The 576,716-nt window shown below is 40.8% G+C and overlaps 1 protein-coding gene and 1 long non-coding RNA gene across 6 annotated transcripts; both read right to left on the bottom strand.

Moving 5' to 3' along the window:
* Positions 1-192,712: 192,712 nt before the first annotated feature.
* Positions 192,713-534,182, bottom strand: SETBP1 (SET binding protein 1). Of its 5 annotated transcripts, XR_004953710.1 has the most exons (7): positions 533,541-534,182; positions 513,636-514,282; positions 356,790-356,843; positions 284,758-288,217; positions 220,066-220,236; positions 195,505-198,132; positions 192,713-195,137 (listed from the first exon to the last, which is right to left on the bottom strand). XR_004953710.1 is itself a non-coding variant. In XM_036229997.1 (6 exons), exons 2-6 carry the CDS (start codon positions 514,110-514,112, stop codon positions 197,516-197,518), a joined length of 4,779 nt encoding a protein of 1,592 aa, XP_036085890.1. In that variant the 5' UTR covers positions 514,113-514,282; positions 533,541-534,182; the 3' UTR covers positions 192,713-197,515. The 5 variants fall into 5 exon arrangements, 4 of the variants coding, with proteins under 4 accessions (XP_036085890.1, XP_036085892.1, XP_036085891.1 ...); XM_036229997.1 differs by having other exon boundaries at positions 192,713-198,132; XM_036229999.1 differs by lacking the exon at positions 533,541-534,182 and adding an exon at positions 532,889-533,462 and having other exon boundaries at positions 192,713-198,132.
* On the bottom strand, positions 309,421-316,033 carry LOC118610036. Its single transcript, XR_004953711.1, has 2 exons — positions 311,280-316,033; positions 309,421-311,243 (listed from the first exon to the last, which is right to left on the bottom strand). It is a non-coding gene; the product is annotated as an uncharacterized LOC118610036 (long non-coding RNA).
* Positions 534,183-576,716: the final 42,534 nt, after the last annotated feature.

The raw sequence follows: 576,716 nt of genomic DNA, 5'->3' as shown, positions 1-576,716 counted from the left end.
GGAAAGGGCCTGAAGAAACAAATAAAATATATCTAAACTATTCCATATTTCTCTTTTTTCCAAAATAATTCACATGGTCTCTTTGAAAGCAGGAATTATCTCAGACTTTTTGTTGCTAGTGTAATATACAGACTGATGATAGATAACCCAACTCGATGCTTATGGCAGTGATGGTGTGGGCAAGACATTCGTGTGTCTCCATGTGCATGTGCATGTATACGAATGCACATTTGTGTGCGTGCAAGTGTGTGTACATACAAGTCTACGAGCATACAAATAAGGTGGTTGAGTTGGAGATGTAGTGAGTAAACTCCAAGAATAGCAGGGACACTGTTAACCCCCAGAAAAATGATTTGGAATTTAAATAGCAAGTGTTCGGAAGTGATAGGCAAAATAAACCTGGGAGACTGTTTGTGGTACAGATGGGATCTGATGCTCTCCGAGCAGAGAGAAGCACTGTCAGTGTTTTGACAGACACAGGCTGATGTTCAGGACAGAGCCAAGGAGGTGCTGGGTGGCGGGGTGTGGGGGGGGCTGGAGACCTCCGTGACAGATTGACAAGCCTGCTCAGGAATTCTTCTCAAAGTGGAGGGGGAGTGGAGAGAGGATATGAAGATAAAGGCACAGCAAGACTGGGATGCTGGTGGCAGGGTGAGGTGAGAAGGGCAGAAATGCATTTACCACGTCTGCCTCTTTGGGATTATTAAGGAGGAAAAGGCAGGGGCCAAAAGCCAGACCTCAGTGGAAATAGGCATCACTTCCCAGCATTTTATTTCTCTGTGCCTTCTGTGGAACGGGCAGGTCTGCTTAGTGCTCTGGGAAGGGAAACCCCAGTGACAAATGCCTCCCATGAGGGCTGAGGGGCAGAGAGCAGAGCTCAACCAGAGGCAACCATACAGAGAGTGTTTCTCTGCCAGGACCCGTAGAAATGTTACCCAGGAGGGAAACCAGAGCTTGGAGGTGTAGAAAAGCACTGTGAACTGTGGCTTGCAAGACAAGAGACCCCTGTATAGATTTAAAGGCTTGGTGTAGACATACTACTCGTAAACAGTGCAGCCTCAACTCATTTGGACCAAACCACTCCTCCGCCATTCCAGCCTGCCCATGGCCCCTCAGAACCCTTGTGCATCCGTGAACCCAGGCTGTCCTACCCACCTCTCTGATCCCGCCTGTCTGCACCGAGGCACCTTCTCCCATGTGCCCAACTGTTCGGATGTATGCCATGTCCCTGTGTATATGCCGTGTCCCCGTTCTGATTCCCCCTAGTGTGCATCCTGGCCGGCAGTGTGGTGGTGTAGCTACACCACTCAAAGTCAGGAAGGGACCACTCGAAGAGGAAGCCTCCACTCAAGTCTTGCCTCTGCCCCTCAGCCCTGCGCTCTCTTGGAGCCTCAGTTTCCTGGTTCATGGAATAAAAAATATGTAGCACAAATAGTATGTTTGTTGCATCTAATTAAGTGGTTCTTAATCAGGGGTGATTTTGTCACCTAGGGAACATTTGACAACGTGTGCAGACATTCTTGGTTGTCACAAGTGTGGGAGGAGAGGTAAATTCTGGAATCTAGTCAGTAGGGACCAGGGATGCTGTTGCATATCCTAAATGTACAGGACAGCCCTCCGCAATAAAGAATTATCCAGTCTCAAATGTCAATAGTGCGAGGTTACTTACAAAATGAAAAAATGTCCCTCGATGTCTCATGGGTTCTAAAACAACGACAGCTTCTATTATCATGAAGATATACTTAAATGTATGTATTTACTAAAGATTGTAAGCTTTTTGAGGACATGTGAAGGCTGTGTGTCTAAAACCTCTTTGTTTTTTATTCAAAGAGCTTCACAGCAAAAAGCCTCAGAATTTGTCAACTGCTTGGTTAGAAGTCATCATGGAAAAATTTCTGACTGTCCTGGCAAAAGGATCAATCTCTTTCGTATGGCTGGGTTCATCTGCTCATGGCATAAGATGGAACTAAAGACATACACTATGCTTCTCCCCTCCCCCAGACCCTTGGTGTTAAGTTCCACTAAAACTACATGCAGATCACTCTAAAACAGTTCAAAACAGAAAAATAAAGCCAAGTTACTTTCCAAAAGGTTGACAATAAAAAGAAGGCTATTTGACTAAATTCATCTATTTTTTTTACTGAAGGGGGTGGGCAGGGTCTGGCCAGTGTGAGGAAAGTCTGCCTTTGCACATAAATTCATCAGAAATGTTTCAAGTGACTTGTTTCTATTGGAAAATATTATAGGTAAATTTCAAGGTCTTCCTGCTGCTCCTTCATAATTATCCTAAAATATCTCAACCAAGCTGATATTGTTGTCACCATGTTCTTTTATCACTGGGGTGCCCAGCACAGGACCTGGCCCACTGGATGGTCAGTATAGATGTTTGCTGAGGACAAGACAAACCTTTTACACAGCCTGCAGAATGGATCAGAACCAGGTTCCTGGGCCAGAATAACTGCTGATCTCAGCTCCACTACTCACCTGCATGTGGCCTCAATCTATAGTTCTGTTTCCCATCTGTGAAATGGGTATGTACGTTGGGGCTGTTGTGAGATAATATATACCAAGTGTTTTACATCAGACTTTGCCTACATTGAATGTGCACTGATAAACATCAGACAGCAACCATGTTGTTTAGAAAAGCAAAAGAGAAATGAGTGCCCTCCATTCTGGGGGAGAAGAAAAATCATGATCTTTGTGTTGCACTTCATGAGCTCCACCCCTTGTGCCCATCACAGGGGCCCTGCGAGGTGGGTAAAACGATGTTATTATTTCCTGCCCAAGCCAGGTGTCCAGCAAGAGTCAGAATTCCTGCCTCTAATTCTCTAACACGGTAGTTCTTCGCTGGAGCAATTTTACTCCTCTCCAGGGTGTCAACATTCGACAACATTCGGAGATAACTGAGGGATGCTATTGGCATCTAGTGAGCAGAGGCCAGGGATGCTGCTAGCATCATACTGTCTGGTGTCTTTCCTACCAAACACACAGACAAAACACCGAATTAATAACAGAAAAACTCTACAGTGGAGCCATTGATTCATCTCATGGGCTGTGGTTCAGTGGTAAGCTCTTAGAGAAAGAAAGATCTTTGTAAATTATCGTATGTTCACTAAATAGTAGAGCCACAATAGTTAACTCAGAATTTAGGGGTGTTTGGGGAACGTCCTACCATCTGAGTTTGATCTCATAGATAAAGTCCTCCTGTGTGTGGATTATCATTGAGAGACAATTATGACATGGATGGGAAGGAGGTGCAAGATCAAGCTGTACTTATTGGGAGAAATTCATAATATCTGATTATTCATGTAAATGTTAATTATGTTTGGAAGGCAGGAAAAAGGAAGCCTCTTTAGAAAGGAAAATAGAAAAGGATGGGGTCTTTTTGGACCCTCTGCACACTTTTATATATGGCCCTAGTACATTAGATCCTGCATTACATATGTTATCTCATTTATCTTCCCAACAACCTTAAGTATGAACCGAAGCTTAGAAAAACTACAGATGTGGTTCATAGATTTTTAAACAAATACATTTTTTCCCATTTTAACATTCTGAAATGGATATGTATCTCAATGTTGATGCCACCTTAAAATCAGTGTTGTTTCTCGCTTTCTCTCTCTCCTCTCTCCTCTCTCTCTCTCTCTCTCTCCCCGCCCCCCCCCTTCCTCTCTCCCTCTCTCATTTCTGTCTAAATGTATCTGAAGCAAGGATGCATCTTACAATCTTTGGCTTCTTAGATTCATAAAATATGGCTACTTATCTAAGATCGTACAGCTAATACGTGAAAGAACTGGCAATGATGATAAACATTATTTATTTCTAATCTAGCAAGAAAATTCAGGTGGTGCAGAGCATTCTTCTTATAAAGTCAACTAGAGGGTTTTGTTTTGTTTTTTTTTTGTTTTTGTTTTTCCTGAGACGACTGGATGGCTGAAGCGAGAGTTTAAGGAAGATAGTACATTTGTGTTAATCTCTGATTTTAGGGAAATTTTAAACTAGTGGAAGAGAACAGAGAAGATAAAGGCCAAAGATTATTGTTAACATCAACCATGAGAGACTGAATCTAAGTCTACCATAGAAGAAGATAAAATGTATAAATATATATAAATATACATATTTATAAAATGATATCACTGATAAAAGCAGCTAGCGGCAGAGTGGGAGGTCAGGTCCAGCTATCAGCCTTTATGCTCTTGATTCTCCTGAACACTGCTAAAGTGATTCAGCTTTGCACGGAAGGCTGCAGACCAATAAAGTAAAGTTTAATTTAGGAGCGCGTGATGATAATTCAGTTATGAATAAATGAAGAATGCACACTGCGAAATATTGCCTTACCATGGCCTAGAGGCTCTGCATGATCTGCCCCAGTTGCTTCCCAGAGACCTCATTACCCAACACACTGCACCTCATGTACTTCCACCCAAACCCAACGGTTTCTTCGCTGAACCCAAACGCTAGGCCTCAGGGCCTTCACGCCTGCCTTTACAACTGTCTGGATCACTCTTCACTCACATATATGCCATAGCCAATTCTATCTCTTGATTTAGGTCTCTGCTTAATGCCACCTTCACAAAGCCTTTTCTGATTCCACTGTCAAAAACAGCATCTTTCTTCTTCATCCTTTCTGTTCTTACCTGCTTTATTATTTTTTTCTTAGCCCTTATTAAAAACCTACATATTCTGTATTTATTTTTTAAACATTTTCCCCCATTGAAATGTAAGCTCAAGGAAAATGAGAATTTTTATCTGCAAATAATAAACAATCACTCAGTAATAAGTGAGCAAGTCTATTACTATCTTAGTACTACTTCCGCCTGGTGGTAAAAAGCAGAACTGCAGGCATAGCACCTCTAGGGGAAATCGCTTTCTTGGAGCAATACAGCCATGCACCATTTTAAGTGCTTTACATCTATTATCTCATTTATCACTCACAATAACCCTTTCATATAGGTACCATCACCCACAATTTAAAAGAGGAAACAATTATGGTATTCCAATTCCATGCACTTTCTTTTATACCCTGCTATTTTTACACTATCTCATTGTTGTAAATCTATCTCCTTCAGTACTTTTATTCAGCAATTTATTTAGTACTTGAGTTTATCCTACATGTGTCCAAAATTAGGGATGCTTACAAGCTTTTATCTTATAGGAGTTGAGGAAATATGACACTTTCTGACTATTTCCAAAGTAGTGGAGATAGATTTTTTAAAAAGAATCTAAGAGATAATTTAGAAGTATTTGTTTCTTTTTTCTATTATTTACACATAATATTTCATTGTTACTCACTTTCATCCAACAATAAAGTTGCTAAAAATGTGGGACAACTACCCATATTCTGTGAAACATGAAAAATGGTGCTTTACTTGTCTCTACTCACAACTACCCCTTTCCAGGCCCTAACTTCTGTAATGTTTTGGTTTAAAGAAAGTTTTGCAGAAACACAATCTTCACATGAGAAAAAGAATGATCATAACTAAGGAAGAAGCTTCAAAGAGAATTCAGTTAATGTACCTCTATTGCTTTTCCGTGGAAGAGAGCTTCAAACTCATTCGTAAGGTAGAGAATCAAGTCTGGAAAAAGTATTCTTGTTTTAAAACACAGATAGGGATTATGGGAGGCATTCAACAAGGAATAAATGATGTTCAAGAGGACGAGAGAGTTATCAAGGAAGTTGCAGAGAATTAAGAGAGCCAGACTCCCATGGACTAGGCCTGAAATACTACTACAGAACTAATTTTGAATCTATAAATAAATATGAATGTAAATTTGAATCTTAGGACATTTACCTAACTCTTCTGGGGTGGGATGGTCCCACTTTAGACATCTGTTGATGGGCAAGATCTTGCCCTGAAAAAATATGAATTTGCTAGAGTATGCATTTCCTACACCATGAATGACTTAAAGCACAAAGGTAGCTTAACAAAATGCTGCATTCACAATTGTAGAGAGACCAAACATTTGGAAAACCTGGATCTTATGAAAGCTTCGACTATAACTATGAAGAAATATAATAAAAGATCTATAGCTGGCTCTTAGCCCTGGAAAATAATGTCTAAGACATAATTTAACTCCAAAGACTTCCAATAATATAAGAGAAAAAAAAACTTCAGTTTAGTAAATTGTTTATGTTCTACTATTTAAGCAAATAGCAGACTAAAATTTTCATTTTAAACCAGATGTTAATCTCATTTATAAGAACACCACACATCTTGCCTGACTTGACCCAGAAAAGGTCAATATGCATGGAAGTATCCAGCCAAATCACAATTGATCAATTGACTTTGTCCTCCACCCCAAGTGCTACAGAAGGTCTCAGAGTTTTGGCTGTCACTGTTGGTCAGTTAGGTTGTGCTATCACCAATAAAAGGGACTCCTGGAAAGCCCTTATCACATAAATGGAATCCAAAAATATAAGGAAGCTGTAGTAAATAATATTACATTTTCTTAAATTAGGTATTTCTTGGATTCAGTAATCCTTATTAGTCCTGTCTTGGAGTTATACTTCAAATTAAATAAAGTTCACTTAATATTAAATATTATATAGATTTGTAGCATGATAGAAACTTAGTGTTTGGTTGACCTAAATCCTCTTTACTCTTCCATGCCATTTTACAGATGATTATACTAAGCCCAGAAGAAAAAAGTATCTTACAGAAGTCATGGTTCTCATTTCCAAAAAAAAAAGGAGAGAATTTTGTTTCTCTCAAAGGACAATCTGTGCCAACACACTAAATCTGGCTTGTTCTACTTGGCCTGCACCCTGCTTCCAAATTCCTTGTTAATAATGTTTTCTTTATAGGCATTTATTTAGAGATATGGTTACTCTGTTTATCTGTTCGTGCCTCTCCTCCTTCTCTTTGCCATCCACTCCCACAAACATACACACACACACATTATTAGAGAAAAATCTGAATGTAGAGCAGAGTGGCATTTGATTATTTGATTGCAGTACACAACCCATTTGCGTTCTGTCTGGTAGGGGAAACTCTTGTTTTCTCCTGGGAAATACTCTCCCCGTCCATTTCAGTCCCCTAGTGTGCAGAGTGCAGTAGTCTCCCCTTGAATTTATCCCCTATTTCAGAAAAGGGATGTGTCTTAAACCTGACCAATCACAGCATCCCACTGCTGTGGCCACAGACATTGGTTCAAGATGAGAATGTGACCCAATCAGACCCAGTGAGGTAGTCACCAGACTTCTGTTAGGACTACTGGAATAGAGGCATTCTCTCTTTCCTGAAGAACCTACATCTACTAGGATATAAGCCTGAAATTGCTGAATGATTATTTTACCTCTGCAGTGGATGGAGCCACGGAGAATGAAATCGATGCATTGCAAGGCAGTGTATAAGAATGGAGAAAAACCCATTCTGGTGACACTGTCAAAACTCCTTGATCTATCTAAGCTTGAAACGCTTAGACATCTCACTTATATGAATCAAAGAAATCTCCTTTTTACTTAAGCTAGTTTGGTCCATTATCGACACTGTAATTGCAAGATTCCTGAGAGATCTTTAGCATAGTTTATCTAATGTCGAGGTTGACCTAGACATTAGAAGGAATAGTCCTGGCTTAGGTAGCTTTTGACATTGCATGTTTTGCAGATACTTTTGAAGTCACTTTTCAGTCAGTTGTTGCATGCTTTTTCACAATGTCATGAAATGCAATTAATCATCAACAACAGAAGGCATTTCCTTTGGGAACTGCTACTTGATCTGAAAAGAACTGTTTTTCCCTTTGCTCTTATGACTTGGCTAGGCCTTGCAAAGGCAGCTTAATTTTCAAGCAGAGGAACAGCTAGTCTTCTACCTGAAAGTGGGATCCCCCGCCCTGTACAAGGGGGATGGTGAGGCTAGGGAGATCTGGGCACTAGTACCATCAATCCACATTCTCCATCTATAAACGCCTGCCCCCTACTCTTAGCCCCATATGGACAACTTTGAAGAACACCCTCCTTGATGCACAGAAGCAGCAAAAAGCTTATTGTCCTCTTCTGCATGGCATATCTGTGTTTTAAAACAAAGTCTTCTACTAAAGAAAGGTCCCTTAGGCATCAGCCACGAATGAGAAGAGCTTTCCAGCACATCTAAAATCTTATCCATCCCTTCTGCTTTTGGGTAAAAAGGGCCCTTAATAACGGAAATGAAGGGCAGACCCTTGGGAACCAAGTTCAGGTCATTCTCGAAGTTTTATCATGATTTAGCACTGCAAAGCTCAGCTCCTTCAGGTCTATTTCTGGAATCAGGACTTACCCTCAGAGATTTTCCTCCTCTGTCAATGGTCTTCACTAGCGACCTCAGCCTCCTCCCATTCCACTTTGTACACACACATGCACGCACACACACACACATGCACACGCACACTACAAAGCAAGGCAAAGTGAGGGTGAAGAGCCTCTCCTCCCAGACCAGAACTCTTGTGGGTGCCTCACTTTGGTCCTACTACCTCTGCTGCTCTAATCTGCTGAACCTTTCGAGTTTTGCTCATGTTCCACGTTTTACCATCTGGTCTTACATATGGAGCTTGGCCTTTGGTAAGCCTAACCTATGGTCAGGTTAGTCGACCAGCTCCCTACCCATGCCCACCCAATCAGATGAAATGTCAGGGGTCTGGACCTGTTACCACCTGCTTGCTGCGCCCTAGGCTGGATCACACTGCCCACAATTTCATATATGTATGTGCTTCCAAATCTGTCGCATGCCAGTCTCCCAAAGAGACAATAGGACAAAGGAGGGAAAAACAGAAGCATTACTTTTCACTTTAGATAAGACAAAATTTTTTCATCTTGAATCCAAATGTTTTGAAACACTGAACTTACAGCAGTTGTACATATCACATTGTACCATTTATTTAGCATATATTAGAGATTGCTTTTGATCTCTTTTATTTTATATAGCATTATCATGTATGAGTGCTTAGCATTTCTATTTAACTTTTATAAGGACATTTAACTACTTGTGGATTTTTCCCCAGTTCTCTCATACTTTGAGGAAAAGACATGTTTACATTGCCCAGCTCCTAGCATAGGGCTTAGACAGATATTTGTATTAAGTAAACCCATAGTTTGTCAATACATATTTATTGAGCCATTGGTGCTTGCTTCAACCTTGTTCTAGATACTATCGGATTTATAGAAGAAAACTATGATATTCTCCCTTCTCTGGAGATTATGGAGTTTAGGGTGGAAGTGTGAGAGTAAGATTAATGAGTATCAAACAAATAAAGACAAAAACAAGATATTTTATGGTCAAGTGGTGCATTGTGATTATTGGCCTATGTTTGCTAGGTTTTTAAAAAAACAAACAAAAGATCCTGAGAAAGTGAAATTTTTACGGTCATGTACTTGAAAAAGGAGAACAGAAAACAGGCTCGCCCTTCAGTCCATGCCAAACTGCTCCCTACAATCTATCCCTTTAATGTTCTGTTTAGTCTAGTCTTGAATGCTGTTGGGGATCCAGTTTCCATCACAGCCACTGGGAAACACCTTTGCAATCTAAGTGTTCCCTGTTTCAGGAAGTTTTTCCCAGCACTTAACTTTTATTGCTCCACTTCTTACTACCTTTCACAGTCTCATTGCATTGTTTCTTAAGCTGTGTCTCCTATACTTTTGTTTTGCATCCTCTTGATGTGGTTGGCCTAGTGTTCCAGGTATCTCACCTTCCTTGATCTTCATCATTTGGTTTCTTTCCTGTATATCTCTCATAACAATGATAATCATATTTCTGCTCAGGAATGTCTTCCATATTAAATATTAAATAAAGGGTTACAGTGTGACTCACAGGATGCAGAGTACTTTAGAAACAACAGCTCTGATGTTCTTTGACATCAAAACATTTCCAGATCATAGCTGTATCTCAGTGCCTAGCACTGGCACGTAATAGGTTCAAAGATTAGCCCACCTTTCTAAAAGTACTTAGTTCTCCCAACAATGGCTGTCATGAGTCTAAAATGGATTGTAGCATAGTGGAATGGTACATATTATCTTCATGTTCTTGGGGACAGGAAGAATATAGTGAGGATAACAAGAGGTGGGTGATAGCTCATACAATATTGCAGATTTATCAAATGAGGTATGTTAGCATAGAGACTAAGAGGTCTGAGCAGGCAGAGTCAGGGTCTCAGCTCTGTCTACTGCCAGCTAGATGAGGCAGATCAAACCTTAGCAGATTTCCTATAACATACCCACCTATCTAACATTTGAAAAAGTGATCCTTTGGGGCAGGCCTGTGTCTGCACGTGTTGTCAGAAACTTTTTAGACATAACTGAATGGTTGAAAATTTTGGTAGAATAGTAAATACTCGTGTTCCTAAATAAGTTGTCAATGAGGAAAGACCATTACCAGTACCCATAAAGGTGTCCCAGTGCCTATAATTAGAGAATCACCCAGTGCCCATAAAGGTATCCACATAAATGTGCACACTACTTGCTTTTTACCCTTCGAATTGTATCATGTTTGAGAAGACTTGGTCACTGCTCAAAGTCCAATCTTATTAATTCACAAGAAAATGTTCTCACATGTTATAGAAAACACAGGATGTTCACCTGGTATTTGTTTGTCCTATACCACATTCTTTACCCCTGACCTATAGCAAGAATTAGTCAAATCACTCAGCTCAGCATTCAGCCTGACAGCCATAGCTATAAAATTATGGATCTTCAGCTGCCAAAAAGTTAGTGTACACATAGCTTGTATGTATAATTTGGCAGTGTATCTGTGAAAGGTGTTTGGTATCCAGGGAATAACCACATACTAACTGATAACCTATACTTTAGGTAAGCTTTTGATAGTATTATGGCATGAAAGAATGTACAGAAAGTATTAAAAACTTGACATTAAAACTATTCTTTTGCTTATGTATGTTTGATATGTAACATACATATTTTTAGAAGAGTTTTGGCTGAATTCTCCATGAAAATAAAGGCTTGGTTATTAGCTATGAAGAGTACCCATACTCAGTGAATTTTAGATGATTCCATCTAGATAGAAATTTAAAGAATGCAGATAAACAAAGTGAGGACATGTGGATAAAGTCAATGACTAAAACAAGACCTATAATTGCGATGGCCTACCTGAGACCTGCTCTCCTTCTTAGCCACCACTGTAATGTGAATGGGAAATAAACTTGTCAGAATTTATACTCAAATTCCTCAAATTCAATGTCATTATATGTTGCAGCTCAGATGATATGTGATCACTTCCTCTCAGCTTATTAGCCAAGACTGGTCACATGGCCTCACGAAAGCGGAAGGGGGCCAGGAATCAGCAGTAATGACTTCCACCCTTCCTGTGAGTTTGTAGCCAAAGTCACCTTCTTAAGGAGACTCACACTGATCCTTGGTGTACCTAATTCTCCTTACTTTTTTAAAAATTCAATTTCACATATTCCTTTTTAACCTACTATATACTTTAATTACCTGCTGTACTTTTGTTTGTGTCTGCCTTGTATGCTGTACACTCCACAATAGCAAAGATTTTTGTTTCTTTCAATAACTATAGTATCTCTAGCACCCAAAACAATGCCAAGCATAAATTAGGTGAACAATACTATTTGTGGACCTGAAATGAATTTCCAGAAGTGACAACAGTGCAACTTAATGATCTATGCTTATGGATTACCTTTATCTATACTACCACGAATAACGGGCTTACCCTCTCCTCAGACCAATCCCTGAAGTACCTTTTACTTAACCAGTAAAATGAAATTATTGCTAAATGATTCATTTAAAAATGTTTGCTATAAATCTGTCTCTCTCCTAATATGACAGGATCTCTGTCACTCATGGGCAGGCTTTCCATCTCTGATGGTGTTCTGTCAAATCGAGTCTCCTTGACAAAGGTCTGAATGAAATGAAAGGGGTTAGATACAGAGCAAATGGATAGCTGGGTGATAGAGGGTGAGTTATAGAACCACAGAAGATCAGATTTCTAAAGGACTTTAGGGGACCTCCTGTCCAACTTTCTAGCTCCTGACAAGTTATCAGCAATAAGGATTCATAACTATAGGGTGGCCTATTCAAATGATAGACCATTCTGAGAATTAGAAATTTCTTCCTTAAATTTAATAGAAATTTGCTTCACTGTGAATTCTACTTATTGGTCTTGGTCTAGCTAAGTGGAGGTAGTCAAAAAATGTCTACTTCTTATTCTACATGAAAGAACTTTACAAGCTGGAAGAGAATTATCATGGCTTCACTCCAATTTCTAATCTAGCCTCAATAATCCCACCATTTTGTTGCTCATAGGTCATATGTTATATGCCACGAATAAATATTTTTCAATGGATGAATGGACCAGTGATGATTAAATGAACATATGATGCATGCAAAGTGATGGTCCACTCACTGGTTAATGAAAACCTTGATTCTAATCTTACCACCTTGGCCATCCTCTGGATGCTCTCTATTTTGCTGGTGTCATTCTTAAAATCAAATTTCTGGAACATAAACCTCCAGGAGAGATGTGGCCCATGCAGAAAATAGTACAACTAAGAGCTAAATGTGAATTTCAGTTTTTTCAAAACCTCCAAACCATAGTAGGCAAAAGACAAAAGTAACTATATAGAAACACTGTGACATAGTTGGCAAATTTGTTTCTCAAAAGGGTATGAATTGGGAATTCCAAAACTATTGCATGTGTACCCTAGTTTATAACAAATAAGTAAATATATTGTAGATGATGAGTCAGGTTAGTAAAACCTAAAAATCTTGAGAAATCTGTTCCTTTTCATTGTTGGAAAATTAAATTACGAACGAGGAAAGAAGAAAGGCTAAAATGAACCCTGTGGTGTTAGATTAGAGTAAAAGGTATGAGTGTGAACTCATGGCGTTGTAATATATATGCATATAGAAGATACAGAAATAAGTACGGACACATGTATATGCATGGGTTAATATTTATTCACATATTTGCAAGCTCTTTTGAGAAGATTTAAGAGCAATGACATTGCAGGAGCAACGAACACACCTCATGCTCAGATCCTGGTTTCTAAATGTCATTCTCCAATAAAAGGGTTCAGGGCTCCTTAGAGAAGACTTCTGATTCCAAAGCTAGGTAAGAGAAAATACAGGATAAGCCTGGAGCGCATAGTGGTGTCAAAAAATAAGGAAGTGCTTTAAAAAAGATGCAAATCTATCAAAATGGTTCAAGAGCAAATCTGAAAAAGCTCTCAATAACCAAAATCTAGACCAATAGGATCAAATATCTATGTATCCATACTAATATACAAAGAAATTTATAAATAAATGTGGGAGAAAGAACAGATTTTCCTGCTAGAATAATTTTACTTAAAAATGTAGAAAAACTTAGGAAATGGAAAATTATCATGAAAACAGTACAATAGAATTGTTACTGGTAGGATTCCCCAATGCAAGCTAAAATGAGTAGGGGAAAGTTTGAGGTGAAAGAGGATATTCACATAATCTTAAGATATCTCCCTAATATATTTATCAATTTCAAAGAGAAGAAACGGAACTTTACAATGGAGCAAATCACCTTAACCAAGGGATAAAGGTTAATATCACCAGTAAACAGATAGATCAACATCACATAATACCTGGTAGATACAGATTAGAACACATTGCTTCCTTGGTAATTTTGTTACCAAAAATGTACAACCACTATTTAATTATGAGAAAACATAAAATAACCCCAAATTGAGGCACATTGTATAAAATTAATGACAGGTCCTCTTCTAAAGTTTCAAGACCATAAAAGATGAAGATTGAAGAATTTTCACAGACTAACAAAGATTCAAGAGTGATGGGAACTAAGTACAGTGTAGAATCCTGTACTAGATTATGGAACAGAGAAAGGACATTAGTGGAAAAACTGGTGAAACCCAAATAAATTCAGTTAACAGCATTGCACTAATGTTAATCTCTTAGCTCTGATATTTGTGCTATGGTGATGCAAGATATTAACACTGGGGAAGCTGGATGAAGCATATATGGGAATCCTCAGTACAAGTTTAGCAATTTTTCTGTAAGTCTAAAACCACTTCAAAATAAAAACTTTAAAACAAATAAATGTTTCAGGGGTTGATCACCCTTTCTGGCTCTTGCTAGTGTTGCCTTGGTTCTGTTCTCTCCCTGATGTTTGGCATGGAGCAACGTACTCATTTAATGCTGTGGAAGGAAAGAATGATGGTACATTGAAAAGTACTCGGAACTGGCCCAGGCGCCCTAGTCAACAATGCGGTATGTGTGGCTTCCCCCAGAACCAGAAGCTCTGACAAGCAGTAAGGAGAACTTAAGTCTAGTTCTGGCTTCATCACATTGTTGTTTTTGGTGCTAGGACCTTGAGAAAGTTGTTCAATCATTTCAGCTATAGAAATGAGCATAAATAGTGACCTTCCCTCCTTCCCTCACAGGGCTATTTTCAGTCAGGCTCAAAGGACTTAGTGAGATTCTGGACCAAAGCAATGACAGAGGCATCACCTGACTCAGAATGACCACCACATTTGTTGCCTAATGCACTTACTTTTCATCGTACATAGTAGTGTTTTATGAGGGGCAGCACGTGTAGTGGCTAAAGCCCCAGGCTCTGGGTTTATATTGCCTGGTTCCCATCCTCATGCTATTGCTTACCAGCTGTGTCATAATTTCCTCAGCTATAAAATGAGGGTAGTGACAGAACCTACCTCATAGGGCTGTTGTAAGGATTAAAGGTGCTAATACTTACAAAGCTTTTAAAAGTTGTCTTGCAACTTGGTAAGTGCTATATAGTGTTTGCTCTTAATGCTCTTCCTAATGCTTCACTACGTTATTTGGAATATTGAACTCCTCTGGGTATAGTAACTTGTCCCTTCCTAACTAAACAGTCAATTGTTTGAGAGCAAGGATATGAATGCCTTTTGCTTTAGCCTTCCCCAACATGATGCCTTGTGTAGAGGAGGTGCTCAATAAATATCTGATGATTGATTGATTAATAAGGCCTTAAAGCCAATGTTCTCTTACTTCACAATTTTGCTTCAGGCTAAACTTGTCATCTGTGTATTTAAACAAACTTGGAAAATAGAAAATTCTCTAATGCTAGAACTGGTCTTTCCTGAACTTGGTCAGAGTTTGCTATGGGAGCTGTTAGCTTTTTGACATCTCTTCCTCCCATCCTCCTTCACCCAGAAACATTCTGTCAGCACCACATCTGAGCAGACAAATTCAGAAACAGCACCCCCATCACTCGGTCTTTGACTGTGCTCTGCCCTTCTCTTTCTGCTTGTCTGGGAGGAAAAAAAGAATCCTGCCGTCCACTTTCTCAGACGATCTCTTTATGTACTTTGGTTCCCGTTTCCGAGAATACATCTTCAGAGTCAACTTGAGAGTCAATGCTTGGCAATTACTAAAGAAATAAAATATTACCCTCCTCGTTAAGCATTTTGGCCACGTTCTTCTTGGTGTTTCCATTTTTAATATCTAAAGTACAGTATCCCTTCAGTGCCCTTGAAAATGTATTTGTTTCCTTACTGAATGTATTATTCCATAGAAGAAAAAAATACCATCTTTCAATTTATGAATCTCTCTTATCTTTATTTTTCACCTTTCCTTCTCTTTGTGTTCCTTCCACTTAAATACTTCTAAATTATTTCTGGCCTAACATAAGCCAGCCAAGTTGGAATCTTGGGTCTGTTGCTATCGTCATGATCATTTCTTTGGTGCCATTTATATGAAAAAAAGTCCCACAGATTTGAGATGCGCTGCAAACTTCTTTCACTTTTGCAGACAGCAGTTGTACTCAAGAATAATCCAACTGCTGCCTCACCCTAATCCCACCCCTGGTTGTCATTTCTTTCCAACATATTATTTCCTCTTGTGTTGCCTCTATGACTTAATAGTGGAAATATTTAATGATTCCAAGAAGCTTTGTTGTTCTCTTGACCCTAAAAAGCGTCCCTAATAGGGGTTCTTCTCCATCATCTTAGAGGCAGAAAGGAGAAGATAATACACTAGCGCTTTCTTTCTTTGTTAGGCCCAAACCACTGGCTTTTAGTTTGAGAAGAGAAAGTGTAGGAGTTTAGATCTCAATGTAGTATGAGATGTACCTACCCACAGGGTGCATGTGTGAAAGGACACACTCCAAAGAGAATGGCAACTCCTAGACACCCCACTCATCTGTGGTGACATGGAGACCAAGGCATCTGAGAGAAGCCCAAGGTCTGGACTTGAAGAACATACAGTGAGTCCCAGTTCTATCACCTTCAAATTCTCCTCTATGGTCTTGATCAAATCACATACCTGGTCATTTCTGGAAAGGTGAAAGTCAACTCACATCTCCCCCACTGGGTGATCAAGGAACTCAACACTTGGCAAAGCACTTACAAACTGCAAAGTGACATGAAGATGCCATTATCCAAAACTAGATTTCATAGCAATGAATAAAAGGGTAGTCATTAATATGGCCATTCAAGTCAATTGATCAATCTGGTTTGTACTTATATATCAGCAAGAAGCATTAGACAAGGTCCTTGTCCACAGAAGCTTAAAGTCCAGTTGAGAAGATGAAACTTGTATACCCTGTCCAAACTTGCACAGCTGAACCCCTGAGAAAACCAATAAAATCAGGTGCTAAATTGTGTGCTGCAGCACATTCTGCAATGGATTTCAGAGGTTCAAATACCTAAGGAAATAATAATATTGACAATACATTTATACTTGTAAGTCTTGGTGCGCTTTAATTAGACTCTAATAAAGGGTGCAAACATGATACGCAGGACCTGCTTAGGCATTCGAGCTCCTAGCTCAGTGGAACTCAGGCTCTTGGCCACTATGTCCTTCTTTCATTATCAACTGTCTGTCACAGAAAAGAATCGTAGAAGCAGTATAAGAGGAAGAGGGTAAGCTATAGGGTCAGTCAGCCTTTTTCAAATCACGCTTTCCAAATGTAACAGTTGGTGACCTTGGATAAATTATTTACACTTTCTTCCCTGGGGCTGGTAATTTTACCCAGTGTAGGATAGTGGTGAGGATGATGGATTAACACATGTCAAGACTAAATACAATACTTGGCATATGGTATGTGCTCAGTAAATACTAGTTAGAGTTGTAGCTATTGACACTGTTATTATTATTACTATTATTATTACAGTATTGTTTCCAAAAAGTGTGTTCATAGGACACTAGTCCTGCAGGATAGTCCTCACAGTGGGAATTCTATGATTCAAATATGTGGCAATTGCTGTGTTTTGTATATAAAACTGCATATGGGTATTGAAGCATAAGAGAAATCCTTAAAGAAAGACTTGGTTATCTATACATACTTGGCCATGGGGCACCAGTTTCCCACAAAATGCCAGTGATCTTAGACCCTCCACAGAGCATATTTTAAGGAAATTACTCAAAGAGAGGAAAGAAAGTGGGGGAAATCTCCAATGTATAAATATTTTAAGCTCAGCCACAGACTGCACAGCAAAAAGAGATCAATCAGAAATATTAATGGCATTAGGAGTAATTTTTTTTAAAGTTGTCAAATAAATGGCTTACATATTTTTATGTAATCATTAGTTCTTTATTTGATAGATAAAAATCGACTGAAATATTGACTTTTCTCTAGCCAACAGTCATAACCTGCAATTTTATTAAAGAGAGGGAGAGTTTAAAATTGTGTCATTCTAGTCTCACAAATGACAAAGGGCCACAAAAAATGTGTTGAATATATATAACTTTCCCACCAGCAAACACAAAAGTTAGGAATAACTTCCTAGACAATCTAGTCTATTATACGTGAATTTATCTAAAACTCTTCGGCTTCCATAATCTCTGGAACAATTAATTTCAGAAGTCGAATTGCTACTTTATAGGGCAATTTTAGGGTTAATGTGTACAGATGCTGTAATTAGCTTAATGTTCACCTTTTATCACTTTGAAAATGTGCTATCATTGCCAGTCTCTGCACAGATCCACCTCGAGTGCATGCCACCGTTTTAGAGGGTGTGCCCTTGAGCAGAACGTTGGTGGAGGCCTCAGGAAAGAAGGGCAGGAGGGTCTCACAAAATTTAATTTTTGATATTGTCTCTAGGTGTATATAAAAAATATAATTTTTCCATTATCTAAAGATAACACCAACACTGGTTCACGTGAAAGGATATAGCTATTCCATGGCGTTGACAAGCTAACAGCCCCAGCCTTTGAGGGGTCCTACAGTGTATACATGGTGTGTGGGTCGCCTTTCATTCAAGGCCTTTCAAGTGCTGATGTCTCAAAGCCCTAATTCATGTCACATCTGTGATTTCATCCTTTTGTTTCTCTAGATAGTGAAGAAAAGTAGTTTTGAGAAGTAAAGCTCTTATTTTAGTCATCAACTGGAGATAGAAAGTTTCCTGTTGGACTTGAACTTTCCACTATCTGTCTTAACGATAGTTCCATAAGTGGTAAGTTGGTCTTTGTTAAAATGGAATTATTGCACCAGAGGAGCAACAGAGAAGCAGGATCACTTCATCAATGCCTTCAGTCAATGAAGTTTATTGGTTCCCTAGCAGAGAACAGGCTAAGATGGAATAAGATAATAGACTTGTAAGAATCACAGAAAATGAGAGGCAGGAGGCAGAAAGTCATTCTCAAAACAGTAGAACACATCTATAGGGAGCTCTCTAGGCAGCTAGAAGATCATAAAAAGGTACCAAGTTCCACTGGAATTCAAAGAGCTTGAAGGGATGGTTGAGATGGCAGTGACGCAATCTTATTATTTTATTTTTTTTCCATAATGTGTCCTTAGTAGCCGCAGTTTATCTATTTATGTTCCTTTACTTTAATTCCCAGTGAGAAATCAACAATCCGAATCCTTCTAAAAGAATTTATTCCTCTGTCCACTACTGTCCAAAATCTAATTAGGAAATTTTAGATAGTAATTACCACCAAGGAAAATCAAGGGCCCTGCAGGTAGAGTGGGCATCTGTTCAGGCTCCTCCATCACAGCGAGTCCTGAAACCCAAGATAGCACCACTTCCCAGCTCTTCAGTTGGTGAGACCAAACCAAGTATCAGGAATTAAAATTAAATGAATGCCAAAGTGCAAAAGGCTGGAGTCCATTGGAAGGGCTTAGTCTTGTAAGATCGCTGAGAAGCAGGCATCTGAGCCTTCCTGCCTTCTCTGCAAGTGCAGTCATCAGAGGAGCTGCCCATGAGGTTGCTACGGACCCCACTGAACAGGGTTTGGGGGCTGGTGGCATATGTGTTTCTCTTTATAATATATACACACACACATATATATTTTTTCATCTTGGTTAAAACCACAAGTATTTGAAATTCTTCCAAAGGAACGAAATCTCAGACCTGTGGAATGTCAGTTGTGGAAATTAAATGGCCACCACGTGACCTAGCAAATGCCACTGTGGAAAATAAACATATGATGTTGAGCAGACCCGCTGTTTACTCTAACATTTTGAGATGACAGGCAATCACTTTCTAAAACCACGGCCAGAGGTAGAGCTCTCTGAAGGCTTAAATCAAGAGTCTTTTAAAGCAAATTGACTATTCGTCTGTGATTCTCCAGCAAATTAAGGATCTGCTCTTGAATGCTGGACAATGAAAGCCCCAGACAAAGCTACTAAACACACACAAGCACCCTCTTCCTTTCTGGCCACAAAAGACCATGCTGTTAAGTACCATTTTGCTCCATCCTACTTGCAGCTGTGGAAAACCAAAATCTCTTATTTGCAAAGGGGTGCGGACTGTAGCTTAACTTTGGTGTGATGCTGGATGTAATGTGAGCAGAGGATGGAACAGAAAACATCAGATAGAGGATACCAAGGGCGTGGGAAAAGGGATGGGCAGGTAGAAAGGGAGGGTCGAAAAAGATGCAGAGAGAAAGAACGGGTGGCACTGTGTGAGGGGAAAATGAAAAGGAGAAAGGGAAGTGATAAAGATGAAAGGAGTAGAGGGAATATGGTAAAAAAAAGATAGAGAGAAGAAATGGAGAATGAGAGTACAGGGAGAAAATCAGCAAAATAGCTAAGGTGGCAAAGGGGAAATGCAGAGGGGAGAGTAGCCCTTTTCAGGCACTTCTATGGAAGCCCCCTTTCCCTTCACCAATGGAGGAGACTTGGTGAACATGGCACCACACAGCTGGAATCGATCGATGTGCATATGGGCGGCCGTCCAGGCCTGCCCGGGGGAAGCGGTGGGAAACACTTCCCTCTGGTTTGGCACCATCTGGCTCCAGCCTGCAAGAATCATCAGCTTCCTTGGGGCAGCCATTAAGAGCAAGAACTTGGCTCAACTGGCCTTCAGCAGAACTGAAACCCAGGCTCCTGTGGAAAACTCAGGCCCTACCCATATTTTCACCTGGATTGGTAGAATAAAGACTCAAATGAGGGTATTTCTTTCTTTACAGGGAGTGACAAAGAGGTGTGGCTTATTTCCAGAGAAAAAGCAAAACCCAGTCAGCTGCCTTCAGGCCTTCAAAACATTAAAATTGAGATCTAGTGTTTCACAGTATGTGAAAACAAAATCTTGGCCAAATTGCGTAGTTGGATGATTTGCATTTGCATCTCTCTCCTCCTCTCCTCAGAGCCCCTTTCCAAATTTTAAGCATTTCAGTTTTGTTGATTAGAATATGTGTGTGGCCAACGATGTGTTTGGTCACTGGCTCTGTGCAGAAAACGCTGAGTAAATGACATAGGCCCAGGGCCTGTCTTCAGGTTGCTTACAAGCTCTTTTAGGTTCCTCTCTCCCCTCAAAGCCTCAGGATGTTGAGTTGAAACCAGAAGAGCAAGGGCATGATGATGTGTCCAGGTAACAGTCCATGATGATGGTCTCAGGAAATACAGTGCCTGCCTTAGGGACCTCGTGCACAAAGGTTCCTCCCAAGACCTAGGATTTCCCACCTGCAGAATGAAGCTGTGGGGCCGTGTGACCTTTCGGGTCCCTTCTAGTGTTCCAGTTCTGTGAGTCTGCTACAAAACCCCCTTACTTTCCCCTAGTGCCCATTTCCACCAGTTTCCAACAAGCCTTGGAATCAAATGAGATACGATTTGCCCAGATTTTTTCTTTAGGCATGGAATAAGATTTTCTTACTCATTCAGGCACATGAGAACTCTGATAAAAAAACTATTCATTATGAAAATTTAATTTAGGAAATAGGAATTAAATCAAATATTTCTTAAATCACTTTAATGAGTTTACAAAATTGAAGTAAATCTATTTGTTCTCTAAAGATAAGACCTAGAGCTGGAGGTTCAGTTCTATTTTTCAAATGGCTTGGGGTGGGGGCAAGGGGAAGAGAAAATATATTCATATCTTAACATGATTAAATGAAAATTTTATCCTTAATTATCCTTCTAACAGCTGCTGATGGAAAATCATGCATGCGCACCAAATCTTAAAGTGCCTGGGTTCTGTGCTTTCGAATTAAGTTTTTTTACAGTCATTTAATTTTTAAAGTTATAATGAATGTCTGTGTTCAAAGCATCCAGCATAATTCAGACAGCAAATACTTTAAGAAATATTATATAAAAAGTAATCTGCTCATTTCTCCAAATTCATGGGTCTCTCTGAATTGCTTCGAGCTGCTTCTTGGTCTGCATCCTACCTCCCCTCCATTGTGCTTCTCATCCCCACACTTGTTCTTTCTTGCCGCTCAGTACTAGGCCACGGGGATGCTCCCCTTGTCAGACTGTTAGAGCAAAGGTCTCAAAGTGTGGCCCCCCCAGCCATCATCATCAGTATCAATGGAGAACTCTTAGCAGTGCAGATCACTGGGCCCCACTCTGGCCTGTAGCATCAGAAACTCTGGATGTGTGGCCAAACAATTTGATTTTACCAAGTCTTCCAGATGTTTCTGATGTTTATGTCTGAGAATTTGGAGTTAAAGGAAAGTATTAGGAGCTGAAGCAGAAGAAGGTTGTAGGATAAAAGGACTCAGCCTTTTTCCTTTCATCGGTCACACATTTGCTTCTTGATCACCCCATATATCATCTTTTGTGAATGGCTCTCCTTAGTTTTAGCCTATCTGTAGAAATGTTCAAATTTTGTATTTAAATAGGCAATGTGAGGAAATATGCAGCCAATCCTACTCTCTAATTCCTTTTGCCCTTTCTCCATTGACATCTCTTGTCTGTAAAAAGAATTCCATGTCAAAAATAAGTATTTTTTCACCAGAATAAATCCTCAAGTGATAATATATAACTCTGATTTTAACGGGGGTTAGGGTTTCAACATATAACACAAATGTTCTATAAGCCAACGCTTCTGTGTTTCTTCGAGCTCCAGACCAGGGGAGGCTGCTGTCACAGTTAGGCGGAGGCTTCCATCTGCATGTTGTCTTCACTAACCATCAGAGATTTAATCGTTTTCTCCCCAAATTTATATTTTGAAGCCCTAGTCCAAGTACCTCAGAACACGAGTATAATTGAAGACAGGGTCTTTAAGAGGTGATTAAGTTAAATGAGCTCATTAGAGTGGGCCCTCAGTCAATATGACTAGTGTACTTAGAAGAAGAAATGAGGAAGCAAACATAACAGAGGGAAAGCCAGGTGAAGACATAGGGAGAAAGTGGTCATATATAATCCTAAGAGAGAGACCTGAAAAGAAACCAAACCTGCTGACACCTCGATCTTGGATTTCTAGCCTCCTGAAGCATAAAAAAAGAAACATTTGTTTTTTAGGCCACCTTGTCTGTGCTTCTTCATTATGGCAGCCTAGGAAATGAACACATTACCCATCCTGTGAATTGGGATGCATTTACAAGGCAATAGTCCTCTCCTGAGAGGAAGGATAGTTTGAGTTCCCTGAGTACAGTGGACAATCTCTGAGAAAGACTTTTCTCTAATGTCTATGACTGAATTACGAGGTTTTCTCATCCCGATTGTACAGTGTATGATCATGTGCACACATTTCTCTGCACACATTTATTGAACTACTTACTATGTGCAAGATGCTGTGATATAGGCTTTATGCTAAGGACAGTGTCTCTTAATCAAGAATACACAATAGAAGCACATGGTGAGATTTTCAAACTTCAGATGCCAGGCCCCTAGCACAGACCTACTGAAACCAAATCTGCTCTGTCAAAATCACATGGTAGATGTATGGTTATCTTATCAGGAAACTATAGAAATATGAACGTACTATTTTCTATTCCCACAAGCAGTTTATGAGAGTTCTAGTTCCTCTACCGCCTCACCAACACTTGGTCGATCTTTTTAATTTCAGCTACTTATATTGTTATAGTGCAACATTTTTAATGTCTGCATTGTATCTCATGGTTATGAAAGTACCATAATTTAGTTAACTAGTTTCCTACTGATGGCTATTTATGTGATTCCAATCATTAGCTGTGATAACAATGCTGCCCATTCCTGTGCGTTCACTTTACAAACTGATCGACTACACTGCAAATCTGCAGGAACCATCATTCCTACTGTAGTTTATGTAAATGACTCCCAGATTTGTCCATTCCAGCAGCCCAATTTTTGATAAGCATGGAAAAATTCTTGGAAGTCATAATCTGTGCCAAATAGTATACACATTTAACTATGTCTGTCCCTTTTAGCAAAAGCAAAAAGAGTCAGAACAACCGGAGAGAATTTGAGAATTGGAGGGATGAAAAAAGTTGTATAAAGATAGAACTCTGTGAAACAGCAATATTTAAGGAAAAAGGAAAAGGTGAATGACATGAGAGGCAACAGGAGAGAGAGACGTGGACATTCGGATTAGTTAAGTGACTTACCCAGTACTGCTCAAACGAGACGAACAAAGCAAAGATGGTATCAGACAATGTCTTATAGTGCAGCTCACTTTCTGGCAGAGCAAGTTGCGCAACTTACTCTCCCTCTCTTTTTACCTCCCCCAATCGCAGACGGAAAGCGGAACCGCTCGAAAGGCGCGGCAGTGGTGCGAGAGGAGGGAGGGCGGGCGGGAGGGAGGGCGGGGGGGGGCGGGCTGGAGGGCTGCGGTGGGGTCGTTTTTTTTTCGGGTCGGTCTTTCTTTCTCTTTCTTCTTTCTTTCATTTCTTTTTTGTAGGGTCTAGTTTTATCGATCTATCTATCTATCTATCGACTATCTCCTATCTATCTTCTATTTATCATCCTTCCCATAACTACGCCATCCCAACCCAGACTTGTACTTTCTAGAAAGAACCGACTTCCATTCCCCCATATCAACACTCCCATAGGCACAAGTCATGAAACCTTCAAGAGTCACCACCTTTCATGTAGATCAGTGGTGATGAGATGTGCTTTGAGGATCAGGCGGGAATTTAGGTGCCTGGCTATGAGAGAAGGTATAGAGAGGGTGCCCCAACATTTGACCCCATGATGCCCCAAATTGACCAAACTTGACAACATGTAGCAGGAAGTGGTGATGATAGTGACGATGACATCCCTTTTGGAAAAAAAGCCTAATTTTTGTAAGATTTCTCACTCATAGTGATCCCCTCTCCTATGAATGCCTAGTGTTCTACAAACATATATACTTTGTAGGATTGTTAAAATAAGTTTTCTATGATGTAAGCAAAGCACTTAAAACAGTGGCTGGCACATAGCAAGTGTTTTCTATAAAGTAGCTAGTATGCTCACTGTTGAATACCAGGTTATAATCTGATTATAGTCCTGACTGGCTTCAGATTAGCACCTTAGTGAAAGAACAATGCCTACCCACAATACAAAAGAGGGTATGCCTGCAGAGGAACATGAAAGTCCAGAAGTTTGCTTTAATTATTCTGATTTTATTGTAAGGAAGACCACACAGCTTATTTCTTAATATCAGCTTACCCATGGGTCTGACCTGAAGATAGCAAAGAATCTGAAATTGGAACTCAAGGTTAGTGTCCTGCAACCTGTCTACATGCACCACCAAGACTCAGAAGCTGCCTCACAGCTGCACAAACGGGGAAAGGGTGTGCATATGTGTGTGAGAGAGAAAGAGATAGGGAGAGCGAAGAATGGGAACCTCAGCTCCAAAAGAGATGACAACTTGTTTCTCTTACTCTCCTGGGCTTCCCTATGAAACCTCTCTCTGCAGCCTTCCAGTAACTCTTTCAGAAGAACTGTGAATGTTATGTATGGTGAGGCCTACACATTTTCCCAGTTAACTGGCCTCAGGCATCTCATCTTCAAAGTTTCTAATAATGTTCACAACTGACTTTCAGTTCAGAGAAACAGACCTATAAGATAACAATTCTTTTCCCCTCAAGATGTCTCAGAGCCAAAAAAAGCAAGTAGCCAGAGGATTCAGTTGTAGGACTCTGTGATAAGTACAAGAGCATCAGCCTTTTTAACCTCCTGGACCACTTATCAATCCCAGACAAGCACCATCCAGCCACAACCTAATCCAATCCATATCCAGTTAAGCACTTTGGAGACAAGAGAAATAGGAAGGACATGTAGAAAACAGGAAGAAGGGAAAACGAGTACAGATAGAAGAATGGAGAAAAAAAATCAAGGTGAAAGATGAAACAAAAGTAATGGTAAAATTAGGGCAAAGGAAGGAGAGGAAAAAATCAAAAGCAGAGTAGAAAAGAAGGGAGAAAAAGAACAAAGAGGGAAAAGACTTAGAATACATGTGATAGTAAAACATCTTAAAGTAGTCATGGAAGAAAAGCAAGAATAAAAATCAAAAGAGGACTAAAATGTACCCTCAAATGTGTGCATGCACATGTTGGTGTCTGTGAATAATATCCTTGATCTAAAATCTAAAGATCAAACTCGGGCTAATGTTCTGAGCAGAAAACATTCACATAGATGGGCAGAAGGACCTGATTAATGCCTGTTGTTGATTTTAGTCACTTGTTTCTTTAAAGTGACCACATCTTCCCTTCAGCAGAGTTATCAAGGCTTGGAAATCATAGTATTTGAATTCTGCCACTTGGGTTTGCATTCCGACTTCTTCAAGTTTAAATCCAGGACCTGGTCTTAGTGAGGCTCTATCTTTCTGACTGGTGGTGATTAGGCTGATTTAATATTTAGTCGATGCCTCTGACTTTTGGAATAAATTCAACATCTTCTAAATTAGTTATGAAAGTCACTGTTGCAGAGTTGTGTAGCTGAAAGGAAGGAGAGAGGCCATTCTTTGAACATAAAAGGAGACAAAGATCAGAGAGCCTAGGTGGTTTTCAGGGGGCTACATACTCCAGCTCTGCCTCTCACTGAAACTCAGGCAAGTCACTGAACTTCTCTGAGTCCAGTTGTATTTTCTAACAAATTAGTGTTATATTTGCTTTGAGGATCTCTGAGAAAATTAAAAGAAGGAATGCTTGAAAGTCAAATAGCACAAATCCAAACTAAGTAGGTAGGTGTTCAGTAAACGTTAAGTATGTGTGCTCGCACATACAGTTAACAACAACCTTGTCAGGACATTCATTGCAGGGGTGTAGCCAAGTCCAAAGCAAGTTAATAGAAAAAGAGTAAATGAGTGAATAAATGAGTGAATGAATGAAAGTTACTTTCCCTCTTTCATTTAAACAATATGGAAATAGTTTTTATAAAATTTCTTAAAGAAGGAAACAATCATCTCAAAAATGTAGTTATGTAAAAATTTCCTCTATTGATACTTAGGCAAACACACTTAGAAACAGTTACCAGTTGCTCCCAAGTGAAGGTCACTCATATATACATATGGACACCTGCACATACACAGTCCAGTGCTGACGACCTTAGGGATAATCTCCCAAAGGATGCTAGATCCTGTCTTCTATTTCCTTGAAAAGACACTAAAGGGAATTTAAAAGAGAAAAATTATGGAAAGTGGACAGCAATGAAAATATCATTTCACTCGGGTTCATAAATCATTTAAAAAATTCTTTCATTTCCCGCCACCCGGCAGATTTATTGAAAATTTATCATCAGTCCTTTCAGGGAAGCTTTCCCTTATTCAGAAAATGAGAGAATTTTGACCTAAATTGCCTAAAAGCTGAGCCAGAATACCATCATAGTTCTGCGGCTCCATTTCAAAACTAGCCTGTATTTTACAGAATTTCAAACATCTAAGTCACTTCCAGTCACAGGAGCTAAAATTGGCTAGGGTGGAACTTGTGGCTGTCAGACCTGATAAACATTTCCTGAATGCCAATTGGTTGGAGAACCATGTCTCTGAATGCCATTAAAAGAGTCTGAAGTCTACCTCAACACGTAACCCCAAGTTTCAACTGCTTGTTGGGAAATTGAGACTTTGTTTGAACAAGCTCAACCAATTTTTTAGTCCCTCCTTCTGAGGTTAAGGGGATGTCATTCTGAGATCTCTGGAGGGAACAGGCCAAGTCTTTCTGTTCTGCACTGGGATGAGAATAATGAAGCTCAAATCTGGTGATCCAGGGGATCAGGGCCTTTCCGCATGGATTAATGCCTTACATGGGCCTTGTAAAATCGTAAGAAGAAATAAAAATCAAGTCAGAGCATCCAGTATTCGCTAAGGTAGGATGAAATGGGTTTAACAATAGCAAAGACCTTTTTCTATGTTGGAGGAGCTTTCTTCTCTAAGGCAAAGTCTATCTGCAGCAAAACTGGAAGATGTTTCCTTTTGGCCATTTCCCTCCCCCCATCCTCCTCCACGCAGTGACCCCAGCCAGCTAAGCATTTACTGCAAAAATTCAGACTGGCTGCCACCATCTGTTCAAGGTGGTATTTGATACAAGTCTCCACACCCACCCCGAGTCTCATTGACAGAAGGGGATCTCCAGTGCCTGTTTTTTCCAATATTACAAAGCAATTAATGCAATTCTGACACTATCTACTTTGAGATCATGTCAGATCCCACACATTAAGGGCTCAGTCCTATAAGACTGCCCACCTCGCCATCTTTAGACACCAATTATAAATGAAGCTCCCCATTATCTCCTCCTCAGATTTGATTAATTTGCTACAGTGGCTTTCAGCAGGAGTTTCAAACTCCCAGGCCGTGAACAGACACCAGTCCATGGCCTGTTAGGAACCAGGTCGCCCAGCAGGACGTGAGCAGGAAGTGAGCAAGGAAAGCTTCGTCTGTATTTGCAGCCACTCCCCAGCACTAGCATCACCACCTCAGCTCCATCTCAGATCATCAGGTATTGGATTCTCATAGGAGCACTGGTCCCTGGTGCCAAAAAGGTTGGGGACCTCTGGCTTATAGGACTCAGAGAACATTTTACTTATTAGATTACCAGTTCATTATAAAAGGATATAACTCAGGAATATCCAGATTGAAGAGATGCACAAGGCAAGGTACGTGGGAAGGGGCATGGAACATCCCAGCTCTCCGAGCTCACCATTCTTTCGGCACCTTAACGTGTTCACCAACTTGGAAGCTCTCTGAAACCCATTCTTTTGGGTTTTATGGGGATTTCACTACATAGGCATGATTGAATCACTGGCCACAGGCAATTGATTCAGGCTCGAGCACTTCTTTCCTCTCCCTTCCCTAAAGGTCAGGGGGGTGGGACTAAAATTTAAATTCTCTAATCACAAGATTGGTTCCCCTGGAAACCAGACCCGAGCCTGAGGTGCTTCCAAAATTCACCTTATTAAGAAACAGGGTGTAATTGAAAGGAGTTTATTATTAATATCAAGACATCTTTATCTCTCTCACCACTTAAGAAATTCCAAGGGTTTGAGGAGCTCTGTACAGGAAACAGGATGAAGACCAAATACATAATGCTATAAATCATAATATTACAGGGTCTATTATTCATAAATGATGAATAGTGCTAGTTTAGGCACAAAGGGAGCTTCTTAGCTCTCCTGGCTGCTGGAAGGAGATGGGCGTTCAGGGCATCAGGGACACTTGGAATCAGAGATTATAATTCTATCACTTTCCTTTTTCTCTCCCTCTCTCGCCTGTGCTTCTGTCTGAGACAATTTCATTCTCTCCCATCGCAGACTGGCTTCTTTATAATGGGGAACATGTTTGTCTACAACGCCAGTGCCTCATAACACATCTCTGGAGAGTTTCTCTTCTTCTGTAGCCCAAACTTTAAAAATGATGAGGAAGGACTGAGTGGGTTAATGGAATTCAGGCGCACATGACCAGAAGAACCAACTGAAGCCACCAGAGTGAGGTTCTGTAATAAGCCTTTGCCAATTCAAGGAGAGAATCTGTTCAGAAATGGCAGCCCCCGTTTGAACTCATTAAGGGGAGAGGAAAAAGGAGTATTTCCAAAGAAGGGAGCTGGGTAGGCAGTGTAGACAAAGCTGTATCTGTTTCTCAGAAAAATCTGCAAATATTTGTAAAGCAAATTTCTCACTCACATTTAAGCCTTAATATAAGTAAGAGCTGAAGCCAGAATCTGGGGTGTTCAGGCCATGGGTACCAGGCCTCCACAATCCATCCAAGGAGGCCGTATGCTCTTATTCTCCTTATCCATATCTCTTGAGCATTGCTTGCTTGATTTTAGCATAGTAATATCTTTTTACACAAGGTATGTATTTATAGAGGGTGCATGTAAATTAATCTATATAAAGGACGAATCAAATTTTAAGTGAACTGGGGGAGTTACTGTTTAAACAACCAACCTTTTATAAAAAGTGATAGTTCTACTTACAAAGTTGAAACAGCCTTAGAATTTATTTCATGTTTGAATATAGATTTTTATATGGGGCTTACTTCAATTGGAAGGGGGTAGGTCAGGATGGGAAACACTTTTACATTTTTCTTGCTATTCTGTTAATGTTCTGAAAAGCATTTTGGGTTGCATCACATTTCTTTTTCCTGTCACTACAGGTAAAGACCATCCTTCGTGATGCTGAGTTCAATCTCCAGTTTCTTTTCCTTCTAATCGGATGATCTTGAACAAGTCACTTATTTCTGTTAAACCTCATCTCCCTCATCTGCAAAATGGGGATTATGGCCATAGTTACTTCCACTTCATGATGTGAGAGGTTCAAATTAGATAAGCCTATGAAAAAATATTTTTAATTGTGCATTACTGTAAGACACTAATATGTATGTTATACAAAGTAAGTATTATTTAATATTATGTTTCTTATTACCTAGGATCGTGTTATATTTTCCCTTCTTACCATCTGTATCAGTTTACTTGGGCTGTCAAAACAAAATAGCACACATTGAGTGGCTTAAATAACAGAAATGTGTGTCCTCACATTTCTGGAAGCTAGAAGTCCAAGATCAATATGTCAGCAGGTTTGGCTTCTCCTGAGGCCTCTCTCCTTGGGTGGCAGACAGCCACCTTTTCCCACTGTCCTCACATGACCTTTTCTCTACGTACAAGTACATTCCCGGTGTCTCTTTTTTTTTTTTTTTTTGAAATAAGGACACCTATCCTATTGGATTAGCACCCCACACTTCTAACCTCATTTAACTGTTATTACCTTTTTAAAGCCCATGTGTCCAAATACAGTCACGTTGGGGGTTAGGACTTTAACATATGACTTTGGGGGACATGATTCAGTCCATAACACCATATCATAATAACCTATGCAGAAATGTTATTACTGACTTTGAAAATAAGTCAGTAACTTTTAGATAAGGAGAAAAAAAAAAACACATAAGCATTTTTTAAAATAGCAAAATAGGAGTACAAGCTTCTGAATAAAATACACCAAGTCAGAGTTTGACAATTCCACCAGCTTCTAGCCAGGTAGAAGTGGTATTCAACAGAACTTAGTAAAGGAATGAATGGATAATTAAGAATGAATAATGATGAATAAATGAATGAGTAGCTTATGAAGGAATAATAAATTTTGTGGAAGTGACCTCTTCTTCATGCTAAGACTGCTTTTACAGAGCAAACTGGCATTATTTACTGAAAACTCCTCCTCTTCATCTATAGTCTACCTAACCATTTGGCAGCCAGTTGTGGCCACCGAGTTATGTCCAAGTCAGAGTATGCAAACGATCCAGAGGAACGAAGACAAGACTCTCTAAAAGCTTTCTGAATTCCCAAATGTCCAAAAGCTTTAGTTTCCCTTGAGATTATCCTCGATAAAATTATCCTGCACAAAGTTCTGATAAATTAAAGAGATGAGGTAATTACGGGGATGCAGGAAGAAAAGGTAAGGCAAGAGTCCTAGAGATGGTGACAAGGACAACAAGATTGTAGCACAGAGGACACAGTGGAGACCTTAGGCTCCCGCTGCCATGAGGGCCTGCGGAATATCTCCAGCTACCTGCTTAGAGCTGGTCACACCTACAGGCAATCAGGCCTATGAAATAATTTGAGGATCCAAGAATCCTCAGATCCTGATCCTCGAACACTTTTCCCACCAAGCTGGGAACTTCACTTTGAAGTTTGTTCCTCTGCCTGTTGTAGGCCCTTTGGGTCCCTTTAGAGAGGAGACACAGGAAGGGCTAGGACATGAGGAGTCTCAGGTGTTTGAGAGAAGCACTGAGTGGAGATGTGTCGGGAACCTAAAACACCCTTCATACAATTGTGTGATTAGTATGGCTGACCATGGCACCTGGCATCAAAGATTTTGCAAGAAAAGAGTTGAATTGCCTTCTTAATAGTACCACAAACTGCTGTCTATGTCCCCAGGCTCAACAGTTTTTGGCATATGATCAATTCTTAGTAAGTATTAGTTGGCAGGAATGAATGGATGGAGGGGTGGTTGGATGAATGGATAAGTAGATGCAGAACAATTGGGTCCTCCTGTGGCAAACTTTTAGAGAGAGTGTTTGGCATTGTGTCTCCTAATTTTTTTCTGTTTTGTTTTTTTTTCCCCACACTGTAACGCTTCTGTCCCATATTCTTTCAGGACCCTGATCGCAGCAGGGTGCTGTGTGATCCCTCTCCCCCTTCACTAACAATGGGCTTGCTTATTTGAGTTTTTCTCATATAGACATATCTATATATTCATGTTTATTTCAAAGCTTGCTTTTAAAACAAAAAGCATCTGAAATAACTTACTTATAAGGCACATCTAAAGCCAAATAAATAAAATACAGTCATGTACCATGTAATGATGTTTCAGTCAACAACAAACCACATGTATGATGGTGGTCCCATATGTTTAGAACACAGCTGGAAAATTCCTTCTGTCTAGTGACATCGTAGCCATTGTTATGTCATAGCACAACACATCACTCACATGTTTGTGGTGACGCTGGAGAAGCAAACCTGCTGAGCTGCCAGTTGTATAGAAGTACAGTGCACACAATTATGTGCAGTACCTAATAATTGATAATGGTAATAAACAACTGTTACTGGCTTATGTATTTACTATACTATCCTTTTATCATTATTTTAGAGTGTATTCTTTCTACTTATAAAATTTTCTGTAAAACAGTAGGTTGTGTTATGTCAGCAGCAGCCTCTACATCTCGTGATTATCATGTCTCTTGATTGCATCATTTTCTCTTGTGCTTGACTTAATCTCAGGTTGTTTTGTACAGTAACATGCTGCGCAGGCGTGCAGCCCAGGAGCAGAAGGCTACACCACAGAACTTAGGTGTGGTGTAGGCTATACCATCTAGGTTCGTGTAAGTGCACTCTATGATGTTCGCGCAATAATGACACATTTCTCAGAAAGTATCACCTTCATTAAATGGCGTGTGACTGTAGTGACCAGAAGACTCATAGTCATTGCGAAAAAAGGAGAGAGAATAACTTGTAAAAAACTGAATAAAGGTGAAGCCAGATATTGAGGAAGGGACTCACAGGCTTGCCTTCCTAACCCTAGTGAACCTTGCAGTCCAGGATGGGCCTCTTAGGCCTGCAGACACAGAAACCTAGTTTGGTCAGCATCCAAGAATGAACAGGCTAGTCAGGAACACTTTCCAATTAACCTCAGAGGCACTGTGTAAATCAGACTGCTCATTAATTAATTTACCCTCAATACCGTAACTCCTGTGCCAATCAGATTGGGTACAGCCAGCACATTCCTGCCTGTAGACAGACATACCTGGCATGCCAAAACCAACCAGAGGGTTGCCTGGTGAACTTTCTTGGTTCTGGGATCAGAAAAAGGGAATTTTGACAGCTAATGACTTCAGATCAGGTGCCAAAAAACTGTGATGTGCGAAGCCCAAGCTATGGCACCCAGTCTTTTAGATGCTGCTGGGTGGGCACTACTCACACCAGCCTCCTTTATCCTCTTCTAGTCAGCGCTTCTACTGCTGAACAACACTCCTTTTGCCTGATGCGATTTCTCCAAAGATGGCTTGGAACTCTCAAACCACTTAGAATCAAGATCTACTTATCTGAAAACTTTCCTCTCTCTCTAAGGAGACCACTAATATCTGCTGTAATATACCACATGTTTCCAAATTAATTGTCAGGGCAATCCTAGTTCCTTTAATTTCAAAAGCTTAAGAGTATCCTACTTTTGTCTTCTTGTGTGATCAGGTAGCTAAGAGTGCTGGCTCTGAGGTCATAGAGACCTGGTTTCAAATCCAAGCTGGGAGAATATGGGCATGCCATATAACCTCTGCGAGCTCACGTTCTTATCTGTAAAATGGTCACGAAAATAGCTGAGAAGACTATTGTCAAGATTAATTACACTCATGTTTAGGAACACTTAGGATACCTGTAAACTCACTTACAGGAAGCAATGATAAACATGACTCTTAGTCATTATCTCTCATTCCTCCACTCAGCCATCCTTCACTGAGCACCCACTAAATGTGCCTGGCTCCACACAAGGCTAGAAATCCAGCACGGGGTATAATTACTACAACCAAATATTAAATTTAGCTCTTAGCTTCCTGGATGCCAAGGCCCAAAGGGCCATATAAATTACTGCTAAGGGGTGTGTGTGTGTGTGTGTGTGTGTGTGTGTGTGTGTGTGCTCATTTATTTGATCTTATGATACTTATACAAGAAGCTTAGCTTAGTACAAAAAATGTTTAAGCTCCAAATGAATGGCTATCTATTTATAGACTTTCAGATACTGAGACAATCAGATGAGTATGACATTTTGGCACTCAGCAGGTCGAACCTGGTAGTAGCACAAATCAGCCCATATTGACAATATCCTAGGCTTCCCTGAGTTTCTAGCATAGCCTAAAAAACATAAACTAAACATACATGTGATTGCTACAATCTCATACTCTTTGAAAATAAGATTGGTCCTCCTGGCTGATAAGAAGAATATGCAGATTCAGTCTAATAGAGATGTGACCCTAGCTATAAATTATTTCTTTAGAATTTTAAATACAGTCCTTAAGAAATGAACTCACATGGTTAAGATGCACATATGCATTTATTTAGCCTGATCTTGAGTAATTCACATTAATAAGAAAGACACAGAACCCCATCTTGCCATATGCCGGCAGTCACTTTACTGGACTCGAGATAGAATCAAAGTAATTGCTCCATAAAATAAAGCAGTTAGTAATAACCTAAACTCCAAAAGCCCTTTAATTTTCTGATTCATATCTTTAATCAATTTGCAACATGGAGGAATTGAGTTTTCCCTCTGGTTTCCCAATTGTTTGCTCAAAAGGGCTGCTCCACTGCCTTTGACTGACATGACATTATTGCATTTATATTGACTTTTACGGCAGTTTTTACAACATTCGAGGTGCATAAGTTACATGAAAATGTAGCACGGGAACATTTCAGGATAAAAGTAAGCCATAAAGAGAGTGCCTGACTATAATGTCTGCAATTTACAGTGTGAGGACATTACAAATGGAGTCAAGCAAACTGGGCCTGGTCTTGGAGTCATCTGCCTCCAAAACCCTCTAGTAAATTGTCCAAGCTCTGTCCCCACAGACCCGGACCAGGAAAAGCCAAAGCTCTACCAGGTGACGTGAGGTGCTCTGAAATACTTCCTTAGACATGAAGAATGCAGAATCATTTTCTAGTTTCAAAACTGGAGAATGGGAGGGTGCTGATGAGGTGGGATTGTTTTAAAAATCAAATGTCGACTGAGGCCAAAAGCAGGCCAGGGAACTGCTTGAAGATGGTGCTACTACTAATTGATTGTCACCTGTCTGTAGGCTGGCAACTCAGTCTTCACCATTCGCTTTCTATCAGGGATGTAGCAATGAGGTGGAAACAAATGGAAGATCATTTCTCATCTCCAAAAGACCCTCACTTCCACTGCGTCCTTTAATTGATGTGACTCTAATTCAGGCCCTGAGCATCTAATAGGTTTCCACATCCTCGGTCCCTCACCTCTCCAGTCCTCACAAGAGACATTTTCTAAGATATCAGTCAGAGCATGTCAGTTCTCTTCCGAAAACATGTCCAGTGGCTTCCTGTTTTATCAGAGTACACTCCAGACCCTCTCCTCAGCATCCGTGGGCAGCCATATTGCAGAACTGTCTTATCTTTTAAGGTTCCTGCCACTATTCCAGCTGCTGATGCTCTATAGCCAAATTCCCTTGGTTTGTACCACTTACTTCCTGTGGGACCCTCAGAAAACTGCTTTACTTTTCTGTACCTTAGTTCCCTCATCTGAAAAATGGTTACAATATTAGCACTTATCTCATTGGACTGTTACAAAGATCAATTCATTCAATATATGTGAAGAATATAGAACAGTAGCTGGCAGAGTAAAGGCTCTTCAAGTGTTAGCTGCTATTCAAATGTTGGATTCTTCTGCTTTTTCTTCTGGAATATCCTTTCTACTTTCTCTGCTAATCAAAATCCAATTTTTTAATAATTAGCATGTTTCCTCCCCAGCGAAGTCATCTTAGATTTTTCTGTGAGAATGAGACACCCTTCTGTGCCCTCCCTGCCTTCCACATGTGCTTTTTACACAGAACTTTTACTAAGATTACATGTGTCTGTGGCCAGAGGGGAGAATTTCCATCGGCAGCAGGAGCCACCATATGAGAGAACCACAGCAGGCCACCTGCATTGAGGTCAGCCTAGCTGGCCTTCCTCGACCTACAGGTTTGCCACCTTTGCGTCTCACTGTAGGATGCAAACACACATGGCACAGAGTTAATTTCTGTTACATTACCTGTGATTTGGTCATGGCTCATGTCAGGAAATGCTCAAAGTTCCACAGAAAATTTAAATCAGTGAAGCCACCAAAATCTTCCCTTGGATCAGCCCTCACACACCTGTATGCCTCCTTCTAGATGGACGGGCAGTGGTAATGGCATTGGAAAAGGAGCCTAGAAAAGGTGGATCTAATGCTTTCCTACCTAGGAGGGGTCTAGAGCTGGCTTTTTGTTTCCTCCTGAGGTGGGTAGAGCTGAGGGCAGCCACTCCATAGCCCAAAATGGCAATTTACTAGCAAGTAGCTACCTCTCTAGAGATGAAAGATGAAGTCCTTAGTCAATATTCCTGGTGCAAAATTTTCTTTCAGCATGTGGCCTTTTTATCTTCCACACACCTCTTCAAGAAAACACTTCTCGTGTAGTAGTAAGTAGTATCTTTATTTTATTCTTTCTGATCATGTAGTTAATGCTTTCTTGCACTTCTGGGTTGTAAGGTTCTTGAGGTTGAGGACTACGTTTTTTAGGTATTTACTTTTGAACATTTCATTTTTAAAATACTAAAACACACACACACACAAAACACTCTAATCTGACTTTTAAAACATTATGTGATATAAAAAACGGGAATGCGATCCTTTCAACCCCTTCTTCCTACTTCTTTCTAGGTGCCTGTCTCTTTTGTTCTTTCACTCTCTCATCTCCTCTCTATCATCTATCTATCTTCATCTATTTGTGTACAGGCATAATCTATGCATATAATCTCATAAACGTATACACATACAGTTACTAGACATGAAATTGTTGACGTGCAGACTTTTTTCCCATTTAATGCTATATTATGGACATTTTCCCCAAGGCATCTGTATCTAACTCATTGTCTTTAATGGCTGCACCCCTAGACGTAGAGAATGGATATTTGGGGGGAGCAATCCCTCAAATTCTGCAATGGTCTGGTGCCAGTTAACCTTTAAAACATTGCTTTCTCTTCTCTGAACTCTCTTTCCGGTTACCATGGACTTGGCTGTTTCTTGAACAGAGTATGTCCTTTCAGTTACCTCTTGCACCTTATTAGTCTTATATTCACTTTTCTCTGCACTCAGTGCCTCATACAGTTCTGTATGCATAGCAAGTGCTCAATAAAAGCCCGTTATCAAAATGAATGGACACGCAGGAAGCCCAATGCAACGCTACCCAGTCAAGACCATAACCACCTGCTAGACAAACTGCATACGCAGTTGAGGGACTTTCTGTGTTGCTTTCAGAAAGTTACTGAGCTTTTTTGTTTCCTCAGTTTCCCATTCATCCAGTAAGTCTAGAGATATTGGTTTGTCTCCCGGGAGACCTTGGGTGGAATCTGGTATTTCAGAGTGCTTAATGGTGCTCAGTAAATAAAAGATGTCATTAATATGCATGAAGCTATTTCATCAAGAGGCCAACAGAGCAAATTTAAAAGCTATCTTCAAGGGAAAAGAACTAAACTGCCATTATCGTGCACGCTAATAACAACAATGGAAGTCTGCAGGAGCCAGGACAATGCACTCCCCGGGGCCCCTCAGACTGTGCTGAAACCTTAAGGTGCCTTTGGTCGTGCTGTCAGTCTCTCAGGGAAGGAGCTGGAGAAGAAGAATCATCTTTTACTTTCAGACTCCACAAGCAGAACTGGGAGCTCTCAGCATTCCCGGGCTGTGCTTAAGGGCTCTTAGATGATACATCTGATGGTTTCCGAGAACTGTCCTTAACAATATGAAAAATTAGATGGGGAACAGCCAACCCATGAGCAAGAGAAAGACTTGTCAGGATTTATGATTTGCCACCACTCCAAGGTCACATTTCCACTCCTAGGCATGAGAAATGGGGAGTGTGGTTAAGGCAGTCATGATAAGTGAATGGAACACACTGTGCCAACTAGCAAGCCAGCAATGTGCTGGGGAGGGAGGTTAGGTGACTGGGGCACTACATGCCCTTCGCCTAGGTCCTACATCTCACCTAATCTGTACCTCATCTACAAGTAATCAGAGGCACCTTCTTGGGGATCCTGCATGTTCATATCAGCAGGAATTCTAGTGCCTACCTCCTGAAGCATCACCTTCCTTATTATCCAAGAACTTCTGCCACTGGGCCAGTCTTCATTCTAAATGTCAGGGGAGACAACTTATGTGTCCATTAATGGGTCCCCAGTTGAGCTGCCTTTGTTTCTATTGTTACCACAGGTGTTGTCATTGAAAGGGTCCCACACCACACAGGCCCCTGTGTTCTTTTTAAGGTTGAGAGGATATCTTTTCCAGATCCTATTACAGGTTCCAGTGGGTTTCCTCACTTGTGACTCCCGAGTTACAGCTGTCAACGGTTAAACAACTATGCCCAACTAGTTCTGGGTCCTCTGCGCAAGACTTCCAGTTCCTTCTGCTGAGGCTAGAAAAATAGTTTCAGAGTGTTTTAAGCTCTTTCTCACCAAAAGATATCAGTGACCCATCATAGATGATCTAAAAAGAGATAATTAGAAAGTGAGTCTCCCTTGCCTCCCAGGAAATCACTTGGCACCTATGCAAACTTACTCATCTCTTCTTCATCTAAGCATACTGTAGGTATTGAAAGGATGGAAACGCTTACTCCCTTTACATCTCACATTTCCTAATAAGGAGGGCCTGCCTGTTTGTTCAGAAAAGAGACGAATTTGAAAGATTCCAAAGTGATTTTCTGCATCCACCTATACAACGAAATAGCAGATAAATTCTCTTGTTAAAAAAAATAGTTCTACCTTTATGGGTATTTTGCTACTATGTATAATGTGCCTTTGTAAATAATACTTGCTTCATCTATCCCACTGGGATGTTGTGAAGATCAAATAAGGCATGAAAAAAAAAAAAAACATGCATTTTGAAAAGCAAAAAAAAAAAAAAAAAAAAAGCTAAATAATAAAGACAATGGAATTGCTATATAAAAGAGTCATTCCAGTAGAAATAGAATTTGGTTCTAGCCACTCTGGATTGACTTCTAGTCAAGTAATTTTGCGACAGCAAGTGGAGATTAAAACTTGATTCCCCGAGGACTATCAGGGACAGAGGCATGCTCGATTTGTGGTACAAACACAGAGAGGAAGCCAAAGGAATGGAATTACAAATGAAGATAGTTACGAGGACAGTATTACTTATTTACAACATCCCTCTCACTTAAATAATTATTATTTCCTTAGTTTTCCTTCCAAAATTCTACAGATTTTTGAAGCCACTTAACCACTAGGGGTTCAGTTTCCTAAATGTGAAATGAAGGAATTAAACTCAAATCCGTAGTTTTTGAACTTTTTGTAGTCATAGAATGCCATGAATGGGCAGAGACTTAATGAGTAAATTCACTGAAAAAGAGTACTTGACTACTCTAAGACAAACAATGATCTTCCAAAATTTGTGCATTCTTTACAGAGCAGGAGATGCTGCCCCACCTTACAACTCCAACGTGAGCCCTTTGGGGATATTCTAGGGCAATAGTCTCTAACGGCCAAGGCCCAGAACCCTGGCCCAGGACTGTATGTACAATTTCACTGAGTTTCCTGAGTAATCCAATAATGTTGGGCAGATCAAAGGAATTTTGTAATCGGCACTTAATTTTTCCTAATTTTTCAAACAAGGAGAATAATTGACTCTGGCTGGAGGTATAATGTGAAGAAATTACCTCTAATAATGCTTAGAAGGCCATAAGCCATCTAGACAATGAATAGTCCAGGTGGCTTTTGCTTATCTAATAGTAAACCTGAATTCTCTTAATGAACTTATTTCTCACTTTCCTGATAAGTAGTTCTACAGTCATCTCTTGCTTCAAAAAAGCACAGGAAAGTATGTTAAGAAACAACTCCACTTCTCTACATAAAGGCACTATGACCACAGGCAGATGTTTTTAGGTTGGGGCAGAGGGGGAAGTGGAAGGTAAACAGCCCTTGGGCATAAACCCAGAAACATAAAGACATCTTTGGAAGGCAATGAGGCTAAGAGGCACTTATGAAAATCAACCCAGCAAGTCTGAGGAAACTGTGAACTTTGTGAGGGCCCCATGGGATACATGGTCCAATCATAGCTTCACTTTATTTTCCTTCAGAGGTACTTAGATTGTCCTTTGTTCATAAACATTTTCATGACACACAGGAGGAATCCGAAGCAAGACATTGTGCAGAGTGTCAGAGGGTATATTGGTAGATACAGGTTGGAAAAGGGGGCTCACAACAAATCATGACGGTATGGTAATACTGGCACTCGAGTTCTAATTTGTAGGGAGATGGGAACTCTAGAAGGTTTCTAAGTGGAGGAATGACATGGCAGAATTTATTTGGCTTTCACCTGATCCACCAAGAAAGCAAGAAATAGAAGGCAAATGTTTTATAAAAATCCTACTCTGTGGGAAAAATTGCTGGCTTGACCGTCAGATCTGTGTCTTTTATTTGTAGCTCAAATTCTGAATTTTTCCTCAACATTTGACTTCTTACTTATTAACTCTGACTTCTAATCCTCTGGAAGGCAGGAACTAAATTCTATCCATGTGTGTCCCCCTGACCTACTGCAGGGCCTAACTCAGCATTGGGGTTTACTAGAAAAGAAATTGACAAATAAATGGACATTTGGTTCAAGTCACACATTCCTAAACTTTTATGAGATGTATGTCCCGTCTGCTGTCTGAAATGACTACAGGCCAGTAATGCACAGAGCAGAGGTATAGGAAAATGTGCATGCCAAACCAAACAATCCTGGTAAAAACTGAGAGAGTCTGAGGACACCAGATGTTAGCAGCTTCTGTGATTTCCACCCTGGGAGATGTGGTGATGGTGCCGAGGGGCTGGATGTGCTGAGAGAGGCCAGCTGGCCTACTAGGCCGGCTCTCAGCCATAGAAACCACTGTGAGATGGACTGTGCCACATGCTCAAGGGTGCATGACCAAGGATGGTCACATGACAAGTGTGCTGGATATTAGAGGGGTGGGACAATCGCTGAGTTAGGCTTTGTGCACTGCGGTGTCTCCCTGTAGCCTTTCCAAAACATCTATCAAGGGTCTAAACTCAGAATGCTGAGTGCCATTAGCTTTCTTATGGAAAATGGCAAAGGAAGTCATTTTACATCAGGGTATGATAAAAATGAAAAGCAGCTAGATGCCAAGGAAGAGCTCAACAGGGAAACCCATGAGACACCCTGGACTTCTGGTTATCTTGGAGGTTGCAGAAGAGTATCTTCCCCTCCCTCTCCACCCACCTCTGACAGAAAGACAAGGCAGGCCCAGGGACCCTCATGAAAACATCCTCTTCAAAGAGAGACACTGAGGGCCTGTGTTCTGAGTTTGTAGCAGTGATCTGGGCATCACCTCTATGTCATCAAGAGTCTAGAACAGTCCTAGATAGGCTGAAAGAACACAAAAGCCACAGAGGGCCCCAACAGGTGGCAGGAAGGGGAGAGAGGATGTCCACATAAAGGTACAGCCAAGAGGGGGCTCCCCAAGCACACCCCCAAACCTGCTGGTAAGAGTTTCTGAGATAAGTTTCTGACGATTACATTTATTAAGACTCATCCCTTTCTCCACTAGAACCACTGTTGTGGTAACTTGGCCGTATATTCTTTTTCAATGATCCTAAATATTTTACCTTTTCTTTTTACCAAAATACAATTCAATTTTAAAGAAAGTGTTGTAAAAATAATAAATCACCCCATATTCTGTCATCTAGCAACCCCTATTGTAATTAATTGTCTTATTCCTAATTCCTCTAATCAATGGCAGATTCTCTTGTCTTATAGAAAAGACATTCTGGATGAGAAAATGGAAGTAGAAAAGGAAGAATTCTCCTATTATCTATTTAAAGTGATTCAATCTACTTTCAATGGAGCACAAAGGATCTACTCATATATGAACCTAGAACCTTTTTCCCTACAGTGGAATCCAGCCCTAAGCCTTGTAGTAAGTCCTTTGAAATTTAGCAAATTAAAGTAATGAGCACATGCATATTGTTAAAACACGGAACAAGGGAATGTGGCTGATGGAAGTATGGAAACAAGAGTACATGCCTATAAAGATGAAGTTTGGCTTTCAGGACTGGTACTTAAATTCCAGTACAATCCAAGTGTCCACTGGCTTTCCAATCTATGCTCCCACCAGTTCTCCACGCAAACTGGGATCCACACCTAACCCAGCCTCACCATCATGATACTTGCACTTTTCCTCTTCAGCATCATTGCCTTCTCTCTGACCATCCAATGCCCAGGTCACATTTTAGCTGCGGAGAAGTTGTACAAAGCTACTCCTGACCATCCCATGTAGAAAGTGGAAAGACAAAATCTTGCTTTCCTCTGCCTTCCTTCCAGCTAGGGGAGGCTGTGTGACCCCTTTCTTGTCAATGAGACAGAAGAAGTCTGCTTTTGGGGAGGTTGGTTATGAAAAAAATTTCTTTCCTGCAGGACAGAGACAGGAATCTGCCTTGAATACAGATGTGATGTCTGGAGGTACACAGCTTTTTTGTGACAAGAAGGTGATGCCCACGAGGGAAAGGGCAAAGAAACAGCCTCCCTCCGACTGAGCTGCTGAATGTGTGCCTGCAGGCTCCTACCTCCAGACTCTTATCAGGAGAGAAAAACCAACTCCCAATTATTTAAGTCACTGTAAGCCAGTTTTTTCTTTATTACTTGTAATAAAAGTGTTCCTTTATTGGTAACTGATATAAACACCCTCACCAGCTTTGTTTAAGCAATCAACATGAGAGGCAATGTATACAGTGGTTATAAATATGGCTTCTAGAAACGACCTTAATTTTGAATCCCAGGTCTATCAATTCTTAGCTGATGACCTTGGGCAAGTTACCCAATTTTCACAAGTTTCACTTTACTTATCCCTAATATGGGAATCACAGAGGTATGTGCTTCATATAAATGCTAAATGAGTTCATGCACATGAAATACTTAATACACAGACTAGCAGATAGCATCAAATGGCGCTGGTTTTCATAACAGACGTGCTCATCCCCTAGCACACACTGGAAACTGAGATTTCCTGCGTCCCAAAGCTGGGCCCACAGCTCCAGCTCTCAGAGACCCACACCTGACTGCACTGGGAAGAAACCAGAGTCACCCCTCCCATCTTCCTGGCCCTGCTTCCCGTGAGCCTCCACTCTGGAGCCTGAGTTGGACTTACCGGTGATGAGCTCTCACGGTTGCTATGAGGCTCCCACAGCTGATCCGGGCCTCATCCTACCTTACCTCTCAATTTCCTTGTAGCAGAGAAAAGGAAATAAGAAAGTTGTGGGACCGTTTTCCACGCCCGTTTCCTCATGGTCCGAGAGACTCTGGTCGTTGCCATGGCAGTGGGCTCCAGGACACCACCGTGGCAGCCGTTTGGTCTCCCTGGCACTTCAAGGATGGGAAAATAAATTGTTCAAAGAGTCTCCTTCCCCCTCGGGAACTAGGGATTATGCTGAAACTTTATTATTACTTTAAATAAATAAATTACTCCCTTGAGGCCAGATGAAAACATGCTCTTATTAAGTTTTTTAGAGGAGGAAAGCAATTGGAGAATAAAATCAAAGGTGCCCAGATGGATTGAAGTGGCTCCTCAGAAACTGACATAATAGCAATTTGTATTTATATTACGCTTCTCATCAAAAGAATATTTCACAAAGGCTCATTCCCCCAGAGTTTCCGCCATGGAGCCTTGGGGATCTGCCAGCCGCCAAAGCCCAGCCTCAGGCTCTGACCACGGGACCATGGTAGGTGACCTCCCATCTCTGGACCTCAGGGCCAGCTTAGTCTCAGAGCCCTTCTGGGGGCTGTGAGGGGGGATCTGTGTCCCTACTGATCAGTGAGAAAGAAAGTGGCCGCCTCCCATGTTAAGGATCCTTAGTGGACACAGTACACAGAAGATTAATCGAGATGGCTGATCCCCACCCCCGACACACACGCTCTCCCTCTCCCTCTCCCCCTCTCCTCCCCAACCCCTTCATCAGGAGAACAGTTGGAAATAAGAGCCTGTCTGGGGTTGGGATTCCTCCCCAACTATACGTTAGCGAAGATCAGGATTTCTGATTAGGCTTCGATTTCCCTACCTGTTTCAGACCTGCCAGACAGTGATAAAGAACTTTTTCTTTCCCTGTATTCCAAATTGGAAGCAAGACATATGCATACATATATATTGAAAAGCTAAAGCATATATCAACGGATTCTCTTTTATTTGTCTTTGCCTCCACAGTGCTTGATATATGGTAGGGGTTAAGTAAGTGTTCTTCAGTGAAATAACGGTGCAGGTGAATTGATGAAGGTTGAAAGTGGATCAATGAGATGGTAAGTGGAACTTTCCAGGTAGGAGTGATCATTTTGTGCCTGGGGAGCTGGACAGGATTTCACCCCTTGATCACGAAAGCAATTAAATGTATAGCTACCATTTATTGAAATGGTAGCTTGGCATTATTTTGCTTGGCACTACTTCAGAATTTAATGTTTTTGGTAGAAAAATCCTCACCATAACCCTTCTAATAGCACTACTTTACAGAATAGGAAACTGAGGTTCAGAGATTTGGTAAGGTCAAGACTGGAACCCAGCTCTTCCTGGCTCCAAATCTGTGCTCCAACACAGTGCCTCCCGTGTCCCTCCATCCAGGGTCCTGCTTCATCTTACCACCATAATGTCCACACCCATACGTGCTCCCTGGAAATTCCACACTTGAAATATGTTCTTCCTCTTTTATTTAGCAAAAATTCCGTATTTACTTTACAGCCTACTTCCAAATCTTACAGTATTGAGACTGGCACAACCACCAACCCCTTCATCAAGGAAGGCAGAGCAGAAATCCCACATCAATTAAGAGAAGTTTGGGTATTCTGTGTAATGGCTAGTGACCCCTACCACCCACGGTAGGGTTGTTTCCGATCCTGAACTTCCACCCTTTGTGACCTCACACACACAGAAATTGTGAACCATCTGGTGTCAGAGACCAGCTCTAAGTCCTAGCTCCACCAGCTACAATCTGTGTGAACTTAGGTAGGTCACTGAATATCTCTAAGTATTATTTTCTCACTTGGAAAAATGGAGATAATAACATAGAACGCATCTCATGGCACTATTGGAAGGATAAAACGAAAATAATAACTATAAAATTCTTAGCACTACTTGGCACGCAGTCATGTTGGCCATGACTGTCAGTGATGAGGTGTGTGATGATCGAGATGGCAGCCTTCACATCCTCCTCATGCAGTATTAGTCTAGATGAGTTGGCTGAGGCTCTGTGTGGGACTAAAAGGGAAGTAAAAGGTTTTCAGTGACCTCAGCTGAGTGTTAATGGGGAACTCTAGGGCTGACAAAGAGGGAGACCATTGTGCGTTGTTCAAGTACTACTAAAAATGGCTGCTTTCCATGAGTAGGACCAACTTCTTGGGAGGTTAACACCCCCAGTGGTAACACGAGACTTATCAAACAATGGGATATACATGGTCTAGAATATTTAAAAGAGATAGTGTGCAGTGATATTCAGAAGGGCAGTAGGTGACCTCTGAAGGCCTGAGTGTCTCTCTCTGGGATAAACTGCCCTTCTCACCTCTGCTCTCTTGTTCACGCCCCACTCCAGCTGGTGCCCAACCCCCATTATCCATGACCTCACTCCCTGTCTTTGTCTATGTTAATCACAACAATCCTTAGAGCTCAGCTGAAATCTCACCAGTTCTGCGAAGCTATTCCCACCACTACAGTCCAAACACCCTTTTTCTTATGAATCCTTAAATCAGAACTGTCCCTATTTCTCACATGACAGTATCAGTATGGGGACTTTGCACTGATATTTCATTGTTCACATTTAAGCCTTGATGATTAGTATGTAGTTCTCACGGATAGGAGCCAAACACAGATTTTTGCATTCCAAAACTGAGGTCAGTAATGAGGCCAGATGGAACTGATAACCAGTTTTCAAGTTACATACTTGTTGCACAGAAAGATAAGTAGCAACCAACTGAGGAAGGTCTTAAAAGTTCATACAATTCAAATCCTTTAATTTGAAATAAATGAGTAAACTGAGAACAAAAGAGGAGATGTTCCTAGCCCAGACTCACAGTGAATGTCTGAACCGACTGCTGTTGATTCACAAGTGTTTATAAGAGAATCCACACTAAACTATGCTGTTTTCTCCCCTTCCCCTTAATACCTTTATTTTAATGAAAGTTCTGAGCTTTGTTGTTTCATTGAGAAAACAGTAAAAAAATACGTGCTCTCTTTCAATCCAGTGTGGGCCTTCCAAACTCTGCTTGCTTTGAAGACGTGAGCTCTCCAGCCTCAGCTTTTACCTTCTCCTCCACTCTGCAGGAATACCCACTGTTTCGCTAAAGCTCCCACACAAGCCTTTTGCACATCTTCACACCTCATTTCACTTGACTAGCCTTCTCCTCCTCAGATCTACTTCTAAGGTCATTGTCTATGTGAAGTCTTCACTGACACCGTTCCCCCTGATACCTCCAAAAAAAAAAAAAAAAAAAAAGCAAAACAAAAAAGCCATCTCTTGGATTTCTCACCAAGTTCTGTCCTAGTATCTTTGCATTTTCCTGCTGAGAGTTAGATGATATCGCTGTTTAGAGTCCTTATTATACTGCATTGAAATTTTCTGCTTCCACGACTATGTTGGACCCCCCCCCACCCAACAGGGCACACTGGGGTGTCTGTTTGGGTCACAGTTTCCCTCAAGGTAATGTTCTATGGGACAACTCCTCCTCGCCCCATCCTGCTCACTTCTGAAATATGTTCTAGATGAGGGCTGATGTCTTGATAAGATCTTATCTCCCTGGTTGAAGTGACTGATCTGGCAGTGGGCACTGGCTGAACCTGGACCAATCAAAGTGCCTCACCACCGGGCCACACTGATTGGTTCACAGAAGGGCACCTGATGCAAGATAGGCAATCTGTGTCTTTCTCCAGGATGTTTCAGGCTCAAGTTGGAAGAGGGCACTTCTTTTCCCCTCTAGTAATACACTAAAGATGAGAGGCCAGAGGTACTAGAAGCCATGGTTCGCTCATACTGGAGAAGCCATTCTGTCATGCTAAAGCTGACTAAGAGAAAAGAGCAAAGACAACATTTAGAAGATGAGAATCTTGACTATGTTTGATTCCAAGTCTTCCCAATTTAGCTTTCATCTTACCAGTTAGATACTTTGATCAAACGACCCTGTTGTGGCCTGAATTGTGCTTCCTCATCCTGCAAATTCATATGTTGAATTCCTAACCCACAGTATCTCAGTATGTTACTATGTTTTATGAAAAGGGCCTTTAAAGGGGTGATTCGGTTAAAATGAAGGCAGTAGGAAGGGCCCCAGTTCAACATAACTGGTATCTTTATAAGAAAAAAGAAAATGTGGACACACTAAGCGACCCCAGGGACATGCAAGCACAGAGGAAAGACCATGCAAGGACACAGAGAGAGCACGGTCATCTTCAAGTTTAGAGGAGGAGCTTCAGAAGGAACCAGACCTGCCAAACTGTGATCTTGGACTTCTAGCCTCCAGAACTGTGAGAAAATACATTTCTGTTGTTTAAGCCACCCAGTCTCTGGTACTTTGTTATGATAGCACTAGCAAGTTTATAGACCCCAATATTCTTTTTTGCTGTTGTTGCTCTTCGAATTAGTTCAAAATCAGTCTCTAAGTCTCACAGTTCAAAGGGCATGAATACGGCCTGTCGAACATCTTCAGCGGATATAATTATGATTATATCTCAAGCAATTTTAAGTCTTATACCAAGGCCCAAGGTGTGTTACAACAGGGACAGAGACAGGCTTACCCAGGCTTACTCATCACAGGCCTACATCAAGCCTAAATCAAGTAAATTTAAAACTCTGTCTTAGTTCGATGAATTACTAGCTGCCTGAAACATTTTGTTCGATAAACAACTTTCTCCTTCAACAGAATCCAGAAACCTAGGACTGAGCAATGAGAAAACTGATACTCAATTTGTGAGTAATAATTATCTGGATAACTCTGATTGCCCAAAAGTCTTGACATTTCTTTCTAAATGGGTTTTACCTCAGACAAACTCTCCTACAAGAGAAACCCAGTGAAGGTGGTCACCCAGCTAAGACCAGTGCCTTGCTTTAAATATGAGTGGATTACACTTCCTTCTCGGGGCATTTTTCCAATTTCCAAATTGGCTATTGCTTACTACCAGGAGTTAGTATTTCCTAGCTCGAATATGAGTGACTTTATCTGATAAAGATCCATATCATTCTTTTTTTGTCTAATAATATTACCTGAGTTCTAAGTCAGACCACCATTTATTTACCAAATATCTACTGCAATGCCTACTAGTTAGTGGTCAGAAAACAAAGTAGCCTGACCTCATTAACTTAGCTTCCTATAGAACATCTATCATCAAGTGAAGATTCAGTCTTAACCCTCTACAGGTGCCAGCCTAGGGGACAACTTTTTAAACTTTTAACAGCTCATGGTCTATTTTCACTTGAGCATGTGTGTTAGTTGCTTTGGCCCCCTGCAGTCCTTATATATTGCTGTCCACTCATTCCATTTCATTGTAGAGATGCTCTCCTTCCTAAAAGATAGTTTCTGAATGCATTTTCCTGCCTTCCTGTCTCTCAATAACCTTCTTGCTTGTTTAAAAGTAAACTCAAGGTGTTTACTTAGGAAAATTCAGAAAACAGAGGTGAAAAACAATGGTAAATTTACTAAGTTGTGAAAAGACTTTAGTTACTGGTATTTGAGGTTCTCAGAAGTGTGAAAACAGAAAACAGATTTTTCATTTTTTTAGCTCTCTGTGCTCTTTTTTTCAAATACATCTTTTCCCATGAGTCTCACATAGCTCCCTGAATATTTCATCTCTGGCTTTGATACTCTCCTTCAACCTTTCACCTCCTCTTAGTCGATTCTACCATTTGGGGGAAATCATGGTTAAAATGCTGCTTTTAACAATGAACTTCACTGCTTTTACTCAGTGCTTCACAGATTTAAAGACTATAAGAAAAATTTGATTTAAACCTTTTATTTCAATAATTTTTATATATTTAAAGAAATACATTTATTTAATAGCATCATTATATCTTCCACAAAAATACAGACAAAAAATATTAAAATTGTTTACTACATCTATCTTTCAATGTTCTTTATCTGGACACAACATAAATTTATGCAGTTGGCTAAAGGTTTTTAAAATAATTAACAAATGAATCCTCTGACTATGACTCTAAGTACATTTAGCCTAATTATGTGAAAATAGAGGAAAACTCTGACTAAGTGTCACTGTCCACTCAGCTCAAGGCTCTGAAAGAACCCACTTTTATACTTTTTCAGATGCTCTCACTTTTGTTATCTTCTTCAAGATTTTACTTTGTTTTAACAGAAAATATTTTGAAGTATTACCCAAATAACAGCTAAAAATGTTTGAGTTCAGATGTGTTTGGAAATTCTGAATAAAATAAATTAAGCCTTTTTTTTTTTTTTTTTTAAGCAGCAGACTTATTAGAGATTTTTAAAATCCTTACGTACCATGAGAACTTACAAGGGGTGTCACTGGAAGCAACATTCACAAATTTATTTGACCTTCCATATCCCTTTTGTAGAAAGACTGTTTTAGAATTAGCAATCTGGGAAACATTGGTTTGAAGCCTCTAGCCACTTCAATGACATACAGAAGAAACCTTAAAGGCATAAAATAAAAACATTTTTCTTTTTCTTTTAAAAATCCAAGTTACTTGACCTTAAAATTACTATTATCTGCCTTAGAGGAAGTGCTATTTCTGGAGGTACCACATCGCATAGTCTTTTTTTAAAAAGGATTTTATTTACACTTTTGAGTCAAATAGTCAAATATATTATAATTCAAAGAGAATCAAGTCACCAAAAAATACTCAGAGATGTATACAGATGCCCATCGATTAGTGATAAGCACTTTATCTTCACAATAAACTTGAGGTGATAAACAAAATATGGTCTATATATACAATTAAATATTATTCATCCTTAACAAGGAATGAAATTCTGACATACGCTATAACATGAATGAACCTTGAAGACATACACAAAATGAAATAAGCTAGACACAAAAAAACAAATATTGTATGATTCCACTCATATGAGGTATGTACGATAGTCGAATTTATAGAGACAGAAAATAGAATTATGGTTGCTGTGGGCTTGAAGGAAGGGGAGAAATAGGGTTATTATCTAATGAGTACAGAGTTTCAATTTGGGAAGAAGAACAATTTCTAGAGAAAGGCGGTAGTGATAGTTACACAACGAGGTGAATATACTTAAAGCTACCGAGCTCTACATTTAAAAATGATTAAAAGGGTAAATTTCATGTCACGTATATTTTATAATAGCTTGAGTTGACCATCATGTGTAAATCCCATAGATATTTGGTAGAAAAGCAAGAAGATAAAAGATAACTTGCGGAACTGGTATTTGAAGAATATAAAATCTCTAATCAGATTTTGATTTTGATTTTTTTTTTTTTTAATACAGAAGGTAAAGCAACATGGCAGTTTTGAAAGAGCTAAGGGAAAAAGAATTTTAAAATCCTAATTTTTTAACATGTTGTTAAATTTTAAATACATACGAAGGTTTACTGTGTACATGCACAAGGCTAAGTAATATCATAGATACAAACAGAATGTTTTTATCCCTGTCCTCAAGTAATTTAGAATCTTACAGGAAGACACACCCATGAGTCACTTGGAGACAACAAAACGGTGCCAAGGGATGTATGTGAGCTACAAATACAGAACCCTGGGCATGTGGGGGAAGAAGACGGGAAGTCTGATCGAGGATCCATTGCATCTTCTTTATACCTACCCCAGTTCTTCCATCCTTGAGCGCCAAATAAGACTCACTGCCTATGAGAATTCATCCCTGACTATTCTAACCTGCTCTGGCCCAACTTCTGAATTCTTACTAAAATTCCACTTTGGTAACTATTCTCTCTATGGTTTTAGGCAGACATTGTAACTTGGCTAACATATTTTTATGTATTTTCATGTGTTCCCTCTATTTTGTTAGAGGCAGCCATTGCTTTGGAGATGATTTAGATTGTTCAAATAAGAATGAAAGAAAAAAGGGGGAAATTTAGGTTTTGAGGCCATAGTGCAAAAAGGTTTTGAAAGCCAGGTTTAATCAAGAGAGAAAGAGTTTTCTAAATTTCAAAAGCTACTCTTTTCAGATCAGAAGCTAAGCCTGGAAAACCCAATGGCTGAATTTTACTCTAACTCATAATGCAGAGAATAGAAATAATAGAGAAGTTCCCACCATGTAAGACAAGGAGGAATCATTCCCAGGTAAGGAAAAGGATGAGGATTTTCTGTGAATACCCCTAGGGTAAGAATACAGTTAGGTTCTCTGAAAATCAAGGGCCTGGTCTTTCTTGGGCCTTGACAAAAGGTGGGGAATTAGATAATAAAAATACTAGCTCTACAGACTGATATTTTCCAGAACACCCATTCTGCTCCTCTGCCCCTCTATTCTCGAGATGGCTAGAAGAAGTCCTAGGTGAGTCTGAGACAGAGAGTTCTGATTCCACGAGACATGTATATTGTATGCGGGGGTCCCTTAAAATCCCTTGCATTCTCTGTGGACACAGAGGTGCTAGGACTCTGCAACAATGGGTTAGATGAGAAAGATAAAAAATGCAGGGACCTCTCTCACATAGATATATTTGATGACTATATATTTTGATGGTGTGAGCAACAGCACGACACAGACGCACACACAGGTGAGATCAGCCACGTGGGACAATACCGACACAGAGTATTTGGGAACAAGACCAGGCCACCCTCATTCTGGCAGACAGAACTGAGGACAGCCCACCTTATGGCCAGAGGGCATGTCAGTCTTCCCTGTGCGCATCCAACCATCTTGGGAAGACATATAGAGATGCTTCTTGTAAAAGAGGAAATATACCTGATTGAGCATTTATACTTCAGGTTCACTAAATATTGTCCACATGAGACCAAATTACACCCAAGTAACTTCTACAATGAAGAAAGACTGAATTGCTTTTAATTGGAAATTTTAAATGCACCCTACCAGTATTGGTAGGATTGAGAAAAGGTATAAAAATTTCTTCTTTTATTTTTCAACCCGTCTAATGTTCGTAACCTTTCACGTGTCTAACAAAATAAGCAGATTGTAGCCCCCTGAAGATCTGTGGAATGCTTTATGGTAGGTATGCAATAGATACCCCTAAATATATGTGGTATGAAGACACACAAGGAAAAAAAAAAGTGCACTTCATTTCTTCCTTGCCTCTCATTCCACCAAAGCCAAAATAAATTATTTTTAAAAAAAGAGATTCAAAATAAAAAAGAATAATGTAAGAGAAATCACAGCAAGCGTTCTGGGAAAAAACTGGTATTGGGAAAGTCGCAGGGCTCAGTCCTTAGAATATGAATACTGCTAGCCACAGACGGTCTTCCTGCCGACCTTTCAGTCAATAAGCCGAGGTAAACATCTATCCGAACCAGTAAAGTCCTGCAGAAGTAATAAGCAAAGTTTTCAACCTTCAAAAATGTTTGATCATCTCTCTCTTGTAGAGAAAAACTCTGGAACTTCTTATAAATGGATATTTCCCTTGGGGGACTAACAGCCTCTCCAGGGTTAAACTTGCATTCTGCAGAAGATTCGGTGAGGCAGCTTTACAAAAAAAGTCACTTTTTCTTTTTCTTTTTTTTTTCCTATTCTCTTACCTTAAAACCCACTTTGTTTTAAGAAGTCATTGAATATACAATTTTTTTGGATAGGAACTTCCACTGGGGGAAAAATTTTAGACAAAGCAATAGACAATCTGAAAAGTGGGCAACCGGGCCCAAGAAGTCTTAATGAGAAAGTTAACAGACTGGCTGGCTTTTCCTTGGTGTGTGTGACGAAGTGCGCGAGGCTGTTAACAACAGAACTCTACAAAAAGCGCCGCGGAAAGCAGGTGAATATTGATTCTCTGTCTTAAGCTTATAAATAATTAATAAGGCAATTGTGGTTTAAAGATATAGGCATTACTTTTTTTTTAAATCTGGCACAATGGTATTCAGAAACTCACTATATTTAGTATCCTATAAAAATATCCTCTCATCCTGTAAGAAGCCACTCACATTTCATAAAGCCTCCCCTGATCAATCCAGCCCTTACCAATCACTCCCTTCTCTGAACTCCAGAGCATTTATTGCCTGTAACATTCACTGGGCAGAAGCTGTTAGGTGTCTTTTTTTTTTTTTTTAAACAAACATAGTCCAATAGATTCTCCAGGGTAGGGATCACTTAAATTCCTCTTATTATCCCTAGTACCTGGCCTAGGGCCTGATCCACTGCCCATAAGTGTTCAATAAATGTTTGTTGTTAATGATGATATGTTGTAGACAGATCTGAAACATAATCTGGATAAACACAATACAGGAAAAGTGCAAATCATCATCTAACAAACATGCGAGCCAAGAAATCAATAAGAGAGAGCTGTCTGAGCAGCAAGTGAAAGACAAAGTAATGCCCTTCTCCCCGCCCCAACATCCAACATGGTGATGGATTATGCTACATAAAATTATCGATAAAGAGCAATGTAGTCACAATGATTTCTAAACAGTAGCAAGAAATATTAGATACAAAATGTAACATTACAACAAAGGCAGCAGAACTGAGAGGCCATATACAGAGTTACAGATAGCTTCAATTGATGAAGAACCTCTTTGTAAATAAGTAACTTCAAGCATAATAAAAACATGGTGTTTTCATTTCCTTCTTCTCTATTTACCCAGCCCAGAGACCGAGATGCTGATTTCTTGAAAGATAGGTCTCATGAGCGTCACTTGCCCCTTAAACAAAGGAACAGGAAGGCAAACTAGGACATTCAGCCTTTGCCAAAACAAACCCAACCCTTTCAAATGAGTTATATTTTCAGAATATGAGTCAAGGTGAGTAAATTCATACAATTTTCATTTATGCTAACAACAATCTACTAACCTCTGGTCTGAATTTCTACCTTCTTCCACAATATTTGACTTACTGACTTAGCAGTAGAAAACTCCAGCCAAATCCATTATAGCAGTGAACCTCATTTTGCCTTTCTGCCCCTCTTACTTACCCTTTCTCTATTTACACCTTTCTTTTATCTTGGAGGTGGGGAACTCTTAAGAAGAAGGTGTTACCATTTTTATTGAACATATAGGTAGCATACTCAGCACTAGCATTGGTGTAACATGAAGCAAGGAAAAAAATTATCCAGACCAATCCAAATGTCCCTGGGCCCTGGGATTAAGGGAGGAGCAAGTGGGGGCTAGAGATTGATAGTTCCCCCTAACTTATATATCCTTTGATGTTACATGAACAACCATAATAGGATGATTCATTTAACTGATCACTTCAGTAGGACATTGAAAGTGATTCAACTGATTTTTAATAGCATTTAGTAGTTCTTTGGCCTAATTAACCAACCGACAAGATTTGATATTGTGCATTTACTCTTCAGTTCATCCACAACCATGTTTATCTATCATCTCTAAAATTCTAAATGGATTTAAGAATTTGCAAAATAACTTTATTCTATAGACACAGCTCTAACAGCCTGGTTTTTCTCCACTATTGTTAGTCTTTTTGATTGCATGAATCCACCAGCTAAAGGAAATGAAGATTGAATTCCATGAGTTAATCAACATATAGCAGTAACAATTTCTATAACCAAATGGCTTTCTTCGCAGACAAAGGAAGACCAAAATAATCTCATCTCTTTAAAATAATCAGCCTGTGGCATCGTTTTGTGAGCCAAAGTTCTCATTGAACTAAAGAAAGAGTTATACATATATAAAGTATTCCTAAATTTACCAAATGCAGGAAGCTTTCATTACAGAATTTTCCTTCTAGATCCTGCAGACATGGACCTAGAAATGATTTATGTACTCACAGTCACTCACTTCCTGTTGGCACAGTGGACCGAGGTGCTCCAAGCCTTTTCCTTGTCTGTAGGTAGAGATGGGAAACACCCAGAAGGTTAATTGGAAAGAGCCTAAACAGAAATACAGAGGAGCTCGTCTAGCACTGTTGTTTCTTGGGATGATGGAAACAGCCTGTAAAATGATGAGTTGGGGCAATGGTGGAGTCAGCACAAGGAGACTTATGGGGCAGAAAGTGGGATTCCCCACTAGATGGCACTAGGAGACATCCGTGGTACCCATGGGTACTGCTACCAAGGCGGAGTAGAGAGATAGAATCAGGAGGCAAGGCCCTATATGGAGCATTATAGGGATTAAAGTGAGTATATGTGGGTACTTCATACCTCCTTAAATTTAATCCTACCTTGAAGGTATACCTGGGATGGCACATGTATGATGTTCTTATGAGTATGATTACATGTGTGGTTATAAATATGTGTGTGAACGCACACGTATACACATAATCCATATATATGCGTACACAAACATACACACCTATATGTGAGGTTAGGTATGGGTTGATATAGGTATAGGGGAATATCACAAATGGAAATCACATTGGAGGAAGGGGACTAACCTCAGCTGAGTGTGGATTGTGTGTTGGGCCTTTTCATATGCTTTCTCATTTAACTTTCCAAGTAGCTGTGAAAGTGGCTATTATTACCCCCTAAATTCCATACGTTTTGATCATGGTTACCTGTTGATATCCAGATGCAAAATTCATTTTGAATAATGCATCACAAAGCAATTTAAAAAGAGTTCTGGAACACTTATCAATAATAATAGTATAAACAATAACGATAATTGTCTTTTACTGGTATTTCTATGTCATACTATCTCACCTCAGAATACTACCATATCTTTGTAACAGGTCTCTCCAATCCGCAACTTTTCCTGTCTGATGGATGCTCTATGTTCTCACTACATTCACCCTCTCTAGATACTTTCATCATGCCCTCTGCCCACTGTCAATTACCAAGACGTTCTACTGTTCTCAGCATAAAATCCAACTCTCAGTCTGGTGTTTCAATCTTTCTCTCTCCAGGTTCTTTCTCCACTACTCTCCAAGGCAAACCCTTTGGTTTAATCAACTGGCTCACTCTCTGATCCCTAAATAGGGCACACACTCTCTCACTTCCCCCACATTTGTATTCTCCTCTTGCTCCACATGCATAGGTGTGTTTTTCAATAGGTGGCAGGTTCCCTAAGAGCAGAGGTTACCTGCTCATCATGATTTCCCTCACGGTACCTGGCCCATGTCTTAGACCAGGATGGTGTAATAACTCCAGTTGAATGCCTGCACTGCTTCCCTCCCCCATCTTACGTCTTCAAAAATGAACGTCCACAAGTAGTCACACTTGATGATCTGACACTCAGCAATTCATGTTTCATTTTAACTATGGTGACAAAGCTTTATTGTTATAAAAGTTAAAAAATACTGAAAAGAACTGCATTTGAGAGAAGGAAGCAATACATATATATATATATATATATATATATATATATATATATATATATAATTTCTGTCTTTGAAAAAAATGTTGAAATTCTAGACTTTAGAGCCCAAATGTTGCGTTTGGGTATGAAGGCAGAGAGGCTAAGATGGTGGGACAATCTCTAGTCAAAAGATCTGGCTTTTGAGTACTGGGTTTATGGCTGACTCCTGAGTGATCTTGGCAAAAGACCCTTAACCTCCTTGGGCAGTAGTTCCCCGAGCTGTAAAATAGGAAGTCTAACATTTAAACTCACAAGGTTACTGTGGGAATTAACTGTGGTAATTGCTGTAAAATGCCTTGTAAATTATAAGGGGCTTGCAAATGTTAATTATTATTATGGAAACATTATGGGCATCTCCATGTTTTCATTTGTTTGTTTTAGGTAATAAAAGAGGTGTTTCCAAAGCTCTAGAATAATTTCTATCATGAAACGTGTGATTTCTCATGTCTGTATGATTGCTCCATGTTCCAGTTCTAATTCTATTTGTATTGGTATTCATCACAGTCAACTTCTTAACAAAAAATCATTTTTACTGTTTGAAGTATTATGACTAAACTTTTAATTTTAGATGATCCCAACCTTGGACTTGCAACTATACACACACACACCCCATCAGATTTATTTTTCCTCCTTTTTCTCTTCCTTTCTTCTTTCTTCCCTCCTTCCTCCCCTCCCTTCTTATCTCCCTTCATTTATTCCTTCCTTCCTTTCCTTCCTCTGACCTTCCTCTTTCCTCCTTTATGCTTTCCATCTCTTCTTTTTTTTCCTTTCCTCCAGTAAGTCTGAAAATATTCACATCAGAAAATGCCACATGAGTCTTTGTCTAGAGTGCCTAATTGTTCTTCTCCCTTGTCCAAGTCTGCTTGATAGACACTAGTAAGTACAATGTACCTGACTATGTGTTATTTACCATTTAGGTCTCAGCGCAGGATCTCAGGTTAATGCATATTTTACTATGCAGGACACTCGGTTACTGAAGAACATTCCCTAGGCATTCAACAGCCTATAGGGGCAACACATTTTCTATGATGCGATGGGAATTATTGACTCGCTGGACCAGAACACCCTTAGAGACCACATAAAGACTCTTACTTCCACAATGGACTGAAAAGCCAACAGACTCTGATTTCCTGCATATTCACAGTTTACAGATTATTGATCTCATAATGAGTTAACTCTGCATCCTCTGGGTGTCCTTAGCCCAGTGTATGTGCAACCCCCCTATAGGAGGTCTGAGTCGCAGAACGCCCCAAACCAGCACCTGCACAGCAGCTGCTTATACTGCTTAATCGCTCAGATTATTTTTGTCTTCAAAGTACAATATTTCAGCCTTCCTGAAAACATACAAGGTCAGGGAAAGCAATACCCCTTAGGAAATAAGAAGTAAATTGCAATAGACACACACTTATAAATGAGAAAGGCCTATAAAAATATAATCATAGAACTTTCAAGCTGAAATTAAATACAATAAAATTGTTTACAACTTACTGTATATTAAGGCTAGCCTTGGTGAGTTAAAGACAGCAATCTTTTTTAAATTCAGTGTGTGTGTGTGTGTGTGTGTGTGTGTGTGTGTGTGTGTGTACGGTGATTTTCCTGAAGGGTGCTTATTTAATCAAATGCCCTTATGTCACACAGCCTCTCAAGAAAGTGTTGTTCTCCACTGACTAATGTAAGTTACATGAGAGCTACATGGGACATTTTGAGGAAATGGTCAGAACTTAATCTTACCCCCATCTAGTCTATTAGAAATTTTTTTTTCTAAATTTCTATATAAAGATCAACTCTGCTTTTGAATGACTACTTTCTCACATATGCAGATGAAACCACACACTTCACTCCTGTATTCTGATGGTCTTTCTGTCCCCACCAGCCTCTCCAAATCTTCATTCCATCTCATACACTAATGGAGATCCTCCTGCTTCAAGCAGAACTCCAAATCAGAACCCATGATCTGAACCGTCGCTCTTTCTCTCTCCCTCTTCTCCCTTTGAAGTCCCCCTCTTTTCCCAGGCTCGTCTTTCTGTCTCCTGGAGGGGTTTCACAGCAGATTCCCTTGTTGAGACCTCAAGAATTCACATACATGAAGAGCTCACTCTGTGTTTGTTGGACAAAAGAATGAATGGATTCCAGAATGGGTCCATCCAGGAATCCACTCTAGAAGGCCTTCTCCCTGATGTGCCCCATGTTCTACAGGATCTTCACATTTTTTATATGTGAGACACTGAAAACATCTCTAAACTCACAGAATTGGTTTTCTAGTGAAAAGAGTTCAGCTTCCATGGAAGCAGTGAAGTCTTCAGTTGTATATCTTTAAATTGTTCCTACTTGATCTATTTTCCATCAAGAGCTCATAAGCACCACAAATGCAATGGTCTTTTCCCCATTTCTGTGTTTAATACTCAACAGTTCTCATTATATCTCTCTGTTCAACAAAGGCTGATGTCCAGCTCTTTCTACTTCTTCCATCCCCAGATAATTCAGAGTTGACTATAATAAAATGTTTTGCAACTTACTGCATGAAGTGTTTAAAGGTCCTCTGTTAGGTAATTAATAAAAGAACATTTCAGTCTATCCTTCACATCCACTGGCTTGAAGTTCATGCAACCTGTATTCGTATGCGTCATACCTAAACCAGCTTTGGCCCACTGATTTGAGGGGTTCATCCATCAGCGGATGAATGGCTGATCTCTGGCCCTGTGTGCTGCCTGGTAGCTGGTGCTGCAGGAGAAGATCCAGGCCCCCACTGCTGCTGGGATTCTGGGAAGCTGGAAGAAAAGGATCTCCTCATGCTCAGCACCAATGGCAGTCCTCTGTTCTCACCTAGATCCGTATCATGGTGAGGGCCATAATTGTGCCTCAATACCTCTATCTCCTATCAAAGTATTCTAAGCCAAACTGAGAGAGCTGCTACCAAAGACAAGTAAACTACTCTTTATTTACCATTCCTCATCTCATGACAGTCTCTCTTCATAAAAATTTATATAGATGGAGTGCAAGGCAGAGGAGTGTTTCTGGCAAGCAGCTGGGTAGGTACCTTATCTAGAAAGGTTTCTTTAAACTTCAAGTGGAGATTTAAAAATTGGAAGCTGCTTTTATTTTATGAAAACATCAACTGGATTTGGCTCACTTGTTCTACTGACAGGAGCCTCAAGAGACTGATATTTATTTGTTTCAAATTCATCCGAACTCTTGGGATATTCCCTTTAGCTTATTTATTACTTCTCTAGAATAATATGCAAATAATTAAGTGACAGTATTCTCTTTGTTTGAATACAATTAAATATACAACAATTATCCCATATAGTATATTCTATGCACGTATAAGCCCTTTCAGGATAATATATATTTCTAACCCCAGCCAAAATATATATAAATTGTTAACATTCTCTCTTAAAGCTCTGTAAAACCAATTCTCAGATCATGGCACTAAACACTCTCTGCTCTGGCATCTACACAGGCTAGCTGGAGAATTCATGCTCTATAGTGTTTGACACACTCATTCTCTCAGGTGAAATACTGCAGTCGAAACTGCATAATTTATTAGGCTGGTACAGCAAGACTGAATAATTAGATCATCTCCTTGTACAAAGCTACATGTTATGATGATCTTTTTAACACTTTAATCTAAATTGGGGTTAGAGCTGAGGCGTGGAGGGGGGCTCAAAATAAACTAATTGAAAGATGCTCTTTATGAAATAACAGCTATATCATTTCATGGCATCAAAAGTAGGATCCTATCCTCAAAAAGCTTTCAAATCATCCATATTATTGGCAAACAAGTATAAAATGTTTAAATACTAGAAAAATGATTATATGTATATACATGTATGCACATAGATACAATGTTGCATTTTAATTTTGATGGGCGAGGAGGAAAAGAGACTCTTAGAAGTTAATACTTTCCAAATGTTAGCAAAAGAAGACAAAGTCAAAGAAAGAGCTACGTCTTACCCTGTAGTTCCTCTTGAACCTTGAAATGGCAGTTTTGAGAAGAGTAGCCAATGTCACCAAAGAGATAACTGTGAATAAGAATTTTGGATCTCTCTCAGATGATCAAGGCAAAGAAGGTAGCAAACATGGAGGACACGTGGGTATCCAAGTGTTTGCTACCCTGGCTCAATCAGTCCTTCCTCACTCTTTTTCAGCACCTGAGCACTAAAGTGGGTCCGTCATCTGAAGTCCCTCACCTTGGACTGCTCTCATTATCATCCCGCTTTCTTTCAATGACTAAGTGATACGTGAGCACTGGGTTGTCTTCCCATTGGAGAATTTGCTTCTTATTAAGTAGTCAGACAACCCACCTCAGGGGCCCCAGCAAGAAGCACTGAAAGACCAGGTCACCCTGGTTCTGCTTGACCTCTCCTCCGCCACATTGCTTCCTCTAATTTTTTTTCTTTACACATTACTGAGAGGTTAAATTTTTACAAATTTTATAAGATATTTTGTCTTTGAGCTGATGAGAGATAAGGAGAGCTTATACACCTGGCCTTCCCAGGATGGAAAACTCCATTTGAGAAATGAATTGGCTTTTGTGGAGGTTGGTACATGAAAACACTTTACCATGAAATTCAGGGCGGAAAGGCAGGTTCAAAGAAAAGAGAAACCTGCCCATAGGATCTGGTCTATTTCTCTTGGAGAGAGGACCAGACTAAAGTCCAGTTCCATCACCGTGATTATTTCTCAACTGAAGAAACTTACAACTTAGGTACCTAGAACCGCAGCTTTCATCACCTTCATGTCATTCTCCTCTTCATTATTATTATCACAAAAAGAAACAAAAATAATCTTTTATTCCCCAACATCGAGTAGAATGATTTGCACATATTTGTCTTAAGCCTAGGGTAAAAACTAAAGCTTACTCATATTCACTGTTTCCTTTGAACATCACATAATTGGACCCTAGAATTTCCTGAAATCTTAGATTTTATTCTGAAAACCTTATGTGAGCTATGACTTTATCCTAGGGATCAACTCTCTTTAAGCCTCGGTGTCTATCCCTTGCTTTTGGAAATGAAACTGTTTTTCCAAAGTCTCAGCATGCTGTCCTTCGGGTTTTTGCTATATCTATAGCAACCACTCTGTTGGGGAACCTTACAAATAAAACTAGGCTTTGGAGTCTGGGCACACATAAATAGATACACTGCAATAATAAACATTTTAGGTTCTTTGTTTAAACCAGCGACAATAGCTTATTATTAACTGCTGAGGTATTGCCCTTGGTTCTGACTGAAGAAAAGGAATTCTGTTTCTTGAAATACAGTACAATTCCAAGTTCATTTATTCTTGCAATTAACACATTTCCACTTAATAATTCAATATTAGACCCATGTTTAGAAGATGTTTGAGGTCTCACTTGGCAATTGAAGGTGAAGTTCTCTGTTATCTTTGCAGAATTTCCTAATTTTCTCCAGGAGCAGTACATCCCCATTTTGAAAATCATCCCTTTCAAAGAAATCTAATGTCTTTATGAGGTCATTCACCCTGATTTCAGCATTTCTGTGAGACTGGCAGAACAAGTACCAAATATTTTATAAGTGGTAATGAATAAAGAAAATAATGTCTAATACTATTGGATTCGATGCAACATTTCCTTTTAGTCAATAATCTCCTTACTAAAAGGAACAAGGACTCCATAGGAAAATAGCTTATTCTAGGACTGGGACAGGAAATATATAAGATAAGCCTAGAGAATCCTGCATAATCAAAAGTAAGAAAGTGTTTAAATACACACACACACACACACACACACACACACACACACACACACAGGGCAGAAATATCAAAGAAACACAAGAGGAAAGAATTCTCAATAGCCAAAGCTGAAATGATTTGGACAACAAAATAAAGTAGTAAAATAAAATAAATATCCATGAGTCTGTAGGAGAGGGAAAATTTCCTTCCGCTGTGTTAGGTTTTGTAGCTGGGACTAAAATTAAACTGATATAAGACAGATTAACAGAAGAAAAGCACACAATTTTTATTTAATATTTTCACATGGACACAGAAGTCTTCAGAAGGAAAATGAAGACCTGAAGAAGCCGTTAGGCCCCAAAGCTTATATACATTTCTGAACAAAGAAAAATAAATTGTAGGGATATGACAAAAGAAAGGAGTTTAGATTAGGGGTAGCAAATTTGGGACAGTGACTAGGAAATAGGGAGAAAACTAAAGAAAGATCAGGGTTATTTTGATAGGTTTGTTTCCACAGGTCCACGTCAAAGTTGATTTTTCAGTCTCTGGTGATAAGAATGTTACTCTCATCCTGCTACAGAGAGAGCACCTTTCTTATCAAAAATTTTAGGACCCAGTTTTAGATAGAAAAAGAGAGGTCAGAGAGCTGTTCCTCAAGTTTCTTCAGGTCAAAATAATCTATATTTTGAGGTGGCATGTTCTAAGCCCCTTTAAATATATTACTGACATAAGCAAGTAAATAAATAAAATAGGCTGGAATAGGACAGATCTCCCAAGCAGAACAACTTCAAATAACTTTTGTAGATAATCAGCCCTCAAGAAGGTGCAATATAATGACTCTTCACTCTCTAAGTATGGGCTGTTCATAGGACTTCCTTCCAAAGAGATTGCATACAGTATGGACAAGGGAAGAGTAACTTTCCAGTTGATAAACATCACCTCAAACATAGAAAATGATGTCTCTGGATAGCATGGACCCTTGATAAGAAATGATGCGAATGGCACTTTACCTCTGTGATTTTCCTTGAAAAAAGCCATGACACTATTCCAATTGTGAGAAAAAACACAGACAAATCCTATTTGAGGACATTCTATCAAATACCTGACCAGAAGCCCTCAAAACCATCAAGATTATCTAAAAATGAAGAGTCTGACTTTTAGTCACAGCAAGACGAGTCTACGGAGACATAATGACTAAATGTAATGTGGTATCCTCAATTGGGATGATAGAAGAAAAAACAGGTAAGGACTAGGGAAATCTAAATAGAAGTATAAAAATGTATCAATATTGGTTCTTATAATATTGGTGACATTATGACAAGTGTACCCTATAATGTAAGATGTTAATGATAGCAGGAAATCGGTATAGAGTAAATGGGAACTCTATCTTTGCAAGTTTTCTACAAATCTAAAGTTTTCTATAAATCTAAAATAAAAAGTTTGTTTCTTAAAAAATAAATCTAGTTACACATCTCAGGCGAAATCTAAGCGCATGGACACATTTGTATTCAACAAATGTTTGCTGAATATAGGAAAATGAATTTATTCTTTAGTTTCTGTGAGTTGACCCTAGTACTCTACCTTCTATCTAAGAGGCATTATTTTATTTAATATTAAAAATGACTTAGAAGGTATAAATGGTATGTGAAAAAAGCCAGTTCTACAATGGAAAAAAAAATCAGAAGTAATTTCTTATCAATGAGAGTAAATATTGACATCACTTATAATCTCCATCATAATAGAACTTTAAAAATGATATTGCTAATAAGAGACTAAGCTTTTTACTTTTAAAATACTTTCACATTTATTTGCAATATCAATTCCTGCAATTCTCAATAATGAATTGAAAAAGGCAAGGTAGACATTAAGTTCTCATTTTGAATGTCAAAAATCCTGAGGTAAAGAGACAATGTACAGTGCGTTTTAGGCAGAGAAGTACTTCATAATCTACATACAGGCACTCCCTGTCTTACTATGCTTCACTTTATTGCACTTTGCAGATATTGCATTTTTTACAAATTGGAAGTTTGTGGTAACCCTAAGTCGAGCAAGTCTATTGGTGCAATTTTTCCAACAGGATCAGATGATGATTAGCATTTTTTAGCAACAAATGTATATATTTTCAATGAAAACATATGCTTTTTTTTTTTTTTTAGAAATATGCTCTGTATACTTACTAGACTATAGTACAAACATAACTTTTATATGCACTGAGAAACTAAAAATATTGTATGACTTGCTTTAAGGCAATATTCGCTTTATTGTGGTGGTCTGGAACCGAACCTGCAACATCTCCCAGGTACACCTGTATTTGCAATAGTAAGGTGGAGGCGTGGGAAAGCTGTCTCACTTTTCTGGGGTTGAGTCTCCCTGTCTGAAAAATGAAGGGTACTTTCACAGCAGAGGAAAGTTTATGAATAATATACTCTTCTAACTCCAAACACACATAGTGTAATGCATTTATTTACTAATTTTAAAATAAATACAGAACTGCAACAAATATTACACACAAAAAAATCCAAAGACCAAAAAGGTATGGAAATTATAGGTAAAGGGAGAAACTGAAGCCCTATAGTCACCAAGAGGAAGAATGATCTAGCTGCGGTCCTTGAATGGGAATGTATAGGCTCCAAAGTGGGCATGGACTATGCTTCATAGAAATTAGAACATCCCCTCTTGTCTGCCCAGGTGGGTTCTAGGAAGATGGTGCTTTCACAAAGCTTAGAACCTAAGTCAGTACTCTCACATGAGCCTAGTTCTCAGGCTATATTGTAGGTATGTGCTGAGAATGGAGCTCAGCTACTAACATAAGGCCTCTTGTGGGTCCAGATACCAATAGTAAGGCCTCCACCTTACTATTGCAAGAGGTATGGGCTGAGGCAATCACAAAATGGCCTTCCAGGTAACTACTCAAGAAATGAGTGAAATCAAAGAAGTGAAAGACTTCTCATTCAAGAAATAAAAATAATAGGAAAATCTAAAATGATGTTTTAAAAATCAGTATCTTTGAAACCCTCAAAGAAATGCAAGAGGGAAACTCGATAGTGGGCTAAATATTAGGCCAACACAATCAAAGAATATACAAAAAGAAAGAATTGAGAAATTTTCCTAGGATAAAAACAGAAAAGCAAAGAAATTGACATGAGAAATACCAGCATTCCTAATGAGAATTTCAGAAGGAAAAAATATATGAAGAATAAGGAAGACGGTCTAAAAGTTAGGTAATGGTTGAAAAGTTTCCAGAATTAGAGAGAGAGAATTTTTCAGATGAGGGAAACTCACTGTAAATGCAACATGAGAAATAAAAATATACCCACACGTAGACATTTCAAGGGAGAGAAAACTGTTAAACCCAACCAGAGGAGACAAATTACCTAAGAAGAACAGCAGTCTAGTTGACAGCTCATTTTTCATTAATAAAAGAAATAGTTCAAAGTGCTGTGGGAAAATAATTGTGAATGTAGAATTTTATGCCTTCAAGACTAAATGTTAAATGAAGATATCTTCAGATAGTTAAGAAATAAGTTTATAATGATCAGATACTCACTGCGAGAACTATTAAAAGATAAAATTCATCAAAAAGGAAAATAAGTCTAGAAGTTAGGAGTGGGATTCAAGAAAGTTGGTGAGCAAAGAAACTGAATACAGTGATGATAAAAATACATGGAGTTTATTGTAAATAGTAAAGAAAGCAGGCTTCTTTTGTGTTTAAAGCATGTTGAAAGTAAAATTATAGACAGCAGTAGCATGAGCACTGGGAGTGAGGAGATCTAAGGAGCAAGAGGTATAGTAAGGTCCTTTCTTCTATACTTTGCTGGAAAATTAGTAATGAAATACGTATATTGAAAAGTTGACGGGAACTACCAAAAGAGTAGAAATAAAATGCATAACTTACGAACTAGTATAAGAAGAAAATAAAACAAAAAAAGAGAAAATGATATTAATTCACTAAAGACTGCTAATGAAGAAAAAAGAGAACTAAAGCAAAAGTAAAATGAAAAACACAAAAAATAAGGTGGTAGAAATAAATTCAAATGTACATGGGGAAGCAAGTTTATAATGATACTTTATATATAGATTCAATGCTTATTATGTAAAATTTTTAAATTCCTAACAAAATAGTTATAAAGGACATATACATACATGCAATCTACTCTATAGAACGTTTTAGACAGAATCAAACTCATGATAGTGGTTGCATATTGGGTGACAAGTATGAGAAGACCTACTTTATCCATAATATATTAGTAATCTGTATATTTTAAAAGACACAACACAAATAAGTAAAATATTCCAGCTTATTAATTAGGGTGATGAAAACTAGGTATTATTAGATTTTTCATATGCCTTATATTTTTGTTTTTTTTTTTTTTACAAAAAAAAAAAAAAGGTTCAAGCTACATTATTCCTTCTATGTCTAAAAAGGTGTATATCTCTGAATTACCCCAAAGCACCCAGGTATCTCTAGGCAGAATCATGATTAGCATCAAGGTTTCCTAATTTCAAGTTCATAGTTCTTTCTTTTATATTGATATAAAATAGGTGGTTTAGTTATAATCAATGTTAGCTGCTCCCTGGGGTCCTTAAAGATGACTTCTGAAGTTCATAGAAGCTTTGGGTTTTCATCACTTTTTCTTCTATTCTCAATGCCTAGATTGGCACCAATTTACCCTGGAGAGGTTCTTATGAGCTTTAATTGAGGACCACAAAAGATAGCAAGATCTTTGAGTAGCTCTGAATAATTTCCCCAAGCAGATCACTGCGGAATTTCATTTTCAACATGAATGGTCACACTTCAAGCAATGAATGAGACACATTGTTCAGCGGGAAATGACGTACTCTATTCTGTAGTGCTACTCAACAGTCCCAGAGCAACTTAGCAGTGTGTCAGCATTTTCATTATAAACCCATCAGAGGCATGTAAGTGCCCAGAGGCTGCCTCTGGAATCCATCTGCTGAGTCACTGCTGAGAAGGATTGACCAGATAGGACCCACAAGACTGTTACGAACATAAACATCAACCTCTTCTGGGATGCCTCCCCTGATTTATTATTGGTCCTCATCCTGACCTCTTTATGACCCTGAATTTTTTCCTTGTTTAGGGAGACTGCTAGTTTGATTGTTATTGGCTCACATCTTTAGCCTCTCACTTCTCTTAGTGGGTCACATTTTTCCCCCACAGATTAACAAAATTTGAGGGTATATGGAGGATCTTTCGTTTGTCGTGTAGTTCCTTACAGGACCAAATTACTGCTGCATGCCACAGGTTTTAGAGATAGAATAGCTGAATGAGAAAGGTAATCAATAATCTAATATGTGATCATGCATTTAGATATAATGAAAACTCTCTCTTTGTGGCACTGGAACAACTCCCAGTTTAGAGAATTCGTTGGAGCACATAATAGGCTGCTTCTTCTAGAGTATGTACATGATGAAGGACAAAGCCCATGAAGGATAGATTGACTTCAGAAACCCAGAGGAAAAGATAGGGACCTTCCAGAGTCAGAAGACAGTGGGTTTCTGAAGTCGATCTATCCTTCATGATTAGTCCAGTCTACCTCAGAGAAGGCTTCCCGTTTGTTCACCTCTTTTGGGTTGCCTCTGAACTCCTTTGGTTCTGATGTTAAATGCAGCTTAGCTTCTGGTCTATGAGTTATTTCAGACCAGAGATTTTTGTTCTGTTTGCCAAGTAAATGGAGGGCCTCCTGAGAGCAGCCCGTCTTTTCAGGGGCTGAAATACAGTTTGAAAATAGTGACAACAACTTACAAGGCACTGGAGCATTAACTACATGTTGCTTGATTGTTTTGTGGCAAGTCACACAGCCTGAACTCCTCCACTGCTGAGAGAAGATACCGGCTCCACTCCTGTGAATCAGCCTCTTTCAAAGCCACAGAGTTGGTGGAATGAGTTGGGGCACAGAGCATCCTCAGATTGTCTGTACTCAGATCGTCATGCTCCTCCATTGTTTTGTAAAGGTAGCAGTCCGTTTTAAGAAATCTTGCTCAATATTACTTAAGTCAAAACTCAAAGCAGATTTTGACTTAGAGGCAGAACCTACCAGATTATCAGCAACAGCTGTAATGTCTCCTGCCACTGCAGAGAATCACAGCTTCTCAGTATGAAAGGTTTTTAACTCAGCAGCCTCAAAATTTTCCAACTGCCATCTACAGTAAGAACTCCATTTTATATTGCAGCATAATGCCTACATGTGAATGAATGAATGAGAGGGGAAAAGAATGACCCTAAAAAAAAATGTTTCAGGAAACTATGTGCTGCACTTGATAATATAGATTCTATCCTATCATATCCTAATTCATTAAAAAAAGATGTTGAATATGAGCAGCTATATTAAGTTTATGACTTTGATATAGAAACTATTTTCTCCACATTCCAGACAAGAGTTTCTTATTCTTATATGGTTCTTTATCTACTTCAACCGTTTTAGTGACCTTGTAATCAATAAGAAGTTCTTTGGAATATTTGATAAGATCTTTTTTTCTCTGTAACTTCTGAACCCATATTTTTTGGGGAGTTTTTCCTGTTGCCCTAGATTATGACTAAGGTCAAAGTTCCTACTCACGTGAAATGTTATAGCTAGACCCATCCCTTTCAGGGCTTTCTGAGAGGCCACTGATCGCTCCACCTCAATAAGGCATGACCTTTTCCTCCCCTCTCCAATCTCATGCAGGAAAAAGTGAGCTTTTAGGGAAGCGCAGTATTAATGAAGGAAGTTTACTCCCTGCCTATTCACACCAATGTCAGGTAAGGGAGATACCCAACGGTATTACACATAGATATTTGCAATGTCTGTAAGACATAAACACAGAGAGGCTTTACAAGAAAAACAACTACATATCAAAATCCCTTATAAACATAGATGAAAAATTATAACAATTTAGCACATTAAATCTCACAATAAAGGAAAAGAACAGTACTTCATGATCAAGTGGGGTTTACTTGGGAATACAAGGTTGGTTTAACATTTGAGTCAATGTAATTTACCACATTTAAAAAAAAACTAAAATCTAAAATAAAAATAACCCACATGATCATTTCAATAAATCTTTTCAATATCATTTCAGAAAAAGCATTTAACAAAATCCAGTATCTCTTTCTGATAACAATTCACAAGCTAAAAATAAAAGGAGACAGTTTAAACCATATAAAGCACATCTACAAAAGTAGCTAACTTTATAATTATTGGTAAAGGACTGGATGCTTTCCCCTTAAGATCAGGAGCAAGGCAAGTTTGTTCTCATTACTTCTACTCAGCATTGTACTGGAGGTTCTAGTCAGTGTAATCAGCCAAGAAAAGGAAATAAAGCCATCCAGCTGGAAAAGGAAGAATGAAAATTATCTTTATTCAATGATTTTTGGATCACTTATAGAGGAAATCTAATGGAATCTACACACACAAAAAATCTATTATAACTAATAAGGGGGTTAAACAAGGTTATATGATATAAAATCAATATACAAAAATCACATGTATTTTTACATATGATCAAATAAAAATTGCAAATTGAAATTTAAAAAGCACCACTTAATAAGAAAATATGAAATATTGAGAGAAAATTGAAAAATATATATACAAAATATACACATTGAAAATGATAAAACAGTACTGAGAGAAATTAAAGAAAGCCTAAATAAACATGGTCATGGAGTAGAAGACTCAATATTGTTAAGATGTCAGGTTTTCTCAAATGAATTTCTAGATCCAATACAATTCCAATTAAAATCAGCAGGTGTTTTGGTAAAAACTGACAGATTCTAAAATTCTTATGGAAATATAGAGAACCTAGAAGAATCAAAACAACTTTGAAAAAGAAGGAAAAAGTTCAATAACTCACATTATCTGACTTCAAGCATATCATAAAGCCACAGCAATTAAAACAGTGTGCTATTGGCATAAAAATAGATGAATATAACAATGACCAGAATAGAGTCGAAAAATAGATCACCACACATATGGAAAACTTATTTTCTACAAAGGTGCAAAATTCAGTGTATAAAGACAATCTTTCTTGAAAAAGGTGCTGGAACAATTAGATATGCACACGCATAAAAGTAAACTTGGATGCATACCCATGCCATATGTAAATATTAACCCAAAATGGATTATAGACTAAACGTAATTCCTAAAGCAATAAAACTTATAGAAGAAAACTGAAGAAAAACTTTGTGTCCTCGGCTTAGGTATTCTTAGATATGACACCACAAGCATGGTCTATAAAAAGAGGAAATTGATAAATTGGACTTTCTCGAATTTAAAAATGATGCTCTTCAAAAGACACTGTTAAGAGAATGAATATACAAATTATAGACAAGGAGAAAATATTGACAAATTCTATATCTGATAAAGGACTCGTATCCAAAATATATAACAAACTCTCAAAATGTAATAATAAAAAACAAGCAATCCGATAAAAATATGAGCAAAATGTTTCAACACTTGTCCAAAAAAAGATATAAAATCAAAATAAAGACATAGAAAGATATAAATTAGGGAAAGAAAATTAAAAGCCACAGTGAGATACCACTATAACCTATTAGAATGGCTAAAATTTAATGAACTTGACCATACCAAGTATTAACAAAGATGTAAAGAAAATAGAATGTATGTACATACTCATGGAGATACAAAATGACACAAGAATTTAAGAAAAAAATTTAGTGTTTCTTAGAAAGTTAAACAATACCTACACTGTGATCTAGCCATCTCAATCCTAAGTATTTACCCAAGGAAAATAAAAACTTATGTTTACATGAAGATTTGTACATGGCTGCTTATATTAGCTCTATTTGTAATATCCAAAACTTAGAAACAACCCATATGTCTATTAACAGGAAAATAGATAAACAAATAGTGGTTTATCCATACAATGGCATACTACACAGCCATTTAAAGGAATAAGCTTTTGATACACATTACATATGGATGAATCTCAAAATGATTATGTTCAGTAAAAAGAGCTAGACAAAAAAGAGTACATACTGTAATTCCATTTACATAAAATAAGAAATACAAAGTAATGCATAGCGACAAAACAGGTCATTGATCGCTTGAGGACAGGGTGAGAAAATAAATGATCATGGAGGAGACAAATTATATGGGAGTTCAAGAAAATTTTGGAGGCGATGAATAAATTCACTGCCTTGATTATGGTAATAGTTTAATGGATATATGTCAAAATGTATCCAATTGTATTATTTAAATATTCGTAGTTCAATAAAAGTTAAAATGTTTTAAATGCATGCTTTATACCACATCTTCGAGTATACTTAAGAGGAAGGAGAAGGAGAGGGAGACAAAAGAAAAAGAAAAAAAGAAAAACTGTACTGATATAAATTTCACTAACTAAAAGTGAAAAAAATAATTCAAGCATTAGGACGTCTAATGCTTCTTGGTAAGAAGGAGGGGTTCAACGAAGCATAGATGAAAGCTGAGACTGGAAAAATACAAAGCCATATCCTACGGATACGCCCATGAATTGAGACTCCTCTGTAGGCAAGTTTTATTTATACACACAGATATAATTCCTCCTTTAGGGCTATTCCTTCTTCTTCATGACAGTTCATCAAGTGTACTAAGGCCCGAACTTTTCTCAGGTCTCCTCTTGTCCAGAATAAACATCCTCAGTTTCCCCAGAGGCAAGATATGGTTTCCACATCCATTCATGGGCTTTTTACCCTGTTTCTATCTGGTTTCTCCCAGTTGCTACCTAAATTACCCAAAGTGAATGTGTGGATTCCATGTGTATGCTTGAAGCTTCCAGGTCTCAGGCCACCACTGTGAACAGGCTCCCAAAGGTTCAGTTTTGAAAAGGAAGGTTAGATGTGTTTGAACAAAACCCTAGAATTGTACCCTAAAAGACCTGGATCATAGAGACAAAGGAGGGCACTAACTGAGGTCCCCAAGAAGCAACCAGAACTGGGCATGAAGATGAGCAAATGTTATTTAATTCAGCCCTTAAAATGTACACAATGTCTTTTAGATACAACTTATAAATTATCTCATGACAAAGGTATTCTAAAACAATTGTACTAATGGATGTGTACATTTATATAATTTCCTCCTTAGGCATTCTTATTCTTCTGGGATCCTTGGAAAGGCTGACAGGTTAGGAGATATCTTTTTCTGGTGATGTCTCTCTGGTTCAAATCTATCTGAGACTCCTTAATTCAGAAGCTTCCATTTAATTTATCCTTTCACAGAAGATACTTTTACTGCATGCAAAGTGTGAGTGATACCATGGGTCAGGCAGGAGTGGGTTTTCAGAGGGGATCTGTGAAAAGCATGACTCCAGATAGGTTACAAACTCTGCCTTCAAAGAGCTTGGTCTACTGGGTGAGAGGAGTAGGACCAGATAGGAATCTCGTAGAGAATGTGCCTTGGAGAGAAACATGCCAAAGGGAGGGAATCTCCAATGAGGCGGATCTGGCTGCCATGTGGGAGAGCAGGGGGGCCATCCTCCCGTCTCCCCACTGCGCTGGAAGTCCCTCAGGGCAGGGAGGGTGTTCTCTCTCTATGGCAGGAAAAGCCCAAATGCCCAACCTGAAACAAGGGGCACATGAAGCTTTTCTCTTATAAAAAGAAGGTGCACAGAGTAGCGGAAAGCTCACTTGGCTAGTATTCCTGGCCCAGCAGTTCTTAACTATGAGGCCTTGGGAAAATTGTTTACCCCTCTCAAGTGTTAGTTTTCTCATCTATAAAACTTGAATAATAATAATACCTTCATTTTCGGTTAATGAATTAAATGATATCCTGAAGGTTGTGTGAAAGTGCCTCTTAGTAGATGCTTTATACAAGGTAGGTTGGCAGGGCGAATGTCCTTTGCATCATGGAATTGGTAAAAGGATGTCTGGTTCTCACTGAGCTGGAGACCAGTGGGGAGACACTGGCCCAGGGAAAGGGAGCTGTGGCTCTTGGGAAACTTTATGGCACATCGCTAACTTGAATCAGGACATTGATTCAGTGGCAGAAATTCCAAAGATATCCAGGTCATTACCTGAAATGCTGATTCTCAAGCCCAACTACTTACACTAATAGCCTGGGACAGCTGTCAAAACTGCAGACGATTAGACCCACCCAAGGTTCTATTATACTCAGCCTAAGATAAGAGCAAGTAAGACATATTATTAATGCCTACTCCAGGAGCCTAAAGCAGCATTTAGAAACCTGTGTCCCCTGAGGTCTGTTAGTTTTAACACACAGTGACAACACTCACTTATTTGTCTGTCCCCTAAAAAGAGATTTGTGAACTTTTGTAGTCTGATTCACTGCTTCCTCAAGCAAGATCTAAAAAGAGTTTGTAGAAAAACTTATTATATAAACAAGAAAAATGTTTAGACTGCTAAAGAAGAAAGGTCAACAAATGGTTCCCAAGCGATTATAAAAGCCACTTTGTATACAAATAATGCTGTTAAACAGAGGATGTGCTAATGATGAATTATACTTATCTCGCCTGCAAAGCTTTTCTGGATATTTTAATTTGTATTATGAACCTGTGCCCTGCTCAGAATCCAGCCATCACTGTATCTTGGGGAAAAGCAGGGCCATCACCTCAGCCTTTGGGCAATCTTCTGGAAGTGACATTCCCCAGGGCACTTCTGAAAGACAAGGGTTGGAGGGCTCATCTAAATGTGAATTACTAAGAGATGGCACTGCCCACCTCCTTAAGGCACACCCTTGGCTCCCCCTTTATTTGTTGGGTTTGTGATTTTGCCTCCATTCTCACCACTAGCGAAAGGTTCTCAGCAGTTTATGCCTAGATTAATGCTTCTATTAATGACAATTATTACTTCTTTTTTTCTGATGCGGTTTTCTTTCTTTATGAAATTTTATTTTATTATGGCAAAACACTAAACATGAGATCTACCCTCTTAATAAAAATGTAAGTGTACAATACATTACTTTTGACTACAAGTACAGTGTTGTAGAGCAGATCTCTAGAGCTTATTCATCATGCTTAACTGAGACTTTATGCTCATTGATTAGCAATGCCCCATTGCCCCATCCCAGGCCCTGGCAACCATCATTCTACCCTGATTCTATAAATTTGACTATTTTATATATCACATATAGTTGAACCATACCAGTATTTCTTTTTGTGTCTGGCTTATTTCACTTAGCATAAATTGGAAGAGAATTTTTTACTTCTCGATGAGCACTTATTAAGTACCTGGCACTGCTTGAAACATTTCGCATACTTTGTCTCAAAATAAATACATGAAGCATACATGCCTTACAGATATAGTAAGTCAGGTTCAGAGAGGTTAAATAATATAGCCAATGTCACACAGCTGTTAAGACAACTGAGATCTAAACATAAGACCTGGGATCTTAATCATGCTAGTCTACTGCCCCAAACCTCTACCTACAGTAACTCTATTTTAGCTCTTGATGATGATTTCTCCATAGGCTAAATTCTTTGGCATTTGGCTCACAGATTTACTTTCTATCAACAACAAAGACATTTACTGGCACATAGTAATGTGCCAGGGATACTTCCAAAAGTTTTTGTGCACTATGACATTCAGTTCTCACAAGAACACTGTGAGGCAGTTTATATTATTGTTGTCATTCAATCTCAAAAGAAACTGAGCCTGAGAGTTTTGCTCAGAGTTACAGAGATCACAATTGTTAAGTCTGGATTTGAACTCAAGTTTTCTGATTATAAAACATGAGCATGTAACCTTAAGCAGGCTTCCTGCCCTCTAGATTTGTCAGTACCTTTTATCACACACCACCTCTTGTAGAATGTACTCATCAGTTTCTTATGTAACACAACTGATTCTACCTCAATTTTATGGTTTGGCTTTTGCCCTGGAAACTGAATCATAAAGTCTTACCCAAAAGAAGGCTTGTAAAGCCCTCGCATACCGCCTTGTATAGAACACAGCTCAAAAACTCTTTGCAGGATTATCTAATAGGCCTGGGGCCACAGGTATTTCCACCTCCAGCTGCTCTTTGACACACTGTTGTGTGATAGCCATTTCCAGCCTGTCTTTGTTTTGCTTTCTGACACTATGAAATGTCCTGAACTCTCAACTGTCCAAATGACTTTTGATTACTGGCTCTTACTTACTATCTACATCCTGGAACTCCCGGTCTGGCTGCCCTGACACTCTACCCCAGGCAAGGTTGCCTGGGCAAAAAAAAAAAAAAAAAAAGAAGTCTCAGGTCTAGGTGACAAGGTGACAAGGTAAACTCTTCCTGTGGGACCAGCAATCAAGGAGGCTCCAGACCACAGACTATAAGTCAAGTTTTCAGCAATTTTTAGGAGCAGAAAAATTGGGAAGAAGTTAAAGGAAAGATGTTTGGGCAGGCAGGGAATTGGTATCTGAAAGACTCTATGATGGACAATGCTAGTCAAGGCAGGTAGCATCACAGCTTGTGATGATAAGTAGCTGGAAAACAGGGACAATGGCAGGAAATTCTACAAACGCGCTAGATATAGTCCTAGGGGACCCTGACTTGAAGGGAGGTTACCAAAGCAGAGAATTAGACATAAGCAGAAAAGATGGTAATCCAGTACGAGATATAAAATATATGCTGGATCAGGATCAGTGGCCAGGATGAGTTAGTGATAACCTCCACTGAGCAAGTGATCAAAGATTTTGCAAATTCTCAGCTGTGAGCACTGGCACGGTGGGAAACAGGGGTTAAGGCAAGACTATTTTTTGATTGCCATTTGAGCTTTATCTGTCTTGTACCTCCTTCAAATTATACTCTTAGTCTACCAACACTGACTCTTCATTTTCTACCTCCAACTCAATGGTCTATGTCTGTTTTACAAGTACCTCTAGACTGCAGTCACATCCAAACATTTAATTTCTCACACCCTTTAAATTATACTCTTCCAACAGGACAACTGGTGTTCCTAGGATATGTATGCATTCTGTGAACCCCGGAGTGAAGCAGCTGTCTATGGCATAGAACTGTCGTTGATCAATTAGGAAACACCCTGTATTGGCACTGACAAAACACTTCCTACAGTAACCACAGATGCCCTCAAGTCTCATTGTAATGTAGAAAAAAATGCGGCCTACTCTGTCTCATAGATCCTGTAGGAAACTTAACTGACTTAATAGCATCCACTGGCATAAGATGATTCAAGCTTGACTCAAAAGAATAGTTCACAAAAATAAACATTTTTCACAATCTTCTCTAAGAATAAAATCCTCCTATTACTAAAAAAACTAGGGTTTTTTGTTTGTTTGTTTGTTTGTTTTGTATTTGTTTTTTTGTTTTTTACCAGAAGCAGAGATTAGGGAAGAAATGTATTATCAGAAGATACAGAAGAAGTGATTTGGAAATCCTTCTTTTGCCCTCAGCCATACATGTTTTTCTGCAGGGCCATCGTCAGGTGACCTTATCTTCTTCTTTGGGGCTCTTGGCAACCACCCATTAATACCAGAAAAGTCCTAGTGATCTAGGGATCTCCCAACACCATAGTGTCAAGACTACCTCCTCCCAGCATCCAATAAACAAGCATATTATTTCATCTAAGAAGAGTATCTTAGGAAATGTACATCTCAGCTCACAATTTTAGATCCCCAAATAAAAATCTTTATTGTTCCACAACTTAATTTAATTCTAATTGCAAGCTCCACTAAATTGGCGCAGACATCAACCTCATTGCTTCTACCCCTCTTCAAGATTATATTTAAATTTGGGTTGCATATGTACTCCCAAGCATTGGGAAGGCCTCAGTTAAACTTTGAGGCTGATAACCACAGAACCATCGCCAAATCTCTTTTGTCCTCTGTTGTTGGCCCATATAGGTCATGGCTTAGGCGTTTCTTGTTTGTCACAGTTACCAAAGTAGACAAAAACATTTTCGGACAAAAGAGTTAACTTTTAGAGCAATCCATGCCCTCTAAAAAAGGGATTATTTGGAGCAGGAGTCCAGGCAGTGCTATGGTGGGCAAGAGTGATTTTTGAAAACATTCTAAAAGCTTCTCAAAAGTAACCATAGGGAATTGTCCCAGTAGAAAAAGTAACTGAGGAACCTTTCCGGTCAAGGACCCTCAGGCTGAAGTCAGAGTCCTGGGTTATGTAAAGTTTCAGCTAGAGGGCACTGATAGGGCAGGAGGTGAACCTTTCTTAGAGTTTTACTGTGGGAACCCTGTAGACTTTCTGAATGGCAAGTTCACAGAGTGTGAGGACTCCCCCTAAGACTGCAGCCTCCAGGAGTTTCTTACTCTCACACTAGTTCATACTCAGCCTTCCACAACTTACCAAAATTACCATTTAAGTATTCCTATCAGTTATATATGAATATGTAATTGTTCCAGCACCATATATTGAAAAAAAAAAAAACCACACACACACTTTCTCCATTAGTTGCCTTTGCACTATTATATTTATAATAGTTTCACAATATATAAACATAGTATATTTCTTATGTATTAAGTTGTATTTTAGTCCCTTCGGTCAACTTTTGTTCCTTCATATAACTATAACACTTTTTATACTTGGCTACTTTAGTTCTGTTTTTCTTTTTTTGTTGTTGTTGCTTTATATATTTTCGTATCTTTTTAGTATGCTTAAAATATAATTTGCTTTTTAAAATAATATTTTCTAATCTTTCTTGGATTATAAGAAAGATCCTCATTTCTATATATCTTTTCTATATTATCAAATATTCTTGTTGACTTTGGTGCTTTTGAAATTCATTTTCTTGCTAAATACATTCCATCATTTTCTATTCTCTGGTACAAGAGAATTAATTTATCTTTTCAAAGTTTGAAATAACATTTTTCAAGTCAGCTGAAGTATTAAAGGACATTTTTTTCAATTATTTTTCTCCTTTTTTAAATCAATGTGGGAAGTATAGTTTCCCAAGAAACTACCCATTTCTTTGTGAATTTGTTTATGATATGTCTGATAAGAGGTTATTATCCAAAATATATAAAGAACTCATACAACTCAACAACAACAACAACAACAAACAAACAATCCAATTAAAAAATAGACAGAAGACCTGAACAGATAGATATTTCTCCAAAGAGATAATACGGATGGCCAATAGACATATGAAAAGATGCTCAAGGTCACTAATCATCAGAGAAATGCAAATTAAAGCCACAATGAGATATCACCTCACATCTGTCAGAATGACTATCTTCAATAAATCAAAGAACAAGTGTTGGCAAGGATGTGGAGAAAAGGGAACTCACATACACTGTAGGTAGGATAGCAAATTGGTGCAGTCACAATGGCAAAGAGTTTGGTTTCTCAAAAATTTAAAAATGGATGTAGCTTTGACCCAGCAATTGGACTTCTGGGTATTTATCCAAAGTAAATCAAAACAATAATTCATAAAGCTCTATGCATCCCTATGTTCATGGCTGCACAATTAACAAGACCCAAGATATGGAAGCAACCTAAATGCCCATCAACAGACAACTGGATAAATAAGTTATGGTTCATATATACAATGGAATATTACTAAGCCTTTAAAACATGAAATCTGACCATTTGCAATGACACGGATTGACCGGGTTATTATGCTGAGTGAAATAAGTCAGACAGAAAAAGATAAATACCATATGATTTCACTTATACGTGGAATCTAAGGAACAAAAGAACAAACTAATCAAAAGCAGACTCACAAATATAGAGGACAACTGGGGACAGCCAGAAGGGAGGATGTTGGGGGGCTTGGATAATGGGGTGAAGGGTTAAAGAAGTACAAATTAGTAGTTGATAGAAGGTCACAGGCATGGGAAGCACGGCATAGGGAATGCAGTCAGCATTAATGTAATGACTGGTGAAAAACCAGAGGAAAGAAAGAGCAATTAGGGGGATCATTTTATAAACTATATAATGTCTAACCGATGTTCTGTATATTTGAAACTAATAATAAAATAAAATTTTTAAAAAAGAGAATTTTAAATATACCTCCAGAGGAGCTTATATAGCAGTATGTTACTTTAAAAGTACTATGTATCTTTTATTTTTTTTCAAAATTTTCATGGTGGTAAAATATATAGAACACAAAATCTACTTTCCAAACCATTTTTAGTATACAGTTCAGTGGTATTCACACTGCTGTGCAATAATCACCACTATCCATTTCTATAATTCTTTTTGTCTTAAAAAGCTGTAACTCTACACTCATTAAAGAATAACTTTCCATTTCCCCCTCCCCTAGCCCCCGAAAACCACCATTCCACTTTTGGTCTCTACGATTTTGACTGCTATAAGTACCTTATATAAGTGGAATCATACAGTAATTGTCTTTTCGTGACTGACTTATTGTATATGTCAGAATTTACATCCTTTTTAAAGCTGAATAATACTTCATTGTATGTAAATACATAGCACACTTTATCCATTCTTCTGTCAGTGGACACTTGGGTTGCTTCCATGTTTTGGCTTTTGTGAATAATGCTGCTATGAACGTGGGTATACAAATATCTCTTCAGTACCCTGCTTTTAATTTTGTGTACCCAGAAATAAAATTGCTGAATCATATGGTAATTCTATTTTTAATTTTTTGAGGAACTATACTGTCTACCACAGTGGCTATAACATTTTACATTCCCAACAATGCACAAACGTTTCAATTTGTCCACATCCTGACACTTGTTTTTCTTTTTCTTTTTTTTTATAATAGCCATCCTAATAGCTGTGAGGTGGTATCTCACTGAGGTTTTTATTTGCATTTCCCTAGTGATTAGTGATGTTCAGCATCTTCTCATGTGCTTATTGGCCAATTGCATATCTTCTTTGAGAACTATCCAAGTCCTTTACCCACTTTTTAATTGTTTTTTTTGTTGTTGTTGTTGAGTTCTAGGAGTTTTCTACATATTCTTGATATTAATGACTTATAAGATATATGATTTGCAAATATCTTCTTTCTGTGGATTGCCTCTTTACTGTTGATATTATTTTGACGTACTGAAGTTTTAAATTTTCATAAAGTCCAAATTTTTCAGAAAGTCGACTTTTTCTTGATTGTATTTATTTTTATAATACCTTTTTAATTTTTTATATTATCTTTTAAAATTAGATTTTCCAGAGGTCACTTATTTTGATATTTCCCCTGAATGTACAATATTATTTTTTAAATTCTGATTAATTTTCCTATTTCATAACTCATTAATTTTTTATTTCATATATACTTTTACTCCCTTTTTTAAGTTAATATGTTAAAAGGTTATTAAGTTGGCTGATTAATTTATTATTCTCATTCCTTACTGCTTAAAAAAAACATATAATGGAGTAAATCTACCCAAAGATTCTGTTTTAGCCACAAAATATATATTTTGATAAATACTGCTCTTGTTTTAGGTACTTTCTAACAAGTTAATAATTATAGTTTTGATTTCCTCTTAAACCCAAGGGATTTTTATGGAAATTGCCTAGTTAAAAAATAAACTCTTGCTTAATATGTATTAATGTGACCTCCTTAATTATTATATTCAGTCTCTTAATTAGTCTACTTTAAACATTAAAAAGTGACATAGATGTATTAAAGTGTGCTGTTTTTCTACAAATCTTTTTTTATTTCACATGGGTTTTGAATATATTTTAATATTATTAATTGCTTTGTAAACCTCTTCTTCAGATGACATTGTTTATCAATTAAAAATGACCTGTTGTCTTATTCTATGCAATTCTTTTTACTTTATCTGCAATTAATACTGTTACAGTTGTCTCTTTTTTGAGACCTGTTTTGTGTATTAAGAATATATACTTGGAATTTTACAGAGTTTTTATAAAAGAGAGGTTATAATAATTTAGATTCTCTGTCTTGTTTAGCCCTTGTTTAGTCCTTTAGGGTAATTGTAAAGACCTTGCAATGATTCTTTGAGTGATACTACCTCTCTCTGAGAAGCCACAGTACCTCCTCCACCCACATCTCCTTCCTGAGGCTTCGTACCTTTTTTGAGCAAAGGTAGTAAGACCAGGAATAGGGATAAGAATGGTAACAGGATTGAATAAGAACAGGTAATAGGCAACTGATCTAAAGAGATCCTATGAAGTGGCTAGACTTAAGAACTGAACACGGCATCATATATAGAGTGACAACTGGACAATCCAATCACTCCTTCACATTACTGGAGTTTGAAAATAAGACAGAAAGAGTCAGCAGTTAAGAGAGGTACAAACCCCTGAGGACACACAGATCATGTACAGAAGTTGTGAGGAGGAAAGGAGGGTATGAGAGCAGTTGGTCATTGACATCTGGGGATGCTACTACAGTGGAGGGGCTGAGTGGGGCACTGGTGTGGGAAGCAGGGCACAATCACCAACAGCTGAATGACGTTCCGAGTCTCCATCAAGTCTGCTGAGCTGATGTCCTGAGCTCCCTTCTTCTCGGGTCCCCTTCTCACCCTAGGGAACTTAAGTGTGTCTGAATTTGTAACCAAAGGGTCTCAAATTAAACATTGCTTCCCATTTTCTATTTATTATACTTTTGTGCTCTTTCCTTTCTTTATGTTTTGCCATGTGAAATACATGCTCTTAGATTTTATATGCTTCAGAGACTTGAAGGGATTATAGCCTGTTTTGAGTTCTATTAGTTTTGTGAAAATGTAATTTTACTAAGTTTAGTTGCTATTTCTATAACTATTAAAATCATGGAATGGAATCTCTTGAGTTCCAACCATACAAGAAAAAGGATTTAGCATGGTCATATTGCCCTGCCTTGACACTCCTTCTTCCTTTAAAATATAAACTCGGATTTTTATACAGCTTGTTAAATCACCATTCTTTTTATAATATATAGCTTGTCTTTCAAATTCATTGACATTTACATTTCTTTTAAGCAATCTCATTTACAAGAATTATTTCCAATTTTTATTGTGGTAAAATACATATAACATAAATTCTATGTTTCAGTTCTACGTTTAAGTGACAAAGCTATGTTTAATGTTTATTTCTCAATTGTTCATACCTTAACTTCCACATTCTTTAGTACAATTAGCAAATAACTACATTGTGATTTGTAGGTACCAATAATTCTAAGCACATTAGAATAAGGATTCATATAGCCCTATGAGAGGAGTGCTAGCAACCCCATTTTATAGATGAATAAACAGAGACACAGAAATAATAATTTGTCTGAAGTCACAAGCCTGGTTGTCAACAGAGCCAGAATTTGAAATCCAGGCAGTGAGGTGCCAAGCTCATCTTATCAGTACTCTACTATTCTTCCTCCAATTTGTAAGGTCTTAATTTTAAATAATTTTTTCTATATGTTCTAGTCACTTGTTAAAAAGAAAACCAATACTTCAGTAGTATATTTTTTGAGTTCTGATATACCTGAGAATTATTCTTTATTCCTTTCGCTTATGAAATACAAATTTGTTTAAATTAACAAGGAACATATTCTTTAAACAAAAAGAAATTCATCCTCTAAACTTTCTGTGCGGTGTTTTGGTATTCAGTGATACAGAGGAGAGGCATGATGTAAGCTGGATGATTATAAGGTTTTTAAATCTTGATTCTTATTCACAAGGTGAAAGAAACATTCCAGAATAACTGTTGTTTTTATCTTTTTTCTTTCCAAAGAGAACATTGATAAGCTACTAGGGATAGGAGGTGAGATTCCAAGAGCATGTTTCTGAGGCAAAGAAAGCTGATTAGACTGATATGGATAAGGCAAGGGTGTGGAGGGCGAAGAGAGATGGGAGAACAGGGCAGGAGAAAGGGATGTGAGAGCCAGCAAGATGGCCTACAAGCTTATGTCATAGTCTGCAATAGCTCCTTAGGACCTTTCTGAAGTCTCTAAACTCACGGATTGTTATAGATGAGTTGGTGTTATGTTGTGACATGTGACTCTGTGGAAACTGATGACGGGGTTGGGTCTAGCACACAGATTGGTAAAGGTGAAACAGACGGTGCTTGTGAAGGCAAAGGAAGTAAGCAAAGGGACTAAAGAGAAGGTAAGCCCTGGGAAGTTTTAGTAAACACTTGGGAAGGCTTCAAACCATCTCAAGCAAAGAAATTGGAGATTAAACACAGTTTACTCAGATCTGTCAGGGGCAGAAAGGCCCCAGTTGACATCTGTAGCAACTGTCTATTTTATAAAGTTCTCCGGTTATAAACTTGTTGCACATTCTAGTTATATATTTTATGGAGAAAGTCATTAATCTCTTATATTTACATGACCAGACATTTTCTTCAGCTCAAAAGATTTTTTAATTAATCACAGTAATTAGAAGTACAGGTACCAGGCTCAAATAGCCAGAGTATGCATCAAATCTTTCTCATGAGAGAGCTGTTGGAACCTACAGCAAACTCTATTGGCTCTTGGTGCCAGGTTTCTTCATTTGGAAAACAGAGATAAACATTGCACCCCTCTGTATGTTTTGTAAAGTGGTAATGATGTGCTGATGATGTAAAGATGCTTTAGCACAGCTCTGGCATAAAGAAAGGGCTTGATAAAAGTTAGCTGTTGTATGGTTGCATATTTGTCTATTAATTCTGTTCCAATTATTTTAGCTCCTTCCTCAGAAATGTCTATAATTCTTTTATCATTTATTTATTCAGAGGTATTTATACTTCTCTTTTTTTCATAATTTACTCTGCTTTTGCTTCATGTTATGGTAAAACATTTCAGGTTTGTCGTCTAAATCACTGATTTAATTTCCCATTATGTCTTCCTTGTTCTTTAACGCCAATAATGTTGACTTTAATTCTGCTGTTTTTGGTTTTCTTGCAGTTGTTCCTTATTCACCAGTCTTTCATCTCATTCACTGATGTTTTCATCTCATTACTTTCCCTTCCAATATGACTTTCAACTACTCTTTTATGGAGACAAGATCCTATTGCTTCCTACTAAGAATGCAAAAATGTTTTTAAATTTTCTTCTGCTTTCTATATTAAATGATTTTCATAGTAGTTCACTTTTATTATATTTTCACATGAAATTGCACCATTATTTTAAATGTTTTGTTTTTATATGGATCTTAACAGTAGGTTAATTTCTTCTTCTTCTGGGAAGAGAAGTAGAGCCAGATCTTCTGTTGCCCACGGGCAAGCTGTGCTGTTTGCCTGGACTCCCCTCTCTGCCCTCTTGGACATGGGTGAAATCTCTGTCTTAGGTTTGCAGCTGAACATTGGGCTGCAACTCTCAGTGTCTAGAAGACTTTTTTTCTAACGTGGTGCCTCTTTACCTTCTTCATCTTGAGCTTTGATAGCATGAAGAGATGAAATACATGAAAAACCAGAGAGTATCTTGATCTTAGGATCTCACCAAGCCTTCATCTACATCTTTACTTTAGGTCTTCCCTTTTCATTCACTCATTTATTCATTCATGCAGACAAGCACTTAATAACTGCAAATTGCGTGCCTACTATAAACATTAGGGTTAAAAAACCTACTTCATATCATCCCTCAATAAGCACACACAAATAATACCAATATACCTAATTGTGAATCTGTAAATACTGTGAGGGGAAAGAGTAATGAGGTAAACATATTTTTCAGAGCAGAAACAAGTTCAATCTGGGAAGCAACGAAGGAAGACTTCTCTATGGGACTGACACCTAAGCTGATAACTGAAGGGTGAATTGGAGCTGTTCAAAGGAATTGGAAGAACTGCATTCCAAATAGGGAAAAAAATACACTCATGTAGGAGTGAAAGAAAGCCACGGATGAAGCACAAAACTCAAGAGGGGATATTAGTTGGGAAGGAGAGGACGTGAAGGGAAAAACCCAGACTGGATGATCAACAACTACTAAGTGGAAGTTTTCTGTGTGCTGCAAATCCTGTGTTTCAGAATAAGTAAAGGTGAAAGTGGGGGTAGGGGTTGCAGTGGTGGTGATGTGACGAGAGGATCACATGGGACTTAGACTGCTTAGGTTCAAATCCCAGCCCTGCTTCTCCACTAGCTAAGGAATCTTGAGCAACTTTTCTGTACCCAGTTTCCCTACTGCAAAGTGGAAATATTATTTATCATATGTTGTGGTGGTGAGATTAAATCTGCAAAGTACTCCTGACAGTGCCTAGTACTTAGGAACACTCAGTGGGTATTAGCTGTAATTTTCACTTCAAGTGGGCAAGTTTGTTCTCTTTCTAGGCAATCTGCTTCTTGCTACTATTTCGCCAGGTTGCTAGAATATATTATCTATTATTCTGTTTCTTCATATGAATTTTACGGGGAGGCAACAGAAGATTATTAGCCAGAGACTATTTTATGCTACAGTTTAAAATTTTTATTTATTTGAACCAGGTACTTGAAAAAGAAGAAATCAGCTCCTCATAATAGACAGAACTGCTTGTCACATAGACTATTATGAACTCAGCAAACTGAAAAGATCCTTATGTTTTACTTCTCTGAACAGTGTTCGAGTAGTGTGACCCCTTTCAAAAGGATACTGTCAGCATCCTTTACAGCGGCCTCATCAAGGTTGCTAACCCCATGGCCCAATCATAAGTCAACACCACAGAATATTTCACAGTGTTGTAACGCATCACAATGAACAGCTTGTGACATGACTTAACTGAACCCAAACCTTATTCCTTCCTGCCTGTCACCTTAGAAAACAGCTTATTCAAGAACTTAGGTCTATGGTCCTATTTTCCACAGAGCACGATCCATTCAAGCCACAAAAGTCAAACAAGTATAAAGTGAAGAGGCACATCTCCCATTCCCCACCTGCCCAGTTACCACACAAAGACCTTGGTACTGCCACAGGCAACCAAAGCTATCACTCTTTCATAAATCATTCAGAGTTGTTGTTTTATGTTATTGTCCTCCCACTCCCATTTATTGAATCATCAAATGAGTATATTATGACCATTTTTCACCTTCCTTTTTTTTAACTTAATATATCTTGGGGATCTTTCCATATCAGTATCTGGAGAGCTCCCTTCTTAAAAGCTGCACTTTTTTTTTCTCACTGTATGGATATACAATTATTTATTTTAAAAACCCTTATTGGTGGGACTAGTGGTTTGTTTCCAATTGTTTGCTATTACAAACAAGGCTGCAATTAATAATCTTGTAGGTAGATCATTTTGCACCTGTGTAAGTATATCTGTGGGATAAATTCCCAGAAGTGATATTACTGGGTCAAAGCATATTTGCATTTGTAATTTTGACAGATATCACCAAATGGCCCTCCATAGGGGTTGTACTAATATAAATTCCTACCAGCAATGTACAAAAAGGGCCTGTTTTCCCACGGACTTGCCAACAGGGTATTTTTTTAATCTTTTGGATTTTTGCCAATCTGATAAGGAAAAAATGGGATCACAGTGTAATTTTAATTTTCATTTCTTTTATTATGTATGAGTTGTACGTCTTTTCATATAAGAGCATATAAAATGCATTTCCGTTTCTGTTCACTGCCTGTTCATGTGCATAAACCATTCATCTATTGGATTGTTCTTTTTCTCAGATATTTTAAACATGTATAGCCCCCCTTCCATAATTTTTAACACACCACCATTCTGGGACTCAATTCTTATGTTTTTGGTCATGGCCTTTCCTTGCTTTAATTCCCTATTACTAAATATGTTAAGTGTGTGTATGTGTTGAAGGGGTACATGAAACTACTATTAGGAGTGGAAAGAAGCAAAAGAGAATGGCAATTTATGACCGACATTCAAACTCTGATTTTTTTTTTTTAAATAGTGATTCTGGCAGTCGCTCTTAACTTATAGCAGAGTTTCATTTCTTCTCAATTCTAAAAGAAGTGTACAAATTAGAGAATATGTGCAGCCTTCCTCGAATGGTCCTCCTAGAACAATTACTCTCAAGATAGTAGTTAGGAAAATGATAGAGCGCAGATTAGGACTGGGGGGAATTGTTCAGGAAGAATTATCCTTACGACCACCTGTCAGTCGCCTGGAAATCCACTGGCAAAAAAAAAAAAAAAAAAAAAAAAAAAGGCTAGGACGCTGTATTTGCTTGGGGGAAGGTAGAGTGAGTGTCATTCTTAATGGAGATCTTTACATGGTGTGGGAGATCTGCTGTGACATGCTCGCTACCAGAAAAAAACTCATCCCCAGGCATACATATAAGATCTACCCTGTGCTTTAAAAATAGAAATGGTGAGCCCAGTTCAAGAGCTGCTAGAGGTAGGAAAGAAGCATAATCAAAATGCAGGAATTGACCCAGTAATACACACTCATATGCAGTATTGGCTTCCTTCATAATACTCTTTAAAGTGAAAATCAGGAAATGGTTTAAAATATGACCACCGACCCAATCAAAGTAATACCAGGACTTTGATTTTAATCTAAGCTCTGTCACGTGTTAGCTATACATCCTGAGACAAGTTATTGAGCTACTCTTTGGCTCAGTTTCCTCTTTTGTAAAATGCGGGCACGAGTTGGGGCAACTCAGGACCCTTTGTTAGCTTCATCACACTGTGATTCTCTGAAGGACCACCAAGCCAAAGGACTATCAAATGGGTCAATAAATTTAGTTTCCAAGCATTTAAAAAATTTTACACTTAAACTGTACTCACCACTAATTGAAAATAAATGACAATTATCTGTGGTCCTCCACCCAGGCTTCAAGACAGCATGTCAGGTTTTGGATCTTCCCAGCTGCCACCCCACAAAGGCATTATTCTCTTCTCCAGCCCTCCAGCTCCCAAACAGCTGGGCTCTCAGCAGACCTATCAGTTTATATTTTCCTGAGTCATTTTCCTACTCCCATCCATGAAGTTCTGCCTTGCTCTCTTTTCCTCTTTATAAAAACAATTCTCATCTGCATACCAACAAGAGGGAAAACTTAAACTGATATTGGCCTTCCATATTTGAGCAGATACCATATAATACTTTACTATTGCTGTTATTGTCATTGCTTCTCAACTTAAAGAACCAGATATAGATTTTTTCCTAAAATTTCCTAAGCTTGATTATAGAATCTCAGAAATAAATGAAATGTCAAAGATATCATCCAGCTCTGTCTTCCACCAATTTCAAAATTTCTTATGCAGCATCCATGCCAAAGGGCCACCTAGTTCCTTAACATTTTTGCTGAAAGGGAACTATTACCTGACAGTCAGCTATTCACATTAGCATCTTAACAATGGCAGTGTATGGCTCTCATTTTGCTCTTTTAGAAGCAGTGTGACATTGATCCACTGCTCATCATGCCTTCACTCAGCCGAAATTAGGAGAGAGCATTCGGGAGTTTGATAGTACCAATTTAGAATTTATTTAATAGTAAAAGTTCCAAATACTAGCTGTGATCTTCGGTAGCTATCTTGTGTTGTTGATACAACTGTAATGATTACATTTTATGAAGCCATTTCTAATAGGGTTCAGGCGACTTTAAGGAAAGTCACTTCTCTTTCTGGTTCTCAATTTTCTAATATGTAAAATAAGAGCAAGAGGACTGACAATTTCTAAGCACCACCCCTCCCCAACTATAACTTTTAATGAAGCCACAACAGTGTTTTTTCCTTGCAAAAGGAAGATACCAAAAATGGTGCATTAATGAAGAAATGAACGCATAAATTTCTATGACCAACTGATTATACAGAGAAAGTAGATAATAATCCAGAAGATATAGCCCGGGGTTGCCAGAAGAGCTCCAACTGCCACCAATATCCATGAACATTCAAATAAAATAGGAATTCTAGATCTTTGTTGACTCCTGAGATGATATTTTCACTTAGACTCTTCATTATTTTACTGTATTAATGACACTGGTTTCTAATAAATATCATCCCACCTAAAAGGGGACACTGAATTAACTTTATGAATTATTGGGCTCTTTTCTGTAAATTATTTTGATAATGGATGAACATATTTGTTGGCTTAGGAAAAGGAGAAGGCCACAATTGGGAGGTCACTTGAGCAGAGTCTCCAGAGCCAGCTTAGCATAAGGGTCCCTGAGGGAAATGTAAGACAAAGGTTGAGGAGGAAGTGAAGTAGCTAAGGGAATAATTTTTCCAGTGAAGTCAAGACTTATTTACATACTCAACCCAAGCCAATCACTGCTTACATTGATACACATGGAAGATTCTTTTCTGGCACAAATCTGTGTGTGGAGAATTTAGTTATCTGTGGAAAATAACAACTACCAGAACTCTGGTGGAAAACTGCCTCTCTAAACTTTTTAGGACATCAGTGTCAATATTCCCCGTGAGTGCTCTCAGATGAAGTTGTGCTCTAGAGAAATCTGAACACCCTAGGAAGGTCTCCAAAGTTGTTTGAGGTTATTTATAAGATTCACAGTGTAACTTAGCAAAGAATTATATTACTTAGTTTTTACCACCGTGTCCCAGTAGATTGTTGGTTTGGGTCCATTGTTGGCTTAGAACTACTAGTTTATTTTAGAAATAAGAAAAATTAACTAGCATGGTGAAATGGAAAGAATATTGGCATGAGAATGAAGAGATCAGGTTCTGGTCTCAGATCTGTGAATTTGGGCTGTATTTTCTTTATCTGTAAATGAGGGGAGAGATGACTATAAAAAAATAAAGATTATATCAACCTAACTTTTATATCTTCAACTCAGAGGTCACTAGACCTATCAGTTTTAAATTTTCATGTAATTAGAGTGGTGAATTTCTGCTGGCCCATCTTTCTCTTCTATATAAGTTCTCCATTCTAGATGGTCTGTTTTATTTATCATCCTTTTGCAAATGATGGCCTCCTTCTAAAATTATATACTTCTTTCCTCTAAAGATCCAATTCTCTCTAAAGGTTTCACATCCATCCGGCCATAAGATAAACTTTTTAAAAGATAAAGTTTCCTGATAAAATGCACTATATCCACTTAAATTTGAATTCAGATAAACAATAGTGTTTTATTATATATTTTCTATGCAATATGTGGAATATGCTTATGATAAAAATCATTCATTGTTTATCTGAAGTTCAAATTTAATTGAACATCTTGTATTTTTATTTGCTAATCTTAGTAAACCTTCCTTTGACCAGAGTTCCCTCTTCCACTCTCAGAATCTTACAGAACTTCATTTGAACCACTCTATGTGCACTTACATGATTATCCAACATTTTGAGTGTTTGTGTCCACCTGATTTCCTGAACTAGATTATGAATTCTGTGAGAGACATAACTGGATGCTAGACATTTTGTATCTCCTCCTACACCCAAAGCTGCTTTTTGTCATTTCATAATTAGCTGATTCCTCTGAGATGCTTTCACAATCCATGTACTTGCTCCCAATTATTGAATCACAGTGTGCCTCTTCCTCAAGCTGATATAATCGTGACACATTAGCTCATACCTGCAAAAAAAAACAAAAAACAAAAAACAAAAAAACAAAAAAACAGGATGGAGCTCAATAAAAATTAACACTGAGATCCATAACAGTTGATCAGTGTTATCAATGACAATGAAAAATATCAATTAATCTAGTTATCTCTAGTGAATTAAAAAGTACTATATGTTCACTTGCAAAGCTGAAATCTTAGCTTGCCAACTATGTCCTAGCTGCTCCTAACCTACAATCTCCATTTTGTAGGGCACTGAACCTCCCGGTGTCTTTGAAAATTCTTGTAAGGTAGTGAGCTCCCTTTGTGTCCATATGATAACATACTCCTTCCTCAGAAAACCAATCAATCCAATTCTCTCCTCAAGATAAATTCCTTCATTTTAACTCTACTCCTATGCTGAATCTATTCTCTCCCTTTCAAATTTTACCTCCTCCATATATCACTCATCATTTCCCAAATACCCCCTGAACCTTTGCTTGCTCTTCTGCCTCTGTCCCTAGTGCTCACCATCTCTGCCTTTCTAAATCCTGCCCATTCATAGAATCCTTTGTTTGTGAAGCTGTAGCGTGAAGGGGCACTAGAAATCTAATGTGACATCACTTTAAATATGAAGCAATGACGGAACTCAGATCTATTCGACGATACCTTGCAGCAGAGTGACAGAGCCAGGACTCGAAAAAATGCCCAAAGTCTTTTATTTCTGCCCTTTTGAAGTTTCTTATTCAAGAACCACATTCAGCTACCACCTTCTTTTAAAGACTTTCCTCATCACCTCAGCCAGAAATTACCTCTTTCTCTCCTGTAACTCCAGGCAGCATTATATTTGTAGCTCTCTTGAGGTACTTAGTCCTTTTTAGGTCACATTTTTGCTGTTGGCAAGATTTCAACATAAAACTATTCCCTGTGCTAAGAGCAGAGACTGGGTGCGCCACTGGGGTACTATTTTCCAAATGACCTGAGGTTATACTTGGGGAAAAAAATGAATAGACGGTGTTGCCCAATTGCTAAACCCCATAACTGAGGCTCTTGTAAGCGAGGGATTATGGCCACCCTTCACTCTCTGGACAGTGTTCAGCATGGGGAAAAAACTGTGGCAAAAGGGAGCAAAGACACCCTGGATTATTCCTGGGGCACAGTTAAGGGAAGAAATGTCCTTGAGGAGAATTTCACTATGTCTCACTGTATTCATCAAACTCAGGGTATCACATCATAAATTGATTGAGAGACACATGAAAGAGGCATTACTCTGCTAGGGACACTGTAAAAACCTAAGGTAACTATGACTCTGACTATAGCCTTACTAAAGAGCACTGGAAGTGACACCAGTGGGAGCAACCTTAGAAGAGGGATGAATCGTCAAGGAGAGAGAAAGGGCTGGGTGAGAAGCAAGTATGTCATTGTTGGCTATCGCATCAGTGGTAGAGACGGACATGTAAGGGGACATATGACAATCAAAGGTCTCAATGTCAGAATAAACTAGGTCACCAAATAGTTTCAACAAAAATCCTATACGATACTAGATTAAACTTGGTCAAATTAAAAATATTTATCATACTCACATGGAAGGCTTATCTTCGACAATCTACCTTGTGGCAAATATATTTGACTTTAAATCACACGGCTTTTTACCAATGACATTTTCTTTCAAAACTTTTTTTTTTTTTTTCAGAATGTTGAAATGAGAGAAATGGATATAAAAACAACAACCATATATGGTAATTTCTTAGTGACTCAAACTGTCAAACTTTCAGTGGTTGTGTATCTAGTCAACAGATATTCATAGGGCTGCTATTATGTGGCCGGCACTGAGCTGTGGCCCACAGACAGCAATAAACAGGCATGACCTCTGTCCTCAGGAAACTCAATCCCATGATCCAATGCCATAAGCACACCTTTCAGATACCATTTGACACAGAAATTAAAATAGCTAATAAGTTTTAATAAATTTAGAGCTGCAGTTTTATGCTGAAAACTCACTTTTTTTTTAGGGTTGTTCTATCATCAGCTGTGACATCCTGTTCAAGGCACTGCTTCATGAAAAGAGAGCTCTTCCACCAAAACAATACCCTGATTGAAATGCTTCATCAAAAGAAGATTTCTCATGATCAGCCATATTCTAAGCACTTAGAGCACAATATGGTAAATTTTCAAAAGAAAGTCACTTTTACCAAGATGTAAGTGTTCATGTGTATAAGTTCCATGCTTCAAATATAAGTATATCTCCAAAAATATTATTATATGCTGTCATTTACTGAGTGCTTCTGAGATGCCTGATAATGTTCTAACCATTTTTGTTTGGTTTAAACTTAATCTACACAAACTATAAGAAGTAAGTACTACTCTTATTAATTCTATCTTACAGATGAGGAAACTGAGGCACTACAAGGTTAACAACTTGCTCATAGACACAAAGTTAGTATGTGGTTCAGCCAGAATTCAATTCCAAATCTCTGGCTTCAGAACCCACCTTCGATTAGTTATACAAATTGGTAAGTAATCCGATTTCACCATAAATACAAATTTTATACTAAAAATCATATTAGTTTTCTTCCCCTGGAGAAATGTAGGAAATTAATTAAAAACTTACAAGAGAAATAATGCATCTTTTTGCCAATTATATATTAAAAGAAAGTTGCAAGAAATAAGAAAGATAAAGCTTGACAAGAATGACACTGTCATGAACCATATGATAATGAAAGAGAACTCTTCAGCATTAATATGAAGTTGCAGATCTGGGGAAACATCAAGATGAGTGAACCCTGCACCAACCTATTCAACAGGCTGGCTGTTTGTTGAGCTAGTCAGGCCCAGTAGAGGTGGACCCACAATGATTCCCCAGCCAGGCTCGCACTTAATTATACAAATGGCAAAGCATGCACAATGGCATGTAGAGGGGACCTGAACAAAAAATAGGAGCTCAAGTGAGTTCGTGACATATAACAGCAGAACTTAACTGGGAAACAACAAATACTTATGTCTCAATTTGTATTTGAGGACTGTCTTAATTTGTTTCCCATGCAGAGAGCTCAAATAACATCCCACCTGTCACAAAACAAGGTAACAACTGGAAACCCTGAGAACAAGCAGTAGCCGAAGTCATCAGGCAGGTAGTAGAGTTACTGCCAAAGAGGAAGGCGGAAAAGTGGATTGCCTGGGGCCTTTGAGTGAAAGGTGAGACTTGGGGACAGACAGCCTACGGGTTACCAAGTTTCACTGGCGAGTTCCCGAGACAGAAACTACCGCTTGATAGTTTATTCACAGACTGGTATATTCTGGAGAATAAGGATTACAGGTTTATTAGTAAATATGCCTCATTACTTTTCTAAAAGTGGTGATGAGGGTGGAAATACACTGAAGTCAGTGTACAGCCCTGATGCTTGACACAGTCTGAGTACATTAAGTGTCTGTCAGCTCTATTTTTTCTGTGCTTTCCTATTTGGAGTTTTAGGAGGAAGGCAGTAGTTCCCAAATGCTTGGTTCACCTTCCTGTGGTTGTGGTCAGCTCACTGGTTGTAAGAGGTGTGCTCAGTGGCTAATGAGGGAAACTGACATTCAGAGCTGTACTGAACTTGATGTTGACCCAACTGCACATAAGAACAATCAAGGATGGTGATGTCATTCAGTAGTATATGGCATGTAGTAAAACTGAAATAGTCAATGCATTTGAAAGTCGTTACATCCCTCACTGTCAACATAAAATATATCAAGTGGCTGATTGAAGCAATAACCTCTTTTTGTGGAGCAGTAGGAAGTGGAAATAAGGATGTTCTCTTTGCAGTTGTCACAATGCAGGAGCAGCTGTGGCTAGCTGAGTTTTCCCTCACTGACCATAACATCCCCCTGGGAACCCTAATGGGCAACCTGGAGTTCCTGACACTAGCTTAATTTACCACATCAAGAGGGTTATGAGGCCGGAAAAGAAAGCAACGAAACTCTTACAGAGTCAGACAGGCTGGTGCTGCCCTCTTTGGGCCTCTAGCCAAATCAGCTCAGGGACAAGACCAAGGCCATGGGCCTCGGAGAACACGAATGAGTAACCACATCTCATCTAGGGGAAACGGGAGTAGCATTTATTGACCATGTGTTGAGAGCAAATCTCCATACTGGGTGCCCACATGCATTAACTCATTTATTCTTCCCAGTTGTCATGGAATGTTGGCATTACCCTCGCGGCGACTGTGGTGCAGACAGGGCTTGGGAAATTTATGTGAACTGCCCAATGCACAAGCCTGGTGAGTCATGAGATTGGAATTTGATCTCAGTCTGTGGTTATCAGAGCAGATCGGCATCTATAACAGGTCCAGCCACTTGAACTCAAGAATAGAATCTGGGCGAGAGGCAGAAAGATCTTCATGACCCCATGCTTACGTTGAGCAATGTTTGCATTATAGCTTGTCACATTTTAAAACACAGTTTACAAGACGAAAAGAAGCAGTGATAGAATACCTGATCATGTATACTGTGAGTTAGATCATAAATCGTATCACCTTTATACTTAGGAACATCTCCTCAAACGTGAGTATTATAGCAGGAGTCTGACGTTCTTTAGAATGTGTTCTAACACAAGTAAGAAGAATCAACCCAAGCCAGAGCAGACATACCAAATCTGCTTTTAGATTACTTAGCATGGTATTTTCAACTTCTTAGGCAAACCCACTAGACACCTTCCATGTACTCTCTGCTGCTTGAAGAAACAGGTGGAGTTAGTCTGACAATTCATTTACCTCATCGGAAACTTTTCAGACATATGTATCATCAGATGTATCATCAGATGCTCTGTATTCCAAAATAACTTTTCCCAGCTGACCCAGATCAAGACCTTAGACAGTAACTGTTCAACATGCTTTATGGTTTTGGTAATTTAAATGACTATGTATTCGAGGAGCAATACCATTGATTGCCTCTTTTACTTTTCATGTAACTCACTGTAGAAATTCAGTTTCCTACCCAAATTCCCAGATGGAGCTCAGTCCTGCTTTATCTCCTAAAAATATAGCAAATACAGGAGGAGAAATAGCTAAAATTGGAAAAGAATGATTAACCAGTCTCAAAGCAAGCCTGCTGACAAGCCTTCTTTAAGACCTCAATGTTTTCCTTTAGACAAACACTTCTCATTTTAATTCCCTTTCCTCCTCTTTATAAAAATGTATTCCCAACTGGTCTGGCATAAAACATGAATTCTTCCGACGTGGACCATCCCATCACACCTTCCACATGCTTTGTTTCTACTTTGCATCCGTTTGACCTTCTGGCTCTGAGAACTACTCTTGTGTGTGTTGCTGCTGAGGAGGGATAAGAAGAGAGAGAAGTGAAAAATCTGTTTGGTCATCAATGTATAACTTCCTCTATAAATGACCAGGTGAAGGTGTGGGCAAGAAGGAGGGATGAGGCCTATATGTGCAATGTGCAGACTGACCAGACCCAAATAAGCCTCTCTTCAGACACCATTTTATAAGGATGTGGGTCATTGCTGTGTCTACTGGAGCACTGGCAACTTGCCTCAGAGAGTTAGGCAGGACCATTCTGTATATAACAGGACTCAGATTATTTATCAGATTTCATTATTTAAGCAAAAAAAAGAAGTGTCAAAAATGAACTTAGTGAGAGGTATATGTGCCATTACAAATTATCTTAAACTTATGAGTAATTAGCCATAAATACTGTCCAGCAGGGTTCTAATATTACCTCCTAGTTTAGCCCCATAAAGGGCACGTTGGTCACTTTTTACTAAAACATCCTTTAACACTGCTCTCCGCTCTGATCCAACCTGCAACACCCCTTCTGCCACATTTCATTTCCGCTAATTCATCACAGCTTTCCTTCACTGGGCTGACTTTTGTTTTCCATTCTGGGGCCCTTATTATTAAGTTTTTAGTCTTTCCATCTGCAAGTGCCCAAACTTCAGTGTGAATTTGTGCTTCTAGAGCCCTGGTTTGCTTTTCTAGAGCCAAGTTTTGCAAAATGCTAGCTGCCTGCTTTGCTTGTCAGTTCTAGAAGTGACTTGATGTGTCTGCAGTGAGTGCCCTTTCCAGCTTCAGCATTCTGCCCTGCCCAGATTCTCTGATGAGCTCTTGTTCTCTCCTTTCCTGATTTGGAACAGTGCATATACCATTAAGCATCCTCCCTGACAACACTGGTTAAGCAAGTTCTCCATTGCATGTCCAATACCATGAGCTAAATGTCAATGGAACCATGGGATTTCCTCAAGTCAGTTTTTAGGATTATTGATGACTTCCTTAAATATTATATTTTGTTAAAATATTTAGCATTTTCTAATCACTTTCTCAATATTCTCTCATAACTTTAAAATACTGAATTCATCAGGACTGGTGGAATTTTTATTTTGTAAATGAGTAAACTGAGTCCCAAAGATGTAAATTATGTGTTTAAGTTCAAAACTGATAAATGTCTGATAAACAAGAACTACTGTCTTCTGAAATTTAGTTCACGATTCAAATGTGCTTATGGAAAACTATTGTGTGAAATTATTTCTGCCATATAAAATCAGTTGGCCCAGGGGAACCTAACTATTTAAAGGAGTCCCACTGTGATTCATTTTATGAAGTAAATATTCTCTAATGCATCTATTTTACAAATCTTGATTTTCAAACAACATATATCTGCTAAAATTGGGGTACACATGAGCCTGCAGGTAGTTACAGGCTGCCTGAGTCTGTAATGTGACTAAAAGGCAGCAGCAGAGGGGGAGAAGGCACCTCTGACAGACACTTGAGCAAATCTAGCCCCTGCGTTTGGCCATCGGTCAGCTGCTTTCCATTTACTGCCCAGGAAGCTGCTCCTAGCAGGACTACAGACCCAACAGCTGGGCCCTAGTTCACACCCTGCTCTTGTCCATTACCTCTTTGCCTGACCCTGTCTCATCTTCCTCTGTCTCCTGACCTCCTATGCCACATACTCAGCCCATTACGGATTTTGCTATTGATGAGGCTCCATGATCAAACCTTTGCCTCTCTTGTGTCTTACCCTTTCCCCTGACTTTTTTTCTCCTGATCTTGCTAGCTGTGGAGTCCTTAGCTCAGAGAGACCAGTGAATTCTCGGCCCTGGCTGTATATTAGAATAACTTAGGAAGCTTTAACAAATATTCCAGTGCTTCGGCCCACCATCAAAATTTTTATGTAATTGGCCTGGTGTGGGGCCTAAAGGTGTTGTTTTTGTTACTTGTACGCTTTTTAAAAAATCTAAGCCACATAGATTAACATTCAATAAAATGGAGAACTCCTGATCTACTTGATAGCCTGACCTTGACCTCGACCTCTGATTATTCGATGGTCTTTTTTGTAGGCTGAACTGTATTTCCTAAAAATCGTATGCTGAAGTTTGAAGTCCCAGTATCTCAGAATGGGACCTATTTTGGAGATAAGATCTTTACAGAGATAATAAAGTTAAAATGAGGTCATTAGGGTGAACCCTAACCCACTATGACTGGAGTCTTTATAAAAAGAGGAAATAGGAAACAGATACATATAGAGAGAGGACACCAGAAAACACCTATAAGCCAAGAGACCTGGGACGGACCTTTCCCTAGCATCTTCACCATGGTCCTGCAACACCTTGATTTCAGTCTTCTAACCTCTATAACTGTGAGACAATAGTTTCTGTTGTTAAAGCCCCCCAGTTTGTGGTACTTTACCATGGCAGCCCCAGGAAACCAAAATACCTTCTAAAACCTCATAGCAGATGCCCTATTTTGGAGCATAACTAGAGTGACCAATTTATTCCAGTTTGCCCAGGACTTTCCCAGTTTTAGCACTGAAAGACTGCATATTGGTTAAATACGTAGGCTCCAGAACCAGACAACCTGGATTTGAAGTCCATCTCTGCTCATTCTTGGCTGTGTGGTTTTGGCCCTCAACATCTGCTGCAAAAGACCTACCTCATAGTAACATCGTATGGATAACATGGGCTAATACATGTAAAACACCTAGAACACTCCTGGCACAGTGAGTGCTCAGTAAATATTAACTAAGTCAATATTATCATATACAATTAAAATCAGAAAAAGTCATATAAAGATATTTGCTTTCACAATAATAAGATAGTGAAGGGCGCTCGCTTCAAGAACTGAAATAGTCAAGTTCTTTGCCTGTTATTCATTCATTCCAATTCTGTTTTTTCATTATTAACTATAAAGTGGCCTTGACATTTCTCAAGCATTTCTGCTCTTCTTGTACAGGGGACATTTACCACAAGAGTTAGGCTACATAAAGAAAAAAAAAAAAAAGCATTCTCTTAATCATTCTGTGTTTCTTTTCCATCTCCTGTAAAACCAAGGAAGAGGCCACCCCCAAGCAATGAGTAAAAGCTATGACCTGTTTCCATGGTGAATCTCCTAACCGGTCATAACCAAATGGTTCATTCAAGAAGGAAGACAGACTTCAAATGAGGAAGCGTTGGTTCTCCAAAGACAGTTAGATGGGGAGAAAGATTTAAAGAAGGACTGATACTGAAGTTGGATCTTGAATGAAGCAAAGGCATTCCAGACAGCTATAGAGAGTAGATATTAGTTCAGAAACAGGGAGCAGCATCAGGAAAGGCAAGAGGATGTGAAATTGTCTGACATGTTAGAAAACTAGGAGTTGTTTGGCATCTTCAGAGTGCAAGACCACGTAGGTGTCCAATAAGAGTAGAATTCAACTAATACTGATTTCTCCCCCTTTAGCATAATCAATATGTGAGTGTTGCCTTCAAAGCCAGATTTTAAACTTACTGAGGACAGTGCAGTAATAGTCACTTGTTTACATGCCTCTAGTAAACTTGTATCATAAGTTATTTACTAGAATGTAGTTAATTGTGTCAAGAATACTTTCCAGAATGAATAGATGTTGTACATACTCGTGTGTGCATTCGCTAATTCTTAAATTTATTTCATTTGGAATCTACCTGTCACCCTGTAGAATTTGTTGTGACAAACTGTATCCCAACACCCCTCCCACCTTTGGGTTTCCTGGGAATCAGAATCTGTCCAAATCTGCCATTGTACACTCTAGCAACAACTCCAGACTGACTTCTGTGAGCCTCGGATCCACTACAATGTGAAATATAAACTAGGGCTAATAGGATAACAATCCTTATCTAGAATAAAGTTCAGACCCAAGTTCTCATCTGGAGCCATTCTTATTGTCCTCCTGATTCCAGCTGACCTCTTATAACTTGACTTTGGATTTTAATTTCTTTCCTTGTGACTTTGACCACTTTTACTTCAACTCTTCTGGACCAATTTGCTCTCCTCCATATTAACTTGCCCATGGCTTTTCTGGTCATGCGGTCTCTGCCAAACTATCCTTATTCAAAAGTATAAAGGGTTCTCAACCTTGGCTGTGCACGAGAATCATGTGTAAATCACATGTGATGTCAGCTACAAGCCTCTGCTCTGAAAACTGATTCAGCAGAAATAGGAGGAGCACAAGTACCTGTATGAAAAAGAAAAGAAAAGAAAAACAGCAAATAAGAAGAGGGGAAAACCCACAGATCATTCTTATGCACAGCCAAAGATGAGAGCACTTAACTGGACATTAAGGCATGGTTTTCTTAGGCCTGCCCTTTCCTATTGCTGCATAAGTCTAAAATTGCATTTTCCCCTTGCAGGGTAGCCAAAACAAAAATAGAGGAGTCCACATGTCCACAGGTGCCAGTTGACAGGGCCACTACAATGGCTCTAGTCTTTGCACATTTTTGTGCAAAGGCAATATCTGCAGGGAAAGAGGACACAGTCATCTTATATTTCCATCTAGTCTCACTGATCACACCCCTGATAATCATTAGGAAGTTTGGAATAGGGACCATATAACCCTACTAATATAACCCTAGTAATAACTGTAAACCTGTTTGCAAACCCAGCTTTAATTTTCAGTCTTGTGAGCTGTTATGAAGGTCATTACACATAAATGTTCTTGGAAATCCGGTGCTTGCAATGAAATCCTGAGATTCAAGCCTGTAGGCTTAAAAAAATAAAAAATGAAATGACATGGCAGTATTGGTTATCACGGTGCCTGCAGTGGGGAACACGGGCCAACCACAGGAGGCCATGGTGACCTCCTGCTTCAGCCGATGTCTCTAGTAAGCACAGCTAATCTCTTCTGCTGCCACTTCCCTTTGGTGTGGATCTTTAATCTCTGAAGTGTGCTGACATTGTTCATTATCCCAGACACCAACAAGATTCAATTCGTTTTTACAGGAATGTCCATTTTACAAAGCTGAATGTGAATGAAAGACCTTGGCGTAAGTGGTGTACTTATCAAACCAAGACTTTACCATGTTATTCATTAGGAAAATAAATTAATGTCAGACCTCCTTATCTACTGGGCCATCAAGGGACAGGCCAGCTCCTTGACAGGATTCTTTTACGAACAGTCATTTGTGTGAGAGAGAAAATCTTGGTGGAAGCCTTAATGAAAGTGCCAGCGACTAAAAGCAAGTTCTGCAGAACAGACGCAGTGTCACAGGGAACGGCAGCTGGAAGACCTAAAATTTCACTTCCTGCCTTGACATATCTGAGGCCTACAAGGCCACAAAGGCCTAACTATGAGTTCCTTTGCTCTCTCCAGGTATGTTCCTCGTCCAGCAGAAAGACTCCCCACCTAGCTACTTCCTCTATCAGCTGGACAAGCTACACCACTTTCAGTCCTCAGACTAATGGTTTCACTTCCCTGACAGCCTGCAGAATTGTTCAAATGAGCCAAACACATCCTCCTGTGGGAACCAGCTGTCACCCCACCTTCCTGTTACTATGAATCCTGCTTCCCACAGCCTCTGCTTGTTCACTCTATCTCAAGTGCTGCTCCCATGTGGCCCTACGTAGTGTGGTGTTCTCTGTCCTATCTTTACACACCTCCCAGATTGTGAGTATATGTCACTAATAAACTGATGTCAGTCTCATCTGTCCAGTGTCAAAGTGTCAGGTGTTCAACTATTTTGTACTATTTAGGGTAGAGGATCTCTCCCTCACGAAAGCATTGGCCAGAAAGTAATCAGAACAGGAGCTTGGCCCTCTCGGTCTGTGGCAGAGCTCTGGCCTTGGCAATCACAGAATAGGCAGCTAAGGTCCTGGCTTTCAATCCCAACATTTCTAATTGGGATGCAACATAAACCCTCTTAGCCTGTTTTCCTATCTGGCAAAGAACTTCGACAACATTGGTCTCCATCTGCTTTGAGAGTTTTGAGAGTTTCTGTGACATCAAATAATGATGCTTCAGACATTATAGACACTACAAATCTGTAGGGTTATGCTATACTTACTGAATCCTGTTTTTAAAATAGTTTTCTTTGCTTAGTCTAGGATGAACAGAGTTACCGGAGACACCGAACAGTTCCTTCTGAGTAACGTGAGGCGCTCTTCATCATCCCTCCTACACCTTCCCCTGAGATGCTACCTGGAGGAGGAGGAAGAGAGGGAAGAGGAAAAAGAAGAGAAAGGGAAAGATGACAGTGGAGCTACCTGAATGCAGAAGAAGTGATAGGGTAGCAATTTTTTCTTTGATATGTTTTAAGACAAATATACCTAATTATGCCACCATATTTCTGCATTTAGAGCCCTGTTAGAGCACATGGTGTGGGGAGAAGGAGAGAATAAGAAGGAAGAATTCGAAAGACGTGAGCCTTTCTGTTGGATGAGGGACATATCTGGAGAAAGCTAAGGCATTATAACATAACTTGGGTGACAGACAGCTTTAAGTGTCTTATAAAACAACATACGGAGAATTAAAAATTGACATATATTTTTCTTTTTCCATTTCCCAAACTCCTTTATCCTTCAAATCCCAGCTGCTACATGAAAAGTCTTCCCTGAAGCTCTATTTCTCAACAATTGCATAGAATAATAGAAGCCTGAGATCAGCATAGACTTTAATTAAAGGTCAGTTATGCCAGCCCTAATCTCCCTCTTCCAACTCCCATGGTGTGGAAATGTAAAGGTGTTTCTGGGTGAGAATAAAGCATCTCTATCTGGGGCATGAGAGTGGAGGGGAAGATTACGTGTTGGGTGACCCAGAGGAATTTGCCATATCAAGGTATGGGAAAACAGGGCTTTGAGAAGAAAGATCACTGTCAAAGTAAAGAGAGGAAGACAAAGTATAAAGCACATGCCAAACAGAAAGTCAGGAGATCTGGAGGGTAAAGTCCATATGAAAGGGAGTTTGAAGGTAAGGTGGAAGAATGGCTGATCCTGGAATATTTTATTTCCTTTTTTAAAAAATTATTTTATATTGAAGATAATGGAGAAGTATTAAAGGATTCAAATGATGAGTGTGTCATGGTGTGTGTGTATGTGTTCATGTATGTTATGATCAGATCTGTACTTGAAAAAGCTCACAGTGGCTATAAGTAGAATAAGATTGCACTAGCAAATTGAAAGCTAGAAAGAACTATTATACTTCAGGTAAGAACAGAGAAGGGATCAAGCTATAGCTGTGTCAGTGATGAAGGGAAGAAATGGATTTGGTTTATTTACTCTCTATGTAAAAGTAACATTCAGTGTATAAAATATATAGAGCCAATGGGTTCCGGCACCAACTCTTCCACTTTGTAGCTGGGTGACCTGAGGCAAGTCCTTTTCTTTCTATAAAACTCCCTTTCTTCATCTGTAAAATGAGAGTGTTGGACTAGTTATATCACAGTCTGTTCCAGCTCTAACACTCTCTAATACTATGATTTTGGTCCAATTTGAATGGCATCCAAGAAAACTTGGTTAGTGAAATTCCCAAAAGACCTCATTATAAAGTGGTCCCATAGATTACAGCCGTAGGACAGTTATGGCAAGACTTCAGAAGACTGTTATTAAAGATAATAATAGCATTTTGTTTTTATACAACACTTTCGCACCTATAATCACCTGTAATCTGCACTAATCTTCATCATATTATTGTGAGGCAAAGAGGTATAATGATCATTATCTGCATTTTAAAGATGAGGAATCAAGTCCTTGAAAGCTTAGAAGACCTGCCTAAGGTCCCAAACAAGTCATGGTGTCGTCTGGACTAGTATCCATGTCTCTGAACTTAGCATGCAGAGCTCTTCACATGACCTTGAACTTTCAAGGTATACTGAAACCTTCCAGGTGCATGCCTAATTAAAACCTCACGCAGCCTATTCCAGTGAGCCCTGAGATTAACAGTCACCTGGATCAACTTCAGTTTGGCTTGTTAGGTTGGCAGGAATGACCTTGAGTATCTGTGACCTACTCATACTAGAGAAATATTACTGGGAAGAGGTTCCAAGTAGGTCCATTCTATGATTAAGGGAGCCCTCAGTGTGGTTATATGCAAACAGAATCTGAAATTTTCTCATTTGTTATGTGAATGACAAGTCAAAAACGCAACTTCTAAGCATTTTTTCCAAGTAGCTCATGGAACTTGACTGTTTATTTTCAGCCTGGTGTCCTAGTCTGGGAAATGAGATATTATAGAGAGCAACTGTAGAAACCTTTAAGATCAAGGTTTATTTTTGCCCTTTCTTCTGCTCCTCCATTCTTTTTGTAGTGAGGACCCATCATGGGTCTGTGATGAAGGGAGAGAATAAATTCCTCACAGAAATGTCATTTCTTAACAGATGGACAAGATCAGGGTAGATTGTTTTCCTGCCCTGCTGACTCTCTGGACCCAGCCAAATCTGTTACTTACTCCACCTCTTCCATCCCCTAACACATGTTCCATATTGGCTGGTTGGAGATCGAGTGGAACAAAGGGAGGGACGGAAGTAGAAAGCAGAAGTATTTATGTATTCATAATATTCAACAAATGTCTGCTAGGTGTGAGGCACTGTGTAGTTACTTTACATGTTATCTTTTTCACTCTTACAATAATCCTATAAAGTAAATTGCATTAAGTGAAGTAACTTATTTCAGACTACATGTGTCAAAAGAGAATTTGAACCCAGGAATGTATGGCTCACAATCTTTTCTCCCTTACGATGCTACTTTCCAGTCCAACTGATCAGTTTGCTGCTGACCTTAATAGTTTATCCAAGAGGACAACTTCAATTTTGCATAGTATGGCTAAAACCCAGGAGTCAAAAAAAGTATCTAGATAAGAGGTGAGTGGGGCTAAATAAAAAATTCACTAATATTTAGTTTTCCATATTTTTCATATAACCCTATCTATTTTTCCCATTTGTTATTTTTGATGAGAAAACTGAGGCTAATAAAAGTTATGTGCAACACAACTAGTGCATTTCAGATCCAGAAGTCAAACCCAGGTTTCCCAACCCATATTTTGGGGGCTAGTTCCAATCCATGTTCTCTCATCTAAGATAACTCTTTATCAACCCATGGTAAAAAGACGATGGCAAATGCAAGCTTCTTCCATATTTTAATGATTCTAGTGATACTGGCATTCTTGTTTTGTTAAGATTTCTATAAACACTGTCCTTGAAATTGCCCATAGTAAAGGTAATGACTACACAAACTAAGCTGCAGAAGTATATTCATTGGCATTTTTACCAATTTTCTTCTTGTTCCAGAACTGTTCAAATATTATAGGATTAAGAAATGTGTTTTTAGAGTGATTTAGTCCAAAGAATTTCAAAAGGAAATGACAAGAAATGGTTTTCACACTCTAAAATTAAAAATACTCATATTACTCACTTTAAAAGGAAGTGAGGAGGTGGCAAGAGAAGCTATAACAGAGCCTTCATGAAAAAGTCTCAATCCCTTATAATTAATGGGAACCTCTAAAATCAGAAGCCAAGGCCATTAATCATTCAGCCAACTCTCCATGAGGTTGGCATCACCCACTCACCCACACACCTTAATGACTCAATTCACGACGGGCAAACTTGAACTGCAGGGATGGTCCTCAGAGTTGCATTTTAAAACTGCTGCCAGTGGAATGTGAATGCTGTCATTAAATCAGTGAGTTTGTTCTCTATTGCATAAATGTGGCTTAAAGAATGTTTTTAAGAGTGGGCTAGGAGGTGTTGCGATTGCTTCCAGGATTGGAGGAGACTTTTCCCTCAATATGTGGTAGAAATTCTTAACTATTAGACCCTACGAGGGAAAGAGGTGCCTTGTCAGATAGTGAGCTCAAGACGTTGAGGAGTACTGCAGGAGAAAGGACACCTCCTTTGGGTGGAAGGTTGGATTATGTTCCTTCCAACTTGAAAGTATTTGTATTCCTTTCTCAGTTATTTTCCTGGAGTGATGTAAGTAATCAAAAAGACACACAATGGAACAAACTCCTCCAGGGAACTCCCATGTGGATTGTAAGAGCACAGGGGCTCTCCCATGAGACAACTGGCAGGAATAGTGGTCCTTTCAAATAGATGCTTTTCCAAGCCTTTACACAGCTAGCCCAAGAATTCTGTTCAGGGATCACCACCATGTCTTTTATATTCTTCACCCTAATTCTCCTGAGTTTTCATTACACCTAAGTAAGCTGAAGTTCATCTTACTGGAATATTTAATTACATAGCTCTTACCATATGGAATGAACATTTTAATTTTATCAGAAAAGTAAGTACAACATTCTAGATAGTTTTTTTTTTTTAATATTAAAAATATAGGTTTTCTGGAAGTCAGCACAGACCCAATCTCCTCTTTTTCCAACAGGTATTTACAGAGCATGGACAATGAAACAGGATGACGCTAGGTGGTTTCACAGACATTAACACTGTAAGGCAGTTCTGATTATTTCCGCTTCTACTTTATAGTGGAAGACACTGAGAGTCCAAGAAGTTGAATGACAATTCTATTTTCTCCACCTCCTCATTAGTGGAGAAAAATAAGTAGTGATACCCTACAGGCTTCGACTACAAGGAAATAATATTGCGAAACCACTGAAACTTTCTATTTGTCCTCCAAGTGTACAAAGGATTACATTTACCAGGAGAACTCTTAGTGTCCTAGTATGCCAGGAGTTGCCTAAAACTTTTTATCAGTTCTATAGATATTCTAAGTTATGGGTTGAATTATGTACCCCTAAAATCCATATGTTGAAGCCCTAAACCCCAATACCTTGGTGATTAAGGTAAAACATGGTCCTTAGGGTGGGCCCTAATTTAATATGACTCCTGTCCTCTGAAGAGGAGAAAATTCAGACACACAAAGGGAACACCGGGGATGCACACACAGAGTAAAAAGGCCATATGAAGAGGCATCAAGAGAGTAGCCAATTGCAGGCCAAGGAGAGAGACATCAGAGGAAACCAACCCTGCCGGCACCTTGATTTTGAACTTCTAGCCTCCAGAATTGTGAGGAGATAAATTTCTGTGGTTTTAAGACACTGAAAGTGGTATTTTGTTATGGCAGCCCCAGCAAACAAAGTCATTATCTTTCTAGAAGTGGTTTTCATATTCGGACAAGAATGAATAAATAATAGAGGTAGTTATTGCTACTCCCAAAAGATGGAATATGTAAGTCTTTTACATTACTCCGATCAATCCTGATTCCTGATCTATCAGGACAAGGAAATATTAGGCATAGACAACAGTATACTAGAGACCACATCAATTGGAATTCTACTAGTGAAAAACTCCCAGCCTATTTATATGGATAGAATTTTAGCTAAAGAATCTAAATAAATATATTCAATATGTTACATAACTGTATTCTTGCTGGTTTGCTAATGATATTCAATATTGTTACTAAAGAAACTAAGCATTATATGTGAAATTATACACCCACATAAATATAAATACATATACTTCTAAGGACAAATTCTGTTTAAATTCCTGGAATCTCTAAGATCTAAATAAGTATGCTATCCAACAGAAATGTCTGTGATGATACAAATGTTCTATATTTTTGCTGTCCTATATGGGAACCACTATCTATGTGTGGCTATTGAGGACTTGAAATGTGGTTAGTGCTACTGAAAAACTGAATTTTTAGTTTTATTTTATTTTAATTAAGTTTAAATAGCCACATGTAGCTCGTCACTATTATATTGGATAGTGCAGTTCTAGGTCGTATGGAAGAATTAAACATGATTTCAGTTGTTTTTGGAAATAAACAGCAAGGCAAAATAGAAACTAACAAAAGCTCAGTGTCTTATAATATTTTAGTGCATTTTGTTTGGCCAACACTGGTTCAACCATTTTAAGAAATGAAAAACAAAGATGTAAAGCCTATCTTTTTTTTTCAATGTGTAGATATATACCTAAGTGAACTTAAAGAATTATGAAATTTTAGACCTATAGGAGGTCTTAGAAACAGGTAATTTTCTGATCTTAAGAAAGTGGGCTGAGTACTCTATAAAAATCTCTATACCCTGTACTATTCCATCTCAAATATAAGAAAGAGATCAGTTACCTCAAAGCCATATTCAAAAACAAACAAAAAAAAATCTCTAAAAGAGAAATATAGATGGCCAGGAGGAGCCACTGTTAGTGACAATGATGACAGACACCTGCTACTCTGCCGCCCCAAAAGGAGGCTCTCAAGGATAACAAAAATCTATGTGTGAAAGTCATGTGGAAAAATTTTCTCGAAGATAAGCATTTAACCAACAAACACCAATATCTGAGGAAAGTTAATACTATAACAGGAAACAGATAACAGTAATCTGAAAAGCTTTTAAAATAATGTATTTAAATATCTTCAGGGAGATAATCACATTCGGGGGGGGGGCGGGGAAGCTATGAAACAAAGATAGGAGATTATGAAATAAGAGTAGGCAACTACAACCAAAGAAAACAGAAATTTTAAATGAAAAATAAATGGTTAAAAAAAAAAAAAACCCGCAGCTGAAGGCTAACCAGAAACCTAAATATTAAGTTGAATTCGCACAAAATAAATAGAAAATATGAGACAAACAGTAAGTGATATGGCAACTTGATACAGAAATTCCAAATCCACCTGAGTTCTAGAAACAGAAATTGGGGGAGGGGGGTGGAGGCAATATTTAATGAAATGAGGAAAAGTGTCCCCAAACTAGGAATAAAAGAGGGGGTTGTAAGAATTTGGAAATCTGAGAACTACAAACTACAACATACCTGGGCACACAGCTGTAAAATTCAGAAAATAAAGGGATGAGAAATTCCTAAAATCTGCCAGAGAGAAAAGTCAGAACCCCTATGAAGGGATGAGAATAGACTGGCATCAGCTATCTCATTAGGAAATCATAAAGCACATTTGCATTCCAGGTGACAGTTCCTTTCCGGAACAACACAGATGTTAGCCTGAGAACTGAAGGGGCAACCTGGATGTTTCACTTCTCCACAATGTGAAGACAGAATGGTAACCTCTAACACCTGCAGGATCTCCTTAGCATCAGCCCCCTCCTCACGACTCTTTTTTTCATACCAAAATATCTCCTGAAGCATCAGAGTACTCCCGCCCTCCTTTCGGCTCTCCCAACATCAAGTCTCTTTCCCAAAAAAGAAAATTTGCTCACTTGCTCTTCACACGCTACACTTACACTGGCCTTGATGCAGTTCCTCTTACTGCAAAGTTAGGCCAGGTTCGGTTCCAAACTGGTCCCCATACATAGAAGACAGAGACAGAAAAGTAGAAAGACGCAGGCCACTCCAGTTTGGGTGATGGCGATTTTAATAAAAGAGGGTACTTACCTACGAGGCTTGTCTTGGCTGCCCACAAGACGGATGAATAGAGCTCCGCACCCACCCGCCAGAACTTTCAAAGTTTACACGGAGGCCTTACGGGAGCTCCGTCACCTGAACCACCCAGGTGTTCTCAATAACACACTGTCCTCAGGGTTGCATCCTTGAAATGGCGCCGGCTATGAAAACGGTGGGCGGAACGTATATTCCGAGCACAGCGGAGCTGACGAGGAACTTCCAGTTGCCGAGGTCCAGCTAGAGGGTCAACCAGTGGGCACGGTACTCTGGATGACCTCCAACACTTCACTTGTCCTGACCGACTTTTCCAATCTTACTCGCCCTCCTCATCCTCCTCAGCATTGTGCCCTTAGCGGTCAGCAAAGGGCTCCAGCAACGTAGAGGTGGCTTGTCTGGCAGATACCTGGCTATACTGGAGTAGACCCCCCAGCAGTTAATTAGGGGCACATACAAAAGAAAACACAAATCAAGATAATGATCCTGAATGTAACTCCCTCCCCACCCCCGCCCCAACAAGAGCTCCATGATCTGAACTACTGATTTATTAAGTCCCTGATCCTGGATTTAGGGTCAGATCTCTCAGGGTGTTCACTTGTGTCATCATGTGACTTAATAAAGATGATACCTTAGCAGATTTATTAGGTATGAACATGCAACATTCTGTTTGGATAATGGCATAGGTTCCTCCTTATGAGGCAGCAGTAATGTTCAAGACTGTCTTATTTTGGAGGAAAGCATTTCTTGGTAGACACATTTCAGTGTTTAGTAAACACAGGCTTTGTTGGCTCTCAGGTACTCCTTGCTAGGTAAATTTCATAAAGGCTTCTATGGTTGCTATAACCTCCTCCAGGCCAATGGAAGAAACAAAGACAGTGGTCAAATGATTGAATCAGTGAAAAACAGAGCATGCCCTTCTGGCCTTGAGGAAAGGGAGGGAGGCCCCTTTAGCAACTTGACCTTGCTATGCCTCTGGTATTTATTAGCCGGAGGAGGCAACACTAGTAGGTAGGAGGAGATGGGCTGGGGGCAGGATATGCCAGACCAGAACTCCCACCTTTCCTCCTTCTGTGGTGTATATTACATTTCGGGTATTGTGCATTTCAACAGGTCTAAATTGAAACAAGAAAATGAGATTCCAGTGGAGATTGTGTAGTTCCCCCTCCCCCAGGGGTATGAAGTAACTCACCCATCCCAGTGAAACATCCCATTGCAAATTTCACTATGTAACGCCTTTCCTGGGCCTGAGGGGGATTGACAGGGGTTGCTATTCTCAGCTGTATAGCACATTGATTCATGGTGAGAGTCTGGGCAATGGCTGCCTTCTGTGACTTTCATACCTTTACAGTGTTAGGTGACTCAGCAGGAGTCCCCAGGCTGGCATATGGGGCAACAGGCCCTACTGGTTGATCAATAAAATGTAATGGGACAGTACTTTAGTCCATCTGTCCAAAGTAATTTTACCTGTTAGTAATTTAATCTACCGCTTTATTACTGTGTTCTTCCTTTCTACCAATCCTGCTGACTGCAGGTTACAGAGAAGATAGAACTTCCATTCAGTGTTATGTTCTTTTGCCTAGCCTTGCACATTATGATCTTTGAAATGTGACCCCCTGATCATGGTCTATTCAATGAAGTTATCTGTAGATAGTACTTAATTTCTCTGATTTCCTAATGGTGGTAGTCTTGTTTTCACGGTGACAAGGAAAAGCTTGGGTTAGGGCAGAACTGAACTTCTGACTCAGTGGCCAGGGATATGCTGAAAAAAGCATTTGCTAAGTCCAGTACAGCATGCTACATTCCTAGGACTGTACAGGACTTGGCAAGGCGCCAAATGGGGTCTGACATTTACCATATTCTCTGTTCAACAAGCCAACAATGAATCCTTCCTGGAGGAAAGGATGTGTTTGATAATTCACCAAAGACACAGTTATAGACTAGTGACCGAGAGAGAATCTAGGTTCTTTTGGGTTCAGGACCCACACTTAACTATTACGCTACATCTCATTTAAAAGATAATATAATGAGGCCCAGAAAAACAGAACTACTGGAATCTGAGCTGCCGTTTTATAATTTCACTGCTCTTTCTGCCGCCCTACTGGGGTTGCAGTCCACTTAGGTTTTATTGTACACTGTCTATCATTGTTTTCTGATAATTTCTTGCGTCTCTATCACATACTCACAGTACACTGTGAACTTCTTTAGAGCAAGGACCTTTTCTAATAGTTATTCCAACAGCATATACCATATGCTCAGGCATAGAGGTGACTTCAGCAGATGCTCCTTAACTGGAATGGAATGCTTCTCAGATTGAAGTCCCATGACCCTGTAAGTACCTCTGCAATAGCACCTAATCTTGAGAAAAGCATGTGGTTGTATGGTCTTGAGAAAACACCAACCTGAACTCCTCCGTGCCACCAGATCCCTGCAAAGGGTTAAGTCTGCCCTACTTAATTTTATATCACTTCCAAATAGAAGCAGCCCTTTCTTGAAGGCATTTTGGGGCAATTTTCTTTATTCATGCTCAATTCCAGCCCAAGTCCATCTTTTTTTTTAAAAAAAAATTATTTATTTACTTATTTTTATTATGGTAACATTGGTTAACGAAATCCAGTCAGCTTCAGGTGTACAATCAAACAGTATGTCATATATATTTCGCATTGTGTGTTCATCACTTACAGTTAAATTTCTTTCTGTCACCACATATTCGAACTCTTTTACCCCATCTATCTCTCCTCTTCCCCCACCCCCTATCCTCTGGTAACCACTAGCCTATTGTCCGTGTCCATGAGTCTCTGTTCATCATGTTAGTTTGTTGCTTTTAGGTTTCTATCCAATATATAAGTGATATCATGTGGTTTTCAACTTTTTCTGTTTGGCTTGTTTCACTTGGCATGATTATCTCAAGTGTCTACCATGTTGTCGCAAGTGGCAGCATTTCATCTCTTCTCCAAGTCCATCTTTAAAGCAGTATAAAATGATATGAAGAATTATTGTGGAATCAGGCCTTAGTAATTCCAGGAAAAATAACTTACATATGCCTTGAAAGTTTTTGGTGTTAAGATGAACGATGTAAGCTCCAGGCATATATATGGAGTCAAGAAAAGCAATATTATTTTATATAAATATACATTTCTTAAAAATTGAGGTTCTTAGCAGGTTTCATGTCTGAAGTGCTTTAGGTTATGCTTCTAACAAGTAAAGGATCTGAGAATGGATTCCTGGTCTAGCTAACTCTTAGTTCGGTGATCTTTCCTCTCATCACAACCGCTGTGTCCTGGGGAGTGAGGGGAATGTGGTCCCCAAAATGCCATAAAAGGTTACTGCCTGAACGTAACTTCAGATATACATGAAGGCTAAGCCAGATAGGCTCCGGGAAGTGTACAACAGATAAATCATGTTGGGGAGTAAAAATAAATTCTCTTGATTGTCCTTTAGAAAGAGGAAGAGATCATATAGTGGCCAGGTAAAATTCAATAAAATTTTTCCCACCAGCTAAGAAAGATGATCAAAAATTTCAGCTCTGACCCAGCCCACAGGCAATTGCAGCCAGTCACAAAAGGATCCTATCTTCCCAGAATAAATGTCTGCTCTACTTGAGTTAAAATTAGACACACATCAATTCTGGCTGTTGACATAAAAGTCTCTGAGAAGCAGCGTGGAATCCAGAGTCCTCTACAGAAACGACCAGGCTCTGTAGACATCTTCCAAGGCACCTTCATTTCTAGCATCCTCTTTCCCTGTTCCAACCAGCTACATCCTAGTGAGCTCCTGGGCAAAAGCAAAAACTGCCTCTCTTTGCAGCTAATGTTCTAAACGGAATGACACAAATATAAGATGGTTTTATTGTTTATAACAATGTCAATTCCTGGGATCTGCAGACTTGCCTCAACTCCATAATATTTATAATTTGTCCATTCTTTGAACAAATATGTGTTAATCTTCTATACTGTGCATGTTAGGGCATAAGAAAGAGTCCCTGCCCTCAGTGGTGCCATGACTAAGGCATGAAAAATGTTATTATCCTTCCTTTGATTGATAAGAAAATGGAAACTCAGAAAGGTCAAGCGACTTCCCAATTGCAGCGTTGGGGTAGGAAAAACACAACTTGCTCAGTCTCCCAGAGGCGTGACTTCCTTTCTATCTTCATTCCTTCCAAAATAGACAAACATCATGGCAGCTTTCACTACTTCCTTTTACATACTGTTTTTATGGTTTTCCCTTGAAGATATTAAAGATATGTGAATACACATAGGAAGGACATTTGTTTTTGGACCTGGGGAAGTAGTTTTTTGTGTGATAAGGAAAGGAAAAACTATACTTTAATCAAAACTATCTCAAAACTTCACCTGCACAAGCTATTTGGATGTGGAAAAGTACCTCCTGAGACAACTGGTTTAGCTGCGTGTTTGTTTACTATGATATCCTGGCCCTCCTCATTCTAGGCCTGTGTTCTTGTGACTAATATTCCTGGACAAGTTTTCTATTTAACTCACTTGCTCAAGGGACTTAATTTCTTTTTCGTAAAACACAATTTTCAGACAGGATCAGGTTCAAACTCCTTTAGAACATCCAATAATCAGGTCTAATATCCTTATTAAGTCAATTCATTAAACAATTGAAAATTTAGACTTGGGATATAACAATGTAAAGTCCTGAACCCTTATACTCAAGGATCTCCCGGCCTAGCAGTGGAGAAAGAGAACGGGAAATCGACCAGTAAGCAAATAATCATTATACAAGGGGATATTCTCTAGAAGGACCCTCTACTAGGCAGAAAAATAGCTCTTTGGAAGTGATTCACTCAATGCGAAGATGCGTGGTTAAGAAAAGCCTTCTGAAAGAAAAGATGCTTGAACTTCTCTTCAATAAGAGTTCTCCTTTTCAGCCATGTCAGACTTCTCACTGTTCTTTGTGCCAACCATGTATTTCTCTGCCTCCTACTTTGGCTTAATTCAGTGACTACTCCTTATTAAGCATATACCATATCTCAGATACTATGTTAAGGATACAAAGTCTTATCACACTAGCTCTTAAGGAACTTAGAGTTATTAGAAGAACTTACTTGTTTCTCCCATGTATCTACTCAATATATTTAGAAGACTTCGAGTATGTATAAGATATTGATTTCCAACATCATCATTTTCTTTGTCCAAATATCCTTCTTCAAACATATGTCTCCCATTAATTCATTCTATCATGTCCCAAGACACAGAAATACTATTTCATGCCCAGGACTCCCATGATATACTTTTTTGTTCCACTGTGATGTTACTTATATAGATTGTGCCTTTGTGCAGTGTTATTGTTCAGTGTTGAGGGGTCCCATAAGAAAAGTTTCCAAGGAGCATGTGTTGTGCCACTACCAAAACATTTTTGTAAAGAGTGTCGTTTATGCTTTTATTCAGAGTTCTCTTTTTGATGATCCTGAGAGAACTTCCTACCTGGTGTTAGAACTAGGAGAGTTCTAGGATTCCTGAACAATACATCTGTTTTTACCTGATAAGGCACTATATCATTTGAATAATTCATCAGATTTTCCTTTTCACAGAAAACTAAATTATATTTTATAACCAAATTTGTGACAAATTCATAGGTAGAATTTGTGGAACGTTTGGCTCCATTTATTCCCTTTCCTTCCTTCCTTTCTCCCTTTTGTTCCTCTTTGTTTTTTCATTCTGCCATTTTGCTATATTTTGCATATCCTGGTAAATTACCTTAAGTCTCTTCTAGACTGAACAATCCTTCTAAATAAGTAAAAATAATCTTTGTACTGCTTTTTTATCATCCAAGTCTGCAGCACAGTCTAGCATGGGGCTAGGGTCACATTACAATGTTCAGGGATGAATTTCCTGGGAAAGATTTTTCTGCTTTGCTGTTTGATGGGTAGTGGGGGAAAGTAAGCAGAATCACGTGAAGAAACACAGGGATGAAATGAAACTTGTTGTCTTTTTTTTTTGCTTTATGATCATGACAAATTGAACAAAGCCAAGATGTGAATCTCAAAAAACCAATCCTGGATTTCTCAAGTCTAAACAACAAAAAGATAATTTCAGGCTTTGAAGTTCTCTTCTACTATAAGACAGGAAATGGGCAAAGCTAGCCCTTGCTTATATTCCTGATTTTCCAATCTGCAATGGTATTCCTTTCCTTAAATTTTATCGATTTCGATAAACTCTGAACTCTGTCTTGCTTAGAGAGAGTCACAGAGGTATAGATTTTTATGTAAAAAAAATTTGTATGATCAACATTTGTTCTTCACTAAAGACCTGTGGAAGATGTGGAGAGTAAGCTTATTGAAAAAAAAAATTCAATGGCCAGCATGCAGAAAACCCCAGGAAACCACTGACTGGCTCCAGGAAGCTAGATTCTAGACAGATTTTAGTGACCTTCTCTGTAGAATGCATTCTGGACAATTGAAATTCCCATCGTAGGCCTCAAAGTTATAATGTTGTCCCTGCCCAGGTTTCTGCCCTCTGATTCTTAGCATACATAGTGAGTTGTTGATCCAGCATCCAGTTATTTTTTTCCTATGGCCAACATTGAAGCAAACTGGTCTTCTGGTACAGCTACTACTTTTCTGTGTAAGAGAGACAAGTAACAACAAAGATTGAACAGTCCCCTGGATGAGTCTCTCCTTGTCCCTCTTTCTTCCACAGACTATCTCCTTTAATATTCTGCTGTGAGGGTATAATATGTTTTCATAAGGGTTTTTTTTTTTTTTAATTCAAGTGCTTCCATATTTTTATGTCTCTATTTGTCAGTATGAATGTGTCTTTCTAGAATGTGTCCTCATGACAACTTCCTTTCCCAAAACTGGAGGATAATTGCCTTGTTATTAATGAAAAAAAGGGAAAAGGCAAGGAAGAAAGACACAGAAAGGATATAGTGAGTCCAGTCCCAAGATGGCAAACATATGTATGGGAATACATTCCACCTTTGAATCCCCAGGATGATAAAAGAAACCTCAAACATGTGTGAATTGACTTAAAGTAATCAATTTACTTTAAAATATAAAGATCTAACAAAAGAAATACAAACTTTTCTGGAGGAAGATATCTTTATCCTAAGACTGGAAGAACCTCCACAAGTAAATTTTAAAGGGAAACGAGCAGCTTATAGTCACTATAGACAGGGACACAAATAAGTGAATATGTTCACAAATCTTCAGGATAACAGACAGCAAAAAGTATAGTCGCAAAGATTTCATGTTTTATAAATATCACAGAAATATTATGAAATAGCTGTTTTTACTATATGTCTAAAAATATTACAGTCTCTTGAAAATATCTCCTGGGAACAGGAGACCATAAAAAGTAGGTTAGCAAATTAAAATACAAGAGAAACAAATAGCTGACTTCTGTGTAGAATATAGAAAGCCAAAAAAAAAAAAAAAAAAAACTGTTTTCACCTTTAGAAAAAGAAAAAGCTGAATAATTATGAAAATATAATTTTTCTTGACGCTGTCAGAGAGCCAGAGTTGCAGGACAGCTGATGATCCTGAAACTTATGAAAAAAGAAATTTTCCAAGGAGAAATAGGACACAAGCATATCATCTGAGGCAGGTGATGAGCATTATACATACTGGTAAGAAGCACTCAGCTAAAGTTTGTAACAACTGCTAAAAGATAAGTATGGCAGAGTATAAGACCATAGAAACATTGAGATCCACAGACACAAAGGAAATTAGTACCTACCCTTACCCTCTTTTCCATGGACCACATTGGACACTCACAAGTAGGGAGAGGGAAGGTGAGAGAGTAGAGAAGCCTCCCATGTGGTGCAGGACTGGTAGAGGGGAGTAGCAGCAACTTCAGGAGAGGCAAAAGGTCCCACTTAGATTCTGTTCCTCTGTCTCCCCTACAGAACTAAAGACTAGAATAGAATCAAAACTTGTAATTCTCAAGGCATAAGGTATATAAGTGAAGACATTACAGCTGTGGGAAGAGATCAGAAAAAAAATCCTCTATCTCTGGGGAAAAGAGAGTGACAGAAAAATATCTTGTGTCCAGACAACAGAGATCCCATATCACTGAGACGGAGGCAGGATCATGGATAAAACTCCACAAGTGAGATCGTGGATGATATATCTGCTTGAGACCAAGGCAGATCCAGGACAACAGAGATCGCCCGCTTGCTCCCCCTGCCCTCAACCAGGCCAGCGAATATTGAGTAACTAACTAAAGGTGGTTTATGGGGACGAGAGGTTCAAGAACAACCAGAGTGTCTCTATGTGTCTCAGGTACAAAGAGAAGCCCCAGTGCTAATGGTGAATCAGACACTGGGAAAATAACTGACATAACCAGTCCTTCTCCTAGGCACAAGGTAATGCTAGAGGAATTTGAAGCCTGAGGTAGAACAAAGGTAAACATAGCAAGAACAAAACAAATCTAGCTCAACTCCAAACTAGATTGATTTAACACTGCCCTCCAGATGCCACCACTAAAGGTATAATAAAAGAAAGTGCATACCTATTTCTAATAAAAAAAAAATACTATTTGTCTTAGTCCCTATTGTCCTACACAAAATACCAAGCTTTCAGCAAAAATTATGAAGCAAGAACTGAGACAGCAGACTATCAGGAGAAAAAACAGTAAGAAAAAACAAAAAAACAAAAAACAGACTCAGATATGATCCAGGTGCTTCAACTACTAGTTAAAAAATATAAGGTAACTATAATTAATATGCTAAATACTTTAGAGGGAAAAGCGGAGAACGCGTATGAAGGTATAAGGAATTTTATAGAACAGACAGAAAAATTGATAAAAAAGATAAAGAATGCCTTTGCTGGACTCATAAGAAGAGTCCACACAGGAGAGGAAAAAAAATCAATGAACTTAAAGATAAGTCAACAAAATATACCCAAACTAAAATAAAAAAAAAAAAAGAATTGAAAAAAAAGAAAAATATGTATAAAAGAGCATTCAAGAGCTGTGGGACAATGTCAAATAATTAACATATATATAAATGAAATCTCAAAAGGAGAATAGAGAAAAAAGGGAAGAAAAACAATCGAAAGAAACAATGACTAAGAATTTTCAAAAATTAATTAAATCAATCAAATTCCAATTCCAAGAAATTCAAAGAACACCCAGCAGACTAAATGTCTATAATCAAAATAAAAACACATACACACATAATACACTGTCTCCCCACTGCCACCACTGCTGAAAATCAAAAATAAAGAAAAAAATTTGAAGGGAGCCAGAGAAAGTAAATGACACATCACATAGAGGGAAAAAATACATAAGAATTATAGCAAATTATGATGCATCAGCAATTATTCAAGCCAGAAGATAATGGAGAACCATTCTGAAGTGCTAAAAAAGAAGTCAACATAGAGTTCTTTACTCAATGTAAAAAGAATTTTCGAAATTAAAGAGAATATAAAGTGATTTCAGATAAATAAAAACTGAGTAAAGTCATTATCAGCAGATGTACACTATAAGGATTATGTAATAATATAATGAATGATAACTGTAACACAACAGATAGGAGGGAAAAATTGAGAATATGGTGTTGTGATATGCTCATGTTACACATGAAGTGTTATACTATTATTTGAAAGCACACCATGGCTAATTAAATATATATGTCATTAATCCTAGGGCAACTACTAAAACGAAAATTTTAAATGAGGTATAATTAATAAACTGATAGTAGAGATAAAATGGAATCATAAACAACATTCAATTAATCCAAAAAAGAATGAAAAATAAATAAGAGCTAATTAAAAGCAACTAGCAAAGGAGCAAATTAAAAACAATTAGCAAAGTGTATATTAAATCCCCTTGTATCAATAATTACATTAAATATAAATGGTCTACACACATCAATTAAATGTCAGAGATTATAAAATTAGATAAGACCCAACTATATGCAGTCTATAAGAAACAAATCCTAAATATAAATATTTACATAGAGTAAAAGTAAAAGGATGAAGATACACCATACAAACAAATTAAAAGAAAAATAGAGCAGCTATATTAATATTAGGAAAAGTAGACTTAAAACAAGGAACATTACTAGAGGTAAAGAGGGATGTTACATAATCTTCAGGTTATCAATTCACCAAAAATACTTAACCTTAAAGGTTTATTCAGCTGAAAGCAAAGCTTCAAAATACATGGAACAATGACTGGTAGGACTAAAAGGAGAAATAAATGAATCCACAATTATAGTTACAGAGTTTAACACCTCTCAGTAATCAGTAGAGCAAGCATACAGAAAAATCAATAAGGATATATAAAACTATATAGCAAGCAGTAAACAACCTAGATATTCATTGATAAATGAATGGATAAATAAAATGTGGTGCATATATAAAATGGACTACTACTCAGCCATTAAAAAGAATGACATCTTGCCATTTATGACAACATGTATGGACCTAGAGGGTATTGTGATAAGGAAAGTAAAAAAGTCAGGCAGAGAAAGACAAATGCCATATGATTTTACTTAGCTGTAGAATCTAAAAACAAAACAAATAAAGCAAAGCAGAAAGTCGCATAGATGCAGAGAACAAGCTGATGTTTTTCAAACAGGAGGGGAATGGGGGAAAGGAAAAAATAAGAATATAGAAGACCTGAACAGCACTATCAACCAATTTGATCTAATTGATATTTATAAAATTCTTGACCCAATAAGTCTATCTGTATCTGAAGAAAATGAATTTGTCGTTAACAACTTTCAAAGAAAAATCCAGGCCTAGATTCCTTCATTGCCCAAGATTTTTTTGGTGACACCAAAAAGGTGATTTGCTGTATCACAGGCAGAAAAAATATCCCTGATGGAAAGCATGAGATGTAAGAAAAGAATGATGAATATGAAGGGAAAATATGTGGTAAATCTAAACAAATTCTATAAAACAATTCACATATCTAATTGTAGGAGAAATGGGCTGAAATTAAAGTGCTGGACAAGAATGGAAAATGGAGTATAAGAAGTTTGATCACATTTAAATATTCTGAGACCCTTGTATTTTTCAGGAAGTAAGTAAAACCTTTTAGTCATCAGACTTCATTAAAAATGAATATTCAAATATTCACAAGAAGCACATGTGTGTACACACACACACACACACACACACACACACACACACCAGAAAGTTTATAAGCATAATGAAAAAATAACAAAGCGGAAAATAAGAGAAAATGATCAACCCAACAAAAAGCAAGAAGTCCATGATCTGGTGATATAAATAAGCCCAAATTTATCAGTATATACAATAATTATAGGAATATTAAACTTTCTGGTTAAAAGACAAAGATTATCAGTTTGTTTTATAAATACTAAACCTACTTATTGACTACTCACAAGATGAGCATAATAAAGGTATAGTATGATTGAAAGATATATAGAGAAAAAATGAGATATGTCAGGCAATTAATTACTAACCAAAAGACAGCTGATGTATCAATATTGATAATAAACACAATAGACTTCAAGACAAAGAATATTATTAGAAATAAAGTCGGTCACAATTTAAAGATAAAAAATTCCATTGACCAAAATGACAAAAATCTAAATTCTTATGTGTTTAATAATATAGCCTAAAAAGATATAAAGAAAAATTTTGACAATAAGGAGAAATTGGCAGGTTTATTAAAGATACATAACATTTCAACACAACTTTGTAATAAGATATCAGATGATAAAATTTTAGGTAGGATATTTGGACAGTACAATTAGCAACTTTGATCTGATGGATAGATATTGAGGATCACACTCCACAATTAGAGAATATACGTATTTTCTGTACATATCTGTGTTTCTTTTTCAGGTTTGATTGTTTTCTTTTTCCAACTTTAATGCAATAGGTTAGTTAACACATCCCTCACCTCACATAATTACCATTCGATGTTATTGTTAAAGTTCTACTATCATAGTAACTTTCAAATATACAATACATTATTGTTAACTATAGTCACCATGCTGTACATCTGGTCCCCAGGACTTTCAGCTTATAACTGAAATTTTGTACCTCTTCACCAACATCTTCTCATTTACCTCACCCCTCATCCCCTGGCAATCATTTTTCTGCTCTCTGTTTCTTCGTTTTATGTTTTTAGATTCCACGTGTAAGTGAGATCCTTCAGTACTTATCTCTCTCTGACTTATTTTACTTAGCATAATGCCCTCAAGTTCCATCATTTATGTTGTCACAAACATCAGGATTTCCTTTTTTCTGTGGCTAAAAAATATGCCATGTGTGTGTGTGTGTGTGTGTGCGCGCGCGCGTGCACACACACATTTTCATTATTGATTCATTCATTGACGGACACTTAGGTTGTTTCCATGTCTTGGATGTTGTGTCTAATGCTGCAATGTACATAGGGGTGCAGATGGCTCTTCGAGATACTGATTTCATTACTATGTTAAAAAAAAAAATAGGGCACGAGATGGACATATGGCAGCTTACTCTAGCATCCTAAAATTAACATTTTTAACCTGCCATACGTTAACATGGCTTTGGCACTTGCCCTGTTCTCTCTGAACTCCCACTTCCCTTGTGCCAGCTCTGAAGTCAAGCTTCACATCTCAAAAGCTCTAAAGCCTCCTGAACATCTGTTTCTGCCTTTGCCCAACTGACTGCCTCTGTCTCTAAATGCTGAGCCTCGTAATCTACTCGGCTGTTCTTTCCTGTCATTCCTAAGGACACCATTTCTGCTCTTGTGCTGCCTCTACCTTACCTGATATCCTCTGTCAGAGACGAGCCTTTCCACACACATATTCAACTGATTTCCTGACTAACAGCCTTCCTCTGTATATCACCAGCATTTTTGAACATGATATCATTTGTCCTTTTCGGCCACATCACCATTTCGCTACAATAACCTCATCCTGACAGTTTAAACCCAAAACCACGAGAACACCAGAAGACCGACAAAGGCTTAGGGGAAGCTCAGCATCCTAACAATTTTTAATTATGATGAGATAATAGAAAAGGGTAACATGGGATAAGTTTGCCATTCCATTTTCCCAGGCCATGTTTGTGGCAGTCAGGGAGGCGTGTTTTATACCTATGTGCTATTGTTCAAGGATGGGCATGTGCATTTCCACAATACATCACACTGCAAGTTGCCTCTGGCTTATCTGGACTTGAAGGAACCCATTTATTATTATTAATATTATTATTACTATTATCGACATTGTTTCTCTCTGTCTTTGCTTTCAACTGCATCATTGGCATCTTTCATTAAAAGATCCTTGAGCTTGCAAAGCAGGCAGACATCCCAGTCACAAGAAGGGCTTTATGCAGGCTCTAGTCTTTCTGACAGCACAAAAGGAAACATAAAAAAATCTTCGTTTTAATTCATAAGGACATAGGGATGCTTTGTGATTGGATAGACAGGAGGACCAACCAGGACTGGTGGCACAATAGGGTTCTCACCTCAGATCAGACTCCTTCATCTGCCACAGTCAAGGCCACTTGCTGTATAACTAGCATTCAAAACAAGGGCTACACGTGCAGATGAGCAAAAGCCAGGATGTGAAGAGGGCCTGTGCTTCAGAGAAACTAAAGAGTGAGAATAAGAGCCTATAAACCAGAGGAGAGAAGGAGTTTCTTAAAGGATTCATGAAGATGAAGAAATAAAACTAAACCTCAGAAAATAGGCCACAATGTATAACCAATAGGGTTTTGAATTACAGTGGAAAGCACATTTTTCTAGATTTTAGTTCATCGGGATTCTAATCCATATTTTGTGCCTACCTTATTGTGTGTTGTGGAGCAATTCACTTCTTCCCCTCTTTGGGATGCAGTTTCTTCATCTGTAAAATTAAGAAGGTGTACCACATGGTTTCTCAGCAATCTCTCTCCGCTCATATGCTGCTAGGCTAGTCTACTGACTCTTAAAACACTTTAGTTCATCTTTCTTTCCAGGGCCTTTTAAGCTGATTTACCTGCATGGCCATATGCAAACACACACATACACACATGAATACACAAGTACAAAGTGCACATGCACAGTACAGATGAGAAAATTGCTTCAGGGGTACATCTTGTTTATTTATAACCCAAATGGTATTTCCAAGTCTGACTATTCACCTTATTTCCATCTTGGCTTCAAGTGGCTTTTAATTTTCTTTAAAAATTAAATCAGATATGGAATCAAATAGCTTTTATTGCAATACTTACTATATGCCAAAATTCTGCCAGGAAGTTTCATTTGTGTCCCCTTTGATCATTCTCATATTATCAAAGACATATGAGGGCAATGATATTATCCCCTATTTAATAGAGGAGAAAAATAATGTTTAATAATGTGCCAAAATTACACAACCACAAGGGGTAAATACATTTTAAATAATATTTTCTAACTACAAATTAAAGGATAAAGACTTAATCATCGATATGTATCAAAATCTAAGAGATATTTTAATCTCCATCTGAAATTCCATCTCCATTATGACACTCTCCCTGTCTACTCCAGCCTCTCCCTCCTTAGAAGTTATTATTCCACTGACTAGGGATTTTACAGAGAGTCTTCTACTGTCTCATCATCAGATACATGATTCTTATTTGAATGCTAGCTCCTTAATGGCAGAATCCATGTCTTACAATTTGTCTTGGAGCCCGTAGCACAAATCACAAGACCAAGAAAATAGTAGACACCCAATAAAAGAAGAAATAATTGACCATAATTAGTTGAATATACAGATCATATAAACTATAATTCCATTCTTTCCCTGTGTACTTAGCATCTATCCATTAAAGATGTAAGTTAAAGTAGAAGTCCCAACATACTCGCTGGAAATACATGAGGAAAGGTATGAAAAGCAAAGATTCTGATCACCTCTTTCTCTCTGTTAATGGGGTGGTGAAGGACAGAGCACAACATACTGTACTTAATGCAGATTCTGTTCAGTGAAACAATGATTACAATCAATTTGACTACTAATGTGACTTATCTTGTAAATTGCTGGGTCATTAACTTCAACAACATCAATGTGCTGTCACTATCCAATTCCACCAAATTAGTGTCCGAGGTAATAGGAGAACGAATGTATTAGTGTATTATTGGTGGCTAATAGAGACAGCAAGTCTTTAATGTGCTGTAGAGAGCAGCTGAGGCACCAGAGACAGGACCAGGGGAATTGAATGGAAGGTTGGGATTTACTACATGGTGGTGCATTAGGGCTGCTGCAGGCACTTACCCTACCCCTTTGCCTTTGTGCCTTAGGTGGCAGTATTGCTGAGTACTAGGATGATCTTAACCTGTGTCAGGGAAAAGCATGTTCATTGTCTGTTTGTAACAAAAGTAGAAACTGCATAGCATTTGAATCATCCAAGAATGGTGGGCCGACCTAAGGTTGGTTTCTTTAAGGAGGGTATTTTCCTGTCAGCCTTGAATTTATAAAATGTAGGGAAGCACTCACTCTACACACTCATGAAGATGGTTCTCATAACCTGAATCTAAAGGTGGGTCAATCTCAAGACCTATCTTGGAAGTTACTTAGAAAATTGTACTCATATTCAATTTTGAAATTCCTTTGATAGTGTTTTCTGGGGGGAAAAATCTGAAATATTTGCATCCATATTCTTGAGATAGCCACTGTACCTTCCTTGCCCACTTTTTCTTGTTGAGAAGCTGCTATACCCACGGCCTGACAAGGGGAATACTCAAACCACATGACTTCATTCCTTGTCACAGCTCATTGAACTGAAGATGAATACCTGGCTGAAGTGGGTCAGGCAAATTTAGTCTCTCAGGAAAATGGAATTAAAACATGGAGATTGAGCCAGTCAGAGAATGTTAGACATTAAACTGTAACTCTCCAAAATTGGAGTAGGTGCCAGGACACCAAAGCCATGTTTGAGCCAACACTACAGGGAGTGGAACCTAAGAGCCTTGCAGCTGTTCTAATGCAGAAAGGAGAATGCAAGACTAAATGGAAGTGTAGAGAGAAACTGTCAGAGAGGTGGAAAAAGAATGCCTGCTTGACAACTTTCCAGGTCCTGGGCACAAAACCCACCATGTATCTCACAATTTGATTGTATGCACTTTATATCTTTTTGCTAAACTGGCTTTAGAAGATTTCTGTCTCATGCACTCAAACAACCTCTATGATAATCCACCTTCCGATTGAACAAACATTTATTGATCACTTGGTGTAGGTAGCACACTTCAATATCACTGTTTCCACTACCCCTGGCTACCAATGACTATGGGCCCCCTGTGACCTGGCTCTGGGCTCTGTACTGTTTATGGCTACCCCATATAGGTAGTTACTATGAATATACCTGTTTTAAAAGCAGGAAACATGGCACAGCTAGCAAGCAATAGAACTTGAATTTAAACCCAACTAGTCTATCTCTAGAGCCTGTCATGAGCTATATTCTCCATCTCCCTTTTTCAAGGTGACCCTTGGCCCTCTTAATCAAACCTATCAAACCTTCTTAATCATCAAAGAGACTTATATCAGTAACCTAACTCTTAAGAAAAATTTAAGTCATAATTTATTTCCCCTCTAGGGAAGCTTATAGTATGTCTTATTTCTTCATCTGAAAAGAAAAGTATTGTCTTTTGGATATGCGTGTTTGGGCATCAAATAAAGGAAGGGTATATAAAAGGTAGTATCTTCAAGACAATCCTGAGACCCTGGCCTAAAGGCCTGCGAATGAAGATTGCTCTAACAGTTTGCATGCCAAATGAAGCTCTTTAGGAATGACTAGAATATTCTTGCTCTCATATGTATTCATACAAAGTGAATTTCTTGCTTTCATTATGATCTGATCAGAGAAACATCTTTGTTGATATCATTTATGCTTAAGTTAGCTTATTTCGGAATGTGCTACAATATATTTTCCTCCCTAAAGAAAAGATGCATTAATATGTTGAGGTTGAAAATATAGTGGATATCACTCAATATAATCAATATGTATTTCCTATGAACAATTCTCTCTTGCCAAGACATATTCTACACAAGGTAGTAAGAAGTTGTGAAGCCAGCTATCACAAAGCCCATCACTTAGTCAAGATAAAAGATATACCTATCACGTGTGTTATGGCTTTGGGCTTAAACTTCATCCTTAATCGATTTTTCACATCCTAGCAAAGAATAACCAACACATAGGCTGCTGCCAGGCGACAGACATGGCTGACACTTGGCATAATGGATTGGGTATATAAAAACGATAACACCTACACACACAAAGTTTTTAAAAACTTTTATTTTGAAATCATTAGATTCACAGGAAGCTGCAAAAAAAAAAAAATGCACAGGGAAGTTGAGTGCATCATTCTCTCATTCTCCTTCAGTGTTAACATCTTACACAACTCTAGTGCATTATTAAAACCAGAAATTTGACATTATCATAATCTGAAAAGTTTATTCAAATTTTACCAGTTATATATGCACTCATTTATATTAAAATCTAACCAATTATATATGTACGCATTTATGTGGGAGTGTGCATATAGTTCTATAATATGTTGTCACATGGGTAGCCTTGCATAACCACCACCACAATAAAGATATTCAATTGTGCCATTGCCATAAATATTTCTTTTATGTCATCCTTTTATAGCCATACCTCTTCTTTCCATGCTCAACACCCCTAATCCTTGGAAACCACTGATATGTTCTTTATCCCTATAGTTATGTTATCACACAAATGTTACATAAATGAATCACGAGTTATATATCTTTTTTGAGATTTGTTTTTCATTTGGCATAATTTCTTTAAGATTCATTTAAGTTTTGAGTATACCAATAGCTTTTTCTTTGTTATTGCTTAGTCCGTGGCATGGAGTGCCACAGTTTATTTAACTAAACACCCATTGAAAGACATATGGGTAGTCTCCAGTTGGGGTTATTACGAATAAATTTTCTATGAACATTTGTGTAATGTTTCTGCATAAAAATAAGTCTTCGTTTCTCTGGAATAAACACTCAAAACTAAAATTTCTGGTTGTATATTAAATGGATTTTCAGTTCTGAAAGATACTATTTTCTAAAGTAACTATCATTTTATATTCCAACCAGCAATGTGTGAGTAATCCAGTTTCTTAGCATCCTTGCCACCATTTCTCTCACTTAAAATTTTTATTTTAGCTATTTTGATATGAGTATAGTGATATTTCATTATGATTGAAATTTGCATTTCTCTAATAGTAAATGATATTGAACATCTTTTCATGTGTTTATTTGCCATCTGTGTATCTTCTTCAGTGAAATGTCTGTGCATATTTTTGCCCATTTTCTAGTTGGATTGTTTTTCTTTACATTGAGTTTTGAGACATACAAGCCTTTTCCACATAACAAACATTTATTTCAAGTGCTGTACTTGGAAGACAACACATTTTTTGTATTTTACATTGTAGGCAAGATTTAATCCTGACCTGGTTATTCTGCCAAAACTGATGCACAGTAATCGGCATTTAGCTATTTTCCTTTTGCATTCATTTAGTAAATACCTTATGAGTATCCTGCCTATTTTTATAAATTAATAAACCATGTGTTCTAAATTACTTTTCATTTCTAATTAATTAGTATGCCTCTCCACAATCTAACCCATTTTATCTCTCAACTTTGTCATTCACTCACTACTCTGCGCATTGATTCCTATGCTGCAGTCATCCTCACATTTCAGCTCCTCCTTAAATACTTCATATCCTTCTTGTCTCTGTGCATTTGTATAAGCTGTTTCCTCAGGCTAGAACATCCCTTGTCCCCTTCTTCATGTAGGAAACTTGTACTCAAGCATCAAGAACCTGTTCCTGTTCAAATACCATTACCACGGTGAAACCTTTTCTAACTTCCCCAGACATTTAGACACTTTTTCCTGTATGCTCCTGCTCCATTTCACTCAACTTTCAATTAGGAAACCTACTACCCTAGGAATTCTCTTGACTTTTCACATAATTAATTTTTCACATTAGCTTAGGTTTTTCTTCCTCTATAAAATTGCTGACAGGGCATACTACGTGTGTGAGGTTGGTACTCCACTGCCTTGAGCATTCATATTTTGTTTCCACTATCATTTGAATGGCACACTTCCCAAGAATCAACTGTGTTTGTTCCTGAGCTGTTTGCGACAGTTGAACTTTTAATTGTAATTATGCAACTAAATCATATATTATTTAAATCGATGAAATTTAAATGTAAATGAAAAATCTTTGTTGTTTCTGTGAAAATTAAGATTATTTGTTTGGAAAGACTTGATAAAAGCGAATCAAATTAGGGATGGGTAAAAAATTATAGAAGAGTAGGGGCAAAAGACATGAAATTCCAGAGTTGTTCAGGACTTAGATTGTTTTGATGTAAGAAATTATATATAATATATTATGAATGTGGTTTATGAATGAAAGACCATGTGAAACTTCAGTCATTGAACCCATACACAAAATTTACATTAAAATTAGTTAATTTAATTATCAATATAAGCAAAATCTATAATATTTATGGCATTAGCATTTTTTATAGTTCTTTCCTTTAACTTTCTCAACAAATAAAATACTGATTTGACTTACATCAGTGGAGAGGGCTTCTATTATGTTTTCCATTGAAACTTATTCAAAAAACCTTTTAGTTTACAGGCTTTCTCACTAGATTGAGAGCTTCTTAATGTCAGGAACCTGGCATTTTGCCTGACACATCATGAGTACTCAATAAATTATTGTTGAATGAATGAAAGGAAATCTGTAAAGCAAATTTATAAAAAGCACAAGAAAATTGTATCTTATGATTTTCATGCAATTATTTAATCTAATTCATTTGAAGAAGTTATTGGCCTCAAATACCAACAGTTAGTTCAAAGGAGTTAATTCTCTCTCGTTACACACCTATACTTGCCCAGCAGAATTTGGGCCTCTTTAAAGATATTCACTAGTATTGCTAAATATATATATGTATATATATGTATATATATGTGTGTATATATGTATATATATGTACATATATATACACACACTCACATATATAGATAGATATAGATATAGATATGTGCAAATATATATTTATACATACATATGTATGTATATATTTATATATTATGTACACAGATATATATGTGTACACACGTATATAAAATATGGTCCTCTAAATTTCACTAGATCTCACTGTGCTAAAAGTCAGCCTTTCAGCATGGAGATGTTCTGTCTGTTTCTAAATTAGTATTATTGCTACACATAGTTTCTGTAATATGGTCATGACACAGACTAACATAACATAGATACCTAAAATAGATACCCAATTTAATCCTATGAATTTCATAAAGAGTACATTATATTACCCATAAACCAGTTTTTAAATCTAGCATTTTCTCTGGGCAGCATTTGAGCGAAATCCAAATTGCTAGGAGAGGTTCTTTTTGGCAAGTGACTGAGAGACCTCCAGGCTCTGAGAGGTCCTCGTAGCATCTCTGTTGGTCTAATTAACACTGAACAGAAATTCTAGAGGGCTCTTCGGAAAGCTCTACTTCTGTGATTAAATTATTTGACTGGTCAATTGTTTTTAGGGCCTCATCCAACAATTACAAAAACAAAAGAGAAGAATGAATCACGTCCTATATTGTTGGTTACGTTTGGCTTAGCTCCTGTCCCTATTTTCTCGCTTTGGAGAACAGGTGACGCAATTCACCTTGGTGAGACTGTCAACCATCTTGGTTTTTGACTGGAAAGCTACAAGTAACAGGTTGGTATATTAAGAGGCCTCTGCCTGAATAAATTAATGTCAAGTTTTATTACATAAACCAAGTTCAGAGGCACCAGACAAGCACTAAACAACTATATATTGAACAAACAAATGGTATTCAGCAATATTGCCATTTCTCAAAATAAACATAGAGAAAGGCGAGGTCTGTGTTTTCCAGAAGGCTAAAGTCCACCAAAGAACACATACAAACCGAGACACATGGTAAGTTTCTTTGGTGTTGAAAAGAACCACTCTCTTTTCCTTATGGGCTGGAGCATGGACAAGGTTCCCCTAAGAAATGCTTTTTGAAGAGTTAAAGAAACCAAGAACTGGAGTAGAGTAAACTATTCATTGAAATGGCTCATATTCTTAACTTAGTATAAAAGAGAGAAAAATGGGATAGGGAAAAAAAAATTTTAAGCAAAAAGTATTCCCTAGAACTAAAATAAAAAGATATAAATCAATACCACTAGCGTTTTTCAAGTACATATGTAAGTAACTCTGTGCTAGATTCTAGAAAAGTATTTTTTAAACTAAGAGTTGCAACCCAATAGAGAATTGTAAGATTGCCGTTTTTAACAAAATAATACAGAATAGAAGATATAGGAACAGTTTACATATAGTAAAGGTAGGTATATATTTGTTTTAGTTGTGAGTGCATTGGGTATTGAGTTACAGTGTAAAAATGTATTACTGTGCACTGTAACAAAAAAAAAATCAATGTTGCCTACTCTAAAAAGTTCTTTCCAGACTTGGCTGACAATCAAAACCACCTAGGAGATATAAAAATATACAAATTTCTAAGTCCTGTATTAAGAGAAGGGATCCAAAAACCTGTTGAGGTTGCCGCAGAAGAAGCTGTAGTCCCAAAATTATTAACTCCATTTAGAAGAGAAACATTGAGAAAAATGAACAAAAGCGAGAGACTATGGTATGACCTAAACATCAAGACTCACAAGCAGAGTTAAAGAATGATGAGTGTGGAGAGAAATTTATCTTAGAAGACTGTTAGGGAAGTTTTCTGGATATCTGCTATGAACAGGATAGAATAGTACCTCAGGGGTTACAATTTGAGGGGAAAGAAATACGACACCAAAAAAGCTCGATGCCTCAAGGCCCTGTTCATATTATAGGTACAAGTAAGTGAGAAAACATGGGTTCTCAGGGTGAAGTCCACCAGGGGAAGACTCATGAAGGAGGTTAGACTTGTGTTGGCTGAGTCCTAAAGAACGACCCAGCCCAAGGCTTCTTAGGCGAGAATGTCTTACTTGCAATAGGCAGCAATTGCTAAGAACATAATAGGTAATGAATGAATAGAAAGATTTAGTAAAGGGAGAAAAGGATGAGTCAGAAAGATAGGTCTGGATGCAAGTTCACATGTAAGATCAGCTCCTGCCCCTGGGGGTGGGGGGGAATCTGAGAAGAAAATTAGATTTGTCCATTCATTCTCTTGGCCTCTGCAGCAAAGTTATCCAGAAATGCAAATAAAAAAAAAATTCCAAGATACCCTCTAAAATACTTGAGCATGTTCTTCTGGCTACAAAGCTGGATGCTCAGGTTTAAACAACAATTTTCAATAGAATTTTGCTTTGAGACCACAAGGACAGGTACACAGCCCAGCTTTCACCTCCTCCATTGCAGCTGTGGTTCTTGATCATGGCCGCACATTAGAATAACCTGGGGGCTTTCAAAATTCTTAAGGCTTGGAGTCCTTCCTAAAGAAAGAGAAAAAAGAGTTTCCAGGGGACAACTGCTGAGAATTTGTGCCTTTGGAAAATGCTCCAGGTACACTCTAACATGAAGCCAGGCTTAAGAAACATTGAAATGTGAATCCAGAAATTCACACTGCTGAAGCAAAGCACAGTTTATACTCCCTTTATTGCCTCTCAACAGAAGAAATCAGAATGACATTTTTTTTTTCTAACCTTGCCCCAGGCTGTAGCCACAATAGAACCATGGACAGCAATGATTCTTTTCCTTAACTCTGTAGGCAAACCAAAGATGAGCTTTTAAGCAGAAGCTCCTGACAGCTGCTTCTGCTCAGTGCCAATTATACTAACCCAGACATCCTTCCCTTCCAGGCACACTTCCTCAATGGAACACCATTGTCAGACTTTCGTATTCAAAAATCTTCAATGGCCCTCAATTCTTCTCCAGCAAAGTCCAAACTCTTCATCCAAGCATTCCCAGCAATTTCTGATCAGTCTTCAACATATTCAAGCTGTGGTCCCAGGATTCTGGCTGTAGTCTTGTTGTGCTGTTCCCATAAATCCACATTCTTTCTCATTTCGACCTTTCTCTCACTCTTGCCCTCAAATGCTATGACAACAGTCCTACCCTTACTCTTATTCCATCCATGTGTTCTACTCAGTGTCAAAGTACAGTTTAAGCCCCTACTTCAATAGCCTAATACTCTACGACCTCTAAGAAACTTCTTCACACTACTCCCAGCATTGGGAAAGGTGTCAGATTTAATGGCAAAAACCGAACTGTACTTGTTCATCAAAGACAATTTATGGTATTTCGATCATTATGCAGTCTATTGATTCTGTGGTCCAGGTGCCTGAGACTGAATTCTACTATTTAATTAATTTATAATTTGACCTCTCTAAGCCTCAGTTTTTTCACAAGTAAAATTGGGGAAGTAGTTCCTATTTCAGAGGTGGAGATCTAATCAGATCATTCAGGAAAACTAGCACAGTGCGTAACCCTTAATTTAATATTCAATAAATTCTAGCTATTTTTTATCTGTCTTTTCATGTTTTCTGATGAATATACTTTGTCTCTTCAGCAAAATCATAAGATCACTTAAGAACTGACTCTATTTTGCAAACTTTACTACTTGGGTTACAATAATATACTAAAAACAATATCGAGTTTGAAATCAGAGCATTTAATGTCAAGTTTCAGCTCATCCATTTATTTCTTGTATGATTTTGGCATGTTGTTTGACCTGTTGGAACCTCAATCCTCTAATATCTAAAATGGGAATTATGACAATAATGGCATTTCTCACATTCTGAAGATTCAAAAAAAATATACCAGAACATTCTTTGTTGCCTCTCAAGTACTGTTTATAAAAGTGTAATTGCACTTATAGTAGGAAGTCTGTATGTTTTTTGAGTTATTCAATGGCATCTAAATTTGAGATTATATATCAATAAATAATTTACTTAATGAAAATATAGGTCATATATTTTTCATTTAAAAATTAAAAAAGGGCATAATACCAATGTCTAAATTTCTTTATCTGTAATGTAATAATATTAAATAAGAAGGAAATTATTAAGGCTTTTTCTAACTCTAAGTTTCAGATTTTTGGAAATTTCCTATACTTGTATATGAATTGAGAAAAAGATAAGCAGGGAACTATGTGTATATATCCCTCTAAACACTTTCTTAGTGTATATACTATACATAGAGATATCTGGATAGTAAAATTAGGAGTGATTTAAACATTTTCTGCTTTGTGTTTTGTGATCTCAAATTTTCTACAATGAGATTGTAGTTTGTAGTAACTTTAAATTATTTTTTGAAAACATTTTATTTTAAAAAATAACCCTTAAGACATAAAAGTCTTTCAAAAATGCATGTGTATGTATATGTGTACAGAACCAGAAACATCTTTGAGGACAAGTGACTGGCAGCATCTTATGATGCCTCTTACCAAATATACATTTTCGCACATTGCTCATTATGCTTAGAAAGTCGAAGGGACAGAATGAATAAAATGGAAGCATACACATGAAGCCTTGTTGGAGACTTTGTAATGAGATTATTACAATCTCATTGTTGAAAATTTGAAAGCACAAAAAATATAAAGTTTAAGAACTTTTTTCAGAGAAGCCTGGCATGTTATAGCGGCACCTACTGTCATGATGTGGTACAGTAACCAAGCTCCCTCAGACATTAAGGCAGGTTAGATTACTATAAATGTGTACCAAAGAGTTCAAAAGGAGTTCAAGGACAAAGGACTTAGGATTGTTTTTAAAAGCACTGAAAAATATGGATGTATTTAAAAAGTAATTACTGTGTTCTTGTAGATAGAAAAATATTCAACTATGTTTCTCTAAAGGGAATCATATCTCCCACTATAAAATACAAGTCATAGAAAATAGGGTTTTCTCTGTGGATAGACTTTAATAAACATTTTAGTTGAAAGCATATACCAGCTATAGTAAATAATATCTGCACGTTGTTGTTCTAGTTTAATTTAAGGACACTTGAAGATCATATTAGCCTTTTATATAAACTGTGAATTTACTGAAGGAGCAATACACTCAATGAACATGAAAGAGTGTGGGTCAGGGGTTCTTAATCAGTGAATTGGGACAGGCAATAAGGGGGAAATATATTCTGTAATTTACGGTAAAATCTTTCTGGAGAAAGAAACTATGGTTTCCATCCTTTCTCCAAGGAGTCTATGACCCAAAAAGGATATCCAGGACAGCCCTGGCTTATGCCTGTTTATCTTGTATAAGTTTTATTAGCATCTCTTTTCACTCTCAAAATTGTCCCAGACTAGAAGATAAATTATTTGGTCACTCCAGTTAAGGCCTACAGGTCAAGGCAGTGTTTTTATCTTTTTGTGGAATAAGTCATGAATTACTTGACAGGAGAGAGGTCAGCTTTGAGAGAAGTTGCATGAAATTCTCTCAACACAAATAATACACACATCAAGTCTTGATTTAAATTCCCTTGTTTTATATTTTGCTTAAATTTAGAAAACATGACAGCTGAATATCTCACCAGTGGTTCCACCACAAGCTCATAATGTCTCTTTTCACTTTTTTTTTTAAGTCACATTATATCTGCATAAGTACTAGGAATGGCAGGTTAAAAATATATATATTTTCTTAGCTTATTCATTCAAGTAGCATTTGTAAGTGTTCATTTAATAATTCTGTGGTAGTAGACAGGTCTCATTTATCCCATAGCCTACAATCTGTTTGAGGAGATAAGACACACACTTATTAAAACATAAGACAAATAAAACAACAAAGAAATACCACTAGATACCTATTAGAATGACCAAAATTTAGAACACTGACAACACTAAATATTGATGAGGATATGGAGTGACAGGAACTCTCATTTGTTGTTAGTGAGAATGCAAAATGATACAGCCACTTTGGAATACAACCTGGAGGTTTCTTACAAAGCTAAACATAATCTTAACAAATATTACAACAATTATGCCCCTCAATATTTACCCAAAGGAGTCGAAAATTCACCCACAAAAATATCTGCACATGGATGTTTATAGCAGCTTTATTGATAATTGCCCAAACTTGGAAGCAATCAAAACGTCTGTCAGTAGGTGAATAAACTGTTATACATCCAGAAATGGAATATTCTTCAGTGTTGAAAAGAAACGAGCTACAAATCCATGAAAAGGCATAGAGGGAACTTAAATGGATATTACTAAGCGAAAGAAGATAATCCGAAAAGACTGCATACTACATTATTACATAATATATACTATGACATTCTAAACTACAGAGACAGTAAAAAGATCAGTGGTTGCCAAGGACTGGGGAGAGGGATGAATAAATGCAGCATAGAGAATATTTTAGAGCAGCGAAGATACTTTGTATGATACTACAGTAATGGATGCTATCATGATGTATTTGTCCAAACCAATAGAATGTGCAACACAAGAGTGAAATATAATGTAACTACTGACTTTGGCTGATTATGTGTCAGTGTGGGTTCATCAATTATAACAAATGTACCTTCTGGTGGGGATGTTGAAAATGGAGGAGGTTATGCATAGGTGGGAATGGGAGATACATGGGAAATCTCTGTATGGGCCTCCCGATTTTGCTGTGAAGCTAAAACTGCTCTAAAAAAAAAGTAAAATCTATTTTTAAAAATGCAACTAATGAATGGAAGTTAGATAATTAGTGATCTAAGAGTTTGGAAGTTAGATAATTAGTGACCTAAGAGTTTGAAAGGAGAGCTTTCTATAAGTTAGAATAGTTAGAAGGACTAACTGGGATGAGTTTTTAAAAGACCTTGAATGCCAGTCAGGGCTAGGGGGAGAGATTATCTTTAGACAATGAAATACCTTTGGACATTCTTAAGCAAAAGGTAGAATGTAATAACATAACTTAAGAAATGACTTTGAGGCATAACTTCCTGAAAATAAATTAATTCTTTAGATTTCCCAAAGACGGCCATAATTTTCAGGCATTATAGGTCCTTCCCAGCCCCATAGAACATGTCTGTTGCTTAATCTTTCCATTTTTGCTTTCTGTAGGCAGTTATTTAAGTATATTTTGAATTCACATGGACTTGTTAGTGGATCTTCTGCCTTTCTTTCTAGGAAAACTCCTCAAAGCCAGGGACAAAGTCTAATTCTATTGTGCACCTTCTCTGCATAATACTTGTTTCTCTTTCTTTCTCTCTCTCCACCCGCCATCCCCCTTCCCTCCTTCCCACACACATTCATTCAGCCCAAATAGACAGTCCTGACCCTTAGTGCAAGTGGTAGATGAAATTTTTGGGTTTATTTTAGTATTCATTTCACATATTCAAATTAGCATGGTTATTGATGAGAATCACAATTATATATAAGGGAGAAAATATCAGCTGTGTCACAGTAGGAATTCTAAGTAAAATTTTGTCACTAACTGGATTTACCAGCAGTATTTGACAGAGGTGGCCACTCTTATCATCTTCCTGACCTTTAAATGTTGGAGAACTTTAGAGTTTAGTTTTTGGTCATCTTCTCTACATTTTCTTACCCAGTGAACTCATTCAGTCTCATGTCTTTAAATATTATCTATATATAGATGATGCCTAAATTTATATCTATAACTGTGATATCTCTCTCTGCTTTCCAGACACATGTCTATAACTTGCTACTCCACATCCCTACTTGGATATCTGATAGGCAACTCAAGTTTTACATGTTTAAAATAGAACTCTTGATTCAAAGCCTTCCACTATAGTCCTTATGCTCTCACTCCATTCCCCATCTCACAAATGGCATCTCCATTCTGCCTGTTAGTTGCTCAGACAAACAACAACAACAACAACAACAGCATCAACTAAACAGAGTCATCCTTATATGAGTCATCTTTGACACTGGTCTTTCTCTGATGCCACACATCCAACCCAACAGCCAGTTCTGTCAGCCCAACCTTGGAAATATATTTAGCTTCCAGATCACTTCTCTGTGCTTCCATTGTTATTTCCCTAATATGACAACCATCCATTTTCTCCTCAATTATTTAAATTGCTACCACACAGATCTCTCTGCTTCCATCCTAGCCTACACTCTGCACAAAGCAGCTGAATAATCCTTCTATAACGTAAGTTAGATCATGACACTCCACCTCTCAAAGGCCTGCAATGGTTCCCATCTCACTCAGAGTTAAAACCCAAACACTTACCTTTCTCGAAGACGCTATCATCTCAGGTCCTACCACTGCTCAGACATCATTTTCCACCACACTCCTCTTTGTTCTCTTGGCTCCAATCACTAGTTTCTTAGTTGTTCCTAAAACATACCAGGTACAATAAAAATAGTTTCTCCTCCATGCCTGATTTCATAGCCTTATCCTACGCTGTTTCTTTTTCAGATTCCTTCACCATATTTCACATATTATGTATTTGTTTGTTTGTTAATTCTATGTCACTATTAGAATGTTGGAATATAAATTCCACGGACACCAGGATTTTCATCCATGTCGTATGCAGCTGTATTCCCAATGTCTAAAAGATGTTTATGTTTTTGTATACATGTGCACGTACACACACACATGCATTTTTGAGATAGATATTTATGTCTCAAGGACTATTTTTTTAAATAACAGTTTTCATAAATCTGTAGTTACTATAATCTCATTGTGGAAAATCTGAAATCACAGTAAGCAGAAAAAATTTAAGCCACCCATAATGTACCATCCAGAGATAATCACTGATAACATATATTTACATATTTTTTATGTATTTTTCTATGTATAGTATATACATAAAGAAAAAGTTTATATATATAATCTCTTATATATGAGATTGTTTGTCTTTTTCTCAGCACATATAAAAGTATAGGCACTTTCCAAAAAACTAGAACTTAGAGTCAGAGAAGACCCTAATGACCTCCTTCTGTTTTGATTCTGCTATCATAAACAACCACCCATGCTTTGTTGGTTTGTTTTCGGAAAGTGTAAGAGTTGGCATGCCTCCTATGATGCCCACTTACTCTCTTAGAACTTAATAATTTTATCCGTAATCTTTTTCACTGAAAATCATTAAATGATAGAACATGAGGGGTCATTCGAGACCATGTAGTCCAAACGAGCATTTCAGAAGAGAGAACTGAGGCTCAGGTTTATGAAATAACTTGCTCATGTTTATGGAGCTCATTAAAAACAGAGCTTGAGTTAGATTTTGGATCTCTAAATTTTTATGCCTACAGCTTTTTCTATCACCACAAGAATAAGAAATCTCTCTCTCTCTCTCTCTCTCTCTCTCTTTCTCTCTCTTTCCCTGTCCTTGCTACCATTATTGCTGATGAAAATTTAATAACAACCGTTTTAAAGAGAGAGTGAGATTTGCAAGCGCATCTGAAGCTCCACGATGATTTCTCAGAGTGCAAGAGGCTGGTGATAAAGTCCCTGCACTTTCACAGAACAGAAGAGGCAGGGATTCATCTGTGGGCATCGGCAGGATGGATGCTTACTGACAAGGCCCCAGAATGGAAATATCCTGCTTGTCCTTTTAACAGGATTTCAGCCAGAGATTTGAGGGAAAAGTACTGCAGCCTAGTGGGCTGTGAATTTGAGTGGAAATGTCAGAGCTATGAATCAGTTAACACATTTTTATTTAGCATCTTCCTGTGAAAGAGGATGAGAAGACATGACTCCTGCACTCAAATCCCTTAGCATTTCAGAATGGAGTCAAGAATAGTATGAGTGCCTGTTAGATCTTGGAAGTTCTAACACTTAGGATTTGGAAACTGTGACCTGGGTGGCGTGAATTGGGGTGCTTTTCATGGAGTACAAAATTTTGTCCTGAAAGAGAACCAGGATTTAAGTAAGCAAGGGGAGATCGTGATTGTGGCACACTGCTTTCTTCTGTTCTCTCTGCATTCGAGAAGTACATTCATACCCTCCAGCTCATGGGACTCTCGAACTCTCCCTGGAAGGCAAGGGAAGAGGAAAGTATTATTTCCCATTTTGCATAGAGAAATTGAGAATCCAGCCTGCGAAGAAGCCCAGCTTCTTCCATTGGGTTCGAGCCAAATTCCTCCAGACTCCTTCTCAGGACATTTTCTAATAGAACGTTGTGCTGTAAGATTGCTCTTCTGTATGTTTTCCTACACTCTGAGGATGCAGATACTTAACCCCATCACGGAAACACTCAGGAAGATCAAACTTGGCTTCCGTCTTAAGCTTTATGACACAATTTTTTTTAAAAGTTCAAGGCATCCCAAGGTGTCGCTTTCCTCTTTGCTGTTCATAACCCAAATGTTTTAACAGCCCTGAAGTGCCCTCCACCTATGGGGCCCTGACTCTGTGAGGCCTATCTGTGGAGGGTACACAGTTGACCTGGCCCTGCTGATGAGAAAAGCACAGATGTCTACCATCTGGTCAGGGGGCTTTGCATGTGTGCCAATTTCCTGCCACTGACAGCCAGTACTTGATTGATGGAATTTGGTACTCTACCTTTTTTTTTTTTTTTTTTTTTTAATTCTTGGTGCAATATAACCTCATGAATTCAGATGGCACTTAGCCAAACTGAGAGAATTTGAACTTGGGCAGGGGTGAAGTTTACCATCAATGAAATGAGGGTCTGTTAAATAAATTACCAATGTAAACAGGATTGTAAAAAGGATGATTCAATCTTCTTACAAGAATAAATTGTTTTTACACACTTAAGTTGCATAAATTTACATATAGTGTGCTAATTACAAATGATTGATAGCTAGTCATCCAAACACATCTGGTAGGAACCCTATTCTCTAATACTTTGCTAAACACTAGACTGCATTACTTAAAGTACTTAAAAATAGTACAAATATATAGATTTTATATATAGAGAGAGATTTATAGAGATAGATAGATAGACATTCCCACACACTCATATAAGACAGTTCTTGTTTTTCATCAAGCCAATTTCCTAGAAACAACACCAGAAAGAAGATTATCAAACTCAGATAACTGAGAGCCAAATCATATTTTCAGATGGGAACAATGTTATAATTGGAACTAGTGTGCCAGACCCGATCACACCAAGTAAACCATGGATTCAATCAGCCTTATGTTATAACAACACAGACTATAACAATCATAACTAGAGAAGACAATTAATATTTATTGATGAGTTACTATATCTAAGTGCTTTACATATACTATCTCAGTTGTCAATACATGACTATTAGGGAGCTACTGCCTTTGTTTTCTGGGAAATGAAATTGAAAATCCAAGTGATTAAGTACATTGCCCTAAATCACGCAGTTGTAATCAGTAGAGTTAGAAATTAAAATGAGGTCTGATTCCAAATTCTGGTGTTCCCTTTCAAACTGTAACACCTATAATCTTTTAAAATTATTCATTTGTACATAGTTATGTAAATAAAGTCTATATAATCTATAAAATGGGAATAAATCTTATAAAATTCTAGTCCTCAATGAAGAGGGCCTGTATAAAATTCTAGTCCTCAATGAAGACTGTTAAAACAAATCGGCTTCCTTGTCTGTAACTATCTTGGCCAAACTGTAAAATTTATTTAAATGTAAGGCATTAATTGAAATACTATTACAATATCTTCAGCATATTACTTTATACATTTTTTTCAATTGTTAGTATACATGTCTTATTTTTTCCAATAGATATTAATTCATTAAGAGTAGAAATGAATATCACTAATATCTTAGCACCTGCCACTATTAAGTATTTTACTATCTAGGCAAATCTTGATCAGTAATTGCCTAAATGTGTTTGTTGTGTAAATTAGTAACTGAATGAACTTTATCTTATCATCAATTATAATATACCATAAATTTAAAATTAATATGTACTAACAATAAATATTAGAATGTAATCTTTAAGTTTATTTTAAATTTTAGAGAATTATTGGTGGTGGTAATGAAGAAAAGGGGCATTAGAAAATGACTTGGAGGTCTAGGTAGTTTGAAAAACAAATTTTTCTTGAAAAAATTTTTTATAGTTAGCAAATCAGTCCAAAATTAATCCTTTGACTTTAGTTTTCAAAGTAAAAAAATAACTTTTGTACTGTGGTGAGACATACCTAACAAAATTGACCATCTTAACCATTTTTAAGTGTACAATTCAGTGGTATTAATTATAATCACAATGTTGTACAATCATCACAACCATTTACCTTCAGAACTTTTTCATAATCTCAAACAGAAACTCTGTAATAGTCTCCACTTCCCTTCCCTCCAGCCCCTGTAATCTCTATTATGTCTACTCTAGGTACCTCATGTAAGTGAAATTATACAACAATTTTTAACTGCATTTACTTGATCTAAATATTTGAAAACCTCATTATCAACTTCAAGATTGATGAATTAAGAGGACAGAAATAGCTTGACCTTGGTCCTCTTATTCTTAACATTTTTGTTCTTATCTCCTTGTATTTAATAATATAAGAGGTAAGATTACTGGCGAAGAGTCAGCAAAGGGAACTGGAAAGAAATCTACATATACAAATAGGGACAGTTGCCTTATGCTGGTTGTTCAGGGAAACATTTATATTCATCAGTTGATAATCCGTGCATGGGAGTATGTTTAATGCCTACCCTTCTACTTCCTCTTACCCCCTTTCCCCACCAATTGTATTGCCTTATTTAGTTATCATTCTGAATTGACAAATGAACAGACAAAAGTGACAAAATGGGGTATATTCATTAGGCGATGCTGTATAAAAAACAGGAAAAGTTGATGCCAACATGCCAGGGAATCATTAACATTTCTATTTATTTTGACTATTTTTTTTGTTTTACCAGTTCACTCAAACCAACTTAAAAGGTGCTGATGAACCATTAAAATCACTCCATGTGAAAAAAAAAATCACTCCATGTGCTTTAAGTTCCATCAGCCAGTGGTACTTAAAAGTGGAATTCGTCCATCAGCTGCGGCCATAAAGTGCCATCTCGTTTTAGCTTCTAAATGAAGGGATCTCCATTTTAAGCGAAGCGTTTGCATTGCCTGCTCTCCCTATTGAGGAAATATTCTTTGTGAATGTCATCCCGTTACTCCTCGTCACCTCTCCTTGTTCTAGGTTGAATAATTCCTGTGGCTCTTTAGAAGGGAAATACTTAAAATATTTATAGACTGTAACTTGAAAAGTTTTGGGCTAATGAATCATGTTTCTACCTGAGGGACTCCTTCATTTTCCAAAATTACTGCAGGCGTGTAATCCTTAATCCTCCATTATTTCTGATTTCTCCAGGTTAAGCATCTGTGGGTGGCAGCAAATTTAACTGACACCTCCAAGCTGCCTTTTCAAGATAACGACTTTTCTTCCTTACCTTTAATATTTCAGCTTTCAAGAGAACAAATTGGCTCTGTACTTTCTGGCATAGAAAATCTGATTTGGCCAAACAAAACATGAAGAATGAAGAGTTTGAGATGCAGCTGGTTCTTGAATTGGAATACAGGTAACTCTTATTACAAAATATTGCTAAAGCTTCACATTCTGTGAATGAGCAGCTGTGAATCATCAAATGAGAGAAAATCTCTGAAAAGGTTTTGCAAAACATAAAACATTATAAAAATTATATTAGTATTAATATGAATTGTGCCAGGTTGTTTGAATATTTGAAGTTTTATTTAATGCTAAAATATAAAAAAGTAATCATATTGGATATTCATAAAATTTACTGCACAGAACATATTCTTTCACTTATTAGGCTATTACAATAAAAATTATTATTTTATTAAGAGTAACTCACATTTATCTAAGGTATATTCCATATCAGTATATAGAGCTAATTGTTTAGAAAGATTATATCAATCTCTATAATGTGTTTCAGAAGAAGACTTCATTTCCCTAATGTACAAGTGAACAATTTGAAGCTTACAAAGGTGATTAGCTGAGGTCACTCTTCTAATGTGAACTTGAACCCAGCTTCATTCAAAAGCAATGTCTGAGTTCTTATCAGTACATTCTTCTCCTGTGATATTATGGGGCAGGAGCTGCATTAAGTGGAAATCAAACTAAAGGCTTTCTGTGGGCTTCTCAATTTAGGCATTTTATGAATCTATAAAATTCTTGTAAACATACTAGAGTTAACTTTTTGTCCACTGATTCATTAATTCCTTGGTTCAGCACACTTTATTAGAAACCTGTGCTAAGGTAGTCACTGTTGTAGAAGTCAAACAGGACAAAAATGGTCACTGGCTTCAAAGAGGGCATTCCCATGGGGAAGGGAAGGCTCAGACCATGAACGCATGAATAACCAAGATCAACGCTGAAGAAAAATGCAGCCTGGGAATGTAATGTAGTGCGACGGGTCATGGGAGCCTCTCTGAGGAGATGACATTGGAGCTGAGTCTTGAATGACAAGAAGAAACAAAGACCCGAGGGAAGAGCTGTTCATGCACTAAAAACAAAAAGTGAAAAGTTCCCAAGGCAAGAGCAAACTGAGTTTCTTTATGTAACAGAAGTCAGTGTGGCTGCAGGTTGGAGAGGGGAAAGGGGACAGAGACCAGATCATAGAGGAATGAGAGGGATGTAAGATCCAGACTCCATGTAACAGGAAAATACTGGAGGGTTTTAAGCTGCAAAGAGGCATGGCCTAATTTACATTTTTAAAATGTAAGTTTGACTGTTATATGATGAATGGATTTTATTACTATACATAGCTTTATAGGACCTATAAACAGCTTTACTAAACTTAACTTTGATCAGGACACTCATTTTATCTACTCTTTTGAAAAAATCTCAAAAGATGAGTACTGCAAGGAGTTGCATTTTATTTTACTTTCACAAAGTCCCTTTGTGTAATTCCTCCTCACTCTGGGCTTGGCAATATACTCATCTTCAAGGTGTCTACACCCAGGGCAGAATGCTTGGAGTTTTTGCACTCTTGCGTTCTCAATTTCTCAGGCAGCTAACGGTGGGGAATCACTTCAAGAGTGCACAAAGACCTTTCTGCCTCAGCCAAGCCCTAGCTCGATCCTCTTCCTCTTACTCTCTAATGCTAGAAATATCACCTTTGGAGTTTTGTTTAGGTTAGGTCAAGGTTTAGACTCCTTGTTAAACTGCAAATGTGTCTCCAAGGAGAGTAACTTCTAGCTCATCATCATTGATTATTGTCATCTCAAATTGAGAATTGGGAATCAAGAATTAGAAGAGACAATGGGAAACACATCAAAGGAGCTCTAGACGCTACCAGGGCTGGGACAAAACTAGATGTAGAGGACAAGGGGACATCAAAAAGAAAAGCCTCTGAATTGACAAGTTGCCCAGGACTGCCATTCACTTTTGCTTAATTCTGGCCTTCTGCCTTAATATAAGTTATTTTTGTTCTTCACCTTGCTCAAGTGAACAGTAGCCACTTTCATTTTTGGGAAGAATGTAAAGAAAGCCTGCTAAAGCTTGCACCTTAAACTAAAGCAGAGGGACAGAGTCGGAGCCACTGGGAACATCCCAATTAGTAGCCACTACTCAGTGCAGCAAGGAATTGTGTCTCCTGGGGAGTGAGTGAGGAATACCAGAAAAAAGACTAATTTCTTTTTAAGATAGACAATTTGAAATAGTGGAAAGAGCATTGGCTGAGACATCTGGAGACCTGTTCTGGAATGCCAATTTTAATATTTGCCCTGGTGGAATTCTGCTAGAAGGAGAGCTTATTTCAAGGAATTCACAGTAAGGAGTCAATGACCAGTGAATTAACTCTCATGAGACTCTTCAGTTAACCAAATAAATCTCTAATGGTCTATCTGGCAGTGGGGAAGCAAACCTCTAACTTCTAGTTACCCAAAGGCAACTCTGAGTATACTAATTAAACCTCAATCATGTATATGTATGTGTATGGTTATGGTCATACATGTGTATATGTACAAGTAAACTTTATGCCTGATACATACATACATCACATATGTATATATCTATACACACAAACAAACCGGTATGCATGTATATATAATGTATATGAACATGTATGGTATGTGAGTATACAAGTAAGCCAGAATTTATGCATGTGCATATTTGAGCTTGCACCTCTCTTTAGTAGGAAGACTCCAGCCATGATAAAGTAACTGGTGCTAGACTCAGGCACCCACTAAATAACTATAAAATCTGTATAAATCACATCAAATAATTGTTTGCAGATATTGAAGGTCTATCAAATGAAATGCTGTTTTCCTTAAGAGAATAAAGGCATAGGAGATGATCCCCACATCCACTCATATTTTTCCCCTGAGAATATTTTCTGGGCTCTGATGTAGAGAAGAGAAGCACAGGCAATGAATAGTGATCTTAAAGGGCAAAGAAAGCAAAATCAGAGTCTGGGCTCGCTAATGCAAGTGGGATCTTGGAGCAGGGTAACAGAAGGGTAAACCAAAGAGAGAGCATTTCAAATATCTTTCTGAAAATATCCCTCAACATCCAGGCCAACTCCTGGCCTGTGCAAGTGCAACATGAAATTATAGGAAGCCTAGAAGTTAGTAGATGCTGAGATGCTGAGAGACGATCAGCACATACAGAGACCCCACAGGGGATAGCCAGAGTGGAGGTACTTTGGGAAACACCTTGGATAATTAGAGATCCTAAGAAAGCTATATTAAGTAAGAACCATGCTCTGAGAATAAGAAAAAAAAATTGAAATATATCTACCTTAACAAAGCTTTTATCAAGCCTTAAAAGTATCAAGGTGGTTCACCAGTAATTTAACTACCGCCTATTTCCTATAGAAGATCACATAATCCAAAACCTCTATCAAACATTATTTTAAATGTCAAGCATCTATCAAAATTTACTAGATCTAAAATAAAACAGAAAAAAAGTGACTGACCAATAGAGATATGAGACAGTTAACAGAAGCAAATCCACAAATAATGTAGATTTTGGAATTAACAGACAAAAACATCAAAAAGTATATTAAAGAAAATATAGGAAAATGTATGGAATGGATACAGAGATAAAATATGGAAACAGAATTAGAATCTATTTTAAAAAGTAATGAAGTGAATATTATAGAAGTACAAAAGACAGTAGCTGAAATTGGATGGGTTTAACAGCAGGCCAGACACAAAAGAGACAGGACTATTGAACTTTAACAAACACTGTTAGAAAATGTTTGCTGAAGCAAGGAAAGGAAAAAACAATGCAAATAATAGAATAGAGAAAAATGTGTGAGATGAATTAAACTAACATATATGTAATTGCAGTCCTCAGAGAGGGAAAGAAAAAGAATAGGAAAGAGAAAATATTTGGGGGGAAAAATTACCAAGATTTTTCCAATACTGTTGAAAGGCACTAACCCACAGGTTAAAAAGCTCCATGAGCCATAAGTGTGAAAAAGAGAAACATCACATCAGGCACCATGTAGTCAAACTTCTGAAAATAAAACTAATTCAATGGAGGTAAATATTGCTATAGAGAGGAAGTTTGTTTTTTTTTAAATAGTCCTCATAACAAAAGAGAGCATAAAGTTTGCAGATTTTTTTCATTCATATCATATATGCGTTATTTTTCTCACTATTTATTATGCCCCTTCTATGTATGAAGCACTTGCATCTAAAAAACTATTGCCATTGTTCCATAAATTTTCAAAATGTATATAAAACAAGCCAAATAAATACCAAATTCAGTATCCTATTAAACATTATTATCCATTTACAATATCTATTACCCTTTTAAAATGTCAATACCTAAGTCTTCTATAATCAATTGCAATAGCATGAATGCACAGTAACTTTTTTTTTTTTATTAAATCTGAGTTTAAATATTTGTTGTAGAGCCTTAATTTAAAATCTGACCCTCTTTTGGATGGAATGCCTTTATGGAATTTAATAAAACATGAAGGTCATAAAATGTATTAAACTATTGTACTTTCCATTTTTAATTCTGAACAGGCAAAATTCAAAGAGAGCCGCTTGCTTTCTTACAGTAAGACAAGGTATATTGTAAGTGAGGATGACTTCCCTTCTTCAAGGTCCTCACCCTCAGGAAAATTCCTATCAACTCATGTGGGAAAGGCTGAGTACAAAAAGCTGGGGTAGGGGGTGGGGGGTGGATATACCAGATGACCTCCCCAGGACCTTCAAGCCTGAAGATTCCATAACACATTCTCTTGTTGTGCAAATGTGTCCAGAGAAATTTTAACAAATAGTGAGATCCCAGCTGCTTGTGGTTAAAAGACCATCAACAACCGTATGAAAGGTCTGTAAGAAACAAATACTGTAACTAGAGCAAGACGACCTCCTTAGAGCAAGACTGACTTGTTTATGAGACATTGGATTTTTGGGAGGGACCTTGAGGAGAAAAACTTCATTATTCATTTTAGTCTTTAAACTATGTCTGTTCATTCCTTAATGTCCTCTCTAACTGATTGTTTTTGGTACAAAGGCACTTGATAGTAGTTAATTGAAGGAATTGAAGGAATAGATATGCAGCCCTTGTCTGCCACAATTTTCTCATGAATATGATTGAAATCTGAAATGCTTCTGACAACAATTTTGGTCACTTGAAAAACACTAGATTTTTTTTTTTTTTTCCAACATCATATTAAGAAGTTTACTGACTAGCTTGGTTCTCAAAGTTTGGTTATGACCCAAATTAAAGTTGCTGAGGCTCTACAAAATGGCTTGGAAGCATCCCCAGAAAAAGAAACACTCCACCCTCTCTGCTCGAGCCTCCAGGCCAACTGCAAAATGGCAAGGAACATGGAGTTTTTATAAGAGGGAATCCTGTTCTAGAATGTTCTCCACTTATACCACACAAATTGTGGTGAGGGATGGAGAGGGCATAACACCTCTCTTATTAGATAATCACCAACTGCCCACGGTTGCCTGGCAATACCATCTTTACTTTTGGCCTGAGTTTGAAGACAAAAGACCAGAGAGGAAAGGAAGGAAAAAGTATTAACATATTTGTTCATTAATTATTTATGCTGTGACAGCTATTGTTCAGTGGAATTTGAAGATGAGTAAGATACTGCTGTTATTGACCCGAAGGAATTACTTACTCTCTGGCAGAGAATTATACTTGTTAGCTTTTATTTGCCTCTCCTGATTAACCATCCACTCTCTTCAGCATCTCAGAAGACTCGGCCATATGGACTATATCAACAGTATCTCTTGCTCTCTACTTTCTCATTGGTTCAGTGAATGCTGAATCTTGCAAAGAGGCAGTAGACTGAGAGTAAAGTGAAATTGGGGATTATTTTTTCCCCTGGCACCCTCCCTGCTTAGTTGCCTGGGTTAGCTGCATCTTTCAACTTACAACCATGAATTCTGTCAGTGATGCTCTCAACCTTCTCTCTTCTTATGTTTCTGTAACTACCCACTACCCTTCCCTTAGGATGAGAGGTGGTAACACAACTTCTGTCACTAGATCCAGGGTCTTGCACTACCTATTATAGCTCATTACACCTTGCCCACATCTTTGAAAATAGCTTTTATTTATTAGACTATCCTCAAATCTTCAAGTTTATTGTGCCATCTGTGACTGATACAAGGATGTTTGCTTATTTGTTGTGTGATTCTCATCAACTTATCTAACCTCTCTGTGCCCCATCTTCTCAACATATAAAATGGACATAATGATGTATAAAGTATTATATGGTACATATATAATGAGAACTAAAAAAGTATACAAGATCACATCTAATTATTTAATTCAGGCATTGGAATTACTAATATTCAACTATATGTATTTAGAGGAGAGAGAGAGAGAGAGAGAGAGAGAGAGAGAGAGAGAGAGAGATTAAGCTACATAATTTGATGATTTTGTAGCCCATTTCCCTTAATGAGTGCCTGTCTCAAGATTGTCTCAGTTCTCATGTGATCCTTATTCTGTGAGAATCTTACCTTTATGATCTGTATTTTGTATTCCACATGACCCCTAAACAAACGCCAACTACTTCTTTGGTACTCAGCCAAGGAACAACTGGCTCTCTGGAAAAATTGGCTGAGTTGGATTTATTGAGAAGTGGTAAACTGGTCCTCAGTGTGGTATTTCTTTAGAGATTTCAAGATAATTTTGATTTTTTAATAACGTTTTCTGGCTTTAGAAACCACTCCTCAGATAGGATGGCTCCAGTGTAAGCATTCAACCACAGCCTACCTTTATTGTTTACATGTTGGACTCCACCACCAGATTCCTGTCTCGTCTTTGTTCTAGATCCAATCCCTACCATAGATCCTCATACAAAATATTCAATACACATGAGTAAAAATAGGAAAGAGTAGAGCCAGACCACGAAATGCTTCACAAGATCATCAATTTCTAGAGAACATTTATTTTCTTTCTTATTTTTTTTTTTCCTAATGGAAAGCTGAAATGCATGGTAGATCCAAGAAAGCCAGCAGCTTATTTGGATGCTCACTTAAAGTCAAAATATGAATCCTCAGTTCATTGGAGCTCCTAGATGTGAGTTAGAGGTTTGGGGATTCAAAGATGTGAATGATTGCTTTTTCTGTACTTCTCGGCTATATACACTAGGTAGATTTCATAAAAATAAATTAGTTGGCCTTTCCAAGTTTTTGATTTATTATTTGTATATGGGAGACATCATGTCACTATTGCTTGCTTTACTGTTAGTTTCATCTAAGCAGCCTGGGGGTGAGTATTGCAGTGTTGGTACAACTGAGGTGATACAAAAAGCTAGCAATGCAACTCCGGGTCCAACTTACTTTTCCTAATCTTCTTGACAGTGACCTATACTTTATTGAGGTGTTTGCAGCTCTACCTTTAGTTATCGAAGCATTTTTCTTGGAACGGAGCAGTCTAAATACCAATTCTGATCCTGAAGCAAAATTCACATTTTCTCAAATTCCCTTTTGATTCTTCCTGACTCCCTGTGTCATCTCCTAGGGTGACAAGCAGCTCTATGGCGCCTGCAGTTTGTAAACAATGCTAACAAGAAAATCCTGTGATAAAAGATTTTTAATTCTTGACTTCTTTATTTATTCACTTTCTCCTCTCTGCATTTGTGGCTAGCTGACTGACACGTTATATGTTAGTCAAGGAGTCTAATAAGACATCAGTGCTAAGTGACCATGATTAAAGAGAATATTCTGCTCTGAAATTGAATAATTGGATCAATAAACTTGGTCTTTCAGTGACCTCAAGACTTTGGGATATAAGTCTCTGAGTTAAGTCAATGCTTTAGCACTTATTTAATTGATGTGACCGCTATCTATCCAGAAAATCAATTCACTTTATCTAGAATATCAAATCTCACTATGTAAATCATCTTAACTCATTAAATTTCTGACTGCCATGTGTCATTCATTTTATCATTCATTCATTTATTTAACAAATGTTAATCGAATTACTTTGTAACACTGCTCTAGGTGCTGGAGAAACAGCCATGAATAAACCAAACAAAAAAGCAAGCAAAAGGCTTTACTTTCATAGAGTCACATGTATGGGGAACAGGTAAAAACTAGGTGGTATAAATGAAAAACCATGTAGTAGGAGCTTACGGTCAAGGTGGCAGAATAGGTAAACTGTGTGCTCTCCTTGTCTCACCACCACACCAAAATTACAACTAAACCACAGAACAACCATCAATGAGAAACACCTTAAGTCTAGCTGAACAGAAGTTCTGCATCAGAGGACATACAGAAGAAGCCATGTGAAGATTGGTAGAAGGGGCAAAGATGCAGATTGGGCTGGTCCTGCACCCACATATGGCAGCCAAAAATCAGGAAGACTGTCTTGACTGCTGAGGACCCCCCTGAGGAGTGAGGGGTTCCTGCCCCTGGCTGGATTCCCTAGCCCAGGATTCCAGTGCCAGAAGAGAAATCTCCATAACTTTTGGTTGTAAAAAACTAGTAGAGATTGTGGCTGAGAGACAGAAGGCAGCTGATATCCCAGGTGTTCCTCTTAAAGAGTCCACACACAGAGACTTACTCGCTGATAGACTCACTTGCTCTAAGCTCCAGCACTGGGGCAGTCATTCAAAAGATGCTAGGGTCATACAAGGAGAAACTGAAATGTCTGGCTTCTGCGTGAGGGCTGGAAGGGCAGCTTTCTCACAGAAAGAAGTGCTGGCAGAAGCCATTGTTCCTTTGCTGACCTTTCCCCTGACCCAGCGTACAGGCCTAGGCAGCCACCATATCTGACTCTCCATCAACCTGGCTAACACGCATTTGCCCTGCCCTAATGATTCCCTGAGACGCCACCCATCCTAACTTGTAGGGCTACTCAAGGCAATTCCAGTGGCTTTCGATACGAATGATGTGTCTTTCCTAAAATATCTCAAAGGTTCACAAACAACAAAAAAGCAGCATCTGGCCTCAATGTGCCCCATACTTCTTGTTAAGCAGCCCCAAGCTTAACACCAGCAGTAGCTGGCCTCAGTTCACAGCTTAGCCTCTCCCAGGCACCTTGAACCCAGCACAAGTGGCAATCACCTGCAGATCACTTTGTAGCTCATACTAAATAGCCTTAGGCAGAGTACCTTGGCCTACAGGCCCCAGAACCAACACACCCAGTGGCCAGCTTCAGACCAAACCAGAGCATCACCAATCATCCCCACTAATGACACACCCAAAGGACAGACTGGGAAGGCACCAGAGCCCTGAGAAATTGAATCTCGATCCATAGGGTCAGTCACTGCACAATAGCTCCTCCACAGTAGTCATGGCCAGTCCTCACAAATAATCAGCCTGAGGGTCAATCCTTCCCACTGATGTTCAAACAGCAACCAAGGCTCAACTACAATAGGAGGGCACACACAACCCATGCAAGGGACAGACACACTTAGAGCACCCAGCTCAGGTGAACAGAATGATTGTACCACTGGGCCCCATAGGCCACTCCATTAAGACTAGCAGATACAGCAGGTTCTACCTAATATATAGGAATAAACACAGGGAGACACCTGAACTAGGAAGACAAAGAAACATGTTCCAAATGAAAGAATAGAACAAAGCTCCAGACAAAGAACCAAACAAAATGGAAACAAGCAATCTATCAGATGTAGAGTTCAAACACTGACTATAGGGATGCTCAATGGTCTCCATGAAAACTTCAACAAAGAGATAAGAAACATAAAAATGGGGATAGAAAACATTAAACAATCCAGTCAAAAATTAAGAATACAATAACTGGAATAAAGAATGCTAGAGGGAATAAACAATAGAATAGAAAAAGTAGAGGCTCAAATCAGCAATTGGGAAGATTAGGCAGCATAAATCACTCGGTCAGAACAGCAACAACAACAACAAAAAAATCCAGAAATATGAGAGTAGTTTAAGGGGTCTCTGGGACAACATCAATCACACCAACATTTGCATCATAGGGGTACCAGAAGGAGAAGAGACAGAACAAAGAATTGAAAACCTATTTCAAGAAATAACAACAGAAAACTTCCCTAACCTGGCAAAGGAAATAGACATACAAGCCTAGGAAGCACAGAGAGTCCTAGACAAGATGAACCCAATGAGGCCCACACCAAGATACATTAGCATTAAAATGCCAAAGGTTGAAGATAAAGAGAGAATCTTAAAAGCAGCAAGAGAAAAACTGTTAATTACCTAGAAGGGAGCTCCCACAAGACGGTCAGCTGATTTTTTAACAGAAACTTTGCAGGCCAGAGGGCTTCGCAAAAAATATTCAAAGAGATGAAAAGCAAGGGCCTACAACCAAGTTTACTTTACCCAGCAAAGCTATCATTTAGAATCAGGGAGAGATTTTTAAAAATCTTCCCAGACAAGAAAAAGCTTAAGGAGTTCATTACCACACAATAGGTATTTAAAAAAATGTTAAAGGAACTTCTTTAAGAAGAAGGGAAAAAAGGATAAAAATATGAATAATAAAATGGTAATAAGTACATATCTATTAAAAATTACTTTAAATTTAAATGGATTAAATGCTACAACCAAAAGGCATAGTGTTACTGACCAGATAAGAAACTTGACCTTTACATATGCTGTCTAAAAGAGACTTACTTCTAATCAAAAGATGCATCCCTTTACTGAAAGTTAAGAGATGAAAAATGATATTTCTTAAAAATATAAATAAATAAAAAATCTAGGTTAGCAATATTTATACAAGAACAAAAGAGACTTTAAAAACAAAGGCTATAACAAGAATCAAAGAAGGACACACTAATTCCACCTCCAGGTATTTACCTAAAGAAACCCACAACACTACTTTGAAAGGACATGTGCATTCATATCTTCATTGCATCATTATTTACAATAGCCAAGATATGGAGGCAACATGGTTGTCCACTACCAGATGAATGGATAAAGGAGAGATAATACATATATATCATGGAATATTACTCAGCCATAAAAAAGAGTGAAATCTCGCTATCTGCATCGATATAAATGGATCTGAAGGATGTTGTGCTGAGTGGAGTAAATCAGACAGAGAAAGACAAATGCCACATGATTTCACTTTACATGGAATCTAAAGAACAAAATAAATGAACAAACAAAACAGAAACAAACTAATAGATACAGAGAACATTTTGATGATAGCCAGATGGGTGGGGGGTTGAGGAGATGGGTGAAAAAGGGGAAGGGATTAGGAAGAACAAAATGCCAGTTCTAAAAACAAAAATGGAGATATAAAGTATAGCTTAAGTGATTTGGGTAATCACTTCATAAGTTGTATAAATGTCTAATCACTATGTTGTACACCTGAAACTAATATTATATTGTATATGAACTGTAATTGAAAAAAGATGTATCATAGATGTGAAGTGTTATGGTGAAAATAAAGTGGGAAAGAAACAGTGATGGCTTGGTAGAAGCTTCCACTTAAAAAAAAGCAGCTCAAGTAAAATGCCCACAATGGGGTATGCCTGGCATCTTCATTGCTCTAGGAGGCCAGTGTGTTGTGTAAGGAGTGAAGAAGAAAGAGCATTGCTAAGGGGAAGGTCAGTGAGGGCACATCAGATAATGTAGGGTTTCGTGGGTCTCTCTATGGAAAACTTTGTTTATCCTCTGAGTAAAATGAGAAGGTACTAGGGAGATTTGGGCAAATGAGTGACATGATTTAATTTATGTTTTAATAGAATTATTCTATTGTAGGTAGATGAAGAGTCCAAGGTTAGAGGTCAGGGAAGATAGGAGAGACCTTCCTTGATCTGGACAAGAGATGAAGACATGGTTTAGATTAGGAGATAGTGAGAAGTGTTCATTTAAACCAAAAGGATTTGCTCACCAATAGGATGTGGGGTGAGAGAAAGTGAGGGGTCAAGGGTGACACTGATGTGCCAGGACTGAACAGTGACAGCATGATGTTATCACTACCTGGCATGGAGGCAACTGGAGAAGAGTCAGTCTGAGGACAAGGTCAAGACTTCAGTTTCCGACTTACCAGGATCTTCCCAGTGGATCCTGTGCTGGGCAGAGAAGGGAGTGTTGGGAGAGCCACACCCAAGGATTCTAAACTGTGAATGGGCGAGCAGTCATTTCATCCGTGGCAGCCAGTATTTTGAATACCTATTATGTGCCAGGCAATGTTCTAGGCTGTGGGGTTTCAGCAGTGACTAAAATAGACAAATTATCTTCCCTTAAAGGCTTATGTTTTCATAGGAGGATACGGATGTAAATAATGGATTGTGGAATGAATGGATGAATGAGTAGACAGACAGACTGATAGATATATATGAAATAAATTCAAAAAGTAACGAGTAATGAATAAAAATAAAACTGGGTAAAAAATAAAAAGGAGGTATTCTCTGCAGCATTGCAGAAGTTTATTTTAGCCAAGGTGACCAGAAAAGGCCTCTCCGAGGAGATGACATATAAACTGAGATCCGAATGATTAGGAAATGCCAGCCACAGCAAGATCTTGGAGAAAATATTCCAAGCAGAAAAGACATTAAATAAAGATGTAGAGCCGATGATGACCTTGGAGTGTTCATGGGAGAGAAGACAACCCAGTGAGGCCAGAGGTTTGTGAATAGGGGATGGAGTGGTCAGGAAGTTGGGAGGATATGAGAGGAGAAACCTAAGCAAGCGCCCAATCAGGCAGGACCCTGCAAGCTACAGAAAGAGTTTAGACTTTATTCCAAATTTAAATATAAACATAGGAGAATTTCAAACATAAATTCAAATCTGATTTGTATATTTAAAGATCTCTCCAGCACTTCTGTGAAGAATGACCTTATCTAAGGCAAGAGAGAAAGCATGCAGAACAGTTGGGTAACTGTTAGAGTAGATTTTAGCATGAAAATAGCAAAAATTATTGAGATTTTGCACTATATGCTGGAGCTACTCTATCCAGTGTGGTAGTTACTAGAGTGTCACACATGACTTTTTACATTTGCATTTAAATTCATTAAAATGAAATACAATTAAAAATTTAATTCCTTAATCACACTAGCCACATTTCAAGTGCTCAATAGTCACACATGGTTTGTAGCTTCCTTATCATCAACACAGCTATCAAATGTTTTCATCTTCAAAGAAAGTTCTATTCAACAGTGCTGCTATAAAGTCACGGAGATTTCAGGACCTCCTGGCATAGCCATAGATGAAGACAACACAATGATTTGATGCCAAATAGTTCCTCAGAGAAGCAGAAATGGACCACATGCACTAGATTCAAAAAGTCTGGAAACTAAGGCAAAAGGTGCTGTAGATGCAATATCTTTTCCTGTGTCTACTAGATTATTGGATTTTCAGACTGATATCTCCTGACCTCTGCATTTCACATTCTTTTTCTAAGTAGCTTTCATCTCGACATATTCCCAGTAAGGATCTATATCTTTATTTTCTCGATATTAGTTAGTTATCCTTTAGTTATAAAATAAGAAGTCCACCTTCACTAGCTTAAATTTAGGAAAGAGAACTATAAAGATACAAGTACAACTTAGAACCCAATGGCTACATTCCTGATGGAATGTCATAGGACCTAGAGAGTTGTAAGGTAGTTAGTGTCTCATCTCTGCTTCATTTATCTCTATTATAAATGAGCTTCTTTGTTCATATATCCACTGTAGAAACCGGAGCAGCCCCAATGTGGCCACAACCCTGAGTTTACACAGCTTTCTAGTTGAAGCACTAAATACTGATTAAATTGATCTATTTAACCTATGAGTTCTTTTTTAAAAATTCTGAAGAGAGACAGGTATTGTCACAGTTTGACCTGGTGCAGTCAGCCATGGCCAGCCTTGTGGAGCCCCTGACACTTAGGATCGAGTCTTAAGCAAGAAATTCTCTAGGATGTGAGTATGAATGAAGATGAAGTGACAGGTGGAGTAACTGTCATTTCTAGTAGAGACTCCTGTTTCTACTCTGTACTCATAGAACCTAACAAAGCTCACGCCAAAGCTATAATAAGCCTGAGAGTCATCTATTAATTATACATTTGTTTAGCAATAAACTTGGCATTATGGAAGACATGATTGCTACAGGAGTTTACCAAATGCTAAGTGTTACTTAAGCAGAATCCTTGGCTTGCAAGGCAGGAATAATCAGGAACGAATCAGATAAGCAGCCCTCTGACCAGTGTTATTATACAGAAAGGCAGAGGGTCCAGCAAACTTGTACAAAAGTCTTGAAGGAAATCGCTGTTCTTGTGTTTATCATTAGTCAGTCATCATCAGTCAGACAGTCTTTTGTCTCATTGCTAATTCCTTGCAATGAACTCAAATGGCTTCCTGTTGTTCCTGGAGCTCCTAGGTTGGTTTCTTGGTGAGGATGCTCATATCTAGAAGTCCGAAGATAAGGACAATGACCATTGTATCCTGCATTCCTTAGCACAGTTTCTGGCATAAAGCAGATGTCTCGTATATGTTAAATGATTGAGTGAATGGATGGCTGGACAGATGGATGTATGAATGGATAGATGAATGGATAGATGCATACACCATGGGTACATGGGTGGGTAGATGGATGATGATATCGGGCTCAGTTGAAAGTTTAGCCTTCCTGTGACCTCTGTTTTATCTCCCTGGCAAGGCCAGATTTTCTTTTTCATCCATGGATCCTCCTATTTTACCAGTCTCTTTCAAGAGCAAAGGACATGTGTTGGTATTAGGGACTTTGACATTTGTATTACATGGGTAGCACCAAAAGACTAACAAAGAGATCATACCCCCACGTTGGCCTGGGGAGCTGGATAGTTCTTAGTTTTCGAGATAAAACAAAATGCCTTTTTCTAGGAGTGTAAGTGCATTTTAAATTTTAAAAAATATGGCTTTCATGAGAGATAGAAGTTAGATTGTTTATAGCAAAAAATCAGGACTCCTAATCTCAATTTATATTCAGTAACAGCTATTAGGTAGGTTTTTGACCTGTGTTAGACTGTTGCTGAACAATAAGTATGTCATGCCATGGCCAGGGAACTGCTAATTAATCCTACAGGAGATTGTGGAGACACATCAGGCAAGGGCTATTTAAGTGCCTGTTGTGAGCGTCTGAGTGCACTTGGGCTAAAGAGCTCATGGGCTAGATGTAACAGGAGCGCCACAGTCGGCAAGAGCACCGTCAGCCTGCACCCTGAACAAATCTCCCAGGAAACAACTGTGACTGGCCAAGTTGCAACAGATGCTCCTTTAGCCAGGGCGATTGCCTCCCAGTCTGCCCTTTGGGAGGCATCAATTCTGAGCTTAAAACTTGTTCAGTTCATTCTGTGCAGTGTACCATGTGTACCTTCAGCAGCTAAGCTGGCATTTGTTAAGGTAATGTAAGAACGCAGCAAAGAGATGGGAGCATGCACTTCGGGTCATTGAATCCAAACCGTTTTCACACTTCAGCCTGTTTTCCGCACAGCAGGCCTTGGCTCTAATGACTCTGTTTCTCACTGAACTCCTAAAATAGCAGCAGTCTCAGTTTCTTTTGGTGTCTTGCCTGTCTGTCCTCGGGAGAAAGTCAGCTCCTTGTGCTTTTCTCATTCTAATAGAGCTCTAAGAGTGGGGAGCAAATGCATCTTGGAGACATGAAGAAGACAGAGTGCAGCCACCTACACAGGGAAGAGGTACAGAAATGTACTGTGGTGGTTAATGTTAGATTCTGTTCCATGAGCATCTATGGATTGCCTAGGTTTGGGACAAGGGAGAGTCAGGGAATAAAGTTCTTTGAGAGCTTACTGCATCCCAGGCACCAAGACAGGAGCAGTACATGGGTCAGCTCATTTCATCCTCCCCACTCGGCGAGGAGACACAACAGCCTATTTTTAAAACACAAGCACTGGAGAGGTTAAGCAACTCACACAAGTCACACGTCTAGAGGTGGTGTTGAAGCCAGGACTTTCTGTCTACACCAAAGCCTGAGCTTACTCCACTTTTCTAGTCTGTCCCCTGGTGTTTAAAAGGCACAGGAAAGATGCAAGTCAAACCAACAGGTAATGAGTGAGCACAATGTAGCTTAACAGAGATAAAGGAGCAGACCATCTCAGTGGGAGCCTAGACACAGGATGGTGGGATAGGAGGGGCCCAGTTCTGCCACTTACTTGCCCTCTTATAAAGCTGGGCAGGAGGAGCACTGAGCACTCAGTGAACTATCCCTCCTTTCAAGTATCCCCCACCCAACTAGGCCAACTCGTCCCTGTACTTAAAGGCCTTACAGGTTGTCTACTCATCTCCAGCTTTTGCATTTTTCAGTTATTTCCATACGCATTCATTAAATGCCTACTATGTGCATGCTATGCTGCCTCCTGCTTTGAAATACTCATAGCTATTAATGTCAGATATTTTATTTGCATATAGGAAATAAAATATATATCAGATTATTCATTGCAGCATTATCATACAGCGAAATAGAGAAGCGCTTAAATAAATTATAGTGCCCCCATACAAATGACTATTCTGTAGCTGTTTCAAAATATGAGGAAAATAATCGTCAAGTTATATCATTAAATGAAAAGCAAGTTACAGAACATTTAGTATGCTACCATTTTGTGTGTAACACTCATACTCACACATATACATGCATGTTTGTGAACTGTGCAAGGATACACAAAAGACCAGTCACTTTTGTTGCCTCCAAGAGGGATCTGGATGGCTAAAGAACAGAAACAGAAGGAAGACTTTTCACTATACATCAATGCTTTTCAAGCTACCTATTGGAGGAGGCACCGATATTTGTTCTCTCATCCATCACGCACCAGTACCTGGTCCTGTTGTGCATGTTTTCACACAGCTTGCTCTGTGTATCACTTACCATATGACTTTGACAAGATCTGAACTGAACTCTTCTTTTTTCCTGAACTGGAGTCCACTGGTTTCATGCTTCCTTGACAATGTCACATTGCTATAAAAGGTCCTAACTCTTTAATTTTTACTTCTATTTTCTCTTGTGTACCAAAAGAAAACAATTCATGGACTGGCACTTCCATACATCTTTCTGTACTTTTAACTCTAGATGTATTACCTATCCAAAGAAAGCATGCTTTAAAAAAACATTCCAGTGATGTACCCTAGCAGAGCAACATCGCAAGGAGTGAGGATAGACGTGCAGATCTTGGATTCCCTTGGATTCTCTCTTCCACCATCACCTCCTTGCAGAACAGTGAGGTTATCCAAGTCTGTAGGTGACTCTTTCACGACCCTGCAATAATTAAGCTTCACAGTCACTCCACCTGCCCTCCTAGGGAACTGTCTTAGAGTTCCTCTCCACTTCCCTCTCTGACAGTTACTGTGGCTGACAATGCACTTTTACACAGGAATGCAGTCCTAATGCAGACATAAAGTAGTTTCTCCCCACCGTAAACAGAGGACTTGAAAATAGTTTTCCCAAATGAAGGCAAAAAGGCATTAAGATCGGATAACAGATCACACTTGAGTATTTTTATCTGGCCGCCACCTACCACTGGTCAGCCCCCAGGTTCAGTGCATGAGGAGAATGAGGAAGGCTGGGAGTGGGAGACGGGATTCTGTAGACTGTTCATGGCAGGTGTGGCAAAGAGTTCACAGAGAGAAGATTCTAAAATGAGAGATTAAGAAAAATGAGACTGACTGTTGTAGATTCACATAATTAAACAATTTAGCAATTAGAACGAAATGCTGTAGTCATCTTAAAGAGCTAAACAGTCACCAGGTCAAAATAAATCAGGCTCAACATTTTACTCTGTCCAGAGAGAAAAATGTGTCTATGAGAAGCTTAAAAAAAGCAGAGTCCCAGGGGCAGATGTTGGCAGTGCCCATCTGAGAGATAACCAACAGAGAGGCATCTAGACTTGAGAACATAACCTCCTAGGTCCTGGTGACAGGGGTGGCTCTACTGCAGAGATGGCAGCATCAGCTTTGACCTACCACTCACCACCACAGAGCTTGCCCCCTGTTCTCACGACATATGGATCAAGCAATCTGTTAATACAGGTTGCATCGCCATGTGTCTTTGCCCTCAGGGAGGGAATGTGTTGGCTTTTCTGATTTATGTCTCATTATAAATTACTAAGTTGGCTCGGTGCTTTATAGTCCAAGCTTTTGTAAACCTAGCTAATGTGAGTCTACTCTGGAGATACAGATCCACTTTTTGTCAAGAGGAAAATGCAAGACTGTGAAACCATAAAGCTGAAGAACTGGCTACAGAATATGATTATTTCAACATGGTGTGGCCACCCTGAGACCTTGTGGCAGCCAGACAGCTAATGGCTGAGGAATCAGCATCGCAGCGACTCTCTCTCAAATTTCTCAATTCTTTTGGTCAGAGCAGAAGCTCTGGATTATGATTCTCAGGCTTCTGTACTGGTTTTGATTCGGCATGGCTCAGGAATGGAATGGAGTGTGTCTGACATGCAATTACACAGTTACAAAAACTGTATATTTAAAACCGTGTTAAAATGCCCCATGTCAAAATAGCCAAGGCAAAGAGTCATATTCTTTTCATACCTTGTTTTAAATTTTAAAAAATTTAAGAGACAATCCACATGCATATTTCAAATATTGAAATGTATTTTAGAAGTTCAGGCAGAAGTTTCCCACTCTTGCCCCATTTGTCTAGTTTTCATTTCGCCTAACAAGTAACTCCTGAGATTAATTTTCTGTTCATTCATGCAAATATTTTGGCATATGTAAGCCAATCACAGATCTACTTTTTTCTTTTCTTTTTCACAAAGGTTGCATACTCTGTGTTCCTTTCTGTATATCTTAGTTATCTTTTTATCAGTATATTTTGGTGATATTTCCATATTAAAACAAAACGTTTTTTCTTTCAGAAAAGTCACGTAATTCTTGTAGTAGAGAAGTTAAGACAGTCTTGACTTTATGACTTACTACCCATTTGCCTTGGGAGGGTTTCCTAACTTTTGTAAAGTTTTAGTTTTTAAATCTATAGCATGGGGCAAAAACACTCAGTCTATAAAGTTATGATGAGGCCTAAATATATATATGGACATCACACTTCCTTTCTTCAAATTATATTACTAAGCTATAGTTTTCAATACAATATGTTACTGACATAAAAACAAACACATAGATTAACTGAACAGAATAGAGGGCCCTGAAATAAATGCATACATATATGATCAATTAATTTACCACAAAGGAGCCAAGAATATGTAATGGGGAAAGGACAGTCTTTTTAATAAATGGTATTTGAAAAACTGGACAGCCTCAGGCAAAAGAATGAAACAGGACTCCCCTCTTACACTACATACAGAAGTCAATTCAAAGTAGATTAAATATTTGAACATAGGACTGAAAACCATAAAACTCCTAGAAGAAAACATAGGGGTAAGCTCCTTGACATTGGTCTTGGTGATGATTTTTTGGATTTGTCATCAAAATCAAAGGCAACGAAGGCAAAAATAAATAAGAGGAACTACATCAAACTAAAAAGTGTCTTCACAGCAAAGGAAACCATAAACAAAATGGAAAGACAACCTATGGAATGGGAGAAAATGTTTGCAAGAGGTTAATATCCGAAATATATAAAGAACTCATACAACTCAATAGCAAAAACAAACAAACAAAGACAAACAAAAAATTAAAAAATGTACAGAGAAATTGAATAGATTTTTTCTAAAGGATAAATATAAACAGCCAATAGGTATATGAAAAGGTGCTCAACATCACTAATTATCAGCAAAAAGTGAATCTAAACCACGAGATATTACCTCATGCCTGTTAGAATGACTATCATCAAAAAGACAAGAATTAACAAGTGTTAGGAAGGATGTGGAGAAAAGTAAACCCTTGCACACTGTTGGTAGAAACGTAAATTGGTGCAGCCCCTATGAATATAGGGGGGTCCTCAAAAAATTAAAAATTACCATTCAATCAAACAATATGATGTCTGGGTACATAAACAAAAGAAATGAGAACAGGAATCAAAGAGACATATACTTGCCCATCTTCATTGCAGCATTATTCACAATAGCCAACACACACACACACACACACACACACACACACACACACACACACACATACACACAACGGAATACTATTCAACCATGAGAAAGAAAGAAATTCTGTCATTTGCAGCAACATGGACATAGCTTAGGGCATTATGCAAAGCGAAATAAGCCAGACAGAGAAAGACAAATATTACATGGTATCACTTACATGTTGTCAGAGTGGGTACTCAAACTCACAGAAACAGAAAGTAGAAATGTGGTGGCCAAGGGCTAGAGGGTAGGGGAAATAGAGGTTAGAAGAGTGCAAACCTTCAAAGATATAAAAAAATAAACAAACAAACAAACAAACAGATAAGTAAATAAATAGTGGAGTCCTTAACACAACATCAGACACGTGACCATTCAGAGGGAGGAGAGGAAGAAAGAAAAGAAGGGGAAGGAGAGGTAGAGGAAGAGGGTAGACTTCCATATTAATCTAATTTTCTGTAATTAGCCAACTGGCCCTAGAACACTTCCCTCCAATGGACTCCAGGTTCCTCATCTCTAAGCGAGAGGAGAATTAGCCTAGATGGTTTACAAAGTTTTGTTTGTTCAATTAAGTTAGAATTTAGTGCTCTAAAATAATTCATATAACTTCCAAATTTTTAAATGCTTATTTAACGTGTTTATTGTGTGGCTGCTTTGTACAAAGAGGTCAGGAAATTAAACATGTAGAAGACATGTTTCCTCTCCTCCAAATAATCTACAGGATAGATATGGGCAAGGAAAATACAAAGAAAGAGGCCAAGAAAAAGAGAGAGCATACAGATTTTCCTTCAAATCTTCATTTGAAGGAGACATATAGAAAGTTCCACTAGGAACAATGGGATTGACCATGAAGCCTGTCCAAGTGGCATTGTCAATGCCAGTTAATCTCCATCGATATGCTGGCAATAGAGAAGGCCTGGTGAACAACTCTTCATAACTTTTATTTCAAGGATAATGTGGGTGGGAGAGACCATCCTCATGCATCTAAGGTACTACAAGTAACACTGATGAGAGTCTGTCTCAGCTCGTCTTTGAACTCACAATTCATTTCAATCTCAGTTGCTATACATATATTCAGCCCTTACACATGCTAGCTGTGTAAACTTGAGTTGAGTCATTTAACTTCTCGATGCCTCAATTTCTTCACCTGTAAAATGGGAAAAGTGATAGAGCATTCTTGCTCTCAAGGAGAAGGATCCATATGAAGGCTAAATGGTCTATCATTTACACTTAACATTTGTCATATTGGCCTCAGGATCACTTAGGTTCTAAGATAAAGTACTCCTGAATTTTCCAGGAAACAACTAATTGTAACTGCTCCCAGGTGATTGGGCTTTCTATATTTTGATGTTAGACAAAATTAAATGCTTCATATTGTATGTTGATCAGCTATTGTCCACAGGAGGTAGAGAAAGCAGATCCACACTTTCTAAATAGACTGAAGAACCACTAGATAAAATGATTAGATGTGCCTTGATTCAATGCCAAAATGCTATTATTGCTTCTTGAGAATCCAAGACGATGAAACATTCGGTGTATTCTTTCCAGGATGACACAATCTATACCACAATGGGCACTGGCCTGGTTCTGCAGTTTTGGGTCATTTGTAAATACCAACCCCACAAGACTGAATGGGGTGGTAGCCATTCTTCTCCAGCAAACATTTTTAAGACTTTATTTTTTAGAGCAATTTTAGATTCACCGCACAATTAAGAGGACAGCACAGAGATTTCCCATGTGCTCCCACACATGTATAGCCTCCCCCATTATTAGCATCCCTGCCAATATGGTACATTCATTACAACTGAGGAACTCACACTGACGCAGTATAATCACCCAAAGTCATAGTTTACGTGAGGGTTCACTCTTGGTCTTGCACATTCTATGAGTTTGGACAAATGTATAACAACATGTGTTATACATAGTATTTTCAATATCATACATAGTATTTTCACTGCCTTAAAAATCCTCTGTACTCTGTTAGGCAAATTCATAATGGAACTTTGTAGATGAAATGATAATTTTTAACCAACTATAAGACAAATTGCCAATATCTCGCTCACAAAGATTTGTTTTCTTTTGATCCTTGGGCTTTTTTTCCTAAAAGGAAACAATAAGAAAAATGGATAATTTCATGTTATTTATTCTCTGGCCTCTTCCAACTTCTGTTCTCCCCCTTAAACCATCAGAAACACAAGAATGATCAGGAGTCAGCAAAACCAGTAGAAAGTGGGTGATTTGCAGTTCAGTATATGGGACCAATTGCTAAGATAAATGTTCTTTTAAGTAGCCAGTTCTGTGAAAGATATAGACTGTTTATGTATGATTAATTAAGAAATAATTATCTTCGACTGGAAGAATATGAGACAATAAATGGACCATAAAATCTAAATAAACACTCAGACTGCTGTCTTTAGTTTCAGTTGATGCCATGAATATTTATGACTTGTATAAAAGACATGATAAACTCCTTCCAAATCCACCCACCATTTCCAAAATCCAAAGGCTTTGTGAAATCACTCTTGACACTTTTGTTTTTTTCCATGTCCTCTGCCTGTGGATGTGTCACATCTAAAGAGTGTATTATTGCACGATCATTATGATGCTTTCATTTTTCATTTGTTGAATGCCATTGTCTTAGAGGCCATCCGCAGAGACCTCTTTCACCTCATCTTCATTTCTCTCTTGGCTGTAGAATTGCCCCAGTAAAAATTTAACTGTACCTAGCTCTCTCCATCACAGTCCATCTTACATATTGCTGCCAGTTACATCTGCTTTGAGCATGGTACCCTCATGCTTAAAAACAAGCTAACAAATGCCCCCAAAAGTTCAACATCTATTTTCCTTTTCCTTTTTGTCTAAGGAATAAATCCAGACTATTTAGTCTGGCCTTCAAGTCTCTATCTTTCATGAATCCAAGCATTTAGCAATCATAGAATCCTCACATGTGAGAGGTACAGCATTAAGAATGTAAACACAAGTAATATATATTCTTTGATGCACTGACCTTATAGAAAGGGGAAAACATGTAAATAAGCAAACAAATGCAGCAAAAGTGAATTCAATGAAAGAAGTATGTATAGGGTGTGGTGGATGCACACACACACGAAAGAGCACATAGTTGCATTTTGGGGGATGTGGGGGAAGCCTAGAATGTATTGTTCTAGGGTGTTGAAAATTTCAATGAGAAAGTTGAGCTGAATTATATTGAATGGTGGTGAGAGGTTCCCCAGAATACAAGAAAAGAAAGGAGCCCCCAAGTGGAAGTCTGGTGTGATATAGGAAAGAAAGTTTGGAAGTTACTAGAAGCTTGATGTGTGGAGTAGATGAGATAAAACAAGAAAATAAGTTGGAGATAAAGGCAGATCCCAAAGGAGACTATTTAAAGAGATAAGAATTATCCTAATGTGGCAAAAGTGATCCAATGACAGCTTTTAAGCTACAAAGTGATGTGACAAATTTTCATTTGTAGATATTCTGTGATTGCAGATGTGGAGGAGGGATTAGCAGAGGACACGGAGAGAGTTAGGGAGACTTATTAGAAAAACTTTGCAAGAGTGCATGTGAAGGATGCTAAGACCCAAAATAGTACATTGCAATAGTGCATTTGTAGAGCATTGAGTTAGGAGCTAGATGGACCAGAAAGTCTACTTAGAAACAATGTGACCCATGCCAAGTCATTTAGCCTATCCTTTCCTAAGTTTCTTCAGCTGTAAAATAGAAATAATGTTGTCTGCCTCCCACGACTGTTGTGCAGATAAACTGAAATGACTTTTAAAAAGATTTTAACATCATGGCTCATATACAAAGGAACTCAATAAATAGTAGCTAGTATAAAGGCTTAGTGATGGGGAAGAAGGATGTGACAGATGCTAAAGAAGTGTAATATACTGGATAGGGCTTGGTCCCTGATTTCATGTCGAGAGTTAAAGAACGATGAATCACAGATAATATCTCTCTTTTTACAAAAAAAAAAAAAAATGGATAGATGGATAGCTAAGTGAGGAGAAAATTTTGGAGGAAAGTGATGAATTCAAGTGGAAATATCCAGCAGATGATTTGATAAAAGCATCTGGAATTCCATTTAGGAGTTTGGGTTTATAGTAAAGGTAACAGCATTCTGATGGCAATTGAGGTTTCAGAATTGGCTGAGAATGCCTAAGGAGAGAATGTGAGCCGAAGAGAAAAGATGACCATAGAAATAACTCCAGCATTTAAAAAATTGGGTGTACAAGAGAAGCCCATGAATTGCCAGAGGAATGGGAGAAACCCAAAAGTAGGGAGGAAATTAAAACCAGGAATGAGAGCATTTGAGGAAGAGGGTGTCATGGATAACATCAAAGGTAGAAAAGGAGATTACATAACATAATCATGGATTTGTATTCATTTGGGGTAGAAGCTTAGGAAGTCATTAATGACATTTGCTGAAGAAATTTCCTTGGGTTGTTGGGGACCAAAAGCCCTGTTATGGTGACCAAGAAGTGAACACATGAACAGTGGTAGAGATGAGTGTAGAATGTTATTTGGAGGAGAATGTAAAAAAAATAATACAGTGGTCAAGATTGAGAGTAGGTTTTAAAAGATGGGAGAAGCTAGGAAAGACTTATAGGCTTTGGGCAATGAACTGTAGGGACACAGTTTTAAAATATATGCATAAGAGAAATAACTGATGGATGGAGGCAAGAGAGGAAGAATCCACATTAAATACAGGTGAAGGGATTAGCTAGTGATGGAATAGCTCTTCATGTTGAAAGATTATGCCTATATACATGTCAATTGTTATAGGCAGAATGATCCCTCAAAAGATGTCTACACCTTAACCCCTAGAACACGTGACTATGCCATATTACATGGTGAAAGGAATTTTGCTGATGTGATTAACATTATAGACCTTCAGATAGGGAGACTCTTAGATTATCCAGGTGAGCACAACCTAATCATATGAGCCCTTAAGAGCAGAGAACTTTCTCTGGCTGAAGTGAGAGCCATGTGGCAGAAAAAGAAGTTGGAGAAATTTAAAGCATGAAAGGGAATCAACCCATTATTTCTGGAAGGGCCACAGGAAAGAATGAGAAGAAATGTAGACAGAGTTTAGGAGCAAACACCAGCCTCTGGATGACAGCCAGCAAGGAAACAGAGACCTCAGTGCCAAAGTTGCAAGGAACTGAATTTGGCCAGGGCCTCAGAAAGGAACACATACTTGCTGACATTTTAATTTCAGCCTAGTGAGACTAAACAGAGGACCTGAATGAGCCATGCTGTAACCAAACTCTAACATACAGAAATGACTGCTAAGATTGTGGTAATTTGTTATGGCAGCAGTAGAAAAATAATAAACCAGCTAATAGCTTAGAAAGGTGGCAAAGGTGGCATTGAATACTCAAGAACAATCAGCTCCTTGTACCTATGTTTAAGTTACTTACCCACCAAGGCTTTGACCTGCCCTGGTGGAATAGGCTCTTGCTGAAGATTCATGGCACAAAGATGCACACACAATGATTGTCCCAACATTATGCTTAGAGATGCAACAGGAATGAGATGGGGAATGAGATGAGAAGTAACCTCTCTTTCCAATTTTATCTCTCATCGCTCCCTGTAGCCAATACACTGGTCTCCCAAGGATTCCTCCCTTGCGGTTGTAACTAGTTCCTGGAATGCACATGAGCTTCTCGTTTCTACAGTTTTCCAAGAGTTGATCTGGGAGAGGGAGTCAAGGACCACTGTATTTCTTTATCTTGGCAGAATGAAATCTTTGGATCTATTCTCTGTGCCTTAAGGACCTAATGATGTCATTTAATCAATCGCTATCTCCATATGATAAATTGTAATATATAAATAATCATAATATATAAATAGCGGGTGACACAGCCAAGTTGGTCCTGGGTATTCCTGAATGTGGAATCTGTTCTCTTAATCAGGGTAGCATGCTGCCACACAAAAATTTGAATTTTCAGTTTTCTCGTTTAATGAAGAGAGAGAGATTTTGACTCGGAGTGAAGGTTGACTCTTCAAGTGTTAGAGGTCTTGGAGGGCTAAGAAGGGATGTTCACATCCTGCTAACAGCTTCCTATTCTGCCAAATCATGGGGCTGGCCAAATGTGTGAAGAGAAAACACTGACAGTTATAATGGGAAAGCCAAGGGAGACTGATTTCTAAAGAATATTTCCCTGCAACAGTAGCCCTGAATGGTTGTGGATGAAAGTTAGAGGCAACCCTCTCCTTGGGATGAAGCCGTGGGGCTGAGCCTGTTGGCCAATATCTGCAGCTGCATGATTGAGCCTAACTCACTTAAACTTCTGTGCCTTAGTTGCCTCATCAGGAACTCAGGGATAATAACGTTTTTCCAGTAACAGGTGTTTGGGGGGTGGGGAATTTTCTTAGAGTCCCTTTAGCTCTATGATATGAAATTCTAATTCTCGACTGAGCCTTACCAAGGTTCTGCTGTAGACAACAGGCTCTGGAACAATGACGCTACAGAAGATCCTCCCAATTCAAAAATAAGCTAACCTTTCTGCATTTTGCATTTGGGTAAATCTGACTTCTTAAAAAATATTTACCCTACTTCCTCTAGTTTGGCAAGCAGCAACGAACTTCCACATTACCTCCTTGTGAATAATGTCCTAGTGCACATCTGCATAGTGGTTGCATGTCAGAGAGAAACTCCATAAAGCTAACATATGACCCAGGTGTCAAAATAGCATTTCAGGAAATAACTCAGAAATGAATTTTGATCACCAGGACATAGTTCACCCATTCAGCCCAGGACCTTAGTGCTTCCTGTGGCTCACTCAGCTCTGAAAATAGCATCTGAAAGCAAATGTGGAGGAAGTAATTAATTGTGTAAAACAACACAGAGTCTTAACCTGAACTACAAAATCACCTTTATCCAAATCCTGTCAGGACTTTTATAAGAGCTATCTTTTCCCTTAGTGAGGAAGTTGAAGCCAGCCATGAAATTGACCACTGGCCAAACTGTGGCTGGCTTACAGAAGTGCAGGAGGGAGGTCCTAATGAAACACTAAATACGGTTTTTATTTCTTCTCCATTTCCCCCACCACCATGAATTTCTAAGTCTGGAAGAATGCTCTCCTTCTTCTTCTTGGCCTCTATCCTTCCTTTTCACTTTTTTTCTTCTCTAGGTTTAAAATCCTTATTCTACCACATCTACCATTGGGTTTATTGACTGAGATCACATCATTTAAGAGCAAGTTTGGATGGGGAAGATTTGGTAGAGGAAAAAAAGACATTAGTTTTCTTTTAGTGAACACCTTAGAGAAAATAGAATGGAAGAAGCATATAAAATGGTAATTATAAAAATGAAGTTAACAGGTAATACAGTATTATTTGTATTTGTTAAGAAATTGGTCCTTTCTGACACCGAATTCTATAAAGACGATTACTACTAATGCTATGACTACTGCTACCACTAATCCAAATACTACTATTACTAATAGTAATAATGAAAACGCATCTAAATTACTGTAACTTGCCATTAGTCAAAGTGCCTTTTTAATTTCATTTGACCCCCACAAATACATAAGGCAAGTAGAAAAGCTATAGTATAATCTCTCACTTTGTTATCATTGGAAGCAGTTGGACCTCATGGATGCAACTGGTGTTATTCAAATGCGCAGTGGAAGACTCAGGACTGAACCCATTTCTCTGATTCATTATTTGGGCTCATTGCATTATATATCAGTCCAAGGTTTATTTAATGATAAGACTCTTTCATGAAAACAAATTTTGAGGGCCCATAAGGAGACAAAACAGTGATTAAAGAGGTAGAAGTCTGCAATGGAACCGGCCCCACCAGAGGTTGCTTCTGCTGGTATATGCTTGTCTGTCTGGGCATGGGGAAGACCACAGGCCAAACTTTGCAACTATTTCTCCTGGCTCAGCAATTTTTCTGTGTGCTGTAAACAAAAAAGAAATGGACAGAGGTGATGTTTCCATTGAAAATCAATTTTCCCCAAGCACATGAGAACACCACAACATGGTACCTAAATGGGCTAATTTCCTGTGATTTTCTGCAGAATTACTCTCTATTCACCTTCACAGTTAACTAAGCTTATCTCTTGGAGACAACAGAGTCCAACGTAGCTAGTTTCACAACTCTAAAATTTCCTGATATCATGACAGCTTGTAAGAAAGAGACAAGCAGGTAAATGCAGCCTACACTGGGTATGCTAACAAAAGAGTCTGACATCAAAGCATCTGAAATCTGGTACTGAGTTAAAAAAAAAAAAAAAAAAAAAAAAGCATACCTGGCTTAGATCAGGCTAACTATCAGTTCCAAGGAAAAAGTTAAAGACTTTGAGGAGAAAAATAAAACAAAATAGAACACAATCAACAAAATTTAGTTCTTTCTTTCTTAGGAAAACAAAAACAAAAACATACAATTTTTGGATAGTGCTGGCTGATGCCCTAAGTAGTAATTTGAAAACCTAGATATCCTTCCATCAAATTAAAATATTAAGTCATGATGTCTGAATCGTGTTTTAAAGTTTACAAAGAACTTGTACCTGCAAGATCTCATTTGGGTTCCACAAAGAGCAAGTTGTAAGATACTTTATCTCCATCTTTTTTGTGAGTAAACTAAAACGCAGAGTTTAGATGACTTGTCCAAGGCCACACATGGATTGGTTATGGAGTGAGGCCTCTTGACAACTGTCCAGTGCTCTTGCTCTCCTGCCAACGTCTTGGCTGTCTTGTGTCATGGGAACTAGTTCTTTTCTCAGTTCTTATAATATAGTTCAGTGACTTTTCAAAGGACACTGAAAAAAGCACTGTCAGGAAGTCACGATTCTTGATTTCCGGGCATTCATTGCCAGACTACAGTACAGGGCATGCGGCACTGTTTTAAGAATGCATTCAGACAGAAGGAGGACTAGGGCCTATGATGTATAAGTACTAGCTGTATAGAGACAACTCACTCTTCTTATCAGGTTCGTGCCCACCCGTCTCCATTCCTGTTCTCAGAGCTAAATGTTCTCTTGTTTTTCAGATGTGGCCACACTTCTCATTCTCTGAATCTTGAACTTGTGCTTTCTACAGCATCGCTTTTCAATTCAGACCATACTATCCAGTTTGATGCTTTCAACCTCTCTGTCATTGCTTTTTAAATTTAATTGTCATGCCTATGAAGCTTTGATTTTTTGACTTTGTCCAAAGGCCTTCCCTGGACCAGTATTTTTAGCTCTACCGTGGACCTACCACAGTTTCTCTTCTATTCTCCCTGGCTCTTAGTAAATGCCTGACTTTTTTTTTTAACTGGCTAGACCCAGGAACTTTAACTTATTCAATAGATCTTTATAGGAAACCTACCAGGTGTAGCTTCACAAGCCAGGCTGTTTCAGAAATGTTTGGAGGGACCATTGTCTTTATTCTTGATCTAGTGAATAGAGAAGCCATTGAGGCATTATATCTTAACATCTTGTCCTACTTCAGTCGTTCCAAGGCACAATAAATGGAGCTGGATAGTATCCCTCATTTGGAAGGATGTTGGTATGACTGCTTAATAGATTTGGGAGGAGCACTCTGTCGCAATTCTTTATTTCCTTTGTCTATTGTTGCAGGTTTTCATTAACCTTTGAGGTTGTCTTCATTTTGTGGTTTGCATTTTAAGCATTTTCTGGTTATGAAATTGCCTAGCAAATAATTTTGTTTGGCCCAACTGCTTCTCTCAATTATTATTATATTTAACTCTTTTGTAAAATCCCAAACTCCACACCCCAGGGTATCTCAAACCATCATCCTATCCATCTGTGGCCCTTATGGTTTAGGGTTTCATTTAGGAACTGAGTTTGCTGTTAAAGAAATAATCCACAAATGCTACACTTCTGCTTCTCTCTTCCGCTGAGCAGTTCCCTTGCTTCTTCTAGTCCTAACCGAGAGGAAGAAGAAATGAGAAAAGGAAAAAAGAAGGAAAAGAATGAAGTAAGGAAGGAAGAGAGAGAAAGAAGATGGATAAATGGACAGAAACTTTGGACATTTGTCATGTGGATGTATAAACATAATGGCATACATCTCAGTAATATACATCCTTTCTCTCCACCAATTCTGCTTCACTGCAAATTTCTGCATTGACTATTCAGTTCAGAATGACCTTTAATTCCTTCAGTCATTCAAATACTAGCACTTTGTAAATTTTGCTCATAGATAACCCTGGCCAAAAAAATATAACTTAAGCAATTTTATATTATGGTAATGATAAAATAGTTAATGTTTAAATACTAACTACACCCTAGAATTTATATTTAAAAACATTTTTAATGCACTATTTCATTTAATTTTTACTGCAAGAGTATGCAGTAAGTCTGTTATGTCCATCTTATAGAAGAGGAAGTTGTGGTTTTGAGAGAAAATGTAAGTTGCCTTCCAAAGGTAGCACCACTAGGAAATGGCAGAACAAGAATGAATCCAGTTCTCTCAGATTCCAGGGTCTTTCTTTTCTCTTAAATATTAAACCACTTACACTCTTTACCTCCAATTCGCTTACATCTTCTCCCACCAAGACCTCCCCCACCATCCCACTCACTGCTGTCATTCCCTCTGTTCTGTAACTTCCTGTCTAAAGAGAAAGTCCTTTGACAAAAATATTTGCATTGACTATATGATTTGGTCATTAATTCAATGAGTTAACACATCTCACTTCTGTTTATGGCATACACTATACTAGGCTGTAGAACAAATACATGTTTCTGGGCTTAATAAATAGGTCCTGGGCTAGGGATAAAAGCAGATCCACATCAATAACTACAATATAACTTCATGTGTTGAAATAAAAACACGTGCAAGGCATTCTGGGAGCAAAAGAAGAGGTTTACATTCTGTTGGGGGAGTTGGGGAAGACACCAGAGAGGGAGGTATATCAGGCATGGATTTTGTAGCATGACGACCGCACTCATACCTTCATTCAACACACGATTATTGGATACCTATTTTACATAAAGCACTATGCTAGATCATGGTTATATACTAGTGGAAGAAAAGTAAACTGAGTCCCTGCCCTCATGGAGCGTCCATTCTAATGGGGAAGATACGTATTAAACACTTAAATATCTAAAATAAATGTTTAGTTATAAATCAGCAAAATGTATATGACAAATAAAATTCCTAAGTGCTATAAAAGAAGAGGGCAACCCAATTTAGGTATTATGAATAGAGGAGGAAGGGTTTATGTAAGAAAGTCCTTTCTTGAAAGCTGACATTGAATGGTGACTCAGAAATAAGCAGGAGTGGAGGCCAGCAAAACATTTTAGGCAAAGGAACTGCACAAGGACAAGTTAGATACATTCCGGTGTGGCTAGAGAGTGGTTTTTACATGAGGAGAATTGCAGCAAGTGAGGAGGTAGATGGGGCCTTAGCCAAGTAAAAAGAACAGTTTTTACTCCCCATTGTGGTGGGAAGACTTTAGAGGAGGAAAGGGAGAGGAGCAAGGCAGGCTTTGGGAGCAGCTCGTAATGTCAGGTTTTAATACCTGGGAACCCCATATTGGAGGCAGAAATAAATAAAGACACACCAAATGAGAAAAGCAAAGGCTATTTATTCCAAGCAGCTATTTGCATTTTAGTAGAGACTCAAAGGCAGGTAGAGGAGTGAGAAAGCTTTATAGTGGGAAAAAGGAAAGGCCTCTGGAGTATCCTGATTGGAGTCTCTTGGCATGGGGAAACTGTAGGTAGGCTAACTAGAAGCGTGGCATTCTTTATTATTGGATAGGGGCATGTATTGGACTTTCTCTAGTTGGCCCTAAATTGGAAGTAGAGACAAAAATTAGGGAAGCTGTAGATTAACAAGTCCTGGACATTTGGGGCATCTGTTACAGTATTTATTGTTTAGCTTCCTGGATTGTCACTATAGATAGCAATCTGACTTCCTGCAAATCTGATTTATCACAAACTGGCTTCCTGATTGTAGAAAAAGAGTTAGTCCTGGGCAGGTTGCTGTGGGTTGTAGGTCAAAGTTCATCGGAATGTGATTGAAGAACAGAGTTCATGTGGGCAGAGAAGACGGGAGGCTGGGAAGGTATAGAAGAACAGCTTTGGGAGTTTGGACTTGATCCTTCAGGCTAGTCATCGCCAAACATTTCTATTTGTGCATCTATCTGTATAATGTATCTATCTTTGTTTGTATCTAAATTTTATACAAAGTCTATTGCACTTGTACTTTTCTAAGAAAATACAAGAGATTTCTAATTGCGTTGTCACTAATTTTAGTGTAATTTTGCAAAGACTTGGATTATCACATGACTCTAAATTTTGCTAAAGAATTATAGTTTGACATCATATTCTCAAAGCTAATTTCTTCATTTAATATTTTGAAATAGTTAATAGTCACATTGTTCTAAAATCACCACGATTTTAAAAATGTATAAACTGAGAAATCTGTTCTCTACCTCAGCCCCTTTCACTCACTGCCCCTTGCCCTCACATTCAACATTTTTTATTAGCTTTTAATATATCCTTCCATTGTTATTTTATTCAAAAAAAAAGTTCATGCATATATATATTTATATTCTTATTTATCTACTTTTCTTTGACAAAATGGTGACTTATATTTTAAATGTGTTGCTAATGTCATATAATTATTACATTATGTTTCAAGGCAGTCACATTTGTACGGTGTGGTCTATTGTTAGTTGTGTTGGATGTAAGCTCATGTTTCTAGAAGACTTCTTAATGACTTAAACCATTAGCTTCCTTATCAGATCTCTTTACGTTACTCTCATTACTTAGATTACTACTATTACTTAGGTTACTGCAATTACTTTGTAATAAGGCTGATGACAGGCAAACGCAGGGGAGGTGTTAGCCCTGTCTTACCCTGTTGTTTGCTTCTGTCTGCAAGATGAGGATTATCTTTGATCAACAGATTTTTTTTCTCTTGGGTAGTAAACTGTTAAATCAGCCATCCATCTGTGAAGACTGGCTTAGAAGTTTGGACAGCATAACCTCAAACCACTTTACTGCAATTGTCTCGGTACTGACACAGATGGAGGCCCATGGGGTGCATTGCCAACTCCTGTGAGCCACCTCCCTTCTTTGTAAATATCCTAAGTGGTGAATGACAATCTGACATAATGACTAGATAAGAAACCCTTGTTGATCTATATGTTAGTTCCATCAGTAAAGATTAATTTTTTCTCACTTTTTAGAAAAATCTATCCATAGAAGTTTTAGTATTTCCCTCCCAGAGCCCTGGGGCAAGTGTACTTTTTTTAAAGACCATGCTCTCAGCAACAGAGGGTCACTGAAGGTTAATCAGGGGGTGGCACAGGCTCTTGAGAAGGGCCACTGTCATGAAGTCTTGACACATGGATAGGCATGAGGATCAATAGGAAGTCTTGGGACCAGGCAGAAGGTACTGCAACTGTTTAGAGAAGATATGGCTAGGCAGTGGTGATACAGAGAAAAGAGGAGATGGACAGGTGAGATTTTCAGAGGGTATCTTCAGGAATTGCTGACGGCTTGAATGCAAGCAGTGCTGTTACTCCTGTCAGGAATATTTGTATTTTAAGAGAGGCTGCCTGGAGAATTGCAGGCCTCCTTCAGGACAAGAGGAGATATGTTTTAGGCAGGGGAAGGTTACTTCATCCTGTTTGCCATCACTCTTGTGGAAGTGCAAGAATCTTACTGTTCATCTTGCAGAAACTTCCAAGAGCTCTTGGTGGCTTGGGACTCATCACCCTTCTGGAGACTCTTACTGAAGGACTGTCTCAGATGTCCAGACTCCAGGATAGCCACTGCTCAAAACTCACTAAGGGAGGGCAGGCCATTCTCAGCCAAGGGGAGTCCCTCCATCGGAGAAAGGACTTCCCAGGGAATTTGGAGGCTCCTTTACTATTCTCTCTATGGCCAAAGCCATTCCCTGCCAGGCTGGGAGGAGATTACATGCAGGGCAGAAACAGGTTGATTGTTCCCTTCTCCCTCACTTAATTGCATACCTGTGAAATCTTAGTATTCTAAAAAAGTCAGAATGAGAAAAGTGACAAGGAAAGGGTGCCGTGGCATAGCATCTAGCTTCTACCCAATGCTCTAATCTAACGTAAGGTGCAGGACAGTAGGAGCTGGTCTTGTTCACTGTGGCTGTTCCGTCGCCTAAAGCAATGCTTGGCATTCGGCGGACCCGTGATAGAAACAGTGGCATGAATAAACAAAGAGATGAAGGACTGGAGGTTCTGTATAGATGCCCATCTCTCTTCGTTTCTGCATGGCTGATTTAACAGTTTACTACCCAAGATGGTGTTTTACATTGTTTGATGATTATGTTAAGAGCAAGTTCTTGTCCCGTAATAAAATATTTCTCTTTATAATTCTACTCTGTGGTCTTTTCCTTGGAGGGATTCACACAAGCCTACCTCTTTTTCCATGTGGAAAACCTTCAGATCCTTGAAGACAGTTATTTTCCCACCGAGATTTCTGCTGGGCTGACTCCATCTGGTTTATTTGACCGTTCTTCTCAGGTATGATGTGGTTTCCAGATTCTTCACCATCGTCATCCAACCCTTTGATTGGAATAACTGGTGGTATTAGCAAGCCGTATAGCCATAGTAGTTAAGTATAACGGTAGCAGCTCACATAGTATGGCTAGATACACTGATAATGTTTTCTACTCATATAGCGGTTAATAAAAAAAGTGCTTTCACAGCTATTGCCTTATGCCACTCTCACAGTAACCCTGGCAGGTAGGTATCACAGTCTCTCATTTTGCAGATAAGGGAAGAGGGGGTATCTCTTGCCCGAATTCTCACATTCAGTGCCCGAATTCTCATGTTCAGTGCTCTGCCTTAGAGCCAGTATGTGATACTGTCTGTTACATGTCTTTTTAATGTGTTGCCAAACACGAAGCACTTCCGATGTGGCTAGGAACATTACAGATCTTAGTGGGAGAAGAAGCAGAAGAGAAGGCAAGATGAAGACACAAGAGCCGCCCGAGGCTGGCAATGGTGGAGACTGCGACAGAGTGCTGGGCTAAGCTGTGCTTACAGGTATCTGAACCTGGATGATGTTTCCCTTCTCTCCTTCCTCCTCCCTCCCTCCACCTCCAAGCTGGCCACCAGATTTTCTTCCATTTGGCAGCTAGGGGACATCCCCCTAAACAGGAAGACACCTACCGGTGGCCTGCTACAGATTCTTCAGGTCTGACTTTGTGCCCTCTCTGGGCACTGGTTTACCCCCACTTTCCCTCTGTGAGCTTTGTATTAGGCCCTGTGGAAACACTTCTCTGGGGCGCCTCTTGGAAAATTTAATTTGATAAATTCATAATAATACTTTGCTGAAACGTATCACTGACCAATGTTGGGCAATTGTATTTTCCCACACATTTCCAAAAGACAAGAGCTCAGGAAGCAGAAAGCGCATCTGACCTAACTGGCTGGCCCAGACTACCTGAGCTGGGGGAAATCAGCCCCATGGTGGGGCTGGATGTACAGAAACGCAGTGTTCTCTTTTGATGGGGGTTTCAAAGTGTTCATTTCCTGGAAGGGGGGCCAGAGGCCCGGGCGCCATGGCTGGAAAAGGCCCCCAGGGTTTATGAGCCTGCAGACACTCGGCGTGCTGCTCAAGGAACAAGAGGGAGACAGAACGTTCTGCCGCCGTGTCAGGTTCCCATGCACCAGGCCTTCTGGAAATGTTTTCCCAGTCTGAGAATTGAAGGCAGATGGAGGCACGTTCCTTTGGTTGCTTTGCACCATCTTCTCTCCTTCTGAAATGCTATTCAAAACCAGTGAACCCAGAGGAACTCGAAAGAGAAAGAGCACAGAGAAAACGAGCTCCACCCAAGGGTTCATATGAAGGCCTTTCTGATGCTCCTCAGGTTTCTACATACTGGTTTAGCCGCTCAGTCAGTCACTTAGTCAATCAACAAACACATGGTGATCATCTATTAAAGGACTGGCATCGAGTAGGAGGGACAGAACAAAATGTCAAACAGAGGCCCCTGAGGTGCTCACCTTAGACTGAAGCAGACAATCAAACAACTGATAAAAATGGGAGACAGTTCATTATTAATCAGGACTGAATGATTGGGCTTCAGAGCTTAAATGCTCCAGGAAGGCAGAGGGCAAACTGCTTTCATCTGGTAGAACACGAGGTGGTATTCCAGAGGTCAGGAGGCTTTAACTGGACTGGATCATGTGCATATGATCTGTGTTTTAACTTCATGGAACTAACAGTTAATGAGTCTATTCCCAGGGCCTGCTCACTTTTTCTTAGAGTCAGACAGTAACCATTGTAGGCTGTGGGGACTGTATGTTCTCTGTTGTAACTGCTCACCTCTGTGGTAGTGGGAATATAGCCACAGACAACGTGTAAGTGAGTGAGTGGGGCTGTGTTCAAAGTTTATAGACAGACACCGATATTTTAATTTCAAATAACTTTCATGAAGTTATTACATGGAATATTATTCTTTAATAATTTTTTTTTCCCCCAAACCATTTGAAATGTAAAAACTATGCTTAGCTCATGCACTATACAAAACCAGGCAGCAGATTAGGTTTGGTCTGTGGGCCATAGCATGCCAAATCCTGGTCTTGTAGAAACAGCATCCCACTTCTGGTAGGAAAGGAGAGTAGGTGAGGAAGATGGAGAAAAAGATTATTTATTAAGTACTGACATTTTCCTCTATCTGAGTTTAAATTCATTTGTTCTTTGCTTGTTTCACATATGTAAGGAGTTCTTGAAAATAACATCTCTTAAACACATTAAAAAGGGGTGTGCTTTTTAATTTTTTTTTAATTGAGTCATGCCGATGGTCATTCATAGCCACATTGGTTTGTGAATTTTTTCTGTCAACTATGTCAGCCATCATTGGATATACTTTCCTTGAGGACTAGCACCTGTTTTATGGCCACTGTATTTATACTGGCTCTCGCAGACTTTTTTTTGGAGTAGGCTTACAGTAATTTATTATTGTGTTGAATCAGCAAATTTGAGAGTATTCTATGTGCACAGTACTAAGTATTAAAGGGAGCACAAAATCAAAATATAAAACTTAGCCCATAAACCGTAAACCAATCTCTCTGGAATTTTGAGTCCTGGTTTATTGTTTTTAAAATGTATCATAAATGCTCAGCAATTTCAGCCCCGATTTTCTTTGTTTTTAACATTATGACCTTCTCCTATTTATTGACCTCTATTTCCCACGGATTTTTTTCTTTTCCTATTCTCCACCAGCCAGGTTGATCTTCACCTTGTTCCATAATCAGACTGTGCGTATAACTCTTACAGCAGAGCTGATTGTATTTTCTTCCCCTATTTATGACACATGCAAGGCAATGCTTCTTTTTCACCTTCTCACACAATGTGTATCCACCCTTTAAGGTCAAGCTCAGGTCCTATGTACACTTAAATATTTTATTTTTTCCTTTCAATTCCTCAAAAAAACCAACATTTTTTTTTAAAACACTACAGGGAAACAACAGAAGGTGGAAAGCTGCCAAATTACTAAAATAATCCTCATTCTTATCTCTTTCTAAAAGTTCAGGAGAACATGTGAAATAAAAATTAGAAATAGAAAGGTATCAACTTTTAAATCCTTCACAAGTTATTAAGAGAAAAGGAGAATTAAGAGACAGAATAAAAGTATATCAGTAAAACATACCTATAAAGAAAATCCTAGCCTACTGTTTTAAAATGAGCTAAGAGATATTAAGGAAAATGCTAAAAGACATGAAAGCAACAGTATAAATTAGAAGTAGAAATTTCAGAAATGAAGTGCCAGAACAATGTCAAAGATGAAGATATAAGCGGAAGGAACACAAAAGTGAATCAATATAACAGAAAATACCTGAAGAGAAACAGCAGTGTAAATGGAGGAAAATTTTAAAAATCAAAAAGAAGAAAAATAAAGAGATAAAAAGGATTCATCATATAAAGACTAAAATTGAAGATGATCCATGAAAGTAACAGGAATTCCTGAAGAAGACCAGCCAAGAAACAGAATAAAGACTAAATTACATGATCCAGAAAACTTTTCTTAAAAAAATAAATTACACACTTAAAGAGAATACTGACTGACACCAAAATATATTATAGTAAAATGATTGCATTTTAAAGAAAAAGAAAAAAAAGCAAGAGACTTACTTACAAGGAAAGAAAATTAGATTACATTTAGGTATTTCTAAAACAGCATTTTATGTCAGATGAGGATGGAGGAACCCATTTAAAATACTCAAGGAAAGAAGGTGCGAGCCAAGGATTTTTTATCTCATAAACTTGCAAGTGAAAGGGCACCAATTCTTATTTACATGCAAAAACTCAGAAAATTGGATTTCCATGAGCCTTTTCTTGGGAATTTACTTAATAGTGAGCTTCAAGCACCAAAATGACTAGAGAAGCATTGACATAATTCTAGTGGTAAGCACTAAACAGTTACTTTTTAGAACTAAGATTAAATGTGTGCTAAAGGGAGAAAGTGCATATGCTCTTTATGTTCTGATGATGCAGATATAAAATAACTATAAAAATGGGAGAAGCAGGAAAGCACTTGCTATTTTTTCCCATCTTTTCAGAAATCATATGATTTCACTGAGGTTCATTAAGGTTTCACTGAGAATGTTGTATATAGGATGTGGAGAAAAAGATGAATTATGATATTCTATTTATTTTGCTCTTATGTCCTTAAGATTCTTGACATGAAAGATAGGACATACAGATGTATATTTTAGTGAACACTACTCTAATTTTAAGTCAGGAATTTGAGATAAATTTGAATTAAAAGTATAAAAACACACACACATTTATACTGATATTTCCAATTCAGATTATCTGTATCATAGATAATCATTTTGGATTATCTATATCATCTATCACCTATCTATCATCTATCTATCTACCTGTCAATCAATCAATCATCTTTCTATCATCTACCATTTATCTATCCCTAGTGCCCACACTGCAGTCTTAAAATACCATTTTTCACTTTAAAAAATAAAACAGGAGCCCTTAGAAAAATTGCTCATTTGAAGTTCAAACAGAAAATTACAAGATGAGCTTAGAACATCTTGTCACACCAGATAGTCAAGAAGCTATCAAAGACTAGTAAGTTATATAAACTACTAGGGTTCTATAAAAAGGATTCAGAAGCTAACTTGAAGAGACTTCAACTAGATATAGATGGGCCAATTTGAACTTTAGTATTGATAATAATTGCAAGGAAGTGAAATCCTTCAAATATGTTTTAGTTTAAGTTCAAAATAAGACTAAAAAAAGACTAGTTGGTCACCTTTGGAGGGTGATAGGAAACTAATTCATTATCCTGAAAATAAAAGAAAGAATCAAATATTTATCCTGTTTTTCTTACATAAACTGTACCATGAGAAGTACCAATGAAGAGACAAGGGAAAGCATCTCTTTACAAAAGCATGCCAACTAACAATTGAAAAGTAATGTTAGTATTAAAACATCACCACTTTTCAAGCCCTACTAAATAAATGGATCTAGGCATTAAGCAGCAAGAGTTGTTAACACTACAGAGAGACAACCAGACATGGATGTGCCTCTTTGATGAATGGAAACAATTCCACCCACGATCTTCCCAAAGGCATCAAAGCCAAATCCAGCTATCTCTGGATCCAGTTCTGAATCTAGCTGCCAATGTGCAGGGCGTTCTAAGGACAGAGGAACACGTTGAACTGCACAAGGGGTGAGCCTTTCACAGCATCCACACTGTGGGCAACTCCGCAGGTCAAATAGTCAAGGTTCTCCAACAGACCCACGTAAAGAAAAGTAAGAGATAGAGGGGAGACAAGTAGATTCTAAAAGCCACAACAGGAGATCTAAAAGCCATGTCAAGTTTAAAAACTGGTAAGACTGTTCATGTCTAGGGATGTACGCTTGGCTGATAAAATCATAAAGAAATTCTCTGAAGTGATTACTGTACAAGTCAGAAGACTCTTCTGAGAAGGGCTGGACTGGGTTCAGATGAGGGACACAGAGGGAAGTCTAGCATAGCTGGATAAGTTCTATTTTTTGACCTGGGTGGTGCTCATAGAAAGTTTACCTTACAATAATTCATGAAACTCTATTTTGCGTGGTTTCTGTGTCAGGTTTTTTTCTTTCTTTCACTTTTTTTTTGAAATAATATAAGGTTTTAAAAACAAAACAAAATATCCCTGGAGACCCAGATTGTTTAGAGATCCTTTTGGAAACCTCATAGTTATTTCTAAACATGCACATTTCCTTGATCACCGTGAACATAGCAATGTATAGCATACACCCGCCTAAGCCAATGTCTCTTGCCATGGCAGAAGGAGAATAGAGCCTCTTTCCCTCACTATGTGCCATCACCCAATCTGCATCAAGATGTGTGTGTGCTGGATAAGGGTAGTAGGGTAAGGATGGTGATGGAGAGAGCAATGGAAAGTACATACAACGATTACTGAACTGAGAAATATTTAGTATTTAAGAGAAATATACTTAAGCATTTTGAGTAAAGGTAACAGTAAACTATTAGGCACAAAAATCTTCTATTAAGATTGTCACAGATTGCAGGGAAATAAATAACGTATCTGGTTCGGGATGCAGTGATAACATCCTCAAGCACCAGCGGCCTCCATGCATTCTCACTGGTGAAACGCGCAAGGCTCCCCTTTTTTGGTGACTGTGTGCCCACAGCGCTTCCTTTGGTGCCACTTGTTTTCTGCTGCACTTCTTCACTTTCCCTCAGCCTCCCCAAGTCGGAGAGCTCCTTTCTGGGTTCACAAGTCACTATCCTCCCCTCCCTCTTTCCAGGCTCTTAGGACATGAGCATGCTAACAATGGAAAGATTCGAGGAGTACCAAAGCAGACTATAGTAGAATAGGGAAAAGTTGAGACTGGGAGTAAAGACTGAACCTCACCATTAATTCATAAGCCATATCTGTAGGGCTAATTCATTCATTGCCCTGTGCTAAGTTTTATTAATTTGAAATTGAGGGACTTGTGCTATAAGCTTTCTAAGTTTCCTTCCAACATAAGTATAGTATTAATAGGCATCAAGAAAAGGAAACACACTTCCAAGGGTGACATCACCAAGATTATTGTCCATTATAGAAAAGTGCTTGACTAAGAGTAAAATGTACTGAGTTTTAATCCCAGGTATACCCTTAATAACCATGTATTTTAAAAAATTGTGTGTTTTTTTGGTCTTGTTGAGCCTGTTTCCTCATGCTAAAATGTGAATAACATTCACGTTTCTCATCTGTTTAAATACTTTAAATGTAAATGAAGAGAAAAATTATAGACTAGGAAAAATATATTTAAAAATCTCAAAACTCAACCTTAAAAATTTAATTAGAAAATGAGCAAAATACATGCACAGATATTTCACTGAAGGGAATATACAGATGGTAAGTAAATGCATGAAAAGATGTTCAGCATTATTAACCATTATACAAATGCAATTTTAAGCTACAATGAGTTATCACTATGAACATATCAGGAGGACTAAAATAAAAGATAGTGATAACATCAATGCAGTGAGAGTGCAGAGAAACTGGATCATTCATACACTGCTGGTAGGAATGTAATATCCATTTTGAAAAATAGTTTGTTAGTTCCATTCAAAACTAAAAATGAACTTGCTGTACAACTCAACAATTGGAGTTTTGGGCAATTTTCCCAGAGAAATTAAAATTTGTTTTCACATCGATACTTGTATATGAATGGCCATAGCAATTTTGTTTGTAATAGTTTAAAACTGAAAACTACTCAAATGTCCTTAGGTGAATAGTTGAAAAACCCTGGTACATCCATGCCACAGAATATTATTCAGCAATAAAAGGAAACCCACTACTGATACACATGACTTGGATGAATCTCAAAGAAATTATACGAAGTGAAAAAGAAAGCCATTTTGAAAATGATAGGTGTAAGTCAACTACTCTGATACTGGTATATTGGAATTAAGCAACTAGGAAAATGAATGAGCTAGGTTTCTCACAGTTGGAATGGGAAGTTATAGAGAATCAAGAGAAGGAGGCTAGAATGATGCATGTGGTAATGTATTAGAGATATCAGTTTAGATTTGTGTTTTGCTTAATACAGATATAGATGGTTACATACAGAAGCTGTTATACACAAATATATTTCCTTGCTTTGCCAGGACCAAGAAGTAATAATACACCAACAGCATATGCATGTCAAGTGACCAGATCTTGGTTTTGAGTATCATTCTTCAATAAAAGGAACTAAAAATCCTTGGAGAGATGATTGATTTTAGGACTGGCCAGGAAATATACAAGATGAGCCTGGAGCATTGTATAGTGTCAGAAACTAAGAAAGTGTTACTAAAAACAAAACAAAACAAAAACTATACACACACAATGATGGGGTATGTCAAAGGCATACAAGAGCCAATTGAAAAACTTCCTAATGGTTATCGCTGTAATAATTTAAGCAACAAAATAAATCAAGTAGTATTAAAATATAACCTAAAATGTAAAATCAATACCAGTATCAATGAAACATTGAATAAATGATGATTAAAAAAACAAATTCTGTATGATTCCACTTATGTAAAGTTTCTAGAGTAGTCAAATTCATAGAAACAGAAAATAGAATGGTAGTTCTAAAGGGCTGGGTAGAAGAATTAATGGGGAGTTGTTTAATGGGTACACAGTGTCAGTTTTGCAAGATGAAAATGTTCTGGAGATTAGTGGCACAACAATGTGAATATAGTCAAAACTACTGAAGTGTGGGCATGAAATGGTTAAAATGGTAAATTTTATTTTAATTTACCACAATTAAAACATTAAAAAAAAATTTTAAATGACATTATTGAAAAAACTTTTAAAGTCCAAAGACTTTAATTAGGGGAATAGTACTGTATCAAAGTTGATTTCTTAGTTTTGGTAAGTAAAGTATGGTTATGTAAGTTGTTAACATTAGAGAAATGTGGGTGAAAAATTAAATAAAATTCTTTTGCAACTTTTCCATAGTCTAAAATTATTTCAAATTAAAAGTATATAAAAAAGAAAATTATCCTTTGCATAAGAATTTCAAATAAAACTTCCAGTCAAGATGGCAGAGTAGGAAAACTCTGTCTCCTTCCACATCAAAATTACAACTAAACTACAGAACAGCTATAATTGAGAACTGCCTGAAATCTAGCTGAACAGGAGTCCTACAACTAAGGAAATATGGAAGAAGCCATGTAGAGACTGGTAAGAGAGGCAGAGAAACACTCACGTGTTGTGGTTAAAAATCAGGAGGGCAATCTTGGCTGCAGAGATGCCCCATGACGAGCAACAGTCCTAGCCGCACACCAGACTCCCAGCCCAGGGTTCCAGCATTGGAAGAGAAGTCTCCACCAGTAGAGACTGTGGCGGAGCGAGACGAAGGGCAGCTGGCATCCCAGGTGTTCCTCTTAAAGGGCCCACTCACAAACTTACTTGCTGATAAAATCACTTGCTCTGAGTTCCAGCGCTGGGGCAGCAGCTTGAAAGGAGCCAGGCGCATAGGAGGAGAAACTGAATTGTCTGGCTTCAGGGTGAGGGCCTGAAGGTCAGCTTTCTCCCAGACAAAAATGCTAGCAGAAGCCATTGTTTCTTCATTCAGCACTCCCCTGATGCAAAGTGAAGACCTACGTGCCTACATCTCCATCACCTGGCTAACACCATCAGCCCTGCCCACTTTGCAGGCCCACCCAAGCCATTTCCATTGGCTTTTCCATACAAATGGTCTGTCCTGTCTCATGCTATTAGCTTTCTTAAAATCTCTCAAAGTTTCATAAACACCAAACAAGCAGCATCTGGCTTCAGCATGCCCCATATCTCTTGCTAAGCAGCCCCAAGCTCTGCGTGAGCAGCAGCCAGCTTCGGTTCACAGCTTAGCCTCTCCCAGGCACCTCTAAGCCCAGCACAAGTGGCAACCACCTGTACATCACTTTGTAGTTCATACCAAGTGGCCCTAGGCAAAGGCACAGACAATGGCTGGGCTTGGCCTACAATAGAGCCAAGAGGCCCCAGAACCAACACACCCAGTGGCCAGCTTCAGACCAAACCAGACCACTATCCAACTCACTCCACTAATGACACAGCCAAAGGGCAGACTGAGCAGGCACCAGAACCCTGCTAAAGTGAATCCTGCTGCATAGGGTTGGCTCCTGCACAATAGCTCCTCCACTATAGTCATGCCAGTCCTCACAACCAATCAGCCTGAAGTTCACTGATATGTGAACAACAACTGAAGCTCAACTACAACAAGAGGGCACACACAACCCATGCAAAGGACACACCGGAGCACCTGGTTCAGGTAAACAGGAAGATTGTGCCATTGGGCCCCAAAAGACACCTACCACATAAAGCCACTCTGCTAAGACTGGGAGACAAAACAGCTGTACCCAATATATAGAAACAAATCCAAGGAGACAGCTGAAATGAGGAGACAAAGAAACATGCCCCAAATGAAAGAACAGAACAAAGCTCCAGACAAACAGCTAAATAAAATGGAGACAAACAATTTACCAGATGCAGAGTTCAGAACACTGGAATAAAGATGCTCAACGGTCTCAGTGAGAACTTCGACAAAGAGGTAGGAAACATAAACATGGAGATAGTAAACATAAAAAAGAACCAGTCAGAAATGAAGACTACAAAAACTGAAATGAAGAATACATTAGAGGGAATCAATAGTAGAGTAGATGAAGTAGAGGATCGAATCAGTGATTTGGAAGTTAAGGTAGCAGAAAACACCCAGACAGAACAACAAGAAAAAAAATCCAAAAACGTGAGGATAGTTTAAAGGACCTCTGGGATAACATCAGGCTTATCAACATTTGCATCGTAGGGGTCCCAGAAGGAGAAGAGAGCAAGCAAGGGATTGCAAAGCTTGAAGAAATAATGACAGAAAACTTCTCTAACCTGGTGAAGGAAATAGACATACACGCTCAGGAAGCATAGTCTCAAACAAGATGAACCCAAAGAGGCCCACACCAAGACACATTATAATTAAAATGCCAAAGGTTAAAGACAAAGAGAGAATCTTAAAAGCAGCAAGAGAAAAGTAGATCGATACCTACAAGGGAGCTCCCATAAGGCTGGCAGTTGATTCTCAAAAGACACTTTGCAAGCCAGAAGGGATTGGCAGGAAATATTCAAAGTAATGAAAAGCTAGGACGTACAACCAAGATTACTCTACCTATCATTTAGAATTGAAGGACAGATAAAGAGCTTCCCAGAAAAGAAAAAGCTAAAAGAGTTCAACACCACCAAATTGGTATTACTAGAAATGTTAAAGAGACATCAAAAAGAAAGTAAAAAAAGTTTAAAAAAATTTGAATAATAAAATCCCCATAAGTGCATATCTATCAACAATTACTTTAAATGTAAATGGGTTTAATGTTCTAATCAAAAGATAGGGTGGCTGAATGAATAAGAAAACAAGACCCTTAAATGTGCGTACTACAAGAGACTCACTTCTGGCAACACACACACACACAGACTAAAAGTAAAATGATGGAAAAAGATATTTTATTAGAATGGAAATAAACAAACACAAAATCTGGGATAGCAGTACTTAAACCAGACAAAATAGATTTTAAAACAAGGGCCATAACAAGAGACAAAGAAGGTCCCAGTAATCCTACTTCTGGGCATTTACTCGAAGAATTCAAAAACACCATTTCAAAGGTACATGTACATTCATATGTTCATTGCAGCATTATTTACAATAACTAAGATATGGAGGCAACCTGGGTGTTCGTCATCAAAAGGAATGAAATCTTATCATCTGAAACAATATGGATGGACCTAGAGGGTACTGTGCTGAGTGGAGGAAGTCAGACAGAAAAAGACAAATGCCATATAATTTCAGATATACATGGAATCTAAAGGACAAAATAAATGACTGAACAGAACAGTAACAATCTCAGATAAAGAAAACATTTTAATGTTGCCACATGGAAGGGAGGTTGGGGAGTAGGTGAAAAATAAGGAAAAGATTAAGTACAAATTGGTAGTTATAAAATCGTTTGGGATATAAAGTATAGCGTAAGGAATATATCAATAATGTTGTAATAAATGTCTGATGGGTACTAGATTTATCAGGGTGATCACTTTGTAAGTCACATAAATGTCTAACCACTATATTTTACACCTAAAAACTAATAAAATATTGCATGTTAACTATAATTGAAAAATAAAAAATTATTAGAAAATTTTAAAATAATTTACCTAGATACCCACTCAGCCTTCAAGGAGGTGGAGCACCACTCTCCACTTCCTAAGTGTGGGTTCTGTGTAGTGACTTCCTTCCAAGGCACGAAGTATGGAAGGGGTGACTATAGTGAAGTACTTTACAGCAGAGAAACAGGACACACCCTTTCTTAGCTGGGTGATCAACAGCACTAAGTCATGCTGATAGGGTGTACACTTTACTCTATCACCATCTTCTCAAGAACGTATAGAAAAACGTCAAGCAGAAACCCCTGAGGGAGACATTCTACAAAATACCTGATAACTACTCTTCAAAATTGTCAAGGTCATTGCAAACACCAGAAGTCTGAGAAACTGTCACAGCCAAAAAGGAGCATAAGGAGACATGATGACTAAATGTAATGTGGTATTTTGGAGAGGTTCCTGGAACAGAAAAAAAGGGCATTAGCTAAAAACTTAGGACAGCTGACTAAAGTGGAGACTTCAGTTAATAATAATATCGTTTTATTAATTATCATAAAGGTACTAATGTAAGATGTTAATAATAAGGGAAACTGGGCTTGCTACAGGGTCATGGGAACTCTACTATTTTCACAACTCTTGCAAATCTAAAAGTGTTCTGAAAATAGACTTTATTTTAAAAAGGCTACATATTACACAATCCTATTATGTAATAATCTTGAAATAAGAAATATGTAGAGTTGGAGCCCATATTAGTGGTTGCTAGGGGTTAGGGATGGTGAGGGGGACAGGGTGGTTACCGAGAGGAGAATCTCTGTGGTGATGGTACAATTCGGTACCTTTATTGTGGTGGTGGTTACGCAAGGCTCTACATGTGACAAAATTGCATAGATCTACACATATACACATACAAGTGAGCTCATGTATAAGTGGGAAAGTCTGAATAATCTCTACAGATTGTGCCAATTCAATTTCTTGGTTTTGATATTTCACCTTGGTTGTATGGGATGTCGACAAGGAGTGGGGAGAGGCAGTCAAGAGAGGGTTATACTGGATTTCCTTGTATATTCCTTAGCATCCTCCCATGAATCTATAATTATGTCAAAATAAAAGTTTTTGCAACTTTTCTGTAAGCCTAAAATGATTTCAAAATAAAAAGTATTAAAAAAGTATAAAGAGAAAACAAAACAAAAAAACCTCCTGTGCATAAGAATCTCAAATAATTTATGTAAATACTCAGCCTTCGAGTCGGTAGAACAATTATAAGAATTGGCCCTGGTGATTATGGAGGCTGTGAAGTCCCAGGATCTGCCTTCTGCTAGCTGGAAGCCCAGGAAAGCTGGATGTGTAAGTAGTTCAAATTCGAAGGTCTGAGAAGCCAATCCTGTAAATCTAGTCTGAGGAGTAGATTATGTAAATCTAGTCAGATGAGATAAGATTTTCCAGTTTGGCAGTGAAGCAGGGATAAAGAGGCATATTCTTCCTGTCTCTTGTTCTGTTTGGGCAATTAAGGCCCCAGATGATTCCCACCTATTAAGTCCATGTATTCAAATGCTAATCTCATCTAGAAGCACCTTCCCACACACACCCAGAAATATCATTTAATCTGGGCATTCTATGGCCAGATTATTTTATGTGTTGAATTGACACATAAAATCAACCATAACCCTGATTTCATTGTTTTCTTCCAATTATTTAGTTCGGGAATGGATTCGGGGTTCTGGGGTATAGAGTACTGTTGACTAAAGTGGGGGGAATCTTGGGAGTCTGTTTTTGGAAGTCTCAGGGCAAGGGTGGCATGGATTGTCTGAGTGACAAAAGAGAGGAGAGGTCATCTCTACCTCCTGGAGAAACACAGTTGTTCTTAAAACTTTAAGGCTTTGTTCTAACAGAATCAGTTTTGTGAGAAGGAGGGAAAGATTTCTATTTGGGGCACTTGCCATACCAAGGACACACAGCTTGACAAGGAAAGTGTAGACTGGATTGCAGCTCCCACTCCCTTCCTCAGTCAGGTTCTCTTGTGCAGGGAAAAACCTGAGGAACCTTACATGGCAGCCCTGAGTTATATACTCCGCGTCACATGTGGAATTACTGGGGACATTTACCAAATGAGTGGTTTGAGAGATGTTTGTGGGTTACGGTCATGAAGACTTCCTGGATGAAGTGGGATTTGAATTGAACCTTAAAAGAATTAGAATTTGGATAGGCAGAGAATGGGAGGCAGACGTTCGTGATCTGGATTTGCTTGAATAAAAGTTCAATGAGGCCTTTTTCCTGCTCATCCTTACATTTTTGGTACTTAGCAATGTGCAGATAGTGAAGGAAAGAAGGAAGCAAGGAAGAAAGGAAGGAAAAAAGAAAGAGGGAGGGAGGGACAAGGAGGGAAGGATAGAGGGAAGGAGGGAAGAAAAAAAGACTTGATTACATGTGTCCTCGTGATTCTATTGTTTTAACTTCTTCCATACCTTCATATCTATCAAACATACTAGGATAGGATAGAGTACGCTGAAGTATGCTGAAGTAATAACTCCAAAATGTTACTGGTTATACACCAAGGTGAGGGATAAAGTTGGAAACTAAAGGGAGGGCCTGTTTAGAATATACAAAAACGACAAATTGGAGACTGAGGCCCGGAAGGAAGGCACCACAGATATCATTGAGAGTTTAACCTCCCATTTTAGAGTAATCAAAGGAGACTCAAAGAAGTGTTGCTCCTGGACGTAGAATTCTTTAGTGATTAAGCAGGAATACATTTTAGGTCTCTTGACTCTTATTCTAGCGCTCCGTCCACTAAAAAGAGAATTAAGTTTTAAAATATCAGGCTTAATAATGAGAGAATATGTGTGATTTTTAAATCTTCTGAAGGTTTAGTATTTTTCATTTGTTACTTCCCAATTTTAGCATACGTAAAACTGGAATAGCACCTGGGGAACAGTTTTTCCTTTGATTAATCCTGGAAACAAAAGCCCTGGTGGCACTTTCGGTAAGTTCGTCGCCACAGCTTTATAACAATTAAAAACCTGGATATTGGCATTCCCCGTAAAAGTGAAAAGCATTACTAGTCACAAACAGTGGAAATGCACACGCTTTTTGCCATCTTCCTCATCCCTTTCGCAGCCATTCATTATCTCGTCTGACCCATACAGAGCCTTTTCTAACCTTGACCGCATCCTTTAGCTTTTCACATCCCATTGTCCTCACTCCCCATCACATTCATGACAGGTTAAATTTTTCAAAGAGGTGACTGACTTCCCACATGCCCGCCCTTCCTCTGGTTTCCTCCCCTCCATAGCAGCAGCCAGGCTGGTTTGTGCTCAGCCCCTCAGGGCATGAAAGCTGAGGGATAAACATTGAAAAGACGTTTTTTAATGGCTCTTCAGTTTCAAATGCCTAGAAACTAGGGAAATAAAAAGGACTTGGGCACAGAGAGGCAATTCAGAAGGAAGCCAGAGCAAGGCTGTCGAAATGACCCCTCCTTCCTTCCCCTCCAGGTTCGGAAAGGAGTCTCTAGATCTGAAGCTAAGATTCTGCTATGCTGGTGAAATGGGATCTTAAAAATTAATAAAAGCGAGCTGCAGAGAAATTTAAAAATATACATTCTTTCCACCTGTCTATTTGTAGACTGAGATTCATACCAGCCACATGTGTGAACACATCAGACTTCCCTGAGAATCTTTGTCAGCACATTACGACTCTGTGGACTGATTTAAAAACCATGAAAGTTGAGCCAATGCATTTCAAGGCAATAGCTTTGTCCCTGCGTGAGAAGCTGGTGGAAAGAGATTAGGGGCACTCTCAGAAAGTCATTGCCGATTTCTGAAATACCAACGGTCTAATGAACCTGAGTTAGAAAGAGGATGATATAATGCTTTAAATTTTCCTGGTTCAGTGCAAGACAATTGGTAGAGGGAAACGAGGGCAAATTCTATGTTGTCAGAGGCTGCCGACTAAATTCTCTGAGTCTCAGGAGGCTACCTAAAGCACAAGTGCTCCGACCATCCCTAGGCTGCCTTAATAATCTACCCTTGAAGACTTTCACTCTTTCCAGTCTATTTCCACTATTCCACTGTGGGTGCTGCAAATACCGAAAATTATAATAAAGGTCATGGTGAACGAGATTGATGGTTAGGGATGCGGAGGTGCTCAGAACATTTCCTACTTACCTCGTTGGCTTTTGGAAGAGGCATATCAAGATGAAGAAAGTATGCAAGAGATAACATAAATATTTGCATGTTTACAGATTCTCAATTCAAATATGCAAGTTACATTTTAAAAAGGGCTTCTGAAATCCACTTGTGAATATAAACTAAAAATCGAAACAGAAAGAGTAAAAAAGATGCCAGTCTGGGGGCTCTGTCTTCCTTCTGAGACCCAGCCCTCTTACCACTTGCTACACTCTGCTTAGAACTACTAGTTCATTTCTCACATGCCAGCCTTGTTAAGTTCCTTCAGAGCAAGGACTGTGTATTCATTCGTGCATTGTCCTTAGGGCTTGCCCAGACTGGTCAGTTTGGGGTAGGCCATCAGGCCCTTTCTGTGGTTGATTAAATAGCCTTTCCTATCACACCAGTCAAACTTGAAGTCCATCCAGGGAGCCATTCTTCAGAAACCTGACATCACGGACGCTAGTAAGAAAGCTTAATCCTCATCCACAACGTTCTTCTAAAAATTTAGGATAGGATGGGTCTCCAACATCTCACAAGTACATTTTGATTGCTTTCAGCAGAGGTCTGACTGGTTCTTTGAATCAGCCTTGGCTTTATGTCCAGGTGTGATATATTCTGAACAATAACCCAGTAAATCAGACTCAAATCTTGCTCACAATGTACTTCCCAGATTCATACAAAAAGGCAAAAGTTTGGTTACAATTTTCTCAATGATTCTATATCCAGTTGGTGTGAGCGAAGACCCTCAAATGCTATTAAACTCCTTTGTGATGTGAACCAGATGGAAAATAAAACAAAAGAATTCACGACTCATGTTAGACTGAATTGAATGTCTTTAATTTCACACAATGAATAACATATGAATAGGATTAACTTTTTTTTTTTTTTAATAGTTAAGTGCTCTATACTGTGCTAACCTGATCTGGTAGCGAAAAAGACTGAGCTTTCTTTTAGAAAAAATGTTTAAAACCCAACATCTAAGACCATGGAGGAGCATGACAGTAAAGCATGCCAGATGTATCTACGCCTCAAATAACAGCAAGTCCATGTTCATTTTAAATGTACAAAAATGCTTTATGAATAAAAACTGTTACAAAAAGAACATTTCAAACAATGTACAATTTTTCTTGCCTCTATATTCAATAAAATACAAATACATTTTTTTTGTTCTAAAATATGTTTACATACAATCAAAGTAGAACATGCAAATTACACTTTAAAAAAGGCTTTTAAAAACCACTTATGAATACAAACTAAAAATTAGCCAGCACGACTTGTAAGACAATCTTGTGCCCCATTTTTTTCTTTTGAAATATATATATACATATTTAACACATCATGTGCATTTATTAGTTAAGAAATAGACTTTTTAAAAAAGGAAGAAAAAGAAAGACACCAACCTAGGTTGGAACTGCCCTTTTGTGTTGACCAGTGGCAGCTCTTTTCAATTTCCTCCCCTTTTAGTGTTTATTATACCTGGGCAAGTGGGCAATAGACATCCAGGAAGTTTCTTCCTTGGTTGATATGTGCTTCTAAGACTGTTCCCCAAGTGACTGAGCCCAGCGAGGAAGGCAGACTCATCAGTGGGGTGAACTCTCCAAGAAACAAGAGGCAGGGGGAGCCTTGTATTGTGGAAAGAAACTTTAAAAAACACCAAGAAAATGCTACGGTATATTACAGTTCGAGTTTCTAGGCACTGTGATGACATTATCTGTAAGCTCTGGCATTTGGACCATTGTGATACTATAGGGTAGTGTTGAGAATAATGTCTATATTTATCTACTTGTATATAATGAGGACTGAAAATCCTGCAATGTAACACTTAAATGGCTTTTGAGGCATTTCGGCTTCTGCCACCCCCTCTCTCTCCATGCTACAGTTGGCATTTAAAGGCTTTGGAAATATATGTATAGACTTTAGACAGTTCCCAGGTAAATCTTCCTAGTGGTAGGGAAAAAATATTCTCCAAAAGCTCATTACCTGAATATCGTTGGGTAATAAGCTGTAAGAGCAGAATTTTCTACTTAAGTCCTAAAACCAAATCCTCTATGATCTGCATGTAGTACATCACCTTATACTATAATTCTGTCACCACTTGCTTATCATATTTATAGACCCAGCGATGTGCAGAACACAAATTCCTACTGCCATTGAAGATGGGCTCCCACTCCAGACAGCAGCCAAGTTAACATGCTAATCCTCTGTCAGCCTTTAGTCACCTACTCTGGGCTGTCAGTGGCTGTTGAGTCCCGGTCCTGCCAAGTGACAAACCAGCCCCTGACATGCTCTCCTTTCCTTCGACCTGCCATCCATGGGTTGTAGCCAGGGCCATGCCATCAGAAAAAGTTAAACTTCTGTTCCTCTCATTTGAGACAAGGGGTTGGAGAGCAAGTGGCTCCCCAGCCACTTCGGACTGTTGATCAGAGAGACCCATCATCACCTTCAAGGAGGTTTTGTATCTCGATTTCATCCTTTGCTCACCCCTAATTGGACTCCCTGTATTATAAGTGGGTTCACTCCTGCTTGCTGAAGGCAGGTATTCCAGAAAAGAAAGAAAAAACTAAGAGATTTCTATTATGACATACTTTGCGGAACTGTTTATGGAGTCTCATTTATGACATCTTCTCTAAATAAAAACACAGCCACAGAAGGTAGTGTTGGGTGGCTAGAGACCTCCACAGTCTGGGTCAGGAGATCTGGGTTCTGCAACCAACCAACCAACCAACCAACCAACCAATCAACCAACCAAGAAGCGAAACTAGATTGGCCCAGTATTGAGCCAGGACAAGAGAGGAGAGGCTAATGGAAAGAGGGTGGTTAGAACATGAGGAAATGGTTGTACCGATAAGATGAGTTATGCTAATGGAAAGCAAAGGGAAAAAATGTGTGATGCTGAGGGAGGAGCTGGGTGGTGGAGAGAGGAAGCTGTGCAGGTGACTGGACCTCAAAACAGCAGTTTAGTTTGTCTGTTTTGGTCCTCTGCAGTTTTCCAATCTCTTCTTAGGGTCATAAATGCAGAGGATTTGCATTTAACTGACATGACAACTGAAGGACTGACTATGTGTAAGATGCAACTCTGCTGTATATCTCAGGAATACCTTTCATTGCTCTGAAAAATCCAAAGTTATCTGAAATTTCTTACCTACTAGAGGTTAATGCCAATTAAGCTTCGGGTCCTTCTAAGAAGCTTAGAGTGCCAGCTCATTCTCCTCTGCAGGGAGATTTAGTCTGCTCAAAGACCTGGTTGGGGAAACAGTACAAGGAGAAGGGCAAAAGAAAGAATGAAGAAAATAATTTCCAAAATCCAACAAGGATTTTTACGGCTTAAAATTTACGGCTTAATTGGAATGAAAATGGTTGCCTTTTCATAGCGATGGTGGGGTGAGCGGGGCTAATTTAAAACTTCCTCTCTGGTGACTTTGCAACCACTCAGACATGGCTTGGGAATGACAAATTGAAAGAGGCTGGTTTGATTTTGCTGTTCAACTTGTGTGAAATGCCAAAGGTCAACCTAGGTCACAAACTGAGTATCTATGATACAAGCTTTAAAGCACAGGAGAATGCATTCCTTTAAACTTACATATTGCTAGGATTAAATGTCACTGACCTAGTGGGCAGCAAATGATGTGAAGTCCATGGTGATAGTGCGGAACGGGATGACTCGTGGGTAATTTCAACCAACTGTTGGTGCCATGACAGAGCAGTGATGTTTTCAAGCATATTAACTTGGAATTTTCAAATTTACTCCCGTAGATACCCCATTCCTTATTCTCTTATGTTCCTGACAAAAATCCATCTCTCTCTTAAAGGAAATAATGTTGTGTTCTGAAGAAATAATACAATTTCCAGCCAGTCCCAACTTCCTGTAAAAAAAACAATTTAGAGGTAAAGCAGATATTTTAATTCCTATTAGAAAATGTAATTCTGTCTCTCAGTGTCTCTCTTTTTATAATCTACCATGCCAGGTGTTTGATGTCTTGGGGAAAGTAGGGGAGGAGTGATGGAGGAAATCGAAAATACTTATTTGAAATTTCCACATCCAACTTTTAGAAAATACCTACGGCAATGGAACGACTTCATATTCATTCTGAGTCTTCTTAACATGTTTTACTTGAGTTGTGGAAATGGATAATAGAGATGGAATATCTGTTCACACTAAACCAACGGCTAGAATACAACTTGGATGAGAAATGTACAGTTGAAATTGACCATTTAAAAGACGATTTGTCACACACAGTTTGCATCCATGCAGACTGATAGATTTATAATTACATTATGTACAAAATGTTTTAGTTTATTAAGGCAACCACAATTTGGATACTTTGTCCAAGGTGGCTTGATACAATTGGAGTGGTGATACCCTTGGAGCATTTTCATTTTTTTTTTTTTTTTCAGATAAGAACACTTACTCCCATTTGCTTTTAAGAAATAATTATCAAGAGATAATGGACTTCTTCTATTGTCTTTATTGTTTCCTTTTTTCCCCCATGACCTATGATAGTTATTTGTATGAAAAAAATCACATACCAAGGCATTGCTAGACACTTATCTTTCTGATGGGTCTGGGGTTTCAGTTTTTGGTGATTTGTCAGTTATGTCATTTGCTGTGGGGTATTAAAACCATTTTATTCTGCCTATTCTCTGATGATATGTTTTAAGTATAAAAATAACCTGGTTGAAACCTGGGTCAACATATCCTCAGCTGCTCTAAATCACTCATTAAAAAAAGGCTCTATCAATACTGAGTATCTGTTTCACAATGACTGGGATTCAAAGCCAAGGTCCTTGCGACAGCATGCCAAGGGTGGACTTTAAAACACAGTTAAGGTTTACATTACTTAGGTGTGTACCAAGGAAAAGAAGGCAGCAAGCAAGCAAGTTAATGAAAGGTATATGGAAGTACATAATGGGCAAAGGAAAAGTAGGAACAGACAATGCTAAATATCAGTGTATGTGGGATAGAGGAGGCATACAGAAGAACATGAATGCAAGCCTACGGTTGTCTATCACTAGAATTCCACCTTCTGATGACATAAGTCCATCTGAGAAACTGTGTCGTTAATGAAAAGATTCAGGTCACCCGAAGATGATGTTGGTGCCCAAAGCCTAGCCAAGCTTGAAAAACCAAAAGAAATAAAAACCAATTAGATGTAAGTGGGTTACAACAAAGCCAGTTGAGAAATTTGCAGCTTTTTTCCCCTTGGAATGTTTCCTAATTGAGGGTATTTCCCTTTTAATTTCCCTGGCCAGCAAATGCAATGGCATCAAGGGTATGCCTTGGATGCAGGAGGTCAGGTGGCTGTCAGAGCACCACCAGCTTTCTCCTCCTGGATGGGTCTTCTCGCTGGCTTGCAAAGGCTCTAGCCATACTGGAGTGCCACTTGTTTAGGAACTGCTGAAAAGCACAAACAAGCTTCTTTTGAAGGCGTCCCCCCTGCTTTGCTTTCCCAAGAGCTATTGATGGCTCAACCCCGTCATCTGGCCCGATTCTGCCTGCCCAGCTTCTGGAGAGAAGGACAACGGTGTCCCTGCAGAGGGGGATTCCGCTCCCACCCCGGCTCACTGCACTTCCAATGCTTCAGTTCCCCCAGCCCCAGGTTCAGACGCCCTGACCCACCCTAGGGAAGGACATCGCTCTCACTCCCTCTGGATTTCCTCTGCCTTTTGGCCTTCACCTCCTCTTCCTGAGGAAGGGGCTGCTGGGGAGGCTGCTGCGGGGGCTGGGTGGGAGGCTGAGGTTTGTGTTTCCTCTTCCCGCCTCCTCGGGAGGTCTTGGGCAGAGGTGGGGGTGGTGGCGGGGGCGGGGGCGGGGGTGGAAGGGGAGGAGGTGGTGGCGGGGGCAGAGGCGGAGCCTCCCGGGCCATGTGGATGACCGCTTCGATGGTGGCCATGATCGTGTCTTGGCTGGCGGTGGGCTCCAGCACGAGCGGGCTCAGGCTGGGCTTCTGACCCCTTTTGCTGGGCAGGTCGATGCATTTTTCCAGCACTGGCATTTGGTCTCTGGAATCCTCATCGAACTGGGTAGGCTGCTTTCGAGGACGCCCTCTCCTCTTCTTGACGAAGTTGTTGCCTGTCTTTGATTGTCTCTGTAGCCGCTTGGCCTTCAAGATCTTGTTCACGTGGTCCAAATTCTTCTTGGTAGACAGAATCTTGGTGTAGTTGCACATCTTCCGCACCTCACACTGGATGGCTTCAATTTCCCGCCTCTTGAAGCGTTTCTTTAGGGAGGTGCTGGCTGCAGGAGAGGGAAGAGAGAAGAAACTGAGTTCAGGATGCCAGCTGCCTTAAACCTAGCCTTTTCAGTGACAACTGACATTAAAGTTGGCCATGAAGATTATGAAGAGTTAATGATATGGATATGACTTGGTACTCAACATTTATTTTTTTCTTTACTAATATTAAAAATAAAAATAGATATCGGTTAAATATCTGATGTATATAATGTATTTCTATTTATATTATTTTAATCTTTATAACAATGATATGAAATACTCTTGTTCCTATTTATAAGATTTGGAAACTGAGGTCCACGCCAAGTAAGGAAATCTACCTCAGGAGTCAATGTCAGAAACATAATATAAGTTTCCTTATTATAGCTTTTATTTTTTACAGACCTTTGACATTTGATCTGATTCAAGTTAGCACTTAGGTTATACTTTCCCCTTTTTAGAAAACGTTGAATGAATAGAATGAGAAACAGCCTTCATATCAAGCCTTCTGGATCATTCACACGTACCATTAACCTCTAAAAAGAGATGCCTTGACCTGAACTGGAATATGTAACGGAACCTATTTTCTTTCTAACTCTCCTCCTGACAGAAGGGAGGATTATTTTCTGGGATACTCTATTTGGGATGACACCATCTCTTTTCCCCTGCAATGTTCTGTACTTGTCAAGTTGCCTGATGATGTCCATTTGACAAGTTCTTAACTAGTTCATCCTCTGGGAACCTGAAGGGAAATATCAGCCAGGTATTTCTGAATCATTTATACTTGTGCTACTGGGCTATTGTTGGGAAAGAGCTCTTTTCATGTCCTGGTGGCCAGCTGCTCCTCTAGTTTATGAGCCAAACCTCTAGCCTCAGGAGGTCCTGTACTGCTGCTACTACTGCTTCGTTCTGAAGTTCAGACACCATGAAGTGTGAATGACTTCAATGTGAAGCAGACTGTCCCTCCTTTAGGTTGTTCTTGCTCCTTGTGTTATTCACGAGCAGGCACGCGTGTCTATTCATGTGTACACACACACACACACACACACACACACACACACGGGCACTCACAATCCGCTGCTGTCCCATCTTCACACTGGCTATTCCCCTGGGCATTTATAAACTTAAGAAATGTGTCCTCACCTAGTTCTTTGCTTCTCTAATTTCTCCTAAATGCTCAATCCCAAAGAAGCCCAGACATAGGGAAGAAGAGATGACCCTACTTAATGCCTCCAGCCTATAAGGAAATGTGTTTCATTTTAACATCACTGTTTATTGTGTTCTCCCCAATTTTTTCAGCTACTAGTTGAGAAGTAGAATAAACACCATAAGGGAAATGAGGAAAAATTGCTGAAAACACAGATATCAGTCTCACTTATTCTTGGGTCCTCCAACTTTGTTCTTTCCTCTGCTTTATGCCATTTCTCTCTCATGCTGTGCCCAATGCAGATCTGCAGGAGGGTTTTATCTGAAGTTATTTACACCACTAGCTTCATGGAGTGAGAAGCTTTGAGTTCCACAGGACAGGTCAAAATGTTATTGCTTTTGGCCAAAGGTCAAAGTAAGACTTTCTAAGCAATGCATAACTAGGAAACAATCTTTAAAATAAGTTATCAAAGATCAAAATAGAACAAAACCAGAGTGAGTTTCTGACTACAAAATTCTTGTAGTTAGGTTGTAAAAAGAAAAGTTTGCTCGATTATAAGCTTTCAAAAGCAGGGACCAACTTTTGCTGGTCTTTATGTCCCTCACGGGACACAGCATGGTGCCTCCTGCATGGAAAGGATTTCAAAATTGTTTCTGGACTGGTGATTCACACTAATCATTGCTGCCTTATAGTCATATTTTTCTCTAAAAGAGTCCTAGTTTGGATTTTTAAAATAGCCATTTTAAATATAGTGACAGTAAGAGTTAGCATGTCAGATCCAAGCAATTTACCTTGTCTGCACAGTTTATGAGTAAATAAAAACTAGTCAGAAATACTCCACAAAACTTCTGCATTATTCCAAATACAGATTCCATTTGTAGTTTACACTCTCTATAGTTTATACCACCCGTAGAGGAATAAAATGCAATGTGATATGTAATAGAACATGCACCTACAAAGTAAATAATCTTGCGTAATTAGTTCATGATATTTGACTAAGTAAGCTTGAATGGAAAAATTGTGAGCTGAAGGTCAAATGGGGCAATGACAACCAGTGGATTGTCTCTCTCAGTGTATTATTTTTAGTGTGAAATGCCAAAAACAAACCAAAAAAAGAAACTCAGAGATAATATTACATTCAATAATTTTTATATTGCATCTTTTTTATTAAGCTCTTGCACTGAAAAATGATTATGAAACAAAAATTAGTTCTGAGTAGCATAAAGCTACGAAACTACTAAATATATCACAACGGACTCCTTCACACCATCCACTCACATTTAATAAACGGTAACTTTGTGCCAGTAGAGAAAGAACGCGTTATAGATTCTGCTACAACAGTGCTCCCCTCTCAATTCTATCTCCTCTTTCCATGCTTGTATTCATACTTTTACTGCATATACGTGAAATGATATCATAAAAATTAAATGTCTGAAACCACCTCATGTTGGTAATGCTGAAAGGAAGTGGGAACGCTTGCACGCCGTTGGTAGGAATGTAAACCGGCATAATCATTTTGGAGAGTGACAAGGGCAATAACTACTAGAGGTGAAGACAGGCATGCTCAATAACGCCCCAGTGATTCCATGTCCAGGTGGTCTCCTTTACTCATTTGTAACAGGAAGCCCAGAATGTACATGGAGGTTCCTTGAAGCTCTGAAGACTCTGAACAATCTAAATATTAATGAAAAGGGTAATCGATCAACTGTGATACATTCAAACAATGGAATATTACACATATGTTAAGAGGAATACACTAGGAATAAATATATCAACAGGTTTAAATCTAAAAAAAAAGTTGAATAAAAAAATAACAAAAAGTATTTTTAGTAAGCCACTTATGCAAATTTAAAAACGCAGAGATGCCTTCAATTTTTATTTTATTTTCGATGTCCAAATGTAGAGGTTTAAAGTGTCTACATGTTAAAAATCAATTGTGAGCCAAAGACTGGGTGGATGAGATTTCAGTCTCTCTTCGCTCCAAATCTACCCTGTGGGACTTTATCAAGTCTCTAGAGTAACGTTGTCCAATAGAATTTTCTGCAGTGGTTGAAATGTTCTTTATCTGTGCTCTCCTACATGGCAGCTACTAGATACATGAGGCCACTGAGCACTTGAAATGTGGCTAGTGTGCCTGAAAAAAAATGAAATTTTAATAGCTAAATGTGGCTAATAGCTACCATATTTGGCAGTGTAGCTGAAGATCTAACCACCCCAAAATACAAAGAACACATTGGATTCATTCAGTAAAACACAGATTGTGGGAAACTTTGGGCAAACAACCTGGTGCCTTTACAAGTAAGATGCAAAGACAGACAGAAAATGAAAAAGGGTGGAAGTGTAAACTAAAAGTAACTTGAGATTAAATGATTATATTTCGACGCCAATTTAAACAAACTGTCCATAGAGATCACAGATCATGAATTCATGAACATTTGTGTACTATCTGGGTATTTCATGATGTTATATAATTACTGTTAATTTTTTTTAGGTGTCATAATTACATTGGGATCATGCTTTTATTTTTCTTTTTAAAGTACCTATCTTTTAGAAGTAAATGCTAAAATATTTATAGATTAAATCATATGACATTATCGGGATGGCTTCGAAATAATAAGAAAGGGCTGAGGTAAGTGGAAGTATTGATGAATCAAGACTGACCGTGAATCCTGTGTGCAAACAGCAGAGTATAGGGCAACAAGAAAGACTGTGCAGGTGCAGCTGGAAACCAGGTTGGACTATGACGAACCTCTTAGCCTCTCTGCGTCTCTTTTTCTTCATCTCTTACATTGGATGTTTAGACTGGATGCTCTCAAAGTTCCCTTCTGGATTTAAAAATTGTTATAATTCTTTTCCTATCCTCATTATCAATTGCCTTCCCAAATGTGAGGTGGTTTTCTATAATTTATTTCACCTAATAATTTTGAAATCCTAGTGTGGGAGAGGACTCTGGAGTTGGCAGGGTTCGATATTCACAAATCTTTCTCCATATTGCTTAAGATTGCACTCTCTCTCTAAATGTTTTCAGATTTTTCTCCCTTCAAACTGTTTCCTTATTAGACAGTAATTTCTGGGCTCTTGCAGCAAGATTGATTCCATATTTGCTCTCCTTCCTATAATTGTCCTATATCTTGCCTGTTCTTTGTTAGTTTAAAAAAAATAATTATGAGTGGCCAGGGCAAAATGCAAATTCATTTCTTAACTCTGCAATGCAAATCATCTTCTAGACATTTCTCTAAAATTGTCAAGAGAATGGTTGAATTGGTTTTGGTCTCAATCTAGATTTTCTATCGCTTTGCTTCCATTATCAGAGTATTGGCTCATCAGCATTTGTTGATTTTGCCACATCTTTTATGACAATCAAAGACTAGACTTAGAACTGCTTTTGGCACACTGGCTTTATAGATGTAGTATAGACTCTGTGAGCAAGATAAGGGCCAATAGGCTTAGTATTATAGAAGGTTCCCGAGCAATAGTTGCTAATAGTTTGGACCCTGTACTTTGCCCACGTTCAAGACACGTCCTAGTTTTACAAGAAATTTTTGGGTAGGCCGAAGAGGGAGGCAATTTTATCTCTAGACTCATTAAAATTTTTCTCGCTGTTTGAATATCCTCAAGGGGAGGTGGAATAATATTGGAGACTGGTGAACTGCCTGGAGTTGAGTTGCCTTCCAGGGTGGACAGAGCTGGAACACCAACCGCCTCACTCAAGGCAGAGAGGTACACTGTGAATTGTACTGTTTGCTGATCTATGTTAGAAGATCCTTCGAAGGCAAAGGCCATGTCTTTTCTCTCTGGCACGGGTCATTCACATGGCAGTGCATGATCTGGTACGTAGTTCATGATCAGCAAATATAAGCTCAAGGGAATTCAACTGTGTCATGTTCTCCCATTTAAATCGTGTGTGTGTGTGTGTGTGTGTGTGTGTGTGTCTGAACTTCGTACTTAACTCAGCAATGATCTCTTATTTTCCTAATGTTGCTTTTTATTTTTTGATAGGGTGTATAAAGCAACTTGTCTTGGCATGCAAACTTTTTCAGTTCTTCCTTAGAATTTAAATTAAGCTTCTATAGTCCCGGCCTTAAAAGCACTTTTGAAAAGAATGGCAAGTTACCTCTGCTGGTGAGCCCTCTGCAAGGCAGGGCACACCTGAGTTGCTGCGGGTTAGTCGGCGCAAGCACTACAGGACTGCTTTCCAGTTTGGGAGCCGCAATTTACAATTATGGGTTTGCAGATGTGGGGCATTTGTCATGAAATAAAGGTGCTTCCATTCTGTTCTTAAAATCATTTTAATACGGTTTGAGGTTTCTTTGAAAATGTGACAAGCTTATTAGAAGAGCAGTAACTGCTTGACTTTGAAACGAGAGCTTTTTCTCAGGGCTTTATTGTGAAAGAGCATCTTCTGTCTGCTGCAATGGCTTGTGGGATGCTGGTTTTTGTTTCCCTCCCATTCCACATGTCTTCCTGGCACAAGTGAACATAGGAAGTGAGGTGGATGGTTTGGCTTATGGAGAGGTGAAGCAGTGGGGTGTGCGTGTGCATATTCACGTGTGTGAGCTCTAAAGTGGCAAAGGCCACCAAACGGTAGTGTCCCAGGATGTTTCCCCTAGATCTTCTGTGAGGTATTACTAGTGTTAGGGATTTAGAAACTTGCCACACACTCTCCTGCCTCTGCAACCTTGCCCATACTGCTCACCTTCTCTTTGCCTCTCTAGGTCAGATCCTCTTTTAAATTAGCAGCCTCCCAAGTGGGGTGCGCATTCCACAAGGAGAAAACAAGACCCGTATTTTTTTTGTTTTTATTATTTCTATTTTATCTAAAAATAAGAACCTAAGTTAAGCATTCTAATGCTTAATATATAGAGCAATGGTGAGGCCCTTATTTGGGCTACACATCAGATGATGTGTCACCTGTCACAGTTGGGCATGAGGCTCTGGGAAAGAGGAGGCTACATGCATTCAAGGGGTCGACAGGCATTTCATCAGTTTGTTACTGTCAGGGTGCTGTGGTGTCCTTCACTCTAAATGCTACAGCGGGTCATGGTTCATTTTAGAAAATTAGAATCTTTATAAAGAAAAAAAATTCAAAATTCTTTGTCACGAGTCAGGAATATCCATAAAAGATGCGATATACCACACAATCTTACTGGCTGTCTCATAGCCAACTGCATAAAATTGTTGCCACTTTCAAAGATTAATTTGGCTTTTTTTTTTTTTTGTACAAAAAGACAGGGTTTCTCAATATTCTCACCTTCTCTGTGCTGTTAATGGCTGTTAGTAATGTCACCTAATGATTGTCAAAAGGCAAACAAAAACTTAATGTCTCTTTTTGGGGTAAAACGGACAAGAAAATAACTGCTTTTAGAAAGCAAACATACTATGGAGATGGCATCTCTGAAAACTGATTGGAAATGTTTCCATTGTTTGGCAATTTTGTTGCTGAAAATGATAAATTATAACATAAAATTCCTTAAATCCGCAAATTAAAAAATCTTATAAAAAGAGTTAAATTTCAAATAAAGAGTTTCTGAGATTTGAACTCATTAAAAAATGCAATGCCTTTTGAAATGCGAGGGTATTTGCTTGTTAATAAGGAAGTCAGATTTCAACAGAAACCTTTGGTTAACTGATGAACTGGATTGAAAGAAAAAAGTATTAAGCAGAATGACACACTTTCTCCTTTTGGATCTATGTTTATGTGAAATATCCTTTTAACCTACAACATCTGTATTGAAATAAACCAAATTCGGGATCAAATCAATAGATGTTAAAAAAAAAGCTTTTCAAAAAAAGTATTCAATTCAATCACTTTGGCTCTCTCTAAAACGTTACTAAAAAATATTAAAATTAGCATAAAATGTTGATGACAGTGAAAATGCTTTTATTTCATTAATAATAAAAGTTCAATGGAATTTAAAATTATTTCAAGACTACTACTTATTTCAGATTTATTTCAACATTTTAGTACTTTAAAAGATGAGTACATATAATCTGAATAGGTATTTGCATGGAGTAAGTGTTTAAAATTATGTTACTGATATCATCACATGATAAAAAATTTTGACTGCTTTAATGTTTTCCTTTCTCTCTCTGAAATCCTTTAGAGTTAATTTACTTAGTATTTAACACTGAAGATCTTCACTTTCCATGAACACATGACTTAAGAAGCATTAAAGCCTCTTGAAGACATTATGTGTTCTTCTTCATACCCCTCTCATAACAAAAAAACTCAGCTCCTTTTTCATAATAGATGCTTGATTAATATTTCCTACGGAATTGTTTCAGATTTTAAGCTCCTAGAGACCAAAGCCTGGATCTCATTAATCTTTATATTCCCTAGAGCACCTTTAATTAAATGGCATGTGATTCCAAGGCAATCAGAAGTGCCTTATCTATGGAGAGCTCCTGGAATGGGATTCCAGCCCGATCTCTTTTATTTGGTTAGGCAGTTCTGAGGTCCTGGTCCTTAGGTTTGCAGAATCCCTGTCTATTCTGACCATGGGGAAATAATACCGGTTATTTCATGAGCTGCGTTTTGGACAAACCACTGTGGCTTTGGACAGATAAAGGCAGTGGTAACTTGTCTATAGAGAGAAACTGAGTTGAGTTAGAAACATTGTTAGGTTGCTTGGGAAACCTCTAAGGAAGGTATCCAGGACTTTGGTAGAGCAGAGAAAGTTGGGGGAAGGTAAAGAGCTCAGAGATCAGAGAACTATCAACAGAGGTGATTATAGCTGTTTATAAGGTGCACTGTCCAGGTTCGTTAATGGGAATTGTACAAGATGGGTCTATACAAGAGTCTTTTAAGTCTGGGAGTTTTTCTGGGGGTGCTACTTAACTAGGGTCAGGGCGGCTTCCTAGACTTTTGGAGAGGAATGCATTTTGAGTGGCAGCACTCGTAATTAAGGAATACTAGGGCCATTAAGCCCTACTCTGTTTCAGTCAACTTTGGCTTTTGTGTGTTGCGTGTGGCGCAAGACCCAGCAGACTGACTAGACAGCGTGAAAGGCTGGATAGAAATGTAGTTGACGCCAAGGAGTTTGACGCTACATCTGTTGAGTCTCACAGCATGCCAGGTGGTCACATGGCGGGGGTGGCTGCACCCTCTCAAAGGGCTCTTTATATTTCTTTTTTCTTTCCTCTCAAACATGGCATAGCTGCATCCTTAACCATAAATACCATCCCTTATATAATGCTCTACCTATTGTATATGCATATTCATATTTGTGAGAGATTGTTCTTTCTTTTTTAAAATTTTGAAAACAAAAAACAGAAAAACAGGCAGGAACAAAGAATTAATGTAACAAACATGATCTTATGAAAATTTTCACATTTTTAATGGTTAGTCTGAGGTAAAGTACATCCTTGTGAAATAAATCCTTGAAGCTAGAGCTTCAGGAATTATGTCAAATGTTAGTTATCCATTTTTTTCCTTCCTAGTCTTAATAATCGCAGTTGCTTGCTTAAAATACTCAGGGCTAGTTGTTTACAATCTGATAGAATATATACTGACCGGGACATCAGAAAAATAAGGTTCTTGTCTCAACTTTTCATCCCTGTTATATGCCCCCAGGCAGATTTTTTAATTTCATGGCAGGACCCTAACTTCCAGATCAATATAATTTTATAAAAATAATTGCACACCTCCAAGTCCTCTGTGTTTTAGGTAAGACCTCCTTGATTCTTTCATCTGTGTTTCATATGAGATGAATTCTAGACTATTCTCCATCTTGATCACCCTCCTCTGGACATTTTATCACTTGCCAAATCTCATCTTAAACTTTGGTGCCCAGAATTAAACTGATTTTCTAAGTATGAAATAATTAATGCAGAAAAACTGAGTTGATTTCATTTTTGTGATCCAGCGACTAAATGTCTTTTAATAAGGCTACATTAAAAAACAAAACAACCTTGCCTTTTTTTTTTTTTTTTTTTTTTTTTTTTTTTTTTTTTTTTGCAGCACCAACACTGTTGGCTCATATTAAATGGAAGCTCAATTAACTCCTTTAAACACATTCATATAAACTGCCACCAAGCCTGGCCATTGCGATGTGGGATTGGTTTTTGAGCTTAAATACAAGCCTTCCTTTTAAATCTGCAAAGTTTAATTTTATTGGTTTTAGTCCAGTGTTCTAGTCTGTTGTGAAAGTTTTGAATCTTAATTTTGTTTTCTCAAAGAGTGTCCAGATTTGTAGGGATTTCTATAGGGTTTAAATACTCTCAAAGTTAATGACTGTCCTTTTAACCCCTTCTGGGGATGATTCGTTTGACTCGAATGCATGCTATTGTTTTTTCTCTTTATTGAAGTTTTTAAAGAAATTTTTTCTTTCAATTTATACAAAATATCCCTGCATTCTTCATAAAAACAATAAACAATTGATACCCATTGCTTTAGACTTCCACATATTTTCATGTCTGGTTAGTAGATGATGGATGTACCACAGAAGCAATAACTCTGCATAGCCTACAGGTGTGTGCCCAAGTCTATTATTTCTATCAAAGAGGATATTGCATCTGATGTTGGATTGGGGAAAAAAGTCTTGCATTTTCTTTTATCCAGAGGCAATCCTCCTGCCTTGGTAAGAAAGGGACAAAAACAAAATAAAACAATACTAGGTGTGGTTCCAGTGCTTTCCTATTTCCACCGGAATTCAGTATATAATTGAGTCTTAAAGCTTCTTATTGATATTTTCATTTTGATACATTTTGCCCATTCTTTAAAACTCCAATTCAGTCCTCTTCCTAAAAGCCATCTGAGAACTGTCATTTTAACATTAATCTTTCTGGTTCCCTCTATATTGCTTGGGACTCTCTAAGAACACTTCACAGTCTGTCCTGTATTAAGACTATGGGATTAAGCTACACTTATCTCTCCTCTTAAATTGTGTTTTCTTAAGGGACAAGGGCTGTGTCTTTACCATTCCTATTTAATCTTGGAGCAAATATTGATTGAGCCCCACTCTGTGCCAGACACTGTGCTGGGCAGTCGATTCTGTGCCCCTCTGCCTAGGGACCGGTGCAGAGCTCAGCTGACCTACTGGAACAGAAATCAATCTCTGTCGACTTGACCTAAACCAAAGCTTACTATTCTGGAAAGTCTGTGTGTAAAATATGAAAGGATTTATTGAAGGGGACCAAAATCACTGTAAATTAAATTAGATCCTCACGTAGTTCAGCTGTTTCCTACTCTCCTCAGAGCCCCATTAGCTGTTTGGAGTATCTAAGCTGTGACCAAAAGCACGGAGGTACCGTGAAATACAGACTGATATCCAAACCACTTCGTAGAAGTGGTATTTCAGCGACAAAAACAAGTTTGGAACTTATTAAGTTCCATTAAGAAAACCAGCTTGAACATTTAAGCCCACAGATTGATTAAAACCATAGGTCCTCGGAAAATGGAGACATGTATATATTACGTATTAATTATCTAACACCAAAAACGAGTTGGAGAGAGAAAGAATATGAATGGTCTTTTCATTGCTGAACATTTGGATCAGAATTATAGTAGTTTATTGTGAAGGAGTGGTCATATGCTCTCTTGGCAAATATCTGTACATTCAAGTTCTGAGAACTATATCAGTAGTTTTTTTTTTTTTTTTTAATTTACTGCTTTCTATTTTTTTCCCCCAACTATATAAGCTTGGACAGACTCAAGGCAGCAAATACTCCTTCCTCAATTTAAGATTTGACGATTTAACAGGAAAAAGCTCATTCATCATCTTTCCCTTTTAGAGACCATAAATTATTGGCTCATATACCATGTGGCTTGGATTCTAGGAAAAGTTAGTATAAACAAACCCAAGTTACAATGCATGGAGTAAGGGAGTGAGTCATAAACAAAACACAGACATATGCTCTCATATAAATAAGGGCCTGGATCATCAGCTTCCCGAAGTCTGCTTCCCATTAATTACACAACAAAATGAACTTTCCATATGTAAGCCCAAATCACTTAACTCTGGCAACTTGTATGAGACAAAGACCAGGATTGTAGCTCTTTAGGCACTAACTAAAGTGGATTCTAAATAAGGTAAATCATCTCAAAATATCTCCAGGTATCGGAGGGCATGAAAGGAGTGTTTTTGAGCATTGAAACTCCAGCAACCCAGGAACACCGCTTGAGGCTGGTCTGGATCCCCTGCTGAATTTAAAGCTAATATTGGGCTTACTGTCTTTTGTTCTGAGCTCTGTCATCTTTATGGGGCAAGCCCTGGGTCCAGGCCACACAGGATGTTCACAGACACTGCTGGGATCATTGAACAGTTGAAATTCTCTCCATCAGTACCTTTGCTCTGTCTTTTAAACCCGTCCACAGGTAGCACAAACTCATATTTCCTCACTGTGTATGAAAGCTACCTGGTCTCTCTTAGTTTAAAGAGGAACCAAAGAAACGGATGAACAATTACTGAGGAAGGGGATTCTTCAACAGGTGAAAACCTCTGAGAGGGAGAAGCACCTGAGCTCTCTCCTTGTGTAGTTTTCAAAAGCAGATCCCATAAAACAAGCTGAATTAGTTACAAACAACACTAAAATAAGATGTCACATTTTAGGAGTCCTGGGTAGAGAAGAGGGGGAGAAAATGGGCTTTTATTCTTTGCTAGGAGAGGTTATGTGTGGTTTTCAATAGTTCATTTACTTAATGATTACTTTTGTAACATTCACTCATACTGTATCAAAGACTATACAAAGTAAGTGGAATGTATTGTTCCTGTTTTCATATGAAACTATGGGGAAGAGGAAGAAACTAACATTTTTGGAGAATCTACACTGCAGTCTGCAGAATTTCACATATTTCCTCATTTAATTGTGAAAGCAAACACACAAGGACATTACTATCTGTACAGGACAGAGATGAAAACTGAGACCTCAGAGGTTAAATCATTTTTCCAAGGGCACACATCTAAGAGGTCATAGACTCAAGGATTTAAGCAAGGGCTTCCCTATTTCAAAGTCAGTTTCATGCCATCTTTCCTTAAGAAAGCAAAGAAGACAGGGAGTTAGATAAGGAAGGAGAAAAATCTGGATTTCCATTAATTTTCTGCTGTTAAATGTATCAGAGTGCCAACTTTCTCTCATAAAAATTTTTCTCAATTTCGTAATCTCTAAGGGCTCTTCCAACCCCAAATTCCGTAATTAAATAACACAAGATATTACTATAGATTGCAATGTTACTTCTGCTAGATTATGTGTTTTGCGCATTGTTTGGATCCTGTTGCTTTCTCTGGTTCAAATTCCCTTAATAATTTCCTATAGGGAGACAGACAGCCTCATACAATGAGTGAAGTTGGACTGGATTATGAAGGAAGGTAGGGGGGACCAGGGAGGACCTGGAAAACTAAAGAGAATATGGCCCGTCTAATTGACAAATGTTATTCTGTATCAATCAGTTGTTGCCATTTAAGAAAGAGCACAAAGTGATATATCAGACAGTCTGTGTCAAAAAAGCATAAATCTAGATTATTATGTAAATCTTATGATGTTTACAAGATGCCAATTAATTAAAAAAAAAAACATGAAACTCTCTGTAGTTCAATTGAAATACAACTGCAGAGAGCTATTGGGCCATGGCTGCCATTTTATCGCTGCCTTTCAGAATGTTCACCGTGTCTCACTCTAGAATTTCAGGAGCACCAGAACACCATGTTCTGACCCCAAACCTTTCTTCCAGCCTCCTCTGTTATTTCCACATTCACTATCTGTCTCAGGGATGTTGTAAATTCATCCCTCCTGATTCTGTCTGCTTATTGAATTCGATTCATCCTTAGAAGGCCATCTCAAATCTTCTCTTCCTACATCATCTATATCACTGTCTTCTGAACTCCCGTAGTAGCATTCAGTTGGAAATTAATGACTTGTCGATTGCTAAATTATAGCTCTGTTAGTATCTGAGATTTTTATTCATTCCATTTATTTATTTTTGTATATTATTTGGTCATCTCATGTTTTGAAGTCAGGTCTTCCCAAATAATATGAAAGTTCCCTTAGGGCAGTAAGTATAATAATCTTATACTTTCATGTATCGACGTTACAGGTGCTTAAAAATATTTGACAATTTCTAACAAAGACTTACAGAAGTTCTAGTTAGATGAGCTCCATATAGCAGTTAATAGCCTCATGGGTAGGGAGGTTTTGTGCCCTAAGATAAGGGTATTTGGAGGGTGGAGTGAGGATAATACTTCTAAAGATAGTTAATGGGTGTTATGATCTGAGTCATAACATGACTAAATTGTGACTTAACATGATTACATCATAACATGATGTGACTGACATTATTTTTGACATGAGAGGGGTCATAAAAGTGATATACTGTTTTAAGTATGTGAATGGTGTTTCAATCTGCTATTTCATTTTTTTCCCCACCACTGCCTAAAAGGCAGACATTATTTTTCCCATTTCACTGATGAAGAAACCAAGACTCAGAAGTCTCACTTAGACTCTGAGACTTACCTAAGGGAACAAAGAAATAAATACTGCAGGATGTACAACATCCCTGATCTCTGAATCTAGTTTCCGTTATATGTTTGTGTGGTAGCCAGAAAGGTTTCCCAATTCCTAATCAGGTAATATTTTAATTTAGTTCTCTCTAGGCTCAATCTCCTCATCTGTGACATGAAGGGGTTTGCAGAGGTTCCTTCCGGTCTATTCTAATCCAGTCTAGTCTGGTCAATTCCAGTTTAAGCAGCAGGAGAACTGGATCCCCTGGGAGGAGACTCTGGTATTACTCCAGTGGTTCCCAGAGGTAGAATGATGAGGGCTGATGAATGAGAGTTATTGCTCTCTGTCTTTCTGTCTGTTGCTTTGTCATATCTGTCTCACAATGCTTACTCTACTCTCTATTGCCTCTTTTCTCTATCTCCCTTTCTCTGCCTTTCCTCTCTCTTAGATTGACTATAGCCTGCCTGGATCACTAAAGATCATTCTTAATGACAGTCATTACACAGTTCTTCCATGTTGCCTAAGGCCATTTCTGCAGCAATGAGGAGGACAGACCTCACCCCCCTTCTCAACAGTTGGGTTCAGTATGCCAACCTCGCTGGAACCAATAAGTTTTCAAAAACTCTCCATTAATTACATGAAACCTAAAGTACTGTCCCCCCTTCTCATTAACACAGTTGCTTTCAGTTTCCGCTAAATTATCTCGCCACCATTAAACCAACAATCTAATTAGACTTCTGAAAATGGAAAGAGCCAAACCACTATCGCGAAACCGATCACAAAATATTTCTGCCCTTTCATTCTTGGCTGCATAAAATCTGCACCTGGATGAGCTTCTTTTCATTCTTTCACGTTTATAAAGAATATTTGATACAACACGAGTATCTTAATAGACATCACTTCACGTATGGGAGGTTTTCTCTCCTGCATTTCGCCTGAGCCTGGAGACCTCATTACAATAATCGCACCTGACTCCCCCTGAGCTGATACCTCACAGCCAAACCTCCCACAGGGCTTCAGTGGAGGTGTGAATGATACTATCACTGGGAAGAAGATAAAATGTATTATTATCATTACTCTATTTTTAAGAGGGTCTGACTGTGGCAAGAGGTGGTTGGGAGCATAATCTGCAGGAAGCATTCTGAGAAGATAAATTGAGTTAAACTCACAGACACAGACTTTCAAATCTGTCATTAAACCGTCTGTCTTCCCTAAAATCTAAGCTCTGGAGAGAAAAAAAATAGTTAAATCAATTCTTGACTTATTTATTGAGTGTCTACTACGCACTCAACACCATACGAGGTTGTTGACACCCAAATACGATTACAGGTTGTTTAATAGTTTTGCTTCTCTTATCATCATCCCGTATAATCCAAGTTTCCAGAAATTCATGTGATACTCAGTACTTACTGAATGAGACAAAACCTACATAGGAAATGATCGCTGCCCTCCAGAAACCAATACTCCAGCCACAATGCAAGATTATCACATATAAAATAAAGTACGCTTAGGCCAATGTAATCTCCAGCTTTCCACTGAGTGACTCATACTGAAAAATCCCACAGAACTTTCGAGTGAAGGGAGACACAAGTTTCTCCTTCTCTGAATAAACACATACGCATGTACGGTGCTGTGCATGCATGCCATATAGGCTGACTCTTTAACTGGACAATAATCTTCCCTCAGGATATTCTGGTGGATTAGCCAGAGGCTGGTCTGCCATTACTGAAAAAAGAATTCTGGAAGCCACAGAGGTCCCTCTCAGGTTGCTCTCTGTGCTGAATATTCCCAGGATGGTTAACTGTTTTCTGTTGCTGATATGGAAAATAAGGCAAAGCATTGCCTCTCAACTCTAATGAATAAAATGCTAGAGTACTTCTTTTCATGCGCTGGATGGTTTTGAATAGGAAACACTTGTTCAATGCATTTTGACCAATATTTAATGAATATCTATCGTTTGTCCACTCAGTGCTAGGTGTTGGGCTTTTAAAGTTGAATGAAGTCTGACAATAGGAAAGTGGACAGTCCAGCAGGGGATGGAGACATGAGCACAGACACTATTAAATGTAGAGATCAATGATCAATGGGCTTATGGGGAGCTGTGTGGCACAGAAAATGTGGTATGCAAATTGGACAAGGGGTGGTTCTCAAAGTGAGTGCAAGGGAAGGCTTCTTAGAGTTAAAGGCACCTATGCTGAGTCTTAAAGAATAATCATGAATTAGTCATCTAGATGATCTGAGGTATGTGTGAGGGAGAGAGGAACATTCCAGGGTGGAAAGCAGAAATAGCAATAACAATAATAACAACAACAATAGCACAGGCAAGATTAGCATTCATACTCTTCCTATGTGCTGGGCACTCTGCTAAGATTTTCACATCCTTTCATATCTTATTTATTCCGTACCACAATTCTCTACACTAGGTGGTATGCTTTTCCCCATTTTACAGATGTGAATGCTGAGGTGTGAGATCATTTAGCTGGTAAGTACAGCTCTGAGATTTCAATGCAGGAGATCTGGAGCAAGAAGACATGCATCCAACTATAGCATTGCATGGCCTGTGTGTGGTGTTAAGAAAAAAGGGCCAAAAATTAGAAACAAGACAAATAGAAGGCTGCATGTCCTTTTGGAGTCTTACAGTATCATTTTATAGGCCTGCCCAGTGGTTATTAATTATCTAAGGTAAGGTACCCTTTTTGTATTTGCTATCCACCACTGATTAAAGGCCCAGACTTTGCCTGGTAAAAGGATAACTATTAAGTTTTTGCCAAGAAAAGATGTAAATGATTTCTGCCCAGTAGAAAAGATCAGCTCAGAGGTTATGGTTTGATTGCCCATTAGGACATTAGCTGAGCAATTGCTTGATGTTCTTTCCCTAATGCCTGCATTCCCATAATGCTGTCCCTCCACTTGTTCTATGGACCAGCTTTATCACCATGTTGGGTTCCTCATCAAAGTTCCATGACTCTTTGACATGAGTTTATATAGTTTTTTGAAAATTAGCCTCTGCTTGGCGGGGTGGGGTGGTGGGGACTTTCCAAAGAAGTCTGGTGCTGGCTGACATTTCCAAGGTGAGGAGGTTGGAGGAGAAGGCAGAAACCAGAATCTGGAGAGTCTGGTGCATCTCTGGATGTTGACAGCCTTGGCCATGGGCTCAGCTCAGCTGTGCTAGGACGTCCAGATTCAATTAGGAAAGAGCTTATTTTGTCCTTTTTGGGCAAACACAAAAATAATTCTGGAGGTTTTTTAGAAAGCCTTTGATGAGGTCTTCAGGGAAGCAAAGCAACTCCTAATCCTTCAAGGTCACTTCATGAGGGTTTTTCAGGAGCCTCACATTCAGCCTGGCTCCTGGAGCCAACAGTCATTCTGTGCTGCTTCAAAATAGGTTTATAAGTAGCACTTTTCAGACAACTTGAATGATTTGTTTCTAAAATAAAGTTTTATTTTCTCTAGATCTTTTTTTAAGGTTCTCTACTGTGTATTTTTAAGTGATTAGTCTGGACTTGTACGAATTCATTTTACAATTTGGAGACTTCTTCAATTTGTATACTTATGGCCTTTGGATGTTCCAAATCCTATTAACTTGCACATTTACTCGCTCTGTTTTGGTTCTTTTGAAGGACAAGACCTTTGGCTGAAGTGATCTATTATTTTAGTTAGGAGTTTCAGATCATGATTCCATATAGTACAAAAAGCAAGTGAAATAAATAATTTTATGTCTTAAATTCCTGTTCAATGCTTTTTGCATCTGTATATTATTTCATTATTTTGGGCCCCTCTCCATAGATGGCAGTTGGTTAAGAGAAAATTCAAGCATCCAAGAATTTGGGAGTTAGAGGCAATTTTCACAATCATTTCGTTCTAGCTACTAGACTACTGGATTTCATTCTGATTCCATTAGAATTAAGAACCTGTTCTTTTATTTGTAAAGGTAAATTTTCAAGGTTAAGGTTTCACATCTTGATTATAAGCATCCATTAGTTCTCACTGGGCTGATTGTTTGGTTAATAACTAAATGGTTTACCTAATATCACTCCTTGAGTCAGAGCAAAATGTCTAAAAATTTAATAGATTTGTGAAGTTTAAATATTTCCACTTACTCATAGGCTCTGGCAGTTTTAAAGGCAGATCATATAGTGTGAAGAATAATGACTTAGCCTGGATACAAAACAGATACAAATGAAGCACTTGCTCAGCCTGCTTTCTTCTTATCTCTTACTGGGCTACACCATGAGCAGTTGAGATTTGGTGATATCAGCATTGACGTGTGTCTTTTTTTCTCCTTGGATTTAAGATGAGAGACTACTGGTATTTGTATGTTTGCGAGAGAGAGAGAGAGACAAAGAAATGGAGAGAGAGAACAAGAAGAGAACAAGAAGTATATGACTGCTTGTTTTTCCATCATTCCTATTCTAGACTTTCAGGCACAGAACTCTAGAGATTGTTTTCTTGGTGTTTTACTAAGTTCCTATAAAATCTGTAGTCTACTTAACGATATAGTCTCATCTTAAATACAAAGAGAGGGACATGTTTCAGTAGTAATATCATACATTCTTGACATGTTGCATGACCTCCTGAGAAGTTAGCTCAATAGGCAGACAATCAGAAAAATTTGCCTGACATATTCAGGTATAGATTATCTGATATGGTTATTAATTATTATTGGGGCAGCAATAGAAGTTATTTCAAATTACGTAGCACTTTGAAAAAACTTTATTGAAGCTTTCACTGCATTAGCCCTAATTACTCAGAATGATGATGCGCTGCTCCCTGAATCGGACCTCCTTCTTTGTGCCAGGGGACTGCAGTTGATCAATAGCGATTGAACACTTTGATCACGAAGGGTGACCTGCTTGAGCACCAGTGGCAGCCACTGCCATCCCTTTCTCCCAGTGGTTCAAACTGACATGTTCTCAAGTCTGGCCACCCTTTCCTGCGGCCCCTCTTCCACCGCACCCTCCAAATCAATCACTTCATAATCTGCATGCTTCCCAGACTCTGAGAAGCTAAAAACTTGCCTTAAACAAAACGTTAACAACACACACACACACACACACACACACACACGCGCGCGCGCGCGCACACACACACACACTCTCTCTCTCTCTCTCTCGAGCTAGAAAAGACATTTTTTAAAACCTCTGACCTGCCTTCATTTCTCCTACATTATAATGTTTATAAAATAAAATGGGAGATGTTTCTTTTATTTTTTAATTTTGCCAAAGATCACCTGTCTGATAAAGTACCGGTAGGACTATAGACTGATTAACTATTTGGCAAATATTTACCAGCAGCCTATCACATGTCTGTCAAACGTTTTCCGTTTGATTACTAAGCAGTTCCGAGATCAAGCATGTTTTCCTCAGATGTCTCTCATCATGTTCGTTCTGTCATCGGCACACGGCTACTGCCCCACAATCATTCATTTCACTCAGTGATTATCTACTAAGCATCTACTATGTGTCAGGAACTGTACTAGACACTTTAGCATCCATTATTTTTAAATGAAAGGAATTTCTAAAATTTTGAAAAACAAATTAATTTCTGCACGCAGCAAGGAGCAATTCTAAATTACCTTGCTTGTAGGAAAAGGTGAATAACGGGACTGACTCTAAAGAAAACAAAAAATAAGTGAGTTGTCTCATCAGAAATGTATATGACTAATGCACAAGCACCCAATTGAATAAAATCAAATCCAGAATGATTTATTAACTGCCTGAGATGGTTAAAGCTTGCTACTCCATCAACTTAGGAGTTCCACTCACTGTTCTCTAAAAGAAGTAGAGTCCATAGCTATGGAGAAAGAAGTCTGCCTTTGGTAATGTTAGGCCTATGACAGAAATGAGATTCCCCAAGCAACTAAGCTGTAAATCAAGAAATTGGGTTCCAGTCCAATTGCATGACCTCAGACAAATCTCTGAATCATGTGTGAAACAGGGCATTGGACAAGAGCCGAGCCTGGGGGACCCTAACTCTCTCCAGTTTGTGAGAAGCTGTGTCTCTGTGGGGAGCAGAATCTTAGGAAGGTCTGACCTCCTACACCTGGGGTAGAAATCTGGCCTGTTTCCCCTCAAAGGTTCTGCTCAGCAGCCTGAGGCCCGGAAATGGACCAAATCTGTGAAATTCTCACAAGTGTTTCAATGTAGCACTATCCAAAATAAACAGCCCCTTCCTGAACTCTGAATCAGGAGAACTTTGGCTCAGCTCTGATTAGCAGAGAGGCAGGTTTAAAAGTTTAACCCCACCTGCTGTTCCGATGCCCCTCTGGCATATTTGTAAATTGCTGAATGCAAATAGAGGAGGCAAGCCCATAGAAGGCTGGGATCCCAAGAATGAGTTCTCTTACACTGACAAGAAAGAGATCAGGGGGAAGAAAATGGGGGGCCACCTGTCTTTTGCCCCTGGGAAATATCTGCTCGGCAAGCAAAGGTGGAAACACGCAGGCTAATTTCTAAATCCATAAAGGGAGGTCTCTAGAGCTTAACCGATAAGGTCGAATAAGCAATTTTCTGGGTGAGTAGTGCAGACGTTGCCCCGAATCTTTCACTCTGGCCCAGTGATGACTTCCCTGAGTTGCGGGCAAGGCACAAGTTCCCACTCCCAGGACTCTGCTCATGTTGCTTCCTCTGCCTGCACCCCCGGCCCCCAGAGGGGCTGTTGATCCATCACACCTCAGGGGCAGCCTCTTCCCCACTCCTCTGTGACTCTCCCTCCTCCCATCTCTTCGTGTACTTATCACTGGCATTATTTACCTGGCATTTCCCCCAAAACTTTTCATTTCATACCTCGCGTTTGAAAGATGTGAAGATTTATGATCCTATTTGAGAGATGATCCTATTCCTTCAGAGCAAGATTTCCCAAATGGCTGGGGAGAACACCATTTCCAAAGAGATGTTAAGAGCTATTTCCGGAAAAATGGGTTTTGTGGTCAAATAAGACTGTGAAATTCTATGTCTCTCCCTCCTGGACCCTCACAATGAACACTGGTCAATTAAAGGTTCTGAACAGCCCTGCTGAAAGAAAGCAGGTGGAATGCGGTATTTGCATCACTCATTTAGCTATGAAAACATCTTTTATCACAAAATAACTACTAATATTTTGCTGAACTCGCTTTAGGAAGTGTCCTTCCAATTATTTCTTTCTGTTATTTCAATTAGGCTCGTTTTCTAATTACCAATAATTACCCTGAAGGAGGTAGGTATGTAGACAAGTCGAGTTCTCTGTTCAAAGCAACCTGCTGCATTAGAAGACGAGTTTGGAGTGAGTATCAATAATGAGTCTCTCCTTGGGCTTCTAATCATAATAGGCATTTCTAAATACTACAATACACTTAACATTTACCAGTGCATGAATTTGACAAATGTTTATGGAATGTGCCATCGTTCTGTGTGCCATGAAGATAGCGAGAACCTAAATCACAGATTCTACCTCTGAAGTATGTACAATTCTGTTATGAGGGAGAATTTAGATAGAAGACATTTCTCACTTAGCCTATGAGTGGATGATAAATGCATGTAGAGACACAGGATGCTGCAGGCATACAAAAGAGGTGGGCCTTGAAGATCAGTGGGATGTGAGCAGGAACTGAGTAAGCCCGTCCTCAAAGAAAGATGTTAAGCCAAGTCCAAGGCCTCCTTTCCTCTGAGCAGGTGTGAGTGTGGTACAGTTGGGGCTGGTTCACAGGGACTTGTGAGATTATATGGGAAGTAGAGGAAGGCAGAGCATCTAGGATGTCCGAATAAAGAATTTATATTTTATTAATTGCCAGGGAAGAGTCTTGTGATAACTGGGGGGATTCGTGACATCACAGAGGTAGAATGAATCAAGGCCTCAGGGAAACTCTGACACTGTCCCCCAACCCTGGAGAGGTGGTAAAATGCAGTGAGTGGGTGCAGGCCTTTAGATGGCAGGTTGGAATCCTGACTGTCCACAGGTCCCTGAGGCACGTTCCATTACTTTTAGCTTTGTCTTCTGAAATGAAGACACAAGTGTTTACTTCACAGAGTTCTTTTGTGAGTTACACGAGATAACACATACAAGGCCCTGGATGATGCAGAGATTCATAGTTACTTAAGCTTGATAAAGAGTAATGGATACTGTTATCATTCAGTTGCTACTCACTGGACTGGTATTAGAATAAACTGGAAAGCTTCTATAGGAAGACTTTTGCCTCCAGGCTCCGAGCTGACCTCTTTCCTTTCTTAGACCTCCTCCCACCTGAAAAATCCAGTGCTGAAACAGTCCACATGCTCGGTGTCTATGAGAGGTTGCCTAAAAGGAGCCCTCTTCTCACCTTTATCCCACAGCACGTTCCCAGCGGGCCTTCTCCGAGCCCACCTTCACTGTGGTGAACCTGATGCATCTAAAAAGAGCTCACCTGCATCCGAGGTTGCTGCAGACGCAGCAAGAAGAGATAACACGGGGGTAGGTGGAATTGAGACACTGTCGACTGCAGCTGGCTTCTTCCTGGTCATCATGGTGGACGAGGAGCCCTCATTCTTACTATGCGTTGCCGTCTGGTCCACTTTTAAGTGGGGACTTGGCATCCCTAGAAAACAAGAACCCCAAAACCTGCAGTTACTTTGAAGGAGCAGGAAGAGAGACAACATCAAAGCTGAAAGCAATCTGAGGAAATTGTCAAATGATCTGACCTCCTTCTGGTACAAGAATGAAATTTTAGAATGTTAAAAAAAAAAAAATGAGTAGCATGATTGGTTTGGGTTTTGTGGCTGAGGTTAACCGTGATGGCGTTCCAGGTTGGCTGCCCAGAAATGGATCGGGACACAGGCCTAATGAAGCAGCATAATCCTCCATCCAGCACGCTGCGCCTTCCAAGCATCAAGAAGCTCATCTCTACAAAGGTTGTGCTGTGCGTTGTGTGCTGTGTGCAGTATGATGGGAAAAGGTGGACTGCACCCTCGTGAGGCTTCTCGTCTCATCCAGATGGGGAAATAAGATGAAGTAAGAAGAAAAAAGTATGAGCGGGCTTGTGTGCTACTCCTCCTAAGTGCTTGGAGAGTTCTCAAGAGGTAAGAATTCGCGTGAGAAGAAGCGGGAAAGGCTTTTCAGAGCCCACGCTAAAACAGTAAGGATAGGGAAAAGGCATATGTTGTCATAGCTGGAGAAATGAAGATGATCCAGATGAGAGACCAGCCTGCTGGAGGCGGAAGATGCACTGTGGGGACTGGTGTGTAACAACAATCATTAGGCTAAGTGAGAGCTGATTTGGGGGCTTTTGAGTGTCTGGTCACAATAAACATCGTAAGTCACATTCTTATGATGCTGACAAGCCTGGGTAGACTCATGAGGTGCCTCTGTAGGGAAATTTACTATACAACAAATTGTAAGAGCTATTCTGAAACCATGTTTCCTCGGCTCGAATCCAGGCTTTCTTACTTTCCAGCTGTGTGTTCACAAGCAAGTTACATAACCTCTCCAAGTTTTAAGCTTCTTTAACTGTGCAAATGGGATGGAACACCCTCGCAGGGGTGCTTGGGAGCATCCATGAACCAGTCTATGCAAAGTGCTATGACAGTGTCTGACAAATAGTCCATGCTACGTGTTTCCCATTATTATTCCTATTATTGCTGCTATCACTATTAGAAACTGCCGCTTCATCAGGCCCAACTGAAACCAGCCAGGAAAGGCTCAATTCTTTTCCCTGACACGACCGAGGATTTCTGGGCCCTTTCTACATCTTCAGCTGCAAAAAAGTGACTCTCCAACTTATCCAAGCTTAAGTCCAGAGGCTGGGGGTAACTAAATCCATCCCAAATGGTCACCTATCCAGAGTTTTGTCATTTGGAGGCTACATGGCATTGGTAACAATGACACATGGGGGTTTATCACAGTAGTTCTTGACCCTTTATTTCCCCACCCCAGCCAACTTGAGTGGACAGTCCTCTGTCAGAGCAAGGTCATACTGCTGCCAACATGAGATCAGCTCACTTGGGCCTCAGGACAACCTTGTGAAACACAGTGTGCGGAGGTTACTATTTACTTAATTTTATAGATGAAGACAACACATTTCTGAGAGGTAAGGAGAACTGACTAAACTCACGCGGCTCTTAATGTCTGAGCTGAAGTTTTCAGGTAGCCAGATGCCAAACCTAAGGATCACCTCGTTCTACCTGGCCAGCTTCCAACACCTGTCCACGACCCTAGTCTACTGACAGCACACCTCTTTCTGAGCATGCAGCGGCCCCAGTATCTCACCTGGAAAAAAGCACCTAAAAAGCCACCTAAGTAAGAAAGTCCCCGCTGACATTTTCATTTCCCTTCTACTACCTTCTTCTTACTCTCCATCCCGGTCTCTGAAACTCTCAGTCCGGATGCTGTGAATAACAATATCATTTAGGCTTTTTTTTTTGGATTTGATATCTCATAGCATTTTGAGAGTGGAGGTAGACGCACATCAAATTTCGTAATAGAAAGATTGCAAACCACAACCATCCAGAGATCAGGAAGTGCAGCAAATGTGTGTAGCATGTCCCTTTTTAACACATGCTGGTGTGCCAGGGATAGATGAGTATACACATATAATATATGCAAAATGCACAGTGGAGATTGGTGAGGCAGGTGAAGTTTTAACTTTTACTCCTTAACCTACTTTATTGGTAATATTTTTTAAACCACAAACATGTATTAAACACATTTCCCACTGAGAAAATAAACGTACTTTGGGAAGAATCTAGAAGCCTACAAGAGCATGGGCACTGGGAAAGATTGATGTACTGCTAACAAATTTGAAATGGGGACAAAAGGCCTGAGTCTGATGAAAATTCCCCTTGGTACTCTGTGGCAGGGGTCCCCAACCCCTGGGCTGTGGACTAGTCTGTGGCCTGTTAGGTCGTGGGCCATACAGCAGGAGGTTAGTGATGGGCGAGTGAGCGAAACTTCATCTGTATTTGCAGCCGCTCCCCAGAGCTAGCATCACTGCGTCAAATCATCAGGCATTGGGAACCGCTGCTCTGAAGGACCCTGGATACAGGTGTACTTTCCACAGCACACCTCTGCAACACTAACCTGTCCAAGTGCTACTGGATTACAGCTCCTTGGGAAAAACTCACTGATATGTCAACTTTGTACCTGTGGACACAGGTTAGACAGGTAATTCTTTGGTCAAATTATGACACACTCAGGGAATGAGCCATAAACAGGATTAGCAGGTGGATATTTAACTCTCACTAGGGAACAAACTGATTTCAAATCATTTTAGTTGTACCCATTTTCATGCAAATGTTCACAATCCAAATTAGTCTCAGTCCACATCATTTCATTAAAGTTGATCTGATCATACCTCTATTGGGCATACTTTGCTACTCAAGTGTTTACGTTACAGAATACGTTAAAAGTAATAAAATGATACTTAAAACACTCTATCATTTAGATTGTCACGATTTAGCTGTCTTAAAAACCCTAGATAATTTAGGGTTTTCTATTATCATACTGTTTGCTAGCTGCCATCCAATGAATTTTAAAACAAATTGGAAAAATTTAAAGAGCCCTGATGTTTTCCCAGACATTATTGGGCTGTGAAAGAATTATGAAACAATCCAAGAAATAGTATACATGAGCAAGAATACAACATACGTTTCAAACAAAGGCTAAACTAACGGCATTTGTAATCCACAAAATCTGTGTGAGAGTGGAGGTCTCAGGAGACTTGGAATGGGTGACTTCCTGGGAGAGAGCCTCCCTCAGAGCAGGCTGGCCACTGGAAGTCTTTGTCTCCCTTCATCCCAGGTAGCAGCTGATGTGAACGTGAAAGGCGAATGTGAAACAGATCGGAAGCAAGTTCTCATAAATGTTGGGTGAGGGCAGGGTGGTGAGACATTTGCAAATGTCCCACCATGAGCCTGGCTTCTCCCTCTCCATGGGAGGGAGATTTCTAAGGCTGGAAATTGATTATAAAGAAACCCCAATATAGCATAGTACTGACTGGACCACGGGGCTGTTTACACTGAGCGAAGAGGAGGCATGAGTGAAAATGAGAACGCTTTAATCTAGGGAGGCATCAACTATGTTAAATGCAGACACAGAGGGTAGAATGAGCACACCTGGTAGATGTGTTCAGAGCATCTCCAAACACCAGCAAAGGACAAACTGCACTGCAGCTCGCTTATTCGGAGGCCAGCACATTTTTAAAGGCGGAAATAACAACGCTAATAACTTTGTGGATCCAACATCTGTTCATAATTAAAGACAGAGCCAAGAGGAAATAAAAAATTGTTAAACCTATATAAAAACATTCTGCTATAACCTGTTGACCTCTATTGATACATTTTTTCCCCCAAAGTCTTTGAAACTGTGCTACAGCCTATTGAGGGACAGTCACTCATTTTCAAAGGTAATTTCTCATAGACCACTTATCCCCTCAAACCTTTACCTGCGCATTGTGTTTGCATTAGGGACTTGATTTATGGATTCCTACTCCTTCGATGCAGAAGCTCACTTCCTGTTGCCTTGGTTACTTAGAGCTCAGTTCAAGGTTAAAGTACACCCAAATCAAAATCAGTGGCAGGAGCTGTATCTAGCGGCCAGGTTATTGACTGCCCCAGGATGTGAAAAGGTCAGAGACCAAAGCACTGTTTACTGCCTTAAGGGTAAGTCAATAGCTTCGATATTTTGATTCCGTTTCTCGAAGTAGTAGTTGCTGTTCAATTACCTCTTCCCCAGGTTGCTCAAGGTCATAAGGTCACATAGAGGAAAAGCAGGCTCTGATGGCTGATTTTCCCAGGATCCCTCTAATGAGTTCTATGACCTTGGATAATAAAAACCATCTTCACCTTAAAGTAATTATAAAGCTAGTTAACTACTTTATCTCATTTTCTCTATGGGGAAAACAAACAAACAAACAAAAAACCTTTGTGGGATGGCTACTATTTATTCCCCTTTTCTAGAAGAGAAAATTGAGGTTCAGAGAGGTCATATAACATAGCTCGTAAGAAGTGGTAAGAACTAGTTGGGTTCTCATCTCATAGTTTTTTAAAATAAAGGGGCTGATGGGATCTTCGCCCAGGGATCACAGATAATTAGTTTTGTAATATCTACTGCAGAAAGCAGTATATCTGAAAAATAGTATGTGATTAATACAGGCTTGTTGAACACCTGACATTTTTTAATTGTAAGATTTGCAAATGTGGATGTTTCCTGGTGACAAAACCTAGGATGGCAGAGGCTGATACCACTGGGATGGTTGGATTCTGCAGTAACCTCCTTGGCCCCCCTTACACAGCAGAATGCAGGGCCTGGCATGAACTGGGGGCATGCCATATTAAGCAGTTGGTGGCTTTTAATCTTGCAAAGAACTTGAATGTGCATTATGCTATTTGCCCCTTGCAGTATCTCTGTGGATATTAAGAGGCAGATGGTGAAAGCTTGAATTCACAAATAAGGAAACTGAGGCACAGCAGATCAGGTGATTTGCCCAATCTCACATATCATGTGGTGCAGAAGTGGTACTAAAAATCCATGTCTCTTAACTCAACTTGATGCTCTTTCCTTTCCTATAACACATTGACTTTGGGGTAAAGCAGTAAATAACATACTTTTCACAAGAGGAAACTGCTCCTGAAAACTTGATAGTAATTTCCTTTCTCATACACTAGTTGTCTTTTCAGACTCTTCTGTTGCCCTTTTCTCTTGTTTGCACATGAATGTCACTCATGGCAATAAGAGGAATATATGTGACAGAAGAAAGTGAATCAAGCAGTGGATCCTCTTACGATTTGGGAAATAATATTTTTCTGTGCCAAAGTCAATAAAAATGTTATTTTTGTTGCATCATCTTATTCCTTAATTCAACAAATATTTTTCGAACATCTACCATACCAGGGACATGGCACTGGTCAAAACAGTTGAAGTTCCTGTTTTCTAAGAATTACATTTTAATAATCTCTGTGTAGCTGTAACTTACTTTAAGGATACTGAAAGACCTTAAAGTGTTTTTTTTTCATCAGGAAAAGGCAGAGCCTCTGCTACTCATACAGTATCTTAGGGTGAATTAGAAAAAGGTATCCCAACTAGGTAGACAGAGACCAAGGACCCAGGTTTTAGCAAAGAGAAGAAACCACTGTAAAAATTAGAAAAAGGCCTGGCTTGTTGTGTACATATGCAGCCCCATTGCTAATGGTTTGGAGAGAGGAGCATGGACTAGATTTTAGGCCCACTTTCCCCCTAAGCCAGGCGCTTGTGGACAATGAACACATCACAGGACAAAGAGCAGACAGATGGAACCAAATAGAAAGCTGATGTAACTGCTCCCCTACTTATAAAAAAAAAAGAAAAAAGAAAAAAGAAAAAAGAAAAAAAAAAGTAGAGACAATAGAGTGGTTATGTGCTCTCTGAAAAATATAACAAAGGGATTTTCAAAAGGTATTAACGAGGGAAGAAACAATGCATACATGTAATTAAAACCAATTTAATAGCACAATGCACCAAGCATGCTCTTGTTACGTCCTTGGCTCTCGGGTAGTTTAAGAATTTGCTACTGTAATGTACCTGAGGCATGTTACAGGCTTCATCAATAGATGAGTACAAAGGAGCTTCAGCAAAGTAATATCAAGGCAGTTCAGAGTTAGTCCATTTCTTCCTGGGCAACTGAGCCCGAAAGGGGATGTAACTTGCTTTGCCTAGTGTCACACAGGGAGGATGGCAGAACCAGGACTCTGACCCCGGCCTTATTCTGGGACTGTGTCAGGCCAGCATGTTAGCTTTGTGCTACAAGGTTTACATTCTGAGACTTCACAGAAGCAGTCTTCTGTGCATCCTTGTTATTCTACACACAAAAGAGCTTAAAGACAGACCAAGCCAAAAATTAGAGATTTGATCCAAGCTCTAAGAACACAGACCCTGGTAAAGTCTTCCCTAGATTCTCCCTAATATTAAGGGCTTAGTAGTCAATGTTGGTTAAGATGAGCATCTTTTGTAGTGTCTTCCTTTTTACCTTTAGAGCACAGAGTCACAGAGCATATCTGCATGGTAATACAGATCGGGATGCTAACTGGGTCACCTTATTTGCATTTTGATTACTGCTTATTTAGAAGCTACGTTGAGAAGAGTTTGATATCAGGAGCTTAAGTGCATGTGTGTCTATAAATATATGTATAAATAGGTAAATGCATATTTACTGGTTTGTGAGAGATCAGTCTAACATGTACTCATCTCTCATGGACATATGTGTAGGAGTCCGGCCATGAATGGATGTTGGGATTATAAATGTGGTTATGAAAACTAATTATTCTTTCAGTGCAATATCATCCACTGTATAGGCGCATTCTGTCAGCTAGAGAAGTCAACTTACCATATATCTCCCTGTTCAGTATTGATTTCTTTATATATGGGGAAGTTGCATTGTTTTAAGAGAGGTACTGGGTGTCCTTTCTTCAAACCACCTACTTTTTCTACTATTTCAATTCAGAATGCAAGCACACATTGTAATTGCAGGCAGGCATACACATATACACCCAGAGTGTGTGCTAGAAAAGCGCTCTTCTTTGCAATAGAAGAGAAAAAAAAATCACAGAAACTCAGACCCATCATTAGATAGATCTCCTAATCTTTATCTCTAGTAGTTCAGTCAGACGAGCTAATACCATGATGATGGCTTTGAAATCTCTTAGGAATTGGAAGAGGAGAAGTGATAGTGATGAACTCCCAGCTAATAAACACAGAGTGCTTATTTCGGCAGAATGATCAATTTCTAGATGTCCTGAGGCTTGTCTGATACAGTTGATTTACTCATCCTCGCTTACCTCACTAATAAAGCCAAAGTCCACCATCAGATTACAGAAGTGCCTAGAATTTCTTAAAGGGGCAGAAGAAAGCTAAGGTAGCATTCATCACATCCCTCTGAGTATTCTTCCCCGCCCATAGTCCTTGAAACCCCAGCTGCCTTCCTCACTGATACTCTGCACTCAATAGACTTTGGGCTAGTACAGCAACACAGACAATTAATTTGTTATCTTGTTAGTGGAAATTTAATGCAATGATCTAAAAGAACTCTTACATATTGTGATAAACTTTAGTGCCTCCGGGTGGCTCCCCTAGCATTGGGCTCATTTCACATCTCATCCATTATGTAAATGAGATTTGGAAATAGTTGAATTTCACTAATGTAGCTCAACTCTGATGGATTGGGGAGAGCCAGTCCTACTGAAACTAATGAGGTTAAATGCATCTCAACATTTCTTTCTACTTGGTTGATTATGCAAGCCTATGTTCAAGAAATGGGATGCAGTGCATTTTTTTCAACTCTCCTCTAAGAAAATTTCAGACCCAAAGTAGCCCCAAATAAGTTTGGTTTGCATAATGTCTATGTTGGTTACAACCGTTACGTGGTGCATGAACAGAGCTAATGGACAGTGTGCCATTACATGTTGCAAGGTTGAAAATATGATTTAAGAGAAAAGGGGAATATTTTAATAGTTAGGTAACCTCTGTCACCCAGAGGAGAGTGAGGGATAATTTACAGAAATGGACAATGGGTGGTGGGGGAAGAGTCCCTGGTGGGACCTGAGGTCAGAGAAGAAAACGGTCATTGAGGAGGTTTTGAACTGGCAAAGGAACTACTGCATTTGATTCAAGGATTCACAGGGCATCGGTCCAGTTACTGACCATGTAGTCTTGGGACAGAGATAAAGAATAAGGATGGCTGCACTCTGGATTTTATTTGGAAGACCAAAAAACAGGAGTTCCAAAGACTAGAGGCGGGATGCTATTATAAACAAAGGAATATGCACTTAAGAAGCAGCCTCAAACAAGGCAGGGTCATGGAACCAGGAAGGTGAGGATAAGATGAAAGTTCAGAATTGAAACAAAAAATCTAAAATTTTTGGCCCTTATTTAAAAAGGAAGAGTTAAAATGGAGGAAAGTAAAACAAGGACGTGGGGACAGAAACATTCTTCATAAGAATTAGAATCCAAATGCATTAGACAGTTATTGAGAACTACCTTACTTACAAGGAAAGAGTTTTAAGCTGGTGGATAAGACTGTAACCTTGGAGCCAAAAGGCCTTTGGTTTAAATGCCAGCTCTAGCGCTTTACTAGGTATTTGACCTTGTTCAAGTTATTTAACCTCTCAAAGCTTCCGTTTCCTTGTTTAAAAGAAAACAAACAAACAAAAAAAAGGTTTAATAAGTCACCTACTTTAGAGGGCTATCACGGGGATTAAGTGAGATAATACCTGTAAAATGCTTCGCACAGTGGCTGGCACAGAGAATGTTCTCAGAACAAGCCTGTCAGGAATGATTACAGGAGCCATCAGGTATTTACAAGGCTGTTAGGACGAAGGCTACCAGATTCTTGACCAAAGGGCTGGAGCTTTAGAGGAGAGATTGTTGGCCAAGTGATCACTCCATCTTTGCCATCCCAACTAAGTTTCAACTCTCTGAAAGCTGGAACTGCATGATGAAGTCTGTCAGCATTTCAACATAGCATAAAATAGAATGGCAACTCTTCGACTTGATGCTACATTCTTAATACATTGCTGGTGGTTGGCAGTAGGACACAGTTTTGTTCTTGTGTTAATTTATTCAGTAAAAGTTTCAGGGTCGACTGTAAACACTGCAACTCCCGGTCCTTAGGGGGACCCTTAAGGTATAAGAAACAGCTCTGTCTTGGGGTAGTCGAATATTTAGTTGAAGAAACAAGATGCGGAAACAAGACATTTAAATAAAAATAACAATCTCCCCTGAGCTGAAAACACCACCCACATTCACTTCAATGCATCTGGGGCCTTGCTAGAGATTTACTGGGGAGGTTATCTCTAGCATATATTCAGGAATGATAGTTTAAAATGAAATTTATCAACTGTATAACATTCATATACAAACACACATAATTGATCTGGTTGATTAAGAATAAGAATTCAAATTAATATGGATACCAAAGTAAAAAGGTAACTAGTATGATCATTTTTAAGGAAGAGTCACATTTCAGTGTTTAAAAGGGTGAGCTCTGAGCTCACATTCCCTGTGTTCAAATTCTAGTTGTATAAGTTATTGGCTGTCTGAACCTTGGCAATTATTTAACCTCCCTGTGCTTTAGTTTTCCCACCAATAATGAAATCAATGATAGTACCTATCCCCCTTGCCTTAAGTGTGAGGATACAAAAATAAATCTCTAGCCTCAGAATGCAGGAGGCAAACATGTAAATACTAGTTTTTGTCTCTGATAAGGACAAGGGAGTCCTGCTTAAGAGCCTGAATACACAGGGGAGTGAGTGACTTCCCTGCTGGGTCAGGAGGGTCTTAACCGAGGAGGTGACACTTCACTTGGGTCTCTAACAATTTGGAAGTATTGGCTCAGAGGGGATAAAAGACATCTCGGAAAGAGAGAGCAGCAGGGGCAAGGGCACTAAGCATAAAGTAGACGGGCAAGAATTCTGTGTGGTGGGCTGGTGGGTGCTGGGTAACAGAAGACCGGGCCTGGGTCGGGCTGGGAATGGTGCTCAGAGTTGGGATTTCACGTGTAGGTAATGCAAAGTCATGAAGGATTTCCATGTAGACACACAAATGCCCAGTCATGGAGAAGAGGCACTTTGTTCTCTAATTGTACAGCTTGGATTAGAAGGGACACAAAGCTGATCCCAGTGGGTTTCTGAGAAGGCAGTCAAGAGAAGATGTTTTTAAATCAAGGTTAGAAATTGACCTATGGATCTTGAATGGTTAACCAGGGTGCCCTACTGTTTACAATTCTACTTGTTCTTTCTTTGTTTCCTTTCCTCTTCCTCAACCTTTATTGGGCAAATTCCACATCAGAAAGTTCTCTTTGAAGCACTGTGGGGAAACCGATGAATAAGTTATGGCTCTCACATTGAAGATACCTAAAGCCATGTTCAAATCATGTTTTTATAAATCAAATCTTGTTTTGCTCATTTGGATAGCTCACTGTTTAAAGGAAGCTGGAGATGAGGGCTTTTAGGAAGTTATAGTATGTTTTCAAGAAGATAAGTCCCCACCCAATGTGTGTTCTGCAAGTGTGGATTTATATATACATCTGCACTGAAGCTTTTATGTTTTATTCCTATCTTCATGCACTGGGTATTTGATATAGTTTTTGGAGGACTTCATTCCCAATACAAAATATCCTACTGATGCTCAATCTCAGATTATTAAAGAAACTTTGAACACAAGGAAGAAAATACAAGGTTGGAGGAAGAGGAAAGAAGTGAACAACAATGATTGGGAGTGAATATTTTAGTAGTGTGAGAGGATATGCAGATAGAAGCCATGCAGGTAGTTATTAGGATTGCAGAGATGGCCAGGCAAAGGCATGTGACCACATTCTTAAAGAAACAGGTTTATTACAGATTTAAATTCTGGCATCCTAATAACTTGTTAAAAAATGGTCAAGATAGTTATTGGCATACAGGCCCCAAACACAATTCTTTTACTAGATTGCAATTTCATGCCTTGTTTAATTTGTAAACTAAAGTCAGTCCAGCAAGTTAGAGATACTCTTGGATTGACATGTGCTGGGAATATTCATAAATTTAAGTCATTTGTTCACTCAACATTAGATTCGACATTTACTAATCATGTATAATGAAGATAAACTTTGGCAGGAGGCATTAGTAAAAATTCCATTGGTGCACAACACAGAGATGGGCAATAATTAGTATAATAGTTGAGAAAGGGCAGCAATGATTCTTGCCCTAACTAAAGACAAGCCATACAAACAGAATCTCTGAGCACTGAAGAAGAACAGTGAACAATGGGACGAGTTCAACACAGAAACGTCCCACATTCACGGATGGATATGCACTAGAAAAAGCCACGTTGCACTATTGTTTTCTGGAATATTTTTCACACTGGTCCAGTGATTCATTTAGGACCATGCTGGGAAGAAGCATCTCCACAGAGGGGTGACTTCGTGTGCTCACTCATGGTTTATGGTCATGAAAGAAAGCTGCATGAGAGGAAGTAGGGGCACAGAGGCTCAAGACATGGCATTTGGAGGCTCACTTATCTGCACTTATCTGTAGCTCTATGACTTTGGGCATGTCACATCTTTTTTTTTTTTTTTTTTTTTTTTAATGCCTACAGCACCTGGTATTCCTAGATGTTCTCTCATCCATGTACTAACCAGGCCCGACCCTGAAGGCATGTCACATCTTTTTGTCCTGCATCTCTTTATGGTCTCAAATTCCTTCTGATTCTGCATCTTGTGTTGATAGAAGAGTTTCCTGTGACCCTAACCAGGAGGGAAATCACCTGGTCATCTTAAGGGAAGATCTGAGAGTCACATGTAGAAACACTTCTATTTTTGAGAAGATAGCAGAGATCTCATTTCTATCAGACAAATCAAACAAAATGCAATAGTTCCTGGACATGAAAAGGCCTGGGAAATGCAGTCAGGTCCAGGCTCATCTGGGTGTTTCTATCCTGTGTCCCATCCCTAGGATTGTGGGTACCTCATCGTAACAATGACTCAGGAGGGAATGCCTTGGAGCTGCCTTTCAGGGGAAGCCACTTTTTAATGACGTCCTTTTGGTTACTTCAGGACCAATTAACTGTCCTTGGTTGAAGAACAATTACATGTTTAATCTAAACCTCCCCACAACCCCATGAGAAAGATAATATTAAGCACATTTTGTATGTGAAGAAAATGAGGCTCAGAGATGTCAGGAAACACAATCAGGGTCTCGCCACAACTAAACGTTAGCAGGAATTTGAACCCAAGTCTTTCTGGGAGACTTGAACCCAGCCTTCCTTTCCCATGGCTATTAGAAATGCAGACTGACACCTTATTGTCTGGATTCCAAAAAGTGACAGAAAGAGTGAGAGGTTTTCTTTATGCAAAGGCTTAAGAAAAGAACTCTCGTCAGGAAACGGCATGTTTCTTAATTTTGTCTAGTTGGCCTTGGATACAAACAGATAATGGCCTAATGCAGGATTAAAAAGTTGCCAAACCTGTTGAAAAAAACAATTCTGACCGAATGTGCAATTAAGCTACAACTCTGGAAAATCTCCATGAACTCAGAGCTAAGAAATAACTTCTATGTTTGACATGACCCTGAGAATTAAGCTACCCAAAGAAAGGAAAGGAGGCTGAAATCAGAGTTCAGAGAGCAAACAGACTGGCCAAGAAGTGCCAATGAGCGAATGCAGGACTTTAAAAAAGGTTTTAAGAAAAAGTTCCTGACTATATTTTTCACAATTGGAAAATATTACATTCCCCAAATAATAAAATGGACAATAAAACATTGTTTTTCCACCTTCGGTTATGTAATAAATAGAACATTTCTGTTTCTGTAAGCGCTATTCTAAAAATGATAAAAATTACCCGAAAGCAGCCCTTTGTCAAGCCAGGAATTTTCTAGAAGGCCATCCTGTATAAAGAGTTACCAGGGTCCAGCTGTGGACAAATGAAAGCTCTCTCTCCTCAATGGTCTCATCAAACGCTTGCCTTTTGTTAAAGAAGAGCGAGGATGGTGAATCGGCGGTCTTCCTAACATCTCCTATCAGGAGTCCATATTCTCATCTCTGAAACGGTGCCTCTTCTCCATCACCCAGGGTTAGTCCGTACTTCTTTCTTTCAGTATAAACGCAAGCAGCAGTAGGTAACCTCCCTTACTCAAAACTTGCACATCCCTGACTTTGCAGAGAGCTCCCCACCTACACCACAGTTCTGTAGGCCTTGCTTACACTCAGTTCAACACTTGATTATATGATATTTCAAACTTGTAGTATCAGTCAGATACATTTCAATCACTGCTCAGCTTTAGGCCGATAAACTAATTTAAGCCTTAGATTCCTTGTTGGTAAAATGGAAATAAAAAGAGATACTTTATGGAATTTGCTGAGGCTTAAATAAAGATCTCTCAAGTATCAAGCATACTGTCTGGCTCCTACAGGTATGCTATTGTTAATATTATTATTTTGCACAGTAATCTTGACTTCTCAATAAGACAATTAAAAAGTTGAGAACAACTTTCATAGTTCTCATATGTTTTCAACAGTGTCCACCTGGCAAAGGGCTAGCAGGAGATCATGGGATCAACCAACACGTGTTTAATGGATGCGCACAAATGCCTGGAAAGGGCATGCTAGAGACGCTCAGAAACATACTGCTAACACTACTACTTGAAGTGGAAACAAGATGGTGTTTCTTTCCAACCTCCATAGAAAAAATTCTACAATTCTACGACTATTATAAATAAGAGGATGTGATTTTTATAATTTGAGCAATCATGGCAGAAATAAGAACTATTTATTATTCCATTTCAAGAAAGTGAAACACAGATAAGGAAGTGTTTACCTGTAAGTGTCTTTAATTCTCAAATACTATTAGGGGAAATGATGTTAAAGGAACACTACTCAAAGTCTGTAGCCTGGATCTCATAACTGCAGAATGATGGGGCTGGAAAGATCGCTTAGTGGGTTCCAACATTCCATTGATGAGGAAATGAAGGCTCCTGGGAGTCACATGGCATGTTGTTGGTGAAGCTGTTTTAACCTGGACCTCTCGATTCTGGTCCTCTTCCCCAGACCATATGGGCATCCAGGCCTTTCATGTTATTTGCCGGCCCAGAAGCCTGACTTCCAAGTTCCTTTCCTTATTTTGTGTAATGATTCTGAAGGTCCCATCAGGGGACGAGGTGAAATGAGATGAGGATGGAGTAGGAAGGGCACACTCTTGCAGAGCAATCTATAATTTGCTTTTGACAGTAACTCCGAGAGAGGAAAAACAAACAGAGGCTCCTGACATCATTAAAAGTCACTAGTAATAATAGAAGATATCAGACTATGGTTTGTTCTTTGAAATAAGAGAAATAGGTGATAGTGTATACTAGCAACGAGGCAGCATCTGGCCACCATTGATAGACGGGATCTCTGGAACCAACTCTTTGTTGTCAGTGGGAAAACATGCTACAGGCCCTAAAATTGCCCCTCTCTGCAACGGTCCTTTCCTTCCTAGGGAGTTCTCAGATGCTAATCCATTAATGGCCCTAGGTGTTCATCACAGGCAGCTAACTTTTGAGTTTCAGGTTCTTGAAAGTGGAGGGGGTCCCGGTGACCATCTTCCTGCAGAAAGAGGAGGTGAGGTCACAGAGATGGACCAAGTTTGCAGATTCCTCAGTTTTACTCTGTGGGCTGTTTTTGCTGGAGGATGGGGTTTGAGAGATGGGTGCTATTGGCATCTCTCATTCTCCTTTTTTTCTGGGAAAAGGTGCCATGCCTGAGACTACCTTTGTGAGTGTCCCTCTTCCTGTTTTCTCTCACCTCTCCAAAGCATGGGGCACTGACTGGACTGTTTGGTTGTGGTTAAAATCAATTCACAGTCTTTTTATCTCCACATAAAACCGCCTTCTCCAGCTGTTTTTATACAGACATCCCCATAGTCCGGGTTGGGTCTAGTGACCATTTGCAAGGAAACAAAGGAAGAGAAAAAGGCTGATGATGGCAGCTTTCCGAGGTGGGTACAGCAATTCCAACAGAAGGGAAAATAATGAAAAGACGGCATTTCCATGCAGCCGTGAAAGGAGATGGAGGAATCCTTCTTCTCCTTGAATAATAAGGGCTCCTGCTAATTTTAACCAGAGTCAGCTCTGAAAAACCTGCAATTGACTGTGAGTCACTGGCCCTCCAGGGAATAGGAGGTGGGGAGGTGTGTGTGTGTGTGTGTGTGCGCGCGCGCGCGCGTGTGTGCGTGTGTGTGTGTGTGTGTGTGTGTGTGTGTAATCTCACAGTGCCCAGAGCCCTGGAGATCCTGGAACACTTCAGTAGCACAGGCCAGATTCATTAAAAACCCTGGCTACAGGCCAGCAGTTAAAATTGAAGCAGCATATTTATTGCATTTTGTTCAAATAAATCTGAAAACGTGTGAATCATATTCCTTGGAGAGATTGGGAAAAGAAGTAAACAACATCAGGCTAATACTTACAAGCCGTGGCGGAGAGAGAACAAAGATACAGGAGGTTCTGTGGCTACGGGAACTCTGAGCGATGCTCACCCTTGTGGGTGGGGGCCGGAGGGGGCCACACTCTCCTGCCACTTTCTCTACTGGCTGGATCCTGGCCTTGCTGTCACTTTAGGGCAGGTGGCTTCGCCCTGTGCCCTGGGTTTCTCAGTTGTACCCCAGCATATTCCACCCTGCTCTACAGGCTTCTGTTGTCTCCCAGATGCTGCTGCCGCCATCCTGCTTTCTAATGGCAGCTGCAGAAATTAGATTCAATTACAGGCTTTCCTATAATAGTATATATAAGGGAAAATCTCCCCTACCCCACCAGCCCAGTTCATGTGAAACGCGGCAAGAGCTCAAACTAATTATTTGCCTCTGCGAAGCAAAATAAGTAGCTGGTCAGCTTTATCATGTCTGGGCTGTATTTTCTTTTGTTGTTTGATATCTTTCAGTGATGCTGGGAGGGCCTGTCTGTTTCAGGAAGTAACCTCTAGTGGGTCGAGATTTGGGGTCATACTTTGGACCTCATTTCTTTTAAGTGTAAAATGGTAAGAATTCCCCTCATATGGTAATTATGAGGACTGAATGCATGTCGTAGAAAAACATCTAACTCAAGAACAAAATATCCCCATGACCAAATGTCAAACCTCTTTTCTTTCTCTCTGTTAAAGAGATGATTTGTGAGTATAAGTGTGAATAATCTCTGATCTGTTTTTTCTCTGTTCAACCCAAGATTGTTTTGATAGCATAATTTTGCCTCCGATCCCCTCCTCACTGCCTTTCATTATACACGTGCTTGTTGGTCTGAAACATTGAGAAAAGTAGGTTAACAGGTAAGAAGTATAGTCCACAACTCCTCTTTCACTTTATACAAGCATGACTAATTATAGATCTTCAGAAGCTTTCTGAGTCTTCTGACAATTTTAACAGGCCTAGGGCATGGGCTGGATGGTCAGAGGCCTGCTGATGGTCGCCAAAGAAAACCAGGTATGTGTCTGTTATGTTTTAAGGCCTTGGGAAAGGTGAGAATGCTTCTAAGCACTGTAAATGTATTAACTAAGGCTCGCTTCTTAGGTAAAAGTTTCATGGTGACAGTAGTGAAGGTCGATCAAAACTCAGGCAGTGGCTGCCATTACATAGAGCTGGCAGAGGGGGCAGATTTCTGAATTGGGGCCAAAATGTAAGAAGACCTGATACATCCACTTGAACATCCCATCTGGCTCAGACCCCAAGAGTGTGGAGATGACTCTTGAGAAGTCGGCCCTATTCTAGCACTTTAATACCTGCTCCATCTCAGTATTGGGGCTCACTTAGCTCCTTCTCTTCAGGTCTGGCCAGGTTCAAGGCCATTTCTTTCTATTCTCTGTGCCTTGAACCCTGGAAAACCTATGGGGAGGTGATCTTGCTTCCAGGAGCTTCCTCTCCATAGCCTAAACTACTCGGCACTCCTCAGGGAACCCGTGATGGCAAGGTGGGGAGGCCAGAGAAGGCTCTGGACTGGTTGGTTGGGGCATGCATCCTCCCACTTCCTGAAACTTCTGACCTCGCAAGTGTGGTAGTAATAGTAATAGCAAATACTTAAATTGTGCTTATACTAGATTAGGACACTCTCCAAGCTCATTTCATATTTATAACAAGCCCATTTTACTGAGCAGACACAGTGAGGACAAGCAATTTATCTTCTTTTACTACAACTAGCAGGTGGTAGAGACAGAGTGTGAATGCATGCAAGCTGGCTTCAAAGACGTAACCATTAAACAAAGCCATAGAGTCCTGGTTACCAGGCCATTTGGCCCTCTCAAGAACTAGACTGTGTTCCTTTTATGTTCTGGTTTCCTGGATATATGCCAGGAGGAAGTTCAATGAGAAGCCACTAGACTAGAGGGTAACAGGAAGCTAAACCAAATTTGCCAGTTAAACGAGAGCACATGTATCACTGTATTCCCATCTCTATGAGCCACGGCTCTGATTGCATGAGCTTACATTGAAATGCATTGTCCTGACTCAACATACCCTGAATTATTTTTCCCGTGATGGGGTAGAAGTGCCCTGACTCATCAGCACATTTTCCTCCTGCACTCTTTCAGGGTAGGATGGCAGATCAGAGAGAAAAGAAGACTGTGGCCAGTGACACAGACCAGAGCTCACTGAGTGACATGGGAATGAAACCAGTTCCTGTGAGTCCTTTAAATGTCCATCTCCTTGCACAGACTGTAGGAAGTCCAGTTGTTATTTAATGGATGGCTACATGCTATCTTGCTATCTTCTCTAACTCCCTCAGCCGATATTCTGACTACTGATGGTACTGGATTTCCCTGTGCCTCTCACTTTGGAGAATTTGAGTCCTAGAGATCAATGATTCATTTTTCTGTGCCTTCTGGGAAGTCAGAAAAAAAATTCTGCCAAATACGATTTGCGTGTTGAATGAAAGAATGAATGGATGATTGAATTAAGGCATCACCTGAGAAGAAACCAAGTTGTTTAAACACATCCGAGTATTCCCAAGTGTCTTGGACACCACATCGCTTTTCCTGAAAGCAAATTTAAAAACAGAGCAGGGAGAAAGCGGGTGGGGGAGTTTTGTCTGTCAACCACAACCATCAGAGCTCCAGACTTCACGGCATGAGTGGGGACGCCTGGTGAGGGCACAAGAGCGATGACGTTAAGTGCTGCTCAAAAACAGGCAGATACTGCCCTAACTAGTCTGTGTCCAAACGGGTCCAGTTCTAGAAACAGGTTCCTGAAAATTCCCACCGGCTAAGTCAACTAGATTTTCCTAGCAATGAGCATGAAATGAGTTATCAAAGGTAAAGCAGGTAGGTAGGATTGAAAGCCTAAGGGTCAAGCTCTTGGGTGTCCCCAGATCATCTTGACCCCTGGGAATGGTAGTGGGGGCACTGTGGCTGGCACCCACCCAGCATCCTGCTCTGTACTATGGAAATGCCCATGGGATTCCTTCACCCAAAAGCTGTGTGCCTTGGTCGTAAACTGGATTAAAGCTATCACTATGTTTTTTTTTAAATCGTCAACCCCACTCCTGCCATCCAGGATTGCAGTGCCATGTACATTAATCATGTTTTTTAGTTTTCATATTTTATTTTGCTTTGACATTTGGGTCCTTACTGATCCTGGAGAGACTATCTTTGAGAGCTAGCTAATTCCTGGAGATAGGAAATGGCACCCCTGAGAGTGTACCTCTCATGTGCAAACCAAGCAATCAAGGGCCCACACTCACTATCTCCTTTATGGAGTTTTCACAGTTTTAGCCCAGTCCTAATATTACCCTAGGGCCAAGTACCAGGCAACTAGGAGCAATCTAGAGTCTACTCAAGATGATTCAAACCAGCCAACGCCAAATCTGCCAGCCCTGCCTTGTCTGTTCCTTCCTGTGAAAACCACAATACAGCTGCTGCCCTGGCGTTTTGCGTGTGGCCCTGCACAGCAGAGGCACAGTGTGGTGTGTCTCCTATTTCTAGTGATCTGTGAGAATGAACTTCAATCATTTTCGTGTCTGCATGTCTCATACCCAATGAAAACAACTCTCAAGTGCATTTTAACATACAAAGATTCATGTCTACCCCTAAACCTTCCCAACACGCTTGAATTAAGTCTGGAGAATTAAAAAGAGGTCACTCTTCTACCTTCTCTCAATTCCTTAATATAAGCAAGGATCTTTGTTTTTTTTTTCTTTTTTAATTAAAAAAAAATAAAAAGAACTTTGCAAGTATTTCTAAAAACATTATCAGAAACCACAGCAACAAGAACTAACAGGTATAAAGCATGATTACTGTGTGTTAGGCATTTTCCACAGGTTATTTTACTTAATTCATACTATTTTCACCTGTGGTCCCCAGAAATGGACTGATTGCCCAAGATCACAGAGCTAGACAGAGGTGGCCGTGAGACCATGGCACTGCCCGAGAACAGCAATGCAGACTGGCTGTGGGTCGACACTGTGACCTGGCCCCTTAGAGAGAGAGATCGCACCTATACATAAATCAAGCCTGACACTGAGCACACTGCTTAGCTCAACATTTTTATTTTATTTTTTCTTGTAAGACTTTTGTGGGTGAAGAAAGCAGTATGGTAAATTCCACTAAGACATCATTTCCTTGTCTGGCTTTCATGGTCAGCACTTTGCCATCCCTGATATGAAATAGTCTACGCTGCTCCACACTCTCTAAGGCACTGGACTGCTGCTTGGAGAATTCCTGCACTAGAACATGAATACGATGGCCTTGCTGGTTTATTTGTTTAATCATTGACCAAATCTTTATTAGGAGCCTGACACTGTGGTGCACGCTCGTGTCACATGTGTCTCTGCCTACCTGGAATACGAGCCTCTTCTACACCAGAAGTCTGTAACTCCACTAACGACACAGTCCTGTTCCAGTCATATCTGAATCATCATCGGTGATTGACTTTCTCATGTGTGTGTATCTTACCCCTAACACACTGTGGAAGCTCTAACCCCGGGTCTGTCCTACATATTTCTGTAGCTTCCTCGCAGCATCCACATCAGTAGATTGTTTGATTTGACTTGATCATATAAATTTTGTTTTCTTACTGAATATCATACATAATTGTCAGCATCCAGTTATAAATGTAACATTCACCTTTTAAAATTAGAGTTTGCCAACAATATTGTATTGTATACTTAAACATTTCTAAGAGGGTTGCTGTTAAGTGTTCTTACAATAACAACAACAACAACAAGAACAAATTAATAAAAGGGGATGGAAGGACACTTTGGGAAGTGATGGATGAGTCTATATCCTTGGCAGTTGAGCTGGTTTCACTGGTGTATACTTATCCCCAAACACGAAGAGCTGTGCACATGAACTATGTACAGTTTTTTACATGTAAATTATACCTGAACAGAGTCGTTGAAAACCAAACAAACAAGAAGTAGCTATAAAGCTAAAAAAAAAAAAAAAAAAAAAAAAAAAATTAGAGCTTCGTTTTTCTTTAAACTGTAGATTAATCCACACCAATTATATTAGCCATGACCTTAAGAAATTACTTACCCCTCTTAAGCCTGAATTTTCTCATCTGTAAATATCAGTAGTACCCAACTGCATAGGGTTGTTGCAATTTACTCTACAAGTAATGTATGCACCCACTGTATTTAGCATGTCTGGCACGTGGTATATGTTCTTTTATTGCTTTCGTTGTTATTATCTTCAGTTAATTGTGAATTAAGTGAGGGGGCGGGAGTCCTAAAAACTGTTTTGTTGGTAACACCCATGAGAACCATCAGTGATACATGCTCTCTCAGTATTATGTTTCTATAAACTTCTGGGCTGCCTTAATGTGTACTTAGTTATTTGTTTAAGGAATGCAACACATAACATCTGCCAAAGCCAAAAAATGCCACATATCACTGTCAAGTTCCTAAAAAGTTACAGAAAGAGGTTATAGGAAAAATGTGTGTGTGTGTGTGTGCACGTGTGCGTGTGTATATTTGGGGATTATCAGCTTTTATGGATTTTTCCAGGCCCAGGTTTCCTCCTATACTAAGAAGAAATAGAAGTTAACAGTCCACTAGGGTGTAAATTTACCGATATGCTTGGGGCAAAAGCACCACATGATCTTAAGCCAAAGTGCTTTCGGGCCCTGGCTAAGACTCCCTTGATGCCTCACTTAACCCAAACCTCCAGGAGGCACAGCCATCCATGACCAAACAAGCATTTTGGGGTGGGCCAGAAGCAGATGGAGTTGGGGGCCTCAGTGTGGGGGAGTACATGGAGAAGACGGGCATGCTGAAGGTGATGCGATGCTTTTATAACAGGATTTTCCTTTCCCTCTCGCTGTGCTCAGTAACAGAGCCTCCGAGGCAGACGACTGTGGTTAACAGGCATTGATCTGTGTACCAAAGGAAAGACCACAGCCGATCAGCGGAAAAGACATGTGATTAAACAGTTCACTGGCAACTGGAAACAAAAACACAGGGGCTCGCAGGACGCATGAGCAGTGAGGCAGACTGCAAAGGATGAGGCACGAAGACGCTGAAGACCTGAACTGGGGTCCTAGCTCCGTAACACACACATACAGTGGACAACCAAGCAGCTCATCCTCTGGGCCTTATTGTGCACATCGAACATTCTTAGCAATTCCTAATCTACCTCACTCCTGATTTCACAGAGAGCTCCAAATAAGATCCCAGATGTGAACATTTCTGCAAAACCCAACTACAAACTCGAATTATCATGTGGCCGGAAGCTATGCTCTCCTGCACTCATAAACATATTAACCAAAAACCTGAGTGAACCTGTGGATAATAATGAATTGGGCTAAATAATGATAAAAAAAAAAAAAAGAAAGGAAAAAATCCCTCCAACAAGAAACAACAACAAGCGTGTTACAATCTCCCATGCCCTGTAAAAGCCACAGCTATACTGAACCACCCACTGAGGTTATATTATGCCCCATAAAAACCAGCACAATCATTATCTTCCCACCATGGGGGGACACAGCTCCCCTCCGAGCTTCGGGCCACATGCATCTGAGATGGAGGCCATTTCTCCAAGGCAGAGCCGCTAACCTGGCGCACACCTGGGTTGCCACGGGGAACCTGGCAGCCGGCACCTGCTGCTGCAGCTGCAGACTGAGCTTCCCCGTTGGCAAACACCAAAAAGCGTTTTGCGAGGTTGGCTGCAGGGCCCAGTGCTGAGAGCGAAGCTCCTTCTGGTGCCCTGTCAGTACGGCTGGTGGCTGGGAGGAAACACAGCTCTTCTTGCATCCTCCCTTCTGAGAACACGACTTCTGAGGAGCCCTCGTTAAAAGGAGTGTCGCCACCACGGCGCAGGTGGCGATCGCCTTCCCAGCCTCCTCCGTCTTCTCATCGCGGAAGCGGGATCTGGGTGAGGCGCCACGTTCTGCTCCACAGCCAAGGAGATGCGAGCTGTTCTGCCACATCGCGCTTTCTGCTCTGTTGTCAAGGCTGTCACAAACCCACGTGAGCTCTCAACCCACCCTGGACGGGACGAGGGGTGGTGGGCCTGGATCCCGCTCCCACCCCCGGGGCCGCGCAGAGCACCGAGCCCACGCCAGGAGTTGGCGTCTGCTATTTCTAGCTTACAGGGCAGTCAGAACCTTGTCTTTAGCTGGAAGAAAAAGAACCAGGGAGTTTAGGGATTTATTTTTGTTTCCCCTTTTATATCTTGAGTTGTGCATTATCATCCCTATTTCTTGAAGGTGGAAACTGAGGCTTAGAGATCTCAAAAGATTTCGCCCGAACTAGGAAATGGAATAAGAAGAGAAGCCTGTTCTGGCAAACTCCAAAGTCTCTGCTCTCAGACCGTCCTCAGGCTGCATTTTTGGGACAGAAACAGGATGTAATCTTATGCTTCATCACTTTCTTCAGAACAAATCCTGAGCTGACCTTCTAACCTCAAATGACTAGTGTCCTTATAAAAAGGGGAAAATTGGGAACTGACACGAACACAGGGTGAACGTCATGTTAATATGAAGGCAGAGATCTGAGTGATGCGTGGACAAGCCAGGAAGCTTCCCGAAGCAAGGAGAGGCATGGAAGAGATTCTCCTCCCATAGCTTTCAGAAGAAACCGTCCTGCCAACACCTTGATCTTGAACTTCTGTCCTTCAGTACTATGAGACAATAAATTCAGTTGCTTAAGCTCCCCCGCTTGTGGAACCTATGGTAGCCCTGGCAAATCAGGGCAGTTGTGGAGACTGAACAAACCTACAAAGAATAAGTAAAGGGCAAGTTAGTAGGAACAGGGATATATTAATGAGAGTGCTGAGTAAAGGGAGAAACATGTTGGTTAAGAGAGTTTTAAAACTTGAGTTTTAAATTTTGAGTCAGACCTCAAGTAATTTTTAAAGTTTATTCCCTGATTTGGTGAGTCTGCGAGTGGTTTTGCGTTCTGTCCCCTCGAACCACTATTAGGGTATTTCCACCTCTTTCCTCGAGTTGTATTTCACACCTCCTCTTTTATATGAAGTCCTGAGCCCAGATATATAAAGTGCATTCTTTTTGTGAGCTGCTCTGAGTGGCCTAGAAGTTCTTTCTCAATTTTAAGAGTCTGTTGACCCTATGAGCAGAACTCTGTTAGAAGATATATCTTAAACCATGTCCACTTCCTGGCTAGTGGGCTGAATATTCTTGTGTTCAGTTCTCCCATTGGAAATATCACTATTACACCTCCTTTCACTTCCTTTATGGTAAGACCGTTTTGAAAAGAACTATAATTTTGGGAATTTTTTTAAAGAGTTGACCATCGAGACTTGTTTTAGTAAATTCCAAGGAAAACAAAATATGACGAATTAGTATACTGAGGTGGTACATTCTTTCTATTAAATTTTTCTTTGTGTAGTGCTGATGGTTGGTCTCCTTCTTGTCACAGCATTGGTTTCTCTCCTTCACTAAAATATTGTGGCAAAACTCTTACTGTACTTTGCAGATCACTGAGCTTCTCTTCCTTATTTACTTTAAAAATAATGATTGCAAACCATGAAATTCCTTTGTCCCTCATCAGCTATATTCCTAGTGTGTTCTCTGACTATGATGATAGAGAAGCTTATCAGGATTACTCCCAGCGTCAATTAATGATGTTTTAAAATTACATAGAGTGTAAACTGAAGAAAAAAATCTCTAATCTCCGCAGAAAAAGTCATGGAATTAAGCTTTACAGTTCAGAGACTCTGCAGGGTCCAGCAACAGAGGGAAATACACTCTCACCCTTGAGTGGAGCCTGTGATTTCACTGCCTGGGCATGTAAGGAAATCTTGCAAGCCTGGTACAATCAACCTGGGGCTGCTGCTCTTCATGCTGAGAAGAAGAAAGTATGGCAAAAATAAGGTGGTAAGATAAGCACCAGGTTAGATCTCTGGGGACCCAGTTTTCTTAGCTCTGTTTCTATCTACCCAAAGTGTTTTCTGAATTCTCGAGATTTCGGTTTCCTCACAGGTAAGAAAGCTTGAAGATACTTTTCAGTTCTAATACTCTTTGATTCTCTAACAGGCAGCTGGTTACACAATAGAAAGTGAAGATCACAGAAGCACAAATTGCAGAAATGTTGTGTATCTTCCTCACCGTGCATGGGGTAGGATGTGCCGTGGCTGGCGTAAAATGAGGACAATGTGCACACTGCACATTAGTGCAGAAAAGATGAATCTGGGATGTCAAGGGCAGCACTGACTTGGAGCATTCCTACTTCTATAGTATCACCTGAAGAGAACCACAGGAAGGGGCTCCTATACCACACCTTGATCAAAGATGGCAGGAGTGTACACAGCATTTTGCCTGGGCAATGTTCACACTTATGCTATATGCTGCCTTGATTTTCATCAGGTGAGATTTGTTCTGGCGTAGGATTTCTCAAGTTCAGTACTCTTGACGTTTGGGTCAGATGAGTCTTTTTTTCCCTTCTTTTTCTTTCTTTTTTTTTTTTTTTTTTTGAGATGGAAGAGGTGGGCAGTCCTGTGTCTTATAGGATTTTTAGCAGTATCCCTGGCCTCTACTCACTAAGGGACAGAAAGATTCCCTCCACATACCTACAGTGGGACACTAAGACACATTTCTAGACATTGCCATGTCTCCTGGGACAAGACTGCCCCAAGGTGAGAAATGCTATTCTAGTGGGATACAGTCTTACTAAAAGACTACCCACACCCAAACCATAGAGCATAACTTTAAGAAAAGTCACTCCCTCCTGAATTTGAAAAGAAAGCTACCATGTTACACTCCTAATATCAATAGATATTTGGGTCCCTGTGCAACTAAATACCTTCTGAACGGTTAAGAAATGTGACTTTCCGATTACTGCTGTCTGTTTTTCAAGACATCACTATTCCTTGGGCATCTAAGGGGGAAGGAGAAGTGAGTTTTTTTTGTAGAACTCACATGAAGATGGTGTGACTGTGAGAATGTCGGTAGTCTTCTTCATGTGTTTACAGTGAGAAGCGCTTGCTCTAAAGCTATGTCCAGAGCAGACAGTGCCCATGTAGCAGACTCACGATGGTGCTGGGTTGTGAAGACTACCTGTGTAATCACGCTCCTGAATATGACAACGGCCCACAGAATAGGCCTGGGCTCAGACACATAAATGGGCCATAATGGAAGGGCATCACCATGCAATGCAAATCGTGCATCTCAGTGACACTGCCATCGTCCAAATGTTGCTCCGAAGTTGGAAACATCAGACCCAGATTGTGGGCCAACCAACAGAGTCAGTCTCAGGATCTTGTAATGACCATCGAAGAACTAAAAAATAAATACTGATTCACTAGTGCTGTGTACACAGAATGAAGTTTTTCCTGATTGAGAATATATAAAAGAAAAGGTACCAAAGTCTTTGGAGGCAATTGCAGAAATATTCCAAAAATTCCTTGAGCAGTGGCAGCTTTCTGGAATGTGAGTGTCTGTCCTTTTGAGACAAGGGCCTGTTCATTTGGCTTCGGCATATATCAGTTTATTTCTTAAATGGGTTAATCTAATTACTCAATACTAGTATCTCTTATATACCAAGGTACTGCTCCCCCGACCCCAACCACCAAAGTCCTTACCTACTAATCCCCAAAGAAGCACAGAGAGGTTAAGGTCCCCAGTGTTCCGGTCTTCAGTCACGTTTCTACTCTCCCTTGAGGATCACATTTTCGATGAATCCCTTAAACAGCTTGAGAAGGTGAAAAGAACGAACTCCTTTCCATGAAAAGGAAAGAAGCTCAATAGCATCTCCTCAGGTGAGGCTGTTGCTGAGAAGCAACAGCTGTTGCTGTTCCTTTCGGAGAAGGAACCTCAACACGCCAACAAAACCTGGAGGCTACAAGTACCAGGTTGAAACTACCCACACGAGGTAACAACATGCAGCACTTAAAATTTGGCATTGCCCTAGGAAACATTTACAGGCTTAAAAACATAATGATAAAAGATAGAGGGTATGTAGGGAGAGCTGAAGGCAAGGAGAAGATGAATGAAAGAACTGTTCCAATCCTGGCCACCCTCAATAGTGCCGAATTATAACAAATCCCAAGTGACTAGGAAGATCGGTACTGAGACAAACACTGAATTCCAGGAGAGACCAGACCTGTGTTTTAAAAACAGGGCCATATGCTTCGGAAGGAATGCTATGTGCTTGGTCTTGTTTATAACATGGCAAAGGATTCAAGAATGTAATCTGTTCCCCTTGACCAAAAAAAAAAAAAAATTCTCCTCAACCCTCACCCTTCCACTGCTTGCTCTGTTCTGATCCTAGATCTGAAAGATGGGATTCTATAGTGAATTTCTGGAATGCTCGGCCTGGGCCTGTCTTTCATCAGTGTAGCTAGATGATGGAGCGGCTTTGTTTTTTTTTAAAAAGAGATCAATGTGCGGAAGGGAAGATTTTCTGAGGGAGCTTTTCGGACTTGTCAGATATGAGGTATTTTTAGGCAGATTTTTTTTTTTTTTTTTTTTTTTTAGGCAGGAGCTTTGAATAATGCACAATGCACAAGATCTGGAGATGCAAAGAGGAGCATCTCCAACTCTGCAGAGACACCATCCTACCTGACTTCATCCTGTCTTGGACAGCGTTCCTGAGGATTCTCGGAAGGAGTTAACTGTGAGTGAATGCAGTGAAGTGTAAGAGCATGGATTTAGGGGTCTCATGTCTCTTCTACCTCTTCTTGGTTGTGGCATCTTGGGATGTTACTTGGCCCTGCTAAGCCTCTGCTTCCCTCACTGCAGAAGGAGAGGAGCAGTATCTTCATCGTAGGGGTTTTGCAAAGCTCAAATTAGAATGCATCTGTAAAACAACAGCAGCAGCGGGCAGGCACTCAGGATGCAGTCAAAATGTTGCTTCCTTTCTCAATGCAGCTCCCTTGGAGGATGACAAGATCGGGGGTGCAGGCTGGAAAAGTCTGGAAAGCACATCTGTCCCAGCCTCCTCCTTAAAGAGGAGTCCCTTCTACCACATTCCCGACAGATGGGGAATCCAAGCTCTTCTCTGAGGCAGGCAGAGATGAGATGAGAGGCTCATCACCTGCTCGAGGAGCCCATCCTCTGTGGATGGCTCTCACTGTTGAAAGCTCTCACTGTGAGCCAACATTTGCCTCCTTCTACTTCCTACTAATGCAGAATACTGACATTTAAAAGCGACAACAGAACAACTAACACGTTTGTGCATTTACTTCATACCATGTGCTGGTTTAAGAGCTTTTCAGGCTTTATTGGATTTATTCCTTATGATACTCAATGAGGTAGGAATTCATACGGTCCTCATTTTACAGATGGGGAAAATGAGGCTTTGCATGGTAATGCAACTTACTGAAAATGTCTTACATCACAAGTGGAAGAGCTGAGACTTGAACCCAAATCAGTCTGACTCCCAGTTCATGGGCAATCCCTAGGCTACACTGCTATCCTCTATAGCTGAAGCACTTGGTGGTGTGCTGGATTCAGAGGAGGTCTCAGAAAATGGAGAGTGAATGAATGAATGAACGAATGAGCAAAGATACACATTTCTAAAGCAGCACCCCATTTGCTAACTGGTAAGGAAAACCAGGACTGCTGCGCTTCCATTTTGCTGCGGTCGCTCAGCATCTCCCGGCCTCATCTTTGTTGGTCTCGCTGTCTTTGTAACTCAGCACCATATTTAAGCGGATAAAAATGTAAAGCATATGCTCTGTCTAGTGTAAAGTTGTGTGTGTGTGTGTGTGTGTGTGTGTGTGTGACATGCACATTTCCAATGGCGCACCCCAGATCTAGTGATATAGATTTTTAGCAGCATCTTAGTTACTGTTCGAAGTCTTCATTAAATTCCTATACAATTTCTTTGCTTTTTCTTTATTTCTGTCAATGAGGAAATCAAAAGAGGTAAAACTATAGAACTCTGAGAGGTTTCCTTATTAAACCTAAAATATATATGTGCATTTTTTTATTTTAAAAGTATCTTAGGTAAAATTTAGATAAATTTTAAACAGATATGGGAAGATGGGTCTCTAATGATCCGTGGGGGCTCTCTAACTGTAGTCTCTAATCCTACCCAGCTCCCCACCCTGCTCCTTCACCACCACTAACCTGCCTCCTGGACCCTGGACCCTGTTTCCTGTCAGGAGTATGAGCAGAAGACTTCAGGGCAACACAGGGCTGCCAAGCTTCCTAGCTGGTCACTGCGGCTCCTGCTCTGCCCCTGGGACTGGCCCTCATCCCAGTGCTTGTTTTTCTCTTCTCACTATGCCTCTGCCTAGTGACTTGATTCTACTAACTGAAGAGTATATTCTTATCCATCCAAGTCCAACTGTCTCTACTGGTTTTCTCATAACCAAGACCAGTGTTCTGTTTCATCCTCTACTGGGGATGGGAGTTTTGGCTTAGAAGCCCGGCTTAGGAATTCTTACTCCAAATCAGGTTCCTCTTGCTTAACCACCCTCCGAGAACCATTGTTGGCCTTCATGCAGCAAGGAAGTCAGAGTCCAGAGCTAGTAGGGGAGTCAGTCATGCAACAGATTATTGTCATATAACGTAACACTGAACTATGAATAAAAAAATATTGGGGACTATAATCTCTGGTTAAAAAAGAAATACTAACAAGTTTTTTGCATTTTGCTTTTTATCTCTCTGTTAAACATTTAATTTGGCTGTGTTTAATTTCTTTATGGTCAGTCACAAGCTCTTGATAAGAAAACCTCTAGATTAGACTTACTAGTGAAGAGCTTAGATATTATCTTATTACTTTCACTGTCAATTATTCATCATCTATGATGCAGAATTACATCCTCAAAAAATACTTGTGTGTCATGGTGGGGGCTGAGCATACACAGACAAACTGAATCAACTGGTATGAAATGGATTCACCAGGTCAGCTAAATTTTAGCAATGAAAGCAAACTAATTACTGTTAGTTTCCCCTTTATTATGGAGTATTTATTTAGTAAGAGGGGCTGTCATGAGTTAGGCTGTCCTAACTTTCTATCCCATTGTGCCTGTGTATAGACAAAGCCCCAAGTTCGAGATCCATTAATATCAAATGAAATAATGCAGGTGACATGGATGTATGGTGCACACTGCACATAGACCAGAGTTCTTTTCAGATATCATTTAGTAGATAATATCATGACTGCAAGCTTCTTGCCTCCCCACCCACTCACAGCACATGACATTTAAAATACTGAGAATACTATAAGAATAATCAAAATTATATTTTTGTACTTGCAAAGTGTAATTCGTATGTTGAATTCTGGATGCTATTTTATTTTATTTTATTTTGGATGCTCTTTTAAATGCGTACTTCATCAATGGAATAGAACTTACTGGAAACTTTTGGTTCTCAGCCTCTGTCAGCCACTGTAGGGCTCAGAACAAGAATGAGACATGAGAACTCCCACTCCTGCATAGCTGATAGTCCATTTTGGGAGGCCAGACTTGCCTATAAGGTCTCATCAAACGACTTGGAACCATGCATACGTAGATCTCAGATAGATAACCAGAACTATGGGAGTAAAAATAAAAAAAAAAAAAGGAATGCTTTTTATAAGCTAGAATAGGAGCTGCTTTATTTAGGAGTGAAGCTTTAATTGTAGCTAGAAGGACATTCAGAATTATTGTTTATTACACAAGAAACAAAAGATTCTATCCCCAAATGTATAAGGTTAACATTAAGAGCTTAAGACATCATTAGTTCTGGTGCCTGGAAATCTCTTGTCATGCCTTTTATTCTCATCAAGCCATCAAACTTGACAAGTCATAGCAGTAGAGTAACAAGTGTTTTCTGTTAGGGTTATTTTAGAACTACTTCCCATAAAACAGCAGTAAATAATATTGTTATGGAGTTCTGGTACTGTAGGTAGGTACACCATAAACCAACATCCCTGTGGATTTACCTCCCTGTATCTGACTTTTCCCAGCATTGTCGCCAGTGCTTGGCTTCAGATTTCCCCACTGCACGGAGAGGAGGACAAAAGACAGGACGGAGGGTGCACGTGTTTCTAAGCATCTTCCCGTTGAGGACTAGAGAGCTATCTACAGATCTAGCTGTAGATGGAAAAGGAACGGCAGTCGTTTAGATCAGCGCTGGAAGCTGTGAATACAGTCAATATGTCTACTGAATGGTACATATGTTTGACTAGAAACAGACACATGGGTTTATGTGTATACAATTTCAGTCTGTGCAGGGCAAGTGAATTCTCTGGGGTCCTTCATGCTCACCTTTCAACCTTGAAGAGAAAAGCTCTATAACTGGCCCAAAGGAAGGGAGAAGTAGACAGAGAGAAGACAAGTGCGGGGCAAGTTTCTGGAGTAACGGGAGACTCTGTAACGGGGCCACCACCACACACAACTGGGACTGCGGAAAAGGCCCCAGTCACGGCGTGGCTTAGCCCCCGATTCCAAGTCCCTTCTCTGCGCCTGAAACACCGCACGGACTTCCTCATCACAGTGCCCACCCACCACTGGCCTGATTCCTGAAAAGCCCCAAAGAACTGTAAAGATCCCAATCTCCCTTCCCTTTAACTACAGCAGGGGCTGCTAAACGGCCTCTCGCTGCCTTTTGCGTGTGGTGCTAATTAACATGATCCAAGTTACAATATGTGTTAAAGATTCCAGTTTTGTTACTTATTTAATGAGCTTCGTGGGATTTGAACATGAGGCTCAAAGTAGCGGGGGAAACCTCATAATTAGTTCAATTACAAGAAGTTCCTACGCATTAAGACTATTTGATGAACTGCTAAGGGAAGGAACTACCGACCAGATACAAATCACTAATTTTGTTGCATTTATTATTATACTTATTTTCTTCCTAATTAGTACTGATTGGCTTATGATCCTAATTAATGCAAAGGAATTTGGAATGGTATACAATGGTATGGCTTAGGAGATGCCAGCATGTACAACTGCTAAATTATTGCTAATTGTTATTTACATGAGGCCTGGAAGACTAAGTAATGCAATGCTTAATTAGCATTAAAGATATGGTATCCATTTCCAATTTACACTAAGGCAGCAGATCTCAAATTGTTAGTTTAAAGAACTCAATCTTTAGATTCCAAAAATTGCACCATTGTATAGTGACCTTTACCTAAAGGAGACTGTTTCTTCTTGTCTTCAATTGTATCTTGCCAGGGTTTGGCCAAAATGTTGCACAAAAGTTCTACAGGAACACTCAGCATCACACTGGTAATCATTGTAGTACTTAAGGATTAGCACTGGGAGCCAACCAGCAAAGAGGCCAAACATAAGGCCTGGGTTTGTGCAACAGTAGAAGGTATGTGTGCTTGCTGAAGAGTGGGGTCCTGAGATGGCAGCCTTCTGGGAAGACCTAAGCCCATTTTGATGTCATGGTGACTATGAGCAAGGTGACCCTAGAGCTCTAGGGATGCCTATCTGGAGAGCTGGATGATCAGCCAGTATCTCACGTGTAGCTGCTGCTTGTCTGATTGGGTTTGCAATAAAGAGAATGAAGAGAAGGTCCTGGAATTACTAGATTTAAACTTCAATTCTCATCCCTAAGCAGGCCTGCTCATCCTCGATTACACCACTTCCCTTATGGCAAATAGTGCCCCTCATTCTTATCTGTTCTCCACTAGTGAGCGATGGGGCTCAAACAAAATACTCTGGGACACACCTGTTGGCGGAGGCTTGCCTCTGCTTACACAATGCCATTGGTTTTGCACACGAGTGTCTACCATTTTGCTTTTTTCCTACGCCCCTTTCTTCAAACAGCCCCTTGTCTTTCCCACCTTTTCCTCTGTCTTCTGTGCTTCTGCCTCCATGAAATGAAGAGTATTGGAGGAGGAACCAGAAGTCCTGCCTGACCTGAATTCACGAGAGTCATTTCATGTCTTGGGACCTGAGGTTCTCCACCTTATGAAATGGAATGTTATCGTCTGCTGTTCCCTCCCTCACAGCAGTGCTTAGAAGCTCAAAAGGGATAACACGCCTTTAGAAAATCATATATAGATAGGAAAGCTTCTTAGAAGGGTTCTCAGTTCAACTGTTTTATCTTCATGGGTGGAAATATCGGTGCCCAGTAGAGTGAAGGTCAAGGCAGCGATGCTTACTTCTTCACTGTGGTGCTGACGCATGCACAGAGGCACCTCCCAGTGACAAACAGAAATACGCATCGAAAAGGCTTTTCTATATTTATTTCAGAACTCCCTGTCTTATTCTTTTATTAATTACGATAACTTGTTCACATAGTCTCTGGATTTTGGTGTAATCATATCATAAGCAAATAATGCCGGTTCTATTTCTACTTTTCCAAACTGTATGCCTTTTACTTCTTTAACATTCTTTATCTTGCTGGCTGAGCCCTTTAACGCGGCTTTGAACAGTTCAGTGGGCATCCTCAGCTTGTTCCTGATATTAAAGGGGTGGTTTTCAATGATTAACTGTTAGGTATGATGCCTACTGGATGGTTTTTTTCTTGACATCCTTTATCATAATGAGAAACTTCCTTTCTATTCCTAGTTTGCCAAGAGCTTTTATCATAAATGAATGTTGACTTTTATCAAATGACTTCCATATCAATTGAGATAATTATCTGGCTTTTCTCCTTTGTTCTGTTAATATGGGGAATTGCATTAATATATTTTCTAATGCCAAATCAAAATTGTACTCTCGAGTTAAATCAAACTTGGTCAGCATGTATTCATTTAAATATATTGCTAGGTTAGATTTGCTCTTATTGTGTTTGGAATTTTTATATTTATGTCTGTGGTTGATGCTGACCTGTTATTGACATTGATTTTCTTATTCTGTGTTTGTCTGATCTAGGCTGCAACTTGGAGAGAGTTTCCTTTCTGTGCTATGGACAAGTTTGTGTAAGAATGGGACTCTCCACAGAACTAACAGTTTTACTGAGAAGATTTTAAATTATTGCTTTAATTAGTTTAACGATTAAAGGAAAATTCAGGTTTACTATTTCTTCTTGAATACAATTTTGGTGAATTATGTTCTTTTCTAAACTGTGCTGTATCATCTAAGTTTTCAAACATATCAGCATCTGGTTGTTTGTACTATATTATTCTTTTCATCTCAACTGCATTTGCGGTTGTATGCCCTCCATAATAGTTTTTCATCTTCCTTCTTTCTCTATTATCTTTCTTCGCCTTCGAACCTTCCCTTCCCATCTTGATTATTCTTTCCATAAATTCATTAGTTTTATCAGTCTTTTCAAATGAATGACTAACTTAGTTGACTGTGTCTCTTGTATCTGCGTATTTGTTTTGCATTTTGTTGATTTCTGCTTTTATCTTTATGATTTCCTTTTAGTTTGGTGGGTTTTATTCATTAAAAAAACATAATTTCTTAAGTTTCACAATAAAACTTTGTTCTTTTAGCCTATCTTATTTTCTAATATAAATCTTTAAAATTTATAAATTTCTTGCCAAGAACCAATCTAGCCACATCCTACAAGCTTTGATATGCAGTATTTTTACTAATATTTGATTCTAAATTTTTTGACCCATGAGTCAATTAAAAGTATATTTCCTAATTTCCAATAAATTGAGGTTTTTAAAGTGATCTTTTTTGTTATTGAGTTTTAATCTAATGGGCATTTGTTAGAGAAGATGGTTTCTATGACACTGCTTTTCAAAATTTGTTAGACTTTCCTTGTGGCCTAGTATGTCATCAATTTTCATTACTGTGCTAGGTGTGCTTTGTTGTGTTTTCAAATTAGTTGGATGTGGCATTTATGTACGTTTATTAGAATGAGATTTGCAAGTTGTTTTTCCTCTAATCTCCTAAATCTTTACACAATCTGTTTTTATTTGCTTGATCTATTACTGACAAAGATTGGCTGAAATATTCCATTTTGAGATCAAGTTTGTTAGTTTCTCCTTCTGTCATCTTTGCTTTATGTAGTCTTAAACTATGTTATGTATATACAAGTTAGTTTTTAAATCTTCTTGGTTTTAACTGAACAATGTAGCATTAAGGTTATATTAAGAATCTTGGACTGCCATAACACTTTTTTTTTTAAGGGAAAAATCACCAAAGGTTATTTTGGCTGATATTAATATATCAATATAACAACTTTCTATTATTTTTTGTCTGGTATATCATTTTCTCAGACCTTTATTTTCAATTATATGTTTTCATATATCTTAGGTGTATAATCTTATAACCAGCATATTTCTGGATTATAAATCTGAAAATACAAACTGACCATTTTAAGTTTTTATGTTTGTTGTGATTACTAACTTATTTGGAATTTTTTGTGCTTTATATTGCCAAATTTTGAGTTTCTTATGTTTCAGCCTTTAAAAAATCTTTTTTCATCCCTTCTCCCACCCTCAATTGGTTTGTAAGTTATATCTTTAATTCTACTTGTTTATGCCTACCCTAGATATTCTGAAATCCACGTCTAATAAAATAATGTTGAAAGTTATCATTAGCCATTGCCAAAACTGTAAGCTTTAAGTATTTTAATCTTATTACTTCTACTCATTTATACTATTATTATTCAGTATTTTACTTCTATCTTTCTTAACACAACAAATTAGATATTATTTTTATTGCTTTGTATAGCCAATGTTGTATGCTTAAACTTTCCTATAATTTTACATTTTCTTTGTTTATTATATCTTCTTACATCAGATCTTTCTGGGATCAAACACACACACACATACTCACACACACATATATATACACATACACATATATATGTATATTTAAAGTATATCCTTTACAAATCTTTTTCGGGACAGTCTATTGATAGTAAACGTTCACATTTCTGTTAGACTTAAAATATCTTTATTTTTGTTTTTGAAAGATTGTTTTGCTGTGAATATTTTTCCAGTTTGGCAATTTATTTTTCTCTCTACACTTCGAAGATAGTTTTCAACTATCTACTGGATTTCATTGTCAACGTAGAGAAGTCAGCTAAATGTTTAATGCTTGTTTTTTTTGAAGGTTAATATTTTCTTCCAGGGTATTTGATTCTATGTGTCTATCTTGATAATTTTTTTTTTCTTTAACAGATATCATGTTAGAATTTCTTGGGCTTTATGATTTTGGGGATCAGTACCTTTCATCTATCCTGGAAATTTTTAACAATTATTCTTTTCCCTATTCTTCTATTATCTTTTTTCTGGACCTTCAATAAAATGTGTTAAAAACCTGTTTTTTATTCTGTGGCTCTTTTAACCTTCGTTTATTATTTTCCTCTATTTACTGTCTACATTGTATATGATTTTTTTGACTTACTTCCAGTTCAACAGTTTTCTCTTTAATTATGGCTAATTTAATATATCATCCACCATTAAGTTTCTAATTTAAATTGTTATATTTCATTTTATAAGTTTTATTTGTGTAGTTTTCAAATCTATCTTGTCACATTTCATAGTCAATCCTATTTATTTCTCTCTTGATGACCACCCTTATGTTTTAAAATATACTAAGTATACTTAGTTTATATCTGAGTTTCACATTTTTATAGACTCAGTGAGTCTAATTCTACTCTTTGTTCTTTCTGCTGACTCTTATAAAAGCTTGTTCTTTCATGCATTTTGTATTATGATCTTTTATTATGATTCATGTTTTTGGCATTTTATCTGTGAGAATTCTTTCAGTAATGGTTTCCAAATGCACTTTTCCAGCGATAATACATACTTATATTTGCTAAGTGCCTAGGGGTTCCACCAACCCAGTAGCATTTTAAACAAAATTTTGGCTTGATCATTTTCAGGTCCAAAAAGTATCTATTTTGGCCCTCATTCATTTACAAACTGTCTTGAGGTCAAGATTTCTCAGAGGTGACTGGTCCCTCCCACTAAAGCAGAGACAATCAATATTCCTTTCTCTCTTTATTGGGTGAAATATATTCTAGCTATTCTTTCACTGAGGGTTTTGTCTTATAGAATATAGAGCTTATGTAGGGGTTTTGGATCATACTTCCGTTATCTCCTGGACACCACATTTGACATCACATTTGTCTTCTATTTTTTACATGCAGCCCAATAAACTAAAAAGTCTTGATATGCAGGGATAGGTAGATACCCCCGGAAAAATCCATCAACTTTAAGACTACCTATCTCTTGTTATTAATATTTTCTGATCAATTTTAGCTTCTAAGAACCCCCCCGCACAGGCATGTGCACACCAGAATATGCATTTAAAAAGATGTCATTTATATTTTCTTCAGCTTTGAAAGAGTTTACATTAGAAGAGTTTTAAAGTATATGTTGTCTGTTACATCTTAAAAATAGAAATATTTTCTTTGTGATTTTAATTGCAAATGTTAATACAAAGCGACCCATTATATTATCTTCTCCTTTATTCACATCACTTACTTTTGATTAGCCTTATTCAGGCAATCTGAAATTCAGTTAATTAATTAAAGATGCTACACAATAAATAAGTTGCAGCTCTTTTTTGAAAAGGAATGTTTAACTTGTTTCTATATACATAACCTATGATGTAAAATTTTAAGACATTTTCTTTGTAAATCTTAATAGAAAACTTCTGAATGTCAGATCCATGTCTACTGTTTTCTACAAAAGGGTCTATAATTATCAGCAGATTTTAAAATAAGTATGTGACCTTAAAAAAAAAAAAAGGTTAAGACTTGCTTATCTTAGAGGAATACCAACAATGAAAAAGGTTCACATTTATAGGAGAATTCTGGAAACTATGTCTGGGAAAAGGGACTGAAAACTATCCCATGAGAAACAGTATATACAGCTATATGTATCTATACATATCTGTTTGTCTAAATAGAGATTGATCTGCCTATTTATACAGAATCCACCCCTGCCCACACACACACTCTTTTATATATGCATGCACATGCTACTCTGCTAAAAGGCAATAGTAAATGACAATAGGAATTGTGGGGATCAATAATAAATTTGTTTTGATTATGTGTATTTTTCCACTCCAAGTTTAAAGATAATCAATTGATATTCACTGAGAGATCCAAACCAGTCATCACTGAAAAAACCCAGACAGGAGTCCTGTCTAATATGGGTAATTCTGTTAGTTACACTAACGTGGGTAGTTATATTACCCACCTTAACCTCCCTGCTAGACTTGGCTCCAAGTGATTCTACTGTTTCCATAAATCACATCTTCCTTCCAACAACAAAAACATTTCTGAAATTCAAAAAAAAATGTGATAGGGCTTTGAAAAAATTTCCAAGAGAGCTCTAAAATATTTTGAGCAGAGGCAGCTGCACGAGAATCTGTGTTGTCTAGTCATTGCTGGGCAGGAAGAAATCCTCATTTGCGGGGATGAGTGCCAGTGGCTTCATGAGTCTGAATGTTTTATAGCCACCTTATTTCTGTATATCTCAAAAATCATGTATGACTAGAGAACGGTCAACATAGTAACTCTGAAGAAGGACCTTTGACTGTTAGTCGATGAATGTGTCTCTGGGATAAAGTGACAAAGAGACATCTTGAGGGGCAACATCCATTGGGAAAAGATGTTTGGTTATGCACACTAGAAGAAGCAATATCACTTTACAGTTGTTCCTTGGGTACTCTGCACTGTAATGTATATTTTTCTTTCTCTTTTTAAAACCAAAAGCCTAGAAATTGCCTGTTCTTTTCCTCTGGCAACAAGGCTCTAATGGAGTATTGCATACTCTAGTTTTCTGCTCCAAATATTGTTTTTAAAACAGAAAGTCTTATGTTAGCTTCCCCCGCAGGATCTCTCCGGCTGTCATTGTAAACCTGCAAGGAAATCATGGTTCGTATGACAATGTGGCTGGTTAAAGGCTGAACACTGAAAATGTACAATGGAGAATCCATAGTCCTAAAAGCTGATTAGAAGTAACCCTGCAGATACTAAATGGTGGATTACAGAGTGATTACTGACAAATTGACAGACTGGCACGTAGATGCTATAAAAACAGAACAATTGTACTGTAGATTTAAATTAAGACCATTTAGGAGAAGAAAAAGAAACGTCATATAAGTAACTGTGGCCTTGTGTGAGATTCATACAAAATAAATACGACTGTGCTTCTTGACGGATTCCACAGCTTAAAATAGTCAACATTAATAAGCGCATTAAGCCAGAATTATTATTATTACTGTTTCTCATTACATGTGGGTTGTCTAGGCCACTTAAAAGAGAGATAGCAGAATAACTCTAGAGAAGTCAAATATGGATAATGTGAGATTCTAAAATAATTACAAGTTATTCGAAAATGAAAACAACAGAACCTACTGCTTATCTCAGAGGCACTGAGCGTTCTCTGAAAACTGACCAAGGACTGAGCCTTACATGTAAACTTTAAATCACTGCAGGTTACATTAGCAATGTGAATAACAATAATTAGTAATGTAATAACCATCATGTGCCCACTATTGTCAGGTACTATTAGAGCAAAGTATTTTAGATATATGATTTCGCTTAATCCACATCGCAGCCTTAGTACGTATAATCCTAACCCTAACAAGACCAGCTTATCATTGTATGTCATTTTGCAGTTATATCATACATGGTTGTGTGATTCTGTACCTTTTACGACAGGCAGGGCAGAAACAATCATCTTTTTTGACAAATGACAAAACTGAAATTCGGAAAAGCTGGGTCACTTCTGCAAAACAGACAGCAAACAGGGATTTACTGTCATGGTCCTTCCTGTAGTTCCACACCATCATTGGAAAAAGGGTAAAAAGCAGGGATTCCTTAACTAGGCTGATGGCTTAGTGCTGTCATTAGCCTTGGAAGAAGCCACTCAAACTGGCATGAGCTAACGGCCATTCCCGGTGTTATTTGTCCAACAGCGTGAGGGATTAAAATTAAATGCGCAAACCTACTTTGACCAGAAGGGCTGCGGTGCAATGGTGAAGAGCACACACTCTGGAACCAGGATGGCTTGGGGCAAATCTTGGTTCTATTCCCTGTGAGCTCTATGTCCTTGGAAATCTACCACATCTCTCTGGGCCTCATTCCCCTCATCTGTAGAATGGGGATAATAGTAGTATCTATTTACTAGGGCTGGTGGGTGGAAAAATGAGATTATGCCTGTAAAACACTTCGAATAGCACCTAACACTTATGAAGCCCTTAATGCTTACTTAAAAATTACAATTTTAAAAATTATTTCGTTTTTTAAAATGTTGTTCTGATACGCATGAAAACATCCAATCCTATAATTCTACGAACTAAAATGGTTCCCTTTATGGTCTCCCTTTCCTCATTTTCAGTGTTCCTAACTGGGATTCATTTGACAGGCCTGGCTCCCACCCAGGAAGTTCCCTACAAGGCCGAGGGTCCATAGGAAATATCAGACAGGGGTTTTCAGTAATTCATCAGAGGGCTCACATATTGCAGTTATAACTACAGTTGTGGCTGAAATTAAGCCATCCTGTGACCTTGGCCCAATCTCTTATTTGCTCGAGATTTTGGTGCAGGAACCAGGTGCAGGAACACAGGTGACCTCAGGCCTTGAACTGGGTTTGCAGAGGACAATGGGTGGTGGAGCCCCTAACTCCTCCCTAAAGCTTGGGGTGCCCCCCACGATGCCACACTCATTTCCAAAGCCTTTAAAAGTAGACTTCATAAGCCAGCAGGGGATAAGATGACCTACTGGGAACAGGGACAAAATAATAAGAAGAATCAAATATTTAGCTATATGGGAAATAGATAAAACATAGCACTTTCGGTCTCTATGATTATCTATATAGGTGACTATTTTATTGCTCACCAGATTTATTTTACCAGTATAAACTCAAAAAGTTGCATTGTTGTTTTAATATGCTTTTCAACAATGTGCAGCGAACTCAGAAGAATTGATAAAAAAGCAAAAAAAAAGCAAGGCAAATCAGAGCCATGAATAAAAAAAAAAAAAATAGGCTCTAGGCAGGGAATACCCTAAATGATATAATAATCAGAAAATTATCCAAATTAGATGTGGAAGGATGGAGTTTGGGCTCCAGCCCCCTGAGGCGACTGCTCTACGAAGCCAAGGTGTGCGCCTCCTCCAGCCGGCGCCCCCTGCCTCCCCAGGCCGGCTCCGTGCCATATGCTTGCTTCCTAGGCGTTTTGCTTTTATGCATTTCAATGATGCTACCATTTTCCTCACCCAACGTGTATATTTTACACCTGTATAGGAGAATGTTATTGGAAGTGTCATTTATTCCAGAGCTGTGAAACTGCAAATGGCGATTTGCTCTACCAGGAACTTTAGTTCACACAATCAAGCAATTGAAAGGATTTTACTACTTTCAACTCCACCCCACCTTCCCCAAACTTCCGCTTTATGGGGAGCTTTTTTTATGCTTCCTACAATAAGCTCGCTCTGAATGTAAATGCACATTTCCGATGTATATGGCACTTTCGAACAGTGTGAATAGAAAATCTTGGAAAGATGCTACAGTGAGGCAACCGCAGACGTAATATCCTGTTGTGTTTATTGCTAATTAGAAAGAAAACACAAGTTCGACCTTATTGCAGGCTAATCAGCTATTAAAACTAAGTGCTTCTTTTTTTTAAAAAAAAATGAAATCGGATTGCTTCCTTTAGCTGTTGGAAAAGGGAAAAAAAGCAACCAAGAGGGAGCATGTGCTTTAAACTTCTTTGCTTATTCTCTGTGCTGATGCAAGTTCACTTAATGGTACTGATGTAAAATGTAAACATGGGCAAGGCAGCCAGTAGTCTCAAGGTAAAGGTATGGCTGCCATAGTAATCCCTGGATGCTCTTCTCTTGCAAAGTCCTGTTATTGTCAGAAAGATGAATTCTAAAACAACTCTATATTGTGCAATCTGCAGATTTTATTGACAAAGGTGTCAAGTTCTGCAGAACTGAAAGTTGTTTCCCTTGTCACGAGATAAATAAGCAGGTTTGCTCGAGCTCCCAGCTTTATTCAATTTGCTTAGATACAAGGTGACTGTAAGCATTGATTCCATGTAAGACCGGATATAGATTTTTTAAGGGAGGCACATGTCTTGGGAGTTAGTCACCTCCTGAAGCCGATGGCTTTGCAGTTTGGCTCACAGATCCAGAGAGAGAGGGAGGAAGGGACACAGGAAAGAGAAGGAGAGAGAGAGAGGGGGAGAGAGAGAGAGAGAGAGAGAGAGAGAGAGAGAGAGAGAGAGACAGAGAGACAGAGAGACAGAGAGAGACAGAGAAGCCACTGGAACTTGAGAGATTATGGTGAAACTGGGGACAAGTGGGCTGGCCAGTTTTATTGCTCTGCCTTGGGGATTCACAGCATGTTATAGCTGGATGAGAGACTTAAAGATCACCTGGAACAATGGTTCTCAAACTTGAGTGTGTGTCAGAATCTCGGGGTTTGTTAAAACACAGGCCCCTGGTCCCCAGTCCCAGAAGTGCTGATTTGGCAGGTTTGGAATGAGGCCTGAGAATTTGCATTTCAAACAAATTCTCAAGTGCGGCTCATGCTATTGGTCTGGGGACTACAGGTCTAACATAACCCTCTCATTTCACAGGTAAAGGAGATGCAGGGAGAAATACTGATTTGTAGAGGCTGAACCTACACAGGCCTAGAAAACCAGTGTTTCCCACTTTCACATCCAGGGTCCTTGCTGTTTTACTAGAACCATGCTTTGTAGCCTTTCTACTTGCTGCATATAAACATAATCATGATCTAGAGATGAGGAAGTTGTTTCTTAAACTGGCAACAGGAGGGGAGTGTTTCTCTTCTTCCTGAAAGTTCCTATGGGCTCATTCCAGGGAAGCTGCCTCCATGTTTGACAAAAGGAAAAGGCTTGGAGATTCCTTTCTACGCTCCTGCATAGACCAGAGAGGCTTGGGGCTGTTCAGAAGTGGACTTGTCTTACACAGTAAGTAGTGAGTATCTGGAGACTAAAACTTTTTCTTAGCAGAGGAACTTGGCAGAAGGTATTTGCAAATCGGAGAAGCTATTTGGGGTTGGGTGACCTCTAACGTCCCTCTTAACTTTGAGAATCTATGAAATTAGCTCTTTTAATACATATTGTAGTAACATTTCCTCGTTACAACCTTACTAAGCCATAGTTTGTAATGAGATGAAAGCTGTAATTGAATAATGCTGAACTTTGAATGATTTAATGTGCAAACTACTATTTCCTGAGTCTTATTTTAGCAATTAGTTTTTAAAATAAATGTCCTGACATAAGCATCAAAACACACCCAGTCGGTCTGCATCCTACATCCTAGAACCTACACTCTCCATCTCAGAATCTGCTTTATCCTCTTCACAGCATTTATTGACATCTTATTATATTAAAGACGTATTGCCTTGCTTATTGTCTGGGCCCACCGAGATCAGAATATAAGCCCTGTGAGAACAAAACGCTGCCTCTCTTGGCCACTGTTCTAACCATAGTGCTCTTATGGTGTCGGGCACAGAGTGGCAAGTGATCAGCATCTGCTCAGTGAATGAACTCTGAAGGTCCTTTACCTCTACATTAACATCTACAGAGCTTTACAGAAATGCGAATTTAGTAACTAGAAGGAACTGCAGCATTTATTAATCTAGTAAAGGAAGAACATGAATGGAGAAATAAGACCATCATGCATCTCCTCCCTGCCAGCCAGCAGATGTACAATAGATGGTGTTAAGAAAAATTAAGTAATATGAAATTGCGTCAAGTGAGTTTTCTTGAATCTAAACCACGTTTTGTTTCTCTCAGAGCCTCTTTATAAGAGGCATCCGAGATTTTGTATCAGTGTGCACCATTTGTTAGCACTTGGAGTCTGGAACACTTTCTCTTCAAATTCTTATAGGAAAATCAGCAGCTCTATCACTATGGTTCAAAATATCAGATCTGTTCAACACACTCAAAATATCACGCTGCTATGCATAGTGGAATCATATAGCTTTGTGATCATCTCCATGGACCAAACTTTACTAAATCGTTATTGAAAGTATGGATGATAATTCTATTCAGAAATTTTCACTTACTACCATTTTGTTTCAAGATTGTGGACTGAGCTACAAGCTGAGTAGAACTTCTAATGGACACTGCCAACAGTATGCTGAATTTGATTAAAGTAAGGCAGCTCCTTTGAAGTTACCCTAGAACAAAGGGCCAGCGAAATATGAAAGGCTTAGGGATAAAGCTAAAAACAGGCGGTTTCCAGGAGTACAGTTCCAAGCAGAAGAATATCGAACAGGCTGGAGTTGGCTTCTCAGATGGTGATGGGAAAGCAAATTCAGATTTGTGTTGGGTCTGTTAAGGGCCATAATATCCAAGCGGGTCATTTCTGGAGTTGTTAAGGTAGGGTTCAACCAGATGGCAACTCTGGCCTGCTCTGTGCTCAAATTCCAGACCAGGACACCAGAGGTGAGAGGAAAAGCCCACCTGGATGCGGGGCTATAGGCACTCTAAAAAAAAAATCATGGAACATGTGAATTGTTCAAATTAGCAACTTTGTAGAAGAAAAAGCACCAAATCTGAAGTCAGACAGATTTAGGTTCAAGTTAAGGTTTAGCCACTTACACACATGATCTTAGACAAATTATTCATTTCTGGAGGCTCAAAATCTTTACCTTTAAAATTGGAATAGTTTCAAAGTTTGTGATATACAACATGGTGACTGTTTTTAACAATACTGTATTGTACATTTGAAAGTTGCTAGAGAGTAGCTGTTAAAAGTTCTCATTGGAAAAGTTGTAACTATGCGCGATCATGAATGTTAACTAAACTTATTGTGGTAATCATTTTACGATATATACATATATCGAATCATTATGTTGTACACCTTAACCAAATACAAAGCTATGTCTCAATTATATCTCAATAAAACTGGAAAAAAATTGAGATAATAGTGCCTATTATCCAGAGATCTGGGATAAGTAAAGGTTATAAAAATTTTCAAATAATGTTGCATCCTGGAGCTTTAGACACATGTTAGCAGGCGGCTGTATCTCACTGAGTGCCACAGTGGGCAGGCACTTCCCGCCAGTGTGACAGGGACTGAGAGGGGATTGCTTAAACATTCATCTCCACACCCGCCTCCAACGATTTACCATGTTCGCTGTTGTCTACTTTGTTAAGAATGACAGCAAGACACCTTTCTATTTTGACACTGACTAATAGCCCTCCTTCGAAATTTTGTCTCATCTGTTAAATGGGGCTAATCATATTTAGCCCGCCCACCTCGGGGGGCCATTGTAAAGAGCATAGCAGATAAAGGAGGTGAAAGGTGCTACGGGGAGTGTAAGAACTGGGTGGTATTATGCTGTTAAGATTAGATTCCTAATATTCACCCTTCTGGGCTTTGGTATTTTGGGGCTTCCTGATTATTATCACTACAAGATGTAAGATAAAATGACATTATTTCCTCTGTAGAGGCAGACACCTTATTATAAAGCCTGTCTTCTGGCCTTTTTCTTGTCTGCTTTGCAGTGGGAACAGAAAAGAAGCTAGCTTGCAATAAATGTGATGCGATGCCTCTTGAAACCAGGACCTCTGAGGGTGAAGTCTGTATTGACACTCTTAAAATATGAGCCTGTCTCAGTGTTTTATGTCATCAATTGTGACTGTCAGTCTCCTTTGCGAGGAAGGGAATAATGGAACTCATTTTCCCCTTGCTTTTTCCAAACTGTTGGTCCAAGAGCTGGATGCAGTCCTGTCTCTGGTGGGAAGACGGGTCCGTTTTAGAAATATGGAAGGTTTTATGATGCTGTGTACTTAATCTCAGACTCAAGAACTGGGAGAGAGCATACAGCCCTCCACATGAAAGGTACACCACACCATTGAACCTTTTGATACTTGAAGACTGTTTTCTCTGGAAGCCAGGAAAGAGTTTACCAATTCACCAGCACTTCTTATTTGCAGTGTTAATGAATGGCTTTCTGGGACAGTCTCCTCTTAGCCTTAGCTAGGTAAGCACTGGGCTAAAGCTTCAGGGACACTAGCGCTTATAAGCCCGATTGGCCTCTGAATTGTGTTTGGCTGCCCTAAGACCTTCCCCAGGTTATAGAATCTTTTGGGGAAGCAAGGTTTAAAGTTCTACCAGGGAAACATAAAAAGCACAGTGGATCTACTAATAAATCAGAAGACAATTAAGGTTAAAAAGTCAATGTTCAGGAAACATCAAGGATCTCAATTAAATCAACATATCAGGGTAATTCAAAGGCTAGTGCCTGGAAGGCATCATTTTATTCACAATCCAATTCATCTATCAAGCAGCATTTCCCCACTCGTGGGCCCTTGTACTACAGAATGATCTGGGACATTTGCCAGCTACAGCCCGTTTTTCTGGCTGGTGCTCATTCTTGATTGAACATTGGCCAGAGTTTATAACCAAACTAGATTAAGCTTATCTGCCACCCCACCCTTCTTTGCTCCTTGCTTTTCCTTTCTCTTTCCAAAGAATATCAGTTGTGCACACACACTTCCTCTATTTCTTTTTCTATATCTATCCAAAATAGACAAGAACACGTCCAAAAGATATTTCCTTGGGCTCTTTCTACCTGAGATCAGAAAGAACAAACAGTACACCTTCTTTTCCTTTCTTGCACGTCCTTGAGGGAACAATTTTAGAAATGATTCACTTGATGACTACCAGAAGCCTTTCAATGCCCTGGGGATTGGTCTCATAGTGAAGGTTAAGGAATTGTTTCAGGGTGAAGATAAGAGAAACCTCAGAGATTACCAGAGCTTCCAATGTATTGGTGATTTATTACAGATTAGAAACTCTTCTTCATTCTTTATACACATCAGCTTTTTAAATCCTGAAGTAAGTCCCAGAATAGACATTTCCCTCCCACTCTCTCATTTTACTGATAAGAACACCCGAGGCTCAGAGAAGTTAAGTTATATGCTATCATCTCATAGCTAGAAGTTAGAGATGACGTACAACTCTGTAAGGTGAGGTTGCAGGTATGCCTGATTCCAAAGTCTATACACACACACACACACACACACACGTGTGTGTGTGTGTGTGTGTGTGTGTGTGTATTAAATTTAAGGCCCATGGGCCTCAGAATGACAACAAAAGCAAAATAAATACATAAATACTTTTCGAGCACTTCCCTAGGCTCTGTTTTTAGCATCTTATATGAAGTCGCTCCTTCAATCCTCACAGTACATCTCCGATTTCACATATTACAGGTGTAACAGACAGGAGATGACAAACAGAGAAGTAAATGGCTCACCCAGATCACCCAGCTAGTGAGTGACAGAGCTGGGGTTCAAATGTAAACAACTTGATGCCAGTGCCTCTAACAACTAATCATAACTCCGATCAATAAGTTATTTTTCTACTGTCCTGAATGTAGACCTTAGTCCTGCAGATCTGTACCTGTCTCACCATTCTAAGGCAACAACACCGGAGGGCTCAGTCATATGTTTCTGAACATGTTCTAGTGCCCAGACTAGGTACAGGAGCCAGGTCAAGGCCAGATTACTTCCAAACAGCCTGGCTTTCTGGAGTTTACACCACATCGCTAACATTTTTTTCAATACGAGCTTTTTCTTTTGTGGTTTAATTATTTACTCACTCAGGTTCATTTGCTTTGGAGCTTCTTGAATGTCAGAGCTTCGGATCTCAAATGTAAGCCAAGCTTTGGCCTTTGCAACAGCCCAAGGTTAATGCGGACTGCAAACAAGGGGCATCTGAACCCACTGCTGCTGTCGGTCTGCTTTTCCTGCACCTGCTTCCTGCTCTGGCGCATTTTCTGGGTCTTGTGTGAACAGGACCTTGACGCCCCATGGGGCTCTGGTGTATATGCATGTATGAGCACACACGCACACACACTCCTTCCCCAAAGCTTGTCTCACTGCCGACTGAATACGCACACCCAGCCTACTGAAGGGATTCTGGGAGTAATTCCTGAAGGCAGGGGAAAGTGGAAAGAGCCGGGTCTGGCATCAGGAGACCTGTGTCCTAGTCTTAGCTTGGCCCCTACCACCTGATCTCAGCTAGGACATAACCCTCAGAGCCTTGATGCTGCCACTTTTAATTTTAGAGGATTAAACTAGATTAGTATTTCCCAAACCATCTTCCATAGAATGTTAGTATTCCTGTGGACTTGGAATAATAAGTGGTTCAGTCATGTAAGTTGGGAAAAAGTGACTTTTTCTCTAGGGATGGAAATGCTTTGTTGTAGATAATCGTATTTTTTCATTTTGATGGTTAATAAACTTATTCAATAATCAAACACTGTCGTCACAGATCACCTATGGACAATGCAGGAATTACTTTTCAGATATCAAGCGTTCTCAAGGATGGCATCTCCCACATTCAAACTTAGGAACTTAATAAATATCGAATATGTCTGTTAAGTGACTGGATTGCTAGCATGAGACAAACGGTAAATGGTATCTACAAGTGAATTTATTTTTGTGTAAGGCAATCGACAGACAGGAGTGCAGAAGTGAAGTCTAGAATCTGTCTCTTTGGTAAATGGCGAATGAATGGTCCCCACAGCTGAGGTGCTGACAGGGTCCGGCGTCTGACAGAACTGAAGATGTGTTTATTATATCGTAGCCCTGGCTTCTCAATGATGACTTTCTTTTTTAGTGCAGAAGGGCTCTTAAGGTCAGAGAAGTTCAACTCTCTGAATAAAAGATAGCTTCTTTCCTTGGGCCTGAAGATTTCCAACCCCATCTCTGTACTGCTTACTGATCTTAATATACCTTGAGGCATTGATAACAGAACCACACAGAAATTAATAAACAGGTATTGGAGAAAATCAGATTTTAAAAAGTACCTTTGTGAAGTATATGTGTTCACAGAAGGGCAAAAAGGTAGTTTTTTAAAGAGAGACACTCGTGGGCTAATTTAGTATTTCTGTTTAAGGTTATGTGTTTCATTGCTTTTCTCTATGAAGATATTTTATATTTGGAAAGTAAAATTTGTTAAAGGTCTGTATTATTTAGGTAAAACTGGTCTGCTCTTAACTCGTCTTGTTCTTAATTGTGACAGTTTGGGATAGTCTCATTTTATTTTAAAAAGATTAAGTACTACCCTTCTCTTCTATGTATTTGCCATTTGGTTGGTTTTTGTTTTACCTGGCTTTAGTCGACCTAATCACCTCATCTGGACTGTGCTCACGAGGCCACATCAGTCATCTGGAGAGGGCTACCAGATCGGAATCAGCAGAGAACCTCTAGGGGCCTTAGTGTAAAACCTCAAAGCCTTTTATGTAGTGAAAGGACCATGGTACACCAGGTGAACAGTCCTGGAAAATCATCCCTCCCCACACAGTTCTGGAGTCCTATAGTTCTTGACCACAGACAGTTTGAAAAGTCTGCTCCAAGGTGCAGCCCTGAGAATACCAGCAACCCCATCGTCTACCACCTGACAACTTAAAATATTTGAATGGGATTTCAAGTACAGGGTTAACAGTCAAAACCGCTCTGCCTTATGAATTAGCCCCTTCTCTTCGTCTGCCTCTCGCCATCTCTCACATCTCAACCCATGGGCAGCCATCCCCATCATCCTTCTTTCCCTAACAGAATGGGCTATGTCATAGATCCAGTAGTTATTCTCACTGCTGCCAATGATGCCAACTGTTCTTTCTACCTAAAACCAGCCCTTCACAGCTCCATTCAAATTCTGCCTTTTCTGGCCCTCCAGGGCGCACTGACTACTCTCTTCATTTGCTCCCACTAGACCTGAGCACACACCATTTTGACACCAAAGGCATCTTAATACCCTTCTCTCTCTCCATTTACATCTCTCCCTCTCTCCTCTTTCTTGGAATGGCAATCTACGGAGAGCAGGGACTGGGTCGTAAGGGTTATTGCATATTGGAGTTCTTGACACAAAGGTGGTAGATGCTTAAGACCTTTCTGTTTAGAAACAATCATACGCATTGAAACTATATGTGATTGAAACTGGAATCCCTGGATACAAAATATATAATAAAGGTTGGATCCCATAAGTATACAATATATATTTAATAATAATAATAATAATTGTAACCATCAATATTTATTCCATGTTTCCAATGAGTCAGACGTTATGTTACAATCTTATAAGCAAACATATCCTATGAGTTAAAAACTATTATCCTTATTTTGACTTGAGAAATCAGAGAGGGATATTGCTGAAATCGCTTGCCCAAAGCCTCCCAGCCTCTAACTCTATGGTCAGCCTCTATCTTTCCTTAGTTCCCTTCAATGATAGCTCACTGCTCTAAATCAGAAGGTGTCTGCCACTTTTTGGCCAGGTTCCTAAGTAAATCCTTGGGGACTGCTCCCTGAGGAAGTGAGATGTGTTCTCAGCTTAAGGGGTGGTAATGATCAAAGGAGAGAATGCAAATAAATGTGTTTTTTAAAATACAATTCACCATCCTAAAGTGTGCTAAATAACCAGATATGGAGAATTCAAATTTTTTGACTCAAAGGCAGCAGCAAATTCAGAGTATCTGCTTGCCTATTTGATTTGAGTGAACATTATTTGGGATTTCTCCAGGTACAACTACACCTGAGGCCACACTGATCTGCCTGGTGTAAGAAAGCCCAAAGGGAGTATTGTGAAGGCAGAACCAGGAGGCCAGCTACAAACAGAAGGGGAGGAAGTGCAAAGCTGCGGTGGGGTTACCTTCAAAGTAATTTCTCTTTTTCCAAACAATCAGGAGGATGTTTTGAGGGGTTGTGTAAAACTTCCTCTGGGCATAGAGCTGTTCAATCACAGCTTCACAAAGTAGGCACTTGGTGAAGGAGGGACAAATGGGATTTCACAAATAAAGGCAAACATAAGCCCAGCCAGCTAAGTGTACGCCTGCTTTCCTGGGGGACCGCCTCTCTAGCATGCAGCCAGCAGAAACGAGGCCAAAAGACCCAACCTAAAGCCCATACTTTATTTGAATTAAAAAAGCGTCTAAATGTTGAGATTTATAACTTCACAGGAAAGGTTTGAGAGGAGGGAAAATAGCCTAAAAGAACATTCTGTGTAGCATTATGATGCTGCCAACAGTTTGTGGGTTGGACAGGGCACTGCGTTCCTAAAGATTAGACATAACTGAGGGTTTCTTCTTCTTTTTTAATAGCAAGGAATACAAATCCTCCTCTCATGTCAGAGTCTCAATTCTTCAGGCTTTTGGTACAATTTTCCCCATTCAGGAGTAACATTTAACTAAAGGGAAATCAGAAAAACTGTAGCTTTTCTTTTTCTTGAAACCAAGGAATTTAAAGATATCAAATTTAGCTTTCTAATTTAATTTCTGAACTTTCTATTTTTTTTTTTAATGAGAAAAAGAATTTTAGTGGATATAAAGAGAAAGCACATGTTTTTGTGATTACTAGAATTTTGGTGGTTGGTATTTTATGAAAATGCCACAGAGCTGTACTATGAGGAACAGCGAGCTTACAGAGTGAATCCCCCCACTCCTGACCCCCACCAAAGAAAATGTCAGCAAGAAATCTAAGCGAGCGAGTTATTTTCCTTTTTACATAGAATAAAACACAGATTCTGAACTGTGAAAAGAAATCAAGAGTGAGAAATGTTTTGATTTAATACACGTTCTGAGCCACCTCCTCCTAGCCTGCAAGCCCGGATTATAAACTGAGGTTTTGGTGGCTGGTTAGCTCACTGGGGCACTCTCAAAGAGCAAGTCATTACGATTCAATCACTCAGGCAGGGATTAGAGGAAAAGCCACCACTGCCTACTCATGAAGAAAGGGTTTGTTAAGCCATCTGGACTTAAAACAGCACTGCAAGATGCTCCGGAACTACTTAAACGATCAACATAAGTAATATCACACCATACTAATCTGCAGAAGGGCACAGTGACCATCATGCCATTTCTTTGATCCTAATAGTCCCCTCTTGCTGGGAACACCCAATGGGAACCTACCGCTTGACAGTAAAAGCTCTCTGATAGGGACACCTCTTACCTAGGTTGACCTCCTTCCTGGTCTTCCACATGGACTTGTCATTCAAGTCAAGAAGGCCATGCCCCACAATTCATCTTTTTTTCTCCCAAAACTTATCACATTTTATTATTATTTAATTATTTTATTTTTTATCCTCGTTTGCATCAACTGGTAGACTGTAAACATTCCACGAAAGCAAAAGCTCTGCCTTATTCATTCTTGTCTTCTCACTGAATAAATACTGTATTTTCTCAAAGAACACTACATATATATGTTGATATCTGTTCTCAAGCTGTTCCCATCCACACCCCATTTATGTAAATATAACCATTTCAAAGCCCAGGTATGATAACACCTCTTTCATGAAGCATTCTCTATGCCACTTCGGTCCAAAAATGAACTGCCTTGTCCCTCTTGAGTACTTTACCTTCCAGTTTAGCAATTTGTGGTTCAATAAATGACTTTTTTTTTTTTTTTTTTTTTTTTTACTGCATTTTCAAAATTCTCCATGGGGTATACATTTACCTACCAGAACACAAGGAGAAACCTACAAAGAACATAGGTAGTTGGTCACGAAGAGAATGTTAGCATCTTCCCCTCTGAAGGGTGCTCTGGGAGAAAGACCACGTGCAATGGTCAGCAGAGATGGAAACATGTGGTATCTGTGTTCGGGAAACAGTAAGGAGTCCCAGAGAGAGGAGTGTCCAGGAGTCAGAGAGATGAGGAACAAGAGAAAGTCAGGGAGAGTGGACCCCTCTGCTGGATCACATGGAAAGCATGAGAGGAAACAGGCAGCCTCTAGAAGCCAAGACCAGCCCCTGGCTAATAGCCAGCAGCACCTGAGTCCTAAAAGCCCAAGGAACTGAATGGGTCGGCAACATGAAAGAGCTTGGAAGCTAATCTTTCTCTAGAAGCTTCGGTAAGGAATGTAACCCTACCCAGACCTTGATTTCGGCCTCCTGAGACCCTAAGCAGAGGAGACCCCTGGACCTCTAACTTCCTGTGAGATAATAAATTTGTGTTGTTTCAAGCTGCTAAATTTGTGATAAATTGTTACAGCAGCAATAGAAAGTAAATATAAATTTTGTTATTTCTCTTATCACTTCATTTTTATGACTGGGGTCAGTAGATAAGCTGGTCTATAATAGGTGCTACTGAACGGCATTAGCAAACTTGCACCGTGACAAACGAAATGCCAGGGGACTGAAATTGCCGCCCTTTTCAGGAGAACGTCCAAGTCCTACAGATGATGCCTACACAGTGAACTTTCGGTTATCTTGGGGGACAGTGAGCATATCTGGTTACTTATCCATCATAACTGCACAGTCCTGACACCTCGTCTTTGTCATTGAATATAACCATGGTCCAGCTGACGCCTGCCCTTCCATGTGTATGTGTGTTTGTTCAGAGAAGGACTTCACCCTGGTAAGAGCATAACTGGGAAGGAAAGCTGGCTGCCTAAAGGAAATTTCTGGCAATCTGCTGTTTTGTATTGTCCATGCTTGATCCAAAATGGAAGGAAAGGGAATGAACGTTCTTAACAACTGGGTGGTGAGGAGTGTGCTGATACTCTTGTGTACATTTTACTTTTATTTGGCTCTTGTAAAACTCTGCTAGGTAAGTATTACTAGCTTCCTTTTTCAGATGAGGAAAAGGAAGATCAAAGAAGCTAAGTTGCCCAAAGTCACACAACTAGTAATTGGGGGAAGTAGCATTCAAATCTACATCTGAGAGACTTTAATTTCCGAGGGTTTTCTTTTTTGTTTTTGTTTTTTGTTTGTTTGTTTTCTTTCCTTTTAGGCTGCTTTAGAAGTCGCCGAATTAATTTTTAAGCCAGGGCTTCTCAAAGCATGTGCCAGGAACCCTGGTGGTCTGTGATGCTCACTCAGGCTGATCAATCAGTCCCTCAGTAAGAGCTGTGTTCAGCACCATCTTAACATTGTATAAGCTCCAAAAAGAGGATGGCATGATATTGGCTCAAATCTTATCTGAGTGAGTCAAGAATCCTCACCTGAAATAGAGATAAATACTACAAGGCCACATACAAGCAAGCGCTGAAATGAAAGTGAACCCATTAGTTATATCGGAGAAGCAGGAGATGCTAGAATGGTTAAGGAAGTAAGAAGGGAAGATTTGGGAGCCAGATGGGAAAGAAGAGGTATGTGAAGGAGGTTTTGTGGTGACTGGAGGGTCAAATGCTGGGCTAATTATGGCATTTTCTATAGGAATAAGAGAAGATTTAGCAGAACTCATAGCAAGGAAAGAAGCTGAAAATGATTAGAAAACGAGGTGAGACTGTGAGGGTAGATAATGGAGAGTCTTTTAAGCCAAATAAAGAACTTTGGACTCGATGCAATAGGAACTGGTATTTCTACATGTGGCATTAATTATTCATTTACTTGTGGCTGCCTTCCTAGGTGTTCCATGAAAAACTACTCCATTCTTCTTTTCTCATTTCAATAATTAATTGTTTAGTTAGAGCCATAAGGAGATGGAACAAAGTTTTGCTCTGAGTTGATTATTGCCAAAAGGATCAACAAAATGAAAAATGAAAGAGAAAAGTATTGCTCTGGACCAAGAAGGTCAGCCCACATGAATGAAGCGTTTCTGGGGTCTGAGTGACTTCTAAATGCAGGTGGAGTGACATGTTGTATTGGGGGACTCACTTGAGAGATCAGTACTCAAAATCCTTGCCTGTTACTGGGGGAAGATCCCCATTAAGTGAGATTCTCCCCTCTGAGACAGACCACTGGGATAGATTTTCCTGTATCATAAGTAATATCAGTTGAAACTGGAAAACTAATGGAGGAAAAGTCAATGAGAAAAATCTATTTCAGCTACTTATTTAATAACATTTTATTTGTGGTGTCCCATGAAGACTTCAGAAATTTCCCAGAAGATCCTATCTTCTCCTTTGCCTGATGCCCTGCACAAATGCCCAGCTCAGAGCATATGTAGACGTGGACTTCCTGGTTGAGGAGGAGTGGGGGAAAAAAAACCCAAAACAAATAGGAGAGCTGCTTTTTGAAAGGGAAACTATTGGCTTTATAACTTCATCTTAGAAATATCCACAGGTATACCAGGAAGGAAAATAAGCAAGTACAAGGTAGTCCTTTGTGTCATAAACCTAAAATTAATGGCTGTCTCCTTCTCTTTAAATGCTCTTGGTATGAGTGGCAGCAGTGATGACCAATTAGGGCAGACATAACTTGACTTATTCTGGGTGAGTGTGCTTGAGAAGTGGGGGTGATATTTGTAATAGAGACTGGCTGCTTGCATTTTCCATTGCATGGTGGAGTTGTGGATCTTAAGCTTTGGAAAACTTATTGCCCCTTCCCATGTCAGATTCTGATCTGAAAAGAAACACTCAATACTCAGTGACTCTTGGGAAAATTTTCTGGCAATCATCTTCAGCCATGACTAATTTGTCCCCTGCCTGGTAGCTGTCCTGGCACTTGAATTCTTGTGGCGATCTTAAATAGGACAGTCTGGAAATCTGGATGGTTTTCATCCCCAATTGCTGCTGCATTTATTTTAAAAATATATTCCTCTGTCTGGGCAATGATACAAAATGCAGAAGGAAGGATTATGGTGGTCAATTCTGAGAAGGCACTTGAGAGAAAATTGAAAAGACCAGGCAACCAAACTGGGGAGAAAGGAGAAAGAGGAGGGACAATGGGGAGGGGAGCACAGCTTGGCTTTGTCTAAGCTTCTCAGGGGAGGTGGTGGGGGGCGGGAGGCAGAAAGGAAAGGAAGGAAGGTGAGCAGTTACCACCAGCTGGGAACCTGTGCATCTTGTTATTATAATGGTTATTTAGTGGGGTTGTGAGGTGGTTTTATTTTTTCTTATACATGTTTTTCTAAATTTTCTTCACTAAAGTGTATTTGTTTAGATGTTAAAAGTAATATATATGTTTTCCCAAATAATAATTTGCTCTACGCTATGAACAGGGAATCCGTTATTTTTTGTTGTCGTTGGGGACTCAGAAAAATAACATCTGGCATGAAAGGGGTTTGTTATTTTGTAGGAGACACACTGACACAGACTTTGAGGACACTTCTAGTCCTCATATATAAGATGTCCCTTATATAACTATAGCTGAAACATTGCCCAGTATTACGTCATAAATACATTAGGCATTTGATACTTTAATTGTGTGATCAGAATACATAAATTAAGTAAAAATATATAACTAGCAGTACAGAGAAGCATATCCTGTAAAAGAAACCTCTTTGTCTTACTGGTCATACTTGGAACATAAAACATGAGAAACTGCCTCAGACCACAGTTTTTCAGCCCACAGCCCAGTTCCTGGGCTGTTCCTGGTGGACGTTTAAAAGAAGATGAAGTCTCCTCTGCAACATTTACCAAACTTTTGAGCTGGAGCCCCAAACCAACATTTTCTTTAATGACTGGTTCCACCTCATTTTTATTTTTAGCTGAAATCACTCTCAAGATGCAAGTTTATGTGCATTGACTAGTGGATGTGTAAAGTCTCTCAAATTGTGTAAAATTTTCTTTAAACAGTAATGAAGTTTTAAATGCTTTACTGTTTTAAGATTTAGTGAATTTGTTCCCCCCGCTTCATGTCTCCTTTGTGATTTTGAGGATATCCGTGCTCACTTGGGGGTCTCTGTCCTCTACGTGAGATGAAGGTTCCACACACAGAAGGGCCTCCCACCCTGGGCTTGGCTGACCCTGGCTTCAAAGAGCTCCCTTTATATAAAAAACTAAATTTAGTAAAGACCAAGTTGCCAATTAGCTAGTGCCTTATTCTGGGCTCCGCTATTCAACACACTGGCAAGGGTTCTTTAGGGATAATTCAGAAGCTGAGTCATCCTGTTGACCTTGTCAAAGACTTCGGAAATCTAGTAGGAAAAAAGGAGGTGCTGAGAAAAGTCAGGAAACCTTGGATCCAGCACTTTTCCTGTGCAAAACTGGTTCGGTGACTTTGGACAAAGACGCGAAACCCTCTGGGTTTTGATTTTCTTGCCTGTCAAGTGGGAGAGCAACACCTATCTGCAAACCTCAGTGGATTTTGAAGATCAAATAAAAGTCAGGAAATGTGCTTTGAAAAGCACAGGCCCCGCTCAGATGCAAAGGATGACTGGGATGTAGCCTCCGGGAAATCCTTTTATCTCTGTCCTCGGATGGATCGACCATCAGCCCATCAGCGAGGGGAGGCCCATCTCCTTACCAACCTCCCAGCCCCTTCCCTGGAGTGCAAAACCACGCAGAGGCGGCTCCCACTCTTAGCGCCGCCTCCTTTTAGTGCAGCTTGCTCTGAATCTTTACGTAATCGGGCAAATACCAATATTAACTTGCTTTTACGGCATGCAACTTATTACTCTGAAAGTTATTTAATGAGTTCTTTTTTCCCCCTGTAGAATGGGTTTTGTTTCCAGTCGTTAAGTGTGTAGACTCTCATGATTCTCTCTTATTACTTTGTGTCTGTGTATATATCCATTTCTTATCCTCTGATAATGGAAAAATGGCCTCCATCAGAGGACAGGTGTGTTTTCTGGTACCTCATCATTTCACCCAGCACCCAACACAGGGCTCAACACCCTTTAAGCCCAGCACCCTTGAGCAACGTCGGCATGTCCTCCTTGCCTCTGGGGTGCAGGGTCACATCCCTTGCAGGGCAGCTATGCCTCTCAAAAAGCCATCCCCACTCAACTGCTACCTCTAGTCTAGCCAGGTGCTTTCCTGTACCCCTACATATGCCCACTTGCACATCTTCACCCATCTCCTGCCACACTCACTGGCTACGCATCCAACTCTCCAAGGTTCAGTTTCAGAATTTTGTCTTTTGAACACTATTATCTTTTCTGATCCTGGATCCCTCTGGCTTCCATTGTTGGCCACTGAGTTAGCACGGATTAAACTTGGTCTGCATTTATTCTCTGGTTGTTTTATGTATGTTAACTTAGTCTCTCTTTTTTCAGTGTAGTATAAGAAACTTGAGGTCAGGAGCCTTTTTCTACTTTTTCTTTTCTTCTAGTCTCCCTGTCTTTGGCACTGTATTATATGTTACTGTCTCTAAAGAGCTCCCAATCATTCTTGAGAATGTAAATTCTATGAACCAGCATATACATTTTATTTCACAAAAATAGTAAAGACCTCTGGAAAACCAAAAATTGGGTTTTAGTTTATATACTTTGCACCTAGTAAACATTCAGTAAAAGCTCCATTTACCAGAACTTATAACCTGGACTGTTCCTCCAGACACTCACAGTAGCTCAGCCAGTGCCCATGGTACCAGAGAGAGGAGCTGTCAAAAGTTTTCATACAATCATTACCAGGATCAAAAACTAAGTGCCTCTGTGTCTGCTGGGCAGGAAAGGAGAAGCTGGCCTGGGATCTCTTACTGCTTTAAATACCCTTTTTGTACATGGCCTTCATGGGGAGGCAGAATTCTGGCATTTTTCTTGTGCTCCCAGGATTGGGGGAATCTTAGAGTTAGGACCTGCTGAGAATGAGTATGTCACTTGCTATCAAGGGCTGACTACAGAAATAAAATCTGCTTAGAAACTGGAACGCTATTAGAACCACAACAAAGTTTTGCTTTCTGCACCTGCAGCCCCCTTTCTCGTCATCCACTTACTCAATTCTTTGCCATCTGGATTTGGCACACAGCCTATCACACCCCAACGACACGAGGCACTGAATACAGAATCTTCAACTTTTCCGTTGCCTTTAGAACCACTCATACATTCATAGATATTCTCATCTTCCAGGAACTCTCTACAGCTTCTGGCCTTACTGGCCACCCCATTCTTCTTAAATTCATCCCTTTTTGACTCGTTGGTTCTTCTCTAACATTTGTCATTCCTTCTCTGCATTTTCCCTAATGCCTTCTTATTCTGCTTCTCTCTTTAAGGTGGGCCACGGGTTCCTTTGCTACATCTTTAGCTCTGAGCTCTGTACAGCATTGCCAACTGCTGCCTTAACAACCGATTTTCTCTCACACCAACCAGATTCTCTCTTTGATTTCTATAATGTTGTTCATGTATCACCACTTTTCCAGTTGCCAGGGGCGAATGTACTGGAATGATCTTTGACTTTAGGTAGAGGGGAAAAGATATGAATCAAAAAATGACTCCTTACTATATTTTTTGCTTGAGAACCTCAGTAGATAATGATGCCTTTATGATGCTTATAATCTAGGGTGCGCATGTTAGAGGCAGGGGGCGGGGCAGGATAGTGAGTACAATCCAAACAGAAATGGATAATTATAATATCATATGAAGAATGCAAAGATGGGGTAAGTTTTCCCAACTCAGACTATAGGAAAGAAGTGGTCAAGGGGAAATCGATAAAATATGATTTGGTCACCTCGTGACTTTTGCCAGTTTAAACAATGGCTTCCAACTGCCAACTTAATTAAGCACAAGCTTAAGTGAGGGAGAAAACCCTCTAAAAGTCATGAGCACGACATTCTTTTCCAACCTTAGCTGTCATGATACCGCAACTGCTGATGCTAATCTCGACAGAACTAGACTAAACACCGTGCTCCAAATGTTTCTTGGGTATTTCCACCTAGATACCTTTGTCTACATGGCTCCCTTTTATGTGTGTTTGCCCCCCTCCTCCTGGCACCAATCCCACCATCTTCACTCTCCAAAAGCTTCTTCCATCTTTCAAGACTCACCTTGAATTGTAACTGCTATAAAGAAGCAATTCCTGGTCCCACCTCTCCACTCCCACTGAAAACATGGTGGTGGTTCCCGCTTATTTGAACAGCCCCAGCACTTTCTCTATGACTTTCTGATGGGCCTTATAGTTTGCCTTACAATATCAGTTACATCTCTTTTCCTCTCATGAGTATAGACAAGCGCCTTCTGGACTGTAGCCTTTTGAGGGCAAAAGCATTCAGTTACTCATCCTTGAATTCCTCCCTCAGGACTGCACAGAACCATGCATGCACTTGTCATTACGCAAATACTTTAAAGATTTTCTCTCGTCTTTATCACTTCCCTTGAAGTTAGCCAATTTTCATTAAGTGCCATGTGGCACAAGCCTAGGCCACAATTCTAACAAGTACTCAGCCCCATCACTTGTTTATTTATGGAGTGAAGACGTGGTTTTCCAAAGCTACTATCCTTATCTCTGCCCAGGGCCAGGCCGGCCTGTGGACGCATGCTTTCCTGAATTTTCTAGCCAAGAAAAGCTCCCTGTTGTAGCCAAGCCAAGTCTGTTAAAATTGTGAGTTCTCTGCACCCACACCTGAATCTCCATAATTCGCCAAAGCCACAGAGGTATAAATAAAAACTTCCAACAGAACAGGGGAATGTTTGCCAATTGTGGGAAGATAAATGGCCTGGGGACTTCATGCTCCAAAGGCAGAATGGCTGGCTTTCTTATTTCAATGTAGCAAAAGAGATGCTGTGAGTCTAAGGTTTTTTTTTTTTTTTTTTTCATTGCCATAAAGTTATGGGTCACAACATTTAATTTGATTAATTCCTAGTTTCTAAAAGGAAACCTTAGGAGGCTCAATAAAATAAGTATGTGCAATTGTTAAGACAGAAAAGGAAAAAAAAATGACTTCCATCAGAGCCCGCAAAGACCGTTTCCAGCCCCAAACATGGGTCCCCAGAGATAGCCTGGAAACCAAATTATTGTCAAAGAGATGCTAACCTTTTACAATAGCTCACAGCAAAAGAAAACATATAGCTTAACATCTCTCCTATGACTCACCTTTCTGGTTTTTTTTTTTTTTCTTTTATTGTGTCTCTCCCTCTCCCAGATGCTAAGCTGCCCAGTCTTCCCAGTCTAAGCTCTTCTACCAATTATATATGCATCACTGAATGAGTCATTGACCTTCTTTAGCCTTAGTATGCTCATCAACAGAATAAGGTGTTTATACTACATTATTAAGATTCTTTTACTTCTGAGTCTGAACATAAATGCCAGCTCCCATACCATTTGGTCATATTAGTGCTCTAATCCATTCATTTATAAGATGATGACTGGTTTCAGTCTACACAAGGAGCAAGCTAATTTGTTGGTAGGCATCAGGTATGAGGAGTTACACTTTTTAGAAAGGTGAGGTTAAATGGTTAAGCCAAAGGTAAATGGGTGAGTCACACAGATTAATAGATGGTCCAGAGGAATATATTCTGAAACTTCATTGAATAGCTAATTAATTGGGCAACTTGGCCAATATTTGGGCATTTTTTTCATAACTGCTCAATCTGTGTGTGTGTGTGTGTGTGTGTGTGTGTGTTCAAATGCAAATTCCTTTGTATAAATTAGAGACTTTTATAATCCTAGATTATCCAGTCTAGTCGGAACGTTTACTGTCATAGTCTCACCTGAGAAAACTGAGACTCAAAAAGATGAGGTCTTTCAGGTGGTTGGTATAAGAGACAAGACTGGGGAAGGTACTCATAATCCCAATAAACTACAGAGCAGCCATTGGCTAATCAATCTTTTATTTCTTCCCACAGGATGACCCAGAATTCCATTTGGATTAAGGTTTAACAGTCTACACTACACCAGCTTTCCATTTTCCACTGTTTCTTTTTTCCTGGTCTTAACTTTCTCCTTCCACGAGTCCTCTTATTCCTTCTACTCCATTTTTAGAAAACTTTCCTCACACATTTTTTTTTTTGTATAGTTTTCATGGCATTTCATCCATGCGGTTAATTCCCTAATCTGGATGACTGCTTGGAAGAGATTTCTATATTATTTTTGGCTTGGGCATCCATTTCCTGCCAGTGAGTGAGTGACAGCAGAGACTGCCTCACGAAGTGCCCCATAGAGCTCAAAAGAGGAGCTGGCAAGAGGCTAGACAGAAGCTACATGAAGAGGTGGAGTTAGGCGCAAGGGAATCCAGCTACCTTCATGTCAGGATTCTGATATCCGAGAGGCGAGCTAAAGATTAATTCTCAGCATCCATTCATCATAAAGAAAGTACTTGACATTTGGAGACTCTGGATGGCTACCTTGACAAATAGTGGTGTTGGACTAAGAGGTAACACATGTAAATTTACTTTCCTCACTGCTTCTCCAACATCTGTTGGGAGCCTGGACAGCATTGGTCAAGATGTCTGAAGTTCCTGGCATGATGTGAGGTCAAAGTATGCAAAGATTGTTTCCAAGTGGTCTGAACAGGAAAAACATCACTCACACTAGAGACCTCATCCTCTGCCTTATGAGAACTTGGCTTTGAGAGCACATTCTGAATATATATTGTCAACCTTGGACAGGTTTGCTCTTCTGGGAATCTCCTGCATGCCAGCCTGTGCAAGATGGTGATGCCCGGTGGGAGAGAGACACAAATGAGGACTGATGAGGCTTCTTCCAACTCTGAGGGTGGATTTCACCTGCCCACTATTTCTCCGTTATTTGGCCTCAGGGAAGCATTTTTATAAATGGAGATTTAGCAGATGGTATGCATTTAGAAAATAGGTCAAAAGAGCTACTGCTTTCTAAAACCAAAAAAAAAAAAAACCCAAAAAACAAAACACCCCCCCCCAAACTAAAGAAAACAGAACAAAACAAAACAAATAGAAGGAATAGAATACAGAAAAGGAGTCTGTGTGACTTCTAAGCTCCAGGTGTGTTGTAAGAGGGCTCACAAAACAAGACATCCATCTGCTGGGGCAAGGAGATGGAGAATGAATGATTTCCCAAGTAGGAAAGAGAACATGGGGTGTGCACCTGCTGCTATTGCTAACTGGGATATCTACTTCCTCTCTCTATAAAGTTAATGACTTACATTTATACGGTACCTGTCATCAACTCTGATGTCAGGAAGTGCTCGAAGTCCTCTTTTGACTCAGCTCCTAGCTCTGGTCTTCAATAGGCCAAAGGATGCTGTCTATATTTATGCCATATCCATTTTAGAGAAGACTATCTCACATGAAATAGGACATCGAGATACTATAGAAATGAATCCAGAATGGAGAATAAAAAGGTGGAGCGAGAGAAGTGGCAGGAAGTGCAGATGCTCATTTCCAGTCATGACCCTCAGTATCATCCAGCTGAACAGATACCTTGACCTAGACAAAGTCTCTGAAAAATCCGAATGCCTCCGGTAACCTCAGCCTCATCCTACCTGCCTCACGTCTTTCAGTGGGACTTTGGCATTCTCTGCATTCTATTAGGCGAACACTCTTCAGGGAGTCTTGATAAACTCTGACATTAGGTTCCAAGTGCTACTAAAAACATTTTGTCCCTGATGTTTTGGGGACCCAGCAAGAGAGAGGGCATTTGGGATATAAGCAAGGGGAGGCCAAGGGCGGAAGGGAGAGGAATGATAGGGAATCTAGTCTGTTCCAGTAAGACATTCAACAAGGTGTGGAGGGGCAACGGGCATAACGCATATAAACACAGAAGCCACCAAAAATCACGATTCATTAAAATGTGGAGGAAAAATAAACTCATATAACACAGATATAGGCACAAAGCAGTGGCCAAAATAACTCAGTAAACCAGATTTCAGTAAGGACAGAGGTAGAAGCTCTGTCCATATAGATATTTCCAGGTTGCTATTTAGCAAAGGTCAAGGCGTAAGGAAGCCTTTCTCATTGGTTGGCTGCAAAACAAATATGAAGATGGGGAGGGGGAGGGAAGATCTTAAAGGAATTACCACCATGTGAATGCAAACACAAGGAAAGCTGTATGGCTAGAGTGCGGGCACACTCAGAGACACACACAGTGACTAGAGATGAATACTTTGATGGGACATTTCAACTAGCACCCAGCAATACAGTCAAATACAAAAAACATCCCAGTAAGACTGATGAGAAACTCAATGAGAAAACAATGGCTGGTTTTAGCTTCCAAGATCTTGCTTCTCAGGTCTGTTAAGTTAGGACTCTTGCTTGTAGGTTCTCAGCAATAACACGCCACCATCATTTTTTAACTGAACAATGTCAAGAAAATAATAATAAAAAAAGAGAATACCCTCTGTCCACATCTAGTTTTGGTCCTACGAATCAATTCCATCATACTAAAAGAGAAAGCCATAGTATTCCTCATGTGGAAGTTTAATCTAGCAACTCCTGCCCAGGTGGGCTTACTTTGGGCTTTGTACACACATACACAAGAAAAAATAAGCACCTTCAACAAAGTCTGATGATGAGAAACGAAAAGCCCAGTTGAGCACATCCGCTTTGGGCAGACACAATGTGTGGGCCATTTATCATCTTGAGCAAATGCAGGGGACGTGGCTGCTAATTGGTCTCTTCATTAACCCAAAAGAACATCTACCACTACAGCAACTCACAAGCTAGTGGCAATTTGGTGCAATCGTTAAGTGGCTTCTAACTCATAATCATATTTCTTCCTGAATTCTGCCAGCCTAGAAAATGTCTCTAATTCCTCATGAAGGTCTGCCCTCGCCTTCACTAATAATAGACTCCCTGGGAAGGGAAAGGACAAGTACAGGGTACACATCATAAACAGAGGTAAAACACTACACCCAGACTTTAAAAAGGAAAGATTAGTCCCTTAAAACCAGCCTTCGGCCAGGGGTTTTGTACAACCTGGGCAGGGGGAGCATGAGAAATCCTTTTTAGCTTTTGCAACTCCTAAAAAAGGAGTTTCTACTCTTTTCCTAGTAAGCTTCTGTTCTATTCTACGGGAGTCTTTCATCTTTGTGATGTGTGGACAGGGACAAAGGGATACTTATGAGGAAGTGTGAGTCTTCCATGGCAAAGAAAGTTCATATGGGTGGGCAAGTCAGCAAGGAAATTCTGCCAGCAACTGATACGGAATGAGCTCTTTCTAGTAGCCTCCAACACTTCAGTTTAGAGATTAGTGGGCAAATCCCATTCCCAGTGGACAAGCCAAGAAACACAGCAGTTAAGGTCCCCTTGGGGGTAAGAGGCTCGCAATGCTTTTGGCCAGGCTCCCTCTCTTTCATGCAGGGAAATGACAGTGAGGTCTTCACGGTGGGGGTCTACCCAGGGTAGCTCATCAAATGTCCATAAACAAAGAGAGGACCATCTAGCCTGGGGCCGTGGTTCCCTTATCAGGTAGACTTCAGGATTTCAATGACTAGGCTACAGGATTCTCAACCTAGAATGTGTGACTGCTAGAGAAAGGAGGTCAGATAAACTAGATATTCATTCATGTCTAGCTTTTACATTGTTGGGATCTTGCTGGTATTCCTAGTGAGTTTTATAAGCTTTACCCAACCAGCAAACTACACCTTCACATCAGATGAAGACCTAAGAATGGCATCCTTAATAAAAAGCCTAAAGGCAGTGGGAATGGTTGCAGTCTAGGTAGCTACCGGGGCTGCCTCTGGGCCCACAGTTCACAGGTAATGGCTCCGAGAGAGGAAAGACGTTAAATACCAAGTAAACAAAGTGTAAAATGAGCAGCGGACCCAATGTGCAAGGGCGTTCACGTGGCTCCTACCTCTTTGCAAACCAGTGAACACAGTGTGCCAAAGACGGCAGACCTCAAAAGTGCAAAGCCCAGCAATTAAGTAGCAAATTGGTCCAACTTCGAGGAAAAATGTGGCCTTACCCGGAGATATGGAGGAGTCGTAAGAACTTCTTTCCTTGCGGTTCATCTTGAAGGCTTGGATGTCCTTTTCCCTGTACGTCCCAAAGCCTTCGTAGCTCCTCCGTTTACTCCCACTCACATCGCTGTCCCACTTGTCGTTCGAAGGGTTCATTTCACCGAACACGTCCAGGCTCTCCGGTCTTGTGCTACCACCGTCACTGCCGCCGCCAGAGTACCGTTTTGTGCATGAGTCCACAGGCTCACCGCTCAAGTCCCCTTTGTCCTTGGCCTGCGTCCAATGCTGGGCATCGGAAAGTGACAGCGTAGACAGGGTATCCACCTCAAAGTTGTTCTTGGAAGCCTTGTGGCCGGCTTCACTGTGCTGGTGCTTCTGCCTCTCCTTATGCTTGTTCTTCTCACTCAACGGTGGCAGCTCTTTGTCCCCACTGCTCAGCCGCTCGCTCAGGATGTGGCTGGGGAAGCCTGTGGCTTTGCCTGCAAAGAGACCACTCAGGTTGTCGTGGGTCCCCAGGATCCGGTCTTCCTTGTGCTTATGCTTGTGTTTGTGTTTCCTCTTGTGGAGCCGACCGCCCGACAGACTGGCACCGCCCACCTTGGGAGGATTCAGGGATGGCTGCATGTCACCGAGGCCCATGCCGACGGGTCCCTGCAGGTGTACTCCATGCTTTGCTTTATGCTTAGCTGTACCAGACATCTTCATGTGGGAGCTTGTGTGGAACTGAGGTGGTGGCACTGTTGGCCTCATGAATGGGGAAGCTGCTCCGAGCGTGTGCGACAGGTACAAAGGAGCTGGGTACTGACTGTAATAACCAAGGTTCATCATAGGCATTGATGTGTAAGGCATTCCATAGGGTGCATAGTAACTTCCACTGGGAATAGGGTAGCTGAACCCTTGTAAAAAAGGCACCTTCGTCATGGTGTCATTGGTTTTTGCAGGCCTACCACGCTTCTTCTTTGACTTCAAGTCTGAAGTCCTACGAAGATAGAGCAACGGGTCATACTGGATATATGGCACCGGGTAATAGTGATCAAAATTAATCCGAAAAATGCTGGGATACGGATTCTCGTGGTAAAAGGTATAACTCCGGTGGGAGATCCTGAACACCTGGAACTTGGTGATGAGCTCTTCTAGGTCTGCCAGAAACTGGAGATCATCACGGTTTTGCAGGCTTTTCCGTTTCCTCTTGTGCTTTGGCTTCTTGAGGCTTTCGTGGGCCAGAAAGTTGTCCACAATGAGATGCTTCTGCCGGTGACCATGCCGGTTCTTTGTGCTGGTGTCAGACGGAATGGCCTCCGGGTTGTCCAGGGAGCAGAAATCGAAAGAGTACCTCCGCCGGGATTCTGAACTCTTTTCTGCTTGGTCAGACGTGCTGTTGTTGTCTGTCCCGATGCCACTGTCGCTTGGGATCGTCTCCTCGCTGTGTGACTCGCTCACAGGGGACAGCGTTATTTCCTTGAGTGACCCAATCTCGCAAAGGTGTGAAGGTGAGTTGGCCATCAGCCTGGGTGGAGAGAGCTTCCAGGTACCACTATGTATGCCCTTTTGGGTTTTGGTTGGAAGAGCACTGATGGGCTGGAGATTTGGCATAGTTTTCAACTCTGAAAAACTGGTTTCAGTGCTGGCGGGGCTCAGGTTGCCATTGGACCCACCTAACTGTGTAGAAAGTGGGTGCATAGCTGCTGGTGAAGACGCCACAAGTGACTGAAAGTTGGAAGGCACGGCTGGAACATCCGGCTGGCTAGAAACAGGCCTTGGGTGCTTGATGGCTGTTTTGGGTTCTTCAGATGGGGGCGGCAGTTCTGCTCTTGGCTTCCTGCCCCTCTTCTTGCCAATGTAGATGGTTCCCCTCTTGCTGACATTAATCTGCTTGCCCAGTTTGCTCTCAATTGCTGCTGCCCCAGGGCTGGTCTCTGGGGGAGCTTTAGCCTTCAGAGCAACGCTGCTGGAGCAGGACAAGATCTGGTTCAAGATATTTTTCCTCTTGAGTGTTTTCATCTTATTGATGGTTTTGATGGTCTTCTTATCCAACACCCCAAGCTTTCCAACTTTTTTGTGAAATTTCATCTCGCTCATGGGTTTGTCCTCTCCTGGCACTAGCTGGGCCAACTTAGCTAAGCTGCGTCGTCTCTTTCTCTTCTTGGTGCCAGGGAACTCCCGGCTGATGGGACTGACGGGACTGGTGGAAGTCCCCTCGTGAATCGTCTCGACTGTGAGCAAAGGCTGCTTCTTTGGTCGTCCCCGCTTCTTTTTGACTGGTGTGATTACAGTAAGACTGTCTGTGTTGGTGTACAGAGGGCTGGATGGGGTGATGGGATAAGCAGATGGTGGCTCCACCATCAGTTTATCGGTGGAGGCCATGACTGCTTCCCGAAGCATACTGGTGGGTTTGGGTTTGCTGCACGTCCACCTCCGCTTTGCAGCAAATTTTGGATGCTGGATTTCTGGCAGCTTTCTTGATGGAGAGTGATCTGTGCATGTTGGAGGTGTCATGACCATGGGTGGCTTCCGCTGCTTCGACACACCTCCTGGGACAATTTTCTCGGTATTTCCACCAGTTTCAAGGCCAATCGAGGGGGACTCATTCTCTATCATTTTACTCAACTTAGGGACACGGGGATCTTTCTTATTTCCCTCAGGGTTGGAAAGTAGCCTATTAACTACTTCACTGCTCATAGTGATTCCAGAAGCCAGGGCTTTCTCTGGAATGATCTTTTCCACCACTGCTTTGATAGACTGTCTCTTTTTCTTCTTATGGCTGCTTGGATCTAGACAGGGTGCCTTGATCGGGATAGTAATCCGGACATGACTTGGGTCATTTTCAGGATTACTGACGGAACTCACATTCTGTCTGGCTGGTGACGCCTCTTGGGCATGATCTACAGAGTAGCCTTCCCTTTTCCCATCTGTATTGTCGAATGCTTTCTGGGCATTCTTGACCCAGTCCAGGTCTGGGTTTGGTATGGTTTGACTTATCACATCTTTTTTACTAGACTTTTTCTTGCTGCTTATAGGAGGTGGTTCTGGGGTCTCCTTTGTACCTCCTCCATCTTGATCGACCAAGGGCTGAAGCCCATTGCACTCGGCAGAGCTGCTGGGTGGGGCTGGTGAGCTGTGGTTGCTTGGGGAAGGAACCACACCTCCCAAGAGCATATCTTTGCTACTGTTGGATAGTTGACTCCATGTGCTCCCTGCACTGCCTTTCTTACCCTGGGCCTTTGAAAAGGAAGCCATGGGCTCAAGAGCTGGGATCTTGCTGGTGCTTGTAGTTTCTCTGCCAGATTCTGGACTGATGAAGCAATTCTGAGTGGCGGGTCCACTGTCAGAGTTGGCGGACCAGTCCATGTGGTTCTGGCTGCTGCTTTTTTGCTGGTGCTTTGGTTTTAAGGTGTCACCGGTGAAGTCCTGTGGGAGGCCTGGGTCATAATGGAGAGCTGAGTGTTTCTGTGGCCGCTCGTAAGCCTAAGGGTGGGCGGAGTAGAGAAAGAGAGAGAGAAAAACAAAAATGAGCATATTGTAACTGCTTAAAACTTAATGTCCAAAGGCGTAATGATTTGAAGGGTGGAAACAGGCACCTTTAATTCCAGAATGCTATACAGAGGGTTTCCCAATTGTAGTAGTAAAAATAGGGTGCACCGATTCTGAACATTAATACGGGTACTTTAATCACTGTCTTCCCCCTCTTCCACATTACAGAAACTTTAACGATCTTGGTTAAATGTGATCTCAGAATAAAAACTGTTTAGGGAGAAGAGGAGCCCTACAGGGCACTTAGCTCAGTGCCGGTATTTTACAAATGAAGAAGCTGAAACTTGAACAGAGAATCTTGCCCAAGGCAGCAGAGTCCAGGAGAGAATCCGAACTTCCTGAGTCCCTATGTTCTTTTGCCCAACTCAAGTTGCCTCTTATTTCTGTCCAGGCTTCAACTCAGACACACATCTTTCCCTTGCTTCCTCTTGTTACACTTTCTGTTTACACTTTATCCTGGATTTCGACACCTCCGCTCAAACAAGTAACTCCTTGGGAACCACTGCAACAAGAAAAAGCAGCACGAGTTGAGGAATTCAGGGGCAAGTTTGAAGACTGTGTAGGGGAGGGTGGGCAGAGTGCCAGTCAAAGGCATGGAGAAGAAATGGAAGATGGAAAGAAACAGGGAAGAGCCTTCACATCTCTGCTGACTGTAGGAGTGGCGCTGTGTTTGGGAATTAGTCCTCTGAGGCATTCTTAAGCCCACATTAGGCATTGACTGCTCTCTTGAGAAAACTCTTGAATATTCTCAAAAGGAACCTTGAGTCTCTTGGACAAATGTGCCAGGAAAAAAATCATTATCATTCAAGATCACTCCTGTGAACTTGTCAGCTGTGTTTTCCCCTATGTTGATTCTAAATAAATGTCTCTGACTCTGGCACCTTCCTTAGGAAAGGCAGAACCTGTGCTAGAGGCAAAGCATTAAGTAGCGTCTATAAAATCGCAAAGGGAGTGAATAATGAACATATCATTTTGAGCTGTTAAAAACGGTTTTTAATATAGAGATGCTTATTGTTCCAGACAGATTTCAAGCCATGCTACCAGTACACAAAAGCATCTCTCAAAGCTTATTATAAGTCCTGTTTTACAAATAGAGTAGTAAACTTAAAGCACACACTGCCCTCAGGTTTGTTAAAGAAGGAAAAATATTAGTAAATTGGAGAAAGCTTTGGATAATATCTCCACTGAGAATATGATTGGTTTAGTGAATTTAGGAAGTTTTAACTTGTAATATTTATCTGTCTTTTTATCTATCTATCATCTATCTGTCATCTACTCATTTTTATTTGCCATTGATGCTATAAGATTTATATTTTATTAGAAAACACTTTTTATGGTCCCTACTAAGAGTCAAAACACAGAACGCAGGAAGAATTATGGGTAAAATTTAATGTAGTAAAAAAGAGTTTCCTTCATACTTGTTCCTGGAATCTCTAGACTTATTTTCTGCCTCCCTAATTTTATGAAATCCTGCTTATACTTCCAATACTGGACTATATATTTTTAAGTATCATGAGAGAGTTGTCCTAAGCTAAGCTTGTAAGTGCCCAGGAGAAAATTAAGAAAAATAATTTATTTAACTTTTTCTTCATCATGTAGTTAACAGTAGACATACCATCACATCATCGACATCTAGAGAACTAATTTTGCCGCTTTATTTACTAGCTATTACTGCTGTGGACATAGGATGCTATTCCATTTTTTTCAAAAAAGAGAAATCTTATTTATGGCATAAAATAATAAATGCTATTTACTCATCTATTATGAATCAGGCTTTGTTAATTTGTCATTTATGCTTTAGATTTTGGTTGGCACTATGTGTACACTCACGGAATGACAGGTCTAGAGAGGGCTTGAAGACAAAGTTTCCCCTTCCTTACAGTGACAATATAGTTGATTACTTATACTAGAGTCTGTGGTGGCACTTATTAAAAATTATAGTAGGACAAAAGGTGTAAGTTATTGTTTCGGACTTGGGTCAAACAGAACTTACAGTCACCCTCTTTCCTCTACCCCCCGCCACCACTCCCCTTTATGTTTTTCTAGACCAGGACACTGAAGTCCACAGAGGGGTTTCATAGGGAAGCTCGATTCTTGGTCACTGATTCCCACCAGTTTTTCTCTATTGCTCCATCTTCTTATTCTTGGCACCTAGCAGACTCCTTAATTAATTCTTTCTTTATGTTCTAATCTCAGCTGAATCCTAGGAGGCCCTCTACCTTATAGAAATACTCTTAAAAGATTTTATAATAAAACCACAGATCTCATTTTTGTTGTACTTATCATAATTTTATATTTGATTTGTGGACTAATCGAATTAGTGCCTGTTGCCCTTTTTATCCTATAAATATACCATCACAGAGGTACCAAGCACAGTGCCTGGAAAATAGTAGGCATTCAATAAATATTTATGGAATAAATAAACATACATTTTACTATGGGTATTTTATTTCGTCAACAGTGAGATTAACGATGTGTATATTGCAACATACTGTCTGCAAACATAATCACCCCCTCCAGTCTCATTTCTTATGCCATTCCTTCTGTATGCTCCACTGTCTCTTATAAAGACACCTATCACAATCCTTTAAACTGCTATATGCCATTTATTTCTGTACTTTTCTCTTTCTCTTAGACTGTAAGTACTTTGAGGTCAGAGATTCTCATTTACTTTTTTATCCTCAGTGCCTACTACAAAGCAAACCATACAGAAAATTCCCAGTAAATGTTTGTTGAATGAATAAACAAAATAAGGTTCGAGGTGTCTATTATCATGACAGAATATATGGCTGCACGCAAGACAATAAACTGCCAATCAATTGTTTGGGAATGGCTCATAATGAAATTGGAGCACTCAAATGCATTAGGTGTTGAACAAAAACATCTTTCTCAAATACTTAAGGACTGAAGGCACTCCCTTCAGTGCAGTTTTTATTGTAAGTCTTCCACCATCCCGTTAAATTGTTTCACTTTCCAATTAACTCTGCCTTTGAGGAAGGCCACGTGACTGTCAGGAGGGTGGGTTTTACTCAGGCAGTTGAAAGGTGGGGCCTGCTCACTTACACCCAGGGCAGATCAGCCGAAAGTAATGTAGTTAAGCATGCCTGGTTCCCAGTGCTTCCATCTGGACCCTGCCTGATCCCATTGTTCCTACCGCATCAGCTGCAATTTGCCCTGCTGGGAGAGTGAGGCAATCAAAGGGCAGAACGGACAAAAGGGAAGCACAACAAAGGATCAGGAGTAATGGGGGCAAATGGTGCTGTAAATGCTGCACTCAGATGGGCTGAGGTGAAGGGGCAGAGAGGACCTAAGAGGAATGCTTTCGAAGGGGTCTGGCAGAACAAGGCTTTCTTCCAGCAGTGGCTGATGGCTATATCTTGTTGCATTTCAAGAAATCCCATTTCTTCATCTGTCAGCCATGACATATTATATACACAATGGTGAGGCTGTCAGTTCCAATATGTCCTTCACTGAGAATTGAGCACTTACTCCACTGAGACAGAGACGGACATGGCAAAACAGGTCGCTAGCTCAATGCCAGGGTAAGCGAGAGAAGTACAGGCTCTGCTTCCATCCCTCTCCAGTGGTTTGGGGCTAAGATTCCCTATGAGGGTCTTCGGTAACCCGCAAGCACATGTTTCTATTTCCCCTTCTGATCATTATTTTTGGGGGAGGATAAGACCTGAATCTCTTAAGGCCTTTATATTACCCTCAGCCCTCAGCAGGATCATCTCCTGAAATGGTTAACGAATAAGGGAAGAGCTGATGATATTCTACATCGGGCTAGTTATTTTTGTGGAAAACTTAATACCAACTAAGCTCAGCGTGTCTGTTGGCTGCTCCCCCACCCCCATGAACTGACTGTGGAACTCATCACAGTCATTTTGAAGGTGTGGCTTGCTTTTATAAGAACAGTGCTTTCCATGCACACTGAGCCCAGGCCAAATGTTCGGCAGTAAAATACCATTTTGAAAACCTTGGACAGATTTCTCTCCTCAATGATGTGCTTATGGAATCAAGTCTTTTTGGTAATGTGAGAATTCTTTGGTAGGTTATCCCCTCCCCCGCAAACAATGTATACATCATATACATTTAAATTTTGTACAGGTTTGATTTTTTTATAAAAAGCACTTTATTTTCATCTAATTTATAAACTGAGCATTATTAGATCACTGCATACAAACTTAAAGATCCATAAAAAAAAAAATGGGAAGAAAATGAATTGACTGGCCTTATTTCAGACTTATCTACAAAGCAAGATTTGTTGCAACGAGCGGAGAAGATGGTGATTTGGGTCTGAGAAAAAAAAAATCATATAACTCATAAAAAATCAAGCATGATTTGGTGGGAGATAAACCACTTTTTGGGGTAGCTGTGTTCACGCTACTTTCTGCTGACGTCGATAATTTAAATTTACTGTTTGTGACATATTTTCCTTTACATGAGCAGGAAAATACATCTGGGTATGAAGAAAGGAAGGAGCTTTTACCTCTTAATTTGGCACGTGGTACTTTTCAAGATGTGGTCCTGAATCCTGCACCAGAACCACCAAAGGTACTGGTTATTGATACAGATTCCTGACCCCCATCAAGATCCACTATTGGCAATCTTCCGGGGGGGGACCAAGAAATGTGCATTTTAACATGCTCTCCAGATAATTCTGATGTACAATCAAGTTTTAAAACCATCGATCTAATGTTTTAACACCATAATTCCTCTGGAGTGAGACTCTTCTGTGGTTGCTATGATATCTGTAGCACTTCTTTTGTGGTAAACATGCAGAACGAACCACCATAGGCCTGTTAGGATACGCAGTTTGGCACCACTGAGCATTCCTGCTTTGCTCTCTGAACTCTTTGCAATTTACATAGAAAGAAACTGTAATCTGGTCCCCTGTTTACTCCAAGTACGCTGCCAGATGAGGTGACAGAAGAGTCAACGATACGGATGGATGAGAATATTGTCTTCCCAGACAGGACTAGGCATACAGGTGTTCATGACCTCCGCCCTGGGATTTCTATTTCCCCAAGTCATCCAAGCCAATCTCAGAGCTCTGGGAAATACTGGCACTCCATCCCTGAGGCTTGAAGCAAGTGTTCAAGCCTGAGCAAGAGCTAAATGTGGGAGACAAGAAAGGCAACCGCAAAGCGTGTGATTAAAGGTTCCCAACCCTGGTTGTATGTTAGAATCATCCAGGAAGCTTCGTACAGAACATCATACCTGGGATCTGACCCAGACCAATTAAATCAACACTCTAGAGGAGGGGACTGAACAGTAGTACTTTATTCAAATGTCTCAGTTATCCCAACGAACAGACAGAGTTGAGAACCACTGGATTATATCAAAGACAGGGGTCTGGGTTAGGGACTAAAGAGGCTCTGATATTATCAGGAGATATTCCAGCCCAGTGGTTTTCAAACGTGTTCCACAGAGTCCTAGGTTTTTGTAAAGACATTTCTGGACTGTAGCCAGTGGATTGGGCAAGAGAGAAGCTCCAGATCATTCTTTTAACCCCAAGTGAACAGAACAGCCTTGTAAATGATTTCATTTAAGAGGGAGGTGGAAAGAGATGGTTCTGTCACTTAAGAAAATAATTTGAAAATTATCATTTAAACTCATGAATAAGAAGAATGCACATGTCAGCTTCCCCTGAACTTGCCCCCAAACATCTCTCCACAGTTTATTCCTTCATTTACTAACAATAGATATTTACTAAGGGTAGGTATTTACTAATGGTAGATATAGAGGAATGTCACTAAGTAGCCTCTTTAAACCATGGCTTTATAATCCTCTGATTCCATAGAATTCCGCGAATGTTTGTGTCCCTTCAAAATCCATATGTTGAAATCCTAAACCCCAATATGATGGTATTAGGAAGTGGGGCTTTGGTAGGTCAATGTGATTAGGTCATAAGGGTAGAATCTTCATGAATGCAATTAACACTCATATAATAAAGGAGAGCCCAGAGAGCTCGCTTGTCTTTCATCATGTGAAGACACAAAGAAGATGGCCATCCATGAACCGGGAAGCAGGCCCTCACCAGACACTGAATCCGCTGACACCTTGACCTTGGACCTCTCAGTCTCTGGAACTGTGAGAAATAAATTTCTGTTTTTTATGTCACCCAGTCTATGGCATTCTGTTACACTAGCCCAAACAGACTAAGATAATGGGACCCAGAAAAGCTACTCAGCTCCTAAATGGACATGAAGTTTCTGATTACATATGTACAGTGAATATGTCATCATTTCCTGTCCCATGAATTGCCCTGGTAAGTCACCTCAATGTGGTTCCCACAGGAAATACTCCTTACTTGCTATTTAGGGGCTGTGATACTTAAAAAAAGAGAAATCCCCTTTTCCTAGGGGTGCTAACAGCTCATACAAAGACAGAGGCCACTATCATATGCTTCCTATCATATGTTTTTATTATTTCTGCATAATAAAAATAATCGGAGTTTTTTTTCAGCCATAATGGGATTAATAGGCATTAGACTTAACCTTTCAGTGGAAATAAATATAAAACTTAACAAAATATATGAAGCAACTGCTTTCAGGCATTGGGCAACACACAGTATGGGCTGTGAATTCCAGAGAGAAGGGCAATTCATGAGGCTCCACGGTACCCTTAGTTTTTTGTCTGGGAGAACTTTCTAAACCTGGGCACAGGAACCCAGAGAGCTATGATCTCATTGGATGGAAGAAACAGAGATCAGAGTTTGGGGCTCCTGAGGGGACCGAAATTTGAGAAGAGGGAGCTATATTGAAAAGGAATCCCAGAGACCTTAATAGGGATCCCCTATGTCTTCAGCCAAATTTCAATCTGCACTTGAGGGTAAAACTCCGTGAAGTACAGCAGAGATGTGCTATTAGGGAGCTATAAACTGAGTGTAGAGACCTGAGGCCACTTAATATTGGGCAATGTTGGATTTCTGGCTAGCCAGAGAGAGGCAGCTTTAATGACTATCCCAGATATTACGGTGATATCCCATTAATGGTACTCTTTAGAGTAGGAATACTCTGGCCCTAAAATAAAAACTACTCTAGTTCCTCCCTAACAAAGTCTAAAAAGAATCCACACCAGGATACAGGTAATCTGCCAGTAAATTAACTACTTAACAGAACAAAAGTCTTTAAAAACATTGGTCTTTAAAGAAAAACAACAAATCTCTATAATATAGTATCAATAACATCCAAGACACAGTAAAACATTTTAATAGGTAAGCAAAGAAGCAGGCAAATATGACCCAAATCAGGAGAGTAGATATAGATCCAAGGCCCTTAAAACAGCCATTATGAAGATGTTCAAGTATTTAAAAAAAAAAAAGATGGGCAAAACTGATAAACTATGGGGAATCTCAGCACAGAGATGGCAACTATACCAAAATAGCAAAATGAAAATTCTAATTTAGAAAAGCATAACATCTGAAATGAAAATTCGCTGGATAGGCTTAACAGCTTTAACAGCTTAGAGGATACCGTGGAAGAGAAATTCAGTGAACACAAAGAGAAGATAGTAGAAATTATGCAAACTGGGAGGGGAATGGATAGAAAGATTTAAAAAAATTAAAAACAAAACAAAAAAATAGCACTTCAGTGACCTATGCAAGAGTATCAAGCGGTCCATCATACATGTAATTAGAATCCCAGAAGTAGAGGAGAGAGAATAATGCATGTGGGTTCACATAGCTAAGAAGCTCAACAATTCCTAAGCAGAATAAATGCAACCTCCTCTCCCCCACATCTGGGCATAACGTAAACAAATTGATGAAAACCAAAGATAAAATTTTTAAAGCACCCAGAGAAATAGATACATTTAAAGGGAAGTTCGACAAAAATTGTGTCTGACTTTTCATCAATAAAAATCAAGTCAGAAGACAATGAAATAATATCTTCAAAGTACTGAAATGAAAATAAAGTTTTATATCCTGCAAAAACATCCTTCACAAATGAAGGCAAAATAAAGATATTTTCAAATAAATAAAAACAGAATTCATTGCTGGCAGATCTTTATTACTAGAAATGTAAAGGAAAATTCTTTAGGATAAGGGGAAGTAACACCAGATGGAAACTTAGATCAACATGAACAAATGAAGAACATGAAAACGGTAAATATGTGGCGATATCACTTAATTCTTGAATCTTCAAAAGGCAACTGACTGCTTAAAGCAGAAATAATAACAGTGTATCAGAGTTTATGACATTTGTAGAAATAAAATGTGCGACAACAATAAAACAAAGAACAAGAGGGTGATATATGGAAATATACAGTTGTAAGGTGCTTACAGTTGAAGGGATGTAATATTAGTTCACAGTTGAGTGTGATGCTTTCAAGATGCATATTGCAATCTCTAGAGCAACGAATAAAAATAAAACAAAGTAGTATATCTAAAATACTAAGAGAAAGAAACACTGAATATTAAAAAAAAAACTTGATTAATCCAAATGAAGGTAGAAAAGGAAGAAAAAGAATGTAGATGGAACAAATAAAAAAGTAACATGGTAGACTTAACAGTCTCAGTAATTACATTAACTTTCTATATATTAAACACTCCAAAACAAAACAAAACAGCAGCAATAACAGAAACAAGGGTAGACGGTCAGACGGAATTAAAAGGTAAGACCCAATTATATGGCATTTACAAGAGACAGACTTTAAATATGAAGACAGAGATGGCTTAAAAGTAAAACCATGGAACAAGATATCACACAAACGCTAAACATAAGAATGCTGGAGTGGCTAAATTAATATAATGCAAAATAGGCTTCAGAACAAACAGTATTACCAGAGATAATTTAGGGACATTTCAAAATGATAAGAGTCAATTCATCAAGAAGAGACAATAACACTAGATTTGTTTGTACCTCATAACAGAACATCAAATACATGAAATAAGAACTAGAGAATTAAAGAAATAGACAATTTCTCAATTAAAGGGATTTTTACACTCCTCTCTCAGTAATTACTAGAACAAACTGACTAACACATAAAAAATAGAAAAAATATACAGAAGATTTTAACAATACTCTTAACTAAGTTAACTTCACTCAACTGCAAAATACCTTCACCAAAATATGCTGGGCCACAAAACAAGTAGAAATAGCCAGTAAGCACATGTCAATGTCTTCAGACATCATTTGCCATCAGAGAAATGCCAATTAAAATCACAACGAGATACCACTACACACTCAGTAGGGTGGCTATCATTGAAAAAGATCAAAAACAGTAAGTGTTGACAAGGATGTGGAGAAACTGAAACTCTCATCTATTGCTGGAGGAAGTACAAAATGGTACAACGTTGGAAAATGTTTTGGCCATGTCTTTTAAAGCTAAATATACCCTATGACCTGGCATTTCTACTCCCGTGTATTTACCCAAGAGTGATGAAACCATGTAACCACAAATAGATTTTTATAGAAACTTCGTAGCAGCTTATTTAGAGTAGAAAGCACTGTGAAACAGCTCAGGTGTTGAGCGACATGAGAATACACAAACTCATCAATAAAAGGGACACGGGGGAGATGCATTCCACAACATGGATATATCACACACACAAAATCCTCTGAGCAAAAGAAACTAGACCCCCTCCCCCAAGGTATGATTTCATTTACAGTTTTAGAACAGGTAAAACTAATCTATTAGGACAGAAATCAGAACCAGTGGTTGATTATACGGCTTTTTGGGGTGGAAAGGAAAAAGAGGGAAGTTTCTGAAAGTAATGAACTTATTTCGTGTCATTATAGGAATACGGGTTACACAGCTGTATAATCTGTCACAATTCTTTGTATATTTAAGATCTATACATTCCAGTATATGTAAATTTTACCTTAATTATGTTAAAAAAAGAAAAATACATCAAACAGTAGTTACTGACAACTCCTTGTTTAATGTGTGCATGCGCATGCGCGCACACGCGTGCGCGCGCACACACACACACACACACACACACACACACACACACAGAGCCACTCTGCAGAATTTAGGGACATTTTCTCTCCAATCAACACCTAAGGCAGCCAGCGATGCGTTTCCCTTCCCCCAGCCCCCAATCTCTTCTCAGCATAGGGACAGCTGACTGAGTTGATCCCAAAACAAAGGAGCCTGAATCAAGGCGCCAGGTGCTTGTGGCTTCTGCAGGGCCCATTCTCTCCTTTTCTCATTCTTGTTGGCTTCCCTGACCTGGGCCAACAGGTAGAAAGGTGAAGCCCGCCTCCAAGCCAGCCACAAATCCACCTTGTTCGAGGTAAAGAAGGAAGCTTGACAAGAACCTGCTCACAAATCAAAGTTAATGCTGCCCCGCCTCCTCTGTAAATCATGTGAGATCCATCTGGGTAATGACTCCTCCAGTGTAATTCCCTATTAAGAGGCTTTATCTAGAGAGATAAGCAGCTGGTTTCCGTGTCACTAATTGCTGTCTGCTGTGATTTTAAAACATCTGCACCATTGTGCTCTTCATTTTCATATTCTAATCACCCTGAAACTTGAAAAAGGTACATCATTGATTGTTTCTATGGGTTAATTAGTACACAGTCTCCTTGTAGAGACAATTTAGAGGCAGCCAGAACCTCAATCAGGAAGTTTGTTTTAAAAATTAATAACATCGGCAGTGGCTGGAGGGACCGTCGTCATGTTCAGGGACATAGCGGGGCTCTCCTGGTGGGAAAGACGACCTTTGTTATGCTCCACAGAGTGACGCCCACAGGCTAGGGGGCGGGAGAGTGGGGAGTGGTGGCAGACTGGATGCAAGGTCATAGGACCCGGTTTGGTTCCCAGCGGACTTGACCGCTGTCTCCACTGCCATCCACTCCCCCCAGTTCCAACTGGCCAGAGCTTCTTTCGGCACAGATCAGGACTTTGATGAGGACTGACCAAAATATCTGGTGGTGAGGGGAATCTGTCAAAGTAATTAGAGCATGGGAGGTCATTTCACATTTTTGAGTCTCTTCATTTTCCTTCTCCCCACCTCAACTATGAAAGAGGGAGTTAAGGGAGGGGACTGGAGTATAAACGAAAGAACTGGACCACATAGGAGAGTGACACTGGAACCCAGACTTTCTCAGACTTAAATTGTACATGATTTACCTGGGGACCCTGTGAAAATGCAGATCCTGATGCAGCAGGTCTGGGCTGAGGCGGGCATTCTGCATTCCTAACAAGCTCGCAGGTCATGTCTAAGCCCAAACATCTGAGACACACTGCTCCAAGTCCGCTTTTCTCCAGCCCTGACTGAAGGCACGCTTCCCGAGATCCCAAGGTGGTGGGAGGCCTGAGTCCTGCACAGGTGTCTGTGTCCCGGCTCCAAAATTAAGGGAACAAGCCACGTGGCCTCTCCTAGCTCGGCTTCCTCATCAAGGAACTAACAGCGGTGTCCACCTCAAAAGGGAGCTGGGAGGATCAGAACGTGTTGTGTGTAACATGTTTACCACAGTGCCTGACCCATAGCAAGTATCATATAGCTATTATACTTGTGTATTTTTTGGTAAAATGCTTTTTTGAAAAAGCAACACCCAGCAGAAACGGGTAGGGACACTAATCAGGGAGCATCTCTTTTAAGCTCACATACTGGTGTCTTGCAGTCACCCCTTCTAGAGGGTGTGGCCACCATCGCGCCAACCTAACCCAATGTTCGGAGCTCAAGGTCTTCCTTCATAGCTTCCTTGGGAGCTACATGCAGTTCTGGGAACTCATTTCTGTGCAAGATACACTGTTCTGTCTATTAGAGTGCTTTCCTGTTTTGATCTGGAGTCTGTCTGCCCTTGGAGAGTTCTGGCAAGCAGAAGAGACAAGCATCCCTGCGCGTGCTGGCCTGCATCTGAGGACCAGGCCCCCGTGACTGAGAGCAGACGCACCCCTGGAAGGAAGTTCCCAGCCCCTACCGCTCCCAGTTGTCCTTCGTGGACTTCAGGGGGCTTTCCCCGTGGGTCTGGAAATGTGCTATTGTTAGGGGAAAAATGATAAAAACTGGGCTTTCAATCGCACGACATATGAAAAAAAAAAAAGCCTCTCGGTAGAAGAGGTTAAATTCGACTTAAGTAAGAAAATACAGAGAAAGAGAAAATAGCGTGGAGAGGCAAGGCAGCCCCTTCAGAGGCCGCCATGGAGCAGGTCTGCGGGTGTTGACTGGGGAGCAGCTATGTCACTGCGTCCTCCCAGGAGAGCCACGGAGGCCTCCTGATTGAGCTAGTCAGGTAGGTGCGAGGACCTGCCAACCTGGCCGCTGCTGCCCTGTCCCAGCAGCAGGCTTTGCTCTCTCTGCCCAAGCTTCTCTGGGCCTCCAGCTGGTCCTGGGGGTCCTGGAGGGCAGAGCAGAAATAAGAACCCAGTCCTGGCCTCGGACACGTTCTCTAGCAAAGGCGCCGAGCAACCACCGCAGACTGGTCCTAAAGTGCGAGGGCTACGGAGCAATAGTTAGGCTTTACGACTTTGTTAGCTACTCTCCCCTGCAGATTGGTTCTTCCTTTCACTCCCTCAAAGGGGAGAAAACAGAAATGTTCTTGCCTCTTCCTTGAGAATCAACGGCATATAATGAAGTGGTAAAATGAGTGGGGTGGAGTATTAAGGACTGAATGCCAAATCTATGAGAGGTATAAAATCTTAAGGGCATTCAGAAGCAGAGCCATAATGGCTGAGGATTTGGTAAGACTGAAGGAAGCTGAGCGAATAAGGGGAGTGCATAGTGAATCTGGCCAAACAGAGGCCATTTTCTAAACTTGCCTGAGGATAAGAATCACCAGTGGCTTCTGTAAATACACTGCTCACCAGGCCTCTTTCCTGCAAGTTCAAAATCATGATTTTGGACTGGGGCCCAGAGATCCTTACTTCATTCAATTTGGTAAACACTTGGTAACGTAAGGGTTTCTCCAAGGAAGGGGGCGGGGTAAGAATTGGTCAGCTCTGTCCCAGGGTGGAGGAGTAGCAGAGACCATTGTGAGGTCACTCAGGCTAGTATGTGCAGGAAAGGGCTCAAAGATTAAACCCAAATCTTCCATCTAGCTTTACTTGTGAGAGGAGACAAAAATAAGATGGGAGAGGGTGGAGGAGAAAAAGTATTTTTTTCCCCTTTACCTCATGTTTCCTTTTTTCCTTTTTATAAATGCTTTTTAACTGCAAAACTGGTGCTTTTTGCCATTAGAGCTAAAATAACCGTTGATTATAAATTGAGTCTAAAATGTCAGGAAGATGCTGAATTCGCCTGAAAATCCAGCTTTAAAAGCTTCCCGCAAACATTGCAAACTGCGGGCATTTGGGGCTTCATGCATTTAGCATGAGTTTTGTCTGGAAGATGCTGCCTTCCCAAGGCCAGGCAGGCAGAGTGAGGATGAGGGGCTGGCTTTGTGGGTGGGAGCTGAGGGTCGGATTCATACGTCAATCTATATAAAGGGCTGCAGGAACAAATCTGTGTCCTGGCTGGACATGAATGGACACCACGATGTTCCCGTTGTGGCAGTATGTGGGTCCCCACGTCAAATGCTGTTGATTGCCCTTGGAATCTCCTATTTAATTTGTGCTCCTTACTTTTCCCTAGAAGGCTTCCTGTTGAAGGTAGCATGGCATCCGTCATTTGTGAATTGTCTTCTATCTTTCCCTGAGAGGCAGTGGAGCAGAATTGTGCAGCAGCTAGGGGTATAGACTCTTGAGCTAGGATGACTGTGTCCAGACTTCAGCTGAGTCTAAATCTTATTAGCTGTGTGACCTTGGGCAAGTTGCTTAACTTCTCTGTCACCCAGTTTTCTTACTTGTAATAGGGAGATAATAACATACTTACCACCTAAGGCCAACAGACCAATCAAATATGTCAATCTATATAAAGCGCTTGGACCAGTGCCTGCTGCTGAGTCAGGGCTGTCTCAGGGTTCACGGCACAGTGGGGAATCCAGTGGCCATGTTCAGGCTCAGGAATCAGAAGGACCTAAGTTCAAATCCAAGCTTTGCCTCTTGCTACCTGTGTTACCTGGGGCTTGTTCTCCATCTTCTCTACTTCTACTATGGGAAAAAATAACACAGCCTACCCAACAGTCAATGTTGGTAAAAATGTTATCACAGAACACGTCATAAGTGTTCAACAAATTCCAGTTATTATTAACATTATAATTTTATGACTATTAATTGTTGTTATTACCACCCATCAGAAACTCAGTTCCCTACTATGAGGGGCCAAGGAACTCTGTACCCCTCCCTAATTATCCCCTCCTTCTATCTGCACTTTTTTTGACAAGAATTCTAGCTCCTGGGGTGTAATACCAGGTCAGGGAGGAAGTCTCTGATGACCACAGTGACACTAACAAGTTTGAAGGAGAATCCAACCCAAACAAACTCACTGGCCATGAGTCTACAGAGCTATTCTGAGCTAACTGGCTTGGCTTTGGTTTCTCTAGATGTAGCTGGTGCCTTCCTGGAGAACAAATACCTTAGAGTGTCAATCACTAATACAGAAGTTGTAAATTGGATACCGATTCTCCTCTTCGCCTTTGACTGTCATGATTTAGCTTATTAGAGGTTATAGGCTCTTTTTGCATTAAAGGAAAAAAGCCACACATTGTATAGAGTTCTTGTTGAGGTGCTTTGAGGTGAGGGTGCTGCCATTCTATAAAGTCATGGGGACAAGATGTACCACATATTACCTATAAAGAGTACTGGTACCCATCTCTGGTCACTGGGTGTCACTGAGCGGTGACAGGGAAGTTTGGATATGGGCTGACTCTGTTCATCTTGGAATCAATCATTCATTACGCAAATATATATTTGGTGACACTGCAGACAAGGCATGGTGCTCTCACAAAGCTTGGAGAATCTTAGAGTTGGAGGATGTTGGAGACTTCTATTGTATAGATCAAGACACTGTGTCTCAGAAGACTAATGGAGTGTTTAAACTCACACAGATAATCGGGGCCAGAGTTGGCCCATTGTCTCCTGACCCCAATATCCAGCTGCTCCTTCTACTTCCCTTGTGAGAGCCTCCTCCATAAGGAAAGAAGGTACAAGGCATTGTTAGGAAACCTACTTTGACATTACTTTCTGGGTACCTGCAAGCCCGTGCACTTTGCCAGGCCTTTCTGAACCTGCTGAATCTTCCCCCCATAGCTCTGGATTCTTAAACTGGCCTTCAGGGTGACGCCTATCTGAGGCTTCTGCCCCAGCTTGTCTGATGGGATATCCATCAGAATTTGTGCCTGCCTTTCCTATAGCTCTTTGTCAACTTTGGTTAGAGAGCTTGGCCTTGATCATTCCACTTGCTTAAGAGCAGGCCCCTCCTTAGACATTTGCCTCACCAATAACTGCTCTAATCACAGTCACCCTGAAGACATCCTTCCTTGGCCCACTGGCTTAAGGCCAGGCAATTCTGGGACGATTTTCAGCAATTACCTGCATCCAAGAAAAGACAAGGAATGAGCGAGCCAGAAGAGCCCCTTGGGGACCACCTTGTCAATCAATGGGGGCCACTGCATATAAGAAAGGGGAAGCACCTTAACCTGGTGAGATGATGATCTGAGGCTAACCATCAGGCCAACATCACGCAGCGAAAAGCTTTCTTCTGTGGCCTCGTGTATGCTTAGCGGTGTTAGGTTTTTTCCTCCTAACTTTGCTGATGATGCACCAAGGCCCATGATTTTTAAAGACAAAGGCACATCCCATTTGCAGCTACAGGTCAACAGAAACCCTTCTTCTAAAATATTTACATTTAGACTAACGTCTTAGCCTTACCTTTCCCTCATTCTAATGCCCCAACGACTCCCCACTTTCCAGGTAAGGATCTTAATTTTATTTTGTCTTCATTTAATTAATCTGGATTTCAGTTTTCACTCAACCTTTCACTACTGTTGGGACCTTGGGCAAGTAACTTAACCCTGTGGTTATCCATCTTTCTTTCCGTAATAGAGAAATGATCACCCCAGGCCTGCTCGCTTCTCCAGGTTGCCCTGAGGATTTAACGGATGTGAAAACATTTTGGAAACCATAAAGCACTGTATAAATGTAGGTTATAGCAGTTGTTTGTTATTTCTTGGTTGAGAACTCTTCTAATAATTTGGAAAAGCCAAGAATGCTGGACACACTCCCTGTAAATTCAGCATGAGATTCAGGGATGAGTTAGGATAAGTTTTAGAATAATTTTTAAAAATCGTATCATTTCTACACGCTTTTTAAGGACTCTTAAATCTCACTACCCATTTTTCTTTTGCTCAAGCGTAAGGGGAGAATGGAGGAAAGAAGTAAGGAACAGAAAACAAAAACACCAGCCCTCCCTACTCTGGCAATAAACTTCTAGCTCTAAAGCAGGTTTTATTTAGTGTGCCATAAAAACAGTCATTTCTCCCATCATAAAAGGAGCCTGACTGCCCAGCCTCGTTTTTCTGCAGTGAGTCTGTGGGTTGAGTGGGTCCTAGTTCTGGAGCAGGCTACAGCCTGCACTCTCCTCCTCAACCCTACTCTCCCTCCCTCAAGCTGTGTATGTATTGGGAAGTGAAAGCAAAAGTATTTTATTATGTGTGAATTTACAGGCGGAAAAAGTATACATTTTTGGAGATGAAACTAAAATTTTTTAATTGTCTCTCTGTTTTATGATTACTGCCTCATGGGTATGTACCAGACAACTTGGGCACTGTGGTTTAAAAAAAAAAAAATCCAGGCAGGATTGTAGCAACTTTCCCAGCCATTAAATGAGCCCTGGAAATTTTAGGTCATTCTGAAGGGGGTGGGGGGGAACCAACCCACACAGCCTGAAGAAGAAAAAGAAGCATAGTGGGCTCCCTCAGCTGCACCACTTATCTCTCATCTTCTGTTATGATCTTCTGTTCTGGGCTTTGAGAGCTGACTGTGCTCTCCTGAATCACTGGGAAAACATTTCGTGCCGCATAGGAGGTAATTTACTAAATGGCAACCTAGATGAATCAATCCTCTGCAAGAGGAGTGAGCAATGTACTTTGGAAGTCTTGTTTGTCACAAAATGAGCAGAGGAGTTGGCAATGAGACACCCCTAGAGCTGTGGTGTATTTCCAGGTTTCTTCGGAATGAATGCATGTCCACCCAAGCTGGTAAAGTTGGCTTTTGGAATTCAAGGATAGTTCGAGCCACGGAAGGCATAAAGCATCAGAGCGAGCATCAGGAACCCTGATTTCTAATGGACATGCTCCTCCTCTGAGCCTCAGTTTCCCCATCCATAAAACAAAATAGCTAATGTGCTAGAATATTGTCTAAGGCTCTTCTGAGGTTTAGCACTGTAAACTCTAAAATACAATTATTCTTAATTTAGGATTAAAGATATAGGAGGAACCACATTCTTGAAAGATCTAAATGCATCTGAGGTAATTTTCCCTCTCTAACCTTTTCTTATAGAATTTGCCTGAGCTGATTCTACAAAAACTCTAAGCTGTGGATGGCATCTGACTCTTTGATCCCATAGCCTGTTTATTAGTGGGAAGGACGGAGTGACAGGAGCCTGGGGAACCAGAAGTTCAGAGGTGCCTAACCTCCAACCTGGCACCATTTATTAACTAGATGGCAGTTGCCCTCTTAGTACAAGTTGAAAGGAGGCCATAGTCTCAAGGGTCCTACATATACAGCTGAGTCATCCTGAAATTTTCTTGTTTGTGACTTATCTACAACTAAACAGAATGTAGGCTTGCAAGGATTGTCTGAAAAGCAGAAAATTTGGCAGGAGAAAGATAAAAAAAGAGTCTTTTTTGCAGATGTAGAACTGCTATAAATGCATTGCAAAACTTAGTTTCTTACCACTGAAACAACCACCATGCTTATTTCCTTATGGGCATTAAAGATACTTGTATCTTCTAGATTACATTAGTTCTTCCAGGCAGCACTAGGACATGATGGAGAGGCATTATAGGTTTAACTTACTAGATATCTCATCTTCAGTAAAAACAAATTCTCAAAGCTCTGACTAATCATTAGGGGAGACTGAAGATTCAACCATATCCATAGATAGAAGAGAAAAAAAGTGTATCAGGATAATGATTTAGTGTTCAACGCTAAAGGCTCCATACTCAATGTTGTGTCAACCAGTTAACTTTACTCAATTTTGCCTCCAAATGTAGTAACTCTGACTTACTAGTTGGCTCAAAAATGCATACGCTGGGCCATAAGGATAATTAATTTCAAGGTCAGGTTGGCTCAGGACAAATCCATCTCAAGTAAATGGCTCAAAAATTGTGAGTCAATGCTACACAAATGCTGTGTGAGTCAACAGCATCAGGATACCTGCCTGCTGATACAGAGCGCAATGCTAAATCCCTGGTGATCTCAGGCACACATTTAAACTCTCTGAGCTCATTCTGTCCCTGCCTATCTAGTGCTCAGGCACATTTTACAAGAGGAAAGGAGTTATTGCCACAGAAATGGCACTGAGCTGAAATTTACACATTTCTGCAGAAGTCACATATCCTTCGGATACCCTTAGTCATACTCTTTGACTTTCAGTGACTCACTTCACTTCCCTATATGTTTCTGCCAACATAAAACTATGTGGTCAGCTGAGATAATATCTAAAGTTCTTTGCAGGACTGCCATCCTAGACAACTACAATATCTGGGCACCATAGTTCCCTGCTATACACTAACCAACATGGCAGCTGGCCGAAGGCAATTAGGCAAGTGGCTCTTTTTCAAGATTAAGTTAATCCATGGTTTAACGATCAACCTGTAGAATCTCTGAGCTCTGGGTCAATTACCTTAACAAGGGATCCCTGACACTCTTCTTCACGTCATTTAGAGGATAGTGTCTTCTCTGGTCAGGTGCTTATCCTAATGCTTCTGCTTCTCCAATATTTTACAACTGACATCATCTTAAGTTAGAACATGTGCCATGTAATGAGATTTCCTTGCCTTATGGATATGCGCCCCTTCAGCTTGAAAGAAGAGAGACTCTTCACCCAGGGATGAGAGCTGAGTACTGCTCTGTGTCTACTCGCTAGGTTCACTTCAGCTGGGCAGGGAAAACACTGTCAGTAAAAAGGGGCCTTTGTCCTTTTGACAGCTGCTCCAAAGAACTGGAAAAAGGAAATTTTTAACTGGGCCACACAAAGCTAAGATTCTAATCCCAGTGACTTGAGGAAGGGTGAGAGGAGATAATTAGTCTAGCTCTTTATAAAGGTAATTTGCAACATCAACACTCTGTTCCAACAATGGCTGTAGCTCAAATGGTAACATTAGATGGAACAAAAAATATCTCTTTTCTTATGATTTCAGGGAGGTTCATGGACACACCTAGTATATACTTTAACAGAAGGACCATCAGTTTTGTGATTCTGCAGGTTCAAGTCCTTATTCAGGCTCTATAATTACGATGTGGGATTTGGGGCAAGTCGTTTATAAGAGTTTCTACTTTTCTGTTTGCCTATATGTATAAAATGGGCATGAGAATGATCAGAGTAAGAGGAAGAAATGATACATGATTAGAGTGAGAGGAAGAAATGAAATACTGAGAAAGCAAGCTTTATTTCTTTTTTTCATTTTTCACATGTATGTGCTCCTTACTAGACCAATCTATGAACACCTGAAGAACAGGAAGACTACGTTTAAGCTTCTTTATTTTATTTTTACATAGCAAAGTCACTGAAATAGAATGTTTGAGCCTCTCTTATGCTTCTAAGTCTTTCCGGTTACTCTGCGACTCATGAATAGAGTTCAAATTCTTCCGTCTAGCCAACCAATCCTTCCAAACCAATGTCCTGAAAATCTGTACCCTAGTAGACTGCTCAGCATCACAAAGGACCCTCAAAGTGTGACACTGGTCACACAACCTAGCCTGAAAAGCCATTCTCCATTACCCTTGAACACCTTGTTTCCATCTGCCAAGAACAGCTCCAATGTCACATCCTTCATTAAGCCTCGTGCTGCCATTTAACCTTCCATCCATGGGGCTCCCGTGATATTCGTTCTGTATAGTCTACGGGGCTTTTGCCCAGTCAGCCTCATAGTAGCTGTGTGTTACTGTTCTCCCTCCTGGACTGCATATCTTTTGAGGGGATCCCTTACAACAGTTAGCACTTGTACTGGTTATGGTTATATAAAAAAACGTAGAGACATTTCAGAAGTTGCAAAGTACTACCGAAGGCCAACTATTTTTGTTCTTTCGATTGTGAGCCATCTCTAGCACACCAAGCTTAGTTGAGAGTGTGACACATGTCCCTCCTCTCTGCCTTTAGCCCTGCTATTCTGGCTGCTCAAAAACCTGCTGCCACTGGAACCCCCACCCACTCCCATAAGATAGTGCCTGGCCCACTGCTCAAGGTCTCAGAAAAATTTAGCCCTTATTGCCCACCAGTCAGTGACACTGAGGACCACTGGGCTAGCAGTAGGAGGAGAGCTCAACTACCTTCTTCAAATAGCACGGGCAAGTTTTGCTAATTGGTCTGGGAACTTACCCATCATTTCCTGCATGGTCAGTAAGTCCTTCACAACTGGTCTGCCAGTAGACTTGAAGAATCGCTTCCATTTATAAATCAAGGGCTGACTTTATTATGAACAGAATTTGAAGATTAATTGGAGAATTAAAGTATCTTAGAATTGATGTAGCACAATCACCTCCTTTTATGAATAAGGAAACTGAAAACCAGAGAGGTCATCCAGCTAGTTAATGATAGAGTAAGAACTGAAACCAGATCTCAGACATGTTGGTTCAGCACAATTTTCACAATATCGAGTAATATTTTAGTATACATGAGAATGAAGGGGAAAACTGAAGCACTTTGGCTGGGTAAGCACGTCGTTTGCAAAAAGTTTAGGTGACTATCTTAATGCTGGGAACCAGTTTCTAACTAATCATACCTTAAGGCGTAAATTCTGGAGAAGCCTGAGCAGAGGTGCTTTCCAGATTCCCAGTAAGCAGCTGTTGTCACTGGGCACTAACACATGTGACAGGGACCTTCACGGCTGGTTCTGGAAGAAGCTGTAAACCACAGTGGGCAACCACTGATGACTGCCAGCCACCCATGTGATAAATCAGCACAGAAATTATTATTATTAAACCACTGGGCTCTTGCTATGCTCCTTTTTACTAACCTGCTTTTGATATTGCTGCCCCAACATCTGCAGGATTCTCCCTCTCCTGTCGAGCTTAGACAAAATGTAATGAGTCTGTGAGACCCAACTCAAGTCCATCTTGTCTCACAAACCTATTTTTATTCGTTCATTCATTCAAGAGATATTTTTTCAGCAACTACTAGATGTTAAGGATCTAGTAAGGAGAAGAGAGATACAGAAGCAAATAAACAAAACTGTATATTTATAATCTCCATATGTGTTTATACATATACATAAATATCTGTATATACAAGTACATGTAGTATATACACATAATGTATATTAATAAATCAAATGGCATTAATTATTAAGAAGAAAGTAAACTAGAATGTAAGGACAGTCTTTAAAGATGGGGGGGTTTGATTGAGGCTGGCTAGCCAGGGATGCCCTTTCTGAGAAAGTGACATGCAAGCAGAGACCAAATTAAAACCAACACTTCTCTAAACAATTAGTACATGCAGAGTCAGAACCTTATCATTACTCCCTTAATTCCCTTAGTGTATCATATTTTGATTCAACAAATATTTACCTGGCACTAACTATGTGAGATCCTGTGGTTAGATGATGGGTACACAGAGAAGAATGAAGTGGGCCTAGCACTGCTCTCATGGAGCTCATGGTCAAGTGCACAGTCAGCCATCATCAAGCAAACAAACACAAAACAGGGCACTGGGAGCAGCGAAGCTGTCCATGCCACTTCTTTGTCTAAATCCAAAGTAGGGCTGGCAGGTATTAGGTCCCAGAGGGAGAGTTGGTGGATAGTTGCCATTATCCCACCTAACTGCTCCAGAAAGTGAAGTTTCCATTAAGATTGTGCTGAGGCCATTTGTGGGGTCTAGCTCAGTGACACTGTACCTCAGATATCATTGACAAGTATAAAGCTGATAACTAGAATACAAACTCTCACATTTGCATGCCATATTACAGTCGAGTATTTCTGACTCATAAAATAGTAAAATATTTTTGCACACATTATTTTGTTCATTCTAACAATTGTGTAGATTGGTAGAGTTGAGAAAAGGAGGCCAAAATTGGAAACGTTCCAATGGAAAGAACCTTCGAGGCTGTTTGATCCAACCTTTTACCCGCCGTTGGGTTCCTTTCCTTAGCATTTCTAAGCAATGGTCAACCTTCCCTGCTTTACTATTTCTAATGATCTGGCAGCCATGACTCCCAAAGCAATCGCTTCCATTTTTTGGCAGCCAAATGGCTTGTTAGTGGTCGGGTGGGATAACTTCCATTTCTCCTGACTCCCAGAAGGACACGCCTTAGACCGTGAAGGAAGCTGAGCTCCAGGCCCCTCCAGCTGAGTCTGGGTGCCTCTTCCTCCAGCTGAGGCTCTCACTCCACGCTGGGGGACCCTCCCCACAAGTGTATGTCCCAGGAAGCGCAACCAGAACATGATGACCACATCCAAACACAAATGCACATTATGCAGAGGTACAGGCTGTTCTGAGGATAATTATTTTGAAATAGATTGTGTGGGGGGTTCATTTAATCAAATTGTCTGACAACTGTTTATTGAGGGGAAAGTATGGATGGCTCAGCAGCACTGGGAAGGATTTTGGCTTTCAAACATCTAATCTACTTTGCTAAGCCCTCCAAAAATACAAACTGAGGGCAGCACGCTCCAGGCAGGCCATGGCGAACAAGTCCATGTAAGGGCACGTGAGCACCATGCGGCTTTCTAGGCGAGACACAAGCCTGCTGCAGCAAGGGCTGACATGTTCAGGGCTGCCTTTCCTCTCCTGCTTCTTTCTCTAAACCTGGCTCCTAGGAGTCATGAAAGTCATGCTGAATGCTCCAACCATCACCTGGAAGCACAGCACCCCAGAGCCCTCATGTGCACTGGCTTTGAGTGCAGGGGTACAGGGCACGGAGGTCCACAGAACCTCACAGTCTCTGTTGCAGGAGGCAGACACCAGAACCTCACAGTCTCTGCTGCAGGAGGCAGACACCAGAACCTCACAGTCTCTGCTGCAGGAGGCAGACACCGGTGGTCTTGGGGGAAAGCTGGAGAGAGCTGGGGAGGGTGCTCGGGAACTCAGAAATTTCTGAAGCTAAGAGTTAGAGCTCCAAGCCTCCTGTTGAGGGTGGAGGGGGAAGAATCAGAATATTGAACCCCTTGTACCTACACATGCACCTACTTACTCATTAACTGGATTATAGAACCAGAAAGTCAGGCATTTAAATATTACCTGGGCCTGTGCTTAAAACATTTTTTTAAAGCTTTTAATCCTCGGTTTAAATGAAATCTCAGCTTGGACGTAAATAAATAAAGATGGTAAGTGTTGAGCCATCCTGGGATCAAAGGCTGAAAACACTCTTAATTATCCTGCACCAAACCACTGCTCCCCAGGCAGTGACCCTGAAGTGGGCTCTACAGAGCCCTTGAAGAGAATCATTCAAAAAGCACAAACTCAACCACTCTTCATTTTACAAATAGGGAAACTGAGGCCTAGAGAGAAAGGGCTGGTGCACAGCCACCCTGCTGGCTCGAATGGCTTACAGTTGTTCTGGTTCAAGTTATTCCTACCCCACATGGCATCCTGAGGAGAGAGAGTGTCTGTCCTCTGATGACCATTCAAAGGGCTATTTGGGAGGTTCTCTGGGGAATAAGACTCTATTAATTTCTTCCTTTGTTGGGGTCCCTAGTGTCAGTTAACAGAGTATACTATGTAGTCAATGAATTGGCAAGTTGGCAAGTAGTCTTGTATTGATGAAGTCTGGGAAACCAGGAAAGTGTTTCATTCAGTAAGTACGTGTCCCCAAGCCCCGTGTGTTCTATACTTTCTGGAACAGTTTTCACATACATTATCTCTCATGCCTCCTAAAACCCTTATAAAGTCCATAAGGGAAGAAATTAGTCCCATTTTATACTTGAAGAGAGTATAGCAGAAAGGCTTCAAATGACTTCTCGGATGTTGAGAGATTAATTTTTCAGAGGTTGAGAGCAAAGTTGAGAGTTAAATATAGATTTCCTGACATAGTTTTGGATTCACTCAACCTCATTATACCGACTGCTTTGAATATATGCTCCATGTCTGGGCTGCTTCATGGACACCTTATCTCAAATCCCTCAAGCAAGGCAACGTCAATTCATGCTTCATCTGCAGGCGTGAGGTGGCGTCTCAGTATCAGATGCTATTGTTCCCTGGACCAGAATAATATTTATACAAATTATGTTTAGGGAATTTGAGTGCTTGAGAAGGATTTCATAAATATTTGTGGAATGAAAGAAAGAAACATTCTAGGGCAGCAGGCAGAGGATTTTTCTCTATGAGGAAAGTACGAGGAACTTTTCATCATGGGATCAGGATTCCTGGTCACACAAACTCCAGTCAGGCTGGAAATTGGAAATCAGAAAAAGGACAGGTGTATATTTGGTCTGAGAAAAACATCAATAAGCGGGATGATTGGAAAGGGAAAAAGAGTGGTTGAGAGGAAACCTCTAGGAATTGTCTAGTTGTATGTTTGGATCTTAACTCATACTTACTTGCTGGATATGAAATAGTGTTTAGTCTCTGTACCCTCGTTTTTTTGACTATAAAATGAGGATCATAATAACTATCTGATAGGGTTATCACAAGGAGAGAATGAGATAAAAGCTGCAAAGTGCTTTGCCTGGGGCACTCTGTAAGTGGGAGCAGGCGCCTGTGCGTGACTTTTCTCAAGCTCCCCTTCTCTCTGCTTTATCACATTCTGTTCAAGTAGAGCCCAGCTCTGGTGTCTCGCTGACGGCTGCTCCGGTTTCTTTATTGTTCAACCATCTCTTATCTCATGTGTCTAACACCTGATTGCTCCGAATAGTCGATATTGAACCTGTGAGCCCTGATAGTGACTTTTACATTCTAGCTAAGGGATGACCGGAGAGCTGGTAAAGCATTATTTTTGGGTCTATGAGGGCCTTTCTGTAAGAGACTGGCATTTGAATCTGTAGACTGAGTGAAGAGGCTCGCCTTCACCCAGTCTGTTGAGGGCCTGATATCAGCAGATCCCCTGATCCACGGTTTCACTTTCCACGGTTTCAGTTACCTATGGTCAACTGTGGTCTGAAAATATTAAATAGAACATTTCAGAAATAATTCATAAATTTCAAATTGAATGCGGTTCTGAGAAGTGTGATGAAACCTTATGCTGTCCTGCTCTGTCCCATCCGGGACATGAATCATCCGTTTGTCCAGCATATCCACCCTGTATACACCGCCCACCTGTTAGTCACGTAGTAGTCACCCTGGTTATCAGATCGACAGCAGTGGTACCACAGTGCTTGTTTTCAAGTCACCTTTATTTTACTCAATAAAGGCCCCAGAGCCTAAGGGTAGTGATGCTGGCAATTCAGATATGCCAAAAAACTAGCCATATAGTACTTCCTTTAAGTGAAAAAGTGGAAGTTTTCAACTTAATACAGAAAAGGAAAAACCTATAACATGAGGTTGCTAACATCTACAGTAAGGACGGATCTTCTATCTGTGAAATTCTGAAGGAAAAAAGTAAATTTGTGCTAGTTTTGCTGTCACACCTTAAACTGCACAAGTTATGGCCATGGCACGTGATAAGTGCTTAGTTAAAATGGAAAAGGCATTAAATTTGGGGTTGGAAGACATGAACAGGAAACATATTCTTATTGACGGTAATGTGTTAGCAAGAAAATATTGAGCCTATATGAGACTTCAGCAAGAGAGCTCCTAAACAAGTTACCATATTCATGGAAATTTTTATTATAGTAGATTGTTATGATCAATCTATTTTAGTATTAGCTATTGTTGTTAACCTGTTACTGTGCCTAAATTAAAAATTAAACTTTATCACAGGTATATATGTATAGGAAAACATATAGTATATAGTATATACAGTGTTCTGTACTATCTGTAGTTTCAGACATCCACTGGAGGTCTTAAAACGTATCACCCATAGACAGCTGTAGAGGCTTACCTCGGAGATATTGTGGGTTTGGTTCCAGACCACCACAATGAAGCAAGAATCACAGTGAAGTAAATTACAATCTTTTTGATGGTTGAGGGTCTTGCCTTCAATTTTTAAAAATCGCATCCTCTGTGAAGTACAATAAAATGAGGTATGCCTATATAACAAAAAGGCATAGGAAGGATGGATTTGCTCCCTGCTTGAGCTAGGACATCCATTCCTGGTTCCCGAATCTTTGGTCTTGGACTGAAACGGACACCATTGTGTTCTCAGGTTCTCAGGCCTTCGGCGTTGGACTAAAACTCCATCCAACACCAGCTTTCTTGGGCCTCTAGAATGCAGATGGCAGATCATGGGACTTCTCTGCCTCCATAACCACCAGATGAAAAAATTCCTCATGATTAACTCTCTTTCTGAATATTGATATATATCCTATTGTTTCTGCTTCTCTGGAGAGTCCCGACTAATATAAGCCCTTAATTACTTACTATTATGTTTATATGTTTGTCTTTTTTTCTTGTAAACAATGCTCTGAGCCCCTTGGGGATCTAGGGAATCATGTTTCCCTCATAGTCCCATGGTGTTTAGCATAGGCGTACTGTTAAGTGCCATGTGTATACTTATTAATTGACTCACTGGTTAGTTGAATAACTTGTAACGTCCACTTGATACTAATGTCCTTTTGAGTGAAGAAAAAAAAAAAGATTCCCCAAGTCACCAAATGAAGCCTTATATATCCTTTGGGGTTTATTTCTGAGGTTGCAATGACTGCTTGGGGAGCTCATTCTAAACATAATGGAGCGAGAGGAAATACAGTGGGCACATGATTCCCATGCTTTCCCCTGAGGACACCCCATTATATCAGGGATCTTTGGTTGCCAAGTTGGGGATGACGTAGACCGATCTCTTCATCAAGAATTTCTATAAATACATTCAAATGAATTTTAAGCACATATTTACAACAATGTAATGATATCAGTGAAAACTTGCACTGTTAAATTAGTCAATTTTAGTATTTTTTAAATGGACACCTTTGCTGTCTATGATCCATGAAAGAATTAAAATAGGCCTTGATTCAGAATGAGGGCTCACTAATAGGAGCCAGGTGCTCAGGCACCTTTTCTCAGAATGTGTGTCTGCGTCTTGGTATAAAAGCACTTAGTAAAAGCTTACTGCCAAGAGTTCCGATCTGGGATGAGTCCTGGTTTCAAGTCCTATTTTTGTTACTAAATTACTTTGTCTGTAACATAAGGGGGTTGGTTATAATGAACTTTTAGGTTCCTTCCAGATTTTAATGTTCTAAAAAAAAAAAAAAATGAACTCACTTCGATTCAAACCTGTCCTAATTAATAACCTCTGATAGCACCCACCCTTGTCTCTCCCTATCACTTGCTACTATCATTTGATTATACAGACCCTATTTGAATCTAGAGGGTGAGAGCCATTCAAAGGGCAAAGATAATGTTGAATGCATTCATTCACTGCCAGCCTTCCTCTGCCATACATAGAGTGAATGTGACCTTGATCCTGCCCAGGGGCGGGGGGGAAAAAGCTCAACTCAACTCAATTAAAAATCAAACTTCAAATCTTTGTGTTGAAATGGCAAAAAAAAAAAAAAAAAAAAAAAGGTATAATTTTCACAATCACTCAAATGTACTCTGGGTGGCATAAGAGCAGAGTATTTCCTAGAGGGCAGGGCCTTCCCTCATCAGTCAAATTCTGTTTTAGGCCGGTGTGTTACTAATCAACAGCTAATGATGATCCTCAGGGTTTGATGACAAATATACTCCTCATGGTACTGCAATCTACTTTGAGTTGACATTTGTGCAAAGCCTGGGGCGAGCAGCAAAAGGAAACCATGCACAAAGAACATGAAAGCGAGGCAAGTCTTGGGCTGGGGTAGGGGAGATGAGGGTGGCTTCTGGAGCTTAAGAATACTCTCTACTGAGGCCCCCTGTCTAAGGACAAAAGCTGCAGATACAGAAAAGCCAGGTCTGGGCACCTGTCCTGAGGCCTGTACTATTTTGTTAAGCTCACCAGAATGGAATGCAGATCCTCTATAACAGAAAGCTGAGAAAGGGGTGGAGGGAGGGTAGAAACAGAAGGTAAACCAAGGAAACCAAGTCTACTGACTACCTAAAAATAGAATGGGCCAGCCATAGTATGGTTTCACCATGACCTTTACATAGCCAGCTGGCTGTGGTCACCGTGGACCAATTGAAGATGTCTAAGAGAGCACACTGAAAAGCCAACACATATGCAATTCTGAGTTGACCATAGCAGAGATGCACACTCCATTTACTGTTCCAACAGCACTAAGAGACTCTAATTCAGACAGGTAGGGGCAGCCAGGGCGGACCCATGGTCCAGCCCTAGCCCTGGCTGGAGTAGAGGCAAATTACTCTCTTTACTGTTTGAACCCTTTCCAAGAGCATTCTCTTCTGTTTTCCAGGTCCTTCCTTGTCTACCTGTTCCAGTCATATCTATCTTTCCACCCTTACTCACTTCTATTCTTGATTTTCTGTGAAACTGACCCTGCAGACTCCATATACTTCTCTCTTTTCTCAGGATGCCCATAGCACCAATAGTTTGAGAGAAATTACACTTGAATCTAACCATGAGGCGACTTGAGTGTGGGAGCCTTGATCTAAGAATGGCAGAGCAGAAAAGCAGAAGACGATCAGTCCCTGGTAATAGGGCGAGGGTGCCTCGCCACCAGCCTTCTTACTTCCAGATTTCCTAAGTCAAGAGAAAACTCAACTTCTTCCTTGTTCGAGACTTGTTCTGTGGGTTTTCTGTTATAAGAAGCTGAACTTAATCTTCCTTGGTACAGATGCCCATCAACTTGTATTTAAGGAGGAATATGCACTCTATGACCTGGATTCAGGCAAACCATATCTTATAGCTGAGCCAAAGTGGGCTTAGAGCAGTAGGCTCCTTCAGATAATATATTCTTCCTTCTTAAAACATTTAACTACCTAACTCCAGAAACCTTCATTCTTGTGGGTTAAAAGTCAAAGCACAAGGAAGCTTCTGTTTTGTGGTTGCTGATGCTGGAGTGCCAGAGGCAGACCTCCTGAGCACTGAGAAGGCAATGGTATCACTAGTTCTCACTGGTTTCTTGGTTATAATTGAGAGGAAATTTAGACTAACCAGGAAAGAAGAGGAAGGGAGGAAGGAAGGAAGCAGAAAAGAGTGACTGACAGGTCTGTGTAAATGAGCACGCATAGAGGAAGGAGGTGAGAATCCCTGAATATGAAGCTATTCGGTGTAAAGAAAAGTTACCTTAGACATCTGTATACAGATGTGTTCAATAAGCATCAAGAGATAAAGGACATTTCAAGAAGGAGAGCAATCAGTAGAATCCATTTCACACATAAATACTCCTCTAAAAACTCAATTCAATTAAATTTCATCGTTACTTGGATAATATTACTACGAGTTCTAGGCGAAGCAGATAAAATTCAATACTTCAACAAACAATTATTAAACTATCACCATGTGTTATAAACATGGTCCCTGTCCTTGAAAAGCTTCAAATTTAACAGGGAGTTGAGACTGACATTTATCAAACAATAAGGATATCAGCGAAAAAAAGCTTTTATGAGTAAACCTAACCTATACTTCGAAGGGAAATTAATGATGCTTCCTTTAGAAATAGACTCCCTCTCTTCCCCCCTGCAGGAAGTGCTCACTTCCCCTCCAAAATGCCCAGCATTTTTTTTTATTTGTCATATATCAGTCATTAGCTATGACTTTGCAGTTTGTGCGCGTGTGCGCGCGTGCACGTACGCCTCTCCTCCACAATAAGCAGTAAGTCTTACATTGTGCCTCCTCCATAACGTCTGTCTGTTCCTGGCACCTAGTTAGGTGTTAGTGAGTATTGGTTAAACGTCCACTAGAGGAGAGATATGGGCAGCTGAGCAGTGTAGGGCAGGCCCTCTATGACGAAGAATTTCATTGTAGAGCTCAGAGAGGCTCTATGGTGAGGTCTGGCTATGCCAGTAGAAATTACACAGGTGAAGCAGAGCATTCCCACCTAATGATGGCAGTCCTGGAGGGCGGCATTATTTTCATGAGACACTGTTGAAAGTTTGCAAGTTAAACAATGCAATTGCTTTGATAGGAAGATAAAGGTCTTTGTTTCTGAACCCACTCAATACCAAAAAGAGGGTCTAAGAGGAAGCTAGCTTGGGGCAAGAGCCACCGTCAGCCTGAATGAAGGTCTCCTAATCTGTTAAGAATTAAAACAAAACTTATAGGTGCTTTGGAGGCAGATGGCTGTTAGGAAGCAGAAGTAGCTGTTGGGTTCTAACCTGGATTCTGCTGAGAGTCTTTGAAAGTCACTAATTTTCCTCATTGGAGAACATCATTTGTAGGACAAAAGGGCAGAGCGGTAGATCACTAAAGGCCCTTTAAGCTCTCAATTCACTGCCAGATCTCCACTCTAAGACAGGTTCCACTTAAGGAGCTTGGTGGTATTTCAATAACTGTAGCTTTGATGAGCTAAAGATACACTGGAGAAAATGGGGGTGATCGTATTAGACTAAAATGCCTCTTATTACAGATACAAAGTTTCTCCTACCCTCACCTCAAATTCAGGACCAGGTCCAATGGCTCTTCAATTTTATGGAAACTCTCTCTTACCGTTCCTCTCTTTCCAAAAGAAATCGCATTCTCGGATAGCCTTGTATTACAAAGCAGTAACACAGGAATGCAGGCAGGGATGTGAGGAAACCTAAGCGCTACACTGACACAATTTTCCTGGATTTCTTCTTCCCTGTAACTTTGCAGAGCGGCAAATAAGAACAGTTTAGGGTAGATGATAAGGGAGTAAGGGGGAGGAGACAAGACCTAAAACTGCCAGTTTTAGGTCTGTCAGGGCAAGAGATTTAGTTTCCTCTGGGCGAAGAGGTTGCTAGTGAGAATATGAAGGTTTTATTGTCACAGGGCCCCATGGAACTGACCTTGGCAGGACACTTGAGTGCATTACTGATATAAGAACATTGTTTTTAATAAACATAGGGCAGTTTCAATTCAGTTCAGTTCACATAGGGTGGAAATTGTCAACAGGAGTGTGTGCTTCGCATTGTTCACGAAATAGCTTTTTTCACCTTCTTAACTCCATCGAAGGCACAAAGGTTTGGGAAAAGCAGGTTTGGCCCAAATAAAGCTGTGAAGGGAGGAGAGTGCCCCATGAGCACCTCATTTTACCTGGTCTTCCCTCTTCTCATCCTGTCATCATCTCTTCATTATTGGCAGTCCCTGAAGGGTGTGCCATTATTATAAGATGATAGTGGTGTTGATGATGGGTTACATCATGAAAGCCATAGAATTAAGTCAATATGTCTTTACTGAGAGCCTACTGCTCAAGAGAGCAAACGCTCTTAGAGAAGACGAAGTACTGTCTGGGCATCATCGGTAATGCCCACAACCCAGAAGGCAGGTGGGTCTCAGCCTTCAGATGGACTCACCCAAGGTTTGTAATGAATTACAAAATCAGTGCTAACTTCTTATGAAATGCAAGAGGTATTTATAGAGAACATACAGTGGTCTGGAGGAGTCTTGAAATATGCTTCCTTAGAATGATGGGATTAAGCCATTGCCCTTGAGGGTCTTTTAATTTCTGAAGACTCTAAGTTGAGTCTGTGATTGTGAAGTATAAATATAAATAAGAAAATTCCCTTTAAGCCAAAAAGGTAAGAAAAAGTAAAAAATGGCTGACATAGTATAGCATAGTGTCTTTGGGATCAATCCTAGACATACCCCTTTAAATCTCTATATGTTTGACAAAGATATAATGTCTGTGCCTTATTTTTGTCATCTGTAAAATGGGGATAATAACAACCGTAGTGACTTTATAGGGCAATGGTTAAAACTGAATAACATAATGCATGTAAAACACATAGCATGATGTCTCACCTTTAATAAATTTAGCAAATATAACTGTGAGAGTAACATTAGTTAGAATAAGAAGTAAGAGGAGGAAAGCGGAGCAAGAAGAGCTGTTGTCAGATTCCTCTTAGCTTCAAGATGCTCTGAGCCTGGTAGGAGGAGGGCTCCAATACTCCACCCAAGTTCAGATGGACAGCCTGCATGAGAAAAGCCTTGGGTCTCGACCGAGGTCTCTGGTCTCTTCATTGCTCTACGTTACATTTGGAGTCTGCCAGCAAAATAAAAGGCAGCCAAGCAGACACCTACAGATGAGAATAGATTCTCATCTATTCAAGTAATGGGCTTCCCAGTCAGAGGTGGAGTGGAGTAGGGAGCAGGAATCTATTCTCCCCTTGGCTCTGCCCTCCAGATACTAACCTCTCAAGCGACAGACCTACATCTGGTCTAATTCTCTATGCACTGACAGCAGCCAAAGAGGTTCCCCAGTTCTTATTTTCCCTTTCCTCCAATTGCTTCTCCCATCTCCCTTTTTGGACAGTGACCCCCATCCCATCTTTAGGTAGGTGAGGCTATTTTCCTCTATAGACTCAGAATTCTGTAATTCTAACAGGGGACCTGGCAGCATCCTGGTCCTTGTGTAAACTGGAAGACACCATGATTTCACTGGGTCCAGAAGCAGGGCAACGATAATGCTAGTCATGAATTAGCAATGCGAAGTTAATAAAACAGGAAAAAGCAGATTTTTCTGAAAGTGAAATTTAAATTTAGTATTTTTAACATTTAGGCAGATTCATGTTCTTTGGAGGCCCCACAAGAACATCATAGGGCATAGATCATCAATCTTTCTAAACGTATGAAGAAACAGAGGTCTAAAGTATCTAGGAGAGCCCTTTTTGCAGAAACTGACGAGCTGATTTTAAAATTCATATGGCAATGCCAGAGACTCAGAATAGCAAAAAAAAAAAAAAAAAAAACCTAAACAACAACAAACAACCCCCCCCAAAAAATGAACAAACAAAACGAACAAACAAACAAAAATCTTGAAAAAGAATAAAGCTAGAAGACTCGCATTTCTCGATTTCAAAATTTACTACAAAGCTACAGCAATCTAGAGAGTGTGGTACTTGCACAAAGAAGTCATATAGATCAGTAGAATATAACTGTCCAGATTAAACCTACATTTATTGTTCATTGACTTTTGGTAAGGGTATTAAGGTAACACAACGAGGAAGAAATCTTTTTAATAAATAGTGCTGGGACAATTAGATATACACATGCAACAGAAGGAGAAAAGGAAGGAGATGAGATGAAGGAGGAGGAGAAGGAGGCAGGAGAAAAAGAGGAAGAGAAACTAGTAATAGTAGTAGCAGTAACAGTAAAATCTCTATTTTATATCATATACAAAAATTGATTCAAAATGGATCAGAGACCTAAATGTCAGAGCTAAAGCTATGAAACTTTTAGATGGAAATAGGAGTAAATTTTCCCGACCTTTTGTTAGGCAAAGATATCAAAGACCAGTAATGAGAGAAAAAAATAATAAACTAAAGTTTGTCAAAATTAACAACTTTTGTGTTTCAGGGTCACCATTAAGAACGTAAAAAGATAGTCTACAGAATGGGAGAAAATATTTGCAACTCAAATATATATCTGATAAGGGGCTCGTATCTAGACTATAAAGAATTTCTACAAATGATAAAAAGACAACCCCATTTAAAAATGCACAAAGGTTTGAACAGAAATTTCTCCCTCCAAAGTATGCATGTGGTCAACAAGAAATAAAAGGATAATCAACATCATTAGCCATTAGGAAAATGCAAATCAAAACTACAATGAAATGCCAGTTCATACCTACTAAGATGGTGCAAATAAAAAAGATGGACAATAGCAAATATTGGTGAGGATATGGAAAACTGAATTTTTACACATTACTAGTGAGATTGTGCAATGGTACACCAGCTTTGGAAAACAGTTTTGAAGGTCTTACACATAGAGTTATCATATGACCTAGCAATTCCCCTCCTAGGTATATAGCCAAGAGAATTGAAAACACATGTTTACATAAAACAAACAAACAAACAAAAAACCTGTGCATGAATTTCATAGAAGCATTATTTATAATAGCCGAGAAGTAAAAATACCCCAATGCCCATTAACTGATGAATGTATAAATAAAAGTGGTATATCCATAAAATGGAATATTATTCAGCCATGAAAAAAATGAAGTACTGACACATATGACTGTGTGGATAAACCTTGAAAACATTATGTTAAGTCAAAGAAGCCAGGCACAAAATGCCACATACTGCATGATTCCATTTGTATAAATTGTCCAGAACAAGCAAATCTACAGAGACAGAAGTAGATTAATGGTTGCTAGGGACTGAAGAGAGCAGAGAATAGAGAATAACTGCTTATGGATTCAGGATATATTTTGAGGAAAAATGAAAATGTTCTGGAATTAGATAGTGATATCGATTACATAAATCTGCAAATATACTAAAAATCATCAAACTGTATATTTTAAAAGGGTGACTTTTATGGTGTGTAATTATACCCCATTATGGCTGTTATTAAAAGCAAAACAAACAAACAAACAAACAAACAAAAAACCCTAAGAGAGTTACCAAGGTCACCATATCATCCACCTGACAACCCAAACAGGATTAGACTGGTCTAGTTACTTTATATGCCACTTTTCTTTTCTTTTTTTGTATCTTTTCCTTTTTCCTATCTTGTTGAGTTTTGTCTATCTTTGAAGCCATTTAAAATCAATTCTAGAACTAGGAGGACTATACATAAATCAACATATGAAATTAATCAACACATGAACTCAATGTAAGATACTTCCTATTATATTACATCTTCCTCCTCATAAGAGAGAAGGACATTTCCTTCTGTGCCCTGGCAGTTTCTCTCTTGATAAAAGTGAGATATGAAGAGTAGTTGCCTGAAATTTTATCTGTGCTGGAGTATTTTCTTCCTTTAAGTCTCACCTGGTGATCAAATACGTAAAAAATGTCACTTAGAACATGAAGAAAGCTAAGCAAAGGTAGAGTTGATGCTAGTCACTTTAGTTGTTACTAAGGCCATTGTTAGAAATGGGAGAAGGTGGTCCTTGGTCACCTCCTTGGAGCCTTCTCTTATTTGAACTTGATCACATAAGTTCCAAGAATCACCACCAGTTTCCGGACTCAGCTGGAAAGGCAAAGATTTCCAGTGCTTCCCGGACTCTTGGTGCTGTGACCTCATCTCTGCAAAGCCTCAATATCTTTTAAGTAAGCTTCTGAGGTTTCATTATGCAACAACTGACCTTTGTAGTCCAGCAGGATTGGGTATGGGACATGTGAAAAGGAAAGAAGGCCCAACAAGTGATTCTGACCATTGGCTGTGAGAGGTGTGTGGGTGGGTAAAAGTTTGTATACATAAAATCCTAAAGCACAGCCCATGGTAGTAGCATCAGGTAAATCCTGGCTAGGAGGCAAGGGCCAGGGAAGAGTTTTCTAAAAGCCTCTTTCAATTCTGAGGAAACAATTCACCTGACATAGTTCAGGTTAAATCATTTCTGTGTGATTCCTGATGATGACTCCTGAGGATGCTGAAACCTACCATGACACAGCTGCCTCTGTAAAGTTTAATGTAAGATGATGAGTCCTTGAATCAAAGGTGAAGGGACCTTAGCATACAGGATACCAAATGCTGTGAATGCTGTGGCTCATTGCAATATCCCTGTTCTATGAAGGCTGCGATATTCCCGATGGATTCAGCCAATCCCTCAGCGCCTTTGGTGTCAGAACTCTTCACTTGTAGGGAATTCTCTTAAGTGCCAGCACTAAAACCTGGGTCCTGCTAAGTAATCAATGAATCAACTTCATTCTTATATATTTACTGAATGTCTAAGATGTGTCAGGTCACATGCAAGGAGCTGGGAGCTGAGGAATACATTTTGCTTACCCTTTTAAATTCTACAGGAGTCAAAGTATGCCAACTTCCTCTTCTAATAGAACCGAAGTAATCACTGACATGGTCCCATACTTCTCCTGCCCCGGACACATATCTCTAGTTTTGTTCATCCTTTCTTCCTAGAAATGCTTCTTGTTCTGTCCCCCTCTGTTCCAGCTCTGGCTTTTCAATGTTCCTCTTAAAATGTGGTACCCAGACACTGCTAGATCAGTATACTATCCTAAAACTTAAGGCCTCTCCTCCTACGGACCCTTATATTTCTGTTCACAGGGCCTAAGTTTTCCTTTTATTTTCTTCATTTTAAAGTCACCTAAACTCTGCGTCAGTCAGAGATTGCTTGTTCTTCATGAAAAACCTATTTCTTTTTTGGACATGTTACTAGGTGTAGCATTTCAGTTAGATGTAGCTACAAGAATGGATTCTAGGCAAGGGGCATGTGAGCAGAAGAGGTATGTGCCATTTCTCAATCAAATTTTTGGAGAAATGGATGTGCATTGCCATGCATCGTTTTTCTGTTTTCCAACTTGACGCATGAAGATAAGACCCTAGCAGGTGGCAGAGCCGTGAGATGCAAAGAGCTGAGGTCCTTGAATCGCTACGTGGAGAAATGCTGCTTACTGACCAGAACACATCCTAGACATTCAGTAAACATTTGGCACTGAATTGTCACATATTTTGTCACATATTTAGTCAGTCTAGCCTACCCTGATATAAATAACCATGTCTTCTCTCAGATTAACTGTTATCAAAGCAGATCCATTACAACCTGTGCTTGTACACGTAGCTAATTTCAAATAATTATAGGATTTTGCATTGCTAAGTCCATGCAAATAGGTTTAAATTTGGGGAGGATTTTTTTTTTTTCTTGGTAATACAAACCTCATTTATAATTCAATTTGGCATTTTTGAATATGAGAAAAACACTATAAAAAGGACATTTAAACTTACACTGTCACACTCACAAGGACAGGGTATTCCAGGCAAAATGAGCACAGGCTACATATGCCTAGAAACCAAGGAGGAGCGAACGCTGAGCCCCAGGCATGGGACAAGAGGTTTCTTTGTGTTCATGTCATGTTTTGTATTTATGTGTTGTCAAAAGTCCAGAAATCTTATGCATAAACAAAAAAAAGTAATCAAAGAGGGGTCATTCATTCTTATCTTTCAAAAAGAAGTGTCAAAGATTTTGCAGCATGGATCCACACTAAACCTGGTTTCTAAAGTAATTATATTTCCTGCTTGTAAAATTCAATTCTGCTTAATTCATTCATTTATTCATTCATCCATCCATTCGTCCATTCCGCAAATGTGTATGGATAGCCTGCCATAGACTCGGCACTGTAGCAAGTTTTTATGTAGGATAATAAGAATTAAAAGATACAGCTTCTGGCCCAACAGACCCTATAATTTAATGATGAGACAAGCTGTATATAAGGAAAAATAAATTAAATGTCAAGGATTAAATAACAACTTCAGATCATCAAATGAGCAGTACAGATATTAAGTGCCAAAGAGTTTCCAGAAAGGAGATGGATGAATCAATTCGACTTAAGTAATATGGTATTTATTGACCACCTATTATGTGACATTAGGTGAATTTGTTCTGATAATTGCTTTGAGATTTTGATTTCAATAAACATTCATTCTGACCTAGTCTGTGAGAAGCACTGTGGATAAAGATGCTGCAGGAATCGGACTAAAGAAAAAAAGAGACGACGTGATATGTGTTATAATAATAACAGCAATGGCATTTGTCCAGTTCAAAAGCACTGCCTATTTCATAAAGTCTTTGAGGGCAAGAACTGCTCCTTCCATTTCTTTTTTCCTCCCTCTCATCACCTGAGTCATCCCAAAAGTCCCCCTTGGACTCCCTGTAGCTTAGTTTACAAGCTCTCTCACAGGATATCTGATAAGTAAAAGGGATCCACGTTGTCAACAGTATCGCATAGAGATCTTTTTCTACACTTTCCCCTTGACGTCTCAGGGCAGCCGAGGGAAGATAAAATCTTCTGCACTCCTAGCATGGGACAGCAGGTGTATATATACATAGAGATAGGCATTGCCCAGAGTAGAAGAGAAACAAAATCTTCATTGTGCACCTAAAATTCATGTTTCACTTGAGAAAGAATGAGTCCAACTGAAATGTTTAGTGAGAGTGAATGCTTAATTGGTGTGTGATTAGTGTTCATTTTATGTGTATGATAATGGCAGCGTGCTTATGGAAGGGAAGGTTTAAGGCGATGCATACTGAAGTAGGCAGCAGTAAATGGTCATGCTGCCTGCGGTCTACTTTTCAAATGGGTCAGCAACTTTGATAAATTCGACAAATGTTAGTGATATTTGAATCTAGGAAGAGGGTATGTAGATTTTCCTTCATTAATCCTTTCAAATTTTCTGTATTCTTCAACATTATCAGAGTGACAAATTGGTTAGAAAATGCGGATCTACCATGTGTGATTTGGGGCACCTCAAAGGCCTGGTTGAATGCTTCCCACACACATGCACACCCAGACCACTCCACTCGCTTTCTCTTTCACTAGCTCGTATCTGAAAATCCATTATAAAGAGCCTCGACCCAATTTAGCTAAAGGTTTATTCTTATTAAATTGTACATATTCTAAATGGTGTTAGCAATTAGTCAGACTATATGTGTACAAATAAATACATAAGACAGAGGCTGGCTAGAGGTGATGGAGGAAAGAACATAAACATTTACAGGGGATCCCTGAGAGAGAGAGAGAGATAGAGCTACAAAGAGGGTCAGAAAGATACAGAGTGAGAGCAGAGCTCTAAGGCTGTGCTGTTCAACGGAACTTTCTGCAATGATATAAATATTACGAGTCTGCACTATCCAATATGGAAGCCACTAGCCACATCTAACTGTTGGGTACTTGAAATGTCTAGTGTGACTAGAGAACTAAACTGATTTTATTTAATGTTAATTAGTCCAGACTCATATAGCCACGTGTGTCGTAGTGGCGACCACACAGAACACTGCAGCACTATACAGACACAAGCTAGAGATGCAGAACTAGTTTCTTTAAGTGAATTGGTAAATTGAATAAAAAACATTTCCTATGGGAATTAAAAAGATATGTTAGAATATATTATTGGTAGGGAAAACATAAAAGAGGAAAAGTGATGGTTCTTAATGGTACACGCTACTAAAAATGCTTATCCCTGGGTAATATTTCTAACAGTCAAGTCGTAATTATTGCAGAGTGGATCTGCCCAGTATTCAGTCTCTTCCTATAGCTTATCCATGCAGCATATTTATGCACTGAGTCGATAATGATGGGCTATTATGACAGGAAACATGGATTCCAGGAGGTGAGATGTATCAGATCACCGAGATCTTTCCAGACCCATTGAATGAGTTAAATGCCACAGGCAAGGAGTCATTTCACCCACTTCTTCACCTTCCATACTCCCTCCCAACCCAAAGCTTCAACTGAAAGAAAAAAGATGCCTCCCATTTAACCAGGGGCTGACATACGGACCCTCCAGTGGGCAGAAGTCACTCACTCGCAGGCAAAGGTAATGCTAAGGACACAAAGAATTAGGAAATGACTCAATCCACTAGATGGGTCTGTTTGGCCTTAAACACTAGAATCTCAAAAATCTGTCTCCTGCTGACTTTATTTAAATTTCTTTCAGCTTTTTAGTATCATTGCTCCTGCCTGAACCAAGTATAGAAAGTCTAGTCTCATCCTTGAATAGCAGAATAGCACAAAATAGTCAGTACTACATACTACTACTGGGATAGAGATTAATCCTCATGCTGGCTGGGAGGAGTAAGGTAGGAAGGAGGGAATCTATCTAAGTGAGAGGCAGCTAGTTCCCACAAAAAAAAAAGAATAAAAGTAAAATACCATTATTAGCTTAAGTGAGAAAACTGAATCTTCTCAGGGTGTCAGATTAAACAGTTTTTGCTCTGTTTTATATATTAAAGACCCATGTGCAGTTTATTGTTTTTGTGGAGTTAAGTAGATTCATATGTGAAATTAAAAAGGTGGGGGACAAAGAGGATTTTGTTTGTTTCTAGTGTTACTTGGCAGAGTATAAGGGGCCCTGAACTCAGAAGGGGAGAGGACTAGGCTCCAAACCACACCCTTCCTTGTACCAGCCAAGTGCCCTTGGGCAATAATGTTTAATACTCATCAATCTCCTTCAGTGGGTGTTTGTGGCAGTCTTTTTTAAAGCAGGATTTAGAACTGAGCAGAAATGCCCTAACTCAGTGGTTCTCCAACTTGAGTGTGCTCAGAATCACCTGGAGGGCTGGTTAAAACCCTCAGGGGCAGTCCTCAAGTGAAGCCCGAGAACTTGCATTCCTAACACAGTCCCAGATTTTGTTGCTGCTGCTGGTCTGGGGACCACTCTTTGAAGACAAATGCCCATGACATTCATTGTATGTAACGTATTTTTCTCCTATGCATCTAGAATGGCACTAGCTATGTACCATCTTTGGGACTATGGAGAAAAATCAGTCAGTCTCTTGAGTCATTTTCTGCAAGGCTTTACTCTCTCATGGACCCCAGGCTGGTTGTGAGGATTAACGGGGAGGAAAGATTGGAGGTGCATTCAGAACTATCATGTAGCATAAAGACAGAAGCCATTGTAATGATCAACAATCTGTTGATAGAGTCTTCTTAAAATATCTCTTTGCTTTGCAAGTTGCCCCTCCTGAATTTCTTTGAGGAGAAGTGGTTTTCAAACATGGGTCATGCATCAGAGTTATCTGCAGGGCTCATTAAACACAGATTGCTGGATGGGTGGACCCCATTCCCAGACACAGCCTCTGAGGTAAAACCCAAGAACCACCATTTCTAAGAGGTAACAGTTATGCTGCTTGTCCTGGGACTGCACTGTGAAACAAATGGTATCTTATCTTGTCGTGGATTTCTTTGTCTTCTATTCTACTTCTCTAGCCTCTAGTCCAGAGGTCAGCAAACTATGACTACCTGTTTTTCTAAATAATTGCACCCATTCATTGATTTTTTAAAAAAAACTCTGTGACTACTTTCAAACTACAGTGGCAGAGTTGAACATTTGCAACAGAGACTAAATAGCCTGCAAACCCTTAAGTATTTACTTTCTTGCCATTTATAGAAAAAGTTGGCCAACTCAAGCCCTATTCTTTCTTCACCTTAAACATTACATTTAATAAATATTTATTTATCTTCTATAAACACAGAACTTTATATTTTTGTATTTTACCTTCACAATCCTCTAAATGGATTCTGGGTCCCTTCTAGATCACAGGATCACATAACTTGCCCAAGGGCTCATGGAACTGGATTGGGAATGGCTACTCAGTTTGTGGGGTCCCCTGCATAATGAAATTGTGGGCTCCCTTGTTCAAAATTATGAAGAACTGCAAGATGATGAGGGCAGTGCATTCAACTGAGTGTGAGGCCCTGTGTGACTGCAGAGGTCGCACACTCATGACCTGAGAGGTGCATCCAGTCCTGACCTGGATGGCTCTGAGGCTGAGAACTCTCTTCTACGTGGCTGACCCACCAGGCACCTATGCCACGGCCAACATGCATTGTCATGGTGTACAACTGCTGTTTTCCTTTGGAGATGAAACTGTAAACTGAGATGAGCCACTCTCATTCCAGATACCTTTGCCTGTGACCTAACATGACTACAGATGTAGAGATGCTCATTTCATTTTTCCTTCCTGTTCTTTCTGGATCCCATGGCAAGAATCCATAGTGATCAAGGGCTTTAAAATAAAACCCTTTCCTTCTTGAGAAACTACCCCAAGTCTATTTCCAACATCTCTGTACTAAGACTTGCCATGAGCCCCAATTATAATCTCCTTGGGGGAGAAATGCATTTCTGTATTCCCAAAAAAGCTTGGCATCTGGAAGCCACTTAATAAATGTGATTCTTTATATTAAAAAAAAATTGCTCTCCTTGTACTAGAGGAGACTTAAGAACAGTTTTTCAATAAATTATTGCTAAATTATTAGATACCAATAAAGGCTAAAAAAAAGACATTGCAGCGAATACTAGTTATTCTACAAAAGAGAAAACTGAGCAATTAAGACATTATAGCTATTTGCCATCGCTCAGAATTTCAGAAACAACTCAAGACTAGGACCCAGTGTCTCCCCGCATGAGATCCAGAGCTGTTTTCCTAAATTTGCAGCAGACAGTATTCACGTCTGGGCATTCCCTCAGTAGTGAGGTGTAAGGGACAGCAGTTCAACAACATGTACGAAGCTGAGCCAGTGATCATTTTAAAGAATGCAGCATCTTATGTTACTTAATCACTATATTTTCTGAGCATTTAATCCTCTCAAATATTTTGCAATCACTTCCTCTAATTACAGAGAAAACACATTGGAGTGATGTGTGTGCTCAGGAGCATCCCCCCTGTTTTCTTCTCTATGTTTAATCGAGAATTTGAATCACCTTTTAGCTTCCTAATCCTATAATCCTAAAAGGAATGTACGCTGCTCCAAACTCCGCTTGGCAAGACTCTGTACAGTAGAACCTGGAGCTCTTTCACAGAGACTGAGAGAAGGGAGGAAAAAAAAAAAAAATCCGGGAGGCGGGCTTCTTGGCTTCCTTCCAGAAGCTCAGGAAACAGGGGCCCCTGAAGACAATCATCTTCTAGCTAATATTCTGAAGATATGGACTTAGGAGCCCTGCATCAGATTTACCTGGAGGGCTTGTTAAAGTTCTGACTACTGGGTCTCATTCTAGCCATACTCAATTGGAATCTGGAGACAGGAAATCTGTCTGTCTGTCTGTCTGTCTGTCTATCTATTTATATTTAAAGTTTCCCAATTGATTCTCATATGTACCAAAAATTGAGAACCAAGTGGCTAGCCAGCCACATCCTCAATGTATATTCACTGTATTTCTATGTTAATTCTAGAAAACTCACTCACTAGTGGTTAATATTATACCCCAGTTTAAAGAGTATGATTTAACAATATATAGGATCAATTAATGCCATAGCTAAAAAAGCCCTTCATCACGATGGGTTCTTGCTGTGGGATCCAGAAAGAATGTGAAGGAATAATGAAATGGGCATCTCTACACCTGTAGTCATGTTAGGTCACAGGCAAAGGTGCCTTGAATGAGAGTGGCTCATCTCAGTTTACAGTAGGTATCTGCTCTTCAGAAGTCTGGGCACTGTGACTATAACACACCCACCAGGTTTTCTGCAATAGCCTATACTTCCAATATGCTGACTTACTGCCTCCACGTAACACTGGCATATACTAGAAATCTCCATACTTTAACATCCAAATTACACTAATTCAACACACCCAGAAGTGTTAATAAAATCCTTTCTGAGGTCATGGGTCTGTATTTATCGATCAATGCATATGATCACCGTAACTCAGAGAAGCAGCCCAGAGCTCAGAACTAGACTGTCTTTCCATATTACCTCCATCTAAAAAGATGACCTTGTTTTCCCACCTGCACATCTGCTCTTGTTCACATGCTGCCAGTTACACGTCTGCTCGCTCTTTTCTGTTTACTTCATCTCTGTGAGAAGGAACAGTGCTTCCTAGTTTCCCTCCTCTCACAGACACACCTGCAGTGTTTCTCACACAACTCAATTAATGCTATAAACTGGTAAGAGATGATGGCCCCTGCTTGACTTGACGAACTCATCAGTAAAATGAGCCAATGTGTCCCAGACCACATGCCGAGAGGAATACGAATTTGTAACACACCTTCTCATCAGCCCCAGGCTGCTAAATAGGGCAGACTTTTTTTTTTCTCAGAGCCTCCATATGTTCAGCTCACATGGATCAATAGAATCACCATATTGTCTTCACAAAAGCTTTGGATTTGCACCCTTTCTCACACACAGAAAGTCCCAGATTGTTCTTTCTCAAGCACAGTGATACTTCAAGGTGTCAGCTTACAGTCTGGGGGTAGGGAAGTGGTCCATGGTGAGTTTTGTGGCCACAGAAAAGACTGGACTGTAACTCAACAATCTGGGTTTTAAATAGCCCCAAAAGGTTACTGTAGAACTCAAAAACAGAGAAATGCAGCAATTCAAGAGCTCAAATGCAATCTCAACCTCTTCAGTGCATTTTTGCAAAAAGGCAAAAAACCCAAAGTTAGGAGTGCACAGCTGCCCAGCCAGAAGCAAAGCTAAGTCCCAACAGGAGTGAGCCAACATGTTCTGGGCGACAGCTGGGTAAACATTTCTTATAAAGCCTCACAGTTTTGATAGAAACTTGTATGTGTGTGATGGTACAGTTGGGTGGATTGATAGCTGCTTAAATAACCAAAGAGTATTGAGTAAGGATATTGACAAACTGGAGCAGATGAAGAGAAACACAAATAAGGACGGTTATAAAAGGAATATGATATAGCAGGATGAAGAATGTGGATACTTAGCCTGCATCCAATCAAAACTTGGATGCAGAATGGGGAGAGTCCAGGATGACAGTTCTCTTCAAATATGTCAAGGGCCAAGGCATAAAAGAAGGATTAAGACTGTATGTATAGTTGTAGTACAGAAACCTGCTAATGGGTAAAAGTTACTAGGAGATAGATTTCAGCTAAACATAGAGTAGTTTTGTTTTGTTTTGTTTTTTTTTCCTGAAAATCATAATTGTTCAGTAATGGAGGGAGCTAATTTAGAAGAGGCAGAATGTCCTCTGGTCAGAGACAGTCCATTATTAGATGGAAAATCAGAACAGCAGACCTCCCAGGTACCCTTCAACTCCAATTCAAAAGTTCTGAGTGCTGAGAGCCTCCTCCCCTCCATCTTTCCCATACGGCCCTCCTCATCCCATTTGCCAGGAGTAGTCAGAGGAGTAACAATCACAGGTGTTATGAAGATCAACTGTTACAGGTCGGTAATACCCACGAAGCCCTGCTGTTAGTATATATGTTCCTCTCAAACCTTTTCATTGATGGAGTAAAATGCTCATATCACAGAACGTGCATAGAGTGAGGTGAGCGGGAGGAATGGGAATTGATTTTTGCCTCACCATCACATAAAGTGTTACACCAAATGTCCTTCAGAAAGGCCTTTTGGTTTGCTACTTGATATTAATAAAGAAATAGCTTATAATGTATTCAATCTGTCTCCCCCTCCTCTCATTTGGCAGAAATAAATAAAACTAAATATTTTGTTTCCCGGGAGAGAAGTCATTTAGTCCTCAAATTATATGCTCGACACTATGTTGTTAAGTTTGTAAGCCATCCTAAAATTCTTAGTTACTTGTCTAGTCGGACGAAAAGACAGTAATTTATGAAGAGATTACATCTTCACCCCACTGCTACCGTCCCACTTGCAAGCAGCATGGTAAGAGCACTCGTGTGAGTCCAACTACCTTCTCCAAGAGCTCGCTGTAGCACCTTGGACAGCCACTTCACTTCTTCTGTCAGAGGTCACTGCCATTTTGTACCCCAACAATAATCACCCAAAAGAGAAGATTGAATACGACTTGAATATCTAATTATATTTGAGGACCACACTCAGAAAGGGAGAACAGATTCTAAATTCATGGTATTTTCTGTTGGACTTCATCTTTCAAAATTCTCAATAACTTTGTTAAAGACTTGCCCATAGCGTTTGATGTGAAATCATAGTTTTTCAGTTATGTTTTCAACAGCGAGTTGGGCCTAAATGGTTGCCTGTTCTCAACAGCTGAAATCTATTTAGATTCTCTTGATGGCCCTTTTTTGATTCCTGGAGATTTTTATACTGTACTTGCCTCGTTCTTAGACATAATTTAATTGAATGAAATAGGAGAATACATTTATTATTTTTTTTCAAAAGCCTAAGATGACTCTGGAAATAACCATGGAGAGTTGGTATTTTTCAGTCTACAATCTACACATCATTGTGGACATAACTGACAGAAACTCTATATGCCTATAATTAATCAGCATAATAATTTTCTTTTCCTCTTTATATAATGATTTTTAACTAAGCACCAAGGGGGCCTTTTCAGCATGCAAATGAAACTTCAGACAATCCACCAAGCTAGCTCAGTCTTACTACCTCAATTAAGGGCATTGCTATGCTGAGGGGTAAAAAGAAAAAAAAAAATGATCCAAGCAAGATCACCAGGAAGACAAGTCTAGACATTCTCTGTTTACTCAGAAGGCAAACTGTAAGCCTCCTCTGGGAGGAATATGTAAAATAAATTTATATTTACAATTGCTTCCTGCATGGATGGCTAAATTAAAGTCATTTTGCCAAGCTTCATGAAGAAGACAGTAGCATTTCCTGAATTCTCTGGCTGGTTCTGGCAAACAGCTTGGGGAGAGAGGAAGTCACTTGCTTGAGGTGATGAGTTAAGAATCTATAAGCTGCTCAATGGAAATTCGATTGTAATGGAAACTCAATTGTAAAAGTCAGCTTTTTATTTATTGTTAGCCCTCAATCACCTCTTTTCTCTCTAAGATTCTTTGCTTAAACTTTCTGTATAGCTGCAAGTCATGTTCTCATTGTCTGCAGATCAAGAGTGGAGTTCTAAAATTTAGGTGAGCCCCAATCTCTGTTTAACATTCGAGTAAAGAAATGAACAAAGCCTTGCAAATATGACATATAAGGCATCAACTCTCAAACTGCTTTGACCATAAGAAACAGTTAAGAAATTAATTGTTCATCAGAACTATGTATACACATATCAATGTATATTTGTGTTTCATTACAATAAAATGAGTTTTATGAAACAAGATACTAAGTATAATGCACTTTGACCTCCCTCCCTCTCTTCCTTCAGTAGTAACCCACTAAATTGTGCTCACAATCTGCTAGTGGATCATGCGTCTCAATTTGGGGCAGGGGGAGAATCCGATACAAGGAACAAAAGTGAAAGATTTTTGCCACTACAGGAAGGCCACAGTGGGGCGAAGAAAGAACATGGACCTAGCAGCCAGGAGACTGAGTGTCTATTTCTGTTGAGCACGGACTGTACACATTTAGAAAGCAGGATGAAGGCGCTGGGCCAGTTTGTGTTTGAATCTCACCTCTCCCAATTAGAAGTTGTGTGAACTTGAGCAAATTACTGAACCTTTCCATGCCTGAGTTTCCACATCTATCAAATAGAAGAGTTACAGAACCTATCCTCTAGGGTTATTATGGGGATCTGGCAAGTTAATATAGGAAGTGTGTTTAGAACAGTGCCAATGCCTGACCTTTAGTAAGCAGTTAGTAAATGTTATCTAATATTTTTTTTTTAAATTGAGGTAATGACATCTGTTCTAATTATCCAAACCTATCGGTTAGGTATTTTGTTTTTAAGGGTATGGGAAGGAATGGAATGGAGAGAAATGACTAAAGGTTGTTCTGGAAAAAGGACTGGTGATTTCATTTGACCACGAGTCTTTTGAGCTAGCGATGGTTTCTAAAATCAGTCGTCAGAATCCTAGATTGCAGAAGTTGGAGTAGAAAATTTTAATGGCTACTTCTAACAATTATACCACACTACTCAGGGCACATTTAGAATCCTGTGTCAAATTCTGAGGACCTTGCTTCGGGTCATGGAGACATCGGAAATATCTATTCTATGGGAAAGTGAACAGAGCTAAGGAAGGGGTGGAGACTGTGTCATTTAAGGTTAGACTGAGAAAACAAGAGGGGCTTAGCGTGGAGATAAGAAGATTTAGAGGAGCCTTGATAACTAACTGCTTTCAAATGGTTGAAAAATTATTGTGTGGATGAGGAAGAAAAATTGTGCAGGAGTTACGATAGAACCAGTAGATAGCAGTTTCAATAAAATAAATTTGAACTTGATATAGAGACTAATTTCCAAACAATAAAAGCTGTCTAGCCACAAAATAAGTTGTCTGGCCCAATAGGAAGCTCTCTGTCACTGGAAGAATTCAAGCAGAGATGAGACGACCTAGTAGGTATGCCTAACTGAATTCCTGAATTAGTAGCAAGATGAAGTCAGATAGAGCCTCTTTTAGAGCTAAAATTCTACATGATGACATCTATAAATAGGCTTAAAAGGCCTAAAGCTATATACATATGCAAAGTGGCATTATTTTGATGCTGGCTGCTTCTGTCTGCACCTCCTAGAAAGTCTGTGTAAATCTTCCAGAAGAGATTTTCTCTCCCAAACTTAATTCTTACACATGACCAGCCCTAGAGTTCCCAATTAAAGCAAAGCTTGGGCAGACGTGTAACTCTCCACTGACAAAACGGCTAGGCTTTGTGCAACAGAACTTCTTGTGTAACGTGAAGAGCCGGTGGAGTTTTGTTTGGTTTTGTTTTCTCTTCTTTCAGCCCTTTAATAGCAAACAAACAATTTGGAGATAATTTGGGCTCTGTGTAAACTCCTCACTCCCTCTCATGCCTAAAATCTGTCAAAATGTTTAAATGTAAAAGGATTATTCAGGATTCATTTTATGAGACATTCGAGCTTGATTTCTGTTTTTTCTCATACTAAAGTACCCAGGACCCCCCCTCCCCTCAGCTTGAGTCTGGGTTTCTCATCTCGTAGGTGGGTTTGATTAATATGTCTGTCGATCATGTACAAACTCCTTTGAGAAAATAAAAAGCAATGTTCGAATGTTCAAAAATAATGTCTTTTACAGTTCCCATCTCAAGATGTCTAAGACAAGTCTCTGAGAAAAGACATGTGACCTAAAGAAGAAAAAATAGACAGAACCAAGATCCAGTAGACAGAACCAAGATCTCTTGGCATTTCTTGATCAGGAATCTGAAATGGTTAGATAAAAGGGGGTGGGGGAATGGAAGCCTAGGCTATAGTCCAGGAAATCTGATAAATATTCACAGTCAATTGGGAACCCTGAGGCCTCAAGCACATCATTTCTCTCAGGGTTAGGACATTTGTAGCATGCGTTAACTGCATGGTTATAGCAACCTTGGCTCACTTCAGTGGAATAGACCCACTCATGATGATTTTAGAAGCTGTGGCTGGAGCAGAGCCTCATAATTTGACTTCTATTAAGGCGAGGCTGGATTATAATGAGGCCCACTCTATTCCACTCTTGCCTTATGCTCACTGATAACTGGATGGGGGAGGGGGAAGACAGGCAGGAAGAAAAGGATTAAGAGAAGAAGATAATTATGTATACAGCAAGTAAAATTAAAACTTTATGTGTGCTTACTTGTTTAATACCTGTCTCTGGCCCTGGTAGTAATGTCTATCTCTGTTCCAGGAGACCAAGGTACATACTAGAATATAAAAATCCCAGCATGGTGTCTAGCCTAGAGTAGATAATATGTATTTGTTACAAAGTCTTTCCCCCTAAGCTCAGTCTCCCTTCTCCATCAAAATCCTGCTCCACTTCAATAGCTGACCCATTCTGTTCTGCCTTTGTACATCTTGTGATCTGACAGCCTCCTGGGAATTCCCCATGGTATAAAATTGGGTTCACATCTGCAAAGAAAATACAAGGGAACTGAATATTTCTACCTAAGAACAAAATCTATGGAAAGAAAACAAATGAATCAAGACTACATTCGACTGAAGTTCTGATTCTCAGTCCAGTTTTCTTGAATGCCTTACTAACAGTAGGCACCTAATACAATTTGCTGACTGAATATGTGTGATAAAAATGTAGATGAAACATAGATGATCAAATATATAAGTGTTTATAGTGCTTTGTTTTATTTCTGGTGATGTGCCTCTCCTAGACAAATGCTTAAGCGTTTCATATTTGCTAAGAATCCTAGACTTGGAATCAGAAGACTCTAGTAAATCCCAAATGTAAGATAAGGCAGATGTTATAGTCTGTAGATTACCTCTTCACCTTTCTTCTGCCAGCTGTAGGCTTAGGCTACTTTGGGAGGATCTCCTAAGTTAAAAAAAAATAGAGAAGAATGGGCATATTTCTCTCAATAATAACTTGATGAAGTATCATCTTAATGGGACGTAAACAAATATGTCAGAATGCTCCATTTTTGACTTTTAAGACGATTCCTGTGGAAGTGGCTTCCCCATCTTGCTAAAGTTTCCCCACCAGGTAGAGAAAAACAGGATAACCTTTTAGACGGAGAAAAACCCAGAATGCAAAAGAATCTAGTAACATATGGAATTAACAGCCCCTCTATGTTTTACAAAGCTGTTCCCATCCTGATTTTCACATAAAGATTTATCACTATTGGAAAAAGAACACACAAAATGACAAATGCTCCATTAAATGTTGGGAAAAAATTATACTATTAAATAAAAAGGGAGAAAATTTTCAGAGAAATAAGTTTCAGAATTTCTATGGTCAATTATTTGTCAAAGCTGTAGACAAATCTCCACATAGGATGGACCATCAATATCTAAATTCACCATGAGTTTTATCCATCCTTTCTATATGTACATAGACATATAGATATGAAGACTGTCTTGAGTAAATCGTACATCAAAAGGCTCCATCTCAATAGTTTAATGTTGCTTAACTCACAGTAGAATGTAACAAATGAGAATCTCAGTGTCGGCTCTTTTAAGAGGGCAGTCAGTTCATTCACATCTGGGAAACACTGTCACTACCCACTTAGCAATGCTCTGAGGTAGGTCTGTAGAGTAGACAATGGCTTAAGCATCTAGGGACAGTATTTATTATGACTCCAATGTACACTAACAAAGTGACTGAGGCCAGGCTGAGTGCCCAGAGAATTGAAACCATATAAATTAACTCATCAAGTCTTTCTCTCTCTCTTCTTTCTTTTCTTTTCTTCTTTTTATTTTCTTTTCTCTTCTCTTTTCCCTCTCTCCCTCTTTCTTTCTCTTTTTCTTTCTTTCTTTCTTTCTTTCTTTCTTTCTTTCTTTCTTTCTTTCTTTCTCTTTTCTTTTTTTTCTTTCTCTCTCTCTCTCTCTCTCTCTCTCTCTCTCTCTCTCTCTCTCTCATTGTTTATTGGTTTTAGGACAGGCTTAAATAAGGATGATAAGGCTTTGATGATAGCTTTTCAACTTTTAGAGGAAGAATTAACATCTCAGTATAAAGTTAACTTCGTCTTTTGATTCTTCTCCTAGTTTGGCTAGAAAGATGAAACATTCTTAAAGCCATAGAGGCCTACTGTAATCCCTGGAGATTAATAAAAGAATCAGAGAAATCCTAAAAACATCAGCAAAATTATTTATTTCTGTTTTAAAATGCTGAAGAGTGAAAAGGTGGGAGGAGTATGGCTTCAAAATAACAGGAAGGAAAAAAATTTGTTAGGGAAGATATTCAACTTTCAAATCAATTAAGGCCTACAGGCAAACAAAATCAGTTTGCTGTGTTTCTTTCAGAATAAACAAGTGTTTTTCTTCTAGAAGAAAAAAGTATAAGAGAGAAACCTCCACTTGCTGGTGAATGGTTAGGTGTGTCGACATCACACCTTATACCTCTGCGAGAAAATTACTTGGGACAAAGATTAAACCATCTCTCTCAACCTCAAGAAGAAAATCTTAGCATTAAAACAATTAGCTGACTTGACTCCCAGGAAAGATTGGTTGTCAACTATTACTAGATCCTATTTCTCTGTAATTTTTTCTCAAACCTCCAATTTTCTATTAATCAGTTTCTGTGCTCCAAACATCTGGGTAAGCTGTCAGTGGCATCAATGTTATTAATCTTCAGTGGCCATGTCGATGACATTCACTGCTCATAAAAGTCCACAGAAGGGATAAACATAATAGAGGGGCATTAGGCCTTGAGTAGACAAGGTAAGTCTGAGGAAATGAACAGGCTGATTGTCACCGTTTTAATAAAAGCACAAAGCTCCTTTATCTGCTATATAACTTTGTATTTTGCACCAATGGAAAGCCTATTTCTTTGGGTACCAATTCAATTCATGAGGCTTCAGGGAAGATAAATCCGTAGCTAAAGAATAGAGAGAACAGTATCAGCTTTGAAGCGCTACTTCTTGGGATCCTGAAAAAAAGGTTCTTCCAAGCATTGACCTGCACAAAACCCCTGAGTGTGCTCTAAAAGTGGCCCATATCTGACATCTGATGAGCTGTTAAGAATGCACCTTCACACAGGAAGAGCCACCTGGTTCACAAGGAGATGAAATCCTGGGTTTGAGTTGTATTAGCTCTACTTCTCACCAACTGCAGTGCATAGCTGCAGGCTGGACCCGTACAACTCAACTCAGTGGGAGCTTGGTGTTGAAACTGACCATTTCCTGGCAGAGTAGGACCAGAGCTCTGGACCATTCCACTGAGGTACAGACTTCAGCCGCCTTTCATCAGGGATGAAGACTAAATGCTCCGCTAATGTGTAAGTTCCTTACCTGAACCCAGAAAATGAATATTCCTTATTTGTTGGTACAGATCTTTTCTATCTCGTACCTGAGTGCCCTAATCTTCTTCCTACTGAGCCCTTGTGTTTTAGAGCCTTAGTTCTTCCCGGTATTTGTAATCATATGTCCTGTTGCCACTCCTCTATGTGAGCTTTGTTTGACCACCTCTGTTTAGGCCTTTGACATCTCCTGTTCTGCCCCTGATTGGTAAGCCCAGGGCATCCTGGACATAGTTGGCCCCTGGATCATTGTATTTTCTGCCTGAGCCTTCACCTGTCATCAGTGTGGGAATTTTACCCAACCTGGATGCTTACACTAGGATAATTGGTCCCGGCCAGTTCCTATTCCTGCCTTCTTATCCTGAGGACCTGCCACGGCCTTTAGCTCAGCCTTCGCACATTCCACCCTGCTTTTCTGTGCTTAAACATCGTCGAGAACACGGCAAAACCATCTGTTCTGTCATCTAATTATCAGAGCAGATTTTTCCGCCCTAAGGGTAAGAGTGTCTAGTCAAGTAAAGAATTTCTTGATAATCTTGTTCATGCTCAGAATAGCCAGAGAGAGCCGTACACACCTGGTTGGCTGGACTGCTGTGCCGACCAGGAGGCTGGGGACTTCCCCAGCTGAGAACAGCAGCCCATTAGATGAAGGAGGTGTAATTTCTGTGTGTGAATGACTCGTGGCCTCAGATGAATGGTGCTGGGCTCTCTTCAGTCATCAAACACTTCCTAAAGGCCCACTGGGCGCCAGGCACTGCGTGAGGTACAAGACTTAAAAAGCCTTCTTTTAATGGGCACCTACTTTGTATCAGGCACTTTACATCGATCGTTTCTAACCCTTCCAGTAACACTCAAAGGGAGTTCATGTCCTCCCTCGACAAAGGAGAAAACCGAAGTTAAGTAATTTTCTCAAGATCATACACCTACTAAAAGGAAGAACAAAAGTCACAATTCTATCTCCCCCCAAACTCCACATTCTTCCCAAATACCACATGGTAACACTACTCACTCATTCACCAATTTATTCATTCATTCGACAAATGCTTCTGAAAGCCTATTGCAAGCCAGGGTTTCGGTTAAGTTCAGTGAAGTGGATCCTTCACCAGGAATGAGAAGGTCATTTTGGAGAAGTTCAATGGGAAGCTCTTAAGGGTTTTAGAAAGCTGTCATTTACATGTGACGTCAAATATAATAGCTTCTCTATAATTAATAATAACAACAATAATAAAACATTCGGTTGAGTAATCTTTCAAAAGAAGTGGTTGCCCAGCTAACGAAACTCCCAAAGATGAGGTTTTCTCCATATTTCTGATGTGTGCTGAAGTTTATAAGGAATTGGGCATACCTGAAAGGTGACAGGGATGACCCTACAGAAGGCATCTGTGTCAACCTGAGGGCTACAGATTTTAGGCACCCTTATTGTTTGAAATTAAAACTATTTCTACATAGGCATATAAAAGTACATTACCCAACTGGAAACAATATGCAACCATCAAAAAAAAAAAAAAAAAAAAGAGTAAGGCTTTGATCCCAGTAGGTTGAGGAACGTCTTAGATGGAGTAAATAAAGATTTAAGTAGTCAATGCCCCAAGCAGTGGGCCATGGAAGAACTGTGCCTATTCTTAAAAACCATCATTTATATTCTTTACAGCCTCTAGAAGTGTGATTTCTACAGGAATGGAATGGAATGAAATGGAATGGAAAAGGATAAAATACTCGAGCTGGGAGGCTTATTAGGCATCATTCGAGCTCACTCCTCCATTTGGTACATAAAAAAACAGACACACGGCATGACTGACAGCTGTATCTGTTGCTGCTGAAGGTGCAGATGAAGAGCTGAAGGCTGATTTGATTCCATTTGTGCTAAGCTGTCATCTGAGGCAATAAAGAAACAGAGACATACACCTAGGCACTGAACTCATGACATTCTGAGAGACTCAGATTACCCAGGTCATTTATTTTTGGAAAGACCTCTTCAAGATGCCAGCAGGGCCTAGCCTAATGGACTGGAAGAAGTTTTATATGAACAAGAGTATCTTCACTGACACATTTTCCATGTATCATCTTTTGGCAACCATAAAAAGTATTTCCCTAATGGCGTACTTGTGAATTACTCAGAGATGCAGAGGAGATTCCGGTTCTATTTTTCCAATGACCTTCTTCTGGTTTCTGAATCCAAAACTAGATTTCAAAGGGTCTGGGCCAGGACCTGAGAGTGGGGACCAGGGCCCCTGGGCTCCCAATGCTGCTGGGTTGATGTTCTTGACTTGTGCAGAGAGTGTTTGCTCGGAAGAGGGTGGCAGGGGAAGAGGAGTCACATGGGAGGCAATGACTTGGAGAAAGGCCAAGCTGGAGAGGTCTTACAGTTACATTTACTGAGAAAGTATGTGATTCCAGGCAAAATGCTAGGTCCCTCACATCCATACTTAATCATTCTTAAACCAGGTAAAGTGTGTATTGTTTCCTCCATTGAGGAAATGAGAAAAGTGAGGCTCAGAGAGGTTATCTAATTTGAACAAGGTCACAGAGCTAGCAAGTGTTGAAGCCGAAGTTTTATGTCTTGTAGCTGTACCTGCGGAAACCCCTCTCCTATACGACCTTCCCTTCAGATACCACTCAAAAGTATCCAGAGATTAGATGCTAATAAGGCATGTGACAGTAAGTGCCTCTTGCTGCTGGGAAATTCTTTCCAAAAAACTGAAAATTTGCCTCTTTCAACCAACTTTCATTGATTCTAATTTTCCTTTGAGGAACAATTCGTTTAGCAAAATTCTAAATCTCTTCTTCTACAGGTAAAACAAAAATGTATGGAGATGCCACCGATACACAATACTAGCTACCCTGTCATTTACATCTGTGGACAAGAGGGCAACGAACAAAAAGGGGAAGGGGCTTTAGAGTCGGAGGTCTCGCTGAATCCCTGTAGTCACCTTATCACCAAAATGCTCTATCACTAAAGAACTTTGAGCAAATCGCTTAATCTGCCTCAGTCTATTTTTTCTTCTGTAAAATGGAGTTCATTATCCTCACTTTTTTCATATGTATAAGAAGGTATATGAAACTGGTACATAAATATAAGCTGTTTTTATTGTTTCATATCCTGTATATGGGTTTAGAGCATTTATTTATTGCACGAGTACAAGGAACAGAAAAAATTTTCATTTTCTTTTTCTCTTTAAATTAAATTTATTGGGGTGACATTAGTTAATAAAATTATATAGGTTTCAAGTGTAGTGTACAATTCAATAATACGTCACCTTAAAAAGTCTCTCTGGCCATATCATTTGGTGTATGGTCCTGTACCTGGTGGAAATGCATTAATACGTCCACAGACATCCTGATTAACTAATCCAGATTGATATATATTTAAGGAAAGTGGAATCACTAAGCTTGGCTCAAGTTCCAAACTTCTTAAAACACTAGACTGTTTATGGCATATATTTAAAAATATATATATAGAAGGAGATGGGGGAAGAATATTTGCTTCAAGAGGAGAGTTTATTTTCATGGCTGATCTACATTAGTGATTCTGAGATGGGCCAGTCTTGCAGGGGCAGACTCATAATCACAGCCCATTGAAAATGCTTTTGATGAATGCACCCTGGAACACCCTAGTCATGATGGAGGCTGTGTCACCAAGCCAGAGCTGTCCTCTGAGTTCACATGTGAGCACACGACTCTCCCCACGGACTGCCCAAGTCAAGCCAATGAGGAGGCCAGATGTGGCAGCTCCCTTTGCCACTGGTGGGGGACTAACCGATGCTGAGTACACATGGCACCATTTGATGCCCTCACTTCCATTTAGTGTGTCCTATCTTATCTCGTGATTTCTGAGGGTCGTTTCTGTCCCCGGGGGGTTTGAAGGAGACAAGCTCTTCCTCTTATCTGAGAGCCAGGAACGTTATCTAAACAGCTGCCGCCTGCTGAATGGCTGATGTCAAACCAAAAGCACTGGTTTAAGTACCTCTTTTAGGGGAAACAAACGTATATACACATACACATGTGTACACGCACACACACACCTAAAATAAATTAGATGCAAGGCTTCAGAAACCAACAGCTTGAGCCCTGCCACATTAGCCTGATACGCTGTGGACCTATCCCCTGTCCCTGCCTGATTTCATGCCTGCCTTCCTATCTAAAATAGGACCTGTCTTGTGGGCAGGAAGTCCTCAGCAGCAGCTGGGAATGGGACAGGGCTTCTGAGCCGACGAGCCACTCACTTGGAGGCACTGGCAGCTGCCTTTGAATTTGCAGAATCCTTTCTTCCCTTGGCGAAGGGGCTTTATCATGGGCTCCTCCAAGGAGGAAGAGGCAGGTTAAAAAAATACGATGACACAAAGGTTGCTTGTCACAAAGCAGAGAGAAGAGAATAGCTTCCCATTCTCCTCCAGGCTCTGGCCTCGGATGACAGCTGAGCACAAGTGGAATCAAATCAGCCTTTAACTCCTCGTCTGCATCCCCAGCAGCCACAGATACAGCTTCCACTCCAGCTGTCAGTCAGGCCACAGTGTTCAGTAAATGCCCATGATTAGCGCCTTCCTCAATTGAGAGTGTAAATGGACAATCACAGCTCACTCCTCAACGTAGCTGGAGCCACACACCCATTAATTTCTACGGAGCCAAATGTAAATAGAAAATGAATGTCCCTGTACACTCTCCAAATTTCATTTCCCCTGCTAGAATGTTGGGGGAGTAGGAATATTTTCCTCTCTTATGATCTTGTCCCATTTTTGAAATAATCTGTAGGTTTGACATCCAACCAAATGATTCTCAAAGGGAGACAATGGAAAGCTCCTGTACCCCACCCCCATTTGTCACTATTTAAGGCTTAATAGACTCTTGGCGAGTTCTCTCCTCCTAGAGCTTCATGTTTGTTAGTACTGTTTAATGGTGATCTGTCCAACGCTCCAACATTCCAAGAAGCCCTGCTTGTATTCAAAAATACTAGCTAGGTAATCTACAAAGAGGTTTTCTGGAAATCGCCACATGGCTAAGAACTACCACACCCAGCTGTGCTCTTTGTATTTAAATTCTGGGCATTCTCCAGCGAGAGCGGACGCTAGATCCAGTCTGTCCAGCCTGCTCCTGTCTCCATCTCAAAGATAATCTCCCTCAGCTGTGTGTGAATCTGGACTGAGAGGAGGAAGCTCAGAGCTCTAAACCTTTGGGTGCAAAAAAAAGACTCTCTACAAATGCACATCCAGAGTAAACAAAACCCATCAGGCCCCTGCAAGAGTCCGACGCCTGATTGCACTAAACACATCACGATGGAATCTGCAATTGGCAAAGTAATTGGCGTTATTACAGCTGATGGGGAATTTCTGATGCTGCCCAAGCTCTCCTTTGAAATAATACTCAGCCATTTAATTTGTCCAGCTCCCGTGTAGCTGATTGCTCTTTTCTGCTGGAGTTTATCAAGAATGAAATGCGCTGTCTCTCCAGATGCCTGTAAGCTGAGATTTCACAGGCGTTTCTTTTTTTCAACATTCTCCGCACTTCTCTCAGGACCTCATGCCTTAGTCACCTTTCACAAGATGTCAATAATGCAATAGGTTGGAGGAGGGTAAATCAAACTTCGATTTAACTCAAAGCTGTGTCTTCCTAGTCTCAACTCCAGAGGTACTTGAATGCTCCTATTCTAAATACCATAAAATAATGGTGAAAGACAGTAAACCTCCAAAGACAGTAAATCTGCCCTAAAAAAGGCTTATAGAACTTGTTAGCTCCAAAAATAAGACACGCAATAGAGATATAGTCATCATAACCGCAAGGGCAGAAGGCGTTAGGAAAACATCAGATCTGTTTTCACTCTTGTATACATGCATTACTCGAATGGGTTCTACAAATGTTTATTGAGCATCTACTTTTTGCTGGAAGCACGCAGATTACTTTTTTATGCAACGCTCATTCCCTCTACCCCCCATTTCCCTACTATGGCATTTCTATTCCTACCCAGATGAAGGGCGAGAAAGCCAAAGTTCACCAGCTGTGTTTTCTCAAAGGACAGACTTGGTGGTGTCTGGGCACAGATCTTTCATTCCCATCAGCAGGTTACTTGCCCTGTCAGCATGTGGGTGATGGACTGCTTACTAGAGACAAGAGTCCCGTGGCCAGGACAGCTCTCTCCTGCAGGTGCCATCTCAGTCTGATGACCCATGAAATCCAGAACCCAGAGGCTCCTGGAATCTTTGTCTCATTATCAATAAAAAAACAACTGAATTTATGGATATGAAAGTCATCATATAAAAGCCCCCAAAGTCCCCAAGCCCTAATATAATCTCCTGAATAACACCCATCCTCCTTACCAGAGGCCAGACACTGTTCTTTGAACCTATCTATTTAATCCTTCTCAAAACCGCACCGGGTATGTACCCTTCTTTCAATAATGAGGAATCTGAGCCACAACTTCAATAACTTACAAAGGTCACACAGTACAGGGCAAACCTGTGATTTGAACTTATTAGTTTGAGTTCACAACTGCAGCTTTTAACTTCTAAATGATAAAGTAACGGGACATGTTCTCTGTGCTAGTAATTAGATATAGTAGGGCGGAAGAAATTCATGTTATGCTACCAACTGAGCATCAATTTTTATTATATATAGTGATAGAGATTACAACAACATCGCAAATTTTGTTGTTTTGTTTTGTGTTATTGGCTTGGAACACCTGTGGGGAACATGGTTCTGCCAAAGGCCCTGATACACATTTTTAGGAAGTTGGGAGATGTAGAAGGGAGATCATGTGCAGAGTTGGAAAGGGGGGAAGGGGATGGTCATTAACAGAGAAACATAAGAAAACTGTGGTGGAGGCTGTTTGTAGACTTGATACAGCCCCCAGATACAAGCAAGCAGATGGCTGAAGGTGCTACTGGAGAGCTGCAAGCTGTTCCAGTAAGCGGGGCCCCTCTCTTGTGGGGTCTCCTGACACCTCTTGATCAGCGATTTCTGTTTGGTATGATTTGGGAGGCAAAGGGTTGAGTAGATGGGTGGGAGGACAAGAGGGTCGACATTGTGAAACAGGCAGTGGGGCTAGAAAGAACTTCAAAAAGCAAGCTCGCTTATTTGTTGGAGAGGTGGGCTCCCTTTCTCAGAAGGAAGGTTTGAAACTATTCCGCGAAAGAAATTGTGAAGAAGACACATTTTTTTTCAAGTCCTAAAGGTGGTTTGTGAATTTGCATGTTCTTCATGTGATTCATTTCTAGACCTAAAAAATGTATAGAACAAACTTATGCATCATAGTAAAAAGGCAGACACAGGGAAATCTGACACTAACTCCATCCGCTCATAAATACAGATATTGATATACATCATATAAAACATTGATGACCCCAGGGTTCAAGTGAGCAGAATTACAGAATGATTTTTAAGAAGCTCAAGTTGAGAAAAACAAAAATAGAAAACTAGAAACATGAACATAGTAGAAAAAGTGACAGAGTAAATATTTAGGGTCTCAAGGGATCACAGAAATCACCTAATCCTACACCCTTGTTGCTAAGTTTTTTTGTTTTGTTTTGTTTTTGTTTTTATTTTAGGTTAGAAAACTATAGCTGAAAGAGAAGAAGATGAAATTAAAAGTTAATTCCCACTGGTCGGCCTTACTTTGTTTATACTTCTATCTTGAAATGCCGAGCTTAATTAAGATTTTTAAAGGCTAAGTCATTTTTGAATTCAGTAGTAGAGATAATTAATTTGATTCTTTTGATAAAGTGGAAAAAGTTTTCTGCATATGAATAACCCTTTCTTTTCTGACACCCACCTTCCATCTATCAATTTCTCTGGCATGAACTTCTGTACATTAGTGTATTTAAAGTTGGGCCAACCTGCATGCGGCCCTCAGGTGGTCAGAACATCTTGGGAGAGAAAAAATATTCACTAAATTCTCAAGAGATTTTGTGTCCCAGGAGAACTTATTAAGACTTCAAAACATTCCACTAAATGGCCAGACTCTTTGGAAACACGTGGAGAACTTCTTTTTCCAGGACCAAATCCCAACGCTGGTTTAAAAAAAAAAAAAAAAAAGAAATCACTAAAATCATGGTCAAGGCAGGAGCTGCAAAAAAGGTATACCTGGAGTATGAAGCTGCAGATTTCATGTAAAAGAAACGTAATAGTGTCGGTTTGGGTTTTAGTGCTGGGTATGTGTATGCATGTGAGCAAATATTTTTGTTAAAAATCCTCTATTATTGTCACAGATATCCATGTTTGGTAAGAAAAATATTTAAGTGGGTTGTCTTAGGAATATGGGGAAAGATCCATGTTTTATGCAGTATCCTACAAATAGAAAGACATCTTCACGGGTAGAGCCATTTTGGGGGCGGGGGGGGAAGGAGAGCATAATACACATATATTCACGTGAGCTCACAGACGGTTAAGAAAAACGAGTCTAGATAAAACAAGGAAACTGCATAACTAGAACAGAGATTCTCAAATAATTTTCGATGATATTTTTCCCAAGCTATATTTTTGTATGGTTACTTTGGTAAAATACTATAAAGATGAATTAGTAGGAAAATAATCACGTGCTTGAGTATCATGGACATATCTAATTGCTATAAAAGTTTCTAAATACTCTGTTTCTAGATGTATCTCATTGTGGACAAGTAACACACACTTGACAGGCCAGCACTGGTCTGCAGTCCATGCTCTGAATAGTATACACGGCAGCTGACAGAAGGCAAGCCCGAAGAAAGGCCTGGAGAAGAAGGCATGAGTTTTCTGAACAAGAACCTGAGCAAGGAGGACCCATGAGATCAACCTCATTCCTGAAGTCAGGAGATGGAGTGCATTCCATATGCATTCTCTCTTGGGCTAGTGTCATAAAACTGGATCTTTTTGGATATCTGTTAGAATCCAGAATAAAAAATGTCTAGGTGTCAAGCGGAGGAGACCATAAACCCAAACACTTTCAATAGCTGATTTAAAATCTTGGGCAGATCTCAGTGGAAATAGCAGGGGATGAGCAGAGGCGCAGGCTTTACGGATTTCATGCTTAGCCGTACTTCTACTGGACCACAGTTTCCTCCTCGGTGAAAATGGAAAGAATAACATGTCCGATGGGGCTTTGTGGGGTTTAGATGCTAGGGGGTAAGTAAAGCACATGGCACATTTCTGACACAGGGGAGATGCTATTTTGAATGCGGGACCTTTTATCATCTCTTCAAGATTTCTTTATGCTATAGTCTTCTTTTTTTCTTTTTAAGAAAAAGAGGTTAATTTAGATTCTAGGGAGCTTCTACAAACACTGGCCTCTGGACTCCACTCAGACTGATTCAATGGGGTTAGTCCTGGGCTCCTGTAATTTTTATAATCCCCCCAAATAATTTCCATCTGCGATCAAGGTTGAGAACCACTACTCACTCTTTCTCTCTCTCTCTCTCTCATTTTTTTCAGTTTTGAAATGGAGGGAGAGGAGGTAAGCAAGCACCAGTAGCAGGACTTACACAGTCTTGCTTTGAGATAGTTCTTCCCCAAATGGCAATGTAGATATTACGTGCTGAATTCAAAACAAGCCAATGTGTGTCCTCATTGCTGTGTGCCTTAGACAAGAGAATGCACTGCCTACCTCTGCCTCAACTCAGTTTCCTCCTGTGTAGAAGGGACAACCACCACCACAATTCTGCCATTGGAAGTCTGAAAAGGAAGGGAATGAGGACAACAGAAACGCTTTGCCAGGATAGAAGGATTCAAAACGCTGTGCATTAATTTCGTCTATTACTCTGAGATGTAGGAACTGCTTTCTTCTGGAACCTGGCAAAGATCAAGAAAACTCAATACGATGTACACAAGTGAAGGCGAGGCTTCTTCTTCTGGTCTTATCAGTGGTCAGTCTGGGTTTAAACTTTCCTAACAGTGGGGATAAGCTCTAGCTCAAGATGACATAGTAAAAGTGGTTAAGAACAGATGTTGGAGCAGACTGCCTGGGTTCAAATCCCAATTTTGCCACTTATGGGCTTTGTGAGTGTAACTTCTCTGTGTGTATTTGTAATATGAGGACCGTATTATTGCTGACTCCACAAAGGTTTTATAAGAATTAAATAATGTATGTAAAGCTCAAAGAATATTTTCTGGCATACAGCACAATTTCCATAAGTTCTCAGCATATGTACACTCAAGCTGAGACAGCGGGAGCATGTACTAACACCAACCCCTGTTGACTTCAGCAGGGGCTGAATGCTCTGGAAAATCCAGAGCTTCCGTTTCAACCTTTACAACTGTTGATGCTGAACTTGTAGGCAGCAGGTGCCTTTCTGGAGTAGTGTCGAATAATGGCAATTCTGTTGGAAAGGCATGATCGATCCAGAAGAACAAGCAACCTGGGTACTTGGGGGTTTCACAGTAAAAAGAGAGGAGCCACCTGTCTTGCTACTTCTCAGTATAGGAGCACCCATCTGTAGCAATCAGAGATATAGAACATCATTGGTTCACAGGTAGCACTACTGTCATGATCCACTCCTGCCTCACCTTGCCTTTACTGTTGGGAGACGAGCACAGTGAGGATTCTTTCTACTCAGAAACTCCACGGCCTTTCCCTCCTAGAAAGTAGCTTCTTTTCACAAAATATTTGAGGTTCTTGCATTAAAACTTCTGGGTTGAGATTCACGGAACCCAAGACATTTTGGAGATAATTATATCCCCTGATGATCTATGAATAGAACTGATTGAGGGGCCTAAGGAAGTTGAAGAAAGGATCTGTTTAGGGAAGGCAAAGCTGTCTTCCTTTGAACATGGTGCCATTATCATTCTGAATCCAAGAATGAACCCTGCACCTTCGCAACCTGCACTTCTTTCTGGCCCCCTTACTTTGGTTAACGGTTATCCCTATTTCTCCAATCAGCCAACCAGCTGAGGTGTCTAACGATTCTGTCTCCATACTTTCTCTGGCATTTGTCCCCTCAGCTCCAGTCTGCTGACCCCGGCCCAGCACCATTCCTTGTATTTCTCGTATGAACCAGTCTCTCGGGGTTATTGCTGGAGGCAATTTCATCACTTTTACTTCCTATGATGTAATTTTATATCACAGTTCTGACTCTTCCCTACCCTCAAACCTTTAATGGTTCCATTGTCTTCAGATGGATGTCAGAATCTAAACTAGACCCTGATTCAAATTGACTGTAAAATGACATGTTAGGATAATCAGAGAAATCTGGATATGCACTAGGTATTACAAAATATTAAAGAATTACTGTTAATTTTTATAGGGGTGATCATGGCGTTGTAATTGTATTTTTTTTTTAAAGCTGTTATTTGTTAGTGAAGCTTACTGAAGTATTTATGAATGAAATGACATGGTGACTTATTTAATATCCACCTTAAATTAAAATTAAAAGCAAAAGTAGCTAGGAGTATATATGAAGTAAGATGGGCAAATGGCCATGATTACTGAGGCTGGCCCAGTGGTGTGCTCAGGGCCAATCATATCAGCTCCGGAGGGCTGACTGTCAAAGACTTAGTGAACAGGTTGTTAAACCACTGGCAGCTTAAAATTGGTCATGGCGGAGATATTCACACCACAGAAATGGGAAAATGCTGCACATCAGGACTTTTTTTTTTTTTTTTTAGCGGCATACCATTGAAGTTGGATAATAAATAGTAGAAGTTGGATAATATATAGAAATTTATTATACTATTATGCCTACTTTTGAATAAGTTTTAAAACTTCAATAAATAGTTAATGGAAAAAAAAAAAAAAGCTGAACTCTTTTTCCAGACTTTTAAAAACCTCTGCAATTTGGCCTCAACCTAACGTGCAACTAATTTCCACTACACTCTCTCTGAACCAGATTAATTAAACTTCTCAAAGTCTACTGAACAGAGTCTGGCATCTCCACCTTTGTTTTGGCTTTCATCCAGGCTTCCCCCTGCTCTGGAATAAGTTCACCACCTTACTTCTGCCTCACCTATCTTGGCCCAGGTACAATGACACCTCCACCTGGAAGACTTCCCTGCTTGCTCTATATAGATACAATTTCTCCTTAAATAATTTAACCTGTACATCTCTAAGAGAAGAAGACATGAAATTCACTGTGTGTGGCAGACATTGTGCTAAGTTGTTTGCACAGGCATTGCCTCATGTGATCCTCATAATAATCTATAAGATAAACTGAACAACTTTTTTGATAAAGAAAATTAGAATTAAAGCTAAGATTAGTGGCAGAACATTCCAGAACTGTCAAATTTCAGGGAAGAGTCTGTACACAGCAGAAAGCCCCACAGAAAGGTCTCCCTGGGGGCTTGTGAATAAAATGCAACTCACTGATTAAAGGCCCTGTTTTCTCCACACTGAAAAACATTTTGCTGTGTGTCCTGATTTACTCCCTGCCACCCTTTACTATAATGTATCCTTGGCCATAATAGCAATGAACATTTTAGAAATTCCTTATAAATGGCTACCCTTTACAGGACAGCTATTACACTGACCCCTTAAAATCCTATCAAGAGGCACACTTGAAGTGAAACTTCATTTTTCTGGACAGAAGTATCCTCTCCTGTGTGACAACAGAGAGTTTATACAGCAGGAGAAGACCAAGTCCTTTGGTCACTGGGGGATGAGTCTTTACAAAATCGCTTTCTCAGCATGATGGCTGGCCATGTGAAACCTACGTCTGAGTTTGGGGCCCACGCAATGGTTATTTCTTCACCACATCCCTACCTGGGCCCTTGTAAGCAGGGGCACAAAAGCCCAGAGGCACACTCACATGGCCGCGTTACCGCAAAGTTTAAGCAACCTTCGCATCTCTGCAGGAACTAAGAAACAAAGAAGAAATAAATGCCAAGAAGCCTTGGATGCTATTTGTGTACTAGATGCAGGCCCTGGATCTCACATTTGCCTTGCACTGCTCCTGGAGAGCTCGGCCTGCAAAAGGAATGGAATGTTTAACAAGAGGGGAGTGGTAAATAAATGATGGTGTAGCAACCAGACAAAAATAGCCAGCTGCCAGCAGATTTTCCAGTGACATGCAAAGCATGAAAACAAATAAAAAAGAAGGCAACGAAAAAGCATATAAAATATGGTAAAAAAAAATTTTTTTAATCCATCCATGTGTATGTCTATATCTAACAAAGATTGTTAAGACTATACCCCAAAATATAATTATGTTTCTGGGGTGGAATAACAGGAGATTTTTTCTTTTCAGGAGTTTTTCTGTATTTTCCAAGTTTCATTAACATCTATCACTACACACAGTCACAAACTATTTTTCTTGTGCTGAGAACTTTTAAGACCTACTCTTGTAGTAACTTTCAAATATACAATACAGTATTATTAACTACAGTCATCGTGATGTACATTACATGCCCAGGACCTACTTATCTTACAACTGGAAATGTAATTTTTGACTACCTTCATTCATTCTGAATTTTTACAGTGAACATGTATAGGTTTTATAACAAGGAGAAAAACAGAATAAAAAGAAACATGGAGAGGAAAGCATATGACTGTTGGGCTTCTATGAAAGAGAACGAGACGCCTATTTTTATTCCTTTTCGGGGGTGGAGAGGGGCAGTCTGGGAAGAGGAGAAGAGGGTACTCACTTCCAATCATCCAAACCCAGGAAGGAGGGACTCACGTGCTTCACAAGGCAGGACAAACAGGACATTGAAAAATGAAAGGTGTGTTTGGCGAGCGGGGGGGGGGTTGAGGGGGTGTGTGGGGGGGACCAAAGGGAAGGTTTAAGTGTGAACTTCAGAAGCTTTTCCATTTGTGCCTTTAAAATTTGCTGAGAATAGTAGCCACTCGTCAGCCCCAGACCAACTCTAGGAGAAGCTTCTACCCTGTGTGGTCCAAAGGCCAAGCTCACCAGCCTGGAAAGAACTCTGAAGGAGAACTACAAGCCTTAGAACCTTAGCATCAGCCATCAGGCTCTACCTGCAGAGTATGTATTTATTTCCACTTATGAGTACGGTGTCTTTGCAAACCAATAATCATGGGAAGAAAAGCAGATAGTCACTTTCTTGCCCTCCTCCTATCTAGATGCAGAAAGGAGAACAGAGACAAAGAGACAGAATAGTCCAGCCCAACAGAGTCACCCTGTCCACATTTCCAAAGCTGAGAGTCATCAGAGATTAGTGAGGAGATCATGACTGGTTTCCCTAAGAAGATGCAGCAAGATCAGGCATCAAAGGGACAAAGAAAAGAAAAGAAAAGAAAAAAGAAAAAAGAAAAGAAAAGAAAAGAGAAAAGAAAAGAAAAGAAAAGAAAAGAAAAGAAAAGAAAAGAAAAGAAAAGAAAAGAAAGAAAAGAAAAGAACAGAAAACTCTTTCACTGGCTAGTGATAAAGTGTGGACTTTGTGACAGCTGACAGGCTCGATTACAGTGACCCTAGAGAGGGGTCCTCAGTGAGCTCCCCTCCTGAAAGTCAGTGACAGTTCCTGGAAGGGAACAGGCCCATGAATGACTGTGGACATTGGGATGTGCGGGGCTCAGTTTCACCTGAAATCCAACAAGAGCAAGGGAATGTAACAGCAGATGCCAACAATTTGGTGCCGTGAGGCCGGGTGGGGGAGGGGAGGGCCCGGCAGCCCTCAGTGTGTGGGCAGCGTTCTGCTTCTGTTTGGAAAAGCACCCTAAGGGTGGTGGTGGTGACCTGAGACACACCGGGCCTTTCTCATTTAGGAATACCACTGGGGAAGTGGCTTTGGCCTGGGTACGACACACTGGCCATGAGATCCCAGGGCTTCCTGGCCTCAGGATCACGCATCCTGAGGAGTGAAAAATATGTATTTATGCTTCCAGCCTTGGGGATGACACACAAATGGAATAATGTGGAAAGGTCAGACAGAACCAGGGGAGTGAGCCATCTGCACCAGCAACTGTGGGCTTGTCAGGGATCATAGCCTCAAATGTTATGGATGCACCCCAAATATATCTTATTTTCACTTTTTTAATAGTTCATTTTAAGTCTACTACTATCTAGAAATGTGGCTCAACAAACGTGGAGAGAATACGATCACCTCAGAAAGCAACAACGAAAACACATACCCCTTCCGTAAACTCATAAACCCATTCTCCACTATGTATCCTTTGTAAGCCTCAAAATGACATCATGCAAAGCATTTTTATTTATTTTTATACATTTTCTGACACAAATAAATCTTTAGCTGGGAAGCCACTGTGAGCGAGGTAGGTGGGGAAGTGGCTGGGATATGGATAAATGCTGATTTTCTTTTGTTTTTGCTTTACATTTCCTGAGCTCCCCTGGAAGCTTGTGTGAATATGTAAATAAGCACCTTAATTAATTACCGGTTTGCCATAGTTGTCAAATAGGCTTACTGATTACCTAATCTAAAACCTCACTGCATCCCTGACAGAAAGATCAACAAGCTATGACGAAATACCCCAAACTGGCACAAAATTTTATCTTTGACTCTCACCAATAGGGATCTTTATTTTGTTCATTCTCACCCTGGAGCCTCTAACTTCTTGCTCTGTCATTGTCCCTAACTCTCTGTGTGATGTGATGCCACTTCTCACCAGGACTCTGGTCCTCAGTTTCCCCAGCAGTACAAGGGGGCTCACAGAATGTACCCCACATGGGAGAAGTATCATGAGGGCACAGTGAGCTCATGGATGTGAAACATATTTAAAGAAGAAAACATTCCCAGTTATATGCAATCCTTGATATTACTTGTTCTACTCCAGAAGGTCTCTGCCAGGAGCTAAGATGTATCTCCCCACAAAGGTACAGCAAGGTGGGATCTTAAGGCATCTTGAGGAGAGACAGAAAGGTTCATGCTGAAAGGGGACAGAAGGGCACCACGGCTCTCACTCTTGTATTGACCCCTCTTTAGATACACAGTCTGTCTCCACTGGATCTGTGAGGAACACAGGGACTTCTGTGTGTCTGGTGTAAATATATATTGGTGCCTATGTGTTTATGTGTAGACAGTAAGTGCCCTTCCAGAGACAAGGAGGGTGATTTTCCATCTTCCTCACGGCCAAGGAGGTCCCCAGAGAGCCCTTGCCTGTGCTCTCTTGTGCTTTGCTCATGGCAACCTCCAACAGCATTTTGGCCAGAGAGAAGAGTGGCCCATTTCCTAACGGAGATGATCAGCAAAGCTCAACCATCTGTCTGCGCAGGAGTCTGAGATTACCCAGGCCACCAGACCAGTGGCTGCAAGGCACGTGCACACAAAGGTTACAGAAATGTGACCACTCGGTCCTCAAAAAGAGAAATGCAGGGAGAACCCCAGCCCTACCCCACCCTTGCCTCCCTGGTTTAACCCTTTCCTAAGCTAAGTCACCCACCACCAAGTGCATCTTGGTCTATATTTTTTCCTCGCTATAAAATATTAAAAGAGAATAAAAAGGTTGCTTTGATCATCATGAGTTGAGAGAGGAGCTAGAGGGAGGGGATAAGCTACTAGGTCATCATCAAGGCTGGCACCTTGAGATAGAGAAGCTGGAAATTAAAAGTGGGAGTTTATGCCAACTTTGCTCATGACCAAACTATGGAATATTTCGCTCTCTCAAACTTCATAAGAGCATCAGTGGAACTTACTTGTGGCTGAAATCCTTTGAGGTCACTGGCTGCAAGGTCACTGGCTGTGAGGAGCTGCAAAAGAACAAAGGAGTTTTCTTTAGTGATACTTCTCAACGTTTGCATACAGTATCCCCAGGACAACTGATCAGCAATGGACTTGCCATAGCTGAAGTTGAGATCTGGAGCTAAAGAAGCCGAATTGCCAAAGGTACATACACGTGCTGTTTCTGGGCTAGGAATCTCACCCTTGGAGCTACCACATCACTCTGACTACCTTGCCCCTCTCTACTGTCGTCTCCTACCTCTCTTGTATGTGTCACCGATGCTTTGAAGGGTCTTAAATTACGGATCAAGGTCTATGGATGGATTTCAGCAGGTCTACAGGCTCTGAAATTCTAAGTACAATTACACATGAGTCTTTAGCTGGAAGGGGGTCCCCGACTTTCTTCCAACTATCAAAGTAGGCTGTCATATCACAGGCTAAAGAGAGAGTTAAAGGCCCATTTCCTCTAGCAGGGCTGCTTATTCATTTTTGTTAATAAAATCAGTTAATCAGTCCAGCTACATGCAACTCCAGTGTCCCTTTATCACGTCTTTGATCCTATTTACTCTTTATGTATTCATAGCTTATGCCTCCAACTATCATGCCCATTAGAACATGAATCGAGTTTATATATTTTCTGTATCTGTGTTTAATCAATAGTAAAGTGTAAAGTTAGGGTTTTAATATTTTTCATCCTCTCCAGAAAATACTCAATGGAATCATATGATTAATTAATAAAATAATCACATTCTTCATTGCTGCTCAAAAACGCTAGAAAAGTGTAGGGTAGAGAGAAAAAGGGCAGATGGTTATTTTGATTCAAGGAGTGTGACTGCTAGCTTTATTAGGCCTGGAAAGTGTTTGTAAAAAATAAGAAAGATTTTATGTTTGCTGTAAAAATATTTTGTTTGGTTCAAGGAAGAGAGAGAGTCATGCTGGGCCCAAGTGCTTCCAACATTCGGAAAAGCTCAAATGGGCTTTTTAGCGTCTCTAAATCACTTTTCCAAAAATTATATGGAAAGCGGTGTCAATGCTGGAGTGGAGCAGACAGGAGGCAAGCTCAGAGTGTAAGCATCAGGCTGCGGACGTAAGGCAAGGCAGGTCAGGCCGAGGCTGCCAAAGTAAGCCGGAGTTTGAGCTTGAGCGTTTACAATGGAAAGGAGGCAGACCCAGGGGCTTCAGGTGGGGCGGCTGGAAGAAGACATGGAAAAAGGATCCACCAAATCTAGCACAGTCCCCTTGGTATCTATTCGCTGCCAGCCACAGCATACATTAAAGAGGACGAGAGGATGTGGCAACGCACTGAAGATCACCTGGGTGCCCAGCGCAGTGGTTGCCGCTTTATGTAATTTTTCTTTTAATCTTCACAACTCCCTCGGGAGGTAGAAAAGTATCTCCACTTTATGACTGGAAAAATTGAGCCTCATGAAAGTTAAGTAACATTTTCTAGGTCACACGGGTAGTGCATGTATTTGAGATTTAAATCCAAAGCTATATTATCCCAAAGCTCATCCTCCTTGTTTTTCTAACATGATGCCTCTGATTTATAGTACACTGAAGATAATTTGCTGATGAGACATGGCATAGGAAAGAAAGATAAATACCAAACTATTAGTCAAATGAGCCAAGGGCAGTAACATAAAACATGTGGCCCTATGATTGACCCTTAACTGACCCTACTTTCCAGACATTATTTTATTTAATTGATGATAATGACCATCTACTCTTCAGATCTTATCAGTACCACCTAGGACTCTAACTCGAGCTGAGCAAGGGTTAGGATGAAGCTGAGGAGGAGGGAAAGGCTGCGATGAGGTATGGGCATGGGAGTGACCTCAGATAGGACACGGCCACTAACACATGTTAGCATATAGGAAATGAATCTCAAGCTGTCCAGGCCCTGGGAGCCCAGCGGGCAGGGATCCTTCCACTGCCTTTTAAACAGGGTTCACGGGGTAGACAGCAAGAGTGAGACAGAAATGTTCCTCCTAGTTCTTGGTCTGGTGCCACAAGTGAAAATCAACTGCAAGGCTGTTCAGGGGTTTTGGGATTGAGAAATGACCAGATCCATTTTTTTTTTTTGACTGAAAATAGAGATACAACATTTTTTGGTTATTATTTGTGATGTTCCCACCTCAAGAGAATGGGATCTATCCCACCTGCCCTAGAAACCTTAGATCCTCTTTCTCTTCTCTTAAGAAGGAGGCAGATGCATAAAATTTAGTTCTTAATTATATAAAACTTGTTGGACACTGTCGTATGTATTTTTATGTTTCTTTTTTTCATCTAAGGAGCTCATGTCCAACAAGACCATGGTTTCTACCTTATGTAACTTCTGCATCTCTCAAAATGGTGAAAAGAGTCTGGACATACAATTAATTGTTAAATGCCCATTGGTCAAATGACTTAAAGGGAAAGTAGGAAATACTGTCAGCCTAGAGGTGAGGACTAGAATGACTAGATGAGTACGGAGTAGAGACGTGTGAGAGAAGGGTTATGACATGTTTCAAGTCGACGAGAGGAAATGGCACTCAGCATCTAGAGCATTTCCTGAATGAAGTAGGCACTCGACTATTTGAATGGATTAATCAACAACAGGAACGAGCTCTTCTCTATCCGGCGGAGGTTTTATGAGAGAACACTGGCTTATACTTCATGTAGGAGTCAGAGGTTAAATGGAAGGAAGGACAGCATGAAAGCGAAAATCTTAACTGTGAATGAGTCCACCACCACCAGAGAGAGAGAGTGGGATAGCCCCTTCCCATGGTTGAAATAATAAAATAGTCAATGGGTGTCCATTGCCGTTCATATGTTACAGCTTCTCTGATGGTGGGTTGGGGGAGGCAGGGAGGTGGTATCAAAAATAGCTATCGAGTAACTTTTAAAACTTCTGAATTCCTTACCTTGGAGATGCTGTACTATTTAATTTACAACCTAGTGTGCATTTTAGGTGTTATCTAACCTGGGAAACAACCAAAGGCAAGCCTTGTGACCTCCCCTTTCAATGGTTCCCAAAAGAATAGTGTACAGAGTACACCTTTCCTCCCCATCCAGCCCTGAATCCCTTCCCCCTGGTTCCCAAGTTCAAACAGGCTCTAACCTAACGTGTGAGCTCTTAGGCAAAACACGGGCTTTGCCCCTTGAACACTCTCCTTCTCGAAGCTGATTATTTCTCAGATGTCTACGTATTCTTCACTCAGGTTAAAAAAAAAAAAAAAAAAAAAAAGAAGGCTGACTGTCTGCACTGGAGTATGGTGCTCGGATGTGGATTAGAAATACAGGACAGGAAGTTCTCCCGTGTTTCAAAATTGCAGACCACCTGGATCTAAACCTCAAGAGAGATTTCCAGTCTTACAGAGCGTCAGGAACTGGAGAAGACAGTTGAAGGCTGCTGGGTGGATGAGGGAGTCGCTGTGTCCCCAGAGGGCTCAGGAGCCACCTCTGCTGGGGAAATGCAGCAAGTGAAGGTGGTGTAGACAGATGACCCCCTCTATGTCCTCTCCCTCCCTTCAACCAGAGTGGCTCTGTTTTTCCTTCTTTCATGTATATAATTTCATTTGAAAACAAATTTCTGCCACGAAAATACATTTTAAAGCTCTAGCCTTAGTCCTTATTTTGCAGATAAGTGACTGCTTTAAGATCACACTGCTAGCTAACAACTAGGTCTGTCCCCTAACACCAGAGACCTCCACTAGTAACCATCTCAGTCCGGTCCAACCCCACACCCAGACACAATCAGCTGCTGGCTTCCATCCTGAAGGTCGGAGAGATGCGTTCAGAAATTCAGGGGAAACTGAGGCAAGAAGAGATGAGTGTGTCCCTCCACAAATCTTCTTCCCTAAAAAGCACCAATCCAGACCCTCTCTAAACCATCCCCCCTACTAGACCCCATCCTCATTTTATCCCATTAGAAAATAGTTCCCTGCTCAGAGCAGCCTGGCTATGTGGGGAGGGATCTACGTCTGGGAGGCAGAGAGGGAGGAAAAAGAAATCTTCCCTGGCTCTGGGGACTTCAATCAGGCTGAAGTTAATGAAAAAGATGCTGCCTTTTCCCAGGACAGCTAAATGTCTGCAACGCTCCCAGTGAGAGGGTTGAGCGGGTAGGGGGAGAAGCACAGACAGAATTACATTTAAAAGGCAAAGGAAGGAGAAAATTCTTTCATCTCCCTGGTGGAGCTGGGCAGTGTTCCTGGGGCCCTGTCTCAGGCCATTCTCATTCCTGACATGTCTTGCTGCTGTCTGGAATGGTCCACATTAAAATATTAGAATGATGACCCTGCTTTCCATTTTTGAGGAGCTGCCGTTTCTCTTTCTGCAAAAGGTTTTTTTTTTTTTTTTTTTTTTTTTTTTTTTTGATCTCTCCAAGCCTGAGGGGTGGATTGGGGAGCAGGGAGGATTGGAGGAAAATAAAGTTATGTGCCCCTAAGAGGAAAAATACTTTTAGCTTCCCAAGTAGAGGCATTCTGCACTCTCTGCTTGCTCTCCTTCACACCCTGCTCTCTGAATGGGCTTCTACCTTTGAGGCATTCACCAAAAGTCACCCCCTGGACGGCTGCAGCCAGCATCGCCTTGTGACGTCCACTGACCCAGGACTGCCCCTCTAAGAGCTTCCCTCCGACCTGCTGACTTCTACAGTTTCCAAAACTCCCCTCAAAGGAGGCGAGAGGGCTGCTCCACTTTTCTCCTGGTGTCCTCCCCTCCCCAGAAACATCATTTCCCCTCTGTTGTCCCCTTATCGAAGCGACACTCCACATCTGGATAGACCGGGGCATAACATATCCCCATCCCCGGGCTGACTCAGGACATGTGCATCTGGGAAGGGGATCACTGACACAAAAGGGGGCATGTGGGTTGTGCTGGACATCTGGCCAGAAGGACCTCGACCTCACAGACATGCACCCGGACGAACTGAAGCCCGGTTGCATTGTGAATCCTCTAGGTCATTTGCTTGTCCCAGCTATTTTGTCCCCTGTGGGCCAGTGAAATAGATGATGGCATGTGAGATGGATGGATAGATGAACGGATGCGCAGGTAGGCAGGTAGGTCGGTAGATAAAGGAACTGAGCAAATATGGCTTTGGGAAGCATAAATGACCCATTTTCAAAGTGCTCTTAAAGACATCATCCCTTCAGTAAATGACTTCTATTTAACATGCCCTTCTGCCTCCTTTTCCATCTGTTCTCATTTCCCTTTCCTATTTCATAAGAAATAGATATATTTTTTTCTCCTTCTTTATGTTCTGAAGCCTCACTTCCTTCCTTCTTTGGCTATAGGGTGACAGCTGAACTCCATCCACTCCATCTCAGCCCAACTGCTCAAACCACAAAAACATTTGGGATGCCCTACATGGAAAGCAATGTCCCAGGAAGCTGAGACAAACATCCAATCGTACGAGGCTTTTAGAAACCAATTAGCCCCACCCTCGACCTTGGCCAAAAGAAAACTGAGGCCCAGAAAGAGTAAGTACTCATCCAATGGAAAGTTAGGAACAACAAAGCCAATGATATGTACATAATCCAAAGAAAGTTTTAGATGCTTCAACCCCTGTAGACTGGGGATTCTGAGAGGGGAAGGGAGTTTCACAAGGTAAGTCAGGGGTAAGAGAGAGAAGAGGAAAGAAGGTTAAGGTGAATTTCACCATGAAACAGGCTCTGGACCCATGATCCATGAATGAGCCACAACTCTACCAGGAGCACAGCAGGGAATGTGGGAAGTTTAATTAGGGGGGAAACTGGAACCGACGTGGTACTCCTTCGGGGAGATGATGAATGCCACACTGCTGTACAAAAGGGCGCCCGTTGGCCTGGGAGGGAGAAGGCTTACGCCCTAGCTCTGGGGTTCGGCCTCCACTCACTCTGTGATCCATTCTGGGCTCACTTCAGCTACTCAGGTTTTCTTTCCTCACCTATGAAATGAATTCCCTGTTCCCTCTGGCCCTGCACCTCTAGTACCCCCAAAGTGCCCCTCTCACCTCAGGGATGAGAAAGAGATGGATCAGACTCTCTATCTCCTCTTTTCCAGCAACCGTCCCCCTAAAACGCATACATCTAAGAAGTTGTTTCTAATCCAAAGGACAGAAGGGAGGGCAATGAGGAAGTAATCTTGAATAGTCTCGAGTGGTGCTTCCATTATTGGTATGAAAACAGAACTTTGGAGAGATGGTCACTCAGACTGCTACATGGGTTCGCCACCCCATGTAGTCACAACTGTATCAGAGTTAAGAGTAAACAATCTTATAATTCAAAAGGCATTAGTTCTAACTGCTCAGGGGGGTAGTGCAGAGGCCAAGCAAGTCACCTTCCCACCGTCCTAAGAGGCAAGTTGCACAGTAGCTAGGCTGAGTGTCCTTTTGCTAAATCCCCTCACCCTCAGGGAATTCTAAAGGTTAAATCTGAAACCATTGACACCTCCAGTCTTAGCTTCAGGCTCCTTCCCAAAGAGTAACAAGGATGACTAATAATAACTGAATATAACTTTGAGCAAGCCTAATCTTGATGGCTTATATGTTTTTTATTATTTGTTAAATAATGGGATTCTAATTTTTACTGGTGAGATGTGTAACAAGTTCCCCTAGATAGGCAGCCAAAAAAATTTTGACATTAAAAAAAAAATTCTATGAGTATCCTTGCATACATAACCCCTGCTCTTATGGTGGTGTGTGTATTTGGTGGCTGTCCAAGTTCAGCTATTTCAGCTTCTGGGTGGGAATGCCTTTAATTCTTCTTGCAGATTAGAGCTGAAATGACTGAGACCTAATGAAAGAAGAGTTCTCTGAATACTCTACTCTAGAATTCACTGAGGCAATGAGTCTTGTTTTATGTTATTTGACCTTGGTGAACCTACAGAAACTCACCTTGTCCTTTTTGAACCTCGCAGTAGAATTCTTTTAAAATGCCTTGCTCCCCAGACCAAGAAAACTGGATTTTATGAAGGGTATCTTGCGCAGTGTTGGGTGAAAAGTTTACGAAAGTAAACCTGGTATAAACAGGTGACAAGGAGGTTCATATTCCCATTTATTACATATTTTGGTTAAAAAAAATAGTTCAAGAGAGTTAAGTCATTTCTGAAGCTGCACGATTTGTCGGAGGCAGAATGGAGCCTAGTTCGGATGACTCATGCTCCTTTTCACTGTATCATACCCTATGAGCTTCCTGCTATTTTTAGAATGTGCACTATTAGAGATTCTATCAGTTCCTCTATGATGCTCTGACACTTCAAAATGAACCACGATTAGGAAATTTACAGAACAGTGGTTTTCAAATTGTGCCTTAAGGAGTACTGTGGGCGATTCCGCAGAAAGGTCTTGGGGATTGTGAGGTGGGAGAGAGGAGCTAAGGTGGAGACTTTCAGCCCCGATCCCACTTTATCTGGAACAGCATGACTTTTACTGGTATTTTATACTGAGCTTCCGTGTTAAGATCTACTTGATTCAAAGCTTTGTAAAAAAGAATTTCTATGAACTACATAAATGTCTAACCAATGTACTTTATACTTGAAAGTAATCATAAAAATTAAAATAAAAAGAAAATTTGAAAACTCATATCTGAAAAGAGAAGGCCCCTACATAGGTGACCAAGTCACATGTAGTGCTAACAGCATTTACCTGGGGAAAGAGAATTAGTCATCTCATCTCTTTAAAGATGCTAAAATAGTCGTCTCTTACTAGTCAGCAGAAGAGATGCATGACCAGACCTCATTTTAAGAAAACCACTTTTAATACTTGCCACAGATGAGTTACTCATGAGAAAAACGCTTTCTCTTTCTTTCTTTACACTTTCTGCAGTGATGTCTGCTCTCTACATCTGCAGTCCGGCAAGCTACATGCTGAAGAAATCATAACTAATTTACCAAGAAAGTTAAGAGCTAAAGATACGTTGCCTCTCAGGAGCCCAGTCTGAGCTGTAGGTCCTTTCCTTCTAACAGAATGAAGGAATCACATGCCAGTATCTGTGGGCTGTTTCTAAAGTCTGTAACAGGCCAATAGAGGGGTTCCCCTCATTGAATGTATGTGAAGTAAAGCTGGATGCTGGGGGCAGAATCCACCATCTTCTCATCATTTACTGAATCTCTGTTTAGAACTGTTCAGATGATCTGCTCACTTGGCTCTAAGACTAGTACTAAAGTTTCCTAATGCATCCTCTTGGCGAATCCCAGGAAAATGATTTACACCCTTAGGCCCACTGAGCAGCAGAGAAAGGAAAAGTCGGAAGGTACTCGCTTCAGAGAGTATATCTGAGCACTGGAGTTAAAAGCTCAGCTCCTCAGCTCGGTGTAGCCAATTTGGCTGAGAATCTGGGTAACTTGGGCCAAATCTGGAGCAATTAATCACAATTACAGGTAAATACCTAAAAGGGACAAAGTCAAGCTGGACCCAGTGACAGCTACAGGTAACCACCACTTTTATAAGCCTCAGGTAGAATGGAAGGATCTCCTCCAAAAAGCCCACCCTGAATTCCTGGCGACTATAATATAAAAAAGACTTGATTTTTCAGGACCTACTTTTGTCTGTTATCACGTAGAGGCTTTTACGCCTATAGTTCTCCATCGCCACATGACCTATGCAGGATAGTATTATTTTTACCATTTTACAATTGAACAAACTGAGGTGCAAATTGGTTAACTAATTCACCCAGTGTTATAGAAGCCAAAAGTGGCAGAATTTGAATTTGCTCAGAGCTTTGAATCATGACAAGCTCGGTCCTCTGGCCAAGATACCCGTGACCCCCTCAGGAATCCCTAAATAGAACATTGCTTTCTTCCTCCCTGTTCTGCCAGGGAGTCAACCATGAACCCAGGGACACTGGCACCACTGCCAGCGGTGCTCCAGATGACCCACCATGCAGGTAGTAGCCAGGTTTCCCACTAGCCCCATGCAGCCCCACAGTGTGGGCATCTAAGGAAACACCCTACTATCTTGATCTTCTCCTCAAATTTCTCTGAACTCAAGTTGACTTCTTTCCAAAGGAGTTTCATTCCTGAATCCTGGCTGACCAAGAACTCACTAGAGGCTGCACTATACACTGCTGCAAACGTTGTTAATAATCATGAGTGTCTTCTCTCCCTAACCAAGTTTACCTGCTCTTCCTCCCTCCCTCTTTTCCTTCCTTCCTTTCTCCCTTCCTTCTTTACTTCCAGCTAATGACAGCATGGCAAGTTCCAGGCTCCATCACAGATGCTGGGAATCCCCATAAACTACTAAATGCTTTCCAGGGATCATCTCATATCATTAAATCCTCTTAAGGCAGTACTATGATTATATCCATTTTATGAATGAAAAAGCAGAAACTTAGCTTTTATAATAACGTATTCGAAGTCACAAGGCAGTTAATTGACAGATCCAAAGAACATGCTCAATTCCATGTGACTCCAAAGCCTATGTTCATTTTTAACTACCCCATATGTGTGGCACTGCGTGTAATCTAAATGTTGTCATAGGTAATCTCAACCCACCTAGAAAGGATCTCTGACCTCTAGAGACCCGAACTATGACACAATGAAACAAGTGTTTAAAAAAAAAAAAGTAACCGATAATGTGAAGGGGACTGTTGCATCCCAAGGAAGAATAATATCATTAAGATTATATATGTGAGCACTTTTAAAAATACAGAAAAGTCGGAAACTCCAATAAAGCCATCTCTGTTACCACATTCAAGAAATGTGCTGTGACGTAACCTAACACAGCATGAGAACAAGGAGCCGCAAGTCATAAGGGCAGTTTGCACCCAACAAAATGAAGGAGCTGGACAGCAGGAGGGATGATCTTCTGGGAAGAAAGACAATCATCTTCATCGAAGAGACGAGAAGTGAAACCTGGAGTTCTTCTCATTTGCAAGAAACAACCTTCGCAAAACTAAAATTTAAAAGGCAATCTTTATTTGCCAAATACCTCTGCTGATGGTTTCCATCAGAAAGACTACTAAAATATTTTTTTAGTAGTCTTGTTTTTATGCTTTGCTATTGGTTGAAATGAAAATCTCTTTGAACTGCTATTTGAAAACTACCGATGTGCATTGCTGTTATAGGGCACTGACATCGTCCTGTCCCTCCCAAGCATAGGTGCTCTTTGAGGACCAAGACATTGGCTGTCTCTAGAATGATTCTTCACCATTGAAGATGTTCTACAGCTTCAAACAATGTTTCTCAGAATGCTAAGCTAACCAAACTACCCTGGAAAACAAGACTAGATTCCTGTCGAGGCTCCTCGTCAAATACAAAGGAGGCATGGCACCTTGGAATGTATACATCCCGGTACTTGGTTAAAAATATGTCTCTCTTGTGTCTTCTGTAAGACTTCTAGAAATGACTGGTTCGCTCTTCTTTGCTGAAGTTATATATGTATCTGTTTGTGTTTCACACAATCCTGACTTGATTACAGTTTGCAAAAATGGTCACTTGTGACTTCACTACCAAGAATAAGATCACCTCTCAGAGGTACCTGGAAATGGAGGTTTCCTTGTCATTGAAATGGCTCAAATGTGGACTATATTTCCCCAGACCTCTTCTCTGAATAAGATATCCTTCATTGTTCTCCCTGAAATCACATGTGCGCCTGACTCAGTCCACCCATTTTTGGACAAACCTGCCCAGAATTTCTGGCTGGCTCAGCTGGGGGATGGCTCTCTATGCATTGCCCACTGTGACTGAGCAAAACGAATGTCACACACAGATGCTACATCAGCAGGACTGGAAGTAGCTGCTAACTCAGTCTGAGGCCTCGTTAGTAATCACATGCCTGAGCCCTTTATTTATAGCACAAATGAAGGGCCCACCATAGGGAATGGCGATGTTCACTTTTGCAGCCACATTCAGCAACTCACTGCTAGTGTGACCTTGGGCAGGTCACATCCCTGCCTGGCCCTTAGTATGCCCCACCTCTGACATCTGTATGATCGATCACCTCATGATCTGATAGCCTGTGAATCTTGCAAAGGTAATGGATAGTCCTGCTGCCCACCCAAGGCATTATCGGGCTTCACACAAACTACTACTAAAGAAGCTTGGAGTGAGAAGTGACAGAAAAAATGGTGGGGTGGTAGGATGTAAGGAGAGAGGGCCCTTGACAGAAACGAGGAGTTGGCAAAGCCTGAGTATATCTTTAGGATGATCCGTGCCCTCCACCTCTCACTGATCTTTCAGAATAAGCAGTCTTTTGTTTCTCTGCACACCCCTCCCTATTTAAACCTGGTTTTAGGAGTGTCCACTATCAATCAATTACACCATCATCACCGTACAGCTATTCCCAAGATAACTATTTGCTATGCTTCATTTCTAAACAGGCAAAAAAAAAAAAAAAAAATTTAGAGTCCCCATGTCTTTTGATAAAAAGAAATTCCAAATCTCAGGAATTGTAGCTGAGAACATAGGGGAGAGAGGCCCATAATTTGGAGGGCAGATGGCCCATTGCTACATGGGAAGCTATATGAAGCAAGCCTGATTCTGGGGTAAACAAAAGACAAGAGGGTAGGGAAGCCTTACCTAGCTGAATCTAACCAGTTACCTTTGCCATATCCAAATAAAAGGCATGTGAGCATCAAAAGCAGTGGCCCAGTCTCTTCATGTACCTTAAGGCTTTCCTCAACCTTGTGTTTATATCATGGGATATAAACAAGCATCCTAATTCTAAGACACACAAGCTTATTTCCACATATGACTTAAAAGAGCTGAATTATTATCTTTTAACTACTAACGATATTGAGTACAAAATGACAGTTGTTCCTCATAACCAAGTCACAGAAAATACTGCCCTATTTCAGGGTATAAAGTATCTTTATTATAACAAGAATGGTAAAGTATGAGATTGATAAAATACCTTTACTTCCTAGACCTAAAAACATTTCAAACAATGATCTCACTTAATCATCCGATCAACAAAAGTGCCAAGTATCCTGAATTCTGAGGACATGTCAATGAGCTAATAAGACACAGTCCTGGTCTTCATGGAATTCAAAAGTCTAACTGGGGAGACAGCATTATTTTTGAATAGCAAAAATAAATGTAATTTAGTGTTGTGATAAGTTCAAGGGGAAAAATGGTGAGAAAAAAGGTATGAGTATTACAAGAGAGTTAGTGGAGAGAGACCTGATTTAGATAGAATATGAAGCTGCTCAAATGAACAAGGAAAAAAGGAAGGGAGAGTGACTATCCTGCTTGTTTAACAGACGGAGGAAATGAGGCAAAAAATCGGTCAGTGACTTGCCCAGGGAGATGTTCTTGGCTTTAGAGGTCTTAGTGTGGACGGGATCTTGGGACATAATTTTCCAGACTGGCCTCCTTCTGCTGCAGGAATCCCCTTCTCCAACTTCTCAGACAGATGGACACCCAGCTTGAACACCACTGAGGAAGTGGCACTTGCTATTTTAGTGCCCGGCAACAGTCTTTTAAGCACGTTCTACCTTGGTTCAGTTGAAATATGCCTCACTGAAACTAGTTCTGAGGAACAGGAACTAAGTGCTCTTTTATCATTCTGCTCTTCCTGTTAAATAGGGAATGTGAACTCCATTTTACAGATGAGGAATAGATGAACTCATCAATCTACTCCAGACTCCACCTCTTAAGTTAGAGCCAGATACCAAACTCAGAGGGTTTCAGACTCATCCTCTCCCATACATTCTCCAGCCCTGTCCATGTGCACACTACACTATGTGTGATCCTCCTGCCACAGGCCACCCCTGATACATCTGATGACAGGTAGCATATCTATATATCCCCAGTAGAATATCTCAAGTGCTTCCAACTTTTCTTCCCTGGATATAATTCCCAGTGTCACTACCATCTAGCTGATAAAAGCTTCCCTCAAAATGCGGCTCTTAGGTCTGAGCACACACTATGACAGTGGGAGGAGCAACTGTTCCTAACCAGACTTGTGAAGCAAATATTTAATAACTGACTCTTTTTTGGGAGGAAGCCCCAATGTAAGGCATTGGCCAATTTCCGAAATGTAAATACTCCCACTGTTTTAAGCTACCAACCTAAAGATGCCGGTTGCAGAGTTGTGAATAGATGTGCCCAGCTGACTCTCGCCACCATGAACTGACCCCAGCACTCCAGTGGTGTGCTCTTGAGCCTCTCTGCTTAGGACCACTAATAACTGGATTGGACCTTGTCCAGGTGATTCGTATGGAATGGCATATCCCAACATTTCAACAACTCACATGTCCTCTGTGCAAATCTGGGTGTGAGGTAAGCCAGGCTTTTGAATGCAATAAGTGTGAAGGATGCCAATATCCATCCAATTAAAAGACCCAGATGAAGTAAGGGAGTGAGCCATGTGATATTTGGAAGAAGAGCAATTCAAATGGTGGGAAGACAATGTACCAAGTTCTGACATGAGCATGTGGTCAACATGTTAGTCTAGGGTAAATTCTTACAACAGCCAAACAGACTAAGACAGTGTTGAATTTGGACATATTTTTTCTCTGCCTTGGTTGAATTTGTTAGGTGTGAGTCTCTTCACATTTGTAGACGTAGTCCCCCATCTTGTCGGTTTGCTCTACTCATGTCTAAATTTCAACTTTGTATTATTAAGCCCATGTGAGTGCCAAGCACTGTGTATTCTGAGGGTATGTCAAGGAACAAATAAGGTAGAGTCCTGGCACCCATGAAACCAGAGAGTCTAAGGGGGAGGTAGCATTATTTTTGAATAACAAAAATAAGTGTAATTTGGAGTTGTGATAAGTTTGAGCAAAAAAGGATTTAAAAAAGAGTGGCTACGACAAGAAAGCTGATGGAGAGAGACGTGATCTAGAATTTGGGATTAGTCAAGGAAAGCTTTCTTAAGAAAGCAACAATTCAGCTGAGCCCCAAAGGATGAGCAGAAGTTGCTAAGCAAGAGTTGCGGAAAAGGTACTTCAGGGAGATATGACATCATGCTCAAAGGCCTCAAGCAGGGAAATTATTTGCACATTGGAAGGGATCTTACCATCTAAAATGCAAAAAGAAGTGTACAGCCATGCTACCCTGAACAAACCCGATCCCACGTGATCTTGGAAGCTAAGCAGGGTTGGGCCTGGCTAGTACCTGGATGAGAGACCAGGTACTATAGGCTGTCATCTCCTTATTTCTGAAAGAGGGTTAAAAAATAAAAAATAAGGGATTGTAAGCTCATGAGGTCCTTGCAATCTGTGAGGTCAACCAAGGCTTGCCTAGATAAATAAATAAGTAAATGAATAAATGAATGATTGAATGAATGAATAAATAAATAGATAAATAAATGAAAAGAAGGCCAGATTAAGGTTAGGGCTCCTGAATTCTCATCCAAATCCTGCTATTACATAAAATGAGGATGTCGTTCTAATCATTTGACCCCCTAGAGGATTTATTTATTCACCTGGGCAGTGGGAATACAGATGAGGCAATGTGGAACGTGCTTGATAGTTAACTAGACCCAAGTTCAGCTACTCAGGTCTTCTATAGCAGCTTAATCTCAAGTCTTTACTTCCTTATCCACAAAAGATGGGTAACATTAGTTCGTAGAGATGCCTGGATGATGAAATCCATGCCTGGAAGGAGCCTAGGAAGTCAGTGCTTCATAAACATAAATTGCCTCCCTCCTCCTTAAATCTTTCAGGGGCTCAGAAAAGCTCAATTTGAACAACTTAAACTAATAATGGGGGGGGGAGCCTTTTGTACCACATCAACAGATGAGGTGGTTGTCATTAAACTTTGCACTCCTCCCTCTCCCTTACCTGACTCCAAGCCCATGATCCTCTGAAATCCTTTCACATGGGAGAAGTGTTGGCAATCTCAAGGGCCTTTGGCCATGGCTCTGTTGTGGCTGGTTTTTAAGTGGCCACCTCAGCCTAAGGTTGACAACTTGCCTTCCTGGGCTGAGGGCAAGGGTGGGCAGGAGGTGGCTGGAAAGGCTGGCTCTTCTGTGAAAGCTTTTATTAGAAACAGGGTATTCCCCTTTGCTCTTTCACATGCTTTTGGCCACACATGAAATGCCTCAAGGTCAAATTTATTAGTGCATCTAACGGCCCCACGAACTCTTGGCTTTGGTGCTGAATCCCTCTTATCTCCATTCCCTCCCTTGAACCCTGCAATTTAGCCAAGGCAGCTGCTCATACCCCACAACCCCAAATTGGTTCAATCTATGTCCCAAAATAGATACACACAGGCGGTCACTGCTTTCATGGGGCCATCGTCAGAAACTAGATACACTCAGGATATTCTCCAATGAGGGGAAAGAAGAGCTGGTTAGATGATTACATGGCAGAATGACAGAGCCTGGGCTGCTTTCCAAAGCTCCAGAGTGGGTACACAAAGGCCCCTGGGAAAAATCTTTTTACCTGTCTAAATGTCATTTCCCTATTTCTGAAAGAGGTCTACAAATCCTGGCCAGCTTACAGAATTTTGGGGAAGACAAAATGGGAATGGGGGACATAAATGTCCTTTATACTTGTAATACAAAGAAGGCTATTACAGAGGACATTATTATTTCTACTGTCTCCGATAAGCCAGATGACCAGATATAGGGCACGGTTATGGGATGGGAGGACCCTCTGTGGATCTGGCTGCTTCTGAGTTAAACTTGGGACTCATCTCAGAAGAGCAGCTGCTGTTTAACCCAGGGCGTCATACCTTCCCTCGTAGGAATACAGAGGGAACAGGCTGCAGTTCCTATAGCAATGGTGGACAACATGGCTGAATAACTGGCAAAGGGCACGGCGTGCATATTGGCTGTGGGGGATATGTTGAATGAGGCTGAGAGTGCCACAGAGGCTAGCTGGATTCAGGGCCTGTGCAAATTGCCTTGGTTTCCCTTGAGCCTCTGAGCAGTGCTCCCTGCCTGAAGGTGCCCCTGAAGGAGATGGGATGGGGGCTGGGCACGGCTGATAGCAGCCTCCCAGCCTGTGCCTATGCATCTCATTATCGAGCGGGCCTGAATCAAAGCAGCCCAGTGCAGCTGCTGTCCTGTTTAATCCATTCATAATCAAAAGTGATTAGCATGGATGCCTTGGTGCTGAGGTTATTGTGTGTGCGATCAAAGCCACAGCCCCGCCTGCTTCCCAGAGCCGCCTGCACCTGGGAGGGCACAGAAGGCCATGAGCCTGGGGTATGGGGCAGGCAGCCACTGGAAGCCCAGTGGAGACTGGGCAGAACCTGGGAGCAGCGAGTGCAGCCTTGCCTGCCTGAGGCTCAGCGGCCTTGGGGAGGTCCCTGGGGGAGGCCCACAGCCCAGGTGTCCCCTTTGGAGACTGGCATTCCCAGCCTGGAGACTTGAGGGAGCAGATGGAGCGAGCAGGGCCTGTTCAGTGTTAGACTCATGAAAGATTCCTACACTCCCTCATTTTATAGAAGAGGACACCAAGACCCAGAGAAGGGAAGCATATTATATGTCTGGCAGGCACTTGTGTGTGTGTGTGTGGAGGGAAGGAAAGAGAGAGGGGAAGCAGGAAGAGGCACAGAGAGAGAGGACTGGATAAAAGAAGTTACGCTAAGTGACGCACCGCTGGGAAGCGGACCATGCTGGTCAGCGCTAAGAGAAGGAAGAACACCAGACTCGAGCAGAGAGGCTGGAATAGCTAAGGAATCAAGGTGTTCTGGGCCTTTAATAGTTCACGTATTCCCCCCTTCACACAAACTCTGGTAACTTTCTGAGCTGTATCTCCCTAAATTAGCAAAATCTCAGTCTAGACCTCTTCTTCCGTTTATAAGATCTGCCTGAGTAAAGCTCTATATCCCACTTCTCTCTGTCCATCCAGATTACAAACAACATTAAGACCCAAATGAAGACTCAACTCTCAAGAAGCTTTCTTGGGCCTCCTATCTCTAAACTGTTCCACCAGTTCTATCTGTACTATCTTTTGACACTGCATGTATTGTCCTTCTGATGGCTCCTGGGTTGAGAGTGTAAATAATTCCTTTGACTCTTGGAAAATGACAATGACAGCATTGACAACAACCATGATGATGACAGTGGTGATGATTATGATGATGAAGATGATGAGTGTATGAGCCAGACCAAAGGCCCCAACGGCAGTGTTGTGCAGTGTACTTCAGGACACCCCTTCTTACCTGCTCAGGGGTTGAACACATCCTGGGTCTTTGAGTGGACACTGAGAACCCCTTGAGGGCAGAGCTAGACCTTTATGACTTTACATCTGTCTCCAGGACCAAGTGTAACAAGTGTCTGCTGAAGGGTAAATGAAAGACACAGGGGGTTTTGCATGAGCACGTCCCATGACTTCATTTTGACATGGTCCATGAGGCTGCCTAGAGGTGTTCCATTACCACCAGAACTTCTGCACCATCCTCAAGGGGCCTCAGAGGGTGCAAGTGGGGGGAAACAAGCCATGAGTTGCTTCTTTAAAATAGGTTTCCTAGAAAAAAAATTGGGGGGTGCTTCACTGCCATTCCTGAAACAGGTTACCACCTGGCCTGACTAATGGTATGTACACATAACCTGGGTGCATGGCAACACCGGGTGAGGCTGGCCCCCTTGATTTAAGACAGATTCTAATCTCCCCAAAAGGAGAAGAGTCTTTTGGGAGTCGCATAACTTATTTCCATCCCGATGGGTGCCTGGGATGCAAATTCCATGCTATGTCAGGAGTTTTCACCACTGATTTAGGGGATAAGGGAAAATCCCAGATCCAATTTGTGTACAACATCGTAGGGTCCTTCACACCCAGAATGACCAAGTCTAGGAGGTGAGAGCTAAATGGAAAGATTTGGGGGCGATTTAGAAACGTTTACAGTAGAACCTAATACTCTAAGAGAACTAATCTTTCTCTTGCTGAGTTCTATGTCATGTTGGAAGATAACTTAATACTCCAAAGGCATAAATAATAAATAATAACCCGGTATGGAGTGGGTAACTGATGATAATAACTAGCCTTTATTTAATAGGCTCTTAGGTGTACTGGTTGCTTAATACAAATCTCATCTATTTCACAGTTTTTCTGAGGAGGCATCAGCAATCCCATTTTGAAGATAAAAGACTCTGTGATTCAGTAAGGTTAAGACATTTGCCCAAGACCACATGGTTAGAAAGTGACTGGGCTGAGAGCTGAACTCCTCTCTCAAGTTCTCTCTCTCTGATCCCTAAGCCTGTGCACCTTCCTCATGGCCTTCACCATCTCTGGCTCAGTCCCACTCTGGAGAGGCTGTAACTGACGCATTGTACCATGCAGTACGATCAGAGGCCAGGCACCACTGCACCCACCTCCCCTCTCTGCCTTGCCAAATGAGCAAACCAGCCCAGACTCATACTGCTGGAAGAAACATTAGAGCATATTCAAGTCGAATCCTCTCATTTTACAGATTAGTGAATTGAAGCTCTAAAAGGTTAATCACCTGCTTAAAACCACAATGCTACTTTGTGAGAGGCCCAGGCTTAAGCCCCAAGTCTCTGACTCTCAGTCTAGTGCCATTTTTATTGAGTCACAGTATCTGAGAATAGAACAGTGGCTAAGAAGTGGGGACACGGGGGCGCCTGTTTTTTTGGCACTGGCATTGCAAGGACAATGCTCTACTTAAAATGCCCAGAGGCATTTAACTAATATGTTGCCAGTGGGGGCACATGGGCCCAGTGCCAATCTCCTCCTCCCGGCAGCAGATCGGGATGGCTCTGCCATAGGCATCGATGTGGGACATAGCGTGTTGCATCCACGTAGCCTTTACAGCACTGTATGTGGTACCAGAGACTTACAATGAACGCATGAGTCTGGGGAGAGCAGGTGGAGATTTTCTTTCCTGATTTTTGAGGATTCACAATTTCAGCTTAATTTGTAATAGATAGTGAGCATAAAGGAAGTGACAACAGGGCTATCAACTATTCTGTCAGTAACACTTGAGGCCATGGCTCTTCAATATGACCAGGGCCAGCTGTCCAATGCACAGAATGACCTTTGGCCTCATCCTTGGAGAAATGTAATACTCTTCATGCTTCTTTCTGTCCACGGGGAGTTAGAAACCAAAGCTGCCAGAATAATCAGAAGGCCTCCTAATGACAACGCTCTAACAAGCGGAGATTACATATTGTCAGAAATGTAATCTGCAACTCTTCTCATCTGTTTTGCTGTGCTTGCATTTTTAAAACCACCTCTTCAGGAAGAAATGAGACAGCGGAGGCCCTCCCTGTTCTTACACCTAGAGGTGCCTTTATCTTGCTCACCGTACACACTAGGTAAAAAGATGAATGTGATGAGCTCAGAGGCCTTCCAGTTTTGAGACTTCTAGCCCACACTGTGTGCATACATGTCTATTCTAGACACACAATCAAACATGGATTAACTATGTGCACAGTCTTTGAGACAGCAAAGACAGCTACTCTGCCTGCTGCTTCCCGGCTTTCGTTGATATTTCTGTAGAGAGGGCACTGGCCATGTGTGCTGCTCTGCCATGGAGCACTTGTGATGCTCATCACACCCCTGCTCCAACACTCTGGTGGCTTTCCATCATTTCTAATATCATCTGCAATCCTTACTGGCCTTCGAGGCCCCCCCCCCCAACTGGCTAATATCTGTCTATCTCTCCACACTTAGCCATGCATGCATGCATGCGCGTGCGCACACACACACACACACTATCCTGGGAGAGGTCTGACCCTAGGGAGTGTTTGTAGAGCTTCCAGGGTGATTACTATGTTGAGCCAGGGTTGGGGATTGAGGCATTTGCACTTGCTATTTTCTCTTGCCTGGAAGGGCTGTCTGCTCTGTCCCTAGCTTCATGCAGGTCATGCTGTGGATCAGCTCTCCACTTTAGCACCCTTTGTCTCCTCCATCACTCTTGATCCTATGGACCTGTTTTATCTTTCTTTGTACATGTATCACTATATGACATTTTATTTTATGTTTGTTAATTCATTTACTGTATGTCTCCCTTCTCCCACCCCGTCTTATTCTACTTTAGTGTAAATTCCCAACGTGTAGAAATGTGTCATGTTTTATTCACTGCTCCATCCCAACAATGCCTGGCACATCTGTAGAGGCTCCAAAAGGATTTGTTGAACAAAGGCATGAATACCACTGTTCGACCATCAGGAGGGCTCTGCTTTGTGTTCCCAGCTCTGGAGATAGGTTTGCATCGAGACATTCCCACTTCATCATACAACCGCAGGCCAAGTCTGAACATTTGGCAGTGGCCCTGTGTACTTTCTGAGTGTTCTTTCTCCTCAGGTATCCCCTGACAGGTGATCTCAGACTCTTTAGCTCAGTAGTCTCATCTCAGAAGGCGCAGAATGGAGAGTGGAGATGCTTATGTGATAAATGACCATGCAGGTACCATGGCAGAATTGTGTAAGGCACTAGGACAATAGGCATGGTCAAAGTGTCCTCTGTCTGGGGCTGGCACCTTTGGAAAACAGAAGACCTTAGAAATGGGAAAGCAAGACTTGGACTATTGAACAGATATCACATATATGGGACCCTAATCTGTGTCCTTCTCATCACTGCAGTGTTATGTCTGTTTGTAACTTCCTTCCTCCCAGTACGTCCAACTCTCGCATCTGTTATAGGCTGTGTTTCATATCCTCTCTCTAATGTCAGTCTAGCTTTTGTTCCAGTGCATTCATGAGAACCCGGTATGGCCATTTCAATTAAGCTCCTCTGAGTGACCATTATAGAGTTCTCTGAAAAGGGCTGTGCTTTTAATGAGCTCCCAGAACCAGCCTCATGTGAAAAAGTTCTACACGAGTTGTGTAGAAGGTAATAGTCATTGAGACTCACTCAATTTATTGATTTGGGAAAACAGAGACTACAGTGGATTTTGACAGACATTTCCATATAGCATTCATGAAAAGGGTGATTAGAGAAGTTCAAATTAATCAATTATCTTTGGGGGCAGGCATCTCAATCATACTAGGCTGTGAGAGAGTCCTCTAGAATATGAAATAGGTCATTCAACAATCATTTCCTAAGCACTTATTGTATGCTAGAGCAAATGGGGTGCTCAAACCCTGGCTGGCCTAATCACCTGAGACATTACAAAAACATAGAAGGCTCAGCTATCTCAATTCCCAAGGTTCAGAATTGGGGGTAGGTGGACACATGTTGTACAATTCCACTTATAGGAAATGTCCAGAAAGCAAATCTTTTGAGGCAGAAACTAGATGAGTGGTGTCCTCATGCTGAAGTGAGGGTGGGGACAGAAGAAATGGAGAGTGACTGCTAATGGGTTTGGGGTTTCTTTCGGGGTGATGAAAATGTTATAGAATTAGAGGTGATAATTACACAGCTTTGTACTATATTAAAACCCACTGAACTGCACACTTTAAAAGGGTGAATTTTATAGTATATGAATAATATCTTACTTTTTAAAAAGATGCTATAGGAACATTAAATTTAAAAAAATAATAATTAGTGAAGCAACAGGACTGGGCATCTGAATTTTCAAAAAAATTCCTCAGGTGGCTGGGAAGTGAAGCCAGAGTGGAGAACCACTGTACCTTGCTCCTTGAAACATTTTAAAAGAGACTGGGCTAATGGTTAAGCCCACCCAAGGCAACAGGCAGGAATGTGCATCTGTAAATCCTGAGCAGGAGGAGGCCCACGTTTCCAGGTGGAGGCTCATGTTGTCAGGCACCTCCAGGCATCCCCTCTGCTAGGCACTGGGGACACAGGGACAGCCACATTCAGACACAGTTTGGCACAAAGCTGGATGCTCTCCTCATTTACCCTGGGAAGAAGTGCTGCTGCCAACAATAGGCTTCGCAACCTGAAGATCTTGATTTAATTTCTCCATGTATTCCTCCCTCCTCACCACTCTCCCCCAAGCAGGTTTCCCTCTTGAGTGTAGAGTGTAGATAGTAATTAATTAGAACTGGGATCCCTGGTGAATACAGAAAAATGAGAGAGGAACGGTAGGGGGCTGCCCTTGCCTGGAAAGAGCCTCAGAGAACGCAATGAGCCAGCTTCCCATGAGGAAGGTCCCCAGAGCAGTGGGGCAGAGCATGCCATGCCCCTGGAAGTATTGGGTGTGTGCGACTGGTCCATCCCTATGGGGGTCTCTGGCCCTGGACATCCCCAGCTGTAGCCTTCCTCATCTGCATTCAGTGCGTTGTGCAAACCAACAGGGAAATTAATCGCCCAGAGACAAGAGACTGCTGAAGAGCATCAAGGAGAAGATCTTGGGGCCCTGAGTGGGAATTCAGCTCACGGGTGCCCATGAAGGTTAATGAGATGAAGTGTGAAGCCTCCTGCTCCCTAGAAAGTTCCGTGTTTGTAAATGACTGCAATCAGACAGTTCTTAAGGAGCCAAGGGTAATGAGGGGATTAGAAGGAGGCTGGATGGCTGCCTGCGACTCCTGGAGATGTCCCAGGCCTCTGAAGAGCATGGTCCAAGGAGGCTATTTCACTGTGGGTGGGAAGACCAACACAATTAAAACAACACCAACTAGTGCAATAACCACACTCACTCGAACTTCTGTTCTGAGTTTAAAAGGAAATGGGATATCTGTCCCTTCTCTAATCACAACAACTGAACTCTCCAGCAATCGCCCTACAGTAAATGAGAATAGCCAGGTGAAACTCCTTTCTACCCTTCAGAAAACACTCTCCCTCACATGATCAAACCTTATTGGTCATTGATTCACTTCAAGACCCTTCTCTCCACAAAGCCAATATCTTTCCTTGTCCCAGGCATGAGTGTGAAAATTATATCGTGTTGGAAAGCAAACTTTTCCTAGGCTAGGTCTACCAGCCTCCATGACAACCTCAGCTCTCCACTTGGCCACCTCTGACTGTCTTGTTCTGAAAGCTTCTGTGGGCTTTGTATCACTTCTGCAACCGTCAAGACCCTCCAGCAGCCTTCTCTACTGAACTCTAAAATTTCCATTCCTGAGTATCATTATGGAGACACTCGGCATAAGCTGCCTTGTTGAGTTAGTCAGCTGAGTTACACTTTTATACGCCCCTTCAGCTGGATGGTAAGCGCCTACCGGACAGAGCCCATGTTTTCTCTTGCCTTATAACATGATGAATGAAGGGCCTTAGAGCAGATCTACCTCGCTTCAAATCCCAGCGCTGGCCTTATTAACTGTGCACACTGGAACAAGCTGCAAAACTTCTCTCAGCCCATCCTCTCCCACACAGACTCAGTTTCCACACGTGGCCTCTGGAAGCGCAGACCATCGAATAAAAAAGTTAGACACAGAAAGTGTCTCAAATGAATTTGGAGCAATGCAGCTGTGGTTTAATAGTTTTTAGTGTCTCTGCAAATGACATGAGAGAGAGAGAAAGAGAAGAGAAGAGAAGAGAAGAGAAGAGAAGAGAAGAGAAGAGAAGAGAAGAGAAGAGAAGAGAAGAGAAGAGAGAAGAAAGAAAATGAAGGAAGACAGATCCAAAAAAGAGAGGGAGGGCCTATATATTTTTGGGGAGTGAGGCTGATATTCCTGATAGAACTTAGACAAACCATAAATCAAACAGAATACAGCTGTTGATATCAAATATACCCTCGTTTGCCCTACATCAAAAAGCTTTAATTAACAACTAATTTATTCAGCTGAGAAGAAAATTCCTTTATTGAAAATAGGAGCATTATAAGTCAAAGAATAGACCCTCCCCGCCATAGACACATGTCAAAAAAATTTTTAAGAGTGAAAATCAAACCTCTAGAAAAAAACAAAGAACCTGGATCAAAGACGAAAAGAGTCTGTGGACTTGAGAGTTCACTAGGGCCGAAATGGAGACCTACTTTGTGGAAAACACCCTCTCTCTGTGTACGATGGGGACACTCTGATAAAGGTGCTTGTGAAGATCAATTTTTCCTGCTTTTGTGGATAATAGGGAAGATGCAGTGAGGCTGTCCGTGTGCAAATCAGTGATCATTTCCTAAAGCCTACTGTGTGCCCAGTCTCATGAGAGGCAGCATGAGTGACAAACACCGAATCCTCCTCCCTGTTCCCATGAACCTGCCCTATCTACTGCCTCCATGTGCCTGAACTTGAAGGGCTTGCCCTCTGGCTGGGAGGAAATGTAACCTGCAAAGAATCACTCTAGGAGAGGCACATGGCTGAAAAGTGTGTGGCACTGAGGACTGTGGCTGGCCTGAGAGGCGGGGTTTTCAAGCAGGACCTTGAAAACTGGGTATCAGCAGAAATCTGCCCCAGCCACTGCTCTGCCACTAACGTCACCTGTGCCTCACTGGAGGCGCCACTTCAGGCCTCTGAGACTTGTGGAAAATGAGGGACGCTGCTAATTCAACATGTAATGAGAGTGTGGTGTGTCACCTGGGAGCTGTGGTGAACTGAATGAAGGACCAAAGCCAGCCCCGCTCGACTCCAGCTGATTGCTTCCAGAAGCCAGAAATCCTGCATGGGTGTGCTGGGATGTGTTTGTACGTGCATGTGAGAGACCTCCTTATCGTCAAATGTTGGCAGATTTTTGTAAAAAAAAATGAGTAGGTCAAAAAAGAGATGTCTGTGGGATGAATTTGGCCCCAGACCCCCAGCATGAGGCCTCTGGATAAGCTGTTGTCAGAAGCCCCTCCCATTTCTCACATCATATGACTGCCTAGTGAGCTGCCCTCCCAGCTAAATTCCTGATCACATATACCATTTCTCAATTAAAGTAAACCAGCTAAAGAAGGGCCAGCTCACCAGGGTCTCCCATGGATTTTGAAACAACTCTGGGCTGAGTGACTTGGCTACTGTCAATCTCGTTGGCTGACCAGCTCGCGGAGCTTGGTTTCCCAATGCATAGAATTAAGGGGCTGCCCTACAAGGTCTCCAGGGTCCCCACCAGCTCAAGGGTCATAACTGATGACTTCAGCATCTTCAAGTGGGTTTAACTGAATAGCCAGTGGGAATCCATATGTGAGATCAGGGCCCACCCTATAATGGTTCCTTGATTCGGATGGGAAACAAGAACAATGAATAAACAGGTAGGTCAGACCAAAGCCCATTCACAGAATTGGAGAAACGTTTATTTTGTGCTCTTTCCTTTTCGCTTCTTTCCCTCTCCCCTCCTGTCTCTGCCACCCAAAAGGCACCTCTACAATAGGGGGCCTAATCCCCACAACCCATGTATTTATTAGTAAACTGAAGATTTCCTTTAGGCTGTTTAGCCCTCCCAACCCAAAAAGTTGGCTCTTAAGTGATGGAATTTCTGGTACCCTGAGGGTCCTTGTGAGATACTGTCTAGGGAGAGCCCCAGGCTGGTGCCCTTCAGATCTGACAACCAGGGTAGTCACCTGCTCCCCCTGCAGTAAAGCTGTCCCCAGAGAGCAGTGTCATGAGAAATGAAGCTAGAGGGGTTTTCCTGTTCCAATAAAAATTGACAATTTACTGTAATTTGGTTATGATTTAACAATGCTTTTTAAAGAGGAAGTAAATGGCTCATAAAGTCTGGTGACCTATCCACTCTGGTGTGCTTCATCAGGCCCTCCCTCTGAGCTGGTACCTTCCACGTGTCTCAATCCTCCCAGAAGACCAGCCATGAGTGCACGACAGGCACACGGGACCAATCTCTACAGCCCAAGTGACAACCTGTGTGGTTCTTCATCTCCCACTCTGTCCTTCTCTGTCCCATGTGCCCTGACCCTTTCCTTTCCTTTCTCACTTCCTTGCCCTTTTCTTCCTCTTCTTCTTCCCAAACAATGAAAGTTGAATGGCAATGCAAATCTCAGTCTCTCCTCAAAAATCCCAGCCGGGGAGGCAGCGTGTCACCCATATTTATGAGCTTTAAATGGCTTTTATCAAAGTGAGGTCGCACTAAATCACGCTTGAACTGTCATAAATACAAATGACTCGACATAGGCTGCAACAAGCCTTCAGGGAAAATGATATGATGTGCTGTTGCAGTTATGGTATATCACACGGGGAGCTCGTATATTTCCACTGGCAAGGTAATCCGATCCTTTCAGAGGACTCTAATGGGTGAAAAGAGGCAGTGAGTCGGGGTGAATCACACAAGGGGTGGGACAGTCATACACCTGATCTCTGGATGTTGATATTTTAAAGAGCCAGCCTGCTCCTAGAAAGGAAGTAACTGATGAAATCTTAAAGATTTTATGAAGGTTTCCTTATTTAGAACCAATCTATTAATTATGAGACTAGTTGATGGGGCACTGAACTAGCAGTAAAGAGACTTGTGGCTACGGCACTAAATGTGGTTACACGACTTTGGCCATGGGTGGTTTTAAAATACATCTACAAATTCTTTGATACTCTTCTTTTTAAAAGGTGGAGACAACTCCTGGTCTCCTTCAGTATGGGCTAGCTTTAGCGACTCATTTCCAAGGTTAAGTCATAAAGGGTATTTCGGCCTCCTCCTTGGATCACTTACTCCAAGAAAAGCCAGCTGCCATGTTGTGGGGACACTCAAGCAGCCCCACGGAGAGCTCCACATGGTGAGAAACTGAGGCCTCCTGCCAAGAGCCAGTGCTAACTTGCCAGGTGTGTAAATGAAGCACCTTGGAAGAGGATCCAACAGCCCCACCAAACCATCAGCTGACTACCGCCAGGGCTGAATCCTTCTCGACTGCAAGCTCATGTGACCATAAGCTAGGCTGCTCCTAGAATCTTAACCTACAGAGAGTCTAAGAGGTAATAGCAATAAACTCAAACTCTCTGGGTATTAGTTTCCTTATTTTTTATATAAAAGGTGGACTAAATTACAGGTTCTAAACCTTGGCTACTTAGAAGCGTTTGATGCTCAGGGCCAATAGCAGACCAACTCAAATGGAATCTGTGATGAGGCCCCAGCACTGGCAACTCATAAAGCTCTCCAGGTGATTCCAAAAGTACTGCCAGAATTGAATGTCACTGAACTAGATGCATTTTATATTCTAAAATACTCTGCAATTTTACAAAACCCTTGGCAGATGTGGGATGTGAGAGATGGGCTATTTCTTCATCCCACCTCCCTCTCATTACTCCAGAGGCCTGGAGATTGTCCAGAAAAGCTAAAGACAATTCCTTTACTCCAGCTGGTGAAACCTGGCCCAAAACAAAGAAGTATATTTTAAGATGTAAATGTCATTACAATATGGATGAGTCCTGGGGGAACAGGAAAACAGCCCAGATCTGAGGCGGGCTGGCGTTGAGCAACTCCCATAACCTACTGCATGAAGAGAATTAAAAGTGGGCCAAGCTTCGTTTAGCAGTGTTCTTTTGCGAAAAAAAAAAAAAAAAAAAGAGTGCCATCAAGCATGGGCTCTCGTAGAGGAGCACCATGTCACTGCTGGTCTGGCAAGGGTGGTCACGGTGCTGGACAGCAGTAATGCACTGGAATCGGAGCCAAAAGGTTGGCTACTCACTGGATGTGAAAGCTTGGACAGAACAAGGTCTGAGTTGGTAAAAACAGAAATTATGTATCTGCCATACTGACCCTGTCATATGGAGTAATGAGACAATAGAAGTGAAAAGCCTCACAGACAGGAGGGGAGGTTCATCAAAGAGCCAAATCTTTAAAACACACAAACCCACAAGGGGACTTCCACTATAAATATATAAATGCAACACTATGAAATAAAGAGCAATACGGATCAAGAAGGCAATTTGTTCCAAACAGTAGGAGAGGTCCTCCCATGATCTCCTGCTACTGCTGCTATCAAGTCACACACTGTGGCCCTGGTTCTCTGGAATCTGTGGTGGGACCCGCATCTTCCCATCTCCCATCTTCCTTGTGCAGGCCATTAAAGAGCAGAATAAGAAGAGTGAAAAAACAGTCACAGGTTTTTATGATTGTCCTTCACCTGTTCTTCTAAAGGAGGTCTAAACGCCATCCTCCATGTTATTTCTCGATACCTAGCAAATGTCAAACCTGTGCCCTTCCTTCGTTCATCTCTCCACTCAGTTAGTGCTTACAGAGTGCTTACTATACACAGGAACCTTTAAAAGCCACACTGGCAAGAAATGATTATCACATATACCTTTTATTTCACATCTTCCTTTATCTGGATGTACCACTCGGTCCTCTATCCCTCGTTACAGCATTAGACAGTCTCTACATCCCATAATACTGCATGTTTGCCTCAGCCCTGGTGTTATCTCCAGTGCTGGCAACTCATTTTACACAGTCTTGGGCTCCCAAGGGAATGGAAGATCCATAAGGGCATGGCCACCTCCTACGGTACTTTGTATCACCTGTAACGGCACCTGTGACTCAGGTAGATGCTCGAAAAGCCAATGTAGGTTGGGACTCCACGGCAGTAGCAAGAGGTTGTGCCTGGCATCTTGAATCAATCTCCTTCCTTCTGCATCGGCACATCAGCTTGCCGATCCCCAGGGGCGGAAGGGAAGTAGAAGGGATTAGACTTCCTGTTTAAGCTGATCCCTGCTACCTCCCTGGTGGCCTCCTCAGCCTGGATTCCCACACCAGAGACCATACTGCTATGGTTCATTCACATGCCTAAACTGTTTAAGATGCTGCCGGATGAGAGCTGCAGGCTCCCCAGGAGCGGTCCTTCCCAGGTCCCTCATCTGTCTATGCTGAAATATTTAATTCTTTGGAAAAAAGCAACGAGAAGGCTGGGTTTTTTTAAGATATTAAGAAAATCGTTCATTGCTGGGAAGTCACATCAAGGTCTCATCCTTCAAAATGACACTGGAATGTGTATCAGCCGGAGAGAGAGCCTGATTATTAGTTTTAAAGAGCTTATTTCATTCTCTTAAAAATGGGATCAGTTCATCTTCATCACATCTGTCTCTGTGTGGCTCCTGCATGCCACAACAGCTGTCAGCTCCAGGCGTCATGTTATTAAGGTGTAGCAGGTGTATGTGTAGGTCTGCCTGGGTGCATGTGTTTTCCAAAGGACCAAACAATGAGATTTAGAACATGAGTCATTGATGCAGTTGATTTGCTCATTTGCATTCAGGAAGGGGCTGGGAAGATCGTTTCCATCCAGCCCATCCCACCCCACGGCCAGGGGTGGGGGGAGGAACCACAGCTACGGCCCACTTATCTAGGCAGCAATAGTAAGGCCTTGGGGTCAATCACTTTACTAAGGGTTACCACTAAGGGAATACGACTGTCATAAGCATGTGTCTCCCTGACACCCCAAAGGTCACCTGGCTTTGGCCAGGTGACCCAGCACAACTGCAGCAGGGGTTCCAGATGTCCCCAGTACCTGTATAAAAAGTTGTTTCATGGTGTTCATGTTCCCTCTCATTCCTTTAATGAATGACAGCAAGAGCTGAGCCAAATTAAAGCATCAGATAAAAGACAGGTAGAATCTTCTACTGCTTTGCTCTGCATTGAAGCCTACCATTCACATCAACGGGAAGACACTGCATAGTGTGTGTGGCGAGCATGATACTAAACATCAGTACACAGAAAAGGTAGATAAGTGGGCAGAGGCTTGTACATTGAAATATGTGATGGATAATACGGACTGGATAATAAAATGCTAATGTGAATGCAGCTGGCTGTTAAACATGTATCACAAAATATGTATTATGGATGACAGAGTAAGCCAAAGGGCAGAGCTAGGCATGGGATGCTTCTGACAGAGGGGTCCTGGAAGAACCCTGACCGGGAAAATCCTCGTTACAGAAAGAGGATGGAGGGCCGACCAGGCATGGCCAGCAGGAGAAAACAGCAAAAATGGGAATGAGACTGGAGAATTATGGAAACGTGGCACACATGACCATAACGGGAGATGGTAGGCAATTCAGCTGAGTAGAGAGTAGGCATACCTACAGAAAGAAGTGTGTTTGCACATGTGTCTGTATATGCCAATGACTCTAGGGTGGATAATGTGAAATGACAGCTAATCAAAACATCATTTAACATGCACCTACATCTTGGAATTGATACAGATGGATGAGGAGATACAGCCTTACAACACTTTCCATGAAATAACAAAATGCCTCTAAAGACTTGAGTCAGGAAAAGCTGGGGGCAGGGCCCATGCTGGTCCTATGAATCCATCTGTCCCTTCTATTCCTGCTTGCAGTAAATGGACAGCATCACCCCTCAGGCTGGGGCAAAACACGCACATTGTCCAGGTGCTCTGCGGCCAGGCCTTCCCCACCCTCTGGAGGCAGGGAAGCCAGTTAAATAAGATGATTACATAAAAAAAAAGGCATCACTCAGTTTCTACAGGTCTAGAACAGACAATAATCCCATACTCATATCAAATCAAAGATATGCCATATTAATATATTATTTAAAATGAAAAAGACTTGCTTGGATCACAATGTTGATAATTTACCAGCAGATAATGGAGTTCCCAGGCAGGGAGAAAGGCCCCCTCCTCCAAGAAGCCTGGCTGACACTCTTACAGTCAGAACGAAGCCCTCCTCCTCTGTACTCAGATCATGCTTTCTGCATTCCTTTTCCAGTGAGCCTTAGCTGAAGGAAGGAGCGCATATCAAAAACTGCCTGGGTTGAAGAAAGGCCTGCTGCTGTCCAAGACATCAAACAGGATTCCTAGCCTGTGGAGCAGAGCCTAGCACGCCCTCTGGCAATCCTTTGTGAGGCCTTCAGAGTACAAACAACTGAAAAATTAACATGGAAAGATTCTTAAAGAAGAAATGGAAACGGATGGTGAGAAAGTCATGGCTATATACGGTCACAGAAAAATGGGGACGGAAGTGGCGGGGCCTAATAATCACACCAGCTCAAACGGGAATACGACAAGAACTCCAGGTCCTCACAGGCAGGGTATGACGAGGGGAGAGGCTACGGGCGGATCACAGCGAAAACGAAACTGGGCCGGAGTGGAAGAACCAAGGATGGCGAGGCTGTCACACGGTCTTCATTTTTCCTATCTGCCAAAGAAATGATCATGAATCTGTCCTAGGTTTGAATTTCGCAGACAAATCCTGAGAAGCACCAAAAACTGTGACAAGGAAAGAGTGGGCAGCCCACCGACGTCAAGTCTTCAGAGCACCGGTCTGAAGCAGGGAAGACAGGGGACTGAGAATCCTAAGGGAAAAGTGGGGCACGGCGGGCTGGAGCGGAGTGTGGTGGGGAGAAAACGCCCGCGGCCTGACCACACTGACTACCAACTCCAGCGCGAACTTGACCCCGCTGGGCCTGAGGGCACCCTCGCCTCTTCCCCTCTCTGGGTTTGACAATCCAGCATCTCTCTTGGATGGCAGAAATGCTGATGCAGGTGTGTGCTAGACAGGACCAAACTGAGGATAAGCCGCGGCCTTCTCAAAAAATGAAAGAAGGTAGGGGGTGGAGAGAAGAAGAAAAGAACGAAAATTTGGCTACAGAGTGTTTATAAAAAGCTTACACAGAATTCAGTATTTGTGGAAACTTTTCTGGTTTGGTGGCAGAAACCAAATTGGAAACATGTGAAGTACATAAACATCATTTACAATTTTAAAAATACTTGTAAAGATTAAGTGAAATGTCAGTGAATTGCTCGAAAAGGGCAAGGTATTGTTACGATACAAGAGATTGCTGTCCCTGGCCCCATACTTCACATGATTATTTGTTAAATCAGAAAATCAGAAGGCCACATGGGCTCCCCTGGCTCCCAGAACAGGCTGTCAGAGGCCCTTGCTGGATTTCAAGAAGCTCAGGCACCAAAATGCCTCCCCGCCCCCACCCCATCTACTGTAGGACTTGAATCTACATTCTTAGACACTCATATACTCTTGGAGTTTTTACCCTCAGGCCTCCTTTTTTAAAATGCAAATACCCTTGGGAAGGCTGACACTTTTAACTAATTCAGTCTAAGGTGTGGAGAACAGGTTGTCAAGCAGACAGGAGCTGGTGTGGAAATCAGAGCTTTGCTCCAGCTTGACTGTATGAACTTGGCAAATAAGCCACTTGACCTTTCAGGGCTTCCGCACGGTCCTATGGGAAAGAGGCCTTGGGCAGGTAGAGAAGATGGACCTATAAACTACAGAACGAGATTACGTGATGTATTAGATGTAGGGCTGCCAGATAAAAGACAGGGCACCAGTTAAATCTGAATTTTGGATACACAACAAATACTTTTTTAGTAAAAGTTATGTCCCGTGTATAATTATACTAAAAAAAATATTTGTGGGAGTCCTGTAATTTTATTTGCTAAACTTGGCAACCTTAATCAGATGGACTCTGCTCTCCAGAGGAAAAACTCTAGGCAAAACACAGGCAGTAAACGTGTAAGACAGCGAGCAAAGAGGAATGGGACTAGGGGCAGCGCCAAGCATAACGCTGTCTCCTTCACAACTGAGGGCTGACCTAGTGTGTTGACATTCATAAAATGTACTTCTCCAAACAGTTTCGGCCAAATGCAAGGGCTATCAGAGGTCCTCCTTTGCAAGGGAGGGAGCTCCAGGCAGAGCTGCCCTAAGCAATGAGTGGCCACCTCTCTACCTGTGACCTGACCCTTCACTGTCCCTCCCAACAGAGTGGCCTTCTTAAAACACAACTTTCCTTACCTCCCTCCCTCCCTCTCTCTCTCCCTCCCTCAATAATACTTTTCAATGGATCCTTCCAGCTGCTCTGTGAGATCCAAGCTTCCTTAAAGCCCATAGAAGGCTCATATGAACTGCTACCTGAGCCCCAAGCCCCAGCCTGTTGTCTCGACCCTCTCACCTCATATTTCATACGCCAGCCCTACCCTTTCCTAACTCACCTGCCTAGAAAGCTGCTTCTCGCTCCAAATGCCAAAGACTGCACCCTTCCCAGAGAAGTGACCCTGTGTCTTCTCTTTCTCATTCTGAGTCAGCTTACCTCCCTGCAGGTCCGCACATATCCCCGGTGAGGCTCTACTGAGCAGCCCATCACGCTGTATTCTGGTTTAGGCATTCCCACTGTTGGTCACTTCCCACACAACTCCTTGAGGGCAAAGTACTTCTGTCTTAATTCATCTCTAGTCCCTGCCACAGCACCTGGCATTTGAGGAATACAGTAACTGTTTCATCGATTAATGAATATATTGGCTGGTCCCTATTGACTGAGGACATTTGTTGAGAACCTGATTGACCCCTTCCTCCCCATTTCTGTGCCTCTTCAATAACTCCTGGGGGTCACGAATCATCTCTGGAACTAGCCACTTTCTACCTACCCTCACGTACCCTGCCTGCATTCCCATAAGCACTGAGCGAGCCCTCCTTTGGATTCAGCTCTGAGGTGGCATTTACCATTTTATAACCTATGCTTTCAGTCTAGTTCATATTTATTTAGCCATCAACCATATATTTCCTTGTGCTACTTCTTGAAGTATATTCTGCATTGTCTCTCCCATCCACAAGTATCTTCTTAGAGCTTTCTGAGGCAAGGCTAAGAAGGATCATTTTCTTGGTAAGAAAGAAAGGCTGGAAATGAGGCCCCAGCTCTTTGAGAGCTTATGTACATATATAAGGTAAAATGGAAGATAACCCACACTTTAACTGAACAATCTCTGGAGATCTATATAAAATGGATTTACACCCATTACCTGATGTAAATGAGAAGTCCAACACCTGTCCCCAAGTTTTTGCAAATCTCTGGAGTCCAATCCTATATTTCAGTTTTGATTTCTATTCTGATACGAATCAAGATCTTCCCCCCTTTCACAGCCCTGCTTTCAGCTTCCTACTGCGCTCGACTACATCAAAATTTTCATTCATCTTTTATTTTTTAATGCAGAACAATTAGTTTCCTTTCATGCCAAGCCCTGGAGGCCTCACCTTTCCTACCACAAACCAGGTATTTGTTAAACAAAAAAGGCACTCACTCTTCTAGAGGCAGAATTAGAGGCAAATTTTGTAATTTGAAAGATCTTCTATTTTATTCCCTAACGGAAAACAGCTATCACATAGAGAGCGAGCTATGCCGAGCGGGGGAGGGGGCTCGGAGTAAACACTGACCGTTTTTGACCCAGGAAGTGTAGCACTGGTAGACGACATTCTTCAAACTGAACGTGAGTAACCTATCTTTGGAAGGCTGCCTTGTGGACAGGAATGCACGGCCCACTTCTACCCCTCCCCTCTCAGGGGCTGCCATCTGATTTGACCATTGTTGCCTGGGCTCCAAATGCTCAGCCCTATTTTCCTGTCACTCCCCCCAACTGGTGGTTCCAAGGCCCACATGACCCAGGAAGGCAAGGGTGCAAATGGGCCTCGTATTCACGCTGGTTCTTCCCAGTTTTCCAGACTCTATAACACCGTCGTCAGCCTCTCTCCTTCTCCCAGGCCCCTGGCCGCCACAAACTGCCATGCTTCCATTTCTCAGAACACTGGAGGAAATTCAACCTCTGCTGGGCCCTCTGCAGTTTCCTCTTCTCTAAAAAAAAATGTTTGCAGCCTAAACTCAAATGCAGCTTAACTTCAGATACTGCAGGAGCAAAGAATCTTAAACTGGAGTGCGTATCGGAAACATCTGGAGAGCTGCACCCAAGTTCGGACGTGCAGCCCGAGATTTTGTATTTGTACCAAGCTTAAGGTTTTGTATTTCTAAGCTCCCAGGTTAAGGTGGTGCCTAAAGTACTGGCCTAGGCTCTTGGCTTCCATCATGCCTGGCTTGTGCATGCTTTCGACATACTGCCCAGTACTGTGGGCCCCTGATCTGAGCAGACACTTCCCATCCAGACAAAATGCCTCTAAGAACACACAGTGAGGCCTTGAATCCAGCAGTGCCGGGCTGGAAACAAGACTGCGCTCTAAGGGGTGACCCTGGCCTACTGCAGCCGTTTGTCCAATGTGATTTAAAACCAAGCATAACATGCTTTGGAGGCTGGAGAATTGGGAGAGCTGGGACCTGGCTCGCAGAACAGAATGCATTTTGTGTAACCGACCTAAACAGAGTAGGGGAGGGAAGGGGCACACAGCTGTTTCTCATTCAGGGACCAGCAGGCCCTGGGGAGTAGGAAGCCAAGCACCGTGCTGTCCTGCCAGGCCCCTGTAATCAGAACACGGAGGGCACATCGGCCTTTCCTCAGAGGGGCAGGACGAGGGGAGTGAGGGAGGGAGAACCCTGGGGCAATGAGATCAGGGACATAGGCTGTACCAAGCAAATGTCCTGATGCTTTAGGGAGAGGGTGAGTACCGACATCTAGTTCTGTCATGACTAATCTGCATCCTGGGATTCTCTGCAAACTCGGCCTTACCAGAGAAGGGGCTGATGTGCCCTCCGATGGGGATATTTCTCTGATGAGCTGTTTCCTCAGAGGATGGTCAGAACACCAGGAACATTAGGGTCCCCTGAGCAATTACAGAATGTGCAGATTTCCAGGCCCCATCAGATTTACAGAGTCGGAACCTCTGAGGTAGCCCCAGGCCCAGCCTGGGAATCTGCAGTCTCCAAATTCTCCCCAAGCAATTGTTACACTCACTGATGTTTGACCAGAGCAAGAGTGGCTGTGTTTCACATGTGCTGGAAGCCAAGTCCCTTCCCGGTGACTTTTCTGCAAATCCATAAATGCTGTCTAGCCTTGTCTGACAGGTCTGGCAATCAAGGACCCCTGGACCGCAAGGGGAGGGCTCCCTCCCATGCTCTGTACCTAAAGAACACATGTTCTTCAGAGCTGAGGGAAGCACCTGGCTTCTCATTCTTGGCATTTTCTCGATCTATTTAGTAATCGACAAATATTTATTGAATATTAATTAATTAATTTTGTGCTTATCACTCCTTCAAGGGAATACAATGAAGTATGAGACATAGTCCCTGACAGCAAGACCGGAAGCATAGTGAGATAAAGGCAACTCAATAACAACGGACAACCCTGAGGCGGAAAGCAGAGGGGGTGAGTGAATGGGACAGCCGGAGTGTTATTTTCAAATAGATTACAATCGGTGCCACGATCACCTAAATATTATTAGTATTAATCCAGAAAATCTATATGCGTCATGGAATCCAAAACTCATGACAGTAGCAGTCTCCATTTACGAAATACTTACACAATGCCAAGTGTGGTACAAACGAGTTCCTTTAAAATTCCCTCACTTAATCCTCTTTGAAACCCGATGCAGTAGGTATAATTATTTTTCAATTATAAATGAGGAGCCTGAGCCTTGTGGTTATTAACTACATGACCAAGTTTGCACAGCTAGTAAGAGCTAGGAGTAAGAAAGAAGGCTCAGCTCTGCTTGGCTCAAATAACTCATGTCGGCTTTCTGTGTGACAATCGCAAATAATCTAGGCATAATGTAATAAAATGTCAGAAATGGGCAAGATAATAAAAAGGAATAACAGCACCCCAAAGGGAGAAAAGATCAGAGAACTTTGTAAGAGTTGGAACAAAATTTCATGGAAGCGACGGACCTTTGGACAGGAGATTCTGAAACTTCTGAACTCGCAGGTACCCCTTGACCACATCTCTTTCTACACAGAGAAGAGAGGAAGAAAAGCCCTGGGAATCCCTGAGGGGAGGTTATATCTAAGAAGCTCCATGAAAACAAGTCAAATTGAGCTTGCTCACCATTCCAAGCTATTCTGCATTGGTTGAGGGCAGGATAAGAAACAGTTCATTTATTGGCAATGTTCACAAACAAGCCTCTGCTGGATTCACAAAGTATGTAACTGGGCTTGTTCTTCTTTCTTTTTTTAAAAGGGGGTTGGGAATAAAAAATAAAAAAAAAAAAAAAAAGAAGACAACTCTATACAGGGCCTTATTGAATAAGCACTCTGGAAAGTCACTGAGCAGAAAATTGAATTTAAGTTTCTCCAAATGATACATATTCCCCAACCTCCCAATGCTTTGTGGAATGATCCACTCCCCCTATAAGGAAATCATGAAACCAAGGAAACACTTCAAACTGGAGACAACACAATGTACTGTTGTATGAATCCAGACTTTTGGAATCAATTCAAATTCTCAATGTATAGGGTTTCTTTCCCTCCCTCTCCCTCCACAGTACACAGTAACCTTCAATCTTCTTGCAGCAGTATGTTTTAAAACTCGTGTGTGGTTTTCCTGTATTCACTGTTTACAGAAGATGAGAATAAAATTGTATTCTGGCCAAGGAAGCAAGTGGTATCCCCAGTAACTGCTCTCTGAGGCTGCCGCACCCAGCCTCCATCTGATCAATCCCAGAAGTTTGTAGTACACAAGATAATAAATGAAAACACCCTCTGCATAGGCAAAAAGGAGGTGGGAAACTCTTCAGTGTGATGGCAGGAGCTCCAAACATCTCTCCACATCTTCTTTCAGTCAGAAATGTTCCCCTTACAAATGCTTCTAAGGGTTTTAAAATGTGAGAGGCATCCAATTACCATCTGGGAAAAATCTTTAAGAACATCTAGGTCAGTCCTCAAATTTTATGGTTGGGGAAAATAAAACCTATGTAAGGTCACTGCTTTGAATAATAATTTAGGTTTTAAATTGCAGCAGCCTTTCCCAATATGAATGTGTTCTAACACTGACTCTTTCTGACCTTGGGTCAAATAAAGTGTCCCACGCTCAAATCAGTGTGGGAAATGCTACACGTATTATATCACTCACCGACCCTCTTCTCTCTCTTGTAGATTCACAATATAGATTAGAATACTGTATTAAGGATTTCACTTATCTGACAGATGTAACTGGAAAAAGAGTTTGTCCGAGATAGCATCAGCTGCCATAAAGAAACTATATACTGGGTGTCCTGAGCAAGAGATATTTATTTTCTTACAGTTCTGGAGGCTCAAAAGTCCAAGATCAAGGTTCCAGCCAGGGTTTGGTTTCTAGTAAAAGTTCTGTCCCTGGCTTGAAGATGGCCAACTACTCACTGTGAATTCAAATGAAGGAGAGAGAGCAAATCAGATCTCTGGTGTCTCTTCTTATAAGGACACTAATTCTAAAGGCTCAGGGCTTCACCCTTATGACCTCATGTAACTTTAATGACTTCCTTATTTCAAATATAGTGACATCAGAGGCTAGGGCTTCAATATATAAACTCTGTGGGGACACAATTTAATTCATAAAAGGAGTGAACATGCAAAGCCCAAGTCAGTGGAGGTTCCCTCTCTTTCTCTCTCTCTCTCTCTGCCCTCCACCCCCTTTCTCCAACCCTTCATATTACACAGAATAGGAAAAGCAGTCACTGCTCAAGAAATAATTTTCAAAATGACTAAACACAGGTCAGAATAGATCCAAAACACCTCATTTGCTCAGCTGCCCCAGAAATCATCATATTCAAGGAGACACCCAGTTCAGTGATATCTGATTTTTTTATCCAGAACGCTGATGATGACTTATGGTTCAAGACCATTTTCAGATTCGACAAGTCAGGACCTGCGGGAGCTCGCAGTTTTTGAGTCCCATTGTTTTCACTGTCACGTGACAAGGCCATGGGTAACCTGCTCTACCACATTTCAGCACAATGGAACTGCCTAACTATTGCTAGGGCCCTGTGGAAACAGTCAGCTACATAAGTTAGAAACCACGGCGATGGTCTCTCTTTTTTAAAAATGAGAGACTTAGAGACAACAAAGGGATGTTTCAAACATATTTTGAACAATGGCAATATTTAGTGCACAGCTTCTTTTGAAAAACACTTTGAGAGGTAACTGCTCTTATAAGTACTCATAATTAATGTCCGGTTTGTGTTCTGAAAACTTCGTTCCTTACACTTTCATGCTTTGGACAGCAGCATTTCATCTTTTGTCATTTGGGGCTATAGATAAAAAGGTCCAAGTTTGACGAAGGTTGAATTTACACAGCTTTGTTGATTTTCATTGTTCTTCCTTCTCTCCACTTTCTGCTGAACTGCAGAGAAAGTGTGTGTACTCACAGAGGAGCCAGTTGGAGGTTTAGGAGGTTAACAAATACGGCACACGCAGTATATAATGCTTAACTCAAAAAAGTATGATTTTCATGGACTATATTGTGACTATAATGCGTAGTTCCCCACCAGTTTCTAGAAATTGCACAGTCACTCTTTGTGGTATGAACTCACCTTGCAAGGGAAAGGTTTGTTAAGTCTTACTGAAAATTCTGGACATCTATGGTTTGACCGGCCAGACTCCATCTCCCCAAGTCCTAGCCCAGGGCTGGGACACAGGGGCCTTCAGTGACTACACCTTAGAGAGATGAATAAATAATCTATCATGGGCTCCCTTGCTGCTCTATGATCAACCACTATTCTATTCTGATGTCTGATCTGATCAGTCTGGGAACAGCCCGCAACATAATTCCTATTAGGGAATTTCAGAGTAAAGAGAGTGAATTAAAAAAGATACACACACCTGCATCTCTACTGACTTTTCTGTTAACATTTCTAGTACAGTAGTTAAAATGCAGCTGTCCCACCATCAATCACAAGGTCTTGTTTCATTTTTCTCATTTTAGAAACTATGTGGAGGGCTCTTTAATTAGAAAGTCCCTGATTTCCTACCATATAGTCCAGGAGAGTTTTCTACAAGTTTCTTCTCTTTAGAAATAAAAAGGTATCTGTCACCAAACAGAACATGTCATCACCATCGGTGATGCCCCATGATTATGTCACCACTCTGAACACATCACGAACTGTGGCTCATCAGTAAGTAAGTATCTCTGGGGCCAACGAGTGAGGAAGAAGTTCCCCCAAAGCATCCTCAGCCTGCACTGACCAGAAAGAAGAAAGCTCCAGAAACTACGGTTTCCCTCTGTGGCCCCTTTGTGGGCCCACAGCAGCTATGAGGGGGCACTGGTCTCCCTAGAGCATGTGCTAAACAAACCGATATTTGAACCACAGAAGGGCCGGGCTGGGGCTGGGCTGGTCTGCAGGGGCCTCCTTTGTCTGGGCGTTGGAATCATTCCTTGGTTTCTTTTCACTGCTCCTCCCCACCCCCAGCTCCTTCCCCTCTCCCAATTCATTCTTTAAGAATTTATCCTGCTGCTTCTTTAACTCAGCATGTGTCTGGGCAGATATCCAAGAAAGCTCCCTTCAACAACGACAACAACAGGAACAGGAAAAAAAAATCCTCCACTTCAATGCAGTCCTCCCTGCTCTCCCTGCTCTCCCTTCCCTCTCCTGGCTTTTCACAGCTCATGATTGATAATGTCCTCCTCTCTCTCACCCCGGGACGCCACATGCCTTTCTATTGGACAACACAGCCTCTATGAGGTGACCTGGGAGCCCAGCCACCCGGCCCTGAGACCCCTTTGGGGGTCTTTTGAGAGAGGGAAAAAAGAAAGGCCAAAAAGCAGCCTGGATGGGGGTTGGACCAACAGGTACAAAGCCACCCTAGAGCTGAATGTACTGAGCCTTTGTGTGTGGACCAGGGCTCGGCAGAGCAGGCAGAGGGTGGGGAGCCAAGGAGGGGTGGGGACAGGGTGAAAGGGTCTTTCTGTGCCTGCTTGCCACCCTTTTCTTTGCCCTAGCAGGAAAAGCTACTACACTGAGACCTCAAAGAACCAAGTATATTTTGAACCAGTGAAAATCACTCTACCAGAACTTTCCTTTTGAACTCTATTGGCTTCCTCTGAAATTCCTTGCATGAAGACATCACATTTTCAATCATATTTTGTCACAAAAAGATTACACCAACAATTATTGAGCATCTAGTAAATTCCAGGTACTATGCTACTTGTTTGCTCATTCGTGATTCCATTGAATCCTTGAAACAATGAGGTAGTAGTTCCCCTTCATTACCAGATGGGGAAACTGAGGCACAAGAGAGCTGAATCCCCTTGTCCTGGATTAACGCAGCTAACATGCAGCAGTGTTGTGAAATGAACTCAGGTCCTATGATCCCAAGGGCCCTAATTTGCTGCTCTACTCAGGTGCCTTAGTAACCTTTGAGAAACAAAAGAATGATTGAATGAAGAGCTCCTAACAAAGATAGTGATATTATTATTATTCCTGATATTCTTGTTTGCACCATCCAGAAATCTGCACTACCCAGGAAATTATTTTTCTTCTTCTTCATGGCTGTTTTTGGATACCTGGGTCAGATAAGGGGTACCCCAAAGTCGAGGAATCATATTTTCTCATTCTACCTTAGAAATGTTTTCCTGGATTTCCAGTTAAACCTTATATCCTCTACATTTCAGGAGGGTCAGTTTGAAAGCCATCTGCTTGATTAGTGTTTCTGTCTTTTCCAAAATTGGACTTGAAAATATTGTCTGCTATATAAGAGATAATTCCTGCTTAAAGATACTTTCAGAATTATTCTGCAGAGAAATCTGTGTCTTTTGTTAAATGAAAATGGTCAACTGTTTCCCTTTTCCTCAAAGCTTCCAGCAAACTTACAGCCCAAGGCAGTCCCCAGTAGACATAATCAGAGCTGGGAAGGAGCCAGGTGGCTCCCACTCCTTTTCGATGATTTCTGCTTTGCTTTTCCTCTAATTGCTAAATTTTGTATTCAGCTTGTAAACCTATGAAATCCCTTTGGAAACAGACAAAATATAAGTCCTTGATAAATAAACAATCAGTATATATGTCTATCCTAGGCTGTCACCATAATCTGAAACATCTTACCGTCATGTCCCCACCTGCGGATAGGGCAGAGTAAGACAGAGCAAGTTCGTGAATGGAAGAGAAAGAACTAACTCTAGCTGACCTGGTGAATGATGTGCTGGAGTCTGTATCCTGCTCCCCTGGGAGGAGAGCTGGGAAGTGGCTAGCCCAGGTGAGTGGAGGAGAGGGACAGTCTTCACGAAGGAGAATGCAGTCTCCATGGCAGCAACAAGGCCACGACTCCTCCTTGCTCTTTCATCTCCTTGCACTGGGGGTCCCTAGGCCTTACCTACTTTTTCTATGGTTATCCACCCCTTTCTTCATCCCTAGGTGCTCCCTTCCCTTGTCATTCCTCCCTCTTCCTTCTTCCCCCTGCTTCTTCTCCCCGCGCCCCTTTCTTTTTTCCAATAGCCTCAAAAGGCAATATACTGGGGAAAAGAAAAAAGAAGAGAGCCAAACGTTATAACTTATCACTTAGAAAAACAGTTTGCTAGTGTTAAATACTTAGTGGGTCCTTTAGAATAAAAAGTAGGGGCATACCCATTGAAATGCTGTGTTAGACCATCAGAAATGTAAAACAACAATCAAGAAATCTATCAGCAAATACCTATGAAGCATCTACCTTATGCAGATACTGGGTTAGTGGGGCAATAGTATTAAAATTAGAAATAGATGTTAATAGAGACCTTTACCTTATAAAGGATATAATATAGTGAGACACACACACATGCCACATTACATAGCCATATAACTGAATCATACAAAAGTCTACAGGTGCTGTTACACACAGCAAATGAGCAGGTGTCAGGACAGAGTGTACCAGAAACAAGATGTGCACCAGGCTCTTGGAAGCAGGATGCACTGTGAGACAGGCTCAAAGGAACGAAGCTAGAGATGGGCACTAAAGGACGGGTGAGCTTTGGAGAGGAGCCAAGAGGCAGAAGGGAGCTGTAGCCTTAAGATCCTTGCTCCTATCACCATCCCCTGCCCATTACCTTCTAAGGTAGCATAACTGGTCTTGAGATTCAGGCAGGGGTGTAGAGGTGGAACCTGGGTGGAGTTTGGAGTGACAGTGAGTAATGTCTCCTGTCAGGACACTGGGGAGTCATCTTCTGAGCCATCTGGGACTACTGCCATGGTTGCTATTAAGCCAAGGTACTTATACACTGAGTTCATCGAGTATTGTTTTCTCTTAAATTAGACTAATCCCATACTTAAATGGTCTTAACCATACTGCTCACCGCAAGAACTTACAACCAAGCAGCAGGGGAAGAGAAAGGCAAATCATTTCTTATTTATAAGTCGAGGGGGTTAATCTCAAAGGACTTTGGCTCTCATATTATGTTATCTTCCCGTCTACTTCTTTTGGCACCTTGGCTAATAAAAATGATTCTTATTTCCATTTTGCACAGAAAGTCGCTCGTCTCAAAGCAGAGAGTGTGTTTTGCAGCAAAGGCTGAACTTCCTTGAACTGAGATGGACTCCTGAGATAACACTGCACTGCTGCAGCATGTTGGAGAATGTGGTACTTAAGCTCCCAACTCATGGGTCTTAATGGATGTGAGTCCTCATCGCAGAGCAAATGTTTTCAGCACCAAATGACAGAGCTAGGCACAAAACAATAAATGACATCTGTGTCCTGCTGAATAAAAAGCTGTGTTCCTCATTTCTTCATTTTCTTAAAATATAATCGCTATTGCTAGGACACGGTGAGAGTTCTCACCGGTTTCTGTTTTGTTAGGCATCTCCTCTAGATGGTAAAAGCATGCGTCTTTCTCATTAACATCACTGGCAAGAAAACAAACCTAGGTACATCTATTTCTTTTTAGCGTATTAAATGCTAATAGCTTCCAAGTAACCAATATCTACTCTAGGATTTAGAGTCTACTTGATATTTTGTGTAGGCAGCAATCTATTCTAATGAATACCTCCTAAGGAGCTAGGCGACGGTAAATTCTCTTTCATTTCTATACCCAAACTGGAAACAGCTGCACCGTTGGTGACTTTGGGCCATATGCACACATACCCCGTAGTGGGGGAGCGCTGGGAACATCTCAATCAGAGACCTAGGCTTTCAGTAGTGGAAGAGCCACTGCCATGCACTACCTCCAGAGACTTCAGTTTCTAGATGTTACTACGATAGGGAGCAAACTGACGTTTAGCTCTTTAAGCTCATACCTATGAGATCTAAAGTGGGATCAGCTGGAGAGTAAGGCCAGTTACACTGCAGGGTTGGGGGAGTGGGTTGCGAAGAGTTGCATGCTAGCACCCCAACCTTAACCCCTACGCACCCTGTCCATGGCAGGTGGTAAAACCTAAGAGGAATTTTGGAGAAAAGGGCTACACAATTTAAAGACACTTGACTCCATCGCATTTTGATTGTAACTTACGTGTTAGGCAGTAGTTAAATATCAAACGTCAAGAATTTTAGAAGGCAACTTAAAATGACAAATATTTATGTGTAAGACACTGCTTTGTGGTATGAGGTATGTAAGAAGAGAGAGAAGGGATACAACATGATTATTACTTTCAGAAAGTTACAACTTCCCAAATACTACCTGGTCTGCCTGATGGGGAAGGAATCGTGTACAGGTAGCCTGAGTTTAAGTAACTGACTCTCTTCCCACACTCCCTAAGGAAAGGATGGGGCTGCTAGATCAACCTAAAGGGCTGCGGATGGAGAACGCAAACTTTCTCCCCAAATCAGTCATGCTCCAACATGGATTATTCCATTCTGCAGAGCAGAAATCACGGTTATACTAACAAATGCAGTTATTCAATGAAAGAAAATAGTGATTGAACACTTATGAGGGAATCAAACAAATAAAGGGAAAGACACATGGAAATTTAATCAGAAGAGTGGGCTTGGATAGTGGCTCCAGAAAAAACACAGCCCCTTCTGCCTTTATGCCCTACACGAGCACAGGAACTGAGCTGCCACAGGAATGGGGTATGGTTCCCCGAGGCAGGTGTTCCCAGCTGTGAACAGCACACAAGTCCCCAGATACACTCTGGGGATCCATGTCCTTGCTGACCAGCTCTGGTTCTGAGGGGATTCTCTGAAACACAACTGAAATCTGCTTCTTTGTCATCCCGCCCATGGTTCCTCTCTGCCCACTCCAGTAAGATACCGAAGAGCCAGTTGATCATGATACCTTCAATAGTGCTGCAAGGACTTATTTAACATGCAGCCAGGTATCAGGAACAGGGGAATGGGGGTAGGGGGCGAGCATAGATCCAAAGTATTTGAGAAACCAGAGGACAAGAAGGTACATAAACAGGAAAAATGAAACGGGACAAATGCTCTGTTAGAATAATCCCAAAGGGCACAGGAACAACCACAAGCGAGGGAGCAAAGGAGTGACATATGACCTTAGAAAGTCTCTGAACAGGCCATTCTGAAAAAGCATTCTAAGCAGAGGGAGCACTGCACACAGATGCATAAGAGCATGGAAAGACAAAAACATTTGGGAAATTCAGGATAATGCCAGGTGTAAAGGAAAGAGAAAGGGGCCAGATTATGAAGAGCTTGGATTCTGTCTTGCAGAGTTTAGATTTTATTCTATAGGTTATAGGGAACCAGCAGAGGCTTTTAAGCAACGCCTTGCTGGGAGATAGGCAGAGAAGGAGTTAATGTCCTGTTTTTATATATGAAAACAATTGTAGCACAAAGAAATTATGCCTGAGGCCACTCAGCCAGTGAGGTCTGGAAAACAGGTCTCCCCACCCCCAACCCAGATGCTTTCCACCAACACATGCTGTTTCCAGAGTCAATATATCTTTGTGGGAAGCAATATATCTCTTTGGACATCCTGTGGGAAGCAGAATCCTTACCTGCCAATAAGAAATTGTAATCCTCTTACTTCAATGAAAGGAAATGTTACTTTGATGGTTCCCAAGTTACCACGTATACATTTGTATCAAGTCACTTATCATGATGTCATTGTGATTATCCATTTTCCTGAACTAAATTGGGAGCTCCTTGAAATCAGAGACTGTGTCTTCAGTCAGGCCTTGAGACAAGTGTTAATTGAACAATTACCATGTGCCAGGTGCTGTGCTAGACACAAGATATTCCACTGCGACTAGCCTCTGCCCACTGTGGAGTCGGCAGCCTTTCCATCTCTGCACTCCTGGTACTTAAGACACGGGGCTAACACTCCAATAAGGTCTGCGAATGACAACATGAGTAGAGCTGGGAGTCCCACACTATTTTCCTCCAAACCATGGATGTTTCCTAAACTGTGTCTTGGAATCTGAGTCTTAACCCGTCCCCCATTCCATCATTTAGAAACACCAGGCTTAGACGGAGGCACACACCAAGCTAAACTTCACAATTCTAGGCCAGAGAAAAGACCAGCAGGTGAGCAGATATCAGATCTCTGGGTTTGGTGGCCAGGAAAGTACCCCCATGAGAAGTTGTTAGAGTTGGAAATTAACGGCAAGATGCCTTCACTGCCTTCTCGGGTCCTCTCTTCCTATATTTTAAATTCTCAATTCTCTTGTATAAGTGAGGAAGAAACTAAAGTTGTGAAACAATAAAACCACTGGGCTGTAGGTTTAGCACTGGGCTCTAGAACCCAAGCTCCAGCCATATCACTGCCTGCCCGCCACGTGGCGCTCACCTGGGTGACTTTAAGCCCAGCCTGGGACAGCCTAGTAAGGAATGTCCTCCTGCTGAGCAGGCTAGTAAGAGCAGCCAGGGACTGCTGCCACCACCCGTCTCCCCCTCCCCCACCACGAACCAGCCAGCCTTCTTAAGCCCTAGACTGGCAGGGCTGGTACAGCTTCCAGCTGCCTGCTCGTTCTACCACCAAAGCAAGCAACATGTAGAGCAAGGGCCCCACTTTTTGTGAAAGAGAGATCCTGTACGTCCTAACCTGTGGGTCCTTCCTTACCTTTGGCTGCTGCTTCGTAATCATTACAATCTGCCTTGACCTCAAGAGTGTACATTTAGGTTGCATACAGTCCTACTTCATTTTGGAAAAATCATTCTCAGTGGAAATTATAGTATCCACTTGCTGCCTGCTGGGGGACGAGATTATCGCCCAAGCTGAAGAAGATCAAGATAGCTGCCATGTGTGGCCTCTGTGTGGACACGCTTCATGATGGTGCTGTGGGAAAACACTGGTTTTCCAGTACAAGGTTCTGATGCGTCTCCTCTGCTGCCTGTCATGAGACTTTGAGTGGGCTATTAACCTCTGGGGGCCTCGTGCCCCGCCATATTACTGGGGTGCCCTCGGCCATGACTCAGGGGGTGGTGCAGATTGAGTGAGAGAAATAGTCCCACTTCTGTTTGCACCTCCACCTACTTTCAAAAATGTCCGTGTGACTGTCTGTAAAGAAGAAAACAAATTGTAAGACTTACCATAAAAAGAAAAGATCTAATGCTACGTAGAGGAAGAATGAAGAAGAATTATAGCCACACTCTCGGCAGGCTGAGTGGCAGGTAAGCATTCACGAGTTCTGATGGGAGAGGAAATGAGTATCGGGTGTATCACTATCACTGCTTGGGGGAAACCAGGTGACCGCCCATCCCCAACTAAAGGTGATATTTCAATTCATCTTTAGAAAACCAACATGACATGTGTATCATTAAGAGAAAAAGGAAAATCTATTCCCACTCACAAGTATCTGTCCCAATGAAACAATACGAGAACAAAAAACAACATAAAAAATTGTTCGACTGCTTTCAAAAGGCCAATAATAGCAGACTATTAAAATAAATTTATGGATATATATATGTATATATGTATTGAGCATATACATATATATATATGTAAATATATATACACTCAATGAAATATTATCTGGGCATTAAAACCACTAAGAAAACATGGGGAAGTCTTTGTGACACTGTTAAGTGAAAACAAATGCAAACGGATATAAACAATGATTAGAGCACCACAGCTTTTTTCACAGAGATAGATAGTAAAAGGCCGCCTTCTAACAAGGGAACGTAATCCTGTTAGCCTGGTGAGATGTGTGTGTATGTGTGTGTATACGAAAAAAAGAGATTTTTTTTTCATGAAAAGAAATCTCAAAATGTATTTATAAATGTTTTTGTGAAGATAGCAAATATCAAAGAAATAATCCATGCCTCTGAGCTCCCTACAGGCCATCTGTAACTTTGAAAGAGGTGGGCAGATATGATTTCAATCTTCTTAAAAGTAGTTAATTCACTAGGAGGCGAGTGGGAGTTAAAGACACTAAACGAAGCCAGCTAAGGATACCTGTGATCTTGGCAACCTTTGGTCACTACCACAATGGTCATGGTCACCAGTTTTAAACTGAAGGAGGCCTTAGGGCAGGGTGGAAAGTACACTCCACTGGGAGTCTTGGGTTCAGCGTGGTCTGACCTTGGCCAAAGTCACTTCCCAGCTCTGGGCCACACTTACTTATCTGCCAAACAGGGAGGTTAAAATCAACAAACTCTGAAGTCCATTTTTTTAAGGTTCAGTGATTTTTATGAGCCTCTTAAGTCTCCACCAAAATAAGTTCCCTTTAATTCTCCTCTAAATCTCCACCGAAATAAGTATGCAAAATACTTTGTAATGAAATATCTCTAAAATTAAAAAAAAAAATTACCTCGATAATAAAAAGAATTTTGTTCCTCAAAAGGCAGCACAGACTAACAAAAGAGTGAAACATGGAGTTAAACAGACAAGGGGTTGAATCCAGCTTGCCACGTCCTAGATGTTTAAGCTCTTTTAGGAAATCAATCAATAGTGATGCAGAGTGACCAAACGCACCTGGTTAAATAATTTAAGCCATATGGCAAATATATAACAAAATATAAGTCATATGTAATAATCTGTCTATTCTTGGAAGATTCAGAGATACTCTGAAAGGTTGTATTTTTCCAAGAATCATAGGTGTGAGACTTTTCAAGATAGTTCTCCAAGTTCTAGTTTCTCAGTTCACATGATATGATAGCTCATTGCCCCCATAAAGACACAGTGCCCCAATTTCTGTTTGGAGAGTGTGACCAACAACCGTGCACTCCTGCTTCGACTGAGACCTACGTTCACCCCAGGCCAAGAGGACTCTGATTTTAAAGACTGTTTATAGTTATTTTATCTCCCCACACAGATACCACATTCAAGTGCAATGCTCATTATTTGGTCATAATCTTGCCTGACTTCTTCTGCATTATGAATGTCTAATGGACAAAGACAGCAACTGGATGCCCTATGTCTGAGGCCCAATTATTTAACTGTGTGACCCTAGGAAAGTAACTCACCTAGTTAGGGCTGTGGTTGCCTGGTGAGGGGTCAGGTCTGGAACATAGTTAAAGTTCCGGGTTTCAAATGCCATGTTTCTCTATTAGCATTCTGTATTCTCAGTAAAGTCTTAGTAAATGCTCTTTGTTCTATATTCACCCCTGTACATATCTGGATCCACGGCCTATTGGTTCGCCCTCAATGATGCAGCTGAGCTATTGCCACTGAGTAGATCTGCTTCCTGTCATTTCAGAGGATGCACACAATGAGCCTGGAGGTCCCTGTGTGCTGTCTGGATTTAACCCACGGGGCAGTATTATCATCTGACCCCAAACAGAACAAGTCCCAGAAGATCGTCAGTTTCCCTAAATCGGTGGCTAGATTCACATTCCAGTCAACTCAGAATAAGATACATAGTATTCTAGGTCAGAGAAGGTGGCAAAAGAACCCCTGGGGGAGGAAGGGAGTGCAGAAAGTGACGGATTTGAATGGTAGTTAAAAAAAAAAAAAAAAATCCTAAATGACTCTTTGTTAAAACTGGGTCCAGAAAAATAAAAATGTAAAAGAAAGAACGAAGTGGGGCAATGAGCTGAAGTGTCCTATTCCACTGGACACGGCCTCTGACAGGTTGTAAAAGCAGGCAGCTGAGGGTTCATTCATGAGAGGCCGTACCTCTCCCCTTTCCCATGCCCTGGCACTCAGAGACGGGGCTTGTGGCCTGCCTTGATGACTGGACATCAGTGGGAAATTTCCCTTCTAGTAAAGGCAGGCATAGAGACATCAGTGAGGTACAAAACTCACCACTGGCCTTTTCTCGAATCTGACCAGACACTCCCCAGAGGGCTCCCTCCCTCTCTTCCTGCGACTTCTCCTTTTAGCCAGCTGCCGACCTCTCCTCGATGTATTTTCCCAAGATATGCTTTACAACTGCTCCTCCAGCCTGGCCCCTCGATCCTTCTATTGTAGCTTCTGCTTGCACCTGCTGCACGGCCCCTCCCTCTCTCTCCCCCGTCAGGGGTCTGTCTGCCCTAACCCCCCTCCAACCCATTAGCTGATTCCTAGGCAGATGATGCCACAGGATGAAAAGGGACAGTGGAGGCTGTGAGTCTCCTGCTGCCGGCCCTGCCTCTGCTCGCTGGAGCCCCTCTCTCACCTCCCCCTTCTCCCCCAGGCCTTCTTCTGTCGTCTGCTCTTTGGTTCCCAGGTTAGCTCTCTACTGTTTCTCTAATTTGTTTATTGATTTGAGGAATCAAATCACTTTTGTTCAGCCACAGAAATGGCCTGGTGTTAGGAAGGAAGCATTCACTGGGAATCGGGAAGCTATATTAGACACAGACTCAGAACATTCGGCTGAGAGGGTCTTCCAAAATCATCTCTGTCAAGCCCGTCACTTGAAACAGGCGTGTCCGATGTGGAAACACAAGGCCCAGAGAAGCGGTGGTCCCCCTCCCCGCACCAGGCATCTGCGTGTCCTCAAGGCTGCCATTTTGCCTGTCTCGGTCTCAGTTTCCTCATCTGCCTGGCAACAGAAAAGATCCGCTTCAACCTCCAAAAAAAATCTAGAAAGTGGTAATTATGTTCGTTGGCCAACCCAGTAAATGCGTAACCCTGGCTCTATCTTCATCTTTAACACAGGAGTTCGACTTGTCACCCTGCGGCCTGGGACAATGAAACAAGAGAGAAGCACAGACTAGAAGGCACCATACGCGCGTGTCGCACTGGGAATTAAACGGAACGCAGGCCTTAGTAATCAAAAAGCAGCGTCGACCATAACAACGATAACTAAAAAGTGGTAATTATGGGATGTGAAGGACGTATTAACGTACCTTATTGTGCCAAACACTTCACATTAGATATATGTATCAAATCTTAACATTGTACACATCAAACTTGCACAACGTTATATGACAATTATATTTTGATGACATTGGAAAAAAGGTAATGTCAAAGGCTTCAGAGCTTTGGAACCCCTGCCCACAGAAAATGACCAAAGTAAATGGCAGCAATAGAGGGAACTAATAAGATAAGTCCTATTAGATAATCCAAATATCTATTGCCTGTTTCTCCCTTCCTTGCCCTAGGAAGCAGATACAGACCTACCCTTAAAGGACTCCATCGTCAACTCCATCCTCAACTCACGGTATAAAGGTCAATTCAAAATCCCTGCAATGGCTTCCATCTCCGAGTTCTGAAGTTCTGAAGGTCTTTACCACACGCTTTGATGTTAGATTGTATATGGTCTAATTTTGTTTCCTCAGCAAGAGAGAGCTGAATCCTTAAGGGGGAGAACTGTTCCCTCTATTATCCCTTAGTGGCTGACAAGCACGGGGCATATAGTAAGAGCTTTGTAAGTATCAGTTAGGTGCTTAATTTCTGAACTGAGGAGAGAACAGGAGTCCAAGTCTACACAGAGCTCATGTCACAGCATGCGTCAAGCACAAGAGATTCACATCTTCCAACCAGTCCTCCTTGCCCAACAGTGCATGATACTAAAGGCAGGATACATAGCCCGATTTATGAGATTTCAATTGATACTAAGTACAACTAAATAGGATTCAAGGGCCCTGAATTCCATATATTTCATTTTTCATAGCCCCTTCCACACACCTGTGCTCATACTACTTTACCCACTGAGACTTCTCTCCCAAACATATTATCTGATGCAAGCTAAGTTTTAAAATAGTCTGACCTCCTGGAATGCCATGTACAGCTGCACAAGTTGTACCCTGCACGACATCAGAGGCCGAAGTTCACAGTGCCGCAAGCCTACATCTATCTCCTCCCTGAAGCCTGTAAGTACCTCTTCTCACATGGATCTGATTTTAAATGACTCGCTATGTGGCTCCTCTAATCAAGCATTCAATTAAACAGGAAGTGAATTTTATACAGTCTCTGCTTACTGCTGGAAGTGCCTACTTCCTAGGCCACCTAAAGTCTTCCATCATTTAAACTCACAATTATTCTGCTTTGCCAATTCTGGATGTGTAAGAAGCCATAAATAACTCTCACCCTACTTACTGAAATAAAGCAAGCTTTAAGGAACCAGAGGCATTTGACATGACCCCTAGGCTTGGCCTTCTGTTAAATGTGTTTCTGATTCCATTTGGCCAAAGCTCCTCACAGTCCCACACAGCAACCTCCATTTGTACCTCTACTTCCACCTTGAGCCCACAGAGAAAGGAAATCTCATCCTTTTCTTCCATCGCTCCACCTCTCTTCCTCCCTACCTCAATCCAGAAGTGAAAATGAAAGACTGATGGCTGAATTAAATGCAAGAAGTCTTCCAACTAGTGTCTGAATGTCACCTCCTCTTCCAGAACCCAGACACATAAGGGATCCGAGGTTTGCACCATAGAGGGAGAGTGAAGTGGGATGAAGGAACAAGGCAGAAGGAAGGGAAGACAAACAGGCAGGGAATGGACTTTATGACTAGGGAAAGGCCCTGGCTCCGTTCAGGCAGGCACTTCCTCCAGGTAATGTTGTTTCCTTTATCCTGGGGACAAAGGCTCACGGTCTGGAGAATCAAACCGTCATCTAATCTGGAGACAAGAGTCGTTCCTACGAGCCTCACCACCTCCACATTGCTGGAACCCAAAAGTCAAGGGTGCCCTCCCTCGCTTTACCCATCAGGAAATGGAAGCTTGCACACTTTCTGTTCTCAGCTAAAGACTTTGAAATAGAACTAAACTCAAGTGTGAGTGGGTCTAAAGCCATTTCCTTTTCACCTCATTCTGTGGTCAAATGCTTTATTTTCCTGACCATCCAGAGAACTTACTGTCAAAGTCATCACTTTTCTCCTTGATTATACGTCATTCTGTTCACTATTTTAGATGAAGAGACTGCCTCCCCAAGGAAAGGGGGTGACTCTTGAGGGCAGAAAACATCACCACTACGTCATTAGAGGTGTTCGGCCAGGCCCTTGGGTTGGGCCCCTGCCAAATTTTCTGTGTGATTTCTTTGGGCCAGAGCTGCTCCCCATACAGCATCTCTATCTCCACCACAACTATCTCACATCCGGTGCAGGTTTTGCATGAGGCAGATTCTTGTTATTTTTAGAGAATGTTGCCCAAAACAAACAAGCTAGAAGTAACTTCTAGAAGATCCTATCCTCTGCTTTCAGGTAAGGTTCTCTGACTACCTGCTTTCTCCAATCTTGCTCCTCTTAGCCTCCCTCACACTGGGTTGGTGCCTCTTCTCTGCTTCTTCGGCCCTTTCCTCAACTACAGGCCACATCCTCAGGTCACTGTTTGCCTCCATCTCACATTAGACTGGGAGATAAATCATAGAGGGCAAGAGGCCTTGTCCTTACTCATCGTTCTATTTCCGGCCTATAGGACTTGCTAACTTTAGCAATTGATCAATGGTGTTTGTAAACTCAACAAGGGAACTAAACCAAAGAGCTTATAAATCTGACTTGACAGATAAGACCATGAGCACTAGTCAAACAATCCAGCAGATTTGGGAGGCCTCAAGGTTACCTGTGAGCAGAAAATCCACCAGGGTCCCAATGTCCAGAAATAGACACGATCTATTAGGTTATCAGCTCTCAAAGAACCCTGAGTTTATGACTCAAGTCTGTATCCACAGAACCCAGCACAGTGTCTGGTACATCCTGCAGACTTACTATGTGTTTGTGGAAGAGGTAATTAACTTTAATTACTGAATCCAAACTGGATCCATCCCCATATACTCTTTCTTTCCTTAGAAGGCAAAGTTTCCCTGATAATGACTGGTAAAGTCATAGAAATTTAAAGCCTGATGGAGTTGGGCAGCTGATTCCAAGTTCTCATTTACAGATGGGAACACTGAGGTCCAAGATCTCACAGAAGGCATCCTACCCTCAGTCTAGCACATGTTCAACTCTGTCACGCTGTCACGCTTTGCGGGAAATCCAAGAGCTTGTGAGGCCTATAGCTGAGCCACGAGGCTCCTGGCTTTTTTCTTTCCATCTCCATCCAGCACTTGTCTCTCGACAGTGAAGAAGAGTTTCCTCTAGGAAAAAAGGGGATGGGAGGAGCTTTCCCCCTTCCTAGGCAGCAGCCAGAAGTTCTGATGTCCTCTGACTATCTAGGAGAGGAGCCATCGTCATACAGTATCTTCCAATGGCAACGCTTCAATTTCATAGACAATCTGGAGTACACAGACACAGAGTGGACTGTTGAACTTGAGTTTTGTTTGAATGTAGAATATCAGTGGGAAAGGGCTCTCAGAAACAATTTAGTACCTTCCTCCCCTTTTACAGCCTGTCTCCTCTCTTCCTATGGGTAACCGATACTCAAAAGGAACATGTTGTTGACCTCTTTGAGTCACCCATTATAAATGCCATTGAAGTGACAATCTTGGTACCAGCCCTGGCCTGTGAAGCTTTCATATTAAGGAAAAAAAAAAAATCTTGAAACAACAGAAAGCCTAGGTCTTCTGGGGTGCGGCATGGCACTCCCTGCACACTAAGGCTCTCCTCCAATCATAAATGCTTAGAAATGCTGCTGCACAACTTGTCATTTTCCAACTCACGTGTTGGTTTCATTCCAGCTCACATCTAGAAACTTGATTTTCAAGGTGTTGGCAGGAGGCGATTCAATGTGCAACTGGGGAACAGATATCAATGTTGCTTACAGAAGAGGCAACCGCCCTGAGTCCAAGAAGAGAAACAATGCTCAGCCAGGGCACCAACAGATCCCTTCAGACAGCACACACATGGACGGCACACCGTGCCAAGCTGACGTGCAAAACTATCCCAAACGCAATGATGGGGACCATAAGAAGTCGTATCCGTTTAATAAAACAATTCACCCACAATGGCTTGAGAGACTATTTTCTTTTGCTCGACTGTTTTCTAGAGGAATGAAAGAGCACTAAAAATCAATCAGAATTCTGGCCAAATCATAGATGTCCAAAGGGATCTTGTCTATCAATAAAAACGATTGAATTTACACACAAAAAATGAACCTATTCAAGCATTGTCTAGAATGAGATTGCCATCACTGTAGTACAAGGCATAACATCTGCAGGTATGTGTGTGTGCGCACGAGTACGTGCGTGTGCATGAGTTCCGCCATGGGGACCGGGCATTGGAAATTGAAGGCAAAGATCCATGTCCGCAGAGGCTTACACATAGGTTTCTTCCTGTGAGCCCCACAACCATGCTGCCCTCCACTTCTCTGACCTCCCGTAGTCCTAAACTCTGCAAGCTCTGGGGATGCTGGTCGGCAGTCGCACAGGCTACCTAGTCGGATATTCCCAGGCCTCCCAGACCTCATTTTAATGGGGAAAAAGATCCAGCTTTATTCTCTGTAAACTGTCCAGCTGTCCTGCTCAAAAGTCACCATGCATTCTTAAGGAACATAAAAAGCAGATGATTGTGCCAGCACTTAGACCAGCCACCCCAAGAATGCCCATGCCACTGATGGGCCACGAGCAGAGGTCTCTTTCAGACACTGAGCCACAACAGGGTTGTACCCCATTTTGGGGGCCTGAACTGCTGTGTTGCTTTAATCCTCATCGTGACAGGGAGAAGAAAGCCAAGGCTGACATTCAGTGTCAACACAAAGGTTTAACTGCAACTTTAAATAAAATTACCTACTGCCTCCATCATTTCTTAAGTCTGCTGGTATCTCCTGCACCCATAGTGAACACTGTATTCCAAAAACACGTGTTCTAGTTGGTGCCATGTTCTCTACACCCAGGAGGGTAGAGGTCAGACTCATAGTAACATGACCGCACTGCAGGAGGCAAAATAACAGTAAGCCTTACAGGAAACACAGGACCTGTTTTTTTCAGGCAGCACAAATAACTCACCATTTTCACTGGTATCTCCCCTCTTTTGGAATGAATGAGGCAGTGCTACAGGGACATACGTAAAATAGTGCATGTGTGTTCACTTAAATGTCTCAGTCAGGATGAATGTTCAGAAAATGATAGAGCTAGACAGGTGTGTGGGTCAGGGGTGCAGCCTCGAAAACTTTTTGCTAGACTGGTTTTGTCTTATTGTATGTAAAGTATATTATATTTTCCAAAAAAAGTTTTCAAACTTAAGGTCTGGTCTAAAATCTGATGGCAAGTTGTATGCAAAAGACCCAAACAGAATAAACAACAGAATTATTTTTAAGAAATTTGCGGTTGAGTCCTGGCTCTGAGAAGAACCACAAGCTCTCAGGCGCTTCCCTCATGGGGTCTCAGCTTCCTAATCTGTAGAATGAGAAAGGTGGACCTTTTCTGGGCCCTGGATCCTTGTCGGAATCTTTTAAAATTTACAGGGCTGTCCCCCATAAAATGCACATATTTACGTTTGAATACAATTCAGCATGACATTTGACACGATTTATCACCTGCTCCCTGGATTAGGTGATGTCCTTCAGGCTCTAAAAAAATCTCTTCTTAATATTTCTGAGCAAAAAAAAAAAAAATCAGTGGCTGTGGGTTTCCATTTCGACTTCTTTTCCTCATTACCTAAACTTAAGATCTACATGCAAATTTACAGCAACCTCTAAAATTCTAAAGTTCTATAAAATAGCTTCCCAAATCCCAATGGACATGACATGTTCGGAAGCAGAAAGATATTATAATTATGGTTCCCAGTCCCTAAATCAAACATTATTCACTCAGCTGTGGCAGTGATGGTCTGGAAAGCATTAGGAATTAACATCCTCTACATAACTCAGTTATTTATTTTTTTGGAGGGAGGCAGTCCTATCTGAAATGCTGGTTAAATCTGATGATTGATGGACACCAGGGAACCATGAAGAAAGAGGCACATTTCTTTCAGTCCAATATTATAAGGTGACTCTCTTTTCATCTTTATAAAGAGGTTCTAGCATACTATCCACTCCTTTCCTTAAAAATTATATAATTTTAGGCCGTAGAAGGCACCTTATATCATATCTGGCTCGATATTTCCATTTCAGATGAATGTTCAGAACAGGATGCTCTCCAGATAGAACTGGGACTCAGACTCAGTAACTGAGCCTCAAATCTTGATTTTATTTCTCGTTGTGCTTTGCTGTCTGTTTCAGAGGCCTCACATAGAAAAATAATGCAGGCTATGTGTTGGGAGGACAGCAAAGGCGGGGCTATTTGGTAAATCAAAGAAAAAGGGACCCAGGAGAAGAGCTCTCCCACTGCTTTCCTTTCCAACAAGAATGGTGATAAAATCCATTAAATATGTGGGGACTTGTAAAAATGAGAGAGAAAACAACCCTCGCATAGGCTAAAGGGCAATTTCCCTTTTGTAGGGCAGTTAACAGCCTGGAAGACCATGTCAGTTCCACCGCTGGCCAGTCCAATAGGGTGCAAGGACTCTTGCTTTCTGTATTAGATTCTTTCCCAAAAAGGGTAATTTTGAGCGATTCTATTTCGTAATTTGCTAATTACCCACTGACCCAGAGGCTCCAGAGATGCTTATGTTCACTGTAGACAGATCTTCCACAAATCATGCCTCCCGACACTTGGGTCTCGGTTTTCTCTGCTCTACCCATATCTTAGCTCTCCCCATTACTCTGGACACCTGGGTAATGAGCTCTGGCCAATGAGAGACAGTGCTCTCATATTTAAGGAAAAATATTTAAAGGAAAAATATTCGCTGTAACATGAGACTTCATTAAAGACCAGTTGCTTGACAGAATCTCTTCCCTAAATCCAGCAAAATGCTGTAGGCCATGGGTCACTCCTTGACCTAGTTTTTTATGGGCCGGTTTCCCTTATAACCATTTCCCTCACAGTTCCAAGGAGTTTTTCAGAATGGCACATTAATTCTCCTTTTAAAGCCTGAGATCAGGAATCAAATATATGCATTATTCTTCCCTGAGACATGTAAATCCAGACAGGAAGGAAGAGAGTAATGCCTATTTAGAACATTATTTTTTAATTTTTTAAATTTTTAAAATTTTTTTAACATTATTTTTAATTTTTTAGAACATTTTTTTAATTTTAAGTTTTTCCTGCAGCTGTCTTTGCATGAGAATGAAGAGAAATCTTGTCTTTTTAGGGTCATCTAATTGCAGTTTTGAAGGTCATATTACCCAGATTCATCCAAATGTTTCTTACATACTCCTTCAAAAACTGGCGTTCACCAAACTCCTGCTCCATCCTCCTTACTGCTTCTATGTGAACCTTCAGTAGACACATACAATATTTTCACTGGGGCAAGTAGAAACAGTTATGCCAAAAATTACTTTTCAGGGTTCTGCTTCCAAAAATTAAAACGCAGAAGCAAACAGTACCATTGGATGTTATATACCACTGCGGGACACCTAGCCTACTTTGTGTAGCATTTGCATCCAAAGGGTGGTTAGAATGGGGAAATAAAGGATTTGCATCAACTCTCAGTTACTCACAATCTTATCTATATCAAGTTAGTAGATGGTTATTTTTTTGTTGTTTGAAAATGATTTTTCTTTGGTCAGCTTCTGAAACCTCTCTCCTGGCCTTACTACAGCGAATGCTCAAGGGTCAGCAAAGTTGTATTAAGATTAGCTTAGGTCAAATGTAATTAGAAAGGGAAATGAGCTCTGGAAGGAAAACAGGGTTTCCCAGATGTACTTCCTACTGATTCTCCACATGTGTTCCAGGAAGGCAGATTTCTTTTGTGGCCCCCATGGGGGTTTTTCCTGCTTTCATGTTAACATGTGCTGTGCTCTTGCGTTCTTAGAATTACCTTGTTTCTCTCCAGATACCCCGACCAGCAGATCCTTATCGGCTCACTTCAAGTCTCCCCTCTGAAGACCTCTTGAGCTACCCTGGTTGACCCTGACCTTCTCCAACTCTGAAACTGTTCCTTCAAATTAAACTTAGTTGGCAAATGGTAAATTTCAGCTGAACTGTGAAGACTTGAATGACACATGAATGCCTCCAGTATTTTGGATGCTCAATGGTTAGCAGAGAGTCAAACGTAAAAACAAATAATCATAAGGAAGTGTGAAGGAGGGTGTACCAGCCAGGGTCTTAACAGGAAACAGATGGCACACCCAAATCAGGATAGTTAAGGAGAACTAATTTACAATGGTGTGGATCGTTGTAAGGAAAGCACAAGGAGTGATTAACAAAGATGCTGTTACTACTTCTTGGTTTAAATTACAGAGAGGGAGCAGTTACTGGAAACACAAGGGCCTTCAAAGGATTGGTGGATTTTCAATGTCTTCTACCTCCAATCTCTTCTCCATTCTGTCACTGAAAACACCTTTCTAAGGGGAAGATCTGAGGCTCCCGCTGTCTTATTTCTAAGCTCAGCAGGCTTCTGTTGCCCTGAGAGTGAAGTCTAAATTCCTTGGATTGCTGGTCCAGGCTCTTCAGCATCAGGACCCAGCTGCCACAGTCCAGCTTCTCACTTGCTCACTCCAAAGCCATCACCTTCTATATCATTACGACCTTGTGAATCCTCTATACCAGGGACCTCCAACCCCCAGGCCGTGGACTAGTACTGGTCCATGGCCTATTAGGAACCAGGCCACACAGCAAGAGGTGAGCAGCAGTCGAGCTAGCAAAGCTTCATCTGTATTTGTGGCCGCTCCCAGCACTAGCATCACTGCCTCAGCACAATCTCAGATCATCAGGCATTAGATTCTCATAGGAGCGCTGGTCTCTGGTGCCAAAAAGGTTGGGGACTGCTGCTCTATACCATCATGCCCTAACTAGAACTCCATCTTTAACCACCTAAGGCCTACTTGTCCATCAAGATCCAACCCACACATTTCTTTCCCTTAGGCCTTGCCTAATTCTCCTGAGTCAAGTTACTTATTTCCTTCAGCCTCCAAGTTGTATATCTCCCGTAGCTCATTTGGTGCCAAAAAGGTAAATGCTAAAGAGGCTTTGAGTTTAAGCAGAAATAGAGGGACAGGGGCCAACTAGACATGTATTCTGAGTCTTAATCTTGGACTCCTTCCATATTACCATGTGGTCATGTCCCAAAGGACCCATTTCTTCTTTTTTTAATCATAAGGTCAAGATAATTCAAGGAAGATTCAGAAATAACAATTATTGTTGCCAAAATTGGTTACATCCATACTCAGAAAATATGGAGAACAACTTAATATTGTGAAGATAACTCAATCAAAAGAAATAATAACACTGGTAATTAGAGTCCCTCTGAGCGGCTGCCCTGAGCTCATGCCCTGTATAGAAGTGGTCCCTGAGGCCACAGAAAGTACTGGGTTCCAGCAGGAGCACTCTGCAGGATGCCCTAAATTAGCAATATAAATCTTTTAGAAATAAGTGACCCCTCTAGTTTCCTAGCATCAGGTTATAATTGAAAAATTAAGCAAAGAAGCATAAAAGGCTTTCGGCAAATAAATTCACAATGATAAAACGTGGACTGACCCAGGGGATTTTATGTTACTATCATTTGGGGGCTTTTTTGGCTCTCAAAGTTATAGTGAAACTGCCAAGTACTCTTGGCTTGAAACATCTCAAAGCAAAAAAATATAAAATAAAAATAAAGTTACCAAATATGAATGAAAATGTCTCTATGATGGTGCATGGGTAATTTAGGATAGGATGAAAAGGTTCCATGATTCTCAATTGAGTAAAACAAACTTAAAATGCTTCTTAAAAGCAACTAACATCTTAACAGAAAATAAAACAAAAAAAAATTAAATTCTTAAGAAGGAAAAATAAAATCAGTGAATAAATGGACATGAACTTTGGATCTATAATGTAAAAATATACCAAGAAACTGTACATAGAAACTACAAATACAGTTTTAATATATACTGTTCTCTGCACCCAGAGCCTCGATCAGTCTCAAACTGCATTATATCGCCAAGACTGTGCTATGCAAAATGGCTGTCACAGAAAAAAATATAAGATTCCAAACCTTGCCTTACAGAGCTCATAGAGTAGCTAGAAAATGAAAACTAACACACTTGAATGAATTTTGTGCCTAGTTCTGTACTGGCTGCCAGCGCTTAACTTACTGCAAGTGATCATGGAATCCTGAGATGAAAGCTTTCAGTCTGCTCTGGGTAAATCTGCCAGTAGGAGTTAGACAAAAAAAGATGGGAAGACATAGCTAAGGTGGTAAGGAGGAGGAAAACTGAGTCCTCCAACATAAGGGCACTGAATTAAGGCACCAGTACCAGAAAGAGAAACTTACTGTCATGAGCACAAATCTGTGGTAGAAAAAGAAAACTCAGCGGGAAGACGTAGGATTCTTTTCAGCATGTTTAGAGTTTAGGTGTTACTAGTAGTCACATGGATTGGAAAATCCAAGCAAACTGGGACATAAATATCTTTATATAGATACATAGAGATCTTGGTGATCAGAGAGAAAGACACTGAGACACAGAGAGACAGAGAGAGACAGACAGACAGAGACAGAGAGACAAAGACAAAGACAGAGACAGAGACACAGGGGAAAAAACAGAGGGAACTCAGAATTAATCTTTCTGTGAAAACGAGCAGAACGAGACATGAAGACTTCAGATGTGATGTATCAGCAAGGGACAAACTTTTGTGATCATTTCTGCTAGAGTATGCTGGTGGCAGAGACAGATTCACAGGCTTCAAGGATAAAACAAAAGCAGTATTTGAAAGGTACCCATAAGGGAAAGCAATTTTAAAAATAAATGAAATTCTCTCACTTTTCTCACAGGTAGATCAGTTCTCCTTCCACATTTTAATTTTTCTTCTCAGTTCCCGTGTGTGGCATTTTCCTCATTTAACATTCTGCATGCTTGCATGTGTAGACAGACATGATACTTTAGAATCATGAAAGTATTACGAGTGTGTGACAGGGGCAAAGAGGAAAAGGTCTGAGGGATGACTTCCAGATTGCCCAGCATACTCTCAGGCTAAGCATGGGGAACCTGCCAGCTTTCCCCCCTGGTATCTAGTTCATACACTTACATTTTAATGGAAAAGAATGAAGCTGGATGAGCTAGTTCTCTTCCCGGCCCTATCACTGCTTTATCTGGCTGACCTTGGATGAACAGAGTGAGTGTTCAGTTAACTCAACTGTTGAATGAACAAGTTGGGACAGTCAATTTTGTTTTGGACTCCAAACCCCAAGGTGCTATAACTCTATAATCTCAGAGCTAAGCTCAGGGCCTTGCTTAGCCATAAAGATACCTCATACCTTCCAGGAACAGGCAATCTAGCTCTGAGGGAAAAGTAAATGCCTGGAATAAAAAAAGCACAGTTTAACATACAACATAAATATACATACTAAGTTGTAAGGCCAACAGAACATAATAAAAGTTACAGAGAGGAGATGTCCAAGACCCGGGCACCTCTGGAGAAGTCCAAAATGGCTTTGTTAAGGGGATGGGATTTGAGCAAGAAACTGGTAGGTAAGATGATGAAGGAAGCAGAGGTGTGCATGCACACACATACCCCTACACTAATATACATGCACCACGTGGACCACAGCAATCTCTGTGAGAGCCTGGCAGCTGTTAGACACACAGAGCAAGTCAACCCCTCAGGCATGGAACTGAGAGGCATTGAGCAGATTCCTCTAAGTTTTCAATGTCACCTTTTGTATGCTGAAAATACTTCCACTAATTTATTATTTCATAACTTAAAGTTTGATGGATTTTCATCTTCTAAGTCTCTGGCACATTAAAATTTCTGGAGAGAGGAAATTTCTTGTATTAGTTGTCCTCAAACTTTAGTTCTGTGGGCAGAGCGTGGGGACTGCAAAAGGCTGAGGTCTTAGGAGAAGACCCAGTTCAGGAGTTCAAGCATGCACAGTGCTTCCTGCAGGAGGGCCCAGGATTCCAGAGTAGTGTTGTGCCAAAAGCCCACAAAGAGAGTTCCAATCGTTAGTTATGTCTCGCTGTGTAGTCCCAGGAAAAGCGAGTCATGCAGACTGGTAAGTGACAAGGCCAGGAGAGGCTCAGGCTTCTACACAGGCTACATATGAACATTCCATAATAAGACTCCACTGAGAGTATAAGGATGATGTCCATTATGTCAGAGATCTCACTGCCGCATGTTTATCTCAGTGTTTTCTCTTATAAAAAAACAGGATTGAACTTAATGGTGCCCAAGGTTTTAATGGTCTCCAAGGCTTCTAATACTCAGGCTCTGCGACTGTGTGTTTGCGGCAAGATGAATCATAGTTATGGGTTTCTGCTTTCCTCACACTGGATAGAACTTCAGAATCTCTCACAGATGATGAGAGTTGCAAAAACACTTTGAGATCCATTAGTCAAAATATTATTTTTTAAGATATCTATTGAAAGGGGGGAAAAATCCAGACACAAAACCTTACAAAATAAGTTTGTGACAGGACTGATTTTAAACAGTTCTCTTACCCCATTTACGTGTAATATTCTGGAAGAATGTTCTTCCCCAGGTTCTCCACTGACTCTATAGTTCAATTTACAAAACCTCATTTTATACTTCTCTTCAGGAAAATACCTGCTTCTTGAAATGAGGTCCATCTGATTTGAGCAGAGTACATAATATCTCACGTTGCTTATTCCAGAACATTTTGATTGACACCCTCTGGCTCAAGCCAACTTATTTATTCTCTCCTTTCTTATCCACAACATGCTGCCTCAAGGACTCACACAGACATGTATTCACTGTACTCTTCACTTTGAAACATATGAGGTTCATCCATTCAATTCTATACCACCTTGGCCCATTTTCTTAGTTTCAAGTGCCTCTATTTCTTCAAAATGGTACATATCTGGGCAACTGGTTTGCCCAGAGGTACAAATTTCTAAAGATAATCTACTTATCCAAGGTTTTATCTGAGTAATTGATTAGCCAGAACAGAGCCGCTCATGGAAAAGGAGATGGAGAAAAAAACTTTTTCTGACAGCTTATTGCCATTTTCCCACATATTTCATTATCATTTTCTAACAAACCATGAGAGACCATCATTACTTAAGGAAAAGAGGTGAAAATGTCTAAACCTGTGATGAGTTTTCTCCCTGGAAATGGTCAATCATACCTAGGATATGAGGAGGCTTCTTTAATAAATACACTCTGTTTAAATGAAAGAGTTCTAGAGAAAAGTAAAAGAATGTCAAGGATAGAACAAAAGGAAGCGAGGAGGAAAGAATAAGAACTTAAAAATAAGAACTTAAAAATGTTTGTAAAATGTAGTCCAGGTCCTTGTTTTCACTTTTAGGGAAAGTGAGACCTAAAGTATGGGGAGGGGCAGAAATCAGAAAGTCAGAAGAGGAAAGAGGAAAAGAAGGAGTCCTGGAGAAGAGAAGAGGATGGAGGAGAAGGAAAGGGAGCTTGGAAGCACATCTGCAGAGACAGTCTAACAAGTCCTGGGCTCTGTCTGAGGAGCACACGCCACCCTGGATCAGATGCGATCCTGCACACATGAGCACACCCGCTATATTTAGCTCTGCTGTAACTCAAGTCACTAGTGTTTCATTGGGGCAGCTGCCACAAAGTCCTGAAGAGACATTTTACTATCTACCCTGGGACAGCCGTGCCAAGGGCCTGGGCCTTCACAGCTACAGAACTTCACTGTGTTTATATACAAAAGAGCAGCGTTTTGAACATAACTGATTTGACTGTTACCACCATTTTAACGGTCTGGCGTATAACAGGACAGCATTTTCAGAAGACTGAAGTCATCACTCCCGGTTGCTAATGATGCCCCTTATTCGCACACTTTGCAAACAAATACTGGCCCTTACCTTTTACGGTATGTTCTCTCATGGAAACTTCCTTGATCTTTTGTCTTTGACTCCTCATTGGGCTTTGCACTTTAAAGAATGCTCTCTGGGATCTAGTCAAGCACCTTCAGAACCCAGCTGACCCACAGAAATACCTACAGGTTTCCTTTGTTGCTGGGAGAACACAGCTGACTTTTACTGAAAAAGAGTTTGCCTATTAAAGGGTCAGCAAGTTACCACTTGAATACCCTAGAGCCAAGAAATGAAAACCCTGGCACCACGCAGAAGAAGCACTAAGACAGGGAATGGTTTAGAAAGTCAACATTTCTTCGCCTGAATATTAAGTATTTATGCGTCATTATACTGGGTAAGCCATTCCAGTCAGATTCTGTGAGACAAAACCACACATACCCATTTCCTTCCCTCTCAAGGAGATTTGGTTATGATTTGTGCACAGAAATGTGGCCCACGGAATAGATAAATGAGCTGGAGATAAATGCTGAGGGAAGAAGAGGCAGTTGGAATCTGGGAAGACTGGGGCGATTTTTCAGAGGAGGAGATTCTTTCCTTGAAGAATGAAAAGGGTATTGATGAGCAGAAAAGAGGGAAGAGAAAACTCCAGTGGGGGGAGAGAAAAGATGTCTCTTACTCTTTGGTTGTGTATATAGTCCGATGCTTCTGCAAAACTAAAGTTACCAGTCCTGTGCCTTACAAATACCAGTAGATTCTCCATAATTAATCCCTGGAACAAGAGCCATTTGCACAGAGATTTTAGCCAAGAAGCAACATCCTTATCTACAAACCAGAAGCTAAATGTCCCTCTGCCATGAAAAAAAAAAAAAAGACTAGGAAAGGTAAGCCAAAACTAGCATAGTCCTTGGAAGAATGATTGTTTCTGCTGCAGAAAAAAATACAGGGCCAGTGACACTGATAGGAAAAAGTGATGGACGTGCCTGCCCTCGTCTAAACCTTGAAAAGGAGAATCCCTGGAGGATAGTGTGTGCCAATCACTCCTGCCTGGCTGAGCAGAGGAAGTGAGGAGGCAAGTGCCAGGTGGGGTGGGGAGCTTGCGTTAGCCAGAGTTCACCTTCTAGCTGTCTAGTTCCTTTAACCTGGACTAGAATGAAGGGCCAAGAGAAAAATGTCCTCTTTAGGGTATGAAATGGATCATTTCTGGTCCAGATGGTTCCCTATAAATACCTTAATGATTTTATAGGCATGTCTGCCCAGAAAGGGAAGAATTTAACAATCACACTGTGGGAAATGCTCCTTTGAATTCTGTGTAAACTGAGTAAGAGACCAGAGACCTATTTAAAAGTATGTGTTAAGTGACCCCCTTTCCCACACCTCATTCTTTTTAGATGGTGAACTCAATAAACAAGACTAATATTTGATTTAAAAGAGAATATAGACTACATTCAAACCTTCGTAATCATTTAAACATGGATGGTGCGTGCGCGCGCGCGCACACATACACACACACACACACACACACCTCATTGGTAACAAAATCAAGACTTCTACTGTTGAGCACGGCTGTGAAGTTCCAGGATTTGTATCATACCTCAACTGAACAAATTCTCAAAAGCAGGCATATAACTGTCAAGAAACCCTTTTCTTCTGCCTCCAAAACCACTCCCAAACCTTCCTCACACTTTCTGTCTAATCTCCCATCCTGGACCCAAACTACAATAGTCCCAAAATGATCCCTTTACAAATAAATCTAATCTTGCCATGCCCCTACTCAACCCTCTAATAGCCCCCACTGCTTTTATGCTAGAGACCCCAGGGACCTTTCTCCTGGTCAGCAGGGACGGGGGCGGGTGCCCCAAGCATTTCCGGTCTCATCTCCCCCCACTGTCATCATTCCGTCTGCTGTGCACATCCCCACTGCACGAGCTTCTTCCAGTTCCTCAGCACCACCTAAGTCACCCCCACTCCCTCTCAGGGCCTGTCACAGAACCTCTCCGCCTTCCAGACCTTCAGGACACTTTTGCTTCACAGTCCTTATCACGTTTAATTGTTCATTTGCATTTTGATTACTCGATCAATGCCTATCATCAGTAGGGGTTATTGTGAAGAGTAAATCATAAAATGGACATGGAAATCCTTAAAAAACTGTAAGCAGTGATCCCAGTGTAAATAGTAGCTTTTCCATTTGCTACTTTTAAAGAACTCCCTGCCTTCAAAACAAACTGTAGATGAAACGGGCAGTAGCATCACTTTCCTCAAACATCAAAAAGAAATGACTTCCAAAGTAGGCTCATTTTTATGTTGGGCAGAGAAAGTAGCAGGAACAACTTGGTGAATGATTAACCTTTGGATCTTTAGGCATCAAATAAAAACTCACTTCCCTCAGGCCATGGGAGCCATGGACAACAACCAGCCTGAGTCCCAACCATCTCCCTGGTGCCAGAGCCTGTCCCCTGGACCTGCCACATCTGGTTCCTAAGGTGCCAGCGGCCACAGGAGAGTAAATATTAACTGTGGTAGGGAATGATTATCAGTTGTGGAGAGCTGGCCAGTTTCCAAGGTACTGACCTGAAAAGGAGCTGAAAGGAAAGAAGATTGGCATAGTTTGCCCACTGGGCTGGCCATGTGCCTCTCCAGGTCTAGCCTTGCTCTCCCCCAGTGACCCTGACCTCTCTGGGCTGCACCTCAGTTTCCTACACCCTCTGGCTGCAGCCAAGGAGGGGGACCAGCAGGAGACCACAGGGAGGGAGGTGAGTGAGGTCAGGAGTATCATTCTCCCAGCTTCCTCCCTGCTGGGTTGCCCCAGGTCGGCTGTGTCCCTTAACCAAAGGCCATGGCTCCTATCAAGTATTCCTTCAACACAGCTTGCTTATGCCCGCTAGCTTGCTTCCCCATTTCCAATGAACCCACACTTTCTGGGAAGCAATCCCTCCCATTTCCAGCCCAGGGTGATTACGGTTTTCCAGGACTATTACTCTCCCCGGGATACTGTACCCATCTTAGTGGTTCCCTTACACCCAGCTTACATCTGAAGGTAAAGAGACATCATTGCAATAAGCACACACATGAGCAGAGGAGTGCAAACTGAGATGTGTTTGAGCAATTAAGTAATGTGTTTCTGTGCGTGCCTGCATTTCTCTGATCCGAGGTGGCTGTGGGACCAGCATTCAACAAGGCTTCCCTGAGAAACCAGTGTTTGAGCTGACATGAGATCCAGGCAGGTTTGGGGGTGGGACATAGGTAGGAGGTTAGTGGAGGGAACAGGAGCATCCCGGGAAGAGGAGAAAACCTGTGCAAAGGCCCTGTCACACTTTTTTTGTTTCACATCTAGTGACTCTCACTCAAAGAGTCTTAGCTCTTCCTTTCAAATTTGGTTATTTGGGCTTTTATGGGGAATACACTTTGCCATTTTTAATGGCTACACAAACAGAAGATGTTAATGATAATAATCATGTTATTAAAAAATCCTCAGGTTTTACTTCTCTAATACATCCCTGCCTCTTGGCAGGCCAGACAGTAAGTACCCAGTACAACAGCAAATACACAGTCAAAGTTCAATAAATATTCGTGTCCAAAATTCATAGGTTCAAATCTCTAACCCCCAAGAGACAGTATTATGAGGTGGGGCCTTTGGGAGGTAATTGGGTCATGAGGGTGAAGCACTCATGAATAAGATTAGTGTCCATATAAGAGAGACCCCAGAGAGCTCTATCGTCCCCTTCTGCCACGAGAAAATACAATGAGAAAATGACAGTCTGCAACCCAGAACAGGGCCCTCCCAGAACCTGGCCATGCTGGCTGGCACCCTGATCTCCAGCCTCCAGAACAAGAAGAAATACATTTCTTTTGTGTACAAGCCACCCAGTCTCTGGCATTTTCTTACAGCAGCCAAACCAAGACAGATGTGCAAATCACTGACTGACTGTCTGAGGAACCAGGAGGGGGAAATCCACAGAAACCCAGTACGGCCTGTCAGGGGAGGTCTGCATGTGGAATGCAGGTGAGTTGACTCCCAGCTAAGTCTGAGGTTGACCTTGAACTAAATAAACTTATCTCCAGATATGATTTGCTCAGGTCTCAGGCCCTAAAGAGATAAGTGAGAGTTATTTTGGTCTCCTGAATGCCTCAGGGAAGAGCTGGGACACAAGTGGTGACCTCCATGTTAAATTCGGCTTCGGGTATGGGGTTTCATGCTGTCCAACAAACACACAGCTCATCAAACACAACTGAAGGTCTCCCTACAACCCACAGGTATCTTTGTTGAAAACTCAGAATGCTGAAAAAATAATGCATTTTCTCTGAAAGGGGTAGTAATATTTTAGATTCAGCCTTTCTATTTATTTAGTTAGTTTTTCTCTCTTTTTACTTGAGGGTACAAATTTGATTTGTGGCTATCTCCCTGTACCTCAGAGTGAGCAACTATCCAAGAAGGAGCCAGAAAAGTCCACCTCGCTTTCCTGGAAGGCACTTTATTGTATTAGATAGAAGAAGGGGACTTCAGTTCAGTCCCGTTTCTATAATTAACCTCAGTGTGGCCTCAGGGAGACACCATCCCTCTCTGGGGCTATTTTCACATTTATAAAATAAATGGCATATAAGCCATTTATATGAGATCCTTGGATCTTTCAACTTTGAGCACCATTTTTTTTTTTTCCCAGAAATACATCTTAAAAGTCACATGTTCTCACCATTACGTTATTTTGGGGGTGGAGGGTTAGCATAGCAATCCATGCTACCCCCAAGAGTTCTTAACTTGTCGCTAATGGGTTACCTAAGAGGGTCCATGAATCTCTTGATATTGCAAACAACATTTTGTGCCTATGTATGTTTTTCTTGGAAGAAAAAAGGGTCCATAGCTTTTAGGTCATATATGGGTCTTATGTGACTTTAGCAGAAAAGCTAAGTGTGAATGCTTAGATGACAGATGCCAGCTGCGATGCGAATGTCTCAGATGCGTTCATCAGAGACCAGCCCCAGGAGCAGACACACCATCTAACCACTACACGCTCTGGACTCGGAGGAAGAAAAACCCCTAGGACCTCGAAGTTAGGAATGTTTCAAGAACGGGATGGCTCCTGACTTCGTATGGGACTGGGTAGGTGAGTGCTCAAGACGAGGAGAGTCTAGGAACCTCGTACAAAAGTATAACTGTGGGTAAAATATACTGTGTTTAAAAAAAAAAAAAAAAGTAAAAATCTCTGGCTGACCTATTAATTTAGTTCTCTCTCCAGTGCACTTGAGGGTCACGTGCTCGTTCTTTTTGTCCCCTGTCCTGTCAGCACCAGCCCCCAGCGTTCTGGGTTCAGAGGAAGAACAGGGCTTGGTTTTGCAGCTGGGAAATGGTGCCAGACAGAGCTGCTCATTCTGCCAGGAGAAGACTGGGCCATCCTGAGTCTGTATCCATTACTCGGCCTTGGCGAGGAAGCCCCACAGGAGGCCACACCACAGGCGTGGACAGGGGAGTGATCTGGGGCTTTTCTCAGAGTAACAGGAAAGAAGTCGTGGCAGTTCTGAAATCCTGCAAAACCATACTGCTCTGAGCTTACTGCGAAATGGGTCTCACTCACTGATTTTAAGGTAAATTAGAAACATTAGTGACAGTGAAAGTTACACCATGTACAGTTATACATGCATGTGGGAAAACATAAATATGGCCATGTATAAATCGAGACTTAGAAGTTATAACTTCTATAGTAAATGCTATTATCCAAAAGTTTAAACATATGTGAGACAACTCATACCAAATACGCTGACATATGGCATTGAAACCAATATGTCAACACTTATAAGTAAGAAAACATCTATGAAAATAAAGTCAACCACATTTCTCTCTTTACATTTAGGCCACAAACGAGACCACTGCTGAGCATCTCTGGTTAAACATTAACACACACCAGGATCTGCCTGTAACCTGTTCGTTAAGGTGCAGTGCCTCGGCTAATTAATACATCACCAGCAGATCAAGTTCAGGGAACAATATTGAGCAAGTGAATTCCTGAGACCTCATTTACCCCCTATCAGGTGGGAGGGAGTACAGAAGAAAAGGACAGAGGAGAAGAAAGAGGGAAAGACGGAAGAAATTATTTTTTTGTCACTAGAGCATCCCACGGTTTTTTAAAGTGATGTGTGTGGGGGGGGGGGAGGGGGGCGGGGGAGGCAGTTTCCGGAAGTCACGTCACCTGAGTAAAAGTTGAAGGAGTGAGAGCTGTGTGGACAGGGAAAGACTACATTTAAACGAGGCTATCATAACAGCATTCTGCTGTTTGGACTGTTAGTGGACTGTCAACGGAGGCAATGCTGTATTCCCTGTTACTTCTCCTCCCTGGGCCTTCATATTCTTCATCTGTAATACGAAAGGATTATATGGGATCCTTGGTTCACAACTCTTGCTGCAATTAGAATCACATTGAAGAGCTTAAAAACAAATAAAACAAAACAAAACAACAAATCTTGGGACCCCACCACAGATAAGAATCTTTGCAGGTAGGAAACAGGCATTGGTGTTTTAATATCCCCCCACCCCCCACCTCGTCATCCCAATGCACATTCAGTCACGGTGGACAAGCACAGGTCTAGATTATCCCCAGGTCTCCTCCAGTATGGCATTTGTGAACCCCTCCAGCTCTAAAACGTCACTTAACTCCGTCACATAGAATGTTTGTGCCATCTCCTCTGTGGCCCTGGGAAGAATCACCATCCGAAGGAAGCTCAATACGTGAAAGAGTGATGTTAATTTTACAAATGCTTGATAGGTGAAGCGAGTTCACCGAGATCAGCTGAGTGGGAACAGGAGCATCTGGGGAAGAAGTCCATTACGGAGGAGCCACTCGGTCTCAGCTCCAGACCTGTCTGCCCTGACTTTCGGTTTTTGCCAGCGTGGTTGTTTCCCATCCACGGCAGATTAGAAGCACAAATTTGTTGGGATAACTGCTTAAGTTTATTAATAGCAGCAAAAAGAAATAACTAGCAGCATCCTGACAGTGAGAAAGAAAACTAAAACATATAAAAACACAGCATAGAAACCAACGGAAAACAGTCTGGGTACGTTCACTGTAGAAGCAAGCCACTCCGCTCATCTTAAAAGACCTCCACAATCTCTCTGTGTTACTAATACTTAGGGAGAAACATTTAGGTTCGAGGAACTCTACTTGACAAGGCAAGGGCATGTGTGTACATGTGTATGTTTGCGTATATATTTGGTGAGTTTTCAAAGGAATGATTTTGGTCTTTTAGAATGTAGGTTTGGCATAAAATACCGGTGTATTCTTCTCAGGCTTTTAAAAATAGACCTGCCTTTTCTACCTCAAAATCGTACTTCAGGTTTTGGTCAAATAATCTCACCCCTGGATGGAACCAAGAAACAAATTAAGAAACCCCAGCAACTGCAGGTGGGCAGACTGAGACACAGATAGGCAAAACGATCTACTCTGTCACTCTTGGCCAGTAAACCCTCTCTCAAATTACTCCACCACCCCCACTGAACTTCTAGTAAAATATATAGTGAATACAAGGAACTCAAGCCAGGCTGTGAAGAAGACATGGTTTGACGTTCACTAAGTAGCAATGCGTGAAAAATAGGCCTTTTGGGGTCACTGAGATCATGGGGACCTGAGACTGACAACTAAGAGACCACACGTGTCCTTTTAGTGATGACCTTGATTATCTCGGGCTCTTTAGAAGTCATGGTATTCCAAGGAGAGAGAAAAAATTAGGTGGGGAAATAGCAACGGGACTGTTAGAAGACTCGCTGGGTCAGTAAAACGCCACGGCAAGCGGCGAGGTTATTCACAATCACATCTCCCGTTAAGACACCACTGTTTTGTGCTATAGATCTGCAGCAGAAGTAAAAGCGGCACTCTCGTGACTCGCTTTTCCGCGGGATGGCAACCCTATTTTCCTTGAAACTGGGGAGAAGAATACCTGCCAAATCTGGGAAAGTCGCAATCCGCTACTGGATCTGAGCTCCGCGTGCAGTTATCGGCGAGAAAGTCTTGTGTCCATCAATGTCTCCTTGCTTTATAACGCAAGGAAGAGTTATGACACATTTTGTCTCAGTGGTATATCCCTAAAAAAACTGAAGCAGGATCCCAGGTTACAATGTCTACTCAAGGGCAATGCCTGAGGTGGGATGGAAAGGTTAGAGGACCAGCACATCTTCTAATTATTTATTGCAGTGACTTTAAAAAATTATGTGGTGTGCTAGACAGAGAGAGGCCTGAGCAAGAATAACATCAGAGGCTGGGGTCTATTTCAGCACTTGTGACCTCCAGCAGGTTTAATGTCCCCTTTTATAAAATAAAATGTCCTGGAAAATCTCTAGGGCTCCTTCCATTAGCCCCGTTAGCCTCTGGTTCCAAGTATCATTGCCTCCAACGATCCCCTCAATTGTGTGAGGGTTCAAATCTTCCTGGAAATCCCTCTGTTCTTCCTAACTCCAGACACCTGGGCCGGTGGGCCAGAAAGCCGAGGTTCCAGCCCCAGCTCTGCCTCTTGGCTACTGAGTACTGAGAGCAAGTCCTTCACTAATCTCCCAGAGAATCAGATGAAAGTACTTCTTAACACACCTCAAATTCATCCCTAAAACTCATTCCGGACACCGCTTAAGAACATGTTTTTAAAACTGCTGTAACCACTATGGACCATGAATTTTACAAAATGACTGCAATCCTAGATACTCTCAAGAAGAGCTAAGAGAATTCCGGTTGTGTCCCAGGAGAAAGGTGCTGTGCCTTGCCTGCTCCCCTCCTCACACTCAGCAGGCTGTGCTGTTACCTTGATATTTACCTGCCAACCAACCTCAATAAAAACTGCTCCATCGAAGTCGTCACAGAAACCTATAAAGTAGCCAGTAATTCCCAAATAATTCACCCCTTGCTATATGCCTAAGGACTAAAGAATTTCTCTTTACAATGTATCTTGTACTGCAGGTACACCATGAACTAAAAATAACACTTTTTCCACAATCCTGTGTCCCACAAGAAGCTAAACCCAGAGAGACAGAGACAGAGACAGACCCGGGTGTGCAAGGAGAGGCGAGAGAGAGAAACCTATCATAAATCCTAAACATCTTCCTAATTATATAATTAAATAAGTTCTGAACAGCAGCTCAAAGGCCTGGGTTCCGGTAAGGGCTCTACCACCTATTTGGCCAGCTGTGTGGCCTCGGGTTAATTTTGTACTCTGTGTAGACTGTTCAAATGATTATCCATTTTGAAACCTACTAGGAACGCTTAAAAGTTATCCAATCTACTCCTTTTAAAATCTTTTTCATGCATAAGAACTACCTGGAAAGCTTGACAGAACACATGGCTGGTCCCAAGCCTCAGTCTGTAACTCAGTAGGTATGGGGAGGGGTCCAAGAATCATCTTTTTTCTAAGAAGTTTCCAGCTGTTGCTGCTGCTGCTGCTGCTGCTGGTCCTGAGGTCACACTCTGAGAAGTACTGGCCAAGTGACTGTCAACGGCAGCTGGAAATTGGAATCACCTGAGGAGGAGCACGAACAAAATGCCAGAGGGCAGTGTGCTCCAGACCCTGTATCTCAGAATCTCAGGTCATTCAGCCATGACATCTATATTCGAAACTCCCCATAGGAGCTCAATGTGCAGCGTTAAGTTTAAAGTGTCAATCAAGTCCAGTTACCTCATTTTATAGATAATAAAACTGAAGTTCAGAGTATCAAGTGATAACAACAGGTTCAGAGGATCACGTGATGTTCCACAGGTTCAGCAGCAAAAGGGGGAAGTCTGGACACCGAGCGATTTTAAAGTCTTAGCCTCTAATTCTATGCTTGTAATACTCTATAGCTGCGTTTCTCCTTTATCTCCTATCTCAGCACATCCAAATATAATAGGTGAACAGCATGAGACTATGGGGGACTTTCTTCATCTGGGCACCCCAAGTAACCAGAGGACCACCCCTGGAAGGCTCTCAGCAGTCTTCAAGCTCACCCCAGTGTAGTGTCTAAATATAACAGGCAGTCAGGCACTCTGAATAACTCTTGGCTGACTTGGCTTCCCTAGGATAAAGTTTTTTTTTTTCTCTCTCTCTCTGTAGATTATGCTACACCAGGAATAGAGCCCTAAGGGGGAAAAATTCCTCTTCAGAGTCAGAGATAACACTGTGTGTGGTATTCAGGTTGTTCTCCTTTGAAGGGAGAAAAGAAAAAAAAAAAGGAGGAGGCAAACCTCTAACATCGGCCAACATCAAAAAGGATATTCATACTTTGTAGGTGTGGTGTGTGCAGAGGGAAGGCAAGGCGAGAGGGGGGATTGGTCAGGTAAAAGGCAATTAACATGCCCTGGTGCTAGGTTGGCAGGGACAAAGAATGTGGGCAACAAGTTCAGGTAGTCCAGGTGGCAGTGGGCAACATGGAGGTCTATGTGCCAGCAGGCACTGGCAACTGTCCCTGTGCTGGCTCTACTGGGAAAGACTCAGCGTGTAAGTCAGCCACGCCACGTGCTCCCCAGGAGGTGGGCTCAGGTACAGCTCTGACTTCATTTCTCAGCCAGACAGCAACCACTTATACCTTGCCCCGGGGCTCCTGCTGCTCCTTCCAGCTGAAAGGAATTTGATGTGACCTAAAAATTGCTTGAAACATATGCAGACATTGATTCTTCTCCTGTGCACAAATACAAAACCCTTCCTCCTTATTTTTTAGTACAAGCCAAGCCTCTCTACTTCCCAGCGTGACAACGTGTTTGATACTGAAGTTGCACGGGATGCTGGGGATCACCTAGTCTTGTCCTTTCCATTTATAGATAACATTGTAAAAGCTACCATCTGTCAAACATCTACTATGTATCAGGCTCTTTAATCTAATTTAAATCTAATGCTCATCCAAGCCCCAAATGATTTCTAGAAGATGGGGCACAGGCAGAGAAAAATGAAATGATTTGTCCAAAATTACATGGCTAACAGAGCCAGAGCTAGGATTCAAATATGGGTTTCTGGCTCCAAACCGTTGCCCTGTCCACAGTCAGTGGGAAGAGGAAGAAGCAACGGTGAATGGTTTCCTGTGTCCTGTGACCCACCAGGTTAGGACAACTGACAGGCCTGCCTCAGCTGACATTACTGTGTGCTTTTCAAGACTTGAGCCAAAACTTTATTTGGAAGTTCTAAATGTCCAAGGAGGAGTTTGTTTGCTCTCTCTTACCCCAGAGAGAAAAATCAACCCTTCAGTTTCAGCCTTAGACAGGAAGAAGTGCAGCTGCTATTAAAATGGAGCAGGAAATTGCATGGGCAACCCAAAGGCAATGCTCTTCATCTACATGGGAATTTCTCCAAAGTGCTGAAAGCTCAGGAATAGAGTGTGGTTTGGGGGAGGTGTGGAGACCTTGAATGCGCACCCCCCTACACACACACATTCCTGGAAAACATAAATCTCCCCTAGGGCTGGTGAAAGGACCACAAAGCGAAGCACTGATTTGCATGTTTTACTGCTGCAGGTGCACAGGTAGGTGTGTGTGTGTGTGTGTGTGTGTGTGTGTGTGTGTGTGTGTGTGTGTGTTCGTTCCCGCAGCACTTCTAACATTTGGGACTGAGTTATTCTTTGTTTTGGAGGCTGACCTGTGCATTGTAGGATGTTTAACAGCATCCATGGTCTCTATGCATTAGATGCCAGTAGTGCTTCCCAGCCAGTCATGACAACCAGAAAATATCTCCAGACATTACCAAATATCTCCTGGGGGGAGGGGCAAAACTGCCTCTGCTTGAAAACCACTGAGTGCCTCACCCTGCCAACATGCATTAATAGGAAAAATGTTTACTCAAAGGTGCATCTCTGAGATCCTCCTTGAAGGAGCTGACGATTCATAATCTGCATATTTTCATCAAAACTCACGTTTTTTCTATTGTGAAACTTATAAAAGAACAAGGCCGCATGCTAGGCACTTTGGGATCGTCCGAAGCTCTCCAGTGGTCTGGTGGCTGATGGCCGAGTTTCCTATCTTCTTTCTAGTCCTAGGCAAGGACCCCTCCCTACCTCCTTCTGCCCACCAATGCTTCCAGGCCTGCCTCCAGGGCAACGCGGTCCCCAAAGTCTCCCTCACCCACCTGCACTCAGCTGCCACAAGCTCTATGAAAGCAGATTCCTTACCAGCTCAGCTCCCTTTGTACCCTCTGGGCTTGGAACAGTGCTCGGCACAGACTAGGTAGTCAAAGCTATTTCGGAATAAATACATTATTGAATACATAAATGTTTGAAGGAAAACCAAACATCCTTACAGTTTATCTAGGTTTCAAACTTCTTCAGAATGGTGCCTTCTAAGGATATACATGTTATATCACCAAACAAAGTGAAAACTTCTCTGAGGCAAGAAGCTCTGGCCAAGTGATTCCAGAGCCCCCCAGGACACCGGTTCTCAATTTGAGCTGCGCACCTCTTAAAACCCCAATAGCCAGGCAGCACCCCACACCAACTAAACGGAATCTTGGGGGGTCAGATCTAGGAGGCATCCTAGATCTTAAAAGCTCCCCCAAGTGATTCCAATCTGCAGCCAATAGTGAGGAGCCATGCTCTACAAGCTCTGTGAATGAATTGTGCAAATCCACTTAAATAAGCATAGTGGAGTCTTGCATGCCCTGGGGATGAGTCTGCCCCTGTCAAATATAACAGCAAAGTCCTCAGCTTTGGTGTGGATTTATGGCACCTTAATGTAACTACACTGGCTATCGTGGATCAGAATTTCTGGCTGGTTTTGACTAGTCTAAATGAGAAAATTAGTGAATGATTATCTAATAAATACCTTCTGCTCAGGAAACAAAATCTTTGTAAACATGAGTCCACATGGGACTAATAAGTTGGAAGTAGTAGCTCAGACTCGGCTTTTATCTTTCAACGTCCCAACAGAGGAAAAGAACAGAATAACACTTGTTGACAAACTGATCGATTCGGCTGAGGAGTTTTCTGTTTTATTAATATTGTTGTCGGATTTTTTTTTTTTTCTTTTCAAAGCTGAGTCCAAAGTACCCACATTCCCCTTTCTGGAGCAAAAGTAATCACAAGAAAAACTGACAGTCGGATATGTGGCTGTTTCTTCCACATAAAACACAGCCTGCTCTTCCTGCAGAGATCACAGATTTGTAATCTGGGCAGCGGCTACCAGGATTCAAAGGAAAAGAGGGTAAAAATCTCATAATGGGTGGAGATGTGGTTTAAAGAATAGATTTGGGTAAATTACATCATTCCTGGGTTTGTCCACTGAATTGGATCCCACAGTTGTCACACAATGACTTCTGACTCTCCTGGGGCCAGCAAAGCAGCCCCGGGCAGGCCTTATCAGGAGGAATCAGTGTGGAAAAGTACTTTCTGAAATAAAACTAACATAAACCAGGCGTGTCAGAGTTGGTTTTGCTAAATTTCAGGAATGTGGGAGGAGTCAGTTTACTATGATGGACCAGATCGGGTTTGTTGAAAGCACTGTGTCCATCCTACTTCCTTCTTCTCGGTGAATAGATAAGAACAGACAATCATCAGAAAACAAAATCTTTGTTTTTCAAGAAGACAAGCAGAGAAAACCAGAAGAGAGCAGGAGGCAACACACTACTGCCCAAATAGGAATATCAGTGTTGATGGCGTTAAAGTGAACTAGACACAGCCTGAAGATAAACTCTGCTGAGCGGCCCCCACTTACTATTTGGACCAACACTTAGATCCTGTCCTGTTTTTCCTGCCTTCTCCAACAAGCTGAATAAAGTCAGAATCAAGAGAGTACTCCTGTACTTGCTAAAATACACAGGAAGGAAGCATTACCTAGATAAATGGATGTTATACAGCTTTAAATTTTAGAATCTTAGAAACATTGGACTGGAAAGTATACCAACAACCATTTTTGTCCTTCATTTTACAGAAGGAAAAGTGGAGAAATGGGAAAGTTAAATGATTTCTCTAAGGACACTGAGTTATTTTTGGTAAAGCAGGGACAAACCCATTGTTTCCTTCTGTCTAATTCTGTCTCCTTTTAGCCACTGTCACTACACAAAATATACCACTGACTACATTATATCCAAGGGATACAAGACTTTCTTAGTCAGTAACTTGTTTTAAAAGATGGGGGAAAATACGTTTCTTTGAGCGGGAACTGGTTCATATGTTTAAACGATCACTTTTTTGAATAGTCATGTTACTAATAAATTGCTGGGTGCTTGCCTCTTTCCATAAACAATCTCGCTCCCTTCTTACTAGTATTTCTAGAACAAATAACAACATAGGGGAGGTGAAACACTGCACAGATAAGGTCTTGAAGCTCCACAGAATGTTCTAAGAGCAAGGGCACGCTCCCAGGCATTTGTTCCTCCTCACTGCCAAAGGCTTCAGCCATCCAAGGTTATACCATGAGACCCTCCAAAGGATCCTCACTGAGAAAACAGGCAAGTGAAGGAGGGGAGGGGGTGGAGGAGGAGCCCAGAGACATGGCCTGGGGAGTTCTGCATATATTGAAAGTTCCACAGTCAACAAGTCAGCTGCCTTCTAGTGACGTCAGAACTTGCAAGTGCCTCAGAAATTATACATTTTCCCCTAGTGTCACTGGGTAAGTCCCCAAAGACACACCTTTCCCACTATTTCTACCTCCCGCTGCTGGGGAAGTGGTCCTAGAGGAGGCGGCCTTTCCTCACATCTCCTCAAGAGAAGGGACAGGTTTCCCTCTGCTATCACAACGGGCTTTCCCAGGAGCCTGCTGGAAACTAAGATTCTCCTCTCCTGGCGGGGGGGAGCTTCCTTCAGTAGCTGCAGGCTCTTTTCTCACCCAACATCATCTGGGAAATTATCCACAGGGGATGCATTTTATCTTTGATCTTTAAAGCATAGCTCTGCTATACTTTACAAATAAGTAAAACAGAGAAACCAGGTCTTATTCACATTATAAGAAGCCTTTCTTTGCTTCTTTCTTAAACAAGGATTTTCCCGTACTTCCTTCGAGTGGCGAACACCTAAGGTATCGGTATTTTTTAAACTGACTTGCAAAAACCTCAGTTTCTACATATGTTTTCATGAATTCACTTTTCTCATGAAGTAAGGGGTGCCTGTCCCTAGGCTGTCTACCACAACAGTTCACTCAGTTGTAAGTTCAGTCAGGGCTTCTGAGGCTTGTCTCACTTCCATCTTTGAGTCAGTGGCATTTTCCTGAGAGAGAAAGCAGTGCCTGTATGCGGAGACTCTGAGAGTACTTCAGGCTGACGGGTGCTATATAAATGAAATATCCTTCCAATTACTGTGACTGTACTATATTGAATTAAGCTATATCACCATAACTAAGGAAACATGCCTGCCTACACAGCAGCGCCCTTTCTCGTCCTGGCGCTATTCATGCTCATCTCCCTCATAAATAAAATCATTTCAAAAGAGAGAAATCTCAATTACCTTCAAAAGCATTATTGTCCCTTGTACGTTACTACACACCGTCGGGATTAAATTGACGGGCTTCAAAGTCTGTAAACTGATTCCCAGGTTAACAGCTCAAAATGCTTTCCCTTCTTGGTACCCAAAGCATCTTTCGTCTGCTCTCCTAGCAGACAGTGAATTTGAGAGAAGGATCAGAAACTGAAAGCCATTGACAGCATGACAGGAGCATTTCAGCATGACAGCTGATGGAGACGATCACATTTCCCCCGACAAACTCAATTGCTTGAGTAAATCAAGCGAAAGTCAATACAACCCCTCCTTCCTCGGGTCCCATGTGGTTCTTCAACCCCGCGCCACTGAACTTGTTATTGGGCGAGGAGGGCAAAGCAGCAAGCCCCAGATCCTCAGGGAATACTTGACTGATGCCAAAAAAAGTTTTCCTTCTCCCATGGATCGCCAAACAAAGTTGCTCTCTTAGAGCTTGAAACACATTCTCCTCCCTATAGGTCCTACATGGCGTCTTCATCTTCCCTGTTTCCCCTTGGTCTTTACCATGAAGGCTCATCTGTCCAAATGTAAGATCCTCAAGTTCCATAAATCATACCTGCCCGTCTGTTTTGGTCAGTGACTTCTGCTTATAACTACATAACAGTGCACAGTGGTACCACAAGTGAGTGATATAGAAAAATATGCAATTCTAAAAACAAACAAACAAAAAATCAAAGAGCCCTAAAATCATGTGTTTACATTTCTGCATGTGCTAGAACTTAGGTCTAAATCTGGAGTGATTTCAATATCAACTCAAAAAGTCTAGGATGCATGTGTTCTTTACATGAGTCAATAAGCATGTGTATAGGAAAAATCCAGGACGTCAACTCTGTAGCTTTCAAAAACTTTGGAAAAGATATCAACCAAGAATTATTAAAATATTACGTTTCCAAGGAATCTGTCACAGACAGGAAGTTGGATTAGAGACTGGATATAAGATTGAGATGAATGGGAAAATCGATACAAGGCTCATCAGTGGCTTTTCTCAAACATCAACAGTGAGGCTTACAGAAATGATCTAGAGGAGGAACTATCCCATAAAACACAGAGCTATAGAAGATCATATATAAAAATGGGATAGTAGAAATCTCTTGAGAATTTGGGTGAGGAACAAAAAGAGTTAAAAATGTGTTTAGTTTACACATATCTAGGTAATACTTTGACTTAGGGTGGGGGTTCCTGCAGTATACTTATAGAACAATGAGGCTATCCATTCAGTTATAAGTGGGTCACACTCACAAATTCCTAAGTGGCAAAACCCTGGCATGTCACTAAAGACATAAGAGAAATCAGTGCTGACCTCTCCTTTTATGAAATCATACTTAGCCCTAACCTGAAATGTCATGCACTGCTGGGGTTATTATATCGCAATAAAAGGACAGCCACACATAAAATCAACAAGGACATAGGACGATGATATTAAAATGATAAGATTGAAAATATTTGTTCTCTAAAGGAAGAGGAAGACTGAGTGAAAATACAAGAAAGTTGAGAGATGAGAAAGTCAATAAACACAGCCTTGTTCACTCACCAGCTCTCAAAAATGTTCATCCAAAGGGAATCTCCTTAATGCTCAGAAGAGCAAACATAGGGCAAATGCAAGACAATTTACTTCGCACAGCATTAAAAAAAAAAAAAAGAAAGAAAAACTATGCAATTAAGAGGTAGTCTAGGTGACACCCAACTCTGCCTGATTCCCAAAACAAGTTCTGATTAACTGATACATCCATAATGGGTGACTGAGGGAAACTAGGCCATAGAGGAAATACCTGTAATGTAACCTCGGAGGCTTCAGAGGGAACAGTCATGTCTTGGCAACTTCATGTCTCACACCTCAAGCCCTTTGAGCTTCTGTCATAGAAAAAACCATGGCAGTCTAACAGGAATCTAACATATATGTAATTATTGTTTATGTTTTCTTGTGAGTGTATGTGCATGACGGTGGATTTATATATGTTAAAATCCAACCATCATCAATAAAAAATATCAAAAGTGCTCCTAAAATAACCTTCCTTTAAAAACGAGTTAAACAAATATGGGATGATTGATGTTGAATATACAAAGTACATAGATTATAAAGTTCTGTTATCATAAGCTGAAAGGGGTAAGCCTCCGGGATTTCCTCATTTCCCTTAAAAAAATGTATTCAGTTTCACATAAAAGCCTCAGGATCATTCTACATGTTCTCCGTAGTCATCAGGAACTCCCAGGTATAAATATGCATACATTTTGACAGCATGATATAAAGTTGAAAAAACAGTAAACCAGAAGCAGAGAGATTTAATTTTGGTCCTAGGTCAGTTACTCACTGAGTATTAAATCATGAGCAAGTTACGAAATTTCTCATAAGATGTTTATTTTAGTTAACAAATATTAAGCTCCTATTATGTGCAAAGAACCATTCTTGGTACTTGGAATAGAATGTAGAACTAGGAAAACAGCTCTACTGGAGTTTAAATTCCAGCATGGAGAGCTAGACAGTGATCATGTAACCAAGTAAATAATATTCATAATTCAGGTGTAAATCCTTTGGGCGGGGGGACAGGTCAGTGTGAGAGAATGCACCATGGGGACCTTAACTGAGAGGATCCGCAAAGGCCCCTCTGAAGACATGACATGTGAGCCAGACCCAAGTGACAAGAAGGAGCAGGTCACAAAGATAACAGAAAGTGCAAGGCCCCTGGTGGGGGTGGCCAGGGGGTGGGGGTGGGGTCAGTTAGGCCTGTTTAAGAAACAAGAAGACAAGAACGGCCAGAAAAAGTCATAAAAATCAGTCACTGGCCAACCTCATTAAAGAATGTTTTAAGGATGAATGAAACAAGATGAGTATGTCCTTGGAAAAATTTAAAAGACTCTACAAAATAAAATGGATTGTTATGACCAGCATACTATGAAGAAAACTCCTATCCTCCATATTATATCTTTAAGAAAGTTTAGAATTATAATATCTTTTATCCATGGATCTAGTCCAACTTCTTCATCTTCCAGACCAGAGAGCAAAGGCACTAACTCAAGGCCATGACTGGCTTTTCAGGATGCAGCCCATCAGGCCAGGGGGCCCTACCTCTCACTCCTACATGAGGCTGCTTGGGACAATGCTTCCCACTTCTTTTCTGGGGCTGATTCATCTTACTACAGGAAATTTTCAATATCGGCAAAACAAGCCAATTGCCCAAAGCTTAATGTAAACAACATGCGGCATTAGCACCATGGAGATAAGAATTTAAAGTCTCAATATCCATGCCTGATCCTAGATTCATCACTTAAAGGTTTTATGACCTTGGACAAATTATTTAAACTCACCAAGGTCTTAGTTTCTGCGTTTAAAACTGAAGGATAATAAAAATGCTTTTCTTTCCTATATTATAGGCTCCCGAAAGAATAAGATATAATATACATGAAAGCCTGAGAAACTAGAAAGCGAAATAGCATATCATTATTCTTTTTTTTTTTTTTTTTAATTTGGCCTCTCCTTAGGTCATTGGCCATGCTCTGCTGCCGACATTCTGCTGTGTTGCATGATCACCATCACTTTGAATAGGTATTGGGATTATCTTCCCATTTTGTGAGTTTAAAAAAAAAAACTGTATCTGAAATGTACCATGAACACTTGGGATGATTTATGAAATTTGCCTCATGAATTTACTTCTCACTGATTTCCTTTTCATCTGAATTCCCACAGTGGTTGAAGCAATCACAGATGACACTGGAAATACCTCATCCTGGATGAAGACACAGGATTTTGCTAAAGATAAACCCTGAGACCTTGAGCAAATCTATCTTTCGACTATCATTAATATAGTGTGTCTTCATCCCAAAATGTTTAGAACATTTATTATCTGTCCCCCACAATGTGCAAGCTATCTCATATTTGTCAAGTTTCCCAGAGTTTATGGGGCAATTTCAAATTCACTATTTTATTTGATCCTTTTAATAACCCTGGGAAGAGTGAGAACAGGGATGAGGAAAGCAAATTTATAGAGGAGAAAACAGAGGCTTTTTGTAGTTCTTTGACTTGTGGAAAATCCCAGATGTCTAAGTATGCTGACTCTAATTCCGGCTCTCTTTGAAGCTGACTGAGCCTCTTTCAGGTAAGGACCTAGCAAAGAGCAAATGGGATCATGGATATGAAAACTATCAGGGTTTCCCAGATGCGAGATATAATTATCCTAAGGACAAGGTGACATGCCACCTTCCTTTGTTTGTCCTCATTACCTGACCTGTCAGTGGTGTCTGTCCCTCTAGATTATAAGGTGGCAAAAGGGAAGGACTGATCCAGGGCATTCCCACCTCTCCCAGGACATCTGAAAAAGCACGCAGTATGCCTCCATCAATCCTTATTGATTGATTGTCTGAGTGTAGCTAGCTCTCTCCACTGGAACAGTTCCAGTTCTCTAAGAAAGGGCCTCCCCTCTGAAGTTCCAGCAAGGGGAAAAACAACACACCCATCTAGGCAATTTCCACACAGCCCTGAAACTTTATTTGAGTTAGCGCTCTTGACAGGGTTTCCTTTCTGTTTCCTCTTGGCTTTTCTCTCCTTCCCTTTTGAAGTAAATAAATATTTTAAAAAGAAAGAAAGTTCCGTGGCTCTTTTGTTCTGTCTGATCTACATATTCAGACCAAAAGACTGTATTTTTCCCCCAAAGCGGTCGTGTTGGCCGAGTAGCAAAAATGCATTTCTTAAAAAAAAAAGTTTATTTTACGTGTTGCAAATACCAGGAAATTCTTATTAGAATGTGAAAGTTCAGGTTTTGTTTTTCTTTAATCCCCTTTCTTTCTTTTTAAGGGAGAAAAAGCAAAGAACAAATCTCTCTTCATAATAGAATCCCTTCTTTCTGCCTATGCCCTGCTGGAAGCAGCGTGCCTCTAAGTGGCTTCTAACATTCCGGTTGAGGTCCGTCCTGCATTCCTAACAGTTATTTCATTTTCCCTAATCCCCCAGACCAGAAGGGAATAACGCAATACCCCGCGATAAAGTGGTCCTGGTTTTCTGACGTTCTCTAACAAAGGGCATTTTATGACAAAATGAAAATGCTGAGGGTTGCCAATAATAAGGGTTGTGTTTGATTTAAATGGTATTACAGTGCCTTAAGTCATAGAATTACAAAAACTGGCTGATTAATAGGCTTTCCCTGGTCCAACTCCTTCATCTTACACTTGGAGAGACGGCATCAAGGGCTGCGGCCTGGCTCCATTTACTCAACTTCATAGAGGCAGAGGTAGAATGAGAACCCAGGCTCCTGGTTCAGCAATCTGCATTACTCCCTTCTCCCTGACATTCTCCTGTGCACACCATTTGAACATCAAGGGAAAACTTAATGGGAAAATCCTTTCAAAAGGGGGTCTAATGAGGGATGATGCATTTCTTCATTCATTCAGCAATTTGGCAAACATTCGTTGGGCACATTTTATGCCAGAATCATTCTAGGTGACGGGGGATACACAAATGAAAATGATGCGGATCCTCCCCTCAGTGTGTGAGCAAATGAGTGTGTGAGTGAGTGTGTGTGTGTTGGAGTGTCTGAAGAAGCACAAATTAATGTCGTGGCTTTAGTCAGAAAAAGGGGGAGGCACATTTAAAAATATCACAGTGGGAGTGGTGTCAGTCAGAACGCTGTGGCCAATACTCTCCTGTCTCTAAGAATGGAAGTTCACCCTTATTACCTACAATCCATTCTGCACATAGCAGCCAGAACAATCATTGAAATAACTAAAGCCATGTCATTCCCCTGCTTAACTCTTCAGTGAGTTCCCACTGTCCATGGGATGAAGTCCAGGAAGACCCTTACCAAGCACCCCCTTGACTGCCCCCAACTTCCTCACCAACCCTCAGGCAGCACTCTCTCCCTGCTTGCCCTAGGCCTGCCAGATTGGGTTCCTCCACAGCACTGGACTTACTCCTGCCCTAGGGGCATTTGTACAATCTGTCCCATTTCTTTGGAACTCTTTCTTCTGATGGAGCCGGACTTGTTACCACTCCATCCAACCTACCATTCACGTAGCTGACTCCTTATTCTTCAGCTCTCAACTTAAACTTCACATCTTAGAGAGATCTCTGTGACTCTCAGAACCAGGTGTGTGCCCCTTCTGTGGTCTTCCGTACTTCTTCTGCCTGACATCCAACAGCTTTATTATATTTCCTTGTTAAGATCTCTCTTCCCTAGGAGACAATAACCTGCTGAGGGTCAGTATTATGTTTGTCTTGTTCACTACAAGGCCAAGGTGTAGAATAGTGTGCTTGACACCTTGCTAGTTTTCAAAAACAAACAAACAAACAAACAAACAAACAACTCATTGTTTGGCTGGATGGGAGGATGAATGGAAGGATGGATAGATGGATGGATGGATGGATAGATGGATGGATGGATGGATGGATGGATGGACGGATGGATGGATGAATACATGAAGATGTGCATATAGACCTATTAAATGTGAAACGCCACAAACCACGACTGGGATGAAAAGTTCTAGTGTGGACTTAATCAGTCAATTCTGGAACTCAAGAACAAGTGGACCTGCCCTAAAGTATGAAAAAGGGACTTTTGGAAAAAACAAACACTTAAGATACTAAAAAGTGATGACGCTAATTTAAAATCTTAGGTACCTAAAGGATGAAAGGAATCCAGAAATAACAGTTCCAAAATGAGAAAGGCACAACTCGGTGGAGGAAGTGCAGGACGAGGAGCCAGGGGCCTGAGGCTCCTCACCAGCGAGCTGTATGACTTCTTCCTCTGTAAGACATTCGGGAGGGAACTGAGGAAAGGCAGGGGAACAGACACCCAATCCTGGAGCCTCCTGAGCATTCCTGGCATGGAGCACAGCTGGGTCTTCTGCAATCCATGCCTCCCTGGGAGAGCTGGAGGAGCCTGGCTTACTGACTGTTTCCTGTATCTGAATAACAAGATGGCTGCACGATTGGGCACACATTGTGCTGAAAGCAGATAGGCTGTGAGCACCCCACTCTCAAGCAGGAAGGGAGTTCTCTTCATTGTCCCAAAGTGTTGGTAGGATAGTAGTGTGTGCCTGTGCACACGCATGTGTATGTGCGCACGCACGTGCGTGTGTGTGTGTGTGACGAAGGGGGGGTGGCAGTTGGTAGAATCTTTGGGGGGTCTAATTGAAATTTTACTCTACTAGACTAATAAGACAAGATAAGAATAGAAAACATCACCTCAGAGAAAAATAAAAGGCAGTAGGAGGGAAATGTAGTAACTTCAGGGTTTGATGCAGAGTAGAAAGGTAAGAAGCCCTTAGCCCAGGGTAATTAGGTAGCTACCCTTGGGGAAGCTCACACACAATCCAAGCATGTTTTTAGATTACTCCTCAAAGCCTACCTCTTCACAAAGTTTCCCCTGCCCATTAGCAGTGGGCAGCCTGGAGGAGTGATGAGCAATCTTTCTCTCTCTCTCCCTCCCTCTGTTCCTTTCTCCCTCCCTCTCCCTCTTCCTCCTGTCCTCTCCTACCAACCGTTTGCCCCCAAAATAACCACTGACAGGCCATTATTGTTGTAAAAGAAAAAGAAACTGCAAGACTCACCCCAGTCACAAAAGGAAACTAACACATGTGGAGGCGGTTTGTACATTTTGACATCTGTAGGGCAATGAGGTGTGTCTTGCACTCCTGGAACCTATACTCCTGGTTTAGGAGGAGTGCTATGCTCTGTCTGAGAGTCTTCCACAGCCCCAAGCACTTTGTGGGGACTCCGTGTATGCCTTCCAGCCTCCCAGCATCCCCACCAAGTGCGAGGCTCTCATGATAATGACGTGGTACATATTTTGAGAAAACAGAAGCATTACACATCCTCTGAGTCTCTGGCAGGGCTGTGATTTTCTCTTGATGGAATTCTGGAAACCCAGCCTCCTATAACCTGTCTAGTGACTCTCTGAAGTCACAAAAGCAACATTGTCCAGCCCTGTCTTAAGAAAGATTAAACTGCATTTAACAACTCAGGAAAGGTAATGATCTCACTACAAAATCAACACAGGGCTGTGGCCGGGAGGCTGCTCCAGGCACTGCTCGGTGCCCACCCAACACCTCGGACCTCAACCAGTCATTCATCCTCTGCTTCCACTCGCGGCCCAACTCCAAGGCTCTGACCAGTGAAATCACGCCCACACTGAACAGGATTAAATTCTCTGGGACTAAGCAAATAGACCTCGGCAGGCAGCTCCTTCTCTGCAAGTGTTTCCGTGGGGAGATCCCAGGTGTGTCCCAGAGTTTGGGCAGGAATTAGCAAATCCAAGATTACAGCATCCATGGAGCCCTCCACAGACTCCCCAGCCCTCCTATGTGGCACCCAGATAGCAACGAGGGAAGAGGTAGGGAGACAAAAACCAGAGTAGAACTTTGGAGTAAAAGAAAATGAGTCACTAAACGGAAAAACATAGTATCATACCACTGGATTTAACCCCAGAAAAGACAAAATATAAGCTTGGGGGGGGGGGCGGGGGGAGTTTGCATTCTTAGTAAAATTCATGAGAGAAAGAAAATCAAATGATAAAAGTGAAAAAAAAAAAAAAAAAGACTTAGGATTTAGGGCCTGAGCATTCTTTATGGATATGCTGAGCAAGTGACACTAATTTCTCACTGGCAAGCTTCTGATGAACTTTTCAGCACAGAGCCCAAGTTTACAAAATGTCCAGAATAAAACTAGGGGAAGGATGGTGAGTGATTAGGGGTCCTCTTTCAGCTTTGACAGTTTGCTGAGTGGGTCTCCAGTTCTTAGAGCATTAGCCTGAGTATCAGAGAGCGACAGGAAAAAGGAATGGCTCTCTGTTCTCCAGAGGCTATCATACTTTGACTTGTACACAGAGGAATTAGTAAGTGGATCTCATACAAGGCCAGCTCAGTATCAATGCCTCCAGATTCAAGCCAAGCTAAACAGCCCAAGTCTTGGCACTGTCTTCTTCAGGGAGAAGGAAAGGTGGGGGCCTGGCAGATAAAGACTCTTAAGGGCATGCCAGCCCATCCCTCAGCCCGTCGCACACAAGGAACTTGACTCCCATGCCTCAGGGAATCTGTAGACGAAATTCCAGAAATTTTCTCAGAGATTGAAAATACAATGGTCAAGTTCAGGAATGAGAGGGCTGCTCCCTAACCTCTGCTTTTCCATGGGAAGTACTAATCGGTGCCATCCTGACCCAAGACACAAAGTGTTGGAGAAATCGGGTGTTTATCCTTGGCCCCAAAATGGGCCTATTTCAGCTTGTCACAAGTCCCTCCTTTCTTCCTGGCTAGTGCCTAGGAGCCTCCTGTGTCCTCATTTTAGCTGCTCAGAAGGATGGGGTGGTGACGCCTGCTCTGAGGGACACAGTAGAACGACAAGAGGCGAATAAGTACTACACTTTCTGCCCAACAAGGACACATGCTGAACAGTTCAGGACGAGGCAACTAAGTCAGGTCCATAAGGAAACAGTGCATAACCATAAGGATGACCATAAGAGCCACAGCATAATAATTCATGCAGACGGAATTTAGTACCAGATGCTGTGTTTAAGTTTCAGCGAGAGTGTGAGCTTAGTGTATAACCTAGCTCTTCCACACATAAGTGGGAGAATACTGGGAAAGTTATTTCAAATACTTGATCCTTGGGTTCTTCTATATTTGGGAGAAGGGAGAAGACAGTACTCCAGGCCAACAAAGTACCAAATCACATATCAAGTCGATGCTGGCACTGAGGAGCTCATAATTATACTTTATACTCTTATTGCCCAAGTTGGCCTCTAAAGCATTTCTTCCTTCCTTGTCTAATTTTCATCCTCTAGCCCTCCTGAGAGATGGTCTAAGGAAAAACTTTACTGTCTACTCTACCAGTGTGGAAACTGAGGAACAAACAAAGTATAAGCAGAATGCCAGCACCAGACGCCAAGTCCTCCTGATCCTATATAAGTATCCCCTCTACTGGTGAGCATCAGAGATGGGCACCTGGGAACACATGTGGGCAGGTTAGGGACATCTGAGCACTAAATGTCCCTGGGATATTATCTCCCTGAGGCATTATTTAGGGTGTTTTATATTTCCTTACATTTTTTTTTCCTGGCTAACAGATTAAAAACCTGGACTTCTTTAGGCATAAAGGATAAGCCCAAATGGCACAGCATGAGTGATGAATACGAGGAATTAGAGGGAAAGAGGAAAGCTTCTTAACACACACTTTCCAATTGCCCTTGAGCCTAGGAGCTTAAATATTTACCATGAAATTTCCTGTCCCTCTGGCTTTGGGAGTTTCTAACTTGCTAGATAGAGTCTTATCCTGACAGTTCCACCTCACGGTGCCACTAAATGAAATGAGAGCAGATTCTGTCTGGTTTGGAAACTATATTTTCTTTGGCCTTTTAGGAAAAAAAAAAAAATCAATCTAGGCTGGGTCGGCATGGCCATCCACCTGGAAAGCATGGGTTGCGCTATGGAGCGAACGGCCAGGGCTACAGCCTCAGTGTCAATCAGAGGCCAGTAAGTAAGAGTGCTAGGGCCTGGCTGCCCAACGGAGCTGGGGAGAGATGGCGGAAGGAAAAGGAGCGGCGAAGTGCTCCTTGACTCAGTGTCCAGGCTGGACTGCCTGTCCACAGGAGAGGGTGACTTCATAATACCGCCTTCCCAACTCACTTGCCAGGGCAGCTCCACATAGATAATCATATTCCACAGCTTCAAAAGAGATAAAAGAGAGATACGAGTAAACAGCAATTAAGTTAAAATGGCCCCGTTCATTGAGTGCTGGAGAGCAATTGAGAAACTGAAGCAGGATGGGGTCGGTCTGGAGGCGATCAGTGTGAACAGTTTAAGTAGAGATCAAAGTGCAAATAAGTGGTCTGAGCAGACATCTTCTCAAGCGTAACTGGCTAGGTGACTGACACCGGTCATTGGCTTACCTGGGCCACAGATTCATCATGTATAACAAACACGCAAGCGATCAGCAAGATGGCCATTAGCATCCCTTCCAGATCTGGTAGTCTCTAGCTCCATCATTCTAAATCCAATCTCTATGACTCACTATTTTTCGATCCAAGCATGGCACTTTCCAAACTTGAGAATTCCTAAACTGATCTAAATTTGAAAATTATGCTCGATCTTAATTACTTGGATTGAGTGAAGGAATTAAGAAGTAAAATAAAACTACTAGAGAAAAAATAGGTCAGAAATTAAGGTGGACAAAAGTTAAAATTAATTCATTTGTTGGAAACAAGGCTATGGAGGAGACAATGGCAGAAAAAAAAAATGTAACCAAAACTTGAATACTGAATTCTTGCAGGCACAGAATGAAAGAGAGAGGACTTGAGATTTCGTAATCTTATATACATACCTCCTCCGGAAATCTCCCTGACTTCCCTTACTGTGTTACCACAGCACCTCTGCACCCTGCTAACTGCACCTGTCACACAGAAACTTCCACACCAATGTAGTTGTCTGCCTCTCTCAGAAGATAGAGAGGTTCTGTGAAAACAGGGAGAGCATCTTATTCAAATTCTTATGTGTAAGACCTTGCACAGAGCCTGTATAAAGTAATTGGTCAAAAGTATTTTGAATGGATAAGCATTAAAATTACTTCTCCAATAGCAATTAAAATAAAAAATGATCCAGGCCACAAGCTAAAGGTTTTTAATTTCTGGTGAGACCTCCAGTAGCAAGGCAAGGTGCACTCATTTGAAAGTACAAGTGTTCTCAAGGTTCTCATTAGCATTTTCAGGAAAGTTAAAAAAAAATCTAAATTTACCTCCAGGGACCTTGTCATTATTCTTTCCACAAAGCATGATACCAACTTTGAAATGATTTGACTTAGAATAAAACCCAAGTAAAAATGTAGAATATCATGAATCTACTGTTAAATATCTGGAGACATGTGATTCACTCAAATTAAGAGGTTACTGTCATTTGACTGGATGTTTATGTATAAAGAGTGTGAGTTCCAGGATCAGACAACCCAAGTCAAATTCTGGCTTGGACCCTTCTGGACTGTATAACATTTTCAAGCTGAGGTTGAAGAGTATCTCCCAGAGTATCTGCAGAACAGTTAGACGAGATGACCTCGAATTACCTCTTAATCCCAGGTATTCCCACCCTAACCATAAATCAGCTATTGCCAAGTCACATTCTGCATGACTGCTCTTGCTAAGCTTCTGCACGTCACAGCTAGTGGTTCATCTATACCAGTTGTTCATCTATAGCTGTGGTTCCCTACTGCTCAAGTTGGCATAGGGTAAAGATCAAAAATGGGTTGTCAGAATTTCTTTGGAGATCTTTTCCAAGATGAACATATCCAAGAAACACACACACACATACATACACACACACACACACACACACACTCACTCACTCACTCCTGGAGGATACTTCCAAGGATATCGGTCAGGAATATATGTTTCAACAAAGTTCCCCAGAGAGATTGATTTTCCACGACCTCATCTCTCGCTCTGAGACACTCCCGGACTGTGCTGAGATTCATGCTTACATGTAAAGACACAGTAAAGACCACCCTTTAAAAAAGAACATCTTCAAAGTCACAGTCTCAGCCCACAGCAAACCAGGTATATTTCTAGCACTAATTAGTGCATAACTCTTGGGCCTCCCTTCCTACTTCAATAACTGTGTTCTATCGCTGGCTCAAACTTTTATTTTCAATCTGAGTCAATGGCCACGCTGTCCCCAGACACCCATAAGTGGTTGTAGCTGGAGAACAGAAATATGTTAACATGTCATCTAGGAGCTAGGCCTTTCACCTTACCAGACCATGCTAAGAAAGAAAGAAATACACACACATACTCAGAGAGAGGGAAGGGGGAAAGAGAGAAAGAAACAGATTAATACTTACTTGGAATCTGAAATACAAACCTAGTTTAAGACCACATCCTCTTCAGCCAGCCTGAGATATTCTGCAGGGTTCTAGTGGTCAGATTGGGCATTTGTTTACTTGTTTGTTTTAATTTGGGTTTTAGTTTCTATCAACTGGGAATAAACAAAGAGTGAGTCTACAAACATCCCAACTACCACCTCTCTACATTCTGGGTGCAAAAAGAAAGCAAATTTTTGTTGATGCACAAAGATATATTTTTTAAAAAAACTCCGTGTGCTGCCTGCTGTGAAGAAGTAGGCAAGGGACCAGCAGACCCGACTGTCCTCCCAGCCACCACTGTAGTGTCTGCTGGGGCTTCCTCCTGGACCCTGCCTTTGTGTCTGGCTGTGAATCACCCTTGTCATGAGGTCTTTTGGGACCTATCTGCAACTAACTGGTTCGAGTCAAGGCCATGGAGGCCCTCCTCCGGGAACACCGTCTCTCTAAACTGTGCCGGTAAAGGGAAACCACTCATAGCACAAGTGACACGGTGGAAGGTCTAGGGGCACCCTTAATGGGCGTGCTTCCTATACAACCTGTCTCTACAACCTCACAGATGGCTAAGGATAAACCCTATTCAACAAGAGTTGGTGGGGAAAGAAGAGGAAGGAGAAAAGTAATCCATTCCATGATCTGCATGAAGAAAGTGTCTCCGGTCTTCCACAGTGACCTCCCCCTCAAAAAAAAAAAAAAAAGAAAAGAAAAGAAAAGAAAAGAAAAGAAAAGAAAAGAAAAGAAAAGAAAAGAAAAAAGAAAAGAAAAGAAAAGAAGAGAAAAGAAAAGAGAAAAGAAAGGAACTAAAAGAACAAGTGAACTTCTCCAAGATACTTATTTGCACATAAAAGGGCACAATTCATACTTTCAAAAGTCCAACAGAGTTCTGAAAATACCAGTCGAGCTAAAATTTCTTTGGGGTAGAAGACATCAAGGAATCTCAACATTAAGGGCTAGCGAGTTTGGGGTATCTGCTTTATGCCAGGTATTACTGTAGGTGGTTTTCTATGTATGAGGATACATCATCACATTTAATTCTACACGTGTCCCCCTGAATCCCATTAGACAGATGAGAACACTGAGGTGAAGAAGCATTAAGTGACCCGTCTAAGGGTGTCTGGGTGCAAAGCCTAGAAGCTTAAGCGCAACACACAGCCAACTGGGAGGCTGATCAAGGACAGAAATGTCAAGCTGCCCAAGAGTGGAATTTTCCTTTAGCCCTGGGGTTACACCCTTATGAAAATAGCCTCAGGACCTGAAGAAGCCCCAGAGCCAAGAATGTTCCTTTCCCTGATGAGCACCCGCATTCCCAGGGATGTGGCCCACCACCCCCGCCGGGCCTGGGCTGCACTCCAGAGGAGGAGCGAGCCTTGTCCGGCCAATGCACGAGGCCCGACCCTCACTCCCCAGGCAGATGTGGATCCTAGAGGTGTTTTCTTTTCCTCTTCTTATTTAAAGAAAAAACAAAACTCTCTACACTCCCCACATGTGAAATGCGCTCGTGCTGCCGCCAGACAATAATTTTACAGTCACACAATGACCCTTGCGCAGAGAAAATAGGAAAAGCCTGCACCCCGCCCCATCCAAGCCTGGGAGAGTCAACCTTTGGAAAAGCCCAGGTCGCAGAAGATCAAACTCACTAGCTGAGGAACAACAGGAGGTGGGGAGGCAGGCAGGGGAGAGGACAGGGAAGGAGGAAGCATGAAGTTTAAAGGTCAAAACAAATGTCAACCTAACACCAGCACTGTATGAACAGCGCAGAGCCTCCCTGCTAGACAAATAAATGCTGCCGGGGAGGCAGGGTATCAAGAGGTTTTATTAACTCTCTTCCTGGAATCGTGCACATAGGAAGTCTGTTCCATCATATAAGCTGCAAAGCACAATATTTATCCCTCGGGGGGCGGCGGGGCGGGGGGCGGCGGGGGGGAATCACAGAGCTGATATTGAATCCACAACACAGAGCTTCTCCCCCATTCCCTTTCCAGCTGCACCTCCGGGAGCCTGTCAGCAGGAAATACCCAGGCGGATTTTGATAAGAGTGGAAAGGGTCACATGCTGATGAGAACTCAGGGCACAACCCTGCCTCTGCCTTCTGCTGACTCTTTCCCAGGTGTGACTCAGTCCCAGTGAGCACAAGGGAGGCCTGAGATGAATAGGCTCCCTCCAACCCCCACACTGGGGGGTTCTCATTATGCCCCTGTGCCCAGTTCTGTGAGGATCCCACCTCTGTCTGGGGGCTCCACATGAAAAATGCCCCTTTGTGGAGTCCAATGCAATTAAAGAGAAGCTACCGGATGGCTGGTCCTCGCTTGGCTTACTCGCAAGGGAAAAGCTCTCTGCCTAGTCATGCTTCCCATGCTGGCTGCTCACCTGGATCACCTGGGGGGCTTAAAAATGTGTGTGTGTGTGTGTGTGTGTGTGTCTGTCTGTCTGTGTGTCTATGTGTCTGTGTGTCTGTGTTTTTCCCGATCTAACCCTAAGAATTTCTAATACAGTTAGTCTGGAGTGGATTCTGAGAATCTGTATTTTTCAAAAGCTCCCAGATACTTCTGATGCAGTCAGTGACCCTGACAGCAGTCTCTAAATAGTGCTGTAGGAAATTAGAGATCACAGTATCGGCCTTCTTGCAAGTTGAAACCAGTGGTCCAAGAGAGGCAGCTCAGTTTATAGCAGGCCACTGCAGTAGTTACCATGAGCCACTACTTAAAGTGCCCCTATTTAAAGTGTCGCGTAACATGTTTCTGCACTGCATTCAAGTGGCGATCCTGGGTCTGGAGGCATGCCTCCATCTTCAGCTAACTTTCATTATTATCACCCTTCTGCTATCAAATATATCTGACTGTCGACATTCTAGTCTCCAAGGCCTCCCTTACTTTCTGATGGGATTTAGTTCACCAAACTCCCTGACATCTGTATAGTTACCATCTGGTTATCGCTGAAAACTTTTGAAGAAATGACTCCAAATTTTTGAACTGTTTCCTGAACAACTGAGGCTAGAGAATGTTTTGCTCTGACAAGTGCTAAAAAGAAAATTAAAAAATAATGTATCGTGTATCAGCCAAGTGTAAAAGATAGAAAGATAAATAGATGAATCCACTGCCAATTTCAAGGACACTGCAAAAAATAGTCAAATTCTAGATTAAGAGAACAACCCAAAGACAAGCAACAGATAAAAAACAGGTAAATGAAAACATATTACACAAAACGGAGAAACTCAAAACATGCTTAACGTCAAACTGACCAAGAGCCAAGGGAGGTGAGGACGTTACTTCACCATCTCAGGGCCAGGCTTGGACAAGCCAAGGGGATGCTGTGTTTCTCAGGCTTCCAGCCTCCACCCAGAATCCCCTACTTCCGGCTCTGTGCTCTCCCTCGTCAGAACTTGCTGGACACGCAGGCCCCTTCCTCTCTTCTTCTTCAATCATTTCTGCAGAAACTCTTCTCACAGACACCAGTGGTCATTGACACCTCAGTCTGAATACAAACCAGAGGCATTGTTCTCATAGAATCTGCTTTTTTCTTTCTTTCTTTCTTTCTTTCTTTCTTTCTTTCTTTCTTTCTTTCTTTCTTTCTTTCTTTCTTTTTTAGTTTTTATTTCTCAACTGGACTGAGGGGAGAGGTAGGAAAAAATGGGAGAATATTTACCTTTTATTTGGAAAAAAATTCAGGATCCACTAGCAATAAGGAACAGTCTGAGGCTTTCTTTGGATGGTGGGGTTCAGAGTGAAGATTCTGGAATTTCTGCAATTAACTGTCTGTGTGTGAGCCCACAGAAAAGCTGGTGTGCCTTCATTTACAATCTAGATGGCGTATGGGCACATAGGTGGTGTAAGGTCCCAATGCTAAAAGAGGATCCTTACAGCAATTGCATTTTATCCCAATACCTTTTTCCAGACACTGAATTCCACGTGAGGTGGAAGAAAAGGAGAAAACATTTAGAAGATTAGAATCTCCAGGAAAACTCGGCTTGAGCCAAGGTCATGTCATGAGTCTCTACCGACACATCAATAGCAACGATAAAGAGTGCACTTCAAAAAGATCTTCTCCCAGTTTGGAAAAAAAATCAAGATTTCTGCTCCTAGGGGACTTGTGGTTTTTAGTAATACATAAATCAATAAATCAATAGTAAAGATCGGTTTCAGGCTAACTGAAAAGTTTCTAAAAGTTGAGTTACCATGGCAAGAAAGACAAAAAAAGTAAAGACATGAAAAGGGAGATGAGTTAAGTAGAACAAATCACTACAGGTTCCCATGGAAAGTGTGCAACTGTGGGGCCCCTTGAACTCTTTACAGGTGAGAATTCCTTTTCTGGACAAGACATCTCAGCAAATCCTAGCTCGAGCATCCTCGGGCTCACACACTGAGTGCTGAACACTGAACTAACCCTTATTTCTTCTCCTTTGTCCCTCCTAGTGTACCTCCTCCATTGTCACTTAGGAAAAGTCATCAACAGGTGTATTATACCCAACAGGTCACATTGCCCATCTCTCTTCATAGGGCCCCTGGCAAAGATAAGTGTCTGTCACCCTGCCCTCTACTCCATCACCCGCTGTGGGTATAGGGAATGAGTACAGAGCCAGTAGTCTTTGCCCTATTCCTGAGAATTTCCATGGGATTTTCTTGAGCAACCAGTAACAGAGCCATTGGTGAAATGTACCTCTCTATATACTCTATGAGGTTTGCAGCAATTCAGAAACTGTTTCTCATGCAATTTATTGTCTGATTTGATTAAGCAATGATCACTATAAATCCATTAATGTGAAGTACAAATCTTAGAAGGAAAAGAACAAAACACGTGGTAATAGTCAAAAACTTGGTAAACGTGAATGAAATCCTTAGGTCATCTTAATAGATTCCTAACGGAGCAACTTGTATTGTAACCAGCCCAATTTGTCCAACCTCATGAAACATTTAATAGGGAGTTAAATTAAATAGAGAAACTTGAAAACATCATAACTTATCCCAAGCTCTACAACATATAACATATCATACACACACACACACAGACACAATAAAAACATTTCCTGATGTTTTAAGTATTCGTGTGTATGTGTTTTTCAGAATATTCTTATAGAAAAGGTTACGTGGGACCCTAATATGTAAAACAGATAAAAAGTAAAATTTCTAATGTAAGAGTGGGCTCTACCCATTGAGCAATCTCTTGGCATGCAACATTGTCCACTGAGGTATCAAGGGCTCCCTAACTCACATATTCCCAGTTTTATTGAGAAATAACTGGCATACACCAAATCACACCTTAAAGGCCACCAGCCCAGTTACTAACAATTGGGGTGGGCACTCCTCTTAGGGGATGGTTATAGACTTTCACCATTTGTTCTAGGGTTTATCTGCTGAACACCCACTGTGCTCATATACAGAGACACCAAGGCAAAAGAGACATAAATCCAGATCTCAAGGAGCTCACAGTCCATTATAGTAAAGACAAGTCATCAGAATATTCCAAAACATTAGAATAAGTAACACAATAAAGGTAGTCACAGGATGCTCTGAGATTCCAATTTTCATCTCACCAAAAGTTTTCAGGACACTCAGCCTTTTTTAGAGTGGACTAACTTAACTATGCTTTTGATTCATCAAGTCATTAACTTTGGGGGCAGAAGACTGGCCAGCTCAAAAAATGAGTAGATTAAAAGTCTGAGACTGGCTGTATAAAATGAAGTTACTTCACTTATTTCCAAGAATTACGTATGTGATGATGCCGAAATTTTAAGAATAACATAATTTTCACACTGTATCAAACAGCATATATCTAGCCCAGCATTATTATACTGGGATTAATATGGTGGCCTACCTTGGTAGTAACCACAAAGACGCCAGTTAGAAGCATGTATAACACTGGATACAATTTAGTTACCCATGAAGTCTTTTTCTCACAAGTATTCATTTTCTGGAGGTAAAGAGTTCCTAAGCTTTATACCAGTTTGGTGAGTTGAGTTTGCTGATTTCCCTCCCTTTGCTGAACTATCAACCTTTAAGTTTGAGGTTCAAGTCACAGTTGGTGACTCCTCTGAGAACAAAACAGTTCCTGGCAAGCAGATTTGATCTCTCTCTAGATAATTCAGTTTACTCCCAGTAACCTGTGATGTCCCTAACACCAGAGTTGTTTTTCTCTTCGTAGTAATAGATGCTGTTATTTTGGGAAATAAAACACTCGTGGCAGTGACGAGGGAAAGGAAAAGAGGACTCTAGAACCTGAAAAAGGAAGCTAAATTAGAGTTCCGTCACCTAGCATCTTACAAGAGTAGGAAGGACCCTATACATGACCACATCATTTGCTTGGGCACCGCCAGGAGAGGGAGTCACTTCCTTCCTAGAAAAGCTCATTCCTCTGGGGTAGTCTTTTTATTTTCACGATTTTTAAAGAAAAAGTTTTCTTCAACTGATACAAAGTTCTGCCTCCCTGTCACTCTTATGCATTGGTTTTAAATCTGCTCTGTGGAAGCACACAAAATTGATCTTCTCCCATTCATGGGGCAGGCCCTCAAATACATATCCCAGTAGAAGTGTGAAGCTCATGTCTAAATCTGTCAGGACCCTATGACTGGCCTCCACTGCTCTCTTCACTTGCAGGACTCTCTACCCCTCCAAGGGACTATAATAGGTCACAGACTCAAAGATATAATTTTTAGAGATTATTACTATTTCATTTATAATTTTATTTACTTTTTAATTGTGGTAACATACACATAACATAAAATTTACCATCTTAACAACTTGCAAGTGTACGGTTCAGCAGCAATAAGTACATTCTCATTGCTGTGTAGCCATCGCCACCGGCCATCCACAGTATTCTTTCCATCTTATAAAACTGGAACTCTGTGCCCATGAACACTGATTCCCCCTTCCCTCCCCACCCTTTCTTTCTCTCTCTATGAATTTGACTACCTTAGGTACCTCATATGAGTGGAGTCATACAGTATGTCCTTTTGTGACTGGCTTATTTTACACTTAGCGTAATGTCCTCAAGGTTCATCCATGTTGTAGTATGTGTCAGCATTTCCTTCCTTTTAAGGCTGAACGTTATCCCAGATTTCTTTTCCATTGTACAGATAAGAAAAAAATCAAGAAATTAAGAGCTTTCTATAGGTCTCAAAAGCAAAATAGAAGCCAGCTCCCCTTCCTCCCTGCTCTCTGCCTGCCCATCTCATTCTTCTCTATTTTCCGAATGTTCTATATTCCAATTTGGACTGATGCTGAAAAGGAGGCTCCTTTCGAACTATCCTCAGGCAAAGAGTTTATCTTGTTGGAAGCCAATCCACATGCAGGCCCCAGAAGGGGAAGTACCTTCCAGACAGTAAGGGCTTTAGTAGTTTGGAGATGGCTGTCCCCAAGACCCAAGCATCAGCTGTGAAACCAGGAGAGGAAGCCGGTGGATTTAGTCTTACTGTAACAAATACCACTAATTACTATTATAATAATTTTATTTTCTTTGAGGGGGCAGCACACTGCAATGCCTCTTAATACTGGAACTTGAATTCTGTGGAGGGCAGTAGTAAGAGAGAGAAAGACAGAGAGAGAGAGAGAGAGAGAGAGGCCTCATGAATGGGTTTGTTTGTTGTGTTTTGTTTTAATCTGGTTATGTACTGTGATCTCTCTTGCCAAGATAGATATGAGGAAAGCCACAGTATAGTGTAACCAGAGTGGGGTCCATTCCTCATAGCTATTACTTCTTAATAAAGAGGAGCACTTCTGCAAAGGACGAGGTTACTGTCAGAGAAGGCATGCCTAATAATGATTAATTTGATCTGCGCCAACCTAAACTGGATCTGCCATTCACTAAATAATTATTCTGTAGCCTGGATACCATTTCCACAGGGTTCAGGGAAGTTGCTGGCCATTTATCACATTAAAATAAAACAAAAAAACCTACATAAACAAGATAGGATAAAATAAGAAACCATCCGCCAAATAAAGCCAAATGTCTTCATATCCACCCATAAAATGCCTGCTTAAAGCTAGAAACAACAACGACAACAAAACCCTATGTCGCTATCTTGTGCCAAAAGAAAAACAAAATTGATTGGACACATATCCTGCCCCAAGGACAGAGCAGGAGCCAAGTCTGGTTCCTTTTCTAGACAGGGAAAAGGGTCAAGCATCTAATTGGCAGAAGTACATCTATCCCCTAGATTGATCCTTACTTCCATCTTGTCAGTAAGACACCAACACCCATTCAAAACACAGAGAAAACTGTGGTTTGGGAGATTCACTCTCAAATCTTAAATCACAGGGCATACAAAACTTGGTCTCAAGCAAGTCTTCCACCTCGAGGACTATTCTTTGCCGTGACCTTTGATGAAGTGCAGCCTGAGCCAGATCCTAACCAGACTGTCTCTTCTGAGTTCTGTTGTTAGAGATCATTTTATATATCACTTTACAAATATTTATTGAGTGCCTATTGTGTGCCAGTCATTGTTCTAGACACGAGGACACACCAGTAGCAAAGCCCCTGCTCTCAGAGTTTTTATTCTAGCAAAGAAAGGCAGGTAATAAACAAATGAGCAAGTGAAGTATAGTACATCAGATAGAGGTAAGTGCTAGGTATAAAAATAAGGCAAGTTAAGATGAGGAAAACTCAGAAGGGACAGTCTGTCATTTTATAGAGTGGCAAGGCACGTCATCATGGATAACTTATATTTTATGCAGAGAGGTCAAGAACAAGCATTACACATGTCTGGGGGGTCAGCCTTCTACACAGAAGAAACTGGAAAAGCTAAGTGCCTGAGGTAGACTTGTGCTAATAGTATTCTGTGAGGTGGTGCAGAGTGAGAGGAAGCCAGACAGCTCACTTATGACCTTTTAGGCCTTTGCAAACACTTGATTTTTGCATGGAATGAAATGAAGAGCCTTTGGAGGGTTTGGAGCAGGGGAGCAACCCAATCTGACAGAGGTTTTAAAGGGTCACTCTAGATCCTGTGGTAAATAGAATGGATATATGAGTTTAAAATTCAGCTGGTAGGTCCCAAGCAGAGATAAACGTTTGAATATTTTATGTATGTAGATGATATTCAGTGCCATAAGAGAAGATAACAGAGAGAAGAGGTTGGAGAACTGACTCCCGGGGCACTCCAATGTTTAGAGTCAGGGGCATGAGGAGGAACCAGCGAAGACTCAGAAAAGGAGCAGGCAGAGAGCAAGGAGGAAATCAAAGAGAAAGTGCTGTCCCGGAAGCCAAGGGACAAGTGTTTCAAGGAGGGAAGGATCACATGTGTCGAATGCGGCTGAGAGGTCAGAGAGTAATTAGTATTATCAGAAGCTTAGGAATATCTCCCCAAAGATGATTTAAACTCTAGTTTTCAGCATCCATCAGGAGAGCACTAGAGAAAGGGTTTCACGGCTTTAAATGACCACCGTCACTTATCATCTCTTTTGATTTTCAAAACTATTCCTTATGAGAATTTAGAGAATCGATATAGTAACGATCAACCTCAAATAACTCAGCTCCACACTGTACACAGCTGGTGATGCCGCTTTTGCCTGAAAAATGTGCGTGCCCTGATGCCAATCACCTCTGTGCTCTTCACAACATACCAGGGAGCTGAGAGGGAGACATCGGTTCACCTCTTCTCACTTTAGATGTAAAGACAATGGGATACTAATCTGGATGCTATGCCCCCTTCGTCTGTACCATTAAATATCCCCGCCGCCCGTCAAACCCTGACTTCCATGCCTTCTATGACCCACTGCTTCATAACCCCAGCTACGGACTCCAATCCATGTGGTTACTCACTGTCCTCTCAACATCTGGAACACTTCCCTTAGTTTTGGACTGAGGTGCTTCCCTCTCTCCCTCTGCCTGTTTAAGATCGTTTTTAGGTACAGTTAAATTTATCAAAAGATTTCTATAAATGAGACTCCTCCCAAGTCTAGAATAACTTTCTCCTCTCTTTGTTATGTTCACATAGCATGCACATGTGTGTGTATGTAGGTTATTGTTTGAATCCTGCTAACCTGATACCTTTTTGATGACAGGCATGACGTCTTCACCAGTTCTATTCTGTGTACCGCTTAACACTGTACCTTGCCCCGAAGAAGTACTCAATCGCTATTTAGAGGATGAGTGAGTGACTCTTAACACAGACTGATGGGACTTAAAAGGTAAAAGTGAGTCAACAGTTGAGTTCAGTTCAGGACCTTTAAATTCTGACACCCAGATTCACTCTTTACAAATGTTTGTTCCTCTTCCTGCCAATGCCAGTTGTTGATGGCGACAGAACTGTTAAATATATTCTGAAGACCTTGGCTCAGCCATGCCAGAGACTGGCTTGTGCAGCCTTTCCTTCTCTGGGAACCATTCCCACATTCCCAGGCTCAATGAGAAACTCTTGACCCATCCCTGGTTTTTAAATAATAACTTTTTTTTTTTCTATTTCACAGCAAACCTTAGTAACCATTGAGACAGTACTACGGAATAAACCAGAGAAAATCAAATGGTCAATGTGTGTTTGTCAGGACTTACCATGCCCTCTAAGTCACAACTCAGTACCCCACCTCCACCTCCATCTCCAGAGCTGGCACACAGAAAAGAACAGACAAATATCTCTAGCTTTACATATACTCAAGAGTCTGACCTAAATTCAAACCTCAGTGTGCTAGGTGCTAAATGAGTTGTACTGTCTAGATAACAACATCTCAGTTCCTGGGGAGATAGCAGGAACTGGCTGCAGTCAAGAATGAGTTCCTAAGGAGGTGGGTTCTGGAACGGGAAGGATTTGCTAGAGTGGGGACAGGACAGGAGAGAATGCCAGACCTGAGAAAAGAAGTTAGCAGTCCCTGGGGTAGAAAAAAAAAAGTGTTTAGAAACTTGGTAGAACTGTGGATTGAACGAAGTGAGAGATACAGCTGGAAAGACCAGTCTGGCCAGCTAGTCCAGTTTGTTACCTAATGGTCCTAATACAGCTACCTCTGTGACTTTGATGGCCTGGGTCAGTCAAGGTACAACAATGAGGCCAGGCTGTGCACAGACACCTACCATTAGTCACAAGTGATGGAAAGAGCACTGGACCAGGAGACAGAAGGCCTGAGTCCTAGCCCTGGCTCTGCCACACAAAAAAAAAACGACAAAACAAAATTACAAGTAAGGCAATCGATTTCTTCTTGTGTTCATTTTCTCCCTCTAAGTGAAAAGGGGGTGAGGGGAAGCCATGGCCCTCCCAACCTCATATGGTTATCATGAGGCTCATGTCCAATAATGATTATCAAAGGTCTATTCAAAAGTGATATGTGTTTGAAATAAACTGCTAACAAAAATATGGTACGTTGTCTTAAGAAATGTCTTGGTATAACTTAACATAGACTCAGTGAGAGCACTATAACCTATTGCTGTCCCTCACTCAAACAGTGCATTCATTCTCTTTTGATGGGGATCAAACCAAATTGGACTGTTATTTACTATCTGCGTAACCGTGAGCAAGTTTTGTAAGCTCGCTAAGCCTCGGTTTTTGTTTTATCAGTAAAATTAAAATAACACTGCCTAGTTTGTGGTGAGGATTCAAGGTGATTTTGTGTAACGTTTCTAAGTCATTTCCTGGCACACGGTAGATACTCATAAAAGTTGTGGCCTCTTTATCATTAGCTTCAAAATGAAAGACCTTATGTACCATAGGTACCATATCAATTTCATCAGCCTTTTGCAAAGGATGGAAATGTTTTTGACATCATAAACATAATTTAAATCTTATTTGAGACTCCTCACTTCGTTGTGCTATGTCCTTTATTTCTCAAACTGGAAGGGACATGGCAGAAATAAGTACACAACACTATTTAACACACGTGTGTTAGAAAATATTCTGTAGACCTCTCCCTATCTCCTTACTCGCCTTCAAAAACAAAAACAAAAAAGTTCAGGTATGCTGACTGTGGAGTAACTGAACAACATATTGTTATCCCATTTCATATGTGTAATTTGGATTAGAGTTTATGCTTTTATCATGCTTGGGTTGGGAGAAGCTGGAGAGGAGGGAAGGGAAGGGAAAGAGGAGGTATGTAAACCCAAGTGGCTCAGAATCAGCATTTAAAGTTAATGAAATCCACTGGGTTTCAGTCAAAGCTTCACACCTTTCTTAGATGTTAAAAATGATTTTGGCTTTGCTGGGCATTGCTGCATTGAGAGCGTGGGTTACCGGGCAGAGCAGGGCTTCTGGGTGATCCCTGAGAGGCCAGGATGAGCATCCTAGAGCACAAACGCACACACATCTCTCTGTGGTGCCCCCACGCACACCAGCTCCTTGCCTTCCCGTTCACGGAGAGCCGCGTGAGGCTTGACGAGGGAGAGGCCCCCTTCCTCTATTGCGAGAAGAAAGTTGTGAGAAGCCTGAAGTGAAAACATTCTAGATGATCGCCTTTAAAACAGAGACCACTTCAGAAACTTTTTACCAAGCTAGGAGAGGGAAATTGGTACCCATCAGTCCAGGAGACATGTGACAGTAGTTCCATCACCACTGCTCTACCAAAGGCACCAGCAGCAAAATAACCCTGACGGTGCTCAGCCAAGAAGGAGCTGAGGGCCTCAAGGAGCACCCAGGCCAGTGGCTTCCACCCCGGCTGCACACAGAAACCACCTGGGGAACTTAAAAAAAAAAAAAAAAAGACGAGTGCCTGGAACCCCCTACTAGATTTTCTGGTTAACTGGTACAGGATATGGCAGAGACATCGGGGTTTTTAAAAAACATTCCTAGTGATTCCAGCGTGAAGCCAGAGTGGAGAACTATGTCCTCCTTAATAATGGCATCACGTATGAATGAGGAGTATGAGGGTCAACGATTTCCGACAAATGATTTGTTCTCATTGTCCAATAGTTTGGTCATATTTCAGGGAAATCTTCTTATTTTAGACTTAATTATAAAGCTCCCTCCACCTTTCCGCCCAGGCACACACTGTGTGGGGAAATGAAACTCTCGAAGGCTGAGGTTCAAGAAGGGAAGCGAAAGGTGAAACTGACTTTAAATAGGAACGAAACTGACAAGGGACAGCTCAAAGGCCAAAAGTGGAGAAATGAAGCAAATGAAAACAAACCACCTCACTGAGAAAAGCCAGTTAAACCCGGAAAGTTCTTTCAGTTTGGATAATTTAAGGTTTCAGTGAGGGATTATGTTTTACATGTTGAAAGTATCCCCCACACGGTAAAGCTTAGCAAACCCGGTATTTCTTAGGGGCGACTGCAGAGCCCTAACAGTCGGCTGATTGAAAACACACCTCCTAAAATAAAGCAGAAGGGCAGGGATCGCTGCTCATGGGCCACCACAGAAAAAAATCAAGAGGCTTCCACGTTTCCTGTGTCCTGTGACAGTACCACTGTGCCCATTCCCAGTGTGAGTTCATCTTAATAACGGAAATAAATATGGTCCCCTGCCACATTTATGGTTATGAAGAGAGTCTGAGTTTAGACCATGAACCAAAATCACCCAGCATTTGCAGTGGTCCATGTAGGCATCCCAGGAACCCACACAGTGCCTTTTCATCAGTGGACAATGGGCATACCCACCCCATGCTCAAGATTATATTTTCTTATGTAGAAAACACATATGGAAACCCAAGTCCCTCATTTCCCATGAGACTGTCATAATGACTAAACAAGAAACAGAGCAGAGGCAGTCAAAAAGGCTGGGCTATCAAGGATATGCAATGGTTCATTGATGCAAGTTGTTAAATGAACAGAAAAATCTTTAAATACATCTATTTTAACCCTGCAACTTTTAGAGTCTTGAAATTTGGGTCCTGAGATCTATTTTCTGCTACTGCTTACTTTTTTCGCCCCAAGGAAAGTGCTAGTGAGTCAAGGGAATGATCTGAGGATGGATTTATTTGATCATCTCTTTAACTTGGGTAAAGCTCCGAAGTGTGTCTTGTCAGTCCCTATACTTTGTGGTACCCTAACATCATCCTCTACCTAGACTACTCTGTCTTGGCACAGAGACCAAATTAGAAAAGATTCTAAGTCGATGTCAGATGGGAGAAGAGAGGAGCTGGAACTTCCCGGCTCCCTGTCTTGATGAAGTGGAGAGTAACACTGAGATTCCCCTGCCTTTTCCATCTCCTCAACCTTGGGACCCTCAGAGACACATGGAACAGACCAATCTCCAACCAGAGAGGGAATGGTACAAAATCCATCAATGATGTGGCTGGGGTACCTTGGGACTTCAATTCTCCTCATTATCCTGTGGCACATTTTGAATTGTAAGACGGTTAGCAGCCATGGGAATGGTCCCTGATCTGCAGAGCACTTTGGATATAAATTGCTTCCCTATATAACAGAATGTTTGAGAGCCTGGTCTCTGGAGTCAGGGTTTATATTCCAGTGGTGTGACCTGAGAACAAGCCGTTTAACCTCTCCAAGTCTCCATTTCATCATCTGCTAACTACTTCACTCAGAATTGATGGGAAGATTAAATGAGATAGTAGGGACAAAGCACAGAGTAAGCGAATAGGTGTTAGCTATTATTATTAGCATAATGTTATTTAAACCCCATAATAACAATCCTACAAACCACAGTGGAGACTGGCAGGAGACAAAGCACACGTGTGTGTGTGTGTGTGTGTGTGTGTGTGTGTACGCGCGCGCGCGCATCCATGGCTGATTGGTGGGCAGTGTGGATGTCTAGAGAACTGACATTAGCAGGGAGGCAGGGTCCTATGATGCCATCTCGATATTTCCCAGCAAGAGTGCAGGTGTATTGTGGACCACAGAGAGTTGGGAAAGCACTACGAGACTAAGAGTATTTAGTTCAGATCATTGATCACTGGTAGAAATGATTGGAGAGACGGAGTGGCTGACCTAAGATCACTCGCCTTATTAGTAAGCGGCAGAACTGAGACGTCAATCCAACCTATTGGCCCTAAAGCCAAACTCAGGGCAGAAGAGAAGGGACCATGATGTTCTAGCCAATAGAGGGACTTCAGAAATGAACCCAAATCCTCTTCTGTACTGCCCTCTATCACCTGGTACTGCTGAACAAAATCGAAGGGGCTCATCCTAACGGTTTATCTTGGATGGCTCAGGAGTCACATGTGGGAACTAAATTATATACCCCATTCTCCCCTGCCAAAAAGAATAAAAGATGCCAAATCTTCCTTTTATCAAAGGGATTTAGAGCACTGCATCAATTGGCACCAAAATGTCACATTTGTGAAACAGTAAAGTCATTCTAAAATTCAAGAAAGCCACAAAACTGTCCCTTGGTGCTCTCCTAAGCATGGCCCCATGCTAGAGACAGAGTGTCAATCATTCTCCCCACATAGAGGGGCAAGTTCCAATTCATAGAGCAGCCCATGAGTGAAAGCTCTCCTCCTGGGAAGCACAGAGAGCGGCAAATTTTCAGGACAGAGGTTTATATGGAAAAAGGATATTGCATCATTAAAGAGGTTAATGAGCTTCGCAAGGCAGATGCCCCGAATGCCGGGGGAGGGGACAGAAGAGGAAAGAGAGACACCTACAGGGAATTGCTCCCATTCTTCAATGTCAGAAGTGGTCAGAAGGTGCCCCCCTCATGGTAATAATTGCAAAAGAAGGACAAGCTCTCCCGGTGGGCATTGGAGCCTGGCTGATGGCTGGGCAGAGACCTGCCCCTTCACATCCAGCCCCGAGCTCTCTGAGTGAAGAACACACTTGTCAGCATGGTGATCCCTAAAGATTCTGCCCAAACCAGTGAGTTCAGTGCTTCTCAAAACAGGTGTTCTAAATGAAGGTGTTCAACGACCAAATAAAGTTTGGGGAAAACTGCATGCTGCGTCTTGCTCTTGGAGGTTCACGAGGCACACAGCATGCGGAAGGCTCTCAGAAATGCTTCATAAAGAAACTCGTTTAATTTTTTAATCAAACTTTTATAAAGCTTACTGACTCACCTAATTTTCCCTTTTCCCTCAGTTTTTAAGCTAACACTTAACAACAGTTCATTTTGGAAAACATTTTCAGAAAAGCTGTCCTAGTCCAAGGTCCCTCATTTCACAAAAGGTACACTGAGGTCTCGGTCACCTACTAAGGGACACAGACAAGCCAGTTGCTCCTATTTTTTCAGCGAGATGAAGATGTGTGACATTTTGTGGGCAGGTTCAAGAAAACAGACAAAGATGCCAGAACAGAATATTGATCAACAGATTATACTCTCTAATCAATAGTAGGCCGAAGGAGTGTCTTTTACCCTTTATGATGGCGTTTTGGGCAGAGTAAGTTCCAGAATCATGCATGAGGGAGAGTTTTAAGTTTGAACAGAAAAAAAAAAAACAGATCTAAACTTGCTCATCAGGGCTAGCGACAGCTGCATGCAGCTGAAGAACAGAGTCCAACAGGGGATGAGAGCACCAAGGAGAACCACAGCGACAAAGTTCGCACTAGTGTGGGTGACTGGATCCAGGCAGATTCTTGAATGGTCTAGATAAATTTCTGAGATGGAGTTTCATGCCCCGAGCTGGGTATTTACATGTTCAAGTGTGAGTTACTGTGAATGTATGGTGCTCGTTCACAGGAGGTTAAGACCACAGACAATAAAGGGGCTTCTCTATCAGAATGGCCAGACTTCTTAACCGAACCACTCTATTCAATGTGTCCATCAAGTACTTAAAGGAAGTCATAAAAAAAAAATGTTTTTAAGTACATTTTACTAATGACATAATATGGAAAAAAATAACCAGAACTAATGAACAAAAGATAACGAATTTGAAATCATCTCCATAGGCTGGGATGCTGATCCAAAATCAGCTTAGCATTGATAAGGCTAGTCAGGTTAAGTTACAAGCACAATGTAAAAAGTCAAGGTGGTTAACGAAACCCTACACAAATTCTATGTCTTCTACAAGGATCAGATTTCACCTGGAGGAACAAATTCCAGTTTACTTATATTTGAGTTATATTTAAATGAGATATTCACAGAGGGAGTATCTTTCACTCAAGAAGCATTATAAGGACATGCAGAGTGACTGGGAACTAGAGAAACTAAGATTATTGAAGAAAGAAAAGACTAAGGCACCGCTGTCTTCAAGTATAGGAGTTCTACCGTGGAGGAAAAAAAAATAGAAAAACCTAGTTTATAGGGTTTTAAGAAACTACACGGAGGCAATCTATGGGGAATGTAAGAAGAAAATATTTCAGCGTAACATAAGAAATAACTTTCTGCAAGTTTGAGCTGCCCATGAATGGCAGGGAGCCAGATGTCCAGCATCCTTTGAACAGCCCCTGTAACCGGCCTTTGTCTGCCATGATGGAATGACCTCAAATTTTCTCCAAGAGTTTAGTGTGCTTCTTCACTCAGCCTCTCCCAGATTCCTATCTCCCTTCCCATTCATGACTATGATTTATCTCTCTTCCCTTCCTCCCTCACCCCACTCTCCCTGGCCCACCATCAAACTTCCTTGGTATTCTACTACTTTTTCCTCAAACACTTGACCCTGACTTCCACCCAGGACATGTGCCCTGCCACAGCACATGCCTTGTCTCCAACATGAAGCTCATGCTCGCCCAAAACGTATCTATCTGGGTTATTCATTGTCACACCAATCATAGCATAAAGAGACCAATGCCTATCTGAGAGGGGTTTGAGGAAGTGATTTCCTTAGGTATAGAGGACAAAATAAAAGGCCTTGGAGGACTCATTAATGGAGTATTTCTATTGTTTTTGAGGTAGCACTAGTCTTATAAGACTCTCAAAAGCCAGGCAAAGGTAGTTTTATAACATTAAAAGTAAAACCACGTTTCTACTCCTTTTTCTCGGACCCCCACTCACGACAGTGAGGCTGACCGGGGGTGGAGGGACATTTTCACACCTGCCTTCTAGGATCTATCCAGATTATCCTTCTGGGGTTCTACGATTCATTGTACAAAATCCCTATTCTTCTGCAGGGAGCCTGTGTCTGGCTCACAATGGCTCCAACACAAGAATAGCCTTGGTGGATTAGAAGCTCTGGCAGGAAATCAATCTCTAATCTCTTTTTAGTGGCTCATCCTTCTCAGCAGGATTTTGGAAATAATCCACAAGCAAAGGTGACTTCTTAATCTGTCAGAGAGGAACAGTAGAGGGAATGTCATGCTGTAAGACTAAAAATCTGCATAACTGTCCCAGTTCGGAGTGACTTTGAGAAGGTCAATAACTTTCTCTAAGTTTTAGTTTCCTCATCTGCCAATCTGAGGAGTTTGAATATTCCGAACTTTTCTGGGTCACAGATGATACTGAGAATCTGATTAAAGCTGTCCACCCCCTTCCCAGAAAATGCTTAAAGGCACATATAGACAAAATTGTGCATCCAATTTCAGAAGTTTAGGGGCAAACCTGAAGACCACCTATAGAGTTTCCATAGCAACCTTGGACGCTCGGTTAAAAACTCCATGAACCAGTCAGCTATAAAACTCTCCGATGTCTCTATCTGGCTTTTTATCAAACCTCTGTAAATGCTAATTTTTATCAAGTATTTTTTCTGTTTTTTAGCTCTCAGTTAGAATTCTCATAACACCTATGTGGCCCTTAAAGTAATACATAAAATGGGTCAATGGTACTCATTTTAACAGGTGACAAGACACAGCAACAGATAATCAGCCATGTCTTCAGTTGCCACTATTAGCGGGCAATCTCTCTACTCACCTGAAGACTTACGTACCCAGCAGCACACTATTTAGATCATTCCCCAAGCTCTGCCACGCTTTTCAGAAGCAGTCCTGTTGCTTGCTTACGTCTCTCACCATGACATGCATGCTTTGCATCTCACGATCCCAGAGAGAGCTAGCTGTCCTGCCTCTCTGTCCATGAAGAAGATAGTCCTGGACCCACCCAAGCACTGACCTCCAGTCAATATTCCAATGATCCAGGCATTCAAGTGCCACCGGAGTTCTGCTATGTCTCATACTATGACTGATATATCAGGCTAATCCATCAAATAAATACAAATCAAATAAACAAACATAGATCGTACTCATCTACTCTGAGTGTATGTATATGTGTGTGTGTGTGTGTATTCTCCTTTATTTAACAATTATATCCTTTCTATTTCCCAAAAGTATTGAAGTCAACATTATTAGATATTTACTAAGAAAAAGAAAACATGTCCCAATACCTTGAGAGATACAAAGAAATAGTCCCTGCTGTCAAGGACCCAGCATTGTAATTTCAGGGAGAAGAAATGAATCAAATAACAATAAATAAAATAAGCAAGAGACACATCTCAATGCAAACCTGCAAATAACTATTCACAGTAATAAAACAGAGGCTACAAATCCTGTAAGAGCACTGCCAAATAGTGGTAGAGAAAGAGGAAGAACACAGAAAGCAAAGAATGGGCACTAATCCAAATGCGAATGCATCGCCCTTTCCACTCCAATAGCCTCCCTCATTTGTTTTCCCTCCTCTTTGTTCTGTTTTTTTTGTTTCGAACTCTTTCAAACTCCTGCCACTAAGTAAGCAGCGAAGGTTTTCCAATTTGATAGTGCAAGTTTGCGGATTTCCCTCTATCTTCTTTCCCCACAGATGTAGAGAACAGTGGTAGGCTGATGTGGAAGGCACTTTCCCTTATCTTCCTTCTTCCTCCTTCTCCCACTTTTAGTCTTCACACTGACCACACCCTGGACAAACGAACAGCGAACAACAACAACACACTGTCTTGTCAGGTCTTACATGAGATAGGTAAATGGGAGGAATGACGCTCATCTGGCTCTACCTCTCAATGACCCTCAAATACCCAGCTCCTCCATGTGCACACTTGCTCAGGCCCTTTCTCACTCTATCAGCCCTGCCATCCTCAAGATTTATTACAAATCCCACCTGTCCCAAGAAGCCTTGTCCTACTCGACTAACCCACACTGATCTTCTATCTTCTCACATTTATAAGAGACTGTCAGTACCCACCCCTCCCAACATATACCTTCCTTCTTACCCAGTGTTATTCTTAAATTCTTTTACAACTTAAATTTCGTAAGCTCTAATTACACCTCCTGAGAGCAGAGGACATGTGTTCCCTTCCTTTGTATCCTCCACAGAGCAGAATCCTATGAAAGTTGAATGAAACTGAAGTGTGAAAGCCAGAAGAATTTCAGCAGCATTTGGTGTGATTAAAAGAAAACTCAGATGCCATAACCCCTCAAATCAACCACCTTACTCGAAACCTTATAAGTTTTCCAAGCCTGTCCATTGTTTTAAGTTCCAGGACCCGAACCTGATTTAAATAAGTTCCCAAATGTTATGAGCTGCAAGTTTGTGTCCTCCCAAAATTCATATGCTGAAGCCCTATTTCTCAATGTCGTGGTATTTAGACACTGTGCCTTTGAGAAGTATTTGTTTAGTAGAGCCATGAAGGTGGGGTTCTCATGATAGGATTAGTGCCCTTGGAAGAAGAGGAAGAGACATGAGAGCTTCCTCCCTCTGCCATGTGAAAACACAGTGTGACCATATGCAGTCAGGAAGAGAGCCCTCACCAGGAGCCGGTTCCACTGACACCTTGATCTTGGACTTCCTAGCCTCCAGAACTGTAGGACATAAACGTCTGTTGTTTAAGCCACGTGATCTATGGTATTTTGTTATAGCAGCCCAAGCTATTAAGACAAGCTATTAAATACTGATTAAGACACCAGAGTATTTTAATTTGCCTATGAATAAATTAGTATCTCCATGATCCTCTACGGCAGTTTAACCCAAAGTTGAACACTCCCCACCAAACTTGCCTCCTCTCTACTCATTTGAAATCTTCTACGTTCTTCAATTTTTCACCAGGTCTCAAATCATCCGTGAATCCCTTCCTTACCAGCACACACTACTCCTACCATGGGCATCCTTCCTCACTGTCTGTAACATTCCCTGACTACTTCATCATGCATTGGCCTATCAGTAGAAACAAATGGTGAATGAATATATACATATGGCTTATGACAACTCTGGATAATCAACTTTCATTTGTATTTGCCTTTTGTATTACTACCATATCTCAATGATTCAAGAATGCAACAATTTTTCATTTCTAACATCTCTAAAATTGTCTCACAGTCTGTGGCATCTTGGATTTGATGATACATGGTATTTCACTTTTCATATGTATGCGATTTTTTCTTAAACTGCAGGCTCTTTTAGGAAAGGACTCACACAATATAGATTGGTTTTGCTTTACTCGCCAAGCAAAGATCCTGTGGTCAGCATAAATCCTCTATACTTTCTTGATAAAAGAATAAACTGTTTCCCTGGAATCCAGTAAGAAGCTTGGCATCCTGAAGTCTGAGTTCTCCAGCTGTTTCTACTCTCCTAAAAAAAGAGTGCAATTAGTAGAGAGCAGCCAGCTATTAGGATATGTTGGATGGGGAGGAAGCTTAATTCTTGGTCATTTCTTTCCGACATCAGAGAATTTTAGAATTGGAAGCACAGGCTTGTTCTACCATTGTCTGTCTCTCTGAATACCAGAGTAACACTTGTTTCTCTGTGCTTCAATGTGCCTCACTTTCTCTTTTGTAAAGCGGGTCCAATTACACATACCTCCTCAGAGAGGCGTAATGACTAGAACAGAACTAAATGATGATATCTCAAAAATGCTGCAGAGGAGGTTGTGAGTATCATTAAGCATCTGCCCTGGGGGAGTGTTGCTTACAGTGATGGAGAGGGGTAAGGAGGCTTGGGGATCCTAAGGCTTCTGCTCTGTATATACACGGTGCATTACCAGGACAAATCCCTTGAAACTCACCTCCTTTCACTCAGTAACTACCCCAGGAAATATTCTGCTGGCATACAGAAAGCCTCAGTGGTCAAGGCAAGAATGAGGGAATACGAATGGTGAGGGTTCCATGGCAGCCATGAGAAGACACTTGCTCACAACCTTTATCAGTCTGTGTCTTCCGATGTGTTTCCCACATGCCCAGGCAGCGAGTGCAAATATGTCTTGTTACATGATCTATCCGGCGTTGCTCAATAAATAACAGACACCATCTGAGTTGCCAACTGAAGCTTAATCAGAGGCTGATCTGTATGTCTGGATCCAAGGTCCAGGAATACCAATCCAATTAGGTGGAAGCTAAATGAGCTCTGGATACAATTCCCTTTACCTGCATTGCTCTTTCCAGGTGCATGCATAAACATGCATACGATGCCCACACAAAGACCATTTTTCTTCTGAGGAGCATCTTGAACAGTCTTGGATTGAACTTATGCTATCAATCAACTTTTTGCAAAATCATGGATTCCTGAGGTACTTGAGGCTTAACCAAAATCAGGAACCATCCTGCTGTTAGCTCAATAAAAGCAATGAGGCCAAAGCTGATGAAATTATAACATTCTGATATCCCCTTGCTTTCTCTCCCCTTCCTCCTCTGGAAAAGTAAACAAGTGTTCTTGTTTGCTCCCCTCTTTCCCTTTGCTTTCTTAGGCCTCTATTTCTAATTAGTGAGGAAACAAAAAGATCATCTTTTATCCTCACTCAGAGGAAGACACTCACGTCCCCTCTTCATGTTAGCAGAATGGTCCTCCCTTCCTTCTTCTCTCCCTCTCTCTTGGTGCAGAAAAAAAAAAGGAATTGGTGTTTCACTAACCTTCCTTTTCTTTTTCTCTCCCAATCCCATCCAGCCTCTGGAGGCAGAAGTAGTACAACATCGCTACAAAGGCCCACTGACCCACTGATCTAAGCCTCTCTACCAGGGAGGATGTCTCTACACTCGAGTCAGACTTGGGAGTGGTCCAGAAATAGCTGGTGTAGTAGGCATCAGCTTATGATGGAAGGAATTTGTGAAACACCATAAACTGGACCACACTTGGTGATCCATGATGCTCGTTAACATATTAAAGGCTTTGAGACATCCTACTGCAACGGCATCTGTTTAGCTTTGCTTAATCAGGTGTTTCCCAATCTTTTTTGCTCACAGAATCCCTTTTGGCCTTTACCACCTCTTAATCTTCTGAATAAGTGTGTTCCAAGGACCATATATTGTAAAATGCTGACACAGTCCGATATCTTCATTTTCTCATGGGAAAAGTAAGAAACAGGGAGGGGCATTAACTCACTTAAGCTTGCACATGAATAGCAATATCAAACAGTACATAAAAAGTTGAGCAAGCTCTGGACTGGGAGGCCAGGCTGTCTGGGCTGAATTTTCTCCCAGACATTCTCTAGCTGTGCAACTTGCCAGCCCCTTGCCTTTCTAGAGTTATTTCCTTGTCAGCAAAAGGAGGGTTTTTTTGTTTGTTTGTTTTTTGTTTGTTTGTTTTACCTTCCAAGGATTTCTAAGGCTCTTTTCAGTTTCTTTTTCCTGGAATACCAAGAGGCTCTAGTATTTGTTGTAATACCTCCTGGAGCAGGTCCCAGAAGTATGAGCCTATAGTTGTTCTAAATTTAAACTTTAAAAAGTCTCATGAGATTGTCAACAAAGTAGAAACCAACAGCAAAAATCCGCCGTGGCTCACGAAGGTACCCTTCATGAGGGGGGCAGGCCCTTGGCGTCCAGGCCATCTCTCGTACATATAGAGGCAGTCAGAGTCGATGTGGCCACTGATGGAGTCACGCGGAACCGGGAAGCCCCACCCACCTGCTGCTTCCCTAAGTACTTAGGAGTACAATTTTCGACAGCAGCTAAGGCTGGGCTTGGCTTGTGACTAGCCACTATACCAAGGTCTGTCTCTGACCACCAGGCTACATAAAAACATGAGGATATTTCAGCACAACGTAGATACTTTCTGCATCCATGGCGTGCTGAACCTGTCCCCCACCCCGACCCCTAGGCAATGCTTTGACACTCGGGAAAAAATTTAAAATCCTCTTCCACCCCTTGATCATGTAGCTTTTCTGTCATCCTTATAGATACGCCAGACCACAATCTCCTTATTGGCACATACCCTACCTGCTTTTCTTCACTGTGTCCCCTGTACATGTCACTAACTAGTACTCTTTGGAATAAAAATTATTTTTTGGTTGATGGATCCTGATTGTTAACACTCAGAATATACATTAATGCATAAATTCATCAAACATCTATTAAGTGTTTGGCATGGTTTGAGCACTGAAGTAGGCATCATCTCCAGGGGCCTGGTCCTCTCGGGACCAACTCAGACGCTGTTCCCAAAGATATTTCATTAGATGACACCTGCGAAGACTTACCTATGTCCAAATACATCATCCCACTCTTCCTACCATACCATTTCACCTCTCAAAAACACCTTTTCCTTTTCCTGTATTTCCCAATTTGGGGCATGGCCTGAAGGCAACCACTTGGTTAGCAAAAAAATCAGTTAACAATAGTCATTATTAAGGATGACATTTATGGAGTGTTCATGACGTCTCAGGCTAGCAATGCTACGAATTTTGTACTATTATTTATCTTATTTTACAGAAATGTGAATATCATGGCAGACCTATGCCTTTCTCTCCAACCTTCTACATTGAAACAGTCTTAAGGTCAGGTGCACTTCATAAATATCTTCCCCTCTTACTTTGGTCATTGCTTAATTGCTATTCTTGCTTCATCTAATTGAGCCGCCTTCTAAATGGTCTTCTGGTTGACTCATGACCTATCCACCCCTCTGCTTTGCACAAATGACCATGGCCTCCACCCCCATTCAAACCTACTCTTGGCCCGATAGTACAAGGGAACCTTAGAGATGAGGAAAGGCTGCCTGGAAAAGGATGACCTTTTAGTCTCCACGGAATAACTTTCTCAGCCCCTTCTCATCAAAAGTTCTACTGAACTTCAAAATAATCCTGCATGACCTCCTCCAAGAGCCTTCCCTGACCTCCATCCCCCATCCAAGGCTTCCCCATGAACCCCCTTCTTTGATGTTCACTTAGCACTTCCAACAGAACATGGCCCCAGTTTACTGACTGGCTCTTGCTTCTGGGATGCGAGAGCAGACTGGAGTCTGGATGCTTCTCGCTTACCCCTGGCATGTCACCAGCAAGGTCAAGAGGCCTCCTTTTTAACACAATCTCCTGCTCCCATTGCCTTGTGGCTTTATTTTTCACTGAATAATGCTTTTCAAAAATGTTAGAGTAATACAACACCCTCTTTTCTTTTGTCTCACAGTTTTAAAATATATTAATATTTCAAGAAATATATTAGTGGGATCTTCCTGTCAAAAAGAATGCTGTCATTGTATGTGTGTGTGTGTGTGTGTGTGTGTGTGTGTGATGAAGGAACTGAGGCTTTGAGAGATCGAGTGACTTGCCCAAGGTCACACAACTAATGAGGGACAGGAACTGGGGCTGGAACCCTGGTCACACAGCCCCCAACCCAACAGCTTTTCCACCTGCTCCTGCCTCAGCTCGGGGCCCTTTATTAAAAACAAACCAAAAAAATATGTGCGTGTATGTCTGTGTGTGTATAAGTATATATACACACACATATATGTACTTATATACATATACAAATATACGATATGAATATATACATACATATACATAAATATGAATATATCATAAGTGTTTAAAGAAAGGGGTGGGGGCTGAGAGCTTCGGAAGGGGAAGAAATCCCACCCCCCAAGGGGAGGCCGGGCAGCAGCACAACAGACAGCTGGTGTTTGGGTGGCAGTAAATCACCCTGAAATGAGCCTCTTCCGCGGACTCAATGAGGCCCCCACAACAAAGGGAGGCCCAGCTTGCAGCCGGACAGCCTGCCCGCCAGCCCCAGACGTGCATAACAGCTTCATTCAGGAGCCCCACGTCCACACAAAGGCCCCCGAAATCAATCCGACATCCCGCCACCCTGGACAATGCCCCGAATCTTCTCAAAATCCAAGGCTCAAACGAGGGGACAGCATTCAGGGGAGATCAAACCGCCGGCCTGCCACTAAAAGCCAGCACGAAAAAAAACATTTCTTTTTTTTTTTTTTTTTTTTCTTTTTAAGAGGAGGCTTGGGCAAGGCAGGCGGCCACTCCACGCCCCGTGCGCGGTGCTTGTGCTCGGCTCACACAGCCCGGCCACCCTTGGGCCAAGGCGGCGTCTGGCCCAGCTTCGAGCGGTCGTGGTGCCAGTGCTGTTGCGAGGGCCGAGTGCACAGCACTGGCCAGCCAGGCCACGATGCCGCTTGGCCTCGGGGCTTTGTGCAGCGATGGCCTGTGTGAACCTCAGCCGCTGTCATTTTCCACTGGCTCGCACGTGGACAGTAGGGTGCACAGACATGGAAATGCCCCGCCAGGGGCAGCGGCTTAGGGTGTTGGCCGTGGCAGCCCCTACACCAGGCCAGGGGGCCCCCGTTTCCAGGCAGGGCCCCTCGGGGAACTCATCTGCCCCATTCTGCTGCCTAATCCGGTTATCAGCTGCAGAACGGGTTGCCTGGTGGAGGCGGGGAGGCTCCTGTTGGGGAAGAGAGGCAGGCTGCCGCACAGGCACACTAGTCTGAACTGTATTCTCCCTTCCTAGGGTCATGGTTAAGGCTCCTAGGTCTCTACCAGTCCCCAACACTGCAGTGGGTGATAGCCTTGCCTGGATGGCAGGAATCCACCTGCCCCAGGGGAGAAAGATCCCCCAGCAACGGCAAAGTGGAAAGGAGCTAGGGATAGCAGAATGTATTTGACAGATCTATGGGAATGAGTGCATTGGAGTGACTAAGGCATGGGCCACTATATGTGCTGTGGCCAGAACCTCTCCAGAAACTCCAGCTAACGTTGCCTTAATTTGATGTTCTAGGCTGCCACCAAGGTTAAATACATTTTGACTGAAAACAAAGGGCTTCAGCTGGAGGACCATTCCTCGAGGTCCCTACGCTCTGTTCTCTGCGATGGTACCTGGACCTTTCCATGCAAGCACAAAGAGTGGACAGGGTCAGCAGGATGAGGTGTGGTTATGCGCACAGCTGCCCGTGGAGAGCGCTGAATCGAAGCGAAAAGGCACACGAAGCAGAGTGAGAAGGCTCACGGTAGAAAAAATGAACCAGCTTCACTGGGGGCTGGTCTTCCCTCAACCTCTTACTTTAGCCAGATGCCTCTATTTTTTCTCTCCCTGAATTACTGGTCAAACTTCTTCCTGGAATGGATACACGAACAGCCAGCCATTTACCGTGTGACTGCCTGAGTCTCACTGCCCCTCTCAGACCACCCTCGGGGACAGGCTCCTGGGCAGTAGGCAGTTGGTAGGAGGCAGGCACTGGAGGCAGAAAGCTGAACCTAGAGATGCAGAAAGGGCATTTTCTGCATTAGATTCACTTCGTTCTCAACTGCTTCCACTGGCCAACGACAGTAAATTGAATCCAGTTTCCTCCTTGGAAGGGTCAGTTGTTGTTGTTGTTGTGTGTGTGTGGTTTTCTTTTTTCTTTTTTTTTTTTTTTTTACCCTTTCCCTTTCCATTTTCTGCTTTTGTAGCTCACCTCCTCCAATCTACTTCCCTACAGGAGCCGAAATTAAACAAGCTCCCCATATGCCATGCCTCACTTGTTGTCTGTTCCCCTCACTGCCATCTGGCCTATTTGCTCAGCCAAAAAGAGAAAGAGAGAGAGAAAGAGCAAAGAGAGGGAGGGGGAGGGGAAGAGGGGAATGGAAAGCAGGGAAGCAAGGGGAGGGGGAGGCAAGGAGAGGGAGGGAGGATAATAAGGGATAGAGGGACACAGGCAAAAGAAGAGCGAGAAGGGGAGAACGACAGAGAGAGAGAGAGAAAGAGAGCAAGAGAGAGAGCGAGCGAGAGAGCGAGAGAGAGCGAGAGAGAGAGAGAGAGAGAGAGAGCGAGAGAGAGCGAGAGAGAGCGAGAGAGAGAGAGAGAGAGAGAGCGAGAGAGAGAGCGAGAGAGAGCGAGAGGAGGGAGACGCAGACACAGTGAGGAGGCAGGGGTGATGCTGCAGCCTCTCCCATCTGCTCCTTGGCCAGAGTCCCGGATGGAGCAGTAATGGAGAGCAACAGAACCAGTGATAATTAACCCAAACACAGACCTGTTTATTTAACCTGCTCAGATAGATCAACTCTGAGGCGGTGCTCTAGCAGAGGGCCCTGGGACACACTTAGGAAGACACCCTGGAAGCTGCTAAGGACACAGAGGGAGGCTGGCCCTCCCCACAGACACCCTAGGGCTGTGCGTATGCTTGGCGAGCAAGGAAAAAAAAAAAAAAAAAAGAAGTTGCTGAAAGAGGTCACTAACACCCACTCAAACCTTCTGGTAAGAAATTCTTTTGTCATCTTGCCCTTTCCTCTGCCCATTATCCTATTTCACGGCAATAGCTGCTTCTGCATGGCCAAGTGTTGCAAAGCAAGGCTAGCCAATGAGCTGCCCTTATCTCCTACTTCTTCTATCCCAGGGCCCCTCTGGAGCACTCCCCATCTTGGCATAAAGACCTGCGGTCAGGAGACAGAAAATGAGCTAACTAGAGGACACAGAGACTGGAGCAAACTTACCTGAAGACCTCAGACTAAGATGGTAGCCAAGGACAAAAGCCAAGGGCACTGATGAAGGCAGAGGGTGAAAGCGTCAGCAGCCTGGGGTCTAAGGTCTAGCTCAGCCACTTCTGCTGCATCCCTGTGTCTGCATACTTTCTTCTCCACCTTCCCCCCCGCCCTACACACATCCTCCCCCCCCCCCCGCCCGGCTTCAGTTTACCTATTTAATGGGGGCGACAAAACTGACTTCCCAAGATGTTTCGCTCTTCAAAAATGAAAATGGGAGAGGTCATTGCCATTGGCCCATACTCTCTTCCCTAAGTTAGGAAGGAGACTACACGCCTTGAACCAAACCACCAGGGACTCCTATCTGTTTGAAATGGGTAATGCGCACAGCCTGGAGACAGGGTCCGCAGACGCTTTTGTATGCGCTGCTCCCCCCTACGTCTCCACCACCAAGGGCCCCAGAAATAAAGGGCAAGAACATTTCCAGAGCTGAATAGCAGCAGACAGGAGTTGTGAGTCTGGGAACTGGAACCCAAGGAAGCTCTTGGCTGAGCACTGAGGGTGAGTTAAAGAGTGCAGTAGCTGAGTTGAAAATAGGAAGCGTCAGGGGTGGGTGAGGAGTTGGCAGGCACCAGATTCCAAGTGGCTTCACGCTCCTCAGTGGAAGAAATGCAGAGATAATTTGAACATGGCTATTTTCAAGCTCCACAGCTGAGCTCCCTTGCTCTCCCACCCCACACCTCCCACCCAACCCTGCAATTTGGCAAACCCTTTCTGCTGGCTGCTCTTATACCCAATATGTTGGGTTGCCTTAGCAACTACGGCAATTATCTCCGTGGAGCAGTTAAAACAATGACCGTCATAAATAATAACAATAAGAAGGATGGTGGCAAAAAATAGATCTTAGGCTTCCAGGGTCATAGGTTGGCACAAAACCGAAAAGGAAAAGTGGTCCCCATGGGGGCAAGCAGTGAAAACAGGTCTCTTATGGAACTGGTCTTATTTATCTAGAGAGAGAGAGGAAATACTCAGCCTTTCCTTACTTCCACACCAACGGGCAATCTCAGAGACAGTTCTTATTGTTGGTTTATCCTGTATATCTTCCTATCAGCCAGACCCAGCAGAAGCACACTGAACACTAATTGTTTAATGCCCATCTCCTCTTGGGACCATGAACTCCTTACAGACAGGCGCTGGGTCTGTCATCTTGATGTCTTGAGCACTTGGCTTAAGGCCTGGCACATAAGAGGTATTCGAAAATATTCACTGATTAAATGAAAATATTATATTACATTGAATGAATGCCGAATTTTCATCACTTTATTTTCCTTTAAAAAAAAAACAGGTAATTTTGAAGTCACTTCAATCTCCAACATTCTATGATTTTAGAATCGACTAGCCTAACAGACCAAGATACAGTAGAACTGCCCATTTACAAGAATACAGAGAAATCAAGATATAATTCAAATTTATTTAAAAGGTTCCCCCACCCCCTCCAAAAAGCCTTCTACATCTATGGATGTAGAATGTCACGTAGGTAAAACGCTAAATTCAAAACAATTAAAAATGAGACTTAAACTGATAATGGATCACACCATTTGGGCTCCCCCTACCGCAAACATACACGTCTGCCCTCCCACGCGCCACGCCACCGTACCATGTATGTTGTCCACCAATTAATGAAGCATCAATTAACGTGCAGGATTTCTGACACAAAACAGAAGACAACCTGTGCTTTCCCAGTGTCCGTGAGAGATGTAGTAAAAAAAACCACAGGATCAGAGAACTGAACTGGATCATCTCACCTCTACCCTTCCCTTTCTGTCCAACTTTCTTTGAAGTATCAGAAATTCAATCCTCGATACTCTCAAAGTACATCCACATCACGTGGTCTTTATAATAATTCTTGAGATAAACGGGGAAGGAATCATTATTCCCATTCCAAACACGAGAAAATGAAGTAACTGATCACAAGCGTTCAACAGCAGCAGTCCTCAGCTCTCCTGATACCTCCCGGCTTTCTTGCTATTTCCTTTCCTGGTATAATAGCCACACTGTGTAATGTGTAATGTAGCCACTCATGTAATGGTGAAATGAACTACCTTTCTAAGCTGTCAGCAGAGCATTAAGCACATGCCTATTCTCACTTCGAAATGCCAAAAGGAGTTGACATAACTCTACCATTGAATCCTGGGAGCCCTATCAACCATAGTCCCCACTCTGGAATAATAACCAAAACTGCAACACCTCCAGATTCAAGGCCAACAAAACTTGTAAACGCTCATCCTTGGCAAGTCTCTTGGGAGGGTTCCCTGCCAGTGACTGAGGAGATGAGGTCCAGGGAACTTTGACAATTCTCAGTAAACAGAAGTACGCATCCTCTGGCTTTCCAGAGCAACTCCAGGCAAACTTTTTATTTTTTCTGACCAAAGTCTATTCTTTAGACTCTTTGTTCCTCCTCTGATGGGCACGGAAAGTCACAGAGAAACTCCCTCACTCCCCACGCAAGCACCTGCAACTCCACGAGAGTCGAGTCTTTGCCCATTAACCAGAATCACTCCTATTTGGGATTCAGATACCTGCCAAGATATAGTGTGCACTTATTGGACTATATATAACCAAGTGTACTGGTTTTGTGAATTTAATGAACACATTGCCAATCTCTTCACTATCCTTTACCCATTCCACTCAAGTAGCATAACCAAATTATCCTTTCCAGACTACTTCAAATGTGAAGGACCTGAATCCAAATTCAGATATCACTGACAATGAAAAGCAGATTTTCCAGAGACTCTGATGAATGAAAACATTTAGTCAGACTCTTTTATAAATATACAAATGTTTTATTATTAAAATACATCTTGAAGGTGTTATGACTCCAACAGTTCCACAAATTATAGCAAATTGGATTAAACAGAAAGCAATTATTTTCATTTCTAAGTATAAAGAATTGTGCTTGGGGGAGTAGTCACAGATCAAGGAAGTAAAGGCAAGGTTAGATCGTTTTTGATATTTTGTCAATACAAGTTATGAGCACTACTAAAACAAGGTATAGTAAGCAGAATAATGGATGGCGCCTCCCCTCCCTCCACCTGCCCCCAAAGATGGCTCGTGTCCTAACCCCTGGAGACTATGAATATGTTACGTTACATGGCAAAGGACAATTACCACCACAGATGGAATTAAGGGTGCTAATCAACTGACCTTAAAATAGGGAGACTGTTCTGGACTAACCAGGTGGACTCAATGTATTCACAGAGATCCTGAAAGTGGAAGGGAAAGCCGAAAACAGAATTGGAGAGAGACCGGTATGAAAAGGAATCCGCCAGCTTTGAAGATACAGCAATGGAGGCATTAACCAAGGAATGAGAGTAGCTTCTAGAAACTAGAAAGGAAGGAAACAGATTCTTCACTAGAGCCTTCAGAAGGAGTGCAGCTCTGCAAACTCTTCGATTTTAGCCCAGTGAGACCCATTTCAGACTTCTGACCTCCAGAATTTTGAGCTACTAGATTTGTGGTAATTTGCTAGAGTGGCAACAGGAAACTAACAGAAGAGGTGAATCCCTGTGTGTGTGTGTGTGTGTGTGTCCATGTATGTTCTCCTGAAAAATACAAATATGTATAAAAAATATAAAAACTTGTCCTCAATGATTTTAAGAAAATGAAATTAAGTAAAATGAAGGTGATACCATAATTCTACTCTTAGGACCATGAAGCTCAGAAGCATTTAATGCACGAACGGCATGGACACTAGACACGATTTTGCAAAGAGTGAGTAGAAAGAGATGTCAACACTGGACACATATGCGTCTCTAGAGTCAATGTCACTCTCCAAACAATGGCAAGTGGACCATTAAGTGCCACTGGAGACCCCAGTGACAGTCTCTGCAGGAGACACAGCCAGTACATGGCACTTCAACTCCCAGCTTCAATAGCCATTTACATGGCAAGTTCTAAGGGTCTCCAGGTGCCAGGTTTCTCAAGGGAGTATAGAAAGGACCTGAGTATGGGGGCCTGTGAAGCTGTGTATGTGTCTACATGTGCAGATGTCCAACAACTAATGGGCCTGAAAAAAGAGGGTTCAAAAACGCTGGACAATGGAAGTGACATTGTCACTATCAAAACAGCCAAGGAAAGTAATTAATTCACTGTGGGTTATACACAGGGAAAAAAAAAAAGTAATCCCTCTCTCTCCCCTGCATCAGCTGGCCTACGCTGATGTGATTCTAAGTCATCTGAGGATTCCCTCGTCAGGGTCCCAGGCTGAAAAGACCCTCATGGTCATCTAACAAAACCACACTTCTCGGGCACAGAATCCCTCCTATGGAACACTTACGACAACTGGAAACTCACTGCCTTCAAAGGCAACACATTTTCTTTTTGGAAATTATGCAGGTTAATGCCCTCATCCTACAGACAGAAGTTGGGAACAGGGGAGTGACTTTTCCAAAGTTATACATTCAGGGCAAAATGGAGTTGAAAATAGAATCTGTCCTCTACCTTCAAATCCAGTGATCTCTCAAAGGTAAGCTGCCTGTACAACCTGAACTATGCGCAGCATGCTCCCAAACTAGATCAGTATGTTTATGCATGTGTGCGTGCGTGCATGAGTGCGTGCGTGCGTGCGTGCATGCATGCGTGCGTGTGTGTGTGTGTGTAGACAGCCTGTGAGCAACCATGCTGCCAGCGTCCCTCCCTAGAGCAGGTAATCATCTGGGTCCAAGCAGGCAATAACCATCTCAGTCACCAGTGCACTCATACTTCACATTGCTTTGCCAGGCAGTAAGCCAAGAAGGCTGGGCCCTTACAGTGCAATGAAAGCTTTTTCTGCTGGGTCACAAAAGTGCACCTTCCCAGAAGACCTGACCCATACAAATTCAGCACAGGATTCTAGCAAGCCAGGCCTACTGACCTGTAACCACCAAGCAACTTGCCAGATTTGCAACTTAATTTGCCTCCCCTGCTCACCTGACCTTTCACATTCGAACTCCTAGAGTTCGATATCCATTCATAAATTTATTAATCATTCATTCATTTATAAAAATTTACTGTCTACTGTGTGCCAGGCCCTATGCTCAACACAAGAGATATGATTAAGGAGTCAAGCAACTGAAGAGGGAGGGTAATCAAGTGTGTAGGAGGAAGAATGGGAGTGTAAAGAACAGAATGGTTAAGTTTGCCACTCATTAGATTAATCTCATTAAATAATGAAATTAAAGAATTTAGATATATAAAGAGAATTTAATAGGTTTAATAAAGGTTCAGACCTCTAACCTCAGATAGTATAATACAACCTCAATTGTAGGGAAGAAACAACTGAGTCCAGGAAATGACACGACTTGCTTGAGGCTTAACTGCTAGTAAGTGGAAGAATAATTAGAATTCAGGTCTGCTGCATCCTACATCCTTGCTATGTACCAATGCACCATTCAGATTCAGCCGATCTCTCTTACAAAGTGGTCCATAATTCCATAATCATATTTCAGAAATAGGTTAAACCATAAATTATCTCAAAATAAAAATTTATATTCATCAAACTCTAGACTATGCGCTTAAAACGAGTATTATTCCAGCCCTCTCGTTCAAGGCTTGGTAAAGACTTTGATGCTATTAAAAATGCACTGAGGAAGGGAACACTTTTAAAAGTCTTCAAGTCTATGCTGTTGCTGCTGGGAAACAAGCCACCTGAACCCATTATAAACCATAGTCATGCCACCTTAGTATATATCCTAAAACGGATGCTTGAAATAAGTCACCAGTAGGCAATCTGGTTCCACTGGGGACCATTCCGGTGCTTTGGCTGGCATTGACTATTTCACCAGAAGGCCACTCTACCCCTTCCAGTTTCCTGCAGCCTGTCCTATCAACTTCTATGTAGTCGCTGAAATTAATTTTTGTTCTGGTTGAACACCTGTGTATCTGAGAGTTGTCACTATTGGGTGATGTTTCTGAATTTCGACATTGTCTCTTCCAGTTAATTAAACTGTCATAGTCCACAAAGGGAGTATATTTTCCAAGAGAAACTACAGAATGCTTGGGAGGGGCACTGGTGAATTCAGCTCCCCCTACAACAGATCACCTTGATGTTCAAATTCAACCTGTAATCTCTTGACTTGAGCACTCACAAAAACATGCTTCCATAGGTAAATCTTTAAGCATGTTTTCAACAGCATTTGGTAACAAGTCCTAAACCCTTTGCACCTATACAAAATCCCTTTTCTCTGGGTGGTTTTCTCCAATGAATACTGAGAACTTAGCTGTGGCTCTCCAACTCTACAATGTTTACTTAATGAGCATCTCTATGTAGATTTATGGGTAAACTTATCTCTTCTTACTTATTGGACAGCAAAATTCCAAGGAGCGAGAATGGAATATAATACATTTCCATACTGTCCAAAAAGCAATCACACAGAGTCAATTAGTATTTATTGAGTTCTTGCTATGTGCAAGATGCTAGGCTACGTGCTATGAGGAAGGTCAACAAATTAAAGCCTTCATCCCCAAAACAGACTTTCTAACCTAAATGAAAGAAACATTTAAAAAAAAAAAACATAAACAAATAATATTTAAATAGTTAAAAGAAGAAATGTGACAATGGGGACACATTTTGCAGCTACATAAACTGATACTGGAGAGAGGTCCTCTGTAAGTCCAGAGGAAGGGAAGGTACATGCTGGGAGTTCAGGAATGGAGGGGATTTCTCATGAAGATGTAACTACTGGCTCAATGAGGGAGAGGAGGAAGGCATTTAAGGTCAGAGTAATGTGAACAAAAGTATGGAAGTGGGGAAATGGAAGCCTGGTAAAGGAATGAACAGACCACACAGAAAGTGGTGACAGATAAGTCTTTACTTTAAACAGCAGCTTGGTTGACAGTGGAAGCATCTGTGAATGCCAAATCAAGTTATTTCACTGTCTTTTTATGTCTTGTGAGAGCAATGGCATTTACAAGGGCCTAAGCCAATCCATACACACTCCCAAAGTCTACAAAAGAGCTCAAATAGCAGACAGCTAGCAGTCTTTGGAAGGAAGTTCCAGGGAAGAAGCTAAAACTAGCACAGAGTAGGTATTTAATTAACAGTTCATGAGTAACAGCAAATCCAGATGCACAAAAGAACAAGGAAACTCAATCAATCAATAAGCATCACATCTCATCTTTATATCATGTTTACAGTTTACAAATTTTTATACCATCTGTGTCTGATTTTATTCTGTTATCTCCTTCTGGAAATGATCTCAGCCTAGCATGCTAGAAAGCCCCCTGGACTAGGCCTCAAGAGGCCCTCTGATTTTTAGTGCCTGCTCTAGTCACCACTTGCTGTGATCTGGGATAATCACTCACTCCTTCCCCCAGCTCCATGGAGACCCTGAATTGTGGTGAGGATGAGGGAACCCTGTGACCCAGCTGATCCTGTGGCGGATGCCCTGAGGGCCTCTCAGCCACACATCTGTGGATTTGCAAATCATTCATAGGCCGATCAATTTCCTCATCTACACATGAAATCGGCAGCGAGGTCAGAAGGGATGGAAGTGGAGACGCGTCATTCCCCAGTGGACAGGGGGCAGGGGCTATCCCAGCCACTTCATCCCAAAAGACGATTAATCTTTAAAATTTCTCCAGGACACCGTATAATTCAACGGCCACAGTCCCGTTGATGGGGCACTGAAAGAGGGTTTTGTTTTCCACAAAAAGGGAAATTGAGGTTTTTGTGGTGAAAGAGAAGGATGTAGAATCAGCCACGTAATGGTTTATTCACAGCCTGACCCCTCCCCAAACCCACAGAGGTATTGGAACTGAGACTCATCTCTGTCATGAGTCATACAGACTTGCATGGGCCTGGTGGACTTAGGAAAGAAAACACCAATCTCCCCAGTGTGCACAAGCACTTGGGGACAAAGATGTGATTCAAAGACAGTGAGATACAGCCCCTTGACTTTAATGTGGAGAGAAAGGCCAGAAGACAGGACTGTTCGGGTCTAATAGAACTGACAGGTCTTCGCTCAGAAGGCCAGAGAGTGGCTATCACATTTGGAACTTGTTATTTGAGCCCGTCACAGATGACTTTTCCACTAACATCCCCAACTTCCAAATCAATTATTTACTTACCAGAGATTCACCTTGGCTATGGCAGACGGAAATAGTAGGGGGTATTGGGTGGCTCATACGGGCTGGCACTGACAGTATGAGAGAATGCCATTCAGACCACACGCTCATCTCTGTTAAAGAGGGAAGCTCCTTATGAGCCTTAAAGGTCTCTCTGATCTCTACATCATTTTTCTTTTTCTAGATCTGAAAATAGAAATAGAGAGATGTGCTGATCCCAGGCCCTCCCCCTGGGAGTTATTTTTCTGATTAAATTTTATCTTGGCCTCAAATAAGAATCCTGGAGGTGGGGGGAGAACTATTCTCTAGTTCTGGTTTGTCAGGGTTGGATATCCTAGGTGAAAGGGTGCTGAGTGGCTGGTAGGGCAGGGGCAGGACGGGGCTCGGCCATCACTGTGAGCTCTGTTTGCCTGCAGAAGGACAGGTGTTGAGTTACACGCTGGGGGAATGTGAGCGCCAGGAAGGGACCTGGGGTGTGCCAGCCAAAGTAGCGAGGTCAATACCTCCTTCTGTATTGGCTCTTCCTGGAGACCAAAAAAACAAACCATCCCTTGGCTTCAGGTTCCTGAAAAGACCTGAACTGTTCTTGTTTACTGTTCTAAGAGGCTGCATAGCACTTCTTTTTAAAGTCATTTATTTCATTGAATTAAAGACCTCAGAAAAGGCGGCAGTGTACGCAGGGAGGGCTAAATAAGGCCTGTGTACAGAGCACTTATCGTTAGCAGTATGGGTCTAAAAACATGCAACTTACAATATTGTAGCTCCCGTCGAAGGTGCAAGGGTGAGAAATAGCACTTGAAGCATTCTGACAAACATCTTTACTTATTTATTCATCATCGGGGCACAAGCTGTGGGTCTCCTCCCTCACTCGATGCCTGCTCAGCACACCAAGTTCCCAAGCTAGGAAGTGGTGAGTGCACATAAGGAGACAGCAGCAGCCTCCGCGGTCGAGCGTATCAAGTTAGAGAACAGAATCCCACAGCCCTGCTCGTCTTCACGGAGCAGTAAGGTATATTCCAAGAATATCATATTTAGATATAAATTTCAACCAATTCAAGATTCACAGTGAGGATACATGATCATCTGTGTGAGTGGTAATCAAGTTTCTAAGGTCAGTCCATCTAAATCGAGCGCATCTGCATACTCACACAGGCACATCGTCCACCAAATAGGTCTAGACGGCCCCGACACAAAACCTGAGAACATACGTGCACTTTAAAATACACACAGACACACATACCCTGGCCGCTGGTATTTTTTAATAAAGAAAATACATCAAAATGGGATCAGACACGGAATATGAGGTAGAAGAGTCCAGCCAGACGTCATGGAAATTTTGACTCATGAGGGTAGGTGATCTGAATGACTGTGACAATTCTTATGCAGTCTGTTTTCAACAGAAATGGAGTGCTACGCTGACCAGGTAAGTGGTATTATCCCTATTTGATAGATAAGGAAAATGAGGTTGGGAGACCATGTGTTTATTAAGTGGCAGAAACAGAAATCAGACCAAGGTCAGCCTACTTGCAATCATTTAACCCTTTCTCTGGTTTATATATAGAGAATATAAGGATTTACGTGTGCCTACAGTGTGCGTGCTTACGTGTGAAAAAAGATAGGGTTAGAGATGGGGTGGGAGGGGGGGGAGAGAGAGAGAGAGAGAATATTATTCTCTAACTTCTACAATTAGTCTAACTCCATTCAATCCACGGTCTTGGTCTAGTAGAGTAAAATATAAAATGAAAATAACCAGGATGTCGATTCACAGCTCAAAGCCATTCTAGAGTTAGTTAGAAGGAGATGAAGCCAGAGCCAGAACCCAGGTATCTAGGCTCCTAATTCAAGGCCATTTAAGCCCCTGGACAAGGACCTTCCCCATGAGGATTATGACAGTCTCATAAACTTCTCTGTAGATTCATTTTTCTTTTTTTTTTTTTGCAGAAACACATCAGTTAAACAAGCGGTGCCTTTCTCTCCTGTGGCCATGTAGAAGAAGCCGTGCTTTTATAGAGCATAATAGTCTGGGCTGGCCTTAGTGACTTGCTTGACCAATAGAATGTGGTAGAAGTGACATTTGGAAATTCTAGGCTAATACATCAGAAGCCTCCTAGCTCCCACCCAAATCTCTCGGAAAGATGTCAGGAAAAAAATCTGACTCTGCTGAGACTGCCATGCTGTGAGAAAATTCGAGTCCGCCATAGTGAGAGGTGGTGTGGAGAGTACAGTGCCCCGGCAGCCAGCCCCTGCTGCTCCAGCCGCCCCGGGCCAGGCACCAGGCACCAGCAGACACGACATGGGGAAGAGTGAAGAGACCCGGAAAACAGCCAGAGCCAGTCATCGGTCTCGCAAACTTACCCTGTCCCAATGAGTTCCAATCATCAAGGAGCCGAGACAAGCCACCCTCACGAGGCCCGTCCACAACACTGAGAACATAATAAAATGGTTGTAGTTTTAATTCCACTAAGTTGTGGGGTGTTTTGTTTCATAGCAGTAGATAATTCGAACAGCTTCAGTCCCCTCTACAAAGGGATCTCAGCATGATCCAATCATCTAAAACTCTTGGGACCATCTGAGCCTCCTCTTCCCTCCACTCCCACCCATAGCTTTTCTCATTGCTCCCTTTGATGTCCCCCTTGGGTCAGGGGGTGATGATGAAAGAAAAGAGGATTTCGGTTGAGAGCTTAAAAAATATATAGGTATCACAGATAGCAGATGTCCAAATGCCTTCGCCTTGGTGGGCAAAAGTGATACGTGAGAGCCTCCTTGATACAGAGACCAAGCAACACAGGTTGTGAGCACATGGAAAGTTCCTGGAAAACGAAGCTGGAAAAAGACACATAGTCAAAAAGATAACTGGAAAGAGAAAATTTGTTATGTATGAGAGGCATGAGGTAGGCTCCTCACCAGTTCCCGCCCCTAGCCCCCACATATAATCCCATGCATGAGTTCACATCTGAGGTCACACTGTGTCTCTAGATCCTCCCTGTCTCCAGCCTTCAGAATAGAGTTCACTCCCTGTATCCCCCAAGGACTCCACCAACTCTTATTTCTTCCTTTTCTCATAGACTATTGATTGACAGCTGACCTCATCTTTTTTCTTAGTTTCTCATGTTCATCCTATTTCTACAACTAGAATAAAAGCTGTTGGAAAAAAGAACCCATACTATATATTTTCCTTCATATTCCATCGTACCGGGTCTAGTCCTGAACACTATCAAACTAGTCCTAATCGGCATGTGTCTAGAGACTTGAATTCAGTACTCCCCAGGCACCAAGGGCAGTAAATGTCCTGGCCTCACTACTCCAGGCTTCTGCAAATGTTCCACGATGTGTCTTCAAGACACTGACTCACATGGATGCACAGATACACTTCACAGGCAGACTTCTGGAAAGATTGATCCACACTACAATTTCTGCAACTTCTTCACAGGCTTCTGATCCCATAACTCCATTAAAAACACCTTCCCAAAAGTCACAGGAACCAGTGTTGCCACAGAGCAACCAGTGTGCTCCATAAAGCACACACCTCCTGGGGACCTCCTTGGGATTTCTCCTGCTCTGACCAGATCATACTTCGCAAAGATTTTTTTTTCCCCTCTGCTTATCTTTTAAGTGTCTGTAATCCCTAAGGCTCTCTCCACAGTTCTCATACCCTACAAATGACAACAAGCAAATTAAGCCACACCCACAGTTTCCCTTGAAACTCAACAGCAATCATACTGAATTGCCTTAGCATCCTTTCCCCAAGGCTGCACCTCTTTATGAATGGCGATATCCATTTACCTAGGAGATCATTTAAATTCCACCTTCTCATTCAACAACTAAATCCCATTAGCCAGAGTCCTGCAGATTCTACCTGCTTAATGCCTTTTAAGTCAATTCACTTCTGATGATGTCTCCTGTCACCAGTGTGTTTCAGGTTTTTATCACTTCTCACCTAGATTATGTCAAAGGCCTCCAGCTGGCCTCTCTCTTCCTCCAGCCTCTCCCCACTATGATCTGCTCTCCACATGGTTCTCCTTGTGACCTTTCCAGAAGATAATTCTGTCCATGTTATTCCTGTGTCTAAAATAAATCCGTTTCATACACAAGACTCAAAGAACAGTGATTCGAAGAGCAAACTCTAGAGCCATGCTTCATGGGTTCAAATCCAATCTCCTCTTACTAGCTCTGAGACAGGTAAAGGGCTTAATGTTTTTGTGTCTCAGTTTCCTCATTTCCAAGGTAGGGATAACCCTATCTCCTAGGGTTTTATGGGGATTACATGGGATATACATACGAAGGGCTTAGAACCCTATCTGGCACATATTAAGGATCCAATAAATATTAGTTCTTATCTGTATTCTTCCCACTACTCAGTCCTCATCTCTGCTCCCAACACACTTGGTGCTATTAATCCAATCTGTTGCTCTCCACTCATGCCTTGGTATATATGCTATTCTTTCTTCCCGAAATATCCCTTCTTCTTCTTAGTCCAACTGACTCCTTTTGTCCCTCAAAACTTGCTCCAAGGGCTTCTTCCCTGAAGCTTTCTCTTTTTCGACCCCAATGAGATTCAGGGTCATCATCTCTGTTCACTGCATTTAGTACATTCTTTTATAATTTGTACTTTATTTGCCTATCTCACTCAAGTTTTGTGATTCTTGAGGGATGACAACATGTCTTATTTGATTTTATATTTTTAACACTGAGCATGCTGACTACCTCAGAATCCCAATTCATCAAATGTTAAAGGAACAAAAAAATTATTACTATAAGACACTGATAAACAGGTACCCAGATTTATCTTAACTTTGATTACTTGCATTTGAAGCAAAACAGTGACTTTTTCACAAATGTGCATGCTTTCTGTGATTTTTAATAGATGGCAAATAAATATAGCAGATAGATGTGATGATGCCCAGGGACATGACCAGTTCTGGAACCACCAATTTCTAACACTGCATAGCGACTGAATATCCAGAAGGTTTCTCCTTATTTCCTGATTGCCCTGCTGCATGGAATAAGTTAGACAGGACAACAAGGAAATTTGAATCAAGTAGCCAAGCCATGCTAAAGTAATCACAACAGACAAGATGTGCATTATTCAGTCTCTCAGAACTAGTATATTTCTAAGTAATGAGTCTTAAATGAGAGAAGACTTTGCTTTCCTTCCTGAGATAGCCTTCATTCACACTTTAGAGTGAACCTAAGAAGTGACAGCAAAACAAATAAGGAAATACACAAATGGTACTTCTAAGGACCACCCCTCAAATCAAGTCTTTTTTTTTTATATATAAGATACAACTGATTTGGGTTTCGGTTTGGGGATCTTAACAAAGTGTCATCACCTCTCTGTTTTAGGGTTTGATGAGACTAAAAGGTAAGATTACAAAGAGGGATACTGTACCCCAATAAGGGAAACAGCACATGAGCCCAGAAGTATTTGAAAGTATGGAAAGGCCACTCACGAAGCACAGAGGGCCAGCTAAGCGTCTGCCAAGAAGACCAGCATGGGTTTCGCTCACCTGAAAGAGTCTAGTTTTGTGAAGGAGGCAAAGATTTCACTTTAAGGTGTTTCGAGCTAGGTGAAGACATAATAGGGGTTGCTTAAGTGATTCTTGTTCTGGCTATTAGAGGGAACGTTCTTGGTATCTCGAATCGTACAGTTGGCAACCTCCAATGGTGCTCGTACAGAGAGAGAGTCTGTCCCTCTTTGGACTGAAAAGTGATGCCGGCATTCGGTGTGCAGGCTGCTTCTAGAACAGCAAGTTTAGAGTCTCATCTGAATGCAGTTTCATGACTCACACAAGACATTCAGCAACAAATCCTTAAAATGCTTTCGCGTGAAAAAGAAAGGATAAGAAAGCCCTGAGGACAGGACCCTTCACAGGTATCATTTATCATAACCTATTACCCCAAAGTGGGTGACAGGAATAAAAACAATGATAGTAAAACCTTAAATTCTTGTTTTAGTTTGGGTGTCAAGAGACACACATATGCAAACACACACATTCCTACACACATCCTGACCAAATAGTTCAACCAATGTGTATAATTCTTCCTGAGAGCTAAACACTGAGCTACCCAAACATTCCAATGTTTAGGCTTCATTCTAGTTACCCAAATGAACATACCCAATGATCCCAAATGGATATCAAAGAGAAAGATCTGAAAAAGCGAGACCGAAGCACGTTTAGACTGCTGGGGGGGGGGGGGGGCCAACAGAAAAAAAAGAAACGGCTAACATTTCTATTCCTGCACTTGGATAATGCTTTAAATTTTCCAGGATCCTTTGAAAACCGTCATCACCACAGTCCTCCCCTCCTCCACACTAAGATCAATGGCAAAGGGATTTATCTCCCCAGTTGACCCCAGAATGTGAAAGCAGAAACCAGAGTGGGAACATGGCTGACACACAACAATTTAGCTAGGTCCTTTCATCTTGGGCACTTCTCCACGTATTATTCTAAAAACAAATTATATAACAGAGCACACAGTTGTGTGGCGTGAAGCACTTGTGAAAATGAGGCCTTTATGAAGTCTTTGTGCGCCTTGAAAATCTGATAAATAAAAATTTAATAAAAATTCAAGTATGCACCATTTGGAATCAAACATTTGATGAGATTTAAAAGTGATATTGCAGTTTACGACCACTTAACTCCGAATGGTAAGACTTATATAGCTTCATGATTAAGAGTATGAACTCTGAAATCAGACTGACTTGACTTCAAATACTGACTTTCTTGCACATGTGCTATGTGCTGTTTTGCAAGAGACCTAACCTCCCAATGCACAGTTTGCTCATCAACAAAATGGAAATAAGACTTACCTCTCGGAGCTGTCGGGAGAATTAAGTACAAACTTGTATATAAAGGGCTTAGCTCAGTGTCTAAATACAGAGTTTAAGAGATAGCAATCATTAGATTATTCATAATCCTTTTCAATGATTTCCAATTTTAGGTCTTGCAACAAAGAAAAGTTCCTACCTTCCTCAAAAAGGAAGTTATATGTGTCTGGGCTATTGTAACTAAAATTCAGAAGCCTGAAATGTCGTTTACAAATTATCTGTAACAACTCACAGGAGTTACTTGTTGAAGTTTAAAACTTACATAAGAATGTCATGATGCTTTAGGAATGGTCCCTAAGTTGGCAGGGGAAAATTCCCTTCTGAACTTAAAAGCCAAAAAATATCGGAGTGGAAGGAATCTTTCAGAGACCTACTCAGGGCTCCATGGAGGTACTCAGTTTTGATTTCCGCCAGGCTACCCGAGAACCAGGAGAAACTAACCCCCTTTGAAGGTTCTCATGCTCCCCTCCCTACCCCTGGCCACCATCACCACCCCTACTAACCATAGATTTCTATGTAAAAACGGAAATTGCCTAAACTTGAAACTGCTTTGGTCTATTTTTGGCTCTGGCGGCTGTGGGAAGAAAATGGAGGAGGGGTGCGGGTGAGAGATGTTGATGAAAATAATCTGAGTCATCATTTCCTGGAAGAGGTGGCAGTGTACCCACAACTGGCTGGGGAGTCAAGGGGTTGAGGCAGGGTCCCAGCTCTGCCACAACCTCACAAAGCATTGTGGGATGTCGCTTAAACTTGCGTGGGCTCAACCTCTGCAAAATGACCCTCCAGCCTTCCCAGCTCTACACTCCTGTTGTTTATAAAGGTCCTAGTGAATAAACCATCAGTGCTACCCACCGTTGGCCTGGAAACCTAAACGAACTTGCGCTCCTGAACACTGCAGCCACTTCTCACAAGATGAGCAGAAAGCGCTGAGCACGGAGGAGGAGCTGGCTCTGGCTGAGTCAAGAAGCAACTGTTTTGCTTCCTAACTACTTCCCCACACCCAGACTCTCCCTCTCTACACACCCCACTCCCTAGCCCTGCTACATTGGGGCAGCACAGGGCAATCCACTAGGAAGCAATCCCCTGGCACAGCCAGACTCAGTGCTGTAATCGTTTTATATTCTCTTGCAGATACAACATGATATCGAATTATTCACTGAATGGTGAAGAGACACAGATGACAACAAGATTTAGATATACTCAAAGAAAACAACAGTAACAGCACTGAATCACTTATGTACCTTCCCATGAGAGGAAGGAATGGCCTCTTTTTCATTCATCTGATGCTAACTCCTATGGGCAGCTACCTCCTCCTCCATCTACAGCAGGTCCTCAGTGACCATGCGCTGAATGAGCGGAGAAATGAATGCTGTGCTGCCCAAGGGAAGAGGCTTGGGACGATGGCACATATACACAACACCCCGAACTCTGGAGGCACTCTGGCTTCCTGGGGACATTTAATAATATTCTCTCATTCTTATTCTTTCTCTTCATCTCCAGCCTCTAACCCCAATAATTACGCAGTCTGACTGAATACCACTCAAAATATTTTCTCAATTAGAGGAGAAAATAGGAATTTGCCACTTGTCTGCCTCTATTCTGTTGCCTGTCAGCCTTCAGCAAATATTTCAATCCTGGGCCTTCGCCTGCTGCTAACCTTTCTCCTTTAACCTATGGCCCTGCCCTCTTCAAATCCTCCAGCCTTCACCTTCTCATTTTTCCAGCTAAGACACTCTACTCCAGAGCTAACCTTCCAGGCAACTATGTTTAAGCAAAGGGAGATATGGCGACACTCCTAAAGCAGTTAGAGTTCAAAGAGTACTGCTGAGATTTGCTTGCAGGGTCAAAAGACGATCAAAAGAATGCACACATCACAGTGGACAGGGCACTTCCTGTAGCTGAGCTCCCATTCTCACCAGCCTAAATGTGGCCTCCCAACTTCTACCTTCAGAGCCCTTTCTCAACTCTAGCCTGCTCTCCAGTCCCACCTCCTAACAACCTCAAGTGTGCATATCATCAAAATTGGAGACTCAGGGATGGCTGTCAGATGCACACACAAGATGGAAGCCATGTCCGCCACGGCAGTGAGGATGCAGAGCTCCTGGCTGACTTCACATTCAGCCGAATCACATGACAAATCTTTTCCAGACCCCCGCCCCTTCCTTTCCCAGTCACTGCAACTTCTCTAGTTCCAGCTAATCACCCCCACCCCCGACATCCTACATTGAGACCACGAGCACTCATCATGGCCCCATTCTTGCCTCTGTCCACCAATATGTGAGCTGTGCTGTGTGCCTGTGTGTTTCTGCAAGTATTTGAAGAAGGTGGGGAATATTTACAGACCTTTTCTTTTACAATGACTAGTTTGCTGTCTGATAGCACTCCTTCCCATGTAATTAATTGTGCTGTCTCTTGGCTCGTTAGAAACGAGACCCCCAGGTCCCAGCCAGCATTATGCAGGGTAAATCATGTTTAAGTAACCACATAACTAGTGGGTCAGTTTTATCTTTTGTCTTGGTTGTGACCATTATTTAGCTGGGTTCTAAAATTCCCCATCAAGTGAGGCTTTCATGTCAGGCCAGTATTGAAAGACAAATGTTTTCTCCCCTCCCCACCGCCATTGCCAGCCCCTCTTCTCTGAATGCTGCATGCACAGGGCAGTTGAGAAATAAAAGGCTCCTTTATCTGATTCTCCTGGGCAAAGCCATGGTGAGTTCAGGAGGGTTCAAGAGAGAAGTGCCAAACTGTAATAAGATGGGCCAAACAAATAGGCGGTGGCAATGACTGGCCACAGTAATTGAGTGTCCTGCCTCTTTTTTAGCTCCCGGCATTGTAACAACTAGAAAGGCTGGGTTTTTTTGTTTGTTTTTTTAATTGTTTGTTTGTTTTTTTTTTCCAGACTGTCACTGATTGGCCATGTGATCTTGGACAAATCATGAGATATCACTGATCTGGACTCTGTTTCTTCATCTGTAAAGGGAAGATTGCTCTGATAATCTTCAAGGTCTCTTTCAGCTTTCATATTCTTTTGTGTGTACCCATCAAGCAATAGGAAGCAGGCTGACCCTCTCAGATAGCTGTGGAGAATGCCACCCTACAGTATACAAAGAGGTCTTCTAAAGAGATGAAAGCACCAACTTTCTTTCTAGCCAGAGTGTGCCCAGTATAAAGGAAAGTGAGAGGAAGAGAAGAACGAAAAAGCATGATGACTTTTTTTTTTCCCCAAAGGGGAAATAAAGGTGCAGTATGGCCAAGTAAGCTGTCAATGTCATGGAGAGAATAAATTTTTGGTGTTCTTAGAAATAAACATAGAAGAACTCCAACTTTAGTCCTAGAATTTTATCCTATTATATCGCCTTACCCATACGGTGTTGTGATAAGCAGAAGAAGCATTTTCCTGTTTAATTTTTATAGATGTGCATTTACCATTTTCTTTGGCCAGCCCAGACATCCCAGAAGTCTAGCAAGAGAGTCTTCCTGGCCCTCCACCCCACACAGGCTTCAGTCTCCCACACGCCCACGGGCATGACGCCTTCAGAGGCCACCGTACCAAAATGAACAATCCTTCCACTCGGGACCTCCAGAACTTCAGTCATCCCATCCACAGGGCATGTATTGTCCATCATGCATGAAAACTCCATGAAGACAGGGGTAATGGAGGGCACGCAGCCTTTAGACTCCCCTCCAGCACCCAGAACACCACTTCTCTGTGGCAGACCCACTGTAAAAGTCATAGAATGAATGGAGGTGAAACGGCGGTAACTCGGACACAGAACAATTAAGTCATGTTGCACACACAACCCTAAGACATCTCTCTTAGCTTATAACTAGGAAGTTAGCTGCTCTAAACAGGCTCTGCCCCTTGCAGAACACACACCACCAATTAAGAACTAAGACATTGAGGCAAAAATGGGAGAGAAATCAGGGCAGCAAGGGACTCCGGGGAGGAGCGAGGGATGGAAGCACAAGACGGCAATTGGATATATATTGCACAGGAATGTCCAAAAATAATACAAACAGGATCTCCCAGGACCCCTCCCTCCCCTTCTGAGCCCAGAGCCCAGTCTAAGCCGGCCCCCCAGATATCTATTTCAATGGCATACCAACACTGGGTTCTCTTCAGCGTACATACGTGTCCACGCAGTTGCCCTCTCGCATACACATGTCCAGACACCCTCCAGTTGGCAAACAAGTGACAGTATGCAAATTACTAGAAGCCACAAAGATTTGCTTCGGTGGGGAGCCTGAACAAACAAGGAACAATTTTGCAAGTGGCCACAGATGGCTCAGCTTCTCTGCTTACAATGGACACTAACAAGATTTGCCATAACTAATTCGTTCTTTCACACCATTGCTCTGTTCCCCCACCTTCTGAGGGTGGGGGAGAGTCTCCATCATGGCCATATGCATTTCTGTTGCTTTCTAACACAGAAAAAGTGCAACCTGTTCCACACTGCATACGGATAGGTTACATTTAAAGGGGTTAAAAGGGTTCGAGAGGAGATGATGGTAAAAGCAAAAATATGCTGGCTTTTTTCCCTTCGTTTTCCTGAAAGCCTTGTTTGAAGAAGGGGTGGAAAAGGAGAGATTTATTGAGTTCCGTGTGGAGCTGGAGAACTCAGCAGTACAAAGGGATGGGAGGCAAAGCAGAGCAGAAAACCAAACAGACTGGAAACAGACAGTGAACATACAAGAGGAAATCCAAACTGCCACATCATGGGTGACAAGCCCCAAACACAGAAAGCACACCTTGGGTTTATCATGGGGAAAAGAAGAAGGATTTGATGAACTCCCTCCTTTTGGCATTCCTGCTCCAGGCGTTACCAGCGGACAGAAAACTTCAAGGAAAAGGCTGGATCTGGGGCGTTTGTGCGTTCCTTAAGTTCTTCACTCCAGGCACCTTCCAGTCAGCTTTTTGTAAGAGTCAATAGGACACTTATGCATTCTCAAGGAAATGAATCGATGAATTCTTAAGAAAATGAACTTCTCTAAGACGCAGGAATCAAAGTGTCAGGGGCCGATTTTTGTCACCTGCCTGAAGGCTCTCTTGGCCTCTTCAGAGTGATAGCAAAACCCAAGGACACTTACTCTCCTCACTGGGTGCTGCAGTCAACCTGTTTCTTGCCCCCTGGTCCCTCTTCTCTCTGATGCCGGCTGTATTACGATTTCCTAAAGCAGCTCTCAGCACACTCCCTAATCTCTTCTCCCCAGCTTCATCGGAGTAGGCAATTACATTTCTTTCTTGCCACACCCAGGCAAAAGTCTCCCTAATCTGTCCTACTAAGGCTTCCTGGTCCGGATTTTCCAGGTAAAGCCTGCAGGCCAGCCAGTAGGTCCCAAGGACACGGTGAGCCCTCCGCCCCATGAACAACGGCTCAAGCAATGCCCCAGCCACTTTTCCCTTTTGCCTAAATCGTACACTTCAAGGCCCATACAAGCCTTCCCTCTCCCTCCACTTCGCCCTGGCCTCTTCACATACCCCAGCATCTGGCACAAAATAAGCATCACGTTTGGATCTAACTTCCCAACAAAATGGGAAGCTGGGGTTACTTTAGAGGGCAGACTAAGTCCTTGTAAATTAAGAGTGATGGCTCTGAATTCTTTCACCCATCCAGGTGCCATGTGATTTTCCTCCTTCTTCTTCCTAGTCATCATTCGCATTAGGTGCAGCTGAGTATGTCTCCTTTTTCCTGAAATAAATATTTATTTTATAACTTATAGGCTGCTATTCAAAAAAATATGCACAATTATATGATAAGATAAAATCATGTCTATATATTAATACGTCTCCGTATTCACCTATGTGTAAATATCTAGATATATGAATCAGTATTTATATAGTGATTTCCTAGAATGACAGAACTGGGTAAAACTTTGGGGTCTTCTGCTTCGTTGCCTTCATTTTAAGAGGGGACCCCTAAGGACAAGAGGCAGGTGAGGAAACACAGAGCTCAGGGCCAAAGACAACATCTCTTCCTTTTCGGGGTAATATTCATCTCCCCGTAGGTTGTACACGCATACACACGTGTGTGCCCGTAACACTGAACTCTAATACACACACTGAACAGCACCACCTTCTCAGACAGAACTCCCCAGAGAAACACGACAACAGAAGGACGCCCCAGCCTGTGGTGCTCCCTCTGGTGCTCTCTTCGCTTGCCTTGGACTCTCTCCTCAAATACCTGTCCTCCCCTCCAGCTCTTCGCTTCCACTGAACTCCAACGGCTGGGCTGTCCTCTTTGGAGAAAGAGAAGCTTCATGGACAGCAATTAGCAACCTGCGTTAAATGAAATGAGCAGAAGCGGCCACCGGCACCCCTGCAGCCAGGCTCAGACAGAGGAACCTGCTGCAGGCCTAAAATTGGGAGCAAAGGTCAGCTGTCATTTAGGAATGAAGCCAGAAGGAAAGCCAGACATCCAGAAGTTCAGCACCTGCTCCTCCCTGGAGGTGGAGAAGGGCACAGCTGGTCCAGCCTGCAGCAGCCCCTCTCTAAGCCCACCTACCTGTACAGCTGCCCCTTAAGGGGTATCAGCAGTGGCTTCCATACCAGTTGAAAGATGCCGGTACCTTGATGGAGAAGTGAGCATTTTTGAGAGGGTCCAGGACCACAGGCCAAGTTTCTCCAGGAGCATCCACTGTTTCATCAGTTGACCCGTTCCTGCTCTGCAAAAGCCACTTGGACTGATGGCATCTTTCAAGGCAGCCCCTTCCTCAGACCTTCAAATGCTGACTCAGTCCATAAGCACATGAGATTTCCCTGCTCTCCACTCCCTTGCACTCCTTGTCTCTCAGATTCTGTCCCTTCTTCCCAACTTTGGGGGCGGCCGGCTCTCACTCAGTCTTCACCCTTGTACCTGACTTGTCCCAGGACATCAGGCCTTACCACTTCTATCTCCTCCACCACTTTTCCTGGATTCTGCTCCCTCCACCAAAATGTGTGACACGATTTTTCAGGTTTCCAGCCAACCTTGTTATTCTTGCCTCCTCTTTCTATGATGGCAATCTCGAGGACGTCCCATCGATTAAATACATCAGTTTCATAAAGCCACATGTGTCTACTAGAATGGATGCCTTCAACTCACATCACATCCTGTTCTGCTTCAAGGTGCATTTTGTCTTTCTTTTTAACTGAGTGATAGGACTGTCCCTAACACTCAATCAAATCACCCAGTCAACTTACATGGTATTTTTTGAGAATTCTGACATCCTTCTTCCTAGTTGAGGTGCTAAGGAGAAGCATTTCTGTCTCAGTTCCTACTTTGACAGAGCTTGCAATTCAGACAGACCACATTAAGGAACAATGCCCAGTTATACCTCCACGGCCGTGCCTGGTATACAACTCGCAGTTACCGAAGAAAATACCTCTGATTAAATGAATGCATAAATTAATGAATGAGTGAGTAGTGACGCAGAAGAAGAAGAGCACTGTAAGTGGGACAATTAGCATCGGCAGAGGTGCCCGGGTTTTACTCCGCTTAGTTCTGTGACTCTCTGTTAGGGCACCTGTCTCAAGTGTAGCAGAGCCCACTGTTCTCTTGTCAACATTTACCCCTTCCTGCTTCCTCCTGCTCCTCCTGCTCTCCCATCTCTGGGATCTGCAGGCTTGTGTGAAAACAAGCTCTATAGAGTGGCCCTGGCTAACCCAAGATGCAGCCTGAGTCAGCTGGCGGAGCTGAGCAGATGGGCAAGTCTTCTTGACCCCAGGCCCACTGTTTGCTGTAGCCACTGCCACAAGTCTATGGACTTCCAACCTCCCTCACCTAGTCCACTGCATCTGTATGCTGTCTTCTCTCTCTCTCTCTAATTGCTGCAGGTGTTATTTCTTTTCACATCTCACTTTGCATTAGAAGAAAAAAAAAGAGAGAGACCATTTAGTTAAAATCACCTCATTTCATATAGTAAGGTTCTGAACAAGGCCTCTATTAGATAGTTTCAGGTGTGAAGCTGAGTATATTGCTCGGTAAAGTCACATTTTTTTATAATCCACATCGAAATCTGTAATTTTATTTTAAAATATTAAAATCAACACACATGTATTTTAAGTTATGTAGGAAAATTCTATATCCTCAAGCGGAAGCAAAAGAAAAACTGTTGACCTCTCTCTCTTTCTGTTGTGTTTATTTTATTTTATTTTCCATTCGACAGGAGTCTTCAGGTCATCCAGTACTCTGGGTCACTGTCCCAACCCAATGGTGAGAGGAGGGAGAAGACGGCATATTTAAAAAACAGTTTTATGAATTTTATGGATTTTCACCAGTTTATAGAATCATGTGTTCACTTGCTGACCTCTCTCATCACCATACAGGAGCAAAACACACCCTTTAGTTTGTAAAGGGCCATCGTTTAGCAAAGGCCCCCAATAAAGGTGGGAGTCTGTGTGCAGGGAAGACTGACCCACCAGGACGGAGGCTGCAGAATGATCTGCTTGTAAAGCTGAAGATAACTTGAAATGGTGTGTCAGAGCATCTCCCAAGTCTGCCTAGAGGATTGTTACTCAATTTGTGGACTGGAATAGAAAAAGAGGTCAGAAGCACTAGCTTCAGAGATACAAGAACTTCAGAAGCTTTCTCAAAACTGGTCCTAATGTCTCTCTAGATTCCTTGGCACCTAGCTATTGTGGTTCCAGTTTTACAGACAGAGAAATGGAAGCACTGAGAAAGCACCTGCCCCACAGGTCTTCTAGAAGGCAGGCTCTGAAGGTGAGGGGCTCTGGCTCCCACCCGGGATCCAGCCCCCAGCCAGCTGGCTCAGAGCTCAGAGGGTAAGCACGCTGGGATCACAGCTTCCTGACTCTGAGAACCAAGGTGAGGTCTCTGTGCCTCATTTTCTACATCTGTAAAATGGGGATAATAACATCTCCATTGTGGTTGTGGGGAAGATTTAGTAGACAATATGGGTCAAGTGCCTGGAGAGTTCTCACTGCTCGAGGTACCAACATGATGGCTGTTATGCCCAGGAGAAACAGCCTGCACAGCCAGTTGCCTTCCTCTGTGATTCAAATTTTCCGTAAAAGAATAACTTTCCTGTGTTTCTGATACGCAGCTCGTATTCTTCAGCAAGAAATCAAGAAACATAAGAGGCTGGATACAAAGATATATCCAAAAAGCTTCCAAGGATAGCAGTGTGACTTAAAGGATGAGATGAAAACAGGAAGAAAAACTTTTGTTAGTGATGGTTATAATTTTTTTCTGCTGTTTTTGTTTTGTTTTTTTCTCCCCTTGCCAAATGATTAACATGTAGGTTCTTAAACAAGGGGGTCCCCCATTTACAGCTGACGGTGGCAGCTGCAACCTCTGACTCTCCTGCAGAATGGCAGGGAATCGAATCAAAAAGAAAAGCAAGTGGACAACCTTTCCTCCGGGAGCACGAAACACAATACCAGCCTTTCGCCAAACCCGGCAGACCTCAGCTCTGATTGGAGGTTGCCTCAGAACAAAGGGAAATTGGTATTTAAAAAAAAAAAAAAAAATCTTCTGAAAGCCAACTCAGCAGATGGTTTTTTCCTGGGCTCCATGAGAAGTGGGGGAGGTGGGGGTAGGGGAAGATGTCGGGATAACACAACTGCCACCAGGATACAGATGACTGAGAAGTGACAAAGATGGGCACAGAGGGCTGACCTCTCACCCTGGAATTTCACAAAGGGCAATTACGCCATGTGGCGGGTATCTGGACAGGGCTGCTGACCGCTTCCAAGCCGCAGCTGCTGTTTGTCACAGCCAAGTCTGGGGGCTTTATTCAAAGCAGGCAACGAGAGAGGCCAGGGAATGAGGGGGTATTGGAAGAAGCCATGGAAAAGTTTAATTAGAGACTATAGGTTGTCAGGAATCTACCATACGGTTGTTCTACAGGAGAGCACCTCATATTTCCATTGCATTTTTTTCAACGGAACCACTTTACAACCATCCGCTCAGACTATCTTCAAAGTAACGTGGAAGGAAGACAGACGGTATTAATCCCTCATTAAATAGGAGAAAACGGAGATCACTTGTTAAATGCAGAACAGGGACGCAGGACAGGGACTCAGATCCAGGACCCCCAGCATGGAGTAACCATCCTCCCCTCAAGTCTCAGGCCAGAAAGTACTCATGGAATCCCATTTGGGGGGGCGGGGGCCTGCGCCGAAACCTACATTTTCAGTCTGGACCAGGACACTTTTAGAATACCCTGTAAATAGTTTCTAGATTAAGTCACAGTGAGCCTATTATCCCGTAGCCCTGTGTTGGGCTGCCAACCATCACCCTCACCACACCTCACTGCCACTGTGTCTTTCTGAGTCTTCTTCAGCAAAGACACAGCTGTAGGCAGTCTGAGAAAGGAGCCATGGGCCTCCTGGATGAAGCTGCAACACCTAGGTTCACCCACGGCCTAGGCCAGGGGCACGTGGCAGGAACAATCAGGTGAGCTGCACGGGATTCAGCCATGTACCAGCAAGACCAGGGCAAGTGCATCTTTTAACGATGGCTTCTCCATGCTGGAAACCAGGAGACCTGAGGGTTTGATGAGGGTTTGAGTCTCTCCCTTCTCCTCTCCCCTGGTGATTAGTTGTAACCTCAGGGCAAGCCATTTAAAAACCCTCAAAGTCCCTTCCTCAGTCTATAAAACAGGGGAAGAATAACAGCTACTTCACTGAATTATCCTAAGAACAAACCAGAAAGAGGTAACAGTTGGTCGGATGTGAACGCTTTGTAAAGGTGCTGGGCAGATGTGAGGGTTGCTACCAATTTTCCACACTCTGAGCTATCTGGAACACTCATTTTGACAGTTTATTTACTGCCGTGGGATTTTCCCTAAATGCCCTGAGATCAATTATTCCTAATAAGAACTTTCTATACCCCACACGGCACTTATGCTCAACACACCATACAACTGTAGATTCATGTAGAACTCGGATGCCTTAGCTCTGCTACAGTATATCTGCGTGGGAGCTCAGAAAAAGGTAGCGTGATGAAAGGCTTCAGATGCTTCTAAGGAACCAATGTGAAACGCACAGGGCTGACTAGGCAGAAGCTGTTTTGATGGAGAGGAGGGTTTTCCATAGAACTATCTTCACTGGCACAGAGCTAACAAGGCCTTGTTTAACATCCAGGCCGGGGAAATAAAATAAGTGGGTATTATATTAAAAGCTATAACTCCTGTCCTCAGAGAGCTTCCAACATAACTGAGAAGAATTTACTTTACCACTGACCACACACTTTCAACAACCTTTTCAGTTAGATCCAAGAAGGCCAATATGTCATTGAGAAACCGGGTTCACAGATGATGAACAGCATCTAGAGAGGCCCCACTAGAGAAAGCACAGAAGAGGAACTCGGAGTGAGCTGGCCATCTACATCCAAAGCTGACTTATTTCTGTGCCTTCTATGTTGTCCACAGACCCAAACCAGACCATCTGACTAACATTTGATTCAGGTCTCTGCAAAGAAGTGTGCACGAAGAGGGGATATAAAGATAATGCAGACACCTGCATTTTAGCCCAAAGAATCCAATGTATGTAAGATGTGATGAGTTGGAACAGCAACAGTAGCATAAGACAATATTAAATTGCAGAGTTTCCTTGACCTTGAGTTCAGTATACACCAACGGTGATGAAGCAGCCAGAGACCTGGTACAGCCTGGATCCTGTTAATAAAAGTACTGTACTTAGAGCAGCGGAGGTCACAATCCCCTGGTGTTCTGCAGGGTCAGACCACCTCTCAGTACTGTACCCTGCTCTGGGTTCCCTCCCCACCTATGCCTTTAGGAGGGACATTGACAAACTAATATTCCTAGCACAGGAACCAAAGTGACTGGGCATCAGGAAACCATGGAATCCAAGAAATAGATTGAGGAACTGGAAATATTTAGGCTTTAAAAGGATGATTTTAGTGCAAAAGAAGAAAGAGCTGTACTAAAACCAGGGCTGCCTCAAGAAGTGGTGAGTCCCCTCCCTGAGGGACATCAAGCAGCAAGCAGCCAAATAACTGTCCATGAAGGACTTTAGAAAGTATCTTTGGTTTGTTTGGGTGGGATGCTGAACTGGAAATACTCAGAGGCTCTCCCGACTCTCAGTGAACGAAGTCCATGATTCTGAAAGCATGACCCACCTGTGGACCCAGAGCTCCTGTGGTCAGCCTTCCCCTGCCTCCCAACCCAGTGCCAGATCCCTGCCTGTGTCCTCTTAGATCTCAGATCCTTCCTGAATCTCCCAGTTTGGGCTTCCCTCATGATCCAGTGGAACCCAAAGCCCAGCACGACACCAACCTGCCACTGATTCAATGGCAGCAACCCAGGAGGAAGGTTGGAGAAGTTCAGGAACCTGATGGTTCAAGGAAGAGCCACATTTCCTAATAAATCAGTTTCCACCTTCTTGCTCTCCATGAAGGATGAGGATGGAGAAATCGTGGAGTCTCATTATACACTGCAAATAGATTCCCTTTAGCTACACCCATGATTCGCCATGAAAAGCAACTCCTTTAAGTTGGTTCTCCAGGGGTACAATCTGTCATGAAAAATGACTACTCCTGAGCTGGCCTCTAATTCACAGCACTAAGCAAACGGACTAATTGGCCCAGCATAAAAGGCTACTCACACTCCTGGGCAAATTCATATTTTCAAATAATTACTTCTTAATGGCAAGGCATGGTGGCCCAACTTGAGTGACAGAGCTGCTGTCTATCACCCCTGAAGAATTCTCCACCCCCTCCCCCACCTCTAATTCCCCCCACTGTGAAACCAGCTAGATACATGTGGGAGGCAAACAAGAGGATCTCGGGAAAAACACAATAAACAAGGTCTAGAAAACACACTGAAGCAACCTACATTTGATACTAATGATGATTATCAAATAGCCTCATGGGCCAGGCACCAAGATGGGAACTGCCCGGACTTTTCAGAGTAAATAAAAGCCTCCATTGTTTGCCCTGGTGAGGTCACAGGCTGGTGAGGAGGTGAGAGAAGTTGGCTTAGGGAGAGAGGAACAGGCAGAAACACAAAAAACAAAAAACAAAAAAACAAAAACAAACTTAGGACTTCAGAGGGAAACACACAGCCAAGGTATCCAGAGAGGCTCCTTGCCTTAACAGGCTAAGATCCATTGGAATAGTATGGAAAGTCAGAAGGAGCCCTAGAAGCGATGGAGTGCAAACCTGCCCGCCACGCAGGGGTCTGGTGATCTGTGCTCCGACGTGCTCAGACAGCGGCCTCAGCTCACACGGAGGGCTCACCGCTTCACCACCCAGCACACAGTTCAACTCCCATGAAACTGGGTACAACTGGGAATCAGGTGGGAGTCTGCAGGCTGTGTCTGGGGAGCTGGCCCTGATGAACTTCTGCCCACTCCTCTGACAGCCCCGTTCTCTGGCCACCTGCTCCTCCTCAGTGGGAGTGACCCAGGGCCTTAACAGCACTTTCCAAATCAAGTTTCACCCTGCAGGCCATCCAAGTTGAAACCCTTTTTCCAAAGCACTTTGGTATATGCAAATTACAATGTGAACTTTTAGCTTATTATAGATAAAAACACCTCAAAACACAAGTATTCAGTGCCTCATGTCGTTCGTTTCCTGTATGTCATGCAGTCAGGAGCCTGCACCAAGGTCTGAACCTCCCTGCCTCATCCCTGTGCCCTCTGCCTTGGCGTCTCTTAGCCAGGCCCAATGACTTCCTGACCAAAGCCACTAGTGTCTAATGAACAAGCAAGGCAGGCGGGAGATCTCCGGGGCTATCCTGCATTGTAGTGCTTTGAAGGCAGGACATTTTTAACTTAAAGTTACAGGAATCAGAAGAATCAAAGGATGGGATACAGAATGGCAAAAAGGGATTGCTTCTCTTGCCTTTGATTAAAATAAAAAAGAAAATGTAAGTGCAGGTCAAGTGGAAATGCAGCCATGAGAGGACTTTTTGAGGATGTGGAATGGCAATAATGGAGAAGGGGTGACTGTCAATGCTGGAAGCACGGCGGGGGTAGAAGGCAGCGCCAGGTGAACCCCACTTGGTGGTTCTTATGACACTGCTTTTAAGATTCCATTCTGAGTCATGCTTAGAGCTCAGAAGCCATTCTGGTTAGGTGGATAAATGACCACAGAGATAAAAGATCTCTGAATCGTCTCTAAATAAATCCCCATAGCAATCCCCGTCGCCAAAACCCACCAAAAGAATTAGTGACATGCTGTATCGTAGATGCTTGTACAGGTATCAGAAAGAAGACATTGGCACTGCCACCCAGCTAACACAATTCAACACAGCCACGAGCAATACTGGAGCAGAATTGGCCTGAAGAAACACATGGTTTCTAAGACAGCCCATGACTCCCAAGCACCTAGCACCACAGGAGGTCACCATGTGCCAAGTTGTGCCTATACTGAGGGAGGTTCTGTGGGTGGCATGGAAGAGAGGAAGCTCAACAGGAATAACAGCAATGCATGCAAAGCAAGGTGCCAACAGGCACTTTCAATCCCCACAAAATACCAACAAGGAGGTGGGGCTATGAGCTCTGGTTTGCATACAATCAAGAAACGGTTTCGAGAGGTTAAGTAAATTGCTTAAGATTATAGGAAGCTCAGGATCGAATGCAGGTGCTCTTTTTCCAAAGGCAGACACAGTCTGGCCCTCCAATCAAGGGATCCACACTCAAATTCACTCTCTGGGCAGGGTCTCTTTCTAATAGATGCCTCATTCCTCACCTGGAATCTGAACATTTCAAAGAACTAATGACTCTCCATCTGAACAGAGCACAGTTTTCCTGCATGATTACTCTGCCAGACTGATCTTCAATGACATGGAGTTCACCAAAGAATGCTCTTTGGAGAAGTCCAAAGTGAAACTGACAACCAAGGAAATATCCAAACCAAGAGGAAAAGGGCCAACACATTGTTTTGAACTCCCAGAGAATCTTAAACATAGGAGGCAAAAAGAGACTTAAAAGAAGGGAGTAGGAAACCAAATATTCCCAGAATATGCCCATGGAATGTAAGTTCGGTAAATCTCACTGATTTTTTAAAATTATTTTTCAATTACAGTTGACATATAATTATATTTTTCAGATGTACAACACAGTGATTTGATACTTATAAGAAGTGGTCTCCCTGATAAGTCTAGTGCCCATCTGATACCACACGATTGTTACATCACCACTGACTATATTCTCTACGCTGTACTTTCCATCTCCATGACTATATTTATAACTGGCAATTTGTACTAATCCCTTCAACTTTTTCACCCATCCCTGCAACAGCCTTCTTTTTAAGCTCAACTCTGAAACTGGCTTTCTGACTGGAGGCCTTTGACATTGAGGCAAAAGGAAACAATCTGATGACGGAACATGGGTCTAAAGAGAGGTCAAAATGTTGTTTATAGTAACTAGTTTTCTTAAAGAGAAAGACTTATTCCATCTACAGCATGGTTCTTAAATTTTCTAGTTTTTGGAACAGAAATAAGGCCTCGGAGGTCAAAATCGGTTTTTGTCTTTTTTTTTTTTTTAATCAGGTAGAAACTGAGACCCAAAGTGAAGCATTCTTGCTAAAATCATTAATAACAGAAGAAGAGCTAGTGCACGGGACGCTCATCTCCAAGTTTAACATTCAGCTCCAGATGTCAAAAGTTACCCACACTTTCAGCTCCAGATGTCAAAAGTTACCTCTTGCCCCATGGAGAAAAATAATTTTGTGGAAAGTCATTCACCACCCTTCGTGTGGCTCTAGCTAGGAAATAACTAGAGAGAAACCTATGAGAAAACAAAATGCCCTGGCACTTTGATAAGTAAATAGGAATGTATTGCTGAAAAAAAAAAATCTGTAGAGAGAAAAAAAAATAAACAAGATGGGAAAGATAGACTCTTGTGAAGAAATGCTGGTGAGACCCTGTTCTCCTAAACAGGTTGAGGGTGTTGTGGATGAAGAAGCTCAGAGTCACATGTGTATTCTGAGAAGAGAGAAAGGAAGTCACCTAGGAGTGATCAGAGAAGGCGGTTGGCAATATGAAATCAGGGAAAGACACCCGAACCAAACGGAGGGTAGAAAAAAAGGCTCATTGGACACCCAGGGCCACCCACCAGAGTGGAGGAGGAAATGACGGGTGCAGCAGCCGGATGTCAGTCGATCTGACCTACCTTTCATCCCCTGCCCAACACCCCCTCCCATGGTCATTTGCTCAACTACCTGACATACCAAACTGCTGCTATCATAGGGGGTCAAGAGAAAGACACCTGTCAGCACTCTCCAGGAAAAAGACAGACCCCAGTGCAATCTTCCTCACTGACAACTGCATTATCTAAAGGCTCCCCTTTCATCTCTCCCCTTTTCAGCTTCTCTGTCCTGCATCACTTTCATTATTTCTTTTCCCTAGTTCAAGGCATGCTGAGAACTCTCATTACTTATAGAATTAAAGGCAAACCCATTTATTTATTTGATATTCATCTCTCTCTACAATCTGATGCTAACCTGGCTTCTCGTCTACATCACTCAAAAAGTCTTTTTTCTATTCATACTGTGTGCTTGGCACAAAGAAGGTGCTATTTAAAGAATGAGTAAATGAATGCATGAGCCATTAGACTTCCTAAGAGAAGGTCATGAGTGCTCAGAACACAAGACTTTCAACATAGATGTATGATGATGGTCCAGGTGGGGTTGCTAAGAATGAATCCTGAACACTTGATGAATATAAAGTTGAAATCCTTGCTGCTGGAGGAAATAGGTTCTCTGATAAAACTGAGAAAAAGGGAAAATTAAGTCCAAAGAACTGAAATGGAAGTTGCATTTTGGTCACAGGCAAATAAAATTTTACAAGTATACAATATAGGAAAAAATAAGACTTGAACTTAGGGAGGCTTTGAATTTTCTTCCCCAAATCCTGGATAGTTGGAAGAACAAATGCCAGATTATGATTCTGTCACCCCAACTAATGCGGGAAAGCGTGGAAGAAATGCCCTTGTCCTTTAGAGTCTGGTCACTTAGGGGCCAGAATGCAGCATTAGCTTTGGAGTGTAAGAGAACTGGCTTCAAAAGCGAACCATGTCCGTTTCTGCTCCTGATCCCGTTTTTATTGAAGTAACTGAGAGTTAATTTCCTCATATGCAAATAAATAGTATCTGTCTGGCAGGATTATTGTAAGGATGAACAGAGAAGGTAAATCCACATAAAATAGTGAGCATAGGGTCTGTGAATTATTCAACAAATCAAACTATTTATTAGAGGCGTGCTCTTTAAATTATCTATTTTTCCTAAAACCTTCCATTGAGTTGTGTCATGTGGAAATTATCATCTCTATTTGGCCGATGACTGAAGTGGGGCATCAGCAAGGTTGTACTCCAGGTCAAAAGTCATAGAGCCAGTTGGTACAGATTATCACACCACATAGCCTACCCTAGGTCACTGCAGGGAGCTCATCTAGGGCTCAATTCTCCTTCTCATGCTATTGAAACTGGATGGGTATCCCTGACTTCCATGGAAAGTCCTCAGGAAAGAGGACAGCTACTAAGCTTTGCTCTGGTGAAAGCCTCCTAAAAATTTGTCAACGTTGGAACATTTTATGCTCACGTGTTGTACCTGGACTTGCTTTTAGGGACTCACTCTCATGCTCTCTCTCTGTAAGGAAACTAGAGGAAGCTTAAGTTATTATAGCACCTACCTGTGTAAGTCTAAGCTGTAACAACAATGTTGGTGCTGTGATAAAGAGCAAGTCGCACTTATGAAGTCCATCAGCAAAGCCCACCCAAAGGACCGCTGTGAGGCCCTGAAATATGTTCCGAGGCCCCTTTCGGCTTCTACCACTTACCAAATGCTGCTTTTACACTTTACGAAAGTCTTCATCATAACCCCTCTAGCATCTCAGTTGCCAATTTCATATGAAAGGAAGGGGACCAGTCCCCTCGTTATTACAGTCCATGCATCCTTGAGCCAATGAGGTGGTATTTTCCTCCTAACATCCTACCACTTAAGTGGCCATGTTGCCTGAACATCCATAATGCCTCTTCAGTTGGGAGGTTTGGTCCTAGGTTTGTAATTTCGAATAAAACTCTTAAGGATTCCACACGTGTATCTCTTCACCCCAAAGCGGCAGAACATGTAGAAATAGAGTTAACCTAGCAGAGAAATAGCTGTGATATGTAAGGAATGCTATCATCATCCTACGGTATGCTCTTTCATAAAAACCAATGAAAAAGAAAATCATTTGGGATCCAATATAAATTATCTTTGCCTAAGGCTGTCAAACGATGACTTGAATAAAATTAATTGGTCTGAAAAAAAAAAAAATTGGAGGCTGAATCATTAACACCACAACAAAATAAAACGAAATCTCTGTTATCCTGAAACTCTATGTCCTTTCCTTAATTCAAAGGTCAGCTAACACCTTTATTTGGGAGGTGGGGTGGTAAGGGCCAGAGAGTAAATAGTTTAAGCTCTGTAGGCCATATAGAGTCTGTCACAACTACTTAATTCCACCATTATGATGCAAAAGTAATCACAGACAAAATGTAAACAAATGGATATGGCTCTTTTTTAAGAAAACTGTATTTATAGACACTGAAATTTGAATTTTGTATAATTTTCACGTTACAAAAGTTCTTCCTTTGATTTTTTTTTCCAACCATCCTTGGCTGTTGGGTTGTACACAGGCAGGGGGCTGGATTTAGTCCAGGGGCTATGATTTGCCGACCTCGCACATGTATTCAGGGGACTCACAAGCAGGCATCTCCACCTGCACAAGGGGGCCTCCTTTCTAGCTCCTAGTGTAGGACCCGAGTCCCAGGGCACATCCCATCAATGAATAGCTTGCCTCATAAAAAAGATCCAGAAGACTAGATTTTGAAGTTAAGACATTGACCTGTTGCTTAGAAAATGCCATCCTCATCCTCTTCCCTGCCCCAAATTACTGATCACGTGCTTCCCATTCATACAAATAAATAAATTCTACAAGTTTATTATACTGAACTTTTCTATACAAAGGGTAGGCAATGTTTCCACCCCTCTACTTCAACCTCAGTTTCTGTTTACTCCTTGTTTGCAAAACAACAGGAGCTTGAAGAATAAATTTGACATGCTAATCTAACAGAGATCAGAGGATGTTCTTATTGTTTATCAAGTGATTAAGACTCAGTACTGGTAATACTATTCATTTCTGGAAAGTAACAGCTCTGGATATAAATAAATGTAAGAAGGATGGATAAACACAGCATGATGAAAGCTCCTAACAATTTAAAATTTTTGTAGATAATCTCATTACAGTATCAGTGCAATACACTGAATTTTGGCCCTTCCCCTTCCTTCCTGCCCCCTCCAATTTCTGAGGCTTAGAAACACTGATTTGGTAAATTGCATATTTAAGTAAGCGATTTCATTTCTCTTTCCAATAAAGCACAGAAAGGGCACCCAACTTTTTGGGTGAGAATGACCAGCCTGAGAATTTCAGATGTGAGAAAAGAAGTCCATTGCACATTTCAGTTTTGAAATCATCTTCATGATACAAATTCCAGGGTTTTATTCTAGGGCATTCCAATAGGCAGAAGGCTAAATTTGGGAACAAACTTGTGGTTTGGGGGAAAATAGTACCTGTGTAAAGTATGTCTTTCAAAGAGAGTGAATTTGGGTTTGTATACCCAAAACTGTTATCTGCTGCTCGAGTCTTGGTTGTGATAGGGATGGAGGAAAAACAGTTACCACAGTTTTCAGGACTGCCTACCCACACGAAAATCCAACAACACACAAAGAACTGGTCATCTCAATGGCCAGGGACAAAGATACTCATTTTCAAAGCTGAAGAGACCTAATTCCAAGGCAAAGACTCACTTTCCATGTGGAGCCTGACTTGTTAAATGTGCTTCTCAGTTTTGATTCTCAAAAGTTTCTATGTATGTCCAGACAATCCTTGCTTTTATGGCAGAGAAGCAGAAAGCACAGAAAAGTTATAAGGGGGAGTGGGAAGGGGGAAAGCACTACCTCTGTGCTGTGTAAAACCAAGCCAGCTTCTAAAGATTTCTTTGTGTCCTGAATGTTAAAGGAAGGTGACCAACTTTCCTGACTTGCCCAGGACTAAAGGAGTTACTGGACGAAGGACATTCAGTTTTAAAACATGGATAACCTGAGCCAATGGGGAGGTGCTAATCATATTAGAAGGTCCCTTCTAATCCGAGTCTTTGGATTTGAAATGCAACAAATCAGCTGCAACACCTAGAATGAGGATGGACACAAAAGAAAGAACATAATCCCCAGCAGTTTCCTTGAAGATGAGGACTCTGAAGTGCAAAAACTATGGACAACAGAAACACTACAGATTATCAGTAGGTTATAAAGGCGAGAGGTTCATTTATATGTCCCATTTTTAGCAACTCCATCATGGCTAGAGCCCAGATAAACGATAAGATATGGAGAAAAGAGTTATAAAGGCTGTAATTAACACCTACAACTCAGAATCCCAAAACTCTGTCAACAAGAAGGCTCCATTCACAGCTATGTTCAAGTCCCAAAGATGGCTGGCAACAGAAACTTTCTGGACTGCGGCGGTCCTCTGCTATTATAGCAGAGTGCCACGCCCCTCCCAGGAAGACAGGTCACTGTAATCCCCTGTGATACAAAATAAATACAATGAAATCTGAACCTATTTTTTTTCCCCCAACCAAATGACACCACTAATTACCTAGAGAGCTGCTTTCTACACCATGTTCACCTTCTAGGAGGAAAATGACAACCAACCAAATTCATTCAACACCCAATCTTAAAACTCCATGATGTGTTAGACAAAGATGCAGGTCTGTCGTCTGCACTTTTTCTTTCTCCAGTTCCAGTTCTGATGCTCACTACGAGCTCTTAAAATCATGATCTCAGTCCTCTGAGGGCCTCAGTTACTACAAATATTGGATTTCCTTAGTCAATGAGAGACTTACCTATGTTAGACAGATAGATGTACGGTGGTGACTGAAACCAAAACATGATAACAGTTCTTTACTGTTCTGATTGGTTAAAAATTTTCAACATCCCACTCTTGATTATGAAAACATACAAATATTAAAACAAAAGAAAAACTTCAAGATGTTGTCATAGCTTAGCCAGATCTGACCCCACCAACTGGCTGCTACACGATAAATAGGAATGCTCCAGAATTATAATTCTAGCAACTATTGTTTTTTCAGGTGGGTAAAAGATAACAATAATAATAAAGTAGAAACTCTACCAAGGTATCGAGGCATTTCTTCGAGAGGCCCTAAGTATTCCATAAGGGAAACTGGTAATTCCAAAATATAACAGGTCCTCAAATAACGTCATTTAGTTCGACAGTTTCATTATAAAGTTGATGAGCTGCCATAGAAAATTAACTCTTATTTATATCAATTAGCCTTTGGTAAAACTAGTTTTGTCATAGGTCATTCTGATTAAAGTCTTAGAATCTATCAATGACATTAAGGATGGACTTAGTGTAAATAAGTAATAAGCAAATAGACCCTTAAAAATTGAAGTTAAAATGGCAAAAACAAACAAAAACCCTAAAAAACAGGGCTCTCTACCTTCTTTTTGGAGTGGCTTCTTTCCTCCTCCTTTGTGGCTTTGCTATTTTTCCCAGCACGGGACACCTTCTGGTCCCCAGACTGCTTGATGGTGATCTTGATCTCAGGTGGGCATATATAGTTCTCCAGATTCTTTGGGGGTTTCTTAGCCCGCTTTGTGGTCTGAATCTTCAGCTTCAGACTCCCCTCTGTGAAGTTTGCCTCTTTGATAGAAAACTCCTGTTCTTCCAGGCCATCGCCTGCCACCCATTTCTCACTGTCTGCATTGGAGTTGGAATCCACATCCCTCCCAGAACCCAGCTCATCCTCCTCCTCTGGCTCCATGCGTTCTCCGCCCACTGGGATCCCCTTCCCAGTTCCTGTAGCAGATAGCAAAGGTTCTCCGGGAGCAGTCGGGGTCTTGGCTGAGGAGACCGGCAAGAATTCCGACTCGCTCCCCCTTTGCCGGGAGCTGCTTAAGGTTTCCCTGGACTCCATGACAATCCTACAGTCTTCAGGAGTTCTCAGGAGTAGGGAAGGAAAGAGGGGAAAGGGAAGGTGAGAAGAGAGGACACCTAAAATTCCAAGGACAAAGTGGTCCAGCCGCTGGGGTCAGAGTCACAGGGATGGAGACAAGGTGAGGTGTTCAGAAGAAATCGGATCTGCAACTGAAAAGCAGAGAGATAATTAGCCAAGGCAAGAGGGAGAATGACCTCAAAAGTAACACAATCAAAGTTCCAGAACCCCATTCCCATTTATCTATGGCATCGAAAAAATGATGGGATCAGAATGTACATATCTTCATATTGCAGGAAGTTGAACAAAGGGGGAAAACACATATACACTCACACAAACACACACACCCCTTCATTAAAATGTTATTAATTTTTATGGCAGTGGTCTCAAGAAAGATAAAGGGAGCAAGCCCTCCAGTTCAGTAATCAGCTAGAAGTTTCTTAAACTGAAGCCATAGCCGGCTGAGTCACCATCAAAACCTAACATGACGGAAGGGAAGTCTGAAGTGCTGACGCTCGGGTCTGCGGGAACTGCGTTTGGCCGGTTTCTTGCACCACTTCCCCCTCATGTGAAAAACAGTTTGCAGAGCTGAACACAACCTTTGAGGTGCCTGGGCCAAGCTCTTCATCCCCTTGGAGCAAGGACAGGTGGCCCACATCCTGCCCATTCTTTCTTTATCACTTTTCATTATGAATTATTTCGATCACGCAAGAGTCTTATCTCGTTCTTAAAACAAATGCAAAGCTTAGGCACAGGCTTGAAAACAAAAAAGAAAAACCAACTCTAAAAATGTTTCTATTGATACAAAAGATATTTAATCATTAATTATTTAGATAAAAATAGTCGTTCGAGAGAGTTTTAATTTCTTTCTGGTCTTTAAATAAAGTGGCATTATATCTACATAACAACAAAAAGAGAGAAAGGCAGAGGAAGCATTTCACAGGCCTTTGAGAGCGGCAGGAACCATCCCCTCCCCTCTCCAACTGATCGCGATCTTTGACTTTGCCTTCCTCCCAAGAAAAAAGAAAAATTGGTGAGCTTTCTCCTGACCATTGTAGGATGAGCTAAACTATTCTTCGCCCTTATCCACTCCATGCCCCATTATTCTCAGTTTTATACTCATCATTTTCAAAGCCCTAAAGGAAGCCTAAATGTTCATTCTCAAGGGAAAATATAGAGCTCTGGGGCTGCACAAAACTTCAAGACATCACCTCCTTGCACCCATAGGCTGTAGGTGAGCTCACACTTAAGCCTTCTTAAATGGCTGAATACTCTAAGTTTCCCAGAACATTACTGCACACCTTAGGTTTCTACCATTGAACCCATCAATTTAAGAAACTGGTCAGCAAATGTGCCCACCATAAAATTCCAACAATGCCTGCCTGCAAAGACACATTCAGAACAGCCAAGAACTGGAACCTAAAGACCAGGCACCTATGTTCTCCCTCTGGAGTAAGGACATTTTCAGCTGATGTCCCATGAGGAAGCCAGCTAGAAAGGCAGCCAGAGCTTCAACATTGACCTGCTCCCCAGAGATGCCCAGAAACATACTCAGCTCCTGGAAACTGCTCAGCCCTGTAGAAAGACATGTTTACAACTGCTTCTACTTAGGGGAAAACCCAATAAACACAGCATTTCTGAAAGGGAAGAGGCTGCCTAGTGAGAACATGAGCATCTTTGCTGAAGCTGTCAATCAAACCCTAAACAGGTGCCCCATGCTATAAAAGGGACAAAGTCTCCACTTAGGAATGGTTGAGGGCACTTAAGCTATCTGACGCTTCATGCCTCTTTTACACGTACGATTATTTTTCTCATCTAGACCTATCGGTCAACCTGCCCCAAACTTTACCTAATTTTTTAAAAGTCACATTCAAGTCAACATTCATTGAGGCCTCTCTTCCAAGTGCTAGGTACCACACTAGCTGTTGGAGGCATCAAGATCCTCTGGAATGTGTCCATGCTTCTGGAGCAGAAAGAGTCAAGTAGATCTTTCTAAGCTTGCACCCTAGAGCCATACAAACTGCAAGCCACATTTCCTTACGGCAGTAGTGTTCAGAGGTTTACTTTCTCAGGCAGGAATCTCCAATGTTACAGTTCACTTCCCTGCTACTTACATATAAAGCTACCTTTGAGTTAGAGCAAAAGGTGAGGCATATTCCTCATAAAACATTCCTAACCTAAATCCATTCAGATCTTTGAGCCACAGTTGGCCAATGTATATTGCAGATTCTATGATGAGAGAAAAGGGGGTGAAATCTAAACTTCGGAAAAATGATTAGGTGTTATGAAGTGGACATATTACTAACACTAAGAATGTATATTCCATTAAAAAATGACTCACTTCAGAATTTCTTATATTTAATGGTATAAATCATTAACTAATTGATGAAAGAGACAAAGTTCCAAAAGTTAAAACCCAAGTAATAAGAGATCTACAAAAAATTAAAACGCAACATTATTTTTTTCAGTTCTCAAGTCAAGATCCTAAGACACAATTAAAATACAATCTCTTTCCTCAAGGAGGTTACACTCTTAAAGAGTGACTTGAAAAATGAAACAACAGATTTTTATATGTCCAATAATAAAGAATAGTAACAAAGGGAAGAGAACATGTTTTCCACTTGGGCACGGTGTAGACAGATGGGAAATTACCTGGGAAGGCTTCGAGGAGGGCATAGGATATGGCTTTGACCTTGATGGGCTTCAATAGGTAGAGTGGGCAGAAGAAAGACATGGCAGAAAGAAGGGATGGCATAAGGCAAAGCGTGGAGCAGGAGCATGCAAGGTTCGGGGGGAGGTCTGAGGTATGGCTAGGAGGTGTGGTATGGAATGCGGACCGGTGAAAGGGGTAGCTGGCAATGAAAGATGACAGCCAGATCACGGACATCCTTGAATGTCACGCTAATTGGTTGGATTTTATCTTACAGGTAATGGGAAAATCCATTTAAGGGATGTCAATAGAGAAATGATGCTATTAAGGCTATGGTTTGGGAAGATAATTCTGGCATGTGGTATGAGGGATAAATTAAGAGAACCTGATATTAGAAGCAGGGGGACCATAAGAAGGCTTGGTCGAAATTCAATTATTGTTAAATAAGGACCTGAACGAAAGCACTGTGAGTACGACATGATAAATACCAGAGATGAAACAGTAATCCCAATCTTCAGGAACACATCAGTCCCAGCCTTTCCATAATGGTTTTGCCTTAAGAATCCAGTCTTTGGCCTCATTAGCCACCAACGTACATTCCCTATTTAAGTCACACTAATCTCCACAGTAGCATTATACACACAGAATTCTTTCTGCCTTAGTATTTTTATAGAATCTTTTCTTATATCCCGTTCCACCGATCCACGCAATGCTTGACATACAATTTTTGGTGTCCTCCAAATGTCTGTTGCACGAAGGAATGAATGAACAAATGAACAAACAGGTCCCAACTTCCAACATTTCAAGGTCATGCCCAAGTTTTCACTTCCCCCATGACAATATTTTGTAAACTCTGGACCACGGCATTCACTCCCTGGCCTAATTTACACTGTACCCAGCTGTATAGCTTACCACTAAATACTAGTCTTGCACTGTCTTCTTGTTTCGAGTACACAAATCGTATTTCCCCCACTCAACTGCAATTCAGTCTCAGACTGAGACCGACTGCAGTTGCACAACTCTTATACTCACTTCAGCACCCAGTGCAGGATTGGGCACTTGGAGGATTTCAAGACGCTCCTTCTGAATGAAAATGAATTAGCCCCTTGACAGTTCATTCAAAGTCCTACGATTCAAACTACTCCAACTACAGCCGCACCCTCCCAGGCAGCCCCTGCGAAACTCACTGCCTATGCTGAGGACTTTAATCCAGCCCCTCACGTTCATGTGCACCCCTCAGTTTAGGAAAATAAAAAGAAGCTTTCAAAAGCAAAGAGCAGAGAAATCTAACCTGTCTGTTTACTTCACCAGCACACAAAGCTGTTGTTCTGCTGCTGCCTTCTCCCAGCACATACCTGCCACCCCAAATTCACAGTTCAATCTGTTGGTGAGCCTGGGAGACAAATGCACGTCCTCGTGGGTGCACCCCTGCCAATATGCCCGTGTGAGCACAGACACTCCTGACTCACTCACACACTCACAGAGAAGGGGAAGCCGAAGCAAGGTGCAAACGTTTTTGCCTTGTCACATTCCAGCAGTCAGCAACTCCTCCAGAGGGGGCGGGCACACAATGGACACTCTGTACTTGGCTCAGGCCTCCGGTCCAACAAAAGTTAACCCTGCTGTGACTGCCTGCAGGACTTGGGGAGTGGCAGGGTCTAGGAATAATGAAACTGCTTAGGAAATAACTGCCTATGAGGTCCCAGGAAACAGAGGGGCTAGAAGAAGGGGGTGGTGAAGTACTTGGAAAGAACACTGGGAGAGGAATCTAAGACGTAAGTCTTCTCCTTCAAATCTGCACGATGGAAGAATTGTTCCTAGACTAAAAGACATTCTCCACCTACATCCCTGGAAAACTCTTACTAATCCTGGAGCTTTGTGGAAATGCACATTCTCAAGGCCTACCTATGGCTTCGGAGATCCAGGGTGGGATCCAGCCCTGATTTTTACCACACCCTCCAGGTGGTTCTAAGGGGTGTATGCTTTGCCAGGTCTATGTGCTTACTGCTACCAATTGCCTTGACCTTATAGCACTATTATTCTGTGTTTGTGGGCTTTTTTCCTTACAGGAGTATTCCGAATCTCCTAAGAATGTCTTAGTTGCATTTTATTCATCCAGTGCCTAATGCATAAGGAAAACTCAAGAAATGCTGGTTGACTGAATTAGTAAGTAAATAAACCCACTTGGGCTGGGCTTCCCACCATCGCTCATCCAGCTCTCCCCATGACTTTGTTCCCAAGGCATATGCAGGCCATCCTTACCCTGACTGCTGCTTTCCAAAGGGACAACATGGTGGAGCTGACAGAGCCCTTGGCATACCTAACAGGAGTGAAGGATGTGGACTGCGGACCTAGTTCTGCCATTCAGGAGCCCTCATCTTTCAGTCTCAGTGTCTCGTCAACAAAATGGAAAAAAAAAAAAACTTCCTGATCTCCCCTTATTAGGTTATGGTTTTTATCTTTTTTTTTTAAATGGAACTAATTTTTTTTTCCCAAAATAACACATGCACCCCATAAGGTCTTAAAGGCAAATAAGCACAAAGATAGGAAAGTCCAATGCCTCACTCCTTACCTTTCCCAAACTCTTCATCCTCAGTTACCTGGCTCTGTACTCTGCAAATCCCCATAAGACCAGGCACTTCTCTCATGCAAGTTCTTTGTAGTTCAAGAATGTTCCCTTCAGTTATTCCTTTCATGATTTCTTCTATTCAGTGGTGCTGATTTCTTTCTAAATTTTTCCTGTAACCCTTAGTTTAGAACTCTCAGCTCTGTTCTCCATTTCCTTCATCTTCTGTCTTACTGTTTATTTCTTTATTTTTCATTGTGGGAGAACACGTCCTAATGTGGCCTCCATAATATCAATCTAATTCTGTCTCCATCCTCCCTTTGCCCTTACCGACTGTGGATTTTGCATTCTGCTATTGCACACTTTACATTCCTACAATCTTTCTTTAATCATCCTCCTTTCAGCTGATTCTGATACCTTTTCTTTTTAGAATGCTCCCTCCCTATTCCTTTACTTTTCTGTTCCACCGGGGTCATGCTTCTTCCTGTCGTAGATGTCTAGAAGCTTTCCAAAATTCTTATTTTGCTGTTGTAGTAAATAATTATCACAATACTGTTCCTTTTACCTTGTGCTGAGTGTTTCCCCCCGCTAAGGTCTCATGTTGAATTCTTTCATTTACTCATGCTCTAATGAGGAGTGAGTCATGCAAGGAAGGTAGTCTTGGCCTACAGAGAAAGTACCGGATTCCTTTGGACACTACCTTCCACTCATCTCGAAGCCCGTCAAGCCCTCCTCTCAGAAGTGCTGCTCTTATCAGCAATCCAATCACCTCAGTTCCCAGCGGACAGTAACAGAGGTGTGCTGAACCCAGCCCCAGGGGCTCGTGAGAGATTAATATGTGACTCTCTTCACAACTCCACACTAAATGGTGTCAAGTTGGTAGCTTGAACATAGACGATGGTAGAAATGTTTATGCCACAGGAATCAGTAAACTTAAATCAGGGCTTATAAAAAATCTGTTAAGCATGGTATTCCGGTAGGAACACCATGGACAGTAGACATCTGTCTACCATTGTTTTGCTGCACTAGAGGGGATCCTTCTGCTGAACTCTGAAAGGCTAAAATCCATAATACGCACTGTTACAAAGACTCTTTATGTCCATCTCAGAACTTTATCCCAAGAAACGTCTTTTGTCAAGAAGTCAACACCTCTCTTCTACTCTCCCCAAATCTCTCTCCTCCAGTCTTGCCCATTTGTTTTCTGAGAGCTGTAGACTTTGAGAATATGTATAATTATGTTAGGGAGGAGACCATCTTTAGTTGCTTTGTTAACAATTCCCATGCAGATGACTGCCTATTTTTCTGGTTGATAGAAGTTGTGAGTTTCTTATTATAGGGGGGAAAGTATATAAAAGGATGGAGTGTGAGCCCAACCTGACTATAAATAGGGATGCATTGGTATTTTAAACCTAGGCTCACTGGCCTACGGTTATGAGAATCCCATCTCAGATTCCGGCAACAGACTGACTTTGGCTTTGGGTTGGTTGAAAAGTCATCTTTCTTTGTGTCTTCTAAGATGTCTTCTGAGGAGTCAGAAGTAGCTTTTCCCATTTTGGGGATTTGGTATGTGTCTGGGATCCTCTTCCTGTCCCCTGAGTTAATGCCACTTTATTACTCAGGCCCAGGTTAAATGGCACTTCCCTGAGCTTCACAAATGAGATTAGTAAACCCTGCTTTGTGCCTTTATCACACAGAATTTTCTTTCCTAGCACCTACTATATTTTATAATTAATAACTGTGCCACGCTCAGTTTCAATTCTGCCTCGCCCACTAGATGGTAAGCCCTTGAGGGTGGGAGCTATATCTGTTTGGCTCACCACAGAACCCACAGGGCTTGGCGCATTTCCTGATCCAAGGAGGAACTCTCCAAATTATTATTTCGCTGAGCAAATGCTGAATGAGAGGCTATGTCAAAGGCCGTCCAGGCACCATTTGACTCAGGTGTCCAAGACTCTGAATGATGTGTATCTGAAATCCTTCCTGCTACAGAAACACCCACAGTAAATGCTCCGGAAACACTGATAAATTGATCAAGTGACCCAACCCTTACCCAGCTCTCAATCAGCAAGGGCGAAGGCAGCTCTGCACCACAGTTCTCTGCCCCGCAAACACATCAATGGTTGTAGACTGAAACTCAGACTTGGTGGCTTTTTTCTATCCCATACCTGTGTGGTACAGATCACAGACCACCTCCTGCAAGCTGTGTCCCCTGGGCACTACGTCCACCAGGTTCCTCAGCAGCATCTCCTGAGATGCGGCTCCCGCAAGTCCTCCGATTTGCATCATTTCATATGATTCCCTGCTGCTTCCTCTGGCTGTCCTGCCCTTTCTCCTTTTTCTACTTGGTTACCTCTAAGTCATCCTTCAAGAACTGAGTCAAGCTTTACTTCCTTCATGAAGACTGGTTGGACCTTCCTTTTCTACTCCGTTCTCCTTGTGTGTGCGCGCACACACACATACAGGCGCACACACAGATGGTCTTGTTCTCACTTCCCTAGGCATTCTGCTATCAAAACATTTGGCAAACATTATTGCAATGTTCCATTTACTTATTTATCTCTCCCATCAGACCAGGACCTCCATGAGAGAAGGAGCTGGGATTTAAATAGGTCTCGACCACAGTTCAGAGCACAGTGAACACACACAGTAAGTGTCCAACAACAAGTGCCCAAGCCATGTTTCTCCTTGAAAAGAAGACTGGAAGTAGCACTGATTTGATGCCGCAGGGTTAGATTTCTTAGCCTTTCTTTCCCATTTAGTAATTGTGTTCTTGTAAAATATATCTAAACTGTTCAAGTTTCATTTGGAAATTGGGTAACAATCCTACCTCAAGGGTTGTTTTGAAAACTAATTGAAGATTAAATAAGATATTTACGAAAGAACATGCTGAGGTCACCTTAGTGAGTCTTCGAATTTTCTGGGTAAATTCGATTTACTCCCATAGTCTGTATTACTCACACTATTATTTGGCTAAATGCTGCCTTCTCTTCTCAGATCCCAAGTTAAGCCTGAGGGACGAGGGCTGGAGACCAACCTCTTCCATCTCCCTTTACAATGGAAAGCACATACAAGCAATTTAATTTGTACCTGCTAAGTGTTTTGATGTTGTTTGAGTATTGTTTTGCTCTTGTTCTCAGTTTGTCTTGTGGAGGAAATAAGACTAAGTTCATTCACTAATTCTAGATTCAATTCCCTGCTCTGCCATTTGGAGCTGGGTGACCTTGGGCAAGTTCCTTTTTCTCCCTAGGTCTCTCTGTCTTCATTTGTATAATGAGGGGGTATAATGAGGCAAACTCTGTGGCCCCCTCCAGCTCTGATATTATCAGGTGCTACGCTTTATCTCCTCAATAGAATCCCCTAAAATATAGGGCTAAGTGCCTTATACCTCCTTATAGATTTTACTGGATCTGCAGCTCTGCCTGGCTGAGTCTAATGCAAAACTAAGGATTAATCCCTTAGCTCCGATCTCCACAACAGGGAGAGAAACAGAATCAAGCTTCTGGAGCCTGTGGCTGCACACACTATCTGTTCACCAATAGTTCCAGCTCTAGCTGCAAAAATAGGACCTCCTCTGGGAACCAATAACACAGCACAACAGAATGAGCCTTGGGTCTTGGGCCCCCGGGAAAACATCTTTAAAGCATAGGGCTGGGCCAATCCTCAAGTCTACAGACGGAGCTCTAGCTGTGGCAAATTACCTGTGGCCTGCATTTCTCCACACAGTCAAGGAAGGCACACAGTTATGGTAAGGGAGGGGATTAAACACAAACAATGGCCTTTACAGATATCATCAATTTAATCTGGAAAACAGTCCTGTGATGCAGAAGACTTGTCCTCATTTTACAGATGTGAAAATGAGATGGTTCAAGGAGGTTAACAATTTGCTCATGGGCACACACTACCTGTACCAGAACCACAATCAAATCCAGGTTTACATGACTCCAAAGCCCATGCATTTACATTTACATCGTGATGTTTCTAACACACAAAGCAATGCCAGCTTTCAACCAAACACTCTTAACTGCTTCTACAGATATGAGCTCCAAAATCGGTTTGCCATCTGACTTGCCACATCACTTAAAATCTCTAGACATCCGTTTTCTTATCTACCCTCCTAGTGTTTTCAAGAATCTTACAAGGAAAAAAGTAAGTAATATATGCAGCAGAACACCAAAATAGGTTAGGTAGACCTGTAAGAAGTAACTGATCATAGTATGTCCTGTTCAAGTAGAGTAGAGAGAGCCACATGGCAAAGAAAGGGATCCTCACTTTTAAGAGGCATGTAATATATAACACGGGCTTTAAGTTTACTATTTGATTTAACCCTGAGATGTACTCATTTTAGAGACAAGAACACTGAAGATGAGAAATTTATTGAAATGACAGAGGTAGTTCTGTCTGGCTCCAAATCTCATTTGCTTTCCTAGAAGCCCAGAATTAGCAGTCTCTAAAATTCTTGTCCTCCACCATGCCATTTGTAACCTGGGGAAGAAACTGACAGGCTTCCTGGAAAGCAATGGGACAAAACTGAATAATAGAATAGATAGTACATTCCATAGTCTTTCTTTCAGGCCCTCTAATGTTGATTCCATGCCCTGTTCAGTCTTAATTCAAATTCCTCAACTTTTCAACCATCTGATTCAGCAATTACTTTGCTTGTTGTCAAATGAACATAAAGTGTTATGTGACACTTACACATTTGTGCTTCTGCCACCAAAGACATGCTAGGCACACCAGAGATCTAAACAAATATTAACTCCACTTCCCTTCCTTTACATTTTTTATTCAGCTATCTTGAGCTGTCATCTAAATATTGCATTTACTGTAATTTGTACATGTCTTTCTCCAATTATACATCAAACTCCTGGAGATAAATACCAGTATCATGGAGATCTCCTATTCCTCAGAGTGGCTGATTCCCAATCTGAATGCTTATATGTATTTTTGGTTTTTGTTCTGAAAATAACTCTTTTGAACCCCAGATAGAAGACTTGGCGGTTGACAAGACCCAGGGCAGGCAGGACAGTCAGACGTCAGGGTTCTCTCATGTGTGGTGTGTGTGGAAGTCCCCTGACTGGTGCACCCTTGTGACCCTCATGCCTACTCTCCTTACACTCTGAACACTCCAGTCACGGCCCCCTTCTCAGCTCAGGGGAGGTACAGCCTTGGCCTGTTCCTCACAGGACCCCATCCCATCTGTCTTGCTGCCTGATACTCCACAAAGCCCTGGCCTCTGGGAAGTGGTCTCCTTTCTGCCTCTACATTCTCAAGAGGAGTATCTTCTCTGCTGCTCTATCCAAGACTGTCCCATTATTTAGGACTCAGCCCAAGTCCCACTGCCCATCCTTCAAAGCGTTCCCTGATCTATCCAACCATTGGAGATGCTGGCCTTCCCTGCACTCCCACTGGAATTCAGTTACTTAGACCTAAATGATTGTCCACTACTGGTCCTCCACCTTATGGTGTCTTCTACTAGATCGAGAGCAGAGTGATGCCCTATATAACTCTTGGAGTCCCTATAGCACCCATCAGGGTCTAGTCATACTTGTGTTTAAATGTCAACAAGCAAATCAAGTTTGCTGAATGACAGGGCTGAAAAGTTGATGAGTTTGAATGAAAACTCTGGACAGCTAGATTGGATCCAATTTAGAGGGCCTTAGGTTTTATCTTTCCCACTGTGGTCAGAAGATCTCAGACCACCAAGATGCCTGCTGCGGGTGGCTGGCCCATCAATATCAGCCAGCTAGACCTTCATCATCAGGGCTACCCCGCTCCTCCCAGATGCAGTACATGTTAGCGATTACCATTTTTTTCCTTATGGCAATCCCAAATTGACATTCAAACTTTGTCCCACCTCTGCTCCTGTGTCAAAGTTATTCTACTCACCAAGCAAGTCCCCTTGTTCCAATTCTACCATCGAACCCTAAATTACATTCTTCCCAAAGCTTTTCCGACTGCACCTTAGCCCTAATCATTCAAACAGCGTAATTCTACTCAGATCATGCTTCCACTTGGGCTGCTGACTGACACTTTCGACGTGTGTTAAGCATGTTTCTCCAGATATACTGTACATTCTCCGAAGACAAAAGCCACATCTCATACAAGACCTTTCCCGCCCAACAGTGCCAGGAACAATGGCTCACACAAGCTGCAATGCTGAGACTTTAATAAATATTTGTAGATCAAAAAACTGACTATAATCGAGCTCTAGAGTATAAAATAATGAGCATAAAGAAGGCCCATAGGGTTTTCACATCAAATCATCCTTTTGAGCCACTATTATTAATCAATACTTTAAAAAAAAATCAAAGCTCTTATTACTCAAATAACAATAGTTCACAGACAAAGCCACTGACAACCGCAAGGTGCTTGCTACCCAGGTTTCATCATTTTTCTACAAGCGCAATAGTGTCCCAACTGCTTCTGATAAACATGCTGAGGCTGCTATGTTAGATCCATCAAACTCAGCGACTCTAGTCTCCACATCTTTCCAGCTCCAAGTTCAAACCCCAAGCAGCTTCTTTCCACTGACAGAACTGCAAATCTTTAGTGGAGGGAAGGAATAATGAAGAAATTGCTTTTCTCTCAGTTAATAGTGTTGCTTGCTCCCCGCCACCCCCCTCCCCCCCCCCCCGCCCCTGGTCCTAGGGTAAAAGTAATTCCAGCATTTCAGTAGCTTGCAGAGCTTCCATCTTTCTTGATATCCAACCAGTATGCTCCTAGGTAAGTTAGAATGCCTGCTGAACTTTCATAGAGCCTTGAAAGTAAGTCAAAGCCTAACTTTCCTGATCCCACCCAACGCAAAGCTCAGAGGCCTCTCTCCGGCTTAGAACAAAGTGTGAGTCATTCCCTTTGATCTCAAAATACATGCACACAAACTCACTAGTAGTGACTGAACACAGGCCATGGCACGGCAGACTCTGCCGTGGGGACTGAAGGGACACCTCAGTAGCACAGGCATGACCCCAGTCTTCATGCCCAACGGAACCTACATACACAAAAATACCGCCCAGCCACCTGGATTAAAGAGGTTTACGGAGGAACCATCGCATAGATTCCAGATGCCTACTGGGCACAGGAATCATTAGCAAAGCTGGATAGAGAGTATATTCTAGATTTTCCAGAAGGTGTCTTTGTCTACTTCACCTTCCTTGTCTCAATTCAGCTATTTCACCAAAGGAGACCAGTTTTCAAAAAAAAAAAAACAAAGATGTAGAGAATGAATCCTTTTCTTCCACATGATTCGCTGTGGTATCTCTTTACACTTAGCTCACCATCTTCTCCCCTCCCTTCCCCACGCTCCAAGTCTGGCTCTCTCTTTCTAACTGAGGAGTTTCTCCTTACCCTATTTCCCCTTCTGTAACTCTTTCAACCATAGCAAACACCTAGCAAAGTGCACTAATCCTCAGTGGGATCGGTATGGACACTTGTTAAGGTGCCAATAAATGGGGTTAAGGAGCTCTGAGCTTTAATAAAGCTTCAAAACTCCTGGGAAACTTCTAGCTGTAGAATCAGAGAATTTCCTATCAATCCCAACTTTCACTTTACTATGGCTCAAGCTAAGAAGGAGAAAGATAACTTATCCTACATTATGTGCTAACGGGTAGCCAGCTCAGCCTGCAGCCTGCCTTTCAGGAGCCTTTCCGTAGAACTTTCTGAGTACATTTCTCTGCTCAGCCTTCTTTCCCATTGCGGCCAGGCTTACTCTGTCACTGAGGAGCGAGGAAGCACTTGGACTTAAGTAACAAAGAAGACTGCGTGGTTAAGTGCCAAAATGAGTGTGGTGGATAAAAAAATGCAATTGGAATTTTCAGAGAAAGTCAAGAGCCTTGTGTGCTGGAGTGATGATGGGACTTTAGAAGGCACTTAATAAATATCCGATGATTCAATGAATGAGTGAATCAGTGACCGATAGGATGTACATGTGGTAAAACAGTAACTCTTAGGCTTTGAGGGAGAAACTGAGAGTGGGCGATTGGCCCTGAAAGAGAGCCAAAAATATAAAAAGCCATTAACATAAGTGGTTATTATTCACTTTGTCTAAGAGGTCCTCATTGTGTTGCTTCGCAGTGCAGAGCTTCAGCACACCTTAAACATCAGCTGCTTTTAATGTTCTATCCCTAAATAAACTGTGATTCATTCATGCAACAGAAATCAATCATTAGCGGGCGCAGGGCTTTGTGGGGCAAACTCGGCCCTTCCGGGCCCTTCTTCGAGAACTCACAGCCTGGCAAGGTAGTGACAACAAACCGAGAAGCAGCATGAGCAGGTTGCTGGGGAAGTGCTTTCAACCCGAAGTGCTCTGGAGACTGGTGTGACAGCTGAGAGAGAGCTGATCTGATGTCCTAAAAGGGAGCCGTTCTGGCTAAATGGGGACAATCAGAACACCTTTCGTGGAGCGAGCTGAGGTGTGGAGGTGGACAGGTGGACAGAGTGCCAAGGGTCAGGGAGGAACCCAGCCTGATGGCAGCAGGGGTCTGCATGTGTGTTGTGTAAAACGGGTTCACTCTAGAACGCCGCCAGGTGTCCGAGACAGGGTGAGCCAGCAATCATGGGAAAGGGAAAGAAAAACAAACCGAAAGAATCGGGGAGCAAATAGACTGAGAAGAACTTTCCTGATTCTCCAGAACTTACTGGGTTTGCTAGGATACGGGTAATCCCGACATCAGTTCTTTTCTTTAGAGAGGCTAAAAATTCTGTCCTGAATGTCCCTGCTCAACCGCTGCATCTCCCCGAGACCCTCCCCCCGCCACCTTGCCTCCCCTCTCTGTGTGTCTCTGTCTTTTTCCTTTTCTCCTTCTCATCCTCATCTCGAAGAGCACTTCCCGAGCACCAACACATCCTTGAGTCCAAATTGGATATTGTCTGAGTTTGTCTCAGGTATGCATCCAAAAATTCAACTTTTTGATTTTTTTTTTTTTTATGAGTCAACTTAAGAGCAGAAAACAACTTTCTTTGAGAGGGACCCCTGTAGGCATTTCTGGTTACACTAAGGGTTTATAAATCTCTGGGCTATGGAGATAGTGATCTCAGGACTAGTTTCCAGGAGGCAGCATGGAAATCCTCTCAGAGTTCAATTACAGAAATTAGCTGGTATCATTAATCCTCACAGCCCCTGTGAAGTCTGCGGAGTAAGCATCTTTAGCTCTATTTTACTGATTAGGTTACTGAGGCTCAAAGAGGTTAAATAACTTGACAGGGGTCATTTAGCTGGGAAGTAGTAGGGACAGGATCCAAAGCAGATCTGTCACTTCAGGTGTGATACTCTTCACACTTTAACATAGTAGTCTGATCTCAAGTTAGCCACCAACTTATGTCATTTCTGCGTCACTTATATCAATTACCTCATCTTCTGAAGGGGGATATGATGCTTATCCGGCCTCCCTCTTTAAGAGAATCAGAGGGAAAATGCGATATGATGATATTTTTTAAAAAGGGCAAAATGCCATGCATATGAGAGTATTTTTGGTGGAAGAAAAATAAGTTGGGTCAGGAAAACATTTTCCCAACCTGGCAAAGTTCTTAAACTTATCTGCTCACCATTCGTCCCCATCCCTACCCAGCTTGTGGAAAGGCAGAAGCCTCTGTATGCCTGGGGGTCAGTTCGGCTTGCTTTGCCTATAATTATTTCACATGGATCTGCTAATCATAATCCACCATCAGCCCCTGGGGAAGCGTGGCTGCCTTCTCCTATGTGATTCTGTGGACTTTAGGCCTGCTCGTCTTCTCCATTTGACTCTGCCATCATTTGCTCTGAACTGGACAGGAAGTCAACTGTGAGTTTCTAAGCTAAAGGCCATTAAAAAAATAATATTTCCCCGACCTTAAAGGGTATCCTCTAAGGGGGTGGGGGAGGAGAAACCAACTCTGAGAGGGAAGCTGCTTCGCTCTGAACTTGAAACTTCCAAATGAGAACGCTAAGGGACACTAACTTGGATTAAGTCATCTAAGGTTACCGGTCCCCCCAAAAAACTTTATATTGCCCTCACTAGGTGTGTCTAAGGGGCATCAGATTCCAATCGAAGGCTAAGTGAAAAAGGACATGAAAACTTAGAACTGAATGATAATGTAGAATGGCATCCCTCCCCTGTGTTCATGAAGTAAACTCTGTGGGCATCCTGGTGTTTGCTTTTCCACATTTATCAAGCATTTGACTACCCAAAGTGTCTGCAACGTCACGAAGAGTTTGTGACATGCCAGGCTGCCTTGAGAAATAGCTCTAAATGAAGCCCAAACCTATGGCAATATGTATAACAATAGTGTTCCTTACTTAATTCTGGCCTAAAACAGTTTGAGAAGCTCACCTAGTTTCATATGTCATTGGAAAGGAACGGAATTGAGCCGTTTTGTTCCCTCTTTCACAAGAACCCAATGACCAGTCATAGTGATGTCTAGCAATGACTCTATGAGGCTTCCTTTTTCCAGGTAGTATGGCCACCTCTCCTGAACAAAAGCAGCCTCCTGACTCCTGCCCCCACACCACTAGACCTCTCTCACACAGTGGGGTCCTTAAAGAAACTCAATAACATCAGCCCATATTTTAAGGCGCTGCAACTCCTGACAATGCTAATGTGTTAATAATAATTTACCCCATTCCTCTGGCAGGAACAGAACTGAAGCAACTTGAAATGCCATCAGTAAAAAATTATTTATTTCCCATTCCTGAGCAGCAGAGAAAACAAGGTTTCATTGGCTGGGTCTGCCTTCAATAGCTTTCTGGTTTCAATTAAAACTTCAAGTCTCCAAGGGAAAAACTGGCATTCTGGGAGGCTGAGGCCCCGCCAAGTTTCAGTGTCTCCGCAGGAATCCAGAAGGGATGTCCCATCCATCTAGCCATAGCCACTTCTCATCTTCCTCCTTTTTCGCATGGGATAAAGAAGCTGCAGAGCAGAGACTGAAGTACAACTAAAAATAATGACCAGTTAAAAGAACTCTCCTCTCCTAGATGTGCATTTTGTGCCAGAGAAGTATTGATTCAGCCCCTAATGGAATTGAAAGTCAAGAGAATGGCAGAAACAGGATCGGGAATCCAGGTGGAAAGTGCCTACCTATTTATTTCTTCTCCAGCAAACTCTTGCCTCCTACCTCTCCCCCACTGACCATTTTCAACTAAATTCTAAAATATTCTACACAGTTTTCTCTTTTTCACCAACTTTCTTTTAGGTCAGATGATTTACGAAGTAGCTTGCTGTGAATGACATAAACACATGACCAGAAGCCCCCATGGCACCAAGGGCTACTTGGTACACCCTGGGATACTTACAGGCTTCTCGGTGTGAAGTCCAGAACTAGGTCTGCCAACAGCCCCTTCCTATGTAACATTCTGATGTTAACATACAAAAGATCAGATTACATCCTTTCACTTGCCTAGCCCATTCATGAACATATAAGGCAGTTGATTTTTTTTCCTCTAAAACTAGAAGTGACCCCCTTCCTAACCCACATCACTGCCTCTCAGTCACTATGCCTTATGTTCACTACAAGTCAGCCCCTCCCCCACCTCTAGTTTGTTTATTCCAGTGACACATGTATTTTCCCTGCTAAGAGAGACAAGTCAGTTTCCCTCCTCTGGCTGGGGATTGCAATCGCTCACCACCTCCTCCCCCCAGCCCAGCTCAGGTTACTATAGTGGCAAGCAGCTCAGACAGCCCAGCTCTAACACCAATTCGCCTTCCCAAGACTAAGACATTTTTTTCCTAATGGGGGAGGGGAAGATGGTGTGCAAAACAGCACTTATGGAACCTGGTCTCCATATCTTCTCAGCCTACATTCCCAGAAGTTTGCAAATACTCTGTATTCAACTACACTCTTCTGATGTGTCCTGATGGCCTTTTCTGGTAGCAGGCAACTTGATTAAGTACAGAGAAAAACACAGCATCTTCAACTTCGCTCTGAAACCTGGGACTCCCAGGTCAGAGCAAAAGAGACTCTGCCTCACTACAAGAGTTGGGGAGGGGGGGACGGGTAGAAGCCCCAGAAAGCTAGAGAAGGCTGAGAGAGTGACCTGGGGCTGTAAACTGGCTGTATTTTAAAGTGCCACAAACTTTCTCCTCCCTCACACATCCCCCCTCCCACCCGCCCCAGGTGGTCCCGCCTCCCATCCCAGCCAGACAACATCTAACTGTGGTGTGCAAAGGAAACTCTTCCAGACTGTCCAGCTCTGGCCCCAGTGGTACAAATGTGACCTGCACAGAATACCATCCTTCCTCTCCTCCATGTCCCTTTTCTCAACTGCACACCTGCCCCCACCTCTCGACACACACACACACACACACACACACACATTTTGCAGATGAAGATGAGTTCAGATGAGGCACATTCAATTTACCTGTGCGAACTAAAAGAGGATAAGAGATGGGGCCAAACTGCCAAATAGTTTTGGAGACAGCTACTTTACAAAGTTTATTTTTGTACAAATCTACAGGAGAGGAAGGGGAAAAACCAGAATGAACAGTAAAGGAATGAAAAGGAAGAGAATGAACAATGATGTGAGAGAAAAACAAGTAATGTTAGTATTTCCTTAAAGACCATGGATCCCAACCAAACTTTAGGAAAAAAGGTGTAGATTGTGGTGGGGGTGGGGGGTGGCTTGGAAAGAAAAGTAGCTGCTGTAGAATTCCAGAATCGACTGCCCTGTTGAAGGAGAGCTTCTGCAGAGACACAGACACACAAATTGGCCTTTTAGCATTAGACGTCAACCATGAGATTATCAGGACAGCTTATTTGAAGCGGAAACGAATCGGAAATCCTTCCCTCAACACTCTTAGATGGATATATACACTCTGGAACCCACGCGGACAACACGTAAAGAATAAATGCAGCATCGGGGGGCAACGAGAACCCCCTCCCCACACTCCCAGGACCTCTAGCCTCATCTCCTACATCCAACTGAACAACTTTCTAATCTCCAAAGAAAATATTTCCAGTTGGATCCGATTTCAGAATTGTCATAAGCCGTGTGGGTCAGGAGAGAAGGGGTGCTTGTAGCATGTCAGGGAAGGGGACTGGAAGACAGCATTTCGGCAGTTGTTATTATTATTATTATTATTATTGTTATTATTATTATTATTATTATTTTAGAACCAGCATGCTCTACCGATAAAAAATTGTTATTACCTAACAATGCTTCCATCACAAACAGGCACCAAAAACAGCATCACCGTTATCATTACCTTGCTAAAGATCTGCCCAGTCCAGTTTACCTGACTTTGTCTCTATGGAACTTCTCAGACAGTATTTTAGTCAAAGAGATAATGATTTGAAAGACAAAAACAATAAATCGATACTGAAGGGCTCCCTTTCCGGAGTGATTTCCCACTGGAAACCACCGAACGGGGAAGCCTGCCTTTAATTTCCAAGCCCACGGATCCTCTAGAAACACACACAATGCGTGCTTTCAAAAAAGGCATTCGTCTGGTTTTAAGGGAATTCCTGTCTTTTCAGAGTCCCACAACCGGAGAACGAGAGAAAGAGACTCGGATCCATTGATTAAGATTTTAAGAGAAAGACTAACACAGAGCCACAACACAAGCACACACCAACCTTCGCCGGCTGGACCACTTCTTCCCTGTTCTTCTTTCTATTAACGACACGTTAGATTCTGATACATTTCCCCCCAAAAAAAATCCAACTAGGTTACAATGTAGCTCTCTAGCTCCACTTAACCTGCAAGTTACAAAGAGAGAGAGAAAAAAAAATCCTGCCGCCTTCCCACCCCTTTCCTTACCCCCTCCCCCTCCGAGTCCACTCCACCAACGCCAAACCCGCCAGCCCTGGCAGCCGGCGGCAGGACCGAGGGAGGGTGCAAAAGGGGGGGTGGGGGGGATCAGATTAGGCGAAACTCAATAAGCTCCCAGCCCGACACTTCCACCATCGCCACCACCAACGGGCCACTCCAAACGAGCCAGCATCGCTGCCCACCGCGAGCCGGCCGGAATCGCGCCCATCCTCGGCAGCCTTTCGGGGACCAGCATCCCGCCCCTCGACCGTGTCTCTCCCTTCCCGCCCGGTGCAAAGTCAAAGCCCCAGCGAGGCGACGTTAACTTTTGCATGCAGGGCGCGCGCGCACGCACACACACACACACACACACACACACACACACACACCGCCCCCGACCCTGGGCGTGCGGGGGCCCGCGGCGCGGCGGGAGGCTGGGCGCCCGGCTCCCGGGCCAAGGTCGCTGCGCGTGCTCACCCATGTCCCGGCGGCTCCGGCTCCGCTGGCCCCGGCGCTCGCTCAGATCCCGGCTCCGGTCGCTCGCCCGAGCCCCCAAAGGTGCTGCTGCGGCAACTCCATGGCGATGAGCATCTGTCAAACGGCGAGCCGCTGGCGGGCCGCTCTCGCTCTGGGGGCGCGGGGGCCCCCGGGCGCGCGGAGGCGGCGGCGAGCGGCGGGCGCCCCGGTCGGCCCCGCGCTTCCCGCCCGGCGCGGCCGCCTCCGCCGCGCCACCGATTTATGGAGAGAGATATCAAGGGGGAAAATGGCGTCTCCGGAGCCCGAGGAGTCCTGGAGTAATCACATTCACACACACACACACACACACACACACACACACCCGCACGCACACACACTCGCACACAGGCGCGCGGCGAGCCGGCTAATTTTAGCAGGAGCCAAAAAAAATCATATATATATATACATATATATATATATATATCCCCGTCTCTCCGATCAATGCTTTTTTTTTTTTTTCCTTTTCTTCAAAGGATGGTTTGGAGCTTTTAAAAATGTTGCCGGGTTTGGGCTCGCAGGAGGCGGCGCGCGGAGGGCGAGGGCGCTTTTGCTGAGCTGTGCAGTTCGGTCCGCGGCGCCCGGCGGCCCTGCCCGCCCGCTCGCGAGTCCGCCCGCGGTCGCTAGTGCTGCCGCCGCCGCCGCCGCCGCCGCTCCATGGCCGCGCCCGCCCCGCGCCCCCGCCGCGTCCCCTCGCCGCCCGCCCGCGTCCCCGGCGAGCGCTGGAGTGGGGTCGGGCCCGTGTGCCTGCCTCCCGCGCCCTCTCCCGAGTCCCGGAGTCCTACAGAAAGGAAGGGGGAGGGCGCGGGCGGGGGAGGGGGGAGGATCGGAGCTGCCGCGCGGCCGAGCTCGGCGGGGACCGCCACCCCGCGATCTGCCTCGGAGGGGGAGCGGGCACCCACACTGCTCGCCCAGTGGACCGGGGGCCGCTTCCCGGGCTTGGGTCCGGGGAAGCGCAGCCAGTAACGAGCGAGCGACCTCTCCCTCAGCCTCCCTCTTTCGGTGAATTTCGGGGAATTTCGATCAATTGGAGGGAGTAGGGCTCTTGACTGGGGAGAAGGAAAACAGTTCGTGGAGGCCACTCGGGGACCCCTCGCTGCCCTCGAGCCCCTCCCGCTCCCCAGCGCCCTCGCGGCCCGGTGGCTCCTGCGCTCCCGAGTCAGCGGCGGAGACTGGGCGGCCGCGGGGACCGCTGCGGGTTCCCGGGCTCAACACTGCCACTATCTGACACAACAGGAGCAGTGTTGGGGAGAGGGGCGGGGAGCTGCGCGCTGAGGCGCAAGATGTGATAGGCCCTCGAAACTGGGTGTCTTTTTTTCTTTTTAACCTGGTAATTACATTTTACTTTCAGGTTTTTTTTTTTTTTTTTTTTTTTTTTTTGTCCAGCGACATGCATGCATTCAGATGCTTATGGGCATTTTCTCATAAATTGGATACGTGATGAGGAGAAAGACATGGAAAGATGACAAATGTTCAAATTCAGGTCCCTGTTCAGGGTGGTAGAAAGAATAAAGTGGAATGTCTTCAATTCATACGAAATATGGTGGTATTTTAATCTCTTCCAGTATCTGTATTTGGGCTGCAAAAGAGGACCTTTTCAGGCCACTCAGTTGCAACCTCAGGCACCTGAGGAATAGAACTCCTCAGGGACATGTCTACAATATAGTACAATATAGGACGGATAGGATCCAGGTAGGTTTTCAAGTGGTGTTGCCTAAAGACCTTGGAGTAGTTTTCTCCGAACTCAGATTCTGAGGACTCCCAGCTGTCACGTTCTACATGAGAGTTTTTTGACATCTGGGTGGAGAGATGACTTGGTAGTGATGCAGAATGGCCCCCGCCAACCAGTCAGCCACTGACAGCCTGGGTTGGCTGCGGGTTTGAGTTCTGTCACTGAGCTTCTTCACTTTCATCCCTCTCTTCATAGGAATGCTGCCGTGAAGTGGCGCGAAGGAGACTGGGTTGGACGACTCCTCAACTCCCATGCTGGTCCATGTCCTTGGGGTTCAGTCTGATTCTAAGTAGACAATTCACTCTGCTCCAACCCAAGTGGCCTGCTCGCCCATCCACCCGCTGCCCAGCCCTCCCTCCCTCCCTCTCCCCCTCTCACTCCCCCGTCCCCCCTTTCTCTCTGTCTCTGTCTCCCTCCCTCTCTCCCTCCCTCTCTCCCTCGTTCTCACTCTCTCTCACTCTCTCACTCCCTCTCTTTCAGAGAAATGCTCTAATTGTCCACAAATGTTTCCTCTGTTACTCATCACTACAGGACCTCACCTCCTTAGAGCCAATAGGTCTTCCGCTCCCCTTGACACCGGAGTATTGTTATTAGTGCGAAGGAGATGCTTAAACAGGAAGAAATCATCAGGGCATATGAGCTGATGATAGAAGTAGATCAAGGCACAAAATACAATGTCAAAACAACCATTTTCTGTAATCAGATGACCTCTGCCCATTTCCTTGTGCACCCAGAGCCCACAGAGGACTAGAAATACCAATGGTTCACATACCAATAGCATGTGGGCCATTTCCTACACTTTCCAAAGTGAAAAGATGAGCCCCAGAAATCAGAAGAGTTAGCCCATGAGTATATGGGTAGCTGGTGTCATTTGAGCCCGAACTAAAGTCAGTTGTCCAAGTCCTTTCTCTTCTGTAACCTAGGCATATTTACAAGATCTTCCTTTCTGTGTCCTTTCTTTCTTTCTTTCTTTTCTTTCTTTCTTTCTTTCTTTTCTTTTCTTTTCTTTCTTTCTTTCTTTTTTTTCCTTTCCTTTTCTTTTCTTTTCTTTTCTTTTCTTTTTTCTGAAGAGTAGCTCAGAGAAGCACATGTCTTATTAAAATTTTACTATGATAGATGGTAGCTAAGTCTACAGAATTATAGTGCAGCAAAAGTTTAGCTGGGAGGTCACCTATTCAAACTCCATTATCTCAAAGCTCAGGAGAGAGGAATAGAGATGCAATGGACTGCTTGGAGTCACTAAGTCAAGGCAGAACTGGGAAGAAACTCTATGTCCCCTGACTTCTCATCCAGTGTTCTTTCCTTACATGTAGCCCATATTTTAATCATGAGAGGTGTGGGGGAGGTAAGGAAAGGGAGATCCTCTTACTCTTGGTTTTATATATCTATATGTAAAATAAACATATATATACATACATGTATATATATGTATATATATCTACATGTAACATATTTTTTAAGTTTAAATATAAAATAATAATAAAAGATTCCTGAAAACTGAAGCCCCATCCCTAAATGGTATGTCTATTGAAAGAACTGGACCTGCATTCAAATTCTAGCTGAATATCACAGTAATTTTTATCTTCTGTCCCTAATAGGCCACTCACTGGTTATCTGAGAATATCCTGAAACACAGAAAGTCTGACGATAGTTAAGAAGTTGACCTGAAAATCAGTGCCATGCAATTTTAAGATACCTATTTCCAGGGCCCCAGGACCCTTGAGAAAATAAAGAAACAATCTGAGCAGCTGATGGGCAAGTATACAACGTATATCTTTTAGTTCTACACAATGTCTAGTGTCAGCATGTTGCAACCACACAACAAATAATGATGTAGCATGGTAGCAAATAGATATACAAACTCAGAATTCACAACCAAGTGGGAGAGACTGGCATGCAATCTCTAATACATGGAAATATCAGAAAGAAGATGTTTACGAAGTGCATAGAGCACATATGCAGAAATGGCAGGAGGGAGAGGTCAGAGATCAAATTCTCTTTAGACTTGCTGCACATCTATTTTCTATTTGAGTTACACATTTTCTTTCCCCTTTGTACACATATACCTTTCTTTTTTCTATAATCTGTTTTTCCAACCAAAGATAAAACTGTTGGGGACTGGACTGTGCCTGCAAGGACAATATCAATAAATGTTGGTGAGAATAACTGTTCCTCTGATATCGCCAAATAGCTGACTTGCAGCCAGCTGGACTGTTTGTCTATGCTTGCTCTAGGTATCCATGCACCTCATCTATAAAATGGCCATCATGGAACCCCCTCCATACATTATCTGAGACCCCACACCACATACTCCAAGGATCTGCGAGAAGATCATTCCTTGCATGACTTGAGCAAGCAAGGCACGGTTCAAACTGCAAAGGTAGGTCATGTCATTTTCACATCTCTGAAGCTAAAGGTAGGAAAAAGAATGAGTTAAACCCATACATTCTTCCTTTATAAGAAGTTGAGATCAAGTAGTATAATCAAATGCTCAGAGGCAGTCACCTGCTTCCACCCTTCGTGGGTTAAACTACAGTATTGATTCTCCCCTTTTGGGAGATAAAGTAGTGCATATTGCAAATGAGAATTTACCTGGGAGAATTAGTGATGTTTGGGATGATCTTGATTTAATTGGTCTTAAATTAATACATGCCCTGAGTGCTTCTAATATGCAAATGATATTGGAATCACTGGTCCAACAGAAAAAGCATGCCCCTACAATATGATCATGATACTTATAAAGTTCCTACAATCTTAGGTTCGATAATATTAACAGAAGGAGGTGATAGTTCTAGTGAACTGTAGAATAATTGGGCCATATTTGGAATCTGGGGAAAATTCTGAAAATGGAGAAATTGGGAGTATATTCCAATGAAGTAACGAAAAGATCACAGGCCAGACTGCTAAGGAGATTTAGTTGTAAGCTTATTGGGCAAGTCTCCTCATCTCTCTGATCCTCGGATTCCACTCCTGAAAAATGAGAGGTATTCTAAAGTCTTCTGAAGACCAACTCAGCTATAAAATTCTCTCCTTTTTTGATTCTAGAACAACACAAGTTTCCCAGTAGGACAGTGAGATCATATTGTGAATGATCGGAGTGGGATGTGAAAGCTGTCTTTAGATGTAGGTAGGAAGGCATCGGGAAAAATAGGGATTAGTTAGCTTGACTCTACTCTGGAGGACATAACCAGCCCCAGTCAGCTGGGTTCTGGGGAGGCAGCTCTCAGCTTAATATAACAGAAATGCTGTGATTGGACCTAAGATGAGAATAGATTTTAAATGGTAATGAGCTCCCTGTTGTGAGAAGTGTTCCAGAAAAGATTTTGTGCCCTTATTTTTCACTTCCCTCCAGTCATAATCTGTGAACTCTTTGAGGCCAAAGGCTTTGCATTATACCTCTGTGTCTTCACTGGATAAAATTGTACCTGGAGCCCAGTGTATGTCCAGCAATGGCTGGTGGAATGTCAAAAATAGTTAACAATATGACATGGGGGTCAATCCATCAGAATGGACACTGACACCTGGCCCTGCTCAGCTGGGTGATAGCTCTTTAGTTTTTGGATCCTGGGAGGTTCAAGAGGGACAAGAATGATAGCGGGGCATGGGGATGAGTTTGCAGTAGCGGTTATTTTTAAATTTTAGTATTTTAACACCATCATGCTTACCTACGCATATTGGATAAACACTGGTCCTGGAATGACTCAATAAAGGCTCCAGTGGAGAAACAAAAATGGGAGATTTGGATTCTAGTCCTGCTCTGCCATTACCTGGTTTGGAGAAGGTGGGCACTATTAGTCCCTTTGACCTCAGTTTCCTCCTCTATGAAATGAGATCATGCCCTAAGATATCAATCGCCATGAGACTTGCAGAAAATATCAGAAAGAAAGTTACATTGTAAAGTTAAACAATTCTATTCAAATACTGGTCTTGATTAGTCAGTATGATGTGGATATTTAAATGACTCCCTCCAGATGCAGCTTAATTCTACCATCTTTATCTTATCTCTTAGGTCCACATTGCGTCTTCATCTAGGAAGTGAGTGTGTAGTTTCCACTCCTCTTTATTTCCACCCTAGCCCCACTCTGGAAAGGGCTCTTCTCTCCAGTGGCTTCCCCTGATACCACTGTGGTTGCTAAGCAACAAGGAGCTAAGCAGGAGCAAAATGTAATTGTCCCAAGGAAGGGAATTCCAGGTCTGACAACAACTGGATTGTAGTTTTGGAACCCTTGTCTTCCTGGCTGTAAGAAATTCACTAAAGGACGCTTTCTTGGCACAGGGTTCCTGGTGTGGATGCTCCAAGACAGCGGCTTTCAACTACCTGAAAGGCAACAAGGTGGAGGGAGGAGCATTCTCCAGGGTTTTCGTTTTCTTGGTTCCCTGATAGATTTTTCGTCACTGTGACTTTAGAATGCCCCAATTCCACAGCAAGATTTGTACTGCTTCCAATTCCTAAAAACCTTAGGAGTCCGGTTATAAGAAGTTTATGTTTATATCACTGTGTATGGCTCAGGAGCCAGAAGATTCTGAAGGAATACAACTGGGAGAGCCAGGCTCTTCATTTCCCTCAATGAAGATGACAGGCAGAGGAATGCAGAGAAAGGTGCTGCAGGGATGGCTCATCTAAACTGATGGGGATGCACCGAAAGGATACAGGGGAGTCTCATGGAAGGCAGATGTAGGAAGTATAGCCTTGTGGAAACCAGGCAGTTGCCAGACAGCTCCTCTCACTCTCTTCCTCTTCAGGGTCACAGTGATTCTTCCCTGTGTTTCTCTCCATCTATCTGTTCTATCATTACAGAGGCAAACATTTCTCTGTAAGATACTTGGTTTTGCTCCTTCACAATTTTGTAATAATCTGACTTTGGTTTCCCCTACCCTCCATAACAACCTCAACTACAATCCTTTTGTGTTCAGTTTTCTCATAGAAAAATATCTGATTGCCTCCCAGTACATCAAAGGTGCACCCTTAGTAGCTATGACTAGGCCAAGGGGCTGGTACACACCTGACCCTATAGAATTAAGCATTTCTTCAGGAGGATTATGAAGAATGTGTCTATGATGGGGTATGAGCTGGACTGGCACTCCAGGTATGTTTAAAATAGAGAGAGCTAAAATTCTCAGCAAACTTACATGTTTCCAACATCAAGGTAATTTTGCAACGTGGGGAGAACTTGAGCTTTGAAGTTAGATAGGCCTGGGTTTGACTCATTCTGAGGAAAACTAGGCAAGCTACTTCCCTAAGCTTCAGTGTCTTCATTGAAAGATGAAAAAAAAAAAAAAAAAAAAGATAGCATCAGCTTTTTAGGGATTGAATAAGAATTAAGCGTAGTTAAATGAAATAACACATGAAAAGCACCTATGTGGCCAAGATTATGCTAGATGCAGTAAGAGTACAGGAAATACATTGTGTGGGTTTATCAATAAATTTTCATTGAGAATCTACTGTATTTGACTTGTACTTGATACTATATAAAAACTATTAAGATATGTCCTTTACTTGAGAACTTCTAATCTAGTGAAAAAGACTTACGTAATGTTAGAACCAGAATCATTCCACCCCCTTCATTTCATAATTGAAACTAAAGAACAGAAAGATTATGGCTTATTCTTAACCTTTCCCAATGCCAGCTCTAGCTACTAACAGCAGGAGAGTCCTCTGCATACAGCTCTTCCCTACCCTCTTACAGGTTACAATCAATTCTGGCAGATAAGATTACATGTGAAACAGTTTAAAAAAAAAAAATAGATAGTACAAAATAGTTCCTGCTACTGAAAAATCTGAAGATGCAGAAAAGATTGCCTCACAGGAAAGAAATTCGGTGAGATGATCTTTCAGGTGTTGACCATCCATATGATGCCATATAATTGAGTTGAAAATAAAGAGATCCAAGTAAGCTATAGCTGAAATAGAACACTTTATGGCAACTTGTAATGCCCAGAAAAGAAACATAGGACAGAGAAAGCTGGGTAGTCCAATCTGGGTAACTCTGTTCTACCATGGAATATTTTATAAGCATGGACAATTGTCAGCCCATTATTGCTAAGTGAAGTTGGTTCTTGGCTTGACCAATGTCATATAAGCATTAGAAAACCTAATACTCATATGGGGAGGACAAATTTTAGGATAGTAGGAGAATGGCCATGGGTAAACATTAATTTGAACCCTGTTTCTTTGCCAATGGGTTTATTCCAGGCTCTGGGACTGGAATCCACAGAATCACTCTTTGTCTCTTGATAGTTAAGCTATTAATGTCAGTGTACCTATCAAACATTGTATTATAGATCTTTATACTCGATCAATCTTCAAAAATGTGATTGGGTTTAACCCCAGTGGCAAATAATCCAGCACTAGGGCCATGAAAAACCGAACCAGCTGAGGAAGCTAGGACAAAATATTCAATGCTACACAGCCAGTAGTTAATAGAACTGGGCTTTAAAGCTCCATAGCCTAACTCGAGAGCCCACCCTCTTATCTACAGCTCCATACAACCATTCTGTTGCAGTACTACCTAGCCAGAAAATAGCACAGTCACCTGGATACTCCCAACATTACCTCTTTAGAATGTATTGAATGAGCTTGTTGATTTCAGCCTTCTAAAATAAATGAATCACAGTAACATGAAACTTCAGATTTTAGAGCTGGCAGGTTAGAAATCATTTGGACCAAGTAATACATTTTGGAGATGAGAGAAAACCAAGAACCAGAAAGATAAACGGACTTTCTCAAATTTTCATACAGGTGACAAAGCCAGATTTAGAAATCAATGCATTGGGCTGTAGTTTCTAGAGCCTTCCCCTTTATACACAGATGCCAAGCCTTACTTATACCCTCTGTAGACCAACTTAGATTAGCAAAAAGAGAACTGAAAACTAGGAGGTTTAGCAAATGGTCACCCTAATAAGCCTTCAAAACAAGGATACCTGAACATGTTCTCTTTGAGAAAATAATCTGGCACATATTTTTGTGATTGTCCATTTCTCCTCTGAATTGTGGCCCAAAGGAAAGAAAATAGGGTTGAATGCTTTATAGTTAGACTGATATTCTCTCAGCAATTAAATTTTTATCTTGTAATAATTGATAATAAGAAGATATATTAGTGGAAATAATAAAAGAAAAATATTTTGAAGGTTAAGAGAGTGATATGTATCAACTTATATATGGAGTATTTCTAAAAATCATTGGTCATTTTTTTATAAAGCAAAATCCATGTCATATATTCACAGTGAAGGGTATAGGATCCATCCATCCCTCATCCATCCATCCATCCACCCATATTGAAAGACACTGGGTACAGGGCATGATGACAGGCACTGTGAAATGTATAAAGAAGGGTAAGATACTATTCCAGGCACGGAGACGTCCTGCATCTACTCAGGAGCTCACAATATTTAGTTTCAGGTCTGCAGAGAAGCTGATTGAAGATGATTCTGAGTTCATTCGGAAGTGATGACAATACAGTAATTTGTATCTTTGCTTATCCATACCCTCAGTTAATGTTACCAAGGTCATTGGCTTCTGAACATCTCTCATGGTACTATAAGTGAATGACTTACAGACAACAGTATGGGTACTCATAATTGATTATATTATCTATAATCAATCTGTATCATTTACTATTTAATAGTATGGAAAACTGATGTGCAAAAAAAAAATGTTCACAAGGGTCCCCAATTTTTTACAATTAAATTATATATGTGCGTATATATATATATGTATATATATACATACATACGTGTGTGTATATATATATACACACACACATATATATATACTTTTTTCAACTTCTCAACAGTCAATTTCTTCCCTCTAAAAAAGGAGATAACATGTGTAAAATGATACATAGGACGGCAAGTACGCAAATGGGAGCGGTTTCCATGTTGTCTTACCTATCCAGATTATCCTTCTCTATTTACTGTATGAACTATCATTTCTTCAGTCACTCAAAATTCTCCTTATGATGATACATTATCCTTTGGAAATTATTACTATCTGTATCTAATGCTTTAATCACTGGAGCAACCTGTATATGGTTACATAATGCAATTACCTCTAACCAACAGACCCAAGTTTGAAAGAACAAAGGAAAAATGAAATAAGCAAATTAATCAGATTTGCTTTTGTTTAACCTTAGTGTATAAGATAAAAGATCAGCTTGTTTATATTATGCTATTCTTCAAATAAGGGTGCCTCCCTCTGAAAGTGATGATGGAGCCTTTTCTCTACCACGGAACACAAGAATGATAAAAGGCAATTATATCTCTAAGGATTCATGTATTTAGTAGCTGTGCAGGGTAGATATGAAAAGAGTCAGAGCTTAGTGCTACATCTGTTTAGAAAGAATGACAAACTTTGGGGGGAGAGTCCCCTGAAAGGAATGGATCAGCCATATAAGCAGGGAAAGCTTCCAAGAGTCACAATTGCAGTAAAAGAGTCAAAGATAAACCTGTGGGTGTGCTGCCAGGAAGGCAGAGTGTGGTGCTGGTGACACTAGGACAGTAAAAACTCTGTAGGTAGCATCTGAGAAACCTATTCATGGCCTGGGAAAAGGAAGAGATTGTCAGAGTCATTAGAAATAGTGGTCACAGTAGAGATTAAAGATGACGTGGAGTCCTCTGAACACGCTGTAGAGTGGTGATGTTTAAGAAGTTATCTCTGTCTCTGCGCTTGAAGTGGAAGGACCCTGGTGGCTAGAACGGAGGCCCTGTGGGGAAATGAATCATGTCCAATGATCAGTACAGAAACAGACGATGCTGGCAGGAAACAAAATATTCAACACCAGGGCATGTTAGGCTGCTCCAATATTACTTGCACAATGAATAGGTCTGAAGCATCGCTTTATAGGTTCAAGGGGAGAATGAAGAGACTAATTAAGTTCTTCCTTAAATCAGATTGCTTTGATGCCTGGAGTGGGGATGAACTTTTATGTGGAAATCAATGTGTCTATTTTAGAGAGGTGAAGAAGAAAAGACACCAGCAGAAGAACTGAGGTGGTAGGGTGAGAGATGTTTCTAAAAATGCCTTATATCTTGTAAGGACAATTTTCATTTATATTAGAAAACAGCTTCTACTCAAGGTCCAGCTTTTAGTTAACTGGCTTAAAGAGTAAATAAAAGGAAATCTGTTAATTTGGAAAAAAATCAGAATTACTTTATCACTTGTATAAATACTAGTGTTCTCTCTTGCCTACTATATTTTAAGTCAATCAGGAAGAGAAACAAGCACTTTGCTTAAGCAATTTCAAAATATTTATCAGATATCAACTACTGCTAGAAATTTTTCTTGCCATAGATTTTTCTTTTGTCGCAATTCTCCCCAACAACTGATATGCCCACCCAACAAGCTTTTACATAAATTATTTTTCATATTTATCTCCAATTCCTTTCTACAGTGCTTAGATCCTATACTTGTCTGCCTACCCCCTTACATCCCTAAGAAGAATCTGCCAGAAACATGGGGTTCTACCTGACCACACAAAGAATCAGGAGACTTGGCACTTGGTGGAAAAGAGAAGGCCAGAGAGTAAGGGCAGGCCAGCTCGGGGACATTCAAGAATCTTGTCCAGGGCACACAAATGTTATAATTACCTTCTACAGTGGTAGGGATTGGATTATTTGCAACCTCTGGCCAAGCCCTTCCATACCCATACCCTCTTCTACTTTATTGATAATTCTAAGCTCTCTCTACACATCTCTGTTGGCTAAGCAAAATTTAATGTAAAATTTAGGATGAGTTCCAGTAGGCTTTTAGTTACATGGAAGAATTAGATAGATTTCCACTCCTGGCTATAATGGAGTGTCTTGTATCATACCAATCTGCCTGCTGAGAACAAAGCACATCTGTTTGAAGGCATTTGTTAGCAACCATGGAAGCCAAAACATGAAGTACCAGGATACCCAAAAGAAGAAAAATACATTGATAAAAGGCTGATATTCTGCACTGTTTCTTTCCTCAAGACATTTGCTGATTCAGAAGTCACACATGGAGCAGGAATTTTAGAAACCAAGTAGAAAGTAATAGCTAAAAGGCAGAATAGCTCGGTAGGGTCTGACAATATTATGAGGCTGGTAAGATAAAAAATGTAGTTTAGAGGTTCTAAGGCAGCCAAGACTTGAAGGCCAGAGTCACAGAGAAAAAAAGTATAACAGAGAAATAAGCTCTTGTATTGCTGTTCCTTTTGAGGAATGTGATGATTCCTAAGCATCTTGTAGCAAGAAGTTGAGAGGTCAAGGAGAAAACACACCAAGGGACTAAGAACCAAAAAGAGCTTGCTGCAGCCAAAATCAAAGAAAGAAAAATTTTATAGAACAGGACCCATGAAGAGGGGTTCTGGTACATAATTCCAGGCTTTCACATGGAATCGTCAAAGGCCCTAATCTTAGGAGTAAAGGTAAACCAAAAAAGGTAAGTCTTACAATGATAGAGGCTCAGCTCTAAAATAATTCAATATCTGATCAAATTAAGGTGAACTGCCTATAAGAATAAAATGTACATTATTTGTGGAGGAAAGAAACATCGATCACAACTTCTGTAATTTTTATGCACGATGTTTGACATTACATCAAAAGTTACTAGGCAGTCAAGGATATGGATAAAAGAAAAAAAAAACTAGCAAAAGTTGATCTAGATTGTTGAGCTATCAGTCATAAACTGTAAGGTAATTGTGCTCGATACATATTTTTTTGAAGTTGCAGAATTTTACCTGATCCATACTTTCCATTTAAAAAAAAAGAAAATTCTACAAGAAAAAACTCAGTGACAGAAAGTAATGTGTCTATAAATGGATTTAATAATAATTGGATACAACTGAAGAGAGGCTTTGTAAACTGGATGTCCGGCCAATAAAAGATATCCAGACTAAAGCACAGAGCAATAGAAAATGTAGGAAAGATATGTACGGAGCATGAACTATATAGCCTAATTTAAGATATATTAAAGGATTTTAAAGTTCAGAGAATTATCTATGACAAAATGGATTAACTAGAAATAACAAAGAGATAACCCGGAAATAATGTAAAATTCCATATGTTTGGAAATTGAACAATATATTTCTAAATGCTCATGAGTCAAAGAAGAAATCATAACGATAGATTAGAGCTAAATAATAACTAAAATATAACATACTGAAACTTTTAGAATGCAGTCAAAGTCATGTTGGACTGACATTTATAGCCACAAATTTATGCAATAGAAGAGGAGAGCCTGGAAGATCATTGATCTCATTATCCATCTGTAGAAGTTAGGAAAAAGAATGACAAAATAAACCTATGCAAGTAAAAGGAAAAAAACAATAAAGATAAGTAATCACAGCATAAATTAAGAATACTACAAATATACAGTAAATTAACAAGCTCAAAGATGGCATTTTGAAAAAGGTTACATAATCTCTTATACATTCACATGTTGGCTCATGATTCATAAGTTTAAAATAATTTTTCCAGGTAAAATATACCTAGGTACTCTTATCTGCTTATCTTCATGCATGCATGTATTTCTGAGATGCTTCAAGTTGTTGTTTAAATGGAAAAAAATAGCTTTGGGTTTGACAAAAGAAATTGTTAATGAGCTCATACATATATGTGTGTTACAGAAATAATATTCTTAAATTTATATATATATTTATATATACATGTATTTGTGAATGAAATTTCAATTAAAAATTTTGCATTTTTAATGTGTTGGGTAATGGAAATAGAGCAGAAAAAAGATAGATATATAATCCTGGCTTGTGTCTAATTTTAGTCTAATGGTGATGCTTATGTGGAGAAAGAGTAAAAGAAGAAACAAAAGAAGGGAGGGAAGAAGGGGAGAAGGAACTCTTTCCTTGTACGTCAGAGACGGAGGCAAGAGGAAATAATTATCTAAAATCAATTAGACTTTTATCATTTGTTTTCAACTTCATAAAACTCTACATTTTCTATTACCTGGTTACTTCAGATGATCAATTTTGATTTTGTTTAAACCACATGTATCAGCTCTTTCCTACCTTATTTTACCTTATTTTGTAAACTAAACTTTTTAGAATTTTATATAGTCCCCCAAATTGCATGATTCTCAGAGGAAGGATTCTGAATGAAGTAATGGCTCTTAACATAGTATTAGGTGCAGATTGAACACTGGGTAGATATTTGTAGTAAATAAATATTTGATAACATTTTATGATCTTAAATGCTACATAAGCTACCGAAAGTTTAAGGACTTGGAAATTAAAATAAAAAATTTAAAAATACATACATACATTATATATACATATTTGAAAAGATGGAAACAAAAAAATGGAAAATGCTTTTCCTCACAAATTTATATTATTATATGGTCCCTCCGAGCCCAAATTATCTACTTAGTTTTCTATGCCACTGATTATCCCATGTTGTTTCCCATGTCTTTCCCTCCTCTTCTCTGCATGCCTATGAATGTCGGCTTTCTCTTGGGTCTTGATCAAGCCTCGGCTCCTCCCAGAAGCCTTTCACTGAGCCTTTATCCTCTAAAGAACCAACGAACTTTCCATTTTTATCACTGATTGGCTCTTCTAACTTTCTACTTGTTTCTCTAGGTATCTTTCTTCACATGCATGTTTTGTCTCTAACTGGAAACCCCTCAGTGAGGAAACATCTATACGAGATGTCATGGGAAACACAGGTAAAACACATATCTTCCCACCAGGTGTACACATTGAGCTCTGATGGCTTCTTGTCCAGTTGTTGCCTATTTTGTAATTGGACTTGTGGTAAATACTACTAGTTGTGCCTTGATATCAATTCACTCATTTGTCCCCAAAATAAAAGAATTTACACATTTTTATGAACACCGAAAATAAAAAATATACTTCCACCCTTCTTTGCAGCCAGGTGTGGGCAGGTGATTCTGGCAAATGTGATGGTAGTAAAAGTGGTATGTGAAATTTCAGCAAATGTCTTTTCTGGCATTCCTTTTCTCTGTTCTAATACCTAGAATGTAAATGTGGCCATCTTGGACCATGAGGTTGACACCATGCATGATAAATTAACAAGGAATCTGACACTTGGAGCACTATACCAGTTCAGAATTTTCTACCCAGATTTTACATGAAAAAATATTCTCCTGTGTTTCTGTTAGTTGAGGGTTTCCTTTACGTACTGCATAACCTAATTCCAACTAATCAGGGCTCTTCATCAGGATGTAATACTAATATTCCTGTACCTCAATAAGCTCATAGTGTAATAATAATGACTTCTCAGTATTTAATGATCACATTAGACGAAGGCAAGCTTTTGTTGTGCTTGAATTCCAAAGTCAGTGCACATATATTTTTGAGTGGTTCTTTGACTAGGAAGAATTTATATTATTATATGGTCCTTCCTAGCCCAATCTATCTGCCTCATCAAATAAAATGACTAGCTATAAACTAATTTCAATGTATTAAGATATTGTCACCAGAGGTTTCCTGTTAAAATATTAGTTTGTGCCTAAAATGATTATCCAACTCTTATATTTTGGGTTAATGTCCCCGAGGGTCTAACATTGGCATATGGAAAATAGCAATTTTAATTTTACTTCTAAAGCAAAGTTTTAGTTCTAGAGTAAAGATAATCAATAGTTAGCTGAAGACATATCTCTTATGATAAAGTATCTATAGCATATATCATGAATTAATCTATGGAGTATGGGGTAAAATTGAAAAGAAGATTTTAAGCAACATCAGACCCACTCCTGAGAATTCCTAAAATTGTGAGGGGCTTCTCATTGCAGCTTCCCAGGCTCTGCACCTTCCCCAGAGTCTTTGTTCAGTTAACATTTTCTTTCTCTTATGTTCCTCGTAGTCTAATTACTCTGCTTTTAAAGGGAAAACTAGTAATTGTATTAATTAATCCATCTTAGACTGTTAATGACTGCCTTGTATACATGTAAGAGTGTCCTCCCTTTCATTGTATGGTCCCTACAGTGGGAGTACAGAGCTCCAGCCCTGTCCTAATATGGTCAGTAGGGGAGGTTATAGTGTGGGAGTATTTTTTTGGAATAGTTCCTGGAGTCTCACCTCTTTCTATATGCTTTAGAAGAATTCCTTGGGAAAACCAATATTGAGAGGGGAAGAAAAGGGGTAAAACTGAGGCCAATTAAAACTTAGGCATCTGGCCTCATTATTCAAGAAAACATTGATTTGCATCAACCTGTAAGAGGACAAACAATAATTTGAAGTGATCTAGCCATAGTCCTGAACAGGGCAAAAAGGCTTTTGGAGATCCCTGGCTCACTTGGGTTTGTCATATAACAAACAAACAACTCTCAGATCTTGGTGGAGGCTAAGTAGTTACTGAAAATGATGGGGAACTTGGGAGTTTGTGCTGACCTCCCTCTAACATTTATCTTTTATATTTTAAACTCACAGCTACTCTAAAAAACAAAGATGAGTAAAGTTACTCTGAGTGAATTGAAGAATTGAAGGTAATGATGAATTGCTATTCTATCCGTGTGTCATCTTTAATCTCTGGGTGAATATAATTTGTATTATATGATTTTTATAAAGATTGAACTAAAATAATTCATCTGTGAATTTTCCCATATTTATTCACATCTCAGGGAAACCTGTCATAATAAAAAGAAGTTCTGTAGGACTTCGCAGATCCAAATGCCAATTTTGTTTCAGACCCTCTACTAATTGTGTAATCGTGGGCTTCTTATTTAACATTTTTGAGATTCAACTTTTTTTTTCTGTAAATAACATCCACTTTCATCACGATTATAGAGTTTAAATAATGAAGGATAGTCAAAATATGTTAGCACACTGCTCCTTTCCAAACCTGTTATAATGTCTGAATCTCAGCCCAAAGCCATTTGGAGCAGGTGTAGAGTTATCTCTTTATTCTGTGACCAACCCACCAGCCAGGATCATGTGAAGACACTGGTGATAATGTCAGGAGTTTTCGCCACAGTTCTGAGGCTGAACATCCAAGACCATCATCTTTAAACCTAGAATTGTGGTGAAAACAGACATCTCCCTGGGCATATCTAAGCCTCAGCTTGGTGAGGGATACAGTACAAGGTCTCACAAGGTTTTGCGTGTCCTATAATTCTTTGCACAGCAAGCTTTTGCCTTTGTTATTTTGTTCAAGCCACTGCATCAGATCTGACCCAATTTAGCTGTCACCATTTCCTCCTTGCAAAAATGAAGCTCAGAGAATGCCAAGGCTATGGTGCTACTTCAATAACTCACATAATGTCGCCTGCCTTCTCCTGGCTCCTGAGGATCTTAGGGCCCAGCTTTATCCAGGCCCTCTCAGTAGCTAGTTTGTGTTGAATCTCAGGGTTCTTTTATTTCTGCTTGTCATTGTCCAACCAATGAGCTAACTCAGTGTTAATTGCTACAACTGGTTGCCTACTCTGTGTGACATGAAGGTCTCTCTCAAAAAGCTCCCTCCTGGTCTTCACAGTGACCTATATTTCCATTTGCGTCAAGCCTCAGATCCTCCAGAAGGCATCTAATAGTCGAAATAGAGAGATCGGCAGGAGAACACTAAAGGGTGGGGCGATTCACACAGAAGTATCCAACAATCAATACATTGGCACAAACTAGTTATCAGATTGCTGTCCGTATCCTAGGAAATCTGGAAGTCAAGCATAGCTGAGGAGGAGCAGGATACAAAGCTGGCATGGTTAGATGAGAGATAGAAGGAAAGAAGACATCTGGATTTTAGAGCTCGGTCACAGGTGAGTCTCTTCAGTGAGAGAGGTGGAGGCAGTATCAGCATAGGGCTACCAGTTTCTGTAGGAAAGGACCCTAAAGATACCAGTTTAGTGGTTAATTATGGGTGGTAGAATAAGAACACATGCTCCTTTCTTCTTTGCACTTTTCAAATTTTCCAAAAAATATAATATGACAAATGCCATTAGAAAGGAATTCATCATACTCTATAGGGATTTTAAAGGTTGACTTTCTATGATTCGATGACCTTTGCGGTTGAAAGGAGGAACAGAGTGACTGTCACAGGTATGGTTCTAGCGTATGTAGGCTTCACCGCCTTCTCCATGGTTTCCTTATATTATTGTCACCTTTATTTGTGTGCTCTCTGACAAACTCATGTTTATCATTTCACTTTCACCCTTTGGTCCCATTTTTCACCCTTTGAGATGTCCCTGCTTTGGCATGACACCCTCATTCCACCTTCTCCAGCAGCACCCATAATGCAATCATGGTTATTTAATTAAAAGACTGTTCATAGAACATTTCTTTTTTCCTGGGAGAACATCCCTTCATCCATAGAGTGAAGCTGAGACTTAGCCAAGTTTTAGTGATGCAGTGTAAGTATGACCCTTGGCCAGAGATCTATAGTTAACTGATTCATTTAATGCCTCACTATCTTCTTGCTCTGTATAGACACAAGTCGTCTGAACCACCTTGATCAGATAATTCTGGTAAAAAGTATATTTGATAAAACAAAACTAGTGAAGCTGTCTACACAGATCCAAACCTCCTTTCCACCTTCTGCGGCAAATGCCTGAGGCTATGCGTTCTAACTGGCAGTAATTTGGTCAATCGTGTTACTGCAGTGCAATTCAGGTTGACTACAGGCAGCCCAATCCAAAATGATCAGTTAATCCAGGATGCCAAAGACATGAACTAAAGTTCTAGCTTGCATACCAGATATCTAGACCTTCCCCATTCACAGTTTTCTTATCAATAAAATGAGGATAAAAGTTCCTGCCTACTGAATTACTGAAGTTACCATCAGAATCAAATTAATTGTGAATATTGCAGTCCTCTGAAATTTAAAGTGCTGTATATTTAGATGGTGCATTTGTCAGCAGACTGGCTATTGCAGAGACCTAAAAAGATCAATTAAGATCAATCAAATCAGCCAAGCCTCAGAAGGAGAGCGAGCTGTTTAACAAGTAAAAACAGCCCATTTAAGGGCCATCCCTGGTGTCTAATTTGCCACTTTTCCCCATTTTTCCTCCTGTTTAGCTCTGGAAACATTGCAAGTGATTTCTATCTGATTTAGGAAAGTAATGGAGCAAAGAGACTATCTGTAAACATAAAGAATACAATGGGAAACATTATGTGTGTATATAAAGAAAGAGAAATAAAACCAGGCAAAAAAAAACTTTACAGCTTGTCTCAAAAGAATTATAAAATTAATGGATGAAGGGTGTGTTGTTACATTTTTATATTTACATTTTGCCAATGGAAGGCCTCATAACATTTTTACTGTACCTGTAGATTTGGCTCTTCTGCTTGTCATGTAGTTTGAAAGCTGAGCCTCCAGAATTAGGGACTGCTGGGATGTGAGCCGATTCCAGGGCTGAAAGAAAGTTCAAAATGGCAATGGGCCAGCCTTCTTTAGCATCTTTGCCTGGCACAGAGATGAGCAGGTGCGTGACATCAGGTCTGATTAAGCTGCTCATGCCCAGGCTTCAATCAGACTCTCTTAAAGATGCTCTTCTTGGGAACACTTTGTCCACCCTCCTTCGTCCTCATTTGTATTCCATCTTAAAAAAGGAAACCACATCAAAACAAATCAAATGTTGATTAATATAACCTCATGATTCCCACCAACCTTGGTGCCTATTCTTTATTGCTCTGACATTGTCATTGTAAGGCTTTTGAATGATTGCAGACTTAGTGTTGAATCTATATCTGAAAGAATTTTGCTTCTGCAATGCAAAGTTGATTAATCTGTTTATCCAGTTTGCTATGAACTGAATCGTCTATGCCCAATATTCATATGTTGCAGCTCTAATCCCCATTGCGATTGTATTTGGAGACAGGAATTTTAGGAGGTAATTAAGGTTTAATGAGGTCATAAGGGATGGGCCCTAACCTGACAAGATCAGTTACCTTAGAAGAAGAGGAGGAGGAAAGAGATCTCTTTCTGCACATGTGAGGAAATAGCAAGAAGTTAGCTATCTGTAAACCAAGAGAGTTCTCACCAGCTAGCACCTTGATCTTGGACTTCCCAGCTTTCAGAACTGTGAGATAATACATTTCTGTTGTTTAAACTACTGCAGTCTACGGCATTTTGTTATGCAGCCCAAGTTGTCAAAGATATAGTTAAACTGACTTGGTTTATTTGTTCTTAATTAATTAAGAATGATCAATTTGGCTACTGAATTGTAAAGTTATTTCTGCTTCGCAAACAAGCCAAATACTTACCTACTCAGAAAACAAAAGGATGGGTAATAATTGATTCTGTACCTTGATGTCCAAAGGGGTCACCTAAGTTTACAATGTTTGCCCAACAATGATTATCAAGCTAGGCTTAGCACCAGAACCTGCTGAGTCATATTCTAGTGTGGTTGTCACCACGCCACAAACTTAGACTACACCATCAAATCCAGAGCCCGGTTTAAAGTACAACCATGACTTAAAATCCAGAAACCATAATGAGAGAATTGATCAATATGACTATGTTAAAAAAAATTTCTGCACAACTAAAACAAAGCAAAGCAAAACCTTGCTATAAGAAAAGTCAAAAGGCAAACAACAGACTAGAAAAAAGTACTGGGCAACTCATATCACAGACTAAGAACCTAACAGGAAAAGGGGAAAAGTGAGTGAAGAGATAGTTCACAGATAAAGAAATGTAAACAATGTTTGCGTTTATGAAAAATTCTCTCTACATCCCTCATAATAAGAGATGCAAATTTAAATTTCACCGAGATGTTATTTTTCACCTATCACATTGGCACAAATCCAAATGTTTAATTATATATTTTATTGCAAGGCACTCTCATTCATGGTGAGAGGGCAAATTAGCACAAGACTTTTGTAGAGTTATTAAACAATATCCAAAATTATAAGTATATATCCTTTTTGATCCAGATTTTTATTTATGAGAATAAACAACATAGCTTACACAAGTGCAAAATGACATTCATTTGACGTTATTTGTTTTAGCACTATTTGTAAGTAAACAAATGGCAATAACCAAAGGTCCATTAATGGGAGATTGCTCAAATGTACTGTGGTATAATCAACAATGGAATACACTGAAACCAAGAGAAGAATGAAGACCACCCTACGTAGTGACATGAAAAGATCTCCAAGGTGTATTGTGAGCTGAATAAAAAGCAAAAAATAAATATTCTGCTAACTTCCAATAAAGAAATACTTATACAGACCTGAATAAATGCTGGAAGATATACAAGCTTGTCAGTCAGTTGCCTAAGTGGATGGGTGGGTATAGGACCAAAGGAAGTGATGGAAACTTTTGACTCCACCTTTTCTTAAAATGATTTTTGTTTTTTTGAACCGTATGACTATATTACATTTCACAATTAAGTAAACGATAAATAAAACAATAAAGAAAGAGAGAAGGAGAAAAATCCATGAGGGGAATCCAGAATTTCCCTCAGTAACCTGTGCCACTTTGTTCTATTTCTTGATGTTAAGAAGTCCTTCATTTTGGCTATTTTCAGTAGTTTTGGGGTAATAACAACTTTATCTGGCAGTTTCAAAAATACGTATAGAACAGTTATTCACTATATATTCTGAAAGTATAATATTCAAAAGAAATTTAGCCCAGAAACTGGAAAATACAATCCCAGGATAATCTTTCAATTGTTGACTATTTGTGACATGATATAATGGAAACAACACAGGCCATAGAGGTGAACCACATTTGGGTTTAAATTTCATGTCTGCCACTAACGAGCCTGTGTTCCTGAATAAATCCATTCACTTCTAAGACTTCGGTTACTGCTCTTAAAGTTGGTCAAAGTAGTAATATCCATAGAAGTAGTATTGTATATCTATTGAAACCACTCAGATTAAAGGTCTAACATTGGTAGATTTGTCATAGATGGTAGCTCTTATTAGGCGATTTCTATATTGATGGTCAATGTGAAAATTCTTCAAAGCCAGTAGATATTAGCAAAATAAAGCCAGTCTACAGAGGTTCAGCAACATGTCACCTGGCTGGAATTTCATTATCTGGAATCTTACTCACTCCCAGAACACAGAAACAGAAAGAAGCAAACAATGGTTCTCAGTGGTGAAACAGATTTCACAAATATCTGTATGAAAGAGTTAACATTTGACTCAGAAAAGCCTCTTGAAAGCCTCGCACCTCCTCAATCCCCATAGAGAGAATTGGGCATGGATTTCATGGCAATGGTAAGAACAGAATTAGAGATGGGACTGACATAGGATATGCTGCCCAGCGACAGTGACAGATCATGGCCTGAGAGAGGAGCTATATAAATCAAACACAAGAACTTAAGACTGTAGCCGTTGAGAACTTTCATCTAGGAACACTATATCTACATACCCTAATAAGTTGTGACATTTCAGGCCAGGTTCACAGCGAGTAGAGAAGAATATTTTCATTAGAAATTGTTAAAAATAAATGTTGATCCTTAAATACCTACTTATTTAGGTAATTCGTCTCTCTGAAATTATTCATTCCCTGTTTTTTGTTTTGTTTTGTTTTGTTTGTTTTTTTTCACCAATAGCTAAAATTTCACTGTGTTCAGTATCTAAAGGCTCATTAGAAACTCTAATGGAAAAGTCTGGTCTGAGATGAATAAAAACATTTAAATACAACTTGAAATAAGAAAAGTACACGATAAATGGGATATTGTTCTCATGTGCTCATGGAAACCCTGGTAAATAAACAGAACCAAGTTACCTGTTCTGACTTTGATTTAAGGCTTATGCATGCATAAAATAGAGTCTGTAATATTTTCCACCAGGATCTCCACTCGAGTTATTCCTACTCGTTTAGGTTTTGGAAAATCCAAGTGCTGAACAATGACTTTTGCAAGTTGCAAATCGCTTTAAGGACAAACACTTCAGTTGTATGTGTAACTTGGTAAATGATACCCTTTTTTGAAGCCGTGGAACAGAGAACTTAATTCCTATTGAGCTTTTGTTTATAGAAATGTAGGCATAATGAGGGGGCTTGCCCCCAAAACTTTGCTGCCATCCGCTTGGAATAACAACAACCCTCCTCGGCAAAAAAACCACAAGAAATTCTGCCACATTTTCCAAATAAGCAGCAAACTGTCAGTGCACCCTCTGCATCACATATTTTGTGGATGACATATGTGGTGGCTATGTTCTTTTGGGTCAACATTCCTCCTTTATTATGTGGAGTCCACAGTTACTCTGCAAACAGTCATGCCACTGCTGTAGCTGCTAACCAGAGAAATTGTAGGACCAGATTCAGGAAGTGTGTTTATAATGGAAAGTGACAAGTCACTTCTGTTATTGTTATCATCAACATACAAACAAAATAATAATGAAGACTCAACTCATGCTTGTTAATTGAATTCCCCTTCAAGAATAGAGTATTGATCCACAATCCCTGGGTTCCTTGAATTGATGTTGGTGATTGTATGTTTGTGGGAGACAAGGGTGGGTGGTGGGCAGGCAGGGGAGATGTAACTAGAATTATCTAGGAACTTTTTCCTAGTGTTCTTGCATATCTCTATGCCTTTCCCTTAACCCCCAATTTATTTGAATAAATTCTTGAAAGAAAAAAAAACCCTCAGATAATTGATATAATACTAATAAATACATAATATAGGTAATAATACATACAATATAATAACAAACATGTGTTGAATGTGTTCTAATCGCTAGACATTCCTAAAACCTACCCTTTCCCATGGTTGTGACCTTTTCTCTGTGAGTAATCACTGAATTGGTATTATAGTTTGGAAATTAACTGCAAGAGGTCATCCACATTTTTTCCTTATTTCCTTGTGATGATGTTTCATATTTTCATGAGAAAAAAAATATGGCGCACCAAAAGAACACTTTCTTGTGTACTGTATCTGGCTTTGGATAGAAAACATTAGCCTGAGCCTCAGTTTCCTTATTTATGGCACATAGAGATAACAAAATCTTCTTTTTCTATACTGATATATAATAATAGTTATTGTTATCATAGTGAGATGATAGTTAATTAAGTTCAGAGTATGAGTGAAAAGCAAGAAACTTAGGGCTCCAACTAGAAATATAATTTTAGAAACCAGGAGGGTTTAGCTGTACTCAATCTGGGCTAAAAATCATGAAGTACAAAGAAATATATAGTATTTCTTTCCTCTTATAGGTTTTTAGGAATAACATCCAGCATCATCCCAAGTACAGCAGAAAGAACTCAGTTCACATTTACATGTGGATCAGAAACATAAGAAGCTTTGATAGGCTTGCCAGGTGGGATAAGACGATAGATCTAGAGCTTGAGGCTTTGCTGGTGCTGCCCAGAGGCAGAACAATGGGTCAAAGGAGATTGAGAAATAGGGCTTTGTGGAAGGGGATTGAGACCAATCACAGAAAACCAACTTTGGTAGCTTATTTTCCCAAGGTATGAGGCCATCACAGTTACATAGCCCTGAACCACCTACCTTGAAAGCTGGGAAGTCTGTATCTTTCCCACCCACCCTTCCCCAATCCCAAATGTCTATCATTAAAAGTAGATAAAAGTTGAGCCTGGGTGGTGTGATTAATACCAACCTGTCTGGAGGGTACCTCCATCATCCCACAGTCTTCTCATTTTTCTTAGATGCTGAAAAAATGCTTTTCACAGCTATGATGACACAGCCAGAAATATCACCTTTTGAAGACATCATAACTGTGAGATATGACACTCTTTTGGCCGTTAGAAGGTTATTTGCTGTGGCCATTAAATACAGCCCTGTCACTCCCACTCACCTGAGCCATATTTCCTCCCTCAATAGATTATCCCTAAATATAAGCTCAGGTACAAATAGAAATAATGAACATTCGTGGCTAAAGAAGACATGCACAGGCAAATCTCGCCAAAGGGCAGGCTTTCCCTCTTGTAATGGACCTACTTTCCCCACGAGTAGGCTCAGTGAAGCCCAGAGGCCAGGTCTCCTGGAGGGGTCTCCAATGCTCAGGTCAGTGTGACTTCTCCAACATCCCAGTAATTCATGTCCCATGTCTGAAAAATTCCAAGGATGTGCCAGACTGCCCACTTGGTGGTCCAACCTACTTTGCTGCCAGCTGGTAATTAGAATGAGTGTTAGTGGTAGTAGTTTGTCTAGTATTTAACTCCAGTTAATATGAATATTGGAAACAATGTATTACATTTGTGTAATTCTACAACGTCCAAAGCACTTCATGGACTGGTAGTATATTAATTTAGTCAAATATATACAGGCATACCTCATTTTATTGCACTTTACTTTATTGTGCTTCACAGATGTTGCATTTTTTAACAAATGGAAGGCAAGACCCTCTACCAGCAAAAATATTACAACTCGTTTTATTATGATATTCACTTTATTGTGGTGGTCTGGAACTGAACCCACAATATCTCAAAGGTATGCTTGAATGATTTATGTATCTATATTAATTATATACAATTAATCAATAACCAAGTATAATTAATTGATATATTACTCTATTAATTATAATTAATTAATATATTGTATAATTAATTGAGATATTAATTATATAATTAATAAATACAATAACATATATACACGTTTGTTATTGTTGTTTTTCTGATCCAGGTGCTTTATTATTTTATGTGTGCTAGCACTTTCATAGAACCTGGTAAAATATAGAAAAATATGGAAAATATGTAGCAATTTAACATTAGAGGCAAAACTTTTACTCTATGAAAGAGTGAGAGAATAATACTGTATAATTAATGAAGATTACGTAGCACAAGTGACTGATTTTTAGGTGTTTGGAGAGAAGGGTGATCGACAGTTTGTAGGAGTTGATAGGACTTCAGTTCAGCTCTGAGAATGGGAGGTCTGCAAAGGGCCTTTATCTGGACTCTAAAAAATGGGATCTCTGTAGCGTATTCAGCAGGTTATCCCAAGGGGTGAATAAAAAGATGAGAAAACAGGAATATTCCCAACATGCATGGGAATATGTGCTGGAAGATAATATAATGTTTGAATTGCTCGTAAGACTTTCCACACCGAGGTTAATTACCTTGGGAAATTAGGCCTTAAAAATAATTTGTAGATTTGTGTGATACGGTGATATTGTGATTTCTCAGGATGATCTACAAATCCAGAAACTTTATTTGTTCACAAGGGCTTATGTTCAATATCCCTAAATATATTCTCGCCTAAGTGGAAAAAACCATGAAAGACACAAAACTTAGTGTCATTTGATGGCTTGAAATAGATTTGTCCACCACAGAGAAAAAATGTTAGCCTGGCTACGAGTTGTGCTTTTTTCTACAAAGCTGATGCTGAATTTTATTAGCCAAGCAGATAAACCTCATATGGAGGCTCCTCATCAATAACAAGAGATTGTACACAAACATGCATTAATTACATAAGTTCATAGCTTTCACTGGTCGAATATTTTCCCATGGCAATAGCTCTGTTTGTATTATTAAGTTCTTTTTGACACTAGAGGTACATGACGCACATGTGTATAGCTAAATGTCTTATGTACTTCATCAGCTTCTGACCTTTACTGTATCATCTACCTCGAAGCTACAATAAACACATAGGATTTATACAAATATGGCTATAAATGTTATATATAACAAAATATAGGCATATTTTGAAAAGTAAAGCAGTTCTTGTCAGTTCCCTTCTCCACTCCGTCCCGTGGATTCCCATTATAGTTAGAACAAAGTCCGAAGTGCTCACCACCGCCAAGAGGGCCCTTCCAGGTCGGGTCCTGGTTTCTTCTTTCTCATTTTTTTTGTCTACTTCACCCTCATTGTCCTTTTGTTGTTCCTCAAAGATGCCCAGCATGTTTCTAGTCCAGAGACTTTTCCCTGGATGTTTCCTTTGTCTGGAACACACTTCCCTCAGACCTTCACACAGCTCACTCCTTTATTTTATTTGGATCTCTTCTAAAGGCCAAGCTCCTCAGGAAAACCTTCCCTGGTCACCCACCTGACATTGCCCCTGTGCTTCTCTGGCCTATTGTCTTCCTATGTGTTGCTTCATAGGCCTTAGCATAACCTGACACTTTTTCATTTAATTTACATAACTCCCAAATGAGGATGTCAGTTCCCCAAAGAAATTAGTTATTTTTCCCTCTATCTCTGGCACATAGAAGATATCCATAAAATGCTTGCTAAATGAATTTAAAAAGTAGGTTAGTATTTGTTGGCTTATTCGTTTATTTACTTATTGGTGTATAATTACACCATAAATCCATTACCCAACCTGGGAACTAGAACATTATCAGAAATTGTCATCTGCCTATGTTGGCCACTCCCTTCCTCAGTCTGTCTTCTCATCCAAAGCAATGCTTATCTTGAATCTTGTGTAATAATTTTCATATATGTATGTGTGTATATCTAAACTTATATATTGTTTAGAATACATTGTTTCATTTTTGATACTGAATTTCATTTAGAAAGAGTATCATTCTATATGTAATATTCCACTCAATTTTATATTGTTTTGATTCATCAATATTTTTGATATTATTTTGATACTTGGATATTATATTATTTCAATATATGTCTGTGGTCTATTTATTTTCACAGTTACATAGGAGTACTCCATTCTGTGACTACAATTACTGTAACACATTCTGTACCACAAATACTTTTCACATTGTCTTCAAATGAGTCTTCTAGGATGGTCTTCTCCCTTAAGAGTTGAGAATATTTGTCAGAGTCCTTAGCAATTTTTCCAAGGCCACCGAAATAATGGGTTTCAGATTCTCTATACTGAGGATTCTTTGCAATTTGTAGAGACTTGTTAAGGGCATCTTGAGTGTGATGCCCTTTATTCAGTTGAAAATATCCTATGATCTCTTGCCTCTTTCCTCTGAGGTAGCTTGTCCTAGCTCTCTTAGATGCAGAAAAAGCATTTAACAATATTCAATACCCTTTCATGATAAAAGCTCTCAATAAATTAGATATAGAAGGATCATGCCTCAATATTATAAAGGCCATATATGACAAGACCACAGCTAACATCATACTTAACTGTGAAAAACTGAAAGCTTTTCCTCTAAAATCAGCAAGACAAAGGTACCCACTCTCATCACTCCTATTCGACGTAGTACTCTAAGTCCAAGCTAGAAAACCAGGCAAGAAAAGGAAATAAAAGGCATCCAAATTAGAAAGGAGGAAGTGAAATTGTCTCTGCAGGTGACATGACCTTATATGTAGAAAGCCCTAAAGACTCCACCAAAAATTGTTAGAACTAATAAATGAAGCCAGTGAAGTTGCAGGATTCAAAACAAACATACAATACACAGCGAGAAATCAACCATTTCTATACACCATCAACAAATATTTGAAAGAAATAAAACTATTCTATTTACAATAGCTTCAAAAACAATAAAATTCTTAGAAATGAATTTAACCGAGGATGTGAAAGATCTCTACACTTAAAACCATAAGAAGCTGATTTAAAAAATTGAAGACACAAATAAATAAAAAGATATTCTGTGTTTGTAAGTTGGAAAAATTAATATTGTTAAAATGTCCATACCACTCAAAGCCACCTATAGATTCAGTGTAATCCCTATCAAATTTCATTAGCATTTTTTTTTCACAGAGTTAGGGAAAAATCTAAATTTGATTGGAACCACAAGAGACTTTGAATAGCCAAAATCATCTTGAGAAAGAAAAATGAAGTTGAAGGTATTACATTTCCTGATTTTAAACTACACCATAAAGCTATGATAATCAAACAGTACGAGACTGGCATCAAAACAGATACATAGGCCAATGAAATAGAATAGAGAGCCCAGAAATAAATCTATGCACATATGGTTAATTAATGTTTGATAAGAGAGCCAAAAATATTCAATGAGAAAAATATAGTCTTTTTAATAAATGGTGTTGGGACAACTGGATGTTCATATCCAAAAGGATAAAATCAGACCCCTAAATATATCACTCACAAAAATTGACCCAAAGTAGATTATAGACTTAAACATGAAGCCTGGAACTGTGAAACTCTTAGCAAAAAACTTAGGGGAAAAGTCCCTTGGCACAGATATTGGCTACAATTTTTTGAATATGACACCAAAAGCACAAGGAACAGAAATAAACAAGTGGGACTAGATCAAACTAAAAAGCTCTGCACAGCAAAAGAAACAATCCGGAAAAGAGAAAAAGAAAAAGAAAAGCTTACAGAGAGTATTTGCAAACCATATAAGTAGCTAATATTTAAAATACATAAAGAGCATGTGTAACTCAATAGCAAAATAACAAATAACCCAATTAAAATGGGTCAAGGGCCCAAGTAGACATTTTCCCAAAGAAAACACACAAATGGCTAACAGTTAACAGTTACATGGAAAGATCCTCAGCATCACTAATCATCAGGAGAATGTGAATGAAATTATGAGCTATCACCTCACACCTGTTAGAATGGCTGTTATCAAAAAGACAAGAGATAATGGTAAAAACGGAACATTACTGTACTGTTAGCAGAAATGTAAAATGGTACAACTGGAAGTTCCCTCGAAAATTAAAAATAGAGCTTCTATATGATTCAGCAATTCCACGTCTGGGTATATCCAAAGTAAATAAAATCATTGTTTTGGAACGATATTTCTAAATCCATGTTCATTGCAGAAATATTCAAAATAACTAAGACATGGAAATAACCTAAGTGGCTATTGACTTATGAATGAATAAGGAAAATGTGAGGTATATACCTACATATATTCATCTCTCTCTCTCTCTCTCTCTATATATATATATATATAGATAGATATAGATATAGATAGATATGGATAAATGGATAGATATATTGGGATCTTTTCAGCCATAAAAAGAAGGAAATCTTGCCATTTGCAACAACATGTATGGACCTCAAAGGCATTGTACTAAGTGAAATAAAAAAGACAAAAAAAAAAGACAGATACTGTACAATTTCACATATACATGGAATCCAAAAAAAAAAAAAAAAGCCAAACTCAAAGAAACAGAATAGAAACAGAGAGTAGAGTGAAAGTTGCCAGGAGCTGGGGGCTAAGGAATAAATGAGGAGATAGTTAACAATACTCAATACTTTTGTACATTTGAAAGTCTTTAAAGTAGATCTTAAAAGTTCTCATTACACACACACACACAAAATCGTAATTATTTGAGGAGATGGATGTGTTTACTAACCTTATCATTGGGATCATTTCACAATATATATATGTATCAAATCATCATGTTGTATATCGTAAATCTACACAATGTTGCATATCAATTATCTCTCAGTAAACGTGGAAAAAATAGAGCAAAGGATAAAACAGTAAAACAAAATGGCTATATGTATGTACACACACATTACGTATGTGTGTGTGTGTGTGTATACACACACATGTAATTTATATATATTATAATCATTAGTAATTATAGAAATGCAAAGTAAAGCAACATGAAATACTAGTTATTTTTTTTCAAATGGATTGACAAAGATAAAAACGAAGGTAATGCTTAATACTTTTGAGATCAAGTTTTGTGTGTTGTTCTTGTGGAATTTAATAGAATACATTTCTGGAAAAATTTGTTGTTTAAAATTATGGAAGCCAGTTTGGTCTATCTTATGCCTATGAGAAATGCATTATTTGTTTTATAAAAGAATATAAGAAACCAGGAATATGGATTTTAATGAGAAAATGGTACAGAGTTTCTGGTGAATAATCTTTTCCTGTTTTATATTATAAGAAAAAATTCTTTAAAATTAGTTTACTTATTAGAATGCTCATAAATCAGCATGGAATCTTTCAGTTAATTAAATGCTAATAAATCAACTGGATCTAAAAATTAAGCATCAAATTAAAATCAAATAATTAAGACTAATAAAACATGGATGGTGGTGTATGTGTACTCTCTCAACCCTTCCAACTCCCCTTCTCCAAGAGCATTAGAGTATTGCTCATGATTAAAGAGAAACTCTCATAGGAATGTAAATTAGTAAAAGCTCATGGCAGAATTTGGCAATATGTAAAGTACTTAAAATTGTAAACATGCTTTGACAGAGAAGTCGCGTATTTAAGAATTTATCCTAAAGAATCAGACGAATGTTCAAAGATGTTTGTACAAGGCTGTTCACTGAAGTGTTGTTAATAATATTGAGAAATTGGAAGTAAACTAAATATTCGACAGTGGGGAATTAGTTTAAAATTTATGCTATGTGGAGTAGAATATGCTACATAAGTATTTGAATTTGTAAGTATATTCAGAGTTTACTGAAAAATAAGATAGTCTTAATTTAGTAAATAAAAAATCAACTACAACATAGCATGTTTAGTATAATTCCTTTTACATAAAAATTGTACACACGTAAAAACATATCCAAGCAGACTCAGTTGCCAAGAATATATATATATCAAAAGGCTAACACCATGTAGCTCTAAATGTAGAATTATAAATAACTTCTTTCTCTTTTGTTTTTTATGTTTCTCCAACACACGCATATTAATCTTCAATGTGAGCTACCACCCTCGTTTAGGCCACTGTCCCCTTTTACCTGATATCGTCATTTGGTCCCCTCTGAAAGTAGTCGTGAAGACAAAAACTAGCAAGTTGGTGTCCCCAACTTTTTAAAAGTTCGCTTTAGAACACTTCGTTTTTACGACCTACATTAGTACTTGTTAGCGCTAACCGAAAGAAATTTGAAGAGGGTTTTCGCTTTTACGGTAAAAGAAAAGACGGAAAGCAAAAATAGCGTTGGGCATTTGTTTTACAGCCCGTCATTATAGAGACAGCCGCACCTGCAGCAGCCTTCGTAGTGCGCCAAGCTCTTTCTCCGGAAGTACACTCAGCATCTCAGCATCAAGTCCCAATAGTTTTGAACTGTGTCTGTGAGCATCTGCGCTTTATCTTGATTTATTCTGTGCATCCGGTAGCAGGATGCATCCTAAGGTAATTGCTTTTTCGCTTCACACCATTTTGGCTTGCGAAAGGTTTTATAGGAACCCTGTACTTTAAATGGAGGTGGAGGGGCTGTAATTAGGTTTGATAGTGGTGATCTAGGAAGCAGACGGCCAGAAAGGAGAAAAACCAGTAAAGCGTGTGTCAGTAAGCTGGCCAACGCCGTGTGCAGCTGGGCACAGTTGCACTGTGTTTTGTGTGAATGACCCTCTGAGCTGTCCCACTGAGGGACAGGAAAGCTGAGGCATTTATTCATCAAATTGCATCCCTCTTTGGTTGAGGGTTGCCCTAGGGTGTCAAATTTCTGGTAGTTGGTACTTTTAAGCTGCCCAGCGTGTAAGCTGAGCCAAATCCCAGTCAGAGAAACAGCTGAGTGTGCTTGCCAGGGGAGGCAGGAGGAGTTCTGTGGGAACTTTCCATTTTACTTGTAGCTGAACCCCTATGTAGGTTCTAGGGATGTGACACGGAGCATCATCTGCCTGGTATCCCTGGATTCATCACAATGTCTCAGAAAGTCTGTCTGCTTCCATTCTTACCTTCCTAGAGCCTCAGCACAACCTCTTTAGTTATTATTTTAAAACTCATATCATATCGCACCCTTTTCTGGAAATCCTCCAACGTTTCTCATATCACTCATCAAAACAAACAAAAACCAAAAAAACTTAAATAGTCCACAAATGGGTACCTGATCCAGCACCCATAACCTCATGTCTCATTTCTCTCCTCACTGGCCTCACCGTAGCCACACTAGCCTCCTCCAGCTGTGCACCCACCCGGGCCCTTTGCACGAACGAGCTCCCTCTCTCCGCCTGGAAGGCTTCTTCTCCAGGTATGCGCCTGCTTCTCTCACACTTCTTTTGGGTTTCTGTCCAAATGATTCCTTCTCAGAACAGACTTTCCTTGACTATTCTGTGTAAAAGTGCAGCTCTCTCACTCTACTGTCCTCTTTTTATTTTATTTTTCCCCATGGCACTAATCATCATTGGACAAACCACATTTTTTTCTTTAGTTTTCAAAAAGTAATTTCTCCTTGTCCCTGCTCCACCTTCCCCTTCCCCGACAGTAGATTATAATCTCTGTGAGGACAGAGCTGTGCCTGTTTTGTTGTTTGCTTTGTTTTGTTTTTATTATTATTTCCCCAGTGCCTGGACTATTACAGACACTTAATAAGTGCTTACTATTTAATGATGAATGGATGAATGAATGGATGAATGGATAAGCCAAGGATGAACCAGCTTCCAAGGGAAGGACAGAATGAGATAGAGAACACTTCTCCAGGATCAGATTCCTTCTCTGGTGTTTTCTGCTTTGTAAGGCCACTTTTACTAACCCTCTGTGACCTTGACAATTCTGTTTAGTCTTACTGGTTGCTTCAGAGCTGACATACTGAAACACAGATTTCTGGCTGCCTAGGTATATAATATTGGCCAGTCTTCACTTGGTTAATCAAATCCCCAGTTCTCTAAGTAGTCTGTTCCCAGGGTCTTCCACAACCTGGAATTACAGGTGGACCAGAAGTCCGGTCAAGCTGACCTGAAATCAGTTCCCAGAGGTCAGGGCCAGAGTTCTCAGTATGTTCTTGGCTCAAGTTCTCCTCAATTCTGTGCTGTCTCCTTGTCAGGCCAAGGGAAAGAACCTGGTATGCTTAGCATTTAGCCTTGTAGTCCAGACTTTCTTGACAACACACCCTCCCATAAGCCAAAACAAAGTCATCCTTCCATTACAACCTTTTCCAGATTTGCTGGTCCTGGATCCCTGCCTCCACCCTACACCATTGCCATGGTGCTTATGAAACATGAGGTCCACCCACAACCCTCTTCTCCCATGATTTACCAGAATTAATAACAAGGCTTCACACTGACAAGTGATAATATCTACCCTCTAAAGAATGTGGAATGTTTGGAAATATGCCTGAGTGTCCCATCCACAGCACCCAGAGACACCAAAGGTCACTCATTTACCCAGGAGACAAATATGAGTTTGAGATTGGAAGTCCTCAGTGTGCCTCAGGGTGGAGAGCTGCAGAGTTGAAATTCATGTTTAAATCAGTGGCATTTAATCACATTTGGTGACGTACACGTCTATGTGGATCTATTCCATTGCATCTTATCCTATTCCATAGGTAATGAATGGATGCTTAAGTATATGGAGCACCGATGCCAAAATCCATTTTCTTTGATATATTGTATTATACTTTAGCTCTAGTTTTGAAGTCATGAGATCGAGTTTTCAAGAGGTCGCTAGTATAATTTGTTTCTCTATTTCTCATAACTGAATTTTTTAAAACATGAATCATATGAAAATATTAGGAAAAAATAAATATTTTATACTGGTAACTACATCTAAATGCCTACAACAAAGTCTCCCAGTGGCTTGTATTCAGATGTCTTCCTAATATTTTCAAGTAGAAATAATTTATGGATTTCTATCTAGGTTTATCCTCAGTTAATTTGGGATTCGTATAAAAGTCATTCCATGAATTTTTATTATATTCTGGCCCTTTCAGAGATTTTGTTTGGGCAACATTTTGACCTTTTGCAGTTCTATGCTGTTTGTGTCAATTAACTAGAAAATGCGAGTTTATACATAAGAATAAATATTTTCTCAATGTAGGTTCAAAACCACAAACAGCATATATCACATAAATAATAAATAATTTATAGAATTATTTATTAGTATTGTATACATTCTCTTATTTATGTTTCTTCTTAATATCATTCAAATCCCTGCCCTTTCCACAGAGGACAATTCAACCTTAAGTACAATTCTGTTTGTAATACTATGCTTGAGCCTTTCAGATGTACATCATGAGTCTGATACAGGTTTTAACTTCGAAAAATTACTTCTCTGTTCTCAGAGACATAATTTTTTTGTATGTAAGAAACCACTTTGTGTACAGTTAGCAGCTAATAATAAAAGATCCTGCTAATTATTAAATGCTCATTTTGTGCTAAACATTGTGCTAAGTACTTTGCATTTATTATATAATTTCATTTTTATTCTTATGAAGTAGACATTAACCCCCTTTTGCAGATGAAATAATTAATCTTTATTTGCTTTGATCAGGGGGATCTAAGTTCTATCTTTCTACATTCTGTTATATTCTCTTTACTCATTTATTTGTTGGGAGAAAATGATTTTTCATATCCTACTCTGTGCATAAGGCACTTCAAGAGCTGTGCTAGGAGCTGTAGGAAACCCAGAGAGGAATACAATTCAAACCCTTTTCTCGGGATTCAAATTATAGTTGTAGTATTTTTAGATGACACAAACTTCCAAAACAATGTCATCCTAAAATCTTAACGGTTTGACACAATAGAAGTTAGCGTCGTCTCGCCACAGTGTTTCGTGAGCTTTCTTCCATGTGAAAATTTCAGGCACCAGATTCCTTTCATCTGATGGTTTTTCCATCCTCTGTGTCATTCACTTCTAGCTTGATGATAGGACAAAGAAACACAAGATGGGCCACGCCAGGCCATGGTGCACATGACTCTATTCTGTGGAACAGAACTTGGAACATGCCCTGTGAAATTTCAAGGGCAGCTGGAATATGTAGTCTCACAGTGTGCACAGAAAGAAGAGGAATGGCAAATGGTAAGCGTGTAGCAGTCTCTCAATTGACTCACTCCTCTGACCATCAAACGTCCTTTGACTCTACCATAGAACATAGTGATACACCACCCATCCATGAAGTGCTGGCCATTTGACTCCCAGTGACTTATGAACTCTAAGGACAAGTGATCTGCCCTCTCACCCACACCCACACATCACACCTTCCACCCACATTGTAACGTAAGGACAGGATAACAGTTATTAAAAATTCCCATCTGCAAAGTTCCCCAACCATTACGAAATCCTGCTGGCAGTCCTTGTAAAGGATCCTTATGAGAGGTGAATGAGGAAGTTCAGACCCTGATTACGCCTTTGGGAGAGATTCCTTTGTGCACTGTTTTTGGTGCCCTTCCTTTGAACATTTTCCATATGACAACATCTGAAGCCGGTGTTGGGGAGTCTGTGCTCCTTGGGGGCTGCACAACATTCGTTGCCTATTTTGTGCTGGTGCCAGTTTGGGGGGTCAAAGGTTGTTTTAAGCCTTAAGTAGTCTCAGTTTTCTTTCTTAATAGATGTCCCTTAAAAATGTGGCAAGCTTCTGGTCTTTTTGCTTCCAGTCACTTACTTGCATGTTAGTAGCCAATCCTTAATCTCTTTTCTAATGATGATTTTCAAACTCAAATTCTTTCTTCCTCCTCCCTTATGATTTTCTCTGTAAACTAAATGGACATTGAACTTGAGGGTGGAGTGAGTGGGAGGACCTAATATCCTTCACCTGATCTTTAGCAGTTGTCTGAGTTTCTCTGAGTTACAAATGAAGACAGATGCATTGGGCCTTCACAATCAGCGAGCTTTCTTTAAAAAAACAAAACACAACAGAACACAATCAAATTCGAACCAACAAACAAGAAAAAGATATTGGCAAAATTTAAAACTAGGGTGTTTCTTAGCACTTGAAGTAGCCACTCTGGAGCCAATGCCTTTTACCTGCAGTGGGAAGGGTGAGACACACCTTGTTGTCTCAGGTAAGAAAGCCATATAACATAACCTATGGAAGTCAGGAAGATATTAACTGAATAACTTTTGAAGTTACTTATTCCCATTCATTTTTATATTGCAGCATCTCGCAAGCCCCTGAGTAAAAGTTAAGCATTCATAATTGCAGGAAAGAGTGAATGAACAAATTCTTCTTGAAAGTGTCTGGAAAATTCATTCCCTTGACTTGGTAATTCATAAACAGGAATCTATTGTTTTTCAGTCTTCCCTCCATGCACCCAAATTTCTCCTCTGCTACATTCCCTGAATTTCTCCATTAGTCTTTTTTTTTTCCCCCTGCATTTTGGCAGACAACAGGCTTTTGGAAGGTAGCAATTGAAGAAGTTGTCATCTAAAAATGCACTATAAAAGAGAAAGGATCTTACCAGATGAGCTCTAAATCACATCCTTGGTTACTTAGCTGAGGCCGTGGTGGTCAGGAAGCAGAGGAAGCTGGGTGGTAGTACGTGGGTTCAAGGAATTATAAACAGAGGTGATAGAGAATTTGACATTTCTCTGGAAATGGTCCTAGAAATGAGTCTTCTATTTTTGGAAGACAACACAGTGCAGTAGAAAGAATACTGATTTCAAGGTTCATGGGTTTTGTTTGCAGACCAAATCTGTTTATGAGCTATATAACCCTGAGCAAGTTACTTAACTTCCTTCTTGCTCATTTTTCTCATCTGTAAAATGTGAGATAACGTTCTCCATAGCATTATTTGAAGGATCAAATGGACTAATGGATGGGAAAGTGGTTTTCAGATGGTAAAGCAGTTTCCAATGTGAGTAGTTATTGTAATTGGACTTCAATAAATGCTCTTTGATAATAATAATTACTTTTTAACCACGTTTTCCTTCCCCGAAGGATTGTGGATATAGGATACCAATCCCACAGAGACAGGGCTTATTGTTGGTATCTTCTCCTACCCAACTCAGAAGATTATTGAAGAAGTGGGAACAGGACTCATCTCACCCTGACACTATTTCTCTAGTCAGTATTTTACCACATTAGAACTTTGTTCTGATCCAGCATATGATGTCAGTATGACAAAGTGCAAAAGGCAGTGAGCTGGGGGTTCCAAGAGAGGCTTTTATTTCTTCATTATTTTGTTTATTCATGCATTAATTCAGCAAATATTATTGAAGGTCTGTGTATATCAGTCACCGTGCTAATCTGTTGTAATTGTGGAGTTGAATTATTATAATCCCCACTCTCATATTAATAGGAAATTGAGAGTCACTTAAACTCTTACTGCATTGGTTGACTCAACTATCTATAGTGATCAGCCTTGCCCTGTCTTTCTCATACAGTTTTTATGGGAGAATAGCTTGGAGAGTGCTTTGCAGAAATAAAAGTCTAGAGAATTATGAGGTGTTAGGGTATTATTAGTATTTATTAAATAGCCATTGGCATATGGCATGGCTACTGTGCTCAGGTAGGACAACCACAAAGGAAAGCTGATCATAAAGAAAGAGGGACATAGCTTATATTTTAACGACATTTTGTGGAATGCCAATAACCAAACCCAAGATTCTTTCATGACTGGGTATGGTCTGAAGTTACAGCCATGAAAAAAAGATGAGAAAGAGAATTTAAGGAGGGCAGGAATAGGTGTGAGAAAATGGATATAGTGACTGGTGAGAGTTTTTAGCATGATGCCTCACAGGGATGGGCAGGCAGGGCGAGGTTAGTCTGATGAATACTCTGGGAACCTTGATATAGGACAAGAACATAAAATTAGCTTTGGTAGTAATATTAGTTAGCATTTATATCACACTGTGTTTTCAAAGTACTTTACAATGGTTCATTAGATAATTACATCCCTGTGAATTAGGTCAGCATTGTTATTTCTTGCATGCCATTAATCTCCTCTCCTTAGTCAGCAAGTGAGACATTCAGCCTTCAGCTAGGTGTGTTCCCATGAAACAATGCACTGGCCTTAGAGGGCAGACTTAAAGAATGGGTCAATGATACACTAACATCTCTTTTTTAATGCTAAATGCAATCATATTTAACAAACCTTAGCCTATGGAGAACTAGTTATAATAACTTTAAAGAGTTACTTTCATGCCTCCCCTTTGCTTCCAATAAGAGGTAAACCAGTTATTTCCATACTATGTGGACTATTAGAAAAATGCTTTTACACAGAGAAGTATGTTCTGATGTGGCTTCCGCCACTTATCATCTTATTACCCACACTTCAACAAGCTTTGAAGATTTCTAAGCTTCAGAGTTTACCTTTGTAAAATGTGAATAATAATATCTGCCCTGCTGTTCTCCCTGGTGATTTTTGAGGATGGCACACCATAACATAATTTAGAGAAGTCAGTATGGCCAAATAAGGTATGTTAGTCTTATTGGTTAGCAAGATGTTCATGACATCAATCAAAAGATGGAAACTGCACGGTGCCATCATCTCTCCTCCTGGGCCTATGGGCTGACATTACTAACTGATTATAGCACTCTCCCCACCCCCGACCTTGGCCTTAGCCCCAGAATCCTTCTCAACACAGCTCTCTTAGTCATCACTATGGGCTAACTGGAATTGGTACAGATAAGAAAAACATTTGTCAAACCAAAATCTAAATCTCTTCTACTGTTTATATTTATTTTATGTTATTTTGAATAGGTTATATATACACATGATTTAAAACAAAATATTTTCAAAAAGTGAACAGCTTTCCCCTAGTCCTTTGGTCTTCTGCTATTTCTAAAGTGAAATCTTATCTGGCTTATTTACATGATCTGATAAATATTCTCTCAGGAAAAAAAAAATCAAAGGACATCTCAAAATAATGTCAGATAAGTTAGGAGGTATGGCGTTCTGAATTAAGACAGTTTATTTCATTGTCATTCTTGGCAACACCTTGGCTGGAAAATTGAAACTGTAAAAATCCAGTCTTTTAGCCTATTTCCCATACTAGGTAAACTCTGTGTAAATAATAAAAAAAAAAAAATCTTAAGTCTAGTTGAATTGAATCTGGGAGGTCATATGACATAACTATGTTCCAAATATCAACTTCCATTTTCAGCCTCTGGATGTCTTTCTAGTTTGAACTGAACAATGAAAACTCATAGGAATGTTATTAACATCACTAACACCTGGGATGATTGAAGCACTTTTTTTTTTTTTTTTTTTTTTAACAGAGCATCTCTTTTTCAATGCTGGACTAGAAAGGAGACTAGCCAGAGTGAGTGAAAAAAATTCTCATTTTCAGGGGGGATGCCTCATTAAAATATAGGCAGACAAAGTAGAGTCAATGGAAACTGTAGGACATAAGGATCCATTTTCTAACTTATGATTTAAAGGTGTATCACATGAAAGCGATAGATCATTGTATTGAACTGTCTGTAGCAAACTCGGTATTACTACTCCTTTCTAGTGTCCTCTTATTGTAGAGAGGAAGTGAGAGACATATTTGCCCCCTAGAAGCCCCTTCCCTCTATGATTTTAAATTAGTTTGTCAATGAGAGATGTTTTCATGTTAATTGGACATAGAAGAAGTCACTATATTTTGGAGGTAGTTGCAGCCAGATTGATGGGGAGGTGACTGATTCACAGTAACATCTTGGTAAGGTCTGGAGAACCACTTGGCTCACCTCTGAGAACTAAGAGATTTGGCACAAACTTTAAAAAATTTTGGGGGGATTGAAACCGTTTTTCAGAGAGCTCTTGGTACTGTGCTTTCATGCTTCAGGTAAGATCTTTAGTATCAGCTTTCCCAACCTGTACTTCCATGTTCTTCCAATAGTTAAGCCCCATTCTCCTGACTCAAGTTCTTTACACTTATAATAGGTATAGTGGCTTCTGTTTCTTGACTGAACTCTAATAGAGGGCTTTGTTATTATTATTGTTATTATTTTTTAATAATATTTTTTATTTTTCAATTTTAGTTGGCATACATTATATTAGTTTCAAATTACAACATAGTGATCAGATATTTATAAAACTCACAAAGCGATAGCTGCTATAAGTATAGTACCCATCTGACACTATGCATAATTACCACAATATAATTTACTATACCCCTAATGCTATACTTCACATCTTCATGACTATTTTATCACTACTAATTTGTATTTCTTACTCCCTTCCTTTTTTTTCACCCACCCCATCAAAATCCCCTCCCTCCTGGTAACCCTTAAAATGTTCTTTATGAGTTTTTTTTTCCTGTTTCATTTATTTATTTTGTTCTTTAGATTCCACATGTAAGCAAAATCATGTGGCATTTGTCTTTCTCTGGACTTAACTCCACTTAGCACAATACCCTCTAGGTCCATCCGTGTTGGTGCAGATGGCAAGATTTCATTCTTTTTTTTTTTTTTTTTTTTTTTTATGGCTGAGTAATAATCCATTGTATATATGTACTATCTCTTCTTTATTCATCCATTGATGGACACCTAGGTTGCCTCCATATCTCAACTATTGTAAATAATGCTGTAATAAATAAATATATGGATGCTCATGTCCCTTCAAGGTAGTATTTTGGGGTTCTTTGGATAAATATTCAGAAGTGCAGTAGCCGAGTCCTTCTTTGTCTCTTGTTCTAGCCTTTGTTTTAAAGTCTGTTTTATCTGCTATAAGTATTGCTACATCAGACTTTTTTTTTTCATTTCCATTTTCATGAAATATCTTTTTCCATCCCTTTACTTTCAATCCGTGTGTGTCTTTTGATCTTGAGTCTCATAAGTAGGCAATGTAGGTAAGGGTCTTATTTTCTTATCCATTCAGCCACCTTATCTTTTGATTGGAGCATTTAATTCTTTTTCATTTAAAATATTTGTTTATAAGTATGTAGTTATTGCCATTTTATTATTCATATTTTCGATACATATTTTTTCTTCTTCTTAAAGAAGTCTCACCAAAGATTCTTGTAATACTGCTTAGTGGTGATGAACTCCTTTAACTTTTTTTGTCTGGGAAGCTCTTTATCTGTCCTTCAATTCTAAAGTGTATAGAGTGTTCTTAGGTGTAGGTCCTTGCTTTTCATCACTTTGAATATTTTGTGCCAATCCTTCTGGCCTGCAAAGTTTCTATTGAGAAATCAGCTGATAGTCTAATGAGAGCTCCCTTGTAGGTAACTAATTACTTTTCTCTTGCTGCTGTTAAGATTCTCTCTTTGTCTTGAACCTTTGACATTTTACATTGTCTTTAACATTTGTCATATCTTGGTGTTGGCCTCTTTGTGGTCATCATGTTTGGGACTCTCTGAACTTCCTGGGGTTGTTTGTTTATTTTCTTCACCAGGTTAGGGAAGTTTTCTGTCATTATTTCTTCAAATAGGTTTTCAATTTCTTGCTCTCTTTCTTCTCCTTCTGGTATCCCTATGATGCAAATGTTGTTACACTTGATGTTGTTCCAGAGGCCCCTTAAACTGTTCTCATTTTTTTAGATTCTTTTTCTTGTTGCTGTTCTGTTTGGGTGTCCTCCACTACCCCATCCTCTACATCACTGATTTGATCCTCTGCTTTATCCAATTTGTTGATTCCCTTCAATGTACTCTTCATCTCAGATATTGTATTCTTCATTTCTGACTGGTTCTCTTTTATGTTTTCCATCTCCATTTTTATGTTTTCTACCTCTTTGTTAAAGTTCTCATTGAGTTTATCTACTTTTCCCCAAAGTTCATTGGACATCCTTATAACCAGTGTTTTGAACTCTGCATCTGGTAGATTGCTTGTCTCTATTTTGTTTAGTTGTTTTTCTGGAGCTTTGTTCTGTTCTTTGCATTCCCATTTGGGCTGCCTCCCTCTGTTTGTTTCTATGTATTAGGTAGGGCTCCTAAGTCACCAGGTCTTAGTAGAGCGGCTTTATATAGTAGATGTCCTGTGGGGCCCAGTGGCACAGACTTCTTTGGTCACCTGAGCTAGATTCTCAAGCTGAGTCCCTTGTGTGGGTTGTGTGTGCTCTCCTGTTGCGGTTGAGCCTTAGTTGCTATTCACACTTGATATGATGGATTGACCCTTGGGCTGATTGGTTGGTTGTAAGGATTAGCAGGTGAGGAGCTGACCTTCTGGAGCAGGTTTCACTCTAGCAGGGCTCTGGTGCTTGCTCTGTCTGCTCTTCGGATGTGTCCTCCTCAGATGCTGCCTTGGGTGGTGCTCCGGCTCCATAGAAGCAGGTCATTGGGTGTGCTGGCCTGAGGGCCTTTTGGGAGGGGCCCAGCTGCAGGCCAAGTTCAGCCATAGCCTATGAACTTCTAGGGCCACCTGGTAAGAGTTACCAAGTAATTCACAGATGGCTGCCACCTGTGCTGGGCTTATAGGTGCCTCAAGAGGCCAGCCAGGAATTGAGTCCAGCTGCTGCTAGTGCTGGGCTTGGGGCTGCTTAACAAGAGGTAGAGGGCATGCCGAGGCCAGATGCTCCTTCTTTGGGTTTTGTGAGCCTTTGAGAGATTTTAAGAAAGTCCGCAGCATGAGCCAAGACAGGCCAGTCATATGGAATAAACCACTGGAGGCAGATTGGATGGACCCACAAGTTGAGAGAGGTGGAGTCTCAGGGGATCACCTTGGCAGAGCAACCTGTGTTAACTGGATTTATGGAGACTCAGATATGGTGGCTGCCTGTGTCTGTATGCTTGGTGGGGGCAAGGGCTCAATAAAGGAACAGTTGCTTCTGCTAGCACTTCTGTCTGGGAGAAAGCCACCCCTCCAGACTTCTCCTCGAATCCAGACAACTCAGTTCCTCTCTATGTGTCCTTCGCACTCTTAGAGCAGCTGCCCTAGCTCTATGCTCAGAATGAGTGAGCCCTTCCCTGAGTAAGTCTGTGCGTGGGCCCTTTCAGAGGAACCTCTGCAACTCCCACAGCTCTCTTTCTCACTTAGCCACAATCTCTGCTGGTTTTCACAGCCAGAAGTTGTGGGGACTTCTCTTCTTGGCACTGAAACCTTGGGCTAGGAAGCCCAGTGTGGAACCAAGACCCCTTGCTCCTTTGTGGGGAGACTCTTCAGCCAAGATTTCCCTCCAGATTCTCTACCCCCACACACAGTTGTGAGATTGGCCTATTTTACATCTGTGCTCCTTCTACCAGTCTTGAGGTAGCCTCTTATGTGT

This window comes from Rousettus aegyptiacus, unplaced genomic scaffold (assembly GCF_014176215.1).
Source record: "Rousettus aegyptiacus isolate mRouAeg1 unplaced genomic scaffold, mRouAeg1.p scaffold_m13_p_12, whole genome shotgun sequence".
In the NCBI taxonomy this organism is placed as follows: Eukaryota; Metazoa; Chordata; class Mammalia; order Chiroptera; family Pteropodidae; genus Rousettus; species Rousettus aegyptiacus.
The sequence above is the reverse complement of the archived record's forward strand: the minus strand, read 5'-3'. Positions and strand labels throughout refer to the sequence as shown.

What these genes read in the sequence shown, in the direction of transcription:
- SETBP1 (XM_036229997.1), bottom strand. Translation starts at nt 514,112, where the DNA reads ATGGAGTCCAGGGAAACCTTAAGCAGCTCCCGGCAAAGGGGGAGCGAG. An exon ending in CGACTCCTCCATATCTCCGG is followed by an intron (nt 220,237 to 284,757) that starts GTAAGGCCACAT and finishes CTTGTTTTCTAG; the next exon opens with GGATGCCAAGTCCCCACTTA. An exon ending in TGCAGCAACCTCGGATGCAG is followed by an intron (nt 198,133 to 220,065) that starts GTGAGCTCTTTT and finishes CCTCTCCTGCAG; the next exon opens with CCAGCACCTCCCTAAAGAAA.